The sequence below is a fragment of the Lepidochelys kempii genome, chromosome 7 (genome assembly GCF_965140265.1).
Source record: "Lepidochelys kempii isolate rLepKem1 chromosome 7, rLepKem1.hap2, whole genome shotgun sequence".
Classification (NCBI taxonomy): Eukaryota; Metazoa; Chordata; order Testudines; family Cheloniidae; genus Lepidochelys; species Lepidochelys kempii.
This window is the reverse complement of record NC_133262.1, coordinates 28,121,344-28,605,937: the sequence shown is the minus strand read 5'-3', so window position 1 is coordinate 28,605,937 and position 484,594 is coordinate 28,121,344. Positions and strand designations below refer to the sequence as shown.

Genomic DNA, 484,594 nt, shown 5'->3' with positions numbered 1-484,594 from the left:
TACTATTATAAAGGTGAAGAATTCACCTTTTTAAATGTTTATGCCTAAATAAATAATTTTATATAAACTTCAAGCAGTATTTGTTCCAACCTCTGTTTCAGATTAGCTGGACGGCTTGAATTAACTCACCTTTGGGCCTCACATGATGAGAAAGAGAGAGCAACCTAATGTGATTTGATGTGCTATCTGTTTTTTCCCATGCAGCTGGTAAAATCTTGTAGGAACTGATGGGAAGCAGGAAGCATTAGAAAAAAACTGCATTACTGAAACCATGTAATTTAATAAAGTAGAAGTATAATGACAAAAAAGAACATTTATTTCCCTGCAGTTTGGGATTTAAGTATTATCAAGAGTTGTGATTCTTCTAACAGATGCTAACTAATCATTATCTAAAGAAAAGGCAATAAATTACATTTATAATTAAATAAAACTAAGGGCCACTGAAAATAACCAATTTCACTTGTGCAATAAAGTTGTTCCCACAGCAGTGGTACAAGAGGTTGAAATAGGTCACACACAGCCCTCCTTACATTGCTCAAGAACATTAGAAGGATTAATAATTTACAGATTATCTCCTAGAAACAATGATCTGGTGCAGACAGGTAATCCAATCTCCTGTATCCTTCTAACCTGCAATGCCATTTCATTTGGGGATTGTGCAAGTGTGGCAACTTTTCTAGGAAGACACTGTCTGCCTGCCAGTTTGAAACACGTAAATCGCTGGAATTTGCATCAAAAATATGACAGCTCTTATCTGAGGAAGGTAAGTGGTGAAATCAGACAAGTAAAAGTGTAAAATTTTCAGCTGTGGCACCTAGGTTTGGTTCAGAAATTGTATCCTTTTCACTATTAGGTATGAACTATCAGTGAAAACAATACATGGTAAAAACAGCATTTTATCATAAATGCAAATCATAACTAGAGAGATATTATTTCTGTTTTTTTATTTTCTGTACATTTTGCATAAATATTTAGCGAAATACCAGTCTTTCTGACTGAATTTATCCAAAAATTCAGTACAATTTGTTTTCGGATATCATCCTTCCAATGATGGCAGGTTAAAAGTACAGTAGAAATAAGCATGGCACACTGTTTTTTATTGCTATTACATATTTAATTTAAGAAATATATGGATATTTCCTGTGTCTTTGTCTAGGTTTTCTCTTATTTTACACAATATCTAAATATAAGTGTGGATGATGCGGATACAGATGCTGTATATGTCAGAACCTCGCTAATTTGACTACTGACAGGGATACCTATTGCAAATCCCCAATTTTTTGCAAATTAGCAAGGGAATTAAATACAGTACAAAAGCAAGGAGGCAGTATAACAGATTGTCCATTGTTCATTTAGTCTGACAAGTTGGGTATATTTTGTGAATATAATGATTTTATAAAAACAGTGATCTCTCAGAAACATGAGAGCTTACTGCAGCCTGTGCTATTAGACCTGTTGTTGAGAGACCCGGAGAGCCTGCCAATTTTCTTTTGTGGATTATAAATTTTGCAAATTAGCAAATTGAGGATTAGCTAGATTCTACTGTGTACAGGACTGACAAAATATACCACAAATTATATAGTGGCAGCAGATTGTTTAAATTACACATGACAATTTTGAGATAATTACCTTGGTAGAAGATAATAGTGGAATAATTTCAGGTTTCTAATTTTATCAAAGATTTTATTATGCAGATATTAAGTAGAACTTTTAGAGCATTATTGTTTGCTTACATTATTACTTTCCTGCAAAGATCTTTTTGTATTATGTAATGGTCCCTTAGCTATTTTTAATTTTCGTTGATATGTCTGTAGCCCTTTGGAATTTGAGCTCATCCTTTAAGTTTCAGAATTTGTGTTTGCATGCTTCTTAATTAAACTGAGAAGCGGCAATTACTAAGTTGTAAAAAGAAAAGGAGTACTTGTGGCACTTTAGAGACTAACAAATTTATTTGAGCATAAGCTTTCGTGAGCTACAGCTCACTTCATCGGATGCCTTCAGTGGAAAATACAGAGATTTATAAACATAGAGAACATGAAACAATGGGTGTTACCATACACACTGTAAGGAGAGTGATCACTTAAGATGAGCTATTACCAGTAGGAGAGCGGGAGGATGAGGGGGAGAAGAGAACCTTTTGTAGTGATAATCAAGGTGGGCCATTTCCAGCAGTTGACAAGAATGTCTGAGGAGCGGTGGGGGTGGGGGATAAACATGGGGAAATAGTTTTACTTTCTGTAATGACCCATCCCCTTCCAGTCTCTATTCAAGCCTAAGTTAATTGTATCCAGTTTGCAAATTAATTCCAATTCAACAGTCTCTCGTTGGAGTCTGTTTTTGAAGTTTTTTTGTTGAAGTATTGCCACGTTTAGGTCTGTAATTGAGTGACCAGAGAGATTGAAGTGTTCTCCAACTGGTTTTTGAATGTTATAATTCTTGACGTCTGATTTGTGTCCATTTATTCTTTTACGTAGAGACTGACCAGTTTGACCAATGTACATGGCAGAGGGGCATTGCTGGCACGTGATGGCATATATCTCATTGGTAGATGTGCAGGTGAACGAGCCTCTGATAGTGTGGCTGATGTGATTAGGCTCTATCATGGTGTCCCCTGAATAGATATGTGGGCACAGTTGGCAACGGGCTTTGTTGCAAGGATAGGTTCCTGGGTTAGTGGTTCTGTTGTGTGGTATGTGGTTGCTGGTGAGTATTTGCTTCAGGTTGGGGGGCTGTCTGTAAGCAAGGACTGGCCTGTCTCCCAAGATCTGTGAGAGTGATGGGTCGTCCTTCAGGATAGGTTGTAGATCCTTGATGATGCATTGGAGAGGTTTTAGTTGGGGGCTGAAGGTGATGGCTAGTGGCATTCTGTTATTTTCTTTGTTGGGCCTGCCCTGTAGTAGGTGACTTCTGGGTACTCTTCTGGCTCTGTCAATCTGTTTCTTCACTTCAGCAGGTGGGTATTGTAGTTGTAAGAATGCTTGATAGAGATCTTGTAGGTGTTTGTCTCTGTCTGAGGGGTTGGAGCAAATGCGGTTGTATCGCAGAGCTTGGCTGTAGACGATGGATCGTGTGGTGTGGTCAGGGTGAAAGCTGGAGACATGTAGGTAGGAATAGCGGTCAGTAGGTTTCCGGTACAGGGTGGTGTTTATGTGACCATCGCTTATTAGCACCGTAGCGTCCAAGAAGTGGATCTCTTATGTGGACTGGTCCAGGCTGAGGTGGATGGTGGGATGGAAATTGTTGAAATCATGGTGGAATTCCTCAAGGGCTTCTTTTCCATGGGTCCAGATGATGAAGATGTCATGAATGTAGCACAAGTAGAGTAGGGGCATTAGGGGACGAGAGCTGAGGAAGCGTTGTTCTAAGTCAGCCATAAAAATGTTGGCATACTGTGGGGCCATGCGGGTACCCATAGCAGTGCTGCTGATTTGAAGGTATACATTGTCCCCAAATGTGAAATAGTTATGAGTGAGGACAAAGTCACAAAGTTCAGCCACGAGGTTTGCCGTGACGTTATCGGGGATAGTGTTCTTGACGGCTTGTAGTCCATCTTTGTGTGGAATGTTGGTGTAGAGGGCTTCTACATCCATAGTGGCCAGGATGGTGTTTTCAGGAAGATCACCGATGGATTGTAGTTTCCTCAGGAAGTCAGTGGTGTCTCGAAGATAGCTGGGAGTGCTGGTAGCGTAGGGCCTGAGGAGAGAGTCTACATAGCCAGAAAATCCCTGTCAGGGTGCCAATGCCTGAGGTGATGGGGCGTCCAGGATTTCCAAGTTTACGTATCTTGGGTAGCAGATAGAATGCCCCAGGTTGGGGTTCCAGGGGTGTGTCTGTGCAGATTTGTTTTTGTGCTTTTTCAGGGAGTTTCTTGAGCAAATGCTGTAGTTTCTTTTGGTAACCCTCAGTGAGATCAGAGGGTAATGGCTTGTAGAAAGTGGTGTTGGAGAGCTGCCTAGCAGCCTCTTGTTCGTATTCCGACCTATTCATGATGATGACAGCACCTCCTTTGTTAGCCTTTTTGATTATGGTGTCAGAGTTGTTTCTGAGGCTGTGGATGACATTGTGTTCTGCATGGCTGAGGTTATGGGGCAAGTGATGCTGCTTTTCCACAATTTCAGCCCGTGTATGTCGGCGGAAGCAGTCTAAGTCCAGTCTGTTGTTTCGAACTTCAGGAGGAGTCCACCCAGAATCCTTCTTTTTGTATAACATTCAAAAACCAGTTGGAGAACACTTCAGTCTCTCTGGTCACTCGATTACAGATCTAAAAGTGGCAATACTTCAACAAAAAACCTTCAAAAACAGACTCCAATGAGAGACTGCTGAATTGGAATTAATTTGCAAACTGGGTACAATTAACTTAGGCTTGAATAGAGACTGGGAGTGGATGGGTCATTTCCAGCAGTTGACAAGAACGTCTGAGGAGCAGTGGGGGGTTGGGGAGGGTTAACATGGGGAAATAGTTTTACTTTGTGTAATGACCCATCCACTCCCAATCTCTATTCTTCCCCCCTCACTCACCCACCCCCCCACTCTCCTGCTGGTAATAGCTCACCTTAAGTGATCACTCTGGTTACAGTGTGTATGGTAACACCCATTTTCATGTTCTCTATGTATAGAAATCTCCCCACTGTATTTTCCACTGAATGCATCCGATGAAGTGAGCTGTAGCTCACGAAAGCTTATGCTCAGATAAATTGGTTAGTCTCTAAGGTGCCACAAGTACTCCTTTTCTTTTTGCGAATACAGACTAACACGGCTGCTACTCTGAAACTAAGTTGTAAGTGGGACATACGACGTAATGAATTTATCTAAGGGCACTGCAGCATGTGGCATTTCTTGCATTCCAGAGGTGTCTGCCTTAAAAAATAAGCTAGTAAAGGATGACTCAAGAAGTAATGTGTATTTTTAGTAGTTTATCTTGGTATAGTATAGTACCTATATATAGGATGCACCCCATTATGAGACTAAATAACTTCTAGAACTTTTCAGACATTCATAGCATGGATAGGAAGGAATGTACTGTAGAGAGGCATGATGTCTCTTTGGTAGCTTTTTTATTACTCAGAAACATCAAGTGTAGAAGGCACAGGAGTGGGAGTCAGGAAACCTTGGTTCTGTTCTGGGCACTGCCATTTTGTGTGTTACTGACTAAGTCACTTCATCGCTCTGTGCTTCAGTTTCCCCACGTGTAAAATGAAGATAATGACACCCATCACTGTAGTCATTATGTGTAAAGCACTAAAGCTTTAAAGTTCAAGGTATTATTCTTAAGTCTGACCAGAGAATTGGCCTCTCATGATTTGGGATCTTTCCACTCGGCCAGGGATGGTATTGGTGGTAAACTGCATGAGGGGTTGGTGGATTGAACATTATGCTGATCTAACAACAAAATTCCTTGTAGGGTAGAGGCACCAGTTGCAGATGTGCCTATAGTCCTTAGGCTGCAAAAGTGACCAAGAAGCAGCTCTTCTGTAGCTCTAGAAAGGTAGATTCCACTACCACCCATTGACATAAAACATCTCCCATTCCTTTTCCAGTCTGTTTACTTGGGCTTGGCACAAAGACAAGGTTTGTGCTATTAACTAGAAGAGATATATATATATTCAGACATCAAAGACATAAAGCTAATTTAATCCTGGGTGTAACTCACTGTCAGCCTTCTCCAGTACTTACTTTGTCTCACAGAATCCAATGCCATAGCCACACAGGATACAGTGTCTTCTTATCGGGATAAATTCCACCCCTGATAGTTACACCCAAAAGCACAATAAGCTTCCCACCACAATTGCCTAGTTTGGGAAGGGCTTGCTGGGAAATATGCTGGAAGGAAGGACGGGCGACTTGAGGGTAGAGAAGGCATTACACTGGGAAAGGGGAAACTTCACACTTTGCCCTCAAATTAAGAACTATCACAACATAATAGAGCAGATATGTCAGGTGAGATCCTTATCCCTGCTGTGTCCCCTTTATGCCAAAATGGCGTAAAGTCACCCAAAAGCTCTGATTCCCCACAGGGGAGGATTCCTTTTGTGTAGGCACTGCAGAAGACAGCCGTGTAGGTATGTGTCTTGTGAGTATCCCCTTGCAAGTTCTGGTCTAGGGGTGTGCTTGGAGCAGGGCGGGAGAGGTGTTTTAGTTTGTGTGTGTGTGTGTAGGCTGCTATAACTTAGACAGGCCCACAGGGCTGTCTTTATGCTGGGGGCCTTTCCAGGCCCAGAGCAGTCCAGGATTGGAAGATGTGCAAAGGTGGCTTAAAGCCACCATAGCTCCCCTCCCCCAGGCTAAATTCTGTGCCATGCCTCTTAGATGCTTAGCACAGAATCTTACCTGTTGTTTTATGAGAGGTTTTTGCCTGCAGGTTGGACTATCTATATTCCTCTCAGAAATGAGTAGTCATTTTAATACCCACAGTCTTTTCAGCCAATGCTCTTCCTTCAGGCAAGGACAAGTGAGTTGGGGAATCCCTTCAGCCTGTCACAACCATTCCTCAATGGGAACCTAATCCAAAGTCTATTTCTGTAACAACCTTCTGTGCTATCACTCATCTTGTCTTTGAGAATTCACAGCCTAGTAAATAAGTTTTCAGAATGGGAGTGAATAGATTTTTCTGATTTTTTTTAAAATCACTTTGACCTATTTGAAATTATACCTGTGTAAAACAAAATGGCAGTCAGCCAGTAAAATATTTTAAATTGTTTTATAAGCCAGTAAGTGTGAAAATCAATTTTATTTTAAAAATGAAAACTTGGTAAATGATTACTCCACACTTTGGGTGGTCTAATTAGTTTGGTGTGTTTTGAAAAGAAAAGAAAACTAGCCAAGACACTGAGCTTTATAACCATCTACCACATGTACATAGTAACTTTTTCCAAGTAGTTTTTCATACTGAAATGACTTTACCATGTGCACTTAATGCACTGAAATGTTGCACCTGAAGAGCTTGTACAGAGGTAATGCATTGCGTCAGGTCAGTGGTTGGTGAGCTAATAAGAATTTGCTCAACTGACTGTAATAATCAGAAATGACTATTTAAAAACTGTCTGAGTATCAATTTCCATGAGAGGCTGTAATGTGTCTTTCCAAGCCCTCATGATCAATAGGATGAATAAAGCTGATTTTCAAAATTTGTACACATATTTAAACTTATATTTAATTGCATGATGATAAGCTCTGATATTTCTGAAGTGCTTATATTTAACATATATTTGAGAACTGCAGTGTAAATAATGTACATATGGAAAAATAGCCTAAAGACCAAATCTTGGCCGTATCTCCCTCTCTGGCATGGTGCCTTTCAGAGCTGGGTAGCTCAGCTGAGCGCCACAGCCATGGTGGTCTAAGCTTAGTGCTCACACAGCTACCCAATTCCTCGCCTGCCCAAGAGTGCAATATAAGGTTGACAACAGCTGGGCATGGAGGCTGGTGATGGGTAGGCCCTGATTGTAAACTTTGTTTTCCCTATTTCGTGTGTGTGTGCGCGCTTAGAGGTATGGGGAGATTTCTCTTTGACTGATGGTCAGACAGAAAAGGGGATCCTTCAAGGGCCCACATGCTGCTATTCCAGAACAGAGCTGTCAGCCAGAGAGAAAATCAGTTCCCATAATACTGAAGGACACCCACACTACCAGCAAGTCAGGAAAATTTTGCACTCCAAGGAGTTAGTCATCTTATTTTTGCAGCAGAGGTTTTTAGCCCTTTTCCCTCACACTGCAGGTGCACAATTCAGGAGAAACTAGAATCTTAATCTATGGAGGGCTGCTAAGAATGAGGCGGTGGGGAAATGAGGGAGGAGCTTATTTGCATGAACTCCTCACTTGTCTCAAGATGGGTCTTCACTGTATATGCAAAGAACAGCTACAGATCGCCTGTGTCCACATACCATGCTGGGCCCAGCCATCCTCATGGTTGGTTGTCTCTGTGCAGACTACTCTAGCACACGAGGTTACCACACTATTTATGACCGTGTACATGGAGCTCAGAATTTGCCTTAAATTGGGCTATTGCAACCTGTGTTGTAATGTCAGATACATGTTTACTTCTTTTCTTTTATCCACTGTTAAAATAAGAAGATAACATCTTCCTTTCATAACATACAATGTAATGGCTTTGACTTTGCAGTGTGTACTATCTGGATTGTATTATTGCACACTTATTTTATACCTTTTAGTACCTTGGTCAGAGTGGAGAGTTAAGGGTAAAATTTCAGCTTTACAATTTATTTTTTGTTATTTGTGGGTGTTACATTATCTAAAGATTTAAAATATTAAGAACCAGATCCTGATCCACACTGAGGCCTGTTCCACTTTGGTGCTGGAAAGGGGCCTTAAATCTACACTGAAGAGGCAGCTGAAGATTTCTTTGGATTCTGCTGAAATCCTCAGCAGAGTAGAGATAGCACAGCTGATTCTATGCCACCCCTTTCTAGCTCTGATAGCAAAGGCATTCTCAGAGCATGCTGTATTCTGGCAATCTCCAGCTGGCGTCACCAAGGGACCACTACAAACTGGTGCAATTTAAAGTAGTTCTAAATTGCCCTGTGGATTTGAGAACCAGAGGTGATCTAAGGCTATGTATTTCCCCCATCTTCTCAGCTACATTCAACAATACTCAAAATCACCTGAGGATCAGGGCCTAAATATTTAGGACTCAATTTTGCTGGTGCTCCCTGCTTTAAATTCCAATTTAAGTCACGGGGGCTTTCACATGTGGTGGTGTTGTAAACATTTTTTTGTCCATGGATTTTGCATAAAGTCCTGGCTCTCTCAAAGTCAATGGTCAATTGAGAGAGTATAATGTTGTAGTTCCTTGCACAGGCAAGGCTGTAGACATAGACAGATGCAATCAGGAAGAAGGGTGTCCCGTCCCCCCCATCCCTCCACCCCTCACATTTTTTGGTATATTGTTGATGTCCCTTGAAACATTGCTGCAAAACAAATGCATTCCCACTAGTCAAAAGATTTTTACTGAAACTTTTTTCTGGTGACAGTTGCTTTTTGGATTAACAAATATTTTTGTGGGGGAAAAAAAATCTGTTTTTGGCAGAAATTTTTGTTTTTTTTCACTAACGCTTCCTCCTAATTTCCTCCCTAATTTTTTTCAGTTTTCAACCAAAACATGGTTTAAAACTAAGTGGTTTAAGTTTTCATTGCCAAAATTTTTTTAAAAAAAGGTTTTTGATATTTTGATGAAAACCAGAAATATCTCAAAGAAAATTTTTGTTAAAAATGTTCATTGAAATTTTTCATCAGGGAAAAAAAAGTCATTTCCTGTCCAGCTCTAAATCTCACCCAGTGCCCTTACTCCCTAACTTTTTAATATGATTGTACCCATTGGTTAAACAAGATTGAAACAGGAGAGGGTCCTCTCAGTGCACCAGCTATGTATGAAGGGGAGCTGAGACACACCGTTACTGTCCCAAGCCAGGCTGAAGAGGGGCAGCTACACTCCTTTCCTTCCATTTACTTTAATTCTTGATAGCAACCCTGCCTCTACAAGAGAAACTGGGAGACTCAGTTTTAGGGAGGTGCTGAATGGATGAAGAGAGTTTTCTTTTCATAGTGCTGTGGAGGATACAAAGTGCCCTCTTTTGATATAGAAAGGGGCCCCATATGACTTTGTGTTCATACATTTTTTGTTGGATTCCCTGTTATAAATAGTCTGGTTTTTTTTATGGACTCACTTAATCAAAAATTCTAGCTGTAATGGGTGCTGGCCAAGTAGGCTGTGTAAACTTCTGAAACTTAACATTCCATCATCTGAAGTGTGATTCATGAGCCCTAATGTTCAAGACATCACAGCCAGCCAGTGCTGAAAGGTTGGGGAGTAAACACTGCAGGAGAATGTTTAAGTTAAATTAAAAGAGCCCAAATAACTATTTTCATTTCATTTTTAGAAAATCATGAAAATATTTTTGTTAATATCAGGTATTGTAAATTTATTTGTGTTAGAGTAACCCTTCAATTTGGGGGCCTAATCTACGTAACAGTGTCAGTTTAATGCACACACGAGTGCAGAGTGCTCTCCATGGCTCACTGGCAGCATGCCAGCTGCTGAGATGTTTGAAGGGCAATGTCATTTACATTTTATTTTGAGTGATCAAAGGCATATTGCCTAAAATCCAATACAAATGAAGACTAGTTATTAAAATATAGGTTTTACCATCTAAGGAAAAGTTGCAGATGGTTGGTAATCTGAGGGCATCAATTAATTATTTCAGCACATGTACAACTGTTTTTTAAAAAGACAATATTTTTCTTGCACTGCCACAGAAGGGCCTGTTGAAGCAAAGCAGACAGGATTAGAGACACTCGTTTAACTATCCTCCACTCCCTATGATCTCTTCACAACCCAAAACAAATGCACAGAGCGGGGAGATAAAAGTTTCTGTAGTCTGTCTCTTTCAGAGTTGTGTGAAATATTCGCAGCAAACAATTTATTTGAGCAATTTCTCTCTCTTTTTTTTTTTTTTGTTCAGAATTTTCTGCGTACAAGTGTGGATTTTTGCTAATTTGATTAATTCATTTGTAAACTATTCGTAATGAATATTACTTCAGGTTTTTGCTAGTGATAATTCACTTTTTATGCTGTGTGATTGGTTATCTGAATCACAAGGTATTGTTTCTTGAATGGCTCCTGAGAGAAGCAAGAGTTTTCAAGATGGATGCACGCATTTCTGGAGCAGAAGTCTTGCAAATATACATTTATAGAAGCATTAAGGCACTTTCTCTTTCTGAGAACCTGTTTATGAATAAAAATTCTCTCTTGTCATTGTTCTTGGAAAATGAATACAGGGGGCCATGAATACTGTTAAGATGAATGGATGTTTGTGAATATTTTATAGGAATGAATGTTTTTGAATTCTTTATTTCCTTCTCTCCCTATCCTCCTCTCCTAGCATTGGTTTTTAATGAAAAATGTGACCTGGTACAATTATTAAAAATACTATCTCATTTCCAATGGTATCGTGGACCAAAAAGGAGATTGAAACAGCAATATTTAGCTACAAAGTTATAAGAAGTAAAGTAATAAGACATTATAAACAATAGCCAATATTAAAATGTAGAAGTCAGCTAGATTCTTTGATTCTTTGGGCTTCTGCAGAATGATAAAAAATATTTAGTGCTTTTGTACCTGTATTTTCATTCTGTTCTTAATGGGATTTTCTTTGTATTTGCACCCACAACTTTAGTAGCACAAATAAATATGGACATAATTTATAACATTTAGATGTCTAATGAAAATATTTTCAAAGGCACAAAGGACAGTTAGGCACCTAACTGGCATTTAAAGGCAGTGGGAGTAGGGCGCCTAACTCCGATTTGTGGCTTTGGAAATCTCCCCCTAAAATAACTCATTGTACTGGCGCCTCTCTGTGCTTCCTCTGCATCACTTCATATAAATGGGCCAAAATTCTCCTTATGTCACTATGGAAGCTACTTTTTATTTATTGCTGAAAGTTAATCCAGCTCTGAGCTGGATTAATTATGGCACATCCCCTTACTCATAGGTCCCTAAGTTTAGGATGCACAGCTGTTTGGACATTCCTGGCTAGGAATCCTTGCCCTCCAGACTCACACAATGCATGTACAGTACATAGTCTTTTGGCTGCGTACACTCATGCCCATCTGTTAGGATGGCATTCTTCCTACATGGAGGTGGGAACTTTTCATTAAGGTCTAAGTTCCAAGCAGTGATTGGATGTCTATTTTAGGGTTGGACATTCTGCAAAATGTATGGATGCCTAGTCAATTTCCGGCATACCATATATGTGTCTGTCACTGAAAGAGACACCGACCTGTTAACTGGCTCATTTAATTTAATTTCCCAGAAAGAAAAATTTTGAATGGATTCAAAATGTAACCAGTTCATATACTCAAACATTTGGATATGATGTAACAACAAAATCATGTTTAGGAGAAGACAGTAATGAAAAAGTGATGCAAAACTAGGAGAATTCAGAAGGCCTGTTTGCAGACTTGTTATTCACATTGATGAGCACCTACTCACATGAGTAGACCCACTTCTTTGGAGCTCATTCATTCCCTTAACAGTGCACAGAGCCTTAATTTTGTTATGCTCTTCTGTAAAATAGGGGTAACAATATGTACCCATCTTCGGAATGTTCTGTAATACATCATTTTTCACCTAAAGATCTGACTTATTACATTTGTGCCCTTTAGGCTGGGTAGTAGCATGTTACTGTGTGGGAGGTTTACATTTCAGAGGCCTTAATTCTTTGGGTGGATGGAGATTAGACACATATTGGAAGGGATGTACTTGTTGCCGGGGATGAGATCAATAATAGTCATCTACTTTTGCAATGTTATAATACCTATCATCCAAGATGACAAAGCACTTTCCAAAGGTGGATACATTTTCTTTTAGTCCTCATTTTACAGGTGTGGAAACTGAGGCACACCGCTGATAAGAGGCTGGTCCACAGTGCAAAGAAATTGCTGTGTATCTTGGAGAAGACCCTCTATTTTGCTCTCCCAAAATTATTGCAATCTGAGACTACTCAGAAATGCAAAAAAACATTTCATGTTGGAGTTATTATTATACCCTAATGAGACTATTTATGATAGTACAACTCAGCTCCAATAAATGCTGGTGTCTGTGTAGAAACAAGGAGAGTGTATATCGTAGAAATGCACGATAACTCTTTCACTGCTGCTCCCCTGTCACATCTGCTGGGCTGCTGTTACCCATTAACATGCCATTGGTTTCAGTAAAATGATCATGGAACACTGAGCAGCAATCAAGTGGATAATACTAGCTTTCTGGAGAATATACTAAGATACTTAAAGAGGGTGAATTGATGTGTATGCTGCACTGACTACTCTGAGCAAGGGGGTCTTAATTCTGAGATATACTGAAGTCTGTAGGGCTGCCTGAGTGTAACTGAGCAGAATTTGCTATGGATTATCTTTTAAAACGGAATCAACACCTCATATTGTCAGTTTAACAATTGATCACATCAGGTGCTGATGCTATTCCCCTTCCTCCCCCCACACTGTTAATCTGGTTTAGTAAAGTATAGAACATTTTATAAACAGAAAACCTGGTGAATATGAAGAGGCATATGTTAGAGCAGAATTTTGAAACTTGCCTGCTGAGTGTCTTATTTGCTCAAACTACCTTAGAGACTAAAAAGCCCAGTACTCTTCTTTCCTTTCTCCCATGGTAGATGCAGCTGTTAATTTAAAAAGAGAAATTAAGTGGAATAGACTGATAATTGTTCTGCCTCTTGAGGTTACCAAAAACTGCCTGTGTCTGCACAAGCTCCCCTTGCTCTCGTTCCTTAAACAAATTATTTGTTACATTGTTACATTTCTGTTTAATGTGGTAAAAGGGGAAAGCTAGTGGTTTCCGTGTTTGGGCCTGATCCTGCATTCCCAGAGCACCCAAATCTCCCATTACATTGTAGACTTGGGAGTTTTCAGTGCACAAGGGATACATGATCAAGCCTTCATAAGCACTACAGGAGTTGCTTTGTGGTACCATTTCTCTCGTCGTGCATTTAAGTAAGTATTCCTGACTATAAGGCATAGGTTTAATAAGCCAGTGTGGTGTTAGCTTTATAATTCAATGTTAATAATCAGTTTGGATGTTGGAATTTACCAAATGTGGAAAAAAGTCTTAAGTTTTTCAGTCGCTTCTTTGCAGATAGTAAATGAAATAGGTTTTTGGCTTAATTCTGTGAGGTGCTGAATGCCTCCACTCCCACTGATTACCTTGGAACCATACAACCAGGGCTTCCTTTGCAAGGGGCCACTCCTGCAACCCCCCGTGAAGGGACATGCTACAACAGAGATGGGCAGCCTTTTTCACGGCTTCCCAGCAGAGCTTGAGAGTTGACAATGAGCATTCCCCAACCTAAACCCAACTCATGCCCTTCTGCCCCAGACCATTCCCTGACTAGCCGTGCACTCCTGATCCATGGAGAACTCATCATGGAGTCTTGGAACATGGGGGAAGAGTGCTGTGGAAGCAGTTGGCTTCTGCTTGTACAAGGGAGGCGAGAGATCTGTGTGTAGAGGGTTCCCTCTATGCACATGGACCCAAAGAACACTGTCTTGCCCCAAAGTGACCTTAGACCTTAGTCCATCCCGTGCTTTGCTGTACATTGGGCTACCTACATTTGCCATCCTTGCCTGTCAATTGCCCTTCTCTCCAAATCTTCCCATTTAATGTTGAAGTGCTTGATGTTGTTCAGAACTGTTCATTTCCATGTTATTCATGGTCTTCCTCTCTTCTTGCGTTTTCTGGCTTCCATTCAAGGGCAGTATTTGGTAAGTGTTCTTTTTCCATTCTTAGCACATGTCCCAGCCACTGATGTCTTCTTTTATAGATTATTTGAGAGTGTGCCCCAAAATAAAGGAACAATTAAATGTTATATAGCATGTTATCTTACATAGCCTTATTGTAGTCCTGCTCCTGCAGCCTTTGTACAGGGAAAATTATTGAGTCAACAGGAATTTTGTCTGAATAGGAACTGAAGCACTAGCTCTTGTATCTAGGTATTGGATAATTTCACTAATGCCTGGAAGACCCATTATAAATGATTGATCATTGCAAATTAGCATGTAAACCAATAAACATGATAAAATCAAAGTACTTGGTTCTATAATTGTAGTTTAATTTTGATTATTTATGCTAGTACTTCTCTGAATAGCACTAAATATGCTGTAGTATGCAAAATTAATGAAGTTTTAGTAAAATACAGCCTCACAATCAGCACAGCCGCAATTAGCAAAGTTCCGCTGTGTATTCTTAATCATTATTACTATGTGTTTAGCTCTTTGTATTTTGTGGTTGCGTATATAACATAGGCGTATTGTTGGGGGAAGTTTTTAAGGGAAGGCGGTGGTGTCTGGAGTTTTGCTGTAATGTTTGGCTGTAAGACTGGAGTTTTGTTTGGCTGTAACATTGTACAATAGCAAAGCTGTAAAGTGTTCAGGAAGGAATTTCTTTACAACGTAGGCAGGCTAGCTCATGCCAAACAAAAATAGATAAAGGAAACAAAAATAAATATTATATATTGCCTTTTTGCTGTAGAAGGGAGAACATTTTTGTCGTCAGTAGAAGGAGGGGGAGTTGCCTTGGGTTTTGTCTCAGTGACTGAAACTATGCCTGCTTATAGCACCAAACGTATAAATGGTAAAGTAGAAATATGATCTCCTTGTTGTTTGGAGGATTTTTGTTGCTGAAAGAATGTTAGGTCTTTCTGTGGTCCTTTCATCGGTCTTTCAGGGGTGGCTTAATGAAGGTATAGCAAAACTAAGGTGCAAAATGTTACCTAGTTCTTATTTCCTTTCTCTTTCTAAAATCTCTCCCCTCTGAAATAAGCTACTGTAGGGGGTTTTGTTTTGTTCTGTTATTTGTTTGTAATTAAAAACAGTCAAATACAATTAAACACAGAATTAAAATGAATTACATTATGAAATGGAAAGACATCCGTGTCTAAGGAGAATTCCCCACCCCCAGTTATTCAAGTCGTTTTGTCATGACCCCCAGTTAGCTAGCAGGGCAGCTACTATTACATTATATATATCTTCGGTACAGCTAATGCTGCCAGCTTTTGTTTCTGTGGAACTCTTTGGAATTCTGTTTCATCTAAGTTTGTTTATGTTAACTTGATATACACTTTGATGTGTTTCAACAGAATATACCAAGCTTATTATTTTTGCAAGAGAAGTTTCCATGGTTTCCTTATATTTGATGTCACATAAAACTTGTCTCTTGCTATGTGAGCTCTAACTCATTTTTATTTCTGATGTTTTAGAAAATGCACCTATAACTTGTATGATAAAGATTAATCAAAGCTGTCATTATTCATTGCATTCAGATTTGACTTTGACTTTCTGTTTTTCATTAGTCATTAATAATGGCATTCAGATGTACCTTTTCACTTTTTTATTTTATGATGCACACATGCTGTGTACGTATGATAAAGACTAGCCAAAGGCAAATTTTTTTTCTACATTGAACTGATTTTGGTACCTTTGAGTAGTTCAATGTTCAAAGTCTTCTTTTACCTACCTCTACTGTATCTAATTCTTTGGGCCAGACTCTCCATCTGGCCAAGCTGTGCTTGGTGCAAGACCAGAATGTGGAGGCATCAAAGGTGGTTTTAAGCCATTTTTATACTCCCCCAATCCTGGGACTGGCATAAAGGAGGCTTTATCTTTTGTCTTTTTTCCTAAGGGGCAGTTCTGACAACTGGAGATGCTTATGGGGCAGATCTGGCTTCATACTGCCAGAGCAGAGCCAAGGATCTGGCCCTGTATTTTAAGTTCAGTATGGTTTTTCCTTACATTAGAGTTTCTCTGTTATAGACTTCTGTCTCCTGCAGCATTGTTCTTTCTGGTACTTCCTACACATTACTTTTTATTTATATTTCATCTTAATTACCAGCTGTTATATCACTCTTACAGTTAAACACTGAACCCCGGGTGAGGAACTTTGTTGAGGCTGCTTAACATAAGGTGCTGTAACAGAAAAATTGCAGTGATATTCTGAAAAGTTTCTCATCCTAATCACCTGTTGGGAGCAGGAGCTTCTCTTTCACACTGAATCACATTCCTTAATTTCCTTCTCTTAGCACAGCTGTGGAAACCAGTAATTGGCAATTGGCTCAGTACTGCATTCTAGGTGAAATTCATCACTTCTCTTTCCTTGGTACACAGCCTGCCTAAATAGACTTTGTTAGGGAACTAACTAACAGAGGACTAAGGGGTCAGAATCCACCCTATCAGCCTGGGGACAGGCTGTCCAGCTGCTGCATATCCCCTCCCTGATCATTACTCTGGCCTAGTGGCTAGAGAAGCTGCTGTTGGCTTCCAAAAACCGTACGTGGGGTTTCTTGGCCACCAAATCCATGTAAGTGTAGATTTAGTGGCCTCTCTTCCAGTCTACCCCCAATACTCCGCACAGCACCCACGTCCTGGGCTTGGGTGGAAGTCTCCCATGCATATTTGCTCCAGCCTCACCCTGTGCAGGGGTACCACAGCGTGGAGGACCTTGCATAGGTCCAGTACTAATACATTAATTTCACCTTCTTTGTACACCCAGAACTCTCAGTGTAAAGGGTGTTTTGGCTACTCAAGGAACACAAATGAGGCCTGATAATATGCAATACCTTGAGAGGTGAGAAGTTATATGTTTGAGTTAAAAGCAGGTGTTAGTGTTCATCATGTTTAGTGAAGAAAATATTTGCAAGAAAAACAGTATTTGTTCATTGCATTTCAGGAGTGACATTGTGATTTCCTTTTCTGTACATTAAAACATCACTTTATAAATATGTTCTGTGCATCAACTTTAACACCTTTACTGTATACATTTCTGTTAAATTGTTCCAGGCATCAATCTGTTTCTAGTGTTTCCTCCCACCTCATTGAGTACCTGACACTAACAAAGGATGTATTACTCATAGAACATATAAGGATGGTCATATTTCTAGAAATCAAGACAGCTTTAGGTAGTAATTGTGGAATCTTGTCAGCTTTATAAGAAATATTAAATTTAGGGTTGGTCAAAAACTTTTGTACTCAACATTTTTGTTTGGAAAAATCTGTTTTGTTGAACTTAAAATGTTCTGCAAGAACCTGTCAATGTCAGTGATATTTTTGACAGACAAATTTTGAAACAATTCAAAATCAAAATGGAGTATTTAATTTCAACGCTCATTTTGTTTAAACTTTGTGTTTTGTTCCAACTTTATTTCATTTAGACTATTATCTTTTCTTATAAAGTTTTGTGTGATGGGGTGTCTACCCTACACAAGGCCTGACCAGGTGAAATAGGCCAATTAACCTTATAGGCTGCAGCTGGAGGACAACCAGTGACTGATGAGAGCTAATGGCTGATTGTTCCAGGCATTAATCTGGTAGCCAGTGTGGGGAGGAGCTGGGATAGGTTTATAAAGAGAGGAAGTTGGTGGTAGGAGAAAGTGCAGGGAAGAGCTCTGCAGTCACTCCCTAGAGAGGAGGGGAGTTGGTTAGGTACAAGGTAGAGTTCTAGGTGGAAAGGAAGCCCTAGAATCCTGCCTTGGACTACGGATTCTGGCAAGAAGCTGAGTGGGGTGAAGTAGCCACAGGGAATGGAGGAAGCTTCAGTGGTAAATCCAGAGACGGTAAAGGAGAGAGATAGAAAAGAGCCCAGGGAAACAGCAACAGGGTCGGAGCTTGAAAGACCATATTGCTGGGCACAGGGTACCTGGGCTAGAGTCTGGAGTAGTGGGTGGGCTTGGGTTCCCCTACCAGTCACTGAGAAAGTAGCACAGTCTTGGAAGTGAATCAGAAGACTGCTTGAGACTGTAGATTGACTGTTTGTCCAGTGGGACTTTGAAACCCCAGAAGGGGAGGACTATAGTGACCTGGCCAAAGGGCCAAGTCAAAAGAAAGAGCACCCTGAATCCAGAGAGAGAGACTATGGGGCAAGCAACTGAAGGAGGAGGTACCAGACTGGACAAGACTAATTGCCAGTGTGACAGGGTTCATCTTAGCATTGCGGCGCCTCCTGCTGGCTGTACTGGGAATTAGGTTAGTCCGCCCCTGCACCCTTGTCTAGTGATGTCTCGCTGCCGTCACTTATGCTCCAAGATGTGCGTCGTCCCAAAAGATACAGCGTCCTCTTCAGGACACAGCCCTCTGGCTGTGTCACACTCTGTTCTCCCCTCCCCTCCCGCCCCCCTTCCACGCGAATGGCAGTCCACTGTTCAGACACTTCCTCGATGGCGAGGGGTGGAGTGGTAGGGGGGGAACCTGGGCCCACCCACTACTCTGGGTCCCGGCCCAGGGACCCTGTAGATGGCAGCCGCGTGCTGTATCCCCTCCAACCCAGCAGTCTACTTCTCTGGCCACTTCCCCACAGCCCCAGCATCACCTTTACCCTTGTCTGAGGGCTCAGCAGTCAGCTGGGAGCTCACTCTTGCTCCCCTGATCCTGCCCAGCACTGTTCTGTTCAAGGTGCTAACTGCCGTCTGCTTGCAAGGCAGCCAGTCCTCCTCAAGCTCCAGGGAGTGATTGACCTTCTCTACCCTGCAGCTCTTCTTATACGGGCCTGCCTGACCCTGATTTGCTGCCTCTTATAGCACTCTCCAATTGGCTGACTCCTGCACAGCCTCCCTAGGATCCTCTTCCATTGGCTGTCTGTTGCACAGCCTCCTTAGGGTTCTATTAACCCTTTATGGGCTAGTGTGGGGCAGACGCCCCATCACACCCAGATATAGCTACAAGGAGGCACCCCAGTAATGAGTGAGTCCCCATTACCTTTTGACATTATCAAAACAAAACATTTCAATATGGCTGTTTTAATGCTTCCAAATTGAATTTTCAGTTTGCAAAGTATCTTTTCATCCGGACTTGCATCAAAAACAAATTTGGAATTTTCTACAGGATGGAAATTCCATTTTCTGATCTGCTCTAATTAAAATGTTTTTTCCCCCCTACAGTGCTCTAAAGCAGGACTAGTAATATTCTCCAGGCTGAGCAGCACATTCCCATTTGCTGTCTTGAACATCAAAACATTAGAGCTGCCAGATGACTACAAGCTGTATAATACACATACAAACTTCATGAGTGCATAATTGTTCAAAACCAGATGAAAAAAATTAACCTCCATCCCCAAACTAAAAAACCAAACCAACCTTCAGAAATAGTAATGATTTCTCCAGAAGATGGGTGACTTTCCCCCTGATTTTACAAAAGTGAAAAACAAGCACTATGTCTCTAGACACTTAAGCAGAGCTGCTTTAACAGTGTTTGACAAATTGCTTCAGGACAAAGTTTGAAGTTACAGCGAGAGTTATTCTCACTGAAGTCGATGGGAGTAGGATCAGGTCCTCAGATTTCCTTCTGAAAATACTTCAGTACTATTTCTGAAGGTTAGTTTGTTTTTTTAGTTTGGGGATGGAGGTTGATTTATAAGCTTTAGTGTTTTTGTCCATTACTGTGGAATACTGTAGAACTTTCGCATGTCTCACTGTGTTAGCAGCTACACTTCAGGATCTTATAATTCACCCCCAAGAAATGTGCACTTCCATTCCACCTTCCCTGCTCCCCCCCCCCCACTTTTAAAACTATCTTCTATGCTCTTCTCATGCTTGTAGAAATATGCAAAACAGCTGACTGGGGTCATGCACACTGTATGAATACACGTTTCCATTTCACCTAAGTGATGCATGTAGACTCTGGTAAGGGGATGAGACAATTCAGAAGATTCTTCAGCTTTCTTCTGTCCCATCTAGTCTATTCTTTTTGAGGAAAGTTTACCCTTGTGCAGATAGCCAGCATGAGTCCCATGTACATCTTAACTCCAATTTAAGACCCCTTTTGAGGTGTTAGTTGGGAATTAAGTGGAGGATGCGTCCTGTGCTGGCCCTCTGCGCAGGATTGAGTTTCACATGCTCTCAGAGTTGCTCTGGAGGTCGTAGACTTTAACAAACATTTGCCGTGTTGGAATCAGAACACCTTAAGTCCAAAGCTGAGCTAAGTACAGTAATTGGTATTCCCTGATCCATCAGACAGATGATAACCTCAGTTGTCAAGATACAGTAAATGTTGTACTTCGTCACACCATTCACCTAACTGTGTATAAATAAGTGGATATAAACCTTGCACCGATTTTCTTTTACGTATTTTCTAAATTCATATCTCATTACAAACTAGATAGCATTAAAAAAAGAGAGCAAATTTATCAGAAAGACCCAACACTAGCTCTTTTGAATCGGTATTACTGAAAGCTCATATATTGACAGAACCCAAAGTGAGTCTCTCATTGTTCATTTATTCATTCATTTTCCATACATGTGCCATCTGTTACATTAGCACAATGACACACTAAATCATTGCATCTCTAAAGTATCAGTATTTTGCACAAAGGAAGCAGACTGAGAGTGCCAGGAAAATGGACTGGTATGTTTGATTTGTGTCTTTAGCAAACAGCATGCCATTCTCCAATCACACAATCACAAGGAGAGAAGCAGAGTTCTGCTCATTAGCCATTGTGCTCAACCTTAAATCAACAGAAAGAAGAGCAATTTTCTCCTCTGTGGTGCTGAATGCCAAAAAATTATTCAGCAGTCTTAACACACACAATTATTCCCAACAAGTTTATTATATGTAACCCTTCTGCCCATCAGAGTTGGCAGCAACAAGGGCCGGGTTCAATATCTAGGGGATCCATTCCAATAACACAATGCAAACCGGCTCGAGCCCCCACCCAGTGACCTGGGACAAATATATACCACCCCCGCTGGGCGCCTCCAAGATGCAATACTTCCCCTCTCGCAAGCACATAGTCTGAGTGTAGCAAAAGCCTTTTAATAACAGAGAGAAACAATGTGGCATTATGTTGGGGAAACACCACCAACAGGATTCATAACACAACCCATGAGCAAAAAAACCCCACCCCAAGCAAATTGGGGCATGCCCTTTTTCCTTTGGTTCTTGAGTCCAGCAACCCCAAATCACCCAAAGTCCCAAAAGTCCAATGACCCAAAAGTCTCTGTCCCTGGTCAGGGCAGCCCCAGAGTTCGAAAGTTTATCTGCGGAGCTTTACCTCCCAACCTGGGTGGAGATGGGACAGGGGTAAGACGCATCTTACATGATCTGAAGCTGACCGCTCCATAGCGGCGCTCCGCCAGCCGCCCCACGAACTCCTTCGCTCAGCTCCGCTCCGCAGCCCGCAAGCAGCTCCTGCCATCCACAAACTGCTCCACATCAAACTGCTCCACCAGCCTGTCCACAAGGCTCTCTAGCCATCCCACAAACTTCTCCACAATATATCTTCAGGCTCCCCCACTACCTAACACAACACTCAGTGATTTCAGCTCTTAGGTGAATTCAGCTTGTAGTAGGGGAGCCCCAGTGCTGGTGCACTGTTAGCCCAAAGTGAGCTCAGCAGCCTATAACTAGACTTCTAATGAAATCAAAATTAGCTCTGATATTCCACAGTGGAGAGAGGAGGAAGTGCAATTAGCATGTAAGGCCCTCACCAAGGGACCCATGCTACCAAGTATTAATACTTGTCCCCAGCCTCTCTCCATTCACAGAGTTTTTTTACCCATGACCCTTGCCTAGCGAGTGCTACTTAGTTGATGGTGAGTCCCTCCATCATAACAAAAGGCCACGTACAGTTCCAAGCACAGTTCCCATAATCAGGGTAATAACAATTTATTCTTCCTGCCCCAATAACAGAGACACTGGGGATCCCACAGCAGCCAAAGTGACCATTTGGGCAGCTATGGTCTCATTCTAGGCGGGGTGGGTGTGCCTATGCAAATGAGATTGGCCCCTGAAGTTCTTTTCCACAACTTGCCACACCTCATCACCAGATGTCAGGGTGGAGCTCATCCTGACACAGCTTACATCTATAATAAAAATAGCAACATTAGCAACCATATTTTTAATAACTACAACAAAAATTACTCAGCTACCAACTCTAATCTGAGTGTAACTCATAATAACTCAGGGTGTGTGTGAATGTTTTTAATACTGCATTTATTTTGCATCCATCAGTGCAATCATGTGATGAGCAGAATACACATTTTTTCTTGACCAGCAAATCCACTGGTATCAGAATGATGCATGGCATCTCACTCAGACACCTTCAAAGATCTACCTGTGCTTCAAGAGCAAGGGGATAAGTATCACTGTCCCAAACCTGAAGTCTTTACTCAAATAATATTCCAACTGAAATCACTGGGAGTTTTACCCTAGTAAGGTTGACAGGATTGGGGTCTATATAATTATCAACTTAAGTTGTCCATCATAATTAATATTGAAAATGGGCCTCAAGTGTTATGCAATACTCATACTTTACATGTGTAGTACTTTTCATCCACGCATCTCAAAGTATGTATTATTCTCCTCCTTTTCATAGATGGGGAAACTGAGGCAGAGAGAAGTTAAATGATTTGTCCGAAATCACACAGCAATTAATGGTAGAGCTAGGAATAAATCTCAGGTGTCATAAAAATGGCCATAGTGGGTCAAATCAAAGGTCCATCTAGCCCAGTATCTTGTCTTCCAATAAGTGGAGTTTGATGCTTCAGAGGAAATGAACAGAAAAGGGCAATTATCAAGTCATCCATCCCCTGTCATCCAGTCCCAGCTTCTGGCAGTCAGAGGTTTAGGGACACCCCTATAATGGAGTTGCACCCCTGACCATCTTGGCTAATAGTCAATGATGCGCCTGTCCTCCATGGACTTAATTTAATTCTTTTTTTAACTCAGTTATACTTCTGACTTTCAGAACATCTCCTGGGAATGAGTTCCACAGGTTGACTGTGCGTTGTGTGAAGAAGTACTTCCTTATGTTTGTTTAAAACCTGCTGCCAATTAATTTCATTGGGAAATCCCTGGTTCTTGTGTTATGTGAAGGGGTAAATAACACTTCCTTATTCATTTTCTCCACACATTCATGATTTTATAGACCTCTATCATATTCCCTCCTTATTCTTTTCTTTTCTAAGCTGAACAGTTCCAGTCTTTTTAATCTCTCCTCAGCTGTTCCATACCCCTAATCATTTTTGTTGCCCTTCTCTGTACTTTTTCTGATTCTAACATATATTTATTGAGATGAGGCAACCACAACTGCATGCTGATTTCAAGGTGTGGGCAGACCATGGATTTATAGAGTGGTATTATGATATTTATTGTCTTATTATCTGTCCCTTTCCTAATGGTTCCTAACATTCTGTTAGCTTTTTTGGCTGCCGCTGCATGTTGAGTGGATGTTTTCAGAGAACTATCCACAATGACTCCAAGATCTCTTTCTTGAGTAGTAACAGCTAATTTAGAGCCCATCATTTTGTATGTACCATTGAGATTATGTTTTCCAATGTGCATTACTTTTCACTTATCAACATTGAATTTCATCTGCCATTGTGTTGCCCAGTCATCCAGTTTTGTGAGATCCCTTTGTAACTCTTTGCAGTCAGCTTTGGACTTAATTATCTGGTGTAATTTTGTATCGTCTGCAAACTTTGCCACCTCACTGTTTACCTTTTTTTCCAGATCATTTATGAATATGCTGAACAGCATTGGTCCCCATACAGATCCTTGGGGGACCCCACTGTTTACCTTTCTCCACTGTGAAAACTCACCATTTATTCCTACCCTTTACTTCTTACCTTTTAACCAGTTACTAAACTATGAGAGGACCTTCCCTTTTGTCCCATGACTGCTCACTTTGCTTAAGAGCCTTTGGTGTGGGACAGTGTCAAAGGCTTTCTGAAAATTTAAGTACACACTATTCACTGGGTCACCCTTGTCCACATGCTTGTTGACACCCTCAAAGAATTCTAAGACATTGATGAGGCATGATTTTTCTTTACAAAAGCCGTGTTGACTCTTCCCCAACATATCGTGTTTTATCTGTGTGTCTGATAATTCTGTTTTTTACTATAGTTTCAGCCAATTTGCCTGGTACTGAAGTTAGGCTTCCTGGCCTGTAATTGCCAGGATCACCTCTGGAACCTTTTTAAAAATTGGCATTACATTACCAATCCTCCAGTCATCTGGTACAGAGGCTGATTTAAGCGATAGAATTAGTAGTTCTGCTGCTTCATATCTGAGTTCCTTCAGAACTCTTGGATGAATACATCTGGTCCTGGTGACTTGTTACTGTTTAATTTATCAATTCATTCCAAAAGCTCCTTTATTTGCATGTCAATCTGGGACAGTGCCTCAGATTTGTCACTTAAAAAGAATGGCTCAGGTGTAGGAATCTCCCTCCTATCCTCTGTAGTGAAGCTCTTTTTTGCTTGAGTGCTCATTTAGCACCTTGATTGTGCAGTGACTATTGGGCAGGCTTCCTGCTTCTGATGTACTTAAACATTTTTTGCTATTAGTTTTTGTGTCTTTTTCTAGTTACTCTTCTCATTCTTTTTTGGCCTGCCTAATTATACTTTTATACTTCACTTGCCAGAGTTTATGCTCCTTTCTGTTTTCCTCACTAGGATTGGACTTCCAATTTTTAAAGTATGTCTTTTTGCCATCCTAGTCAGGTGATCAGTAATATATTCCTACTGCTATACTCTTATTATTCAAGCATGAAATTTCTAGCTGTTGAGATTCTATGGTACAGTTTGATTCATTTCAGATTTTTACTATATTTGATTCAATGCTCTAGTGTCACTCCCCCGCCAGCACGACTGGCTCTGTTATTTCTGTATAGTATGTACCCTGGTATTCCCATGTTCCATTGATTATCATCATTCCAACAAGTTTCTGTGATGCCTATTATATCAATATCCTCATTTAAAACCAGGCACTCAATTTTGCCCATCTTAGTGTTTAGACTTTTAGCATTTGTGTACAAGCACTTATAAAATTTGACAATATTTAGCTGTCTGCCTTCATGTGATATAATTGAATGGGACTCTTTTGTTTGACTGTTTCTCTTCAGTTCTAGCTGTACTCTGAGATTCTATCCTCTCCTCTTTATTAAGATATAAAGTATCCCCTTCAATAGCCCCCCCAAGAGATATTTCTGTCCGAACCGTATGCTCTTCCGCACCTGTCGGCTTCCCCCCAGCCCTTACTTTACTCTGTGACCTTTTTAATGTAACATGCCAGAAATCTGGTTCCATTTTGGTTTACGTGGAGCCCTCCGTTCCTGTATAGGATCCTTCTTTGTCAGAAGATTCCCCAATTCTGAATAAATCTAAATTCCTCCTCCAAACATCCTCATCTGATCCACGCTTTGAGACCCTGCAGTTCTGCCTGTCTAACTGGCCCTGTGTGGAACTGGCAGCATTGCTACCATGGAGGTCCTGGACTTTAATCTCTTACCTAGCAGCCTAAATTTGGCCTCCAGGTCCTTTCTCCTACATTTCCCTATGTCATTGGTACCTACAAGTATGCTACCACCGGCTCCTCCCCAGCACTGCACATAAGCCTATCTAGATGTCATAAGAGGTCTGCAGCCTTCACACCGAGCAGGCAACTCACCATGTAGTTCTCCTGGTCATGACAAAACAAGCTATCTATATTTCTAATAATTGAATCCCCCATTACTATTACCTGTCCCTTCCTAATATCTGGGTTCCCCTCCACCAGAAAGGTATCATCAGTGTGAAAAGAACCATGACATCATCTGGAAAGAGTGTCCCAATTATGAGATCATTTCCCTCGGCTTCAGCTTGATCTTCTCCTTCTCCAAGACTTTCATCCTCTTCCACAGCACAGAAGCTGTCCGACTGGGGGTGGGACCACTGTACTGTGTCCCTGAAAGTCTCATCTGTGTGCCTCTCTGTCTCCCTTAGCTCCTCCAGTTCAGCCACTCAGATTACAAGAGCCATACTTGGTCTTTGAGTACCATGAGTTGCTTGCACCGAATGTACATATACCTGCAGACGAGGCAGGTAATCTTATCTTCTGCATTCAGTGCAATAAACTGGATAGCCCCCACTTTGCTGCTGGACTTCTGTCTGCATTATTTTTAGTGTTGCAAGGGTTTTTGTTTGTTCTTTGGGTATTTTTTTTGTTTTTGTTGGAGGTGGGGGCTTTACTGGTTTAAGATTAGAGTACACTTGTTTGGTGTATCTGGCTCTCATGTCCCCTCTCTGAACTCCCTCGCAGAACTCCCTTGTGTGCTGCTTCCTGTTCACTAGCTCCTCTAGTTGCTTAGGAGCTGTCTTTTTAAGCCCGGTTCTCCCTGAGTTAGCCCAATCCCCTTGTCACCGGATTCTAAAGGGGTTAGGGCTCAAAGGATAGAGCCTTGTTAGGAAGTTCTCAGCCTTGCCTAGCAGTCCGCTACGCTTAGCACACAGCCCCCAAAACAGACCACTCTATTAACTTCAGTCAAGGCACAGAGCAAGCAAGCACACAACCTAACGGACAACAAACTCGCTCCCTGGGGTTACATTGTCGCTCCTCCTTCGCCTGGAGAACTCCCTTGCTCCTGTTCACTGTCTTTACGTCCCATCCTGTTTTCTATTTACGGGCCACACTTGTTTCATATTAGCTGTATCATTTAAGTTCTTAAAATTTGTTAAAGGTATTTCTATAAATTAAATTGATCTTAAAGGCAATCAGACTAGTTTAAAATGGTCCTTGTTGCAATATGGGAGGTGTTTTGATTCTCAGCTCTGCTTTTTCATTCTGTGGACTGGGAATTTATGGTGCACACCTCTCAACTCTGAAGGGAAGGCAGATACCTTACTTTGCTGAATAGCAATCTCATGAGCCACTGGGACTCACCCATCAGTCCTTAGTGAGAAGTCTGATTCCAGGGCATTGAGAGTGTATGTGTGCGTAGTCAACCTTCTCTGTCCCCTAACCTCCTGACTTCCACTATACTGTTACTTAAATTGCCATAGTAATATTTTGCACTCTTTTGGTCTGTTACTCCTCCCTGACTAGTTTCACAGCATTATATCTCTGTTGTGTTCAGTGCAGTTACTTCTGACTTTTACCAGAGCAGGAAAGAGGAGAATCAGGCCCTTTTAGCTTCAAATGTACACAAAGAAAACTTCATTTCTTATTTTGTAAAATCTATTTGCTCTTGACATGTGATGGTATCGCTGGGTGCCATCCTTGGAGCCGTTGCTCCTTTTTTTCACCCTCTTCTTATTGTGTCTCTGTGCTTGGAGTTTTATGCTCTGCCAAATTTTAGCCTGGAGTGACAGCAGAGAAATGAGCATTATAATAAAAGTGCTGAAAAACGCTTAGCTCTAATGACGTGAATGGTGCTGCTCTCATTTTAGTCTGCAGTGTTCTTTACTTTAAATCTTTAATGCTATTTTCTGCCTTTATCTCTTGTCGAGCAGGAAGATCACTCAGGTGGTTTATGGCTTAAAACTTACGCAATTAAGCAAGTTGTGCTGTGGTGTGGAAGGGCTGCTCACTAGGGGCTACATGCTCCTCTCCACTTGAGCAGTGTGGAGACTTCAAGGGCAGCACAGAGGAGAAAGGCTGCTCATGAGGTGTTCCACACCCCATTGCAGAGCTGCCATTTCACTTGCCCCCTAGTGACCATTGTGACGGCACCTTGTTCTATATGACTCAGAAAAGGAAGGCCAGTGTCCTCTGAGGTAGGAGAAAGAGGACATTTGTCAGCATAATGAAAAGAGGGAGGAATTGAGGCATTAACTGGGAGAAAGTTTAGCTCACCATAAAGAAACAGCAGTTGGTATAGGATTTAACATCGTAGACTGTAAGCTCTTTAGAGCAGGGTCTGTATCTTTGTGTGTGTGTACAATGCTGATTGCACTCTGGGTACTACCATAAAATAAATAATAATGGAGCTGGATCAAGACTGAAATATCCATTGCACTGTGCTTGCCTGACAGTTGCAGTGGGTTTGCCTGACAGCACAGTAACAAAAGGCCTTATCCTGCTCCCATGGAGTTTTTCATTGGCTCCAGAGGAGCAGGAGCAGGTCCTAAGGTAGGAATTTGGGGCCAGATCCTCAGCTTTTGTAAAACTACAAAGCTCCAGGGATTTCACTTGTCCCTTGCCAGTTTACACCAGTTGAGGATTTGGCCTCTGGCCTTCAGGAAAATATCTGATTAAAGGGGAGACTACAGCAGGTCACACTGAGAGGTGAACTGTCAGGCTGGAAGGAGATTACTAGTGGAGTTCCTCAAAGATTGGTTTTGGGACCAATCTTATTTAATCTTTTTATTACTGACCTTGGTACAAAAAGCGGGAGTGTGCTAATAAAGTTTGCAGATGACACAAAGCTGGAAGGTATTGCCAATACAGAGAAGGACCGGGATATCATACAGGAAGATCTGGACGACCTTGTAAACTGGAGTAATAGTAATAGGATGAAATTTAATTGTGAAAAGTGCAAGGTCCTGCAATTAGGGATTAATAACAAATCCCCCAAATCTGTTACAAACTAGGGACGCATCACTTGAAAGTAACAGAGGAGGAGAAGGACCTCGGAGTATTGATTGATCACAGGATGACTATGAGCCACCAATGTGATATGGCTGTGAAAAAAGCTAATGTGGTCTTGGGATGCATCAGGCGAGGTATTTCCAGTAGAGATAAGGAGGTGTTAGTACCGTTATATAAGGCATTGGTGAGACCTCATCTGGAATATTGTGTGCAGTTTTGGTCTCCCATGTTTAAGAAAGATGAATTCAAACTGGAACAGGTACAGAGAAGGGCTAGTAGGATAATCTGAGGAATGGAAAACCTGTCTTATGAAAGGAGACTCAGAGCTTGGTTTAGCCTAACCAAAGGAAGGCTGAAGGGAGATATGATTGCTCTCTATAAAATATCAGAGGGATAAATACCAGGGAGGGAGAGGAATTATTTAAGCTCAGTACCAATGTGGACACAAGAACAAATGGATATAAACTGGGCATCAGGAAGTTTAGACTTGAAATTAGATGACTGTTTCTAACCATTAGAGGAGTGAAGTTCTGGAACAGCCTTCCAAGGGGAGCAGTGGGGGCAAAAGACGTATCTGGCTTCAAGACTAAGCTTGATAAGTTTATGGAGGAGATTATATGATTGGATTGCCTAATTTTGGCAATTAATTGATCTTTGACTATTAGCGATAGATATGCCCAATGGCCTGTGATGGGATGTTAGATGGAGTGGGATCTGAGTTACTACAGAGAATTCTTTCCTGGGTGTCTATCTGGTGAGTCTTGCCCACATGCTCAGGGTTTAGCTGATAGCCATATTTGGGATCGGGGAGGAATTTTCCTTCAGGGCAGATTGGCAGAGGCCATGGGGGTTTTTCGCCTTCCTCTGCAGTGTGGGGCACGGGTCACTTGCTGGAGGATTCTCTGCAACTTGAAGTCTTCAAACCACGATTTGAGGACTTCAGTAGCTCAGACATAAGTTAGGGGTTTGTTACAGGAGTTGGTGGGTGAGATTCTGTGTCCTGCATTGGGCAGGAGGTCAGACTAGATGATCATAATGGTCCCGTCTGACCTTAAAATCATAAGGTTCTATGAAATGGTTTCTTGAACTGTCAGCTAATACTAGCACTGTGTTGTTCTTCAAGAGGTATTCTTCTGAGGGATAGGAATATACTGATACTGTTGAGAACAGCAGCAGCGGAGGTGGTAGCATGCTCCTGTAAGTCAGGTTTAATTAATGAAGTTAAAAGAATCTACAAAGCCTCTGAGAGAGGGAACCACAGAAGTGGCTGTAACCCGCTTTCTGTTTTTTTCATTATGTTTGACATTTTTGAGAAGCTTTGTTTCAGATTTCTGGGAACTGACTGAGGGGCTTAGTAGATAACATTTCACTGCGATATAAAAGGTACATGGACAAGAAAACTTGCGGAAAAAAAACAAAGTGGCTCATTTGTTAGATAGCTTTAAATTGATTTTGTGTTGCAGTACAATAGGTTACAGTAGATGAATGGAAGTCAGGACTCATGACTCAGCTCTGCCACTGTCCTGATGTGAGACCTTGGATAAATCATTTTGCCTGTCTGTGCCTCAGTGTCCATCGCTTTAAAGTGAGGATAATGCATCCCTATCTCACAGAGCGGTTGTGAAGCTTAATTCATTAATCTTTGTAAAGCACTTTGAAATCTTTAAAGGAAAGGCATGTATAATTCTGAGGTATTGTTCTCTGAGATAGTTTGGTGTGTTGTATAGCAATAGTAATTAAATCCATATACAATCCGAGTGTATGGTTTCTCCACTCTCCAGTGCTATTGGGATGGAACACATAACCCATAAAGGGACCATAACAGAAAAGCCATTATATAACATCTCCAAGACAGATAGGCCCAGACTTAGATGTCTCTCTGGTCATGCATGTTATCATAGTGGGGTTTATTTTTGCATATACAATTGTGGATAGCCAGTAATAGAAATTTGGACTCTAGGGTACATTTTAAAGGTCTTCATGATTTTGCCATTATTGCTATTTATGATGCGAATATGATTTGAGACACCTGGCTACCAATAGACAACAGTGATACTTTGTTGAGTGTCTGCTAAACTTGGAAAGAACTTTCAAAAACAAGATAAGTAATTGTTTATATGTGTGTGTATATACTGTGGCAAGTTGCCGGTATGATTATGATTGGTCCCGCGCTTCCTCTTCTTGGGGGCAGTTCAGGGCTCAGTTTTCTGCCTCTGAACTAGGGTATTTACTGTTCCACTAGTAACCCAGAGAAGGGTAGTGGAGAGAGAGGGACCTGGGCCTGCCGTCTACTCCGGGTCCCAGCCCAGGGGCCCTAGGGATAGTGGTAAACCACTTGAACTAGTGCTTCCTTCCCCTTGGCTACTTCCCTCTCCTGCTCTTCAGCTTGTGGGGCTTCCTGCCCTCTCTCTCTCTCTGCACAAACCAGGTGTCTCTTTACCTAGGGTCGTGGTCTTCTAGGCAGCCACGGCACTTCTCCACACTCTCCTCTACTTCAACTCCTCCAAACTGCACTCTGCTCCAACTCCTTCCCCCGACTGATTGAAGCATGGGGGTTTTATCAGGTGACTAGCTTCAGGTGCTTTTAATTAATCTATAGAAACCTTTCTTCTCTCTACAGGGAATAAGGCTTCTCCTCATCCTGGGGCTTACATAACTCTCCTATATCACTCTCCTGCTGCCTTCTGGCCACGCTGTATCACAATACATATGCATGTGTATATAAAATATGGCTTTCTCATAAAGCTTGTCACACTGCAGTGAAGAGGGAAGCTTAAAAAAACAATTGAATATATATATTTCTCTCTGCAGGAGGGATATATACTGATTTTTGTGTGATGACTGCAGCAAGCTGCAAATGATACATAACAAAAAAATTGCCATCCCGGCACACTGAGAGAATACCGACAGTTCTGTTGTGCTGGACCATATGTATCCGCACACATATACACGTAGTATTTGGGTCAGTCAGAGGCCTAGAAAAACCCGTAAGACGTATAGAAATGATAGTTTTTTACAAGAAAGCTTGTTGATATTTGTAGTGTTTTATAAATATCCCATGGCACTTTCTGTAAAAGTTGTTTTTCTCCCCAGAATCCTTGGCAAAAACTGTCCCATGCACACTTTTTCACATTAAACTGCATAGTTGGTTGCCTCCCTTCATCCCAGATGTAGCTGAGTTTCGGTGATGCTGTGTTTTTACAGTTGAAAATTGCTGTGGGATCCTTTGGGATGAAATGTACTAAATACATATAAATATTATTATTTATTCATCAAGATTGTGTCCTTGGTGCCCTCTGACAGACTGACAGTGCAGAGGGGCAGGTTTGCAGTTGGAGCCTCCAGGAGGAATTCTGGCTGTGTCAGCTAAAATTGCTTCTGGGAGCTTACAAGGCATGAATGCCAGAGTGGTAGCTCTGCCCACCTAGGAGAGGGACCTAGTATGTTCTCTCCTCTGTGCCACCTCCAAGGGCAGAGAAGGACGGTGATGTGCTCCTGTTCTCAGCTGACCCCATTCAAACCCTTTTTCTGACAGCTAGTGTCCACAGGGGTGCTAATAGGGAACAAGGACTCTGCTTCTCAAAGGGACTCTGGCAAGGCCCTGTGCGGGGGTGCAAGTTTTGAGGGAGCAGTTAGCTGAGCCACCCCCGTATCTTGGGCACTCACTCACTAGCTGGCCAGAATCTGGGTCCATTGTTTATTTATGTATTAATTAAGACTGACAAAACATTTCCAAAACAGTTTGGCTTATCTTCCTTCTTATCAGTTGAATGTCTATGGTATGTGATCAGCAAGTAACTACATTCTGTTACAAGGATTACTTCTGTCTTGTGGAAAACTCATGTCTTTCTCTATAGGAGAGAGCGTAGAGGTCTGTCAAATTAAATTATCTTCTAGATTTGCCCTTCATTCAAATATGGTAAGAGGCTAAAAGTTGTCAAGGATATTTGGTGCTAGTCACACATGCATGGCCTTATGCAAAGACATGCATGCTTTGAATTTTAAAATACTAAGAAAAAGTTTTATTTCACTGTTTATCCTCTAGGTCCTGTACTCTTACTTTCCTTTTGATGCTGAAGAGAAGGAAGCTTATAAATGCACTGGCTTATTCAACAAGTTAAAAATTTCTTCTTTACTAAAAAAGAAAAAAAATCAGATTCCATCATTGACTCAATTTACGTCACTGATTTAGTGTTTATTTTCCCAATGACTAAGCATCTCATTTTTATACCGATTATGAGTTCTTGTCAGGAAAAATTGGTCACAGTTCAGATGTTTTCTAACAAGACATCAGCTGCATCATTAAGTGGTTTTTTCTCTTCTAAACTGAACATCAGCTCATATGTAAAAGGAATAATACACTGAGCTCCGTATTCCTGCCTCCTCCATGCTCCACAGATCACACTCCATTACAGCTGTACTGTAATTCACTTGTAGCTCAGCCATTCATAAATTAGCATTCTCATGATCACTAGTGGAGCTACGGAATCATAAACAGTAGAGAGGGAAAGCTCTGTTAGGTCATTCTAGTTCATCCCCCTGTCCGTTCAGGATTGTTCCCTAATAACTATGGCAAACATGTTCCTTTCTATTTATATGAGAAGAAGCCTGCAGAACTGGTTGTGGGCACAGAAGGGGGCAAGAAAGATGGGTTTGCGGAGGTATGGGGTCCAGAGGAAGCCAGTAGCAGTTTGTTTCCTGAGGGATCTAGCTGCCTTGGGGGAAAGGGGACCGGTCATCACCATGGAGACATCAGATCTCATTATATGGCTGCAGTATCCTCTCCCCAAAGAGTTTGGAGCCTGTACTTCTGCCTTGTCTGTGAACCCATGAAATCCTTTCCTAGTGAGACAGTCATTCCAAGAATGGGCCTTCTGCCTTCCTCCCACAGATTTTAGTGCAGGGGGACAAAATATGGCCCTCTATTCTACAGTGAGACACATTTAATTTCTATAAATGTTAATAGATTTAATGTGTGTGCAGCTAGTTGTGCTGTGGATCTGTGCTCTGCATAATGAATTGAAATAGTAAACACTCTCTCATATTCCCAAAGGTTAAAAATAGTTCTGAAGCAAATCCTGTTTTCAGAATCCTTCTTCATTACCTGCAGAGTCTAATATCAACTCGTTCGCTTAGGTGTTAGACCCAAAGCCATTGTTGTCTTTATACAAAGAGCATGTGGCATCATGGCACTTGGCATATTTGCAGGACCAATCCTGGAAGATGCAGTCAGTGAAGTTTATGGGAGTTGATCAGCCCCTGCCAAGATATGGCTCAGAGCCAAACCCTTATTTATTTGTTATGTCTGCTGAACTGTAATCTCCTGTAATTTCTCCTTCCCTTTTCATGTTTAGAAGGTTGTTTCATAAAGGATTAGTTAACATTGATTGGTCTTACTATAGCTAGGTCCTCAGTTGGCACTATATTGTAGGTTTCTGGAATACTGTTGTATTGCAGTTCACACGAATAGCATGTAAAGGCCTCAGCCAAGGTCATTTCCCCAACACTTTCGTTTAATGCAGAATATTTAACACTCCATGTGTGCATGTGACAGGATACCCATCCCATCACAGTTCAGGTTCCAAAGCCAACTCTTTGCCCACATCTATGAAGATATGTTTTTGTAAGTATATTAGAGCTACAAATCCAGCCAAGCAATGTGTATCCAGTCACATGCAGGGATTTCACTTCTGTTGCTGATTCTCTATGGAGCCTGTTTTTACTAGTCTGCACTCATGGGGTGGCCATAAGAACATATTCTATAAGTAGCATGTGACAAAGAAGATTATCTTACTTATCTATTCCCTGTGTCAAGGGTACTTGTGAGTGTCTTTGTTTAGAGTGATGTGTTAGTTATGGTCATACCACTGCTAGAGTGAAAGTCAATTAGCTTCCTGTAATTGGAGGTTTGTTAAACAACCAGCTTCCTCTGGATCATGGTGAGCGGCTATGTAATGTTTATGATGTATTTAAGAAAACCAACTGAAATCCATTGCATGGAACAGTCTGGGACATTTTTATGAGGCATGCCCTTTATCCAAGAAAGACTCACTGTTGAGAATACTGGTGCAGCTCCACAGTGGGAACACTAGTCTAGTGTAGGCTGGGCCAGGCTCTTGGTGCCTGATGGGGTTGTTAACACTTTGTTGTTTAATTCTGCTTAGACTCCATATTAAATGTTAAATATTAAATGACTCCATATTAAAAATGCTGGTGGCTGCAAGCACTCACCTTTGCTACTTCCACTGAAGTTGAACCAGTGTCAGCAACAGTGGTAATTTTGTGTATGTATAGCTATATAAACTTATTATAGACAAAGACTTAAGATGCAGCCTTAAAAACTTTAGTGACCTGAAAAATTCATTGGCCTCTCTTCATTATGGGCATGATCCAGTGTCTACAGAAGTAAATGAAAATATTCACATTAACTTTTGCTGCTTGTTGGATCAGGCCTTATGTTGCCTATGTGCCACTACTGTTGGTCACTCCTGGTGCTGAGTGAGCATCGATGCTTTCAACATAGTTTCATGAAGGTAGTTATGTGCAAGCTGCTCCAGCTCTTCTGAGTGCGGTTTGGTGCGAAATTTCATTTTTCCACAATTTGGAATAGTAGGAGCCACAATGAGTAAAGAGAAACTAAGGGAGATAGGGAGGGAAGATGAGAGAAAGAAAGCAACATTGAGAGGTTCCCAGGCTCTTGCACTGGTGACAAAGAGTCTAAGAGTCCCTGGTGTCCCTTAAGGGCAGACATTTTTCGGCTCACTGCTAAAATTACACAGTAACTCAAATTTTTTCTCCTTTACTGATTTTTAGCATATGCCTACACTGTAGTCTGAGGTGTGATTGCAGCAGAGGTAGACATGCCCATGCTAGCTTCACCTCTGCAAGCATGGATAAAAACAGCAGTGGCACAGGCTTCAACATGGGCTAGCAAGGTGAATATACACAAGGGGCAGGCAAACATTTTGGTCTGAGAGCCACACTGGGTTTCCAAAACTGTATGGAGGGCCAGTTAAGGGAGGCTGTGTCTCCCCAAACAGCCAGGCGTGGCCTGGCCCCTGCCTCCTATCCGACTCCCCCTGCTTCTCACCCCCTGACGGCTCCCCTGGGACTCCTGCCCCATCCAACCCTCCTGTCCCCTGACAGCCTGCCGGGACTCCTGCCCCATCCACCACCCCCTGCTCCCTGTCCCCTGACCACCCCCAGACTCTTCACCCCGGACTGACCCCTGCCCCCCTGTTCAACTCCCCTGTTCCCCACCCTCTGACCACCTCCAACCCCTATCCACACCCCCGACCCCTGACCACAACCACCGAACTCCCCTGCCCTCTATCCAACGCCCCCTGCCCCCTTACCACACTGCCTGGAGCACCAGTGGCTGGCGGCGCTTACAGCTGCGCCACCCAGAGCACTGGGTCAGGTTGGGCTCTGCAGCCCCACTGCCCAGAACATTGTGCCGGTGGCGTGGTGCGCTGAGGCTGCGGGGGAGGGGGGACAGCAGGGGAGGGACCGGGGACTAGCCTCCCGAGCCAGGAGCTCAGGGGCTGGGCAGGACGGTCCCGCGGGATGCATGTGGCCCACGGGCTGTAGTTTGCCCACCTCTGGTATACACCCATGGCCCCAGCATGCTTGTACAGCCTGCACAGAAGCCTCTGCACATACACTACTGTTTTTAGCCATACTGTTTTTTCCTTGGGGGAAGATGACACAAGTATGGCTACCTGTGCTGCAGTCACACCTTGGATTACAGTTTAGGTATACCCTCAAAATCAATGGGATTAAATGCATGCAAGTGAAGGAGGAATCGGGCTCTGTCATAAATATAAAGGGAAGGGTAAACCCCTTTGAAATCCTTCCTGGCCAGGGGAAAGCTCCTCTCACCTGTAAAGGGTTAAGAAGCTAAAGGTAACCTCGCTGGCACCTGACCAAAATGACCAACGAGGAAACAAGATACTTTCAAAAGCTGGGAGGAGGGAGAGAAACAAAGGGTCTGTGTCTGTCTATATGCTGGTCTTTACCGGGGATAGACCAGGAATGGAGTCTTAGAACTTTTAGTAAGTAATCTAGGTAGGTGTGTGTTAGATTATGATTTCTTTAAATGGCTGAGAAAAGAATTGTGCTGAATAGAATAACTATTTCTGTCTGTGTATCTTTTTTGTAACTTAAGGTTTTGCCTAGAGGGGTTCTCTATGTTTTTGAATCTAATTACTCTGCAAGATATCTACCATCCTGATTTTACAGGGGGGATATTTCTATTTACTTCTATTTTTATTAAAAGTCTTCTTGTAAGAAAACTGAATGCTTTTTCATTGTTCTCAGATCCAAGGATTTGGGTCTCTGGTCACCTATGCAAATTGGTGAGGCTTTTTATCCACCATTTCCCAGGAAAGGGGGGGTGCAAGTGTTGGGAGGATTGTTCATTGTTCTTAAGATCCAAGGGTCTGGGTCTGTAGTCACCTAGGCAAATTGGTGAAATTGGCTTTTTACCAAACCTTGTCCAGGAAGTGGGGTGCAAGGTTTTGGGAAGTATTTTGGGGGGAAGGACGCGTCCAAACAGCTCTTCCCCAGTAACCAGTATTAGTTTGGTGGTGGTAGCGGCCAGTCCAAGGACAACGGGTGGAATATTTTGTACCTTGGGGAAGTTTTGACCTAAGCTGGTAAAGATAAGCTTAGGAGGTTTTTCATGCAGGTCCCCACATCTGTACCCTAGAGTTCAGAGTGGGGGAGGAACCTTGACAGGCTCAGTGGGAGAAGTGCCAAGAGAGGGAGGGAGCAAACCAACCAACAGGTAGCATCAACTTTAATAATACTGTTGGAAACCAAGTTTTACATAAAAATTCCTCAACATCCCCAGAAAACGAACTAATTATTGATGAAGATTCTCAGTTCTTTACAATTTTGTGTTAATCCGGATTAAAAGTACAGTAATTAATAAGAAGCAATTGACAGTATGCTCAGACTAACAAAATTGCATTATACAAGACTCGTATGACTTAATACAATGAAAAACACCTGGAATATTGGGGTTATATCAAAGGAAAAATTCAGTGATAATACTCTTCCCTGGTCCCCAATTCTGTAACCTTTTCCCACATGGATAGACTTCAGCTGGACTGTTCTCATGCCTGAGGACTACAAAATGTGAGTAAAGGGTACAGAATAAAGCTCTTAGGTAACCAAATGCATGGTGAATAAAAACGTATATATTGTATGTCTATCTGCCTGTCTGCCTAATATATTTCTGAGTCTCTCTGGCCTTATCATCAAAGCATTAAATAACATTTATGAAGAAATCATAGAAAGTCAAAACAGTTGTTTTCATCTCTTCTTTTTCCAAGTCCCATTGGTGTGTGTAAAGCTTTTTAAATGAATTTGTGCTGATGAAAGTCTTAATCTAAAAGTTGTCTGCAGAGAAATGTCTTCTACTTTCCCCACAAATGTAAAATCACCACTACCACTACATTACACTGCTCTGACATGCAGAACAAGTAATATTCAGGCTTGGACATGAGACAGGTTTAAGTTCTGATATCGTTTGAACCTTTGGGGCTAGAAATGAGAGAATTGTACCATTGCAACAGGACAATTCACAGCTTTCCAGCATACAACCTCTTCTTTTGCCCATGGTAGGTTCTAAGGTACTCAGTCTTACAATGGTTATGCATAGCAAAACAGGTAATATTTATACTTGAGTTAAATTTATCAGTTGTTTTCCTAAAATAGTTTTTGAGTAAAATATATGGCATATAAATAATACATATTGGGGTTGTGTAAAACTTTTAGTAGGATGAGTTTTCAGTGACCTGCATAGCTAATTTATATCTTCAGCATTTGTGAGTAATGTGGTTATCCAGAACATATGTTAATAGAGCCTTTATACCACACCATACATATCTTGGCCCTTTCTCTCTTGCAGTATTTCTGTAGTAACAATGCTGGTGTCTCAAGCCCCAGTTCAGCAGTCAATCCCTATTCAGCAAAGTGCTTAACCATGTGTTTAACTTTAGGGATATGCTAAAGTGCCATTCACTTCATTAAGACAAAAGAATGTGCTTCATTGCTTTGCTGAACAGAGATAAACTTAAGCATATGCTTAAATTTGAGGGCTGACTTTTTACTACTACTTCCTAGGAGGAGCTCCAGTCTGCTGACACTGGGCTAGATGTCACTCTCATTTGTTTTAAACACACTGAGCTCACCAGCTCAAGGCAATAGCGTTTTTGCATAAAAACATAGGGTAGAATATTATCCAAACATTGTGCTTTCTAGCGGAAGAATGCAACAAAAATGTTGCTTCTTTTTACCAGATCTGAAGTTGTTGTTGAAAGCTGGAAAGGTATTAATGTCAAGCAAATGGGAGGTTTGTGAATTTATGCAAAACTTTTACTCTAGTTACTTAGACTGGTTTATAACAAAATGCCCTGATCTTCCTGCTTGACTTCATGATATTTACTGGGGTTATTTCTCCTCTGGACTGCAAGAACACAAATGAGAGCAATTCATGCTCAGACTAATAACTTTACTTTATCTATTCTATAAAATCACAAAGCCCACTCCCACCCACTAATAAGTCTTAGCACATGAAATATCCTGGCAACTTTTTCCTGCTTTCAATAATAACCTTACAGATCTGGGGGGAAATGCAACAATCAGATTGTATCCTGCCCAGATCTTAAAGGATGATCCTCACTAAGGGCGATGTTTTGCCTTCCTTTCACGGGAGTTCTGCATGTAAAAACAGCAAGTACAGATTCATAGATTTTTAAGGCCAGCAGGGACCACTGTGATCAGACTGACCCCTGGAATAACACTTCTAATAACATAGCACTTCTATGAATTAATTCCTGCTTCATGTCCAATAACTATGGTTAAACTAGAGCATATCTTTTAGGAAAACCATTCAATCTTGATTTAAAGACTTCCAAAGATGGAGAATCTCCCACAACAAATTGTTTCAGTGGTTAACTACCCTCACTGTTAAAAATTTGCAAACTATTTCTATTAAGAATTTATCTATCTTAAACTTGTGGCCTATAACTTTGTATGCTACTTTGAAGAGCCCTTTATTTCTTTATTTATTCCTTTAGCCTCTCACAATAAAGAATGTTTTCTAATCCGCTGATCATTCTTGTGGTTCTTCTCTGAACGCTCTCCAACTTTTCAATATCCTTCTTGAAGTGTGGACCTCTGACCTGGACACAGTATTCCACTAGCAGTCACACAGGTACCAAATACAGATGTAATATAATTAGGGCTGTCAATTAATCACAGCTAACACATGCAATTAACTCAAAAAATGTATCATGATTAAAAAAATTAATCGCTATTAATCGCAGGTTTAATCACATTGTTAAACAATAGAATATCAACTGAAATTTATAAAATATTTTTGGATGTTTTTCTACATTTTCAAATATGTTGATTTCTATTACAACACTGCTTACTATTTACTGTATATATATTACTATTTTTGATTACAAATATTTGCACTGTAAAAACAATGAACAAAAGAAACAGTATTTGTCAATTCACAGCATACAAGTACTATAGTGCAATCTTTTTATCACGAAAGTGCAATTTACAAATGTAGATTTTTTTTGTTACATAACTGGACTCAAAAACAAAACAATGCAAAACTTTCGAGCCTGCAAGTCCACTCAGTCCTACTTCTGGTTCAGCCAATCGCTAAGACAAACAAGTTTGTTTACATTTACAGAAGATAATTCTGCCCACTTCTTATTTACAGTGTCACCAGAAAGTGAGAACAGGCATTTCCATGGGACTTTTGTAGCTGGCATTGCAAAGTATTTACCTGCCAGATAGGCTAAACATTTGTTTGCCCCATCATGGTTTGGCCATCATTCCAGAGGACATGCTTCCATGCTGATGATGCTAGTTAAAAAAACCTAAATGTTAATTAAACTGAACTTGGTGGAGAATTGTATGTCTCCAGTTCTATTTTACCAGCATTCTGCCATATATATCATGTTATAGCAGTCTTGGATGATGACCCAGCACATGTTGTTTGTTTTAAGAACACTTTTGCTGCAAATTTGACAAAACACAAAGGTACCAATGTGAGATTTCTAAAGATAGCTACAGTACTCGACCCAAGGTTTAAGAATCTGAAGTGCCTTCCAAAATCTGAGAGGGACGACATGTGGAGCATGCTTTCAGAAGTCCTAAAAGAGCAATACTCCGATGCAGAAACAACAGAACCTGAACCACCAAAAAAGAAAATCAGCCTTCTTCTGGTGGCATCTTACTCAGATGATGAAAATGAACATGCATCAATCTGCACTGCTTTGGATTGTTATCAAGCAGAACCCGTGATCAGCATGAATGCATGTCCTGTGTAATGATGGTTGAAGCATGAAGGGACATGTGAATCTTTAGCGCACTGGTATTTAAATATCTTGCGACCCCGGCTACAACAGTGCCCTGAGAATGCCTGTTCTCACTTTCAGGTGACATTGTAAACAAGAAGTGGGCAGCATTATCTCCTACACATGTAAATTAACTTGTTTGTCTGAGTGATTGGCTGAAGTAGGATTGAGTGGACTTGTAGGCTCTAAAGTTTTACATTGTTTTATTTTTTAATGCAGTTTTTTTTGTACATAATTTTACATTTGTAAGTTTAATGTTCATGATAAAGAGATTGCACTACAGTACTTGTATTAGATGAATTGAAAAATACTATTTCTTTTGTTTTTTTACAGTGCAGATATTTGTAATAGAAAATAAATATGAAGTGAGCACTGTACACTTTGTATTCTGTGTTGTAATTGAAATCAGTATATTTGAAAATGTAGAAAACTTCCAAAATATTTAAATTGTATTCTATTATGAACAGTGCAATTAATCACCTGATTAATTGCGATTAATTTTTTTAATTGCTTGACAGCCCTAAATATAACCTCTCCACTTCTATTTGATGTTCCTATTCATACATCCAAGGATCATATTAGCCTTTTTGACCACAGTGTCACACTAGGAGTGCATATTCAGCTACTTATCCGCCATGACCCCCAGATCTTTTTTGAAGTCACTGCTTCCCAGGATAGAGCTCCCTCCATTCTGTAAGTATGGCCTGCATTCTTTGTTCCTAGATGAATGTCATTACATTTGGCTGTATTCAAATATATATTGGTTGCTTATGCTCAGTTTACCAAGCGATTCAGATTGCTCTATATAAGTGACCCATCCTCTTATTTACCAATCTCCTAATCTTTGTGTGTCTTATCCATATTTTATCAGTAATGATTTTATGTTTTCTTCGGAGTCATTGTTACAAATATTAAATCAGGTAGGGACAAGAACTGATCCTTGTAGGATCCCACTAGAAACACACCTGCTCAGTGATGATTCTGAGAAGTTCGGGGCAAATTAGAGCAGGGAGATGACTTACTATTATTAATTATTATAATTTTTAGCATAGCTTAATTGGAATTGAATATTTCTTCTGTTGAAAACATAAAGGAGCTACTCTTATTGACATCATTGGGAGTTCTGCATATGGAATGGCTATAGGATCAAATTATTAGGAATATCACTACTTCAGCATTAATAATAATAATACATTTGGAGGTAAAGTAAAGATAAGGTAAAACAGATAAAGGCCAGTGGCAAAGCCAGTATATCTTAATACTCTTGCTAGTCATTAACTAATTAATGCACTATACCTGGTCAAAACTCAGTGTTCCTGGTTCATGGGAAATATGTGTGTGTGTGTGTGTATATGTATGTATGTATGTATATAGCGCTTCTGCTATTTACATGTCATAACGTGACATAATACAGTAGTTTATTTCATTTTTAAAATTATTAAGGGCAGCTGCTACTTAGTACTGATTGAAATGTATCTCCTGTTTGATCTGTGTTGTAATGAAACAACTTTGTATCAAAGTGTCAAACTGTTTCATTACAACACAGAGTCCTGATTCAAGAAAGGATGCTTATAGCTCATTGAAGTCAATAGACAACCATATGCTTAAAGTTAAGCACATGCCTAAGTGTTTTCCTGTATCATGGCCCATGTTGAGTTAGACCTCGACGTATATACACAAATACTAGGCAGAAGATAACAGTTTAGTTTAAAGAAAAGGAGTACTAGTGGCACCTTAGAGACTTATTTATTTGAGCATAAGCTTTCGTGAGCTACAGCTCACTTCATCGGATGCTGTAGCTCACAAAAGCTTATGTGAATACAGACTAACATGGCTGCTACTCTGAAACGTGTCAGTTTAGTTTGAGCAGCCTGTTTAACCATCTACTTTAGTATAGCCAGAGACTCAGGTCCATGGGTTACTACAGCCCCTTAAAGGAGTAGGGTAAAATCCTAAGTGTTTAAGATATCCTTACATTGAATCTGCTCATTTTGTTTTGTGTGTGGCAGTCTCCTAGATTTACCATTTTGATTGTGTTTTTATACTGTGCTCTTCTTTGTGGTATCTGAGTGCCATCCTGTAGTGCATTAAACAAAGTGATTGCACATCTGATTTCTGTGAGGTCTTCAGTAGACTTACTGGTATTAATGTTTTGTGCCTCAGGGATTTAGAGTTTATGATAGTTAAGGATGTATGTTTTTCCTGGCTGTGACTTCTTGGACAAAACCGTGATACTACGGGCTTTTTTCCATAAAAGGTCCTGGTCTTTCTTATGCCATCCAGTGCATTATTGAGCAAGACTCCTCTATGTATCTTTACAAATTTAGTTCTGCCTATGTCCAGAGTAGTGGAGTCTATTTAAACAATCTTATTATAAAATAAAAGTATTTATTTGAATTTTTCTCATAACATTCCACAGGAAACATATGTTGTATTAATTAAGATATTGTGTGCCATGAATTTTTTGTCATAACTAATGTCATTTTTTTGGTTATAACTTATGTCATTTGACAACCTGTTTTACAGTAGTTTGGGCTCCTGAGGGCTATAATGCTTTGGTCTAATTCCAGTTGTTGACCTGGTATGGGGGTGGCTGCATGATGTTTAGAGGTCTGTGATATAGAAGAGGTCAGACTATGATCTTGTGGTCCCTTCTGGCCTTGAACTCTGTGACTCTAATTACTGCAAACCATATAATCAACAGTCTAGTGTGATATGTATATTGGAATTGTGCTACATAGCATAAAATAATGAACAGAACTAGACTTTTACCAGTCCAGTATAGAGGAAATTTTAACCATCCAGAAAACAAGATTTTAACTTATTCGAGATCAAGTTTATAAATCCCATTATACATTTCTTTATGGATTCTTAGTTAGTTATTGTTAAAATACTTTAAAATAATATATATGATGTGAAATAGAACACTGATATTAGTAACTGTGCGTCAGTTATCCAGATTGTTTCTGTAACAGCATGTATGGAAGCAAAATCAGGCACTATAGGCATGATTTGAGGGAATTAAATATTTTTTATTATGTAGCTGTTAAATCCCCTATAATGTCCGGCCATAGTTCATTGAAAGTAATGTATAATTCTGACCTAATTTATTTTTAGCTGTTTGATGTATACAGTTCAAATAAAAAATAACTAATGCAGATATGATCATCCTTTAGCTCTGAATAATTGATTTCTTTGTTAGAGGTATGAACCCATAATAATAATTTTAAGTATATTAGTAACACAAATTAGCAGCAATATATATGTATAGGTGAGCCCACTGATAAAGATTTGCTTTCTGTGTTGTTGTCGTCCATAAAAGAATTAGAGATCTTCCTCTGGGCATATGGGATGGAAATGAATTTGACCTTCTCTGACTAGTTAATGAGGTTGCATACAATATCATAATTGTTTAAAAATATCTCTGAAATAAAAAGTAAGTACAACAGTACCTAGTAAAAAAAATGGACAGATCTAGCCCACACTTCATACTTGTGTGGGAAAATACAATATACCTCTCACTAGAAATTCCAAAGCATTTACCTTTCAATCTTGGAAATTAATAGATTGACAAAAAAGGAAGGGACATTAGTGATATATATTAATGGCACTGAGCCAAATTCTGCTGTCTCTTGTCCTGATGGAATTCCATTGACATTGAACTGATTTCTGACATCAGTGAGCTTATACTACTGTGACTGACTGCAGAATTTGTCCTCTTCTGTGAGAACATAACGTTTGATCTTCTATTACATTTCAGTCAGCTTTATAACAATCTAATGGTGTAATTGAAGTCAATGGCAAAATTCCCATTGGCTTTGATGGGTCCAGGATTTTCACCTTATGTGTTTAGTTTGTTCTGATGCTTGCTAAGAGGTTTGTAAAGCAGCAATGGCTACTATTTTTGAGTGCCCACAAAAGGTAACTGATCGTATTCAGCCCTGTGCAGTTGACCAGCACAAGGCCTATGCACCACATCAGCCTCATGTAAGCAGTGTTTTCAAGCATAGGCACTCTGCACAAGAGTGAATTGGGTGGAATGGAATAGATGCCTTCAGTGGCTTTTGCTTCCTCATGTTAGCAGTAAGTTTGGCTCAAAGCTTTGTGCTGCCTCTGATGGTTCTACAAAGCAATTATCTAACTGACATTGTTCTCCAAGCTGTGCCAACATCAGCAATGATGGCAGTGGCCAAAGATGTTTTGGCATAAGTTTCTATAAGCTTGTCAAGATTCCTCCCCCACTCTGAACTCTAGGGTACAGATGTGGGGACCTGCATGAAAAAACCTCCTAAGCTTATCTTTACCAGCTTAGGTCAAAACTTCCCCAAGGTACAAAATATTCCACCCGTTGTCCTTGGACTGGCCGCTACCACCACCAAACTAATACTGGTTACTGGGGAAGAGCTGTTTGGATGCATCCTTCCCCCCAAAATACTTCCCAAAACCTTGCACCCCACTTCCTGGACAAGGTTTGGTAAAAAGCCTCACCAATTTGCCTAGGTGACTACAGACCCAGACCCTTGGATCTTAAGAACAATGAACAATCCTCCCAACACTTGCACCCCCCCTTTCCTGGGAAATGGTGGATAAAAAGCCTCACCAATTTGCATAGGTGACCAGAGACCCAAATCCTTGGATCTGAGAACAATGAAAAAGCATTCAGTTTTCTTACAAGAAGACTTTTAATAAAAAAATAGAAGTAAATAGAAATAAAGAAATCCCCCCTGTAAAATCAGGATGGTAGATATCTTACAGGGTAATTAGATTCAAAAACATAGAGAACCCCTCTAGGCAAAACCTTAAGTTACAAAAAAGATACACAGACAGAAATAGTTATTCTATTCAGCACAATTCTTTTCTCAGCCATTTAAAGAAATCATAATCTAACACATACCTAGCTAGATTACTTACTAAAAGTTCTAAGACTCCGTTCCTGTTCTGTCCCTGGCAAGAGCAGCATACAGACAGACACAGACCCTTTGTTTCTCTCCCTCCTCCCAGCTTTTGAAAGTATCTTGTTTCCTCATTGGTCATTTTGGTCAGGTGCCAGCGAGGTTACCTTTAGCTTCTTAACCCTTTACAGGTGAGAGGAGCTTTCCCCTGGCCAGGAGGGATTTCAAAGGGGTTTACCCTTCCCTTTATATTTATGACAAAGCTGAAGTCATCAAATTAAACAGCCATAAGAATTTCAGCCCTACTTGAAACATAGGATAGAATTAGATTTCATGGAAGGAAAAGGTTGATGTAGGTCAGTAGGTAGGCAAGAAATTTTATTCCCAAGCATTAAAACTTAGCATTGTTCAAGTGAGAGGCCAGATGAGGAGATGGCACTACAGGGATGAGACACCCACAAGGTTGTTTTGATGTAAGTGGAGATGGATGGGTTAATTATGTACGGAGGATGAGTATGGGGGAACTGTTTGTGGTAGATCTTTATGTAATTTAGGAGGTTTGGGCAGAGGTATTTAGAATTTGGTGGGCTGGTTGTTTTAGATCTGTCAGCAGCTTTTAATATAATTAATTTTGAGATTTTGCTGAGTCTGTGAGGACACTGCAGGGTGGTGATGGATGAAGTTGCTCTTGAATGGCTCTGATGGGTGTGGCCCACTGTGTATAGGTCTAGTAATTGCCTGTGAGAAACTAAGGGTAGAAAGTCTGAGGGGGAGATTTTGGGCCATTGTTTCAGAGGTGATATCAACATTGAGGTTGAAGTTTCTCAGAACAAGAAGTTTTTGGAACTTTATCACCATGTCAGACAACATCTCTGGCAGCTTCTCTAGAAAGCCTTTCCTTTTTGGAGAGCTATAGATTAGCAGGATAGATGTGGACTTGTCTCTGGGTTTACAAAGTAGTTACATGCTCTTGAAGTATTTTGTCTAAAGATGGCCTCTCTTGTACATGTGGCTGGACTGGAATCTGATGGTTCCTCCCCTTCCATCATTTTTTTCTGTGGATCTAGGTCTGTAGCATAATGAGTAGGGGTCAATTGATGCTAACAGTGTACCTGCAATGTCATCCAGACTGGTTGCATGCTGTGGCCAGGTTGCAAGTCTCTTTTGTGATGAGGTCATAGATAAAAAAGGACATTGTGACCCCTGATCTTGCATTATCAGGGGGAGTTTGAAGTCAAGTTTTTTTTCTTCTGTTGTAAGCTTATATACAGTGGCTATTGCATGATTAGCTGCAGCTACTTATTGAGCTATGTTCTAGTTGCTGGTTTGTATTTCCTGTGGGTGTTTCTTCTAGCTAACACTGGGAGAGGGGAAGAGAAATTTTGAATTTTAAATGTAGTTACTGTCAGTCAGCAAAAAGTTCTGGGGATACACTAGATGCTGAGGTTAAGACAAGAGTGTTCAACACTATTGGGCACAGTGCTGTGGCAAGGGGCAAAGCTGGTGAAGCTTCTCTCCAGAGGGCTGGAAAGTGTGGTAAGTGCACAGTTGCTTGACTATTATTTAAATTTTAAGAGGCAGAAATATGTTTGGATGTTTTATTGCAGGGCCCTTCCTACTGGGGTGCAGGGCCTGTGACATAGGTGCTGAGTTTCTAAACTGCTGGGGGGTGCTCCCCCCTGACTCCACCCAGGCCTCACCACCACTCCACCCCTTCCCCCAAGGCCCCACCCCGCCCTGCTTCTTCCCACCCCTGCCCTCCCCTGCCTCTTCCCCACCCAGTTCCACCCTCTCCCCTAAGCACGCTGCACCCTCGCTCCTCTCCCGTCCCCTCAGCGCCTCTTAATGCTGCAAAACATCTGATCTACAGTAGGCACTGAGAGGGAGGGGGAGGCGCTGATTGGTGGGGCCCACCGGCAGGCAGGAGGCGCTGGCAGGGAGGAGAGGTTACTCATAGACTCATAGATATTAAGGTCAGAAGGGACCATTATGATCATCTAGTCTGACTCCTGCACAATGCAGGCCACAGAATCTCACCCACCCACTCCTGCAATAAACCTCTCACCTATGTCTGAGCTATTGAAGTCCTCAAATCATGGTTTAAAGACTTCAAGGTGCAGAGAATCCTCCAGCAAGTTACCTGTGCCCCATGCTACAGAGGAAGGTGAAAAACCCCCAGTGCCTCTTCCAATCTGACCTGGAGGAAAATTCCTTCCCGATCCCAAATATGGCAGTCAGCTGAACCCTGAGCATGTGGGCAAGATTCACCAGCCAGATACCCAGGAAAGAATTCTCTGTAGTAACTCTGTAGCAACTCAGATCCCATCCCATCTAACATCCCATCATAGGCCATTGGGACTATTTACCATGAATAGTTAAAGATCAATTAATTGCCAAAATCATGTTATCCCATCATACCATCTCCTCCATAAACTTACTGAGTTTAATCTTGAAGCCAGATAGGTCTTTTGGCCCCACTGCTTCCCTTGGAAGGCTATTCCAGAACTTCACTCCTCTGATGGTTAGAAACCTTCGTCTAATTTCAAGTCTAAATTTCCCGATGGCCAGTTTATCCATTTGTTCTTGTGTCCACATTGGTATTGAGCTTAAATAATTCCTCTCCCTCTTTGGTATTTGTCCCTCTGATATATTTATAGATAGCAATCATATCTCCCCTCCGCCTTCTTTCGGTTAGGCTAAACAAGCCAAGCTCCTTGAGTCTCCTTTCATAAGACAGGTTCTGGTAGGGGGTTCCTCCTCCTCCCTGCCGCCCGCCTACCTGCCTGCTGCTCACCTCCCTGTTTGCCTCCTCATCCCGCTTGCCCTCCCACCTCACCTTCCCACCTGCCTCTTGCAGGGCCCCCAAAGCGTGGATCTGGGGAAGTCCCCCAGATTCGCTGTAGGCTAGGGACAGCTCTGTTTATTGGTATTGTAAAATACAAATATTATAAATAAAAGTTAGTGATTTTGTATCTGAGAGGCAGAGTAAATAACCCATATTTTGAAAATGATACCAATACACTTTTATTACAGATTATTGTTCTTTTTGTCCTTTTTCCTGCCAAAGTATGGATTCACTTAACATGGTAAAGACTCTGTTGAGCTGTTGTAGTCGTCCCTGGCCTGATGTCATCAATATTCCAAATCATTATAAACAGATGGAAAGTATCAAGTCCAATTCTAAATCCAACATCTTCCACTTCCCTGATCCACTTTCTTTTACTGTACCCTTGGCTTCCATTTCTTTATCCATTTCGTATTAACTAACTTGTTAACTTCATCTATTCTTCAAAGTGAATTTTTGAAATTCAAGTCCCCTGCTTTCCCTCCGGCTGCTTCTCTGTACTTTCTTCTTCAGAAATTGTACCAAATTTTTAAAGATTTGCTCTTTATGAAACCATATGATTAATTTGTATTCCTTTATATTTCTCTGAGTGCTTTGTGGTCTCATACTTCAATGTTGCTAGGATCATTACTGCCACTCAGCTTAGAATTATTCATCTCTGATTTCCTGGCTCTTCCCAATTCTTTTGCTGAAAGCTGGAGTTATATTCAATACTTTTGTGTCCATCAAATTGTTCTTGTGCTGTCTGTGCAAAATCACTATTATTGGGCCAATATGTATTTGGGTTTCTTTCTAGGGTCTGTGGTGCAAACAAGTTAACCCTACAACCTTATCTGGCTTTGGTGACTTCACTGAACAGAGGTTGTTTTTTTGTTATTGATAATGAAGCCCTATTTTTGTATTACCCGCCCCTGGAAAATGTATTTACATTTCTGGCATTTTTCCTTTTTCTTTTCCCTGTGAATAGCTAACAGAAGATAGCATTTACATTTTCAGCAATATCCAGTTGATTTGTTATTAAGTCCTTCCTGTACTGATTAAGTTAGTGGCTCAGTGGTTAACTCCTTTTTGATCTTTTCCTCCTTAAATATTTTGAGATCCTTTTATTGACTTTCTTCACTTTATGGGCAATCCTTCTCTGTCTGTCAATTCTGGCTGCATTAATAAGGGTTGTTTTTTTTAACACCCTTTCGGCTTCAGTTCATAATCCTCTTTATCCTCTGTAGAGTTTGTGTTCTTATACATGTCATGTACCTTCTAGTTTTTCTTGAAAGCTTTTCTCACATTCTTAGTCATCAACATCAGTTTTATCCCTCTTCATTTATTATTACAGTATTGCTGATTATGTACACCATGTGATGTGGCATGCTTGGCAAACATCGTGTCGGCAAGCTGAACAGTAATGGCTTACATTTTCTGACAGCAGGTGTCGAGCACCAATTAATTATCAAAACACTATCTTTTGGCTCCCATGCAAATATAAAATGACCTGGATGCACCCTCACTCACATCACTGGCATCTGATTGGCTATGTGTTGGTCCGACAGCGGGACCTGTGAGATGTGTGCATAACTCAGGTATTATGCAGAGCTGGTTGCTGAACTGACCACTGTCTTGTTTGATCAAAGTTTTCTTTTTTTATTGGGCCAAAAATGCATAAAAACCAGCCAGTTAAGCATCTAAATGTTGCCCGGCTGAAAGATCCAACAACTGGTAAACAGTCCTCAACACTGCTAATTACCATTTCGGAAATTTTTCCAATGAGCCGTGATGATGTATCTGCTGAATGGGTATCCCTGTGTGATAGAATCTACACTACCGTTGTGGACTGTGTTGGATATACAGAATGCTGTCATGCAGACTGATTTGTTGATAATGATCCTGAAATATCAAATCATCTTGATGCCAAATGGCAAGTGCATGACACGCTCTTAACTGACCCATTCTCTGAGTAGAGAAAAACCAGATATAGAGTAGCTTGCAGCACTTTCCAACACAAACTCCACCAAATGCAAAATATTTGGTTTAACCACAAAGCAGATGAATTACAGGTCCTTGCTGTAAAACATGACTCCAAAGACTTCTCTGATGCAGTCAAAGCTATGTATGGCCCTATTCAATCTGCCTTGACATCAGTAACAAGAGCTGATGGTGAATTTCTCATTGCAGATTGCACTGCCATCCACCAACTGTGGTGTGAACACTTAGTGAATTACTTAATCGTCTATCAACGATCTCTGATGAGTCACTGGATAATGTCTGCAAACTGTCTACATCTAACGCACTGGCCGATCCACCCACATGAGCTGAGGTGCTGAAGGCTGTCCAAGCAATGAAAACTAAAAAATCTCCTGGTCCCAATGCCATTCCAGCTGAAGTTTTCAAACACAGAGGAAATCTTCTCACTGGCATGCTTTTGGAATTCTTCTCACATGTCTGGCTTCAAGAAATCATACTGTGACAACTGAAAGATGCCACCATTGTCACTATCTATAAGCACAAAGGTGTAAAAAGCAACTATGATAACTACAATGGCATCTCCTTGCTCTCAGTGGCTGGTAAGTTTCTTGCGTGGATCCTCTTGAACAGGCTCTTGGCCCAAATTATCAGCAAAGTTCTATATGAGTTGAAGTGCAGCTTTTGCGCTCAGTGGAGCACTGTTGACATAATTTTCATCATCCAGCAGTTACAAGAAAATGACACAAACAGCATCAACTTTTGTACATCTTGTTTCTTGATCTAACCAAAGCTTTGAACACAGTCAACTGCACTTCCCTCTGGAAATTGCTTGCTAAATTTGGATGTCCCGACAAATTTATTAATATTTTTTGGCAATTCCACAAAGGCATGATTGGAAGAGTTAGTGTTGATGGTGATTTAACAGACCAGTTTCCAGGCACAAATGTGGTGAAGCAAGGATGTGTCCTTGCTCCTGGCCTTTTTGGTTTGTTCTTCACTACAACGCTTGAGGAAGTCTTCTGTGGCTCTTCAAATGGCATCTTTATATGCTTTCACAATGGCAAGCTCTTTAATCTCTCTTGTCTATGTGCAAATATCAAGGTGATCAAAGCATTGATCCAGGAGCTGTTCTATGCCAATGATTGCACCTTGGTGGCACACTCTGAAGCACAAACTTCTTTGCTGTGGTGGCTCCTAACTTTAGCCTTGCCATTAGCAGAACAAAATCTGAGGGTATGTATCAACCAGCTCCTCAACAACTTTACCAAAATTCATTGATAAGTTTGGAAGGCACCGTGCTCCAACCCATCAAACAGTTGACTTATCTCAGCAGTGTGTTAAATAATGAAGTGACTGTTGATCGCGAAGTGGATGTGCAAATTAAGAAAGCCAGCACTGCAGATGGTTGCCTTTATCACCAAATCTGGAAGAAACATTGAATCTGTCTATAGATAAAAATCAAAGTGTATAATGCTGTTGTCCTCACAACATTGATTTACAGATGTGAAACATGGGCCTGTTGTCAATGCCACATTAAATAGCTTGACGGTTTCCATTTGTGATACCTACAATGACTGGTGGGCATCAAATGGCATGACCAGGTGTCCAAACTGGAAGTTTTGACAAAAGCTGATTTACTTTGTATCAAAGGTCATTTGATTTGCGCCCAACTGCGATGGACTGGTCATGTGGGGGAGGTTTAGATTGGATATTAGGAAAAACTTTTTCACTAAGAGGGTGGTGAAACACTGGAATGCGTTACCTAGGGAGGTGGTAGAATCTCCTTCCTTAGAGGTTTTTAAGGTCAAGCTTGACAAAGCCCTGGCTGAGATGATTTAACTGGGAATTGGTCCTGCTTTGAGCAGGGGGTTGGACTAGATGACCTTCTGGGGTCCCTTCCAACCCTGATATTCTATGATTCTATGTAATTCATATGCCTGGGATTTGTCTAGTAAAACAAATTCTATATTCTGAATTAAGTTCTGGCAGCCGTAAGTGTGGAAGGCAAATGAAAAGATGCTCTGAAACAAAATCCCCACAAGACAAATATTTCTGATTTGACTTTTGAGCAACTGGCAACCGATCACATCATTTGGCACTATACCATAAGGGTGGGTGTCCTCAACTTTGAGAACAACTGCGTTGTGCATCTGGAAGCATAGCACAGACATGGAAACAATGTGCAGCTCAGTTAACACAACCAGGCCAATGGCTCTGTGGTCAGTGCGGTAAATGCTGTTCTTCCCAAATTGGTCCGTGGAGCCATGCGAAGACCCAGTCGTACAAACTGTGACTATCCACATCATCCTCAAAATGTCGGTTTGAGTGGCAGTATTATTGCTGATCTCTCTATCTCCTCTCCTCCTCCTCCTCCCTGACTCCAACTCTTTTTTTGTTCATTTCTTTGATTCTGGATTGCAAGAAGTGCACAAGTCACTCGCTAAAGTCAATGATATTGAAGTGCCTGCCTATTTAGGGGAAGCATCAATGATTAGCTTCAGTGATTCTGAGTCAACCTTTGCCCCTAAGCCATTGCTGCATTGTAGACTATTTGAGCAGTGGAGGAGGTGGTGCCATTCATGCAGTAGGCAGATACAGGATAGATGTAAATTTTGACTGACAAGAGGCACAGCCGTATCTGAACAGTGTGCTTCAGGAGAGGAAGGAAGATACTTAAGAAAATATTAAATAACTGCATTTGCCTGATGGTGATTTGCTGCATTTTTGGAAACCCAAAAGAAAGACCTTTGGGAGCAGAACCCACTGTCCAGCACCTGGCTAATTAGTAGCATATTTTGTCAAATCAGCCTGCCATGCGTGTGCACACATATGGGAGCTGATCTTATGATAGGTTTCTGTGTATCAGGAGATGTGATAAAACCCTTCATCTCTACCACCCGCTCACCTGCTAGACAGCAAATGTCATAGCCCAGAGTCTTTGTTTTTGGACATAATTTTACAAGTGTTGCTTCTGAAGTTGCATAACACTGAAGTGGAATATCTGAAGATAGAGCTAGATGTAATCAAAAACTATAAAAAATGGGCAACATTTTACATGTGTTTGTGAGGTTGGTAAAACATGTAAAACTTCCTGATATTCCATAGGAGCACCAAAAAGCATACCTGTCTGTCTGTCTGTCTGCGTAATGCTCATTTAGCCCCAATTACCATGGTACCTAAGCGCTTCTCCCATGTATTTATGTTATCAAAAATGGGTTCATAAAGCTTCTTTTTCAAAATTCCTGTTATACTTGTTGTCTGCATAGTTCTAAAGCATCAGGAGGGACAACATCTGGTTAACATCCACCTTCCCTTTGATGTTCCAGGTAACAACCATAAAAGTTGGGATCCTGCGCTCTTTTGTCAGTAAAAACTCCCAATGAAATCAATCAATGTTTTCTTTGAGTAAGAACTGGAGGATCAGGCCCCAAAGTTGTGATTGTTAGTTAATACTACTGCTGCTGACATCCATGTCTCTTCATCTTTAATTTCACTCTGATCTCTCACATTGCCATTGTCTTCCTCCTTTCCACAACCAAAAACAAAAAAAAGAAAAAAAATTAACTGAATTTCATATTCATACTTGAATTAGTCAGCAGAGAGCCTGCATCTTCTGGTCTGGCTGACACCTGTTCCGTATAGGACCAGACATAGGTGGGTAAAGGTAGACTATTCCCTAGCATAAGTTAAAGCATGCATTAAGCTGTTCTAATTTATGCCTGGCCCTGGCTGCCCATGATCCTAAGCAATTGTTATGGGAGCCAAGAATCACTGTTGCCTAGGGATGACCTGACCACTCCCTCTTTTCCTTGGGATTGTCCGTTGCACTGAGGGCTAAACCAGCTTTGAGGCTGCGTTGTGTTACCAGAGCAGCACAAAACAGTCATAGTAGGGGCCAAGTTCTGGTCAAAGGTTTTTATTAATGGTACTAGCAGTGGAAGGAACTTCTCGGCTTTTTTGAGGCCTTGAATTTGTCCCATTTTGTCATCGGATCAGTGTATTTGAGTGGATGGGAGCTTCTAAAGTGCAGCATCTAAGGTACACCTGTAACACACTCTCTTTGGTCTGCTCTAGGATAGGACCAAATAGTTCTAACCAAAATAAGTGTTTTAGAAGTATATACTGGCTGGACATCAATGTTGCTCCTCAGTAAGATATATCCAGGTTGACTCATTTTTCATCGGTTGTTGTTGTTTGTACTACATAGTACATTAAATATGCTCTAACTTTGCAGAACTTCTGTATCCAAACCAAAATCAATTAACCTGAACTGAACTTTTAAATAAAACTCAACTATTAGTTTGTTTAGTAATCCTTATATTCAATATGAGACTAGAAGAGGCTAGTGGTTTCTCTTTAGAGTTAAAAAATCCAAATAAATAAGCTCCACTGTGGGTTTAGTATAGGATAAAGACAGAGAACATCAGAAAAAATGGACCAGAATTTGGACATAAATGTTGAGATCATGTACTATATCATAGTCTGATTTTTTTTAAAACTATATTTATATGGAACAGCAAACACAGATTATGGCTTTGTATTTTATATGGCTTCAGCATCTGGTCTCTTGCTGTAATTCACATATTTTCATAGCCATAATCTCTAGTTTCTTATTTGATGATGCAGACCTTTCTGATGCCGAAATGGAAGAATCTTGTCAAGTTTACCGAGAGTCATTTTGAAGAATAATCCCTTTAATTGCTGACAGTAAGAAAAGACCTCAGGCAAAAATGCAGCATGCATATTAAATGACTGAAGATATTAATGTCCAATGTTTTTCATGGCCAGGTCGCTACACAAAGAGGTGCTTTGAAAGAATCACTCCACAGTTGCAAACTGGAAAAGCCACAAGACATAATCCACCTAACTTTTACTTTGCATGCATAATGAAGAGCTTTATTGTAGTTGAAATTGAAGCATGTGTTGACAACCTGCCAGCTATATCAAGCAGATATCTATCTTGGTATGCACCCTTCTTTGGTAACTAGCACCTTATATTGGGATGTAAATTCCATGGTATACACATAGGTTCAAAGCTATAACTGATTTGCACTAAGTAGGCAGAGGTACGAGGCAGTTGATTTTAGAATATTGAGATTTGGCTTCACTCAGTGGTTTTCAGTTAGTTTCAAGGGCATGCTGTAGGAAGCAAAAGTGTAGCAGGACTTTGTTAGTTATTTCAGAAATATTAATATGATGCAGAATTGGAAATGTTTCAGTTATTTTATAGCATTTCATTTGTCACTGCTCAAGCACACCAAGATGAGGATGGATGCTCTGCATCTCTGATGGAGAAAGAAGGCATTAGATAGCTTCCAAGATAGCTTCATGGAAGGGCTGGAAATCATAAGGAGAAATGCAGCTGTCTACTGGGAGATGACTGTTAGCAGCCAATATATCACTGGTGTATTGCCTGGAATTTTCTTCTCATTACCTCAATCTAATGCCACTATCCCTGAGTGCTCTTTTTAAGAGAATTGCTTCCCTACACCATCATGTTGGGGTTTGTGGTGCTGCCAGCTGCATAAATCATGTTCCATGGAGGGACCCTTGTGCATCTGTTTAGTAGTGTAACAATTTTGACTTCCTGCAGAATTCAGAAGTCAACAGAAAGAATCTCTGAAGTATACCCACATTGGGACAAGTGTGCCTGTGTTCAATGGCCCACTCAGGCCATGGTTTAAGTGTGGATTTTGGAGATGGAGAATTTGTTTTAAACCAAATATGGGAACTATAAAAGTTTCTTACTGACTGACCATTTAATCTGAAAAGCAAAAGCAAAGACATTTTCTGAGAAGAACAGGTTGTAGTCTGCTCTTGCTGATATTCTTCATGTTGCCATTTCAGATATCTTAAAAGTTACTGTTTTCATATCTTTTACTCCTGATACTACATCACATTTTTAGCTTATATATTATACAGGGCCTGATCCGGCAATAATTCATATTCACATGAGTAATTCCATTGAAATCAATGGGACTAGTATGAGTAAGGAAAGTTAGTGTGAGTAAAGAGCCCATAGAGCATATCGTAGATATTCAGATGAAGGATATTCATTCTGATTTGGTAGCATTTTACACCTACTTTGCATTCACTAGTGCAAATACCTACACAAGGTGCAGGGCAAGAGAGAATCAGACCCAATGACTCCCAGTTGAGTCTTTTAGCCAACTTGTCTCCGTTGATAGATCTCCTGTTTATTGACTGTGTGGTTCAGTGATTGAGTCTTGGATGTCAACACCAAATATGTGACATGACTAATTGTTGTTTACATTCCAGTCACTGGACTCCAGTTAGCAGAGCCAACAAGCTCTCCTTTCCCAGAGATTGCTATACCCAGTTTAAGGAGATGTAAGATTTGTACCCATCCTTTTCTCTGTGTGCCAAATCCTGCAATCCCTAGTATGGCAGTGGAGGAGCACTGCCTCCTATACAGTGTACAATTTGGATGGTATTCAGTGACTGAGGCACAGATTGATTAATTAAACACAGAAGATAAATATTAATATTGAATACCCACTGCATTTGCTGAGCATGCGCCATCCTGCACAATGAATGAAGCATGGTCCTGTAAAAGAAAAAAGTGATAATGTAACCAAAGGCTGTACACACACAAGAAGGCAGAGTTAAGGTTGTGCGTGAAACTTTAACTGTGGCATTTCTTGACCTTTGAGTGCTTAACCATGCAACAGTAATCTTATTTTAGTGTAGATTTTGGGATGGAATCTTTAATCTATTTGGGAACAACTCTGCAGGTAAATTTGATAAATATGTTAGACCTGTATATTGCAAAAGGTGAAAATTCTATCTGAGCCTCCTAATGAGTCCAGCATTGTTTTGTGGTTAGAGCTGGGAATTGTGAAACCTTGATTTTGTTCTTTACTCTGCTGTGTGATTTTTTTTTTTTTAAAATCACTTAATCTCTCAGGATCAGTTTCTCCATATTTAAAATAGGACTGGTGATATTTACCTACATTTGTAAAATACTTTGAGGTACTGGAAAGAAAGATGGTTTAGATGTTCAAAGTATTGCTATTGTAATTAAGGACTTCAAATTATACCATTAATGTAGATTTAAAATGTCATAATATGTTTAAAACTTATAAGTTGATAATCATTTATATTTGATGAGACTTAAGAATAAATAGTTGGTAAGCATCAATAAATACATTTTTGATGATCTACTGGTATTTATTTAACATTCACAAGTAGCTTGTTAAATCTAAAAGATTATATAAATACAGTGGGTTTTGTTGAAAAATTAATTTCTGTTTTAGAGATATTATCGATTCCAAAGATAATTGAGGAATACAGCTGGAACTGGTAATACCTCTAAAACCATAATGAACTTTTAAAGTGTGCCTGTTGTATATGTTGCTATACTGATACAGAAGAGAAGAATCTGCTGGCTGGGTGTTCATTTTAAGGGCATTTCATCTCTGGAATGCATTTCTCCCTTGGGTCTGCCACATGCTGGATTTGTTAACCTTACAGATATGCTGCATAGCTTTTTTTTTTTTCCCAAAGATGTTGGGATGAAAGATGGATGTAGTTCTTCACAGATGTGGGATAATAAAACACGGAGGGCAGATCTGATTGTGATTATGGGGCAGCAGAACTGGATTTAAATGGTTTAATGTCTTATTTTTTTAAATAATGTTAATTTTAAGCTTTGTATAATATGGACCTAGAGTTTGGGATGGCATTCTTTTATCTGTTATTTATACATTTAAATAAATAAAGTATTATTTCTAAAGTAATTATTAATTGCTTTATTGCGGGTTATTATGTAACAGACAGATAAGTATTCTTTACTGTACAACATTGTTACCCTGCATAAATACGTTTAAAATAATCAGTTGGGACAGCATCATCTGCAAAACCATTGTTCGAGGGAATTCTGTCTGTCTTGGATATATAGTTATTTCATGAACTATTTAGTCAATATTGGTGATTGTCAGACATTTATTAGAAAAAGTATTAATATTTGGTAGATGCCCAATCAGAATGTCCTCCATTATCTGACATGCAGCTTGTTTCCATAAAAGTTATTAGTTTGCACGAGGTATATGTGCCAATACTGTGAGTCATCTGCCTATTTTACTGTGACATTTCAAAGCTCAATTATCTATAGTATAATTTTTTTTGGTAGCTGGCTATGTTGCCCATCTGTGAAATCATCACTTTGAGTCCTAAAAATAGGAATTAAACTGTTTTAAGCAAATTTTGAACCTACTTGAATGCCAGTTTGAAATGTAGTCATGTAGACAAATATTTTTATACATTTTGCATTCTCTCAGTATAGATTCTCTAAAATTAAGGTGATGTAGTCCTGCTGGCACCACTTGACAATCATCTAAGTAGCATGGTGAAAATATCTGGAAATGCTTTCTGGCTCGGGGCCTGGTCCAATGCCCATTGAAGCCAGTGGAAGGACTTGCAGTGACTTCAATTGATTTGGGCCCCAAGTGAGTAGAAGTAACACATGAATATAATATAACAAGCATTAAGAGGTTGTGGGGAAATAAGGAAAAAAGAATAAGATTAGAACTAGTTATTTACTAGTAATGAAGGGATCACTGGAGCAAAATGTGAAGAAAGCTAAAGACAGTGGGTAAGAGGGTAACAGGGTGCCTGAAGAAGAAAAAGGAGTCTAGTAGGATATGGGAATCTGGGAGATAGAGAGTAAAATCTTTGCCCCATTGAAAGTCAATAGTAGAACTCCCTTTGACTTCAATGGGACCATGGTTTCATCCAAAGATTTAAGAACATGTTAGCAGAAAGTGATATAGAGAGCCTTGAAAGCAGATAGAGGGAGCAACATATGTAGGTAGAGGAATCCCTTAAAGAAGATAGAGTGTATTGTTGAGTGATTGAATCCTGGGAGATCCATCAAGCCAATTTTATTATGTATTTTCATATCACAAGACGCCAAATAATCTAATTAGTCAGGAAACCACAGTTTGTTACATTTTTAGTAATTTGCTGTGAATAAAATCATATTTTACATTTTAGGTTAAACAACAGACTTTTTGATGTGTTCAAAAGTATGTTATGTTCTCCACACTTACCTACAGAGACGATTAAAAATTAATCTAGTTTCAAAAATACAGTTACGGTAAAAATGTAATATGTGTTTGCAATCATTCATACTGCGTTAGGGTCTGATTGTCTCTCAGTGAAGTAACTAGCAAAACACCCACTGAATCCCATGGGAGCAGAATTCAGTTAGTGGTGATGAAGCTTGATACAAAATTGATAGGTAGATTTACAGATCATTATATATAGTAAAAACCTAAATAAAAACAACCCAGCCCAAAATAACATGAGAAACAGTTAAAGCACTATTTGTGTTAACAATATTGGTTTACATTATGGATGATACTTATGCTGAGTTTCTCATATGTTGCCAGTAAATATGCTTATTAGATAGATCATTGGTTTCGATGGGCAAATGTTCCTGCCCTAACAGGCAAATAAAAATGTCAGCGTGTTTGGCTTTGGTACTGTTCTTGGTTGTTTATTGGAATAAGAGCTCAATCTTGCATATGTTTTCTATTCAGAACTCCAGAAACCTTAGTGGAAGTTTTGGGTGCACAATTAATGTAAAATCAGACCATCCGTGACAAAGGCATCCATGTTATCCAATAGTCTCTATATTCATTCTTTTTGAGGCTGGCAACCACTTCCATTGTTGAAGTGTTCCTATTTCCATATACCAAACCCTCAAAATGAGAGAATTATTCCAATATACTCATGACAGATCCTTAGCTGGTGCTGTTTAGCATGGTGCTCTTCACTTCAATTTAAAATTTTTAAAATATGTATTTTCTTGTAACCTTATTTCAAAATTACCAGGCTATAGAATCTAAGTTTTGTATGACACTGGAATTTTGCATGTTTTTGCCAAATGGTAAATAAGGAAAAGAAAAACAGAATTATGTTTGGTCCCATATTGAGTCACTGTGTTTAACCAAATTAGCAAAAGGCCATCTATGTCAGGCAAGAGAAGTCTATTTTTTTAATAATGTATTACATAGTTCTAGTGGAGAACAAATCAAAAATGTATTTATTTATGGAAGATTTCTTACATATTGCACATTGAGTCTATGATTTAAGTATGGTAAAAGCAATGCCAGAGCACAAAGCTGAAAGATCTATAAATTTTTATAGTGTGGCAAATTTATGCATTTTAAAACCCATTTAAATATATTCGTGATCTATTTTTAGAGCTTACTTACATAGATTTCAAAAATATGCAGTTTTCATAGCTGCCTTTATAAACTATATTGATAATGACAAGTGTTATTTTAGGTTCCTTAAAGAGTCATCATTAGTTGTACTGACATCAGAAAGTTATCTACTGATCTGACATAAGCACTACAGATTTTGGCTGTGCTTAAGCTTCAGTTGTTTCATTTTAGAAAAAAATTTGAAACAACTGCTCCCTATTGATAATAGTAGCATCACCTTCAGTCTAGGCAAATGGAAATAGGTCTTCAGAAAACAACAAGCAAAATATGTAGCTGACATTCTATATGTTAGAATGAAATATGTGACATATACTAGCAAAAGACCGAGTCCTGAAAGCCCTTACTCACACAGTCCTTACTCATGCAAATATTCCCTACACACACAAGTAGCTATAATGGAAAGAGTGCCATTAACTTCAGCTGGCCTATTGCATGGGGAAGAATTATTTGATTTTGGAGGATTAGCTGCATTTTTTAACTCCATATAGGATAAAAAATTATATTAGGCCTGCATAGCTCCCAGACACATTTCAATTGGATGTGTTATTAGTCTGTTCTTTCTGCAGTAAATTATTGTGTAGTGTTGCTGTGCACTGTTAAACAAGTGCTGGGTATTACTGCAGAGGTGGCCGAAGTTTTGGTGAAGTGATATAAATGATTAAATCATCCTCTGTTGTGCACAATTGTGAAGAAAGGGGAAAATAAGTAAATATTTCGGAGGCTGTACAAGACTAGATACCACCCCACTGGAACAGATTTGTGTCCCTTCCATCTAACCAAATCCTGAGAAGGAAGGCAATCTAGTCAACTCAGTAGATCCCAGCTTGTTGCATGAATGGCCTGTATCTCTATGCTATGTATGCCATGCTCCCTCCATGGCTGCATGATTCTCTTACTAATGTTGTGCAATAGGTCCAAGGAGGGGAAGGGGAAACCTGGATGTAGAGTTACTTTTGAAACTCAATTTTAATTTTGAAAGGCATTTTTGCAGCAAATTCCATGGTGTACCGGGGGATGATTCTGAGTATATTGGTTGCCTGCCCTTCACCCCTTCAAAATATAAAAGGAAGTGCATTGCCTCCGCAGTACAAAGAGCAATATTTAGTATTGCCAACATGAAGACACTGAAATTTAATTTGTTTTTCTCATTGTAGGCTGTTTTTATTCACAATCTGATCATTTACTACTTTAGCCAATAAACATTCTAAAACATCAATTTAATGCTGCACATTTCATTTATGAGTCAGTAAACAACGTTAAAATGATATAATAAAAATAAAGCAATGTTAGTGAAATAATTAAAGACACTACAGTCTACTAAAAAGGCAGGAAAATAACTCTTCAGCAGAATTCATGACTTCATCCAGTAACTATCGTATGTCAACCAATCCAGTATATGAACATATTTCATCTACAATACAAATAAGAGAAATAAAAATATTATTTCTTCTCAGAATAAACAGCATCAATGACATTAAACATCTCAAAACCGACTAAAACATTTCATTTCTGACTGTGTACACTACATTTCTTGAATAACATAAAGAGAATGGCAACAACACTTTCTTTGTTATTAAGAAGTATTTGGTAAAATTGACATTTTGATTTTCATACTTCATTGGACATTTTGGTCTAGTGCCTGGGGCCAAATCACCTTGATCAGTCCCACTGAAGTCAGGGAGACTATTTGCCTAAGGTTTGGGCAGTTTGTGAAAAGAACAGTTGTATATTAGAGGCAAGGGTGGATTATGTCAGGATCCATGGTGCCAGGACCTGAGATAGAGTGGCCCAAGGACCTGAAATATTTGATTTCAAGGATCCAAGTGGGGGTCCTCTGCTGGCGAGTGCAGGGGTCTATCATGAGGACCAAGCAAGTGGAGGTAGCATTGGCAGGACACAAAAGCTAGGAATTTAATGATCACTTGTGAAGTGGAAGGGTAAATGTGACATTGGTTTATTGTAGGCCCTTTGGGTTGGATCCAGGCCCCTTTTAGTTTTAGGGTACATTTTTCAAACATACTTAAGTGGTTGAGAAGCATAAGTCCCATTTTCAAAGGTAACATAGGCACATAGGGCTAGATTTGCAAAGATATTTAGGCACTGGTGGTATTTACAAAGGTACCCACACAAGTTAAGTACCTAACTCTTGGCCCCACCAGTGCCAAGTAAAGCTGGACAATTATCTCCTGTGTCTTATATCCAACACCCCTGTTAATACACTGCAGAATGATATCAGCCTTTTTCACAACTGCACCACACTGGTGACTCTCATTCAATTTGTGATCCACTATAACCCCCAGAACTTTTTCCGCAATACTACAACCTAGCCAGTTATTCCCCGTTGTAGTTGCACGTTGTAGTTGTATTGTAGTTGCACGCTGGATTTTTCCTTTCTAAGTGTAGTACTCTGCACTTGTCTTTAGTGAATTTCATCATGTTGATTTCAGACCAATTCTCCAATTTGTCATGGTCATTTTGAATTCTAAGCCTGTTCTCCAAAGTGCTTGCAACCCCTCCCAGCATGGTGTCATCCTCAAATCTTATAAGCATAATCTCCACTCATTTATCTAAATCATGAATTAAAATTTTGAATAGTTCTGTATCCAGTGCTGATTGCCTCCACTAGCTACATCCTCCCAGTCTGACAGCAAACCTTTGACGACTAGTCTTTGAGTATGGTCTTAGCCATTCATAACAGGTTGAGAGGTGAAAGACACGGGAGATACCAATGGTGAAGGGAAAGAGATTGGAAATGAATATAGCAATAAGGATGGAGGATGGATGTGGAGATGGCAAAAGGGCTAAAGTATTGTACAATAAGCATGGCAGATGGAAACGGGGGATAAATAATATAGGGATGGGAAATAAGAGAAGGAGCTGTAGATATAACTATGACTGTGAACAGGGAAAGAGAGAGTTCCAGTAATGGGTATGAGTGGCTGATGCTAAAACAGTAGAACCAGATTGGTTGCTAGGGAAAGGAAAGGGGATGAGTAGTGCCTGCTTCTCTGGCTGAGGCAGGTCATGGGTATGGTAAAGAGATGGGGAGAGGAGAGAGGATGATTAAGTGAAGCTAGGCAGGGATAGCGGGAGAAGTGGATGAGGGTGAAGGGTTGATTTGCATAGCCTGTAGCTGGGGCAAGTCGTGGGTATGGGTCATAGGAGGTGGGGATGAGTGTGGGAGGCAGGGCCTGGGTAGGGCCGAGGGGCTGAATGTGTGGGGCAGGACCTGGGTACGGCTAGAGGGTGGGGTGTGGCAGGGCCAGGGTAAGGCTGGGGTGTGTGTGAATGTGTGGGGCAGGGTGTGAGTTTAGCTGAAGGAGTGAGTGTGTGGGGCAGGGCCAGGGAATGGCTGGGGGTGTGAATGTGTGGGGCAGGGTGTGAGTTTAGCTGAGGGAGTGAGTGTGTGGGGCAGGGCCAGGGAATGGTTGGTGTGAATGTGTGGGGCAGGGCCCCAGGTTTAGCTGAGGGAGGGAGTGTGTGGGGCAGGCCTGGGGTATGGTTGGAGGGGTGGAGGGCAGGTCTCCGGTATGTGAGGGAAGTGAGAGGCTGTGGCTAGTAAATAGCAGGGACACGAGGGGCTGCAGTAAGCTCCCCCCCACACACACACCGGCGGTGCTGCACCGAGCCGGGCAGCGAAGGGTTAACGAGGCTGGCGGGGGGTTCCATTTGCGGAGGCTGCGGGGCGGCGGCAGCGAGGGAGTTAACCCTGTGGCGGCGGCGGGGGAGCGCAGCAGCGGGGCCGAGCCGCCGCCGGGTTGCTAGGGATGGAGAGATCCCGTGTCACCCGGATGTGAGTGTCATGTTGGCCCCAACTCCAAGGGATTTGGCAGCAGCGGCAGCGGCAGCAGCAGAGGAGCAGCCCCTCGCCTCTCATTAGTCGCTGCCATGGGGGTCGGATAGTGGGGGGCGCAGGGGGCAGCACACGCCTGGCGTGGGGGTGGGGTGGGAGCGTCTCTGCTTTTATTCCGTTTACACCGGGCAGAAAGTGATAATAATGCACCCCCACCCCCACCGCCAGCAGGAGCAGGAGCACCCAGAAGGTAAGAGCCCGGTGCAGCCGGCCAGGGCAGCAGCATGCCCCGGTGAGGGGGTGACTGCGGGCTGTGGGAGGGGGGATTGGGGGTGGGGCGGTGTAGGGCATGGGGAAGGTTAGGGCCCCAGGGGGCTTTGGGAGGGAGAAGGGATGCGAGTGGGGGATTAAGGCTGGGAATAGGGCTAAAGATAGATATAGACGGAAGGGGATAGCAGGGATTTAGGAAGGGCACGGGGACAAAAGACAAGGAAGAGGGGTAGGGATGCTGCCCTCGGTGTGTGACCAACATGGGAGCGGGTTTAATTAATGTGTACACGCTTCTCTTTTGCCCTGAGGCCATTACAATCAGCTGGTGGGGCTGCGAGCGAGAGGTGTGTGTGTGTGTGTCTGTCGCTCCCCGCGTGTGGACAGACCTGGCTGGAAATGCAGCTTCCCAGGGCTGGCTGGGGGGCGGGTGTATTTGGTGCGTGGGCAGGGGCAGGTGAGGGGTTGTTGCCGGGCGGGCTTTCGGTGCGATGCGTTCAGCCCCCCCCCCGCCCCCCCAGGCGCCGCTGCCGGCCGCGCACGGAGAGAGACGGCACATGGGGCTCGTGTGTGCTAATCTCCCTTGCCGACAGGCTCAGGCGCTGCGGCTGCCCCCCGGGCTGGGTCGAAATGATTCGCCCCTCCTGAAATTAACAGTAAGTTTGGGCTTGTGTGGCCGTGCTGGAGGGCAGGAGCTCCCCCGGGGAACCCTGACGCTCGGGCTTTGTTTCATTGTCAAAGCTTGATTTAAAGGCAGATGGAGGGTGGCTGATCTGTGCCGAGTCCCGTCGCACGGCATCCCAGAAAGGGAGGCGGGGGGGGGGGAGCACGTGGGGCCGTTGGAAAACGAAAGAATTATTTGGAAAATGAGTCAGGTGAAACGGCCAGTGTCAAACTGTGACCTGAGGCAGCAGGCGCTCGCTCTCTCTCTCTCTCTCTCTCTCTCTCTCGTGTAACCTAGCAATGGACCCAGCTGTTGATGTGCCGAGTGTCACATCTCTGTGGGAGATCCACGTGGGCAGCAGGAGATATTGTAGGCTACATCCAGGAGTGACCTCTTCCCAGCTGCCAGCCTAGGGAGCCATTTTAATATTACCCCTTCTCCTCCCCCTACACACACACACACACACACACACACAAAGTTGGGCAAGGAGAGAAGCAGTAGCAGCTGAGGCCCGGTTCTATCCGCATCTCCATCGTACCCACACGCTCACAGGGCAGGTTTTTTACTGCCTCGTTGAGGTTGCGTGGGTGGGTGGGTAGGGGGTGGTGTTGGTTTTGCAAATGGAACTTATATCTGTTTTACCTCAGGTGAACGATCAGGGGATAATATTTCCATCTCCTGCCCTGGCAGATCTGCCTGAGTGTCATTCTCTCCCCTAATTTCCAGCACATATCCTGTCCTAACCCTCCATCTTTTCCCCCCTCAGATATCTTCAAGTTTTGAGTTTACTGGGGCCTTCTTACAGGTGCCATTGGTACTAGACTCTGCTGCTTCAGCTGGGAAGCTTGCAAGACAAATATCCCTGCTCTGTAGGGCTGTTTTGCCTTCTTTGTTGACCACCTAGATGAGATTATTTCAATGGTTTATTATTTTGAATTTATAGTTTATTTTCCCCTTAAAAGGTTTTGGAGGTTTTTCAGTATGGCAGTTTACAATGTGGGGGATACTGATGTTTTTGGAAGTGTTTATCATCAAAGGCTATTGAATTTTAATTGGAGGGAAGTGTCCAGGGAAGTTTCCTTTTTTAAGAATGCAGAAAGGTGAAGGATTTAACTTATTGACAAGAATATTTCTAATTTGATAAATAATTCACAATATTCTGAACTATTAGACTTTGTTTTGCCCAAAATGGGGGAGGGGGGAATAGTGAATACTGTGCTGTTTTAACAAACTCACACACACACACACACACAAGATAGGATTTGTTAGATATAAATATGATGGTGTGCAAGCTGTCATCCAATTTGGAAAACTCCAATACAGTGCTTCAAGTGGAGGAGTCAAGATGAACAGTGTTTCGGTGTCAGCACATATCTTGACAGTCCTATTTAACTGACATTTATAATACCGATTCCTGTATCTTTCTTATGGTGGAAGGAGCCTACTATTTAATATATATCTGTGTGTGTAAAGGAAACATCAGGAGTTATTTAAATAGCTCCATCCTTTTTATTTAGAATACTATGTTTATATTTGAATGTAAAAAAACCAAAACGAAATTACTTTTTTTTTTCTTCTGCAGAGGCAAACTATGCAAGTAGTACCAGAATTCCTCTCCCTGGTGACGGACCAACTATTCAGTCAAACAGTTCAGCACCGTCCAAGCAAACTGTTCTGTCTTGGCAAGCTGCAATTGATGCTGCTAGACAAGCCAAGGCTGCCCAAACTATGAGCACTACCACAGCCCAACCCGTAGGATCTCTGTCCCAAAGAAAACGCCAGCAATATGCCAAGAGCAAAAAACAGGGTAATACATCTAACAGTCGGCCACCCCGTGCCCTTTTCTGTTTATCCCTCAATAACCCAATACGAAGAGCCTGCATTAGTCTAGTAGAATGGAAGTATCCTTTTGATGCAATTTTGTTTTTACCATCTGTTCTTTCAATATTCCAGATATGTCAGAGAGATTGTCTAGGACAGGACAAAAAAGCAATGAGGCCTTGGAACAGGAGCAGAACAGTATTTAAGTTCTTCTGTTGTAAAGTTACATGGTATTGGATTTGGAGTTACATTTAGTATTTTATTTGTAATAAATAGCAATCTCACAGTCTACATTTTTAAAAATATGAAATTAATTTTCATATACATATGTGTGTAGGTAAAAAAAGTCACTGGTTTAAACAATGTTTTGTAATGTTTTATGTTTCAGGTTTTGTTTTGCAGTTAATAAATTGTATATTAAAATAATAGCCTTCCTGGCAGTGGAAGCATTTTTAACTGTTGGGGAGATAACGCATGTTGATGCACTTATATGTACATGTGTAACCCATTGATGTTAATGGTGTTTACATACTTAAATCCCTGCTCATCAAAATGAGACTATATCCCTTAATCTGTCATCATTACACGCAATTTCATTTCCCTAATTAAAATAAATATATGAAACATAAATGTACAGAGAAAAGCAAGGTAGCAGGTGGTATGTTCCCCAGCTATTTTGCCCCAGGAAAAAACACTCTCAAATAATTTTCTCCCTAGAGAATATTCTGGACATGCTCTTGTAAAAGATAGTTATATGGTTACATATTTATATATTTTAAAATTAAATAAATTTCTTATTCACTTTGCCCCAGGCTGACTGATGCATCCAGTGATCCAGGTAGCCCCTTCCTTCCTCACCTGCCATGTGGAATTTTTACTTCTCTGTTGAAATCAAGATAACATCTCCTATTCCACCTCCTCCACTCCTCCACACACTTTCCTTTGCTTCACATCCCTTCATCAAATCCCCAGGTTGCAACCGTTATCATTCTGATGAAGGGAGACTTGATGGGACAAAACCTGTCAATGCTTCTTTCTAATTGGCAGATAAATAACTGCTTGAGTAATATGAAGTATTTCCTCCCCACAGGCTATTGCCCTATAGCTCTCCCAAACCTGTTTGCCCAAGGAACAAGAAGTCAAGTCTAGATCTTCCACATGGCAATTTCCTACATTACTGCTAGGCCCAGTGAGCCTGCTGCAGAAGTCCTTTCAAAATAATGCTTACCGAATGGAGAAGTAGGGAGACATTAGGAGCCAAGCTGCAGATTCACTCTGAGTACATACAAGTAGTCTGCAGTACATGATTCATCTGAACTTTTAAGACATATCGACAGCCAAAACACATATTTGGATATGTTCCCTATATAGTCATAGATGAGAGAGCAGAATTGCTAGCATATATTCCCAATGGCTTATATGTTTTGTTTTGTTTTTTCTTGGTTCAGTGGTGATGGGTTTGGGCTGGGATTTAAAAACTTCTTTTGAAGAGTTGATAGTATGTATTTTCATAAATCTCAAGTAACATTTTGAAACAGACAATATCATTTTGGTGGGAGTCCTGGGAAGGGGATGTAAAATTTTGGCCTGTCAACCTAGATAATTTCCCTTTAATAGCAAATGACTGTGCTAGCAAGTAGATTGTTAAATGCCAAAATAAATGTGTTACTTCAAAGAGACCCTCCAGCATGAGAGCTGTTAATGTAAAGCATTTGGCAATGGCCAGTGCTACTCTCTTTTATAAAGATGTTCTTTTGAGTTATTTTTTAAACATAATTTAATTACAAGTTAGATTTAGTGGGCCAAATTCTTCTCTCATTTACACTGGTATAAAGTGAGAGAAACTCCAAAGAGTTGGTCTCTCTCAGGCTGTTAAATACTTCTGGATTCAGAATAGAATAACTGAGAGCAGAATTTGGGCGCAGTAGCACTACATCATAAAACAAAGTTGTAATTTACTAAAATGCAAATTGATATAATCTACTCATTTCAGCTAGCAGGAAAATGCAGATTTAGATAGATGTATGTTCCTACTTTGTATGTTGAGATCTATTGTACATAAAAGAGCAACCATTGATCTTAATGGGAGTTGCAAACATAAAGTCTGTTATTGAGGATGGATTAATTTTCTCCTGTGAAGAGAGCCAGCAAAATAGGGCTTAAGTGGTTTTAAGGTATGCCTAGTCCTTGTGCTGGCTCTCTCCATAGCATTGAATATCATCCGCTGAGATTATGCCTCCAAGGCAATTAAGACCATTTTCAGTATAGTGCCTGTGATGCACATACAAAATACCCATAGATAGAAATCAATGAGAGTTGTGCATGGAATTGAGGGTAGTATATGTCTCTAAATAAATATAAGTGAAATATCCTGCTTCTCTTCCCAAATTCAGTGCCCAGGCAGGGTAAATGAGCTGAGTGTGGATGAACTTCAAAAGCTTTTTTATTTCTGGGGGAAGAGGAATCATGTTCCCAGTGGGAATGGAATTGGCTACCTGTTATTGCTATTTCAGCCCTTGGACAAGGATAGTGGCTGCAATTCCTGCATATCCTCTACATGGTAGTTTATAGCCACTTGGTCTATGTAAATTCTAGAGCAAGTGACCATGTCCCTATTCCTGGCTCTGCTTATCTAAACCCTTATCTCCAGGCCCTGACTCTGGCAGACCTGATACAGAAGGCAGCAGTTACAGACGTGAGACAGGTGCAGAACCTTCCTGCATACTCACGCTGCAGCTTTCCAGCCCTCACGCTGCAAAACTGCTGAAGTTCTGTTTCACTGGGACCTTCCTTGTCCCCTACTACAATCTTCACTCTGTGTGGTTTGTTCTTCCTTTGATACACACATGTAATTTCCATTAAGGTTAATTGGAGGTGTGTGTGCATAGATTTGTAAGTATACCATATAATCCAATGGCCAACTTATTCATTTAATATTGTGTGATGAGATTTACGTCTCAGAATTTAACATAAAATACTGTGTGGCAGAAGGAATGTAGCTATGCTCCTTGTCATAAAAGAAAAGAGGGCATTTCAATGTCATTGTGATCGAAAACAATAGGGTATGGTGATATAATTGATGCTGAGGAGGAATTGGTTGTCAGTCATCACTCAAAAGATTGTAGTGAAAAAATCAGACTTATTTTAAAAATAAAATGTGAGTGCAAGATATAGAAATCAAAAGCAGAATGAGACTGGAGTAGTGTATACATTCAAAATCCATATATTCCTTAACAAGATTTTTCAGACCATTTGACATATTTATACTACTGGCTATTTTTGCCAATTGTGTGGCCTTAGCTGTTTACATCCCATTCCCAGAAGATGATTCTAATTCAACTAATCATAACTTGGTAAGTATTCTTTGATTTTCTTTCTATATTTATGTTGGTTTATTATATACTTTGACAATTAACTGCTAATATTAGGGAGCAGTTGTCAGTATGGATAGTAGCTTTAGTTAGAAAAAATGGCATTTAGTGATACTCTGAAACAAAATGTCTTTGAAATATTTCACTGCTTTGGTTGTCAATTTCAGTGTGTGTTCTGTAGTATCTGCTGTAAAAAGAATTGACAAAAATTATAAATTTTTGGGACAATATATGTTGACGATAATGTTGGATATAAAAGAATGTAATTTAATTTGTCTGTTACTGTTGTTTAGATTAAAATTACTTTGCTGTTTTTTTGCTCTTTAGTTTTCTGAAATCAGTCCTGTTGAAGTCATACTGTGCTTTCTGGTATATTAATCTCATGTGTTTTCAGATTTTAATGCTAAATTCTTAATCATATTTTAGGGTCTATATTAGTTGAGGTTTTTCTTTATATTAAACTAGTCCAAGACAAGAATTTATACAATGAGTGTTGTTGTATAGTTGTTATATAATTAGATCACTGCCTTCATGTAAAAGATGAAATGTTGTAAGGGGGAGGTGTTGCTTTAATGAAGACAAATCTAAAGGAAGGTTTATGTACTTTAAAGCTGAGTTTTAAAAAGAGACTGCTGTTGCTATAACAGAGATTTCTAACCTGGGTTGCAATGTGCAGAGTGTATCATGTACAGCAGAGCATATCTAGGATCAATTTTTTTTTACTACAGTTGTGTTTTATTGTTCGTCATAAATATATATCAATAATTTTTAAATTGCAATGTAATTGCAAGAATATATTTTATAATAGTATTTGTAATACATATTGTATCCAGTATTAATATTGGATTGCTTCCATTGTTTATATTGAATAATAACTTTAACACTAATGATACATTTAAAAAGCTGGAAGAGTTCATAGGCCTTGACTGTGCAGTCTTTGCACACTCAAAATCCTCATGGGAGATTTGGGTGTGTAAAAAAACCCAAACAAATGAACAAAAAAACCCCCAACCAAACAATAGAAACAACACAGGATTGGACCCAAACTAGTAAACAGATAATGTGGGATTATTTTTGTATGGAATATTTGGGTTAATGCGTAACCTTACATGAATGAAGACATTTGTTCAGGTTACAATTTGTAACCTTGTTTATTTTACTATAGATGATAATTCGTATACATTGACTCATTTTGTGCATTCTTTGTTTACCAAGAGTACAAGATTAAACAAATATAGACAATAAAAACACTGGCAAAAGGCAGACTAATTCAGGTCAATGTAAAGAACAATTTATGCAGCTGAATATCTGAGCCAATCAACAATCTGTCTTTTCTCTGAGAAATTCAGGGCAGAAATCTCCATAGTTGTCAATCCATCAGAAAGTCTCTGTTAATAACTAATTTCATAAAGCATCACATGAAAGCGTAAAATATTTGTGTGTCAGAGGCTAATAGTTTTATAAAATTTGGTGGGTTTTTAAGCAATAGTTCTTACAAAAGCTGAACTCATATCTTTCTGACCTAATTTTATAATGTGTTAACATTTAGGATTAAAGTGTGTGCTTATTCCTTTCTTGCTTTGTAGCTTTTTGAACTCATATAGCCATATTGTTTTAAGTAGAAATAAATTATAGTCTTTTATCCAGAGATTCATATTCATTTTTTAGCATTTTAGAGAGGCTTTTTTTGGACTCCTTTCATATACATCAACAAATTCTACATCTTGATCACTCTCCTATTCACATTCTGCTCTGTTATATTGGTGTAAATTCTGAGCAACTCTAGAGCAGAATTTAATCTAGAGTTTTCATTTTGGCAGCATTTTTTTGATACCAGGTCAGAGTAAGTCAGGTGAAAGGGAAGGCACATATTTTATCTGTATTATATATATGATCAAATAAAATAAATAGATTGGAATCAAACTGGATTGGCTGTTTCTATGGTGGTAGCTGTACATCATGAAATGGACGGACATGTCTTTTTCTGTGGAATCCTGCATCTATTGACTCGTCTGCCCAGTATAGCCCGATTTCTCCTCTAAATGTGGGTGGAGGGAAAGTACAGGAGCTGCACATAGGTATCTTCCTGAAAATCCTCTAGGCTCACACGAGAACCTGTCATGAAGGGTGGCTATTGCCTGGCAGCCCCTTGGACCCTGGACTCATTGATGTGAGATAGAGGGAGTTCTGTGGTATTATGGAAGAAGTAGAGCTTATGTTATAGAACTGTTATTGCCCCCTTCTTCCACTATGTCTGAGTTCCACCAGCTTCTGTTCCTCTTTACTCGTGTTAGTCTGATACTCCAGTAGAAGCTGTGTTTGGTCAGTGGCTGTCCTAATATCTCATATGCTTTCAGATTATCTATAAACTTTAAATTTATAAATGCAGTTAAAAATAAAATAATTACATGCATCACTAAACAAAAAAAACATTCATTTAAAATGTAAGGAAATTGTAAAGGCGGAAATTTTATAGCTCTACATTAGTATAACATTTTAAAATAGAGAACTGGGTTGTCAGCTGGTGTAAGTCACTGTAGCTCTATTGAGTAAAATGCATTGACACCAGCTCAGAATTTGGGCCATAATTGTTACATTTGCAAAATTTATATACATAAAAATGTAAGCATATCAAACATATGCTTATGGTTATGAAGTTGAAAACCTAGATAGGGCCCTGGAAAGAGGGAGCACTGGTCGAGGATGGGGGAAACAGAGGTGGGGCAGTGGTCAATGGGGAACTGGAAAAGGAGTCTGTCCCAGATGAACAGTTGGGCCTTGAGAGGATCTCCCATCCTGCACATCTTAGGAGGTACTCAGGAGAGGTGTTTTTCTCCTGCAAATGTTGGGAAATCTGCAGCAGAGCCTTCTATCCAGTTTAGACGTACAGAATAGACATTCTGTAATAGAAGAGCTCCCTTCCTGTGGCTTCCCAAGACCAGGTTGGGTGGTCCAGGAGACAAATTCTGAGAGTAAATGCTTGCTTATAGCTCAATCAGTGAAGTATTAGATCACATAACTGGCTGAGCCACTGGTGAATCCCTTTGAGGAAGAATACTTTTTCAGTCCTCTACTGCTGACTTAACTTGCAAAAATATATTGTGCAACTCATTCTCCAATGAAAACAGTCAACACAATCAATTATACATCACAATATTCATTATAAAATACATTTTATGACAAATTAATTTGATTACAAATATATGAAACATCACAGGGCAAATAGAAATGGATATGACTAACAGTATTAATGGCTCAAATATATGCACATTAATAAACTTAAAAAATAGCTCATGTCTTAGATTTTGAGACTCAAGTGAGTCAATTTTCAACTCTCAAACTTAAGGAAGTTATTTTCTAGAGGGATTTGCACCATTTTTATTGTAACAATGCAGTAATTTAAGAAAAATGTAATATGGACAAGGCCTAGGGATGAGAGGCCTAAGGTTGTTCATTATCTGTGCACGTTCAGTTACTTGCGTCTGTGGAGGCAGCCATCAAAGGTGTCCGTGGTAGTGGTTATGGTTTTTGTGATTATAGCCATCTGTCTACTGTGAAATAAATGGTAAAGAACTAAACACATTTAGTAAATCAAAAGGAAGAAGGGAAAGTTGTGTAGTGTTAGTGGCTCTAAGCCCAGCACACTCCTCTCCTTGCTGTTGGGAAAGGATAGCTCAGGTTTCTTCCTCCTTACACTGTGGGGGAGTCCAATCTTATGTATCTGCTTGGTTGATAGATGTCTAGTAAACATAAATTCCATTCCATAAATGGCTACTGTGATGAGTTCAGTGTGCTCCTCTGTGTGTATTGCTCTCTTTATCCTCTCTTTTTCTTGTCTCCTGAGTGAGAAAAAGGAGGCTTTTGTGCTCTCTTCTCTTTCCCTAGCTATAGGGATGGGGAAGGCAGTGTGACCATCTTCTTCCACTAGGGTTCTCTTGATGGAACTTCCTCTCCCTTTAGATATTGGTACTCCACTGCCTAGTAGGCTGGGAGGACATAGAAGAAAGAAACCCATTGCTCCCTTCAGGCAAAACAGGCAGTGGAAAATTAAATTGTCAGGTAGGGCTGTGCTTGGCTGCTCACCAATTTGACAGTCTTGCATTGAGCAGGTGCATGCATATTTGAGCCTTTTCGAAATTTTTTTCCTTTGATGTATGCCAGTGGGAGAAGTCTCCTCTACCTGAATGGAGCAATGTGCTCATGCTTGTCTGAACTGCCTGAAATGTATTGCAGACCATTCTTACAATGACAAATGATGTTCTTGAAAACTAGTTATTGAACCAAGTCATGAAGTCTTTGTTCTGTTTTCAAGTAATCCTAACTCAATGAAAACTCCCACTGACTGAGCAGAAACTGAAAACCTAACATTCAGTTTGGGCTCAGTTCTTCTTCCAGTTGATACAAGAAATCCCTATTGACTTCTGTGGGAATCATTACTATCCCGTAGCAGGAGCACTGGGATGGAATATTTGAGCATAACCTCACTACTTCATTCAGACTTTAAAGTGATTTCTTTCTCCTTCCCTCTGGTATTTCAGGTGCTTTGAGTCTTCCAAGTGCGTGAATCAGTTCTTCTTTTAGCACTGTCTCCTGTCAGTGTCTGCTATGAGGCACTGTTTCTGGCCAGATGGATTTCCTCCCTGTATCTTTCTTTTGTTTTTTCCTTTTCTCTTCTCTTTTCAGTTTTGCTGCCCTTCTGTTATGTTATTTCCCTTCATGTCTCTTTCTTTGTGCTTACCAGCTCAGTTCTTCTCTTCTTGATATCTGTTGTCTCTGCCCTTTCACTCTCCTCTATTTTTCCTCTTTTTCCCCTTTGTTTGCCTTCTCCTCCTGTCTTCCTTGCTCTACCTCATCCCTTCCCACTCAGTTTCTCTCCTTTTCTTTCCTCCTTCACACCACCCCACTGCATCATTTCCTTTTCTCCCTTCCTGCTTACTCCTGCTTTGTCTTCTCTCCCCATGTTGCATTCCCCTTGTGGTATGGGAACTTTCCTTATCTTGCTTGGGTAGTGCTTCTCTCTGATTAGTGTGCTCTGCTTCTCACTCTGAAATGTGCAGGCAGGCTGGTGTAAATAAGTCTGCATTTTTGCCACTATGCAGGGATTCCTATGAGGCTCTTCTTGTTCTCTTTCCTAGGAATAAAATAGGAATAATAAACATGAACATGTACTGAACCAATCAATACTACGTACAAGGAATCTGGACTTTGCTTATGCTGGGCTGGATGGCCCTTCCTGTGTTTAAACCCCACACATAGTTTTATTGGTGGGATTGCTGTCTCCAGGGAATAGGCAGTGAGGCCCAGTCAAGAATCTCAAGGATTGTTAGGACTTCACATGGATTATAGCAGATAACCAGGTGGTAGAGCCATCTGCACAGAGGCCCCCGTACCAGTTCATTAACTCGGTGTCCCTGGCAGTTCTGGCTACAGTTGCCTTTGGGGATCCCCTTAAAAGGAAGGGGCTCTACAGGAAAGATCATGCCTCCCCAGTCTGTGTTGCTTTTTTGGGAGAATCCCCATTAGGATTGAAGAAAGGACAGCATACATGCCCTGTCTTGCAGTGCTCTTGGCACAGCCAGCCATACCCCCAGCCTGCTCATCCCTACCACCCTAACAGGGCTGGAGGAGCCAGAGTGGATGATGCTGCCCATGGAAATGGCTCAGTTGCCTTCCTATTGTTTGTGTGAGAGGAAGGAGATCCCCTCCTTGGGCAGATCTAGGAAGCACAGTCAGTCCCCCATAGGCAAGCCCATTCCACTAGTGTGATGTAGAAATGTCAACTACACAGTACATTCCAGGGCATTGTTTTGGAATGCAAAAGACTACACTCTGTAGACCTAATCAGACTTGTGACAAAGAGGTGTCAGGCTCCATAGCCATATCTCATTAGTAATCTCACGAGTCATTCAATCACCAGGCCACATGATAAATTAATACACCCATTGAAAAATACATTTATCTTGAACCAGTTTATTGAAATCCTATATACACAATGAACTTCTAATAAAAGCCTGAAACTAATCAGTATATACCATTATTAATTTTTAAAGCATTCTTGTAAAAAAGGCCTATGAAGATGCATTTGTTTAATGGCTACAGTTTTCTCTGTTGTTTTTAAGAATTGTACACCACATATTTATTCTCTTTGCTATATTTGTCCTTTTGGTTGAAAGGTCTCTGTGCTCAACCCCATCCTCATCCGCTTGTGCTCCAGATCATATACATTTTAAATCTTTTTGTTTCAGGATGTCCTACATTCAGATTCTCAGTTCATTCACACTCTTTAGAGTTAGTGCAATCTATAGCATAAAAGCCAGACAACTAACTAGTATGCAGGAAAGGCAAGGATTGGATTCTACTGGAAATAATATCAGCTACTTAGCAAACAGATAAACATGTCAGAGAAATTAAAACTTTATTTATTGCATCTAATCCTTCAGTAACTTTTTAGCCAAAGTGTAAAATACAGGTAGTGTAGTTGTTCACTGATGCTCTTTTTAATAAAGAAAAATCTCAATATGTTTCAGTTGAAAAAGCATTCAAAATATAAGATATAATTGTACCTGATATGCCACCTGAATTTCAGGAGGCATATCAATGACAATTAAAGGAAGTGAAAATATATTTATAGCTTACTGAATGAGTACACAGAAGGGTCTGAGAGAAAGTCAGTAGTTTAATTTTGAAATCAAATGATGGGAAATGTCTTTTTTTCCCTTTCAAAACAAGCTTAACATCAAGTAGGCTTTGAAATCTCTCCTCCTTACTTTTCGTGTGTGTGCTCAAGATAGTTTTGTTAAGTTTTTTGTTGCAGTTGTCTTTTCAGTACAACGATTACTTTGTCATCTTTTCTGACATAAGCAAAACATGCAATAGCTGTTTGACTGCCAGAACAACCTGACTTCCTTTTCTAAAAGCAATGGGGAAAATGCCATTTGATAGCTATAAACGGGGACAATATGCATCAGCAAGTAACCTTTTGAAAAGCTGTAAGAACTCTTCAGTAGGAAGCATTTCTGCAAGGGGACTATTTTAAAAAAATGTAATTGTACTTGGGCCTATCTTTGTCTTTAAATTTCAGATATTATAACAAGGGCAGAGAGGGTTATTCAACAACATTTATATGCTTATTATTCTGAATTGCCTTCTCTTTTGTCTGTTTAGATCAAGGTTTATAAAATCCCACAAAAGCTGGTTCTCCACATCCCTGTACCTCTTGTAGTAATTTACACTGCCACAAAAAGATGAAAATTCTGAATTGGTAACATTTTACAGCCACTCTTGCAACTTTGCACCACTGTGGTTGCATAAAGCAAATGGAAGTCTAGCTTAACGGGCTCCTTGCTCCTTCTGTGAAAAGAGAATCCCCAGGTGACACGGAGTCAGCATAATGTCTCTATGCTATCTCCATCCTCAGCCTCTGGAAAAGGGAATGTGTGACTGGGATGCCTTTATCACCTGTCAATTTCCATCTGCTGGAATAGTCTCTTGGTCTTGTGGGCAGCTGGGATTAATTTAGATCATCCTCAGGGTTACTCTGTCAGGGACTAGACTTGCTCTCAGATAGGAAAAAGAGAAAGGGAGAAGAGGTTTAAAATCACTTTTACCATGGCTCTACTTCATCTGTGTCAAACATGTATTGATGACAGTTGAGGAACTAGCTCTCTTAGAATAGGTGTAAATGACTATGCAAGGTACAGGTCAGTGGATTATTGGGCCCACAAGCTACATTACAGGATGCAATATAAACACAACATCATCCTGTTCTTTGGGGAAAGCTTCTCTGTTATCCAGTTCATAGAGTACTACTTACTCCTTCTGTTTGAAAAGAAATGTATTTTCTTTATTCAAACTTGCAGCTTATTCCTCTGAGAAATCTCTGCTAATAAAAATAAATTCAAGTGTGGCTGACCTATTGAAGAAACATGTTAGCTACTTTTTCAGTGGCATGATCAGTGGGAAAGTATTGTAATGAACAATGTTGACATTAAGTTGTGATTAAGGTTCAAAGTGAAAACCTAAGAATAGTGGGGGAAATTCACACCTTTCTTATGCATTACTGAAACAGCAGGGGTGCAAAGTTTGATGTGCACATAGTTTAATGTAAAATATATGTAACCCAAGATTATCAAATCATTTTACAGAGCATATGCAAACAATGCAATTTGTCAATTTACCAGCCAATGTTAATGCAGGTAAACCTCACATAAACACTAGTTCATATCTGCTTTACTCCCTGAGAAAACAGTGATTTCAATTGCTGCATAAACAAAATGTTCTTAAACTGTGGTTCTGAAGCAATTTCCCACCCCACAAGTTTTTGTAAACTAGAGAATTCTACCACATTCCCATTTGCCTATGATTGGATTGCAATTTATTCAGTATGGGGCTACTCTGTAAAACCTCTCCAAAACTTCAGTTGGTGCCCAACTTGGCTATCTATTTGTTGAAGAATGTTTCTTGCAAGGAGCATGTTACACTTAAGTTCAGTGATCAGCACTAGATTGAAATATTTTCCAGGTGCAACAGAGAGTGCCATCTCTATTAAAGGCTTGTATAGTTGGTATCCAGGGTGGGATTTTCATAAGCATTCAGTATTGGTCTAACTCTGCTCCCACTGAATTCAATGGAAGTTTTTCCAATGACTTCTAGGAGATCAGAGTTAAGTGAGTGATGAGTTTTTCTGAAAATCCTACCCCATGTTACCTCAGAGATTCATTATATGATAATGACGTAGTTGAGGTTGCTTAATTTATTTAATGTCACATAGTGCCCACATCAACCGTGCTTAGGTCCTGTGCATTTATTATTAAAAATATAAAAATTGTCAGCTCAAAACTCACAAACAGTTCTACCCTTCACCTAATCTAAGGCAAACTAACCAAAACAAATTTTTAAAAAAATCAGAATAGAAACAAAAACACAGTAATATTGAACTCAAAGATGACTGAGCCTAAAAGCTTTGCAGCATCAGCTGAAATTCAGGCTGCTTGGGCTCCGATGGACAGTCAAGGAAAGCAAGTGTAACACTGACAGACCCTGGTTGTCATCGAACCTGGGGCCTCTGGAGCTTAGTGCATGAGCCTCTACCACATGAGCCAAAAGCAGACTGCCTTTTAGCTAATGCTGTAGAGCAGACTCATTTAGCTATCTCTGAGTGATCTCAGTGCCACTAGATGTGCCAGAACACAATACCTAGGAGGTGTGTGGGTTACACAAGCTCCAAATGTGAGTACTTTCAGCTGAGAATGCCTTGCCACTGACTTCCTAAACTAAAGCAATGTAGCTAGCTTCAGATACCAACAGTGGAAACGACCTCAACTCTTGGGGCATGAAATAAAAAAGGAAGAGGTTTCACAACAATTGAGGTTCAGGCCAGATAGTGTTTTAAAGATTGCCACTAATGCCTTGAATTGCACCTGGAACTGAATAGGAAGTCAGCTAGTGCATTGTACAGATCACAGGTGTCTTGTTTTCAGGGTAACTTATCCCACCCAGAAGACAGGTTCCTGGATTCTGCACCAGATAAGGCTTGAGGAGGCTTCCCAAGAGTAGAACCAAATAGAGTGTGTTGTAGTAATCTAGCCTGGATGATCTAATTGATGTGTAACCCTTCTGCCCATCAGATTTAGCAGCAACAAGGGTTCAGTATCTAGGGGTTCCATTCCAATAACACAATGCAAAACTGGCTCGAGCCTCCTCCCAGTGACCTGGGACAAATATACAGCACCCCCGCTAGGCGCCTCTAAGAGGCAATACTTCCCCTCTCACAAGCACAGAGTCTGAGTGTAGCAAAAGCCTTTTAATAACAGAGAGAAACAATGTGACATTATGTTGGGGAAACACCACCAACAGGATTCATAACACAACCCATGAGCCAAAACCCACCCCAAGCAAATTGGGCCATGTCATTTCCCTTTGGTTCTTGAGTCCAGCAACACAAAAGTCACCCAAAGTCCCAAAAGTCCAACACCCAAAAGTCTCTGTCCCTAGTCACTGCAGCCCCAGAGTTTGAAAGTTTATCTGCAGAGTTTTACCTCCCAACCTGGGTGGAAATGCAGGGGGTTAAGGGGAACCTTACGTGGTCCGAAGCCAACTGCCCAACCTCTTCGTGCGGCTCCGCTCCACCCCACGAATTGCTAGCCACTCCACTTCTCCAGCTGTCCTGCAAACTGCTCCAGCCGTCCCATCAGCGCCCATTAGCCGCTTATTTAACTAGCTAAAGAAAGAGGGAAATATTTCCTCTATCCAATAGATAACTTTGAACAAGGGTAGTTAAAGAACACCATGGAGTAGTGCAATGGGAGAATGGCTGGTCCAGTGGGTATGGAGCTAGCTTGGGACTTGAGGGTTCAATTCCTTGCTTTTGCTATAGTCTTCCTATGTGACCTTGGGCAAGTCACTTAGCCTTTCCCCCATTTGTAATATGGGGATAATAGTATTTCCCTACCTCTGAGAGGTGGTGTGAGGATAAACACATTAAAGATCTTGATGTGCTCAGATACCACAGTAATGGGACCATGTAAGTATCTTAGATAGATGTACAGTATGAGCTCTTTAAACTTAACAGACTGCTTCTGATATTGCTCTTAGTAAGAAGGGTTTGGCTGGTTGGGTGCTGCACCCCACAAATTCAGCATTCAGTGCATTATCAGAGGCTTCATTTCAGCTTTTCAGGATGCAAAATGTTTTGGCAGCAAATTTTGGTGAAGTGAAAATGACTGGTAGTGGCAATATAAAAACAGAAGGAACAGCCACAGTTCCCATAGTGACCCAGCAACAACAGTGACATCTAGGTAAACAGCAGCAGGCAAGTAAATTTGAGGGGAATTAGTGTTAGAAGTCTCAGAAGACACAGTCAGCTTACATACGGTGTTTACTCTGTATTTGAAATGTTAATCCAGTACTTGCTACTCTGCAGGATGAAAGCCCCAGAATGTGTAGTGGGGAGTTTAACCACTTGCCTAGACAGGCGCTATGCCCAGGAAGCCAGAACAGACATCTTTGGACACTGGCAGTCAACATTCCATTCAGCAGAAACTGGCATTTCAGTTAACAAAAATAGCATGTTGTTTTGGGTGTTTGCAAATATGCTCAAGCGAACTATCCAGCTGGTTGGGAATGGTACCACAGAAGGCTGTTTCAGCAAGACCACATGACACACAGATGACAATGGGTATTTATAGAAGCCCTTGTGGCAATAATACTATTGATCTGACAAAATCATTTTACGTATGTATTAGGTTACTTTATTCTCATAACAAATACAATCTCAAACAGATGAGTGTGATTTCAAGTCATTGGTTCTTACTCATAGGAACATAAGAGTGGCCATACTGCGTCAGATCAATGGTCCATCTAGTCCAGAACCCTGTCTCTGAGAGTGGCCAGTGCCAGGTGCTTCAGAGGGAATGAACAGAACTGAGTAATATCGTGCAATCCATCCCTTGTCGTCTAGTCTCAGGTTCTGGGGGTCTCGGACAGCAGAACTCCCCACAAGCAGCAGTTTTGCTTGTTGAAGCTCTGTTAACAGTGTTTCTCTCCCCAGTGGGATTTTCAGAGGAGAGACTCCCCTTGAAAGCAACCAACTCTTCAGAACCTTGCCAGCCTTAGGAAATCATTTGAGAACTTGCTGAGTGGAGCTTTCTGACAGATCTTAGGTTGTGGCAGTAGTCCTGAAGATCACTGTACTGGATGGTCCATACAGTGGTGATGTAATTGTGTCTCCTTGCAGGAATTCATGGGATGGCTGAACAGGCCAAACCCTAGTTACCAGTGGAACTTCAGGGATTCCCAAAACAGGATTAGATCAGTCAGCCAAACATACACATGACTAACCAAAAGCACAGTCAGTTTTGCCTGAATAAGGCATTTGTCTTAGTAAAGACTGAATAATATCTTAGACCCTGATTTAGCATTTTGTGATGCATGGATCGTGGACTACTCCAGTCAGACTCAACATGGTTGTAGCAGTCTGTCTATGTACTACACAGTGCAGGTTCCAAACCTAAATAGCATTTGGACATGTGTGAATAGCTGGGGGAATGAAAGATTCATTATCATCTACTTTTTCCAAGATTAAGGGTAGGCCTGAGATTATGAGCAGATTCCATCCATGTCTGTTTTGAGCTGCCATTTGAGCCTGGTGAGGTGTCATCTGGGAAGTATTATATACTGTGTTATACCACTGTCTCCTTGGATGTCCACAGCTTCTCTCTTCAAGCACTCTTCCATAGAGAACAATTGTAGACAATCGGTGTAGGGTCATTGTATCAACATGGGCAAACCATTGCAGTTGACGCCTTTTGATGATTCTAGTCACATACTGCACTTTCAGTCTTCTATGGAAGTTGTCATTTCTTCGCCTTTTTAGCCTTGTCATACCTAGAATATGATGCAGGCACCTCAGTTCAAATGTTTGCAGCTTTTGCTCCAGATGCTTTGTCAGTCCCAAGTTTCAGAATCATAAAGTAATGTGAGTACAATGGGCATTATATATAATCTGATTTTAGCTCTCATGAACATTGATTTAAGGTTCCAAATACTGTATTTTTATTCAGACCTGCAAGCATTCTTTTGGCAGTACTTATTGATGTCATCGTAGATCACAGTGGAGCTCAATACTGACACATAAATGTCTAAGTCTAAGGGTTAGGTGCTGAAGTACCTTTGTGGATCTGGGCCATAGTCTCATATTTGTGTTCCTAATTGAAAAGGAGGTCAGCATACTACTATGAAGGCCATTCCTCTTCACATGCAAGTGTCCTGAGTCTCTGTTTCCCTGTATCTTCTCTCATCATATATACTTGTGCAAAATATGTGTAAAAACACTATTGCAGGCTGTGGGATGAGTGGAGAATTCACACTTAGGAATGTTTTACACCCACTTTGCACAGATGTTAATGACAGCACCCAATCTGCAAGACAATGGAGAATCAGTCCCCAGGTGTTCCAGTCATGGAATAAATAGGGTATTGTGTCTGCTGACTTCAGTTCATGTCCTTTATTAAGAATTTAATGCAAAAACTCTGCATACCCACTATATTTTAATCACTCAGATGACCTTGTTAGTCTAGTGTGGATCTGAATATTAAGGAGCATAGTACCTAGCATCTTTTTTGGCCAAATTTTTAAACATAAAATATATCTGATCCACACTGTTAATGAGGCAGTTTCAGAAGGCAACAGAAAGAGCACAACAGCTAGGAAGGCTAATAGAGACTGAGTTTGGAAGAGCAACTACAGAGAAACACTAGTTTTGATGTTCTTAAATGTATCTTGCTTTAAGAGATAATCACGGAAGGTCACTTGCAAATTAGCTGCCATGGGATGAACTTAATCCATTTTTGAAGCAAAGATATATCTGTCTTGGGTTGTTCTGCCTTGAATGTACTTTGTTGAGTTCCAAGACAATATATTGCATAAAGATTAACAGGTGATTCGAATGGCCTGTCACTAGCTGGTGTGTTGTGAATGAAGCAGATCTTTTGTAGGGTTAAATAATATGTGATGCAGGCACTTTAGATTTGCTTTTTCTAGACTTTATGCAAGAGATGAGGAAACAAAATATGAATGTTAGTAGATGGCCTCTGGGCAGATTAGTCTCTAGGAACAAGTTAAGAAAATGATAGGTGTTAGGTTGGTCTGAGGAGATATGGGAGGACATGAATGATAAAGAGATGGATTAAGGCATCTCTATCTTCCCTTAAAGACTCTTATACAATAGTTGTTTTAATGGTTAAATAAGTGGCAGTTTCTGAAGGTTGCTAAGGATGCAGCAACTGTCTTCATAAAGCATCTGCAAATGCGTACAAATGTGTTTAATGCTAAGGAATACTATTACAAATGCAATAAACATAGTCTATTTTGTGTATGTGTGTCTGTGCACTTTGAAAAACTCTCTCTATTTAGCCTATATAGATGGTTTCTTGGGGCAAGGTGGTGATGCTGAAGAATTGGTCAGTGGCCCATGCATCAGAAGCCATTTGCATGACCAATGCAGCATACTTTATGGATGGCAAGATTTTGCTTTTACAAATGCTAATCTAAATTCCCTCTCTTTATTTTTTAAAAATACAGTAACTTTGTCTCTGTTTGCATGTTGTACCTTGCAAAAGTAGTAACTGTGAAAAGTGCTCTTGATTGTGTCTCCAATTTTGCTTTTACAGCAGAATAGGGCAGATTTAGTACTCAGAGTCAAAAGGAATTTGAATTCCCTTCAATAAGGAACAATTATGTTTTATATTTTGACAATTCATTGCTTGGATTTGGGTTTTTTATATATTTTCCAAGATTAATATTTAAAAATTTAAGCTGTAGCTATAAATTGAGGAGGAGTGAGAAACAGACAGTCATGTGTGTCCAAGTGCATGCTAGAGGATAATATGGATAAAACTGAGTTATTAGACTAGATAATCAGGGGTTATAGAGATGTATGGAACATTTTTCAGTATAAACTCTTTCCTTACACACCCAGAAAAAAAAGAAAGAAAAAAGAAAGGAAAAAAAAAAAGAAATGGTCTAAATCCATAAAAATATTTTTTAACTAAAGAGGTGAAGATAGTAAAAAAAATAAGTTGTGTGTGGCCATTTTACAGAACGTATATGAAAATATAAATTTCTGTATTTTTGTCTTGATTTTCTATCATTATGAAATTTCAAACAATTGATAAGGGACAAGGTCTGGCCCTTGATTATCCAGGAGTAAGGGTTATGTTAGCCATTAACTACTACATCAAGCAGCTCTGACAGGGTGTGTAATCTTCAACAGGTTGGTCCAGGTCCTCATTGAAATGTACTCTCCCCATTCTAGGTGTCACTTTGCTTCTTTCATCTCTCTGTCCTGTGCTAAGGTCAGGAAGGCTACCAAGCCCTAAGTCTTCTGTGACCTCCCTCACCTTTGGAGGTATCATGGAGGGATGGGGAGAGAGAGCCAGGAGTGGAGTTTTTGAACTGGAGTCCCCCTCCCTCCAAAATACCCCTGTTATCTGTTGAGGAGTGGTGAGGTGTGGCTTGCCTTGTTGGAGTGTGTGTGTGTGTATTTTTCTCTGTATGGGTTCTGTCCCTCACCCAATTGACTATCCTAAAATTTCCTAAGGTGAGTATGGCCTCTTGGTTGGCCCAGTCTGTTATCACTCAGTTAAGGAGATCTGTCTGGTCTCTCCACTGCAAAGTCAGGGAGGCAGTGTGCCTATTTCACATCTTTGCTAAGTCATTTCCCAGGGCCAGTGGAGAAGCTGTGTACTCCCTTTGGGTAGGAGTTAGCATGTTTTGGGCTCACATTTGCCTTGAGTAGGAGTTTCCTCCTCATTGAACAAATAGTGCTCAGTTTGTCAGACAGCTCCAGCTGGGATTAGCACTGAGTAGGGAGCAGGACTCAGGGTTGGCCCTAAAACTGCAGCTATACTTATGTTGTAAATGATATGAAACCTTCTGAATATGTGGAGAAGGAGCAACCAAAAGGGACACTTCAGGGTGCAAGACTTGCTTTCTTATCCTGCTTCCTCCAAAATCTGTGGGATTATATTCCATGGGTTTACTGTATGCAAATCACAGAGGTGAGTCATTCAGGGCAGAATTTAGGTGGCTGTAGGCCATGTGTTTAGGATAGACACTCTGTGGACCAGTAACACTGCAAAGCCGCTCTCAGTCTAATTTGCTCCTGTGCCTGACACATGTTATGTATTTTGGGGTGCAGTGAGTGGAAGAAACCCAATATTGAACATTAATTTGATCATATGCATTTTTAGGTTTATGTGAAATATTTTTTACTAAAAATGAAAAAGTGAGAGTCTTATGCATGCGTATTGATTTTTGGAGTGATGTAAAATAATTCAAAGGGCTTAGTCTGTTTTGAAGCACATTCTCTTTTGAAGGGGTCAAGGTTCTGTATGTGTATTCACATTGCAGATGAAGATGCATTTGTCAAAAGAGGCTTTCAGAATCTTTAGCATTTTAACAATGTATCAGCTTATCAGTGATTTAAAATTTCTCAACGCTTCACAAGAAATGCGTTTTTACAGCCTTGTCAGCTCAGAAGTGAAGAGCAAATTCCATAAAATGTGTGAAGAAATATTAAAGAATGTCAAAGTGTGACGTACAAAAAATAGCTCTTGAACTGAAAATTGTGTCTGAAATTAAACAGATCGACCATCCTCACAGTAAAATGCTAATTAACCTTTACATATTTGTAGTGCCTTACATGTAAGCTCCTAACTCCCACACAGCTCCTGAAGAGTTTGACGAATCCTCATTAGTGTGGTCCAATGCTTTATAGATTGTAATGAAGTAAGTGTCACAACACCCTCCAAAATGGAGCAGGATATAGATGTCTGAAGAATTCTTACCCTTTTTAAGGCAGGCCAAAAATATGAATGTAGTATCTTGAACTTGGCTTTCTCAAAAATTAATTCTGTAATTCAACTGCTTTTCTTGTTTTCATATTCCTAAAATAAGCCTATTGGCATTTAATTTTTGACTTTGCCTTTTTGTAGAGTTGGTGACTAGCATACTTTGTTCCTTCCAGTTCTTTATTTCCATCTTCAGTATGAATCCATCTTAGCTTCTAGGACCTTATATTAACGGTATTAGTACATACATTAATTTAAAAACTTTTTTAAAAATATCAAGATTGACACAATGTCACCCAAAACTAAAGACTTACCCCCTTCCTCTTGAAAAACTTCATTCTTTCCTTTCTCACTCACTGCAAAAGGCTGGGAGAATAGATAAGCCTTGCAGCGTGCCCTAAATATCAACAAATTCAGCCTCTGGCAGATAAAAGGAGAAAAACTTTCTGTGTTGAGAGCTGCTTACCAAGAATGCCTGGCTGCAACTCCTAGAAAAACGGATTCAGGCACTGTCAAGCTGAACATTCTGGTTGATCTCAAGTGACTAGCTATAATACAAAGAGAGAGGGGTTTGGAATGGTACAGAGGAACTAATCCATAAATGGTTTAATAAATCAAAACCAACCCTTAATTTTCTCCTGGATCTGAATGGAAACCATTGCTCCCAGTGGAAAGCACTGCTAAGCAAGAATTAAATTCACCCTTGTGCAGAAGGCCACCACAAGGCCAACGCATTTCTTAAGTCCCAGATCAGCCTTTAAAATAGGGCTTAGGTGTTGCATTAGCTTTGTACTGGAGCTCTGCACAAAGATGAATTTAGTCCTGTGTAAGTAGCGATATGATCAAGAGTTCATCAGTTGTATATTACTTTTTTGTAATATGCTAGTTAAATGTTTCATGTCTCCCTCTAGTGGTGATCTACACAGATAATTGAAGGTTACTACTGCTACCCACTAATCAAATTACTGCTTTAGTGTAAGTCATAGTGGTCTGTACTTTGGAAATAAAGGTCCCAAGGACTATCCGCATTGATAACAATGCATTATACTGACTATACAAAAAAAGTTGGGTTAGAAAATCTGAATGATTTCAGTTTTCTGGAGTACTACTGAACTCTAGTTTATTAAACTGAATCTTTTTGCTGCCATACTTGCTCTGGGGATCCCAACCTATTTATTATGACTTGGTTTTGATGATAAAGTTGTGTTCATACTTCAACTTGTAAAGTAGAGCCAAATGCTTGCTAAATGTGTTCTTAAACTGTCTGCCAAAATGGTTGAACGTTGAAACATTTTGTTCTTTTTGGATAACACATATTTTTCTTCTGCTATTAATAGAATTAGATTTTTAAAAGTTTTCAATCGTGAAAACTATGGGCTTGATCTGAAACCCATTGAAGTCAATGGAAAGATTCCCACTGATTTCATCATTCAAAAAAGTTGGGTTACAAAATCTGTATGATTTCAGTCTTGGGGAGTACTATTGAACTCTAGTTTATTAAACTGAATCTTTTTGGTGCCATACTGGCTCTGGAGATCCCAACCTATTTATTATGACTTGGTTTTGATGATAAAGTTGTGTTCATACTTCAACTTGTAAAGTAGAGCCGAATGCTTGCTAAATGTGTTCTTAAACTGTCTGCCAAAATGGCTGAACTTTGAAACATTTTGTTCTTTTTGAATAACACATATTTTTCTTCTGATATTAATAGAATTAGATTTTTAAAAGTTTTCAGTCATGAAAACTTTGGGCTTGATCCAATACCCATTGAAGTCAATGGAAAGATTTCCATTGATTTCATTAGTAGTTGATTAAGATGTATAAGCCATCAGTAGGTGTGATAATGTAACACTGGGTTGAGAAATTGATACCTGCATCTTTTGAACCATGTACGTATCAAGTAGAGTATAAAGGATTAGTTCATTATTTTAGTTCAGAGCCATAACACATAATTTGATACATCTAGCAACCATAGTAAAGAAACCAAGACTACATATAGTTTGCAATGCATCACTTGCAATAATTGTAAGAAAATTAGAGGAGTGTTTTGGCATTCTCTGTTCAAAGGACTAAATCTGGTTTATGTTTTGCTGTCCTAATTGGACATAGTGACTTGAGACCTTTTCAGCTTGGACACACACACACTTTCAAAAGGGTAGAATCAAGTGCTAGATGTTAGTTATGTTATTTTAAACTGTTTACCTCAGCTTAAAAGAGAGCATTGTGTTTGTACTGAGCTGTTGCTTTGTAGTCTGCTTGCAACATTGTTTTTAGGGAAACTCTAAAAGTAGTCATGACTCTAAAAAGGGCAAAAAAGTTATTTTTAAAAATACTTTGAGAAATTTAAACTCTGTAATTAGTAGGTGAAGCTAAGTGTCAAGATTTTTCTTTTAATTCTGATGGTTTGCTAAAGTGAATTTGGTGTTGCTGGAAGCAATACAGGAATGATAAACTTCACTGTTAAATAAAAACCTTGCTTTATACAAATGTATTTTAACTATATATGAATAACCATACAAAATATTCGTCTACAGAAATTACATATAAAATGATGTTGTCAAGTACTTTAGGCCTAAAATGCAATGTCTAAAATCTTGTCAGTGGTTGTTGTTCTATTTTTATTATTTTGGAAATCATATAATTTAAAAGTGAACAGTTGACCAAACTATTTTTTCTAAGTTTTAGGGGTGGAGTGAAATCTAAATCCCAGATTGATTCACTGAGAAAAAACCTCATTAATGCAGAATTAAGGTTGCCTGACAGTATCTTGTGCCCTTCTATAATGTCAAGTTAAGTAAAACTCAAACCTCTGAAAACCAGGAGATAAAGACTTAAGGTGTTTCAAACTTAAACTTCAGAAAATCAGGAAACAGAGTTAAGGTACATAGCACTGCAGCCTTAATTTTGCTCCCCCCTGCTCCCATCCAGAGCCCCTTTATCTGCCCCTTCCCATGTGTATAATCAAAGGAAAGAGATGCATGTGTATTTTGAGATATCCAGCATGCCTCATTCCAGCTCTGTAGGAGTTCTGTAGGTTTTGTCACTGGTGTTGCACTGAGGTCTACATGCCATGTGGATTGTCTGCAGGGAGGTGAAATATGAGTGATCTATGGATTTAATGATGGGTAAGTGAAAGTACAGGGTTAGATGGCATCCTGTGTGCAAGTGTGAAGGCTTTGTAAAGGGGATGAAGAGGTTGTAAAATTAATCAGATATGGTGTTGTTTCTGTGGCTAGTGTTTGAGTGTAGGGCAGATATGGGTAATTGCTGTTCAGTACAGTTCCCATAAACATAAGTTTTGCATTAGCAAAGAGAAGGCATTAGCCTCTAAGCCTATAGTAGTCACCTGCCCTATTCCCTGAGTGTTCTGTACCATCTGCAAAGGCAGAGTGTATGTGTTTTATGGGTGTACTGGTATTGCTCAAGGAAGGCACAGTTAGGGTTGTGTTGGTATGTACCTTAACTTTGTATTCCCTAATTTTTCCCTAGTTTTCAGAGGTTTGAGTTTTGCTAAACTCAATATTCTGGAAGGACATGAAATACCACTAGGCAACTTTAATTCTGCATTGACAAAGTTTTTGTCAGTGAATTTTCTAGTGTTTTTAAAAGAAGAGAAATGTTTTTGTAGGTGTTAGTGTTCATTTAGGCAGTTGCAGTTATCTTGTAGAGATGCAGCTGATGGTCTACTGTGGCTACCTAAAGGCATAGGATATTATGTGATTCCTAAGTGATCCTTCCCCTTCCTGTACATTTTGTTATAGTGGAATGGTGATAATGGTCATTCTCTGAAATGTTTGGCACGTGGAGTTGCTGCAGGGTGAGAAATCAGACATGGTCTACAGCCCCAAATCTTGATAGTTTTATTCCATGTTGGTTACAGTAACTTTAAGATCGTGAGAGAAGACTGGTGTCTGTCTCTCTCCTTCTCCATCCCCATTCCCCGTTCCCCACAACAAATAGCCACCCTGCCAACATTTAAAGATAACTCTCCCCTTCCCATCCCATCCCATGAAGTCATTAGTTTGCAGCAAGTTTCCCTTTGCTGTCTGGTGCCTTCTGCTCTTCTGTATTTAAATCACAGGCAGCAGTTTACTGGAGGGTTGCATGCTTCCTTTGTTAGGTAGCCCAAGTTGTACACTGAGCTGGGCACTGCATCCCCACTATGCCTCCAGCCTCTGCTTCAGACAGGCCTCCTGAGCCATACCGCTGGCCTCCCCAATTCCCTCCCCATACAAACCAATCCCCCTCATCCCACTCCAGCCTGCCCCCAACCCCACGTGTTGGTGGCATGTAACTTAACTTTTTCCACTGGTTTTCAGAGGTTGAAATTTGCATTACTTTCATGGTTCCTGAAATGCTAGCTCAGTCTGTCCCTCTCCTCATAATCCCCCCTCTCCTCACTGCAGTCTCTAATCCATTCTCCTCTATTCCTCCCCACTCCTCCACCTGACCTGTCCCCTCACTGCTCTGCACTTTCCAAACCTCACACCCTCAAGCACTGTGCAGCAAGCTTACACATATGTAAATAATTTTCTTTTTGAAAATAGTTTGAGCCCCTTTGAATTGTATTCTGTACTCGTATTACATTTTCCAGGAACAAACAAACAAAAAATCTTGACAGAGGCAGATAGTAACAACATGGATACAAAAGATCTTTTTCAGATTTCTGCCAATGGTAGGGTTACGCTGCCTGGATGTAGCTCAGGTTCAATGGCCATATCATGTCCCCTTGAGCCACCCAGGTCTCGTGAAACTAGGCTGGCTGGAAATCTTCTTACTGGTAATTCTGCACATGCACTTTCAATATGATTGGCTCCTGAGTGTTTATTATGTACTATTCAGGAGAGCTAAAGTCTTTCAATATTAAATATATTTTTATATATATTTCAATGTAAACATTTTCAATATTTCTCCCCCAAAGGGTCAGTGGGTGCCATGTACTAGCTGAGATAAATATCGAACATCTGAGATCAGTTGGGATATGATGAGAGTCATGGTTTGAACCCCAAGATGTGCAAAAAAAAAATAGCTTAATCTGTTGACTTCATGAAATGCTGTTTTTTGGGGGGATCTGTATCTCAGGAATCCCTTGCTCAAATAACCCCAAATTTCAAACACTCACCTTCTCCAGGCCCTACAAGATGCACAGCAAATTTCAAGACATTTCAAGTAAGCATGCATATTTTAGAGTACTTAGGGTATGCTGGAGCTGAAAGGTGTAACTTCCAGCTCAATTAGACATACCTGCTAAAGATAGAAGTGTAGCCATGGTGGCCTGAGTGGTGGGAGAGCTTAACCACCTGAGTATGTACATAGGGTCTCAGATGGCATTGTACGTGGGACAGGTATCCTGTCCTGTTGCTTTTGCCGCTGTGGCTACACTTCTATTTTTAGTGTGCTAGCTTGATCAGAACTAGCACAGACATACTATTTGAGCTGGAAATTATACCTCCCAGCTCCTGTATAGACATACCCTTAGATATGTCAGCCTTTAAACAGGAAGGCCTCCACCTTATTACAGTAGTGCTGGCACTCTGCTTTGACATGTATTTTGGTCTGACTCTTTCTGAAGCAAAAGTCCAATTGAAATCAATGTGATTTTTCTTGAGATATGCAGGATCAAACCCTTTTGTAGTCAGATTCCAACCAGGAGCAAACTGCATGGCAGAAGTAAGTCTGTGAAAATAGTATTTGAAGCGATATTCACAGATCCTGAATTATTGTTTAACCAAAAGTATGGCTATAACGTAAGACCTTATGCAACTGCAAGGGCCTGAAGTCATGAGAGTCTTGCCTGAGTAGGGACTATAGGACAAGGTCTTTAATCTGTATCTGAAGCATACAGATATAAGCATAGCATGTTAATAATCATCCTGTGTGCTCATTTCCAATATAGGCAGAAATCATATCTGATTAGTAAAAAATAGGATATTCTTTGGAGTGTGATAGGCATCTTATTGGCTATGCACGAAATACCAAATTTCCGCTTTATTTATTATGTAACTATGTGTATAATAATGAATATTCTGCAGAAGTTAAAGGAACACACTTTCTTCAAAACAAATGTCTAAGATAATGCTAAGCTTGAGAGAAGCCTTTTCCCTCCCCTTGTTTAAGCTAAATGAAGAGCAAGTCATTGGAAGAGTTAGGTAAGGCTTCACATTTTTGTTGCCTGGAGCTTTATGCCAGTGCTGTCATACCAGAGCAATAATTTACTTTATTTTGACAGCTTGAAAAGGTCATAGTGTTCTTCTTTATTTATACATGAAAAAAGGAAACTTTGGATACAGTGAGAAAAAATAAAAGACTTGCAAAGATTGACCTTAAAAGGCTAAACCCTTCATTATCATGACTATAAATCCTTTTAGTGCAAAAAGCCAATCAGTGTAACCCTCCTACTGAGAACGTCTTTTGTATAATAGCAACTCATACACATAGGGCAGCTTAAAAAGAATCTGAACTTAATCACTTTTTACATTTTAAAAAAATCTAAATTTAAATGATCTCTTAGTTCCTAGCTCCTGTGTTCAGATATGTCTCTCTTCAGGCATCCATGAGTGGCCATCTCTACTTAACATCTTATTCCTGTTCACTCAGCAAAAACGAAAACAAAAACAGAAAGACTAAGACCCAAGGGAAGATTTCTACAACCCATACCCGGTAATCATAGAATCATAGAATATCAGGGTTGGAAGGGACCTCAGGAGGTCATCTAGTCCAACCCCCCGCTCAAAGCAGGACCAATCCCCAATTTTTGCCCCGATCCCTAAATGGCCCCCTCAAGGATTGAACTCACTTCTTTACTTGTGAGTTGAAAAATAATTCTTAAGTTGATAATGAACATGTATTTATTCATAACCATCTAAAAAAAGCTAAACTAAATGTTTTACTACTCGGAGAAAAACATTTTCTTTCATACTGAGGTGAGGAGGGATGGTTAAGGCACAAGCTTGGAATCAGGAGATCTGGAATCTTTTCCCAGCTCTGCTACATTCTTATTGTGTGATCTTGGACAACTTAATTTTGCTGTCTGAAACTTACTTTCCAGAGCTGTAAAATGGGACAATACTTACCTACCTCACAGGAGTATTGTGAGGCTTAGTATAGTTATATTAGTTAAGTGGTTTTGGACTCTTTGGATTGAAGGTGATAAAGATTCTTTTAGATCTATCAACTACCTTCATACCATTCAGCATGAGATGATGCTGGTGGTCCTTAAGGAATATTATTATTATGATTTCTACTGCCAGAATACTGAGGAGCCCCAGTCATGGATCAAGACTCCATTGTGTTAGGCGCTGGTCAAACACAGAACAAAAAGATGGTCCCTGTCCCAAAGGGCTTACATTAGATGGAGTCACTCGGAAGTGGCTCTGTTCCTCTGTTTTCTGAGGTCACAGTTTGGGGTTCCAAGTGTGTGACATGTATATGGGGCCATTCAGAGGTGTAAGTTACAGTGCATTCAGTATGCTGATGAAACCTAGTTTGCTATTTCCATCTCCTATTTCAGATCCTGCAGGTGTGGTGGGATGCTTTATTCAGTATCTAATGGAGACTGAGGTAGGGATTAGAGCTAGCTGGCTAAGACTCCGCCTAGGTAAGACTGAGCTGATGCTTGGAGAATGGGAGGAGTAACCAAAAGAAATCACAGATATTGTTTCAGCACCCCCAAAATGAGAATGTGTCCACTATTTGATCATGATCTGAGTGTCAGCTGCTTCTGAATTCTCCATTTGAAGTGGTTGCTGAGAGTTCTTCCTATCATTTGTATTTTTCTGGGAAGTTGCATCTTCTCCTTTTTGAGGTAGCCCTTGCCTTAGTTATTCATGCTTTTCTTTCCTCAAAATTGAACACTCTACTTGTGGGGTAACATCTTAAATTCATCTATAAATTGCACTAGTGCAGAATATGGCTATTTGCTTAATGAGCAATGTTTCACTCAGGAAGCTTATTACTATGTATTGGGATCTGCTTTGACTTCTGATTTATTTCCTGGCGAAGTTCTGACCTATTTGGGCTTTGACTGTTTTGAAATAACACCTCTTTCTTCATGTAATGTTGCAGCAGTTCAATTATATGAGGTGCTTGTGCTAGCAGCCCTCTGGATTAAAGGAGAGAGGGCTGGCAGTAGAACATTTTTGTTGGCTCTAGAACTTGCTACCCCACTTGGTTTTCCAGAACCCAGATATAGTTGACATTCAGGGTACACATAAAGAGCCTCCTGTTTACCGGAGAAAAGTGGTGGATGTGATAAGGTTCAGCTCTGATCAAAGGGTGGATTTTACAAAAGGTCTTTTTTTGGATTTAAAATCCCCGAGGGAGCTCCTTTAGAAACAAACGAACCAACCTTTCTAGCTTGCTTGTTTCACAGGTGTACAAAGAGTTGGGAATAGAGATAATGAAGGCAGTGGAGTGGATAGCGGAGAAGGGCTTATTTTTTGGGATGGGGAAGCCTCTTGAGGGAAATCTTTTAAAATGTTTTGATAGGTTTGTTAATTGTTTGTATCTAAAGAATCAGTTAATTGGTATACTTACAGATCTAGAGTAATAAATATCATGGCACTGTCATGCCTCTGTACTACTGTCTAGGTTTTAAGTTTCCTTTTTCCTTTTAATGACAGTGGTGGTGGTAGGGGGAGTCAAGTACAACAATACTGACAGAGGGAAACTAAAATAGAAACAGCTGTTTTCTGGTGATTTGAATGTTGGTCTTGTAGGTTAGAAAATTGAGTTCTTTTCTCAGCTTTCCTACTGACTTACTGTGTGATCTTAGATAAGTCACTTGAGCCCAAATCCTCAAAAGTATTTATGTGCCAAACTCCCAATGAGGTTTAGGCGCATAAACACCCTTGATGATGTGGACCTTAGGCACAATTCAGCAAAAGAAAATAGCACATGTGTAAGTCCATCCCTGTCCAGGAATCTGGGCATTAACCTTTGTGTTCCTCAATTTCTTTTTCTGTATAATATTTTTGTAGCCCCTTAATAGTGCTTAGAGGTCTATGGATGAAAAACACTCAATACGGGTAAAATGGTGGTATTATTTATTAAAACAGGAGAATTAATCCTCCTGTTTAAGGATGTAGCCAAATGATATTAGGTTGTTATAATAAGCATTATTTCTAGATTTAGAGGGTTTCTAATGTGTGCCAACTCTATATTTTAAGGGGCATTTCTTAATTAGTTATGTTTGTAGAGTGCCTTTAAAAATGTAAAGCATCACTGGGTTTGAATAATATTATTAACTCTGATTCTTCCAAGTGTCACATTTATCAGTGAAGCTTAAGAACCTAACCTTTTCAAGCTATTATACTATTTATTGTAGCTATTTATTAGTTAAGATTGAGGTTATTTTATTAATTGCACCACATTCCATAGCATTTTTCCATCTATTGCTATTTAATTTTGTAGTGTGTTGCAAATATATGTTAATTAAATAATACAGAATGTAATATTTAAAATAGACAGATATAAGAATTGCTCCTACATTCCTTGTGCATTTGAAATGTCTACAGGCCTAAATGAGATGTATAGTGTGCAAAAAAAAATTAGATTGGGACCTTGGTGCAAGGGAGAATGTAGAAGAAAATATGTATTTTTACAACTGGAAGAGAGCTGAACTTGCTAATCTTATTCATTGTTTAAATGCAGAAACATTTACTAGTCGAAGTAATTACTTCATTATTGAGATGTAGTCTCATAATATCAAATAATGTAAAACAAAATATGCATCTGATCAAATTGATTGAAAATGCTATTCAGAATAATTTCTTGTACTTTGCAATAAATTTCTTTATTAGCGTGAAAGAGCTTAACTAGACCAAATGAATTTCAAAAACATGCCTTGTTTAATATTTGCCGAGCAGGAGCTGTATTTCTTCAAATACTTTTGAGATGAATTTGGGTTAGATCTTATTATTAAAGGAATACTTTTAATAGAAAAAAGGACTCGATTGCTTATCTTCCTTTTAGCTACTAAGATTCAGTCCATTTAGAGAAAAGAAATGAGATATTTCATTCTGTCACTGATATTACTCATAACATGTTCATGTGTGCCTGCTGGCTTCAGATGGTTTGTATTGTAGGAGAGCAGCAAATGATGTCTTTGCATGCAAACTTAGGACCATGTGCTCCTATAACCTCCATATGGTGGAGTCAAAGTATGATGTAAGAGAAAACTAAATCTTCTTCAAAATAAACTTCAGAATGTTATGATTCCTGAGTAGTATAATGTCATCACAGTTCCATTCTGCTATGGGCAGTGGGGGACACAATCCATAGTTCTTTGAATGAAGAGAGATATATGGACATAGTTAATGGAAGACAGGAGGAATAAAGTGAGACAGAGTTTGTTCCATATGATCCCCTCAAACACATGGAAGTTATGTCATTAAAACCCTCTCAAGCTAATGCTGCTTGAGGCAGTATTGCTTTGTGATGTGCTGGCAACTGAGACTGCAGATTATCACTACTGACACCTTCTGGCAGCTGACAACAACGGATGTTGAATGATGCCAATTGCCATCTGTTGTTTGCCCAAGAAGATATTGGTGCTTAGTGTTCTGCACTGTACAGTTTCTCTGCGATAGCATTTTCTATTGTATGAGGAAGGGTGGTGAGGAGAGCTGGTTTCAGTGGGATAGCAGTTGGGTCCACATCATATTGCTGCCTTTCTCACTACAAAGCACCAGTCTGGTGGAGTTTGCTACAGAGCTTATGGCCATGCCATAAGCTTCCAACACATAGTTATTTGTACTTGAATGATGTCATATTATGTCAAAAGTTACTCTCCTTGTTTCCTCATTGAAATTTCAGTGTGAGCAATAACCTTGAGCTCCTTTTACTACAGGAGGAGTGTGACAGGATCACTCCTGGGCTCATGACAACTCACTGCTATATCCCCGGTCAGGTGCAAAAGGGTTTTATTTGGTTATCACCCACTTAAGCCAGGGCACCAACTCTAGCAGTCTTACTCAGCACTCATAATCCAGTCACAGGTAGCAAATCAAAAGAATAATCTCACATCAGGCCTACCCTCGCTCAGAGAGGCTCTGGCAGGCAGCAATCTAGGCAATTCCTGGTCCCAGCCACACTCCCCTCACAGGATATAAGACATGAGGTATGTCTGCACTTTGAGCTGGGGGTGTAATTCTCAGTTTGAGGAGGAATACCCACGCTACCTTTGATCAAGCTAGTGCACTAAAAATAGGTTATGTCTACACTGTACACCATAGGCGTTGTTGTGTAGTGTACATGTAGCTAGACACTGGACTGAAAAGCAGGCTGTGTCCACACTGTGGTGTGTAGCTAAGCATGTCAGTGAAAGACTCTGGCAGAGCGGAGGCAGCACGGAAAAACTTCAGTGACTATTTCCCTGCAGCAGCTCCCACAATGGGGAACTGGCAGAGCCTTTCCCCTCTGCCTCCTTCCTGCCACAGCCTTTTCCCTGTGGTGGGGATGGGCTACAGCAGAGGGGAGCTCCCAGTGCCTTTTCCTGCTGCGTTCCCACCCCCAGAGCCTTTCACTGTTGCCAGAGTCTTTCCCTGCAGCTCAGAAGGGCTCCAGCAGCCGGGAGGCAGCAGGACCCCACCCCACTAGAAGTAGTGGTACGGGCATGACTTGGGTGAGTAGAGAGTTGTGTAGGGTTTGTACTTGGGTACATGCTGACACCCTTCAGGTGTGTCATGACTCTCTTGACCTGTGCCTCACTGTCTACACTGCTATTTATATACCCATGCTAGATGGGCTACATGTGTATATATGCTACACACTGCTGAAAGATGCATGCATTGTAGACATATCCATAGAGTGTAGCTGCAGCAGTGTGAACAGCAGGAGTGGCTAGCTATCGCAAGTACATACCTGTCCAACATTAGGCCTGTACTTGGGGAGAGGGGTGAGCCCCTAGTGCTGCCATGGTTATGCTTGCATTTTAGTGCACTAGCTTGATCAGAGCTAGTGTGGGTGTGTCCCCTTGAGCCGGGAATCACACCCTCAGCTTGAAGTGCATGGTGAGAGTTGGAGGTCTACTCTTCCTCCCATCCAGCTCCCAACTGGGTTGGGCTCTCTCCTTTAAATCCCTTCCTCCAAGCCTGGCACCTATTGCAGGTGAAGCAGGCCAAGGCTCATTGAGCCCACAGCAGCTTGTAAACCCTTTCCCGGTCAGTGAGGGGTTTGTGTACCCCAATCACAAGGGGCTAGTCAATAAGCCCTGCTCAAATTCCAACTGAATTTGGCCAAACCAAATTCTTTTCAGATCTTATACTTGTATACTGCTTCTGCATCGCATTGCTAATAACATAAGCACCATGTACAATGCTGGTTCAAAACTCTTCAAATAATTATAGTATGAGATAGGTCCACAACATTTCTCACAAAAATGTGCATTAGGAAACAACGGAATGTCTTCATAACTCAGTCTTTACCAAATTAAAAACAGATTCAATATTGTACCAGCAGGATAAAGTGGTTAATATTTTCTTAAGGCTGATAATGACCAGATAGTTTATAAAGAGTTACGAGACATTATTGGAACACCAGGTAGAGTGGGGAATAGATTTAGTTTAACGACTCTTTCATTGCATCAATGTTTTAGTCTAATGTTATGCTGTATATCTGCATTGCTTGTTATTATACAGCTCTTCTCCCTTGAAGAAAAGAGATTTTCTGTTATCAGATTGCAATAAATAAATAATTTATGGAGTTTCTTACATACTATTTGCAAGTTTTAGAAAAAACTAAGAAAAGCTGGCAATGCCGACAAAAGAAAATTCTGTAAAGGAAAATTCAGTTGGATTGAAATTGATAAATAATTCCAGGCAGCAGATGCTGATAGGAAATAAACTTTTTGGTGTATTCACCCTACTAACATTATCTGTAGTACCTCGTGAATGGTTAAATTAGTTAATCAAGTAGTCAGTTTGCAAGCATCTAGAGGAAAATAAGACACTGTAATTAAACAGTAGGCAACACAACCTTGTCAAAATTAAATCATGCCAAATTATTTGTTTTGTTAAAAATTCCAGTCTTGCCCTTTGCCCTCTAAAAGTAAGATTCTCATGAAATCCTGAGTCCCTAAAGAGCTCTGCTCCAACATTGCCTCATTAAGCCATTCAGGCATTTTTTCCCGACAGTTCTTCAGCTGAGAAAGTGAGGACAATCTCTTTACTTCAGAGTTCTCAAATGAGACCTATCAAAACTTCCTTCTAGAGCTATCGTCACTGAACTTACTTGGTCTTCAAAAATCCATTTAGAAACCTTCAAGAACCATTATCTCAGAAATAACTTTCTATGGATTTTATGCTGCATGTATGTGTTTACAGTAATATTTCTCAGAAAGTTAGAATCATAGAATCATAGAATATCAGGGTTGGAAGGGACCCCAGAAGGTCATCTAGTCCAACCCCCTGCTCAAAGCAGGACCAATTCCCAGTTAAATCATCCCAGCCAGGGCTTTGTCAAGCCTGACCTTAAAAACCTCTAAGGAAGGTGATTCTACCACCTCCCTAGGTAACGCATTCCAGTGTTTCACCACCCTCTTAGTGAAAAAGTTTTTCCTCTTAGTGAAAAAGTTGGTAGGATTTATGATGAACAACCCTCATTTTCATGCTTTTAGCCTGTGCCATCTTGGAACTTTTCAGGAAAAACATGTTGGTTCCCCAGGAATGCCTTATAGAGATAGTGAATACATTTTGTTCCTCAAACTTTTACATTGTAAACATTGCTATAGTCCTTCAGCTGTTCTCGTCCCTAATTAAACTGTGTAGTAAGGAAAAATGTACTGTTCATTCATCACTTCAGAAACTCCTCCTTCATAGGAGATATTTTTATGACCACATTGGAGAAGGTGTTTACATCAAAGAAAAGGGGGCATGAAGACAATGACTGACACGATGATAACAATGTTCCCTTCTGGCCTTAAAACCTAAGAAATTGCCAACTTCAAGGTCACTTGAAGTACAAAACTAAAAATCTGAGATTCTGTTTATCTCTTCGGGCTATGAACTTATGTCTTCATACTGCCCTTATGACAAGAGTAGGTCTGCAATCCCCTTCTGCTGTTTTTCCTCTCATTGGTGGTTCATTCTTGACAAATCTAGAAGAACTTCTGTAAATTCCCCAGATAATGAAAACTTCCCTCAGACCGTGGTTGCTATAAAAATGGCTGGAAAGTCTTCACAACAAAAGTCAAGATTTTTCATGTGGATATCACACTTTGGCTTCAAGGCTTATCAGCCAGTACTTCATCAGACCTCTTGCCATGTCAAAATAGGAACTGAAGGTGAAAGGTTAAACAAACAATCCTAGAAATATCCCTATCCTGTTGCTGCTGTTTGTTTTATAGGATGGTTAAAGGCAAGCTTTTAGTATTTCTAAATTCTTATTTGCCAGATGGATCTCAGACTGTCTTTGGGAAGAATGAGTGGGTTCTGTGTACTGTTTAGGTTGTGGCTTATTCCACAAGGTCCTTGAGAGCATCATTAGATATGTGGGGAAGTCCTCAGTTGACAAGACCCGCAAGGCTGCTCTTTTGGAGGACTGCCACTTTCAGGCAGAGAGAGCTTATGGCTCTAATATATATGGATTAGTTTGCTTTTTATATCTAGTGTTGTGGTCCACATGAAGGGGAGGTAATGTTATACAGATGAGATCTCATCAATCCAGAATGGGTCTGCAGTCTGAGGCAACAGAAGGAGTAATATCTGAAAAACTGTTTCTTTGACACAAATAGACTAATCCAGACAGCCGCTCAGTGTCTTAATTTCTCTAAATGCTGGTAGGCTAGCTGAGATCTTTTTCTTATTTTCATCCGTCTTCTTACCCTTAACTATTAGAGTATCTCTCAGATTTTATTCAAGAGGAAGTTCTAACAAGCCTAAAAGAAAAAAAATCTCTTAATGGTGTCTACTGCCTAACTAAAGGATGTAATAATATAGTAATGATAATGCATAAGTCACAGAAATTTATTTTTCAGATAAGATATTCTAGTATAGTTAGCAGTGTCCTGCATGATTGCCTAGTCCATGCCAGGATTTAAGAAAATTCTGTATAATGACTCTAGTGCTTAAGTCATACAGACTGTTAATTAGTCAGCTGTGTTAGAGGCAAGGATAACTACAGAGTCTATCTAGGTTTCAGAGTAGCAGCCATGTTAGTCTGTATTCGCAAAAAGAAAAGCTGTACTTGTGGCACCTTAGAGACTAACAAATTTATTTGAGCATAAACTTTCATGAGCTACAGCTCACTTCATCGGATGCATTGAGTGGTGTCAGTAGCGAATTTCCTTTGTATGCATCCCAGCTAAGTCCTGTCTCTTTGTTTCCCAAGGAGACTATAGATGTTGCCATATTACGTACTGATCAACACAAAGCTGTGTTATTGTCACAGAGAAAAATAAATTGACAGATTTTGTAAAAATTTAAACTAGTATCATCAATGTGTGTGATAAAACTTCAATAGGATACAAGATGTACTGATTGCTACATTGTCTCAACCAGAAATTATAAAATTGCTTGATAATGGAAGTTTATATATAGGGTAAAGCACAAATATTGTTTGGTAGTTTTCTGTTTGTATATATTAGTTAAATGATATTCATTATTTACTAGTAGGTTTTCTAAAGGTCTACTTTTGCAAATTCTGTTTTCTCCAAAGAATATAGATCAATGTATCATTTGAAGATGTTACCATATTTTTTTATAGTACTGCAACTTACCATTTTTTTAAATTGAAAAGCAAATTATTCTGTCTTGAGGGCTGATCTCTCTCTAAAGCTTGTCTTCTCAAAATAACCTTTTCATTTATTTGAATCAGCCCTAACTTCTACCTTTATCTGAGATGTAGACAACAGCCGGGAAAGGAATGTAACAGGCTGTCCTCATTGCTGATAAATACTTCAGAATTATTGAAGAGATGGCTGTTTCATGCTGGAAGAAAAATAGTCCTACTCAGGTGGCTGGCTATTCTTTCATCAAAGCACAAGGGATTTTTGTTTTATTAATTGGCATTAACGTTACCTCCACCACACAGTGAAAGGATTATGAATCTTGTGTTATTTTCTGTTTCTTTTAGCTATCATAACGTTATTTTAGCCACCGCTAACAATTTAACAGCATATATTACTCTGCATTTGGCTTAAAATAATACAAACAAACATCTAACTGGATACTTTGCACTCTCACAGAAATTTGATTCAAATCAAAGGAATAGCTGTTAAAAAATGTAATATATCTAAGCAATAGCTTATTGGCTAACTAGCTAGATCGGATTTTTATTTCAGAACAAAATATTTTTAGAGTTAGTTTTTCTATCACAGGTTTGGCATATGTAGAGGTTTCCATATAGCTTCTAAATAAATGTCAGTTTTGTATAGCCAGATGTCTATTTTGCAGTGTCAGAACCTATTAAATGCTAAGTCAAGATGGTTATGTTTATTCTGTGATCCTGCTTTTGGGTCATTTCCTTTTAGAATCAGTTCTTTGATAGCATCACAGTTAACTGAGTATAGCATTACAGAGTATGCCTGCTTTCTTAATTTATTCTGCAGATTTGTAACCACCTCTTTCTTTTGTTCAGAGAATCTAAAATGCTGTGGCACTTCAGGTTCAGAGAGCATGGGTTATATAGTCTCTCACAGAGGCCCCCATTGGAATTAAAGAAGTCACATTAAATACCTTATTTATTTGAGCATAAGCTCACGAAAGCTTATGCTCAAATAAATTGGTTTGTCTCTAAGGTGCCACAAGAACTCCTTTTCTTTTTGCGAATACAGACTAACACGGCTGTTACTCTGAAACCTGTCATTAAATATCTTGTGAATCCTTTGGAAAACATAATTCATTATCTGCATCTCAATTAGTGTATTAATAAATCTTCAGTTACTATTTATAATTTTGTACCTACAGTATAAAATCTCTTGTTGGAGTCTTTTACAGTTTCATGATCATAGAGTTGATCATAACTTGATCATAAATTGTAAATTGTTCAGTCCTGTGGCCCTAATCTGTTTCTTCACTTCCGCAGGTGGGTATTGTAGTTGTAAGAATGCTTGATAGAGATCTTGTAGGTGTTTGTCTCTGTCTGAGGGATTGGAGCAAACACCTACAAGATCTCTATCAAGCATTCTTACAACTACAATACCCATCTGCGGAAGTGAAGAAATAGATTGATAGAGCCAGAAGAGTTCCCAGAAGTCACCTACTACAGGACAGGCCTAACAAAGAAAATAACAGAACGCCACTAGCCGTCACCTTCAGCCCCCGACTAAAACCCCTCCAACGCATTATTAAGGATCTACAACCTATCCTGAAGGATGACCCAACACTCTCACAAATCTTGGGAGACAGGCCAGTCCTTGCCTACAGACAGCCCCCCAACCTGAAGCAAATACTCACCAGCAACTACATACCACACAACAGAACCACTAACCGAGGAACCTATCCTTGCAACAAAGCCGGTTGCCAACTGTGCCCACATATCTATTCAGGGGACACCATCACAGGGTGTAATAACATCAGCCACACTATCAGAGGCTCGTTCACCCGCACATCCACCAATGTGATATATGTCATCATGTGCCAGCAATGCCCCTCTGCAATGTACATTGGTCAAACTGGACAGTCTCTACGTAAAAGAATAAATGGACACAAATCAGATGTCAAGAATTATAACATTCATAAACCAGTCGGAGAACACTTCAATCTCTCTGGTCACGCGATTACAGACATGAAAGTTGCGATATTACAACAAAAAAACTTTAAAACCAGACTCCAGTGAGAGACTGTTGAATTGGAATTCATTTGCAAATTGGATACAATTAACTTAGGCTTGAATAGAGACTGGGAGTGGCTAAGTCATTATGCAAGGTAACCTATTTCCCCTTGTTTTTTCCTACCCCCACCCTCAGACGTTCTTGTTAAACCCTGGATTTGTGCTGGAAATGGCCCACCTTGATTATCATACACATTGTAAGGAGAGTGGTCACTTTAGATAAGCTATTACCAGCAGGAGAGTGGGTTTGTGTGTGTGTGGGGGGGGAGAGAAAACCTGGATTTGTGCTGGATAAGCTATTACCAGCAGAAGAGTGGGGTGGGGGGAGGTATTTTTTCATGCTTTGTGTGTATAAAAAGATCTTCTACACTTTCCACAGTATGCATCCAATGAAGTGAGCTGTAGCTCACGAAAGCTTATGCTCAAATAAATTGGTTAGTCTCTAAGGTGCCACAAGTACTCCTTTTCTTTTTATTAATCTTAGAAGCTCAGTTGTGCCATGTAAGGATGTATATGTCCTCCATTGTGGACATCAATAGATATTATTATCAGAAACATCCCTTAATTTTCCTTTTAATGTCTAACTGAAAATTTCTTCCCCCAACCCTCAATGACTTTTAATCAATTTGTAACTCTATGAGATGCACTGAGTTGTATTACCAATACTATTGTGAAGTACCTTGAGATACCGCTACATAAGGTAGTATAAACATTTGCCTAACTCTGTCAGTAGATCTGGCTGTGTAACATATCATAAGTTTTAGAATAGTTTTGTTAGGAGAAACCTACCAAGGTACAGTTCAGGGTATGGTATGTAGCTGTGCATGGTAAACATTCTGCATTACAATATTTTTGAAATAATTATAATTTCCCAAAGAATGCAGCAAGCATATTAAGCACAGGGCATTGGCATTCAAATCAGTTCTAATATTAGATATCTGGGCACAATTCAGTGTGTTGACAATCTCATAGTTTGCAAGGATTCCTAAGATAGTAGCAGATTTTTCAAGATGTGCATAAGAGCACGCCACATATCTTAGTAAGAAATCAGCTGGGGGAAGGGCGGGGTAATGGGCCATGGAACCTAATAGCGTTGTGAGAAAATGGCTGTGTTTTGTGCAAGTTCTTGTTAACTTTCTGATCTCTTGTTGTTTCCTGTTTTACTTTAGATTGTTCTTTCTGATATTCAGAGTAAATCTGTTAATGGTGCTTAGAATCCTAAAACTGGGTAACTACAACAGTAACGAGCAAGAGTAATGAGGGTAATTGGGATTTTTAAAAATCCATGGGTGAGATACTTTTGCTCAGTATAGGCTACATCTTGTGGAACTCTTTATTTATTTCTCCTTTTAACTGTCTATTTCTACCACCTAACCAATTTCTTTCTATTTTCTGTTCCCCTTTTAGTCATTCTACTGCCTTAAATAAGCAGCATGGTTTAGCATCATGAACACTGTCAATCAATACTTCCTGTATTTTTATTCTGGATGTGACACTGATTCACTGTGTGACTTAGGGCAAGTCACTCCCTAGGCCAAATTCTCTGCTGGAAGAAATCACTGACATTAATGCAGTTATGCTGCCTGACAATCTGGTCCTGTATTTCCAGTCTATAAAATGCGGATGATAATTACCCACCTAACAAGGGGCCACTACTGGCACTGGTGACAGTTACTCTCAGTTACTGTCCGATTGATTTCATTGAAAATATTTGGTTGAGTCACTGCTCATCAGTATAATTTATGGGCTCCTAATGTGGCCCAAGGATATTGCGAACACCAATTAATGTTAGCCTAGCCATTTGAAAGATGTCAGTAATTATTTACACTGCAATAATGTCCAAAGGCCCCAGTCAGGATTGGGCCCCATTTTAATAGGCAGTGAACCAACTCATAGGTAGACATATCCCTCCCCTAATTATAAGTGTTTTATCTATATTTCTTTTGAGAGTCTTTATTTCTCCTTCAAGTCCTCATGTCACTGTCTCATTCCCCACTTTTTCTCTTCTCCTTTTGATCTTTTCATACCTTTTCCCTCTTTCTCCTTCATACCTCCTGTGGAGAGAGTGGTGCCATGTGGGCCTCACCTCCTCTCCGGCTGTCATCAATCATGGGAGTCACTCTTTTGCGGATCTGGAATACCACCTCTGTGGGATCTGTCATGGGATGTGTTTCTCCTCTGAGCAGTCTGACAGTTTGGATAACCTGCAGTATGTCTTTTAGGCACGAATGTGCCTTGGGCCACTGGGCGAGAAGGAAATATTCATTGTTCCCTTATTTTGCATCATGCTGAAGGCAACCTCTTGATATGGTGCACCATCATCCCGCAGCAATCTGATGATGTCCCTGATTGTTCCGGTGGGTAGATATTGTCTCCGGCGGATTCTGGAGTCTGGGAACCTGACAGGTTACACTGTTTCTTCTTTGGAGCTTTGATATGAGTTATAACCTTTGTAATGTGTGTGTCAGGTGGGTCTTTTGCCAAGAGGCAGAACAAAGATGAAAAGAATGGCACCTCCTGAGCTCTCATCTATCTTACTCTGGAGGGAGGCAGACATTTTTGGAGGAGAATTGGTGGTTAGGACCAGGCGGGCCTAGATGCAGAGCTCTAGATGCCTCCATCAATTCAGCAGGGGGAACCTATCCACAAATAGAGGCTCAGCACATGTTCCACTCAAGGATTGCTCATATGGTTAGTGTCTGCAGAATCTATCTTAAATTATAGATTCATAGATTCATAGATATGTAAACATGGTGTTTATAAGAAAGCCTCCAAAGAAATACTAATAATGATACCTAGCTCTTACAGAGCACCTTTAATCTGTAGGTCTCAAAGTGCTTTACAAAAGAGCTCAGTATCATTGTCCCCATTTTACAGATGAGGAGACTGAAACGCAGGAAGAAAAATTACTTACCCAAAGTCACCCAGCAAAGTGGTGGCAGAGCTGGGAATTGGAGCCAGATCTCCTGAGTCCCCTAATAAATAAAGTGGTATAGTAGAGGTAAAGCCACCAAGAAGGAATTATTTGGGGTGAACTCATAGCTAATGGAAGAAGTTTTAGAACTAAATTTCAAATACTATAAGTAATTAGGTAGCAGAATTAAATGTGCAGTGTGGGTGAGCAGTGAGTGGGCCTCAGACTATAGCTACTCTTCATTGTCCAAACTGTAAACTTAGAAAGTTTGCTTTGACATTACATAAACTATTATTCCCTTAAAAAGTAAAATGGCCTGCATTAGCTTCAGTTTATTGGTCACATAAAGTAGGTATTTGTTTATAAGAAGTAACGCATACAAAAGTACGTCCAACTTGTTGGGGATGATCTGGGTTGTTATTGGTCATATAAATCATTGCGATGCAAGTTAAAACGTCAGTGTATGTTAACTTGGAATTGGGTTATTGTATTAATATTACGTTCCATCTATAAAGCGTCTAAACTTCCTCAGACTCACATTTCTGATGACAGTGCAGTGGGTTTTCGGATCTGATTTGCTGGTAAAAGCATTCATCTATTTCATGACAAGGAGGGTGGCTGCCCCTGGGTGAATAAAGTGATGTTCTCCTGCACCATTTAAGTTTTCATACATTGCTGATTCAGGAACACAGATTGAGAAACTTCACAGTTCTAATGAGGGTGGATTTGATTTAAATCACTAGTCAGGAAGACTCGATTTAATCATGGATTTCTACATAAAAGTGAATTCTTGTTGGTTGTTATAACCTTAATACATATTCTTCACAACTCAGAGATACATGTAGGTTTCATTTTTAGAAGGTACACACTGTACATTTTTAAAGCGATTTATTTTGAAAACTTTTCAGTTTAGTTTTACAGCTGTATCAGAAAATGAATGATTGTTTGGTTATTTCATTTACCAAAAGTAATTGAAGCAGATATTTACGAAGTCATTGGGAGGTGACATTTAAATTGTTTTATTTAACTAAAACAACAACGTTATGTATTCTGGATTTTTTTCTTCAACAGCAAACATATAATATTTTAACAAAACAAGCATATGAATTTTTGAATTTCATTAAACATTTAAGTTTTTTAAAATCAGGTTTGTTTTTGATAAAATTGTTTTTAACTAAAATAGTTAAATGAAATATTTTAAAAAACAAAACAAAAATTAAATCAACTGTGTCAGTCAGGTCAACATGAGAAACTTAAAATATTGGCTTCTGCAGCTAACTCAGTCGTCTTCACCTTCATTTTCCTATTTGTTCATAATTTGGAAAAGAAAAACAAGCTTTCCTGCTTTTTCAGGTCCCAAACGATTTCTCAATTTGGAATGAATTAGTCCAAAAGAAGAAAATATTCTTTCTACACTGGCAGAAAAAGCCCCTGCTGTTAAAAGTGAGATTATCACTTCAACAGTCTCTGAATCCAAGTGCTTAAGTGACTTCCACCAGTTCACTGGTGTGACTTTCTTTAAAACATCATCACCAAACATATATTTCTTGAATGGCTCACCCTTAGCTCTGAAGTTTATTGTAGCTGGCATTAATGAGGGATGATTGCTGGATGTCCATGTCATAGCCAACTCCTCTTCTTCAGTAGTTAAGGTTTGACCCTGGTACAGAGTATTGAGAATATATGCAAGAAAATGAGCTGGAGATAGTGCTTGTCCCATTTGTTTTTTTAATGCTTGTAATTTAACTCTGTCATTGCATATTTCTCTTTTTAAGATTTCACTCAGTTCCTTCCAAATTTCAACATCGTCAGCAATAAAACAGCTATTTCCCAGCATTTTGGTCAAGGCTACAGAAATAGGCTTCAGGGTACTCAGCATGTGTTCAGCATTTATCTTAAGCCCAATGTTGAGAACTTTGGCTGTGACACTGCCATCTATTTTTTCACGGTTTTGTTCACAAACTGTCATCAGATTAGGCCAGTTCTTGATATAGTGCTCAAAACAGTCCACTACTGAGTTCCATTGCACGTCTTGTAGGAGAGTTAGCTTGGTTCCTCCCAGTTTTTTCAGAGCAGCTGCTCCAAAGTGGTTGTTACGGAAGTATTTTGCAATTTCAACAACATTAGCCTTTATTTTTGGAACACTGAAGTCTTTGGCTAGGAGGTGCATGAAATGAGCACTGCAAATGTATGTTATTAGCTTGGGACTCTCTTCACTCTCTTCTAAATAATTTCTTCTCATCTTGGATACATTTGCAGCATTGTCTGTGACCAAGCTGCATACTAGACATTTGAATTTTTTTCCCACAGTTTGTTATAGCTTTACTGCTACTTCTCATAAGTATTCTGCTGTGTGTGGATTTCCTGATGTATCAATTGTTTCTGTAAGGAATTCGTCCAAAACTCCCTTATTCTGTTGACACACAAGCACATACAACAGGATCATTGTGGACATTGCTCCACCCATCAAGACTCAGGTTAACAATTTCACCCTCTAGATCTTTTGCACACTGCTCAATTTCTCTTTCATACACTTTATCCAGCAATTTGCCTGTGACATCTGCTCTGTTGGGTGGACTGTATCCTGGTCTTAATAATTGAACCATGTTAATGAAGTGTGGGTTCTCAATCATACGGAAAGAAGAGTTTGTTGCATAAACAAATTGGGCAATTTTTTCATCAATTACCTCTTTTTGTAATCTGCTGGTTCTTATCACAAACTTATCTATGGTTGTTTCTGGATGATGGAGTTTTTTTTTCTTTTTGCTACAGGTGATATACTGTGGCTATGTGACATACATGATGTGACTGAAACACTATCATTGGCAGATAACTCTGAAACTATAGAAAATGATGGTGATCTTGAAGGTGGATAGTCTTCAGAATCCTGTATGTTGAGGATGGATTCTCCTAAACAAAATAAGTCAATGCAGTTATTTAATTATTATCATACTGATCATTTAGTATTACTCATTGTTTTCACTGACACTCAGTACTACTTTAAAGGTGAAATTGTAAAAGGAAGATCTGTCTATTTCAGCTATTTATTTTTTATCACAACTGCATCTAAAATGATAGTACCATAGATTAACAACTATATTTTTTGCTCAAACATGAGAATTCAAGAATAGTTCCGAAGGAAGACAGGCAGTCCTTAAGAAAAGTATGAAATAAAACAGTTTACCAACCTGAAGATCCTGCATGTTCAGAAACGTTCCTTTCATCATCTTCAATGCAGCTTCCTCCTGAGAAGGAACACTTCTCATGATGTTGTTTCATTTGGGCAACCAGGCCTTGCATTTCTTTGTTGCACTGTTTGCATTTTCCACGCATGTCTGTCTTACCCACAGGTATAGGAACTTCATTAAAATATTCCCAAACTGGGTCTCTTTTACAGCCTGCTGCCATTATAGGTTTTCCCTTCTAGTGAGAGAATGGTTAGGTAGATTTTAAATCAATGAAGGGTACACTGAGAAAGCCCTCAAGACATCTGGAACATGCTGCTCTAACAGTTTCATTTTTGTTTCTGCTGCCTGTCCCTCCCTTCTCACATTTATCTCCAGACTTCTTGTCCAGATCTATTCCACCCCCAACAATCTTCCATTCATTGAACTTTTTGGAACGTTGCACTTTTAGAGAGAGGTAAGGGATTGACTCTGTGTACATAAATTTGCAGAGGGACAATAGGATTGAGGTCTGTTATTTCTCACCTCTGTATATTATTTATTTAAAACCATTTTTGCTGTTAACAAGCATGTTATCTCTGGAGATACAAATGCACAGTTGGAGAACTGCAAAACTAAGGATCTCTGATGGTATTTTCTAGACTGAACACTGAGTCCCATTGCGTAGATAGAAAGATTAACCTAAATAATCTATCCAGAAGCCCCTGGAACCCCATAGATTGGGTCCCCTAATCCATGAACTATTGGAACTCATTTACAAAACTTTTCTTAAACATTACATGAATATATTGTCTCATACTATAGAATTTATAATCCCTATTCCATGATAAGATATCTTTGAGCTATAATGTATCTTAATTAAAACTATCTTTAGATAGGTTTTTTCCTCCAGAAGCATTTTTATCAAAGAAATCCGATTTAAATAAAAAAATCTGATTTCTTTGATTTTTTAAAAAAATAATAATTGATTTTTATCCACCCTGGTTCTAATGTTTTCCAGCATATGATGATGATGATGGGTGATCACTCATTACCGAGTATGATCATCTTCCATGGGAGTTATGGATCCTCAGATGGCTAATAAGGCCAATCCTTGAACCACAAGTTCTATTGCAATGAGGGCAGATGATTTCAGGCTCAGCAGGAGGCTATTAACCATGACTGGAAGTCAGTCCCTCCTTCCTTCTGCGCCTCTTGTCCTCTTCAGCTTGTTGGTGAACAAGTTCAAAATGCAGGGGACCATCACGTAGGACTTCACTCCATTTTAAGTGATCCTGGGCAAGTGTCTCCCAAGTGTCAATGTCAATATTACACTTTTTTAGGTTGTCCTTCAGTAAGTCCTTATATCACTTCGTTGTCCATCCACGTTACGGTACCCTTCTTTCAGCTGAGAGATCAGGACCTGTTTTGGGAGGTGATGGTCTGGCATCCGGACAATGTGACCAGTCCAGCGGAATTGCTGACGGATGATCATTGCCTTGATACTGGTGGTCTTTGCCTCTTACAGGACGCTAATATTGGTGTGCCTGTCTTCCCATTTGATCTTCAGAATATTATGAAGGCAGCATTGATGGTGCCTCTCAAGTTGTGTCTATAGGCTATCCAAGTTTTGGACCCATACAATAGTGTTGGGAGAATAACGGCTTGATAAACATGTCTGTTCGAATGTCGTGATCTTCTAAAACCCTGTGCTGTAAATGAGAAAAAGCTACACTGGCACAGCTCAGGCGATGTTGAATTTCTGCATCAATACCTGCCTTGGATGAAAGATGACTTCCAAGGTAGAGGAAATGATCGACATTCTCAGTGCCACTCCATTGATTTTGATAGATGGGGCATGTAATACCTCATTTGGAGAGGGCTGATAGAGTAGTTTAGTCTTCTTGATATTAAGAGTGAGACCAAGACATGCATAAGCATCAGCAAACACATTCAGGATAGTTTGAAGATCTTCCTCAGAGTGGGCAAAGATTGCGTTGTCATCAGCATACTGAAGTTCCACAATAGATGTTGTGGAGATCTTTCTCTTGGCTTTCAGCCTGCTAAGCCTGAACAACTTTCCGTCCATTCTGTAAGTGATTTCAACGCCAGCTGTAAACTTCCCAGTAACTAGGTGAAGAATGACGGTGATAAAAACCACAAACATGGTTGGAGTGATGATACAACCTTGTTTTACTCCTGTTTGTACTTTGAAAGGTTTGCTCTGGGAGCCAGTGCTACTCAGAACAGTCACTTTCATATGATCATGTAGCAATTTTAGGACATTGATGTATTTATCGGGACATCCAATTTTAGAGAGTACAGTCCAGAGGGCATGGCGATTCACTGAATCAAAGGCTTTAGTTAAATCAATAAAAGCCATGTACAGTGGTTGGTTTTGCTCCCAACACTTTTCTTGCAGCTGCCATGCTGTGAAGATCATATCCACAGTTCCACGACATGATTGGAAACCACTCTGTGACTCTGGTAAAATTTCTTCTGACAGGGGCAGAAGGTGAGTTGCAAGGATCCATGCAAGAACTTTGCCTGCAATGGCTAGGAGGGAGATACCACGATAATTTCCACAATCTGCTTTATCCCCTTTCTTGAAGAGGGTGACAATCAGGGTATCCCTCATTTCACTGGGTATCTCCTCCTTTATCCAGATTTTAAGGATAAGCAGGTAAAGCTGCCGAATTAGCTCTAGTCCACCGTCTTTAAAGATTTCAGCGGGGATCCCATCTAGACCTGCTGTCTTGTTGTTCTTCATCTGCTTGGTGGCATTGTGTACCTCAGACAAATTAGGACCGTCTCCAAGCTCACCCCTAAATGGTCATTGAGGGATTTGCTCAAGGACTTCATCTGCAACCATAGAATTACGGTTAAGGAGATCTTCAAAATGTTCTTTCCAGCAAGAATTGATGGCTTTGTTGTTCTTCAGAAGTGTGGTTCCATCCTTAGAGAGAAGAGGATTCATACCATGGCAAATTGGCCCATAAACAGACTTGGTGGCACTAAAGAAATCACATGTATTGTGGATGTCCGCAAGATGTTGGAGTTCTTGTGCTTTCTCAGTCCACCATTTATTCTTGAGTTCTCTGGTTTTACGTTGGACTTCCGCCCTCGCCTTGGCATGGGCTTCTCTCTTTATATTACAATTTATGTAATTCTGCCAAGCACAAAATGCCATTCTCTTCTCGTTAATGAGTTGCTCAATTTCAGCATCATCCTCATCAAACCAGTCCTGATGTTTTCTGATTTGGTAGCCTATGGTTTCCTCACAGGCATTGATGATTACTGCTTTCAACTGGCTCCAGTGTTCCTCAATTTCTTCCGGAAACTCTGATGGGAGTTTTCCTTCTAAGACTGCTTGGAAGTGGTCACGCTTAATAGGGTCCTTCAAATCTTGAATCATCAACTTGCGCCTGACCTGCTTTTTTTGCAGCCTCTATTTGGGAGCAGTCTTAATTTTCATTGTGGATCAAATAAGGTAATGATCAGTCCAACAGTCATCAGCACTTGTCATTGCTCTTGTGAGAAGTACGTCGCTATGATCTTGGGCATGAACTATAACGTAGTTGAGGAAATGCTAGTGCTTTGACCGTGGATGTCTCCAAGATGTTTTGAACTTTTCCTTTTGTCGGAAGAGAGTATTCGTAATAATAAGTTCATGTTCAGCACACTTGGTCAGGAGCAGAATTCCATTTGAATTGCTTTTGCCAACTCCTTCTTTCCTGATTGTTCCCTTCCACAGGTCTGAATCTTGTCCCACTTGTGCATTGAAATCCCCAGAAAGATGATCTTGTCTTCTGTAGGGGTCTCTGATAAGATGGTTTCCAACTGAGAATAAAAATCTTACTTTACATTCTCATCAGCATCCAGTGTTGATGCATAGGCGCTCACAATAGTTGCCTGTTGATTTTTGGTGAGCCTTAATTGGAATGTCATAAACCACTCATTGATGCCAACTGGTACCTCAGAGATGCATCTTACGAGCTTGTTCTTTATAGTAAAGCCCACTCCATGCAATCGGGGTTCATCTATAGATTTTTCCATCCAGAAATAGGTGTATCCTCCTTTCTCCTCCCTCACCTATCCTTCATCGGCTCTTCTAGTTTCAGACAAAGCAGCAATATCAATGTTAAACAGACTCAATTCACGAGCAATAATGGCTGTACGTTGCTCTGGTCGGTCGCTGTTTGAGTTGTCCATCAGGGTACGTACGTTTCAAGTTCCAAAGTTGAAGAGTTTCTTGCATTTTCGACCGCTGAGGTGGTGATCCTGCTGGATGCGGCTATCCAGCCAGGAAAAACAGAGGCAAGACTATTTTTAGGGTACCTTTTCTAACCCTCTCCCCATGTGGGGTGAGCAGAGTGAATCCTAAAAAGGACTGCTCAGTCGTGGGTGCAGCTGCCAAGATGCTCGACCCTCCTCAATCCTCGAGCAAGACGACTGTATAACACACCCACCGCTTGTGTGTCGGTCTGTAACTAGGAACTTCCGGATTTCACTGTCCTGTTCCCGTCGCCCCTTGCCGATCGCCACTGGACTTTTGACTTGTGCAATATTATTTTTTCCAAAAACTGGAAGATGCCTGTGCAGGACTTCTTTTAAAGTGGGGAGATTGGTGCACAACAGTCACCACGCTATCCTTGACAGATAGAGAACTTGAAACCAATTGCCTGGGCACCATGATGATTGGAGATCCTCTGTTTGCTGCAGCCTTCATCCATCTTCACAGTCGTTGTAACATTACACAACAGTTTCACTTCCATTGTGCAGTTATCCTCCGTCTGGTTCTACTATTAGGGACTTGTTGGATCACACTTTTTCTGGAACCTCACCCTTGACCATTTTGCCATGGGTAGCCCTAACGGAGTACATGACTCTAGGCAGCATCGCTCTTGGGGTTATTGAGACACGCAAGCCTCTCCACTAGTACAAGGTGGTGATCCATGGAGAGGTTTCCAGCATATATAACCACAGGCATTCACAGTTTTAAGGATAAGAAGAGGATATCTTTTTATAGTGGGATTTAATGAAGCTGAAAACCAGATTATAACTCAGTTATCAGTAATATTATATTTACGTGATGAGCAGCTGTTACCAACAAAAGACCCTATGAACTGTACTCACCTGAGGAGGGCCTATGAGACCAATGGGACTGCTTGTGTGAGTAGGAACTACTTATGTGAGTAACATTTTGTAGGACTGGCTCGTAGACCTTTTTGCCTTTGTCTGCTGGAAAACCTGCTGCTTTCATCCCAGCAGGGAAAGGCAGCACAAGGTATTGGACTCAAAGGGATAAAATTAAAGGTTATGTTTAAAATGGATTAAATTAGATTGTATTTTTATGCTAATGTTGAGCAACATTGTTCTTGAGCTCTGTGTAGGTGCACGAAAGGTGTAAGGAGGTATTTTCTCTCCAGTTCCCCGCTTATACTGTGCAAGGGTCAGGGACAGTTGTGGTCTCTGCACTACCAGGGGTGTGACAGGAGTGCTCCATCCATGTGCCTGTGAACTAGGTCATCCTAAATGGATCTTGGGGAAAGATTGTGCCTCTCTGATCCAGTCAGGGGCTGGAGATGGTGAAGGTTACTTTAAATTACATCTTCTAACACACTTCTTTCTTATCTTCTGGACTCCTTGGCATGCACATTACACCAGATTAGACTCCTGTAAATGCACTGGGATGTGTAAGAGGTTTGTGTAAATTGCATGTTAGAAAAAGGTCTTGAATAAGACTAAAGATATTTAAGTAAATGTAGCAGGAATCTAAGCTGCTGTAACATACACACTGAGCAGGCTGGAAGAAGTCATGTTATAACAGCTGAGACTCACTTCTGAATTTGTGCAGATTTCCTTTCTGCACCGTGGACGTCCCCACCCTCTCTGAGGGGAACAAATGGGGAAGCAGAGGTTGGGGGACTGCCTTGCTGTTAAGGAGCTGCAGGGAGTTGAGGGGAGCAGTTGGCAGTGCTTGGGCAAGGAACTTCCATGCAGTTGCTTCTGTGGATTTCCCAAGAGATGTATGGATCTAAGAATATCAACAGATTGGGCGGAGGAGGGGGAGGGTCTGTCACTGCCATGGAATGTGGGGAGGGGGCACAAATCCCAACCTTTATAAAAGAATTAGGTGGAAATTCTGGAAGTAGAAACTTGAAGGAATTTTTGCTCCTCTATGTGGGTTATTCCTGCAAAGCAGAGCATTGGAACCTACATTAATGCAATGGTAAGGATAAGATCTTAATCACACCAAGTCAGGGAACTCAGAGTTAAGGTTTCTTATCCCAATGCATATTCATGAATGAATCATGAATCATCAGACTACTGCAGATATGTTGTCGTGTAACGGTGCTTCTGTTGTCATGCATACACACAACAGGACAGCATTAAACCTGCTGTTGGAACTTTAATTCTGTATTTCCTGATTTCTGCATGATTAAAAACATTGCCACCTTCGCTGTGGAACAACCTGGCTATTTAAATAAATTTTTGAAGTTATAATTGACAAATGACCATGTTAAAATAATGAAACCCTATATATAGGTATAATGTGTGTGTATGATTTTATTCAGAATACTTTGACAGTCTTTCACTAGCATAAGTAAAAGTGTACTTTGCCAATTAAGTATCTGAACATCTGTTCTTTGTTGACTTTAAGTCAGAGGTATAGAAGGTCACTAAATGGTATTATGGTCCACTGTATATCTAACAGAGAGAGGGTGAAGCTTTTCAGTAAAACATGCTCAGTGAATTATGCTTGTATGCATCATCACATATGCATCTGATTGTAAAAACAGTAATGTTTATAACCACCTTTCATGCACTTGGGGGCTGATTTACTACCCCCTTGGAGTAAAAATGACCTGGGTAGCTGCCACTATTCTCATGTAATTATGAAATATAGCAAAGTGCTGGCAAAGATACACAGCTCTAGTGAACCTGCCTTTGTTTGTCACCTGGACAATACAATAATGGCCTGATTTTTAATTATGCTGAACACCTGCAGCTCCCATTGACTTCAGGGGGATTTGTAGGTGCTTAACGTTTACGGAAAAAAAATCAGGCTTTAAGAACTCAACTACTGCTCAGAGAGCCTGAGCTGTTAGATAGGATGAGGATTGCGTCATGCCCTGAAAGCTGGCTGTTGTAAGTATTATGTCTCTGGAGGTGATGGGGGAGAACTGTAAGCTAGTGCCTGCTCCTATGTAACCGGTGTAACCTGTCCTCTGCCAGTGCTGTTCTACTGGTTCACAGCAGGTGAAGCCATGGCTAGACATGTACCCAGACCTGTCTTGTCTAGAATACTTGTTTTGTACTCTGGGGATGGGTGCTCGCTTGCATACCCATTCTGGCTGTGTCCTGTGGCAGTGCATATGTAGGGGGAAGAGGGTTCCCTACATCTTGTCTTCCCCCTCTATAGCACCCTGGCAAAGGGAGCCATAATGTAGCCACAATCTACCACTAAGCTATTGTATTAATATTGCATTAATCTCTTAAGGAAAGTATGGGAATTTGATTTCCCCCTCCCGAATACAAAATTTCTATTGCAGTCTATTTTGTTCCCCAAATACATCTGCCTTTAAAGTGGCTTTTGGTTGAGTCAGAGCAGCTCAGTTCTGAAAGAAGCAACTTCAGTGCCCTCAAGCTGATAGTATTTCAGATCTATTTCCAATTAAATATATTTAGGGGGGGAAAGTAGGACAAAAATTATTTTTTTAATTCAAATATTAATTTATAATCACTGGAGGTTCTTTAGGCCTTTAATAATTGTGTAATAATTCCCTTCTTGTCATATCTTATTTCTAGATTACATAATAGCATTAGTACTCCTAGTGATTTCAGTAGTCAAAAGCAGCCCCCGCACATGACAGTGCTCACTGGTCAGTAATACTTTTTGTTTGCTGAGCCTAAATGCATACTATAAATGTAATATGAATATGCTGCACTTATGTAATAATACTTAGCATTAGTATAGCACTTAACTCTTCAAAGCACTGTATAAACTAAAGTCCCAGTTCTGCAAGCTGATCTGTGTGAGCAGATCTATGCCAAGCCCCATTGATTTAAGCAGGGATCCACACAAACCAATTGTCTGCTTCGTGAATCTACTTGCAGGATTGGTGCCTTACTAAATACTGCTCCCAATACCATTCTTGAAACAGGTAAGTATTGATTCCATTTTAAAGAGACAAATAGGCAGAGAGTTTAAGGCCAAAATAATCATTTGTGGGTGCCCAATGTTAAACACCTAAATAAGTGACCTGATTTGTCCAGAGTGCTCAGGACAGACTGCTTCCATGGACTTGAAGTGCAGGGAGCTCATCACCCGCTCTGCAGTGTGCCAGCTCATACATTTTTAGGTGTGTAATCCGTAATGTTAGCTATCCAGATTTGAAAATGTTGGCCTAAGTGACTTTCCCAAGGCCACAGAAGGAGACAAGTGAGCCCAATCTTTCATCACTTATGCACAGTCTTCCATTCTGTGTGAGTGCTGGAATTATATAAAGCCTTTTATCTGAGGCTCTGAAAAGCACTTTACTGACATTCTTTAATTACTGTAAGGCTCACAGCATCTCTCTGAGGGACAGTAGGCAAAGCATACAGTACATGCTTAATGTGGCACTGAAATTCAGCCACTGCTGGGATCTGAGATGACACTGCTTACTGTAATAGCGTGCAGCAGCATTACACAATAGTTTAGGGATAATTTTATGAATAAGAACCATAAGTGTAAACAAATATCACATAAGAATTGAAGTTGATTGTCTGTGTTGACACTTGAGCTGCTATTTTTTGTTTAATTTATATACTTTATTGGGATTCCTTATTGAACACACACTCTAGATGCTCGGATCATTTTCACCTGTAGTTTGGTTCTGGATTTCAACTGTGATTCACCTAATAGCTGGTTGACTTTTGAACTTTGACTTTTAATGGAAAAAGTTAAGGGGTGCCTTCCTTTCATTAAACATACCCACACTTTACTAGATTAGTTCTTTGGGCCTGTTGTGATCTTGAAAGAGAATTTTTTATTGACTTTGGCCCTACAGGCAAGGCCTGCAAAAAAAAATTGTTCAGCCTTTTGTAATTAAAATACAGTTAAAATTGGCCTTCAGCATTTGAATCCCTTTTAGCATATGCGCAGCGTGCCTCTGGTGGCACGTGACCAGGATTCATCACTGAATTTGGTCCGCTGGTTGGAAGCCCAAGAAAGTCACACACAGAATGATGGGTGAATAGAAGGAATTGGGAGCTGGGTGAATGACAAGAAACTACAAATAACAAACAAAAACACCCAAAAATAGTTATATGAGCTATTATCTAGGCTGGCTCGAAACAAGAATCATGTTTTGCAGGAAGTGTTGATGTTTTGAACTTTTGTGTTTTGTTCTGAGCTGTGGGAGCAGCAGGTTCAAGACCCTGCTCTGTCTGTTTTGGAGAGAGATTTGGATCTTGGCCTTCCACATCCAAAGTGAGTGACCCAACCACCAGGCTATTCTGGGCTTTCTCTTACCCACACATAATGGAAATTCCATCCTGCAGCTGAAAAACCTTTCTGACAAATTTTTTATCAAAACTGATATGTTTCTCCAAAACACTTTGGTTTGAATGTAATGGTGTTTTCAACAGAAAAAAAGTTGCGCTGAAAATTTTTTGACCAGCTCTACTGCTGTCAGATTCTCTTGTGGATCCACAACTTCCAGCCACTGGACATTGTTTTGTTTTTTTTGTGGTGGTAAGTGAGAGGAAATAAAGGGAGGAAATTCTTCTAAGGTAGACTAACCTTTAATCTGAACGCATTAGCTTGTTACTGTAGAATTTATGGCTTGAACAATCAGGGATTAAAACTAAAATGATTAGGGGTTTGGAATTGGTCCCATATGAGGAGAGATTAAAGAGACTAGGATTTTTCAGCTTGGAAAAGAGGATATGGGGGGATATAAAGGGGATATGATAGAGGTATATAAAATCATGAGTGGTGTGGAGAAAGTGAATAAGGAAAAGTTATTTACTTGTTCCTATAATATAGGAACTAGGGCCCACCAAATGAAATTAATGGGCAGCAGGTTTAAAACAAATAAAAGGAAGTTCTTCTTCACTCAGCACACAGTCAATCTGTGGAACTCCTTGCCTGAGGAGGTTGTGAAGGCTAGGACTACAACAGGGTTTAAAAGGGAACTGGATAAATTTATGGAGGTTAAGTCCATTAATGGCTATTAGCCAGAATGGGTAAGGAATGGTGTCCCTAGCCTCTGTTTGTCAGAGGGTGGAGATGGATGGCAGGAGAGAGATCACTTGATCACGACCTGTTAGGTTCACTCCCTCTGGGGCACCTGGTATTGGCCACTGTCGGTAGACAGGATACTGGGCTGGATGGACCTTTGGTCTCACCCAGTATGGCCATTCTTATGTTCAGTGATATTTTGCACTGGCTTGGTATAGACCAAACAATCACCTCGAAACGCAGCCAGACTTGAAGAGATTTGAAATCTGGCTCTGAATATTGAGGTTTGGGCCTCTAAATATTAAAAAATAAACCCTCACTTTATGGGGAGCTTCAGAGTCCCTGGAACCACAATTCTATTGAAAGAAGGGTATTCAGTGTTCCTCAGAGTCTGCTAAAAGCACAGAGCCACTGTGTAGGTGGCCTTGACCTTCAGTGGATTCTCCAAGATCTGCATATATCCTGGGAGATCCATAGGCCCTCAGTGTAGTCCTCTGCCTTCTTGCCCATGCTATGGTACAGGAATCTCCCTTACAATCCATCCTCCTGCAGAATGATCTTAGGGAAACTCCACTGAGGGAAACTCAAAGAGTTTTTTTTCTCTCTGACTCCCTCCCTTGAGTCTGTGTGCAGGAGAGGCAGATCTTGCCTACTACTTGGGCTTAAAACACATAAAATAAATGTCTCTTCCCTTAAATAATATGCTCCTCTTGGTAGTAAGATGCAGAAAAGCTAAGATCTGCAATAATTGACTCCAAAACAATCAAATCTTCTGGTGATGAGGAAAAATTTTTTGTACTAACAGGCTAGAAACATTGATGGAAAAGACAATAAACCATTGAAACTTAAAGTCAGTGAGGTATTGCTGGTATAAGAAAGCAGGATTCAGTCCCCTGTCTTAGGCTCTGTCTACACTTGAAGGTAGGTGTGTGATTCCCAGCTTGCATAGACTAGCTAGCTCTCATTGGGCTGGCGTGCTAAAAATAGTAATGTAACTGGGGTAGCATGGGCAGTGTGGGGTGGCAGCACAGACGAGCCATGCCAAGTACATCCTCGGGTACATACTCAGCTACCCTGTGCTACTGCTCCTCTTGCCCATGCTACCCAAGCTACGCTACTATTTTTTAGTGCACTAGCTTGGTTAGAGCTAGCGTGAATATGTCTACACCCCTAGCTCCACAGTGTAACCATTCTCTCGGGGAAGATGCAGACAACTTATGCTACTACACATATGACTACCTGAGTGTGAGGGTTAAGGCCATGGGCAAATCTGCAATGACGTTTCCTAAGACCCTTGCAATTGGAAATGAAGCCTACCCCTCTTTCCTTACCCCCCAACACCATTTCTAGTTGGGCCCTGTATGCCCAGACATTTACTTAAGAGTTTATTTATTGTTACATCATAGGGCAGATTTTTGCTGTATTATCTTGCATTCAGTTTTTAATAGTAATTTTCCTTCTTTCTCCAGGGCTAGGTAGTTTGCCTTTGCTGCAATCCCATCCCTGTTTCCTCAGACCACAACCCTAGTTTTGGAGTTCAAAGATCTTTTACGGATCTTCTTTGTGGGTCCATATTTGAGCATTGAGGAGGCAGTCTGGCTTTGTGTGTAGAACTCAGAGGCTGGCATGGTAGCGAGCTGTTACACTTTTCAGACTCTGGGCCAGGGGACCATACTGCCCTTTGCTTTTTTTATTCCTCAGATATTGTCTCTCAGGTAGATTGGATGTAATTAGGTCTGTGGTTATTTAAAATAATGAATCTGGGGGGGGGGAAAGTCAGGTTTTAAATCTGCTGTAAGTCTTCACTATGGGGTTTCAGTATTTTGAGAATCATGTTTATTGTTGTTTTGGAATTAAACTATTGTAGTAATAACTCTTAGGAGCAGCAGACTTCCAATAATGAGCTGCATGTTGCTGCAGGAAAGATCTTTATTTTTAACTGATCTTTGAATAGTATGAATCCTGTTTTGATGTATTTTTAAACACTCAAAATCAATTGGATGGTAACTAAATTTAGTGTTAAGGATAGGTCAGAGTCATGGAGTGGAAGGGTAAGTCTACAGTAAGAAATTATTTCGAAATTATTCTATTCAAATTTTCAGAAGCGATTTTATACATTCGGTCTTGTATGCCCCACTAAAGCATGAAAATTCAGTGGTGTGTGTCCACAGTACCGAGGCTAGTATCAAATGTCAGAGCAGTGCACTGTGGGTAGCTCTCCCACAGTCCCCGCCACCCACTGGAATTCTGGGTTAAGCTCCCAGTGCATGATGGGGCAAAAACATTCTCACAAGTGTTTCTGGGTGTGTGTCATCAGTTGCTCCTTCTGCCGTGAAAGCTACAGCAGAAAATCGTTTTGCACCTTTTTGGCATGCAGATGCCATACTGCTTTCATTAGAAGGTGCAGTATGGTGCACTGCTTCTCTCTTGGTACTATGAATCCACCTTGCATTTCCTCTCATCTTTCTATGTAATCTCTATAAGTATCTACTCTTTCTCTTTCTCATCGACCACTTCCGTTGTCAACTCTGCTCCGCCATCGTGAACCGAGCAGCACAGCTTCCACCGCCAACTCTGCTCTCCCGCTCTTGCCACGCTACTGAGCTTCTCCATGTTGTCTGTCCTGGGCTCCCGCCTCCATGAAAGCTACAGAAGACAACCATTTCCCACCTTTTTTCGACTGTCATGAATGGAACAGCACCTCTTCCGCTGCCACTCTGCTCTCCTACGTTTAGTGCCCTTTTTCCAGGATTACCCGTGCAGGCGCCATAGCGTGGCAAGCATGGAGCCCGCTCAGATCTCCGCTGCAGTTGTGACCATTGTAAATACCTCGCGCATTATCCAGCAGTATGTGCAGTACCTGCAAAACCGGGCGAGGAAGCGACAACAGCGTGATTATGATAGTGATGAGGACACGGACACAGACGTTCCTAGAAGCACGGCATGTGGCGATTGGGAGATCATGGTGGCATTGGGCCAGGTTTATGCTGTGGAATGCTGATTCTGGGCCTGGGAAACAAGCACAGACTGGTGGGACCGCATAGTGTTGCAGGTATGGGATGATTCCCAGTGGATGCGAAACTTTCGTATGCATAGGGCCACTTTCATGGAACTTTGTGACTTGCTATCCCCTTCCCTGAAGGGCAAAGACACCAAAATGAGAGCAGCCCTCACAGTTGAGAAGCGAGTAGCCATAGCCCTGTGGAAGCTTGCAACACCCGACAGCTACTGGTCAGTCAGGAATCAGTTTGGAGTGAGCAAATCTACTGTGGGGGCTGCTGTGCTGCAAGTAACCAACACAATTATTGACCAGCTGGCATCAAGGGTAGTGACTTTGGGAAATGTGCAGACCATTGTGGATGGCTTTAATGCGCTGGGGTTCCCTAACCGGGGCAGGGCAATAGACGGAACGCATATCCCTATCTTGGCCCTGAAACACCAGGGCGGCCAGTACGTAAACCGCAAGGGGTACTTTTCCATGGTGCTGCAAGCACTGGTGGATCACAAGGGATGTTTCACTGACATCAACGTGGGATGGCCGGGAAAGGTGCATGACACTCGCATCTTCAGGAACTCTGGTCTGTTTGAACAGCTATAGGAAGGGACTTACTTCCCAGACCAGAAGATTACTGTTGGGGATGTTGAAATGCCTATAGTTATCCTTGGGAACCCAGCCTACCCCTTAATGCCATGGCTCATGAAGCTGAACAAAGGCACCCTGGACATTAGTAAGGAGCAGTTCAACTATAGGCTGAGCAAGTGCAGAATGGTGGTAGAATGTGCTTTTGGACGTTTGAGGCGCGCTGGCGCAGTTTACTGACTCAGTTAGGTCTCAGCACAACTAATATTCCAATTGTAATTGCTGCTTGTTGTGTGCTCCACAATATCTGTGAGAGTAAGGGGGAGACGTTTATGGCGGGGTGGAAGGTTGAGGCAACTCACCTGGCGGCCAATTTCACACAGCCAGACAACAGGGAGATTAGAAGAGTGCAGCAGAACGTGCTGCACATCAGAGAAGCTTTGAAAGCCAGTTTCATGACTGGCCAGGGTACGGTGTGACAGTTGTTTGTTTCTCTTTAAGTTACCCGCCCCCTATATATATATGAAAGGAAATAAAGTCACAATTGTTTGAAAAACATTCTTTATTATTTGTTGCACAACACATTGAGAGAAATCAGAAGGTAGACCAGGGGAGGGCAGGGGTATTGAGGGAGGGGGGTGGAGGAGGAGGGAAGGACAAGTCCAGGAACCAAATCAAAATTTCAGATATGTCAGCTTTCTGATGCTTGTGCAATCCTCTGGGGTGGAGTGTGTGGGTCCCCGTAGCCTCCCTGCCCCGTGTTCTTGGGCGTATGTGTGAGGAGGCTATGGAACTTGGGGAGGAGGGAGGGTGGTTATACAGGGGCTGCAGCGGCAGTCTGTGGTCTTGCTGCCTTTTCCGCATTAGATCCACCATACAGCAAAGCATGTCAGTTTGCTCCCCCATGAGCTTGACCATAGCATCCTGCCTGCTCTCATCGCGTGTGTCCCTCCTCTCTTCGTGTTCATTTAACACTTTGTGGGACTCTGCAATTGTTTGCCTCCATGCATTCAGCGGTACCTATCAGTGCAGGAGCACTGCAGGAGCACTGCATGAGCTCGGCGAACATGTTGTCCCGAGTTCGTTTTTTCTGCCTTCTAATCTGGACCAACCTCTGGCACGGAGTAGATGGGGCCGCGTTGACACATTTGCACCTGTGGGAGGAGAAAAAGGGAGGGTAGTATTTTAAAAGATACATTTTAGAGAACAAAGGGGACACTTTCTCAGTGAAACAGGCAATTCATACAGCACATGTTCTTTCTGTACAAAGTCGCATTTTGCCTCTTATACTGAAGTGCCTGCCGCTTTGATGTGAGTAAGCCAACACATGCGGCCGGGCAACAGAATTCAGCTTGCAGGCAGCCATGGTAAGCCCTAGGGGCACGTGGGGTTCTGCTTCTTCCGCATTCATTTCAATGCTTTCAAACTGCCAGGCCCCCTTTCCCATAGCAAGCAATGCCAGGTGGGTTTGCCATATAAAAGGAGGGCCTGCAGGCTCTCTGGGATGATAGCTTCACACAACACCCTCCCCTCCCCCACACCCATCATGTGGCTCTGATGAGGGTCTGAGCAGGGATGAGCCCTTTAAACTAAATGTGAACAGCCCAGCATGGCTGGGTTCCCCCCACTGCGTGGCTCCGATCAGGCTCTCACTCACCAGAAGTGCCTTCTCCAAGGTCATTGTCTGGGAGCCTGCACTGGGAGTGGGTGGAAGCTATTGGGTCCAGCGTTAAGAATAGTTCCTGGCTAGGGGGGAAAACGGATTCCCCACTTGCCGCCTGTGCACTGTCCTCCTCTTCGTCCTCCAATAACTCATCCTCCTTGCTCCGTGCAACTCCCCCCTTGCAGGTGTCCACAGACAGTGGTGAGGTAGTGGTCACGTCACCCCCCATAATTGCATGCAGCTCACGGTAGAAGCGGCACGTATGGGGCTGTGACCTAGAGCGCCCGTTCGCCTCCCTGGCTTTTTGGTATGTTTTCCTGAGCTCCTTGATTTTTGTACGACACTGCTCTGTGTCCCTGGAGTAGCCTCTTTCCATCGTGGTCCTGGAGACTTTAGTGTACTTATTTGCATTTCTTTTTTTGGAACGTAGTTCTGCCATAATAGATTCGTCTCCCGAACATGCAATGAGATCCAGGTAACTCCCATTCGGACCATGCTGGAGCTCATCTGCGAATCTGGGACTGAGTGGTCTCTTGTGATGGTGGACTCTGCATGGTCGCCTGTGAGGGTGGACTGTGCTGATGGTGACCAAACAGGAAATGAAATTCAAAAGTTCCCGGGGCTTTTACCGCCTACCTGGCTAGTGCATCAGAGTTGAGGGTGTTGTCCAGAGCGGTCACAAGGGAGCACTCTGGGATAGCTCCTGGAGGCCAATAATGTCAAATTGCGTCCACAGTACCTGTAACCCGGAACTGCGATCTCGATTTTAGCGCTACTCCACTTGCAGAGGTAGAGTACAGAAATCAGATTCAAGAGCCCTTTAAATCGAAAAAACCGGTTTGGTCATGTGGACGGAATCAGTTTTATTTCGAATTAATTTGGCTAATTCCAAAATAACCGTGTACTGTAGACCAGGCCTTAGATTGTTAAATATTCCCCCCTTTTGGATTAGAAGTGTTTGTTTGCTTGTTTTTAGATGCACTAAGATGACTGGCCAGTAGTTCAAGGAGTACTGTGGGAAACGTGAATAAGAGGGCTGGCCAGTACCTCTGGGGGCAGTCAGCAGAGGAAAAAGAAACAAAACAAGACAAAACACTGGCTGAAGTGGGGCCACTGGACCAATCAGTCACCCTGGGTCTCAGCCAATTGAACCTCTAGGGTGGAGCCTCACACTGGTGCACCTTGGGTTCACTCTCATAGAGAACAATGGGGATGAAGACCATTTTGAAGGGGAAAAATTCTTTGTGGAATTATCTGTAGAAGAACATTTTCCAGCCCCTTTGAAGAAGACACTTTCATTTATGAAGAATAATGGCAAAAATGACCATTAATACTAAACAAAATATTTTTGAAAGAACTACCTGTTACACCCTATCTACTCAACAAGGAGGACAGGAGAAGGGAAATTCAGAGGGTGTGTGAGCAGAGGATTGGGTGGGGGACAAGCCGGAGGGTAAATGTGAGGGACAGGACGGAAGGGGAAACTGGTGTGCGTGTGTTCAGGGAAATGTGGAGGTCAAGACTTGGAGGAAGCTACTCAATACACTCTGGCTGCTTTGCACTGCTGCGGAATGTGGTTAAAACAGCCAGAATATATGGGTAAATCTGGCACTAAAAGTTAAAATAATATTAAAAAGTTAATGTCATATCTCTAAGTGATTAGCAATTTCACAGCAGTTTTGACAAAATGCAAAGAAGATACCAATGTGAGATTTCTAAAAATAGCTACAGCACTCAACCCAAGGTTTAAGAACCTGAAGTGCCTTCCAAAATCTGAGAGGGACAAGTTATGGAGCATGCTTCCAGAAGTCGTAAAAAGAGCAACAATCTCAACAAGCGGAAACTATAGAACCCGACCCAAAAAAGAAAATCAACCTTCTGCTGGTGGCATCTGAGTCAGATGATGAAAATGAACTTGCATCAGTCTGCTCTGCTTTGGATCATTATCAAGCAGAACCCGCCATCAGCATGGATACATGTCCTATGGAATGATGTTTGAAGATGAAGGGACATATGAATCTTTAGCGCATCTGGCAAGTAAATATCTTGCGACGCTGGCTACAGCAGTGCCATGTGAACACTTGTTCTCATTTTCAGGTGACTTAAACAAGAAGCAGGCAGCATTATCTCCTATAAATTGTAACCAAATTTGGTTGTCTGAGCGATTGGCTGAAGTAGGACTGAATGGACTTTTAGGCTCTAAAGTTTTACATTGTTTTATTTTTCAGTGCAGTTATTTTTTGTACATAATTCTACATTTGTAAGTTCAACTTCCATGATAAAGAGACTGCAGTACAGCCAGGGCCAGATTAACCTTTTGTGGACCCTGGCACCAAACATAATTTGTGGGCCCCTACGTAGTCACTGTGGGCTCCGAGTGTGGGTCTGGTGTGGCAGTGCCATTGGCGCCATAGTATTCCCGGTGCTGAATCTCAGAGACATTTTTCATTTTGATCACACACCTCTACATGAGTATATGCACTGCCATACCCAGCTCCCTCAGCCCCCAGTTTTTCTCATTGAGCTGTACACCCATGTGGGTATACCAGTGTCCACAGTGAGTAGAACTTTCATAGTATTCAGGGAAACTCCCCATAGATTTATCTCCTTCCTCATTCAGACCTTCTATAACCATGTCTCCAGTACCAACCTATGCACCAGTCACTGTATGTGGTCCTAGTCTCAGCTCAAAGTTCCAAAGCCGGTAGATACCTGATCGGTTCTGACAAATCCCTCCCTCAGCACCTGTCAAGGTTCCTTCCTCACTCTGAACTCTAGGGTACAGATGTGGGGACCTGCATGAAAACCTCCTAAGCTTACTTTTACTGGCTTAGGTTAAAACTTCCCCAAGGTACAAACTATTTTACCTTTTGCCCTTGGACTTTATCGCTGCCACCACCAAACATCTAACAGGTATATAATTGGGAAAGAGCCGTTTGGAAATGTCTTTCCCCCCAAAATCCTCCCAAACCTTACACCCCCTTTCCTGGGGAAGGTTTGATAAAAATCCTCACCAATTTGCATAGGTGAACACAGACCCAAACCCTTGGATCTTAAGAACAATGAAAAAGCATTCAGATTCTTAAAAGAAGAATTTTAGTAGAAGAAAAAGTAAAAAAAATCACCTCTGTAAAATCAGGGTGGTAAATACCTTACAGGGTAATCAGATTCAAAACATAGAGAATCCCTCTAGGCAAAACCTTAAGTTACAAAAAGACACAAAACAAGAATATACATTCCATTCTGCACAGCTTATTTTCTCAGCCATTTAAAGGAATCAAAATCTAACGCATGTCTAGCTAGATTACTTACTAAGTTCTAAGACTCCATTCCTTTTGTGTTCCCGGCAAAAGCATCACACAGACAGAGAGAGCCTTTGTTTCTCTCCCCCTCCAGCTTTTGAAAGTACCTTGTCTCCTCATTGGTCATTTTGGTCAGGTGCCAGTGAGGTTATCCTAGCTTCTTAACCCTTTACAGGTGAAAGGGTTTTTCCTCTGGCCAGGCGGGATTTTAAAGGTGTTTACCCTTCCCTTTATATTTATGACAGTACCCATCCTGCCATTTGAGCAAGCCACTTGCAAACACCATTTCCCCAAAGTGAGGACTTGGCCTTTGGGAATCTGAAGACACCAGCTTTTCTCCCTCGCTCCCTTCTACATGCTAGTCTAGTACCTGATCACCACTACCTCTCCCCATACTTGTTTCCTTTCTACTTTGGACATGCTCCCCAACCATCTGGGGCTATTCTCCCGCTGCAAGCCTGACCTGCTTCCTCTTTTGCTGCTCCCCTTGACATTCCTTTCCTACTGGTGACCTCTGTTCCTTGAGGTTAACTCCAGTTTATTTATCTGCTCTGGCTTAATGGCCCCCAGTAGTCACAAAGCCACCTGCAGCTTCTCTGGCTATAGCCATGGGGCCAATTGCCAGAGGCCAGCCCTAGATAGCTGCAGCTACTAGTCAAGGGAGGGGTGGCTGTTCCAAGGATGAGCATGCTTGAACCTTGCAACAGCAGCACTTGGGACTCTAAATCTTCAGCGCTGGCCCTAGGCAGCTGCAGACTCTGCAGTTATGAACTTCCTTCCTCTAGACCCTGGCTTTAAGTACCTGAGATGCCCATCACCTGCAGCAGAGGCCACCAGTTCCCACGCACCCCTCAGCTAGCACATAGTCATGCACAAAGTGCAGCCTGAATGATTTTGGAGGCTGGGGTGCCAGGAGGTTCCTGTCCCTGAGCAGCAGCTCTGCAACAAGCTCACATGCCCCCACTCTGCTGTGGGACCAGGATCCTGTGAAGACAGTAGAGTTACTCAGTGTATAACCAGTTCTGTCCAAAGCCTCTTGAAGTGAGTGGGAGTCTTTTCATGGTCTTTAATGGGCTGTGCATAGAAGCAAAGGACCCTATTCTAGACTCCAGGAGCAAAGTGCATTCTATGGTGCACTGGTTTACTATTGTACTATTGTGTTATTTACTAACAGGAAGGTCGCACTTGACCTAGTGAATAAGCAACACCTCTTACAGCACCTAACTTTTTCTGCGAGGCTTCCCACCCAGTTACTAAACGTAAACCTGCTTCACTTACCAGGGCTGAAAATATCAGGATGTATGGTTACAAAAGCAAGCCACTTCTGAATTCAGTAAGAATTTTGGATATGCACAAAACACAGACAGGACTTGTTCCTGCATGGTTATGGAACTGCAGTAAAGTGGAACAATTTTCAGTTTGTGTGATTGGAGGATATCTGGATCCATATTATAAGACTGTCCTACATAAATGAGGAAAAGTTGACATGTCTTTATTATTATTTTGTTCCACTCTTCGTTTCTATGGGGAATTTGCCAATGCAATATTACTGTCTTCCTTTTAAACAAACGAAACTAACAAAAAAATAAAAATGGGAATGGCTGTTGAAAATAGCAAATCCAGTCCTAGCTAGCACTGGGAAGACCACAGCATTTGTTGCTCAATTTTATCCTACTTCTTCTACAGCAAAGTACAGTGGATCAGTATATTTGATTCGGGAGGAATGAAGTAACAGCTGCCCAAATTGAGCTTGAGCACTCCTGAATTTTGAGGGTGTTCAAATCTGGAAGGCAGGTGCTAGATTCCCTTTCTGAATATTAGGTAAATCTGGAAAGGAAAAGTCAATTTCTACTTTCATGGCTCAGAAGTGGAGATCCTCCTGTACTGTATCTGAAACTGCCCAGGTCCTCCTCCCCTCCCTTACTTTCCATTTTAACTTCTGGTGGGATCCACATACCTCCCTTGCTAGGCTTCAGATAGAGAAGTGCACTGTCCATTTAGTCCACCCAGTTCCTTCTTTGGGGGCTGCCAGGCAAGGTCACACCCACATCCCTAATCCAGCCTGGGGAAGTCTTGTGAGGGTGATATCTGGGCCAAAGCCTTCTACTCCTTGGGCATACATGTTCCCCGTTCACAGTTCCACCCACTTCTAACAGCTAGCTCTCCATTCATAGCAAGTTGCAGCACATGGGGTCTCACAGCTTCCCCATTCCCTCCCCCTCCCTTTCATGTTGATAGTGGCCAAGGAAATGCTGGGAAATGTAGTTCCTTCCCTGCTCCAGGGCCAGCACTATAGGCAGGGAGCTGGCCACAAAACTACAGTTCCCAGGGCCCTGTGGATACTCAGCTCCCATGCTGGATTCCTGCTGCTCTGAGGCTCCATTTCTGCAGTGCTGCGAGAGGGGAGGAAGTGAGCGTTATGGGCCCCCTTCTGAGCTTGGGCCCGGCGCTATGGCGCCACCATAGTAAATCAGGTACTGACTACAGTACTTGTGTGAGGTGAATTGAAAAATACTATTTCTTTTGTTTTTTACAGTGAAAATATTTGAAATCAAAATAAATATAAAGTGAGCAAATATAAATATAAATGAGTGAGTAAATATAAATCCACATTGTATTCTGTGTTGTAATTGAAATCAATATATTTGAAGATGTAGAAAACATCCAAAATATTTAAATAAATGGTATTCTATTATTGTTTAGAACGCGATTAATCGTGATTAATTTTTTTAATTGCTTGACAGCCCTAGCACAAACATTACAATAACATTGTAACTATCCCAAAACAAAGATTACAGACTCAGCTAAATGTATGTATAATATGAAAGATTTCTATATATTAAAAAGTGCCTTTGGTTCAGTATCTGGGGTCATCTCTGCTTAGGCAAATCCCTGACTATAGCCCGCGGGTGGGAAATTCATCTAAGCCTTCTCTATTGCCTGTATTGTGGAAAAGGACAGTCATGTAAAGCTGGTCACGATTTATATTGTCTAACATAATGGATTTCCTAGTGTAGAGTTGGCCTTGGAGAACAGAGGCACCATCTACCCACAAAGCCCTCTTCCACCACAAGCCATCACAGCCCTAGAAGTAGAAGAGATGAGCCCAGGATGAGGTAGGGCTAGGCCAGCTGGAGGAGAAATGGATTCAGTGCCCCTTCTGGCAGCAAAGATCCTATACAACCCTGATAGGATTTAAAAGCTCATACTTCTCAGAGGTTGAATTGCAGCTACCCCCAAACTGCACTCCCAGTAATCTGTCCCTGTGTGTACATGCAACACTGTGTAGTTTTATTCGAGTTGTACTATTTTGCTTCTTTCTGTCTTGACATTTTTCTCTTTTACATGTAATTATTGTGGTTTTCTTAAACTGTACTATTAACCATAAAATGGATCTATTTCTGTTTTTCTTACACCAGCTAGTTCTGTCAACTCCCTTTCTAATGTAGGTCATTTCATTTTGGTTCACGTTTCAAAACATGAACAATTAGTTTCTTTTCTCCTTCATAGAATTAAAAATAAATTAAAAACAAAAGCATGAAGAAGGAAGTGCTGTGTTGCATTTCTGCAGGGTACATAGGCATCTCTGCAGGAAAACGGCAGTTTAAAAGATAGCAGTTGTTACCATGCTTCAGTACAGATTCAGCTCAGTAAAATGAGTTTACTATTTTTACTGGTATATTTTGTTGATGGTGTTGCAAGCCAATTAACAGAAGCACAATTATATAATCATGATTTAATCACAGACTAGTGTAAATTGAAATAACATGTTATAGAAAACATCAAACTGATCCGGCTCAGTGGCATGCAGAGGCCTGGATTTGCAAGCAACCCTTGGGCTTCACATTCCCATCAATAGAGATGTGTACACTAGCATAGGTGACCCACTGTGGTCTCCCTGGAAAATGTGCCAGCTACACAGCTCATAAAGATTTGTTGGAAACTGTCATCCATGCTGCAATCATTTTTAATTATGTAATACTTTTCATTGGATGCCTTTATGATACTGAAAGCAACTGCAGTGTCTTATTGAAGAAGCGTGGATCTAGCGGCTATCCTGTGCTGGGAGTCAAATGTTTGAAGTTCCATTTTGGTCACAGTCTTACTGTATGCCTTTGGTGAAGTCAAACCCCTTCATTTTATCATCTGTTAAATGGGGATAATAGTTCCAGACAGTGGTGTTGTGAGCCTTAATGAATGTTTAAAGTACCCTGAGATTCTCATGATGAGGAAGGTGCTATAGAAGTGCAAAGTATTACTAATAATTATTAATTTGAGAATGAAATTGCAGTAAAGATCTCATGTAAAAAACTGTCCTTCACAACATACATAAGGTGCTTCTTTAAAGATCTGAATGTTCTATTTTATGTTGCATGTTAAAGGGATAGTCTCATCTCAGGTAGGCACATGCAATACCATTGATATTACAGGGGTGTGGCCTGTATCTACAAGAGACTGAATTTCTAATTGCATTTGAACACTGGATCTTTGAACACTTTAGAAATAGTCTCTTCTGGTGTCGTAACACCAAAGGTTAAGAAATTGTAAAAATTTACTTAAAGCTTTGACACTAAAATGTTTTTAGAGAAATTTGATTTACAAATATTTTTTAAAAAGTTATGTCTTAACTAGGTGGTTTAGTTCATTTATGCTGTACATCAAAGATTCAGAATATTTAAATATATTTCCGTCTAAACCTCCCAGAATTTCTGCTGAACTAGTGTATTTGATTACTCTAAAATATGTGCTTATAGGAAAGAAAAAGACAGCGGATAGCTCTATGTTCAAATTGGAATATATAGTATTTTCTGCATGCAAAGAAGTATTTCTCCATCCTGCAATGGGCTTTTTTCATAGGTGCAATTTTCACCTTGGTGGATCCTATTGTTAGGATCAAGGCCTATGTTAGTTAAATAACGAGGACTGATGTACAAATGTTTTCAAATTTACATTTGTTGCATTACAAGAGCCTGTCTCTGTTCTAGTAGGGTCTCCATATTTCGTAATATGCTGAAAAACTGAATCTTCTTTGTCAACAGTGTGTGGCATAGATCAGTCTTTGTTTCTCAGCAGCAGCTAGTTGCATTTGTCCCAGTTAGATTCATAGTGCTAGAATTGTTTTTATCATATAAAGCCTGATCATAGATTTTTTTCTAGACCTGTTGGTTCAGACCAGATTTGAATCTTTGAGCTGACCTGCTTATTAACCCTAAATTTTACAAAGCTGTCTTTATGCTTCCTCCTACACAAAGTGCTTTGAAATGAATTAAGCACCTGATTGAATCAGTAAAGATACTGAAAACTAAAGAATATTGTATGATGGATAATATTGGGGACTGTTTTTAACAGACGTGGGTAAACATTTACATGAAATCGTGCCTAATTAAAAGTTAAAACCACAATATTTACATTTAAATACATGTGCAATTGCAAATTTACCTTTATTCCCACACAAAATACTTTGTTAACTTAGAATTAAGGTTGTTTAAATGCATTTCCTATCAATGCACTAATTAAAAATGAGAGAAAACACTAGTTAAATGAACATTAACACCCACCCCAACTTCATTTGTCGTGCTTCTACATCGAGTCATCATGCTGCCTAAACACACAAATTCTGCAGATGTACAATTGTTATTTTCAGTTCCAGCACAGAACCAACAGTGCACACATACAGTTCCTTAAAACACACAAAATGTGACTTAATTCTGACCTCATACTTTTTCATGGAGAAATAGCATATTCTTCTTCGAGTGCTTGCTCATATCCATTGCATGCTAGGTGTGTGCACACCACGTGCACAGTTGCTGGAGACTTTTCCCTCAGTGGTATCTGTAGGCCCTACTCTGGCACGCTCTGGAGCCGTGCACTTATGCCCCGATATAAGGGTTGCTGCCGGCTCTGCACCCTCTTGTTTCTTTCAACCCGTGATGGCTGCTGGAATGATCCTTCTTGCTGTGTCAAGTTTTCTTTCCCAGTGGTTGGACTTTTTTGGTCATATTCTATATAGTTATCATAGTTAGTATATATAGTTCTTAGTTAGAGTTAGTGTATATAGTAGTGTTAATACTTGTCCCTGTTGTCGAGGGACTCTTTGCCCACAGGTTCCCGGGCTTCAAGCTGTGTGCTTCTTGCAGCAGACCGATGCCAGTTAGTGACTCACACTCTAGCTGTCAAAAGTGTCTGGGGGAATCTCATGTCAAGGAAAAGTGGCAGATCTGCAGGGACTTCAAACCCCATACGAGGAAAGGACAGGGACATTCAGCTGAAAACCATTCTTATGGAGATGGCCCTCAGACCAGCCTCGGAACTGAGCCGCTCTGAATCGCTGCAGCATATTTTGGAATCTGTGCAGAGCGCTTCCCCAGAACTGCTTTTTCCAGTACCATTCTCCATCCCTGATGCTGAGGAACTAACATAGCACACTGAGAGAGGGTGTTCTCCAGTGCCAAAGAGAGAAAAGTGGGGAGGGACTGGTATAGTGAGACCTGCATCGGCCACTCATTCTTTCCCGAGCCACTGATGCCTCCACAGACCACCTAGAGCACTAGTCTTGTACAGGACCCGCCACTGACCCTTGGGAGTAGCTGTGGGGCCAGACGGGTGCTGTCCCCTTGACACCGGAGGCCTTTTAGGCGGTGAAGGATCTGCTGTCACTCCTGATCCCAATGACCCCTCAAAGATCCCCATCGGCTAGGGTGATCAGGGTCAGAAGGGCACAAGGACCGACAAGCTCCATCCCTATACCGACCACCATGGCACCGTCCAGAGGAGGTGGAAGCGGGTACTGATCCCTGATCTCTTGCACTGCCCAATGGCAAAAGCAGGTACTATACCACCTTGGTCTCCAAGGGAAGGATCCTTTTTGGAGTCTGAAGGGGACTCCTTCTCTCTGGCTGAGACCTACCAGCACCCAGTCTACGGGCCTCTGGATTTCGGTACCGGCCCTTCCAGTGGCACCTGGCCACTGGGCCCCTGACCGACGCAGTGGCAGTACCAGGGCTCCCTTCCCACCTCTCAAACTTCATTGTGTCAGACAGGCGGACCACCGCCTCTTCCTGCCCGGCACCGGACCCAAACTCCAGCACTGATACTGGTGCTGACATCCAGGTGGTTGGGATGGATGTAGTGGAAGCAGAGGAAGAGGAGGGAGTCCCTCCTCCAGCACAGGCCTCCTCCTCATAGTCCTCAGATGAGGCAGTTGCAGTCCCTAGTAAGACGACTTCAGGGCCCAACAGGACCTCCTGAAAAGGGTTGCAGCAAACTTGGGTCTGGAGGTGGAAGGGCTTAAGGAATCGGCACGCAGCCTAATCGACATGCTGGCTGCACCTAATGGCATGGCTGATGCATGACTGAACCCTGAAGAGCAGGCTTGCTCAGAATAGGCTCGACAAATCTTGCTAGGTAACTGAAAACCTTCCACCAGGCCTATCTACTTGGCCAAGTGGAAACGTTTCACTTGTTGGGCCTCCAAACAGAATCTCTCTGCATCCTGGTCTTCTCTGCAGTCTATCTTGGACTAGCTGCTCCGCCTAAAACATCAAGGTCTGGCTCTCTCATCTATTAAGGTTCACTTGGCAGCCATCTCAGCCTTCCAGCCTCCAGTGCATGGCAGATCAGTGTTCTCCCACGAGATGACAGTCAGGTTTCTCAAGGGGCTGGAACGACCCTGTCCTCAAGTTCATGATCCGATGCCTGAATGGGACTTAAACCTGTTCTGTCGAGATGCATGGGGCCTCCCTCACATGGTGTTCTTCAAGGACAAGATCCAGGTGCGCCCACATATGGTTTTCTGACCAAAGGTGGTGTTGCAGTTCCACAACAACCAGTACATTTTTCTTCTTGTCTTCTTTTCGAAACATCAGCTTCGTACATTAGATGTTAGGCAGGCCCTCACCTTCTATATTGAGAGAAGTAAGCCTTTCCGCAAGTCCAGGCAACTCTTTGCAGCAGTAGGAGAAAGGATGAGAGGGTTACCTGTATCATCCCAAAGAATCTTGTTTTATACAACTGCCTGTATCTGAGCTATGAGCAGGCGAAGGCTCCGCCTCCAGCCATCATGACTGCTCATTACATGAGAGCCCAGGCTTCGTCAGCAGCATTCCTCATGCAGGTACCAATCCAGGACGCAACTTGGTTGTCTGTTCATACCTTTGCGTCCCACCACGCCATCATTCAACAGGCCCATGGCAATTTCGGGAAAGCAGTGTTGTTGTCAGCATGTCCATGAACTCTGAGGCAACCTCTGGGGATACTGGTTGTGAGTTACCTAGCATGGAATGGATATGAGTGAGCCCTCAAAGAAGAAAAAATGGTTACTAACCTTTTGTAAATGTTCTTCGAGATATGTTTTGCCCATGTCCATTCTATAACCTACTCTCCTACCCCACTGTCAGAGTTACTGGCAAGAAGGAACTGAGAGGGCGCAGGGCCGGTGGCACTCCTTATACTGGCGCATACGTACGCGACTCTAGAAGGCAGTAGAGCCGGTCCTACAGATACCACTGAGGGAAAAATCTCTAGCAACTGTGCATGCAGCGCACCTACCATGGAATGGACATGAGCAACACATCTTGAAGAATAATAGTTATGAAAGGTTAGTAACTGGTTTTTTTATGTCTAGATTCCCAGCTGTAGCCAAGGACAAGGGATGCAAACATAGATCCTGAGGCTATGCCAGGCAGTGTCCCAGCATAAGTTAGAATAGCCTGAAGAAGCAACTACACAGAGTCTGCCAGCTGGAGCAAATGCTTCCAGATTACAGCTGCTAAATCCATGTTTTGGCCAATCTTGGCATCATGTCTCCACTCTCTCTGCCTCGTCCCACACTGTCCAAGCCCCAACCTCTTATCTGCCCTTACACCTTATTTCTAAGGAGTTTTCTTTAGAGCTTCCATTAAGTTTTCAGATTTAAAGGATTTCAAGAGATGTTTTCTGTTTAAATCAAAGGACTAAAATCACTCTCCACTTCAATCCCCACAAAATATTAAAACCTGTAACGATTTCTCTCATGAGCTATAAAGCTTTCATATGGGACTTTCATATTAAAGTTTAGGTAAGTATATTTTAAAGAGATTGATTCTTTTATACTGTACTTTCTCTCTGTATGCCTGATTCTGCTATCTTTACTCATGTTGGGCAATAACTTATACCCCGAATAGTTCCATTAAGTAAAGGTAGCTGAGTCTGAATTGTAACTTGGAGAAACCTCAGGGCTACTCTAAATTGCACAAGCTGCAATGAATCCCATGAGACTGTTCCAGCAGCTAGTGATCACGTGAATGCAATAGTGCCCTGACTATCCTCTCTTTCACCAGCCATGACCCCTATGTCAAGGGAGCTGGAAAGGGATGGCACACAAGGAAAAATCTCCAGGTAGCCAGGTATGACTTGAGATATGGTCCTAGAAGTGTATGTAACTATCACCTCCAGTTCTTGTTGGACTGATATAGGGCCACTATGTGAGGTCTTATCACTTAATCATTTCATGTACAGTAATAGGAGTTACATTCATGTATGGAGAGACTAGACATCTGTAATTTTGAACCAGTGAAGTGTATCTCACTATTTATGGGTTAATAAAACAGCTTTAATAAATGAATGTATTCAAATATCAGAATAAGCATTGAGCTATAAAACATCCACAATTTATGTCTTCACATACAAGCTCTTCTGCCAGAAGGCTTTAGTGTGTGTGTATGCATACTTGACATGAGAATGAAGCCCAACCAGTTTTGCCCTGAACAGTCATTAGTTATAATGAGCCAGTTCGTCAGCTGGTATAAATCAGCATAGCTCCATTGAACTTAATGGAATTGGTTTATACCAGCTGAGGGTTTGGCCCAATATGTTTACTGATGGACTACTTTATTGTCTTCTGTTTATAGTTCTAGTTATTCTGAATCTTTAGTTAAAACTTTGACATTTAAATCATTTTAGGTTGCTAAAAACTTTTCTGACATGAATAATGAGGTAACATAATGATCAAGAGAAAAAGCGCTGGCTTTTTATTATATTGAGTTCATGATAACATAAACAGATCCTGACAGTTTGTGTTTTCATTGGCATAAGATGATAAAAAAAATGCTTTGTAGTAGGGATAATGTGATAAACAAGTTTATGGCTGATTTTTTCACATTTTTTTTGTCAACTCTGTATCTCATTCCTCAAATTGTTCCACAGACATTTTCATTTTGTAGATTTTATAGTTCTGAAACTAGTGAAGTATTATGAATAACAGAAATTGTTAAGGAAAACACATAATATTAACATATAAAATTCACACACATTTATTATTATTTTTCTTCCTAATTAAAATGCTGGCTATCAATTGTGTACTTAGGTGAGCTCGCAATTTGATCCCTTCTTGGAATAGTTGTTAGAGAACAGATAAGCTAAGCTGATCTGTAAATAAACCCCCATGAGTGGTTCTTGAATCAAAATTTTCTGGAATGCAGCATGTTTCTTAAGAAAATGTGCCAGTGTTCTACGCAAGAAACTGGGTAAGAAGTAGACTTCTTGTGAAGATTAAAGTCAAATTTTTCAAAAGTGGTGGCAGAATTTGGGTGTGTGAAACTGAGGAATCCAAATTCAGCAGCTTCCTTTAAAAAATTGCCTGTAAATGGAAAGCCATGGAAAGCTTGCATTGTTCATGATAGAAGGTTAAACCTGTTCCAATCAAGTACAGAACATGAGACATTCCAGAAAGAGCAAGAAAGAGTCTCCAGAAAGAGCAAAACAGGCATTTTTTGAAACGTTAACTTTAGATCTCTGTGTCTATTGCCATCCTGAGAATGACTATTTGATTTCGTGAGTCAGGTTGTTCTGGCTGCTCCAAAAGAGTATGATCCTTTGAGGTACCAAGCAGTCTCAATGTCCTTTGCTTTCAGTGGAAATTGAAAGTGCTCAGCACCTCAAAGGACTGCTTGACTGTCTTCCTTATTTGTCTCAGACCAGATTAAAGACAATTTGGCTGTTGTTTTGGATCCTCACAAACACAGAAGAAAGAACAGTTTCTCTTTAGATTTTAGCAGTCAAGTGTATGAAGTGTTCATTGCACTCATTCCCATTCCTCAAAGAAGCACCCTTTGTTGAATATTAATATGTGTTCTTTACTCATCTTGTGAAACTCTCCCTTCAAGTATTGACTCTTATGAGCTGGAGGTTTCTATTACAGAAGTTTTTAATTCAGGCAGTTACTTTGGCTCTTAGTGTAAAATGAACATGTAGGCTCAGTAACTGATGGATCCTAAATAAAATTTCATTAGGACAAACTGATGTTCTATACTCATCCTAATTTACTTCCAAAGATAGGACCTGACCCTGCAAGCCTTACTAACAGAAGTAATCCTTATTCACACGCTTGGTTCCCTTGATATTAGAGAAATTATTCATGTGCAGAATTTGACCTTTTAAAATTTATAGTGTAATTCTGCCACCTTTACATTGGTTGAGTAGTACCTTACTCTGTGAATAGTACTACTGATTTTGATGGAATTGCTTGAAGAGTGAGGTAATACCCAACCAGTAGATGGGAAGAATCTATCTCTTAATTAGGCTCTGAGGGTGTGATTCTGACATCATTACTCAAATTGAGCTGTAATTATTAGAAATTATTTGTTATAGTAGTAACCATTTGGGGTCATGACCAACAAATTTGGGAATGGTTGATTGAGTAGATTGAGTAGCAATTTTTTTCATGAGTAGCCTCATTGAAATCAGCAGGACCATTCCTGGAGTTAGGTATTTCTCAATGTGAGTAAGGGTGGCAGAATTGGATTCTACATCATAGAATCATAGAAATGAAAGGCTGGAAGGGACCTCAGAAATTATCTAATCCATCTCCCCTATGCTGAGGCTGAACCAAGTATACCTAGACAATCCCTGACAGGTATGTGTCTAACCTGTTCTTAAAACCTCTAATGATGGGGATTCCACAACCTCCTTTGGTAACCTGTTCCAGTGCTTAGCTGTCCTTATAGTGAGAACGTTTTTCCTTATATCTAACCTAAATCTCCTTTGCTGCAGATTAAGCTGACAACTTCTTGTCTTACCTTCAGTGGATATGGAGAACATCACAGTCCTCTTTATAACAGACCTTAACATATTTGAAGACTGTTATCAGGTCTGTCCTCAGGCTTCTTTTCTCAAGACTAAACATTCCGAGGTTTTTTTTAAGTGTTCTTCATAAGCCAGATTTTCCAAGCCTTTTATAATTTTTATTGCTTTCCTCTGGACTCTCTCTAATTTACCCACATATTTCTTAAAGTGTGGCACCCAAACAAGACATAAACTCTAGCTGAGGCTTCACCAGTGCCAAGTAGAGTGGAATAACTGTCTCCCATGTCTTACATCCAACACTCCTGCAAATAAACCCAGAAAATTAATCTATTTGCAACTGCATCACATTGTTGGCTCATATTCAAATTGTGACCCACTATAACAAGCAAATCCTTTTCTGCAATGCTAGAATCTAGCCACTTATTCCCCATTTTGTAGTTGTACATTTGATTTTTCCTTTCTAAGTGTAGTAGTTTGCACTTATTTTATTGTATTTAATCTTGTTGATTTCAGAACAATTCTCCAGTTTATCCAGGTCATGAATGAATGTTTTATTACCAGAATTTCCAAATCATTGGTCTGCTTCTGCTCCCATTGACTTTTCTGGTACAGATTTCTTCCTTACATACTCGTGTTGGATTCACTATCAGTGCTAGTAGATTGTTTCAAATAGTTTTTCTATGATCTTCCATATATTGGTGTTTATGTGATAAAATTGTGAAAGTTACTAAACAGTTCCAGTATGAGTATACAACAAGCAATTCAGGGATATAAAATCTAGTATTTAGATAACAAAGATGAGCACACTGGCTAACTCTGTATATGTCAAGTTGTTTTTAGTGAGTAGTGGTTTGACAGGCTATTGCTATGATTACAATTTGGTGATAGGAATATCTTTCCAAACATAGCCACCCTTTGGGAGCTGCGAAGTGCCGGCTGTGTGCCCTCACTTTCTAATTACAAGAGAAATACACTTATTCCCTGAAAGGCTTTTCTGAAGCACAAAGCTGTACTTATGTTCTTCAAAACATTGTTTCCTACTCTTTACTAGTCTGTCATCATGCTGTGGATTAAAGATCGTATAATGGCAGGTGATGAAAAAAACATTCAAATTTTTTTCAGTGATTTTATGGGCTTTTTATATTTATTGATCTTAGTAGTATTCTAAAAACGTACTCTGAATTGAGAACCAGAGTAAGGTAATTCTGTGAAATATGGGTACTGTACTAGAAATACTGCTTGTGTCAAGGTTCCTCCCCCACTCTGAACTCTAGGGTACAGATGTGGGGACCTGCATGAAAAATCTCCTAAGCTTATCTTTACCAGCTTAGGTCAAAACTTCCCCAAGGCACAAAATATTCCACCCTTTGTCCTTGGATTGGCTGCTACTACCACCAAACTAATACTGGTTACTGGGGAAGAGCTGTCTGGACACGTCTTTCCTCCCAAAATACTTCCCAAAACCTTGCACCCCACTTCCTGGACAAGGTTTGGTAAAAAGCCTCACCAGTTTGCCTCGGTGACTACAGACCCAGACCCTTTGATCTTAAGAACACTGAACAATCCTCCCAACACTTGCACCCCCCTTTCCTTGGAAATGTTGGATAAAAAGCCTCAACAATTTGCATAGGTGACCACAGACCCAAACCCTTGGATCTGAGAACAATGAAAAAGCATTCAGTTTTCTTACAAGGAGACTTTTAATAAAAATAGAAGTAAATAGAAATAAAGAAATCCCTCCTGTAAAATCAGGATGGTAGATACCTTACAGGGTAATTAGATTCAAAACATAGAGAATCCCTCTAGGCAAAACCTTAAGTTACAAAAAAGATACACAGACAGAAATAGTTATTCTATTCAGCACAGTTCTTTTCTCAGCCATTTAAAGGAATCATAATCTAACACGTACCTAGCTAGATTACTTACTAAAAGTTCTAAGACTCCATTCCTGGTCTATCCCCGGCAGAAACCCAGCATATAGACAGACACACAGACCCTTTGTTTCTCTCCCTCCTCCCAGCTTTTGAAAGTATCTTGTCTCCTCAATGGTCATTTTGGTCAGGTGCCAGCGAGGTTACCTTTAGCTTCTTAACCCTTTACAGGTGAGAGGAGCTTTCCCCTGGCCAGGAGGGATTTCAAAGGGGTTTACCCTTCCCTTTATATTTATGACAGCTTGTAATACACAATGACTTCTAAAATGCCTTCACATGAAGCATCTTAACATTTCTGTCATGTTATAAACTTCTCCCTGAGAGAAGCCTATGGTCACAATTGCAAACTTGGTACTTTTCTCTTTTCAAAACGACAGCACTATTTAGCAATAATATTTTGCAATTAATGACCTTGTAATGCTCTGCCAGCATCCTGAATAGAAAATCAGTTGTGTGGCTGCTGATATGGAATTAAGAATCCGGATGCATCAGGATTAGAGGTCTGTGGGAGGGGGAGAGATCATTTACGTGTGCGCTCCATTTCTCAGACAGCTCTGCCACTTTCGCAACTTCGTTTATAAAACACAACAAACACGAAACAGGAATCTCTGGGCCAGCTAATTTCTTGGTTAATCACCTGGCCGGGTAAAGGGCTCGTTTCTGTCGGTTTGTGCAAGCTTCAGTGCTGGACAAGTTCACAGATTTTTGTATTTTTTGTTATACCTGGGTTCAGACAGGTGGTTTGCAATAAATTTGAGTAACTTTACATGTTAGCATACCTTTCCTGATTATCTGTGACCTGCATTCCTGATGATAAGACAAAACAAAATTCAGAACTTAATATTACAAGAACATTTTTGTGTGGAGGTGAAAGTGAAGAAGGTAAGTTTGGAATCTCACATTTGCAATATTTAGATGTTCTCTCTAAGTGTAAGATCAGTTATGATTTACTGAAGACCAATTATGTTAATTTTGATGGAATAGAGAGAGAGTCAAAGGGGTTAACACGACTGTCATTATACAACACTAAAGAGTTAAATGGTTCAGGTTTTTGAGTAAAGAGGCCATGGTCTGCTTAGTGCCATGGCAAACACACTAGAAAATTCATGCAGAATTTTGGAAATTTATTGATCATGATGCACAAGAGAAAAAGAATCAGAATGAGACAAAGTATTTTGGAATTAAGATTGAGTGATTACATGGAACAAACTTAATCAAAGCCTATCAAAATCTCCTTTTCAGAGGGAGGACGTGGGTTAGAGGCAGGCAGTCTTTCTTGGTAGTGAAGACAGGATTAGTTCTGTTGTTGAATTCTGAGTTGTGAATCATAGTCACTTTCCCTGCTGTTGACAAAAAAGAGACACAAGGAGGAAAAAGAGATTAGCTAGTAAAGGTGGGGAAATATAGCCTTTCCTTGGTGTTCTAAGGTGGCTGGTCAATCACAGACATGGTCTGGGCTGGCAGGTCGGCCACAACAGCTGTTGCCCTGGACTCTGGCTAACCTTTTCTGTCTGGTATGTCATTTGTCTGGGCTGGTCATGTCCTTCTCCTTTGCTGGTCTTTCTCAGGCTGGGCAGATCTGGATGGATTGTCTCATCTGGTCAGGCTGCTGCTGTGCAAAACAGTTAGTCTAGGGATCAGGGGAAAAGCAGAGAGAGAGAGAGAGAGAAAGGGAAGAAAGTAACACACGAGGGAAGGGAAGACAGAGCAGGATATCACATGTATCGAGCTGGGGTCCTTGCTGATGCAGCAGTGATGGTCAGGCATCTCCACTGGTCCTTGAGGCTCACAAATGAAGGACAGAATCCCTGGAGCAAAGTGGAGGCCTGCTGGTCTTTCCCTCTCCTCTGGGAATTCTTCGGTCAATCTGTTCATGCTCCCCCCCTCCCCGAGTTTCCTTTATTAGGGATGCTAAAAAGGAGCGATGTATGGAATAGCCCATCCTCTCATTATTCTGCTCACAAGTATGCCTAATTTCTGACATAACAATTTTGATTCGTTGATTTCTGGTTAACAGACATGATCTCAAGACAGTCCTTCAGTTATATCATTAGGTCTTCTTGTTTGAACTAACCCAGTTTCTTGTCTCCGTTTTTCACCTTTTCCCATCAATATTTGTTATAGGTATTTGGAACACTTTATCAACTTTTATCCAGTTCCACGCAGCTGAACTCACAATTAGGGTAGGCTAGTTAGGCCCCAATTATTATAAGAGACTACTGGATTAAGAAGTTGCAAAAGAGCTTTTGAACAAGTGTTATAAATAGAAGAACTTCCAGAAACTTGTAGGCTAAAAAAGTTTCCATTTAGAATGGGTTACAGTTTTGGTTGAACAGGAAATTTGATTACAAATGAATGGTAGAACCTCAGAGTTACAAACACCTCAGGAATGGAAGTTGTTCGTAACTCTGAAATGTTCGTAACTCTGAACAAAGAGTTATTATTGTTCTTTCAAAAGTTTGCAGCTGAACATTGATTTAATACAGCTTTGAAACTTTACTATGGAGAAGAAAAATGCTGCTTTTAACCCTCTTAATTTAAATGAAACAGGCACAGAAACAGTTTCCTTACCTTGTCAAATCTTTTTTTTAACTTTCCCTTTATTTTTTTAGTAGTTTACTTTTAACATAGTACAGTACTGTATTTGCTTTTTCTTTTCTTTTTTTTTTTTGTCTCTGCTGCTGCCTGATTGCGTACTACTGGTTCCAAATGAGATGTGTGGTTGACTGGTCAGTTCATAACTCTGGTGTTCGTAACTCTAAGGTTTTACTGTAATTGTTGTCTGCCATTGGAAATAGTTCAACAGTTATCATGTGCAATTTCCAGGTAAATCAAAATAATGTATCAACTACACATTTAACTGCATAATATAATTTAGGATGGTACCTGTAATTGTCTTGGTGCCATTGCTTGTGAAAGTGTTTAGGGAAAAGGATGCCTAAGCAATTTAATGGACTGGTATTGTATGATGTAAGTGGAATACAACAGCATCTACATTACACAAATTTAAGAGCATAATCTCATCATATACTAGAACGAACCTCCTGCAGTGCAGGAATGGGAGAGTCTTGAGTTATATATTTTCTAAATATTGACATGATGATTTTATGATTAATTTTGTAATGCTTTTTATATTGGTAAACTAAGATGAGAAAACCTGGATTTGTGCTGGAAATGGCCCACCTTGATTATCATGCACATTGTAAAGAGAGTGGTCACTTTGGATGGGCTATTACCAGCAGGAGAGTGAGTTTGTGTGTGAGGGGGGTGAGAAAACCTGGATTTGTGCTGGAAATGGCCCACCTTGATTTTCATACACATTGTAAGGAGAGTGGCACTTTGGATAAGCTATTACCAGCAGGAGAGTGAGTTTGTGTGTGTGGTTTTTGGGGAAAAAAAAAGGGTGGGGGGTGAGAAAACCTGGATTTGTGCTGGAAATGGTCCACCTTGATTATCTTACACATTGTAAAGAGAGTGGTCACTTTGGATGGGCTATTACCAGCAGGAGAGTGAGTTTGTGGGGGGGGGGGGGGGGGGGGCGGAGGGTGAGAAAACCTGGATTTGTGCTGGAAATGGCCCAACTTGATTATCATACACATTGTAAGGAGAGTGATCACTTTAGATAAGCTATTACCAGCAGGAGAGTGGGATGGGAGGAGGTATTGTTTCATGGTCTCTGAGTATATAATGTCTTCTGCAGTTTCCACAGTATGCATCCGATGAAGTGAGCTGTAGTTCACGGAAGCTTATGCTCAAATAAATTGGTTAGTCTCTAAGGTGCCACAAGTACTCCTTTTCTTTTTGCGAATACAGACTAACATGGCTGTTACTCTGAAACCTAAGATGAGTTAGTGCACAAACATTTCAGCATAGTTAAATATTTATATTGCATGTGTCGGTGTGTGATATGATAGGAATAAAAATTCCTTTGCAAGGTAACTTTGAATGCTAACCAACCCAAGAAACTTTCCTTCAGCAAACAAGAGACATCTTTTATAAACGGTCTGTGCCACAGATGCCTATCTTATCTATGTATCTATGTACCACATTCATCACAAGGGTATATAATTCACCTACCTTCTTTGTGGAAAGTTAATTCATTGCTTAAAGCAAATAGAAATCCTCAGTTCATAGAAAAATACTCTACGGCAATGAAAGCTCTCAGATTTTCCATCATGTGCCTCAAGTAGTTTAGTTTCAATACCCTCTGAATACATTGTGCTGAGAGTGCCACTGTCTATTGCACTGTGGACACATGTATGTTAGGAACTGCAGTAAGAATGCTCATACATGTAAACATACTTTAGGCCACTGAAGAACCTTCGAATGACTGCTTTCAATCATGACCAGCCTGGGCTAGATTTGAACAAGTGATCTACATGTGAAAGGCTTTATGGCCTGTTACCAATCCCTTGACCCATTAAGTCCTCTTCAGTTACATTTTTAGAAGATATTACTTCTCTAGGACATTTTCTTACATGGGTTTTCTATGCATGAATATATTCAGAAAAATCAAATTACTTTATTCAGAGAAGCAGATGTTTCAGACATTTTGCTGCTCTTCTAATTTAACTAACTAACTTTTAACTAACTTTTTCTGTCTGAGGGCAAATACTAACAGAGAGCCCTAAAATATAAAGTGCCATTGATGTAATTTTGATATTCACAATATTTAAAAGGTATTGCATCACAAAGGAAAAAACAAAGGCCTATCTTATATTTTGTCTCCTGCTTCTTTTCTGAAATGGACAGATAGGAGCAGTGGTAAGAGGCAAACAGTAAAGTAATTGTCTTTTTCTGTTTTTCTGGAATCGTGTATCTGCAATATACTGTGCATTTTAAAGTTATAATACCTGCTACAAGGGAGTATTTCTTTAAGATTTTTTTTTTGTTACCTCCTGCCAATGTGATATGGCAGAAAAGGCATTGCTTCTGTCAGAAAAGGGCAGCATTATTTGGATAGGGACAAGTAAAAACACCATTTTAAGTTTGCATTTTCTCATCTCTGATTTTTATATTGTAGAAAGTGAGATTAAAAATTATTTCTCAGAAATAAAGATTTACTGAAGAAACATATGTGGGCCATATCCTGAAAATTAGGTTGAGTATGACAATTATAATTTATTTAGAAAATACATGAAAAGACTTTTAGACAATTATTTACTTTTACCACCCCTTGATGGATATTTATTTATTATCCATTTATAGCTGCTGCAATAGTTGGTCTGTCCAAAAGTATGAGTAAGCCATGCTGACCTATTTTCTTTTCTGAGGAAAGAAAAAAAGCTTTTGCTCTCCTTGATCTGCCCTTTAGACACGTCACTGAAGAAACCCAAATGTTTGGGTTGGAACGTTTGGAAGGACAGAATTCTCCTCCCCTTTCCTCCATTGATCAGGACTTGCTTACAGAAAATCACTATTTATTGTTTATAAAATTTTAATTAATCTTCCATACCAAGCTTATCAGATATGTAAGGGTCCCCACAGGAAAAACATTTGCTACTTTCTGTTCTTTGAAATACTGATGGTCTTGTACAATTCAAATAATTTTATTTAAGATATCATTCAACAGCAAAGGAAATTAAATACAAATAATGTTATACTTAACACTCTTGTAAAAGTCACCAAATTCAGCACTATGGCCCTCTGAGTTAGATTCCTGACCCTTACAATTGCTGCTTTGCTCCACTGCCTCTGACTGTATTCCTGATGTGTGGTCAAGGCACTTCTATGCCCTAATAATTCCTAGCTGCCAGAATGGCCCCTTGGGGTCATAGGCAGCCAGGCTGCTGTAACTCATTCCAGGGGCCACACTGTTCCAAGTTTTAGGAAGCTACCTTTGCTCCCACACTAATCTGCAGTTAACACCACTCAGAAACACCTCAGTATCAGGTCATCTGACACCATCACTATCAGGAATGGTGTCCCTAGCCTCTGTTTGTCAGAGAATGGAGAAGGATGGCAGGAGAGAGATCACTTGATCATGACCTGTTAGGTTCACTCCCTCTGGGGCATCTGGCATTGGCCACTGTCGGTAGACAGGATACTGGGCTGGATGGACCTTTGGTCTCACCCAGTATGGCCATTCTTATGTTCTTATGCTTCTTATGTTCTTTTAGACCTCTCTGGAACATTCCAAATTGTAGATTGTTGGAATACTCACAGTGTCACAAGTGGAATGGAGAAGACCTCTAGGACTATAAATTCAGTGTCTTACATGTGTGCTAGTTTTCTCCCCTCAAAATTATAATTGAACAACCAAGTCAATCTTCAGTTTATTGCAAGGGCCTAGATTAGCCAAATCATTTAAAAATAAGATGAAAATATATGCAAAAATGCAGCACCATGTGATTAGCAGCTTACAAAGGTAGTAACTTATATGTGTATTGTACCTTCCAGCCTGAAGCAAGGCACTTTACAAACCATGGCCCTGATCATGCAAACACTCAAACTCAATGGAACAGCTCATGTGCATAAAGTTGCTCACATGCATATGTATGTGCAGGATTGTGCCCTGTAAATTGGGACCACTGCACATATCACGGAAACGCAGTTAAGAAATAAAGTAGGATTACGTGCAAACTTGAAGAGTTATCAAGCATATTAATAAGGAAAAGGGCCACAGAAACCACCAGTTCAATGTGCAGCTGCTAAGAAGAACCCTCCAAAACCTAACCGCGCTAGGCTGCATATCTGATATTTCTATGTGAACAATAGTATACAAAAATAAACAGTTGTAGTAACAAAAGGACAAAATACCAAATAGTTATGATGATACAGTTCATAAGGGCTTGTTTCTGCTCTCTCTGAAGTCCAATTGATATTTGTTAGGCTACACTGCATGCAGAATGTTGGGCCAGTTCCTCAACCATGTGTAAATGGACTTAGTTCCTTTGACTTCAATAGTTGTGCTTATCTTACCTCTGAAAGATGTTAGTACCTTGGAGATCATTTAGTACAGAGCAATAGAGGGCTAGATTCATAAAGAGACTTAAGCATTACAATGCTCAGTGTTTCAGTGCTTAACTTTTAGGTACTTAGCTTCCCAGTGGAATCCACAAACCCTGAGTTAGGCACAGAGGCTCCCTGTGCAATGCATGGGGAGAGACAGGTGTCTAAGAATGGAATCCACAAAAGCCACAAGATGAGTGGGAAGCTGCCTCAGCAGGAGAAGGATGTATTCTAAGCCCTGCCCCTTTCAGGAAGTTCAGTGACTAAGTCCAGGGTGGAGGGGAGGTGATTATGTTAATTTGGGATTCACAGTCGGGAACCTCTCCAGGAGTCAGGCGCCTAAGCTGCTTGTAGCAAGAAGGGTGGGGGTGCACACCTAATTCCACACAAAATATCCAGCGGAGGAGTATTTCCTTATCACCTTTAACCCCATGGTTAGGGTACCCATCCAGAATGTGGGAGACCCCCACTTTAATTCCTTCTATGACTGATACGCAGAAGTGATTTGAACATGGGTCTCCTACTTCTCTAGCACATTCCTTAGCCACTAGACTAGGGGATAATTTGTGCTGTTTGTTTCCTGTTGAAGCTGTTCCACTATGTATGAAATACTTAAATAACTTAATATGCATTGGGCTGGAGAGCAAATGAGAATGACTTTGTGGACCACTGGTTAGGGCATTTCCCAGAGGACTGGAAAATCTATGTTCAACTCCCTTCACCACATCAGCCAAGAGGGAAGAATTGAACTAGGCTCTTCCTCATCCTGGGTGAATGCCCTAAGCACTGAGCTAAACGTTATAAAGGAGGCTGCCTCCCTGACTACTGTGTGTGGTGTTAGGTGTGCTCCGAATATACCTAACAGATTGGGACCCATGTGCAAGAGAGACAGGTCAACACCTAGTTTGAGGATCCTGCTGGGGAGTAGGTGTCAGATAGGTGCCAAGCATCTGGGTGGGGTCAGGACTGAGACATGTCCAGGTGCCAAAACACATGCCTCTGCCTAGAGGCGTTTAACAACAGAAACCTAGGCAGACAGGGATTTTAGGTGCCTCCAGGGTTAGGTGGCAGCTGAGCAAGGTGTTTTTGTGAATGCTGTGGTGCCAGTTGGATGTAGTCACCTAAAGTGCAGTGAGGCACCTAAGTGCTTTTGCAAATCTCGCCCAGAGATGGCTCCAGTTTTCAGGACTTTAAGATGTGTAGAGGTGTATCTGAGCTGCAAAGCTGGGATCCAGATCCAGATGTTCTCAAAGTTTGGGAGCGTTTTGATCTGTCAGTTTCGTTTGGGCCCATCTTTTGATTTGCAGAAAGGATAAGGAATTTGAATTTTGCCTTATTTTAGTTTTTGTAAAGAGTAGGTGTCAAGGTTCCTTCCCCACTCTGAACTCTACGGTACAGATGTGGGGACCTGCATGAAAGACCCCCTAAGCTTATTCTTACCAGCTTAGGTTAAAAACTTCCTCAAGGTACAAACTTTTCCTTGTCCTTGAATGCTATGCTGCCACCACCAAGCGTCTTAAACAAAGAACAGGGAAAGAGCCCACTTGGAGACGTCTTCCCCCAAAATATCCCCCCAAGCCCTACATCCCTTTTCCTGGGGAAGGCTTGATAATAATCCTCACCAATTGGTACAGGTGAATACCGACCCAAATGGTTGGATCTTAAGAACAATGAAAAATCAATCAGGTTCTTAAAAGAAGAATTTTAATTAAAGAAAAAGTAAAAGAATCACCTCTGTAAAATCAGGATGGTAAATACCTTCCAGGGTAATCAGATTCAAAACACAGAGAATCCCTCTAGGCAAAACCTTAACTTACAAAAAGTCACAAAAACAGGAATATACATTTCCTCCAGCACAGCTTATTTTACCAGCCATTAAACAAAAGAAAATCTAACGCATTTTCTAGCTAGATTACTTACTAACTTAACAGGAGTTGGAAGGCTCGCTTTTCTATTTGTTCTTGGCAAAAGCATCACACAGACAGACCGAACCCTTTGTTTTTGCCCCCCTCCAGATTTGAAAGAATCTTGTTCCCACATTGGCCATTTTGGGTCAGGTGCCAGCGAAGTTATCTTAGCTTCTTAACCCTTTACAGGTGAAAGGGTTTTGCCTCTGGCCAGGAGGGATTTTATAGCACTGCATACAGAAAGGTGGTTACCCTTCCCTTTATATTTATGACAGGAGGTCTTTTAAGTGGCTTAGAAAGGGCATTGATAAAGTTGAAGAGAAATGCTTTTTACACTGCTAAGGGGTTCAAAAACTAAGGACAAATTAAAAGTGTGAAAGTGTAAATAAATGGGATACTTGGGCAGAACTGTTTCACCCAAAGAGAAGGAAATCTATGGAATCACATTATTGGTGAAGATGTAATGAAAACTGTAAACTGGGGCAGGAACCATGTTTTTATTCTATATTTATACAGCACCTCGCAAAATGGGGTGCTGGCCCACTGCAATACAAATAATACATAATAATAATAAATAATTAATAAAGTGTATAAATGAGGTAAGATGGATCTACATTTGTTTCTGTGAACGACTGAGTGATGTTAAAAAATGTAAAGTCAGATTAATAGTAACCATAAATAACAGGCATGAATATGACCTTTTCTTGTTTTAGGAAATCATCTTTTTTTTTCTTTTTTCTTTTTTATGATGATGTACTTTTACTAAAGGAAAGGGGGACTAGTCCCATTCCTGCTCTTTTTCTGCTGGAGTCTTAAGGATTTTTGTGGTTGCTTTACAAAGGGCTATAGCTGTAGGAAGTTAAAAATTGCACTTTCATCTGAGGAGTGTATAATCGCCACAGTGAAATTAGATGACGCTTCAATCCATTTTTTAAAGTGGTTGCAGTTTTCATTCCAGGGCAAGTGAAACAGTAATAAATACAGAGTAAAGAAAGTTAATCTGTAGCCAGAGCACTTTAATAAATGAAAAGTAATAATAATAAAAATATCCAATATTGCCAGCTCTTGCTTTTACCTATTATTGTTACTAATAATCCCTTGGATGCTTTACTTCAGTGGGATTTTTTTCCTAAGAGGAGCCAGCCAAAAGTATGTGGTATAAACCTATGGAAAATAGGTTTATAAACAAACTGCCAGGAGATCTATGACTTTTGTGTAGTGAATAGTGCTGCTGTTATTATGAAGTTGGAGTGTTTATAGAATTTTTTATCTTCTCACACCAATTTTACATCTGTCTAACTCATCTGACTTCAGTGGCATTACTCCTGATTTACACTAGCTTGAGAGGAGAATCAGGCCCCATAAGTTGTAAAAATAGTTATTATTCATTTAAATGGCCATTTTAAGTAAAACCCAATTAGAGATAATTTGACTATTTCCCCAAGGTTCGTTTAACCTACCTATGGTAGCTCTGAACTCGTCTCTGACTTTCTGTTCCCATATCCTTCCCTTGTTAGTACTTAGGCCCAGATCCATAAAGGGACTTCAGCATTGTGACACTCAGTGTCACAATGCCTAACTTTTAGGTGCCTAGAAAATCACGGGAAGAACATTACCGACCACCCAGTTCAAGTCCCCCTCTGCCTGATGATGATCTGTCACCTCTCAGATGAGCATCTTAACCATTGAACAATAGAGCCATTCTCATTCTTTCTATGACCCCATTATTATTTAATTAAAGTGGAACAACTTCTATAGGAGACACTGAGGAAGCCCCACATCAGAATATCCCGTAATCCAGGGGTTAGGGCACTCACCTGAAAGGTGGCAGATCCCTGTTGAAATCCCTTCTCCTCATCAGGCAGAGATGGGAATTGGTGGTGTCATAATCTAAGGCCATGTCATGATGACAATACAATCGATACAAGTGCTCCTGGTGAGAATGTGCACTGCCAACACAAGGAGCCAAGTGTGTGCACACAAAAACGATTTAATAACTGCCATGGCTGTATGCTGAAGTAAATTAGGTCGACATAATTTTCTAGAGTAGATAGGCCTTAGATTATGACATTCATAAATGAGCTTTTCCTTTGGATCTGGAATATGTTAAGTTTTTTGCTCCTCAGAAGAACTGAAAACTGATTTGCAGTCACTTAAAAGTCACTTAAAAGAAACATCTGCTAGAATCAAAAGCAGTTTGTTAAACTGATGAATTCAATAACAAGGATATCTGTGACTGAGCAATAACGCCATTACCAACTGTGTCTGATATAGTCAGTGGCATTTTCTACAGAGAAAAACCAGCCCTTTCCCCCAATCCGACAAAACTAAAATCATTAAAGAAAGCAATAAGAACTCTGTCGTCTTGTAGTAAACACTGAGAAGCGTATGCCTTCTCTAAAGCAGATCTTCATTTGACATTATTCTCTTTTGGGATCTTTCATACCTAAACTGTGTTTCCAGGGTACAGTAAGAATAAAAATTAAAAGCCTGTGAATTACTATCAAATGTGACACAATATGTATTAATTATATAAGGGGTACACATGTATTGAGTTATTTGGGGAATTTGATTTTGGCTTCATTAAGTGAATAGCCACATAACTGGATTCAAATTGTTAGGAAAGGAGATGTATTGTCCTATGCATTTTGTAATACCTACCCTTGTAGGGGTCACAGATTGAATTCTCAGGATGCTCAGTTCTTTGATATTTCTAAGTGTTACAACCAGGATATGGGCAGTCTGGTCTAGCAGGTAGGACCAGCAGTCAGGTCTAGTGGTCAGAGCCTAAGCCATGGATCAGAACCAGAGCCAGGAGTTAAGCGAAGTCTGGGAATCAGGAGTCAAGTGAAGTGTTGGAACCAGAGTCAGGAGTCAAGTCAGGAATCAGAGCCAGGGTCAAGAGTCAAACCAGGGGTCAGAGCTGGAGCCCAAGAAGCCAATATTCAAGTCTGTCACTACAGCTGATGGGGATAACTGCCTTATTGTACTGACACTTCCTGGAGTCTTCATGGGCTTAAATAGGGTGCCTGGCAATCTCCGTGGGGTCTATGTGGTAATGCATGAGGCCTTACCATGGCTGCTGGGTAGTGACACAGAATCATCATCCACCCCCACAGAATCTCCTGCTAAGTAGATAAATTGAGTTCCAGGGAGTTTGCTTTGAGGCCCTGGTGAATGAAACTTCAAAAATGATGGTATATTTCATAAGAGTAGGGGATTATCCCCTGGCTTTCCCTCCCCTTGAGAGGTGTAGTGTGCTGTGTGCTGTTCTTGACAATGATGTAGAGGGCCTGATTCCTCTCCCAAAAAGCACAGTTTGGCCCACAGTTTGTAAAGAGGTTTGGGGCTCTTTGAGATAAATATTATTATTATGGCATAACACTACATAGAGACTGCTTTACTACATGTACAGCACATATTGTTGCTTTGTTATATTTTTTCCGATTTTTATCATTTCCCTTTAAAAAAAACAGAAGGAATTGCAGTTGCTTAAAAAGAATGTGAACTAAGCCATGTAATATGGCTGAATTTCCCTGAAGGAGGAAGTAGGTGTCAGTTACGATTAATGTGAACAGCATTTATGGCCCTGGAGATGTGACCTCTCGTTACAGTAAATGTGACAGCATGAATTACTTTCAATTATGGTGAACTACATTCAGCTACATTAGTCCTGACACACCTCACTGGGAGATTGCTGCTTTGATAGTCTTAACCAAAGGGGAAAAAAGGCAAAACTTTTGAATGCAAAAGCCTACGTCACTTAAACAAAACCATTGGATTTCAAGTATGATGCATTATTGCCTCAGGTTTCACACAGTTTTATCACATCTTTTGTCTGATTTCCACTGGCATTTTTAGGCTTATGCCGTAAGCACTGGAAAATATCAGAACAACCTTTTCTATATGCCATGTATAACAAATGTGAATGCAGTGAAATTAAAAAGTAGATACTATAGATTAGAGGAATTATCCATTTTCATCTGATAATAACCTGCATCTTTATTGGAACTGTGATGAGAGTGATGTGTGTTCGAACATTTCACATTTAATGTAGCTTAGCTTCCTTAATTTCTTGTTTAACAATAGCATATCAACGTATTCTTATAAATTAAATGTATCACAACATAGGATACTTATTACTTGGAGGAAACAGTTGTTATAATGTCACTACTTTTCACTGCAGGTCCAATTATCATGCTTCAGTTTCTAGCTTGGAGCTCTCAATAGAAAATAAAAGATGCCCAAGGCAGAAGTCAACCTTTCACTTTTGCTACAAAGGAGATGCCATCTATTTCACGCTGTGCTAAGTATTCCATTGAAACATGAGTAAAACACTGCCTTTGGCATATCATAATTGAGAAATAGCAGTAAGCAAAAGTAGTAGCTTTAATTAAACATTTTGTTGCTCTTTAAGGACCTGATCCTGCAAAGTACTGAGCACCTTCTTTGCAAAGCTGATGCTCCTCAGTTCCCAGAGAAGCAAATGGGAGTTGAAACTGCTCAGCCCCACGCAACATCAGACATTAAGAAATTTGCAACATAAGATTTGTAGTTGGAAAAACAACAGAAAGCACTATCTCCTAGATGCAAAACATTATAATCTGTGGCCATTCTGGGTAAATCCCTTTAGGTTTTTAGCCCGTATTAAGAACTAAGGTTCAAATTTCAACCTTCCCAGTAATTACTTGGCCATTGGGTATTTGTATTGATGGATTATTTTATTTTTTTAATGTGTTAATAGCAGTTAACAAAGTTAATATACAATATAAACCTTATGTTTCCATAACATTTTAATGCACATGATGAAGATAAAAATCTTAGCGTTTGTATTATTTATTAATTAATTTATTGTGTGTTATACATATTTAAACCTGAAATTGTATCCAAAAATTTCAACAACTTTAGAAAATCATTGAAACTGCAGGGCTCTTTCATAAAAATAAAAGTAAAACTTGGAATTTTGGCACTCTGGCTGTGGATGATCCACTCAAGTCCTTGGAGACTAGTTTGGATTTAGGCAATCAGATTTTCTACTTGCATATGAAGATCTTGTCTTTGATTATATATTTAGCCACAGAGAAGTCATACAGAATAAGGACCAAATCCTAAACTCTTGTCCTACACAATCAATGGAGCAGCTTGTATGAATTTGGCCATTTGATTAAAAGGGTTGTAGGACTTGGCCCTAAACTTAGGCTGCATTAGGAGAAGAGGGATGGATAAACATGATGCATGTTGCAGGATAGCAGCATCAGTGTAGCCTTTTATGTCTGTAGAGAAGATACACTAGTATTAATAACTCTATACCTTTCCTCATTGTATTTTTAATGATTCTGTGCCAATTAAAAGACTATCTTAGATTGTACACCTCTCTTTTTTCCTGCCCCCCCTTTTTTTGCAGAGAGATGACCATATATGGCTCCAGAAGTCCTCCATAATTTTAGTAATTACCTTATTTGTTGTTTAATTTTGGACCTGGAATAAAATGTTACTCTTTCTACACACTTCTTATAGCATCTGTCTTTAAAAACTGGTAGAGAGCCCCAACAGTATTATCTACCTAACCTTTATTTCAGATGTTCCCATTCCACTTACTCAAAGTTAAGTATTCCTTTATAACTTTTATATTTATTTAATATTAACACCTATTCATTTAAACTAAATAAGAGGTCTTGATGCAGTTGCAGGAAAATCTTCCAGAAAAAATGCTGTAAAATGTTGGAAGCAACTTCATAGATTCATTCATAGATGCTTAGATTCCAAGACCAGAAGGGACCATTGTGATCATCTACTCTGACCTCCTGTATGATTCAGGCCATAGAACTTCCCTGAAATAATTCTTAGATCATATCTTTTAGGAAAACATCCAATCTAGATTTAAAGATTGACAGTGATGGAGAATCAATCTTGACCCTTGGTCAATCTGTGAAATTGTTCTGATGGTTAATTACCCTCACTGTTAAAAATTTACACCACGTTTCCAGTCTGAATTTGCCTGCCTTTAAATTCCAGCTATTGGATCCTGTTATTCCTTTGTCTGCTAGACTGAAGAACCCATTATTAAATATATGTTCTCCATGTAGGTACTTATAGACCGTAATCAAGTCACCCGTTAACCTTCCCTTTGTTAAGCTAAATAAATTGAAGTTCTTGAGTCTATCACTATAAAGCATGTTTTCTAATTTTTTGATCATTCTTGTGGCTCTTCTCTGACCCCTCTGCAATTGATCAGCCTCCTTCTTAAATTGTGGACAGCAGAAGTGGACACAGTATTCCAGCAGCAGTCACACCAGTGTCAAATACAGAGATAAAATAACCTCTCCACTGCTATTCTCAATTCCCCTGTTTGTGCATCCAAGGATTGCATTAGATCTTGTGGCCACAGCATTGCACTGGGAGCTTATGTTCAACTGATTATCCACCATAACCCCCAAATGTTTTTCAGAATCACTTCTTCCCAGGATAGAGTCCCCCATCCTGCAAGTATTGCCTACATTCCGTGTTTGTAGATGTATACATTTGCATTAAGCTGTACTAAAATGCATAGTGTTTGCTTGCATCTAGTTTACCAAGTGATCCAGATTGCTCTCTATCAGTGACCTGTCCTCTTCATTATTTACCACTCCCCCAGTTTTAGTCTTATCTGAAAACTTTATCAGTCATGATATTATATTTTCCTCCAGGTCATTGATAAAAATATTAAATAGCATAGGACCAAGAACTTATTCCTGTGGGACTCCATTAGAAACACATCCACTCAGTGATTCCCTTTGTAAAATTACATTTTGAGACCTATCAGTTAGCCAGTTTTTAATTCATTTAATGTATGTCATGTTAAATTTGTATCATTCTAGTTTTTAATCAAAATGTTATGCAGAACCAAATCAAATGCACATTATAGAAGTCTGTTACATCAACACTATTGCCTTTATCAATCAAATTTATAATCTCATAAAAAAGATATCAAGTTAGTTTCACAGGATCTATTTTCCATAAACCCATGTTGATTGGCATTAATTATATATATAAGAATGGCAGGACTATAACTACCCAGGTCATTGCATTTACTTTATTTAAATATTGGCATAACATGAGCTTTCTTCCAATCCTCTGGAACTTTTCCAGTATTTCAAGACTTATTGAAAATCAACATTAATGGTCCAACAAACTCCTCCACCAGTTCTCTTAAAACTCTTGGATGCAACTTGTAAATCACTAACTTTCGAAGCTTCATGTGCAGTCTTCACACACTTTTTCTTTCATTATTTAATTATCTTCAACAGATTACCCATCTGTTTTCCCTTTTCTCTGATCTTTTCTCTCCTTTTATTCTCTTCTCATATATATTACCCCTTTCTCTGTATTTGAGAAATTCTCTGTTTCTTCTTTTAGGCCCAACTCAGTAAAGCACATAAATACTTGAACAGTTCCTTTCATATTCAACAAAGCATTAAGCATGTGTGTCATTAAGCATGTGAGTAATCCCATTTAAGACTGCTTATGTGTTTAAGAACATGCTTTCATATTTTGGTGACTCAGGGCCTTAAAGACAAGAGCAGTGCCCTCTTTTTTCATGTCCTGTCAAACCTCCAACTCCTAATTCATTTGTTGTTCCTTTCCCCTACTTCCCTTCATATTCCAAACACACACACACACACACCTCCTACCTATAATCTTTCCCATGCTGCCTCATCTCTTTTGGTAGCTGTCTTGCACCACTCTTTCGTATATGTTGTTGCAGGTTGAAACTTTGCTTTCCTTTGAGGTTCATACAGAAGCACTTTTGTGGGGCAGTGACATTAGTACAAGTGTTGCATAATACAGACAACTGGATGTGAAGGGATTAGTCACTTACAGAAGAAGGGATGCAGAGACAGCAAACTGAGGGAGAAGCAGAAAAAAAGAGTAATCACAAATAGAGCTGGGGAGGAAATGGCTTTCTCATCCCATAAATATTTTTGAGATTTTGGAAATTTGTCCTGTTCTGCATTGGGATGAAACCAAAACCTTTAAAAGGTTTTTGGTGAAAACTCTCAGAGAGACATAGAGTGAACTCCAGAATATCAAGTAGTCTAATGGTTAGAACACTTAGGGTATGTCTACACTATGGAATAAGGTCGAATTTATAGAAGTCGGTTTTTTAGAAATCGGTTTTATATATTCGAGTGTGTGTGTCCCCACAGAAAATGCTCTAAGTGTATTAAGTGCATTAACTCGGCGGCGTGCTTCCACAGTACCGAGGCTAGAGTCGACTTCCAGAGCGTTGCACTGTGGATAGCTATCCCACAGTTCCCGCAGTCTCCGCTGCCCATTGGAATTCTGGGTTGAGATCCCAATGTCTGATGGGGCTAAAACATTGTTGCGGGTGGTTCTGGGTACATATCGTCAGGCCCCCGTTCCCTCTTTCCCTCCGTGAAAGCAAGGGCAGACAATCGTTTCGCGCCTTTTTTCCTGAGTTACCTGTGCAAACGCCATACCACGGCAAGCATGGAGCCCGCTCAGGTAACCATCACCGTATGTCTCCTGGGTGCTGGCAGACGCGGTACGGCTTTGCTACACAGTAGCAGCAACCCCATGCCTTCTGGCAGCAGACGGTGCAGTACGACTGGTAGTCGTCCTCATCGTGTCCGAGGTGCTCCTGGCCACGTCAGCTGGGAGCGCCTGGGCAGACATGGGCGCAGGGACTAAATTTGGAGCGACTTGACCAGGTCATTCTCTTTAGTCCTGCAGTCAGTCCTATTGAACCGTCTTATGGTGAGCAGGCAGGCGATACGGATTGCTAGCAGTCGTACTGTACCATCTTCTGCCGGGCAGGCAAGAGATGAGGATTGCTAGCAGTCGTATTGTACCATCTTCTGCCGGGCAGGCAAGAGATGAGGATGGCTAGCAGTCGTACTGTACCATCTTCTGCCGAGCAGCCATGAGATGTGGATGGCATGCAGTCCTTCTGCACTGTCTGCTGCCAGCCAAAGATGTAAAAGATAGATGGAGTGGATCAAAACAAGAAATAGACCAGATTTGTTTTGTACTCATTTGCCTCCTCCCCTGTCTAGGGGACTCATTCCTCTAGGTCACACTGCAGTCACTCACAGAGAAGGTGCAGCGAGGTAAATCTAGCCATGTATCAATCAGAGGCCAGGCTAACCTCCTTGTTCCAATAAGAACAATAACTTAGGTGCACCATTTCTTATTGGAACTCTCCGTGAAGTCCTGCCTGAAATACTCCTTGATGTAAAGACACCCCCTTTGTTGATTTTAGCTCTCTGAAGCCAACCCTGTAAGCCGTGTCATCAGTCGCCACTCCCTCCGTCAGAGCAACGGCAGACAATCGTTCCGCGCCTTTTTTCTGTGCGGACGCCATACCAAGGCAAGCATGGAGGCCACTCAGCTCACTTTGGCAATTAGGAGCACATTAAACACCACACGCATTATCCAGCAGTATATGCAGCACCAGAACCTGGCAAAGCGATACCGGGCGAGGAGGCGACGTCAGCGCGGTCACGTGAGTGATCAGGACATGGACACAGATTTCTCTGAAAGCATGGGCCCTGCCAATGCATGCATCATGGTGCTAATGGGGCAGGTTCATGCTGTGGAACGCCGATTCTGGGCTCGGGAAACAAGCACAGACTGGTGGGACCGCATAGTGTTGCAGGTCTGGGACGATTCCCAGTAGCTACGAAACTTTCGCATGTGTAAGGGCACTTTCATGGAACTTTGTGTCTTGCTTTCCCCTGCCCTGAAGCGCATGAATACCAAGATGAGAGCAGCCCTCACAGTTGAGAAGCGAGTGGCGATAGCCCTGTGGAAGCTTGCAACGCCAGACAGCTACCGGTCAGTTGGGAATCAATTTGGAGTGGGCAAATCTACTGTGGGGGCTGCTGTGATGCAAGTAGCCCACGCAATCAAAGATCTGCTGATATCAAGGGTAGTGACCCTGGGAAATGTGCAGGTCATAGTGGATGGCTTTGCTGCAATGGGATTCCCTAACTGTGGTGGGGCCATAGACGGAACCCATATCTCTATCTTGGCACCGGAGCACCAAGCTGCCGAGTATATAAACCGCAAGGGGTACTTTTCGATAGTGCTGCAAGCTCTGGTGGATCACAAGGGACGTTTCACCAACATCAACGTGGGATGGCCGGGAAAGGTACATGACGCTCGCATCTTCAGGAACTCTGGTCTGTTTCAAAAGCTGCAGGAAGGGACTTTATTTCCAGACCAGAAAATAACTGTTGGGGATGTTGAAATGCCTATATGTATCCTTGGGAACCCAGCCTACCCCTTAATGCCATGGCTCATGAAGCCGTACACAGGCAGCCTGGACAGTAGTCAGAAGCTGTTCAACTACAGGCTGAGCAAGTGCAGAATGGTGGTAGAATGTGCATTTGGACGTTTAAAGGCATGCTGGCGCAGTTTACTGACTCGCTTAGACCTCAGCGAAACCAATATTCCCACTGTTATTACTGCTTGCTGTGTGCTCCACAATATCTGTGAGAATAAGGGGGAGACGTTTATGGCGGGGTGGGAGGTTGAGGCAAATCGCCTGGCTGCTGGTTACGCGCAGCCAGACACCAGGGCAGTTAGAAGAGCACATGAGGGCGCGGTACGCATCAGAGAAGCTTTGAAAACCAGTTTCATGACTGGCCAGGCTACGGTGTGAAAGTTCTGTTTGTTTCTCCGTGATGAAACCCCCCACCCCTTGGTTCACTCTACTTCCCTGTAAGCTAACCACCCGCCCCTCCTCCCTTCAATCACCGCTTGCAGAGGCAATAAAGTCATTGTTGCTTCACATTCATGCATTCTTTATTCATTCATCACACAAATAGGGGGATGACTACCAAGGTAGCCCAGAAGGGGTGGTGGAGGAGGGAAGGAAAATGCCACACAGCACTTTAAGCACAGCACATTAAAAGTTTACAACTTTAAAATTTATTGAATGACAGCCTTCTTTTTTTTGGGCAATCCTCTGTGGTGGAGTGGCTGGTTGGCCAGAGGCCCCCCCACCGCGTTCTTGGGCGTCTGGGTGTGGAGGCTATAGAATTTGGGGAGGAGGGCGGTTGGTTACAGAGGGGCTGCAGTGGCAGTCTGTGCTCCAGCTGCCTTTGCTGCAGCTCAACCATACACTGGAGCATACTGGTTTGGTCCTGCAGCAGCCTCAGCATTGAATCCTGCCTCCTCTCATCACGCTGCCGCCACATTTGAGCTTCAGCCCTCTCTTCAGCCCGCCACTTACTCTCTTCAGCCCGCTACTTACTCTCTTCAGCCCGCCACCTCTCCTCCCGGTCATTTTGTGCTTTCCTGCACTCTGACATTATTTGCCTCCACGCATTCGTCTGTGCTCTGTCAGTGTGGGAGGACAGCATGAGCTCGGAGAACATTTCATCGCGAGTGCGTTTTTTTTTCTTTCTAAGCTTCACTAGCCTCTGGGAAGGAGAAGATCCTGTGATCATTGAAACACATGCAGCTGGTGGAGAAAAAAAAAGGGACAGCGGTATTTAAAAAGACACATTTTATAAAACAGTGGCTACACTCTTTCAGGGTAAACCTTGCTGTTAACATTACATACATAGCACATATGCTTTCGTTACAAGGTCGCATTTTGCCTCCCCCCACCACGTGGCTACCCCCTCAACCTTCCCCCCTCCCTGTGGCTAACAGTGGGGAACATTTCTGTTTAGCCACAGGCAAACAGCCCAGCAGGAATGGGCTCCTCTGAGTGTCCCCTGAAGAAAAGCACTCTATTTCAACCAGGTGACCATGAATTATATCTCACTCTCCTGAGGATAACACAGAGAGATAAAGAACGGATGTTGTTTGAATGCCAGCAAACATACACTGCAATGCTTTGTTCTACAATGATTCCTGAGTACGTGTTACTGGCCTGGAGTGGTAAAGTGTCCTACCATGAAGGACGCAATAAGGCTGCCCTCCCCAGAAACCTTTTGCAAAGGCTTTAGGAGTACATCTAGGAGAACCGCGAATGCCAGGGCAAAGTAATCCTTTCACATGCTTGCTTTTAAACCATGTATAGTATTTTAAAAGGTACACTCACCAGAGGTCCCTTCTCCGCCTGCTGGGTCCAGGAGGCAGCCTTGGGTGGGTTCGGGGGGTACTGGCTCCAGGTCCAGGGTGAGAAACAGTTCCTGGCTGTCGGGAAAACCAGTTTCTCCGCTTGCTTGCTGTGAGCTATCTACAACCTCCTCCTCATCATCATCATCTTCTTCGTCCCCAAAACCTGCTTCCGTATTGCCTCCATCTCCATTGAAGGAGTCAAACAACATGGCTGGGGTAGTGGTGGCTGAACCCCCTAAAATGGCATGCAGCTCGTCATAGAAGCGGCATGTTTGGGGCTTTGACCCGGAACGGCCGTTCGCCTCTCTGGTTTTCTGGTAGGCTTGCCTCAGCTCCTTTAGTTTCACGCGGCACTGCTTCGGGTCCCTGTTATGGCCTCTGTCCTTCATGCCCTGGGAGATTTTGACAAAGGTTTTGGCATTTCGAAAACTGGAACAGAGTTCTGATAGCACGGATTCCTCTCCCCAAACAGCGATCAGATCCCGTACCTCCCGTTCAGTCCATGCTGGAGCTCTTTTGCGATTCTGGGACTCCATCATGATCACCTGTGCTGATGAGCTCTGCATGGTCACCTGCAGCTTGCCACGCTGGCCAAACAGGAAATGAGATTTAAAAGTTCGTGGTTCTTTTCCTGTCTACCTGGCCAGTGCATCTGAGTTGAGAGTGCTGTCCAGAGCGGTCACAATGGAGCACTCTGGGATAGCTCCCGGAGGCCAATACCATCGAATTGTGTCCACAGTACCCCAAATTCGAGCCGGCAAGGTCGATTTAAGCGCTAATCCACTTGTCAGGGGTGGAGTAAGGAAATTGATTTTAAGAGCCCTTTAAGTCGAAATAAAGGGCTTCATTGTGTGGACGGGTGCAGGTTTACATCGATTTAACGCTGCTAAATTCGACCTAAAGTCCTAGTGTAGACCAGGGCTTAGCTGGGATGTGGGAGACCTGATTTTAAGTCCCTATTCCAAACCAGATAGAGCAGGGATTTCAACTTAGATCTCTGACACCCCAGATAAGTGCCCTAGCCATTAGGCTATTGGTGGATAGACCTCGTACCCCCTCAGTTACCCCTGTCCATGCCCCTCCACCCCTTGGAGACAGGCTGGGAGCGGGGCTCTGGTTCCAGGAGAGGGGACACAAACAGAGGTAAGGGGGCTGAGGCTGGGGCCACAGCTGCGGGCAGGCGCGGAGCCCCGGGGTGGGGCCAGCAGTTGGGTGCAGTGCCACAAGCAGAGCCCCAGGCATGGGGCTGCAGCCGGGACCAGGGCTAGGAGCAGGGCAGGATTGCGCTTCCTCCTCGCCCACTGTGGGGGCTGGTCTGGGCCTCAGCTGTGCCCCCCAAAACATTCCTTGGCACCCCCCTAGGGCAGTGCTCCCCATAGATTGGGGATGTGTGCTCTAAGGAGAAATTCCATTCTGATCCTAATAAACCTTTCTTGACCAAGCTTCCATTGAGCCTGGTATGGTCTCTCAAACAGGTTGGATTTTGACAAATCACCATTTTCAGATGAAAAACCATTTCATCAAAAAGAAAATGCCAACACTCAGATGCCCCATTAGGACTAAAATTATGTGTCCTGCTCAAACATTCTTGCCCTGAAGTAACTTGTTCACATTCTTTCATTTCCACTTCTGAAGTTCCACCTTCCTTATTCTGTGCCAGTGTCATTAAAGTAGATTCTTATGAAATATTTGTGTTAAAAGCTTTAATTCCTATCCATTTATATATGACAAACAGGAATTGTCAATATGAGTTTGCCATCCCATTGCCTAACAGTTTGTATAAATCACTCTTAGCCTTACAGACTGGTTCAGTATCATATAACTCATTGGTCAGAATTATGGCTTCTTCTTTACAACTACTGAAATGGCAAAGATAATGGGGGAGAATAGGACAGATTAGACAGAGTCTGTCTGAAATTCTGTTTAAGTAACTGAGTCAGGAAAAAAATAAATTTTTGCTTATAGCTTCAATGATTTGGAACTGACCAACCTAATAGGCCACTCCTGCCTAGTTGAAAGTTAGACCATACAACCCTGGCAAAAACTTAGGGCTATGACTTCTTCGACAGGGAACTATGAACTGAAGTTATATGGAAAAGCATCTGAGAAAGAAATCTGAAATTTCGCTGAGCAGAGGGGTCCATTTACCTGAATGTCTAGAAGGAGGTCAGTGAAGCTATGACAGTTTACACCAACTATGGATCTGCCCTGAATGGGGAATGTCAAAAAGTCAGGAGGCCCAAAGCACGGTGTATGGAAATTCCTTCAGTTGCCTAACTTAGATATGGATGTCTGTAGGACTAGAACCAATAAGAGAATAAAATAAGGTGACTATGATGAATGTGTTGCTTAAGACAATGAGCTCTCTGTTAGCTAAAACCTGTTCCCAGGATAGTGAATGTAGACAACTTTTGAAGAAAAAAGTCTTAGATGCTGTTCAGATGGTTCAAGAAATGTGTAGTAAAATTGAGTACAATAAGATAATTAATAGAAGAATCTTTCCAAGGGAATGTTGGGAGAGGTGGAAAAATGGAATAAAGAACCAAAAAAAAAAAAAAAAAAAGTGAGAGAGAATTCCAGGATTGCCATTTGGAACAGACAGTACTACATGAAAGGAGTACTTAATTTATAATTTATCCTCTAACTTGTGGTTATGAGTTTGTTCCCCTGGTGTGCACTTAGGAAATATTGCAGATTCTTGTGTGATGCTTGCTGGTGTCTAGTATTATGGCTATTCATGTCAACAAAAAGTACAAAGAACATGAAAGAAAATTAGAGGATGATCCTGTTGTTATTGACTAGATCCTGAATACCTATACAATACTTGCATGAGTAGTTCATACTTACGTGAGAATTCCCATTGTCCTCAGTAGGATTCCTGTTGTGAGAAAGAAAACTATTCACACGAGTAGTGGTTTGCAGGATCTGGACCTAAACTTGCAATTGCAGTCACTACTGGAGGGGCACTAACTAACGTCAGTAACATTATATGGGATAGAAAGAGTTCTGATTCATCCACAGAGGAGAAAGAAATTCAGTTTTAGGGCAAAGAGATTCACATTTTCCTTTCCGTTAGAAGTTGCAGATTTACATCTCTAAGGTTTGATCTTCAGCTCAAAGGAACTGAAGTAGTTATTTTATATCCAGTTAAACTTAGAGTCTTATGTGAGGTTTCTAAATATATTTTCTTTGATTTAAATAATGTCAGTCAAGAAGGTTTTTTCCCCCATTTACATAAACTGGTGGAAGAATGTCTGAGTAGGATACCAACTTAGGGACCGAAGATAACAGAGTTAAACATTTTTTTCTATATTTTTACTATCTTTGTTATTTCTGTAGTGCCTATTAGCCTACTATATGAGGTGCTGATCTCATTCTAATTTCATTTACTTATCACTTTGTTGATTTCTGAAATGAATATCTGTGAATTATGATGAAAACAAGAGTAAAGCAATACTGTATAATGAATTTATCAGATGCACTCTTGCATTTTTTGTTCTTCTAATTTACCTCTTGTATCTGTTCCATTTTTTTATTAAGATGTTCAACACTAAAGAAATTACTCACAGGATGACAGACTATTGAATTTTTATAATAGCGAATATCTGCTGATTTCTTATTGACATTACAATTAATTTCACTTACATAAACATACCTCTTCATCTTAGAGCTGTGGACTTGATAGAAGGGTCAAAAAAAGCCAGAGATGGGATTTGACTGTGCTCTGTGTTTTACTGAAATACATATTAATTTTGAGAGTGAAATGCAACGAGCGTGAACCATCTTTGGAGTGTTTTATCTGAATATAGGTGTCTTGTTTGTATAACTAAACTGTATGAATAAACCAAACATTTAAATCTACCAGCTACACTGAAATGAAATTGATGATAGTATTGGGTTAATATGGAAACGGATACAAATTTGTGGGTCAGTTATGCCATTTAGGTATGACCCCTTCTCAAATTCTTCCTGGAGCTCCCTGGCATGTAGAGGGAACCTGTCTGCAACTAGTCTCTCAGTTTAGGGCAAGAGCCTCACCATCTGTTTACCTCTCTCTGCCCCATTTGAGATGCAGACAGAGGAGGAACATAGAGGGAGCACTGTGCTTTGGGGAGCACAAGGCTTGTAGAGCTGTCCACTGCTGTACGGAAGTGGATTTCTTGTTGCGGCCTTGCTTCTATCTCTCTCTCTCTCACTCATTCTTGTCTTCTCACGAGGTAGCCAGGCACAATCTGATCTCTCATAATCTGATGTATGCAGTTGATGTAGTTTTCATGCTCAGATCAGTTCACCTACCAAAACTTGTTGAAAGAATCACAGTTGTCATCTCTTTGATCATTGTCTGAGTATAGTAAATGAAGCAGTGATGACATTTGGTGTCTTATCTTTGTGAAGTTGCAGAAATGTTAAAACATGAAGGAGGCATCATTTCAAGGATTTTCAACCTTGTTCTGAAATTGAACAGCTCCCTTTGCAAGCATATAAGAACAATGAACTTACCTTCTTAAATTGAAACAGAAAATATGTTTTCGTAGATATCTGTAAGGATCTCATCGTGCCTGGTTCAAAGTGATCACCTGGCTTTATTTTTCTTCTGATTAAAAGGATTTTTTCATTCAGAGCCATACAATTAAATCTTTTCTTTTACACACCTAATGCCAATCTTTGTCTTCTCACACAAAATTTTCATTGAAGGCCACAATTTTATGTTAATAAGCTAATATGATTTCACCCTTAGATGGCTCAGCTTCAGTCTTAACTTCTGGAGATCATTTTGTTCCTGACTGAACTCACAAAATAGAAGTCTTATTTACCCATGACAGAAGGCTGGAGTAATTCGTGCTGATGCTGGGAGGCGTAAACTAGTCTATAAAACCTAGACAAATGTGTACATACTTGGGGTCTCCTAAGAGACATCATCACATAATGGCACACCACTATGAGAGGTTCTTGTTTACCATAGATACAAGGTAAACTAAGAAATAAACTCTTTGAGTAGACAGATCAACAGTTTGTTCAAGAAGCAAATGTAGAAGATAAAAAGGGCTAGGGATCGTGTGTGGAGCAAACCCTGATGGAGGAAAACAAAGTTGATTGTGCTCTCTATAACATTTACACTGACACTTGCAGACTTTTCCCTTGTCAGATTTGATATGCTCATTTCTTTTTTCTTTTTTTTTCATTTCTGTGTTTAATACACTGACTGCAATCAGTGTTCTGTGCTGCCTGCTCTGATAGTCTAAAGTTAATTTCATTAGCGTCATTGCTGTTGACGACATTTTTCTAGTGTGTGATTTTTTTATGCTCTGCCAAACTCTCCAGTCATAAGTACTGAAGTCATCCCAAACTTATGTTAAAAGTTATTTTTTTTAATGTAGCAGTGTGTCATCATCTGTAAATAGAATACAGTAAGGAAAGAAGAAGTGACCCTCAAAAGAGAGCAGTGGTTTCTCTCACCCTCCTTGGTTTGATTCCTAATTTCTCTCACTTCCTGAGCCAGAAATGGGGTGGAAGCACTGCATAGGTGGTATGCTCATACTTGAAGAGGGAATGCTTTATGTTGCTTAACAGTGATGCGTCTAGTCAAAATGGGTCTCATTCAGTCTTCCTCAACTATTACCTTGAAGTGAGGACATGAATGTGTAAGAAAATTCTTAAGGCTACATTAAGGATACAAAATCAACCCATCAACTCAAGTTATTGTAAAATTAATTACTAAAAATAAATATTAGAGATGTAAGTTATATTAATGTCATGTCTTTGGATGATTGTGGCTTTGTTTAGGTTAGTTGTGGGGGCAAAGAAGTGTGGAAGCCAAGAGAGTAAGAGATTCTAACATGCTAACACTGTGATTTCCTATATGACCTAGGCCATATAAGTAACTTGCCCGTTTTGTTCCTCAATCACCCAGCTGTAAAATTGGGTAAGTCCAAGCAGAGATCCACAGTGTAAACACAAGTTGCATCTGAGCTGACAGGTGTTACATTTGAGGTTCTAATCTGACTTGAACAGCTGACTCATTAGGTCATCTTGGGCAAATAATTTGAACTCCTTGTGCCTCACTCAAAAATTGAGAGTGAAAGCAGAAATCACAGAGAAAGCTGATATGAAATTGTATATGGATCTACTTTGAGTTTGTGCAGATAAATTATAATACACAAATAATGATCCCTTTAGGTGTTGTTTATCCTAGTATCTCCTGTTCTCGAAATATATTCTTTTAATAAAACCCTTTTTCGAGGCGGGGAGATGGGAGGAAGGCAGAGGAGGAGAAGAGGAAGTAGTACAGTAACTTACAGTTCAGGAAACATAGCAATTAAACACAGTGTATTCCCACTCAACCCCTCCTGAGAACATTTAAAACCTACCAGAGTTCTTGTGAATAGTGGAAAGAACACTCAGCTTCCATTATAACTGGAAGCATAGCTTCTGAACAGTTTGAAAAAGTAATTACTGGAATTCAGTGTAGTTCAAAGAACCAAGATGTTGTAGATTTATATAAAGGTGAGGGTTAGATCACACAGTTTTATAGTGCATGCATTTCACGGTATGGGCCTGATCTTGTAATCCTGAAGGATCATGCCCCATGTCTTTTTTAAAAAGTTCTTGGAAGTCTCATATAATAAATAACATTGGATGTGGAAGTTATTAGAATGGCTATTTTAAAAAATTAAATATTGTTGCAATAACCTGTAACCTTTTGAATAACTTTAAAAGGTGCACTGTTAAGTGTTTCAAATATCAACCACACTTGTGTATTTGAAGGAAAAATTTAAATCACATTTGCTTTCATAAATAAAGCAGAGCAAAACTCTTTAAGTGTGGTTGTTCAGATATTTGTGTTCAAGCCTTTCCTCTGTTACAAGGGTGAGACAAGAGCAGGGCAAACTTTTTGGCCCGAGGGCCACAATTGGGGTTGCGAAGCTGTATGGAGGGCCGGGTAGGAAAGGCTGTGCCTCCCCAAACAGCCTGGCCCCCACCTCCTATCCACCCCTTCCCACTCCCTGACTGCCCCCCTCACAACCCCCAAACCATCCACCCCCCCGCTCCTTGTCCCCTGACCGCCCCCTCCCAGGACCCCCACCCTAACTGCCCCCTGGGACCCCACCCCCTATCCAACCCCCCCCGCTCCCTGTCCCCTGACTGCCCCGACCCCTATGCACACCCCTGTCCCCTGACAGGCCCCCCAGGACCCCACCCCCATCCAACCCCCCTGCTCCCTGTCCCCTGACTGCCCCCTGGATCCCCTGCCCCTTATCCAAGCCCCCTGCTCCCCACCCCCAGGAGCTCACAGCCCCACCACCTGCATGGAGCCAGCCGTGCTGCCCGCGCAGCGGCGTAACTGCGGGGAAAGGGGGACAGCAGGGGAAGGGCTGGGGGCTAGCCTCCCCAGCTGGGAGCTCAGGGGCTGGGCAGGATGGTCCCATGGGCCAGATGTGGCCTGTGGGCTGTAGTTTGCTCACCTTTGGACTAGAGCAATAAAACAGAGATGCTTCTTTCTGAGTCATCTGAAAGTAGCTAAGCTACATTTTCTGTAATAGAAATGTGATTAAAGTGAAATCAGAAATCGTATGTTTCAAGCGGCTCGGTAGGAAAGCAGCAGTGTATGACTATAGCTAGTCAAGGTTTTATAATTCAGGCATTTTGAAAAGGGAACTATGTGTTATAAAAACAATACTTTGCTAATAACAGATCTGATTAGGCAACCTTTACTCAGGTTGAAGAGCACTTACTCAGGGCATGTCTGTGTGAACACTTACTGCACGATAAGCTGAGGTTTAAATATACAGCACTGCAGCAAGCTGTATTCTAAGGACAGGTCTACACTGCAGGGTTAAGTTGACCTAAGTTACGCAACTCTAGCTACATGAATAATATAGCTGGAGTCGACGTAGCTTAGGTTGACTTACTGCGGTGTCTACGCCGCGCTGGGTCAATGGGAGAAACTCTCCTGTCGACTTACCTTATGCTTCTCGTTCCGGTGGAGTGCCGGAGTTGATGGGAGAGTGATCTGTGGTCAGTTTAGCACAGAGGTGGGCAAACTTTTTGGCTTGAGGGCCACATCAGGTTTCCAGAATTGTACGGAGGGCTAGTTAGGGGAGGCTATGTCTCCCCAAGAGCCAGGCGTGGCCTGGCCCCCGCCTCCTATGCAACCCCCCCTGATGCTTCTCGCCCCCTGATGGCTCCCCTGGAACTCCTGCCCCATCCAACCCCTCCGTCTCCTGTCCTCTGACGGCCCTCTGGGACTCCTGCTCCATCCGCCACCCCCTGCTCCCTGACCATCCCCGGACCCCCTACTCCTGACTGCCCCCTGCTGCCCCATCCACCCCCCCCATTCCTGACTGCCCCCCCGAGACCCATGCCCCATCCAACCCCCCTGTTCCCTGCCCTCTGACCGCCCTGACCCCGGACCACAGCCCCCAAACTCCCCTGCCCTCTATCCAACACCCCTACCCCTTACCACGCTGCCTGGAGCACCGGTGGCTGGCGGCACTACAGCCGCACCGCCCAGAGCACTGGGTCAGGCCGGGCTCTGCAGCCCTGCTGCCCAGAACGTTACGCCGGTGGCATGGCACGCTGAGGCTGTGGGGGAGGAGGGGCCAGCAGGGAAGGGGCCATGGACTCGCCTCCTGGGCCAGGAGCTCAGGGGCCAGGCAGGAGGGTCCCGCAGGCCAGATGTGGCCTGCAGGCTGTAGCTTGCCCACCTCTGATTTATCAGGTCTTCACTAGACCAGCTAAATCGACCCCCGGTGCATTGATCGCCACAGCATCAATCCCCGGTAAGAGTAGACATACCCTACCTGTCTGTGTAGATCCTGACCCTGATGTACAGCATCCGATGAAGTGATCTGTAGCTCACGAAAGCTTATGCTCAAATAAATTGGTTAGTTTCTAAGGTGCCACAAGTCCTCCTTTTCTTTTTGTAGTACTTCAGTGCATGCTCGAGAACTACAGCATCAGGGTCCACATGGGACGTGCCATGCTGGAGTGCTGTAGAGTTATACTGCACCTTGCTGTGTAGTAAATGTTCATGTAGATATGCCTTCACACAAGTAGTTCCATTACAGTCATGGGAGAAGTAAGCCTAGTGTTATTCCCTTTCATCGCAAGCAACAGTAGTAAGGAGAACAGGAGGTGCATTCATGGTAAAATAAGTGGCCCTGTCTCAGGACTTAGCCAGCTGGGAGACTTGGTTCTCTCATGAGTGTGACATTACACCAAAGGCTCCACCCCATCATTCACCACAAGACATTGATGACTGCCACTTAACTAAACTGCGTACCTTGAAAAATACTTTCAGTGCAGATTTGTGGGCGTGCAATTTGCCAGACTATGAATTAGTGAGGCTTTAATATAAAATCTTTATTTTCATGGTGTATGTTCTCCTAGACAGTTTGTACTTCTGCTGTTTCTATGATAAACAGAATATCCAAAGCAAAAGAAACCTATGTAAATTCCTCTTTATAGCACCTCCAATGGCTCATCCTTTCTCCTTACAACTGATTTTTTGTCAACCTTTTCATGTTAACTTTTTTCCTGCCTTGTGGTTAAAACAGTTAGCAAAACTGGGGTTACTGCTCTTATACAGCACAAATAATTATGACTAAACAATGGCTATGACAGTATAGAATATATTAAGAGGGACATTATTTTGTGGTATTGGGACTTTGACGGGATCATAGAGAACATCACAGGTACACAGTTGTAGCCCTCATTGAAATGGAATACATTGCACTTGATTCATGTAACAAAGGCACAAAATTAAAAACATATAGTTTAAGATAAACTAGAGAGAAATTATCTGAGTTAATACTTTGCATTTACAGACCATCTTTGCCCACCTTAACGAATTAAGTTTCAGAGCGCTTATGGTGTCCCCCGAGGATCTGTACTGAGATCATTGCTATTCAACATATTCATAAATGTTCTGGAAAAAGGGACAGTGAGATGGCAAAGTTTGCAGATGATAGAAAATTACTCAAGATAGTTAAGTTCAAAGCTGGTTGAGAAGAGTTACAAAGGGATCTCATGAAACTGGATAGTTGGGCAACAAAATGGCAGATGAAATTCAATGTTGATACATGAATAACATTGGAAAACATAATCCCAAGCAAACATACAAAATGATGGGGCCTAAATTAGCTGTTATCACTCAAGAAAGAGATCTTGGAGTCATCGTGGATATTTCTCTGAAAACATCTGCTCTTATCTACAAATCTACAGAAAACATATGTGAGTTGAGTACATTTATGAAATAAAAAAAAATTACTGGAAAAAAATGCACCATCCATTCTTTGCCCCCTAAGGATGGCCAGACTAAGGCAACTGGAACTCAGATACAATATTCCCTCTACCCTATGATTGACTATAATAAGGCATGATATAAACCTATTGTACTTTGGATCTAAATCCTATTAAAGGCTACTGTAAACTTCCTGGCTCTTAAAAATAACCTTGCAGAATGGAAACAGTGTACTGTATGTACTTGGCTTGCATGTGAGTGCCTATATACCAAATTACAGGACCACCTAACCTAATTCTTAAGGATAAATGCTGTAACACTTAGTGTAAGCAACAGAAATGATTATTTTAACTCATTTTTCACAGCAGTGATACTTTCTTTTAAGTCTAGTAGAAATTAAGGGTAAATACAATGTACCAAGTGGGTTATGGTTAACTGATCCTTTAAATTTTGCAAATGCTCCTTCAGTGGCAGTTACCTTTGTTTCTGCAATTCATTTTTTTGACATGTGCTGTGTAAGTGTAACAAAGCTTAGTTCATGTTTTTTAACCAAACAATCTGCATAATTTGTCTGCCTGTGAGTTCGCACATGAAGGATTGTCAGGCTCTTTTTAATGTGCTGTATTTGTGTAAAGGTTTCCAGTAGTTTTTATATATCATACATGATTTCTTTTGTCTATCAAGCAGAATGTTCCTGGAAGTTTACTATAGCTGCCTTCTCTAGCTGAAAAATGCAAAGATTTACAAGTAATGCCCTTTTCTTTATTATTGGATTTAACTGTCACACAAATTAGAAAATGAGCCTCACCCCACACCCTACTTCCAGTGTAGATTTATGGGAGCAAAGGGAGGGCATTAGGGTTGGCGTAAAGGTTAACTTTTGAATTGTTGCCTTTGAAGATCCTCAAAGGATGCCATTGATTCAAAAGCCCTCCTATGTATCTAGAGCTGAACAGTGTCTATGGCCTCCCCCATTATCAATGGGTGTTGATATTTGGTATAGAAATTGCTATCAGATTGCTTTATGAAAAGACATTATTTTTATCTTTAGGGATCAAATACTTCCTTCTTGTGAAAATAAGCCAGAGAAAGGGGTAAAGTGCTGTAAAAATTGTGGTTGGTGTCCTTTCATTAGGAAGTGATGGCATGGAAGGAGCAGTGAACTTTCATGAGATCACTTGTGAGATGCTCAGTGCCTTGAATTCTCATTGGGCCTTATTCTCATTTACACCAAAGCCAGTTTACATCACTGACAATGTGAAAGGACTGTTTTATGTCCTATAGGTCCCTTTATACTGCTAGAGCATTGTAAAGCAGCTTTAGTGTAAATGAGAAAGCAGGCCCATTGACTTAGCTGAAAGTCGATTGTGCTTAGCATCTCAGAGTAAGAGAATTATATGTTGCAATGGACAGCATTAATTTAAGTGGTATTCAGTGTTTAACATGAAGTGAGCTGTAGCTCACGAAAGCTCATGCTCAAATAAATTGGTTAGTCTCTAAGGTGCCACAAGTACTCCTTTTCTTTTAGTGTAAAACGGTTGCTTCCTAGTACTAGCCTCTTTTTCTGGCAAGCAATTTCCACTAACAGTATGCACAGAATCATGACTGGTTGTGAAAGGAGATGGATTGACAGGCCTGGAGAATGAAATCATCCATTTCATCCCTCTACTGTGATCTAAAGGGATCACTACTAGGAACAAAAGGGTTGCTAAGTCTCTTTGACTCATTCATTCATTGCTTCTTTGCTGGGACTGCCAAGAAGAGAACAACTGTGATGGCAGTTTTCCTGATGTGATCACCTGTCTATTCCTTAGCTGAGATAAGTCATTCATTTAACCTTGGATGCCAAACATCTGCTTGATGGTAGTGATTTTCAGGCACTGCTCTCCTGGGCTCCAATCCTGCAAACTGCACCATATATGCTCATCCCTCTTCCCAGGCAGAGTCCTATTGACTTCAGTGGGTATCTATGCAAGGTCAGTGTCACACATGGAGGAACCTGCAGGATAAGGTTTTGGGTTTTATTTGAATTAGTGATCTGGTTTAAAACTCTTATTTTGAGTATCCTGAGCCAAACAGCACACTGGCCATTAACTTTCCCTGTTCATTGTGTTCTGATTTGTCACTATTTTTTCATTTTTGTCTGCTGCTCAGAATTGGACTTAAACTTTGGAGAACATGAAACCTTTAAATGCTTTGTTAAAAACAAAACAAAAAAACCTTGCTAGATAAAGAGTGTTAAGCGTAATGATGGTAAACACTGTCTCACAAATATTAATAAAATGTTAGTGATAAATATTTTCAGTCACATTAGCCTTCCTACTGAAAACATGTCTGAATTTAATTTCTTTCACACAGAACTCTCTTAAGATTTATATTTGATAAGTTTCCACCGGAAAAAGAAAATAGAAACTCAAAAAAAACTATAAAAGTAATTTTAAATGGTCTCCTTACTTTTAGCTTGTGTTTGCTTCTATTAAGATAATGATTGCAGCTTTCTTTGATGATTTACAGGACTTGTAAATTGATTACTCTCCCAGTTTGGACAATTATAGCAATAACAGCAAGGGACATCTAGAGAAATCATTAGAACAAGATTTTGCTTCCCTTTGGGTAACTGCAGTACACATGCGTTCAAGGATATGCAAAATCTTCTTTGTTAAGATGTAACTCTTGGCCATCTTTATGTTCAGAAGAGGGAGAGCACATCTTCTCCATCTTCAAAGGAGGATAGTTTAGGCAGGAAGATTAAAACAAAAGGGGCCAAACCCTCTGGAGATGTAAGCTGATGAATCTCCCTTGACTGCAGTGGAACTGCACCACTTCACAGCACCAGAGAATTTGACTCATGTATTGTTTTCTTTGCTTGGCCTGCTTTGAGGGAGGAGCTATGGGATAGCACACAAATGATAAGTTGATAAATAGCTATTAATTTTATACCTGAGAACATTAGAAAGACTTTAACAACAGAAGTGTCCCTGTCCTTTCTTCAAATTGAAGGACAGGTCAGGTTGTAGACATGTACCTGATTTTTGTGGTTGAGATTTTGATAGCTCAAAGTTTGTCTTGAGAATTACCTTAAATTTCTTTAAGGTATTCAAAATCTTGAATTAGCCTTACATAATGAGTGTTTCTGCTCTACTAAAGGGATTTAGGAAAGCAAACAGTCCCATTGGGTGGGATTTTAACTAAGCATACCTTAGTGTTTAAATTGGTAAAGCCAAAAGAGGTACAGTAATTATATATCTGACAGCTTCTTGAATAAAGTGCTATTTTGAAACACCTCATCAGTTTCACACAATCCTTTTGTAATCAAAGCAAAAATTTGATTCACATGCAGATGGATAAATCTAGGAGAGAGGGAACACCTAGTCAATTAATATGCCCTTTGTTCTGCTACACAGCTGACATTACCCATAGAGAATATAGCTATAATATGTGCTCAGTATTAGCTTTCAGCCTTTTACATAAACAAACCATCAAAGGCCCCAGCTTTTGTGAGGCACAGCTCTGCACTGGGGGCAGTATGAAGTCACGTCACTGTCACAGAACTCACCAGTGCTATCTTTCAAGGGGTGCAGCATACTCCATTCCATGATCCTACCTCCTCTTCTTCTCTTCTTGCCTACTTTGGGGTTCTGTGTGCCTTCAGAGGGACATGGAGGGTGCAATCCTTATGGTTTGTGTTTATGATTGTGCTCCACCAAGCCTAGTCATGTAAGAGTTAAGTGTTAAATACTCTCTGACCCAGAGAATTATACATGAAAGCTACATTATTTCAATCATTTTAGGACTGTGATTTTTCCAAGATTGAAACAGGCTAACAATTTATGCACAAGTCAAGATACTGAGATGGGAGATGTTAATATGACAGACTGTGATGAGGATCATATTGGCATTGTTGCAGTGTTAATTAAACTAGGTTGACTAAAATTTTTATGAGGGTGCTCATCAAAATCAGTATGATTAGGGTGTGTCCATAGTTATAAGAAGAAATGCAAGGAAAACGCAAGTTTTTTCCCCACAGAAAATTTTGTGGGAAAAATCCACATCAGAAATTATTTATCCAAAATATGTTGGATTTTCTGTGTGAACTTTTATTTTGAAATGTCAAAATGAAATAATGTTTAATTTAGTTTTGATTTACTGTGTTATTTCATTTTGGTTTTAGGAAACAAAAATATTATATTTTTGGTTTTTCAGGATTTTTCCTCCTTGGTGTCCTTTTTTTCCAAACAGAAAACTGGAAAATTTAATTGACGTCCACATTTTCCAGTAATTGGCATAATTGTTACCAGCCTCGTAGTGAATGGTTTTACCAAATGCATTGTCATGTCTTCTGAGTCATCAGGAAATTATGTGCACTAGGCACAGGGTTATTCTCTTGTTTGGAGAGAAATGAATGGGTACAGACTCAGAATATCCTTTCTAGTTGACTTTTATTTACAGTATTCACATAGCTTGAGATTTTCAAAGCAGTCTAGGGCATTTGGAATGGTTTCCATTAATTGGTTTTAATGGAAAATAGGAGTGTAAACTCTACCATACTTCGTAATTCTCAGTTAAAGTTGCTATAGAAATTTTGTTCCTGTAAATTAGCATTGTTTGCATATCAGGCTCCATACAGGGGTAACTGGGTGGGTTTAGTGGGCTGTGATGTGCAGGTGGTCAGACAAGAGGATCTGGTGATCCCTTCTGGTGTTAAACTCTATGACTGCATATAATAACGTTCCAAATAAATGCTTCCCTTGAGGTGAACATAGTAAGAACTTCAATTATTTGAGCTGCTGCCATCTGGATTAGGGCTCCAATCTTCATTATTACATATGCAGATGCCCTTCTCCCTCCATTCCATGGTTGCTGATCACCTCTCACGCTTGAAAGCAGGCTGCAGTTACCAGAAGGCTTCAAGTTCTTCTTTGGAGTGTAAGGGGCAGCAGGACGTAGGGCAGGGGTGGCCAACCTGTGGCTCCGGAGCCACATGCGGCTCTTCAGAAGTTAATATGCGGCTTCTTGTATAGGCAGAGACACCAGCGCTGGAGCTACAGGTGCCAACTTTCCAATGGGCCAGCGGGTGCTCACTGCTCAACCCCGGCTTTGCCACAGGCCTTGCCTCCACTCCACCCCTTCCTGCACCCTCCCCTGAGCCTGCAGTGCCCTCGTTCCTTCCCCCCAGAACCTCCTTCATGCCACAAAACAGCTGATTGGGAGGTGCAGGGAGGGAGGGGGTGGTGCTGTGGCAGGGCTGCCGGTGGGTAGGAGGCCCTGGGAGCTGATGTGGGGCTTCTGACATATTACTGAGGCTCTTTGGCAATGTACATTGGTAAATTCTGGCTCCTTCTCAGGCTCGGGTTGGCCATCCCTTTCCTGATGATGTCTCTTCATCAGCTAGTAAACATTATTCCACAACTGGCTTAGTCACTTGTAAACAAACTTCCAAAATTATGCACCCTATACTGTGCCTTCAGAACAGTTCAAAACATAGAGAAACCAGTAATTTGTAGTGTATTTTTCAGCAGGGAGAGTGAGGATTTGGTACACAGAAATGTATACATAATTCTGCCATCCTCACTATGTTTCTACGTGGTCCTATTCATTAATTTAGATGGAATAAAGAGGCCAGAATCAAAGGTTCAGGGTTTGGTGTACAGAGACCTCATCCTGTTTAGTATCATGGTAAATACACCATTAAAAATCCTTTAAACTTTTTGTTACAGATACAGAAAAGAAGAAAAAACAGTTAAAGCATAGGCATGTGAAGTATTAAATAGGACTTTCATTTTAACAATATCACTTGTTCCCTTTCGCTTTGGCAGCAGAGAGTTTTTAGAAGGAACTCTCCCCTGGCCCCCCTTGTTTTACAGTCCTTTACATGGCATTCAAATGGTAATAACTGTCCTTTTTTGGGAAAAGAAAAGGTTAGTTGAAACAGGCTGGAACTGGTGTTATTAAAGTGTGATCCCATTTCCTGAGAATACAAAACAAATCAAACACACACAAAGGAGAGAGAAAAAAATAGCAAAGAAAGAAAATGCAGCTTCTCTCTCTGTTGTTGACTTTCACTTGTAACCTCACGCCTGGAAAAACACAGGCCCAGTATCCGGTCTTATCAGCCACTTTGGGACCTGGCAAATTTGACCTAGCATTGGGCTGTTTAGGGTTTTGGTTTTAATTGGCTCTCTGGTCACAGGTTCACAATAGTGTTGCAAAATATGCAGTTTTGGCTGGCTAAGTCAGGCTCTTATTAGAAGGCAAAAGGGGAAAAAAGACTAAGTAAGATGTGGAAGGAAAAGGACATGGCGGGGGACGGAGAGGAGAGAAACAAAGTCTCACATCCCAGATGGTGTTTGGAATTCAGCTGGAACCGGTGGAGGTGGTGGTGCCATCTGGGTCCCTCTCTCTAACCTGGTCTGGTCAGGGCATCTCTCAAGATTAGAACACAGGAAGTTTGGGATCCCAAGAGACATGGGAGTGGCAGCCATGATGATAACACTCTCTGCAAGAGTTTTTGGCAGACAGCTGCTTCTTCTACTAATTTTTCCTAAAAGTCTTTTCTTTTTAAGAACCCCAAAAGGGAGTGTTGGGTGGAATAGTCCATCCTCTCCTTATTTTGTCCACCAATAGGGCTAAATTTCTGACACATTAATTCTGGTTCATTGATTTCTGATCCTCTGGTCCTCTTGTTTATCTGTCATAATCTTAACACAGTCCTTGAGTGGTATCAGTAAAACTCTCACTGTTTAAATACATTGTCTCCTTACATCTTTTCTGAAGAAATTTTATGTAAACGTCATTGTGACTCACTTTTTACTTTTGAGCTTACAATTATGGTAAATGTATAGGCCCAGTTATCTATCACAACAGTCCTTGCTCAAAGCTCCCAATGACTTCAGGGAGAGTTTTGCTTAAGTAAGGAATGAGTGAACATTTATTTAGGACTTTGGGATTTTGCCTAATAATACTACAGATGGAAAACAGGGAGATGCATTTATAGCAAGTGATCCATTTGTGTGCACAAAACAGGCATAAACACATGCAAGTATCCATTTTGGTTATGTAAATGTAACAGATACAAAATGTACTTGTTTGCTTATTCAATGTTTATTTTACAGGTAGAATTTGGGTGCCTAATTATGTATTCATAAATGTGTTATTTTCAAAATATAATAATGTGCAAAACACATTAAAGTGAAATAATTTAAAAAACATATAGACCCTTAGCTCTGTTCTTCACAAAGGTCTACAGCTTACTTAGAGGTAGCTGCTACAGGGAATAATGAAGAAAAGCAATCACAGTGCTACAAGGTAATCTTATTCATCTTTCTCTGGCTATCATAGTTACATCCAGAGAGTGTGTCAGGATTTCTGTGAGATGAAAGCATAGAGACTTGTTACTGCATCTCAGTTAAATATCTAAAAACTGTCTTTGACAAATGAGATATTGTTTGAGTGACACAATAAGTTCTTCCAGATGCTAATTCAGACTGCTTTGGTCAGGAAGGGAATTTAGGGCCCAATCCAATTCCCACTGATTTTATTGGTGCAGGATCAGGCTTTAATTCCTGTTCAGTACTTAGCTTACACATCCATTGTTCATTTGCTATATCCAGTCTTTGTTTGACACATGTCCTACTGAGCAGCCTTTCCTTTGAAATGGACCTGATTGTTTGATTGTAAATTCATGGTTCATACCTGCTCAAATTAAACTTCTCATTTATGTTTAGTGTGCTACAGTGTGTTAATGACTTTTCTGTAATAATTTTTTCTGCACTACTGTAAGGAATGTGAATTCACTTCCTGTGAAATAATTTGGCATCATCCATGATACACATTTATTGAAAACTGTATTATGGAATGTTAGTGACATAAAATGTACAGCAAATTTAAAAGTAATTAGAGTCAAACTTGAGCTGCGATGTTTTGGACAAATCATGTGACAACACTAAAGAATTACAAGACTTACTTTCTGCTTCCACTAAACAAGGATCTTAGAATGAGGAAAAATTATTCTTCACATGATTGTTCATGTGGATTCCACTCTTGGTTTGCACGTGCCCCATGTGCACAAGATCAGATTCCTTTGGGCCAGCAGTGCATGTTAGGGTTATGCCTGCATTCGAAATGTCTTTGCACCGAACCATCTAATTTCTTTCTTGCCATCTGTGGCAGCAACACAGAACTCCTTCAGTGGCCACTGTCTTCTCTGAACACTATGTTACTGTTAGTTAGATAGCTATTGCCCATTCGCTAAAAAGAAATATACAAGTTTTTTCTTACTTAAGTTTCAGTATGAGGCAACATCAAGCCACTGTGAAGGGGCATTAGTAATGTGGCAGAAGCTAAATCTGCAGGGTTCAAAACCTGCCCCTCACGTGAAGCTTCAATGCTGATAAATGATGGGCACTGCTAGTGTCCAAAGAGATGGGCACTCCTCTGTTCTGCTGAGGAGAAGGACATATCCCAGAGCGATGTTCCTTGTCACTCCTTTTTCTAAGGAAAGTCATAAAGCTAAAGAAGGCTGCCTAAAGAAGTTCCTTCTTGACAGCTCAATGCAACCCTCCTTGGACACCAAAGGAAGGACTCTCTGGGTGAGGGTGAGCTGAGATCCTACCCTAAGCTCACAGGCCACCTCTGCTAAGAAGCCCTAGTCATCTGCCTATATTCCGGCATTGATGTCCTCTGACAGGAGCAGAAAGGAGCTCTGCTCCACAGATGAGTCAAGGTTCAGGTCACCTTCTCCAGTGTCCAGCAAGTGAACACAAAAGAGTCATCACATTTTTGACTCATCTCAGGCTCAGCCTCCAAAGGAGCAAAATCCCAAGAAGGCCCCTCAGGTGCCCCGGTACTGACTACTAAGAGAACACCAGCAGCACCCAGTAAGCCTTACAGACAGTGTTTGTGTTGATATTGAAACTTACATTACCTACCTCAGAACTGGGTGCCTTGGTACCTACCACCACCATGCCAGTCACTTCAGAGCTGTGTTCCTTAGTATACAGTACATTGGTACCAGCCGTTTTGGTACCCAGAGCGTACACTACTGAGTGATTTAACTGGAGCCTGGTACCAGAGTCACATCTTCTAGAGAGGTTGAGGGTGGTGATATCTAAGCCATCAACTATTGAAATGTTGGTGTGTCAAGTCAAGGAGCTATCTCCAGGGCCAATTTCATCTCCTGAGGGAATGCCCCTCTCTTGGAGGAAATGTATTGCTTCTCCTCATTCCCATCTAGGCACAGCAGGGAGTCATCTCCTACTCACCCTCCTTCCCCTCCTGGGGTAGCTCCTTGCGTGAATATGGCAGCACACCCCAGAGCATCCAGTAGGCCAAGGGTTATTTGGGATACAAGTCCTCAAGTAAGGAATACATAGGGGGTTCCAAGCTGGATGTTCCTTATAAGTTCCACAGTGGGAGCCTGAAAGAAGCTCTAAGTGGGATTCTAAAAGGGGTAGCAGGAAAAGACTTGGGACTTGTAAGGGATATCCCACCTGGAACCGCCAGGACTGTATCCCAAACAACCCTTGGCCTACTGGATGCTCTGGGGTGTGCTGCCATATTCATGCAAGCCTGCATCATCTGCTGCTTCCAGGACTAGGTCTCCGTCACCAAAGCAGCAGTATAGATCACCCTAGCCAGGTCAATTACTGCAGCCTCAGATCCTGAAAAGACAGGAGGAAAGAACAATCACAAGAGAAAGAACAGGTCACTGCTGCAATATCTTCATCCTGTCCTGGTGAGGCAGTAAGCCCCTCTACACTTGCCTCAGTGGATGATTTTAAGGCATTGCAGGGCCTGAGCAAATGCATGGTAGAAACTCTGGATATACCACTAGTGCAGTGGTGCAAGAGAAGTCCCACAAGCTCCTGGGTGTCTTGCATTCATCTTTGCCCAGTAGGTTTGCCATGCCATTAAATGAAGGACTGATGGAGTCTGCAAAGGAACTATGGGATACACCAATATTAATACTGGCCACATTCAACTGAGCAGACAGAAGGTACCAGCTCCCTTTCAAGGGATTTCAATATTTTTATTACCAGCCGGTACTGGGATCTCTTGTAGTGGTGCTGAGAGGTCAAATCAATGAACGATCTCCCAAAGCCACACCACTCCAAGAAAGAATGGTTACTTACCTTAGAGTAACTGTGGTTCTTCAAGATGTGTTGACCACATAGATCCTATGACCTATCCTTCTTTCCCAGTAGTGCAGAGTCCTACTGCTCTTGGATTCTGTATTGGTGAAGGAACTTAGTGGCAGTTGGGCCTGCTCAGCCCTTTCTGCCCTTGGGAGAGGGGTGATAAGGGAGACACTCATTGCAGGAGTGCGTCTTTGTGGCTAGGTGTGGTGTAGCAGCTCTCTCCAAGTCTGGGACCGCTTGCTGACAGTCTCTCCAGTGCCACAGTGGTCTGTCCCTTCAGTGACACAGCTCTCCAGCCAGGCCAATAATTGTGTCCACCCCCTCAGGTTATACAAAGAGTCCTACAAAAGATAGATTCACTGTCAAGCAAAGAGTTCCAGGCCCCGCCAGGCCAAGGTCCCAGAGTCCTGACCCTCTGGGTTATAAGGTCTTCCTGGTCCATATTCCCCTGTAACTGGGTAGGCTTTCAATTTCAGCCCCATCTGGGGGTTGACAGGGAAACCTGGGCCCACACTGTTCACCAGATTCCATTCAAGGACCATGTGGTGGGCTCCAAGTTTCTGCACCCACAACGGTGCTGTACCACTGCTTCCCTGGGTTGCTTCCTACCAGACTCCTTACACAAAAAGGCTATGCAAAGACATATAAACAAAATTAATAAAGGATAAATTCCAGACCTTGCAAGTCTCCAGAGTCTTTTTCCCCTTCTCAGGTCAGGTAGCTTCTCAACAGTCTGGGGCACCAGGCAGCTGGAACTCTCTTGGTGCTCCCTTTGAGACACTAACAGTATACATCTGTTCACCTCCACTAGCTGCCTGCTAACGAGCTGCTTTGCTCTCCTTTTAAGCTACTGCGCCAGCCCGCACATGCTTTATAGGTGTGGCTGTATGGGGCTGCCAGGGCCCAAAGTAGCTCTTTAACTCCTTCCTCTCCAGTGTGGGGTTTGTATACCCTGTCACACAGGTGCACAAGGACATTTAGTGTTCAGGTATGGCCCAACAGACACTGTGGGCTGAAAATAATTCAATCTCATGCACATGGGGTACATGCACATCAAGAATGGAATCCATGTCCATGGATTCATGTCCATATCAAAGAACCACTGTCACTGTAAAGTAAGTAACCATTCCATAAGTTTCTCTGCTTATCTCTGTTTCACTGAAGATCTTCTGTCATTTCCTACCTGGCTTCCTGCTACAGATCTAAAGAGACAGTACATACAGTATCTCACCAAAATTGTTGGGGAGGTACAGATATGGTGTTTTGGTTTAGAGCAATCTCTAAATAGAAATCAGGAAGTAAACAGTATTTAAACAGAATGAAAGGAACAAACAAAATAAAACTGTAATTCAGTTTTCTTTCTCACAAATGGAAAGCCCAGATTTTAGTGTTTTTAATTTAATTTTCTACATTGATCACCAACTGTTGAGAGAATTAGTTTTATCATCTTTTATCAATATAAAAAAATCATGTTCCAAGTGTGGAAATGGCTAGTTTCCCTTTCCTTTTCCCTTTCAGGTATTGCTCTGATGCAGCAATTAAATGGCTGGAGAGATCTGAAAGCACATATCAAAAAACTAATGACTTTATTACGTTTTGAACTTCAAAACATAATTGTCTCTTCTCTTAGAGTGAACAAAATAGAATTTGAAATGATGGACTGTATTCATCAAAAAGATGAGTGGCCTTATGCATTGTCAATGCAGTGGAAGGTCGCTGACTAGTTAAAAAGTATGTGATTGATTTATTAATCCAAAAATCAAGCATACCACAGCATCTGTTTTCCTTTGCAAATGTCTGCACTGCAGAAAGCTGAACCTGGTTACTTCACTTTAATGAGTCACTTCATCCCAAAATCAGTTCCCATTCTGCTTCATGGATATCAAAAAGTGTCACTGGATGAATTCAGAAGCAATTTTTTCCCCAATTCAGAACTAATTAAGCTCTAAGGTGCCCTGGGAGCAGAGAATCTGAGAAAACTCTTTGAGTGCAAACATGTTAAATCAAGATTTTCCAAACTAATTTTTTTTATTTTGAAACAATTTTCTTGTGAAACTTCTTAAGTTTAGTTTGAAACAATTTTCTTCTGAGTTTCAGTGTATTATTTTACTGCATATAGTAATAGCTTTGCATATTTTCTTCAGAGATTGTGAAAATTTAAAGATAATAAATGATGACTAATGTGCACCATCTGGCTGGGTTAAAAAAAAGATTTCTTCCTGCGCAACTGAGTTTCTACTAAGCTGATTTACTCAAAAGAAGAAAGCAAACACATTTCTCTACTAAGAAAATGAAGGTTTAATGTCTTCACTGAAATAATTAAATGCTAAAGATGTCTGAGGGTAACATTTGTTTTTGTAATACATGATCGATATAAATTAAGTTGATACTGAAATGGAGTTCATTAGTCTCTCCCATTCTCTGAAGGACCATGTTGTATCTAATCAATCCTGTTCAGCTGCTGCTTTTTTGTTGCTTGAAACTTCTGGGATACTGTTTGGTCACATGTATCCAACGAAGCGGGTATTCACCCACGAAAGCTATGCTCCAATACATCTGTTAGTCTATAAGGTGCCACAGGACTCTTTGCCGCTTTTACAGATCCAGACTAACAGGGCTACCCCTCTGATGTTTGGTTATGTTGTTTTTCCTCTTAAAACCTCCTAATTAATTCCATTGTGTTTCACAACATTTGTACATAGGATGCAGGGAAATTTTATATATATATTTGTCTTCAGTACAGCATCTGCAGTGTTTAATATGGAAAGAAATAAGATTCTTTTAAATCTCATTCTGTTGAGCAAATGGGTTCAAGGCACTGAGCAACACTGGCAAAGTGCTAGGCACCTTTGCAGGACTGGGCCATTGGTAAGGAGACTGGAACTAGTTTTGCTGTAACTATAGTCGGTAGCCTGACTCTCATTAACTTCAGTAGGAATAGATTGGGCCCCTAGATAACATGGGTTTATTTATGGCCCATATGTCCTTTAAATCTCTTTATGACCCAGTTGTTCTTTATATCTACAGTCATCAATTCTTTGTGATTCTAGATGTTAGGTAGAATGAGGACACTCATCTCAGTTCTTATTCAACATAGTTTCTCTTTCTCATGGCTTTTGGTGGCCCAGAGATTATGTATTCATTTATTTATCATATTTCTAAAATGTCACTTACATATCTCATGGCACAAGTGTTCATTTGAAGACCTTTGTAATACCAGCAAGATAAGAAGATGGAGTTTTATACAAGTCTTTAGTGATCAGAGAGGAAAGCAGATAAAACATTTATCTCATTGACACATTAATTCCTGTTGAGTGCCTTCTAAAGGGTAAGATCTACAGACTTCCTTTTTAATCTGTCATTGTGCTCTGGGATGTTTGGGCTATAAAGATGGATGGGTTACAAAGTGTGGTTTAGATCTATGTCCACACTGGTTGGCAAAAGGCGGAGAGGTGTTCTGATGACTACCAGTGCCTCCTAGAGGGAGGGAGGGCTGGGTGTCAAGTTTCTCTTGTTAAAGTAATAACAGTGATTATACTAATAATAGTTAATGAAGCAATTGTTAGGTCTTTTGCTCAAGACACTATCTCTTGACATGGACAAGCTTTCCAACTATCACCATGTCTTAAATCTTCCATTTTTGAGGGGTGTTACAAAGAAGGATGTTACAAAGAAGGATTATCAAGTTTCCCTAGATTCGATTTTGGCTTTAAACCTGTGTCTAGTATGGAAGCTGTACAGGTGGTATTGTCTAATTTCCTCTTGATTAATGGATAAAGATAAGAAGCTGGATCCTCATGTGCAGTGTGTGTGTGTGTGAAAGCATGAGAAGAACATTAAGATACCCTCCCTCTTAGTCTTAGAGCAGCTGCAGGCTGCTTCATCCCTCAGTGCAAGTCAGAGCAGCGACATTCAAAGACCCAGTGTTAATGATAAATATGTTTTGAAAATTATTTCCTATTATATTTACCTTACAGGAACCAATTTCAGAAATTCTGAGTTTGTGTTGCAACCATTGTTGGCCTCATAAGGCTGTATAAGTAAAGCAGCTCCCTCTACTGTAGGTGTGTGATGTGGGGGTCCCCATGTTGGTGGCGCTCTAGCTCACCATACCCACTTGTGGCTCAAGTCTGTAGTTTGGCAGTACCACTTAGTGACTTGAGTCTGCAATCATCAGAAGTGCCTAGTGGCTCAAATCTGCAGGGTAATGATAGCACCAAGTAGCTTAAGTCCAAAATCAGTGGTAACACCAAGTAGCTTGAGTTGGCAGTAGGGGAACCTGGGCCCTCTGGCTCCACTTAGTTCCAACCCAGAGCCCTAAGGCTGATAGTTCAGGTGTGTAGCCTGAGCAGTCCCTGCTCCCTGGGTACTTCCTATTGTACCCCTGCTCCTGCAGAGGCCCAAAGGGGACCGGGCTATTGACTTGTAACATATACTCAAATGAAAGGGGTTTGGAGGTTCTTCCTCCTCACTCACAGGTTCTCTGCTGTCTCTTCTGTGGTGGCCTGCAGCTCTGTATTAAGATATGCTCCAGGCAGCATAGGACACCTGTTGTATCCCTGCAGGAGCTACCAGTGCAAGCCTGCTCCATTGCACCGACTGCCCTGACTGAACTGTACAGCTCCCTTTTAAGCTGCACCTCAGTTGCAAGCAGATGCAGCTGTGTGGAGTCTTCTGGGCCCAGACCTGCTTCTTAACTCTCTGTTTGAACACCCCCTCACCAGGTGCTGCAATGTCACTGGGCCAGATCATCCTTTCTGCCTTTGTAAATAGAGGGAACTAACACTGGGTAAATACAGGGTGGTGGCATGGAGAAGGGTGGAGTCGTGCCTCAGCTGCATCATCCTGCCCTGGGTCCTTCAGGAGTCCCTGTGCAGGTTCACCCTTTCCAAGATTCTCAGGGGCAATAAGGCTCTACATCAAATGGTTCCTGGATATCCCAATGACTGTCCCATTAGAAGCTAATTCTTTCTCAGTAGTATTGACTTAGTTCTTCAATAGTAAAAAAGTGAAGAGAAGGCATAACTGACTGAGAACATAAATTTAAAGTGGGAAGAGTTAATAAAAACTGGGAATAGTTTAAGGATATCCTACTGGATTCCCCCAAAATACAATTCAACAAACATGAAAAAAGTTATGCTGGGCAAGATAAACATTAAAAAGAGAAGTGGAAGCAGCAATAAAACTAATATATAGATGGAAAAGAAGGGAAGTAAATGTCAAAGAATATAAATTACAAGTTAAAAGATGTAGGTGACTGGTCAGGCAAGGTAAAGGAATCAATGAAATATCAGTGGCCAGTAGGTTAAAGACAACAAGAAGGCATTTTTTAAACATTAAGAACAAAAATAAAACTAACCTAGGTCAGGTAAAACTCCATTGATAGTTGCAGATGGTAACATTTTAAAAAGTGATGGAGAAAAAGCAGAAATGATTAATAGATATTTCTGTTCTGAATTTGGAATGTATCCATCCCATATAATAATAATAATTAATTATTCTAGTTCTTATATAGTGCATTTCATCCGTAAGCCTTTTCATATGATGTTGTGGATGGAATAGAAAGTTTACCATCTGTGAGAAAGTAGGATGGGAGGCAACATCTGCTAAAATTAAACATGTACAAATCCACATGTCCAGGTAATGTACACCCAAAGATCTTTAAGGAACTAGCTGAGGCACTCGCTGAACCACTAATATTAATTTTTCACAAATCTTGTAAAACAGGGGAAATTCCAAAGTATTGGAGGACTGCCAACCTAGATCCAATATTTGAAAAGCATAAAAGGGGTGACCTGGGGAACAATATACCAATTTGCCTGATGTTGATTCTAGGTAAAATAATGGCACTGTTAATTTGGGACTCTATCAATAAAGAATTAGAGGCTAAAAATACAATTAATGCCAGTCATCATGCTTCTGTGGGAGGTAGTCTTATTAAACAAACCTATTATCTTTTTTTAACAGGAGTACAGGTCTGGTTGATAAAGGCAGCTGTGCTGATATAGCATACTTTGCTTTCTCCAAGGCATTTCATTTAGTGCCACATGACATTTTGATTATAAAAATGGATATGGAACTAACAGAGAACAGATTATATTGATTAGTAACTGGCTCACTGACAGGTCTCAAAATGCAGTTGTTAATGGGCAGATATCACGAAGCAGGTGGTTTCCAGCGGGTTCCCCCAGGGATTGGTCCAGTGATATTTAATATTTTTATCAACGATCCAGATGATGATATAAAAATCTTTGCTGATAAAGTTTGCAGAGAACACAAAGATTGGAAGGATTACTGTTACAGAGTGAGCTAAATCACCTGGTTAAACGGTCACAATGCAACACCGTGCGTTTTGATACAGACAAATGTAAGGTAATACATCTGAGAACAAACAATGAAGGCTATTTCTACAGGATGGGAAACTGATTTGGAAATCAATGACTCAGAGAAGGACTTAGGGGTCATCCTAGTTAATCCCCTTAACATGAGCTCTTAGTGTAGTGCTGGGCAAAAAGGGCAAATGCAGTTCTTGGATTTATAAAAAGGAGAATGTCAACCAGAAATAGGGAAGTGATCTGCCCTCTATACACAGCATTGGTAAGACCGCTACTAGAATTCTTGTGGCACCTTAGAGACTAACCAATTTATTAGAGCATAAGCTTTCGTGAGCTACAGCTCACTTCATCAGATGCATATCGTGGAAACTGCAGCAGACTTTATATGTATAAAGTCTATAAAGTGTATATATAAACTCTGCTGCAGTTTCCACGATATGCATCTGATGAAGTGAGCTGTAGCTCACGAAAGCTTATGCTCTAATAAATTGGTTAGTCTCTGTGTATATATAAAGTCTGCTGCAGTTTCCACGATATGCATCTGATGAAGTGAGCTGTAGCTCACGAAAGCTTATGCTCTAATAAATTGGTTAGTCTCTAAGGTGCCACAAGTACTCCTTTTCTTTTTACGAATACAGACTAACACGGCTGTTACTCTGAAACCTACTAGAATTCTGTGTCCAATTTTGGTGTCCATGCTTCAAGGGGGTGGAAATACTAGAGAGAGTTCAAAGGATGGACACAAAATTGATCCAAGGGCTGGAAAAAAAGCCTTACGGTGTGAGACTTAAGGAGATCAACTTATTTAGCTTATCGAAAAGAAGGTTAAGAGGTGACTTGATAACCGTGTATAGGTACTTACACATGGCAAAGACATCTTATAGTGGGGGCTTTTCAATCTTGCTGACAGAGGAATAACAAGAGCCAGTGGCTGGAAACTGAAGTTAGACAAATTCAACTTTGAAATAAGATGCAATATCTTAGCAAGGATTGCAGTTAAACATTGGAACAGTTTATCAGGGGAGGTGATTGCTCAGAGTTTTTAAAAATGAGATTAGATATACCAAGAGATATGCTTTAATCAAGCTTCCAAGAGAAATTCTCCAGCCGTTGTGTATGGGGGTTGGGCTAGAAGATGGTTGTGGTGGATCCTTGTGGCCTTGGAATCTGTAACAGGGTGACTTGCCCCTTCAGGGCTGGAGGGTCTGGGACTAGCCAACCCTGATTACTAAAGAGGCCCATCTGAGTTGGATCAGATAATTCTGTATAAAGGGCAGCAGGTGGCTGAAGAGAAGGGGGCAAGCTTAGGAAACTGCAGAAGTAAGAAAGTCTCCTCCAGGGATGATGTTGATATTGGGGGATTTGGAAGGCCTGGGAGAAGGGTGAATCAGAGGCTACTGGGAGTGAATGAGTGCCAGCAGAAAGACCTGGGATGTGGGGTTTCTCTACTGAGTCTACAGGTAGGAAAAGCCTGGGAGTGATGCAACAAGAGGATAAAACTGATGGACTGTGTTTGGGGTCTTTGAGTTTGAGTTTGAGTTTGAGCTTTGTTTATGTGAATAAAGTCAGTCCCCCACGAAGCGGTGGGGAATGCACAAGAGGAGATTCTGAGGAATGTAAGAAGCTCTTTGAGGGAGAAATTGTTAGCAGGGCATTGCAGAGCCACTCCTGGCCTTGGGGGAGTTCATGAAAGGTGGCTGACTCCACTACAACCCACATGTTCGTTTACTTCTCTCACAGGGTGCACCTCTCACTGCTGGATTGATGCCTCTTGCTGGTCACTCTGGGGATTACCTGGAGGCTGATGCCCCCATCTGTGGTTTAGACACCATCACTTTGACTGGTCTGCGGCCTCTCTCTCAGCCTCATGAACTGCCATGTCCTCTTCATGATGGTCTTCCGGCTAGGTTGCTCTGTATTTCCCGCTTCGGGGAAGTGGTGTGGGGGAAAGAGTATCACTGTCCAAAAGTCCAGCCACTTCATCAATGGCAAGAGGGGGGTACGCAGGCCTGCCTATGTCTCCAGATCCCGACCCAGGGACCCTATAGATAGCAGCCTCTTGCTGTGACTCTAACTTCTCCCAATGCTGCTACGTCTCCCTGGGCCACAGCCCCAGCACCTTCTTTGCCCCCTACCTCAGGGCATTCAACTACCCAGTCCCAGCAGCCAGCCAGGAGCTCCCTCTTGCCTCCTCCCACCCTGTCCCGTCCCTGCCAGCAGTTTCTCTGTCCAAGGTCCCGCAGGTCTCTCAGCCGACTAGAGACATAGTCCTCACTCCTTGAGCTTCCAGCAGTGACTGACTCTGTTCTGCACTGCAGCTCTTTTTATATGGGCCAGCTGGCCCCGGATTGGCTGCTTCCTACACTTATGATCTAGGGTTAAATAAGTACAGGGATATACATAATGTAAATCAAGGGCAATTGACAAGTTACAGATAAGTGAAGACAATATCTTTCACATTTCCTTTGAACTAAATTATTGCTTGAGTGAATTAGTACCCTTAACATTGCTTTGATATCCACACACAAATTAATTGGCCTCTTGCTCTGACCTGAGCTGGCCTGTCAGCATCACATTTCTTCATGGGCTATGGGGAGAGCAGGAAGTTCTGCATTGTCTAATCAATTCCTTGCCATTGCAAAGGTACTGGTGGCACCTCAGTCTCTCCAGTTCTTTGCATGTAACACACAACAGGTTTGTCTTCTGAGAATGGAAATGCTTTAGTCTAACTAAAACAAATGGGCTCAATATAGAGGTAACTGGGTGACATTTAATGGCCTGCGATATTCAGGATTATATCAGATTAGATGATAAAATGGTACCTTCTAACCTTAAATTCTGAAAATATAAAACTATGAAAAATGTCATGAATTTAGCATTTTTTGTCCACGTAAATGCTTTGAAAAACTAGTGAATAAACACACAGAAACTTAGAACTTGCATATCAACATTGCTTATGAAAATATAAAATGGATGAGCAGAAAAATATTTATGGTCTTTCTATAGTTTATGGTTTAAATAATATAACAATTCTGGTGTGAGAATAAATGTAGAATTAGGTACAACTGATTTTTATTTCAGTATGATTTATTTGTGAGTTTACAGTCAGATTATGAGTTCTGTTCATGTGGGTAAGGGTTCGTAGAATCCACTCCTTGATTTAATATAATTATTGATTCAAGTTTTCAAGTCCTTGTTTTCTTTTAAAACCTGTGAACCCAGCAGAGAAGAATCAATTTATTTTGTCTGATTGAAGACCTACTAGAAAAGCTTGCATTTAGATGTTCTACTCAAACATTACTAGATGACATTGTGGTAACAAATGGAGGTGGGGGCAGGGGTGTGGGGGGGGGGAGAATAAACAAAATAAATACAATGGCTGAAGTTCTCTGCTACACTCAGCTTGTGCTGGATGCAGCAGAGTAGGGGAGCTCTAAGAGAGCTTGCTATTGCCCTGGCATGTGTTTAGAGCAGCCTGAGGACTGTTGTAACTTGAGCCATCTGACATTGGTACACAAGGACCATCTGCCAGCTGTGAATAGCTGGAGTGTAGCACACTCGGGCTACCCTTCTTCCTTGCCCCAACATGCCACTTGAACTAGGAAATGTGTGAAGGGAGGTGTGGAAGCTGCTTAAATTGACTCTATGCCTCCTACAGAGTCCCTCCAACAAGGGAATCTCCAGGAGAGGACTTGTGGGTGGTTTCTGCTTCCACTTACACTAGCCTAGATTGTAAGGAGTTCTTCTAGCTCCAATATATCGAACAGATTTTAGGTAAGCTAGAAACACTTCTAAAAACATAACCCTGAGACTATCATGGTCACTTAAGGGGTGAGGGGAGGGAGGAATATTTGCAAATCTGTAAGAATTTGTGAGGTTCATAAAAGCCCAAACTCCACAAAGTAGATCCTTGCTCAGATTTTGTTTCCCTTTACCTTGTGTCAAGGTTCCTTCCCCACTCTGAGCTCTAGGGTACGGATTTGGGGACCTGCATGAAAGACCCCCTAAGCTTATTCTTATCAGCTTAGGTTAAACACCGCCACCACCAAAGTGTCTAACAATAATAACAGGGGAAGTGCCCACTTGGAAACGTCTTCCCCTCCAAAATCCCCCCAAGCACTACACCCCCTTTCCTGAGGAAGGCTTGATAAAAATCCTCACCAATTTGCATAGGTGAACACAGACCCAAACCCTTGGATCTTAAGAACAATGAAAAGCAATCAGGTTCTTAAAAGAAAAATTTTAATTAAAGAAAAAGTAAAAGAATCACCTCTGTAAAATCAGGATGGTAAATACCTTCCAGGGTAATCAGATTCAAAACATAGAGAATCCCTCTAGGCAAAACCTTAAGTTACAAAAAGACACAAAAACAGGAATATACATTCCATTCAGCACAACATATTTTATCAGCCATTTAAACAAAACAGAATCTAACGCATATCTAACTAGATTGCTTACTAACTCTTTACAGGTTTCAGAGTAACAGCCATGTTAGTCTGTATTCGCAAAAAAAAAAGGACATCCGATGAAGTGAGCTGTAGCTCACGAAAGCTTATGCTCAAATAAATTGGTTAGTCTCTAAGGTGCCACAAGTACTCCTTTTCTTTTAACTCTTTACAGGAGTTCTAACCTGCATTCCTGCTCTGGTCCCGGCAAAAGCATCACACAGACAGAGAGACCCGTAGAGACTGTCCAGTTTGACCAATGTACATGGCAGAGGGGCATTGCTGGCACATGATGGCATATATCACATTGGTAGATGTGCAGGTGAATGAGCCTCTGATATTGTGGCTGATGTGATTAGGCCCTATGATGGTGTCACATCAGCCATATCAGAGGCTTGTTCACCTGCACATCTACCAGTGTGATATATGCCATCATGTGCCAGCAATGCCCCTCCGCCATGTACGTTGGTCAAACTGGACAGTCTCTACGTAAAAGAATAAATGGACACAAATCAGATGTCAAGAATTATAACATTGAAAAACCAGTTGGAGAACACTTCAATCTCTCTGGTCACTTGATTACAGACCTAAAAGTGGCAGTATTTCAACAAAAAAACTTCAAAAACAGACTCCAGCGAGCGACTGCTGAATTGGAATTAATTTGCAAACTGGATACAATTAACTTAGGCTTGAATAGAGACTGGGAGTGGATGTGTCATTACACAAAGTAAAACTATTTCCCCATGTTTATCCCCCCCCACACACACCCCACTGTTCGTCAGACGTTCTTGTCAACTGCTGGAAGTGGCCCACCTTGATTATCACTACAAAAGGTTCCCCCCCCCACCCCCCGCTCTCCTGCTGGTAATAGCTCACCTCAAGTGATCACTCTGGTTACTGTGTGTATGGTAACACCCATTATTTCGTATTGTCTATGTATATAAATCTCCCCACTGTATTTTCCACTGAATGCATCTGATGAAGTGAGCTGTAGCTCACAAAAGCTTGTGCTCAAATAAATTTGTTAGTCTCTAAGGTGCCATAAGTACTCCTTTTCTTTAAACTAACGTAGACTCCTTTATATTATGTTTAGGCCAACTTACATCCATTCTGCTGATGTGCTATGCTAATATGATGTGTAACTTGCTTGCTGTTGTAAGAAGGTATAAAATTAAAGTATGATAAGGGCCACCTTAACATATGCCATCCTGCTCCTTAGGTACAGCAACTCAGACTCCTTTACACATCAATAGAGTGGGACCAGTTAGGATTTATGGATTCTAATTGAGTTTAGGTGAATGTAAGGGAAACTAAGTTATACCTCTTTAATTAGCACTCTAAGGACCCAGTCCTGCAAACACTTAGGCATGTGCTTAACTTTATGTCTGTGAGTATTCCCACTGGCATTAATGGGACAACTCACATATGTAAAGTTAAGGATGTGCACAAGAATTTGCAGAATTGGGACATAAATTTGGACCTTTGTTTCCAAAGCAATGTCAGAACAAGGAAATTCCCATCTAATTATAGCCAGTGGTATTGACTGTTCTAAATATTATGTCAAATGCCATAAAAGGGCTGTTTAGATTCAAAGAGAGAGACTATCTTGAGCCAGTGTGTCTTCCTAATACTGATTGGGTGATAATAATAATAATAATGATGCAATTATTCAATTATCCATATTAAGCTTTAATTAAAGAAAGAACCTTTTACATTACTTCATATTTTATTCTAATACTTGTTTCTTTTCCTCTTTTACAGGAAAAAGTAGAATATGCCTTCCTGATTATTTTTACAATTGAAACATTTTTGAAGATTATAGCATATGGATTATTATTACACCCCAATGCATACGTTAGAAACGGATGGAATTTACTGGATTTTGTCATAGTAGTAGTAGGGTAAGTCATTCACACTTCATTTTAAACAAGGCTTTAAAAACATTGTTCTGAAAATGTGGTATTGTCTTTATGACGACGTAGCTGTATGCCTTATTCTGATGGGACTAAGGGCCAAAGCCTACTAACTTTCACTCACACATAATTTATTGGTCAGCTCACATGAGTGAAGATGCAGAATCAAGCCCTAAAAGGTTCCCAGTTCAGAATGGAGGAACTTGGGTCATATTGTACAATCAGCCTTAAAGCAGAAGACCACAATGCATTCAATGAGTTCTGCCTAAAAATGGATGGCATAACAAGGTCCAATATTAGAGCCCTGTCCTGCAAATTCTTATATGTATGAGTTGTCCCACTGCACCCACTGGGACTGTTCATATGAGTAGAGGTTGGGTCCATAATCCTTCAGGGCTCAGCTGTGCCTTTTAAGCAGAGCCCAGTGTTGAGGGTGCTGTAGAGTTGCACTGCCCCATACACATCACCAGAAAAGCGCTGCGTGCTTCAAAGAGACAGAGCACCTGCTACAGCTCCCTGGCATGAGAGGGAGACTGGACACTTCTATCCCCTTTCATGGGATGCAGCACATTGGCCCCTTCCCCACCACACAGCTGGACAGCATGATGCAGAGGGTAGGATGGAACCATGACTCTGTTTACATTCTGCCCTCCCTGTCCCCTGTGGGGTGCCAGAACCCCCAGGGGAGTAGTGAAGGAGCATTTCCTGCACGCCCCATTGTGCAGGAACTGCCCTTTTGCCTAGCCCACAAGTGTGGGAAAATTCCTTACTCCCTCCTCATTGTCACTGTGTAACTGTGTAAGGGCTTTGCAGCATCTGTCCCTTGTTGTGTCAGCAGGTTTTATATTATCAGCATTGATTCTCTTTGGGTTACATGCTGCATTAAGAGATCCTATGTTCAGGCATCAAAGAGTTAATCTTATAGCATATATTCTGTTTTCCCTAAATGTGCAAATATTGTCTGATTAGACTGAAATAAGGAATTTTTTCAATAGTAAAGATCCTGTTAAGTGTAAAAAAAGCGGGGTGGAGGGGTGGGAATCCTAGTGAAATGCTCTGCCATTTAACGTCACTTGAAATATTGCTGCTGACTTGCAAAGAAACCCTTGGCATACAACGTCTCATAATGCATTTTTTAAAATAGTTTAAATGATACTCAGAGTTTGCTTTTAACTGAAATGAGCCAGGAAATTGATGGAGAGAGAGTTCCTAACTCACATCATTGAGATAATGAAGATAATGTGATTTAATGGGAAAGGCCAGCATTTGGGGGAAATAATTGTAATTACTAAATCTGCTATTGTTTTGTGTACATGTAAATACCCAATATTCAAATATTATTTTTAAATAATGAAAATTACTGAAATTATTGCCATAGTACCAATCTGCTGGCACATTCTGGCCCATGGTTAAAGTGGGAGTAAAGGGAGCAACAGTAAAAGATTCTTTAGCAATATAAAGAAAAAGAAAACAAGAAAAGAAGAGTGACTGCTGAACACTGAGGATGGGTGGAGATTAAAGATAATGTAGATATGGGTCAACATCTTATCAAATACTTTGTCTCAGTTTTTAATAAGGGTAATGAGGAGCTTGCGAACAGTAGGAGGGTGGCTAATGGGAACAAGGATATGGAAGTAGAAATTACCACATGTAAGCTGGAAGTCAAACTCAAACAGCTTAATGGGACCAAATCAGGGGGCCAGGATAATCACCATCCAAGAATATTAAAGGAACTTGCACATGAAATTGCAAGCCAAATAGCACGGATTTTTAATGAATCTGTAAACTTGGGGGTTGTATCCTATGACTGGAGAATTGCAAATTATAATACTTATATTTAATAAAAGGGAATAAAGTGATCCAAAAAACTACAAGCCCAGTAGTTTGACTTCAATTATATGCAAGATCTTAGAACAAATTCTGAAAGGGAGAGTAGTTAAAGCACACAGAGGTAAAGGATAACTGGGATAAAATACAACAATCAGTGGTTCTCAAACTTTTGTACTGGTGACCCCTTTCACACAGCAAGCCTCTGAGTGTGACTCCCCATTCTAAATTAAAAACACTTTTAAATATATTTAACACCATTATAAATGCTGGAGGCAAAATGGGGTTTGGGATGGATGCCGACAGCTCGCGACACCCCATGTAATAACCTCATGACCCCCTAAGGGGTCCCAATCCCCAGTTTGAGAACCCCTGTACAAAATGGTTTCAAAAAAGGTAGATCATGCCAAACCAACCTGATCTCTTTCTTTGAGAAGATAACCCATTTTCTATTTCTATTTCTAATAGACAAGGAAATACTGTAGATCTAATCTACCTAGATTTCAGTAAGGCATTTGATGCAATTCCACATAGGAAATTATTAGTTAAATTGGAGAAGATGGGGATTTTTATGAGGATTGAAAGGTGGGTAAATAACTAATTAAAAGGGAGACTACCACAGGTCATGCTGAAAAGTGAACTGTCAGGCTGGAAGAGAGGTTAATAGGTTACTAGGAGTTCCTCAAGCATTGATTTTGAAACTGATCTTATTTAACATGTTCATTAATGACCATGGCACAAAAAGTGGGAGTGGGCTAACAAAATTTGTGGATGAGGCAAAGTTGGGAGGTATTGCCCATACGGAGGAGGACTGGAATATCATACAAGAAGATTTGGAGGACGTTGAAAACTGAAGCAATAGAAATAGGATGAAATTTAATAGAGCAAAGTGCTAGGTCATGAATTTAGGGACTAATAAAAATATTTTTTTCTATAAGGTAGGTATGTATCAGTTAGATGTGACAGAGGATGAGAAAGATTAGGGTATTGGTTGATCAGAGGATAACTATGAGCCACCAATGTTATGCAGCCATGAAAAAGGTTAATGCAATTGTATGGTGCATCAGGTGAGGTATTTCCAGTAGAGATAGGCAAGTGTTATTACCATTAAACAAGGCACTGGTGAGATCTCATCTGGAATTCTGCGTGTGAGATTCTGGTCTCCCATGTTTAAGAAAGATGAATTCAAACTGGAACAGGTACAGGAAGGGCCACTAGGATGATCGGAGGAATGAAGAACCTACCTTACTAAAGGAGACTTACAGAGCTTAGCTTAACAAAACACCGGCTGAGGGGAGATATGTTTGCTGTCTATAAATACATCAGAGCAATAAACACCAGGGAGGGAGAGGAGTTATTTAAGTTAAGGGCCGGTGTTGGCACAAGTACATATGGATATAAACTGGCCATGAATAAGTTTAGGCTTGACATAAGTTGAAAGTTTCTAACCATTAAAGTAGTGAAGCTCTGGAACAGCTTTACAAGGGGAATAGTAGGCAGCAAAAAACCTAACTTGTTTTATGATTGAGCTTGATAAGTTTATGGAAGGAATGGCATGATGAGATTGCCAACAATGGCATATGGTCCATCTGGGTCTGCTTTTACTAACTATCTCCAATGGCCAGAGATGGGACACTAGATGGGGATGGCTCTAAGTTACTACAGAGAATTCTTTCCCGAGTGCCTGGCTCGTGGGTCTCACCCACATGTTCAGGGTCTAACAGAATACCATATTTGGGGTTTGGAAGGAATTTTCCTCCAGGTCAGATTGGCAGAGACCCTGTGGTTTTTTTCCTTCCTTTGCAGTGTGGAGCACAAGTCACTTGCTGTAAGTAAATGGTGGATTCTCTATAACTTGAAGTCTTTAAATGAAGATTTGAGGATGTCAGTAACTCAGCCAGAGGTTATGGGTGGGTGAGTTTCTGTGGCCTGCGATGTGCAGGAGGTCCATGACTAAGGCTCTTAGGTTCTACAGTAATACAAATAATAGATAATCATCATGTAATCAGGCTCTGCATCAGGTCAAGTGATCCTCAACAGATTGGACGCAGAGCAAATGGTGCTTGGTGAGGCCTTTCTGTAGTGGAGTGCTTTGTGGCCAGGCGCTGTGGACTTCACACAAGGGAGCTCCTCTCTCAGACGAAGCAATCTTTGAAATAGTCTACCTCTTTGTCTCCTTTATCTGGTGACCATGTGATTATTGTAGCCCTGGGCAGTTGAGCAAATCCCTAAACTAGCACACTTCATCTAACCATGTTGCTCGTGGACATGGGTGTGTCTTACACCAAATTCTCGTACATCTCTGAGTGATGTGTGTGTAAGTGAGTGTAAGGGAGGATAAATTAGTGTATGGTATGTCACCTCTATATTTGGCCCTCTGTCTCCAAAACATCATGTGATAACAAGAAAATTACCACCTAGTTATAAAACAGTCACTACAACTGGCTAAGTTTAATTACATCAAATGCTAACCCTGAATCCACGGTATATAAGAAGAATTGGATTGTCTCCCATCAGATACTCAAAGCCTCATTCTATGACCCAAGTCCCTGCCCTTTCACCAGTCCAGAATAGGAAAGCTTGGTGTACGAGGTGCAAACCATGTAGTCAAAGATCAACCCACCATGACAGAGTAAAAGAAACCCTCAGAAAACTGGTCTGTGGCTCACAGGAAATGCAGCCCTCTTACCCAAGCACCCTAGTTTTAAAATAATCAGTTACAGAACATGATAAGCCAGTACAGGGCCAGTTATTTGATTAACTTGCACCCTTAAGAGAGAAGCCTACTGAAAAATTGATTTTTGTATTTGACCCTATGTAGAGATGGAATCATCTCTGGATGTGATTCCTTTTGAATGGATTTGTTATGGAATTTCATTAGACATTTTAATAGCTTCAAAGGAGCTGCCACTGGTGTCCAGCACCAGATACATTAAATTAAATGCTCTGACTGTGCATTGTCAGCAGAAAATGTAATGGCTCCAAAGGTAAAATCATGACAATGTTCCAAAATGCACACCTATAAGACAAGAAAGTATGGTGCATATACAAAAGGCAGTTTTCTAACATAAATAATTTGGACATTTAATTAAAAGAATATTAAATGGCCTTAGTAAACCATATTGGATAGTAAATGTTATGTTTTAAAGAAAATCAAGGGCTTGATGGATTTGATAGGACTGATATATGCTGGCAGAGCTGAGGGCCAGCCCTGCACATTTTTCTCTGTCCCAACTCAGTCAAAACTCTCATTGAAATCAAGCAGTTTATGGATTGCTTAGAGAATAATCCACCCACTTGTTTAGTGCCTGGCCCTGCATTCTCTTTTCAGGCCAAATTTCCACGGTTTTCAGTTGGAGCTTCACCTGAGAAAAGAGTCCAGAATCGGGTCCCAAAGGAGATAGCTTGCACAGCAGTTTACTGTACCTGTGGATCTCTAATTTGAGGAATTACTTGTGCACTGAGTGCCTGACAGCACCCCTCTCCCCCAACTCAGGCCCTGATTTCAGCAACATGTACCTAACTTTAAGAACATGAATAGTTTCATTGAAGTCAATGCGATTACTCACATGCTTACAGTTAGGTCCGTATTTAATTACTCTGCTGAACTAAGCATAAATGGTTAAATGTCTGCATTCTGCCATCTCTTAAAATATGTGGATCTCTGATTTGTGTAAATTAAGTGGGTCAGATCATGACCCCAAGATCTAGGTGCTCCACAGATGGTGGAACAGACTGGGGAAGGGGAGTAGATGACCCAAGCTGGGTGTTTGTGGGTGTGATGGGTTGGGTCACAGAGACCCCCTTGGGACTGCCACCTGATGTGTTGAGACTACCTCTGAGCCCGTTTTCCCTGGCAGCTTGGGACTTCAGTACCCTGTCTTGTTGAGACAGACACACTAGCCTGCTGCAACACAGACCCAGGTCTGAACCACGTCCCCCACAAGCTGTATGCTTAACTGAACACAGCTTAAGAAGTGCTCCTGTCTCCAGCACCCAGACACCCAGCTCCCAATGGGGTCCAAATCCAAAATAAATCCGTTTTACTCTGTATAAAGCATATACAGGATGAACTCATAAATTGTCCACCCTCCATAACACTGATAGAGAGATATGCACAACTGTTTGCTCCCCCAGGAATTAATTACTTGCTCTGGGTCAATTAATAAGCAAAAAGTGATTTTATTAAGTAGAAAAAGTAGTATTTAAGTGGTTCCAAGTAATATCAGACAGAACAAAGTAAATTCCCAAGCAAAATAAAACAAAAACACGCAAGTCTAAGCCTAAAACAGTAGGAAACTGATTACGGATGAAACCTCACCCTCAGAGATGTTCCAATAAGCTTCTTTCACAGACTAGATTCCTTTCTATTCTGGGCCCAATCCTTTCCCCTGGTACAGTCCTTGTTCCAGCTCAGGTGGTAGCTAGGGGATTTCTCATGACTGCAGCCCCTTTGTTCTGTTCCACCTCCTTATATACCTTTGGCATAAGACAGGAATCTTTTATCTCTTTGGGTCCCCACCCCTCCTTCTAAATGGAAAAGCATCAGGTTTAAGGTGGATTCCAGTACCAGGTGACATAGTCACATGTCCTGTGAGACCCCAAGCCTTCATTCTTCCTGGCCTGACTCACAGGAAGGCTTGCAAGTAAACAGAGCCATCTACAGTCAATTGTCCTAGTTGATGGGAGCCATCAAGATTCTAAACCACACTTGGCCCACACTTTGCATAACTACAGTAGGACCTCAGAGTTATATTTTATATTCCTAGTTTCAGATACAAGAATGATACATTCATACAAATAGGATGAACACACTCACTAGATTATAAGCTTTGTAATGATACCTTACAAGAGACCTTTTGCATGAAACATATTCCAGTTACGTTATATTCACACTCATAAGCATATTTCCGTAAGCATTATGGGGTGCAATGTCACAGTGGGGTCCAGGGGAAGCCTCCAGTATTCCATCTCTGGCAAGCTACTAAACATAACATCTGTTTCTTAGGTTTCAGAGTGGTAGCCGTGTTAGTCTGTGATTCTTGATGATTTATAACCAGAGCTGTGAAAAACTTTCCTGACAAAACTCAGAACTGGAGAAAATTTTCCTGCTTTCAGGTGTATTTTACAAATCTAAAACACAGGCCAAGTTTATTGAAATTTTTGCTGAGGTTCACAGACCTTCCAGTGGAACTAGGCTGAGTTCTGATCAGGCATTGCACGATAGTTCTGTGTGGAAAACTGGATGATGCTCACTATGGCTTGCATGGCTCACACCTGAAATCTAGCAAAACATGGAAGTTTTTACAATGCAAATTGAAATATAGCATGTAAAATGAAGCAAAACTTGAGACCACTGCTGATCTTAACCACCTGCTTCAGTTTTAACTATTATGATTACTGAACTTCCATTCTGACACTATTTTAGTAAATGGCTTCTGCCAGTTAAGAAACACTTTATGAAATGTCTGACTGTAAGAATATTTTTGTGGGTTTTTTTCTTTTGCTTACTATATTTAGAATGTTGAACTGTAGTGTCATAGGGAGTTCATATCATCTACACAATTTAAAACTGTGAGTTTTTTGTCATTATCTATTTAATGTTCTAATGGAAAAACTGATTTTGCAAACCTTACAATCTGAAATGTCTGAGCAAAAAGCCGTGATAAAGTAGCTTCATCTGTGTAAAACTGGCAGAGACTGTGTACTAACAGCATGTTAATTTAGTGGATACTGTGTGATCATCCCTCTCTTGGGGGATTAGGAGCTCTTGCACTTCATAACCCTTCTGTCATGATTTAATACATAAGTATATGTCATTTTAACAGCTGAACAGCTTTTCAGAACTATCCTCAGTTCAAGCAATCCCTAACACTTTTGATTACTTGGTAAATGGATGGTGATGCTGACCTTTCTTTTTTTTTATTTGGTAGATTGTTTAGTGTAATTTTGGAACAATTAACCAAAGAAACAGAAGGAGGTAGCCACTCAGGTGGCAAACCAGGTGGCTTTGATGTCAAAGCCCTAAGAGCCTTTCGTGTGTTGCGACCTCTCCGGCTTGTATCAGGAGTGCCCAGTAAGCTATTTTCTATTTAATTCTGTCGGAGTGAATAAAATAACCATTCCATTGTTGGTTTCAGAGTAGCAGCCATGTTAGTCTGTATCTGCAAAAAGAAAAGGAGTACTTGTGGCACCTTGGAGACTAACAAATTTATTTGAGCATAAGCTTTTGTGAGCTACAGCTCACTTATCTTTTCAGATTATTTAACCTTCTTGCTCTAGAAAGTAGAATAAAAGTGACAGGGTAAAGTTGACTTCCGTTATCTGGTTATGTAGATAAAATGTGTTTGAAGATATACGATATCCTGTTTGAAGTAGAATAAGGGATTGTGAACTCATTCAGTGTATGATTGTCTTACACAGTTCACCAAGCAGACAGAAGAATACATTTAACTTTGAGAAGTTTTCTATGAAGTAATTTAAACATCAAAAGCAAAAACACCAGAAAATAAAGTTGAGATTTTTGATACCCAAATCCTGGGAAACATACTATGTAGCTACTCCTAAAATTGCCCATATGCAGGTAAATGTATGCCAAAGCAAACAACATGTTTTCTGCCCTGAGTGGATGCAAATAACTCGTGTTGATCTTAATGGGATTTACTGACGCTTAGACTACAGGGAATAAAAGAGCAATTTCCAAAAGTAGGAAACTTGAAAAATAGAGCAATTATTTTAAAAAGACAGTTGAGTTTTATAATTATCCTTTCTATTTCCTTTTCATTCATTATTAATTATTGATGCTTTGAGTTGAATGAGGCCTCTCTGTTTAACAACCCAGTTTCTCACATTTGCTCCAGCAGCAAAGTAATAATGCTGTGTTTATTACATCATAATCTGTTACCATGGATATGATTGTGATGACACAGATTTAGGAAAATAACTTCAGTGGAGAATCAAGCAGAATGGGGGGAGGGGAAGGGTATGCTGTGATGGAGAAAGCCTTTGTTTAAATACAAGCAAGCGATATTCTGCTTCATTGATACCGGCCCAGCCCCCAGTCACTTGAAGCTTGAAGTGCTATCAGTGCAGAATTTAACCAATATACATTTAGGGAAAAGAAAAACTATAAAAACAATAAAAAGAAAAGGAGTACTTGCGGCACCTTAGAGACAAACAAATTTATTTGAGCATAAGCTTTCATGAGCTACAGCTCCCTTCATCGGATGCATTCTGTAGCTCATGAAAGCTTATGCTCAAATAAATTTGTTAGTCTCTAAGGTGCCACAAGTACTTCTTTTCTTTTTGCGAATACAGACTAACACGGCTGCTACTCTGAAACCTATAAAAACAATGTGAAAGGTAAATGAATGTGTCCAAGTATGTTTATATTTTAAAGTTGTATTCGGTGTATCTGTTTTAAAGATCTTTACCATACAGGTGCAGTGCTCTCTACCAGCACTATAGACCTTCCAGACCAAAAGTCCAATCCTGTAATGAGCTCTGTGCAGATGGATCCCCCTGCACCTGGCTGCCCTGAGCTCATTGCAAGATGACGGCTTGAGCACAGGATTTGTCAAGATTCTTCAGGTGATGTAAAATCCCAGCGACCACCTGGAATTCATATAATCTAAGGAGTATGGATTCTTGTTGCTGTCTTTCAAGCATTGCTTTCTGTTACAGATGATGTTCGGTTAGAATTTTTTCACAGAATACAAAGCTTTAAATTTTTTTAAAGCAGCCCTGTGCTTGGACATTTGCTTTTGAAACTGAGCAGCCTGAAAATTCTGGCTGTGAGCTGGTGCAGGAAGATTTTGGTGTGTCTTGTTCAGCGGAAACCATAGATTCACTACACTTTTAAAATTGATGGCATTTCTATGTGTTTCTAATTATGTGTAATTGCAAAAGATTTCATAATCAGGAAAAGTTAATGCCATATAAAGTCTAACTCACTATCTTTGTGCGTGATTTTTTTTTTTAGGTTTACAAGTTGTCCTGAACTCCATTATAAAAGCCATGGTTCCCCTGCTCCATATTGCCCTTTTGGTATTGTTTGTAATCATAATCTATGCTATTATAGGATTGGAACTTTTTATTGGAAAAATGCACAAATCATGTTTTCTTGTTGATTCAGGTAAGTAATGAAGCCACTAATTTACATAAGGGACCAATCCCACTCCCTTTCAAGTCAGTGGGACTTCAGTGGGAGCATGATAGGGTCCTAGATGTTAAAACTATTGTAAATCTTCGTTTCCATAAGGTTGCGTGATTGTAGGAAAAGCATATTAAATTTTAAAATGCTAACTAAACAATAGAGCCCTGCTACTTGCTATGAACTGATCTTGTTTTTAAAAAATGTAGCCAAAGGGTCAGCCCAATAAGATAGCGACAGCCTACAGTGGGAAACACAGTCATCGGACTTTGAATCCCAGGCTAGTGAAGAGCTAGTCATATCACGGAGCAGACTTCCCCTCCTGAGGCAGATAGCTGGCTGTCTCTCTGCTTCAGCACTTTGGGCAGCATGATTATAAGAGCAAGCACTGAGATGAGTAATAGAGGAATCCAGTCCTCCTACATTCAGATGTGGGTTTAAATGATACAGTGAAAATATTTGGTATGGGAGGTCTTCGGAGGAGTGAAAGATCATCACTAGAGAAATGAAGTTTAGTAAGTAGGGTACATTTCCACCAGTGAAGTCTGGAATGGAATAGACTAAATGCAGGATCTAGTCCTGGACTGCTTACCCGTTGAGAGGAAGGAAATTGTTAATATGGGATGGAAAAGCGAAGAAAGAGTAATGAGAAGAAAGCATATGTTAGATAAACTTCAGTAATTGAAAAATTCACTGTGTTACCTACAGCTGGCAAAATGCTTCGTTTCATTTGCACTGTTGTAGCCATGCTGGCTCCAAGACATGAGAGAGATAAGGTGGGTGAGATAATACCTTTTAATGGGCCGTCTGCTGATGAAAGAGACAAGTTTTCGACCTGCACAGAACTCTTCTTCAGGTCTGGTAAAAGTAATCAGGCTGTCACAGCTAAATACGAGGTGGGACAGAATGTTAACTTCTTGTGTTTAACAATCTACCCTACCTTCTGTTTTGCTGTGACACTCTGATTACTTTTTCCAGATTGGAAGAAGAGCTCTGTATACATGTGTATGTATAAAAAGCTTGTCTCTTTCACCAACAGAAGTTGGTCCATTAAAAGATATTACCTCACCACCTTCTCTCTTTCATTTCATTGTTATTTTATTTGAACTGTTTTCTCTGTTAATTTTTGAGTATGGCAATTTTTACACATGTAGGACCTGATCCTGAGAGATGAATGCCCTGCCTTACCCTTAGACTCCCAGTATCTTTCAGGATCAAGCCTTGAATGAATAATCTTTCCATGTAATGCTGTCTGTAGTCCTTCAGTGTTGGAGTTTCTCCTCACAAGCAAGTTATTTCACAAAAATTTTGAGAATGCAGAATTCTGAAATGTTTTTTTCAATTTCAGATATATTAGTTGAGGATGATCCAGCACCTTGTGCATTCTCAGGGAATGGACGTCAGTGTGCCATGAATGGCACCGAATGTAGGGGAGGCTGGGTCGGACCAAATGGAGGCATAACCAACTTTGACAATTTTGCCTTTGCGATGTTAACTGTGTTCCAATGTATAACCATGGAAGGATGGACTGATGTGTTGTACTGGGTAAGTAGCTTGGTAGGAAATAGAAATCTCTGAACTTTTTGCTTACTCTTAAAACAAGCTTCAATATGCAGATGAGAAACTAACTATGTTTAACAACACTGTGAGCAAGAAATCTTGGCAAGATAGTTCTGCTGCAAAGGAGCACAGCTGCACTCTTCTTCCAGTCACAGCATCTTACTGGATTCCTCAGGCTAAAAAGCCCTTTCAGAAGCAGATTTCTGCACTGCTGGGTTTTTTTTAAGCCTATTCCATTTGGATAAATTTAATCTTATATTTGTGTCCCTTGGACTAGCATTCTTTTGCAAGCCTATAGTTTTTTAAGGAGATCTTTTCTGATTTTGTTTAAAAGCTCTATTTTTCTTAGTATTATGGTAAATTAGACCCAAGCAGACTCTCAACCGTCTTCATTTGCCTTGAGGCCTACAAACCATTTTTTCAGACGTACCAAGCCTTGACTATTATGCTTCAAGAAAGGTTCAGGCCCAAGTATGTCTCCATAGAAACAACAAAAATATATATCAAAGGCCATCACTACTGCATAGGAACCAATCCTGAAAACACTTTTGTGTTACTAAGCACAGTCCTTATTTTTTGGCATTACAGTATCTCTTAGAGACCACAGCTAAGGTTATGGTCCCATTGTATCCAGCACTGCACTGGGGCATAGTGAGAAGCAAACCCTACTGCAAAGATCTTATGGTATAAATGGACAATCAGGAGATATTTTCATTCCCATTTTACAGATGGGGAACTAAGGCACAGGGTGAGTAAGGCACAGATTTTTAAAGGTATTTAGGTATCTAAATATGCAAATATATACCTAATTGGATTTGCAGAAGAGCCTAACTCTCATTGCAGTCAAGGGGAATTAAGCACTTATCTGTGTATTTAGGCCCCTCAGTACCTCTAAAAATCTGACCCTAAGTGACTTGTGCAAGGTCATACAGGAAGTCTGTGGCAGAGTTCTAATCTAATGCATTAACCACAAGACTAAGCTTCCTGCTTAAAGTCAATGGGACTTTTCATAATAATCACTCTCCTCAGTAATAAGTGTTTACAAAATCAGGATCTTAATAAATGCAAGATAAAAAAAATTAGATTTTAAAGGACTGATGAAGCAAAAAATGATGAATTTTAAAAATTCTGAACAAAATGATGTTAAAATGCAGGGGGGAGGTAGCTAAACAAATTTGAACTTTTTTGTTGCTGGAACTGCAACCTATGAGTGAGTCTGTGGATCTGTTGCTCACAGTAACCCATAATTAGGTTGCTTTGTGGCTGAGTGTGGCCAAATGGGATTATTTGCTAATGTCAAAATTTTCTATGAAATAATTAGTGCAGTAAAGGATACGATATTATCCCAGTGAATGGGTACTTCTGTAGCCTGGGGTCATTTGCTGTGAATCAAGATGAAGCATATTGTAGCTAAAAATGAAATATAGTACCACATCAGCATGTATAGCCCTGGCATTTAATCCAATGTGATACACTGGGGTGCCTAGCTACACAGAGACATTTCTTCAGATGATATCACAATTACAAAATAATTAAAATGGCAAACCAACAATCTGTAAGATTGCAAGATACAAACTTGGCAAAATATTGAACTTTGCTTACCAGAAAATACTGTCAGAGCTCTGAAAGAGAGCCCAGTTCTGCACTTACTAGTACACTTAAAATGCAGGCTTGGGTCCAGATCAGACACTTATGACATAAGTGTTACTCATATAAGGTATATTTTTCCCCTTCTATAATTTGGTGCTGGTTTCTTGGAACAATCAGAACATGCACTTGTTCTGTCTTTCTCTTTCTCACTGTCTCGCTTGCTTGCTTGCTCTCCTTATCTTTTCCTAATTGTCTCAGGAGACTTTATGAATGTTCAGTTTGTGCATGTGATTATGTCATTTGTATTTGTGATGAAAAAAACCCAAATCTTCCATGCCCCATAAAAGTGAAGTCAGAGTAGAGGAGGGGTGCAGCAGAGAACACGTGCTGTTTTAATTTTTGGAAGCCAGAGCATACTCACATTTTGGTAGTTATGAGCCTATTATTTATTATTTCTTTCAATATATACAAAGATAACTTATCCTAAAAGCACTAGGAGATATAACACATTTTAAAATACATAATTCATACAAAATAAAATAAATAAATTAAGATGACTTTTTTCCTTTAATAATTAATCACCCAATTGGTTCATCAGATGCATAAAAAATTAAAATAACCCCCCCCATTATAAAAGCAAGACCACCATCATAAAACTCCACCCTCCCCAAACATTAAAAGAACAGATGGGCCTTGCAATATGCCCCTGAAGTCATCAAACACAGGCTATTTGAGACCAAGAGAGGCAATAACAAGCAAAGTTGAGAATTAACTCAGAAAAACCCATTATTTAAGTATACAGTTTTTCCACATGGAGGATATTTGCACTACATAGATGTCAATTTTCATTTCATTCCAGAAGACACTGAGGTTGTTGACCAGAAACACGAAGAAGCATACCCACCTTGAAAAATATACCAGATATTTTGCTCTGAATTTGCTTTGAAGACACCATTTAAATAAAATTGGTTCTTGGTCCTCTCTCTCTGTAGACACCCAACTGGAATCTTTTTACCAGGATGGAAGAATGTCACTTTTCTCAATTTGGTTTTATCTATTGATGAAGCGGTGGCAGGTTCATCTGCTATTAGCTAATAAGTGAAAATTTTTAGTAATAATGATGAATAAAAGTGTAAAAGTCTTGTGCAGTCAGGAAAGCTCACATATTAGTTTTGAATAGGGTTGTTTACAGAACCCAAAGAAACCCCATTATCTCTGTATTTTAACTTGTGTTTATGTTATTGTGGGCTTTTTATAGTTTTAGGGAGCTATTGATGGGGGCAATATAACATGAGATCAACTCTCCTAATGGTATTTCAATAATCCAGAAGCTGAAATACAATAAGAACAGATCCTTTCTAAATGTGGCCCCATTTATAGTTACCTGAGGTGCTAAAAATACTGCAGCAAATAGAAACATAAATACAAATAGAATCTGCACACATTCCTAGTTTTCATTTGTTCACTGTGTGACCAGTAACAGTACCTATGTAGGGTTACCTTGTGGGCAAGTGTAAGTTGGGTTGGAGGGAGTACGTGCATCCTGATGTACATTGTCAAATGAGGTGTAGAGGAGGTTTTGGAATAAATTGATAGATCAAACAATAATAAGTCACCAGGATCTGATAGTATTCATGCAAGAGTTCTGAAGGAACTCAAGTATGAAATTGCAGAATGACTAAATGTGGTATGACAGTCAGATAGCTAATGTAATGCCAATATTTTTAAACAGTCCCAGAGGTGATCCTGCCAGTTACAAACTGGTGAGCCTAACTTAAGTACCAGGCAAATGGGATGAAACTTCAGTACAGAATAGAATTATCAGATAGATAGATGAACACACTATGATGGGCGAAGAGTCAACACAGCTTTTGTAAAGGGAAATCATGCCTCACAATGTATTAGAATTCTTTGAGGGTGTCAACAAGCATGCGGACAAGGGTGATCCAGTGGATATAGTGTACTTGGATTTTCAGAAAGCCTTGGATGACGTCCCTCACCAATGGCTCTTAGCAAAGTAAGGAGTCCTGGGATAAGGGGGAAGGTCCTCTTGGATCAATAACTAATTAAAAGATAGGAGACAAAGATAAGAATATATCGTGAGTTTTCACAGTGGAGAGAGGTAAATAGCGGGTTCCCCCAAGGATCTATACTGGGACCAGTGCTATTCAACATATTCATAAATGATCTGGAAAAAGGGATAAACAGTGAGGTGGCAAAATTTTCAGCTAATACAAAATTAATCAAGATAGTTAAGTCCAAACTGACTTCAAAGAGTTATAAAGGGGTTTCATAGAACTTAGCAACAAAATGACAGATGAAATTTAATGTTGGTAAATGCGAAGTAATGCACATTGGAAAACATAATCCCAACTATACATACAAAATGATGGAGTCTAAAAAAGCTGTTACCCTGCAAGAAGGAGATTTTGGAGTCGTGGATAGTTCTCTGAAAACATCTGTTCAATGTGCAGAAGTAGTCAAAAAAGCGAACAGCGTGTTAGGAACCATTAGGAAGAAGATAGGTAATAAGACAGAAAATATCATAGTGCCACTATATAAATCCATAGTGTGCCCACACCTTGAATACTGTGTGCAGTTCTGATTGCCCCATCTTAGAAAAGATATATTACAATTGGAAAAAGTATAGAAAAGGGCAACAAAAATGAGGAGAGATTAAAAAGGCTGGGACTGTTCAGCTTAGAGAAGGGACGACTAAGGGGGGGATAGGATAGAGGGCTATAAAATCATGAATGGTTTCGAGAAAGTGAATAAGGAATTTATTTATTATTTGTTATTTATCCCTTCACGTAACACAAGAATCAGTGGCCACCCAAAAAAATTAATGGGCAGCATGTTTAAAACAAACATAAGGAAATACTTCACACAATGCCCAGTCAACCTGTGGAACTCATTGCCAAGGGATGCTGTGAAGGCCAAAAGCATAACTGGGTTCAAAAAAGAATTAGATAAGTTCCCTGCTCTGGGTGTCCCTAAACTTCTGACAGTAAGAAGCTTGGAGAGGACAACAAGATGGATCACTCTGTAATTGCCCTGTTCTGTTCATTCCCTCTGAACCATCTGGCATTGGCTACTGTTGACATTAGCATACAGGATACTGAGCTAGATGGACTATTGGTCTGACTCAGTGTGGCCATTCTTATATTTTCGTGTTCTTATGTTCTGTCAGCAGAAAATGACAGCTTCCAAAAACATTCACTAATACTGCTCACTATCACCTGGATAATGACAGTGAACTCCACTGCGAAATGATCCAAGTTTGAATAATAATATTCTCTTGTACACATCCAGAGTTGATTTCAGGCCTAATCCTGGTAGGTGCTGAGCACCATTCAATTACTATTGACTCGTATGGGTCCTGCTACTCACATACTTGCCTGTGATCGCTGCAAATAAGGTTATTGTATGTGTGTGCGCCCATGCTTGTATATTTCTCTAATTCTAAGTTGTGCATATACATGTAACCCACTGGTCAGTGTGTGTTATGTTATATGTTTGATAAACAGAGAATGTGAATCTGTGACAGCCCCAGCTGTAGAACCTTGCACTTTAGTTCAGTCTGGAGAAACTTATGCTTTCAGCTCTGGAGGTCTTTTTTGTCAGACAGGATGGCAGGTGTCACACACACTGGTTCTTAATGCTTTGAATCAGTCCTAAAGTTGAGTATGCCCACTTTCTTTGCCATGTTTCCTGTTTGCTTTAGCAAACACTCAAGAGTTCAGAACTCTGAACCTCGATTTTGCAAATGCAGACTTCTCACTGAAAATCTGGCCCTAGATGTGCTTTTATATCCTTGAAGATCAAATAAAACTTTCTAGGTTTATATGACATTTATGGCTAATGCTTAATTTATAAAGTAATGATGCATTATAATTTGCAATTTATTTTAATCAGTTTCATTTGATATACAGGGGTACATATAATAAATTATGGTGCCTGTCATTAAAAAGCCATCATTTGCCCTTAATACCGTTGATATCATAGCGATTTTTCTTCACTGCAACAGTTAACTTGAATTACTATATTTGAGTAACTATACTTGAGCTAGCATAGCTTGAGTGTCAGTGGCCATACCCAACTATACTCTCAGCCCAGCAGAAGCAGCTGTCTTATCTCGGGGCCTCTCCTTCTGCCCCTCCACCCCCACGAACATGATACAGTTCTGTGGTGACCTAGAATCCTATTTTCGACGTCTCCGACTCAATGAATATTTCCAAAATACCTCTGAACAACATACTAATCCACAGAGGCCTCCCTACCAACATTACAAAAAGAAGGATTCTAGGTGGACTCCTCCTGAAGGTCGAAACAGCAGACTGGACTTCTACATAGACTGCTTCCGCCGACATGCACGGGCTGAAATTGTGGAAAAGCAGCATCACTTGCCCCATAACCTCAGCCGTGCAGAACACAAGGCCATCCACAGCCTCAGAAACAACTCTGACATCATAATAAAAAAGGCTGACAAAGGAGGTGCTGTTGTCATCATGCATAGGTCAGAATATGAACAAGAGGCTGCTCGGCAGCTCTCCAGCACCACTTTCTATAAGCCATTACCCTATGATCCCACTGAGAGTTACCAAAAGCAACTACAGCATTTGCTCAAGAAACTTCCTGAAAAAGCACAAGATCAAATCCGCACAGACACACCCCTGGAACCCCGACCTGGGATATTCTATCTACTACCCAAGATCCATAAACCTGGAAATACTGGGCGCCCCATCATCTCAGGCATTGGCACCCTGACAGCAGGATTGTCTGGCTATGTAGACTCCCTCCTCAGGCCCTACGCTACCAGCACTCCCAGCTACCTTCGAGACACCACTGACTTCCTGAGGAAACTACAATCCATTGGTGATCTTCCTGATAACACCATCTTGGCCACTATGGATGTAGAAGCCCTCTACACCAACATTCCACACAAAGATGGACTACAAGCCGTCAAGAACACTATCCCCGATAATGTCACGGCTAACCTGGTGGCTGAACTTTGTGACTTTATCCTTACCCATAACTATTTTACATTTGGGGACAATGTATACCTTCAGATCAGCGGCACTGCTATGGGTACCCGCATGGCCCCACAGTATGCCAACAATTTTTTTGCTGACTTAGAACAACGCTTCCTCAGCTCTTGTCCCTTAACGCCCCTACTCTACTTGTGCTATATTGATGACATCTTCATCATCTGGACCCATGGAAAAGAAGCCCTTGAGGAATTCCACCATGATTTCAACAATTTCCATCCCACAATCAACCTCAGCCTGGTCCAGTCCACACAAGAGATCCACTTCCTGGACACTACAGGGCTAATAAACAATGGTCACATAAACACCACCCTATACCGGAAACCTACTGACCGCTATTCCTACCTACATGCCTCCAGCTTTCACCCTGACCACACCACACGATCCATCGTCTACAGCCAAGCTCTGCGATACAACCGCATTTGCTCCAACCCCTCAGACAGAGACAAACACCTACAAGATCTCTATCAAGCATTCTTACAACTACAATACCCACCTGCGGAAGTGAAGAAACAGATTGATAGAGCCAGAAGAGTTCCCAGAAGTCACCTACTACAGGACAGGCCTAACAAAGAAAATAACAGAACGCCACTAGCCGTCACCTTCAGCCCCCAACTAAAACCCCTCCAACGCATTATTAAGGATCTACAACCTATCCTGAAGGATGACCCAACACTCTCACAAATCTTGGGACAGCCCCCCAACCTGAAGCAAATACTCACCAACAACCACATACCACACAACAGAACCACTCACCCAGGAACCTATCCTTGCAACAAAGCCCGTTGCCAACTGTGCCCACATATCTAGTCAGGGGACACCATCAAAGGGCCTAATAACATCAGCCACACTATCAGAGGCTCGTTCACCTGCACATCCACCAATGTGATATATGCCATCATGTGCCAGCAATGCCCCTCTGCCATGTACATTGGTCAAACTGGACAATCTCTACATAAAAGAATAAATGGACACAAATCAGATGTCAAGAATTATAACATTCATAAACCAGTCGGAGAACACTTCAATCTCTCTGGTCACACAATCACAGACATGAAGGTCGCTATCTTACAACAAAAAAACTTCAAATCCAGACTCCAGCGAGAAACTGCTGAATTGGAATTCATTTGCAAATTGGATACTATTAATTTAGGCTTAAATAGAGACTGGGAGTGGCTAAGTCATTATGCAAGGTAGCCTATTTCCCCTTGTTTTTTTCTACCCCCCCCCCCGACGTTCTGGTTAAACTTGGATTTATGCTGGAAATGGCCCACCTTGATTATCATGCACATTGTAAGGAGAGTGGTCAGTTTGGATGAGCTATTGCCAGCAGGAGAGTGAGTTTGTGTGTGGGGGGGTGTGTGAGAAAACCTGGATTTGTGCTGGAAATGGCCCACCTTGATTTTCATACACATTGTGAGGAGAGCGGTCACTTTGGATAAGCTATTACCAGCAGGAGAGTGAGTTTGTGTGTGTGGTTTTTGGAGGGGGGTGGGGGGAGTGAGAAAACCTGGATTTGTGCTGGAAATGGGCCACCTTGATTATCATACACATTTTAAAGAGAGTGGTCACTTTGGATAAGCTATTACCAGCAGGAGAGTGAGTTTGTGTGTGTGGTTTTTGGAGGGGGGTGGGGGGAGTGAGAAAACCTGGATTTGTGCTGGAAATGGCCCAACTTGATGATCACTTTAGATAAGCTATTACCAGCAGGAGAGTGGGGTGGGAGGAGGTATTGTTTCATGGTCTCTGTGTATATAATGTCTTCTGCAGTTTCCACGGTATGCATCCGATGAAGTGAGCTGTAGCTCACGAAAGCTCATGCTCAAATAAATTGGTTAGTCTCTAAGGTGCCACAAGTACTCCTTTTCTAGTGGCCATACTGTGAAACAACCCTCAGCTACACAAAGTAATTTGATAGCAGAACTGAGGGACTGGATTAGCAGAATGATTAGCATTTGATGAGTTGTGCTAAATCAAATTTGTAGCCTGTACCTGGCTCCACATTGCATTGCTAGCTTGAGTGGCAACAGCGCTTAGACTTCACCACACACCTCCTGATGGGCCAGCTAGCTCAGGTTTAAACATCATTTAATTTGAGCTAGAGATTTTATGAGTGGACAGGTGTTGGATTAGGGGAAAGATTGAGTTATTCCTCAAGCTAACATAGCAGTGAAGACAAGCCATAAGTGTAAGGAAAAATGGTGGTATCTCAGATATGCCTGGCTGTCAACTGGAAAAATGCTGATTTTAATGGGTACCCCTGTATAACACACTGTATCAGGGATGCATGTTAGGAGTCTTAAATTCTCTCATTGAAATATTCCCATGTAATCTGAGGTATTTTTAAGCCTTTTGCACTGGGTAGGTAGAGATGTTGTCTGCATGTGTCCCAGTGATCCTTTACTTAACATATTAACTTTTTAAAATTATATCATTTAACACCAATACTGTGATAATAACATATTCCAACATTAGAAAGAAACATCACACAACCTGTTGTCTGTCTCAAATATTAAGTCTTACCTGCAACACAAACTCATTGTAACATCTTAGAGTTTTCTGACTGAAATGATCATTTCTATAACATTGTCTGAGTGCAGTGAAACTTTAGGGGTATGGTGAACTTTTTGAACATCCCTTGTAAACATGTCCCTCCTATTAATGTTACTGGGACTAACACACCTATACCTAAGGGTGAAAAACCCTAATATTGTTTACTAACAAAGTCTCCAAACAGCATCAACACCTCTCTAAATTTACTCTCATAACAGACAACAAAAGCCATCATATTCTTATTAGCATTTTACAAGCACAAGGAAATCTTTCTTTCTTGTGCATAGAAAAACGTAATGCAATCATTAATTCTTTTAATAATAGAATGAAGATTTTAGAGAATGGCTATAGCTCCTGTTTAAATACAGCTGGACACAAGACACAATTAATACTTCAAAGAGAATCACTACAATAATAAAACAGGTCAGGCTTTTGGTTGTTCAGCCTGTCAATCAAACATTCAGGAAACCAACCAGATAATCAAATAATCACTTCATTTTATATAGTGTTCTTTGTGCAAGCATTGCAGAGAGCAACTAACCAAAAACATAATAAAAACGTGTATAAATTAGTTGAAAGAACAGCCAAATAAGTAAGTCTAGACCTTAGTCTGACAAGTAGCCAAACATTCTGCAGATCTAATTTACAAAAAATCCCACAGGTGAAGTACAAAATACACCACTGGGCCACACACAAAATGATGCAGCCTACAACTGAAGTATTATCAAGACTGAGCAGGAAGCTCAGCTGGAGACACAGGAGATATCTTGGTGAAAAACATACAGTCTTGTAAACGATCAAATATTAAAACTTCGAAGTCGGTATATTGATAAGCCAGAAACCAGTAGAGAGCATCCAGAGCTGGAGAGATAAAGTAAGACATTAGTCATTATTAGGAATTTAGCTTCCTAGCTCTACAGAAATGGAAGACACATTACAGAACCCAAACAAATACTAGTCAACCGTGAATTGCAGCCTACGGTCTGAGGAAGACCAAAGCACATATGAGAGTCTTCAGATCTTTCTGAGTAAGTATGGGCCATAGACTAGAAATATTCCCCAGACAATGCCAGATTTTTTTTGATGGGATACCCTACAGAATCCCCTAATTGCTTCTTTCACTTGCTAAGGATGCTTGACAGTGCCCCCCTAGTGTCAATGAACACCACTCTTGAGGCATCCAACGGAAATGCTCAAGTGAAGCGAGGCCCTTCTTCCCCCAAAGGGGTTGATTGTTCAGTGTGCACAATTCTTCCAGCCTTTGATAACTTAGGCAGCAAGTAATCTAGCACAGGATCTCTGGCTACGTATAGACTGGTAGGAATTTTGGATGACAGTATTAACATGCTTCATAGATGACATTTAAGAGCCAGAGATAGCATGTTGGGTTTTTATTCTTGAGTATTAATCAGTGGAACCTAATTTAATTTGAGAGTACAATAAAAGATTTCAGATGTTGATTTGGGCTAATTAAAACCTTTTTTTATTTAGATCTAAAAAGCTAAAAAACATCCAAGCTAAGATTGCAAAGAGGCTAGAAATAGACTGCTATACCAGCTCATTAGAAACTTCAGGAACAGAGAGAAGGGTAGAGATCTGCATAAATATGATAATCAAACCCAGGCCTGCAAATAGTACTGTAAAATGGGAAAATATAAATATTAAAAAGTCTAGAATACAAAGCCCTGAAGGATGGTGATTTAATGTAATAGTTTCAAATGAACAGTGTAACACACAGAGTCCACATGGAAAGAGATGATATTAAACTACTTACAGGAAGATACCAATTCCAGTGAACTCACCCAGGAATTGAAGATGTTTATTCTGACCTCATTTCTAGTATCTCAGGTTTATCTGACTGCTGACAGATAGTATATCAGAAGTAGTTCTTTGACAGATATCACTGTAAATCTTCAAAAGAGCATATTGCCCCCCAAAAGTATAAACTAGATTAGAAACTAGATTAGAAATAAATCAGACTCTGGGTATCTGCTAAAAGGTCCTGCAGTTGAATTACTACACCTTGCTCCAAAACCTTTACTGGAAGAAACAAATGGGAGACTGATCAATAACTTGAACAGTCTTTCTTAAGCAACCAAAATCTCTTAAGGCGATAACACAACTTATTGAATAGAGTTCAGACCTGCATATGGTACTTTTGTTTGATTTACAGCTTCTGTGTAAATTAAGATACCAGTCACACACTGTTTTTCAATCCAAATAATGTAGACCATTATACCATATTTGAATCCATGTCTTTCAGAAAACACTAAAAAAACAAAACAAAATAAAACAAAAAAACCCCAAAAACCCCACAGCAGAATTAGCTGTCAAAACAGATTGTTTCAAAAGATATTATATACTTAGTATCATACTTGGTATTATTAGTCTCTGTATTATAGCCCTTTAATATTGCGCACAGTTAGATGGACCCATCTTTCACACTATTGTTCATTCACTTTACTAATTATAAATAGACAGTTTTGTTGAGCACATTGATTTAGATGACCAAACCTTTTCAATACTTTACAAGTTTCATGTGTGAAATAAACTGGGCAACACGCACTTCATCAGACCAATAGATGAAAAACACAGTGAATAGTATTAACCCCACCTTAACATGTGGAAACCAAATTAGTTGGTTCAAGGCAAAGATTCATCACCCTCAGGACACTTGGATGGTGCAGGATGCCCCCATTTGAAGTGCCCTCATTGGATTACCCAGCATGTGAGGCAGCACTCACTAGTTCATTTTCTTGGTGTTAAGAGAAAACCATGTCTGAGGACTTCCCAGTGCTCCCATCGTGGTGGTTTAGCTCTGGTCTGCCACCAAGGTAGGCCTCTGGCTGCAAGTTACAATGGGATCTTATGCTGGTTATTTAGAAATGGGAGAATCTTATTTTGTTTTCAAACAACTGCATTTGATATCCAGGCTTTCCTTGGAGAAATAACCTGAAAATGTTTTATTTGCCAGGCCAAAGACACTAACCTAATAATGAGTCATCGCCAACAACACATAGATACTGGGTACTAGAAAAGTATCTAAAATGCATTTAAGAACAGTAAGATTCCGCATACTAATTTACTTTGAGTCTTTATTCCAGGATTTTAAAATCATGATTATAAAAAGAAGAGGTTTAGCTTTAAGGAATAAATATGTAGATGGCTAATTTATGCACTTCTTTATTAGCATAAATAAAGAGAAACACACCAAACCCCTTTTGAAGTGAAAAGAGTTTGAAACATTATGGAAAAGAAGCCAGGATGGAAACAAATGTTAGAGATGTGATGACACTGCTTTATTAAAATCCCATAATTCAGATCCAGATTCATCAGTAGGTTCAAAGAAGCTTTCAACTCTTCAGCAAGCCAGTGCTACATTTTAAGAGAACTTAGGCCTGGATTTGCATGCAACTTTACCCAGATTTGGGATACCTCACCAGCAGTTACTACACAGTGGTATCTGAGATACAGTAACTATTTTTTAGTTTGTGTTGGGTTAAACTGGAGTATTTCAAATACCCCTGTATAACTCAGTAAATGTTGATTTGTTAATCGATGTGATTCCGCTGGGACTTATTGTAAAGTGTTACCATTTTGTTTGAAAATTATGCTACACTCTCAGTGCTACACCCGAGAGAATTGTATATTTGGAACAATTAGTCCAATATACAAACTGTACAGCAGGAGTCAAACTGTTGAGCAAAGACAATTCCCATTGACTTCAGTGGGAGCTGTTGATACCCAGCACTCCTGAAATCAGGTCCTAAATAGAAAAAGATTGTGGCAGGTACACAAGCTGGTGGTGGGGAGAGGGGAGAAAGGTGCCTGCACCACCTCTTGCAGCCTTATAAAGGACCTGTTCACAGTCTGATCCTGGTACTCCGTTCAGTGCAAGTGTAAGTTGATGAGTCACTCCTATGGTGGGCTCCAGTCAATGCACAAGCCAGGAACTGGTCTGGTGACTCCCAGAGCAAGTATGTAAGCCCCACAGGACGAATAGCAACTCAGTCTGCTCTGCTCAATGTTACCCCAGGGTTTGGAATGCTCTCCTGCCTGTCTGTAGTAACAGACTCCCCAAGCCTTAGCCTGCTTCAGCCTTGCTCTTGCTCCAACCCAGTTCATACTCCTGCTCTCACTCTAGCCCTATTCCTAATCCACTGCAGCCTTGCTCTCACTCCAGCCTTGCTCCAACCCCACTCTGGACTCCTGATTCTGGCTCCAAACACTAAGCCAGACTGCCATGGGTCTAACTGACCATCCCCATCATGGTTTCTGACAGCAAGACTGCAGTGGTGGGGCTATAGCATAAAAGGGAGCACATTCTGTTCCCTGGGGAAAGATTTAGCAATGTCTCTTCTTTGAGACTCCTGGGTCCTATACGAAGCATAGTGCTCCCTAGAACTCCTACTAGGAGGTATGCCTCATTGGTTGACAGAGCTGTGCCTTATGGAAGTATAGTGCTCTTAGGTTTTTACCGGCCATGGTAGGCTATAGCATTTCAACAGAGTTGAGACAATGAGACATTCTTCTTGTACCCACCTCTGTATTATCTATATTGGTAAGGATATGGATACACAGATAAACGTTCTCTGTCTTCAGTGGGCAGATGTACCCTTGGGCTCTGATGGTATATTCAGATTGATATGCAAAGGAAATTGTTTCTTCCCTGCCAATTTTATTTCTCCAAAATAGCATGTTCCCTGATCCTGGACTGTAAGTTGTGTCCCTTCACTAGGAGCTCACAGGCAGCCAGATCTGTCAGTCACTGTGTCCCTCATGGAAGGGAGGGCAATCATTCTTCACTAGAACGAGTGTTTCAAGGCTGTTAAAATGTACCATGTAAACTGATTTAATGCCAATGCAAATGGCATAAAAATGACACAGCATAGTCAAGAAGTGGCAACAATGTAAGAATAAATGCTGACAAATACTGATGTAAATGAAGATTACATGCCTCTGTACTGGAGGACCTGCTATTACAGAGATATCAAACTGACTGGTATGAAAAGTATTCCTTTTGTCCTTCATCTTTCCTGGTCTAGTACTGTCAGAATATGAATGAGAGTGAGATTCATCAGGTTAAGTAAGAGAAAAAGAGTAAGGTTAGAGTGAGAGAAAAAGAAAGAAGGTGGGGTGACTGGCACATATAAAAAGTAGTCCACATGGCAGCTTTACAAACCTGTTTTGGCAATGTACAGGACTTTTTGGTCCAGAAAAAGGACATGGCAGGGATTTGACATGCAGTGGCATTCATGGGGAGGATTTAGGCCTTTGGTCTTTTATGCTTCTTAAATACAACTCCTGATTCATCTCACAGTTGAATCCTTGGCTAGAGCCAGGATTTGCTCTGCACTTTGGATGAGAGACCACAAATAATGCTTTGGGCTTGCAAATATACTTGTTTCTGGAGAGGGAGATTTTCTCTGCCTTGCTGATAGCTAAGCCATGTCTCAGTTTTTGTTTTGGATTATGGACAAAATGACATTCGGGTTGCCTCTTTTGACCTGTGGAAATTTGTCCTAAATTTTGGAATAAAGTTTTGAGACAGGCACAGTGCCATTTGTCTTTCATTAAATGAGCTGTCTCTGAATGAAAAAGGCTTCTGGCTCAGATATTCACCTTGCCAATGTTATTGCAATTAAAAATATAGCTTAATGTACAGGAAGTATAAAAATGGTTTGAATGGAGATTGAATAAGTGCCTGAAGAAATAGGTAGTAAAAAATCACGAGAGGAGGCGGGTTCAGACCTATGTTTTTAGAAATCTGTGAGTCAGAAAATGAGACAGGAGACCAAGCCTGAGATCTGTAAGACTGTCTTGAAATTGGACATTTGGTCCTCCAATATGTTCTCTCTGAGTCCAAGGGTGATACCAGTTTGCAGAAAATACAGGGTATTTCAAATAGAAAGGCCATAAGCACATTAAAGTCCTGATCTGCACACCAATTCTGGAATCTGTTCCAGATGTTGGAATGTAGACTAGAGGGAGATAATTTTTCAGTAGATAACAAGGTATGGATGGTACCTGAATATCCTTAATTATTTTGTCCTGTATTTCACAGTAACTGTGTTCTTTGGGATGACCTGATTTTACTTGCTTATTTTGAAAGATTCAAAGTAGATTGAAGAAAAGGCTTAAAGTTGGGATTTGGGACAAAACTGGGATAGGGCATTTGTGGCCTCTTCTTTTTAATCTTCCACCCTGTAATAGTGCAGTAATAGAATCCAAATTCTTAACCTTGTAAAATGGTAGAGCGGGTCTAACATTCCAGACCTCTATCTGATAGTCGGGCAAGAATCCAGTCCCTGTCATCTGGAGCATCCCGAGTGACATCTTGGCTTGCCTTTGAACGTACAGGGAATGGGACCCAACTAACATTACTGGACCAGGGGACATGCCTTTGAAGGAGACTGTAAATTGCATGGCATTTTATGCTGGTCAGCGGTCCAGGATATGCTGAATTCAATCTTAGATCAGCACCAAAAGTGTACTAGTCCATCAAAGTACTGAGAACAGCTTTAATTTGAATAACTAACACCCACCAAGCCTAGCAAATTATTTATACCATCGAATAGCTGTGATTCCCAACTTCCTCATGCCAATGGTGTAAGCCCTGGATGGTAACATAATGTTGACCTTAAAATTGCATCACTGTAATGTAAAGTGATTTTTTCTTACATGAATTTTACGTTAGAAACTAGTGCTTACGGTAAAAAAAACATTAGGGCAAGGTTCAGGGAAGCAACCATAAGGATGTGCAAAGCACAAGTGCTAACATGGCCATTGTGACACAGAGAGGATGTTTCAAACTTAGTCCCCCCCCCCCGGTCTGGGTATCTGCAAGGAAGTGGGGAAAGCAGCTTTGGTTCATTCTGGGGGTACATAGTGCTAAACTAACACAAATTCTGGTGGCTCTGGGCATGCTCCCTTGCTGAGCAAATCAGCATCTTGTTGGCTTGCAATGATCATGGTGAGCTCCCCAGACTTGAACTTCACACAAGTGGGGCTGTAAATATCATCTGGGGTCTTCTCAGATGGTTTACACCAGCAAAAAGTTGTCATCAACACTGGGTGAGATTGACCTTTTCCTTCTGGTATCATGGGCCTTTCGACAAAGCAAATGAACGATATGATAGGGTGAGGATTGAATGTGAAGGGCCTTAATAGTGAATACAAGCAGGTTATGTTTGATGTGATAGAGGAGGGGGAGCCAGTGGAGGGACTCAGAGAGATGACATGGTGCAAGTGATGGGCTGGGAGAATGAATTTTACCCCAGCATTGTGAATGGATGTGAGTGGGACAAGTTTGCATTTGTCAAGACCAGAGAGAAGGATGTTGCTGTAATGGAGATGCAAGATGATGAGAGCCTGGGCAGGAGTTTTAGTTGTGTGGATGCATATAAAAGACTTTATTTTAGAGGTGTTATACAGAAAGAATCAGCAAGATTTAGATATAGCTTGGATATGAGGACTAGAGAGAGGTCTAAGTTGAAGAAGGCACGCCGGTTACGGGCCTGAATGACAGGCAGGATGGCGATGCTGTCTAGAAAAATCAAGAAGGCGGTAGTGGCGAAGAGAGAGATTAGGAGCTCCGTGTTAGCTATGTTTGCTTGAGCTGATGGCTAGACATCCACAAGTAAATGTCAGAGAGAGAGGCTGAGATTTTAATTTGGACAGAAAGAGACAGTCTGAAGCAGAGAGGTAGATCTGTGAGTCATCGGTATAGAGACGGTACTGTAGTTGAATCTGTGTTTGTGGATGAGATAACCTAGAGATGATGTGTAGAGGGGAAAGAGAATGGGACCAAGCCCTGTGGGACCCACACAGAAAGTTTGAGGTTGGAAGAGTCTGCTTTTTCCCTTCCTGTGAATTTTCAGAAGCAGGGGATGACTTGGTCCTTGCTATTTAGTTAGGGGTTTTTTTAGGGATAGATTTAATTTAACAAGAATATTGCTGTGTTGCGATACAGTGACAGTCTTCCCCCAATACCAAAATAAGACAAGACAAAACAAAACAAAAACCCTACCCAAAAAAAAACAAAAAACCCCACAAACCCTGTGCTGCTTAAAAGTTTTCCTGTATTTAATTTTTCTATGGAGTCCTGTAAAATTTGTCACTTATTTAAAACCTCTTCTGTTCTGTTACATAAAATATTTTAAATAGAAAAATGACCTGGGGTAGATTGTTTTAAAAAGACATTGAAGACCTTGGTGATAGATCTTCTCTTTTTAGTCATATTGGAAGTAAACGGAATTAGCCATTTTTTTTAAGTGAAACAAAAATTAATATACATTACCTCACTACAGCTAACTGAGTAACACTGAGAACTCTCCAAGGTCTTGATTCTGCAAAGATTTATGTATGTGTTTAACTGTGACCAAGTGTAGGGCATACCTTTACCTTGTGAAAATGGAGGCTTTGTAATAAGATTTTAAAATAAAATGAGAAATAAAACTTATCAAGGTTTTCTTTCTCTGTTTAAAAAAGACTCAGATCTCTTATAGTAGCAATGTTAATGACAGGATTCAAATCCTTTAGCAGGACTTTGAGTGGAAGTTACATGTCTTTAACCCCTATTTCATGCCTTCCCCCCCCCACACACTTTTAAAGAAGGAGGAAAAGCGTTCCCTAATGTTTGTTTCACAAAAATGTGCCCAACCCTATAGTCCTTAAAAAATTCTAATTTTAGTCAGTTGGATTTTTCCTGGAAAGGGACTGTAGGATCAAACCCAAAATGTCAACATGTGAACATGACAACCTAGAAAGAAAAGCCAGCACAATTTAACCTATTTTCCTTTCTTGGAATATTGTCAGAAATGACATGTGAAAAATATCTTGGTAATTGCACCCGTATATTTTCTTTTTCTTCTAAATATGACATTTTGGATTTCAGTGGATATGTTTCTTGATTCCATCTTTTGAGATGGATGTGGTGAGGTTCTCCAAAAATAGAGAATGAAAAATAAGTTTACATAAAGGTTGTATGCATATAAATAGAATATTCATGTTCAGTTAATTTAACCTTAATTTTATAACAACCACAACAAAACTTTTTACCATGTATGTATAAACTTCAGCTTTTATATAATTTTGGTTCAAAATCCCTTTCTGGAATGTTTCCATGTTTTCGGTTTGCAACTAAATTGGCTTAAATGTTATAGACAGTAAAAGCTTTGTTATCCGGCATGTTGGAGGGATGGGGGTGCCAGTTAATCAAAAATTCTGGTTAACTAAGAGTTATACTTACCAATGGAATACCAATTTTCAAAGAATTAAAATACAATAAAATTAATGAAGTATAAAATAGTATAGAGGTACTCATCAATCCAGTAGTAGTACTGCACTGCAAAGTGGTTGGTTTCTTGAAGCACTTTAGGTATGCACAGGTTAAGTTTCTATACAGTAGGTTATCTTATGACACTACATATCACTATGGGCAGTGTATGATGTACACCCAGATCACTAAAAATACACTGAACACTAAAACTATACTGAACATAATTTAATCTTTCTTTGATGATTCAGAAGGCACTCCAGGATCTTGCAGTGCCTCAGAGTCATCATTATCAATATCAGTTATCATTGTAGATGTAGAAGATTGGGCTGACTCTGTAATGATCCTATGATATATCCTAAAAGAAAAGGAGTACTTGTGCCACCTTAGAGACTAACAAATTTATTTGAGCATAAGCTTTTGTGAGCTACAGCTCACTTCATCGGATGAGCTGTAGCTCACGAAAGCTTATGCTCAAATAAATTTGTTAGTCTCTGAGGTGCCACAAGTTCTCCTTTTCTTTTTGCAGATACAAACTAACATGGCTGCTACTCTGAAACCTATGATATACCCTGGAATCTGCTTTTTTGAATAAATCCCTGGTATCAGTTTGCTTACTTCTGCCTCTTTTCCATAAAAGTAAAGTGCAGAATGTGCAATTGCATAACCTTCCGGGCAATATACTAGTCCTGGTTACTAGATAGAAGATTTGTATTGGGAGAAATCAGAAATGCCGGTTAATAGAGCTTTCTGGTTGATCAAATGCTGGATAACACAGGTTTTACTTTATAAATAAAACTTTTGAGTTACACAAATATATTCCCACTATATTTCTTAACAAACTGATTAAGAATATCTTACTGCACCCAATTATATATTTATGGTAAGGAGTTTATTGAAATTATTTGCTACAGAAAAATAATAGGATATTTATATTATTGCAATGAATCTGTTTTACCTTTTAGTGTATGCTTTTTAAAAGAAAATCCAAGTAGGTATAGGTAAGAAATATGCTGATATTAAAAATGAAAAAGATCCCAAATGTCTTAAATATCATTTTATAAGTATTGTTTTATTTTATATACTGAAGAGAAACATTTTCTCAAATTGGGATTGTGTGCAAAGTATTAAGCACAGAACAAAATTCCTGCTTTGCTACCTTTATATGTTTGGCAAAATAATTTTCATTTGCAAAGCTATGCAAGTCATTCTTTTCTTTCAGTGTGTGTGCTAGGAATGTGAAGTGAATGTGGCCAGTGCTTTACTTTTCCTCAGATGGGCCTCCAATGAATGTTAAGGAAAATGCATAGAATATTGTCTCACTGCATTATAAAGCTCTCTTTTCCTTTTCTCTAATTCTTCCTTATTACATACTATAGGAAACTACTTCTATAAGATCATCTTATTTCTTACAGATGAATGATGCTATGGGATTTGAATTGCCATGGGTGTATTTTGTCAGTCTCGTCATCTTTGGGTCATTTTTCGTACTAAATCTTGTTCTTGGTGTATTGAGCGGGTAAGCATACACCTTTTTCATCATGAAAGCAGAGTCCTGAATTCAGTTGCTATGAACACACAGGTTATATTATACAGGTGAGCTTATGTGCAGTATTGATGTGGTTTGAAAAGATCTTCCTCTCTTCCTGCAGTTGTGCTGTATACCTAAAGCAGAAACAGTTTACCATAACCAAGACATAGTCCCTGAAAATAAAGTACAGATACCAAAACCAGAGATTTGTCTTGAAAAATTTAAAATGTTACCAGCATATAGGCTTTGTGTTCATACTTAACTTGAGGCTAAATTATAAAACAAAACAAAACACTATAAATACCTTTCATTTAAATGTGATGTTTTAAAACATGCCTTCTGTTACAGGGCATAACATCTACAAATTTATTTGGGTAAGTAAAGAAGTTAAATATGAGTCCACTTGTCTTAAAAATTAACTAACAGATTTAATGGATATATTCAACATTCAAAAGAGGAACCAATTTTTCTTTTCCTAATAATATACAATGGAAACAAATTAGAGGCTGACGTGTAACTAAGTGCTGGAGATGACAGATACTAAAAAGTAGGGCTTATTTTGGAAGAAGGAACACCTACGTGATCTGGCAGCTGCTAAAAGGACTCTGCTATTTAATGAATGGCTGAATCATAACTTATTTCCTCACATTTTACAGGTAAATGATGCAATAGGATGTGACTGGCCATGGATCTATTTTGTTAGTCTTATCATCCTTGGCTCATTTTTCGTACTTAACCTGGTTCTTGGTGTACTTAGTGGGTAAGCAGTTGAGTTAACATTGTATATTTTGCTGCAACTTGTAAGGTAGCCTTTGCATTTATTCAAGCTTCTCAGTGATGGCTTTTTGCATGTGTCTTAAATCTTATGTCATCCTACCAACGTTTGCTCTTTTGACTGAATTGTGTAATCCTTGTGCCTGTATCTATCTGCGACATCATGTGTGTTTACAGTGCTTGCCAAAAACTATTCATTAAATGAGGCACTAATTACCTCATTGTAAAATTACTTCCAGTAGTCAGATACATTATTTTGCACACAATGAGAGATGGATGACACCTGTACAAACATTTTTCCGCTAGGTAAGAACTATTGTCCCCTTCTGAAAGCCTTACTTGTGTTTTTGTTCAAATGTATATAAAGTAAATAGAGCCCTCTTTATAATTACCACTCATGCATAGCAAATATTTTTAACAGGTGCACCAGGTTCTTTAATATACAGAGAGGGTATATTTGGATTATAAAGTTCCCTATTCTGCAGTGTCCTATTCTGTACTATAGTGCTGGGTATTATTAGTTCCCATTGACTTAAATGAGAGTTGCGGGCAACCAGCACTGTGCAGGATTGACCTTATACATTTATCTGAACTCAGCTGTCCATGTAGCATATTATTCAGTGATAAATTTATATGCAGTTTGTTGTTCCATGTACATAGAACCAAACAGATGTTAGCCAAATACTAATGAACTGACTGGGTGTTTTTATCTGTGGAGTATAGTTATAAAACGTGGTTTATGTTAAAGATCTTTTATGTTTGTTTAAGAATAAAGGAAAAGATACTACAGGTATTTGAACCTAAACTGAAACATTAGATACTGGTGTGAATTATATTATCTATAGTTAACTATGAATTAACAATTGAGGTTTGGAACAATGGCTTCTTGGGAACTTTGGGCCAGATTGTACTGTCATTGAAGTAAATGGAAAAATCTCTTTAATTTCAATGGGAGTAGGACCAAGCCTTATGAGAAAAAGCTAGAGTAGTTTGTGGTGTCACCAGACCTCGATTGTGTGCATAGCCTTCTTCACTATTTCTCCATGGTGTGCTTTTGATATTCAAAAAATATCACAATATTTTAAAGAGAAAATATGTTTTTTTTAGAGAATCAAGCACAAAATGTCCCATTACCCTGCTAAATATCTATTCTGTAAGATTCTGTTTGTCAAAGAGTTGGTTTTAAAAATATAATTTAAAAAATTATATGCTATTTATAGGGTAGGATTTCATTATGCGGAGAATTTGAGGAAAATAGGGAAAGTGATGAATTACCTGAATGTCACAAGCTTTCTGTAAGGAGGAAGGGGAAGAAAGGAAAAGAGAGAGTGAATAAAGGCAGGTGATGATTGTCTGATTTAGGCCTCAATCCTACAAAGTCTTACACACATTCTTAGTTTATATATTGTGAACAGTCCCACTGATTTCATTATATTCAGTGACAAATGTGTAAGTCTTTGCAAGATTCAGGGGTTATTTTTTATGTCTCAATCTCACTGAAAAAGAGGAGTGAGAAGGAAGAGGAAGAGAGAGGAGGATGTTTGCTGCATGATTTACCTCTGATACTTTGATGCCAACATCTAACATTCCTTGTGACTCCAGAGCTCTCACTGAAGTAAATGCAGGACCAGGCTTTCAATGATCCCATCTCCTGAGCCTTGGAAGGGTCATTTTTAGCAATTATTTTCCTCCTATCCTGTGAAGCTGTGCTCTGGGAGCAATTCATTAAATATACCTCCTTTCTGCTGCCAGACTCAGATGTGTTGTTATTGGTTTAGTTCTTTTTTTTTTTTTAATTTGTAAGGAATAGGAATATCAGATCTGATATCATAATCCACACAAAGCCTAGGAAATTCAGATAGACAAACTTATAGCCAATTTTAATGTTGAGATAGTAAAATTTAAATGTTTTATAAAGCTCGCTAATATTTTAAATGCAGTGGGGCCAGTTAAATGTTTTCTTTTGCATTTTTACTACTAGGTAAAATTTTACTGGGTGGGCCAGATATTCCCTATATACTTAGAATGGGGACTCTGGCTAGAACTGGTGAAAAGGTAAAATGAAACTTTTTATCTGCTCCTGTATTGTATTTGCCAACCCAAACATTTGGGATAGAGATTCTAGAAGGCTAAATACAATTCCCTGCTGCTAGCCCAATTAGCCAAGTTTCGTAAAGGCAATTGTTGCAGCAGCAGGCATGCAGTATCTCCTGTTATGTGTGCCCATTCTGAGGTGAGTCAGTGGCCAGTGGATCCATGAAGTGGTTGATCCATTAGTCCAGAGATCTCATTCTTTCCCCAAGTCCCTGTCACCCACCTTCAATTGCAGCTGCACTGGGATGTCCACAGCACATAAGGTAAAGTCCTCTCAAATTTAGTTCCCTCCCCTGGGCTGCATAAGTGGACTGGCTCAGCAGCACTTTGAGCCTTTTGTGACCCTGGAGGAATGAACAGGGTTTGCCCCAAAGTAAGCAATCTAACACTCTCATCTCCAGATTGTATGTGACTTCCATGTTTAAGAAAAATGACGTAAATACATTGTAATACAAATTCCACTATATTTAAAACATATAATCTCCAGAGGTTTTCTTTAGGCCTGTAGGGATTTATGTGTAAAAAATCAATGTTAGCAAAATCCTCAGAACATACTAGTATTTATCGGTAGAAAACTAGTGTTTTTCACGAGTCAGGTGTAAAATGTGTAGCATAAGTGTTCTTTATTCTTATCAGAAAAGTTCTCAGCGTGCCTTTCAGATTTGTTTTTTACCTTCTCCAAAATGTCAAATGAAACTTAATTCATGATAAACCTAACAAATTGTTCTAAACTGACCAAACTCTAGTAGTACAAATATAACACCAACTGATTTAAAAAACAGGGCTCTGCACACAGATATTTGGATTTTAAAAGCTGAAATCTGATTTGTGTCTTAATATGCCTTTTTTCCTTATGATGGCATTTCTGTAGTGTCAGGTTATTCTGTGTACATTTAAATCTGTCTGCTGTTTTTCTCTCTTTTCTGTTTTAAAATACTCATTCATTGTCTTTGCACTCCTGTCTTATTCTGTGGCCACCTACACCATCATATTCTGTACTGCCTCTCGTGCACTGCGTATTTGATATGTTGTTTAGATATTGTACATGTGGATGACACTGATGATTTGGGAGATCTTTTGTTTTACATCTAGCCCTTTCTGAAGGTGAGTATGTCCTGATCATCAATGTAAATTGTATCTCCTTAAGTCGTCATGCATTAAAATGAAATTAATAATTTTATTTTTAATGGCTGATATTTAAAATGAGAGAACTAACACAGAGAGGCCTCTATACCTAGTAAATATTTTAATTTTAAGACACAAGCTGACAAGAGAGGATTTGTTCTAAATATTCCCTCCAATAGTAAACTTCAGTGGGGATTCACAAATAAAAATTAGATCAGCATAAACCATTTTCCAGTAATTCACCTTATCAAAAGTCTTGCATTTGTTTTCTCTTTATTAACCACTGGTCCTGACTCTGTCTTTCTCACAGTGAAATTTCAATGGCAAAACTATTTTAGTTGCATGATATTACTACAAACAAAGGCTGGTTTGTCCTCATCCCTGTGCAGGTGCATAAGGGGTTGGTGGCAGAAGCATTTCCCATCTTACACCTCTGTGCGTGAATTAGGCATGACCTACTTGGGGAGAATGCAAAGGGTGGAAGAGCTGCCCCTCAAGTACAGTGCCTTGCAGCCCAGGAAAGAGTTATTGCTGAGTCAGTCAAAATTCTTCCCCTGGCTTTTACTGCAATGTGACCATTCTGCACTCTCTCCACCACTGGATGCAGATTAAGGCCACAATCTGCCCCTAAATATAAATACTGTCTGAGTAAGGTAATAGGATCAAACCTTCCAACCCCTGTTTTATCTTCCAGACAAGGTACTTTCTTGTCTTTCAGATACAGATAATACAAAGAAGAGTCATAAAAGTAAAGATCTGATGTTAAATGAAGTTTAAATAACTAACAGTACAGGTGAGACTAAGTCATACAAGGCCTGATCCTGCAGTCAGTTGGTGATTTGCTTGAGTAAAGACTGCTGGATAGGACTTAAAGCCAAGCAGCTTTTGTGTATTTTACCTAAGAAAAGTTTGTGGCTCACTTCTTCATGTTCAGTATGTACTGCATGTATTAAATGTTCTCATAACACATCTGTTCAGCATATGAAGGTGCAACAACCATTAAGAAGGCAGTCAGATGATAATGGGTCATGTACTATACAGCTCTAATACATTGTTTGGGATAAAACTAACTAGTAAAAGATACATAGGTATGCAATAATTATTTTGCTGTGACTTTTGTGGGCCAAGTTCAGATGTGATTTGTAAAGCAGTGTAAATTAGACTCTCTTAGTTTCAGCTAGATTTCTTGAGACACAGAAGTTAGGATAGCAGCAAATGCAATGTTCAGCTTACATCTTTTTCTGATTCTTTGGGTAGAGATAGATTTAGTAAGTAGGTGCATAACTGTAAGGGAATCTAACCACTTAAGAGAGTTTTACACTCAACTCAGCAGGGTTCAGCTGGAAGCCACACCTGAAAGTAATTAACAAGTGAATTCTAACTCCGCTGTTGGCTGCAGGCTGCTGTTTCCATTGGAATTACTGTTTGTTAGTGAGAAAAAGAAAAGTGAAGTGTATGCTGGTGCTTGTTTAATTGTCATCAAAGCTAACATTTTTATCCATGGCAATGGGTGTGAACAGCAGTGCCAGTGCACCAGATGACATCATTTTTTGCTCTTTTATTTTAACTGCTTCTTTCATGAGACTGATCCAAAACATTCACATTCACTTATCTCCTTCAGAATAGCCTTCAGTAATCTGACAGGCAGGCAGGCACACATTAGCTGAGCATTTGCACCATGGGCCACATTTTCAAATTCACGTTGTTCTTGCAGTATTTGTCCACACAGATGCTTACCTGAAACCGAGGAGGGCTTAGCTGCTACAAAGCTGGTCTTTAGCCACCTTTGCATTCCCCTTATCATAGCCGTGGAGCCAGGGGAGCTACTCAGGCCAGGGGCTGACCACTTTTTGGTTGGGCTAAACCTGAGAGGTGCTGAGACCTCATGTGCCTGGTCGCAGTGCCATTCACTCATATTTGGAGAGGGTGTGGCGGGGATCAGACTGTTGTAGGGGAGTGGAGGGATGCCTAAGCAGGGAAGAGGAGATCAGTTCAGGGAGAGGGGACAAATCTGTGCTCCACAAAAACTTTAAATGGTGCTCTGAAGCCCCTGTCCTTATCCTAGTATGATCTGTCTTGGATCCCCTTGCATACCCTCTAGGGCTGCCTGTGGTCCTGACGGTACCCAGAATTTGCTATTGTACAGGGATCTGTGGTTATGCTTTCTTTTGCTAGCTGTGTCCACAGGGCCAAACACAGGGAGGTGGGTGTAAGGTAGCAGGCACTACAGTTGCTCTGATCCATTCAAGGATCTCCCTAGGCAGGTGGACTAGGCAAGGCAATTTTAGGGTAGCTTTACACTGATGGAGCAGCACAGAGTAGTCCTATCACAGCTGAGGAGCTGGCCTTAAAGATCCAATTCTGAGAGATACTGAAGGTCTCCAGAGAGGTGCTCAGCACCTCACAAGGTGGGGCCCATGCACTCTGAGCTCATAAATCCCATAAAGTACAAGGCACAGAAATTGATAGTGGGTCTTGTTTGTATTGATCTGCATTACAGCTTAAAATAAAATAGAATATTAGGTACATTACCCAAAAACAGAGTGTGGAGGGGAAATGCATAAACATACATGTACCTTTCAGATACCTTTTCAAGTAAAAATAATATCTCACTAATTCAATACACACGACTGTTTTTCTATGAACAAAGAAATAATAAATGACAAAACTTCATTATTTATTTATCAAGAGGCACAGCTTTTAATGATTTATGATAATCTATTCCTCAAGACAGTCCTTATCATTGGAGGTTGTATTCTGTTGAAGACATTTTTTGCTGAAGGCATTAGTACTTCTTTGGGTAGCCATGGGAACAAATAAGAAGATCTTTCAAATACATTAATAAATCTCTGTAAGTTGCATTTTACTTCCTTCCTTAAGAACACCAAAGCATATGCTTTGACATGTCCTTATATATATCATCCTACATGAAAGTCTTGCAGGTTACTAAAATAGTTTAAATATTTTTTTGCATCTCATTACTATGACACTATTTGCAATGCAGCAATATATGTGTAAAATAATTCTAGGAACTAAGAGCAAAGCACTCATACATGCAAATCTCACCTGCAATGATAATCAGTTTATGTAATGTAAAACATGCTAGCCAAGATAAGCATGTACACCTAAGAACCCTTATCTACAGGACACATGGAAAAATCATAGAAAAGGACATTTAAATAATGATACACAAAATAGAAAATGGCAGTGAACTGTCATCCATAGTCTCCTGGCTAAAGGAAAATGAACAGATTTTGACAGTGTTCCTTTTCTTGGCAGAGCAAAGGCTTAATAGAAAAAAAAGCAAAAGGAAAAGATAAAAAGTATATAAATAAACAAAGCATGCATGAGAAAGGAGAGGAAATGGTATTCAGCTCTAGAACTCTGCAGGTTATGAACTGAACTATGTTATTTTATTGTTGTGCGAGTGACCACATGGCTGACTGAAATAAAAGTCTGACTCTGCCATAACATTAAAAAAATAAAGGGAGGGGGAAATAAATTCTTGGTAAAAGAAAGGGCAGGCAGATCAAATGTACCAACAATAAATACTCATCAAATGGTTTTAGCCATCTGCAACCTCAACCCAAACTACAATCCAATTCCCATCAAAATCAGTGAAAGTGTTTCCATTGTCTTCAGTGGAAGCTGGATCAGGGTGAAATACAACAGGCTTTATTTTGGACTCACTTATCTGCTCAGGTTTCTTAGAGCTTGATCCTGTGCAGTGCTGATCACTTACTGGAAGGTGGTTAGCACTATCAACTCCAAAAATGTTATGGGTCTTGAGGGTGCTCATTACATTGGCAGATTGAGCCCATTAAGAGATGTAGTAACACACATAAAAAGCACCCTTCCACAATGTAAATTCCGCTAATAAATCCATCATGCCTTTGTTTAGTGCTGACTCAAAAAGGTCCCTTCCTTGGAGAAATGCAGCATGCCTTCAGGTTGCTCACACACATAACAGGACTCCACTTTTCAGTTATAACAATGAGGAGTCCTTATGGCACCTTAGAAACTAACAAATTTATTTGGGCATAAACTTTCGTCGGCTAAAACCCACTTCATCAGATGCATGGAGTGGAAAATACAGTAGGTAGGTATAAATACACAGCACATGAAAAGAAGGGAGTTGCCTTACCAAGTGGGGGGTCAGTGCTAATGAGCCAATTCAGTTAAGGTGGAAGTGGGCTATTCTCAACAGTTGACAAGAAGGGGTGAATACCAAGGGAGGAAAAATCACTTTTGTAGTGCTAATGAGGCCAATGTAGTCAGGGTGGCCCATTTCAAACAGTTGACAAGAAGGTGTGAGTATCAGCAGGGGGAAATTAGTTTTTGTAGTGACTCATCCACTCCCAGTCTTTATTCAAGCCTAATTTGATGGTGTCTTTCAGTCATGTGTGCTAACAAGCCAGCATCTTGCATGGAGCTGACTCCATGCCATTCAATTAGTCCACTACCCCTGCATAAGTCTGTCACCTCTAGCTGCACTCCTTTGTGCAGCAGAACTGCACCAGGACTGCCATGGCCAGAATGCACTGTATATTTTGCTCAATTGCTAACTTTAACTGAATAAATTAACTAAATAAAGTAAGTGAATATTGTACATCATGTTTTCCTTATAAAGGACCAATCCTCCTTACTTGAGCTAAACTCCCATTGGGATCAATAGGAGTTCAGGATAAATAAAGACTGCAGGACCCAGCATACAGTTATTTTAGACTTGCAACAGAGCAAGTAACCATACTTTATATAAAAACCCAGTAATTAAGTATATAGTCTACATTATAGTTTGTTTATTTTATTTGTCTATCTGTTTCATGGTATGTGCGCAATCGGGTGTGAGTGCTTGCGTATATTTATTTGTACTGTTTAAAGTTTGAATTCTTTCCCTGAAACCCTCTCTGTGTACAATTCATCCACATTGTACATATGTGAATACAAAAAATTCCATTATTATGTGAGTCCTCTCTTCAGACAAATGGGAATTTGAGGAATCTGCATTGATGGCTGGGTAGATTATATCAGTGGTTCTCAGTGCTGTGTTCTGGCTCTTCTCATTTAGGAGACAGTCCTTTAAGGACTCTAAGGTTGGTCTAACCTGCCCTGAGTTAGGGCTGAACCAGGCAGAGAATCAGAGCTGTAACGAGCTCCCAGACTGCATGTCCCCCACCTCCACTCTGCTACGCTAAGCAATGCTCCCCCACAGCAGAAAATCTATCCCAATGTAAAGAGAGAACCTCTGTTTATGCATAGAAGCAGGAACCATTTGGCTTCTTTAGAAAGACCTGGCATGAAATAATTGCCCCAGAGTGTCAGAGCATGAATGTACACTGCTGCAATTTGTATGCTTCTGCCTCAGCATTGCTCGCTGCAGGTGGTACTGTACTTGCATAAAGAAAAGGAGTACTTGTGGCACCTTAGAGACTAACCAATCTATTTGAGCATGAGCTTTCGTGAGCTACAGCTCACTTCATCAGATGCATGCATCTGTACTTGCATAGATACACTGATCAGGGGCAGTCTCCAGATCCTCATTTGGCAAAGAGACAAGAGAGACATTTTCACTCAGCAAGGAGCAAAGCTGCCAGTCCAGTCACTAAATACACTGGATTCTTGAAGGGGAATCTGTAAGCAATTCTGTACTCAGTGATCTCACATCTGCACTGTGAACCCAACCAACTTTGACTCAGTTATAATAAGGCTGCCTTTTGTAGAGTAGACAGGACTTCAGAAAACTTTACTCTGGTTACAAAATATTATTTAAAAAAAAAGGAGTACTTGTGGCACCTTAGAGACTAACAAATTTATTTGAGCATAAGCTTTCGTGAGCTACAGCTCACTTAAGGACCTGTGTGTGCTACAAATTACGATCATGTTGAACTTGATCAATGGACAGTCACGTTACAGGCAGATTTTGTCTCCTGATTCAGTGGTGCTGTATTTGGGAAAAAGGGGAAATCGGAATTAAGTGGAGAATAGGTCACTAATCAAAAGGCAGGTTACTTTGAAGGAAGAAGATACTTTGAAGGAAAATAGAGAAGTTGATGAAAAGCATATTTGATTTTAAGATTTTGTAGAAGTGTTTCTCATTGGGCCAGACTTGCAAAAAGATATCCCTCGCAATGTTGGCATGCTGGCCTATAAAGTCTTAGCCTGGGAGCATGTTGTGTTTAAAAATATGAATCAGGAATCAGTTTGGCTGTTTTTAAACTGTAGGACTTAAAACAAAAATAGAAGTTTGTTGACTCATATGCTTGTTAAATGCTCATTAAAAGAGCTTTATTTTTAAACTGAGATTTTACAGGCAATAGGCCAGAGTTTGAGCTCATACATGCTAGTGTAACCCAAAGTAACTTTGCCAAAGTTTATAGTTTACACTGGTGTGAAAGCAGAGTCTGGCCCAATCAAATTTGGGGGAGGACACCTATGAAGACGATAGTGATAACAAGCTAATCCCATATGGCGAAATTCTACTCTCACACTTGCACACATGGTTTCTATTAACTTAAGAGAAGGCCAGGTGTGTATGTCTAAGGGATGATTTTTTCACCATTGTACTGTGACAGAAAACCTACCATACAGCCAAATTCTGCATTCAGTTAAACCTATTCAACTCCACTGAAGTTAACACATGGTTGTAAATGGAGACCCAGGAAGGGAATTACACTCCCTTACATGATCAGCTGTTTTTTTAAATAAAAGTGAAAAACATCATAATCTTGGAGATAGAATGCTGCTGCAACTCCCCCCACTGATAAATTGCAGTCATGCTTCACCATGACAATGCCTGACTTCTACGCTGTGTTTACAAAACCCCCCAAAACCTAACTGTGTATGTAGAGGACTGTGTTTAATTCCCCGCGTGCATTTATTTTAATAAAAAGTGAAAGTTAGTAGCTGGTTCAGCCCTGAGTGAAGTGCTGCTAGAAGTAGCAGCCGTGCCAATTGTTGCTTTTTTAAATGACTTATTTTACTTTGATCCTTTCAATAGCAGCAGCTTTCAATAGTGCTTCACCCAGAAACACCATATATCCATCACTCTTATGAAGCAAACCTGAACAACTTAATTGAGGAAATCAAGAAGTCGTAGTACCAGCCAACAAAAGTCCCTTGTCTTGATTCCATAGCACACCAGGGTATCTATTTTCTCAAGAGATACCACCCCTGGGATAGCAGACCCACAGCTAAGTTGGCAAATCACGGAAACAAGAACTGCCCCTTTTGTACCCTCTGTATCCAATATGAGCTTAAAACCAGCCTTCTGTGAAGAAAACAGGATTTTCTAAAGCAGTGGCTCTCAACCTTTCCAGACTACTGTACCCCAATCAGGATTCTGGTTTGTCTTGCGTAACCCACGTTTCACCTCACTTAAAAACTACTTGCTTACAAAATCAGACATAAAAATACAGAAGTGTCAGAGCACACTATTACTTAAAAATTGCTTACTTTCTTATTTATACCATATAATTATAAAATAAATCAATTGGAATATAAATATTGTACTTACATTTCAGTGTATAGGGCAGTATAAACAAGTCATTGTCTCTATGAAATTTTAGATTGTACTGACTTCGCTAATGCTTTTTATGTAGCCTGTTGTAAAACTAGGCAAATATTTAGGTGAGTTGATGTGCCCCTGGAAGACCTCTACATACCCCCAGGGGTACATGTATCCCTGGTTGAGAACCACTGTTCTAAAGGACTTATGACCCTGTCTGCCGAAACAATTAAACTTTTTAAAATTTCTAATAAAGCACTTAATTCTCAGACAGATCTGCTGAGTGGCTTTTTTTTCATAAACATTTTTGTAAAAGGAGATGCCCTTTTAAAGTATCTCCTCTCAGGATGCTTGGTAGAGAGTAGTAAATGGAAAGTGCTTGCTGGTGTTCTCCAGCTTCATTAAAATACCATCTAATAAATCAGGATTATGTTCTGTGTATGCCAAATCTAATTTTTTTGAATTAAGTCCTAACTGGGAAGAGCTGTAGTAAATGCCTCCATATTTAGTTTCTGCAATATCAAGTGAAAGACAAAAGTGGAGTGCTTGCATGTGAAGAGCTTTTTAATTCTTGAATAAATTAAACAATATATTTGCTTTGTGAAAAGACCCAAGGCAGTTCATGGAACACTTTTATGCCACTCTAGGAAGGTAATATACTGACACCAAACTTAGATGTAATATTTAAAAGTAAGAGGCTTTCTATTATTTCCATGTCATACAGTATTGGCAACACAATACCTTACCTATGGTTGCACATATCTTATTAAAAATATGTGGGCTAAATTCTGCAGTTCTTAGTTGATTAAAACTCACATCTATTTCCTAATATGTCGTTTCATGTGAAGAAAAGATACTAGCTTCAAAAGAAAAGGAGTACTTGTGGCACCTTAGAGACTAACCAATTTATTTGAGCTGTAGCTCACGAAAGCTTATGCTCAAATAAATTGGTTAGTCTCTAAGGTGCCACAAGTACTCCTTTTTGCGAATACAGACTAACACGGCTGTTACTCTGATAGCTTCAAAAGAATAAGTTCTTCAACAATTGTCCCTGTGATATCATATTAACTGGGAAGTATTTTCTGATGAGGGCTGACAAAATTCAGTTCCTACACTAAATAAAAGTAGTACTTGTGGCACCTTAGAGACTAACATATTTACCTTCAGTCCTTTTGGAATGATGTCCATCTGTTTGCATTTGGAAAGGAAGATGATGTCTGTCTGTATCTGTACAAGTTTTTTCATGAAGTTGAAAGATTTCCACTCCATACGGCTAAATTCAGTGCCTTGCATAATGACAGGTTTCAGAGTTGCAGCTGTGTTAGTCTGTATCCGCAAAAAGAAAAGGAGTACTTGTGGCCTTAGGTACTCCGTTGCTAACACAGCTGCTACTCTGAAACCTACACTAAATAAAGAGACATAAAATTTATACTAAAATTGATCATTACAGCCTGTGTTTGAATTTCAGCCCTTAATGAACAACTGTACCAAACTGAGAAAGGATGGAGAGAACAGGTTTAATTTTAAGGAGGGGCTCATGAAAGCTTCTTAAACTGTCTATGGTCACTGAGTTTTGTATAAAAATTTAATGGGGAAGAACTTTTCAGATCTTGACATATCCCTAGGTAGTAGTTCCTTTAAGAAAAAAGAAATACTGAAAGGGGAAAATTTCTAAGGAAGTTTACACCAGTGTAGACTTTGTCGGTTGGCAAACTAAAATGTAGGATTGGCAGTGGAGGGCCTGCATTGGTAAATCTAGTGGTATTAACAATCCATACCTTTTAGAAATATGTGATGTGGAATGAAAAAATTTTCAGGGTGTAACAGTTGAAATTCAGAGTGTGAGGATATCATATTCTCCTATTTAGTTGGGGGCTCCCACTGCTTTCTCTATCAATGCGGCTGTAGCTCCCACTCCCACAAAGGTCAGCATAAATCCAGACTATCTTCTGTAAGGTGTGCCAGTCTGTGGACACTGGGGTTTACCAGGGACTATGGACAGTGTAGGGATTTTGTGGAAATGTTGTTGTAAATTCAAAGGGATCTTTTTCCACATTGGGTCTGCCACTGATGGTTTGTGTTATGCTTGAATATACATTTCCAGATTTCATGACAATTACAAGTACAGCTGCTTTACTGAGCTCACCGTTCAACCAAATATTAATGCCATTGCTCTTGAAATAATGGGTCAAATATATATAGTTTGGAGTTGAATCATGTGTGAATCCCAAGAAAATATCTTTTATTTACATGGAAAGCGACAGTGAATAAGAGCAGTATAAACTGATCTCCTTCACGTGTAAATTATACAGAGTGAACAGCTAGGTGAGGTAATATCATTTATTGGACCAATTTCAGTTTGTGGAAGGGACAAGCTTTTGAGCTCCACAGAGCTCTTCCTCTTCCTGTGAAGTTCAAAAGCTTGTCCCTTCCATCAATAAAAGGTATTACCTCACCTACCTTGTCTCTCTCATGACCAACACGGCAACAACAACGCTGCAAACTATAAATTATACAATCATTCAAAATGGGAGAAAACTAAATAGATTCTACTCTGCTATTTATTTTTTTAGATTTATTTACATATTCTCACAATTCTTTAAACAGTATTAAAATAATTGCAGCTCATATTTTGACAGGTTCTTCTTATCAATAAATTAGTGAAGGTTATAAGTAGGTTATGTCCCTGCACCATAATCATGCCTCTCCCTGGAATAGCAGTGTCAGGGGCCACCCATCCACACAAGATCCGTCTGCTGGGCTGGTGGTGGCTTGCCACTGCTCCTCTTTGGAGTACAGTTCCCTCACTGGACTACAGCGCCTTGTCTTCAGGAGGGCTGGGTTCTGTATGGGTGAGGGATAACTCAGCCTCCAGTCAACCGAGAAGATTCTGCAGGGGGAGGACTCAGAGAATGGAGCTGAATACTCTATTAAGATGAACAGGGCAGTTCATACCTCTCAGAACTATTGTTTCAGTCTGCATTATTTACACTCAGGTAATGTTTACAAGGTTTTCTTGGCAACCATGAGGTCTAGAAACAATTTATTTTTGAATGAAAGTTGCAATTTCAATGGCATAGCCAGGGCGGAAGCCTTAGGTATGTGCCCATACTTATTCCTTAATACAGCCCTGTGCCCAAGAGTACTCTGCACTATCTGTATATCAGGGAGCACGGCTCCCAGTTGGCACTCTCTGTAATAAAGTGGATGGAGGAATGTGGGTCATCAGACACAGGGCTACACAAATTCACTGGCCAAAACTCTCCTAAGGAGACCACAGGGTGTGTCTCCCTGGCTGTCCCACTTTCTGTCACTGGGTTGGGAGGGATTCTATCCATCCTGCCAAACTGGACATAGGTCCACTGTGCAAGAACCTGTGTGCATTGCCCAAGAGTTGGTCCCATCTCATAAGTCTGCAGTTTTCTTTCCAGAAAGTCATTAATTTTCTTAACTTTCAAAAAATCTATCTCAACACAAATATCTAAATTAGTATTCTATTAAAAATACAGAAGGCCAAATTCTTCTCTTACTTGCACTGGTGTAAAATCTTAGTAACTTCATTGACTTCAATAGTGTTACTCTAGATTTACAGTGGTGTAACTGAGGGCAGAATCTAATTTGCAGAAGATACGTTGATGCCATTTGTATTTGCACTAGTTAAACGCAATGTTTCGATTCACTAATGGCTCTTCCACTTTTGAAGTGTGCTATCTTTTAAGGCCTGACCCTGGAAATGCTGGCTACTGGTATAGCATTTACTGCTGGTGTATGCCCAGATTGATTTTAGATATATACATGTGAATGTGTGTGTGTTTATAAATGCATACATCCGCCATGTTTTATCTTCTTCCTTATGACAATGTAAGGAACCTTCTCACGCTCCCCTAAAGCTGCTCCTGCTGCTACTTGTGTGTATTCCCAGTTATGTCTCCAGGCTTACCAAGAAAAATAAGTCATTGCTACTTGTTACTCCTCTTAGCACTGCAGAGCCAATACCACACTGGGACAGTGCGCTGCTCTCTTTTCTGGCGTGTACATTCATCATCAACAGCGATGTTAAGTATTTTCCACTCCCAAATCCTTATTTGTGATAATGCACAAGAGCAAAAAGAGCTCAATTTGACTTTCAGATTCCATGTTAAAATTTATAGGGCTGGTGGTTAGGGAAAACATCTTTTTGCTTGTAAACTGAGCAAATTTGACCTCGAAATCAAAGATTCAAGAAATTAGGAACCCCACAATGCCATTTCCCAGTCACTTTTCAGAGTATAACTGCACATGAAAAGCCAGATTTTAAGCAAAGCCTCAACCCAGCCTCCTTATTTTGTGAGCACAATTCTGGGCCTGCCTTTCATCTCCTGCAAGAACTGTGGATGGAAATATTAGTATTTAGCTAAGCGATAGGCAGGCAGAAATAGTTAATTAGCTAGCTAATATTATATATCTCTCTATTGCATTTTCCTTCTCTATGGATTATAAGTGGCAGCAAGATCAATTATGAAGTCCTTGCTCTGACTGAAATCCATGAAAGTTTTGTCTGAGCAATGGCTGAGTTGGGACCTGAGGACACGGCCTCCGTGTATTAATACATTGGCTTGGGTTCAAATCCCAGTTCTGAACAAAAAGGAAAACGGGCTTACTTGTCTACTTGTCATTGTCAATAGACATTTGTACATATAATAAAATTACTAAATAACGTAATCCTAAGGCTTATTTAGAGCTGTCAGAACTAGCATAATGGGAACGTTAAAATGCAGTAGTATAGCTGTGTGAGGAAGTTTGCATAGTGCCTGCCCTCACTCTCTGTAACTGTAGCCAGTCCAACTGTAGAGAAAGTCGAAATCACACAAAAATGTTAATAGAAGGACATTAAAAATTGGCCAGTGTGGGATTATTGTGGGTGGACATTTCTTTTGCAATGTTCATTTGCTTGTGGTGTCTATTCTGTCATTTCCTGTGCAATGTATTGATCACTATTAGATTTTATAAATTAGATTAGAAGTGGAGTTGAACTACAAATAGATGGTCTCCATACCTACATTTGATATAAACCTTTTTATTTAATTTCTAATACCTAGCAGTTGTAATATTTTTGTAAACGATTGAATTAAAAATTCAGTTAGTCGTTCCCCAAGCTGTAATGTCATTTCCTTAAAGTGAAACCTGAACACTGGGCATTTTCGTTTGTAATAATCACCCATGTAAATGTGGGCCAGCCAAACAGGCACAATCTAGCCCGTGTTATTTCGGAGCTTCCTATTTTAATACCTCTTTGTTAAGCTTCTTTTGTGCCCTTTCACAAACTGGCTGGAAATTTTCCAATAGAGTATGCTTCACTTTCCAAATAATGAAACCAATTCCTTCCCCTGGTAGAAGGGCAAAACTCCTATTGAATCCAATGGAAGAGTTGCCAGCCTACCTGTGGATAAAATTAGGTCCAATGATAGGTTTAAGATGAGGACCCTTCAGATCTTTTGCAAGAAGTCCTATAGTGACAGTTCTATCACTTTTGACCTATTTGCAACCGATGGTTCTTATACACAAGTACCATATCTGTTGGTACGTAAGCACCTTAGAAAATGTTTGAACACTCTAGCAAAGGAAGACCTGGAGCTCACAGCCATGATATTGCATGATGTGTCTCAAAAACCTGTGTGGACCATGTGTCAAAGTACATGTTGCAAGAAAGTACTTCACTTGGAAGTCATTGTGGTAACACCCTGGCAAAAGTAAGGGCAGAGTATGAGCCACACACCATTTGAAGAGAATCTCATGATAAGCAGTGGCACAAGGGATGAACGGAATCACGACAGGCTGTACTGGATAGATTATATTTCCTAACAAATGGTCAACCAGTCAAAAGGGCATAATCCTGATTTATGAGTAACAGGATTTGGGAGGCCTTCTCACAGAGAATAAAGGGGAAAAAGGTTCAAAATCTTGAGCAACCTCTCTACTTGACCTAATGGAAAGTAAGACCACCTAAGGGAGATCCTTTCTCTGTGAAGCATAGTCAGGACATGTACTGACATAAATAGTTTTGGCAAAGCACCTAACTCAGAGTTAACAAAGGTGAGGGCAACTCTAAACCAGCATCTACTTTTTGTGTTGGAAGCAGCACTCTCTCCAAGTACCCTCAGTTCAGTTGGGGAGTGCACTGCTAAAACTGGGAATATAAATTGTGGTGGAGCCAGACAGAATAATGCTTAATTTTTTTAATTAGACTTAAACTTCACAATAGTTGAGGCTTCAAAGAGTGTAGAGGCCAAAATCATAGAAACTGTACTCTTTGATACATAGAATTCTTGATTTTTATAAACTGTATTTACTACCAGTTATGAAAAATGTAGCTTGAAAAAAATTTGTCATGAACTTTTAGTACCACAGTCTTGCTTTGAACGAATCTTTCAAATCTTCTGTATAGTATCTTTAGTTCTTTTGCTGTGTCAATATCTATTCTTCAATGTAGATTCCTGGTCAAAAATGCCATGCAGCCTTATAATCAATATTTGTTCTGTTTTATCTGAAATCAATAGGGAATTTTCCAAGGAAAGAGAAAAAGCCAAAGCCCGAGGGGACTTTCAGAAGCTGCGTGAAAAGCAGCAGCTTGAAGAGGATCTGAAGGGATATTTAGATTGGATTACACAGGCAGAAGACATTGACCCTGAGAATGAGGAGGAGGGTGATGAAGAAGGCAAACGGAACAGTACGTATTCTTTACATGTTATACTCCCACTGAAAGACAATTGGACTGCTTGGAGAAGAGTTAATATAAGGGAGAGGATATAGCATATCAACTATTACTATACTAATTTTGTGTTGTGTAAAAATATGCATTAGTTGAGCATCCACATCTTTATTACTACAATATTCAGTTACCTACTGCCATAAAAAAATGGACTGGAAACATATCCCCAGATTTTGCCCTGCTTTACTCCTGTACAAACCATGATCCACACTCTATTTTGATACCCACTATCAAGGTTTGAAAAGCATTGTTTTATAAAGGTTATCTATTTTATTTTTGGTTTCTAAAATAATAGTGGCTATACAAATTGCATGCATCTCAATGACATTTCAAATCTAGACTCTTGCTGGCATAGCCAAAAGGGATATATGATTGTCAGTGGCTGTGTGTATTAGAGTTAGAAGAAAATGGCTCAGAAAAAAGTACATTCTTAACTCCACATTCAAAGCCCAAGAAATAGGAGACATTGAGAAAAACCTAAAGATTAAATGTTAAAGCCTTCTATTGTGTTAAAAAAGATGGTTTCCACTAATTCTGTGAGGAAAGAAATTTCACCTCAGACATCCCCTCCTGTCTAGCAGTTAAGGCTAGGTCTAGGCAGTGGGTTACTGTACAGCAAGCCAGGGTGTGACTCCACAGTGCACCAATTTGCTGTGTAGTAATGAACTATGTAGACAAGCCCTAAGCATGGTATATGAAAATATCTTTATGAGGAGTGTTTACTTGAGGTGTTTACTTGAAATCTTTAGGGACTTTTAGTCAACATTAAAAAAAGATCACTGTTGCTTACTTTATATAGTTCACCTGTTATAAAGTGATGCACTAATGTCAGTGGTAACGATGAATGTTTTAACACATTCAGATTTATATCATGACAGTCCTCAAATGCTTCTACACCAAAAAGTCTTAGCAGAAATGTCTACAATGAAGATGTTAATTTTATGATTTTGCAACAATTGTACATGGTTTGTAGTTGTCAGCTAGAGTCTGTGTAACTCAGAAATTTCAAATATACCTCTAATGGAAAGGTTTTTATACTTTCTACTTTATTTGCAAAGTAGTGGTTAAAGTCTTAATATGAAATGTATGATGCTTTGGATGAATGATCATATGGAATTAAAATATTTCTGTTGTGGGGTTTCATAATGAAATGCAGTTACCCTTGGAGGTTGAGGGCCAGATTTTGACACCCTTATTTATGTTGAGTAGTACTCCTCAGATAGTTCTACTGGAACCAGTGGGAGCTATTTACCCAGCAAGATACTATTCAGTATAAATAGGGGGATCAGAATCTGGCAAGGAGTGATTTGTCGTAGACAGAAACTGAACAGTATTCCTTATCACGTTAATACATATTCATTATTATTGATATTGCTATTATAGTATTGTTATTTAATTACGAAAAACTGCATTCTTTTAAACATATTTATCATATGTTTAAAATATTTCAATAATATCTTAGCTTTTGAACATCAGTGTAATACTTCATTGATTTGCAAATCAGCGTTGTAGCTAGAAATGATTTCCAGGCATAACATTTGTCACAACTGGTAAATATTGCATGGTTTGTTCCTGAAAATTATTGAAATAGTTTTTTTGTTTTTGGAACTTATTGCCACATAAAAATAATATTTAATAATAATAATAATAATAACTCCTGTCCCCAGAGTTCCAGATTCCAGAATTTTAGACTTTTTGGTTCACAGTGCCAATAAAGTCTGAACCCATGTTACTGTCTTAGAGGAAACAGAGTTTTATCCTTGATACTATGGGAGAGTGGGAGGCAAGCTTGGGCTGGTGCTGTTACCTAAAAGGGGTAATGTGTATGTATAAAAGACAGCCCATGCAGAGTTTTAATCCTTGAAAGGTAGAAGAGGCAGAGACAGTCTGGAGTTCACTAGGCATTGCTATTGCTATTGATCTTATGTGGAAAGCACTCGTATACTGGAGTAATGGGTGTCAGTATAAAAGACTAAGATATAAAAGAAGTTTGTATGTTTTAGAGAGTACAGTTGGGGTCCACATGATGGCTGTGAGGGGTTCAGTCACAGAGACCCCCTTGGGACTGTCACCTGATGTGCTGAGACTACCTCTGAGCCCGTTTTCTCTGCCAGTTTGGGCCTCCAGCCTCCATTTTCTCTGCCAGTTTGGGCCTTGTTGAGCCAGACATGCTAGCCTGCTGCAAACACAGACCCACAGACCCCCCCAAAGCTTCAGACTTAACTGAAAACAGCTTAAGAAGTGCTCCTGTCTCCAGCACCCAGGCACTCAGTTCCCAATGGGATCCAAACCCCAAATAAATCCGTCTTACTCTGTATAAAGCTTATACAGGATAAACTCATAAATTGTCCACCCTCTGTAACACTGACAGAGAGAGATGCACAGCTGTTTGCTCCCCCAGGTACTAATCACTTACTCTGGGTTCAATAATAAACAAAAGTGATTTTATTAAGAATAAAAAGTAGGATTTAAGTGGTTCCAAGTGCACCGGACCCTCGCTAGAACACGCGTCTATATAGCGCGAATTTGCATATAATGCGGTCGCGGCCATGGATCCCAAATTTAATTACTTTAATTGGAATCCATTTTAACACGGTCCCCACGTTAATGCGGTACCGCGCATGGATCCCAAATCCTGCGTTCTAGCGAGGGTCTGGTGTAATAACAAACAGAACAAAGTAAGTCACCAAGTAAAATAAAGCCAAAACATGCAAGTCAGGTAAATCTCACCCTCAGAGATGTTTCAATAAGCTTCTTTCACAGATTAGACTCCTTCTTAGTCTGGGCCCAATCCTTTCCCCAGTACAGTTCTTGTTAGTTCCAGCAGGCATCTTAGGTGAAAAGCAGAGGATTCCAGATGACTGGGACCCCTTTGTTCTGTTCCACCTCCTTTTATAGCTTTGGAAAAGGTGGGAATCCTTTGTGTCTCTCTGGGTTCCCCCCCTCCTTCTAAATGGGAAAGCACCAGGTTAAAGATGGATTCCAGTATCATGTGACATGTTCACATGTCCTGTGAGACTTCATTACCCACTCGCTGGCACACAGTATACAGGAAGGCTTACAAGAAGACAGAGCCATCTACAACCAGTTGTCCTAGTTAATGGGAGCCATCAAGATTCCAAACCACCATTAATGGCCCACACTTTGCATAATTACAATAGGACCTCAGAGTTATATGTCATATTCCTAGTTTCAGATACAAGAACGATACAGTCATACAAATAGGATGACCACACTCAGTAGATTATAAGCTTTGTAATGATACCTTACAAGAGATCTTTTGCATAAAGCATATTCCAGTTATATCATATCCACACTTATAAACATATTTTTATAAAAATGTGGAGTGCAACGTCACGGTGGTCACTGAACAAATCCTGAGAAAACAGACCATGTGCATGGGACCTATACAGGGTCACAGTCTTCTTGCCCAAATCAATGGCAGAGTGCTGTACATCCATGCAGCCACTAATGGGGTTATTGGCCAGGAAACCCATGCAGTATGCAGATGTAGTGGCCAGATCCCATCCCTTCTGCAGCCTGTCCTAATCTCAGACCTATCCTTTCACTGCCCTAGAGAGAGCTGCTCCAGAGCAGTGCTCCGTGGCTTGCAACAGGCTGTGGACATCTGGGAATGGGTTCCCTGTGGGTTAGGTTCCCCCATACAGCAGAACCATGTCTTTACTTAGCTGTGGAAAGAATGGGGCAGCCTTTGTCTGTACATTGTTAATGATTATGTTATTTTAGGTTATGTTAATTGTCAGAAGATACTTTCAGGGCAGGGAATTTGTGGGGGAAAGAAATTAAAACACATTTTTGAGGAAAACCTTGACATTGATGTTCAGACATGGGCAGCCTTTCAGGAGCAAGGATGGTTATTTATACTGTGTCAAAACGAAATTGATAACATGAGAAATATATGAGGAATGCCAGAGGAGAGTCACTTCAACCAATACAGTACAACTCTGCTGCTGAGCACTTAGCAGGTTACATTTTCAAAGCCCTGTACAAATGAACTAACTAATCACCACAGCACTCTCATTATTCCTATTGACTTCAGTGAGAGTTCTTTGAAAATCTGGACCCTAATGTATTTATCAGAACTCCATTGGTACTGCATTGTCTTTGATCTGATAATGTCTCCTTTGGATGCCTTCAGCTTTTAGACACTTAGGGACAGAGCTTCAGATCCTCCTCTGGCTGTTTTGTACTGTTCCAGCTGTGGAAAGCAGCCAGATAGCTGGCAGATCTGGCCAGCTGAAGATTTCCCAAGCTGTAGTGGGACTTTGCAGCCAGATGTAATTTAGAGGAACCCCAAAATTGCCCTTCAGCAACCCTAGAAATCAGGGCGTGCAAAGGTAGCTTAAAGCCACTTTTCCCCCTCATGTTTCTTCAGCTGTTCCTAGTGGAGCTCTAGCACCACCAAAGATCTTTCCCCTAGTGCCTGCAAAGTAAATAAAAAAGTCCATGTATTTTAGCTACTAGCTGAGCTTGTTTGGGAGTTAAGGATGTTAGATTCTAGACAGTAGGTACAATTTTCAAAAGCTCTTTAAGTTACTTAGGTGCCTACACAGTTTTCATATCATTTTAACTCCATCAGTTTAAAAATTTGCCAGTGTTTAGAAGCCAATTATAGCTAAATCAGTACAAAACTTGTGTTGACAAGCCTTATGTCCCAGTTTCAAAAGTGACATAGGCACATATGAGCCTAAATCTCATTGAAAGTCAAAAGGACCTAGGGTCCTTATTGCTAAAGCTATGTTTGTTAATAGCACTGAAACTCCTAAGTCACTAAGTCCTATAGCATGCATCCAATGAAGTGAGCTGTAGCTTATGCTCAAATAAATTTGTTAGTCTCTAAGGTGCCACAAGTACTCCTTTTCTTTTTGCGGATACAGACAAACATGGCTGCTACTCTGAAACTAAGTCACTTAGGCACTTTTGGAAATTGTACCCATACTTTCCTCCTACTTTCACCTGGGCCTGCAGGAATGCCACCTGCTTTGAAATAAAGCAGAAGAAAATGTAAACAAAAATTAGGACCATGAAAGCACCAGTGGGTTAGATCCTCACGTGCAGCTGAGATATGGGTCATCCTCCTGTGGGCAGAGGCACAGGCTTTAAGTCTATTTCACCCCACAAAACAAAGAAAGCACATGTAAGCATCTGAGGTCTCTGGGTTGTTGTGCCCTTTAGGATACTAAGTGAAAATGAGTTTTGATTTGACTTGAGTCATAAAAGTTTTATAATGTGCTGTGCAAAAGTGCACTGGTTTTTGTTATACAATAAACTAATAATATGCCAGTGTCATATTGGCACTAAGCAAGCCCACTTATGTATACTGAATGGAAATTTCCACTGAATAGGCAATCTCTTAGCCTATTTGTGCAAATGTGTTTAAAAAAGTAGAGCTGAATATAATTTTGTGCATGATCTGTGACAATGTGTGAAGAAGGTGTAAGGGCTGCAAAGTGGCCTCACTTCCTTCCATTTGACACTCAAAGATTATCTGAAGGTGCTCTGCTACATTTCAGATTACCTGTGAAGGTATGCCTAAAAGGAGGCAAGATTTCTATGTAGGTATTCAGCAGATCCCTTCGGTGAAGGAAGGAGCCCTCTTGTCTGCATTATGAAGTTGAATTTCTGGTTTGGGAGCTTAGTGAAGTTTAAATGACAAGCACCAGAATAATGAGCTTGAAGAAAAGGTCTGTAAAGACTTGTGAGATAAATTTGGTCACCTTCCGAATATACTCCTACAAATTACTAATTTCCGGAAAGGATTCTTTAGCATAAAGTGTAGACCTGCTAGCTCCATTCATGCCCCCTTTCCACATGGAATGTTCATGGTCACAGGTGTTTGTCAGATCTCTGCACATTCAGAAATAAGGGACTCAGTCCTGCAATCACTGCAAAATTAAACTGTGGATAAAATACTCAAAAGTGCCTGAGTCACTTAGGAGCCTAAATCAATGGGGGTTAGCCTAAGTGACCTACTTCTAAAGTGGGATTTAGGCTCCTAAGTCAGTTCATCATTTCTCAAAAAGAAAAGGAGTACTTGTGGCACCTTAGAGACTAACAAATTTATTTGAGCATAAGCTTTAGTGAGCTACAGCTCACTTCATCGGATGCATTCAGTGCATCATTTCTGAAATTTTAATCTATGCCTCTGTCTTCAGTAAATTAAACATTTTATATCGGTGGTTCTCAAACTTTTGTACTGGTGGTGACCCCTTTCAAATAGCAAGCCTCTGAGTGCGACCCCCCTTTATAAATTAAAAACATGTTTTTATATATTTAACATTATTATAAATGCTGGAGGCAAAGCAGGGTTTAGGGTGGATGCTGACAGTTCGCTACCCCACCCCCCATGTAATAACCTCATGACCCCCTGTGGGGTCTTGACCCCCCAGTTTGAAAACCCCTGTTTTATACGATACCCTTGTAATTCTGTAAAGATTTTTACTGTTAACCAATGAGTGTTAGGTACTTTTGAATAATGGCACACATTCTAATTATTAAGATGAGAAATACATTGCTAAAATACTTCATAAACTGTTATTATGCACCAAATCCCCGTTCCTTCAAATTCAGTGAAACAACTCCCATTGACTTCAGAGGGACATTTTGGTCCAAAATGCAGAAATTGGTGTAAACTGTGAAAGATTTTAGGCTGTAATTAGTTGTGCTGCTGGTGATTTCATTCTGTGTTCTGTCTGACATTGCTTGTATTGTATATGTGGACACATTTTTATTTTTTTGCATTGCAACTGCTGCCATCTACTGCGTAAATGATGGGATTACATATACTTAACACGAAGGGGTTACATTGGACGACTTAATGGAAAAGAAGAAAGGCAGATTTAGCTGCTTTAGCAGTTCTTCCAATAAACATGGTAAAATGTGTTCTGTTTTGCAGCTGAGCATTCTTTTGTGCAGATGATGCATTTTATATGTTGGTTCTTGAAAACATATATGCCTTTTCCAAAATATAGAGATAAACAGCTTTTGCATGCAGACATGCATCATGCATGTAAATGATCTGCTATTTCAAATGCATGCTTCAAACAGGTTGGTGTTTGCAGTGCTTTAACTTTCTAAAGGCTCATTTTTATCCATTTAGATTTCCACTGAAGTGTGCCTTTGTTTGAGAGTGTTCTAGTTTAAGCGTAGGCTTACCTTTTCAAAAGGCAGGTGAGCCAGATATTAAAGCATCTCTTAAATTCAGATATGAAAAAACCTACCAAAACATTTCAGAAGCTGTATAACTGATTATAGTGTAACTTTAGAACAGCATGTTTTAGAATTGTAGACTGTACAATCATATTGTTTCGGTTGTTGTTCCCACCCTCAATTAATGCAAAATTTAACAAACTAAATACAATGTTCTTATGCTACTTTTTTCCTTTCATCTTGTTAATTTTTTTTCCAATGGAGAAACTTTTAGAATGTAGATAATTTCTGGTCTACACCCTTTAAATAATGGCAAACATAGCAACTTGTCAAAATCACAATGATAGCAATTAGGAAGATCTAGTTTAAAATCCTGCGTACAACAGAATTATCAGCGCAATGGCTTACTTGTTGTGGTGAGGCAATCACTTTTGTTAAATAGCAGCTAAGATCTGGAGTGCAGTTGACAAATCTGACCCAGTTACTTTATGATATGAAAAATATCAATCCAAACAGAAATTTGTAAATTGAAAGGATACAGGAGTTGCATTTTAAGGAAAATACTAGAAAAAATAAACAAAATGTAAAATTCAAGTCAATTATTTTGATGTTAGATTATATCCTACAAGTAAGTGTATCTGCTAATTGAATAAAATATATGTAAAACATTTCAGGAAAATCCTTACTAGATATTTTAAACGGTCTTGTTGATTCAATTTGAAATTATTTATATGGCTTGAACTATTCAATCTACTTTTCTAGTGGCTTGGATAATTTTTACGAGCTGGAATACCTTTTAAAAACATGCTAAAAGACTGCAATAGTTTTTCATACATACTGGAAGTGAACCAGCTAAACCATTGAGACCATTCATGTGTAAAAGAGGGCTGTAGGATTGGGGCCTTTGACTTTGAGAGTTGGATTTTCAAAAACAGTCAGCATTGGACTAACTTTGCTCCTGTGTATGTCAAGGAGAATTTTACTATTGACTTCAATGGGATGAGAGTTAGGCTGCCACTGTGCACTTAAAAATCCCACCCTAACCCATTCTCTTCCAGCCATATGTATTTTTTCATGAACTTCCACCTCCATGGAAAAATTGCAGAAGGACTGCAAGATTAGGCCCTCTTTCCTCAGCTGATTCCAGATAAATCATGTTCTCCATCTGTTTTATTGAGTGTACCAGGTTCCCAAGATCCATGTAGTAATCCCTTAGATCTCTAGTAATCTGTGGAGGGTTAGTTCATTTGGTACATCTGCATGGAGAGCTGACGCATTTATACTATTACTGTCCAGAGCCAGGCTACCAAGCCTCCCCACCTGCACCAGACCTTCTATGGAGTTGCCAGCAGAGACTGAGAACCTGTGGGAACTAATACTGACAGGATCAACATTAAGGGCTTGTCTACATGGTGCATTAGTCTGCACTAAAGGAGTATAAATTCTAGTGCGCACTAGCACATTGCACACAAACTGGCCTGTGTGGACCCTGCTGGCATGCACTAAAAATTCCCTAATGTGTGTTAATGTAGTTCTGTTTGAAAAATGTGCAGCAGGAAACTTTTAGTGCATGCCAGTAGGGTCCATACAAGCCAGTTTGTGTGCAATACACTAGTGTGCACTAGAATTTATACCCCCTTTAGTGCAGACAAGTCCTATCTCTGTAGGGGAAAAATAAATCCCATATCTACGGTGCGGCACAGAGCAGCTCCCTCCCAGTTAGGCTCTCTTAAGCACAAACACTGAGTGGCTTCAATGTCAGAGTGTATAGTGCCCCTATTCATTCTCTTTATACCTTCCAATTTCTGCAACAAATGAGGCAGGGGTCTGGTGTATAAAAAAATTATGTAATTGTATAATTAAAGACTGTATCATAATGCATACTTGCTGGGAGGCCAAATTAAGGTTGCACAAACAATCTTAATTCTGGCATTTCCTAACTTTAGAGTGTTTGATTTTGCAACTATAATAATGTTCTTTTAATGTGCTTTATTGTTCGTAATATCCTAGGTTTAAAAAAAATGCAAACTGAAAAAAACCTCAGAAATTCCATCATGTGTGATTTGAGCACCAGTTCTACTCAGTTCTTTGGATTAGGAGATGTATGTGTTTATTGAAGATCTCCTGTAGAAATGAACCAAATTACAATTTAAGGATGCCTGGGAAATTTTCAATGATAAACTGTTTAACTTGCCCGTTCATCATCTGGTCAGTTTTTAAAATGCCAACCTTTAGAAAGTTCATGTACTTCTCAGATGTAGGCGGATAAACAAATAGATATGTGTCTGTTAAACAAATAAGCTTGGCTTAAAAAAATTATGCTGTGTATTTTTAGAAAATAACAGAAATAGCAACTTGTTCAAGTCACAATGATATTAATAAGGAATATATAGTTGCAAATCCCAGATATAACAAAATTATTGGAGCAGCCAGCTTTGTGGTAGAAAGGCACAATCATTTTAGTTGAATAATAGCTAAGAGTCTGGCAGTAGCTGATATATTTGACCTAAATACTGTATGCTTTGGAAAATATCACGTTACATGCGGTGTTTATATTGCTTAAAACAATCACATTACCTTTGAAATTGATTCATATAATTTGAATTCAGGTGATATTTTTAGTGCTCTTGAACTTCTTAGGGGAGCACCAAAAAAAGGGAGCAAATCTTAATAAAGCAGATAATCCCTGTATATTTCTGTGCATTCATATTTTCTAGGGAGGAAAAACATGTCTCTCGCTTAGCACACCTGAGCTCTAACAGAAGGCCAGTCTCATTAAGCTCATAAGGTTTCCCACTGATTCATCCTATCCACTGTTGTTTTCCCCCATAAACTCCTTCTCCTTAAAAGGCTGTGGTCATATAACTCAGCCTGTTTAGTGCAGACGGCAGTGCCAGTTTGGATTAGCTAGGGTGGGTGTGCTCGTGCAGTGTTGCTACTGAGCTCCACTTGGGATTGAAAGGCTTGTTACCACTCCTGAAGCTAGGTCTCTCTATACTGCTATTCATAGTACTACTACCAAGCCTCTCTCTTGGCCTATTATTAGAGTTTAATACATGTTGAGTTTCTAATTTCCCCTATATGGTCTATTATGCTGTGATTGCTCCCCACACTTTTCCCCAACACTACACTTACAATGTCACAAATTGAAATAGGATTGATTATGACCCTGTTAGAAACAGGGTGGAAACCTGGCCTCATTGAAATCAATGGCCAAACTCGTAATGACTTCAACAGGGCCTAGGATTTTACCTAGAACCTTTATTTTTCTTAAAACAGCTAAATTCAGGAAAAGTGGGGTGAAATTTCTGACTGTGTATTGACCAGTAATAGAATCTTGCTAGGATTGAACTCTAGCCTTGTCTTAAAATTATATTATTGTTATCCCTTATTTCCCTGTTTTATAAACAATCTGATATTTATTTATTGAGTGACACTTTATAAGAAACTGGATAGTAGCAGAAAGCCTCCATTTCGTGTTTTCTAACTGGAGGACAACCAATAGCCCTGTGCCACAGGACCTGAACTTCCCATTTTTGTTGGATGTATGTATACTACAGCCTAGAAACAGTGGGCCTAATTCCCCTTCCACTTGACATCTGTTTTATACCATTGCAGCTCCTCCGATCTCATTGGAGTCATTCATGATTTGCACTGGTGTATATGAGAGGGAAATAAGGGATTGTGCTAAAGTATGCATTTATTTCTATGAATTGCGTACCGATCTCACTGACTATTCAAGTGAATAAGAGTTGCAAGATCAGGCACTTGGTAAATCTTCCCCCCTCCCCCCTCATCTGCAAAGAAGCCATTCCCAGTTTTGGCAAGTAAAAAGACTGTAGAACTCCAACAGAAGACAGAGGGTCATATTCTGCTCTGTTACACCAGTGTAAATACAGAATAACTCCACTGGTGCATCTGAGAGGAAACTTTGTCCCAAGAAGCCTATCCTCCTCCCATTAAAATAAGAAGCATAATTCTCATTGATGACTGTTGCGTGGAATCAGGCTTAACATTATTCATAAAAGAGTTGGGGGAGGGAAGTGGAAGGGGTTCTGAACAAATGTGGAGAAAAATGTATCCATGCAAAAAATATGAGAAGAATTGTGAACAGGGAAATTGTCTAAGAAAAGGAGAATTAATGTATCCTCTGAATTAGGTAGTTTAAATATAACTGCTTTATTCTACTACACAGAAGAAAAAAATCCAGCAACCCACTAGTTACCATAGCAACTGCCACAACCCCGTAGTACAGTAGAGTGCTTCTGCTTTTCCAGTATCTTAAAGACACACAGCTACAATTATGTGTAAGCATCTGATTTAGTGCTGTCCTGAACAGGAATGGACTTAAATATATACTTAAATGCTTTCTTGAACTGTGGCCTGAGGGTACTTGATGTCTTAATTTTTTTTTTTTAAAAAGCACTGATAATAAACTAATATTTTCCCAATTTAAAATACTTTCTGTATCTTACACATTAATTCATCTTAATGTAATTTTAAACATAGTGGTTTTCTATTTCCCCTCCCCTATTTTAACATGTGAGAAGATTATTATAACGGACAGAAATAAAATAAAATATTGCTCTTGGGAGTAATATGAATAGTTAGTGCGAAACAAAGTTGTTTGGATGGTATACAGAGCTCACCTTCTGTGTGTTTATAGTTTGAAATTGATCTTCATAAATGACAAGCTTTTTCAACAAATGAGTATACGTATTTCTGTGCTCAGCTACAGAATAGTCTCACCAAACCCCTGTATTAATTCATCAGTGGAAATTCTGAGGTCTACTTTTTCATTCATACAATAATTCAGCTGTGTGTTAAAGATTCACAAACTTCTTTCCAAAATATTTTAATGTTTCATTACCCTTTGTATGGCAAGTGTGATGGTTTTCCAGTTGTTCAAAACAACCAAAACTTTGTTTCATGTTTAGTTCAATAATACTAATTTATGTTATAAAAGATAAACTGTATTTTTTCTTCTTTTGCCATGGCTAAAATGTTGATTTTTCTGCTTGCAAAATCATATGCCATAATATTTCAGAATTTACCAGACGAAGAAAACTTGGCAATTGTTTAAACTTCAGACATGAGACAGCATCCTAAGTAGGAAATCGTGACTGCCAGTGACGCTCTTGAACATTAAAAAAATAACTATAATTTTCATACAAGACTTATAATATTAATTGTTGATTTTTAAAAATGTTTTGTCTCATTTATAAAGAAAAACATGATATCATAAATGATGCACATGCACTAACTAGGCATATGTGATTTAAGTTCAGTATAAAGAAGCTGCTTATATTATGTTAAAAGAACTATCTGAGACAAAGGAACCTTGTGAAACAAAAATATATTTTGCAGTGTTTACTGACTGGACTGTCTTCTATTGTTTGAACAATTGCATGAGCATTTTAGATCTTGTTTCTTATCTCTGTAATGCAACACTGAGGAGGTGTGAAATTTCATGTAATGATGTATTTGTAGCACCAGATCCTCAGCTGTTGCAAATATTTGCTGAGAATCTGGCTAACATAGAGTTGGCAGTCTTACCATCAAGTCCAAGAATGACTGGGTATGCAAATTGAACTAACCCTTGCCACATAGAGATGGTCTGTCTAGGGTCAGGTTTGATGCAATTTTGCAGGTCAGTGTGGAGAAGCTTGTACTGCCTGTTCTGTACCTGACCTGTGGAGAATAAATACTAGAGGTCCTGATTCTTATTTACACTGAGGTGTGCATAATTTACACCCACTCTATAGCTTCTTTAAAATGCCAGAGTGGTGTAAAGGACCCTTAGTGTAAATGGAAATTTGGCCCTTCAGTCTTCAGGACTATCATTCCAGCAACGGTAACAAATACAAAAAATTCACAAAAACAAGGATAAAAAAACTTATTAGTTATCAGTTTGGTAAGAAAACCTTAGATAGGGAAACAGCCTACAATGGTCCCAACAACAGTTGCTAAGATACTAAAAGCAAAAGTCTAATTGGCCGTTGTTCTTGCTACTCCGCAGTGACTTCAATGCTACTTCTATACTCACTCTTGTTTTCTTACTTACAGTGACATCCCCACTTCATAAATGGGCAAGAGTAAGCCTTTGTAGTCGCGTGCTAAGGTTTTCCTTTCATGTTGACAAGCAAAGCCAAAGAAATAATGTTCATTTCTGGAACTGCTGATAGTTATACTCATTCCTGCTTCCTTAACTCCTCTTGCAGCATGTGCTTATCTCCTTAGGCCTCTGTTGAATTGAGGATCAGTGGGTGTTACCAATATCAGCTGTTTTTGTCTAACAAACGATTAACTACGGTTGCTAATTATTCAATAGTGATTTCACCATATGTATCGTAAATCACTGGTGTGTAACAAATTTTATAATCCCCTTTTATCATTGGCAATCCTCCTTATCCTTTGTATTACCCATTTTACCATTCACCGTGCTCCTTCCTGTCTACTGTTGTCATATTTTCAGATCTAATTACCTCCCTAGCACTTCGCCTTCATGTTTTCCTTTTTTAATTTGGAAAATAAAAATAGAGAGTGCTCAACTTTGACAGATTGCTCAGAGTGTGATGGCTTCTCTTCTCTTGTGTCTTAAAGGACCTTTAGTGCACTTACTGGAATTTCCAGGCATGTTAGCTGGAACCTAACTATGACCATTCTTCTGGTATAGCTCTGAAAGAAACTCAAACATGATACTGAAACACATCACACAAAAGAGGTCTCACAAACTAGGTCAGGCATATTCCTTTTTCCATACAGCATCTTCTAAGTGCAACGTCTCTTCACTGAGCTCTGTGATACATTTTCAGTAGAAGTTTAAATTGCTGAAACAAGAGAAACATTCTCTAATCCATCCTAGAGTCCTGTGCATTTACCTTTGCCAAAACAAGGAGGGCTGGTAAAGAGTCTACTACAACGTGGCTTCCTTCTGCTATTCTTCCGCCTTTTGAATAAAACGCTTGGTAACCCTAAACAAGTAGAGCGTAGGTGTTCTTTTAATAAGATATAAAAGCAAATCACTTGTAACTGGCTGGCTTTGGCTGTAAATCTAACACTTACTTTATCTCCTAACAGCAAGCATGCCGACAAGTGAAACTGAATCTGTGAACACTGAGAATGTCAGCGGAGAAGGAGAGAGCCCAGCATGCTGTGGCAGTCTGTGGTGAGTACATAGAGATCCAATTAAGATGTCAAAGTGTTTCCAACATCATAGGATTAAAAAGAGCAATTTTTTCTCTTTTGCCTATTCAAACGTATTTGCTTTGAAATATTCAAGCTTTGTGAGATGCTTATATTTTTGGCTTTTAGTCATTCATGGTAAAATCTAACCACAATTTTATCTAAAATTCTGAAGTCAGGACAAATATAGATTTATTTCATAAAGTATCAATTTGAGCCTTACATTTAGAAAGATTATAGAGCTTTTAATTTTGCTGCTTCAAAAGCACCAAGAAGAAAAGAAGAGATGTAACCTAAGAAATGCAACAGAAACTAATGTCTTTTAATAATCGAAACATGATCTGGTGTATGCATATTTTACAAGTAGCTAAAAATTGATAATTATTAGATTGATATATGAATATAGCACTAACATAATGATTGTGATAATGACTTTCATTCAAATAACATCATTCTTTCAGAAGGTTTCCAAAGCACATTGAAACAGCCATTTAAAATCCAGGATTTGTTTCTCTGCAAATACCTGTGCTTTATATATATATTTTGGTCCCCAGAGGATAAGATTTAATTTCCTTTCTTTCTCACGTAAAATCCATATGTTTGCAAAGAATAATATTAGAAAAATAGTGGTAAACAGATGACAATAGTATTTCAGCATTCATGCAGCGTTATGTTGAGAATACACTTTTATGCACAAACTTTGAGTAATTCCATTGTTTTGATTGCCAAGTACAGCATTCCGAGGAGAAGGGATTGTGTAAATTATTGTTTCTATATATACTTAAAATTGTGTTTTCCTTTTCTTTTAGTCAAACTATCTCAAAATCCAAGTTCAGGTCAGTATTTTCCTCTCTTTTCCATCACTTTTTTCTTTGCGATGGTTTACACATCATGACCATGTGATTCTGTATTTTCTGTATTAGAATTTGCTTGGATGAAAAATGTTACTGACAGAGATTAGGGAATACAGTTGAAGAGGATTCATGAACATTCTTGGGAATAAAGCACCCCAATTTGTTTTGCTGGTATTTGCAACTCTTTTTTCACTTATTCTCAAACATTTGGGCAAATGAGTTTTTATTCACAAGAATGCTCATGGAAAGCAAGTGCCGTGAGTACAAGCAAGGATATTTTAATCTTTTTATTTACTTAATTTTTTTCATTTTCATAGAATACGTATTGAGAAATTGCAAATAGCAAACAAATTTGCAAACAGAAAAGAGACTCCTTCTGTTTATAAAGGTCAGGTTGCTCAATCACGGAACAAAAACAATGCCATCTGACTTAGGTGACCAGTCATGTGGCACATATAGAAAATCACGGATAGCAAATACTCATAACGACCAGTTTGCAAACAATCCACAGGCTAACTATTGTTCACAGACATTCATTGAACAATAGAGATAATCAAGAAGATAATTGAGAAGATTCTAACAAAGCAATTCTGGAAGCTGGACTCCTCCAATTTCCTTGTCCCTGGCAAAACTCGTTTCAGGCTTGGATCTGTAGCAAAAATTGCACTGACAACACTGATGTATTGTGCTTTTAGCAGTTGACCTAGCTATTGTATGTATGCTTATTCTACTAGATCTAGCAGCTGCTTTGTTACCGCTAATCACAACATCTTTCTGATGTGCCTGGTATCTCCAATAGGAGTGGGTGGGTGTTGCTCTTGAGTAGTCCTCTTCCTTTTTAATGAGAGATCCCAAAAGGTAGTTGTAGATGGTGCTCTTCCACTTCAAAGGTCTTTTCATGTGAGATGTGTTATGGTTCCATCTTGTCACTCGTACAGTTCAACGTGTATGTGAGTTCACTGGTAGGTTAATTAAGAGAAGTTGATTTCAGTTTGCCAATGATCTCAAGTTCTGTGTTTCATTGCTTCTGACCCTGACAGTGCAATGGAACAAATGCATGAGATTGTGCCTTTTTTAAGAGTTAGGTGGTTGACTAATATACTGAAGGTGGTCAATATACTGAAGTAGCATAGATAGGTTGTGGAAAGCAACTGGAAGAGCTGGAGTGGATTACGTCTCACCCCCGATCAAGGTCAGGTGTCGCCATTTGTTAAGCAGCTTTACAATTTGGAGTTTTGTTTGAAATAGGATTACTTATGCATAATGAACAGGTGGGTGCTTTTTTATCTGCATTTGTGAAAAAATTGTGTCCATTTCTTTTGGACGCATACCTTGTTACACTTACCCATGCTCGTTTCATCTTGAGAATAGAAAACTGCAATGGACTGTACCTGGGACTATGCAATAAGACTGTTTGGAAGCTGAAGCTAATGCAAAATCAAAGAGAAGAAAGCCAAGAGATTACTCTCTTCCGCCACCTTAGCAGCTTCTAAATCATGCCTGGCTGAAGTATTTTTGTTAATTTGTCTCCAGTTAATTCCACAAACCAATATCTACTCCTGCGAAGCCTATTTTAATCTACTCCTCAGAGAGGAACATCTGCTTCTGAGATGCCACCAGAGACTTAGTAACCATACACTCAAAACAGATTGATAACACACCTCCTTTCTGAATTTGGCCCATTTTCATGACAGCAAATCTTAGAAGCACTATAGGAAAAGCAAGCCAACACTGTACTCTGATATACACCCATTCTAGTGAAAAAGAGCCATGAGCATCTAAGACCTCTACTAAATGACACTATAAACACTTCCTTTGAGGAGGGAAAGTTCCCACCAGACCTAAAGCTTGCCATAATCCAGCCAGTATGTAAGGAACCACTAATTGATGCAACCAACCTCTCCATCACTGCCCATTCCCAAGCAAGTTTACTGAGTAGATCACCAGCCAGTCTCCAGCTCTCCCTAGATTTGGCCAGTATCCCTGGATGTCTCCAAGACAGGCTTTAAGCTGAAACATGGAACAAGTCAGTGCTCATGGAGTAGAAGGATGAAATCCTCTTGGCCACAGACAAGGGCTGTACTTTCATACTTATATTGCGAGATACAGCATTTGATATTATCAACTATTGAATGTTGCTATCCCACTTCAGAAGTTCAGCAGGAGGTTTACTGGGATCACACTAAAAGGGGTTTAGATGTTCCAGAAAGTCATAATGGCCATCAGCTCCTCCACCTGTAGAGCTCTTACTTGTGGAGTCCTACAGGGATCTATCTGTTCTTCTGTCCTTTTCTCCTTCTACATGAATCTGCAGGGGAAGTTGTGAGACAGCATGAACTGAAGAGTCAATCATACCCAAAACTACATTACCATCATATCAGATGCAGCTTGCACCAAGGTCCTGGCTGCATTCAACAGCTGTTGAGAAGAGAAAGTGCTTTGAAGAACTGTCCACCTCTGCCCTTCTATCATTTGCAAACTAGCTGTTCTCCTAATCTTCTCACTGCTTCTGGATACCCAAATAACCATGACTGCAAAATTTCCTTTTTCACCTAAAAATGTCAAGAAAAAAGACTGCACCCCATTCTTTTGTATTTGGACCCAAACCCAGTAATCCACATATTTGTGGTCTTCAGGCTTGACTACTGTAATTCTCTGTATTTGGGAATGGAATCACTGATTCCTAAAAAACTAAATTTAGCTCAAAATACAGCAGCCTGTCTGCTCCGTAGCAGAGGCTACAAATTACACATTGCTCCCATGTTCAACTCTCATTGGTTTCCTGGTAAGTAATGAGTCAAATTCAAGTTTTCAGTCATCATCTAGCTCCTCCGTGAAACTAGTTTAAGTTTTCTGAAGGAACATCTTTCCCTACACAATCATGACATCCCACAACAGCTGTGTTCTTTTGGAACAGTGGTACAATTAGTCTCAAGAATTATAAACTCAAGAGTTTTCTTAGCAACTGGCTCCCTAATCTGGAAGTCACTTCCAGAAGACATCAGGTTGACCAGACTTCATTGCCTTCAGATCAAAATGCAAAACTCACTTGTCCAACCTAACCTACCCACAATAAGACAAGAAAGAAAGGAAGCCAAAGAGAGGCAGATCTTCATGTGTATCTTTCTGTAAATTCATAATGTGCTCAGATGCCATCATAATGGGTGTAGTATAAAAACCTAGCTACAGGTATAATGCAGCTGCCTACTTAGTAGGTGGATATTTATATCAAAACCATCTTACATTAATGTATCTATGACCTGCACTGTCCGCCTACCAGCTTCCAGGTGGCATTTAAGGCTTGGGAGTTCCACTATAAAAGCCCTAAATGGCTTGGACCCCAGTGTTTGGACAGACTCTCACACTGTACAAAACTGCCACAGTTGTAGTCAGTGGAAACACTTAAGCAGGAGTACTCATGTTTCAAATGGAAAGGAGCTTTTTGCAAGGTGTTCTATTGTGAAAGGCTGACAACTCTGGAATTTACTTCCCCAGCAGTTCAAAATACAGTAGCCTGAAATGTGTTGACCTTCAGGGCATGCTGAGAAGCTCCTCTTTTCTCTCTGACTTTCAGGGATGTGAGGTTTGAGGGGTGGAGAAATAGTTTGGAGGGGAGTCATTAGTGGGTGTACTTGACTGTACTCTCACTGGCTTATTTGGACTGTTCATTGGTTTACTTTACTATTTAGTACTATATTTTATGAATGGTAGGTTTTAAAGTTTTGTAACTGCCTACAGCCTTGGATACATGCACACAATCTAAAGCCCACATTTTCAGAAATGCTCTCTAATTTTGGGCATCCAACTTTACACCCTTGTGACCTGACAGAGATGCTGGTCACCCAGAGCTCTCATGAATGACTACGGTGCATATGGTTTTAATTTTGCAAAATTTCATATAATGCAGGATGTTGCTGATGCAAAATCATCTGGAAATTTTAAAAAAATTGTTAATTTTACACAACTTTATTAGCAAATCTGAGTAAATAGTCAAATGTAGAGAAGAGTTATTATTGGTATCTGTTAATCAAAATAAGACTCACATTTTACAATAGGATCTATGCAATGTAGACCCCTGCACTGACTTTAGAGCATCCACCTGTGTGGATTCAATTACAGGATTGGGGCCCAAGGACCATTTGAAAATAAATGAATAAAAATAAAATTACCAACAAATTTGTAAACATCAAGACTTGTTCATAAATGTGAACAGAAAAAAAGCAGGTCAATTATTTAGATGAGAACGAACATAAAGAATAAGTGGCCCAGCTGCGGTACATTACATTAACGATGAGTGTCCCTTCTGATTTAAATACTTCTGCAGAATTGGCACTACAGCTGTGACAAACATTTTGGGAAAAATGCCTTGATAATTTCAGAACAGTGACGTTCCACTTTATTACAAATTTGTGAAAAATGGGGTTCACGTCAAATAAAAAAGAAACTTAAATTTCATTCTTCACTACAAAAATTTCAATGCTTCCCCTGAAAATTAGGAAGATATTGAATGAAAATGGTCTCAATTATTTTCAAGTTCAAATTTCCACAATTTTTTCTGAAGATGCATCACAGTGGGACAATCTCAGACTTTGATGCCTTCCTCCTCCCTTTTGTGTGTGTGTGCACAATTATCAATATTTTAGGAAGGGAAGAAAATATGTGCTATACCCCTCAAATGAGACTTTGTTTTGTTTTATAACTGTAAGCTTAATTCACACTAAAGCCTGTCAACCCTTACATATGTGCCTAAAATTGCACACTCTTTGGGCTACATTTTCAGAAGGTTTCCTGGATTTAGCTATACTGTTTCTGTCAGTGGTCTCTGAGTCAGGCCATAAATCCATAAACACTGAATATTTTGAAAAGAACTGTTGTCATTTCTTTACAAAACTTTTACTGTTTAAGGATTTAGGGCCTGATCCAATGACCATTGAAGTCAAATAGGAATCTTACCATTGACTTCATAGATCAGGTGCTTGGAGATGACCATGAGTCCCCCCAACTCTTATGAGTGATCAAGCTCTTGGGGCCTTATCCTATTTTCATTGACTTCAGCAATGCAGAATTGTGCCCTAAGAGTAAAAAATACTGTTTTTTGCATATCCAGTCGGTGAATATACTGATGATGGCTAAGCACATAGTTGGCAGGACAAGAGTGTTCTTGAACACACTGTCAAGTTAGTTCAATGCAGAGATTTTTCTTCATATTATTATTATACTCTATAGGCGATGAAATTTTTCCATAACAGTAACCGAGCAATTACTATTTTCCATAATCACAAGCATGAGTTTTAGGTGGGTGAAAGAACCTCACACACTGCTTGAATGTTTATTTTGCTAAGTTCATTTATTTTTATGAAGACACCATTACATATTGGATCTACCATCTGAGGCAGATTAGAACGTTTCTAATTTTATGTATACTAGGTGTGGTACCTCTGATTCAGGGCAGCAGAGGTACTAAGACTTTTTATCTAATTATCTGTAGCAATTTATTTAAATATTATAGAGTGTAAACAAAACAAAATAGAAAAGTTTAGGGTCAGAAATAGGATCAGCTTATGAACTTCAGTTGTAAAGTTGTAAAGTGCATTGACGGGCTGAACCCACAACCTTAAATCCAAACTCTTTCCATTTTGAAACTAGCTCCAGATCCCATTACAATCATAGGAGTCTTTCCACTGACTCCAGTGGGGTTTGGATCAGAGTGTTGGCATGGGAGACTCAGCTTTATTATCCAAATCCACTCCTGTAGTTTTGGTTCTATCTATCTATCCAATATGGCCCCCATTACTGTAGTATCTGAGCGCCTCACAATCTTTCATGTATTTATCTATTCACACAACACCCCTGTGAGGTAAAGTACTTTTATCCCAGTTTCGTAAATAGAGAACTGAGGCACTAAAGATTAAGTGGCTTACCCAAGGTCACACTGGAAACTTTGGAGGAAACAGAGAACTCAGGTCTCCCAAGTCCTGTGGTAGCACCTTAACCATGGACAATCCTTCCTCTCTGAGTCAACTAAAACTAGATGTGGCCTAATTTCCAGCTCCAGTTTCTGTGCATCAAAAATCTCATGAATATGCCCACCACCATCATAGGATTTCAGCCCAAGTCAGTAGCCGTTCTTGGGAACAATTGATGTTGTGAGAGTTCCATCATTATGGGGTAGTTTCTCACGAGTTCATCTCATAAAATTTCTCCATTGTTTATTCCAAACCCAAATTGTATCCATGGTTCAACCTGAAACGCAAATTCTGAATCTTAAACTTAATCTGAATCTAGATCTGGTTTACTTAGATATATCTTGTTATGAAATGAAGTGCAATGCCATGTACTAGGTTATGCAATATTGAGTTGGCTTTGACAAATGCCCTAATATAGTGATGTCACAATCTGTTAAACAATATGAAGATTATATAGAAATGTTCAAGACTAATTTGTTAAAGTTTTCATTTTTTGTTTTTTATTTGGTTCTAAACTTGAACAAAATTATCATCTTTTTAGCTGCACTTGGTAGTAATGCACACAGCTGCCTCTCAGATTTCTTTCATAGTTTCATATATACACACACATGTACACCCACAAATCTCCAAGTTCAGATACTGTAATATTTTTCCATAGAATAATGCATTTGTTTTTGTTCTAAATTTCAGTCGACGCTGGCGTCGCTGGAACCGATTCAATCGAAGAAAATGTCGAGCTGCAGTAAAATCTGTCTCGTTTTATTGGCTGGTTATTGTCTTGGTCTTTCTGAACACATTAACTATCTCTTCTGAGCACTACAATCAACCTGACTGGCTGACACAGATCCAAGGTACAAGCAAAGACCATTTTTCCTGTTTTTAACCACAGAAAAATGAAAGCTCTCCTTGATTACTTCTGCATTGTGCCATTTTGAAGTTTATTTGTTATCCTTCAGTACATCCAGGTAAAAGAAATTGATATAGAGAATGATCAAATGTTTTCTATTTCCACATCTGCAACACAGCTTAATGACATAATGTACACGCAAAATCCTACGGTGCCAAATTGTAAGCATGTGCCATTATGCTTTAGACATATTACCATTGTCAACCCATGTGATTAAAGATAAGGAAGGACAAATGTTAACTTGCACATCAGAATAAGCTGTGAATCATTATGCCTTAATTCCAGTCTGGGTTTGAACTATGTTTTTAGCTGGGATAATTTACACAATAAATTGGAAGGATGTAGCATTTTTCGATCAAAGGGAGGGATTATATGCCTCATGCAAAAAATGGTGTCAAATGCAAAGAAAGCAGTTTGTATTTCCCTCCAAAGAGATAAGATAACTGGCATGGAAAATACAAAATAAAAATACAAAATAAAATACAAAATAAAAATACAAAATAAAATACAAAATATAAAATACAAAATAAATCAGAAATATCTAAAACATTATAATTTTCTGAATGTTTTGTTCCAGATATTGCAAACAAAGTACTTCTGGCGTTATTCACCTGTGAAATGTTAATAAAGATGTACAGCTTGGGCCTACAGGCTTATTTTGTATCCCTCTTTAACCGTTTTGATTGCTTCGTCGTTTGTGGTGGCATTGTTGAAACCATACTGGTGGAGTTGGAAATTATGTCACCCCTGGGAATCTCAGTATTTCGCTGTGTTCGTCTTCTACGTATTTTTAAAGTGACAAGGTAAGATTATGAAATGCATTTTCCTGCTGCTAATTTTAGGGGTACTTGTATGGTGATCCGCAACTCTTTTGTAATATTTCATCACGCACTGTTCTTTTACAGTTTTTTTTTGTGTTAACACACACATTTTAATTTATAGGCACTGGACATCCCTGAGCAACTTGGTAGCATCCTTGTTAAACTCAATGAAGTCCATTGCTTCACTGTTGCTTCTGCTTTTCCTCTTCATCATAATCTTCTCATTGCTTGGAATGCAGCTGTTTGGAGGCAAATTTAATTTTGATGAAACTCAAACAAAACGGAGCACCTTCGATAATTTTCCACAAGCTCTTTTAACTGTATTCCAGGTAACTTTCTTTCACCCCCTATGAAACGTTTTACCTTTGAACAACAAAAATGTTTAGGTAATCTTGTCTCCTGAAAAAAATCACAAATACTATTTATTCTGTTTACTTTAAGTAGCATTCTGCTTATCATATTCAATACTCTGGTAATTTTGCACCATTTGTACCATTTGTTCCATATCTTATTTGATCTATCTATGCAACATAGCTTTCATGTTACTTCATTAAATTAAGTCTTCTTTGTCCATCAAAGACATGACTAGAAATAAAAACTGGAAGTTATTTAATTTGAATTAATGTTTTTCCTGTAAGCTTGTTAACCGTCTATTTTGTGGTAGATGTGTGTATTTCTAATGTTCAACGACTTCTTAGTAGGATAAATTGAGAAACATTGTAAAAGTGTATATCTGTGTGAATCATATCACTTCATATCATAAAAAACTAAATATGGATTTCTTTAAAGGGACACTATCAGTTTATTATTATATATATTTTAAAACATTCATATCTGTGTTACTACTAACTGATTATTAAAACTAAAAGAATTCTTACAGTTTAACTTCCTTTTCACTGTTTATGGTGTTTGTTTACTTTTTGTATTTCTCTCAGTTTGGGCAATGAAATTAGGCTAGTCTCTTTCATTTTTTATTCTAGTTATTTTTGCATTTAAGGTTATAGGCATTAACACAATAGTGCAGTGTTTGGTTTGGGTGAATATTTGGTTGTGTGTCACAATTTCCATTCACTCAAATAGAGATTCCGTAGAATGATGCTTGAAACAAACAAAGAAAAAGCTGTTTGGAATGAATTTAAAAATAAAGACATCCTAATGAGAAATGTTTCTGTAAGTCTTAAATTTCCTAAAAAAATATTAAAAATAATGGGTCACACTTAGCCTGACAGTGTTCCTTTGAAAACTTCAGTGAGTGTTTCCAAACTCAGGAGCTTAATGTCAGGCTGCTACATCCATATCCAGGCACCTAAATAAATGGCCTGATTTTCAAAGGTGCCAAGCTCCCACAGCTCCCAAGGAAGCTGCTGGTTACTGAACAGCTTTGAAAAATCAGAATTCTTAGTTAGGTGCCCAAATATGGACTTAGGAGAATTAAATAGTGGCCTTTGTGCATGTATGACTTTCTTGCACTGTCACTTAATTGTCTGGGGAGAGAGTCATGTAGCTCACAAAAGCTTATGCTCAAATAAATTGGTTAGTCTCTAAGGTGCCACAAATACTCCTTTTCTTTTTGCGAATACAGACTAACACGGCTGCTACTCTGAAAACTGTGATGGGGTTTTTTTGGGATAAAACTAACAGCTTCTAAATTGCTGAAAAATATATACAGTATCCCTATAATCTGTGTTCTAATAATCAGGCCTCCCACACTAATGCAAAATAAAGTGCTAAATGCATAATAGATCAGCTGTAAACTATCCTCCTCTGATCTAATCAACAAGTTCCTTTAGATTTCATCCGTTGATACAGCAGCAAAGTTGCAAGAAACAGTAGAAAGTAGGCAAATTATTCATTCTCCAATAGCATTAGAGCTCCAATTCAGTATAAACCCCCCTCCATTTAAAGCAATATCGTAATGACCCCAGTCTCCAGTTAGGACTCAGATTGGGACAATTTAATTTGAAGGGGTAACACACTATGATGTATAGTTTTGGAAAGGGTTTGTGACCAACATTCTTTAAAAATGGGTGCCTAAAATTAGTCTCCTAAGCCATACTTAGGTTCCTAAATGAGAGTCCAGATTTTCAAAGGTGCTGAACATGGAGGCTTCAATAGGAGCTGCTGTATATGCAGCACCATTGAAAATCAGGACACTTAGGTGCCTACATAAGAATTTAGGAGTTTAATTTTAGGAACTCTTTTTTTTTCCTAGATCTTGGACCATAAGTGTAGACATACGGTTCATTGGCATAAATGCTTCATATAGATGGAAACTGGTAAAGCTAAACCAAGAGATTCTTATTTAAATGGAAATATTAAAATATTGCATAACAACAAACAGATTACTGCCATGTTTACTATATAAAGCATCCTATGCAGAGTGATCAGTTAACATTTTCATCTTATAGAAAATGGCTGTGTGTGTTGTGTACAGAGGAAACATAATCCTCTTTCAGTCTTTTGACTGTTGAGTCAGTAAAGATGAATTTGCTTGTTAGATTCTAACAGGTGAAGACTGGAATGCTGTGATGTATGATGGGATTATGGCATATGGTGGCCCATCGTCATCAGGAATGGTCGTCTGTATATACTTCATTATCCTCTTCATCTGTGGTAACTGTATCCTTTCATTTCTACAAGTGACACTGGCATTCACTGTAAGCATTTCTGAATAGAGCAGTGAAGTTGTGTGTAAAGAGGACTGAACCATTATGACACTTAGGACACATATCTGCCCTCTGTGTAACTGAGTGAATTGCTGTGAACAGTATGCACATTTTCTGTACTGCATTTCTTCTAAACAGGAGCTCCCTCCAGCTCCCGTTCCCTTTCTCTGCTTTCCCTAAACAAATCAGACCCCTGCCAGCTCCCTAGGCATCGCCATCTCACCACTCTGACAAGAACCAGCACATTTGCCCCTTCCTCCTCAGTGGACAGACAACCTCATTCTGTCTGCTTGTCTTATTTTGGCCGCCATCCCCATCCTGATCCACAGAAGTGCTCTGAACTCCATGTCAGTAATGTCTCATCCTTCCCTGATTCCACCTCGTTAGTTCTGACACTTTCTGAACAAATGACAATGGATGGAAGTGGGTCACAGGGAATACAGGTTACATTGCAGGGGGATCCTAGCAGTAGGAATATGGAGCTGTTTGGCACTAGTTCCACCAAAGTGTTTGCCTTCCATGCCCCCGATCTTCCAAAAGCTCTCCTTTGTCCCCAGTATGGCATCTTTCAGTGGCTACCCAAAACTCCAGTAAGCTCTCATACACTTCTCCTAGACACAACTTAGTACTGGAAAGGTTAGGAGTCAATAGATATGGCAAAAATATTAGACTTCTTTTTACTATATTTTTATGCTGCTTCTATTGATATTCACACCTAATTGATATGGGCTGAAGTACAGAACTTGACATGGAATGTAGCACATATGGAAAATACTGCAGTGTAAAAATCAACTTGAAGTATCTGAATTAGTATCTAAAAACATTGTGTAGTAGGTGGAACTTGTCTATGCCCATGTAAACTTCAATTTTATTTCCTTTCTAAAATTAACATTATAAATGACTAGTCTTTTGCTCAGCAGTCCACTGTATATTCTTGTTGTGATAGAATCAATGGGCTTAAAGCATCACTAGCGTAACTCTGTTGTCTTAAATGCAGTTACAGCAGGCATTAATTTGGCCCAGGAAGTAAAGGTATTATAAGCACTACATCCAGCTCTGTAAAGTTATATACTTAGTTTGGGAGCATGGGTTTCATGTCTCTGACACTGTCATTATTTCATACTGATAAGGAATAGACCAACACAGTGTGGTAATGCATAATGTCCTTAAGATTATTTGAATCAGATATCTTGCTAAATGTCTTTTTGGCCATTGCTGTGGATAACTTGGCAGATGCGGAAAGCCTGAATACAGCTCAGAAAGAAGAAGCAGAAGAAAAGCAGAGGAAAAAGAATGCCAGGTAAAATAGCACTGGGGTGCTAGATGGGAGTTCAGTATTCACCCACTTACAAGTGTGTTGAATCCTTTATTTGAATATCTTGGCAGGGTTAATAGATTATTAATTTAAGAGAAAAGGAAAGAAGATGCCATACTGGGTATCTTGGGATGATGGAATGAATGGTGATAATCCATCTGAGGTTTAAACATTGGAATATAGGATTCATTGTGCAATTAAAATATGATTGTATCCCTAGATCTATATGTGCAACTTCTGTTTAGACCAATTCTGCAACCTTACATAGACAACAAGCAAATCTCCAGTTGAAGTCAGTGTAGTCCCATGGAAACCATATGAGTTGTGTGTAAGAATCCAAGAGCACAGTATATCCATTAGTATTCCTATAAAGACAATGCATTGCATTTTTAAGGAATTAGTTTCTGGAGTTATATTTAAAAGGATAATCTGTTGAATGAATCTAGTGTCCTGGGATGAAACACACTTTATTACCTTTGTATGTGGTATGTCTTCTCTGTAAATGTCCCTTCAAATCAAGTACCTATATTTCCATAGGCATGACCTCTTCATTTTTAATAGAGTGGGTAGAATAAGTTAACAATCATTCTGTCATCAGTCTTTGCTCTTTACTTAATGGGGTTTGTTGTTTGGTTTTGTTTTTCTTTCTTTTTTTTTTTTTTTTAGAAAAGAGAGTCTGGAAAATAAAAAAGGTGACAAATCAGAAGGTGACCAAAAGAAGGCCAAGGATAATAAGGTGTTTATTTCTATAAAAATATTTTATACTGTTAAAAAGTGTTCATGCCAATAAGTTCTTTTCAACACAGATGTGCACTATGTGATTTCTTTTTTAGGGCCACATTTTCTCCTAAGTGTTTTTCCCCCACATAAGGGACAGGAAGTTGTCATGGAACAGGGTTTTCATTCTCACAGAATGGGCAAAGGGTAGGGACCACAGAATCTGCTGTTCACATGAGATCCATGTAATTTCAGACCACCTCAAAGGCCCGAACCATTCCTACAGATGCATAGCTCCTGGCAGAATGACTGTACCTGCTCCTCCCGATCCCCCACAATTTCTCTGGGGAGAGGAGTTTTAGAGCATAGAGTAAGTTAACATTGTCAGGTTTAGCATAACCTATAGCTTTAGGCTCCTTGTAGATTTCTGCTGGAAAAGTCCTTTAGAAGGCAATACTGAATTATAAACTTCCTATGGAATTTTCAAACCACTCCATGTAATTTCCATAGAACCCTACCGGTTTTATCCCTATTACATTCCGCAGATCTTTTTGCCTAAGTGTAGAATCACAAAAATGTATATAGGGTTTAAAAAACCAGACTTTTAACAAAGATTACAGCTTTCCTCTCTTGCTCACTTCCAAAGTGATCAAACCATCATGGCTCTGTTGATACACTGAGAGAGTAAGCATGTACCTGGCTTCTTTGGTATTGAATAATTTATTTGTTTTGTTTTTTGGATCATCTACATGCATCAATTAAATGTTGAAGTTTAATTTTCTTCTGAAGTGTCTTTTTGCCATTGCCATAGGTTACAATTGCTGAATATCGAGAAGGAGAAGATGAGGACAAAGACCCCTATCCACCTTGCGACGTACCAGGTATGCCAGCAAGATTATAAACATGTTTAAGTCAGTACATTGAACTGTAAATGTACAGTCACATTTACCATTACCTTGTCTTGACTCAATTCCTTTGAAGTCAGTGGAGTTAGACCCTCTGATGTCAGCAGTTATATTGGCCTGTGGAATGCGGTGCTATTGCTTTTTCTACAGCCCATTTAGAGAATACACATAAAGTCTGATGGCTCATCTAATAATAGTTATCTGGATTTGGGGCAGAATCTGGAACTTCCTTGAAATGGGTAGATATCATCTTATGAGCTTCTGATGGCTTCCTGCTAACACACATTTCAGTCAAAAATCAGGTTGCTTCTGTCTCACCAGCTGTAGAGCTGTTACAGACATCCTACTACCTCCCACCCGCTCTGTGAACCCTTGATCTAGACACATTGGCAAGTGAGGACAGACGCAGGGATGTTAAGTGACAGGCTGCAATTTTATTAAACTTAACACAGGAGAGGGGCACTACCCACCTTGTTACCCATACTCTCATCTACCAGGCATTTTAGGTGGTTCCAGTGCAGGGGTTGGAGGGCTCCTACCATATAACCCACAGGTTGGGATAGATTCTTCTCAGCCTAGCCCTAGGACTCAGCCTGCTCTTCTGAATCATTTCACACACCCCAGGAAGGGGACAGATGGTATTAAAATGGGGGGAACCTTGACCTACGAAGGCAACAAGGTGTCCTCCTATCCCATGGCTGCAAGGCCCATCAGCAAAATCCCAGGTCTTTTACTTCTGGGAACCATCCCTTTTAGCCTTTTCACCAAGGCTAATGGTCCACTAGTTGCAACTAACTAATATCCTACTAAGTACTACCACTAATGACTGAATTCTATTCCTATTAAATCTAACTGTGCTTCGAGGATGCTGTGAGGAAGGTGAAAAAACCTACCAGGACTCTGCCAGTTTGGCCCCAACGGGAGAAAATATTCTTTCCTGACCCCCAAAACAGGCCCTTGGTCAGACCTGCAGCATCTGCAAACACATTCCCAAAACTACATCTACAGGAAGTGAGGATTGGGCTGCTGAAATAGAGCTCCACATGCCGCAGGGTAGGGTTTAAATTAATGAAATGAGAGAATGACAGACCAATCAGCTCCTTACCTCCCCCTACTGACCAATGAGTGGATAGAGTCTCTGGTGGGGGGAGGTGTCACTTCCAGAATGTGCTGTCCTTTTCCTTTCTAATGGGGCTGTGGCAATCACTGCCCATCTGGTTTTGCACCCACTGAGGCAGGTGAGTGGCATTAACATCCACCATTGTGCAGAGTCCAATTACTTGGACTTTATATACAGGAAAGTGAGAGGTTATGTGATGTGTGGAGGGAAAGCCACCAATCATTGCAAAAATTAACCTAAAGCCACTACCCCTCTCCATCTAAGATGTGGTAAGGACTTTGACTCACTGCACTAAATTTCAATAGGAATTAGGCACTAAATGACTATGAAAAGCTCCCTAAAGAGTCCCTTTGGTGTGTAAATTGATTAATGAAAGATATGTCTCTGACACCTATGGGAATGTTTTTGTATTAAGTAACAGATTTTTAATGCCATTTGTTGAATATATATTTTAATACAAGCAATAATTGTATATTGTTATGAACAAAAATTTAATCTTTTTTATTTTTAGTAAAAAAGTGTTTAATTTAAAGTAGGTGAAGATGAGGAAGATGAGGAAAATGAACCAGAGGTACCAGTTGGCCCACGTCCCCGAAGAATATCTGAACTAAATATGAAGGAGAAGATAACACCAATTCCTGAAGGGAGTGCCTTCTTCATTTTCAGCAGCACCAACCCGTAAATATCACCTTTCTAAATGTCACTTCTGTGCCTGGGGGCTTCATCACTGAAGAGCTAATTCTGCCCTCACTGAAGTCCAGGGCAGAACTCCCATTGACTTCAATGGGAGCAAGATTGGACCTTACATATTTCATTAAATAAATGAATTTGGTTCCTTATATCCCATTGGTATGGTGGTATTTTCCAAAATTCAGCATTGAAGATAACAATAAAAGCAAAGATAAATGAAAAAAATAAAAATAAAAACAATAAAACCTGGATGCTTTAGGGAATTGGGATTGGGATTGGGATATAGAGCCTTTCATCTCTAGGTATGATTCCAGACTTGGGCAGTGGTGAAGAAAGCTGTTTTGTTAGTCGATGGAAACTGCGACCATCTAAAAAAAGGAGGACTTGTGGCACCTTAGAGATTAACCAATTTATTTGAGCATAAGCTTTCGTGAGCTACAGCTCCACTGAATGCATCCAATGAAGTGAGCTGTAGCTCATGAAAGCTTATGCTCAAATAAATTGGTTAGTCTCTAAGGTGCCACAAGTCCTCCTTTTCTTTTTGCGGATACAGACTAACACGGCTGCTACTCTGAAACCTGTGACCATCTAGTAGCTGTTCAGTTGTGCATGTGAAGTGAGTAGAGTCCACGTCATAAAACCATCAACACAATTAGCAATCTCACTGGCAGTCTCAGCATACAAGTTAAAGAATGACTTGGCTTGGAAACAGAGTTACCATCTCACCACTAGAGGTCCTTCCAGGTCAGGTATGAGGAACATTTGTGGAGCAGTGTATGTGTGGGGCAGTTTATTCGACTGCTGTCCTTGTTATATTGATTCAGTTAATAAATGACTTCAGTCTCCAGACCTGTCAAGCAGCACTTTTCACAGAAAGACAAACTTCACTAAAAAAGTAAAAAGAAAAGGAGTACTTGTGACACCTTAGAGACTAACCAATTTATTTGAACATAAGCTTTCATGAGCTACAGCTCACTTCATCGGATACATCCGATAAAGTGAGCTGTAGCTCATGAAAGCTTATGCTCAAATAAATTGGTTAGTCTCTAAGGTGCCACAGTACTCCTTTTCTTTTTGCGAATACAGACTAACACGGCTGCTACTCTGAAACCTAGGTAGCTTCTGTTATCATGGAAGGTAATTAACAGTACCAGAACATACAGAAATCCTCTATTTACTAAGAGGAGAATAGATTCCTTAAGAACCCACTGACTTCTCATGGGAAGCTTTCAAAACTATTTCATTCTGCTGATTCTGCTTTTCCACTGATGTAAACGTGAAGTAACTCTATTGAAGTGTTCAGCTGGAATGAGACCCGAACTGGGTTCTATGACTCTAATCCTGTGTAAAGCTGAAATCAGCATTACGTGGTGGCTTCCTAGTAGCAAGCACAATCTTGGAACAACTGGTAGCCTCATTAGGAAATTCTGGTTTGAATAGAGCCCTGAAGTATCTAAATGAGATACTGAGCCCAGTCCAACTCCCACAAAGTCAATTTAGGAATACTTTCATTGGCTTTAATGAGAGTTGGTCCAGACTCATTGAGCCTGAAATTAAGCCTTTCTCACTGAGCCTGAAATTAAGGCTTTACTCCTTCATAGGAATATCTGCTAGCATGGACCCCTTTGCATATGCACAGTGTGGCCCAATACTGGGGTTTTAAAAGAAACCTAGAGGAGTTAGGCATCAAAATCCCATTGAAAATCAGTGGGAACTGGGAACCTAACTCCCTTAGACTCCTTTGACAATCCTAGCCTCAAAGTCTATGGGCCAGATTTTGAAATCCTTTACCAAAGTTTAAATCAAAGCAGTTGCTCTGGATTTACCTGGGTATATCTGAAAGCCGAATCCAGCCCTGCTCTTAGAATTGTTGCCATAAGCTTGGCAGAGAAGCTTAGAACACTTGCTCTTTGTGAGCCCTGCCTGCTGTAAATTATTTACACATGCGTATTTTTCTGCCTCTTTTTCAGAATTCGAGTGGGATGCCACAGGCTCATCAACCACCACATCTTTACAAACCTCATCCTTGTCTTCATCATGCTCAGCAGTGTTTCCCTAGCGGCAGAAGACCCAATTCGCAGTCACTCTTTTCGAAATAACGTAAGCAAAAATACATCGATGAGTCTACATAACAAATTTTTAACTTATTATGCCTTCCTCCTGACTAATAAGTAATCATTATGCTTGGAATATGCTTATTTTTATAGTGTAGACCTACATGATAGCACATTTTAACTAGTCTACATATATTTGATTTTTTTTCTCGCTACACATAGTAAAACGTTAAGTATTTTACAATTTTACAAAGAATAAAATACTATTTATACTACCTTTACTAACTAGCGTGGATCCCTTTGAAAAGTAATGCATGGAACAGAGAGAGCATATTTTAATTCTAAATGAATTTTACTTTTTATCTGTGTTGATGTTATGGGTCTGATCTTTTCTCATGCAAATTAGTTATTTCAATTACATGAGTAATTGGTGGCAGGATGAGGCCACATGTAAATAAAAAAATCAAATGAACAATTTAATTTTAAAAAATTATGACATGAAAAGCAGAACATTTTAATTCATTTTTTAAAAGTGTTATTATTTGAATCTGATTTTGAATATATTTTCAGCTTATAAATGTACATTATACACCCTGACAACGAAAGAAAAAGGTACTAGGTAGAAATGTATCTGTTTCTGGAGAGCCATGTGTTACATACATTGGTATGCAATTCATCTATGAATAGAAATCTCTTTTCTCCTGTTCTCCCATTTGCTTCTTTCATATATTCAAGAGTTATCTTATGATGAATCCACAGACATATGGACAGCCCTATCACTTCTGTGTATGAAGATATTCATACATTAACAAAGTAATACTGTTCAGCAGTTGCAGTCTGATTTTTAATGGTCAGCTTGAGAAATTGTCTTTTTCTTTCTTTCTTTCTTTCTTTCTTTCTTTCTTTCTTTCTTTCTTTCTTTCTTTCTTTCAAATTCAGAAATATAAAACTTCTGCTGTATTCATCTTAAATGTCTGAAATGACCACTACGAAGCGGTTAGGTTGGATGTGATTTATACATATGTTTTTCTACTTAAATAATTTTAAAACAGTAACCACAGAGTAAAAAAAAATCACTATAATTCTAGGCACCCTTAAGGTTCCCATGAAAAATGGGTGGGTGAGTTACAATCCAACAAAAGAGGAGCTCATTTGTTAAGTAGATAACCATGTTACCTGAAAATGGCTCCCTATAGCTGAAACAAGCACTGTACCCATCTAGAGTACTCTGTGCTCTTGAGTTCAACAGGAGCTTTGCTTGGCACTCATATACCATGGTGATGGGTGACCTTATACAAACTGAGTTAGATACAAGGAGTGCATACTCCGGCCCAATATCATATCTCCTAACATTTCACCACTGCTGCATATCCAGCATTAGTGATGTAAAGAAGAAGCCCCTCAGCTTCCTATCAGCTTTATACACTTTATATAAGTATGAAATTGTTGTTACGAAGAAGAAATGTAAAGAAGCAACCCTATAGGGCAGGGATCGACAACCTTTGGCACGCGGCCCATCAAGGTAATCCCCTGGCGGGCTGGGATGGTTTGTTTATCTGCCACATCCGCAGGTTTGGCCGATTGCCGATTTCCATAGTTCACCGTCCCAGGCCAATGGGAGCTGTGGGAAGCGGCGCGGGCTGAGGAATGTGGTGGCCGCCGCTTCCCGCAGCCCTCATTGGCCTGGGACGACGAACCTCTGCCAGTGGGAGCTGCGATCGGCTGAACCTGCAGACACAGCAGGTAAACAAACCGTCCTGTCCCGTCAGGGGCCTACCCTGATGGTCCGTGTGCCAAAGGTTGCTGATCCCTGCTATAGGGAATACCATATAGGGAATGTTGGGTTGCTATGACTGAGCTTATATCACCAGGCCCCCTCTTTCTCTTGCCTGTAGTTTGATGTACGGAGGCTGCTCTGCGGCTCCAATAGCCTCTTCAGACCCTGCAGAAGGAAGATGGGGCAGGATCAGAGGGGGATTGAATAGAGGCCCTGACCTCTTCCAGGCCTCAGCAGGTGCATTTACACTGCAAATAAAGACTTGCAGCAATGAGCCTCAGAGCCCAGGTCAACTGACTTGGGCTTATGGGACCTGTGCTATGGGGCTAAAAATAGCAGTGTAGACATTCAGGCTCGGGTGAGAGCCTGGGCTCTGAAACCTGGAGCGGGGGAGGGGTTGCTGTGTGGTCCACAGAACTTGGCGCTTGACAATAGAAGAAAAAAAATGTTTTAAAAAATCTTAACTTTGTTTAGAGGTAAAAAGAGGTCAGAGCACAGACACTTGTATTCCTTCATAAAATATTCAGTGGAAATATGTGCTTTTCCTATCTATACAATCTGGTTAAGTATATTCATATAAATAAGTCACACTAACAGATAAGGAAGAGACAGCAAGTAGCAAATCCTTGAGTTCCACCCACAGTATGAGACTTACTCTGGAAACAGTTTGAAGGGCTGAATACTGTCTTTTGCAGCTAGAAGAATGCTGAGCAGGTGTAGCTCCTGAATAGACAGGCTGTAAAGGATTATCCCTTTGCAGGGGGCACACAGGCAGAACGCCTGAGGGAAGTGGAGGTGGGGCCAGGTGTGCTCCTTGCCCTTCAGAGATGTGCAGTGTGTTGCGCCTATACTCCGGCATCTGGATTCTACATTGACCTAATACATACAACCATGTTTCCCACAGTGGCTGGCCCCAGTGAGTAAAAGAACCTTCTAATTAGTGACAGCAACTGGTGCTGTTCTGTTAGCTCAGGTGGTAGGGATTTGTGTTTTGAAAGCTGAAGTCCAGAAAGTTCTGAAAAGTTTGATCCTTGCTGCTGGAAATGATATCTCTACAAATAGGGCCCCATTCTAAATGACTCTCAAGTTGGGTCTTGAATTCCAGTAGGCCTCAGATCTGTTCAGTGCAAGCTTTGCTAATGGGGCTTCATGCACAGGACCACATCTTCTTTTAGAGGCTGACCCATGTGACTATGGGAGCCTTCTGCTCAAAGCTGAAGGAGTTACTTCTTTAACTCAGTAGTGTCCAGTGCTTTTGGTGTGAATGTCCTGGGTTTGATCCCCAGTGACAACCGGGCTGTCTTTACCTAGCTCATTATATTAGTAAGAATGCAGAAAGAGGGGCTGCCTGCCTTGGCTATAGCTCTGATCCAGTAGGTCATATTTTCTCTGTGTGCTAGCTGACAAGTTCAAAATGTGCTACCCCCAGTGTTTTGCCTAGCTCCAACACAGGTATAGTGAGGGGAAAAAGTGGTTCTTGGTGACCTCTTCCTTCCATTGCTAAAATTCAGAAGGCAAAATAAAACACTGTTGTCATGCTGCAGTGTAATGGTTTGCAGTACTTCCTTTGATATTCTAGAATAGGTCTCTTGCCAGTCTTTGCTGAAAGGCTTTGCTATTTATATTTTTTCAGCTATTGCAGGAACCAGAAGCATCTGAGCTTTGGCTGAAATGAAAAGTAGATTTCCCTGTGTCTAATCTAATATGGGCCCCTTTTCCCTGTTGTCCATTATTGAATTTTCCCTGCCATTTCATTAGCTGCTGATCACCGGCATCATGTTTCTGACCGGAAGAACAAATGCGTAGTTGGGTAATTCCCTTGAAAGGAAAACTAATGTTGGATTGCTTGTTAGTTGCCCTGGGTAGGTGCTAAAGATAAATGCACTGTTTCCTTACACAGGTGAAATCCTTGCTTTCTTGAAGTCTATGGCAAAGCTCCCATTGACTTCAGCGGAGTGAGGATTTCACCCAAGGTCATTCTGAAAGCTCTGCACATCACCTTTGACTCTACTGTTATTTTTATTTAATTTTCCATAAATTACTCACAGCTATATATGCCAAAATACAAGAGAAAAAGTAAATGTGTTAGTAGATTTTAGGTACTTTACTTATTCATTAATTTTGCTATGTGATCCTGTAGCCTACCACAGCAACAAAATACACATAGCAATATTTAGACTGATTTAGTAAATCTGACAAAGTATATGACAGTCTAATTTTTCGATTCAATACTGTGATGGAAAAAGTACATTATTAATAAGCTTTTGTTTGTGTGAGAGTCTGTAAGTATATTGGAATCAGAAGAAAGAACATCTGAAAGCTGATAGGTAGGTCCCTACCAAATTCACAGTCCATTTTGGTCAATTTCACAGTCATAGGATTTTAAAAATCATAAATCTCATGATTTCATATATTTAAATCTGAAATTCAATGGTGTTGTAACTATAGAGGTCCTGACCCAAAAGGATGTTGTGGGGGAGGCTCGCAAGGTTATTGTAGCGGAGTCTCAATATTGCCAGACTTACTTCTGCGCCGCCGGTGGCGAGGTGCTGCCTCCAGAGCATGGCCAGCAGCCACTGCTCTCCGGCCATCTAACTCTGAAGGCAGCGCAAAAGTAAAGGTGGCAATACCATGGACCCCCTACAGTAACCTTGCAACCCACCGTAGCCCCATTTTGGGTCAGGACCTCCTGTTTGAGAAACGCTGGTTTCCCATGTGAAATCTGTATACTATATACACAAAAGACCAGATTTCTTGGGGGAGACCAGGTTTCACGCGGGACACCAGATTTCATGGTCCGTGACGCATTTTTCATGGCCGTGAATTTGGTAGGGCCCTACTGATAGGAGAAAGGTCTAAATTGAAAGAAAATATTGCATATTTGGTCCTATAATTTTATGATAGAAGAAATCTCACTTTGAACTTAGTAACTTCTAATGAACTTTAAAATAGACAAAAAATAGTTATGCAGCAGCTAAAAGTTCAAATTACTTTGCCTACATTTCCCAACTAAATTCTTAGATTAAAGTAGGTATTTTTGTGCACGTGATCTAAATTGTAAATATTTATTTATAGATGGATTTCTTACTGTGGCACATATTATACCTTGCAGATACTTGGTTACTTTGACTATGCTTTCACAGCCATCTTTACTGTTGAAATCCTGTTAAAGGTAATGAATTGTTAATTGATCCTTGTTAGCTCAATAGCAGCTTTAGCAATAATGTTTGTAACTTTTTGTTTACCTTCCAGATCCTAGGGTATGCAGATTATGTCTTCACTAGTATGTTTACATTTGAGATCATTTTGAAGGTAACAGGTTTATAAAGAAGTTTGTTTAAAAGGATTTTCCTTGTGTGTCACCTTCCAAGAAAAGGCACTTGAAGTGTTCTCCACCTTTTCCCTAAACGATCAAAGCTAAACTCTTTTTAAACCAAAGGATTTTTTAATTTGACAATATTTTATAGTTTTGATTGGTTATCTTTGACCTTTGGGTGCATGTAGAAGCTACTTTTTATCATCACATCAATTTAATAATTCATTTTTTACCCTTTTTTACACTTACAGTTTGTCAGAAAAGGGAAAAATAATTCACTGCGCATGAGCTTTCCTCCTCCTTGTTCTGGCATTTCCAAAAAGATCATAAATCTTTTAAAGAGGGAGCATGGATTTTCTCATTTCTCTTGCTGAACTATATTCATAGAGCTAAAATAGTAGACAACTATTTTCTTGCAACAGGACTTGCAAGATATATTGTGTTTATATATAGTCTAAGATACTTTGCATTTTATCTTATCTTGGGCATACATTTAAGTACTCAGAAAGGCATAAATATGCTTGCTTAAATGTATTACCCATGCATGAGTTCAGAACTGATATCTGAATGTACAGTTTGTGTACTGATTATTAAGACCATACACTGGGGCTACTCAACTTTTAGATATATGAAGATTACTCTGGCAAAGCAGCAGTAAAACTAGGGTTTATGTTTACCTGGTGCAGTCTAGGTGACAAATGGAGAATGAATCATGAAGAATAATTAGATATGTATAAAAGACTTCTTTAGAGCTATATACATTTTATAGCCATCACAAGATGCTTGAAAGCTTCACGCAATGAACAACAGCCATAAGTCACTTGTTGACTAGCTTTGACATATACCAGTGAATTTTTGGTACAGTAAGAATCCGTACATAAACTTTGCATTTCCAGCTGAGGATTAAGCATAACAAAAACTCTTCTACCAGCTTTGTTCATATTGGTTTGTTCTTTTCACAGTGCATTTTGATTAATACCAGATAATGCAATATTTGGGCTGTTTACAAGATAACCTGTATTTTATATAGTAAACTATTTTTATGTTTGTAAATGTTCACCTACTCCTGCTTATATCCCATGATTTCTTATATTCAGTAGTGAGGAGCCTGCTAAGAAAATAATAAATTAGTTAATAGTTGTAAAGAGCTCTGAAGATGTAAAATGCTAGCATAAGTACTAAGTATTCTTATTATTTATTGTTTCATAGTTCCATAGAGTTTAAGGCAAGAAGGGACCATTAGATTATCTAGTCTGACCTCCTGTATAACACAGGCCATTAAATTTCACCCAGATAATCCTATATTGAACCCAATAACTTGGCAAAAAGAAAAGGAGTACTTGTGGCACCTTAGAGACTAACCAATTTATTAGAGCATAAGCTTTCGTGAGCTACAGCTCACTTCACCAATAACTTGGGTTAGACTAAAGCATTTCAGTCCCTAGGGGATGAAACTGCTGTGAGCCCCAGACAGAGGACAGGAAAGACTGAGGGGTCACCAATGTACTGAATGGCAGGGAACTGATCAGGTGAGACATGCCCAGATGAGCCCAGCAGAAGATCCAAGCTCCATGCTGCCAAGGAAAGTGAAAACCTCCTATGGTCCTTGCCATTGTTAAATCAAAGCAATGCTGAGAGATGAGCAGAGAGAATTATACACTTGACAAAACAAGTAAAAACAGTAAAGTTGCTGTACTAACATGTCTCAAACTTCGGCTATGCTTACTTATGATTAGAGCTCTCCATACTGTCCATGCTGGGTTTTGCACTGTGCTTTCTGCAACGCCAAGTCCTGTTGCTAAACACTCACAACAAGAGTTAATTCAGGGTTAAACATGTAGTGAACATTATGTGCACATCTCATTTAAATTACAGACCAAAAAAAAAAGATGAAACTGGAGTTAATGTAACTTAAAGGTAAAATATATTACAAGAAAGTTATAATTATCCCCAAAACAAGCATCAAAACCAAAAAATTCAGAGTTAAGATTAAAACATAAAGAAATCCATAGTAAGATACAGAAATACGCAGTTAAGACACACATGAAACCTTAACTCTGCCCTGTAGTGACACCACAGGGGAGGGGCAGAATGAAAAACTCTTTAAAATGTAAGTATAATCTAATGTGGGATCATCAATGTTTAAAAAAGCCTCTATCATTATCATGTAGTGTCACTAGAAGTAAATTCTCAGAAAACTAATTCTGATCTCAAAGAGTAAGTGCAGTAAGTTGGGGGAGGATATGTAGTATTAATTTCATACATAGCAAAGACATTGAATGTCTGCTTAAATGCGAATACCCAATTCAACCTTAATTATGGGGGAACTGGGGCTAGGTTAGCTCCTGTTGCAAGTCAAAGTAGTTTCTGGGCTAGTCTAATTTTCATCAGCTGGAACAACACTTATGGTCCATTTCACTGGCGCCATGACCACTCCAACATGTCCCCATGTGGGGGTCAAGACTGAATACAGAAGCAACTATACAAACCTGTGCCAATCAACTGGTTTCTTTAAACCAGCTTTCCATCCTGTTTGCTCTCCTGGAGCAGTGCAGAGGGGACAGAGTGAGACTTCTGCCGCTGCCCCAGTTCTGCCCATGGCATACCTACGTAGGCCAGTCAGCACTCCTGTGGAATTTTGTACAGAAGAAAGAGACAGCAGCGCTAGCTGAGCACAGAGCAGTAGAAGCTCGCCCTGTTGAGTACATTCTGGGCAACTACTGAGCTTCCATTGCGTGAGAGCTGCAACAATGTTCAACTCTTCTCATCCACCTCCAAGCCTTGCCCTTGACCCTTTTAAAGAACAAGCTGTTTTTTTTGCATAATGGTTTTTGTCAAAGACTTCAAATGGGACTTATAATTATTAAAGGAGAGGGCAGCCATATAAATATGGTGAGACTTAGATCTGTCTTTTTATACAACTGTATCTTTCAGTGTGGGAGTGTCCCATGTTACACTAACTATGAAGGTGCCCACACACTATGGTGATGGGGATGGAATGAATAGACAGACAGATATATGGATAGGTAGAGGATGTGCTCTATATGATCATGTGAGAATACAGTTGTGAATATTATGTGGACTTTATTGTCTCCATACATCTCACTTCAGTAAGCTTCGGGCTTGTATTAAAAATAGGTTTTTGTTCTTCTACCTTTGGGGATATTTAGCAGGTGAGCAACATTTGGCTCACAAAGAGGGAAAGATTAACAGGAAGATGAGAACAGAAGGACATATAAAAGAAAGAACAGTCTCTGGATCCAGCAGCCCTTTTCAGACGTGTAATGCCCACTGAAGCTAACAAGAGCTCTTGTGTGAAAGGGCTGCAAGGATCAAGCCCATAAACAGTGATATATGTTGTAGGACACATATACTTATAACTTGTGGAATCTTTTTTTAAGGTGTTCACTGATGGAGCTGATCACCACTCTGGGACAAACAGCCACTCCTAGTTCAGTTTATAGCCTCTTTCCCCAGGGCTCTGTTTAGTCTCCAACACAAAACAAAAAGGAAATGTAGGACAATAACAAAATTAATAGTCTTGTTCTTGGCTGAGACCGTGGGGCATCTGGTCTCTGGTAACTGAAGGGTCTGGACCTTCCCAGCCTAGGACTTGGATCCATGGGGCCTTCCTGCAGCCTTCTGCTGCAACCACAGGAGAATGTGTGCCCCTCACCCGCTCTTGGAGCCGGGACCCTCATTTATAACCTCCAGCTGGGAATCAGACCCAATCATTGGGTGTTGTTCAGCAGGGTTTGCTGATTCCAAGGACCATGCCTGATGGGCTTTCCTCCAGAACAGAGCCAGCTGTTCCCACATACCCCTTGGTCCTTAAGGGTATGTCTACATAGCCAGTGATGGCCTGCGGAAGTGAGCCTCCAAGCCAGAGTCAAGACGCAGGACTCATGCTACAGTGCCAAAAATAGCTGTGCAGTCAGCGCTTGGACTGGAGCTCAGGGGCTATCCCCACCCCAAGGCTTCAGAGCCCGAGCTCCCATCAAAACTGCAATGTTTATACTGCTGTTTTTAACTTCAGCCCCGTGAACCCAAGTCTATCAACCTGGGCTTAGCGGCTTGTGGGCTGTGTAGAAATACCCTAAGGGGCCAGACCACCATGTTATAGGTTGGCAGCTTTTTCTTTCTAGCTAATGAATGGGATTATGGGCCCAGTACTATGAGATAATAACAAGCACTTCCTGAGAGATACTGAGTGCCTCTTAATTCTCCTTGAAATCAATGGTAGTTGAGGGTGCTCAGCAATTCCCAAGAGGTATTTAGAACCTTAGAAGATTAGATTCTGTATTCACATAGCAGATGAACTGGGTCTATCTGACAACCAGGTATTTTGACAGTACCGACAACTTTTGTTCAGATTTGGTGTGGTACAATCTATACCCATTAAAATCCATACATAAAAAGAAAATTCTATTTGAAATGCCTGTTTTATGTTTATAATTGGTTTAATAGGTTTCCATCTATCCATTTTTGAACCAATATATAACCTTAATTAAGTTAGAGATATCTGTAATAGACTTGAGTGTTTTGTACCACCCGAGAACATCTCTGTGCTTCCCAAATTCTGCCTGCACCCAAGGCCAGGGCAGTCTCTAGCATAATATAGAACAGAGGCTGCTCTAATTAACTGCAATCTCTCGATAGCTACCTGTGGGCTACTTCGCAGATGGGAAGGGCTGTCGCCCTCAACACTACAGCTACTCCCTCCCCTATCCCCTGATACACCCCTTTGTGAGCCAGCACATCCCCTACAGTGGGGGCAGTGAGGGGGGACAGCCTAAGGCCGCATATAACAGCCCTGCACTGCTTCTGCATGAGATTTTTCTCCCAGGCTTTTGCAGCCCCTTTACTGTGCTATGGTAAAGGCCTAATCAGTTCAGCTTTTGTACACACACAGAAGTGTAACATTTTGATATCCAGAACAACTACCACATCTCGTTCTGTTGCTTAAATGCAAATTGTTTAATTTGGAGGAATATATATTCAGACTGTTTTTTGTATATTAATTATTGTAACCAATAAAATATTTGATTATACATTTGCAGCCTCAACAGATGTCTTGTAAACAGCCTAAATTTCAGGTTAAATGAAGAAAAACAGAGAGTAAATGTGTAACCATTCTATTTTTAGATGACAGCTTTTGGAGCATTCCTTCACAAAGGGTCTTTCTGCAGGAATTACTTCAATTTGCTGGATTTGCTAGTTGTGGGTGTTTCTCTGGTGTCGTTTGGGATTCAGTAAGTATTACAGTTGCATTTTAAGTGGCCTATATTTTTTCCTCGGGGGTTTTAAAGTAAAAGTGGCCCTTTGTAAGGGATTAGATTCTGCCACCTTTATTCATATCTTGAGTCTGGGTGTGCAGAATTAGCATTTAGTTACTCCCCCTCCACCTCCAGAGCAATAAAATGTGGCATAGAAAATGTTATAATTCAAGTATGGGCCAGCAGTAAATTACTACTTCCCTACCTTCACACCAGAGCAGGATAAGCTGAGGGCATTGTGCCTGAGAGGGGTAACTCACAGAGCTACTCCTTGGTATGTTGCAGCTTATGCATAAGGTTACGATTTTTTTGGATAAAATGTTAATACATTTCATGGCAGAGGTGCAGGAAAAGAAATATGTGTCATACAGGGTGGGGTGCTGTTGGAGAGTGAGCTCACCCCACGCTCCGTCTGCAGCAGTACCTCCTGTCCTGTGCGGCTGGGACCAGCTCCCTGTTCCAGGCATTGCAACCATACCCAGGTGGTCACAGTACCATTCGGGTTTGGTGTATCTGCTCCTCTGTTTCCATCTATGGAAGGGCAGATACATCAAACCTGAGTGGTGCTGTGACCTTGTGGGTCAGGTTGCAACCTGGAGGGGAAAGGCACCGTCACTGGCCAGTGCAGGGATCGCAGACTTTATTCAAATTCACAATTAGTGAGAATACCATGATTTCCATGACAAAATAGTAGCCTTGTGCCATTTAGAACTATAATTGGTGGTGAAGCGGGATTTTTTTACCCTTGTGATCAGGCAAGCCACAGCCATCTAAGAATAGACTCCAGCTCCCACTACTTTGTCAAGGGCTCAATTCTGCTGCACTTGAAATCAACAGTAAAATTCCCATTGACTTAGAAATGAGCAAGAGTAGGGCATCATTAACTTGTTCCTCAATTTTTATTCCACTACTCTACCTATCACTGGTTGCTCTAGTATCTCATTAATTATGTTATTCAACGAGGCAGGTAGTACCACACCAGTCATAGACTTCATAGACTTCAAGGTCAGAAGGGACCACCATGATCATCCACTCTGACCCCCTGCACAACACAGGCCACAGAATCTCACCCACCCACTCCTGTAATAAACCCCTAACCTATGTCTGAGCTATTGAAGTCCTCCAATCGTGATTTAAAGACTTCAAAGTGCAGAGAATCCTCCAGCAAGTGACCTGTGCCCCACGCTGCAGAGGAAGGTGAAAAACCCCCAGGGCCTCTGCCAGTCTGCCCTGGAGGAAAATTCCTTCCCGACCCCAAATATTGTGATCAGCTAAACCCTGAGCATGTGGGCAAGACTCACCAGCCAGACACCCAGGAAAGAATTCTCTGTAGTAACTCAGATCCCACCCCATCTAACATCCCATCACAGTCCATTGGGCATATTTACTGCTAATAGTCAAAGATCAATTAATTGCCAAAATGAGGCTATCCCATCATACCATCCCCTCCATAAACTTATCAAGCTTAGTCCTGAAGCCAGATATGTCTTTTGCCTCCACTGATCCCCTTGGAAGGCTGTTCCAGAACTTCACTCCTCTGATGGTTAGAAACCTTCGTCCGTGCTACTCAGCACTGAGCAAAATGCTCTGTATTATCTCTCTCTGACAAATGAAGGGCCCAGTCATACGAGATACTGAGCATCTTTTGTGGGGTACTGAAAATTTCCAGCTCCGCTTGATTGGAGCTGATGGTGCTCATCATCTTGCAGCAGGCTCTCAGCATCTCACAGGGTAGAGCCCAGGATAGTTTGTCAGAAATACCAAAGAATGCTTTGGCCAGTATCTTTCCCCAATGACAAAACATACCTGATCTACAGTGTATGAGCAGCCCATGTACTTCTAATTCCTAAGTTGTTCCTGAAACCAAGATACTCACATGATATGTTTGAGAAATTAAATAGGTGTTTTTGATAACAGTAAAGAAGCTGAGATGTATTTCAAAATGCTAACTTACAAAATATTTATTTACTCCAAGGAGTAAATAAGAATTTTTCCTTCTAGAAGGGAACTGCATGAACATAGATAATTTTAGTGAAAGAATAAGACAATTGAAAAATAATAAACTTAGGAAATAACAGGCTAATGCTTGCTTTTTTCCCCCCCACTAGATCAAGTGCTATCTCTGTTGTGAAGATTCTGAGAGTTTTAAGAGTCTTGAGGCCTCTAAGGGCAATAAACAGAGCAAAAGGACTTAAGGTTTTTATCTGTATTTTTTTCCAAGTTATGTTTCTATTGCCCTGATATTCTGCAGTCCTACTGCAGGCAAAACCCCCACTGAAGCCAAAGGAAATTTCCCTGGATAAGGACACAGGTCTGGGCTGTAAATCAGTTTTTGATTCTTAAATATGCTAGTCCAAAACCCAGGGCCAGCTCTAGGATCTTTGCTGCCCCAAGCAAAACAATTTTTGGCCGCCCCGGCTTTTTTTTCGTGCCCCCACGCCGCCGGCTCCGCCTCAACTCCGCCCCTTCCCAACCTCTTCCCCAAATCCCGAGCCCCACCTCCTCCCCCGGGCGTGCCGCATTTCCCCCCCCATTGCTTCCTGCCGCTCCCCCCAACCTCCTGCCCTAACTCACCTCTGCTTTGCCTGCTCCCACTTCTCCCCTCTTCCTCTCAGGCGAGGGAGAGGCAGCGCATTTAGGGGAGCAGGTGGAGCAGAGGTGAGCCGGGGGGGGCAGTGCAGGAAGTAAAGGGGGGGTGGGTAGAGGAATCCTTCCCTGCCCCAGCTCACCTCCGCTCCACCACTGCCACCTCCCCCGAGTGCCCTGCCGCTCAGCTTTGCCTCCCTCCCTCCCAGGCTTGCTACGCGAAACAGCTGTTTCGCGCACAGCAAGCCTGGGAGGGAGGGGGGAGAAGCGGAGCGGCGGCGGCATGCTCAGGGGAGCAGGCGGAGGCGAGCTGGGGCACATTTCTAGGGGTGGCATGGCCGGCACCAAAATGCCGCCCCTAGAAATGTGCCGCCCCAAGCACCTCCTTGTTTTGCTGGTGCCTAGAGCCATCCCTGCCAAATCCTGCTCTAAGTCACAGCAGTTTAAATCTGTAGCATCACCAGCATCACTGAAGGCAGATTTTGACACATAATGAGTGCAGCAAGCCAAATATCATTGCAATTTATTCACTGTAATTCCACTGTGTATATGTACTGCCTGTCACTTTAAGATCTGAAGTAGCCTACTTTCAACAGACTGCTGATACATTCAGAAAATCATGCTAATTTCTGGTAGCAGCATTAAATTAATTCTGTGAACATCAAATGAATATTTTCTAACTGATTAATTTATAAAGTGAATATATAAATATATTTTATAAATATATATTTTTTCTTATAAATCTAAGAAAATGTGTGTGGCTAATGCAGTGTACATTTTTCTACAATAATGCCAAGTAACAAAATTAAATTATACTAAAATCCTTTTATTTTTCCTTTTTATTCACAGCATGTTGTTCAGTGTGTCTTTGTTGCTATTAGAACTATTGGTAATATCATGATTGTTACAACTCTGCTCCAGTTCATGTTCGCCTGTATTGGTGTACAGCTTTTTAAGGTAAATAAATGAATTCCTTCAAAACACATTCAGGCCTGATCCTGCACCAAGGCTTGCCAACTGACTTCAGTAGGGTTCTGTGTTGGAACTGGGTTGTACCCCTGCTGAGCCAATAACAGGATCAGATTCTAAGTTTAGTTGATTTTTATGCCCTACATTCCATCTACATCTTTTGTTTTATAAATAGGGAAAATTTTATCGGTGCACTGATGAAGCAAAACAGAATCCTGAGGATTGCCGGTGAGAACCCTTTCTTTTTATAAATCAGATATACACTATTTTTAATAATAATAATAATAATAATTAATATAATATGTTGATTTATAAGACAGTCATACCCTGAAGCCTCTGAGCACCTTAGCAGAATTATAAAGAAAACCAAACTCCAGCACATCAAACACAGGTAGGGAGGTTCCAAACCATTTAGTTTTTTATAGGTCAAAACCAACACCTTAAAATCCACCCAGAAACTAGCAGGCAGCCAATGCATGTCACAGAGCACATGAAGTCAGGAGCAGACAGTGCCAATAAACTGATTGAAATGAACATATATCTCAGGGAAGGGATGGCATCATTCTGTGACTAATTGAATACTTCCCAAGTGTTATACAATCAGTTTCTGTTTCTTTTTTTCTTCCACAGGGGAATATTCATTGTTTATAAAGATGGAGATGTTGATAATCCGATGGTCAGAGAAAGGGTTTGGCAAAACAGTGATTTCAACTTTGACAATGTTCTGTCTGCTATGATGGCCCTTTTTACTGTGTCTACCTTTGAAGGCTGGCCTGCGTAAGTGAACATTCAGTATTTCCATAATATCATTAACAGATGTTGCATTTCTCAAAACAGTTGAATAAAATTTCACTGACGCTTCCTGAGTGGCAAACAATCACCTGCGCTTTTTAGAGTCTTGAGATGATGGGCCTGATCCTGGGATGTGCTGTGGTCCCTTTACTTACACTAATGTCAAGGGGAATTGTGGCACTTGGCACCTTGAAAGATCAGATCTTCTCCAAGGATATAAAGCCTGATTGTCACTAATGAAGGGGGAATTTAGCCCTATAAACATTCTAAATAGTCTAAGGCTGTCAGGCAATAAAAAAAATTAATCACAATTAATTGCGCAATTAAAAAAATTAATTGTGATTAATCACATTGTGAAACAATAATAGAATGTAATTTATTTAAACATTTTTTGATGTTTTCTACATTTTCAAATATATTGATTTCAGTTACAACACAAAATTCTAAGTGTACAGTACTCACTTTATATTAATTTTTTATTAGAAATATTTGCTCTGTAAAAAACAAAATAAATAGTGTTTTTCATTTCCCCTAATACAAGTACTGTAGTGCAGTCTCTTTATCATGAAAGTTGAACTTACAAATGTAGAATTATGTAAAAAATAACTGCATTAAAAAATAAAACAACGTAAAACTTTAGAGCGTACAAGTCCACTCAGTCCTACTTCTTGTTCAGCCAATGGCTCAGACAAACAAGTTTGTTTACATTTTCAGGAGATAATGCTGTCCACTTCTTGTTTACAATGTCACCTGAAAGTAAGAACAGGTGTTCGCATAGCACTGTTGTAGCTGACATTGCAAGATATTTATGTGCCAGATGCACTAAAGATTCATATGTCCCTTCATGCTTCGGCCACCATTCCAGAGGGCATGCATCCATGCTGATGATGAGTTCTGCTCAATAATGATGCAAAGCAGTGTGGGACGCACATTCATTTTCATTAACTGAGTCAGATGCCACCAGCAGAACGTTGATTTTCTTTTTCAGTGGTTCGGGTTCTGTAGTTTCCGCATCAGAGTGTTACTCTTTTAAGACTTCTGAAAGCATGTTCCACACCTTGTCCCTCTCCAGAGGTTAAAGTAAGCCAGTCTGGTCCGGTCCAGCATACCGATAAGAGCTGGTACACAGCCAACCATACTGGCAGTGGCTGGGAACCCCGGGGCTCTGGTGGTAATTTAAAGGGCCTGGAGCTTCAGCCCTTGAAATCACTGCCGGATCCCCAGGGTAGTGGCCATAGCAGGGGGCTCTGGCAGCGATTTAAAGGCGATTTAAAGAGTTCAGTCACAAATTTAATTGACACATTATTTTTTTAACAAGCATCATCAGCATGGAAGCATGTCCTCTGGAATGGTGGCCGAAGCAAGAAGGGGCATAATGAATATTTAGCATATCTAGCACATAAATACCTTGCAATGCCGGCTACAAAAGTGCCATGCAAATCTCTGTTCTCACTTACAGGCGATATTGTAAATAAGAAGCGGGCAGCATTATCTCCTCTAAATGTAAACAAACTTGTTTCTCTTAGTGATTAGCTGAACAAGAAGTAGGACTCAGTGGACTTGTAGGCTCTAAAGTTTTACATTGTTTTGTTTTTGAGTGCTGCTATGTAACAAAAAAAATCTACATTTGTAAATTGCACTTTCACGATAAAGAGATTGCACTACAGTACTTCTGCGAGGTGAATTGAAAAATACTATTTCTTTTATCATTTTTACAGTGCAAATATTTGTAATAAAAATAATAATATAAAGTGAGTACTATACACTTTGTATTCTGTGTTGTAATTGAAATCAATATATTTGAAAATGTAGAAAAACATCCAAAAATATGTAATACATTTCAGTTGGTGTTTAACAGTGCAATTAAAACTGTGATTAATCATGATAAATTTTTTAAATTGCAGTAAATTTTTTTGAGTTAATTGAGTGAGTTAACTGTGATTAATGGGCAGCCCTAAAATAGTCTAGTCTTTATACTGCAGTTCTTATTGCACTTCTTTCCTCCCTGCCTCCATCTTTTGCATTTAGGCATGCAGTCAATGGCATGCGATCCTGTATTCTGTATTTCTTAATCTACCTGCTTCTGAAATAGACCAGGTTTGCCATTTATAAGTCAAGGAAGCAGAAATAATGAGGGAGGGTCTTAACTGTGCAAAGTGTTTAGTATATTCCTTAGATTGTGTATCCAGGTTATTCCAACAGGTGGTATTCACTATCTTTCTAGTCTATTGTGGACAATGGCTACATATTCAAGGACAGGCTTTCCATGATGGTCTTTGATTGTGTGACATCACTGTGGCAAGCACAGCTCAGTGTCTCAATCAGAGTGGCTGTGGACACATTTGTAATGCACATTAAGTCATTCGGGTCTACATTCAAGCTTCCCTTTGCAGGCTAACTCAATTCAATTTTAAAGCTGGGGGTGCACATTGGATATCAGTGTGAGGCTGCTCAAAAAATTGATCTTCAGAGCACCAAGTGACTCCTGACTACAGCATTTGTTTTCGGGGTTTTTTGGTTGTTGTTCTTGTTAAAATTAGAGGAATCTTATAATATTTAGGTCCTGATCTTGCAGCCAAATAGTCTCTTTAGTTACACTTCAACTAATCTTCTGAGATCTTTAGTCCTGCCCCTTTAAATAGTGAAACCATTGATAGCACATAAAGGTTTTGGCCTTTGGGTGAAACTTTTGCTAACAAACTTCAAATAATGTGGAATAGATTTCTAGTTACTATCCATTGACTCTAAGTGAAAATATAATCTACAGGTTTTGTCATTTTAACAACAGTTAAAACATATTTTTTTTCTTTTTTGTTTTTCAGGCTGCTATACAAAGCCATAGACTCAAATGCAGAGAATATAGGCCCTGTATACAACTACAGAGTGGAGATTTCCATCTTCTTCATCATCTATATCATCATCATTGCCTTCTTTATGATGAACATATTTGTCGGTTTTGTCATTGTTACATTCCAAGAACAGGGAGAACAAGAGTATAAGAACTGTGAGCTGGACAAAAATCAGGTTAAAATAAATAATGCCTTTTTTCATTTATAAATTATCTCTTTTGTATTCATACCATGCACAAAACCAGCATCCATTCTGCTGTGGTTTCAGAAGAGGGCACTAGACACCTACCTTACCTACACTGTACAAAAAAAGGCTTTTTAGTAAAAACTGGTTCTAAAAAGTCATCATATTTGGGGGGGGGGGAGAAAGAGCCCAACATTTTGGTCCTTTCATTGGGATATAGTACTTTTCTACTAGCACAGCAAGGAAAGGAGAACCATTTCAAATTTGCTTATGGACAGACAGAGGTAGATCTTGAAACAGGGAACAGGAATATGAAATGCAACATGTACATATAATATTCTGGAATAGCCATTCCACACCAAAGGGATTGTTCTACCTTCATTTCATGATCAGTAGGGAAATAATGATTTGCACCTTCAGAAAAAAATGGTCCTCTTTCTTGGGCTTAACTGTTTGACTAGAGAAAGCTGCAGTAATTTTTGTACAGTAGTAATGTTCTTTGAAGTACTAATATTCCATTGTAACATCTATTTTAGCAAGAACATACCTAGTACAGTGGGTAGCATCACTGATATATTATGCTCTATGAATTAGGTATATTAAGCACTCCTCAAACAGTTAAAAATCTGGTCAGTTTTAAGGCCTGGTCTGCAATAAGATTTCAGATCCCACTGTAGCTGCACTGATGCAGAACCCTTTGTGTGGACACAGTTTACACTTGTGCAGCATGAATTTGCTAGTGCAGCTTTACCCTGGTTTCAAAACTTCACTGTTGCTAATTACACTGTTGGTTTAATATTGGTGCAGCTGCATGGGTGGCTGAAAACCCAGTGTAGACAAGGGCTAGATTATAACCAGATAAATCATATTTATTAGTATTAATTAAGATTAAATAGGAAAATTTCATTAGTATTAATTAATGTTTGTTTAGCACTCTGAAGATGCAAATCACTAAATAAATGCTGAATATTTTAGGATTTTCCTTAGCATTATTTTATGTTTTTTTCTTATACAACTGAGCAAAGTGGTATATATTACTAACCCCAAATTTAAAGACGGAACAGGGCCTGCTAAACTACCAGATTAATGTGCTTAATAGTAAACATTCCATAATAAAAATATACACTGCCTATTTCTTAGGCTTCTATGTATTTTATAACTGTTGGCACTCACAGTAAATCATATTCAGTTGCTAAATACAATGCATGGATTTATAACAGAAGTAATCATACATGAAGTGCAAGATTTTCATAACTTCTCATTTTGAAGCCTAAACTGAAACTTTTGGTGTTTCTGCTTTTACAGCGTCAGTGTGTGGAATATGCCTTGAAGGCACGTCCCCTGCGTAGATACATCCCAAAAAATCCTTACCAGTACAAGTTCTGGTATATGGTGAACTCCACTGGGTTTGAGTACATCATGTTTGTCCTCATCATGCTGAACACGCTTTGCTTGGCCATGCAGGTAGGAACAAAACAAGCTGCCAATTTACTGTATAAAGCCTTTGATGATATGATGGTGCTTAATAGGACTTAAAAGGACACTGTCAACCTGTCATTTTTTGTAAAGTGACACATTTTTTAAAATTCCATGTCAAGATAAAGCAGCTTTCTGTAGTGTGTCCTGCTGCCTTGCTGATGTTCATAAAGGCCTTTCCAGCAGGGCCGGCTCCAGGCACCAGCTTTCCAAGCAGGTGCTTGGGGCGGCATTCAGAATGGGGCGGCAGTCCGTGTCCCGCGGCGGCAATTCGGCAGCAGCAAAATTGGTAGAGCCGCTCCTGCTTTCCAGTAAGGGAGAGTGATTGACCTGAGAGAAACAACATAAAACATATTTTAGCTTTTTTTCCCCCTTCCTTCTCCCTCATGCTCACTCCTGCCAGCCTCTTCAGAAGCACTGAGGTAACTGGCCTCACAAGTAATAAGAGTTCTGGAAAGTAGAGATCCCTACCCTGGTCCCCCTTCATACACAACAGCCCCAGGCAGGGATCTAGAGAGGGAAAAAAGAGTTTCCCTGCCCTTTCCCATGGCACCCTTTACTCCTACACAAAGATAAGTATAAATTAGGTGCACAATTACATTTGTATTTTTGTGCATGCACTTGCACATCTAAATGTTTGAAAATGAGGCCCTATTGCCATCATTTTTCAGGGGAGAACAGAGTGAAAATAAGCAGTGAAGCCTTACCAAAAAAAAAACCCCTCTTAAATAACTCTCCCTAACGCCGTACAATCTTGGACACAGTGACGTGTTATTCTGAGTCACATTTTAGCGAGGGTAAGGATAAGAATATAGCACTGTCCTTAAACGTGCAGGACATATGTTTTGTTTTGTGTTGTGTTACACTTGTTTGCCACCATTCCATTATTGATACAAATTGCTCCCTTCTACCTGAAGGAGAGAAAGGTCTCAAATAACTGGTTAGACAACAGTAGGTAAGAGAGAAGAAGCATGGTAAGCAGTTAGAGCACAAGATTGGGAGGGGAGTCTGGAGATCTAGTTTCTTTTTTGTAGATATCACTGTATCAAAGGTCATCTTGCTGTACCAAAATTCCTCCTTCTGTACAATGGTGGAGAATAATGCATGCTTACTTGCCTGGGGAAAAATTACCATGGACGTCAAAATTTTTACCACAGACACGTTGCTGAAATAGCAGTAATTCAGAAAATTGTTAGACTGCTGTGGATCACAAACTCATCAGTTAGCGTAGTTTAAGCAATCAGTGCAGCAGCTGAATCCAAAATAACTAAATGCCAGATCCTGTATCCTTTCCCAGGCAAAACAAGTATTTAACACAGGGACCGCAGTATTGGACCCCAGGGCCCACATGCTCAGAAGACGTGGTAGTAGTCATGGTGGTAATATATCTTCCTGTAGGTACTTTTAATGCCCGCAGTAATCTTGCCATTTAGATGGTGAATATCTGATCTGCACTTGAGAGTGCCCTGCTGAAACTCAAATCCTCTGTGTGGTAACGTGTGCTCCTTTAGGGCTCTCGGTGTGCTAATTTGCACCTCAGCATAATTTCACTTAGGGTACATTTGTTCATTCCCAAAATTGTCCATGCAGAAGATTATGTAGAAAGAACAAAGAAGCCTGTTTATATGGATACATGTTTCCCTCAGCCAGCTAAACACTTTATTATGTTTCTGTTCTTTTGCCTAACACATGCCGGTATTACTTCAGCTCCTGTTAGTTACTTGCGTTTGTTCTGTGCTGATTTCATGCATGTGCTATGCCATTCTTTCTGTTTCTTGTGTTGATTTTTTCTGACATTCTCTCTCCAAATGTTTACGAAAAAATGTGTTTTTTGTGGCACAAGCAACATCTTTGGAAATGCAGGCGCTCTTGACCCACTAATAGAAGTAATGAGAGCCCAGTGAAGTGTATATATGAAAGCCACTAACCCCCAGTGCTCTGTGGGGCATGGAGAAGAGCTGTAGACTGTGACCACCATTGATTCAGAATGACATAGAGGAAGAGAAGATATTATGGGTGAAATCTAAATTGGGGGTGTTTTAGAATCTGAAATGTCAGAAGGGAGGGTGTATCTGGGCATCTCATCCATGAACATAATTGAAAAATTGATGTAGTCAGGAAACATTTACTGCCCTTTCATGTTTACTTTATCTTTCACTTTTCTTCCTGTACCTGGATTCAGCCCATCGCTACTGCTCCTGTGCTTCTGATGCATCATTCAACCTTTCCTTAGGCTGTGCCTACATTATGTAACTATAAACATGAGCTCTTCCTGGTAGAATAGATAATATTCTCCCTCTTTTTCATTTTGTCTTGATCTCCTTTTTTGTTTTTTCCTGTCATTCTTACTATTTTCTCTATATACATTGTCTCTTTTTCACCTGTCGCCTCTCTTCTGTGCTTCCTCCCTGAGTTATTTCTCACTTCTTCCCCAAAGCAACAGATTTTCAAAAGAGAAAGAATTGTTAAAATCCAGTTTACATGCCACTGTTTATGTTCTTTGCTTCCTTTTTGTATTTCACTCAGTTAGTGATCTCCATTTATGCTGGCAGTGCCCCGTTAAGATTACAGTCACCGTACAATAATGCATTATAGTCTGAATAAAATATGTCAGGCCATTTTAAATAGGTGTCTAAAAGGTGTGACACAAAGTTGTGTAATAAATCCTTAAAATTCATCATATACAGCCTGGGAAATTACTGTTGTTTATATAGTTATATAGTATTTACTATATATTACTACAGTATTATATTGATCATTTTAAAGCACAGTTTTCTATCTGAATCAATATTTCTTGTCCTTTGGATCATGGCTTCAGGAGAAGGTTATTCAAATTTATTTTTGCCTTGATTTCTGTTAAATGATTAATACACATAATTCAAGAACTACTCTATCCCACCTGTGTGTGTACCTGTCAGTTCCTCTTTCTGTGTGGCTTTAGCTGGAACATAGGGTTAGTACTTTCTTATATGCTATTGCTTACTGTCAGGTCTTTTTTTATTATTTGGCATCTAAAATTAATTGTATTATTCCAGTTGTTGATATGCTTGGCCTAGGTTATGGCTTGAAAAGTCTTTTAAGGTTTGTAAAATATCTATATTTATAATGCCTGTCATATCATCAAGAATATTTCAACCTAAAAACTGCATGTCATAAACATGTGAACTTAACTATTTTGAACACCAGGGGCACAAGAACTCTCGTAATAACTAGCGAACTCTAGTAATAACTAATGACTAAAAAACTCAGAGTAGAAAGCAGTATGGAGCTGTATTGTCCCAAGAGGCGCACTTGGGAGATTATGCCTGAGTCAAACACCATCCCCCAGGACCTGCTCTGTATACACAGAGGGGTGCGCAATCGGTTCCATCCAGTACCTGAACCAGAACCAATACCAGTCTGAGATGAATCCATTTTTAAACAGGAGCCATCAATTTATTCTTGTATCTGAGGTCCATTTATGCACTGAACAATCTTTTGCTAGTAATGGGCCTACACTTTACTGGGCTTCATTACTGACAACAGTTGGTTTATGTCAGCCTACTTTCAATTAATATTCCTTAATTCTTTACTTTTAAAAAGTGTCATATTTTTAATTCACAGCACTACGGACAGTCTAAGCTGTTTAATGATGCAATGGACATTCTGAATATGGTTTTCACAGGCGTGTTCACTGTTGAAATGGTTTTGAAACTCATTGCATTCAAACCCAAGGTAAGTGATTTGGCAGGATTTTGGTAGGTTATCACTAGATCAGTTATATAATCATAACATGAATTTCCCACTAGTTATATATTATTCAAATAAGAGAAGAACCTACATATTTTTCATGGTAAAATATCTGTGAAATCTTCATAGAAATGTTAATCTGATAGTGTGTGTGTATATATATATGCATCTACAGGAAATGAGATGTAGATATCAGAGAAAAAATATTACTGAGTAATTGATGAGATCTGGAATATTTTTGAAGTCATGAAAAGGTCACTGTCTAACCCAGACAAATACTTTCCTGTTACAAGCACTACCAAACATAATGTACACAGGTACTAAATTATGATCACGATTGTTTAAAAAATACTGATAAGCTTAAAAAAATAAAATCTAACTGACGATAAAGAACTACATATGATTTTATTTTTTTGTATAAAATGCAGATATAGGGCCTGATTCTGCAAATATGCACACAAGTACTCCTTTAGTTTTCTGGGGTCACTCAGATGTAAAAGTGTTTGTAGACTGAGTCCGGAGTAGACATTTTGGTTTCCTTGCCTTAAAGGGACACTGTCAAACTAAACATTATGGCCAGATTTTTGAAAGGCGTCATTAAGGTCCTGAACCCATAGGTGCTGGAACTCATGTTGCTGGGAGTGCTGCCCCACCCTCTAACTTGAAGAGTTTCCATCATATACAGGGTTTATAATTTGGTTCAGTGGCTCTCAAGATCGCCACTATACAAATTGTTCCAGCACCCCTGCCTGAACCTCCAAGGAGATACATGCAGATGTACCCTGAGCCCACATGAAGCCTCCTTGGCTTTAGTGGGGCTCCATGTGGAAGCAGAGGTCTACCTTCAGGCATCTCTGTGCTAGTCTGGGACCTAATTTGGATGCTTCCATTTTTTGGATGCCCCACTTGAGAAATTTTGGGCCTGGTTTTCAAACATTCTGAAAAATATCCCTTGCCTTCATTTGATGTTAGGCTCTGAATATCAGGCCCACTGTGTCAAGCTGAGCACGCAAAATTTTAGGCATCCAAAATTCTAGTTATCGCTTTTGAAAATGTTGGCCCATACGTTCTTAAAAAGTTAATTCCCACTGATTCTAACAACACCTGGCAGGATTAAAACAGAAAGAAATGATAACAATCTAATTTGATTGTCATCATCTGTGTTGTTTCTTCACTTTTCACATTCCACCTGTGACAGTGAATGGGAAACAGAAAAAGAAATTAGACTAAATATTGCTGTCAGTTACAATGAAATCAGTATTTACTTTGATCCGTTTACACCAGCAGAAATAAGAGCAGAATTTGGCCCACTGACTATAAACAGAAAGTGAAACTGGCCAGTCTAGTTTTACTGACCTACCTCAACAGGATCTGGTATGTTTCATGTTCCATTTCCTGCTGGGGAATGTTTTTCATATTTTCAGTTCAAGCTAATGAAGCTAGAACCATCCCTAGTCTGATCATGGCTGATTAGGGTCCTGACTTTTTCTTGTGTAACCAAGACCTGGTATTCAGACCCAGAGTGTGAGGTTTTGGGTAACTGCTCATCTACACACCCACAGGGCTTTCTCTTGCAAGATTCTACAGGTTCTGCTTTAAATGTGTATGTATTTATTTATTTTAATTGTTATATCCCTAGTCTTATTCAAATACTAGCTGCTTCGCAACATTAAAATTAATATTATTGGAGGCCACAAGAGAGATAGTGAAGATATTTAGGCTGCAGTGCCATCATTATGCTGATTCTGTGTCCTGGCCCTCTTCTGTATGCTGATTGGCTACTGAGGTCTCTGCTAGTTTTAGTGGCCCAAAGTGCCTTTTACAATCTGTGCTTAGCGTGAAGATTGAGTCTTTCCCATGCTTTTGTGATATCAAGACTGAGATTACTATAAAAGGCTCTACATAGGACTATCCCTGAAGACAGGTCAGAAGTTTCAGCTAGTGCAAAATGCATTGGCCCTATGGTGGCAGTACATTACATCAGTGCTCTGTAGAGTGCATGAACTACCTGTTCACCTCTGGATACTATTCAAGATGTTGATACTGATCTGTAAGACCTGTGCTGTTTGGGTTCTAACTCTGTGAGACTCTGCCTCTCCCCAAATGAAGAGCTCTTGATGGTACATTATCACCATGGGTCTATATATTTGAATAGCCGGGGCTGGAAGCAGGGGCATCATTTGCTATAGGGTAAGAGGTGCAGTTGCTCCCCAACCCCGAACTTTTCTTTATAGGTTCTATATACTCCGTTATGTCTTCCACTTTTTGCCACCCCCCTACCTCTCCAGACTTTGGATATGATCATTAGGAAAGCAAACTTTGCCCTCCCCAGAATGTTTCTGAAATGATCCCCTGGATGGAGGGAAGGTATTTTCAGGAGAGGGTCCTTATTTCCAGAATTCAGTTCCCCCATTGGTCCAGCAGAGCCCAAATTTGTTTACCAGCAGGGCATGGTGAAAGGACCATGAGTTTAGTCAGAGGTTTGCTGAGATCAATTAGGAAGCAGGGAACCTAGGGGGCAAGGCATTAAATATCTTTAAGATGGCTCTTGTTATCAATTGGAGATTTTACCTTTGCTTTTTATTGTGAAGTGTCCTTTTTAAAGCTACTTATATAGCAGTATAGTATTGACTGTGTTTTAAATTGCTGTAAATGATTTGACAGGCTAGGAAATGGGTCAATGCCATTTATAAATCTAAGTATAAAAAAGACATTTTTAAACTGGTAAAATCATGTTTATTAATATTTGGGTCTATAAATGCAAATTTTAAACCAAACCTACATTTTGGCTTGGGGTTGTTGTGTGGAGGTTGATTTCTGTTATGTTTATGTTGTAACTGGGTAATTTGACTTGATGTGGGGGAATTGACAGAACTGATTATGTATTTAGTCCCAGATTCTCAAAGTTATTTAGGCAACTAACTCCCACTGAGTTCAGTGAGAGTCACAGGTCCTTAAATACCTTTGAGTATCCATGCCTTAGTGCTTCTTTAAAAGCTTTCAGGGGCATCGGCTAGACACTCCATTACTGTAGTGTATATAAATCCACATTAGTTAATTAATTAATTAATTAAATGTTGGGCCTAAGCTATTTGACAGTGTCCCTTCAGCATTTTGAGTCAAATACTGTAAAAGATATGGTCACCTATTCTAAGGCCCATTCAAACCTAATGGCGATTAAAATACACTGATATTCTGGGTACAATATTGTGGCATGTAAAATCAAGGTACTGCAGGCTGACTTTCAGTTCTGAAATATAGAAAATCTTCAATGAGTGTCAGATATTAAGGGCTTGATCTGGCAATGAGGAGCTGAGTGCCCTATACTTTCATTGACTGATTTGGGAATTGAGGGTATGTCTACACTGCAATTAGACATCTGCAGCTGATCTGTGCCAGCCGACTTGAGCTCATGGGGCTCAGGCTAAGGGTCTGTTTAACTGCAGTGTAGACGTTCAGGCTCAGGCTGTAGCCCAACCTCTGGTATCCTCCCACCTTGCAGGTTCCTAGAACCCAGGCTCCAGCCCGAGCCCGAATGTCTGCACCGCAATTAAACAGCCACTTAGCCCAAACCTGAGTCATCTGGCACGGGCCAGCTATGGGCTTTTAACTGGAGTGTAGATGTACCCGGAGGGTGCTCAGTAGCTGGCAGAATTGGGCCCTAAGTTTTCAGTTGTGCATTGTAACTACCAAAATATTTAGATAATAGATCAAAATGAAAATGTATTTTGTATTTAATTCTGTAACCTAGGTACTCCCCAGGAGTTGTTTTTACTTTGCAGCATTTGCTGAATAAAAGTTTGCAATGTCAGTTGAAAGGGGAGACTTGATTAAATCAAGTTATTCTTCATAAATGCCAAACTCAATTTGTCTAGTGTGCCTAGCACATTACAAAATAAAATATTTTTGTGAAATCTAAAGTAATACATCAGTAAATACTGTTTACACAGTTTTATGAAAGCCAACCATTATTTGAATTTGTAATGATTTTCCATGCTGTTTTACGTCAGATTTTTGTAAGAAAAAAGGAAAGATGGCTAGTAAGTGAATTGATCCTGAGTGATTGCAGTGGTGAAAACTACTAATTTGTGTGTTAATATTTATTTGCTGTGACTTGTCCATTTATACATTTCTCCCTTCTCCAAAATCATCTTTATCTTTTAGTTTTTTGTTTGCTTTTGCTTTACATATTATTTTGAACAATATTTGTCTATACTGATGGAAAAGATTTGATACAATAAGCATGTCTTAAGGTATTTTAGCAATATGGAATCAAAATGTGAATGTGTTATTTATGTGGCTTACATTGTAGCAATGTCTAGTAAAATAATATTTTCTATAGTGAAATTTACCCTTCTACAGAGACCGACACACACCACTATTATACACCACTTATGTTTATACACCACTTATGTCCTACACTTTTGGGAGGTGTAGTAGGGACAGATGGCATAGCGCATCAGGATTTTGGTTTTGTAGAGCATCTAACTGTTGCTTGTCTCGAGTTTGTTCTTTTTATATATACTTTTGCATCATTGTTTAAAAATCAGTGAAGATATTGATTTAAAAAAATAAGTAGGAGAAATTAGGAAAATAAAAGGATGAAAATAATGTTGTTAGAGCAGCTTCCCTAGCCATGTCTACGCTTACAAGATTACAGCAGTACCGACACACCACTCATGTAACCACATTATGCCGATGGGAGAGAGCTCTCCTAGCGAGGTAATAAAACGAGCTTAACAAGCAGCAGTAGCTATGTCAGTGGGACTCCCGCTGACATAGCGCTGTGCACAAAAGCACTTATGCCAGCAATATTAATGTCTCTAAGGGGGGTGTTTCTTCATATCCCTGGGTGGCAAAAGTTTTGCCAACATAAGTGCAAGTGTAGACATTACTCAGTATTGTCAAGGTAGTTTCCCACAATATCTAACAGAAACATTAGGAATGATTTGTTCATGGAAAGGGGTGGGGCAAGAGTGAACATAGGTTTGAGAACTGAATGTGATTGTTTGGGATGCTAAATACACCAATTTTCCTGTGTTGGAATTGATGGCCAACTACAGATAGCCAGTTAATGCAACACAAAGGGACAGGAGTGGTGACCAGAGTGACGCCCTTCCCCCACTTGCAATATGGAATAGCAATGATACTTATGTTCTTCCTTGGATGATTGATAGTTAAAAATAATATTTGTAAAGTGTTGTATAAGTGCAGATCATTGTTCAGCCAGACAATAGCAGAGATGGAAATAGAACTCCGCCTCTTGTGACTCCCAGCCCTGTGATCCTTGCCCTGCCTAGACCATTATACAGAGCTGTCTCCTTCCCGGGGAGCTCATTCAAAATTCTCAAGAGCAAACCTCCACATAAAAATAGATTTTTGTTTTCACATTTCAGAGTGAAAAATTTTCAACTGTAGAAGCTTGTCAAAAATATCTAAACTCCAGGAAGTGCCAAATTTTGAGAAACAAATTAGCAAAATTATATATAATTATATATCTCTCATTTTGCTTGGGTCTGCAATAAAGAAATATCTCTTATTATGTTATGATAGCAACTTAAATCTATTGATTTTTTTAAAAAAATCTTTACAGTAAATGGTGTGCTAATAAGAAAGGTGTATAGACATCAATTTTAGGTTAGCACTCTTGATTGCTTATCAATTTTGGTACATTTATTTTTTTAAAATTGCACTAAAACCAAAAAGCTAATGCTTTTTAAAAATGCACTGTTACTATGAAAGCAAAGTAGATGTTTTCCTAATATTTTAATTGACCCAGGATTCTATTTTATTGACATCAGTAGGAGATCCAGATTGTTTTAAGATTTCTCCAGAAGTGTATGTTGGTATCCACTCTAGATTCATTAGCAGAGATTAGCTAGTAAAACAGTCTTTGTATGAGAAAAATGAACACATATGGTCATCCCATAGGTTTAATTATATTGAAATCTGAGGAAATTGCAGTAGAGCATCTGGATTGCTTCAGTAACCAGATAAGACCCAAATATAATTATAAGAGAAAATTATAATACATCTGTATTTTCTGTAGAATCATATTCAACATCTGGATTTGTAATCAGTGTCTGGATTTAATCCCAGTTTAGCCAAGAGAAATACCTCAACAACATTTCTGTTAAACTCCTTCTTTGTGCCAGCCAACCTGGTGTGAAGGACCCATAGGGCAGTGATGAATTGGTCCCTAAGTCATTCCTATTTTATGACCATTTGGTGCATGAGTAACATATATAGGCTATATTAATGGGATATATTTAATGTCAGAAGGGGTCTGAGGAAGCAGAATTAAGTGATTTACATAAATCTACCTTTTTTGCTGTGTAGTATCTGCAGTTGCATCGTTAAGGATCTGCTCCTGTTCCTGTTGAAATCAAAAACAAACTCATTGATTTCAGTAGTGCAGGATCAGGCCCTAAATGCTAAGACATTTTGGGTAGGTCTACACAGCCGCTGGGAAGTTTGGTTCTGCTCGGGCATCTAGCCTATGCTGTCACCTGTGCCACCACAGCCATATTGCTATTTTTTAGCATGGTAGCTCAAAAAGAGCTAGCATGTGTATGTCTATCCAAGCTAGTAATCATACCTCCCAGCTGCAGTGTAGACATTTGAGTTACTAAGCCCTAACTCTTTGCACTAAATGATTACTTTACCTCTATAGGACCAAATTCTACCGGTGATCTTCATGCACAAACTCATTTATCTGAATGGGAATTGAGGATGTGTAGTTAAGGGAAGCGTCTGACCCTTGTCACAGACTTTCATGAAGTCACAACACAAAGGAGGTCCCAACATGGATGGACCTATATCTCCAACATCAAAGTTATTTTGTTAGCATTTGTCAGGATGTGTAAGTCAGAATTGTTACAACATTGCTGAGAGTCTAATAAACAGAGTTTTATATAATGCCTATTTGCCACGTCGGTGCTTATAAGATGTGTGTGTGTATGTATACACATGTGTATCTATATTTGCTATATATATACTTATATGTATGTGTGAGTGTGTATATATATACATAGAAATATACTTTTCCTTCAGGAGGCAATATTGTTTGTTTTGTTTTCTCATTAGACCCCAGGTTTTGTTTTAAGTAATTTCTGTTTATGCAAAACTAAACAGAAGTATGCAAATATTTGACATTTCATGTGTAATCACAAAACATTTGCACCCTGCCTGCTCTGTTCAGGGCTATTTTAGTGATGCCTGGAACGCGTTTGACTCCCTCATCGTTATTGGCAGCATAGTAGACGTCATTCTCAGTGAAGCCGATGTGAGTATACCTCAGCACAATTCCCACAGTCCCCACTTCTTTCTCTGTCTCCCCACTATTTCCATCATCTGGACAAGTCACAGATTTTGATCCAACATTTCTAAACTTTGAATTTAAAAACAGGCCAGTCACAGCTGAGTTATGTTGATATGGGAAATAAATAGCCTTTTTCACTTCCAGTTATCTCAAACAGAAAGATTGTATGTTGGTACATCACAGAAGTCTAGAATGTTTTTGTGTTATAACACTGTCCTTTTCTTCTCTTTTTCTGTTTGTGTTTTTCTCTTGCTCTCTTTCTGCTGAATGCTTGTCCTAACAGCACTATTTCACTGATGCATGGAACACTTTTGATGCCTTAATTGTTGTTGGTAGCGTCGTTGATATTGCTATAACAGAAGTTAATGTAAGTAACAACTGTTCATGCACTAAATAGTAATTGCTGTCATCAATACAGAAAATGTAAACTTTTCCCTATGAATCCATTTTTTACATTCTGGAGTAAGAGACTAAAGTATTGATACAGATACAGATATAGCTATAGCTATAACTATAGATAGATACATATATATATATATATGTACTCACAGAGATAAAATAGTAAAACAATGAATATTAATTTTTCTTTCTACATATATGCTGAATATATTTTAAATCATTTAATTTTTTTTTAATAAGGAAAAAAACAGGTCTTTGGTAACCCATTTCAGTTTGAAGCCCAGTAATTATTGTGAGTAGTTTGACCTAATCCATCAGGCTTCTAATAGTGATCTTCAAGGCTCAGTGGTTCAATAAGCCATATACTTTCAGGTGCGAATCCTAGGGTTTGTGAATGATCTAGGAATTCATGTCTCCCAGGCTGGTGGAATTAGGGTACTCTCAGCCGCTGAGAAAAAGCATAGCACTTACTGCTTTTTTTTGCTGTTAGTTTTTCCTCTTTCCTTCCTCCAGGAAATTGTTCTGGAGTTTCAGTGCAGTTTGAAAAGTTTGTGAATTCCATAGACTGGCCAAAATTTTGAGCCACAGGCTCTTGACAAACATTCTGGATGAGACTATTCGGGCAAGAGTGAGAGCTCTTCCCAAGGTCATGCAGGGCAGCAGATATAGAAAGTAAATGCTTTCTGTTTAGTTTGTATCACACTTACTGGCATTACACCAAGCAAGATAAACTATGAGAAGAAATAAATTGAAAACTAACAAACTATGGCCCAGCTTCTAGCCAGCTCCTGAGGGGATGTGCAAGGGAAGGACAGGACACAAGGAGCTTCCACTACATACATACATCTCTTGTGCCTGTGTATCTCCTCCTTCCTAGTATTTCAAGGGACATGAAGACGGGAGGGGAGAAGAGCGATGGAGGTTGCCCTAAATCAGAGTGGTTGTAGTTGAGAAACAATAATATGCAAAGCTTTAAGCTTCTTTGATTCTAGCCTATTTGGTAAACACAGTAATACACATTTAATAAAATGTATACATGTGTTGAAACCTGATATGGAAACAAATATGCTGCTTTATCAGGTTATAATATGATTTTTAAAATGTCCAAACCAGCACACAGTAAGTATCTGCTAATTTGCACTAAGAACTTGAAATTCCTATGTGGATTAGACATTTTTGAAAATTAACAAATAAGAGAATAAACATGATCAAAATAATTTCAAGTTACCGTAGAATAAAATTCCATTCTTATTTGGTTTTGACAAGTCTAGATTATTTTGAATTATATACAGTATAAAAGCTGCTCATTACCCTGCCTAGTGCTACACAGGGGGGTATGGGAACAATGGTGATGATGCAGAAGCCAGAAAGAACACAGTTTGACTTTCAGATTTCATGCAGAGTTTGCACAGCTGGCAGTTAAGGGAAAGAAATCTTTTTACTAGTGGACTGAGTAAATCTGAGTGGGATGGTCACATGGGACAGTGAACATGGAACCCCCATTATTCTGTTTTTACAGAGACACTTCTAAAAGGATAATTGCACTTCATTGGCTAGATTTTCAAAAGCAGCCTATACATTTGTGTGCCCAAAATTATCTGTCATGGTTTTTCGAGGCCCAAGTTTTTTGATGCCCCAAACTTGGACTTCCAAGTTCAGCTCAAGTAGTTATTCATTATCCAGCTTGCATGCACAAATGTTGTTTTGTATGGGGAAGTATGACTTTTGGGGCATACAGAAATGTGGCCACCTAAAATTGCTTTCCCCCAAAGCTACAAAATGTAGTCACATATGAAGGGGTAGTAAAAATAGTATACGGGATATAATTATGATAGTCTGCAGTTAACACTATGTTGACAGTGGTTTATCTGACAGCATTACTTGTTAGTATAACTGATTACTGCTAAGCTTTCATCTGTGATAAACTCTATGACTTTGTACTAATTCACATATTTGTCTGGAAAATTATCTAGAGATAAAGCTGGTGATCTCTAGTTCAGTGCATGTGCTGTATTTTGTGTTTAGATTTAAAGTGTGAGCACTTTCATTTCTGAGCATTTCATGCCTTCTCGCTATAGAAAAGGCTCATTGTTGGTGCCTTCTACTACTGCACAACAGACTCTTTTTTCATCTGTTTTTACTCTGTATCACCTTTAGTGTGCTTAATTTGTTTGTGAAAGTGTGGATATCTTGTAGTTGGTTTCTAGGTTTGATTTCCCATTTCCAACATGAAATATTAGTTACTGTAGACTCTCTCTAAAAATGCTCGGCTTTTATATGGCTACTGTTTGTGATTCTAGTGAGTATTCCTACTTTGTTAGTCTCTTATAACTGATGAAAACTTTTAAAATTAGAATCTTATATTTTCAAAATCCCTTTATTAACATTTTTCAATGGCATCTTCAAACGTGTTATGTACAACACTGTTTTTTCCCCCTAACAGTGATAGAAAATGGATTGATATTGGGATATCTGTAGCACCGCAAGGATGTTATTAAGGCCTTCTCTTTGAAATTTCAGGCACCATTGTAGCTGCACCCTCACAAATATCAAGTATAGACACTATTTACACCAGTGTAGTTTAAAATACTTGTAAATTGCACCAGTGCAAACTGTTTTGCAACAGTGTAAATCATATCTACGTAAAGGGTTTGCACTGGTGCAGCTACACTAGTGGGTTAAATCTCAGTGTCAAGAAGGTCTTCGAAGTCTCGCCAACACATAGGGATGTTCAGACCAACAGCTGAACATTTCTACATATTTCCACATAGAAATTGCCTCATTCTGTGAAAACAACAGGGCTATATTCTGATTTTACATGAGTGTAATCCAGAATAACTCCAAGGGTCAATGGGATTACTTCAGATTTACATTAGTGTGAGATCTGTACCTCACTCAACTTGTTCAAGTGAGTGGGTTGGACTTTTCATTAAAGTGTCATACTGATGGTAGTATGAGATCTAGTAAAATACATCTTATCTTTTTAATTTGTTATTTTATAAGATATGTTTATTTCAAAGTTTTATAATAATATATATGATGCCTGAAGATTGACTCTTGTGGTCCTGTAACCTCTCTTTCATAGTGGGTCCAGGAGAGGATTTTGCTATGTAGTCATATCAGATATTGAATGCCTTCGACTCCCATGCAAGTCAGGGTGAGTTCAGGGTGCTTAGAACCTCACAAGAGTGCTTAGCACTCTGCAGGATCAAGCCCATGACCAGGAACCACATGTGTTCCTTGACACATTTTATGATATAGATAACCTCAGAGCAAAATATATACACAGTTTGCGGTTGTTGTTTCTTTTAGTTAATCTGTTATTTAATCTCCCTAACCACTGCCAATATTTCTTTTCTGCCACCTAATTGGTTTTCATGTTCATTTTATTTTTAGAAATTTTTAGAGGCAAGTATATATTAATAAATATATATATACGGTATAGCAATTTAAATAATAAAAGCACTACTAAAACCATATAATATTTTTTATTTCTTTGTTCACATTTTGTTTTCCAGAGTTTCCAGTGACACACAAGATCTTGCTTGGTCATCTAAATTGTTCCTTCTAAATAAAAAAAAATTAAAAAATCAGAGTATGGTGACTGTGAGTCATGAAATGTGATTGCTGCAGTCTGGGATTTGAACATATGTAACTTAACCACAAGACAATCGAAGATAAATATGTCTGAAATGTAATTACAGAACACATTTGGAGCTTGTGGTTACAGAAAGGTTATTTTATATTTTGCATTTGTCACTTGAGAAACAGTTTGGATGACCATCAGTGGGTGACTCAGAACATGTTCACATTGTGTTGTACACTGGTAGATTGTCTACAAGAGCTTCACATTCACATGCTTTTTACTTTTTCATCATTAACATTTGATTGTTCATAAGCTGCTAAAATGTCAAAAAAATATGGACGGTTCGCTTTCCTGGTCTCAAGTGTCTCTCTTTTATTTAGTCCCAATGGTACTATTCCCATGCTTAAAGTTAAGCACATCTTTAGTGCTTTGCTGAAACAGGACCTAAGGTGACAGTACCAATAATCTTGGCTCTTGCTTCCCCAGTAAAACCATTCAAATTTGACTCACCTCGTCTAAAATATTGCAAGTCTTACTTATGTTTATTTATGGATTCATAGATTCTAAGGACAGCAGGGAGGGACCATTGTGATACTCTAGTCTGACCTCCTCTATAACACAGGCCATAGAACTTCCCCACAATAGTTCCAATTGGAATTATTTTGGGGAAGTCCTTTGGCTTATATTATACAGGAGGTCAGACTATATGATCACATTGGTCCCTGCTGGCCTTGGAATTTATGAGTCTGTAAATGAACATAGGTGAGACTTGTAAAATTTTCTAATCTACCATTGCATATCAGTGGGCCAGGGCGGTAGGACAGGACAGGAAGATCCCACATAGAAAAATAACTTGGCCAGTCTGTCCCATGGGCATAAAGAAATACCACTTTAGCATTCCAGGGCTATAAATAGTATAATATTGACTTACAAATAATTTTCAGTCTAAATTTATGGTTGCAAATCAAGCAAAACAAAGAAGGGATCTTTAGGTCCTCATTTGGGTTGTAGTTCACCTGCACTGATTTTTCACTGGTGGCAAAAGTTCCATTGACTTCAGTGAGGTCAGGATTTCACCTTTTGACTTCACCAGAGTTACTCTTCCTTTACACCAGTGTGAGATCAGAATCAGGCCTTTATTTTTTATTTACTCATTTTTACATATGCAGATGCAGGGGTAACTGTACTAAAAAAACATGTTAGCACATGCAGACTATGAGGCTAGATTGTGAACCGTTTGCTGACGCTGGGGAGCAGTTACTCATAGGAATAGTCTAACTGAACTAAATGAGACTGCCTGTGAAGTAAGCTACTACTTTGCATGACTAACAGTGGCAGAATCTGGCCCTAGAGAGTCACTGTCACAACCAGGTATTTGCATGTATTCATTTGCAGTTGGTTTTGTGAATGCATTTACTGTTTGTGCATATTTTGCCGGATCAGCTTAAGCCTTGTTTGCAAATTTATCTTTTTATGTCTAAGAATAGTTCAGAAAACTGTGCTTTTATATAGAGCTTTCCATCTAAGGACATCAAAGCACATTGCAATAATTAATCCACACACTACCCCTAAAATATTAGTTTTTTTCTGAGTTATCTTCATGGAGGTGTTAAGTTATAACAATTGAGTTACTTTAGCAGGATGACTCATGTCAAGGTTCCTCCCCCACTCTGAACTCTAGGGTACAGATGTGGGGACCTGCATGAAAAGCCTCCTAAGCTTATCTTTACCAGCTTAGGTCAAAACTTCCCCAAGGTACAAAATATTCCACCCGTTGTCCTTGGACTGGCCACTACCACCACCAAACTAATACTGGTTACTGGGGAAGAGCTGTTTGGACGCGTCCTTCCCCCCAAAATACTTCTCAAAACCTTGCACCCCACTTCCTGGACAAGGTTTGGTAAAAAGCCTCACCAATTTGCCTAGGTGACTACAGACCCAAACCCTTGGATCTGAGAACAATGAAAAAGCATTCAGTTTTTTTACAAGAAGACTTTTAATAAAAAATAGAAGTAAATAGAAATAAAGAAATCCCCCCTGTAAAATCAGGATGGTAGATATCTTACAGGGTAATTAGATTCAAAAACATAGAGAACCCCTCTAGGCAAAACCTTAAGTTACAAAAAAGATACACAGACAGAAATAGTTATTCTATTCAGCACAATTCTTTTCTCAGCCATTTAAAGAAATCATAAACTAACACATACCTAGCTAGATTACTTACTAAAAGTTCTAAGGCTCCATTCCTGGTCTATCCCTGGCAGAAAACCAGCATACAGACAGACACAGACCCTTTGTTTCTCTCCCTCCTCCCAGCTTTTGAAAGTATCTTGTCTCCTCAATGGTCATTTTGGTCAGGTGCCAGCGAGGTTACCTTTAGCTTCTTAACCCTTTACAGGTGAGAGGAGCTTTCCCCTGGCCAGGAGGGATTTCAAAGGGGTTTACCCTTCCCTTTATATTTATGACAACTCATAATATAAGGTAACTCTGACCATGTGAACATAAGGGTCCACGGGGATGGATCCCTTTCCAAAATCAGGGCCTTAGTTAGTATTACTAAATAAGGGACAGTCATTTTGTAACCTGGTCAATTCACACTTATTTCAATGGGTACGATATAAATGCAACATTTAAAATATAATCTTATAGTACTAAATGCATGTATTTTAGAGGGAAAATAATTATTTCCCATGCCCATATTAGATTTCCCTCTACATAAATATATCCTTCCAAATGTTTACTGAGCAATATATATGTAAGCACTTCATTGGTTTTTTAATTAGGATCTTATGAAAAAAATCAACAGCCACATTTGAATCACTGCCTTTATGCTCTTAAAAAACATTATTGTGTCCTTCATGTTTTTAAAGATATTTTGACAACTTGGATACTTTTTTAAACTATGTTCTTGTCATCATATATTTGTATCTCAGATGTGTCCTGCTGCATCATATCAGTAAATTACTGCATCACACCCTGGCATAATGTAGTGCCCTTTGGTACACTTCTATAACAGGAAGCATTTGATCTACACTGTCTATTCATATCTACTGTCTCATATCACATGTGTACATCTGTATATTTTAAATTTTTATCACAGAACTGCAGTTTGCTTCAAATGCATGATGCAATCAGTTTTGCATTGTTTACAGTTTGATATAGTGTATCTTAAAAGATATACATTTCTAAAGTCAGGAGGTTTATTTGTCACTTTACTTTCACTGCAGGGTGAGAGATGTCAGAGGAGTTATTATTGAGATAATAACTGAAGTAATTGAGAGATATATTTACCTCTTTGTATGCAACAACAAAAATATGGCTTTAGATTGTTAGCAGGTTGTGAATAGTTGGATCAGAAAGTGTAAGGGAAAGGTTTGTTCTCAGTTAATCTTAAAGAAAACTGCTAACTTGGCCTGTGAGTCACCAGAACATAAGAATGGCCAGGCAATTAAAACGCTATTAACCACATGTTATTAAAACACAATTAATAAGCATGGACTTTATCACGTGCTGAAAATTGAACATGTTGAAATGTTTTGATGAATTAGGCTTTTGGTGTAGTTGGAGCATGGCTGAGAGAAAAGATAGAAACGTTAGGCCAAACTCTGACCTTATGCATACCTGGCCACCCCGTTATGTGCAGTGAGGCAATCAAGGAAGGCAGAAGGCAGAATCTGGGTCAGTAATTGTGAGTGTGCCTTATCCCATAGCTTTATTCCCAAGACAAATATTGATAAATTGAGTGACAAACCAAATCTCAAATCACGTCATTGTAATCTGATACAAAAGGTGATTTCAAATACAAACCCCCACCAGATTGGGCAGACATACGCCAGTCAATGCTCAGTGTGGTTGGATGCCTGTAATATACCCTTTTCATCAGAGGAGTTGAGGCAGAAGGTTTCAACAGGCTGCCTACAGGAAGTAGTTCTTCAAACTCACACCTTTGTCAACATGCAAAGTCAAAAAGAGTCCTCTCTGCCCAACCCCAAAACCTTAATTATAACCTCATACTTGTACCACAAACACATAACATGCCACCTGCTTAGTCTGTTCACATATATAAACAGTGAGTATTAGTTAATGTTGCAGAGATTGTAATTAAGATTTTTTATTAGGGTGATTATCAGCAGGAGGTGGAAGGAAGTTCTTTTGGGAAGATGCACTGACTCATTGTCAGTAGAAACATGCTGTGTGGACATTTAGGCTACAGTTAAGAGATGTTCCACACCTTGACATTCCTTGCTTTTAAAGGTTTGCAATGGATGTATATTACCCTTAACCACATTCATCCCTTTTAAATGAAGTTTTTTCTTCTCAGTGTGTATGTGTGTACTCTATGAATTATCACACAGTTACATTCATTACAGTCATTCATTTTAGTAGACACCTAGATACTACCCTGACAGATGTGTTATAAATGCCACAGAGAGAGAGAGAGAGATTAGATAAAAAGAGTCTGATTTTAAAGCTTTGGTATTGAAAGTGCCTCTCCTGTAATGGACAAATGTTGAATGTTTTTGGCCTCTAGAGAAAAAAATAACACTACATCAGAAATATGTTTTCATTTTTGGTTTTTAATGCCAAGCCCTATACTAGTTATTATTTTACTGTATGTCATTTTAAGGAGGATGTTTTCTTTTCTTATTCCTGGCCTGCTCTCACCAGTATCTATAATTCATAATCCCTTGTCTATGACATCATAACCCTCTCCAGCAGTTGCAGATTAGCTGTCACAAATAAAGGATTAAGACTACTTAGACTAAGGAAGCTGGGGGAAGAGATGAATTATGAGAGGAGAATGTGCGTGTACACAAATGTCCTTTAGATAGGAAAACAAACAGAGGGATTTTACACTCGTCTTCTCTTGAGCACCCGCAGTGGTACTATTCACATACAAATTTGGTAATCTAGTCTTTGTCTTGCTGTTCGGGAATAGGAATTAAGTACTTATTAAATCATAACACATGGAAAAGATGGAGCTCAAGCCTGCTATCCAATACATTGGTCATCCTTGTCCTGGACAGTCTCTTTTATAATTACTATCTTAACTCCCACTCTTTAGATGTGTAAAGAGATCTTGTCACAGCTGGCAAACACAAAATATTACCCACTTTCTCTGATGTTGTTTTGAGCTTGCCTCCCACCAGCAGAAGTTTGTCCAGTAATAGATACTACCTGACCCACTTGGTGTCTCCAATATGCCAGGACCAACACAGCTACAACAACACTGTATACAAGGAAGATTTTCTAATTTTGGACCAGATCTTCAACTGGTGTAAATCTTCCTAGCTCCATGGCCCTTTATTTTTAAGAGGTTCAGAAAAAGAATTGTTATTTCTGTAGAAAATAACAAGTGCACCAATATTTTGACAAGCTGTGTGTCTGTATGTAGATCTGTGGCTGATCTAAGTAGGTCACTATGTAAATGATTTATCTTGAGGGTTCTTTTTTATATATATTCAGTGAGTTTCCTATGCAGCAATGATCTGATATCATTGTTCTTTCTTTTAACCTCTCTGTGTGTTTTGTACAAATGCTTACAGAGCACAGGCACTGTATCTGATTTACAAGGTGCTGTTCATGGTGTTGTCTGCTCATATTTCTGAGGACAGGACCTAGCCCTTAGTTAGCATTAGTGCAGTGCTTAGGAATTGGGTAGTATCCTTTTAAATAGCTTTTAATGCCTTTAGTATGCCTTACTGTTTTCTGTGTTTCAGAAACTACTAGAACCCAGCCACAGCAGCAATGTATATAGTTAGATAGGATTTGCAGGTTGTATATAGTTAGAAAACATGGTTATTTTGATTTCACGGTCCCCTTATGGTCCCTTCATAGTACCTATGTTGTCTAAAAAGCAAAAGACACAACATTTAGACTCTTAATATTACTAGTAATGATCTGGCTGTAATGGGCTCTCATATTTTGGTGTTTGTTTTGCACAGCTGCAGTGGAGTTGCACTGGCTAAGTGCTGGAGCGCGGGCAGTGTTTTCAGAATCAGCATGGAAGCCCAGAGCCTACACATGTATTATTCTGCCAGGGATCTGTAGGTTCCGAGTGTGAAACCCTATGTTCATTCCTAGGAAGTGCTAACTCTGCCTACTCTGTCCTCATCATCACTTCATTCTGATGGAACCATCTGGGGAAAACTCTTCAAGGAGAACCTTGGAGTGGTTTTCTACCTCCCTTTCCTCCTCCCATGAGTAGAGGAAGCCTAGAATTTGGGCCACAATTGTCAAATATGTATAAAATTCCAGGTGGGGTGTTGGGGGTGGGGGAAGCAATCTTCTCTATAGGATGGAGCATATGGTACACACAGACACACCTGTTGTGCAGAGATTCCCCAGAAGAGACTGTGTGCCTGAAGTACAGTCTCCCCAGTGTTCCTCCTGGGATGAAGCTGCTTGGGGCAGAGATGTAAATGCCACAGACTGGACCAACATACATTTATTATTTTAACCAAAATATTTTCATGAGTGAAGAGCTGCTTTTCTTTCCATGTTAAACTGATAAGGAGAGCCTTCTGTGGGCAGTGCAAATGGTCACCTTAGTAAGAATGACTCTATCAGGGAAAATGGTGTCAAACTGTTGTGCAATCATGTGGCAAAACAACAGGAGGAGCAGGTAGATATAAAGTCCTCTACATTTTGAGCTGGAGGTATAATGCCCAGCTCAGGAAGGCATATTTGTGCTAGCTCTGACCTAGCAGTGTGCTAGAAATAGTAGTGGAGCTGCAGTGGTGTGAGCGACAGGAGGGGCTAGCTTCCCCACATGTAAATTATTAGATCTATGATGGATAGTTTTTAGACTTTGAAATTCTAACAGACTTATTTAACAATCAAACTCAAAACATGCCTGGATAGGAATAAAAGAGAAATTGGCAATGACAAAGCTTGCAGCAAAGGCGTCTTCCTAACAATGTCAACTGCATTAAAAATGTTTGTTTCTCTCTCTAGCAAAGTAGTATCTGTTTCTGTTAAGCGCTGCAGAGAAGAATGTTGAGCAAAGAATAGTTAAGTTAAATAATTCAGTGAGTCACTTCACTTTAAGAAACTCCTGATGTGATATTATCAATACCCAGTGATTAGAACATGGTTGGACAACCAGTGAAGGATGAATTAAACCTAAAAAAATTGCTCATCAGCAAAGGCACTTTGAGATGATGTGTTAACACAGAAGTCTTTGTCTCCAGTTTCACTTATTGTTTATATCTACAATTTGAAACATCCTGTTCCCACTGAAGACAGTGGCAAAACTCACGCTGGCTTGCATGGAAGCAGAGTTAGGTCCTATTTTGTATTTAGTTTACAGTGACTCCATTTAGCTTTTTGATAGTAAGCTTGTAGTATTTGATTTTACTCAACCAGTAATGTCATAGGAAACGTTAAGAAGTATTTTGTAATAAGGATAACCATGTTTATCCAAGAAGTATGTACTTTACAAACAAAAATTGTTAATTTACATTTAGAAATTCAGAATGTCCTTCCTCCTATTTATGGTGAAGTTGAACTAATTTTTTTTATCTTTTGTTTGATTTTAATATATAATGTTCTTAATTTTTTAAAGCCAAAGCCAACTGAAACTGTCACCACTGATGAGTCTGGGGTAAGATTAGTAAACTGACCCCAGTGGTTGTACCTCTACTTGAGTTTATTCTTTTTACCATGCCTATTTTTCCCACCAATTTTTCTGTATTTTTCATAATTGTCCTACTAGCAAGGTGTATGCAGTGGTTTGCATTCGTTGTCAGTGTATTATTGAACTCTACTACAAATGAACCCAACATGGTCCTATTAACAAACTAGGAAACTTGGAAATGCATGTGATGTGTGAAGCATTTCTACAGATCCTGTGTTCTTCGCATGTATTTTTTCCTTTCATATCATGCTTATAAAGATGAAAAGACCCTAAAGTACATTTTCAAATCTTACCTCTTTCACCATTGCGTTTGTTGTTGTTTTTCTGAAAGTGTTGCATGTTCTGCTTTTTACTTGGTTTCACTTCTCCGTGATACCCTTCAGAACTCTGAAGACAGCGCTAGAATCTCCATCACTTTTTTCCGTCTCTTCCGGGTGATGCGATTGGTGAAGCTTCTCAGCAGGGGTGAAGGAATCAGAACATTGTTGTGGACATTTATTAAGTCATTTCAGGTGAGCATGATAATGTTAAATCTGCCTTTTAATTACAAATAAATCAAATTTAATTTTTATGGCTCAGGATGCAAGTAGCAAAATATTACTCTAGTAATTATATGTTACCTCTCATTACATGGAATTTAAAGTATATGGGATGAAATCCTGGCCCCACTGAAGTCAATAAAAGCTTTGCTATTGACTTCAGTGCAGCCAGGATTTTACCCTTAGTCTTGTAATCTTAGTTTTTACAATGAGATCTATAAGGATCAGAGTACTTATTCTAGAAGTGACTTTGTAATTCTAAAGATGGCTTTTCATACAATTGCACAATAGGTTATGTATGACATATTTATGTAGACTATGTTCACCTACAGCATACATAACTAAAGATAGATGCTTACCAGTGCTTGTTGGGATCAAAAATTCTCAGAGGGATATGAACATGTCTTCAAATGCTTTAATTTTGTGATTATGTAAATGAGGTATTTACCTCTTTAACAGATAGATGTCTAAGGTCCTGAAACTGCAAACACTTATGCACATGAAATCAGTCGAACTACTGGCATGTATAATATTAAGTGTTTATGTTTTTGGAGAATCTGGAGCTAACTGTAGTTAAAATAAAATAGAACTGATGTTTTGAAATAAAGAAATATCTTTCTGGCAGAAATCATCTGAAATATCTATTATTTGGTTGTAATATGCTGGTTCTGAAGAGTGGAATTGCCATCCATGCCACAGAAGTGCATATATTACATGTCAGTTCAGATTCTGCCCCCTCCTGTGGCTACTCTACATTGCTTAGACAGAGCAAAGTGGCCTAATCTGTCTCTAAGGAACTAGCTGAGAGTTCCCCTAGCATAGGGTAGCTCTCACCTGGACTAAACTCCCTCTTCCACCCCAGCATAGGGGTGTATCTTGGGGGAGGGCATGTTATGGTTGGGAGGGCTTTTGCCAGCAGGAGAGATTCTGGCAAAATCTCTATAAATGGGCTATAAACTCTAAAAATGTCCCCATTGTACATGGAAGAGTATTAAGTGATTTGAGCTCTTTTCCGACATTTTAATAATTTGTACAAAAACTAAAATCTTGGATAAATCTGTATAGAAGGGCTAAATTTTTTTTTTAAAAAAAAAGCTCCATAAATTAAAATTATTAAAAAATAATAAATTTATTTGGACATAAGCTTTCGTGGGCTAGAACCCACTATTGAAGTGGGTTCTAGCCCACGAAAGCTTATGCCCAATAAATTTGTTATTCTCTAAGGTGCCACAAGGACTCCTCATTGTTTTTGCTGATATAGACTAACACGGCTACCCCTCTGAAACCTAAAAATTAATAGAAGGCTTTTCCCATTGTTTTAGGCTCTGCCATATGTTGCTCTTCTGATAGCTATGCTGTTTTTCATCTATGCTGTTATTGGAATGCAGGTAATTATGAGTAATTTGCCCCTGAAAATGAGTATGTTGCCATATTCCTGCTGATGGACTGTTCTTTCCCATGACACTAGGGTTTTGCCCATGCTAATAAAGACATTAGGCTAGATCTGTGTGCTAGAATGATCCCCATGTAAATTCCTGTGTCCCCAAAGGGTATAAGAGTTTGGCACAGCCCAGGAAAGAGGGAAGTCTCCACAGTTAGGCTGGGGTGAGGAACATCCTATATGGAGTGGCTTTCCTTTCTAATTCTCCCCTTTTCCCCATCATTCACCAGAACGGGACAGATGCCCTTGTGATTTTTAATCTGACATTATGCATATATAGCATAATAATATTAATCTTCCTAAAATAGGTAGGATAATGGTCTCTAATATACTGTAATATCACATACATATATAATACAATATAATATAATATCTGAAATACTGTATTGGGAAAGGAAGGCTGGTCAAGTGGTCAAGCACTGGGCTTGAACTCAGGAGTTCTCGATTCAATTCCCTGTGCTGCCACTGACTGACTATATGACTTTGGGCAAATTTCTTAAACTCTCTGTGCCTCAGTTCCCTGCTCTGTGTCTGTCTTGTCTATTTAGATTGCACAGTCTTTAATAGAGGGATTATATTTTACTATGAGTATATGCAACACTAAGCACAAATGGGATCTTAATCTCAGTTGTGACCACTAGGTGCTAGTGTAATATAAATAATAAAGATAACATAATCTGACCCAGCACACAGGAGGATGCATAAAATGTGTAATAATAGATTCAATGATGTTGCACCAAATGTTTAAATATCTATTCATGCAATATTTACTGCATGTTGTCAGATTTGCATTATTACCATGGAAGTAGTGAAGAAATCAGACGAAGCAATTATCATATTTGTAAAACTAAAGGAGTACTTGTGGTACCTTAGAGACTAACCAATTTATTTGAGCATAAGCTTTCGTGAGCTACAGCTCACTTCATCGGATGCATACCGTGGAAACTGCAGCAGACTTTATATATACACAGAGAATATGAAACAATACCTCCTCCCACCCCACTGTCCTGCTGGTTCTCTGTGTATATATTCTCTGTGTATATATAAAGTCTGCTGCAGTTTCCACAGTATGCATCCGATGAAGTGAGCTGTAGCTCACAAAAGCTTATGCTCAAATAAATTGGTTAGTCTCTAAGGTGCCACAAGTACTCCTTTTCTTTTTGCGAATACAGACTAACACGGCTGCTACTCTGAAATTTGTAAAACTGTTTTTCACACATAGAGATGCTAATTTAAATTGCTGGATTATGGCCACTGTTCATTTAGACAAAATTATGTAGAATGGAATCAAAAATAATATTGGATCCCGACTTCTGCTTGCAGGTATTTGGTAAAGTTGCCATGAGGGACAATAACCAAATTAACAGAAACAACAATTTTCAGACTTTTCCCCAAGCAGTCCTGCTTTTGTTCAGGTAAATATATTTTAATCTTTGCTTTTATTAGCGCCTGCGGGTTCTTAAACTGACATTTGGAAGACTCTTCTAGCTTGTGTAATGTCAGTTTGCTTAAAATCTGTTTGAAAGTTACAAGTAATTTAGTGTGACGGTATGTAATCCTTTCTGCCATACTTTCTACTGTTCACTGGCACAGAATAGTCTTAAGAGTGTACAAGGTGTACAGAAGAATAACCTAAAGTCACTCAGTCTGTTAAGAGAGCTACCATGAATAATATCTAATGGGAAATGTATTGTAATTTTCTTGATGCATTAAGGGCTGGAATATACCTGTCCCAAGCCTGAATGTGCAAGGGATAGAGAGGGTGAAAGGAGACTTGGCCTCCATTGGGCCCCTCATACACAGGGGCCAAGCACAGTGGGGACATGATGACTTCACTTGCTGTGATCCACTGTTGTGACTAGCCTCTGCTAAGGGTAAGGGGACTGCGTGCTGAATCCTCTTTTACAGTGTCAATGCAGCTGTGTTTGACAGGAACACCAGGGGGATTGAGTATCCCTAAAACGGAATGCCTTCTGTGGGGATCCAGTTCTACACCACTCCAATGTAGGACTGTCGCTTCATGCCACAATTTCACCCTAAGGATTTTGATCACAAAAAAGTCAACAAAAGATTTTTCAATACGTTGGATGTACTCAAGTACTGATATTTCCATGGTGTTACCTAATTAACTTTGAACAATGAAGGTCCTTTGTTATCTTATCTTATCAAGAGATAAGGAACATCTAAATTATTAGATAAAAATGTCATGTGGCAGTAGTTCAGATACAATATCTAATGTGACATTTCCTGATCAAACGCTGTTTGCTAAAATGCTTCAGACAATAAGAGGAACCTTCTTTCTGTTTTAATTCAAATTGCTTAAAAAATTGAGGACCAAGTCAAGACCTCAAGTGAGGTGAAGGGTCCCAAGTTTATTTGTGCTAATCTACAATCTGCACTGGAAATCACCAGCCACAAGTCATGCCAATTAACTCAGTGAAGCCCAGAACCACACTTGCCAGGAGGGAAATGAAAAACACCACAAAGCAGTTTGGCAGTTCTGTATTGTGGGAAAAAATCCCTCAGAACCCATGTCAGGATTCCTTCCCCACTCTGAACTCTAGGGTACAGATGTGGGGACCCACATGAAAGACCCCCTAAGCTTATTTTTATCAGTTTAGGTTAAAAACTTCCCCAAGGTACAAACTTTGCCTTGGCCTTGAACAGTATGCTGCCACCACCAAGCATTTTAAACAAAGAACAGGGAAAGAGCCCACTTGGAGACATCTTTCCCCAAAATATCCCCCCAAGCCCTACACCCCCTTTCCTGGGGAAGGCTTGATAATAATCCTCACCAATTTGTACAGGTGAACACAGACCCAAACCCTTGGATCTTAAGAATAATGAAAAATCAATCAGGTTCTTAAAAGAAGAATTTTATTTAAAGAAAAGGTAAAAGAATCACCTCTGTAAAATCAGGATGGAAAATACTTCACAGGGTATTCAGATTCAAAACACAGAGGATTCCCCCTCTGGGCAAAACCTTAAAGTTACAGAAAACAGGAATAAACCTCCCTCTTAACACAGGCAAAATTCACATAAAACAAAAGATAAACTAATCTGCCTTGCCTGGTTTACCTATACTGGTTGCAATATTGGAGACTTGGATTAGGATGGGTTGGAGAAGATGGATTTCTGTCTGGCCTCTCTCAGTCCCAAGAGAGAACAAACATGTAAACAAAGAGCACAAACAAAAGCCTTTCCCCCCCAAGATTTGAAAGTATCTTGTTCCCTTATTGGTCCTTTGGGTCAGGTGCCAGTCAGGTTAGCTGAGCTTCTTAACCTTTTACAGGTAACAGGATGTTGCCTCTGGGCAGGAGGGATTTTATAGCACTGTATACAGAAAGGTGGTTACCCTTCGCTTTATATTTATGACAATCCACAAGGGTGATTGGCCACCCCCGTGACAAATCATCTAAAGCAGAGGTTTACAAACTCTGGGACATCCCCCATAGGGGGCACTGAGGAACGTTCAAGGGGGCAAGAGGTGATGTTAGGCAGCTCGGGTTTCAGCTCTGCATGGTGGGGCTCAGGAGGGAGCACCACCTCCACCCCCGATTCACCTCAGTGGGGCACCCAGCCTATGGGTCAGTGTCAACATCCACCGCAGCTGTGCCGATTTACACTGCCAGCAGCCTCCATGCCCAGCGCTGGCTCTGCCCTCGGAGACTGTTGCATGTGCCTTCCCCCACCCTGAAAACCCAAGTTGCGTGGGGCAGGAGGTATTGTGTCTATTTTTCTCTGGGTTGTGGCGGTGCTCAGCTCAAAATCTGTAATTGTAATTCAAAGCGGGGGCTCAGCTCAAAAAGTTTGAAAACTGCTGATCTAAAGGGAGGTGAAAGGGAAGCTGGAAAAGGGTGTCTCACACTGGCAGCCCAAGCCTGCGAAGCCACTTCTGAACCCCAGCTAGGAGTGAGTGGATCCAGATTGATGTACTGCTTGAGGACTCTAATGGCAATGGGATGGGTAGGCACAAAAGTGTACCCCCTTGTCAGCGTGCAACTCCCCCCTCAACAAAGTGTGGCTCTGTCCTCACCTGAATAAATTGGGTGAAGACAAGAAGGATGTTCCCCTCACCTGCAAGCCCTTTAACCCAAAGGGGGTATCTCAGTTGCTGTCTGGCCCCATCAAAGCCACACTCAGGTTAGCAAATTTGGGCAAATAACAATAACAATTGTTAACACATTTATGTTACTCGAAATTCAACAGATCCATGGGATGGTGGTTTTAGTCTCCTTTTGCACTATTAAATAATAGAAAATCTTTGCTAATCTAATACATTTATCCAAATATTCTATTTTTCACCTTTCCATTTATATTGTAACACTTTTGACCTCTATGGGTTATTATCCAAGCTTTGGTCTCTGTTCTGACTTAATTTTTTCATCTCTTTTATTTACCCCATGTACTTTTGAGGTTACAGATGTGCTACAGCACGCTAAAAGGGAGCAGGGTGGCCTCAGTTACAGCCATGCAACACCCCCCCCAAGTATTGATTGGGATTCCATTGGTATAAGTGAATGGAGAATATGATCCATCAAGAAAACAACATATTTTAAAGCAAATTACCAACAGATGGGCATTTTGGTAGGCCTGCCATAAATAAACCACGTTTACAGGCATAAATCAAAAAATGTACTCACAAACAAATTACTTGGCATGCAGGTACTTTAGGCACAGTCAGTTACCTTTATGCACTTTGCACACACAAATATGTGTTTGCCTCCTCCCCCTTTGGAAAATGTTAATCGGCTATAATAAGAGTATGTATAATGAACACTGTATATGGTGTCCTGCCAGAAAGAGCCAGCTTCTTCCAGCCTTATCCTCTGTCTCCTCATTCAGGGTGCTTCTCTTCTGCCAATCCTGAACACTAAAGTACAACAAACTCCTTCAGCACAGTAGTATGTATGGAGAGAAGCAAGTGACACATTAGAAACAAAAATAACCGAACGAGGGGTCCGCTCCTACAAACTCAGCTTGGCATAGTGCTTCCAACTATAAGTATGTCCCTTCAGACTTCAGTGAGACTACTCAAGGTAGTAAGCACTGTGTGAGGTGTATACAATTCATGGGTAACTGGTCAGCCTTTAGGTTGACCAGTTCCTATCCACCACACCAGTCCCTCAAAGGTTCTGGAACTCATGTTGCTTATAGAGAGAGATGATCAATTTTCCCTCAAAAACCAAGTGTTCTACTTCAGTCCTCCCATAACTGTCCCTGTAGGGGCAGTTCTATGGACCACTAGTAGGTGGGTCACACAGTTGCCTCTTGTTTACCCTAGGGACCTCTTGGGTTCAGAAACCTGACTTCTGGGGAGGAACAGCCAAACAGCACGGGCTTCCAAATTTGTATACAGTATTTCATTAACTAAACTAAATAACTAAGCAAAAGCATAAAATACATACGGAAAAAAAAGTGGGTTAGTATCAAATTAATCTAATTATCAGGTTGATTCAATTATAGCTAATAAACCAATAATTGCTCAGAAGCACTATGTAATGATTTGTAATGGCAGCAACGCTTAGCCTCAAAAGGAAGAGGATATTATAGAACTCAGTCCCAGCCTCATGAGCTATTTCAGTTCCAGCCAAAGAGGGTCGGATCCCTGCTGGATTGAAGCTAATGGGAAGACCACAGCTTTGATGTTGATTAAGACACCTGCCGACATTACCAGTGGTTAGGTGATAGCCAATCTCTTCTATCTCCTCCAACTCCAATACAGGGACACCATGAAACAGTCCAGTACAACTCAAGATGACACAGCTTATTTTTCAGGATTTAACGTGCAACTCCTAACCCACAACATATATTTCTGTGTGATCTTTTAGGGTATTTTCAACTCTTTTAGCTGCAGGTGTGATTCCCAGCTCAAGCTAGCATGCTAAAAATAGACTGTAGCTGTGGCAGCATGAACAGTAGGGTGGGCTAGTTGCCCAGACAATGTTTGCAGAGTCTCAGATGGGTACACACTTGGAGCAGCTAGCCCATTCTACCGCCCACACTGCTGCGGCTACGTTCTGTTTTTTGTTTGCTAACTCATTGAGAGCTAGTGCAAGCACGTCTTCTCAAGCTGGAAATCACGTCCCCAGGTGGAACGCAGACATACTTTTAGACAGCAAGGTTTTTTCTGGATATTGAAACACTATCCCACAGGCACCATTCTCAAATAAATTCTGTGGGTTCTAGCTGCACACACAAACACACACACACACATCCCACACTATACACTACACTACCAGCCCTCTTCTGGAGTTAAAAACTAGTGCTAGAATGCTAATGGAGAGCTCATTTTGAAACAATAATTTTTGATGGATCTTGTCTTGTTTGTGCCCTAATAAAGGTGTGCGACTGGAGAAGCATGGCAGGAAATCATGCTGGCTTGTTTGCCTGGAAAACGCTGTGATCCAGAATCTGATTATAATCCAGGAGAAGAATTCACATGTGGAAGCAACTTTGCAATTATTTATTTCATCAGTTTTTACATGCTTTGTGCATTTTTGGTGAGTCCAGTTAGTGTCCACAAACACAAGTGAGTTTTAGCATTTTGATTGGACAATAAGCTAACAACAAAAACCCAGATCCACAATCCAGTTTGTAAAATATTTTTTTCAGCGTTATATGTTTCAAAAGGACACCCAAGTCCTTTAGTTCAAACTAAAGGCCCAATCCTACCAGCAGTTATAGTTACTCCAGCGTGAAGTCCCATTGACGTCAATCTTGCCACATGTGCAGGAGTAGCAGTTTGCAGGATTGGGTCCCAAGATATATGAAATATGCTATGATAATTTATCATTATTGTTGATTTGTACTATATCATACCATCTAGGAGCCCTGTTCACTTACCAGGACTCCATTGTGCTAGGTGCAGTACAAACACAGAACAAAGAGTCCCTGGCTCCAAGAGTTTATAGTCTAAGTATCAGACAAGAGACAACAGATACAGATAGACTGACGGGAGTATGAGGAGACACTGAGAGAATCTCTGCCGGGCAGCTAGGAGTGAACCTTCCAGCCCAGGTAGACAGAGTTCAGCTAGTGGTGCTTGAGCTAATCCTCTAAAAATCGCAGTATGGGCACTGCAGCCTGGGCTGGAGCGCAGCTCTCAAGCCCACCTGGCCTCCTAGACTTGAGGGCCCAAGCTCTAGCCTGAGCTGCAACATCTATAAGGCTATTTTTAATGTGCTAGCTACGGTCCCACTAGTGTGAGTCTGTCTGCCTAGACTGGAATCCCAGCTGCAGTCTAGACTTAACCTGAGACAATATTGCCAGCATAATAGGCTGTGATATCAGCTCACAAGCAGGCTAACCATTGTCAAGATTTTTGTACCTCATGGCAAAGTAGATTTTTAAGGAGGGTTTTAAACAAGGATAATGAGATGGATTTCTAAGGGTTTATTAGAAGCTTCTCCCTGGCATGATGGTCAGCCTGGGATTAGGAACAAGGATGCTTGTTTGAAAATGTAACAGTTGGACGATAGAGGCTGACAAAATGGGCCAATCAGAGGCAGGAGTCGACCTTCAGTACTGAATGAGAGATGCTAAGCAGAGTGAGAATAGGTCATGAAGGGCCTTGAAAGTGATGCCAAATAGTTTTTGAGAAGATAGAGAAGAGAGAGCTGGTAGAAGGATTCAGAGAGAGAGGTGACATGGTCAAAGCAACTGGAAATGATAATTTAAAAATTATCTACGCAGCAGTATTCTGAATGGATAGCAGCAGGACAAGATTGCATATGTTATGTCAATATAAATAATAATAATATCATATTTGCTGGAGAAAGTTTAATATTTATCAAATCTTGTATCCACTGATACTATTTAACCAGCTTGAAGTCTAACTCTGCTGAAAGTTAAGTTATTTCATATAAACACATATGCCAGCAAAATGAAGGCAAATATAAATTTTGAATTGTTTTTAGATTATCAATCTGTTTGTGGCTGTCATCATGGACAACTTTGATTATTTGACACGTGACTGGTCTATTCTGGGTCCACATCATTTGGATGAATTCAAAAGAATATGGTCAGAATATGATCCTGAAGCAAAGTAAGTTTGATCATTTCTCTGCCCAAATATCCCTAATGAATATATAAAAGTAAAGTGTTAAAGACTTTCTTCAGAGGCACATATAAATGTGACAACTGGTACGTATTTTTTGTAGGGGAAGAATAAAGCATCTTGATGTAGTTACGTTGCTGCGACGCATTCAGCCTCCACTTGGTTTTGGCAAATTATGCCCCCACAGAGTGGCGTGCAAGGTAGGTCTTAAAATAAGTTCCCCTTGTTGTTTTTCTCCATAGTTCATAATTTTACTGCATTACCACGATAATGCTGTCCAGTTTCATGGGTGGGGGAAATGGTCCCTCTGATAAGCTCTCATTCACCACCGAATTACTCCAGTTTTGCACTGGGTTTATTCTGCCCACTCAAATCAGTTTGTTATTTCAGTGAATTGATTTCAGTGTAGTTATACCAACATAAAGCACTTTAGGATTAAAGAAGTGGCTGTATAAATGTATCATTATTCTATTTTCATTATCATAGTTTATGTGTATTTCCAAGAAACTGGCTAAAACATCATTTTACCAACGAAATACAAAACAATATGGTTTTTTTCTTCTTCAATAAACCTTCAGTCAAACGTCATTTGTGCTACTTAACTATGTACCTACAAGAGACCATAGCAGCTCTTATACTTGGCAGTGAATCTTGGGTTTTGCTATGGAGAAATAGTCTCTTTTAGAGGGCAAGCCAGCTTTTACTTAATGTTTACTTTTTTTTAACTTAGTGATTGCAAGTGGCCTTGCATGTATGACATAAGCTCATTTCCCCAGGATGCCTTTTTGCTACCTGCATTCAGAAGGAGAGAAGTCAGATTTACAAAACCCCTGCAGTTTTTCTGAACATGTTAAACATCTAATTGTGATAAAAATGGTTCTGTTTTCATTTTACATTCTTTAGGAATTATTTCACAGAGAAAAATTCTCAGAAATTCCATTTTCAGGCCTACACACAAGTGTAGGAGAGAGCACTCCATCCCTCAATTTGTTAATCAAGGGTTGGAGTTCTGCACGGGGGCCTGAAACTAGTGGGTATGTACTTGGCATGGCTAAGCTATGCTTCCACTGCCACTACTCATGCCACAGTGTCTCCGCTGCTATTTATACTCTGGCTAGCTTGAGGAGAGCTAGCGCAAGCATGTATGCGCGAGCAGAGGAATCGCATCCCCAGCTCGGAGTGTGGACATGGTACTACACTAGAACAGAGGAAATATCAATTGGATAGGAAAAAATTCTGATAGATCAAATAGTGTAATTTTATCAAGCTCACTGAGGCACTTCTGTGAGAGAGATTACTGCTTAAAATGCTGATGGTGATAGAGTAGATGACAATTCAAGTCTCATGCAGAGTCATTCCCTAGTTGAATCAGGAGGTCCTTTCCAGATTGATTCAACATAGTTATTACTGATTTTCCAATTACGCTGGCTTACTTAATTAAATGAGTCTGAGATGCGTGATACTGTGTAAAGCACTCCTGGAAAATGTAGTAGCGTTTGCAAGTCAGTTTTGATGATGTGGCTCTTGGGTGGGCATACACATGAATACGAACAACTGAGAAAAGCTAGCTGCTGACAACAGTGAGCCAAATTCTCTCATGCAGTGCAGCTGTTTTGTGCAGCACTACTGGCACAGTCTGGCCCTAAAGTTGTCAAAACTGTCCCTGAGAGGATCTCCTCAATACAGGGTTATCCCCGGTGGCAAAGAGCCAGCGCAGAGGCTCTTGCACCACTGCACCAACCCCCACCCCATTGCTGGCCTAGCAGGGACCAGGAGGCATGGCCAGAGGGAAAGCTGTGTAACTAGAACTCCCCTGCACTACTCTGATCCCCAGCTGCTTTTATTGGTCTCCTGGGGCTGTTAGTAGCTGGCGTAAGCTAGAGCAGCCCTCAAATTCCTTTAGCTCAATGCCAGAGGTCTGGTGCTGCAGAGGCAGCAGGATCAGGAACATAAGCTTTTGCATACACAAAGCTACATTTACACCACACTGCCCAACCTTTCTGCTGTGTGCAGTTCAGCCTTCACCAAGGTCCTGGCCCGATGTCTGCAAAGGGGCTTAGTGACTAAAATATGAAAACCACCGAACATTTTCAGCTCTTCTGGAAAAAATTGTGTTATTAATATCATCTATAAATTGTACACAGCTGAGATGGATCTTTGGAATGCCATGGTTCATTTCTGGTGTCAAGCAAAAATGCTCTCTTGCAGAGCTGTAGCCTGTTTATCAGCTAAGGGATATGATTTTTTTTTCTACATACCTTGTCAGGTGTTATTCTTTTCATATATGTCAGCTTTTTAGATAAATGAAGATAATTAAACATTGTTGTCCAAATATATTCCCTCAAGAATTCATTTTTTAAAAAGATTCATTTGTTTTCTTTTTTCCACGTACAGAGGTTAGTAGCCATGAACATGCCTCTGAACAGTGACGGAACAGTTATGTTCAATGCTACTTTATTTGCCTTGGTTAGAACTGCGCTGAAGATCAAAACAGAAGGTAAGATAATATCTGTGAAAATGACACTTTGTGTGTCAAAATATGTGGTGAAGAAAAGTTCAGGAGATGTGATATTCTGCATAATTCCTTCTTGCCGGACACCAGCAAGCCTGATACTGGTTTTGGATTGAGGGCTATATTCCCAAATGGCTGGAGTGTTCTTTTCTGGTTCTGCGGTTAGAAATTGCATGAGAGTGCTGAGGTACAGGGAGACCTTGGAAACCGTTACAGACCTATATTTGGTGAGATAAGGACACTGGCATATACTGTGGAGGCTGAATCTGAGTGGGTTTAGCAGACTTTTATTACTGTGCATTAAGAGAAAACATTACAAGTTTCAAGAAATGATTTGTGATAACTATACCCTTAAACAACTTCACTCTGTTCTGTCATTTACTGTCTCAGTCTCCTTTTTCCTTCTAATTTTTTATTTTTCTATGTATTTTATTACTTATTGCTCTCCATCCTCTGGTGGCTCCTCCATTCCCCAGAAGACTTCATGCTCCATTGCCCATAACAAGCTGCTTAGAATAAGCCTCTGTATGTAGCATTGTGTGGCAGATCCATATGCTGAGCTCAGAGAAGGGAATCCTACTACCCAAGCTAGTCAATGCTTCTGGCTGCAACCTGCATGCTAACCTGGAGAAGGTCCCTTTCACTGTGTATTTTAGTTAGAATTAGCATACATTTAAATGAATAACTCAATCTCCCTAATTTCTCCTGGATCTGAGTGTATTTTGCACCCTTGTGAGCCATTTTGTTTTTTTTTCTTTAAACTAAACAATTCAATGTAAAGACTAAAGAATCATTAATTCCAGCACTAACTGAAATGTAATTGTTTTCTAAGTTATGTGTAGCATAATCATTTTGTCTGTCTCTCTACAGGTAACCTAGAACAGGCAAATGAAGAACTTAGAGCAGTTATAAAGAAAATCTGGAAGAAAACCAGCATGAAGCTCCTTGATCAAGTTGTCCCTCCAGCTGGCGGTTAGTGGGATAAACTTTACAATAAACTATGAGCAAAATCAGAACTTTGTCATTAACCAACAGCAAACTATAATGCCAAAATAAATATATCAGATATTATATTTTGTTATGTTAGATAATATAATGGCAGGATGATCAAAAGAGGAAACAGAAAAGAGAGGTTTTCTGTTAATTTTCTTTCTTGCAAAAATATCTTTAATTAATTGAAATAAAATTGATTTCAGTGCATTCAGCAGAACATATATTTTGTACTAATTAAGCTTAACATTATATTTTTGTTTATATTCTTTTATATTTTGAATATTTCTGGGAGAAAACTGAAACCTTTCTATTTCCTGTTTAAAAAATAACATCTTGCTATATTTATTAAGCCAAAAGGCTCAAATCTTCACTCTGTTACACTCATTTAAATTCAGAGCAATTCCACTGTCTGCAGACAGTGGAGTTGGTCCACATTTACACAAGCATAACTGAGATTGGAATATGGGTCAAAATAAATAGATTTTTAAATTCCACTGATTTCAGTACGTTGGCAAGAACCACAAGGCATGTATGTTACTTGTTATTACGTACTGTAAAATGACACGTCAAATCTTTTGTTATATATTTATATATTATATATATATATATATATATAGCTTTTCTTTACAATATATACATGCATAGTAATATCCTGTAGGGTTAGGTGACTGTTTTTGACTTGCTTTTTCAAGTTTTAAAGGTGCAGGATCTGTTGCACAGTATCATCCATACCAGTAATACATCCAGATATCCAAGATACAGATCCATTGTAATCATCTGGTATGTTTTGTAGCTTACTGTACTTTCAAGACTGATCAGACTCAGGTTTGGAAGCAGACTCAAGATCCCAGACCCGATGGTGGTGGAGGCTGATCTCTCTCTGAAGGTGACATTCTCAGTCTCTAGGGGAGAGAGAGCATGCTGGCTGCACTGCTCTTCGGCATGACTCAAGAAGCAGCATTAGCTTTAGCGCTGGAGGGAGCCACTTGCTACTGGTGTGGTGGCTGCCAGCTAAAAGTGGGGATGATGCCAAAAATGTAGACAATTTGGCTACCAAAAGGGGAACTGATACTGCACATTTAAAACAACTTTTTGTGTGTGTTCTACTCTATTCTTTTTAGCCTTACACCTGAGTGCTTGCATGGCATATATGAATTGCTTTGTTACTGTTGTAACTATGTGCTTGAGCTTTTTCTGCAGCCTCTGTTCCTTTCAACTATCAGTCTTTCAGAATATTCTGAAGCAATTCTGTTTTAGGGTGGTGGCATGGAATTAGTGTTGCCTCTTGCCTCTTTATTCCCCTACATTTTTATTGAAATATGGATGCATGCTTCAGAATAGCTAGCTGTGCCTGCATAAATTAATCTCGTAGATAATCTTTAAAGATTATATTCTTAGAATTAATCTTCTACAGTTGCACTATAGTTCACCATTTAAACTTTGGTTTCATTTCATTGCTGATTACAAGCTGTATATTAACTTTCGGTTATACTAAAATCCATTGCTAGTACCATAATACTTACTTCAAAAATGTAGTTCTTCAGTGTAGGTAGGACAGAAGATAAAAAATTTGGACCATCATTAAAACTGTAGAAAACAGATTGTCTCCAAAGATTTACAACAGTATAGTACAAATATAAGACCATGTGGCCAAGTTCTTTTTCCAGTCACTTGACAAGATCAAATCTTTCTGTTTCAGTCCTGTTTTGTTTCCTTGCAGAGCCTAGTCAGTATGATTTAGATGAGTAAGTGAAATACAGAAATCAATGGTATCTTAGCCTACTGAAAGGAGAAAAGAGAAATACAGCTATTTTACATTCATATCTGTATGAATGTAAAATAGTTGGTATACAACATAAAATAGTTCTTACTGAAACAGTATTCAATAGAAAAATAAGAGATAGCAATACAAAAGTTGATGTTTAAGTAACAATCTGTAAGTGAATAAGTCTTTAATCAAATATGAGCAAAGTATCTCGGTTCAGTATCAAAATCTGTTACATCAATGGTATTTAAATTGGCCAATCTATTATTTTTTTCTGCAGTATTTTTTTGTTGTGTTGATGCAGGCTAGATCTTTTCAGATACTTACATATGCAGTATGCCTGCACAACAGGATCAGAACCAGTCAATTCCCTGATTGACAGAATGGAAAGAAATCAAATTACATTTTTTCTGAGCTATACATAGATGCAATATAAAAAAATTAAATAAATATTTACTAGCACAAATTAAATTACAAATTACTGTAAACAGATTTCATTAAATCATTAGTAATTAACAACTGATTTCAGCTCAAGAAAGTCCCTTGCAAAAGACAAAATATTAGATGTTTGCTGTGTTTAGCATGAATTAATGTTCTTAATGTAAGAGAATCTAGGGCGGAAGACATACCCAAGACCCACTAAGGTCCATCTCCTTTCTGGAAAAGGAATTTTCCTCTGATTTCCCCCATCCTTTGCCTCCAAGCCTATTCAATCTCATTTAACACTTTCTGCCTTCTTTAAAAATATGTTCCATGTAAATAATTTCTTTTGCTCTCCTTTTAGCTGTAATTAAAATCTCTCTGTGGTGTGATCACTTCTACTTAGCTGCTTCCCTGCCTATACATCTCTAGTCATGTGTGTTACTCAAAAACAAAGTCAAGAATTACTTCCTTTGGCCCAGTCTCAAATTTTCTGTACCCAGGTCTCCATATACAACTGACTGTGCCTGCAAAAGCATGTGTGCATCCCTTTTGCATGCACACACTAACATTTACATAAACAAATTAGGCAGCTGGGAACTCAGTCTGTCTAATTTGCACAGAAAAATGCAGAAAAATGATCTTACTGGGTGTATGCCAGTGCTGGTAGGCACACAAAGCTGCAGTGCAAAAGTGGCTGTGCAGCATCATGGACTGGCTTGAGGCATGCTGTCAGTGTGGCCCATAGTGTATGTGATACAATGTCTGATTTCTACTCATTTGTTCTTTTCACAAACCATTTCATATATTATTTCCTTAAGAGCTCTGTTCAAACACTGGAGAGGAAATAATATTAAAGATGGGGAAAGACTTATGTTGGGAGCCGGAGCAAGGACATATTTCAAGAAGTAATGGTCTTAATTAAACTAAAGAAGAAAGGTTGAGATTAGATGACTTTCAGGGAAATCTTCCTAACATTCAAAACAGAACAATGAGTCAGTTGAACAGCTGCCAAGAGTGATGACAGGTACAACAAAGGAAGTGTTCACACAGAGATTAACTAACTTCAGAGAGTCTAGGAAAAACATTCTGCCTTAGGACCTGATCCTGTGCAGTGATGAGCTCTTCCTGTGGGGCGCTGAGCCCCCTCCATTCCCGCTGTAGCCAGTGGGAGTTTGGGAGGCTCAGTACCTTTAAGGAGGCATCAGCACTTGGCAAGAGCAGGCCCAATGATGCTACATTGAATGCTACGGTTGAACAGACTGGGCTCCCAACCCAAGCCACTTTAAACAAATTAGCAATAGTTTTTTCCTTACTGTCCTTTGATACTTTTAAAGGCACATAAAATAAAAAGCAGCTCCAAATATATCCTTACTGTATTTCCACTGAACTCAATGGTGTTCTGTCTGGGGTGAATTTGGCCCACATCAGACTTTACTGTCACCGATATTTATTGGTCTGAAAGGAGCTTATTTTGAACAGTAGATAATTAAAGAATTCAGTTTGAGAACGATGCTGCTATAAATATAAAAATGTCATCATAATGGATTTAATTCTGTACTGCTTTTTAAAAAGGACATTGTAGTTACTGAAACTAACTACAGAAACAGACCATCAAAATGAAATATTATGTGCACTTACAGTAGCATTATTAAAAGGAGTAAATTAATTAAACTTAAATTCTTAAAAGATGCCATATTATAGGTAGCAGTGGATCCAGTTAACCTGTTGGATCTCTCAGGACATGAGATAACATATAATGCAAAGTCAAAGGGAGACTCAATTTGAATCAAAGTGATACTGTATGACATGATACAAAAAAAGACAGAAGAGCATTTGAAATGTGTGTAATATACAATCCACAATATGTTTCCCAGCAAACGTATGTTACAGTGTGTCTAGACATAGTATTTAGTGTTCATATAGTCTTTCTAAATTCAGCCAATAGAAGTCACAGTTGTGTCTACTAACCCAGATCCTGAGAGGTATTAAGTACTTGTCTTTCACAATGAGGTCAATAGAAGTTACAGATACTTAGCACCCGTCAGGATTTGGCCTACTAACAGCAAAGTAGATATTCTAAAACACATCAGTTCCCCTTGAGGTATAATACTGTGTTAATTAGCAGCCGCATTGCAAACAGCTTTATCAGTATGTTAAAAATATCAAGAGAGAAGGCAACAAACAAATAAGGCAGCAAACTTCACTCTAAAAGTAAGTCCAGGAAAGTAAAGAATACCCAACATGGGATATTTTTAAGCAATAAGATGTCCATAGCTCTCTAATATGTATTCCTTACTAGGACATCAAAAGTCCATATTTAGGTGCTCAAACTGGCCTTTGGTCTCATAAAATAAGCATATACATAGTTAAGTGTGAGCTGAGAACTTGAATGTGGGATCTGGCTATCTTATTAAGGCACCTGCATTTGAAGACTGGGCTTTCCATATAAAAGTGTGGTATGGTTCACAAAACCGACTCTGTAAAAATTGCTCATTTTTATTCTGCTCACCAAATGACAGTATCTTCTGAATTATAGCTAGATAATTAACTGGCAAAACATACCTTTACTTTTATTAGCATTTCAGAGTCAATATGCTGCTATAGGAAACATTATGTTCTGCCTCATACATACTACTATTGTCATATGCTAGCCAATGAGCAAATTCTTACTCAAACAATTCTTACTCAAACAATTAATTAATTTATTAATTTTGAATTTATGAGAGCTGTGGGATTTGTCCCTAAATTCTCATTTCAGAATTTTTGTTGCTGGTTGGCAATAATAAGCAGATATAACGCTGCCTGAAAGGTGCTCAGATACTATGCTGATGGAGCATTAGTACAGGAACTACAAAGACAGTTAAATAGATTTGAGACCACTTTGATGGTGCAGTTCAAAAATTGTATTTTGATATGTTAACTGTGCAAATTTGGTTTGGTAGGAAGTAACTGAGCAAGAATAAATTAAAAACAGGACATTTCATTTTTATATAGTCAATCTTCTGAGCATATTCAGTTTCTGTAGCTCTGATTTTAATAAATTTGTTCAAAGTAATCAAAGCCAGTAATTCAACTCCTGTGCAGATACTAACGTGTTTATGATTTAATTAAAAAGTTACCTGCTAGAACTTAGTAAAATATTCTGTTTTCTTCTACATTAAGGACTACTTCACTTAATTCTAATATTGAGCTAGACTGTCTGCTAAAATATTGCTTTATGCTAGGTTTAGGTTATCTTATGAAAAGGGGAAAGCATAGTGCTTGTTGCACCCATCACATTTGTTTTCCTGAATCAGATCTGAGTGTTTAGGCTATTGGTGAAATGTGCTGACTTGGGAGAGATCTGTCTGGTCTGTTCATTTAGATGATGAGGTAACCGTGGGGAAGTTCTATGCCACCTTCCTGATACAGGACTACTTTAGGAAATTCAAGAAACGCAAAGAACAAGGACTGGTGGGGAAACATCCAGCGAAGAACACCACAATCGCTCTACAGGTGAATTTGTTTTTACATTTTAACTAACCATTTTGTAAGCTTATTTGAAATAGCAGGTAGATGACTGTTGATGATTGGGTAGTACCTCAAGGATTTTATTTAATTGACACTTTGGGTCCTTCGTTCATCAAAACATAAGAAGTAGGTTTTCTATCTATAACAAGGTAAGTGCAAAATGTCTTTCTTGGTGTGCTACTAAAACAGTAGCAAGCAGTTATATAAAAACTGCTTAAGTTTAATAGGTTCATTACAGAAATATGAGACAAAGCTGATAATAAGTCAGCTGAAATGAAGTGTCACTTCTGAGCTGTCATTTTCCTTCTCTTCTTCATGCCACTTTCTTTTAAGCTACTGGTTTTTTTGCTTGTGTTTCTGTAATGTCCTAGGGCAGGAACTCTTAAATATTTTCATAGTATGCACCATCTCTTAATGGACAGATTATCTTAAGGAACAACCTTCTCTCCCATGACTTGTCCAGTTCCTTTCCCACAGATAATCACATATACCATCTCCTCTCCTGTTTACAATTATATAACGTCACTTTGGCAATTGTGTATATGGAAAATAAATATTTGCAAAGTACTTTTGTCTGTCTTTTAATACAATTTAGCAAGCGAAAACAAGGAGAGACAGTTCCATTTGATCAGCCAGCTCTCCACAAACCACCAGCAAGTGGTCTATGGACTACTGGTCCACAGATTATAGTTTGTAAACTTCTGCCCTAGGAAGATGCCTTCTAGATTAGTGAACTGGGCTTTGAAACAAAAGGCTACCCTTGTAAGACCCCCTGTTGTTACACTTTTCCCAGTTTATGTTGGATCAGGACTTTTCTGACATTCAATTAATGCTAGGTAAATCTCCATATAGTTTAAACAGGTTTAATAAGAGTAATAACTTCTTATTTTGATCTTGAATTTTAGTACACTAGCCTGAGAAGCAGTTGATAACAGTTTCCACCAGGGAGTATTTTAATATGGGTCACATATTGTTTTCTTGAGAACTAGATGCTGATTTCCAAGTTGACATACAGGTAGGAGGGGCAGCACAGACCGACATTCACTATAGCACCTGGGAAGTTGACATATGAAAATAGGACATGTCAGGGCAGCAAGATCTTGTATTTGCATATCAGAGGAGAGATGAAATACTGGGAGATTGAGAAGAGATAAAAACAAAAACAGTGGAGTTCGGGTTGGGAGAAAAATGAAAGGTATCAGAGAGGCCTGGGAGAGATCAAATAGGAAGGTGAGTGGAGGAGGAGAAACCTGGGAGATGGTGGGCCTAACTCTGAGCAATTTTATGCCATCTGCAGCCCCCCTAACTTCAGTGAGATTGTGTGGTTGTAAGTCTTATCAGAACGTCTCCCAGCACAAAGGAGAGGGGCTTAAACAAGATGAAAGACAGCAAGGGAGCAGGACCATCTCCCCAACCGTGGGCAGTCCTACCCACTGTCTAAATCTAACTATGTCAATATTAGCCAACCACAGTGTATTAGCTAACCACAGTGTATTATGATCAGTAAGAAAAGTAGAATGGAATAATAGATTCAAAATTATTCTTCTCTCATGGTTGCAACATACCCCTCTGTTTTTTCCTTTCTTTTATCTGGCAAACCACTGTGGAGAGAGACATACAGCATTCAGATTTCATGGAACTGCTCAGTACTGTACAGTTATCGAAATTCTGTAAATAACACATCTCCTGCCCTGCTTGTCAGCTTGGACATCCTGACACTAGCAAAATTCCTCTACTTCACTGTTGCAGTGACAAAATTATACATGTAAATTTTACATTTTCAGTTTACAAAATCTTTCTCTAAATCAAATGGACTTGAACATGTCAGTCTGTCCACGTTTGAGCTGTGGGTGCGACTTCCAGCTCCATAATCCCCTTACCTCTCATCAAGCTAGTACACTAAAAATAGGCTGTAACTGCAGAAACGTGAGCTGCAGGAGAGGTTAACCATCCTGAGTACATGCCTGTCTGACATCCTGTGCAGGTACTCAGGGCTTGCAGTACCACGGCTAAATTCTGGTTTTAGCATGGAAGGTTTATGAGAGTTAGTGTAAGTGTGTCTCCTTGAGCTGGGAATCACATCCACAGCTCCAAGTGTAGACATGCCCTCGGGTAGCATGGCTTATTTCTTATGGCCCTTACTTACTACTGGGGACCCTGTTACTGGTCTGACTACTGGAAATCTTTTAAAGTGGAAATCTTAATACCTACAGGCTCAGAAATTAGCTCACCTTACAAAAAAAATGTTTATTTCCTCCTGATCCTAAAATATCTATCAGCCCTCCAGAGTGAGAGCTACCGCACCATTAAAATGGCAAATACTTGCAGGGCTCTGGGTTTACTACCTGGATTGGGTGTGCACATGTTCCACCCACATGCATGCGTCAGCTCTAGGTAGTCCCTCTATTATGCCTGCTTACTTTGACTATGAGAGGGTATTTCAGGATGACAGGATGGTGTTCCCCCTGCTGTGTGTTTGGACATGTGATAGCTGATAGCATAAAGCACTGAGTGAGTTTTCAAGCCACAGTACCAAATTCACAGGTGGCGCGTATAATAGGCCAAGTCTCCCCTGGCACAGCTGCTGCCAACCTGCTTCCGAATACCTGGGTTGTGGTGGCCACGCCTGCCCTCTGCCTCTTCCTGTCCCTTCCAGTTCCTCCTCTTCTCCACTCCACTGCCCCGTCTCCGGAGGTCCCTGCTGCTCACTGCATCCCTCCTCTCCTTCACCCCCTGCCCGCTGCTTGCCTGGTCCCTGTGGGTGGTGAGGGCCTCGCAGAGGAGTGGGGGGGAGGAGTGAAGGGACACAGCAAGTGACAGGCGGTGGGGACCTTGCGGGGGAAGAGCGGGAGGAGAGGAGGAATGTGGCGAGCAGCAGCAGGGGGAGCTGAGTGAGAAGGGTGCAGGGTCTGGGGCTGAGTGGGGGTGGATGTGGGCGGAAGAGGCGGACAGGGAGCTAGCGTCACCAAGGGGAAGCTTCACCCACTGCCCATGATCAAAATTCTCCATTCTAATTTAATAAGAGATCAAATAATTAGTAGAAAAAACACTGTTTCCAAGTAGGAATGGACTTTTCTGTTTATTGTTACTTTACTTGCAGCAAATTGCTCAAATGTGGGGATTAAAAAATGAGGAAATAGATAGGACAGAATTACTCTTTCTGTTGCCTTCATACCAGTGGGTCTCAGCACACAATAGCTGATGCTTCTCCCCTCATATACCTGCAAATAATTGTGGGATTTGGGGCACGGCATGATTTTTTGGAACATTTTTGACCATTCTGTGATGAGGCAACTGGTGCTGCTGGATGGTAGGGGCCACTTCTATCTGTCTCTCCCTGCCCCATGTTTCCCCTCTGCCTGCCTCCAAATTCTATCTGCTTCCCCAGGCCCACCTCAGATCACCTCTCCCAAAATGGAAGCTTAAATATTATTAAGCATGCATATCAGTGTCTCTTAGACTGCATAATTTAGGGACACACCACTGCCATCAAACTTGTGTTTAAACTATCTAAAGAGATTTAGTTGAATGGTGTGTGTGTAGGGTTTATAATTCTAGGCCTGTGAGTTATACCTGAGAAACTATAATTATTACACAAAGAGGTGTTTTTATTTTTTCCCACAAGCCTCACATCTTATAAAAGAATTTTTGCAAGTTTCCCCAGTAAATAGATTAAAATAATGAAAGTAGCCAGCATACAATATCACTTTGACTCGACTCTAGTGCCCTTGGTGGCACTGTTTTTGCAACGTATACCACACTTCCATGATAAACTGTATATGTGCTTTATGTAATAATGATAATAGTCTTACATATGGAGAATCACTTGCAGCCGAATGGATTGCCAGATGATTTATGTATTTTTCTAAACCATACGAAAGGTACATATATTCCTTTACCTACTACTGCAATGCAATCACCCCTGTGCTGAAAGATGGCAAGTGGTTAGCAGTGCCATAAGGTAATACAGAATGGCTTGCAAGGGGGGGAGGGATAGCTCAGTGGTTTGAGCATTGGCCTGCTAAAGCCAGGGTTGTGAGTTCAATCGTTGAGGGGGCCATTTGGGATCTGGGGCAAAAATTGGGGATTGGTCCTGCTTTGAGCAGGGGGTTGGACTAGATGACCTCCTGAGGTCCCTTCCAACCCGGATATTCTATGATTCTATGACAGGAAGTGAAGAATACCACCGCCAGTCCAGTGCTGAATTTGTAGTGAAAGAGGTGCCGGGGCTCAAGCAATTAGATACTTTCATAACTAATGCAGCAAACCCAGAAGTGCCAGGGCTATGAACTATCAAGCCCATAGGTGCTGGGGCTATGAACTGCCAAATCTAGAGGGGCCGGGGCTATACACTGCCAAGCCCAGAGGAGCTGGGACAGCCCTGGCACAAATTAAGCACTGCTCTAGTCACTGAAGTAACTTTGAGAGATGAGGTTGCTCACTAAAGTTGCGATGGAACAGAGTGTAAGAAAGCCTTTGAAGTACTCCCTTATTTTGATCAAGGCTTTCCTACAACTGCATCCTATTGTTCATGTAATGTAACCCTTCATTTTAGAACTCTGGTTAATTTACATGTACAGATACTCAGGGGAGGTATGTTGGTCATCTCCTGCATTTTTTGAAAAGACATGACTTTGTGGGAGACTGTGCCTGGCCTCTGCATGGGTGCACCAGGGAGAGAGGATGCAAGGAGCTTCCCCCTCCTGTTGCACACCTACACAGGGGCCGTTCTTTATGGCAATCTGTGTGCTCAGTGCTGCCATTGGTGCTGGTCTTTCCATAGAGCAACTTCGTGGGCATGACTGAACTTCCACTATAGTCAGTGCTGGTCATTACATTGACCTCAGTGAGCTGTTGAGTGGGGAATACTCTCTTGGCATTCCTTGAACTTCCAGGAAGGACTGGCCTCTGTTCTTCGCTCAGTGCAGTATGTGCCTAAAAGGCAAAATATTAGCCAAATTCTGCACTTCATTACACCCAATCCAACTTATTGACGCCAGTAGGGTAGCAAGGTCTGCGGGTAGAATTTGGCTTACTAGTTGCTGGTAATCACCAGTAGGGCTGTTAGGGCATGTCTACACTTACTTCCGGAGTGATCGATCCAGCGGGACTCAATTTATCGCGTCTAGTGAAGACCCAATAAATCAACCACCAAGCGCTCACCCATTGACGCTGGAGAGAGAAGCGTAGGCGACGTCGACAGGGGCACCGCAGCAGTAGACCTACCACAGTGAAGACACCGTGGTAAGTAGTTCTAAGTACGTCGACTTCAGCTACGCTATTTTCGTAGCTGAAGTTGCGTAACTTAGACCGACTTAGCTCACCGCCCCACCCCCAAGTGTAGACCAGGCCTGAGTTGTACATATTTTCACAAAGAATGCCATAGCCTTTTTAGTACGACTAGCAAAAGGAAAGCAAAATGTTCACATTGCATTTTTGAAATCACACATGCTGAAGTACTGTAGTAACTCCTGCTAAAAACATGCAAAATGCAACTTTTTTATTTCAAATGTCAAGTGTTAACCCAAGAGCAAAACCATCTATCACCAGTAGGGCTGCAGGCAACCAACAAAATATTATGGTGAACCTGTTCAAAGGCAGCTGACAGAGAAAATAAACAAGGACAGAGTTGATGACGTCCAGTTATCTCTAGGAGAAAATCATCAATTAAGTCAGTGAAATTTGTGTGTCAGATCTGGTCTTAAAACTCTTCTCCCATTGGAAAGCATTAACTTACCTTACCCCCTTCTGTTGCTTTTCTGCTACAACCCTTTTTACACTCTTTCAAATGTAAATTAACCTCATTTTACACATCTATTTAATGCCAAATTGATGCAAACATCTCTATTTTGCTATGACATCCATTTTATGACTCATTACACCCATTGTGTACCTCACACCACCCTCTCCTGAATTTAGCCTAGAGAAATCCAGGGAGTTGCTCCACCTCCCACCCTCATGCAGACGCACACACATTAAAGCTCTCATAGTAGGAGTGACAGTAATGCTTGGAAAGCACTCTTCTCCTCCTCCAGCATAAAAGCACTAAACTAGTTGGCCTCTCCCACCTTTCTGAATGAGAAATATCCTCAAGTACCCACGAATTCCTGCCACCGAGACCAGGGTGGCCAGACCAAGACAACTCTGTGGCCACTACTTTTAAGGCTCTTGCAGCCTTTTCAATCACTCTTCAGAAAGGCCAAAAGTTTAAGACACTTTTTAGTCCCCTCCAACTGTATACTCACTTGGAGCCTGAAAGATGCACCTGATGTACATATCATTTGCACGCTGTTTTTTAAATAAATCCCACACAACCCTAATATATTGTTGTACTTGTGTCTGCCTTGAAAGATGAATAAAATCAGCTTTTTTAAAAATTTACTAGAAATATGACAACCTATGGCTTATTAGGTTTTTGACTGCCCTCCAATTACAGTTACATTACAAATAAATATGATAAGTCACAGTTCTGTTTAAACCCAGGAGCTTAGTCATAGGCCACATATTAGGGCTCTTTGGGCAATATTTAACAGCCTCCATACTACACATAATACTCTTTAAGCTAAATGAAAGTCAACTCAGGAAGCCATTTTGCAACTTGCTTGATAAATCCATGCTATCTTGAGCTGTTTTTTCCTTATTGGGAAACTCAAATGTTGGTGAGATAATAAGTAGCACTCTTCTCAGCATTGTAGAAGAGGCAGTTTTGCTGTTGGTCCCCCCATCTTTTGGATGAGAAGTAAAACCAAGGCCCTAACCCCCAAGAGCATATTGGCTTTTTTATAGGTGACCCAAACAAAAGGTATCCTGGCTGAATTCCAGTTTGAGTAATTATATTCTGCCGGCTTATCAAATTTCCCTGCAGTTCCCCAAAGTTCCTTTCCTTAACTATTGTGTGCTATTAAAGAATTGTCACATTCTATTCAAGAAATTAATGCATTTCTGTTGTGGATGAAGTGAGTGTTGAATATTTAAAGTTTTATAAGAATTTGGAGATCCTTTTTGTGAAAAAAAAACCCACCATGCAACATAATATACTATTTGTTTTTATCATTATATTACACATATCTTTTTGCATATTATTCTGTGATAGAGGAAACTTTTTACGTGTGTCATCAGTCTCTACCTAAAATTTAAATCATTTGATGAAATTTAAAATACTACCAATTGAGTAATGATATCTGGAAATAGTCACATGATTCCATTTTAAATCATACTAGAGCCTTAATTATGCTAATACAACTAGAAAAATCAGTTATATAGCTAATAAAAAAATTAAGATAAGGCATTCTGATTAGGAGCAAATGACAAATTAAAGAATTATCTCCCTAGATAAAATGTAAATCTCTCAAAATCTGATTAAATTTGCTGTTTCCATATGCTTTGGGATGCCTTTAATAAGTTATTTGTTACTGATCATCTCATCAATATGTAGTTGCATTTCATTTATACTTTATGAAATCTTTGGCATGTTTTTCATTATATAGTGATTATAGGAGGTGGCTGAATGGATAACATCACAGCATAAATACACGTTTATTTTAAGAAAACCAATAGTTCTCTACTTTTTCACATAATGCACCACTTCTTAAGCAGCAGATCCTCTCATGGGCTAACTCTTCTTCCCACACTGATTCCACATCTTCCCTGCAGCAAATATAGTATTAATTGAAAAGAATATTAGGTGAGTGCTAAGGAGCCAGCATGGAAATAAACTCATCTTAATACAGTGAGTGAAGTTTATTTGTTAATATTCCTCAGTGTTGTATCTGTGCTGCTCATATTCTCTTCCTGGGCATGGGGTTTACTTTTATTAGTATAAAGTCCCCTGTATATTGTCAGGGCCCACTATTCTAATGTCTCCAGCTCACCATGCAGTTGCGTTATATCTTGCAAGGTGGTAGCAACCGCTACAGTTTTGGTGTCATCCACAAATTTGATTAGTTTAATTTACACCAGAAGAAGAACTGATGAAGGAACATGAAACAGCTGGGCAACGTGCGTAGAAGTGGCCTTCCAGGATTTTTTTGTTTTCGTTTGGAGTTTTTAAATTCCATTTAGAACTGCCTCTAGATATTCTAACAGTGTCCTTGATGGGGCTACACCTGGTACGTAGCATCACCCACCCATGTGTGCTCTGCAAAACAGCAGTGGTCTGCAGACCAATGTTTGAGAAACGCTTACATAAACTAACCTTGAACAGAAAAAAACAAAACAAAACAAAAAAAAATGAGGAGTTCTTGTGGCACCTTAGAGACTAACAAATTTATTTGGGTATAAGCATAAGCCCAAATAAATCTGTTAGTCTCTAAGGTGCCACAAGTATGCCTCGTTTTTTTTTTATTTTGTTTTGTTTTGTTTTTTGCTGATACAGACTAACACGGCTACCACTCTGAAACCTGTAATCTTGAACAGGTTATAGGAGAGTGAAACCATAAACAAAGAAGACCTGCCTTATCACATATTGTATTGCTGCCCATGATGGCTTATTTTACCATCCATCTTTGATTTTCGCTTAGTCTGGTATAACAACTACTTGGAAGTAAATGTTTTTCTGAGGACTTTATTAATCAAAATTAAAAAGACATACCAAGTATCCTATATACTTGAATTCTCTGCACATCTGGATGAGAATGTAGTTTGCACAACTTGCCTCATTCCAAAAATACCTGGCTACAAATTAAAATTTGTGGGGGGATTAGCTGAACATATTTTTGTCTGCCCATACTGGAAGAAAGACAGGAGGCAATGGACGTGGTTTAATGAGGCCACTTAAAAATCTGGGAGTGCCCAGCAATAAATTGTACAGTGCAGAAAGGAGGAGAATCGGCTCTCTGCTGTTCCAGATGTAGGAGCCTGAAACCCCCTTGCTCAACTCCCTTAAAGGGATGCTTTCCTTGAAATCCTTTTCTAATGCATTTTATCCAATAACTGTATACCTTCCATACTGAGTACTGCACTGAACATCCTTTTACATATTAAGTTGCAACATTATAACCTAAACCCCCATTTCACCACGCAGGGTCCCCAACCAGCTCTGGGAAAGGCAAAAGAAAGAAAACAATCCACCCTGCCTCTGCCCTCCAATCTGGTGGTGAGGGAAAAATTCCTTCCCAGCTCCCCAAGTTCATGAATTGGTGCTGCCAAGCCAAACCTTGTAAAGAGGGCCTTTTGGGGGCTACAAGGGTATTACCACCACCCCCTACACTCTTCCGATCAGCAAGAAGAGCAGTGCAGTGACCTTGTCCTGACCTGGCCCCAACTGCTTCCAGCCCTTCCTGTCCATTTCTGTAAACTTTCCCCCTTCTACCCAACTGCTGTAAGGGAGCCCTTAAAGGCAGTGGCCCTTTTCTTCCAGCTAGCCAGACAGAGACCCCTAACATAAAAGTTGCAGTGGGCACCTTATCGTGTGTTTTCTCTATAGATGTGCAAAAGCATCTTATAATACTAATACTGCATTTTATAACATAGAAACGTTTGCCTTGTTCATCAACAAAGATATATTCTTCCAACATAGAAATACAGGAACCAGGAATGGTTTTACCTGATAGAGTTGCGAAATAAACATATGTACCTCAGAGAGCTTCCTTCTGTGTAAAATGTACACAGAGGCACACAGCACTGTAACCTTATAAATATGGGTAATAATAATAATTGCCCCTGCCTTTACATAGAGGAACCCTTCAACCCAGTTGATACAGTCATTGCATGGGCCGTTGTAGTTTGGAAGGCAAAATAAATAACAGTACCAGAACCACTCCATCTAAGAACAGTCAGAAAGGGTCAGGGATTAAGCCGACAACTCAGCCACTTCTCTGGAAGAACAGTGAGTGACTAAATTCCATCCTAAGAACTCTCATCTCTCCGGCCCGATTCCAAGCCGATTAAAATGGTGATGTTTGAGTTACAGCTGTTCTTGTTTGTGAATGGTGAGGGCTTCCTGGAACTAATAGAAGCTCAGCTATCAAGTGTCCAGTCAGATGTTTTTCTCCATAAAGTTTGCCTCAGACAAATTCCAACTAGTGCATTTTGCCTTGGGAGGTTCTGAGGGCAAGACAGTTCACTTCAACATAGAACAAATGTCAGACCAGTGAATATTGTACCTACACGAGAATCTAGTCAGGGGTCTGCTGTGTGGGAAGAAATTCTGCTAGGGCAGGATATCTCACTTTGAGATATCTGCACTTTGAATGTGCAGTTGTAAGCCATCATATGCAGCACAAGTTGAGAGAGAAGGGATAATTGAGTAACTGGTCAGTTCATCTCCCTCCCCAGAGTTCATGGCACTGAACACTGGAGTTAGTGCAGTCCATACTGCAAATGGTGGGTTTTGTCCATTGCCTTGCATGCTATCCTATCTGAATTTAGTTGTGTAGGAGTTCCTTTAAAAAAAACAAATACTGAATAGGAAGCTGACACTGGCTTCTATAGCCTCCAGCCCTTGTTGATTGTACGTGGCACTTCACACCCCGAAAGAACTACAGGTTCAGAATGGTCTTCCCTGCTAACAGCTGAAGAAGCATGATGTGGTGAATTGTTGGAATCCAAAGAGACATCCCCATAAATACAGCAGAGCTACTCAACCATTGGACATACAGGCCACAGTGACTTGCAGAATCATTGCTGATGAAAAGTATGTCACATCTTGAGGTTTTTTGAGGGAGCTGCCTACTTGATGCAGAATGATAATTCTAGCACTAGCCAAGTGCTCCTTTTCACCCTGATTTCTGCCTGCTGGAGAGAAGCTTTTCACTAGGCTAGATCGTTAAGTGAAGGATGAGTTGCCTTAGCCTGGATGTGAAGATTGCATAAGTGAAGCATGTCATGTTCAGTGCTGTATCCTGCCCACATTTTGCTATCCCCATTTCAAACGCACCGTATCTGCTTCCTAACCTCTAGATGATAACCTCTGAAAACAAAAGAAAGGTGATTTATTGCATCCAAATGAGGATGGGCCTTCCAATCCAGAGTTAAAATAAGGTGCAGATTCATCCAGCTATATCCCCATTGAATCATAGATTGTATTGTTATTGTTATTAATTTGTAGTGTCAGGATCCCATTGTGCGAGGTGCTGTTCAAGCACATAGATCCCTGCTCTCGAAGGTATACATTCTACTTTGAAGCCAGACACAGCAAGTGAGGATGACAAACAAAAGGAAGGAAGTGGGGTGGACAAGGGTAGGAAAGATAAGGTCACGGTGACATGGAAAGCTATTGCATAAATTGATGGTTCCAAGTCAACTAAAATATTAAAAATAAATTAATAAAATCATCTGTAACTGGCCACTTGTAGCCAGAACACCATCCATCCTCAATTCCCTCTCTAAATCCTGAAGGCTTTCCAAAAGAAAGGGGGTCAGAAGAGGCAACAGAGACTCATAAACAAATGAGGGGGCACAATAGCCAGAGTAGGGATCACAGTCAGGCTCTAGAGGGAGTGGAGGAAATAGCCTAGCTACAAGTCAGCAGATAATGGGTTGCCACAGATGTTAGTTACAGAGCTTTCTGGCAAGCTTAGGGTTCTCAGTTGGCTTTATAATTAGGCCTATTATTTGTCCCTTAATTATAATCTTTAACACTATGAGTAACTCATGAGTCTTAAGCAATAAGGCCTACATCTGAGCCATTTGATTTCACCCAAGTTACAGGTATAGGCTGACAGGATTTACTTGAACAATCTGCCATTGATTTTCTTCTTAAGTGAAGCAGAAATTCTGCCTAACTGAATATTTTTAGACTGTTTCTTTTTAACCTTTTCAATAGGTAATCGTTCTAGCTAAAGAGAGCTCTCGTACTCCAGATTTTCTTAACAGCCCACCAATCTTTAAATTCCACCTTAATATTGTCCTGCAATTCTTTATTGGAAAGCCTCTTTACATTTTGAATTTGATTTCTTGATAGAGAATAATATACTGTTGTTTCCATTAATATCTCCTTCTCTCTCTCTCTCTCTCTCTCTATATATATGTATATATATATATATATATATATATCCGGTGTTGCAATCAGACAAACGACTCACCTTTTTCCCTAGAAACATTATTAAATGGCATTATGAGGCATGGAACCATGACAGAAATGGCCACACTGTTCTGAACCAAAAAGAATGCCAAACACCCTGTAGATAAAAACAGGGGATCCTCAAGACTAGATGTTTAAACTCTTGCCAAGCCAGCCACGCCCCACCCCCAACATACCCTTAAAGACAAAAAGTTATTTGATTTCTGATATATCTTTGAACACCATTTCCATTAACTTCCCAATAATCAAACAATGATTGCATCAAGATGCATGCTGTTGATAAACCTAGAGGAGGAGCAGTACTATTTCCCCATGCAGACTGAGGGGAACCAGACAATGTCAGGATAAATAGAAAAGGGAAGTTAGGCCGCCTACAGTGACATGATCATGAAAGGGCAGTCCGGTCTTTAACTTGCAGGGAGCAGTACCTAATCCTTGTTTATTAGTGGGAGCCACATGTTCAACTGGAGAGCTCCAGTTTGGGGCCGGACAGGGCAAGTGTATGGCAATGATACTAGTAAATAAGAATGTCCATCAGATAAATCATCCTGCATAAGTCCTTGTCCCAAAAGTGGAGGAGTGGAAACTAGTGAACAGGGTCCTGTAAAAGTTCCAATAGAAGATATTGTCTGTATCTCTGCAGGGCCCCTTCACCAGGGGCAGGTTGGATTGTAAAGTCTGTGGTCTTGGTTCGGCCAGCAGTGGTAATGTAAGAACATACAGGTGACTCCCAAGCAGTATCCAGGGTGGGGACCATATGGCCAGACGTTTTGGCTTGATATTGGGTAATAAGCATCCCTACTGGGGTCGGTCTTACTGGATATTGATCTCTATGAGGAACAGATATACTCAGTCCAGACCAGATATGAATCCTCACAGGGTCAGCCCCACTAAATCTCACAGGAAATGTATCCTTGCTGGGGTCATCCCACCTTGGTCCATCTTCCTCCTCTTCCTCCCATCAAGTCCACACAGTTGCTCACTCATGATGAAATCCAGGCAGCTCATGAGTGGTTCATGCACATAGTTCCTCATGTGATAGAAGTAGAACTACGTGTGTATAAAACTCGCAAAGATCTCTTCCCTCACCATCACAGAACTGAATAAAGTACTTCTAAAATAAATACCATTAGAACACTGAAATAAACAAAATAACCTGCTGAATCATTAATATGAGATACCCCCAGTTCTTTGCAGGGTGTCTACACACTTTCACCAGTACACCTTTCCATGAACAGGTGAAGCTGCAATCAGTTGGGTCTGCTGTTCTTCAGGGTGTAGGATGACCACTTCAGGATAGGGGGGTACTGCTTCCCTCTGGCATCCACACCTTTTGGAGCCCTGCCTGCACCAGCTTCCCAGTATCTCCTCTTCCACCAGAATCACAGTGGCACCACTGCTGGCCATGGCCTTTGGCACAAGTGCCTCTGGTTGGAAAGGATGATACTTCTGGCCCTCTCTGGGTACAGGGACCCCAGTTCTTTCAGATGCCACTGAAGAGCCAATTCTGGGCCTCCAGTTTCTTCTTTTGTCATACCATGCCCATCTACTGCTGGATTATGTTTCTTGCTGGATGAGGGCTTCAGACAGTACCCCCATCTCCACCACCATCGAGGACCATTTTGCCTTTATACCTAGGGTTTTCTGCTAGCAACTGTATAAGACTGTCACCACTAAGTCACCACTGTGCCCACCTGTGCCACCAACAGTCCCAAGTATAGTAACTAGTTGAGTCTAAAGACCAAAGCACCTTTGCATTTTTGAAAAATGTTTAAAATCTGGGAAATGATTGATCTTTAAATATTCATGGTAAATAGGCCTAATGGCCTGTGATGGGATGGTAGATGGAGTGGGATCTGAGTTACCCAGGAAAGAATTTTCTGTAATATCTGGCTGGTGAATCTTGCCCATATGCTCAGGGTTTAACGGATCGCCATATTTGGGGTTGGGAAGGAATTTTCCTCCAGGGCAGATTAGAAGAGGCCCTGGAGGTTTTTCGCCTTCCTCTGTAGCATGGGGCACGGGTCACTTGCTGGAGGATTCTCTGCTCCTTGAAGTCTTTAAACCACGATTTGAAGACTTCAATAGCTCAGACATAGGTGAGAGGTTTTTTGCAGGAGTGGGTGGGTGAGATTCTGTGGCCTGTGTTGTGCAGGAGGTCGGACTAGATGATCATAATGGTCCCTTCTGACCTTAGTATCTATGAATCTATGTGCAGCTTGCTCACTAGGACAACTTATATTCTTCTTTAGACTCTGTCTCTTGTCTGAGATCTGTACTTTTCTTATCTCACATAAGCTTATGTAAACTACAGAATTGGAAGGACAGAATATAAATGTTTTGTGATTCTTGTAACAAGGCAAGCATGTTTAAAAGGGAGATTGTGCATTCCTCAGTGGGGAAGAGAAGATGTTTTTCTCTGGGATTTAATTTTCATTGGAAATTAATGGTAGTCCCTTTAAAGAGGGGGATTATGGGAGTGTTTCTGGATATAAAAGCACCTGGGTTTCACTAGCAGCTTCTCTTAGTCTTAGACTGAACAATGAGATTACTTTGCTGTTTTGTGAGAGAAAACTTGTTTTGCTTTAATTATCTGAGTTTGTTACTTGGGGATAGGATTTGCATTCATTCTTAAACATTTTAATTGAATTATTTTGAAGCTTTCAAAAACTTTTTTGGAGTTGGGAACTTTCTGCAACCTGGGAAGAGCTAGTACCCCCTGCCTATGTTCTTTTACTGTTCTTTGTTTAAGTTGGTAGAGACTTTCATTACTTAAATGAGAGCCCTACCCTACAATTTCAAACAACTTCTCTTAAATAAGTAAAATTATAAACAGCTGCAAACAGGTAGATGCACAGGGAACTTGGAACCAAGAGCAAAACAATTTTCTGCAGAATGTTACATTGCTAGGTGTCTGTCATCAAGAGTCTTAATGTAACAACTTCTATCAACAGATTAACTAGAACCTAGAACAAACAAAACCCAAACTGGCTTTTTGGGAAATAGATCTTTTGTTAACTTAGTGTGACCGTCAGTCTGCCTTTTCCAAGGTATTTGCTAACTTCAGTGAGCACTGATTGCTTCAATGAGGAACCTAATCTTAGTCTTATCTTTTCTATCTGTATGGGCTGCTCCAGAGTTGAGGAGGAAGTTAGCTCCCGCTCTGCTAGATCTAGAGTGGGGTCTCTGCATATAATTCTGTGAAACTGAAAACTTATTATGTGGGTGAGGGAGTGTCTTCCAAATGTTTAGCATACAACATGAGCATGCTTGATCCAGCAGTATTGTGGGGTGCACTGTGTATGTATGTGCCTGCTATCAGATCCTCTTTCACTCCCACATGATATTTGATTAAACACAATTGTTTTAAAATAATTTTATAGGCAGTGGAGAACAAGACATAGCCTCTATCAGGAATTCTTTACTAAGGGGTCCTGTTTGTGTCAACAAGCCCTACATCCCAGCTAGGAAAGATGATAGTGTCTGTTCTATCATGATTATACTGGATCCATCTATTTTCCTTTTTATATACTGGTTAAGGTATAAAACAAACAAAAAATGGTGGGGACCAAACCAAAAAGAAACATCTGAACGTAAGGAATGTTGCATAATGAGCCATGAGAGAGAAGTGTAGTTAAAATCACCTCTGTTGGGAACAACAATAATGCTATATGTGAAGGTCTTTCTTGTACTTCTGCAGGGAGAAATATTTAGGTAAAAATTTTTCTTCATGGCTATTGCCTCATTAGTTTTTATGTGTGTTTCTATGTCCCTAGATAAGGAAACAATTTCTGTAGCCCAAATCTGACTTCAGGAGTATAATTCAGAAGTAACTACATTTAAATCAGTGGAATTAAACAGACAATCTCAGTAATTTTTTTTCTCTTCCCCACTGTACCTCCTAATTTTTAGCCGGCAGTTAAAACATATATGGGAGGATCCACAATGGTTAGGAAAAGATATGGTATTTTATTAGTAGAGCCAAGTGAAAAATGAACACGCCATGGGGCAGAAAGGAAGTCCATTTCAAGGAAAGAGAACTCCTTTTTTAGTTCTGCAGAACCAACTGAAAAGTACTATATAGAGTCTAGGAGGAGGGATGAGTTCTGAGCCTATTTAAAGACAATTAAGGTTAAAAGAGCAATAAAGACCCTGATCCACAGTGGGTTAAAAAGTTCTCAGGGAAGTTTGTTCTGTGGGTTTAAGGAGGGAGGCTCTTATTGCTCAGTGTTAAATGTTTGAGTATGTGATTAAAGGAGAGTAGAAGCACCTGTGAGCGGCAGAAGGCTGGCCAGGCCGTCAGTATATAAAACAGAATAGAAAACACATGGTTCTTTGTTTCTCCAGTGAGTTACACTGTTACATACTAAAGGATTTTTGTTTTTAAAGAGGCAGATAATCAGGAGAATAGAAGTATCTCTAAGAATCAGCTCTGGCTATCACTCCAGCACATTGTTTACCTAGAGCTATTTGAGAATAGCGCTGGGACTGAAGAGTATGGCAGGGCATAAAGGCCCAGCAGTTTTGTTTCACCTAAGAGGCAAACAGTTACTAAATAAGAAGAAAGAAGAAAAGGAGTACTTGTGGCACCTTAGAGACTAACCAAGGTGCCACAAGTACTCCTTTTCTTTTTGCGAATACAGACTAACACGGCTGTTACTCTGAAACCTGTCAGTTACTAAATACTGAGCTCTTATTAGCTATTTTATTTAACTTTTATTTGTTTAATTTTGCTAACAGAGCACCTTTCAGCTGAGGATTTTCACAGTGCTTTACAATTAATGAAGTCTCTGTGAGGCAGGTAAATAGTGCAGCAGAGCTTAAGTGACTTGCCCAGAATCATTCAGTAGGTCAGTGTCAGAGCTTGGAAATAGAAATCGGGTCTCCTGATTCCTAGTCCTGACCCATGTAACCACTAGACAGTCCTCCCCCCACCTGACAATCATGACAAAGACAATCACTGAGAAGAACTTCCATACATTTTCAAATGTCACTCTATTGAGGACTAATAGTCTAGTTGCAAAATCCTTAGCTAACATCCAGGTGACAGCACCATCACCTCCAATCTGTGCAGAAGAAATATGTGCAATAAATACTCTTATCCTACCCCTGACATCTGTAATTGTCTATTGAGGCAATTGTGGGTGTTAATGGTTGAGGACCTGCTTTTTTAGGAGTCCCATAACTCCATACAAACACCACACCTTCCTGGCTGGCTATATCTGCCCTCTCTAGCACAAGGGGGAGGAAACAACACACCAGCAGACCCTAAAACTGATATCCAACAACTTGAGCGGAAGGGAAGGCAAATCATGCCCTGATTTTCCCTTTTTCTGCAGTCTAGCACTCTGACAAATCATAAGGCCAGTCATGTCTACTGCAGCTTCTTTATCATATATGGCAAGCTTCCATTTCTTAGTGGTTATCTGTTCTAAGTGACAAGCTATCTTCCAGCATTTAATAGTTCGGACAAAGTAGCAGCTAGGAACTGAAGAGTCTCATTATCCCACTTAATTTGCAGGAAAGTTAAAATATTTTTCCATGACTGCCCCTCTTCCTTGCCTCCCTCCTCTCTCTGGATCTCTGTTCCCCTTTTTAAAAGTAAGAGGCAGTTAAGCTTGGTATACTCCGGGGGTGGGGGGGGGGGGGGAAATATCCAACTAAGGCTCCTTTCTGCAGCATCAGCTGTTCCCTTCATATGCCCCCAGGTGACTGCTATTCAGTTCAAGGGAAATTAATGAAAAACAGGATGCAATTTCCTGAGCTCAGGGCCCTCCTGTTAGATTTTATATCAGTGCATGTGTTAGTCATTTAACCATGTGTCCTACTTGAACAAGTGCAGAGAAGTGTTCCTCAAGAAGTTAAACTGTTTGGTTAGATGAAGATCTATAAAGAATGTCATTTTTGAATGGCCATTAAGCACTGTAGGAAAGCTCAGATATTCTTTTCACGTCAGAGAATAAAGCAAAGACTTTTTTTTGTTCTTTCTCTGAGAAAGACATCAGACTGCTCTGGTGGTAGATGTGTTATCCAAAGACTAATGGAACTTTTATTTATTTTAGCATGTTCCCCAATGCCTCTGACTATATATTGCTCAGTAGATGAAAATGGAAGGGGTTGGTTCATGAGCATCAAACTTGTCTCTCAGACTTCGGTATTTTGAATGGGGAGGGCTGTCAGTGTGCCAGCTGATCAGATTTTTAAACAAGATTTACTGAAGCAGACCTAATAGCTCACTTAGTCCAGTCAAGTCTATACACTTGACAGTATAGTTACAGAGAGAAATATTCCATTAAACCAGATCATGGCATAAATCTTCTCATGTTTAATAACTGGAATAAGAGAAAACACATAAACCACAGAAAAGGCTTGGGATTGCTCCAGGAGAACCTACAACTGTAGGGCTGTGTGGTGTTAGCTCCTGAACTTCAAGTGACAACTTGAAGCAGTCGAATAAGATTATAGAGACCTCTGTCATCTAATCCCCATTTATAAAGAGCTGTGAATCTGATTTTAAAACTAGACAGATTAGGAAATCTCTAAACTGGAATCTGAATTTGGAATCTAAATCTCCATTTGAGTCCATATCTATGAAACTGCATTTGCTGTTGTCATAATTTTAAGCAAGGAAGATTACAAAGACCAGTACATTACTGGTAGAAAATTAACTGTATGCCTTTCACTAGGACAAAGAAGTATTAAGAATCTGACTGGCATTGAGCCCAGTCATTCATTGATCTCAAGAAACAGAAAGAGAGTATCTATCATCTATTCTAAGTTATTGGGGGTAGGAGGTGGAGAAGAACAACCACCTATGCTTTTTCTTATCCTTAAAGAATGTTTTTTGTGGGTTTTAATACAAAATAATCACAATATGTGAATACCAGCTTCACAGCTAAGGCTGATTCCATCGTTTGAAGAACCTTGAACCTAGTTTATATGATAGTTTTAATATCTTCTGAATTAAAGAACAAGTTAGGATTTATTAATCTTGCTTCCCTAAATACAACACAATTGTTACATCCTTGTGTCCTTTCTAGTTAGAGGAACAATACTAAATTCTCAAGGCTGAGAACAAGTACTAACCTGCTATCTGAAAAGTTTTTCTAACTGGTGGGGAATATCCTCTTTTCTCCAGGTCTATTCCTTTCCTTTTTTATTCCTCAATTATATTGTCAAGTGCTTAAAAACAAAAAACTCACCTTCAAATGCAAAGTGTGGGTGCCCCAGCTGCTATGCAACATGTAACTAACAAACACCAATCCTGGGGAGGTAGTGTTCACACTGCTGACATCAGTGATGCTAGTGCATAAACAGGGAGTGGACTACAAAAGATCCTCATTGGGTTCTGCTGCCCTAAATTTGCAGCAGAACTGTGTGTTTGCCATATACAGATAAAGGGAGAAGGCACACTTCTTATTTCAAAGTTATTGCAACCCACTATCACCTCATCACCAAAATGAAAAACACTGTTCTATAAGCAGTTGTATATCTATTAATTCTCCTATCACTTTGGTGAATATGTATTTAAGCAGTCGCGCTTCCTGTGCACTGGTCTTAGAAATCAGACCTCTGCTGAGGTTGGCAGTTTGGACTCGTCCAAAGATATCGTCAGTGTTACCGAGAATCAAATAGAGTGTTTTTTAAAAAAGAAAGGGAGGGGGCACGTATAATTCTGTGGCCCCTTGAAGCAAGTATTGCAGAAAGAAAATTGTTACACCTTGATTGTAATCATTTTTTTAACAGAACAATAAATATGATAAATGTTTGAACGAATTTTTCCATTGATTTAAACATTTAACTGAAAGTACTAACAGAACTTAGTGAAAGTTAAAAAAAAATAGAAACAGGTTTTTTTAAAGTGTGTCTGTCTCCCATTCCTGCTCTCTCCTTTAGCCAGCAAGGAATGCTTTTCTCTGTTGGCCTGCCATGCGCAGCCGTGTACCTTGACAGTGAGCGTGTCTCAGCAGTGCTTCCACTGGGTGCGTCCTATTTCTTTCACATTCATCCGCTTGCTTGCTGGTGTGGTGAGGAGTCAGTGCCACAGTCTGAACCAGTCTGTTGTTTTTAAAAGTTCTTAATCTTAGGAATGATTTAGGAAAGTGTCTTTGCATTCACTGCTATGGGAGGGAAGGCTATTGCTACACTCAGAGGGATAGGGCAGTGACCAGGGTATCAAAGATCACAACTGCCCCTGGCATAAACTAAAGCAGTGGATACATTTTTCATCATGAAGTCATGGGGAGATTTGCATACAAAGAGATGTGAGAATCTGACCCTTTGACTGAACTCCTCTTCTGGGTGTAATGAGGCTGGACCTTGTGCTGCTTTGTTAGTGAATGGAAAATGATGGATAGGTGCTTTTAGTTGCTTTGCACTCTCTGGGCTTCATCAGGTATGAATCTCATCACATCAGGAATTGAGGGAGAAAAGCTTTCTGCAGGGTTGGAATTAAGAAATGCTGAGGGAGGAAGAGACAAATTCTCAGGGAGCTCAGTTTGAGGCAGGGAATTAGGATTCTTTGCACCTTGGTTTGATAGTTCCTTAACTCCAAGAAATGGGTAGGCAGGAGCTCCTCCTTCCTTTTTCTCCACGTGAAAAACTTCTGGGAACACAGTCTCCAGGCAAAGGGCTATGTCTGGGTGCACTTTTGAATGCTAATTAGCCTGGCTGTTGGATGGAACGTTTAGTGGGGAGGGAGGTCAGCTTGCTCTCTGGTCAAATTCTGGAGCAGAGGTCTCCTCTCCAGCATGCCCTGCTGTGTCAGTGAAGACTTCTGGTTTTTACATTTTATCAGCAGATTACTATTGGAATATTTTTCTTTATCTGTCATTAAATGGCCTTTTCTGCAACATGCAATGTCCTAGACTTTGAATTTATTTACAATAGAAGCAGGACAATTTGACTAGCTCAAACCTGCCATCAGCTTGTCATGTCTGGTTCATAGTCCCTAAAAGTTGCTTCAAGATTGAGCCAGCCATCAGCATTCTAACAATCTGAATGAACTCTGCAGGCCCAAGGTTTTCAGCTTGCTGTCAAAAAAGCGTGTAACAAAGTGTAGTGTGGCTCAGCTCCTTTTCTAGTTCACACTGTGTGTATGCTTTTATTCTGACATTATAAAAACTCCTAAGAAATAAATGAGACCAAAAAAATCCCTTAATTGATTTGCTTACAATGAAATTTTGTACTGATTACATTACTCCCTTACCTTTTCTGACAGTATGCTTCATGCTCAAATTTCCACAGATAAACAACAAATCTTTATATTGAAGTTGCACAAAATATGTTTGTGACAGTAGTTTGGGAGCTGCCGGACAGTTAGTCTTAACTATCTTTCTGTAATGATGGAAATTTGTATTGAGCCTAACACGAGTAATGGTGCTTGTAAAATAATGTTTAGTAGAGTGTAAATCATTTTAATTTATATCTAATACTTGGAGTTGGATTCATTCATTCATTCATTCCACTTTTGTCAGAGAAGATAATTATTACAGATAATATATATACACATCATACATATTTCAGTGTGTGTATGCATGTATGTATATGTTTGTGGGTATGTAAGAAAATATAATCTGTGTGTATCATACAACATATAACATATTGATATAGTGATCTGACAAGGATTTAATCTCAGGGACATCTTTCAGATTTAACTAACTATGCTACTTTGTATAAAAATTGTAGAGGCGCTATCCAATACGATGGTAAATTAAGAAAAAGCCCTAGTGGGCAACCGCTGAAGGGTTAATACACTGCTCAGCTTCAGTTTAATTGGGCTGCCATGTTCATATTGTGTTCACGGTAAGACTTAGCTGGAGAGAGCCTGGATTTGACAGAGAGCACAGAGCCTTTGTGTAGTTACAGTGCAGTGCACTGAGCTGGAGGGTTTTAAATAAGATGGGTCCTGTGAAGACAAAGAGATCTGGGGAATCAAGACTTGACTACTATGTCTCTTATGTTAACTGCTATAGCGTAGGTCCATTCAGTTTTGTTGTTTTTGGTTTTTCGTGCATGATTTATATTCTTATTTGAATTGTTCTGGTATTGAATTTTGTTTAGTACTGACTTAGCTTAAGTAAAAGTGTAGGTTTCCGAGTATGTTTTTTTCCAAGTTTGTTTGGGGTTTTTTTCATTTGCTTTGCTGTAAAACATGCAGGTTTGTGAAAATTCATGTCTGAGCTAAAAATAGATTATTCATTGTTCTTACAGTGTTTTGAGGATCTTCAGGTCTAGTAATTTACAATTAATATTTGTAATATATTTCAGATATATTTTTACTTAGGTAGAGATATATCCAAACCTCTAGCATTCTATTAAAATCTGAGCTGCAAAACTTAAAGGCATTTTAATACTTTATAATGCCTCTATAAAATATATCTTCAAAGGGAGTGGGGAGTGTGTGTGTTTTATATTTTAAATTAATAAAAATTTTATGATAAGTGTTGAACTAGAGAGTTATGAATGCAATTTGAAAAATAGGCTTAAATTATGTCTTTTTTAAAAGATAACTAGATTGCATTATAGCTCACATATAAAGTTTACTAACTTTACAGAGTGAAGATTTTTATTTGTTTTTAGTTGAAAGAATATACGTTATTAGGGAATAAAAATAAAGATTGAACAATTTACACAAATTATTAAAAGCAGTGTATGTGTTATATAACAGTGAAAGTTGTTTAAATATGGGTAGAGTTTTCAAGAAATTTCATTGACTCTGGATTTTTATAGATATATTGTCATCTTTATATGCAATATATAGTTAGATAGAATATGTAAAGCAATCATTTAAAATGCATTAATAAGTACGTGATCTTGAACATTCATTTATTTGTCTCTGAACTTGGGTAAAAAGAACTATGAGTAGGATTTGTTAAAAGAATCCTTTTTAATTTCAGCGACTCATTGATTTCAGTTTTATGATGCATGGTGCTTAAGTTTTTTCAAGTATCTTTTTAAGCCTGCCTTTGTTTCTTATCAATGACCAGCCCAAATTAATATATTTGTTAGTTATATGACAATTTTTTCAATTGAGGGGTTTCCTGAGGTTAGATCATTTCACCATTTAAAAGAACACATGCTGTTTCAACTTAGTATCTTTTCAAAGAGAGGGGTATCGTTAGTTGTCTTTTGAGATGTTGTTTATCACACAGCATTGGGGTATTAATGACTTACGCTGTCTTGAAAAAATTGTAGGTGCTATTATGCCTCATAAAGCACAGCTGCACTGAATTATCATGTCAATTTGAAGTCATAATTTTGTGCACTACTGAAAAACCTATTGAAGAGACATCCTTGATTTTATTATGTGATTATGTCATTCATCACACAGTACATATGTCATTGATTTGCTAACAGACAAGCAGATCAATCCAGCAAGTTTTACTCATGCCCAGTGGGAAAAAGCTGCAGGATTCAATTTAGGGCAGAAATCATCTGAATAAAGTCCTTTATTTTTTGCAACTTTACAAGCATAACTGCTAAATAAAGGTGAGACAGTTGTTGCCATTTGAAATACAATAACATGGATCTCTACCTCCCCCAAAAATTCAGAACAACACATGCTGTCCTGTATCAGTGTATTCAGTGATGCAATTTGATTTATTAATTATAACATTTTATCCCTAGAGAGATGTGGTGGCAAGTGTCTAAAACCCTGTTGCACATGTTTTATTATCACATTTTAGCAGTTGGTTGTTGCATATATCACAGGACAAAACAAAATATTAAACATATGTGTTGGAAGTGTATAGCTTACTAAAAGGCATCAGGTGACTGTAGCATAAATATTAGAACATTCCATGGAATGTTTTTTTTTTCTTCAAGCTGCAGAGATCTCTGGTATAACAGTTTTGCATATAGCCAATGTTAATATTTACACTGTATTTTGAAGATAAATTGACCAGTATGTCCAAAGAACTTTGTATTCTTAAATATCCTTACATTTTTAACTTAGAAAAATCATGTAGCTGATGTCACTTAGAGTGGTTTAAGTCAGGAAGATTTACAGATCAAATGAGATTACTTGGATGTCAAACTGATATAAATGAGAGCAGAATGAGCCCCATTCTTTTGAAATCACTTGTATGGTACTATGGTTTAAAATGGGTATTTTGTAAAATACTACAGTACTTACATTAAAATTTACAGTCAATTGGAAAATCTGAGGACCAGATCCTGCCTTACATTAAGGCCAGTTTTGCTATTGGTGTGCCACAAAGTGATCTTAAAGCTTCCCTAAGGGGGATTTCCCCTGACATTGGAGAACCCGCAGGGGGTGTAACCTAGCATGGGGGGTGGAGACATATCAAGGGTTGGAAGGTGTGGGACCCCTCCAGCAATCTTTATTGGCAAGATGGTCTCTAGGGGAACATCACAGACTGCTACAAGTTAAAGAAGCCTTTAGCCTCCTCCAAGATTGAAAGTAGTGGAAAAGGGACTTTGAGCCACTTTTCCCTTTTCCCCTGAGACTCTGATGAACTATGCTCAAGGGCACTGGAGAACTGAGCCCTGAATACATTGATTGAACTTGCTGCTACAGGGCTAAATTTATTGGAATATGTGGTGCTTCAAGTCTGTGGCCCAGCCTTGTCAGTCATAACATTTAATTATAATAGCACTTACAGTAGTTCTTGTGCAGCTCTTATTTAAGAAGAAAATGGTTTCTGGCATGTGTGGCAAAAATTGTGTTACTCCTGGGGAATTCTGTGCATGTGAAAAATTCATGTCCCCCACAGATTTCTTTGCTTCCTCGCAGAAAAATGACTTTCTGACAGGGAAGCAATAGGAAGCTGCAAGAGCAGTCACACACCACTCCCTAGCAGCACAGACACTTCGTTCCACCCATGCTGTCTTCCACCCAGAGCAGCCAGTGGAGAGGTAAATCACCGTGGGGCTGGGGACACCCCAGCTAGTGGCACCTACTCTGAGCCATCATCAGCTGCTAGTCCCAGCTAGGCTGGAGGCAGGAGAGGTGTGTGGGGAGGGGTCACTGTACAGGGAGCTGCTCCCCCATCCATCCAATGCCTATGCATCCAGACCTCCCACACCCAGACACCCCTGCCAAGCCTCACCCAGTACATCCAGAACCCCCCTAGCACTGCATACCCAAACCCCACCCCACTGAACCTCAACCCCTGCATCTGAATCCCCCCTGCACCCAGACCTCTTGCCTCCAGACTCCCACCCCTGCACCCAGGCCACCCCACACTGAGCTCCCTGCACTCAAACCCTGATGCTTCCACCCCCTGCACCACCACACATCCAGACCCCCACACCGACCTCCAACTAGCTACACCCAGACCCCCACCCCACCAAGTCCCACTCTCCCAGCACCCAGACCCCTCTGCTGAGACCCCCACACCCAGACCCCTCTGCTGAGCCCCAACCACCTTCACCTGGAAGCCCCTGCAGAGTCCCATTGCTCCTGCACCTGGAACCCTCCCCCACAATAAGCCTCTGTGCACAATAAGCCTCCAGATCCCCCCACACCTAGACCCCCCCCCACTGAGCTGCCTGCACCCAGATTGTCACACACAGAATCCTCTCACCCCACACCTGGATCCCTCCACACTGAGCCCCTCCACACTTGGATCCTGCCTGGTTGAGCCTGCCTGTTCCACACCTGGTGTGCCTGGCACAGAGGCAGGGCCCCACAGTGTTTCTGGGGCAGGCTCAGACCTTGTGCTGTGTCAGGTTCAGGTGCAGCCTCACTGCTAAGTCCGTGTCCCAGGGGTGAGGGGACTGCAGGGTGATCTCCCACCTTTGTGCAGCCAGTGATCTGTGTTCCCCACTGCCATGCTGGACCCTCTGCATTTATTTATTGACAAATAAAATTTGCAGAATTTTAAAATATTGTGTGCAGAATTTTTAATTTTTTGGCACAGAATGCCCCCAGGCGTAATTGTGTGAGCATCCCCCAGACTGGGAACCCACATATTCCAAAGGCACTGTCAAGGTTCCTTCCCCACTCTGAACTCTAGGGTACAGATGTGGGGACCTGCATGAAAGACCCCCTAAGTTTATTCTTTCCAGCTTAGGTTAAAAACTTCCTCAAGGTACAAACTTTGCCTTGTCCTTGAACCCTATGCTGCCACCACCAAATGTGTTAAACAAAGAACAGGAAAAGAGCCCATTTGGAGACGTCTTCCCCCTCAAAATATCCCCCCAAGCCCTTTGCTGGGGAAGGTTTGATAAAAATCCTCACCAGTTTGCATAGGTGAACGCAGACCCAAACCCTTGGATCTTAAGGACAATGAAAAAGCAATCGGGATCTTAAAGGAAGAATTTTAATTAAAGAAAAGGTAAAAGAATCACCTCTGTAAAATCAGGATAGTAAATACCTTACAGGGTAATCAGATTCAAAACACAGAGAATCCCTCAAGGCAAAACCTTAACTTACAAAAAGACACAAAAACAGGAATATACATATAAAATAGCACAGCTATTTTTCCAGCCATTAAACAAAAGAAAATATAATGTGTTTCTAGCTAGATTGTTTGCTAACTTTTTACAGGAGTTCTGAAAAGCATTCCTGATCTGTGCCCGGCAAAAGCCTCACACAGACAGAGCCTTTGTCCCCTGCCACATGCAGGCTTCCAAAAGAGCAATTGAGAGGAACCTGAAATGGAATTTAGTAAAGTAATGGACTAAGCAGGAAAATCATCCATTTCTTCTGCAGTTTGACGGCATCTAGAAAGAAATTGAGATGAGGAAGCCATTGTTTCCTTTTCAACTTCAGATCCCAGCAATCACAACTCTTAAGTCAGGTTCTTGGGACTGCCCTCTAGACAATAAATAATCACATTTTACCTGCACAGACTGCATTTTGGTTGTTTTGGATGGCCAGACAATGATATTTTTCCTTGCATATACCAGCAAAGCCTTGATTAGCACAATTTTACTGTATGTTTATTAAATGGGGAAAAGCTCTCCTAAAAATCACGTTAAAAGGCCTGTCTGTACAAAGGCATTGCTTTCTTGGCATGGAGTGCGATGTCTGCTTATTGTGTGGCATGTAGGTCCACTTCTTCATTGGTTTTTAACATATTTTTTATGAAAGAAATTTGCCACTGCAAGACCTGGACACCATACTGGTTTAACTTCATCGGCATTTGCATCTGACCTTCCTCTCTCTTCCTCAGTCTCTTTCAGATCTTCTCTAATCCTGTTACTGTTATCTCCCTGTGCTTCCTGAAGGGAAGGCAAGGCTGCAAACAACTTTTGGGGCATGTCGTCCTTTGGAATGAAATGCTTTTCTTATTGAAATACCTTTTATTAAGAGCTTATTGATTTTTAATATGTATTGGCACTCTGCAGCAGGATGGATATTATGCCCATGAATAATGCACTGAGGGACTGATCGAATGCCCAGTATAGTCAATGGGAGTCTCTCCATTGACTTCAATGGCTTTGGGTTGGCCCTCATACCAGGATAAAAAGGAGATATATTGGACTCGGTGTTACGCTGGTGTAAGCATGCTGCTAATGACAGTGGACAAAGGCTATATAGGTTTAGTTCTGTAAAGTAGCACCTCGTAATTACATTTATAGCAAGATTTATAGACTTTACCTTGACAAATAGACTATCCTTTTAAAATAAGTTACCTGCTTGTGATTTAATTTCAAAAAGGAAACTATATTCCTAATGTATTATGATATTTTCATTGATTTAGGCAGGACTAAGAACTCTTCATGACATTGGCCCTGAAATTCGTCGAGCTATATCCTGTGACTTGCAAGATGATGAACCTGAGGAAAATAATCATGAGGAAGAGGAAGATATATATAAAGTAATTACTCAGAAAGTAGCCACATGGCAGAATGTTTTATTAGATGTTTTTATATTTCTAGAACTCATCAGACCACTTGGACTGCATCTACCAGAATATTTTAAAAGATATTTTAACCAAAAACAATTTTAACAAAGTACCTCAACTAGTCTCAGCTTTTACAATGGTAGATAGAGAAAGGTGGATTCTTAGGTTGCCAGATTCCAGACTAAGAGAGCATAGTTTAAAATCAGCACCTTGAATTGCACATAAAAGCCAATTGGAAGACTTGGGATAATAAGTGTAAAATACTGACTATGGTGGCAGACACTTGTAATTAAGGGGGAATCTACTTTCTACATTAGATGCTCCTTCTGAGTTGTCTTCAGGGCACCCATGGAGAGCATGCTTCAGCTGTCTACTCTAGGAGGTACTAAAAGCAATAAAAGGGTGAGTTCCACATCCAAGAAACAAGGTCAAAGGTAGAGCTCGTCAAATAGTTAAAAAGCAGGTTTGTGAATGTTTCTTCAAAAAGGAATGCCAGGTTCTGTTTGTTAGTATTTGTGGGGTCATGTTATTAATTTCTCATTAATATTTGGAAGGCTTTCATGTATTTGTTTAAATATATGCAAAATCAAAAATGTTCACAAATTTTAGCACAAATGTTTATTCATGCAAAAATGCATTCAAGAAGTGCATTTATTAATTATTAGCCCATTTAAAAATGTTCAGACATCCTTTTTTTTTTTTTTAAAACAGAGGAATGGTGCCCTGTTTGGAAACAATATAAATCATGTTTGCAGTGATAGGAGAGATTCGTTTCAACAAATCAATACCACACACCGTCCCCTGCATGTCCAACGGCCTTCAATTCCATCTGCAAGTAATACTGAGAAAAATATGTACCACCAGGCCTCAAATTCTGTTTTCCATAACCATCATAATCACAACTCAATAGGAAAGCACGTTCCAAATTCAACAAATGCCAATCTCAATAATGCCAATATGTCCAAAGTTGCTAATGGAAGGCACCCAAACATTGGAAATCATGAGCATAGGTCCGAAAATGGATACCATTCATACTCCAGAGCTGATCATGAGAGGCATAGAAGATCAAACAGTAAGAGGTAAACTTTACGATATGTTTGTGTTCAGTAAATAAACATCCTATAGCATGTGCAATAATTTAGAATGGTGTAGTGCTACTCCAAAACTCATACTGTGCTACTTATTACCTAATATATCAAAAGCTATTTATTTTAAGGATGGTGGTAGAGGTAGTGGTTGCTTTCATTTTGCTTTTTTATTGTATTGACAAATGAAACTATGATTTAACATATAACTAATTTCTTACCCAATTAGAAACATATATTTAACACAATAGCCCATGTAATCTAGGAGTGCATTGTTTCAAAGAGTTAAAATATTTTTTTTTTTTTAAACAAATCCATTGGACAGTCACAGTATAGAAAGAGTGTAGTCACCATTAATAGTGAAGTTCTGAAAATTATTTTAATAGTCTGATTAAAAAAATTTCTCTCCACATTTTTATGGCTTTCCTGGATAGAACACGCTATTATGAAACTTACATTAGGTAAGTGCATATTGTTTAAGACATATGTTTAAATCATGAGACAACATAAAAGCTCTCAATGTTCTTACAGTGGAAAAACAATAATAAAGTAGCCCGAGTTAACCGGAAACAAACTTAGAATAACTAGAGTATGGAATTAAAAGATATAAAATGACTACAAATTTGTGATAATTTTATGGGACTAATTTCACCCCATGTCTGTGAGTGACTGACATGGGCTGATAAAGTTCAAGACTTTGATCTTGATTCTGCATTATTAAAATCAATGGTATGTTTGGCAACGACTTTAGTGGACACAGGAGCATGCCCAAAGGGTAGTTCCTGTTTAAAAAATGTCAAGTTTAATCCTACTTCACTTAGACTGGAGGAGATAAAAAGTATGTAATGTTAAAGGTATTACTGTAAAAATTACTTAATATTGGCTAATGATATTTATGGGCAAGGAAAAGATAACCTATTTAGTGTTTGTCAGAGTTGCTTGCGTTATGAATGTTAGAGGTCAGATAGAGGGCACCTCCTGAAAAGTACTTCTTAATCTAGTAGTTTTTATGTTTAGAATTTGCACAGCTGTTTTCACACTTTGCTTTGGAAGACTTTACTGAGTGCTCTTACATTTTTGCCCACTGACAAATTTTAGGTATTTGAGAAACTTTTTTCATACATGTACTGTAGACTTCCAGCTTGAAAGACTGATTTAAATGTGCTTGACTTTTCTAACTATTCACAGTAACTACAGAAACATAGTAAATCTACCATACTTCTATTAACGCTTTAAAACAGAAAAGCAAAGACAGAATACCCATGTACCCATCTGTAGTTCAATGGAAGTTACTATAAAGCATCAGTCCAGCTACGAGAGAACTTGTATGCCTGTCTTTATTTTTTTTAAAAAACTAAGCTAAAAGTGCAGGTTTAAATATAACCATTATGGATAAAGTATAGTGAAATCCCAAACCACTGTACCAATTGTAGGTCAGACTCCGGTGATGGGCATCTACCAACTATTTGCCGTGAAGACCATGAAGTTCAGGATTACTGCAATGATGATCATTATATGGGAGAGCAGGAATATTTTAGCGGAGAAGAGTATTACGAAGAAGACTATATGTTGTCAGGAAGCAGGTGAGATTATTAGTCTTAACTACAAAAAATGTCAAATTATGTACGTACAGCTAGCGTTACATTAAACACACTTTATACCTTAAAAATTTCACTATTCCTTTCTTAGGGAAATAGAACAGTGAATGAGAATGCAAAATATACTCAAGCACATCTCATGTTGGGGTATGAAATGAGACCCCAGCAAATCCCTAATACATAATTCCAGAGTAGTGAGAAAGGAAGTTAGTTCATTTGGACTGTGAGAAACTCTACAGTCCAAAATCAGAGAAGTTCCCACATTTACTGGGGAAAAATTGAATACCGTTTGAGATAAATGAAGATTTAAGGCCTGCCCCTGCTCCCAATGAAGTATATGACATAACTCCCGTTAACATTAATGGCAGCCGGATCAGCCTCACTTGGGGAAGCTTTTAATGATGGTTCATTTGATTCCATAATCTCAGCAGAAGGAAGGATGATAATGAGACAGATAAACTATATGATGGACCCTGTATAGTAAAACATGACCAAATAAACTACAGACACAACCTCCCTTTATCAGTTCTAGTCGCATCACCTTTTTCCATGTACCTGGTACAACCAGTTGATACTGTGATACCTGGCCTTTGGGCACCACTGCATTATAAATATTTAGTATTACACATTTGTTTCACCCATGTCACGTCTTTCACAAGAATTTCATGGACTGAATTTGCAGAATTGCTGAATTTGTATTTATTACACATTCATAACCCTGAATGAAATTCTAATTTACATTAATCTGAGTCCACACCCTTTTCCCTTTCCTTCCTGCCCCCTACTCTAATTCCTGAGGTCCAGTTTTCCCACCCAATTTCTCCCCATTTTTGGACTTGTTTGGATTTTCCCCAGCCAAAATTTCCATTTGAAATTCATTTCTTACAGTTTTAATATTTCTGTCCTGCAGCATCCTTAGAAGGCCTGTTCTAACAACTTTCTTTTTGATCCAGTGTCGACAATTCCTGTGACTTTCACATTCAACAGTTTAACTTTTTTTATTGCTGTCACTTGCTCAGATTTATTCAAAAAGTGTGTATCTATTCCATGTAGATCCAAGCTTTCCCACTTCAGCTTGGATTCATACAGTTCCCTGAACTGGGCGAGGGGCAGTCATTAGGTCATTAGTATGCCCTCTCCTGACTTTCCTTGCATTTAGAACAATCTGTCTTTTCATGGTCTGTCATTTTACTGTGCTAACATTTCATGGAACAGGTCTCCTACTTTTTGGGCAACAGTCAACATTCTCTGTTTTACAAACTGCTTGTAACCTTTTTTCAAACATGTCAAATGTTTCATACATCCTGTTAGAAACCCCTGCCTCATCATGAATTATACACAGATTTGTACTTACAGGACTAAAGGTAGATTGTTTCCACCTTCCTTACAAAAGGCTACTATCATCTCTCCTAAATTGCTATCTAGAAAGATTCCAGCTGTTCAACCAATCCCACAGCCTCATAAGTCTCCTCAGCCTCCACGTGTTGGTTTTAATTTGCAAGGGCAGATTCCCTGCTTCCATTCCCTGCTTGTCCTAGATGTACCTGTGCATATCCACATGTGCCAAACATAACAATCTTCTCTACTCCTAGTTCAGGTGGAGTCTCCACCTTCTTTTTTCTCTGTGCCCTACCTGCACTCCAAAACAACTCAGATTGGCAGCTGGCCCCAAATTGAATTGGTCCATCCAAGTTAGCAACTCAGAACCCCGTCCACTTCCATTTCATTAGGTATCCACTCATTTTGGATATAATATTAATTAGAGTCAAATAGGCCTTTGTAATACTCAAGCAGCAACAGTCTGAACTTTTTGCACTGAGCCCTGCAAATTACCCAGAAATCATAAGGAAAGATGTGGTGGGGGTGAGGAAAGGGTTTTGTTGTTTTTAACCAGAGGATAATATTGAGGCCTTGAGTTATAATCTTCAGTGATAATAGTAACACTGATGTCAAGGATTACAACCACGTGGTTTTTTAACCAAGCATAATATTATTTAATTAAACCATGAAGGTTAATGTGCGACTTATTCTAAACAGACCAGCGTATGGCAATTTTCTCATAATCAGTGCACAATCAGAAACCAATATGTTAATGAGTCACGTTTTTCCGTATGTTTTGTTTAGTTCTCATGCTGCGGCAAGAATCAGTATAAGAACAATGCCTGGAGTCCTTTGGCCTGGTAAATGAAAAGATTATTGATCAGTTCATTGAAACTGCCCTTATTAACAGCATGTTTCTTTAATTCAGGCATACGTATGACTATCACAACAGATATCACTGCAATGACTTAGATTTTGAGCGGCCAAAAGGCTACCATCACCCACATGGATTTTTTGAGGACGACGATTCACAGATCTGTTACGATTCAAAAAGATCTCCTAGGAGACGGTTGCTACCTCCAACACCTACATGTGAGTACAGTAAAAATGTCCAAGTGCGTCAGATTTTTAACAGTGAATACATGGTCAGTTCTATATAGAAGCTTGGATGAAAAAAAGAGAACATTCCTGTGGACCTTGACATCGTTCTCACCATCACTCCTTGTGATTTTTTTAGAGTAAACCCCTCTGATTAGTATATTTACCAACTTTGCAGACAACAGGTGGAAATGTCTATCTTGAGGTACAGCCCACAGAATCTACAGGTCCCAGCATACAACTGCAATGTGTCTCTCATTCTCCCTTGCTTCCCTCATCCCTTCATCATTTCATTAACATGATGTGACTGTCCTGCATTTTCTCCAGCTAATATAGAAAACATTGCAAAGAAACAAAGTCCCTGGTCTCCGTTTCCTTTCTGAGGGCAGTGGAAAATGGTCAGGTAGGATGCGGCATACATAGAGATTTGCCCTACAAAGAGCTTGGATCAGGAAGTGTTTTGTGTGTGCGTGCATGCCCCTAAGGCAGACGAAGGGTTATTCATGTTCACAGGTTTCTGATGTTGATCTAAATCAAACCGAACAATTGTCACTCCAGTGACTCGCCCTCCGGCACTTTCCATGACTCTTTCAAACCAGACACACCACCTGCTAATACTATTATAGCTTTTATTTGATTTTTTTTTTCAGATGAAAGCAACACAAGCTTTCCCATTTATTTTTAATTTGGAAAAGGTGTTTTCTCAGTTAAGGGCATCTGCACCTGTATCTCCCCTCAGTGGGTAAGTGCACCCATGCTCAAGCCTCCACCTCCCCTGTCGTTGCCTTTCTTGGGTGGAGACACGTCTCCCTCCCTTCTCACTGGGGTATCTCCATGCTTATCAGTTCCCTGCCTTCACTATGTATTTCTCAGCAAAGGCAGTTTGCCTAAACAGACCTGCTTGCTTTCTCTTCAGAGATGGGTAACAGAGTGATTGCTGGAGATATAAGTTACCATGCAGCACTTCCTCTGCAAGTCTGCAGAGAAGGCATATTAAGAACAATAAAATAACTTGATTGTATGCTAACAATCTTACCAGGCATCATTCCAACCTAAGTGTTTCTTTGTGATTACAAGTTCATGGGTGCTTCAGCTCAGAACAAGCACACAGTCTTATAAGGCCTCAGTAGGCCATGTCCTTCTAATCCTTCCTTAAGGATTGGGGCCTTTCATGGACCAGGGGTCCTGCCCATCTGCTGGATCAGGAAGATGGCCCTGATTCAGGTTAGACGCCAGGCTTTTATCCAAAAGTATTTTCTTTGTCTGTTGGTCTCTGCAGAATCCAGTTTTAACTGGTATATGTGCATCTTTCCAGGGAGGTGGCTGCAAAGGCCGATAACAGAGAAAGTTCATTAGCATCCCCCCCACTCCCACTAGAGAAGGTCCATACAATGTAACAACAACATAAACACTATTGCATTTTTAATACAATGTATTACAAAGGTATTAGCTCTAATTCAGTGAGGTTTAACTTACCTCAGTAAAGTTTATCTTAATTTGATAAATTTTATTCAGAATATTCCACAATATTATCTGTCTGTTGCAGGTGTTTTGTCAGTAACAATACAAGTACTTCATAATGCTTCTCTTTTTGTGGCTATAACTGAGGCAGTCTCCATCCATATGGTTTTAGCAAACACCACAGATAAATGTAAACAAAACAGCAATAAGTCACCAGGACCAGATGGTATTTACCCAAGAGTTCTGAAGGAACTCAAATGTGAAATTGCAGAACTACTAACTGTAGTCTGTAACCTATCATTTAAATCAGCTTCTGTACCAGATGTCTGGAGGATAGCTAACATGACACCAATTTTTAAAAAGGGCTCCAGAGGTGACCCCGGCAATTACAAGCCTGTAAGCCTGACTTCAGTACAGGGCAAACTGGTTGAAACTATAGTAAATAACAAAATTGCCAGACTCATAGATGAACATAATTTGTTGGGAAAGAGTCAACATGGTTTTTGTAAAGGGAAATCATGCCTCACCAATCTACTAGAATTCTTTGCAGGGGTCAACAAGCATGTGGACAAGGGGGATCCAGTGGACATAGTGTATTTAGATTTTCAGATAGCCTTTGACAGGGTCCCTCACCAAAGGCTCTTAAGCAAAGTAAGCTGTCATGGGATAACAGGAAAGGTCTTCATATGGATTGGTAACTGTTTAAAAGATAGGAAACAAAAGGTAGGAATAAATGGTCAGTTCTCAGAATGGAGAGATGTAAATAGTGGTGTCCCCCAGGGGTCTGTAATGGGCCCAGTCCTATTCAGCATATTCATAAATGATCTGGGAAAAGGGGTAAACAGTGAGGTGACAAAATTTGCAGATGATACAAAACTACTCAAGATAGTTAAGTCCCAAGCAGACTGTGAAGAGCTACAAAAGAATCTCTAAAAACTGGGTGACTGGGCAACAAAATAGCAGATGAAATTCAGTGTTATGAACTGTGAAAGTAATGCACATTGGAAAACATAATCCCAACTATACATAGAAAATGGTGGGGTTTAATTAGCTGTTCCCACTCAAGAAAGAGATTTTGGAGTCATTGTGGATAGTTCTCTGAAAACATCCACTCAATGTGCAGAGGCAGTCAAAAAAGCTAACAGAATGTTGGGAATCATTAAGAAAGGGATAGATAATAGAACAGAAAATATCATATTGCCTCTATATAAATCCATGGTATGCCCACATCTTGAATACTGTGTGCAGATGTGGTCATCCCATCTCCAAAAAGATATACTGGAATTGGAAAAGGTTCAGAAAAGGGCAATAAAAATTATTAGGGGTATGGAATGGCTGCCATATGAGGAGAGATTAAGACTGGGACTTTTCAGCTCGCAAAAGAGACAATTAAGGTGGAGTATGATAGAGGTTTATAAAATCATGACGGGTGTGGAGAAAGTAAATAAGGAAGAGTTATTTACTCCTCATAATACAAGAATTAGGAGTCAGCAAATGAAATAAATAGGCAATAGATTTAAAACAAACAAAAGGAAGTATTTTTTACACAACGCACAGTCAACCTGTGGAACTCCTTGCTGGAGCATGTTGTAAAGGCCAAAACTATAACAGGGTTAAAAAAAGAACTAGATAAGTTCATGGAGGATAGGTTCATCAATGGCTATTAGCTAGGATAGGCAGTGATGCTGTCCCTAGCCTCTGTTTGCCAGAAGCTGGGAATGGGTGACAGGGGATGGATCACTTAATGATTACCTGTTCTGTTCATTCCCTCTGGGGAAGCTGGCATTGGCCACTGTTGGAAGACCAGATACTGGGCTAGATGGACCTTTGGTCTGGCTCACTATGGCCGTTCTTATATTGTTATATAATTTCAGATTGAATACAGCTAAAATGGATTGATGGTGTTTTCCCCCCAGTACTTTTGGGGGGTAGCATTGCCCTTTCAATGGGCTTTTTTCATATCCTATTAAAATATCTTGGTAATATTCATCATCAAGATCTCTTATTTGAAATTCACACCAGATCTTCCATTTATTATCTCAGAAACATTACTAGAAGTTAGTCTGTGTTTTTTCTCATGCGTGCAGAAATGGTCATTTCTACTTTAGTTTCTATGTTGAAGTAGTGTGGTGTATTGCTACATAGACCAGACAATAAAACACTCTGTAGACTTCAAGTTCCACAGAACGCTGCCAGCACGTTTCTGACATGTACTCCTATTTTTCAGTCACTTTGTCCACTGCTCAAATCTTTACTTTGGCTTCCAACTAATTTTTGTATTACATCCAACATTGCTCCTCTCATCCTCCAAATCCCAGTGTAGTCCTGATTTACATACCAGTCAAGCATAAATAGATTAGCAATGCCAGTCTTCTGGTGCATTTTCGAGCCAAACAAAGTACTTGGATCTTGATCTTTGAACTGTGATACTTCATGGGTATAAACCATTTTTTTCCTTGTTTGTTTTGAGAAGCAAATAGTAACTCTGTTTTTAATGCTAGACATAAAACATATTTGATTTCTATTGCTTTTTTTCTTCAGTGGGGAAGGGTCATTAGAGTCTAAAATGCCCTGGGACTCATTATGTAAGAAATGCCAAATAAGAGCAGTTTTGATTTGTAAAATGTGAAAATGCATGAAGACCCCAAATCTGATTAAGATTCAGAAGTGTGTCAAGAATTAGTTTTTGTGTGGGAGGGAAGTGTAATGGGGTCACTGCCACCCTCCCCAGGGTAGGGTCAGCGGCTCTTTTAAGAAAAAGTAGAAAACCATAATGAAAAGCAACAAATACCTAAGCAGTTTTTGCAATAAGTTTTCTAATAATGCTATCTATGCAGGACTCTCACTTCTGAGCTTCATTAGCTTTTGCCTTTTGGACCCTTGGTGGTGGTAGTGAGATAAAGCACAAAATCCCTATAGGTCATCACACTGGAGAGTATAAATGTTGCTCTCCAGATGTTCCCACAATTTCCTTCAAATGAGTGAGAAGTGAAGCCACCAGAAAGTTACAAGCCTCCTGCTAAAGGCATCAAGGAAACACCAACTTAGAAAGGGACCCCTCCTCTGTCCTTCAGGGAAGCAGGCTCCTATATAGCGTTTCACCAGTCCCTCTGATAACAAAGATACTGGAAAATCTCAGGCTCTTCCCTTCAGCCCAGTTAAGGGGTTTGCCTCTATATGGTTCAGATGAGAGTGGAATATATATACCCTGTACATATAAGTGAGCGAGAAACCTTGAGCTAAAAAGTTCTCTATGGTCTCTTCTCTTCAGGAGCAGTGGAGTGGGAGGTTTCTCTATGGAAACAGCCTGTCAGCCTCATTCAGCTTTTCCTCATAAAATTTTGGTGGGCTAAAGTCCTCCCAGTTACAAACAATATTAATCTGATAAGTCTTTAAAGAAGATTTACCAGTGAAAGACTGTTCCATCTTATGTTCTTGCCAGAAAAGACATTTAGGGCCTGGTTCTGATCTAAGTTGCATCAAAGTAATGCAGGGATAATGCCAGTGAAATCAATCGACTTAAACCAGTGCATTTTGGCACTTTAATACCCCAGCATGGTTTAAAAGAAAAAAGATCCAACTAAGTCATATCAGTTAATGTTTGAGATGTTTGTGAAGGATACATTTATGTGTACATTCCAAAACTGATACATTACACTGGAGAATTTCTATGAGCATCCAGATATGATCCAAGTTAATGTAACACACTGTGCCTTGGGTGAGTATTGCAGTTTGTTAGTAGATTCAGCTCTGGGAGCTCTGAGATTTGGGGCCGTACAGCAAAGATCAGGCCGTAAGGTATCCTCAAAGGTATTTAGCCACCTAACTGTCTTTGAAGTCAATATCTTTGAGGATCTGGATTTAAGTGCTTATTTCTTACTCACTATCTTCAAATTTCTGTACTTTTCAAAGAGATGCAAAGAATGGTTTCCATGGACAGATTGGTACCTCGCAGGTTTTTCATCATGAAATCCACATATGATGGAATTTACCTAGATTATGGAAGTTGAAGTTAGACAAATTCAGACTGGAAATAAGAGTGTATATCGTAAAGAAATTAGGGTAATTAACTATTGGAATAGTTTATCAAGGGTCACAGCTGAGTTTCCATCACTGGAAATTTTTAAATCAAGATTCAATGTTTCTAAAAGTTCTGCTCTAGGAATAATTTTTGGGAAGTTCTGTAGCCTGTTTTATACAGGAGGTCAGACTAGATGATTACAGTTGTCTTTTCTAGCCTTCAAATATGTTTTTCCTAATAACATGGAATGGCTTCTTACTAGGGCTGTCAAGAGATTAAAAAAAATAATCGTGATTAATTGCATGATTAAAACAATTAATCACAATTAATTGTGTGATTAATCGCACTGTTAAACAATAATAGAATACCATTTACTTAAATATTTTTGGATGTTTTCTACATTTTCAAATACATTGATTTCAATTACAACACAGAATACAAAGTGTACAGTGCTCACTTTGTTTATTTTTGATAAGTATTTACATTGTAAAATACCCCAAAGAAATAGTATTTTTCAATTCAGCTAATATAAGTACATGCTGATAATGGGTTCTGCTCAATAACGATCCAAAGCAGAGTGGATTGACGCATGTTCATTTTCAACATCTGAGTCAGATGCCACCAGCAGAAGGTTGATTTTCTTTTTTGGTGATTCGGGTTCTGTAGTTTCTGTATCTAAGTGTTGTTCTTTTAAGTCTTCTGAAAGCATGCGCCACACCTCGTCCCTCTCAGATTTTGGACGGCACTTCAGATTCTTACACCTTGGGTCAAGTGCTGTAGCTATTTTTAGAAATTCACATTGGTACTTCCTTTGCGTTTTGTCAAATCCGCAGTGAAAGTGTTCTTAAAACGAACATGTGCTGGGTCATCATCCGAGACTGCTGTGACATGAAGTATATGGCAGAATGCAGGCAAAACAGAGCAGGGGACATACAATTCTCCCCCAAGGAGTTCAGTCAGAAATGTATTTAATTCATTATTTTTTTAACCAGCATCATCAGCATGGAAGCATGTCCTCTGGAATGGTGGCAAAGAATGAAGGGGCATACGAATGTTTAGCATATCTGACACGTAAATAACTTGCAACACTGGCTACGAAAGTGCCATTCGAATGCCTGTTCTCACTTCCAGGTGACGTAAACGAGAAGCGGACAGCATTATCTCCTGCAAATTTTAACCAAACTTGTTTGTCTGAGCAATTGGCTGAAGTAGGGTTGAGTGGACTTGTAGGCACTACAGTTTTACATTGTTTTATTTTTGAATGCAGTTATTTTTTGTACATAATTCTACATTTATAAGTTCAACTTTCATGATAAAGAGATTGCACTATAGTACTTGTGTTAGGTGAATAGAAAAGTACTATTTCTTTTGTTTTTTACAGTGCAAATACTTGTAATAAAAAATATAAAGTGAGCACTGTATTCTGTGTTGTAATTGAAATCAATATATTTGAAAATGTAGAAAACATCCAAAATATTTAATAAATTTCAATTGGTATTATATAGTTTAACAGTGCGATTAATCGCAATTAAACTTTTTAATCGCAATTAATTTTTTGAGTTAATTACGTGAGTTAACTGCAATTAATTGACAGCCCTACTTCTTATCTATCTCAATATTAAAAACATGGTTAGTACAAAAAACTACTACTTTAATTTACTTTGATTTGTGTAATGTTTCCAAAATTACACATTACATTGACCTGCAAAGAACCAAGGATTTGGTAGTTTCTCTTTGGAAGTGTGGTTCTTCAGCATGATGTAGCCTGATCTATAGGTTTTATATATATATCTATATACAGAGAGAGATCCCCAGATGCCACTTGGAGGGTCGACAGGTTTTTGTCCCAAGATCAGGCCCAGTATTATTCAAATTATTATACAGTTGGGAACCCCAATGTGCACAGTTGCAATATTCACACTATAGAAACTCCTCTGTATTTACAAATAGTTTATTAATACATTTAGCACAGTCTCAAACACCCCAGCTCAGTCAGGTAGATAGAGATACTACAAAATATACATCTGCACACTCATATACTCACACCATCCCTTGTAGAACAACCTGAAGTGTTAGCCATCATCTTCCTCATCACCATCACCTTCCCCCTCATCACCAGTGGCCATCATTCTGGCACCTTCCAAGGACTACATCTCCTTCTTCGTACCACCCCTAGGCTGGGATATCACTTTTATAATATGTTGTGCTGATGCCACTATGTTTGATGCATATTCAGTAGGGGATTTCCCTCTTTTCCTTATTTGTATTTCCTCAACTTACTAATGTTGGAGTATCTTTTTTCTATGGGTTAGTATATCAATGATCTTAACTTATTATTATATATGTTAATTTGTTACCGTGGCCCTTCTGTGGTTAGGTATCTGTGGATGTAGCTCGTGTACCTGTTATATGTCTGTTCATTGCCATAACACTCATGTGGTTGGATCATGTACCTGTGGCCAGAACTTCTCTTTAAACACTCTATTTTCAGCTTCCCAATACTTAGGGTTTCCATTGGCTGTTTATCTGTTCAAAGGTCATAGGCCTTAAGTCTTACGTTAACTTGCTGAAGCTAATGTCAGGCCTGTAGGTTCCTTGCATTACTGCTGAATATAATGCAAACCACTGAATATAATAAAGGCAAGCTAGCCCACTGGGCTACAATGAGGAACTTAAAGCTTCAGTGAAGAAATAAATAGTTAATTGTTATTTTAACTATACACAAGAAGCTTACAATATACAGCCAGAGTCAAGCGCCTTTCCCAGTCTGTTCTAAAGTGCTCACTTTGAACCCTTCCTGAATTTTAGCTCTATTAACAAATGCAACTTCCACCTCCTGTATATCCAGTTTGGGTATTGAGCTGCCTCCTTCAGTAAGTCAACAAAGCCCATTTAAATCTGTCCCAATACCTGCAGGGTTGTATTAGGTTGACCCATACTGGAATTTGGAAATATTTGACATTGAGAATGATCATAATCATTTTACTAATGAAACATTGTTACATTTTAGCAAATCGCCGCTCTTCCTTCAACTTTGAATGCCTCCGCAGACAAAGCAGTCAAGATGAGATACCTCTCTCTCCTACTTTTCACCATCGCACTGCTTTACCACTGCATTTAATGCAACAACAGGTAATTAAAAAATCTTTATAAACTGATGTTTAGTTAGACCAATTTAGCTTAGATCTTGTACCTCCTGGCTTCATGATTGTTTGAAAACCCATCGGTAAGCTCTGTACTTTGCCTGTGTACTTTGACCTACTTCCAAACAGTTGTGTACCTCACCATCTTTGCTGTAGTTGCCAGAAACAAGGCCTCCTAAAGCTGAATCTTCAGAAATGACAACTTCAGATATTGTAGATGATCTGACACCAACCAACAGAAATATTATTGGGGAATGCCATAAAAATATGATGTTCCCAACCATTCTAAATGCCCACAGATTAAGAAATATTGTCAGGTACTGGGTCTTTTAGCCGCTCTGTTAATAGTACTGCTGTTCCTGAGGCTTTTTAACACATGAGTATATTGGAACAACTGCTTCAGGTATATGGTTACCCTACAGCTGATGCCCTTGCAAAGTCTTCCTCTGCAGCAACACTACCGTCTATTTTACAGGCACTGCACTTTGTCGTGCACGGGTTTATTTTTAATCTTTTCTTTCAGAGAAGTTCGACTGGTCTTTTTTTTCATGCAGTCTGAGATCTTGACAGCTGTTTCATTTTTTAAATATATAAGCTTAGTCCCTTCAGGCCTATCAAATAAGGGATCAAGAGTAGTTAAAAATGACAAAACTGTACTGATGCCTAGACCCTTGAATATAGAGTAATAGGTGGTCACTGTAATGTATGACGATGGTGGAATCTGTGTTTGGAATAATGAAAACATTTAAAAATACTGGCAATACATACTAATAATCCTTCACCACAGCTCCCTCCTTATACTGTATCCCATCTGAATAAATCAACTATCACTTACTGCTTTCATTGGTGTTTACTTTCTCATATGCCATTTGGTTTAACCTACATACTATATTCTGTGACATGTTGAACTTCATGATGTTCTAGGATTTCTAGATCAAAGTTCAAATAGAATGAAATAGTTTGCTGTTGTATCATGGGACAAATTCTGAGCAGTGTTAGTCCCTTTTACACTGCTCTGATTGTATGGTGGATGGTCCACAGGGTTTGCTGCAGCCAGAGCAGCTCTTAAACTGAATTATATCATGCCATCTGGGAAAGACCCAGGCAGCCACAAAATACAAGGAGCTTAAAGCCAATTTAAAGATTAAAACCAGCTTCTTCCTCACCTGTTCCTGCAGGAAGGAAGGAGCAAAGATCAGGGACTATAGTCTGTTTGCCTTACTTGCTGAATATTAGGGTTGTCGATTAATTGCAGTTAACTCACACGATTAACTCAAAGAAATTAATTGCAATTAAAAATTAATTGTGATTAATCGCAGTTTTAATCGCACTGTTAAACAACAGAATGTCAATTGAAATTTATAAAATATTTTGGATGTTTTTCTACATTTTCATATATATTGTATTATATGTTGTATATTTTTATTATAAATATTTGCACTGTAAAAATGATAAACAAAAGAAATAGTATTTTTCAATTCACCTCATACAAGTACTGTAGTGCAATCTCTGTCGTGAAAATGCAACTTACAAATGTAGATTTTTTTGTTTATATAACTGCACTCAAAAACTAAACAATGTAAAACTTTTAGAGCCTACAAGTCCATTTAGTCCTACTTCTTTTTCAGCCAATCACTAAGAGACAAACAAGGTTGTTTACATTTACAGGCGATAATGCTGCCGTCTTCTTGTTTACAATATCACCAGAAAGTGAGAACAGGCATTTGTCTGGCACTTTTGTAGCCACCATTATAAAGGTATTTATGTGCCAGATATACTAAACAGACGACTTAAAAGAGCAACACTCTAATGCTGAAATTACAGAATCTGAACCACCAAAAAAGAAAAACAACCTACTGCTGGTGGCATCTGACTCAGATGATGAAAATGAACATGTGTTGGTCCATTCTGCTTTGAATTGTTATCAAGCAGAACCTGTCATCAGCATGGATGCATGCCCTCTGGAATGGTGGTTGAAGCATGAAGGACATATGAATCTTTAGTGCATCTGGCACATAAATATCTTGCGACATCAGCTACAACAGTGCCATGTTCTCACTTTCAGGTGACATTGTAAACAAGAAGCAGGCAGCATTATCTCCTGCAAACGTAAACAAACTTGTTCATCTGAGCAATTGGCTGAACAAGAAGTAGGACTGAATGGACTTGCAGCCTCTAAAATTTTACATGGTTTTATTTTTGAATGCATTTTTTTTGTACATAGTTCTACATTTGCAAGTTCAACTTTCATGATAAAGTGATTGCACTACAGTACTTGTGTTAGGTGAATTGAAAAATACTATTTCTTTTGTTTTTTTACAGTGCAAATACTTGTAACCAAAAATAAATATAAAGTGAGCACTGTACACATTGTATTCTGTGTTGTAATTGAAATCAATATATTTGAAAATGTAGAAAACATCCAAAAATATTTAAACAAACAGTATTCTCTTAATGTTTAACAGTGCGATTAAGCGCGATTAATATTTTTAATTGCTTGACAGCCCTACTGAATATATTTTATTAAGCAAATATTCAGTCACAGTGTATCAAATAGGGTTTGGTCAATAAAAGATCCACTAGATAGATACTTGCCTATGTTGCCGATTAATTTATTTCCGTTCCTCCCCGTCTTTTATATTGTCAAGTATCAAACATATAATAATTAGATTGGATTTGAAATGAGGAATAAGCCTGACTACAGGATTGTTTGAGGTACGCTAACTCTTGTACTATTTTTACTTCCCTTTACAGGTCATGGCAGTTGCAGGTCTGGATTCCAGTAAAGCTCACAAACATTCACCAAGTCGTTCAACACGTTCCTGGGCCACCCCACCAGCTACCCCACCCAACCGGGACCGAACTCCATATTATACACCTCTAATCCAAGTTGACAGGGCTGAATCTACAGAGCAGATGAATGGCAGCCTACCGTCTTTGAACAGGAGCTCCTGGTATACAGATGACCCTGATATTTCCTACCGAACATTCACACCAGCCAATTTAACTGTACCTAATGACTTTAGGCATAAACATAGTGACAAACAGAGAAGTGCAGACAGTTTGGTAGAAGCGGTAAGTATTGAATAATCCCTGAAGTAGCCAAGTGTGTCTGTTCAGTTTTATGTTAATTTTACTATATATCTGGAACATACCACACTGGAGTGTACTTAATCCACATATTTCACTAGAAATACTGTATTTCAAATTCAAATTCCCAAAAAGTAAGGTGGGGAAAAGAAGGTATGGACCAGATCCTCAGCTACTGTAAATCAAAGTCCACTGACTCCCCACCTGAGGGCTTGGTCATAGCATGAGTGTCAGAGAGAGAACATGTTGACAACTTCATCCCAGGAACTAATGTATTAAAGTATAAAACAAAGAGAGGAATGAAAATTGGGAGCACTTCAAGAATATGACTTAAAACAAGGTTTCACTGTTGGCTAAATATTAAGAACTAGATACTGCGCTGCCCTTCCATAATGGCTTACTGAAAAGGAATGGCAGAAGGTGCCTGTCCTTCTGGTGCTTTTATGCAAGGTCCAAAGTCATCAAAGTCCTTGCTAACCTGAACACAAGGATTGTGCAAAGATATGGAAGGGGTGCGCTGATGGGGAATGCCCATTGCACTCCGAAGAAATGGCACAGTTGTTTCTTTGCATGTACTCTCAATAATATTATGAATTAGTAAGTGTTTTGTTTGTTTGTTTACAAAGCTTTAAAAACAAAGAATACTATGTAGGGTGCTGAGAATTATCATTATCATTACTCTCCCAATTGTAAAATGTTATTGAACATTCCTATCAGTCTAGCTAAGTAGCATGTGTCATGCTCAGGAATATAATTTTCAGTCTCCCCATCTCCAACATCAGTTCCTTCCCACAGCTGTGAACCAGATGTAACTTAATTGTCATCTACAGAAAACATTTTAGCTGAAGTTTTATTATACACTTGCTTGAAGTTTTATTGCCTAGTGTGGCTTCAAGCAGAATTCTTCCTTAAATTTTATTACAGTAAACCAGTTTTTAGTGTATGATGTTTATCAAGGGCTTGATTCATTTTAAACCTCCTATAAAAGAACTGAATGTCATGCATTGTCAGTGACATCCTTACTATGTTGATAAACCCTCTTTGGGGCCATTTGACTATTGTAAACGCAAGTTAATTACACGTAAGATTTTGTTCTGGTTGCTCTAGTGACTTCAGCTCATAGAATCTCTTGGGCTTTGCACCTAAGCTATCCAGGAGAAACATGACGCTTGCTGTGTATTTATTTATAACCTGCTCTTCATTCTAAACATTGAATCCACATTTATCCTATTTCTTTTTCAGGTACTTATATCTGAAGGCCTAGGGCGGTATGCAAAGGACCCTAAATTTGTTTCAGCTACTAAACATGAGATTGCTGATGCTTGTGACATGACTATTGACGAGATGGAAAGTGCAGCAAGTAACCTTCTCAATGGAAATATTAGCAATGGGACCACTGGGGATATGTTCCCCATTTTAAGCAGGCAAGATTATGAACTTCAAGACTTTGGTCCTGGTGATAGTGATGAAGAACAAGACACTGGTAGATATGAAGAAGACTTAGCTGATGAAATGATATGCATTACAACCTTATAGTATTTAGCAAGAAACAAATAAATAATTTTTAATAACAGAAAAAGTGCCTCATAGTTCAAAGATGCTAGGCACTAGCTGGAATTAATAACTAATCAAGCTTTGTACAAGTGATGTCACACCTCAAGGAAGCCATAATTTATTTATCAGTAAGTGTCTCCAGGTTGTTGAAATGTGATCAATGCTGTAGTACGTCAAGTCCTTTACCACAGAATCTTCATTTCCTCAGTAGGAATAGAGTTATGTAAAACCAAGCCAATTCTGAAGATCCCATTTCCAGAGGTCTAGAGAAGAGTTCTGAGGTGTAATATCTTGCCTGTCTTTCAAACTTGTGCTACTGTCATTCATAGTGAAGCAGGAGTTTCTGAATGAAAAATGTGTGTAGGTCCAGCACAAAAATATGTGGGGAAGACTACTATGTGAGACAGGTGATGGCAATCAAAAGTGTAATTTCCTCAGCATTCAATAGCATATCAAATGTTCACTGCATTCAGCATATCCATTCTAATATTGTTTTCAAACTTGCCTCCTGATTTATTTTTCTTAACACTCTTCTAAAATATGTCAAACTCTACCTACCAGAAATCTTTGGAAAAAAGAACCTAAAAACATTTCTGTCATATGTAACATTAGTTTACATAGGAAAATATCATTCAGATAGTCTGTTTTATGACTATCATGTTAAGGGCAAAATATACTGGAATAATTGCATTCTTACTAATGCACTTGCAACCAGGTTAAAGTAGAATTAGTTAAGATAGTTTGTTAAAAATTATATAGTAGAAATTACTGTAAATGAATTGTAATATATAATAATTTGTATTTGTAAAGAGATGTTCTATATTTTGTAATTATTGTACCGTAATTGAACTGCAGCAATATTTATGAAACCTAATTATTGTAATTCTCCGCAGAATTCTAGATATAAGTATTTTTACTTGGAATATATAGAGCTATAGGATAAATATTTAACTAGAGCCACCACTCAATGTAAATCTCTTTTTGGGGTAAAGTGTCAGGTTTAGAGAAACTTGACAATATTCAGATTTTATAAAATATTTTGAGTCAATAAGCATCTCTCTTTACATAAGGGATGCACAGATGTCTATTTTCAGCCCTATATTCAGAAAATTAAAAGAATGGAAATTATCTGCTAATTTTTTGACTGACAATAAGCTGTGATCTTTTTATTATAAATATCCTAAAATTATAGATAAATACTAAATTAATTGAAAAAATTGGCCAAGTCTTCATTGGTCTTGAGACATTTATAATTTTATCACAACTAAATTGACTAAATAGCCTAATTCTGTATTCAGAATATGGGGCAGAAATTTGTTTTGCAGGTGGATGAAAATGTCTTAATTCCAATCCTGTGTACTAATTATTCCGCTCATAATGAAAAACAAGATAAAAGGACTCTCCCCAGAACCAATCAGATTCCTGATGTAAAAATACTACTTTATTGCCTCTCCCCTTTTGCTGTTCTATGTGCAGATTATATACTTTAAAGGATTTATTTTTATGCAATTGAAAGAGGGATTAGGTTCTGTTCACGATGCAGTAAAACCCTGATCCAAATACAATTTTGGGGGGAAATGTCAAAATCTTCTATTTTATTAACACTGAATAAAATTGACTTGCTCTGCAAAGTTACCTTATCAGGGTTTACCTGTACTTAACAAGATAGGTAGCAATTCAGTTCACATTTTTAAAATGTGACATATAAAACATGTCAATAAACATTTTTGTACATAATGAAAGTTTGCTATGGATACCTTTCAGACCTCTTCTTGAATCATTCTTATGTCAAATGCCAGGATAATAACTTAAGGGTTTGTAAATTATTTCTTGACCTACATCATTTTGTATTAAAGCAAATGCAAAATGTTCTTCAGAATAAAACCGTGTAATAATTTTATTATACTTGGGGCTCCTTCATCTAACACTTTCAACCAGTGTAATCTCCAAAAGTTAAATGCTTATTGCAGCATTCGGCAAAATGGTGTCTTTCATTTGGAAAATGCACGCCTAAGGATTTACGCTATTCTAGCCTAAACTTTTTATGAATCGTTGATCTGAAGTATATAAAACATGCATTTAAAGCTGATAAGGCATTTTGTGTGTAAAAGGCCAGCAGTATCAGACTCCAAGCAAAGAATTTTGTAAAAAGTAACATGTAACAAATAGGAAAATTTTCCTAACAGCCCCTACAAACTGTGTCAGACTGACTCATGCACACGTCACCTCTTAACATGCTTGGTTAGGTTGTTTAGCATTAGTAACTTCACATTTTTAGTTATACTTCCCTGGCTTACAAAAACAGAACACTTTGGAAGTCAAGAGTATAAAGTTTCTGTATCAGATGAGATTACTGTGGGTCAGATTCTTGGGGAGGGGGGTGGGGTGGGCCGAAGGTAATAATAGTGAAGCTTCACAGATTTCAGTGCACCCACCCTCTGAAAAATCAGCCCCGTTAAGGTGTCTGAAGTTGGATGCTGAAAATCACTAGTCACCTTAGAAACTCAAACTAAATTTCTTCACTACAGTGATTCCTACTAACATATTCCAAATTCTGTAGATACTGTACATGGCATTTTTATAACTATATAAAAGTTATATAAGGTCGCAGCCTTCTGACATAATCTCCCCAGGTGGAACCTCATGACTGCACAAAGTTACGCTGTCTTCACTGGGATGCTACACACATAAATCTTTTATATGATTAGTGTCTACCCTGAATATTCTTCTTAAGGCAGAGTTACTATTTTGCATGAAAATAGAGGGTTTTGAAAATCTGGCTACAATAGACCACGTATTCAATCTTTTAAAAAAAAAATCATGAGAATATATTATAAGGATACATAAAACATCCTTTCTGCTCAGTTATGGCACTGTAAGAGTGAAATAGTCTCCCTCTATATGTCTCTATATATTAAAATCTTGCTAATTCGATTAGATAACTCACTAATTTCTCTCATAAATATAGGAAATACTACAAATACTCAGGTAACCTTAACTATTCATTTAAGCAACTTGGCAGATTTTGGGCAGAGATCACTGTATCTGTCTATATAGGGCTCTAGAGATTAATAAAACATATAGTTTCCAGTCATCAACACATAGCCCAAACACAGGCAAGTATGCACAATGTCATCCAGTATTTCAATAATATCTTCTGGGAGCCTGGAGGACAGAGGCCTATCATCCAAGAAAGTGGTTTGCATCATCATAATCTGAGAAAATTTTTCATTTTAAATTTATTTTTGAAATAAGATGAGTAAATGCATTGCTGTTTCTGAAATGAAGATAGGAACAATTAAATTAAGTCTTTTATAAATGTGTATTACAATCTGACCCATCAGGTTTGCTGTGTTTGACAGCTGCATGTTTCAATTATAGTTACATCACTTGTTAGCAGCTCAGCTGAAACCCAACCTTTGCAAACAGACTTTAGACTAAACAGCCTTTACATGAAAATTCAGGTTATAGAAACAACTAATTGATTTTTTTTTTCTCCCGAGACTAACAAAATACAGCTTTAGAAATATTGCTAATTTTCTTCTGTTTTTGAAAGCAATTTCCACACCGAAGGAAACATGAAATAAGAATATTGATACAAAATGATGTTTTTGACCAATTTTCATTTGTTTAGCCCTTTTTGTTATTCAGAGTATTTATGCGTGAATAATATGATCTGCCAGGGCCCTCGACCTGTGTCTGAGACACTTATTGCCATGGAAATGATGGTAATGTCTCTAGCAAGATTCAACAGACGGCTTAGGTGGGACAACAAAAAGAACGAAGAGCACCTACCACAGCACAGAGTAACAGTGAAAATGCTGGTATGTTTAATGACATCAAAGTTCCCAGCTCAACTAGTTTTTGGGTTGTAACTAACTGCCTTAGCACATGGAAGGCTCTTAAAGCAGGATTCATCTGCTTATTTGGGAGCATCCATAAATTATGTAACACATTTTTTTGGTGATTTTTCAAGATCCACCTACCTCTCCTTGTAACACTGAAACAAATACTGTCATACAAAATTAAGGCCCCACCCAGGCAACCCCTAATCTGCTAAATAATTTATGGAAAGGCCCTGTAACTAGATGGGGCTGACAACGTTACTCAAATGCACACCATAGCAAAGAGAGCATTTACCATATAAAAAGTCAGAGCCAGATTCTCTGGATCAGCCAAGTTGTGCTCTCAGATTAAACAAGACATGGAGGAGTAAAGTGGCCTTAATACATCCCAGTGCTGGCACTGCTAGGCACCAGCCCAGTCCCCAGAGCATGTTCAAGCATATTACACCAATAGCCCCAGAAGCCATTACAGCAGCCTGGGATCAGTTGGAGCTGAGGCCCACCTAACCAGGAATACAGCAGCAGCAGCCAGGGGGTAACACAGGAACCGCTTATTGTGACTCTGCACCAGCCTAAGGATTCCCATAGGTAGGCAAAATTCTCAATGGCTGATTCACTGCCTTTAAGGCTGCTTTGCATCAAAGGAGCGCTACAAAGCCGTCCTGCATTCTGGAGCACTGAGGCCTAAATCAATAAAGCAGCTAGAGAAGCATGACCATGAAAATACTGTAAGGATAAAGGAGTGAACAAATATTGCAATATGTGCGTGTATTTTTGGGTGCAGGGAAAATGTATTTGAGGACTTGTTTTTAACTGTGTGATTGAATATTATAGTAATGTGTATGTATAAAAAGTACAAATGCAGTAGTGCATGCAAAATTAACTTTGCCATTTCCTGACCCTTTAAATGCTCTATTATGATACCACAGCATTCACTTAATGCATTATGGGATGTGTGTATGATTATAAGTTATACCACACTGTAGCTAGGGAATGCGCTGCAATAGTATAAACAGGTTTCAGAGTAGCAGCTGTGTTAGTCTGTATTCGCAAAAAGAAAAGGAGTATTTGTGGCACCTTAGAGACTAACCAATTTATTTGAGCATAAGCTTTCGTGAGCTACAGCTCACTTCATCGGATGCATTCAGTGGAAAATACAGAAGATGTTTTTATACACACAGACCATGAAAAAAATGGGTGTTTATCACTACAAAAGGTTTTCTCTCCCCCCACCCCACTCTCCTGCTGGTAATAGCTTATCTAAAGTGATCACTTTCCTTACAATGTGTATGATAATAAAGGTGAGCCATTTCCAGCACAAATCCAGGTTTTCTCCCCACCTACTGACTGCTATTCCTACCTACATGCCTCCAGCTTTCACCCTGACCACACCACATGATCCATTGTCTACAGCCAAGCTCTGCGATACAACCGCATTTGCTCCAACCCTTAAACAGAGACAAACACCTACAAGATCTCTATCAAGCATTCTAACAACTACAATACCCAACTGCGGAAGTGAAGAAACAGATTGATAGAGCCAGAAGAGTTCCCAGAAGTCACCTACTACAGGACAGGCCTAACAAAGAAAATAACAGAACGCCACTAGCCGTTACCTTCAGCCCCCAACTAAAACCCCTCCAACGCATTATCAAGGATCAACAACCTATCCTGAAGGATGACCCAACACTCTCACAAATCTTGGGAGACAGGCCAGTCCTTGCCTACAGACAGCCCCCCAACCTGAAGCGAATACTCACCAGCAACCACATACCACACAACAGAACCACTAACCCAGGAACCTATCCTTGCAACAAAGCTCGTTGCCAACTGTGCCCACATATCTATTCAGGGGACACCATCACAGGGCCTAATAACATCAGCCACACTATCAGAGGCTCATTCACCTGCACATCTACCAATGTGATATATGCCATCATGTGCCAGCAATGCCCCCTGCCATGTACTTTGGGCAAACTGGACAGTCTCTACGTAAAAGAATAAATGGACACAAATCAGATGTCAAGAATTATAACATTCATAAACCAGTCGGTGAACACTTCAATCTCTCTGGTCACTCGATTTCTGATCTCAAAGTGACTATCCTTCAACAAAAAAACTTTGAAAACAGACTCCAACGAGAGACAGCTGAATTGGAATTAATTTGCAAATTGGATACAATTAACTTAGGCTTGAATAGAGACTGGGAATGGTTGATTCATTATAAAAAGTAACCTATTTCCCCTTGTTTATTCCTCTCCCCCCCCCCCCCCCCCGTTCCTCAGACGTTCTTGTTAAACCCTGAATTTGTGCTGGAAATGCCCCACCTTGATTATCATACACATTGTAAGGAGAGTGATCACTTTAGATAAGCTATTTCCAGCAGGAGCGTGGGGTGGGGGGAGAGAGAACCTTTTGTAGTGATAAACACCCATTTTTTCATGGTCTGTGTGTATAAAAACATCTTCTTTATTTTCCATAGCATGCATCCGATGAAGTGAGCTGTAGCTCACGAAAGCTTATGCTCAAATAAACTGGTTAGTCCCTAAGGTGCCACAAATACTCATTTTCTTTTTGCAAATAGTATAAACAACAATTCATATGCCAAAAATGTGACCCTGGTATACTATACTATTATTCATCATATACAAGGACTTCCACCACTACGTAGCCTTTCAAAACTGCTCCCCACGTCAGTTGCACACTGCTGTGGCAAGTGTGGCCGATACATATTATTTTTAATGGTGTGGTACCACTTACTCTAAATGCCAGAAAGAGCCTTAATACTGTGCATTTTTTATTTGAAAATCTTGAATGCAATAGTACCAAGTAAAATATTACACAATAAAAGGCACAACGTATATAAGTCTCATCCGACACACAGCTGCCCGCCCCACAGGGTTGTATCAGATAGGCTGACTTATAAACACAGTAGATAGTCTAATACCTAACACATTGTTATTGCTCACCTCCTACCAACGACATGCATCAGACAGAAATGGTTTACCTGTCTCATTATGGAAGCGTGTTCAGTGCTGTCATCTTCTCTCTTCAGTTTCTTTGTTTGTTTTACGCAATTATTCTAACACAGCATGTCTTTTCCTCAGTTAATTATAGGGCTCCACCAGTGCTTTGCAACAGCACCAGGTAGGAATATCTGCCTAGAACATCTGCAGTTGTTCCTTTAGTCAACTTTTGAGTCAGCAGGGTTTTTTTTATAACCTGCTTGAACTGTGTAAAATTCTATTTTTCTGGAGTAAATTATTCCGCTGTTCATTGGAAGGCTCAAGCAAGCTTTAAAGTTACATATTTACAGCTGCAAGACCTGTATTTACTGTACTTTCAGCAATTGCCAATGTATGCTAAGCTATTGTGAGCATTTTCTCTTCCTGCATTTAATAATAATTTTTGTCCTTTACATGTTGGTAACAGTCCCTGACTTAAGATAATACTATCTTTCATAACATCTCAGCCATAGGAGTACTAGCTTTATTATTTGACATCTACTTGCTCAATAATTGAGTTATATTTGTAGGATTTCTTTTAGTTCACAGACTATTTAATAAATCCACATTCTTCTTGTACTAATTTTTCAGGTCTTTTTAAAAACCGGCACAGGAATCCGAGATATGACCTCACCGTACATGAAGCAGTAGAGGCTGTTGTCTGGCCTGTAGCAAAAGATGTGTGGTCCCTTTAAGGGCTAGGTAGCTAGAGAGCTGCAGCAGCTTCAGAGCAGATCAGTTTGAGGACATGAACCCATGTCTCCCTCTCCCTTAGGTGACTGGAAGAAAGGGGAGACTATTTAGATCCATGCTGGTGCTATAAAAGCCCTCTTTTACTTGGGACAGGCGGAGCAACATTCCCACCCCCACCCTTGCATGATAGCAACTAAACACCAGGTTTTGTCATAATACACTGTGGGCATTAATTGCTCCTTTCTCGCAACTGGGGGCTGGGAAGGAATTTTTTCCTTCATCTCCAGATTGGTCAGGGTGAGGGGTTTTTTTTGTTTTTGTTTTGCCTTCCGCACAGTGTGTTGGGGGCTCAGTTGTACCAAGTGAAAATGGGGGTTAGCTTATGATGATGCAGCTCAGTATGGAGCAGATGTCCAGTGCAGGTACTCCACAGATAAAGTCCATGGTGCTCCTTGGTAAAGGATTTAAAAGAGGTATTGTAAAAAGGAGCGGAAATGGGTGGAATAGGGGGTTTCAGGATTCTTATGACAGGTATGGCAGGGAGCCCTCATTCAAGAGGAAGGGGGGTCATGAGGTCCCAGGTGCAGATTAGCTGTGGACCAGGAGGAGTAAAGGGGAAGAGCTGAGAGCAACTCTCCCTCACCCCCAGCATATGTAAATGATTATGGAATTACCCGATGAAGTGAGCTGTACCTCACAAAAGCTTATGCTCAAATAAATTTGTTAGTCTCTAAGGTGCCACAAGTACTCCTTTTCTTTTTGCAGATATAGACTAACACGACTGCTACTCTGAAACCTGTAGATCTACCTGCACTTTTACCTACCAGTACTCCCAGATGTTTGGGAATGAAGTTGCAGCCTAACTAAACCACCTCCAGTGTCTCCACTCCTCCTTCCGGCATATTCATATAACAGACAGTTTCTACATGGGAAACTTAATTATGGGAACTTAATTATGAATGCTAAACATTTTAGCCTTATTCTGAGGACTAATATTAATTGTGCTCTGCAGACATTCTAACATCTGATGTTTTTTTTTAGTTTTGACATGTTCCCATTTCTAAATAGCTTATTTTATGAAAACAGATAATGGAGAAATCTGCTACAGAAATTTGTCTGTTAAACCATGATGCTGATTAAGATGATTATGCAAGCTAAAACAGCACAATAGCAAAAACTTTCACAGGAGTTTAATTGTCATAATGACAGATTATGCAAGGATTATGCACATTTCCTCGTTTACATTAAACATCATGCAGATTTAAAAAGAATCAAAGTATAAAACAGGATTTAAATGCCCTTTTTTTTAAAAAAAATGTACAAGCTATAGGGCTGAGGCTGCACCCCTTACCCAAGCAAAAATTCCCATTCAAATTTGTAGGAGTAAGGAGTGCAGGTGCAGGCTGGAATAAAGATCTTTTCCCTCCCTCCTCTGCTATTAGTGGTGGGGAAAAGAAGGATTGTAATTTCCATCCTGTTTCTACTCCATTCACTATTCCATTCTATGGGGATTTCCATACTACCTTGCAAGAACACATCACAATGCAGGGGCCTGTACCTCCTGTGATCTTTAATGATATCTGGAAAGCTATTAGAACACACTCAAGAAAGGGCCATTGATTGATATCTGTAAAGGATTTTTCTCAGCAAACATCCAGAAAAAAGTCTGGGCATTAGGCAAGCATTATCAAAATAGTAGAGCCAAGATGTATTTATTCTTTCTAAAAGTAAATGAGCCAAGATGTTCAAGTTAACTGAACAGGGGCAGACAAGCATCTATCTGATGTGGTAAAAGATCTCTCTAGACAGCAGGTAATTTTTTTTAAAAAGTGTTTACACTTTAGTAACAATCCAGACCTTAGAGTCTGTTTCATCATTTGCAGCTGGGCAGTCACCTTTCATGGCCCCCTTAAACATACAGTAGTGAAACAAGGTAAGTTTCCATATTGCATTACGCAACCAAAACAAATTAAGTTATTAACTGAATTTTATTAAGTTAAATACAAAGAACATGGAGAATTTATCATTATAGAAATTTTAAATAATCAGCTGTTTGTTTTTATAGAAGCTATTAAGGCAATCTGTATATCAAATATGGATATCTTTTTAACTTGACTATATCTAATACTATACGTATGCCTTTAAGTTTAAAACAATTCAACCTTAACAATGGAGCTGTGATCAGTACCTCCATAATACATTATCCATTTTAGTATAAATTATTACACAAGCACCAATAAATGAAGTTGACATTTATTGGTCCCTCAGTGCTGCCGAAGACCCAGAGTGACTGAAGGAACCAGTTCTTCAGATTTTGGCAGCTCATCACTGGTTTTAAGTGTCTTACTGTTCTATGCAAAGCAGCAAACATCCACTTCTACCATCCCACGCTCAGCCATACAGGTCCTGAACTCCTTGATAGCTCACATGATTGCCTCTTCTTTTTGTAAGGCAGAACTGACCCTCTTCAGCATAAACTTCAAACTACATTACAAAAACTGGTCATCACCCAAATGCTTTACTAAAATGACCAGTTACTGCAAATAACTTGATTTTTTTTTAAATTACTGTTACAACCTTCTCAATATCAGAGAGGTAGTGAATTAATACCTACCTGTAATTTTTTGTAGCAATACATTTGTTCTCTTGGCAAAGTCCAATGTAAGATTTCCATGTGGGTAAAAACTCACCTGGAAAATAAGCGTGGGCATTTTGTTCATCGCTGAGTTTCCAAGGTTTGAGGTTTATATACAGGAACATTTTTCTCACTGAGTGATGGGAACCCCTTGATCATATCAGCAGCTTTTTCTGCTATCATAATGGTTGGGGCATTCAAATTCCCACTGACCACACTGGGCATTATTGAGGCATCTACAACTCTCAGGTTTTCAACCCCAATTACTTTGGTCTGAGGATCAACCACAGCAGTGGTGTCAGACGGCTGCCCCATTTTACAGGTACAAGAAGGATGATAAGCACTATCAGCCTTCTGTCTTATGAAAGCATCTATTTCTTTGTCAGACTGGATATGACTTCCTGGCTGAATTTCAGGACCACAGAATTTTTCAAAAGCTTTCTGAGCAAAAATTTCTCTGGATAACTTGACACACTGACGAAATTCCCACACATCTGTTTCTGTACAGAGAGGAAACAAAGAGACTATAAATACACACACTGGTTAGAAATACTTCCCTTTGCATAATTCAAACAAACAAACAGCAGCATCATAATGCTAGTACAGGACAGTGTGCTATACCAAGAAAAGGCGGCAAAATTAAAGTGGAAGGAGGCTTATATACAATTTAAAGGCTCTCAACTTGTTACTGAAAGAAAAAACAATGGGAACTTTTTTCCAAGATACATTCACCAGGGGCAAAATTGTCACTTGTCCTACACACTTGTACAGGAGAGTAGGATGAATAAAAATGATACACAGGAATAAAGAGGGTATGGGCTATGTGATCACCAGCTGAGTGGGGGGAGGCAACCAAGGTGTGTGGTGGCCTTTACTCCCCCTCTTGCACAGGTGGGTGTGGGGTGAACAGGAAGGGGCAGGGAACAGGCAGGAACTGTCTTTTTGCTCAGAGTTTGTACAGCACCTAGCAAAATAGCATTCTGGTCATTAACTGGGGCTCCTCTGAGCTATCACAACATAAATAGTAATAATAATACCAATGTGCCAACCAGCACAGTTGAGCCGGTGTCAAATGGGGAGTAATTTCCTACTGATATGGGCAGGTAGTTAGATCACTTCTCCTGGGAGCAAGGGGGAAGGAACTGAATGAGACCAACTCAATATAGATACCAGGCATTTACCCATTGACAAGTAGTTTGGTTCAATCACAGGATGGTCCCTTGGATCTGTACTTTTCAGCTTTAGCCAGCCCACACTTGTGCTCCTCATGGGTCCAACATGAACCTGCAATAGCCCCAACACACCGCATGACAAAATTCCATCTAGACAGACTTCAGAGTCCAATGCAATTTTTAAAAACATGGAGTCTTCTTACAGATTACCCAAACAAAATATAAAAAAGGGAGAATAAAAGGGGAGGCCACAATATGAACATTTTTTCTTATGTTTTTTGGTTATATGCACAGCACAGGAAATAAACTATTTCTAATACAACAACAAGCAAATGTTATTTCAGTTTAGTAGTAGCTGACAGTTCGGATGACCAAATTACTATCATCGTGAAGTAAAAACCAGCCAAAGAAAACAGATGTACTGTATATAGTGACAGTTTCACAGTATGAACTACAGACTTTTGAATCTACATTATATATTGAGACAACAAAAAGACACACTACAAAGGAGTTAAAGGGAAAACAAAATATTATAATATAGAACTTGATTATGTACTACTGATGACAATGACACAGAATCAGGTTCATAGCCCCTAATAAACTTATTGCGTATTTTTCCAAAGATAAAGAGTAAAATTATTCTGGCACCAGCAACAAATACAATTTGTAAATATTTTTGCAATGTAGGCAATTAAGTCACATATTTTACACAATACTGAACAATCTGTAACTTGATCACTGTACTAGTATTAATGTTTCCAATAAACTGTAAATCTCCTTGCTAATTCAGGACATTGCTAATTTGTGTCCTTAAACCACTGACCTGGTAAGCTTCCAGCTTGGAAGCAACACGTCCATGATCAATCACCTGAGAAGGAAGAAAATGGAACTGAATGTCTGGATGAGGAACACCTGGCTGACTTCTAATAAATCCACCAGATTCTAAGTGAGCAGTAGCTCCATCTCCTAGAGATTGAGAAAGAAAGAAAGAAAAATTCTAAAATATTCAAAAGGCAAGAAAAATGTGTATTTTTAAAATCCTTGTTTCAGCACCATTTCTCCATGCCCCATACACCTTTCCACTTGTGCAATGCACACAATTATGTCAATCAAAGACAGTGAAACTGCGAGGGGTGCAAATCCATATGCAATTAACTTATAACTTGTGCAGTGTACATTACTTTCATCATGTTTATCACTAAATAAATGTAAAATGTGTTTGACTTTAAAAAAATCCCAAGGTGTCTCCAGCTTCCTAAATCTTTCCATTTACTTTGGGCTAGAATGGGGTATTACAGTTTGCTTAATATGAAGGGCAGTGCACTGTTGCAATGCTTCTGAAGCAGCTTAGATGGAAGATTGTCACTGGGAGTGTCCGCTGGTTGAGGGAGGGAATAAGCTGTGGCAGCTAGATATCCAGTGCAGTTAATGCTCCCAGATGCAACAGGGAGCTCTGCCCACTCCCTGCCCCCTGACACCATCTGCAGACCCTACTTCCCCTCCACACTGCTGTACAGCACGCCTTTAAATCTCTGTGCCACCCAACTAGATGAGTCATAATCCATCCTTTTAAAAATAGTTACTTCCAGTAATAAAAAGTCATATGTATGCAATAGCACATGATATATTGGGCCAAATGCTTTGCTGTGACACCACGCTAAGACAGTGAAACTGCATGGGGGGTAGTTTAGCACTGAAATTGTCTTATTTGTTTTACTTGCTAAGAAAAATCTTTACAATTTATCCTTGAAAATGTAATTTAGGGACTGGGCTACTATAAGACAGGAGAATGCATTATTTCTGGACAATACAAGTACAAGTAAGTTTTAAGAGTTCTGGACAATGCAATGAGATAACTACCTTTTATGGAGTTACACCAAGGATGAATTTAGTTCAGTGTATTTGTTTTCTAGACAGTGTCTTAATACATCATTTTCTGACTTCACTTTTTACAGTAGCTTTTCTCAGTGGCCCATAGATTTAAGTATGGAACATATCCCAAAATGGGAGTTAGGCACAAATGCAAACATTTAGCAACATGCAAAGATTCCCTGCCTGAATTTAAGGGTAGGGAACGAAATGCTACAAAAAAAGTGCATCTCAACCTCATTTGTTACAATAAACATTACATTTGTTAAAATAAATTCTAATTTGGAAAAAACTAAGCAAATTAAAGCTAAAGAAACTGCACAGTCTCCCCCCATTTGAACTGATTTTTTAAAATCTCCAGTTTCTGCAGAATTGGTAATAATAAAGCTTCATTGGGAAAGACACTCTGGGATTCTGACATATATAGTTCAGCTAAAAGCCAAATTTGGTAATCCTATAGAACTGAACAGTGGGACAGTTTCACATTTTTTACATACCTGTAAATTTCCAAAGCCATTCTAAACCAATCTTTGCCATGTTAATAAGCTTTTGTGCTTTGTAGAGAGTAATAGGTTTGGTGCACTTCTGCTGTATGTACACTTCTAAATGATCTTGAAGATTCTGGCCTACCCCTGGTACAAACAAACAAAAACCGCAAGAAATTATATACAGGCAAAATGTAAATGTTTATATACAAGCAGGTACATTTTCCTCTATAAACTACCCTGAATGGAAACTGAAATAACCTCTTACAAAGGCAGTGGTGTCAAACACCATGGACCCTGGGCCTAGTCCAGCCCATTTAGGCAAGCAGCAGACACCACTGATTTCATCAAGTTAATGTACCCTATCTACACACACTCACATCATTTTATTATGTCTACTTTAAGATGAGATATAATGTGGAGCTGTCAAGTGGTGCCATTACCACAGAAAGGGGCATAAACAATTATAGCATCAACACGTTAAAATGACCACTTTGAAATATGTGCATTTGTTTCTGTTTGTTTAATGGCTATGTGTTATTTCAAGACATAAAATTTAATTTCTTTGTGACCTCCATGCATCACAAGAACCATCTAAAGGGTAAAACAAAGTCTAATAATTTGTAGAGGTATCGTTAAATGTAGAACGCTGGTGACATTTCTAGTCAACATCATCATCATCTTGTTCATCATTATGTTCTCTGTTGAGTATGAGGGGGTTACCATGATCTTCATTGCCTTGGCAGGTACACAGTTCTGTGCAGGGAAGATTGTTCTAACTACAGACACAGTTGATTCTTCTGTGATCGAAACTGATACAGGCTCAAATAAGGTCTCCATTGGCCCTTGAAGAATCCAGGAAGTAGTTCATCCTCCACATTTTTCCATCCATGTCGCAATGGTGATCCAGTATCTGGTTTACCTATCTGCAAAGACATGCAAATCTTTGTTTGTCAAGTTGCTCTTTTGACATGATCTTCAAAACTGCCCTGACATGATGGTAGTTTGGCCATTTGTCCTTTTTGATGGCTAGATTGAGGTACAAGAAATTCAAGTCCTTGAGGGTATCCTTTTCTTTCTTGCTCTGGTCATACAGCAGTGCTACCAATTTCCTTGCTGCAGAAATTACAACTTGTCCATTACTCTATCCTAATTTGGCAAGATCTCTGAACCTCTGTTTTGACATTAAACACAGATTTTTTTCCCTCAATATCAAACAGGAATGACACTAGGTCACATCCTGTTAATGCGTATACAGCAGGAAGTATGTTGCAGAAGTCAGGAGTGAGTGCATCATAAACTGCACACATAGGTATGAAGCAACACTTGTCAGTTGTGTTGGTAATGTTGCCTATTTCAATCCACATTATCTATATGTTTCACTTTTGGAAAGTAGTGAACAGCAAGTTCCAAAACATCTATATCAAGTGACGTATTCCTATAGTTCCTTTGACACCAAGAGACCCAAAAGCTATATTGGCACATACAGCTTCCTCTTGAATACTGTACAAGTTCTTGGACTTCTTCAGCACCTTCACTTCTGCTGGTGATGATGGACTTTCCTACTTAGGCCTCAGGAAGAAGGAGTATTTGTGTTGGTGTGCTCCTACACCCTCAGGTTCACTTTGAACCATATATTTACAGAGGAATTTTACAAATGAATGCTTGTTGGATGCCACGTTTAGAAACTTCTTCCATGGAGGCACAGACATCCACCAATCACCTGACATTTCTTGCATCCTTGTTAGATCCTGTCTGGCGCTATTTTTCTGCAGTTTTCACAGAGTTACTGTTGTCATTATCTGTCAAAGACTACCCACGGCATCTCTGATATACCCTGTGGTTTCTTTGTCACATGCTCTTAGCTCATGGATCCTTTCAGCTTGAGCTTCCAGATGATGTCCTAATTCAGCTTTGTCTGTTCTTCTCATTGTTCCACAGCATGGAAGAGGAACATAGGCACAGGTCCTACTTGGTGACTAAGAACAGTTGCCATTGAAACAGCATCGTTGCATCTTACTAAGGACAGGGCTCTTCAGAAAACAATTTCTGGTCTGATAAATGCTGTGATAATCCCTCCCTGGGCAGGCTTAAATTTAGTTTTCTTGATCATGTCAGCAAATGTTTGGTGCCAGATTTCTTGACTGGGCTGAAGATGTTACCTGTCCAATCAGAATCAAGTGCACCTCTCACAAATCTCTCCATTTGTTCTTCACCAACATCTGCTATTTTCAGTAGAGAGTCTTGTACATCTGATGTTACATGGTGTCCATTATATATGGTGATAAGCACCTCTAGATGTGACTCAGGATCAAATGGGTTTGTCATATTGCTGATGACATGGTTGGTAACTGCTGTAAAATGCTTTTCATTCCTCTTCAGTGCAAAGGCAAGGACTTGTTTGTGAACTTAGTCTTCACTACTTCTTGTTAGGCCACTTCTTTCTCTCAGAGTTTTTGCATATTCACTCAGGACATGTCATGTGAGTGTCTATCTGACAAGGGCTGGCTTCTTTCTTGTCAGTACTACAATCCCACTACTGCCCTATGAGTCTTTGAGGACAGTTTTCCCTGTTCCCATGTCACTCCAAATTCCACTGAAAAAAACAGAAGTATGACATACAGCAAATTCCCCCCAGATTCAAAGGCAGTGAATACTACTTCAGGGAAATTTTAACATATCAAAAATGTAGATTGATATCCATCTGGCATAGTTGGCTCTGTTTGCAGTAAAGATGCATTGAAGCATGACCTGCTATGTCATGTGAAGTTTCCAATCACACACTCACTCTGCATGGACATTTAGATGCAGTGTCTACATAACCTGGAGAAAATGCTCCCAGACCTTGAATGTAGGAGACTGGGCATACCCACATATCTGAAAGTCCTTCAGTAGTGACCGCACATACTGAATTACAGCACAAACAAGCTCTTTAATGACGTTGTAAGGACTGTTGAGTCTTCAGACTCAGACACCTTTTGAGTGTGAGCCAACATTTGCCAGACAAATGCTGGAACTACATGAGTACCTCCTTCCTGCTCACACAATTTAACAAAAGAATAAAGTTTTGGAGCACTCCGGGCCTCTAATGCTAGAGCCAAGCCATAGGGGTATGTCTATACCCTATGCAATTAAACACCCACTGCTGGCCCACGTCACCTGACTGGGCTCAGGCTAAGGGGCTGTTTAATTGTGGTGTAGACATTTCTGGCTCGGGCTGGAGCCCGAGCTCTGGGTCCTGACAAGGGGGAGGGTGTCTGAGCTCGGCTCCAGCCTGATCCTGAATATCTACACTACAATTAAACAGCCCTTTAGACTGAGTCCGCTGATGCAGGCCTGCAGCAGGTTTTTTATTGCAGTGTAGACATACCTATAGAGCACAGCTGAATTGCTTAGCAGCAAGCATTTGATCTGCATTACAAGCAGCATACACATCAGTATCAACAAGAAGGTCTAGCAATCCTGCGTCTCATCAAAATTTCGTAACACATGCAATAAAACAGCACAGGGTGTGAAAAACATCCAGGTGAATCACATTGGTACCAAGTTCATTTGGAGAGTCCATTTCACTTGTTGAGTGACAGCACACAGCTGCTGATCCATGATCTGAACAAAAGGCACCTGTCCTACAGTTGCTGACATTTCAGCACAGTAGTATAGACTGTGGCCATGTCAGCTGGTCTGGCATCCGTAATAGGTGAATATGCAACTGCTGGGTAGGTTCTCTTCTTTGTTGCAAGCTTGTGGTTGAAACCAGCCCAAAATGGAATCACCTGAATGAGAACAATATTATGAGTCAACAGTGTGCCCTTGTTGCCAAGAAGCTAATGACATTTTGAGCTGTATAAGTAGGAGCATTGCCAGCAGATCAAGGTATGTGATCATTCCCCTCTATTCAGCACTGGTGAGGCCTCATCTGGAGTACTGTGTTCAATTTTGGGCCCGACACGACAAGAAGGATGTAGACAAATTGGAAAGAGCCCAGAAGAGGGCAACAAAAATGATTAGGAGGCTAGAGCACATGACTTATGAGGAGAGACTGAGGGAACTGGGATTATTTAGTCTGCGGAAGAGAAGAATGAGGAGGGATTTGATAGCTGCTTTCAACTACCTGAAAGGGGGTTCCAAAGACGATGGATCTAGACTGTTCTCAGTGGTACCAGATGATAGAACGAGGAGTAATGGTCTCAAGTTGCAGTGGGGGAGGTGTAGGTTGGATATTTGGAAAAACTTTTTCACCAGGAGGGTGGTGAATCACTGGAATGGGTTACCTAGAGAGGTGGTAGAATCTCCTTCCTTAGAGGTTTTTAAGGTCAGGCTTGACAAAGCCCTGGCTGGGATGATATAGTTGGGATTAGGTCCTGCTTTGAGCAGCGGGTTGGACTAGATAACCTCCTGAGGTCCCTTCCAACCCTGATATTCTATGATTAGCGTTATTTAGTATTGGTAGGACATCACAAGATAAAGTTTTAAAAGACACCAGGAGAGAATTCAGACAGTGTTCATTGTAGGTGACAGGCGTTTATTTTCCCAGGTACTTTTTCATAGTAAATCAGTTCTGGACTGTGATGAAGCAGAGAAACTACCCACCAGCACGGCAGGGGTTAAAGAGAGCCGTTGGGCCCAGCTAGCCCCGCCCCATTATACCTGCAGCCAATGCCAGGCCTGGAGAAAGGAGAAAAGGTGAGAGCCTGGCTCAGTTCAGTGCTGACTAGCAAAGAGGTAGGAGCCTGGGATTATGGCAGGGCACCACCCAAGGTCCACAAAAGGGTGCTATCGGAGGCAAGCCATCCCAGTGAATTGGACTACAAGGGCCATGCTCCAAACTGAAGGGATAGTGGTAGGAAGTAGCCAAGAGCAGTGGATTTAGACCCCCCGATTGGGAGGGCCCCTATTCAGAGGTTGTCATTTGGTAGCTTTGATCAATAAACACTATTAAGGTACTGAAGTTAATTTATCCAAAATGTTGTCATAGTCATGTTACAGTGTTTCTGGAACTGTGCAAAAAATGACAATTTCTCATTGTTGGTAGCATTGTTTCACCTCACCTACAAACTTATGGCACCAGTTGGCAGCACCACATCATACTTCATCTAAACGTACATAAAATAAGCTTTCAAAGTACATATGACGTGGGTATGTGTAGCGTGGGCACATTACATTCCAAAAATATGGCCCTTTTTGGAGAATTGCCACATGCTTAATTTAAGGTATTTATTCAGGCCATATGCCGGTATTGCAGAATGCAAGGAAAAACTCTCCCATGTTATTCCTCATGGTGTGTTGACTCTTAGACCTAACAATGATCATTTGAGTAAGATTTTCAAATAATTTAGATATGCAATTGTTTGTTTAATTTTCTTGAGCACACATAGGAAAATGGAGCATGCAAGAAGCCATATAAACAAATAGCAGAAATAGTTCTGGTTCTAACAATGGTAGGCATAATTTCTAAATGCAACGATAACTTTTAGCTAGAAAAGTTCAGTTACTACATAAGGCCCATGTTCTACCCTCCATCCTTATATTAAACTCTGATTACTATCGGTAGGCAATCCGCTGTGGATCAAAGAGAATGTACAGCTCTAATTTAAAAATATCAGTGATACATACGGCTTCTTTGCTTTAAAATAAGTTATCTACTGCCATAGTTCAGAAAGAAATGAATATTGGACACCATTACATGGAGAGGTGCAATGTATAAAAGAGTTTTTTCTAACTTCCATTAAAGTCAACGGGAGTCTTTCCATTGACTGTAATGGTAGTTGGTTTGGGTCCACAGAGCCTGATCTAAAGGCCACTGAAATTAATGGCAGTCATTCCAATGACTTCAATGGGCTCTGGATCAGACCATTAGGGAGGTGAAAGATAAAACCAATAAAAAGATTACCAGGAAGGTGACAAACAACAGGGATCCCTAATTTTTTGAGGTCATCTGCATTTCCAACCCCAGACAACATAAGCAGCTGTGGGGAATTTATGGCACCTCCACTTAAAATCACTTCCTTACTGGCAAGAGCCTGAAAATTAAAAATAAATTTTAAAGAAGATTATTACAGGTTTGATTTTAGACCACAACCAATATTTCCAAGAGCTTTTTTTTAAAAAAAAGATACTCTATTTCTTTAGAATCATACCAGCATCCATCTTTATTATTCCAAATGCTTTGCTTACCTTGGTATAAGTTTCTATGGACAGAAATAACTCAGATGTCACATTGGAACACAATGTGAACTGAACAAAGTTTTGTAATTTATTAAGACTGTAGGGTACACAAGCATTTAATTGATCAAATAACATGATTGGCAGTACACTTGCACACTTCTTTCCAGAACAGAGATCTACAGTAACTTCAAGCAAGGAAACAGCCAGAGCCTGTTCCATTTTCACTAGTGATTAATAGATTAAAAATCCTGAAAAAGATTTTACACTCTGAGGTATTCTGTAATATGTTAGCTCAACAAAGTCTCTCTTCAAGCATTGTCACATCCTCAGTCCAACTGAGGCGAATTTTTGGTTTCACAGCCCTTGTGGTCTCATGGATTCCACACTTCCATTGCCCCACATAGCTATGTGCTATAGCAGGGAGCCCTTATAAGTATGTATACATACATTGTTTTGTATGACAGTTTTTTCATTAAACAGCCTAAAGAATGTGCATCTCTCAGCTGGTTACTACTTATGCTGCTAACCCTTAGCTGAGGACCTCAGAGGTTGACCTATTTATCTCATCGGTACCTAGTGAGTAGACATTCATTATCTAACATCTTCATCATCTCCTCTCTGACTCTTTCCACCCATAAGCTTCATGGTTCATATTCATTTGTTTTCTCTTGCTCTCAGTTGTCAGATCAGCACTGCAGATCTAGGGCAAAATCCTGCCCTGTCTCATGAGGGGTTGGAGAAAAGTGTGCAGGCTGCTCTTCCTCTCCTCATCCCCAACTCATCCAGTCAGCAGCTAGACAGAACTCTGATCTATCACTCTCTTCATTGTTAGACGGGGAGCAATGAATGTGTCCAACAGGAAACCATGTCTCCAAGGGGACTGATCTCCAGGCAAGGTTAGCAATTCTGTCTTTGGCAACAGGTGCTTTTGGGGAGCTCAGTCTGTTTAAAGGACCATTACAGTTTGCTACAGAGCACATTTCTCCCCTGCACCCCTGAAATCAACCTGCCTTATATTAACAAAATGGCTCAGGAACTCTCCACATGTCCAGCACTTTCCATTATAAGGTTCAGAATAGCAAGAGCAGAATTTTGCCCTTAGATATTTGAGATCTTAGGGTCAGAGAAAGTGCTATCAGCATTGGGGAAATAAATTCAAACTTTTGCATAGTGGGGAGGTTAGGAAAGAAATATTCAAGAAACTTAAAAGTGACTAGATTACATGAAATACATGTAAAGGGACAAATAGGAGTGTATTCACATAGGGAAGTAGAAACAAAGGCCATTTAAATCTGATACAAATCCTAAAGCTACTACTACTTTGAGCTATAGAATGTTGTAAAATTAACACTGCACTGGTGCTCAATGTCCTGTAATACATCTCATCTAGCATCACTGAGCATACATTGAGCAATCGGCATCTTTGAACATACTTTCATAACTTGCAAAGCAAATGCCATGGAGTGGGGGTACTGCCAGGGGGCAGCATCCATTCGTGAAAGGGGCACCGGGGTCCGGGAGGGACTTGGGGCCCACCAGCAAGCGGGACACCGGCCTGCAAAGGGCTCTCCAGAGGCTGGAAACGCTAATTCCTTGGATGACCAGCAGGAGGTGCTGCAGGGGTGAGTCCCGCCCCATCACACATACCCCTCACCCCATAATTTTCCACAACTGTGAAATTTAAATCAACAAAAATAAAAATGCTTAAAAGTAAACATAGATATTATCCATCTAATACATGTAAATAGACTTCTGCTAAATGTGTATATAGAGATTTGCCTCAATTTAATAAAATCACTAGAAATGACAAAAAAAAGAGCTCAAGAAGGCAGCTCTTGTATTGCTCATCTGCAGACACTAGAATTTAAGCCCAGTGTTTACTTTTGTAGAATTTAAGACTCTACACTGTGTCTCCACTTTAATTTTAGCTGTGGTATTTTAGGCATGGTTCTGTAGTCTTCTAAAAATGACCAACTTGATTTTTCCTTTATGTATACAGGCAATACCAGTATGCGAAGTACCATTTACTTTTACTATTCCTATTTTCTTTCTGACTGATAGAACAGAACAAAACTTACAAAAAGTTTGATTTTTATTAATTGTTTTCACACTACTCATCTGATGTTACTGCTAGCACACCCAGTGGTGACTTTTTGCTCCCCCTTGTATTTTTCTGCTCTGGACAATTGTCTAGTATGGTAGAACTAATACACAAAACATTCAGGTTTATTGAATTGGTTCATAAAACAACAGCTATGCAAAATCTCTACAGTACATTGCATAATGTATACAAAAATAGTTTCAGCGAATCATCAGAGAGTCACTGTGTAAATGAAGTATGTGTTCACATTTTTGTTTCCTAATGAAAATGTGGCTTGTTTCAAATCATACTATTTCCAAATGTGTACTCTTATCTCTGCTCTAGGTTATGGGTTTATACCCAGTGCAACCCTGCTGCATAGACATTCATAGCTTGTAATTCATGTTGTATATAGTCATGTAGTGCATTTAAAGGTGACCTCAGAGGAAAAACAATCAAATTGGTCCCTTATATATGTACACACACATATATAGTTTATGATACATAAAAAAAAGTCTGAAAGCATTCCCCAACCCCCATAAATATTCTTTTTTGCTTGATTTTTTTTACCTAAAACATACCAGGACTACCAAGGCCATTTTATTTGTTTTTTCTGAAGGACTTCTGAAATGACTGGGAGCTTTCTTAAGGCCGTATCCAATGTCCATTAAAATCTGTGGGGATCTTTCGGATTTTAATGTGCTTTGGATCAGGCCCTAAATCTTCACTTAAAAGGGAAGACTGAGAAAACTTCAACAATCAAATAGTTTTTCCTAACTGTTTGATTTCAATAGTTGTTAACTAAACAAATATAACACAGAATTTTAAATAAATAGTCTATAAAAATCATTTCTCTTCTCAATCAGGCTTCCTTGCATAGTTTCTCTGATGTCATAAAACTATTAGTTCTCCCGTCATCCTTAGAATCTTCCCAGAAAAAAAACAAGGGAGACGAGGCTTGAATTTCTAATATTAAAAAAGTGGGGGGAGGGGGAGAGAAGAAACTGTGGTATCTTTTTTATGTATCATAAAGCAAGAAAGGGTCACCTTTTTACTCTTGCAAGCTTTTACTTTTAATGAGATCAAGCTGAAAGTTAAATTTTGAAACTGTCATGCAGATCCCAATTTAGTTTTCCCAAATGCATGCATTTTTCTAAACCCCTTGCACTTGAATTAGAAATGGCAGAAAATAAAAACCAGACACTGTGGTAGAATGACAGAGGAATCAGAGCGCTCTTTTTCCAGGAACATATAAGAAAATATATTGAATAAGACTTGTGTAGCTGAAGTTTTAAAAAGCACATTTGGCCCTAATACATTAAAATATATAATAACTGGGCAGAGAGAGAGAAAAAACAATGTCCTGCACTTACTTAGATGGTGCACTGAGGCAGCGAGATTAAGTGATTTATCCAAGGTCACACAGGAAATCAGTGGCAGAGATGAGACTACCTTCTGGGTCTCCTGCTACCCATCATGTGGTCAACTAGCTCACCAAATCATATCAATATTTATACACAGTACACATGATGTTCCTGTATCTAGTACTTTATTTTTAGGGCCAAAACTAATAAAAGTACACTTGTCCTGTGCCATCGTTCTCAGCCAAACACCTTCTCTATAATAATGAAAGATTATTCATGTTCATGTAAGTAAATTGCTCAGTAAAGTGACAGGTGCTGTTTCTGGCCAACTTCTCCTCTCAGACATATGGGGCTCCCATTAAAGTCAATGAGAATTCTGCAACTTTTGCCCTGCATTATTAATGGAAAGCATCATTCTAATTGGCTTAGAAAAGAATAGACATGTTCTGTGCTTTAGCAGATCAAAGAATAGTTTATTTATATTATCTTTTAACATTTAGCAGGTGTTCAGTCACTCAACGCCCTCTACATATTGATTCCTGTGGGTATAATGTACTTCAGACAATCAGGATGCTGGGGGAGCACTCAGGGACAATAAGGCTGTTGTGGGGAAGCTGGATGAATTTGTTGCATTGGTCTTCACAGTTGAGAATGTGGGGGAGATTCCCGGGCCTGAGCCATTCTATTTGGGTGCGGGTCTGGGGAGCTGTCCCAGATTAAGGTGTCATTGGAGGGGGCTTTAGAACAGGTTGATAGACTGAAGAGTGGCGGGTTACTGGTGCCAGATGGTATTCACCTGGGAGTTCTGGGGGAACTCAGGTGTGACACTGCAGGACTACTCACTGTGGTCTGTCGCCTATCATTTGGATTGGCTTCTGTGCCAGGTGGCTGGAGGATAGCTAGTGTGATGCCAATTTTTGAAAGAGGTGACCCTGGCAGTTGCAGGCCGGTGGGCCTGACTTCAGTGCCGGGCAAGCTGGTTGAAGCTATGGTGGAGAGCGGGATTGTCGGACACATGGATGACAATGGCTTGTTGGGGAATAGTCAACATGGTTTTTGTGGGGGGAAATCATGCCTCACCAATCTACTAGAATTCTTTGAGGGGGGTCAACAGGAATGAAGACAAGGGGAATCCAGTGGATATAGTGTATTTGGATTTTCAGAGAACCTTTGACAAGGTCCCTTGGGCAAAGTGGGCAGTCATGGGATGGAAGGGAGAGTTCTCTCATGGATTGGTGACTGGTTGGAGGATGGGAAGCGAGGGGTAGGAATGGATGGTCATTTTCAGGATGGAGAGAGGTAAATAGTGGTGTCCTCCAGGGGTCTGTACTGGGCCCAGTCCTGTTTAACATGTTCATAAATGATCTGGGAGGAGTGGGCGGTGGGGTGGCGGAATTTGCAGATGATGCAGAACTACTCAAGATGGTTGAGTCTGGGGCTGATTGCGAAGGGCTACGGGGGATCTCTCAAAACTGGGTGACTGGGCAACAAAGTGGCAGATGAAGTTTGGTGTTGATAGGTGCAGGGTGATGTACATTGGAGAACGTGGTCCCAGCTGTCCATATAGAATGATGGGATCTGGGATGGCTGTTACCACTCAAGAAAGAGATCTTGGAGTCATTGTGGATACTTCTCTGAAAACACCCACTCAATGCACAGTGGCAGTCAAAAAAGCAAACAGAATGTTGGGAATCATTAAGAAAGGGATAGATAATAAGACAGAAAATATCATATTGCCTCTATATAAATCCATGGTATGCCCACATCTTGAATACTGCATGCAGATGTGGTCGCCCAGTCTCAAAGAAGATACATTGGAATTGGAAAAGGTTCAGAAAAGGACAACAAAAATGATTAAGCGTATGGAACGGCTTCCATATGACAAGAGATGAAGAAGACTGGGACTTTTCAGCTTGGAAGAGAGACAATTAAGGGGGGATATGATAGAGGTCTATAAAATCATGACTGGTGTGGAGAAAGTAAATAAGGAAGTGTTATTTACTCCTTCTTATAACACAAAAACTAGGGGCCACCAAATGAAATTAATAGGCAATAGATTTAAAACAAACAAAAGGAAGTATTTTTTCACACAATGCACGGCCAACCTGCGCAACTCCTTGCTACCATAAGACCATAACAGGGTTCAAAAAAGAACTAGATAAATTCATGGAGGATAGATCCATCAATGGCTTTTAGCCAGGATAGGCAGCGATGGTGTCCCTAGCCTCTGTTTGCCAGAAGCTGGGAATGGGCAACAGGGAATGGATCACTTGATGATTACCTGTTCTGTTCATTCCCTGTGGGGAACCTGGCATTGGCCACTGTCGGAAGACAGGACACTGGGCTAGATGGACCTTTGGTCTGATCCAGCATGGCCGTTCTTATGTTCAGTGAACTCAAACTGTCAAGATTTATGCTCTCCTCCCCTTTGGTGTATTATTATTCCAACATTTCACCCTTGTTATTAGAACTTTAAAATAATATCTGAATCCACCTTAGGCAGTTACCTAGTTACATATGTAATAATCAGGAGTAATATTCAAAAGGGAAGAGTAAGGGCTTGTCTACATGGTGGGGTAATGCGAGCTACAGGGGAGTGATTTCTAAAGTGCACTAATGTGTTGTGTATCAATTGGTCTGTGTAGACCTTGCTGGTGTGCTTTAACATAGTGCTATCTGAAACAGTACTACATTAAAGTGCACTAAGGAACCTTTAGTGTGCACCAGCAGGGTCTATCCAGACCAAATGATGCACAGTACATTAGTCCACTTTAGAAATCATACCTCCTAGAGCACATTACCTCACAATGTAGATAAGCCCTCACTGAATACTTCTTTTCTTATGAAAAGTACTGAATTGAAAGCCCCAGAAACTGAAGTCCTCCATTTATCCATAGAAAAGCTAAGAAGTAATGGCAGTTACTCATTGTTTTGCTAATATTCCTCGATCCTGACCGAATATCAAAGGCCATTTTAGTCCTGACTCCCATTCCATTCTTGGCTTATGTGCTGAGACTACCAGCGCATGTCCCCCTGGTTGTGACAATCTCTGTGATGTGGATGCCTGTTCAGTGGAAGTTGGAGTGAAATCACAAACCCATTTCATATAGGCTACCAAATAGCCATAAAATTGTTAGGGTATGTCTATTCTGCAGCTGGGAATGTGCCTTATAGTAGTTAGTCATTACTAGACTTAACTGGATTCAAAATGGCAACAAAGAATGACTCTATGTTCCATTATCTATCCCCTAAGCTATTCAGACTCCATAGGAGATACTCAGTTTTAACAGATTTTCCTAAATTGTTTTTCCAGCACATTAGTAATTCAGTACAATAGCCAACACACTGTAACTGTGCATGACTACAGAGTAGGTTCCAATTTCAAACCTCAAGCATAGCCTTTTCCTTTCTACACTCTCATCATTCCCTCTTTCAGCACAGAGAATATCCTGATGTCTGAAATGATAAAAAGGAAATATATTTTCTAACATAACTATCTAACAAAGAATCATATCCTTGAAACTGACTAGTGTTTTTGAGCTACAGTATTACATCTGAAAAGTGGAATTTTTGTACAGAAAGGATGTGTCAGTCTTAGTTTCTATTTGTTGTTAAATAAGGCTTATTTTTCTTTGACCCCATTCTTTCAGGAAGGGAAATAAAAATTCTTACCTTTTTCCTTTGCCCATTCTTGACATACTCAACCCCTATGGCTTTTGTTCCTTGAAACAAAATTTTCGTTACAAGCGTTCTATCTTCTGTGGACAAGTTTGGGCGTGTTATGGCAGGGTGAAGGTAAGCACTAGCTGTGCTCCATCTTTGACCTACAAAATACATGTTTTCATTTAACATCTGCAAGCATCAAAATAGTTCATGTGCCTTCATTTTCAAGGTATTTTCTTGTCTTTCTTCCTATACAGAAATTAGAGTGGGGTGCCACATTTATCATTCAGAAGAAAGAGCTTTAAATTTAAGGACTAAAGGAATGAATGCAAACAGCTGATAGCAGCATTATGAAATCCTCTCTCCTTTCTAAGGGAAGAAATGTTTTGAAGTCAATGAAAATACTCCCATTGAATTCAATGGAAAATAGATCGACCCTTAAATACCATTTATAGGTTAGATACATACACTCCCAAAGTAACTCTTTAAGGTTTACCTCTGTGTATAGTCATATCCATCCAGCCAAATCCTTCTTGTTGGTAACCATTCATATCATCTGTGAAAGAATAGCCAGCCTGCTGGGCTGCACCCAGGAATGCATGATGAAGAGGATGGTTCGTCTTTCCTCTTGACACATGCAACGGTCCATTCCCACCTCTGTACAGGTTAGGACCCAGCTCATGGGTCTGTGCCTTCTTAAAATAAGGCAAGCAAAATTCATAGTCCCATCCCACAGCACCTTCTCTATGCCATCGATTGTAGTCTTCTGCATGCCCCCGAATGTACACCATAGCATTGAGAGATGAGGAGCCACCCCACACTCTACCTCTGGGCCAGTACATAATTCGATTATCCATGTGCTTTTGTGGTGTTGTGTGGTAATACCAATTATATTTTTCATCACAAAGATTATAGGTTAATGCAGCAGGCATATGAATCTTCCACATTAATCTTTTACTACCTAGAAGGGTGTCTTTAGGGCCTGCTTCCAAAAGTAAAACAGTACTAAGGGGATCTTCAGTCAATCGGCTGCCTAATACACACCCTGCCGATCCAGCTCCAACTATGATGTAACTGTAAGAATCTGCATTTTCAGAACTAAGTTTAGAACATGTACGTGAAGTTTTTAATTTTTGCCCACTGTAGGCTAGTAAGCTTTTGAGTAGGGGTGGTTTAAATGGAAATCCTGTTACTTTGTGCATTTGACTGATAGAAGGACCATAACATTTTTTAACTCCTTTGATTAAATGAGACATCCTTTCTTATATGTGTCTTCTCTTTTTAAGAACTTCTTGTCCCATACAATGCAGCATCAAATATCTTGTCCTAGAACACAAAAAAGATCTTAAAAATGTATTATGATGCATCTAGTTCAATCATAAAGGACTGCAACATGTGGCCTAAAATTTTGATGCGTCATTTTAAAGCAAAGCTGGCATCCACATTAATTATACGGCTATCCAAATAGATAACTGCAGTGCCAGCATGACAATAAACATTTATTTTATTGCAACATGCTGCTTTGTTATTCTTTATATGCAAGCAGTTTAATGCCAGTTGATTAGCATTGTTTTTTGCATTATATGCAGTCCACCTAAATGTGTTAGTTTATTCAAAATGCTTATCTGTTTTTATTAACATTTTTAAGAGGTAGCTAAGCATAACTACTCCCAGTTTGCCTAAGGGGGAACTGAGGCACAGAGAAGTGATTTGCTAAAGGTCACACAGCTAGGCAATAGCTGACCCTAAGAATGGAATCCATGTGTCTTGATTCCCACCCTAATGCCCAGTCCATGTAGATATATATGGATATAATATAGCCCTTGTATTTAATAGGGGTCTGAAAACCATAGGAAGACAGGCCTGCTCTTGCAGATGTTACAAGACAGGGTGGAATAGCTACAGAGAACAGGTCGTTTGGCAAGAAACAGCAGGCCACAATCTCCTTCGTTCACACTAGTTTTAGATCAATGTAATTCCATTACTCCTGGTATTACTAATCCCAATTGTTCAAAAGTCATGAGAATAATAAAATTGTAGGTGTTCTTTCCTCCATCATCTGGGAATTTAAGAAAAACACGAAATATTGTGAGACTCATGATAAAGAGTGTGAGTCAGCAAACCTGTACATCAGATTTACACCAATGTAAAGGAGGAGAATCATGCCTATTATAGCTGCTGTTAGGTCAGCCATGGGTCTTGTGCTGTGTATAATTTACAGGTATAGAATCATAGAATCATAGAATATCAGGGTTGGAAGGGACCCCAGAAGGTCATCTAGTCCAACCCCCTGCTCAAAGCAGGACCAATTCCCAGTTAAATCATCCCAGCCAGGGCTTTGTCAAGCCTGACCTTAAAAACCTCTAAGGAAGGAGATTCTACCACCTCCCTAGGTAACGCATTCCAGTGTTTCACCACCCTCTTAGTGAAAAAGTTTTTCCTAATATCCAATCTAAACCTCCCCCACTGCAACTTGAGACCATTACTCCTCGTTCTGTCATCTGCTACCATTGAGAACAGTCTAGAGCCATCCTCTTTGGAACCCCCTTTCAGGTAGTTGAAAGCAGCTATCAAATCCCCCCTCATTCTTCTCTTCTGCAGGCTAAACAATCCCAGCTCCCTCAGCCTCTCCTCATAACTCATGTGTTCCAGTCCCCTAATCATTTTTGTTGCCCTTCGCTGGACTCTCTCCAATTTATCCACATCCTTCTTGAAGTGTGGGGCCCAAAACTGGACACAGTACTCCAGATGAGGCCTCACCAATGTCGAATAGAGGGGAACGATCACGTCCCTCGATCTGCTCGCTATGCCCCTACTTATACATCCCAAAATGCCATTGGCCTTCTTGGCAACAAGGGCACACTGCTGACTCATATCCAGCTTCTCGTCCACTGTCACCCCTAGGTCCTTTTCCGCAGAACTGCTGCCTAGCCATTCGGTCCCTAGTCTGTAGCTGTGCATTGGGTTCTTCCGTCCTAAGTGCAGGACCCTGCACTTATCCTTATTGAACCTCATCAGATTCCTTTTGGCCCAATCTTCCAATTGGTCTAGGTCCTTCTGTATCCTATCCCTCCCCTCCAGCGTATCTACCACTCCTCCCAGTTTAGTATCATCCGCAAATTTGCTGAGAGTGCAATCCACACCATCCTCCAGATCATTTATGAAGACATTGAACAAAACCGGCCCCAGGACCAACCCTTGGGGCACTCCACTTGATACCGGCTGCCAACTAGACATGGAGCCATTGATCACTACCCGTTGAGCCCGACAATCTAGCCAGCTTTCTACCCACCTTATAGGTATAACCGTGAATCTTTCAACTACCAAAGATACTGACAATCCATAGCTTTTCAAGATAGATTTTCTTATAGAGTTGGATTGGAACCGTGTGTAGCATATTTGAGGAGACTTTGTGTCAGTCTCTTATGGCAAGAGGTTTGTAACAGAATGCTTACATGTAATTACAGATATGGCCAGTACATGTTACAGGAGTAAATCCCTGGAGAATGGAAGATTCTGAGAGTTGTAGTCTCCAGGCAGGATACATGAGGGAGATAGGTCAGCTGATCAAGCATGTGACTGCCTGCTGGAGACTTTTAAAAGAATGCATGTGAGTCACTTTGAGAAAGAGGAGGATTGGGGGTAAGCTTGTTGAAGCAGGTGGCCTGGAGTAGCTGCAAGGGCTATGAAGGGGAAAAAGGGTATGTTTTGTCCCAGCCAAGCTTGTAGAAAGTGGAACAGGCCTTTGCTATCCAGTGTTTTCTATTACTCTGACCTCTTTTGCATCTTCTTTTTATTAATAAAACTGGCCTTGAGAAAAGAGGCATGAAACTGAAATTAAAAGGTTAGGCTTTATTTTGACTACCCTGGCTGGTGAATCTCCTCTCCAACCCCAGTTTATATATGTAATTAGGGTAGTCTCTAACACAGGTGTCATAAATATAAAGGGAAGGGTAAACCCCTTTGAAATCCCTCCTGGCCAGGGGAAAGCTCCTCTCACCTGTAAAGGGTTAAGAAGCTAAAGGTAACCTCGCTGGCACCTGACCAAAATGACCAATGAGGAGACAAGATACTTTCAAAAGCTGGGAGGAGGGAGAGAAACAAAGGGTCTGTGTCTGTCTGTATGCTGGTTTTCTGCCAGGGATAGACCAGGAATGGAGCCTTAGAACTTTTAGTAAGTAATCTAGCTAGGTATGTGTTAGATTATGATTTCTTTAAATGGCTGAGAAAAGAATTGTGCTGAATAGAATAACTATTTCTGTCTGTGTATCTTTTTTGTAACTTAAGGTTTTGCCTAGAGGGGTTCTCTATGTTTTTGAATCTAATTACCCTGTAAGATATCTACCATCCTGATTTTACAGGGGGGATTTCTTTATTTCTATTTACTTCTATTTTTTATTAAAAGTCTTCTTGTAAAACACTGAATGCTTTTTCATTGTTCTCAGATCCAAGGGTTTGGGTCTGTGCTCACCTATGCAAATTGGTGAGGCTTTTTATCCAACATTTCCCAGGAAAGTGGGGGGTGCAAGTGTTGGGAGGATTGTGCATTGTTCTTAAGATCCAAGGGTCTGGGTCTGTAGTCACCTAGGCAAATTGGTGAGGCTTTTTACCAAACCTTGTCCAGGAAGTGGGGTGCAAGGTTTTGGGAAGTATTTTGGGGGGAAGGACGTGTCCAAACAGCTCTTCCCCAGTAACCAGTATTAGTTTGGTGGTGGTAGCGGCCAGTCCAAGGATAACGGGTGTAATATTTTGTACCTTGGGGAAGTTTTGACCTAAGCTGGTAAAGATAAGCTTAGGAGGTTTTTCATGCAGGTCCCCACATCTGTACCCTAGAGTTCAGAGTGGGGGAGGAACCTTAACAGGTTTGTAAGGAGTCTCCAGTAATGGGTGACCAAAGAGAAGCCAGGGAATAATTAAACCTCTATTTCAAAACAGAGAATGCTACTTCCTGGGGAGGCTAGAACCAGATGCAATCTTCCAGAACCATTTAGTTGTAGATGATCACTCATGATTTCTCAACAGCAACAGTACAAAAAGTGGAGCTTGAAGTCTAACCCTAACCAGGGAGAATCCAGTTCAACACCTCAAAACCTGCGGAGAGTCTGGTTTCAGAGAATATAGTACCCACCTAAAAGGGCTAAACAAATACCTCCTAAGAAACTAACTGCAGCTGATAACATACTCATCCAAGAGCAGGTTATACAAGAATAGTAAGGGGTCAAATCATTTCCATACAATGAAGTTTCACTGTTATTCAAAACTCTAATATAAGCTATATGCCCTATTAGCTGTGGAGGTGTTTTGTAGTAGGATTAAACCTGTTTTAAATAATTGCTCAAGGAACCAATACATATTTGTTACTAAGAGGGGGAACAGAGGTGTACTACTTTTCTCAGGGGATGCGTCTGAGCAGAGACCTTTAGGGAAACCGTCTGAATACAGAGAGCGATCTCTGGTATAGGTTTCACCATTAGTTTAACAGAGTTTAAATTCTAATTTACATTTCATGGGTTTTTTGTTTGTTTGTTTTTGCTTTCTGTATTGAAACTAGACCTGTTTTATTTTAGATATTGCAACTTCAAGTTTCTTAAATAAGGTTAATCACTGTTGGAAATCCCTGACCAGAGAAAATGAACTATGACACCAGAAAGGTCAAGATGGAAGTGAGACAGCAGCTTACAGACGGAGACCAAGGCATTCAAATAAATCTGAATGCTAGTGTGGGCATGGAAAAGTCCCATGATTCTTAATCTAAATCCAATATACACAGTTCTCGTTGCTTTTATCTTGTTAATCCCTCAAATAGAATGCCATACAAATTCCTATTTCGGTTTGTGGGGAATGACCCAAATCTCCTTATACCTGTATTGGACTATATAGGAGAGGCATATTGAGATCTTTATTATTGTTGAAAATAAATTCCTTTCAGATTTTGTTAGAGTCAGAAGAAGGTTCTCAGTGGTAATTATGTAAAGTTCACCCACTTTCTCTGAGGATTTGTTAGAACATAGATACTGTTTTACTGTGACTCATCTCAAAAGTATCATGGTTTAGTTTTCCTGGATGTTTATCTTCACTCTTGCAATACTTCCATTAATAGTATTACCTAGTGGTTAACCCTCTGCAAGAAGTATGACTTGCCTTTCTTTTTCCATTCCAACCTAAGGGTGAGATATTAAACACAGCTAAATGAATGATATTAAACACAGCTAAATGAATGTCTATGGAAACATTTTAGATAATTTTCTCAGCAATTTTGCTAGTAGCTGAAGTTAATTTGTTTAAGGACATATGGCAGGATCGTTTCTGCAGTATTTAAAAGTCACCCAGACGAGGGCCCATAAGCAAGTGACTCATGCACTAGAGAAACCTTTTAATATAAAGTAAACATGGGGCCCAGACTCCCAACAAGCTGCCGAAAATCGGCCTAGTTCCATTTGCTTTTGGGGAGCCTTAACCTTCAGCCAGCACAAACGACAAGACGGTCCGGTAAACCGCGTCGCTATCACACGAACGCCTGTAAGTTTCAGGGAGCTGCAGGGGGGCAGGAGAGGCCCAACGCAGGGGGGAGGGGGAAGCCCCCCCCGTAGGCCAGGGAAGGAGCAGGCAGAGCATGGCCACGCCGCTGCCACGAGGCAGGTTGAACCCCAGGAAGCGCCTCTGCCGGCGCTGCTCGGCCAAAGGCTGGGGGGGGGGGCAGGGAATGAAGCTGAGGGAAGTTCCCCGCCCCCGCCCAGAGCCTTTCCAGCACCTGGCGCGAACCGAGCTCGCGGCTGAGGCTCGGCCCGGGTGGGGGGTGAGGCGAGCGCACTCCGGGGCTCCCAGCCACCGCCCGCCTTCCCTGCCCCAGTCTCGCCCCCACCCGGCCCACGACTCTCCCTCCTCAGGCCCCAGCCGCACTCACGGGGCAGCGAGCCCGGCTCCTCAGCACCATCGGCCGCGGCCCCGCTCGACTCCGGAGCCTTCTAGCTCCGCGCCGAACTTTGGACAGCGGGAGTCCGCTGACTGGCCCTTGGACCATCCAAAGGGCAGCCAGAGCCGAGGGGGGCGGGCTCCTGCCCCGAGCCGCCTCCCCTTCCCCCCGTCCCTGTCCCGGTTGCAGGCTGGCGTCGGGGCTGGAGGGGCTTCCACGAGCCGCGGCGCACTTCGGGCTCCAGTTAACGGCTGAGCCCGGGGGCTGTCTCCCCCTCTGAGCAGCGAGTCTGCTGGGCCGGCCTGCACCTGCACGGAGCGTGGGGAGCTGTTCAAACGTTGACTTGCCTGGAAAACCAGACTTGTCAGCACGTAGCTTTACTTCTTGGTGACCTTACAGCCGGTAAAAGCCACCGCTTTTCTGATTACTGTCCCTCCTCACATCTCCCTGTTTACACACGGAAGAGCGTCCCGCAGTTTAACCCCAGTTTTGTCTTTTGCCCTTGCCAGCTTGCTGCTGTTTCACTTTTCTGGCCGCAAAACGGCATAGAAATGCTGAATCGTAAAGTTTAAGGTAGGCAAAACTTTATACACGTCAGTCTGTGGTACTCACAAGGGTCATTGTGGTGTCTAAGTGCCTCAACTCTTTAATATGTTTAGCCTCAACATTCCTGTGAGGTAGGGAAATGCCATTATCTCCTTTTTATAGATAACCTCTCTGTGCCTCTGTTCCCTAGATCAGTGGTTTGGGGGTACACAGAGGCTTCCATCCAGTACATCAGCTCATCTAGATATTTGTCTGGTTTTACAACAGGCTCCAGAAAAAGCACTAGTGAAATCAGTACAAACTAAAATTTCATACAATGAGTTGTTTGATCTGTACACTGATCTGTACACTGAATATTCTATTCCAATTGATTTATTTCATAATTATATGGTAAAAATGAGAAAGCAATATTTCAGTAATAGTGTGCTGTGACACTTTTGTATTTTATGTCTGATTTTGTAAGCAAGTAGCAAGTTAAATGAGGTTAAACTTAAGATACGCAGGACAAATCAGACTCCTGAAAGGGGTACAGTAGTCTAGAAAGGTTGAGAATTACTGCCCTAAGTGACTTGCGCCTGGTCATCCAGCTAGTGTGTGGCAGAGAAGGGACTTGATGCTCACAAGTCCTAGGTTAGTGCTGTAATGATGCTCACAAGTCCTAGGTTAGTGCTCTAATCATTGAATCATCCATCTTCTCCACAACGAAGACATAGTACAATACAGCATATAGCACAATGAGGCCTTTAGATGCTACTGTAATACAGATAAATCATTTAAGTAAATCCCTCACCTCTATTATTTTTGGTGCATACTTCACCCTAGTACGAACTACTCTAAGGAAATGTTTAAAAAATGTCGTTCCATTACTAACACCGGTTTATCACCTTTCCTGTTAGCAACATTCGGAGCCCTAAGGCATCTGTACACTGGTGTTTTCTATTCAGTTTCGGTTTTCAGAGGAGTAGCCATCTTAATCTGTATCAGTAAAAACAACAAGGAGTCCTTGTGGCACTAACAAATTTATTTGGGCATAAGCTTTCATGGGATATAAGTGGAGTGGGTTATATCCCACGAAAGCTTATGCCCAGATAAATTTGTTAGTCTCTAAGGTGCCACAAGGACTCCTCGTTGTTTATTCAGTTTCAATTTTTCTATTGAGCTAAATAAAACGAGAAAGACCCATAGTGTAAATCTACTTTAAGGCATCCTAACTTGTTTTTACTCAAAAGTAGGGATGTTGGAAATTTGCAGAGAAATAATTATTAAAATGGTGGATGTATGCTGTTTTCTTTTAATGGAAAGTTTTCAGCAGTTTCCACCCTGTGAGTGATGGATGAAATTAATTAAAGAAATCTTCAGAAAAAATATTTGACAGTAATACCAACTAAGCTGGGATAGGGAATGTTAGAAGCTTCATTGCATGGAGCATTCAGAAATGGTCTGGAAAGGACAATAGGAAAATGTACTTGGAAATTTCCCATTGCGTTCACTGCTGGGCAGGGGAGAGAATAGGATCATTCTGTAATTATACCATTATTTTGCTGTTCGCTGTGGGGTACCTCACATACTATATGTTATTGTTTATTTAAATGTTTTACATGTTCTGCTTCAAGTTTATGGTTACTGGGCCAATACGTATTTGCAAATTCAGCTAGGATTTACATCTCAAATCTTTAGATATCACAAACTTCAAAGGACAGAACCTGTTTGTACAGACATAAGAATATATTACACTTGACAATAAAAATGTTATAACTATATCTAATTTATTTTTCCTTTAGCTTTAACATGTATTCTAAATTGACTTTGGTACTGTATATTAAAAAGGAAGAGTCATAAATCCATCACATTTTTGTATGAGTATTGAAAAAAGAATGTGATTAAGACTTAGTTGGTTTACGGCTTCTTCAGTAGCTTAATTTATTCTGTAATATAAAGTCATATTTGTGTATAATGGTTCATGCTTATTACCATAAATATAGAACATATCAGCCTTATTGCTGCAAAATAAATAACGCTCAAAAGACATGTAGGGAGATAATGTTTGTGTTTTTGTGTATTTATATATGTATGAGTAGGGTTGACAATGTAATCAACAGTCCCTGTCTATGCTGTATTCTGATAATTCAGAGGTCAAAAGAAGATCCTATCGTTTAAATGAATTGTAAACTGGGATATCTCGGAATTCATCTCTCTTTGAAATGTACTGTGAATGGTGGAGGAACAAGCAAATGGCCTTATGCTAATTCGTATAGCTAAGTACCAGTGATGGACCTCCTTCAAAGTCATCCTAATTACCTTTTGTTGCTGGAGGAAATCCCAACTTTTCAAACATGAAATTGTATAAAAGATCCTTGGGTCCTGGTTCTGTCATCTCAGATCTGCTTAGACTTCATCAGGGGAAGTTTGAGTCACAAGACTGAGGTCCCAGTTATGCTGGTATGCCCTGAATATGAGCTTTGGACGTTGGACTATGATCTATGAACTGAATACTAAAGGAACTCTTTGCAACTACAAAGCTCACCATCTCTTCAATCAATCTGAACCCCAATGAATTGAACTCATGTCTGGATGTATAATGATCTTTTAACCATACTCTCTTTTGTTTTTTAATAAATTTTAGTTTAGTTAGTAAGAATTGGCTGTAGCGTGTATTTGGGTAAGATCTGAAACATTCATTATTAGCTTGGGAGGTAATGTGTCATATCCTTTGGGATTGGTAGAACCTGTTCTTTTATGTGATGAAATAAAGATTTGCAGAAATTTTCATCACGTTTGATGTGGGTACCTGGATGGAAGCCTGAGGCTGGATCACTCTAAGGATCACTGTGTTGTTTGGACTTCTGAGTAACCAGTAAGGTAATAAAGACAGGTTTCAGAGTAACAGCCGTGTTAGTCTGTATTCGCAAAAAGAAAAGGAGTACTTGTGGCACCTTAGAGACTAACCAATTTATTTGAGCATGAGCTTTCGTGAGCTACAGCTCACTTCATCGGATGCATACTGTGGAAACTGCAGAAGACATTATATACACAGAGACCATGAAACAATACCTCCTCCCACCCCACTCTCCTGCTGGTAATAGCTTATCTAAAGTGATGATAAGCTTATCTAAACTTGATGATCACTTTAGATAAGCTAAAAGAAAAGGAGTACTTGTGGCACCTTAGAGACTAACCAATTTATTTGAGCATGAGCTTTCGTGAGCTACAGCTCACTTCATCGGATGCATCCGATGAAGTGAGCTGTAGCTCACGAAAGCTCATGCTCAAATAAATTGGTTAGTCTCTAAGGTGCCACAAGTACTCCTTTTCTTTTTGCGAATACAGACTAACACGGCTGTTACTCTGAAACCTTTAGATAAGCTATTACCAGCAGGAGAGTGGGGTGGGAGGAGGTATTGTTTCATCGTCTCTGTGTATATAATGTCTTCTGCAGTTTCCACAGTATGCATCCGATGAAGTGAGCTGTAGCTCACGAAAGCTCATGCTCAAATAAATTGGTTAGTCTCTAAGGTGCCACAAGTACTCCTTTTCTTTTTAAGGTAATAAAGAAGCTGTTTTATGCTGGCTTGGTGAATCTAAGTATTGGAATATTCACCAGCTTTATGGGGATTGTCTACCCCATTCTTTGCAGTTCACCCTAATTGAGTGACCTCAGCTGGCTCCCCACTGGGACCCCGGTCACACTGAGTCAGTACATTGGGGATAATAAATTCCCTATAGGGTTGTTATAGAATAAATCCATTACCTATAATCTTTGTGAGGTGCTCAGATACCACTGTAATGGGCATATAAATACCAAGATAAATAAAGTAAAAACACCTTGGCATTTTCCATAAAAATACTGGTTTGCCGCAGTGTCCTTGGTAAAAATGGACATCACTTACTGTTGTGTAGTGTACTGAATCTTGTTGTTTTGTCACATGCCAAACCTCAAAGGTGGCTGCACTTCTCTGCTGTTGTATGTCATGTACATAATTGATGAAGGATTTTAGGTTCCTTTATGATGAAAGGTGCACCTAAGTGTAAAATATTATAAGACTATAGACATTTAGAAACAGACTCTTAAATAAGATCTAAAGTTATATTTTAGTATATTAAATGTATAAGTTAAGGATAAATTCTGCTTTCCAACATCCATGTCCAACCTTATAGATTTCTGTGAATAACTGAGAGCAGATTTTGGGCATTAAAGTTTTTCTTAAATACTTGTGATCACATCTGCATGTAAAAACAGGTGTGCCTGCCAATCTTTGTTCATTTCAAAGTATATATTAAAGCAAACAGTGGAATGGTGACATTTGCAATAGTACAGCTTCTGCCCTGCTATCTGTAGACACAGCTCTGGGAGAGAGTGGAATGAGGGAGGAGGTAAGGCTTGAGTGCTGAGGAGGGGCCAGCATAATAGTTTGGGTGTTGATATTTCTTAGCAGCTGGGTTGGATGAGTGCTGCTATTACTTCCCTGGCAAAGTATTGGTTTTCAGCTCAGATGGTTATATGTCTGAAATTTTGGTTGTTCTTTATGATAATGATACACCAGAAGACAGAGTTCCTGGAGCTACCACAGTATTAGGTGGCAAAATCCACCTGAACATGGAGTTTGAGGAAGAGAAACTTTATAATTTGTCTTTAGAATAGAATATCAGGGTTGGAAGAGACCTCAGGAGGTCATCTAGTCCAACTCCCTGCTCAAAGCAGGACCAATCGCCAACTAACATCCCAGCCAGGGCTTTGTCAAGCCTGACCTTAAAAACTTCTAAGGAAGGAGATTCCACCACCTCCCTAGGTAACACATTCCAGTGTTTCACCACTCTCCTAGTGAAAAAGTTTTTCCTAATATCCAACCTAAATCTCCCCCACTGCAACTTGAGACCATGACTCCTTGTTCTGTCATCTGCTACCACTGAGAACAGCCTAGCTCCATCTTCTTTGGAACCCCCCTTCAGGTAGCTGAAGGCTGCTATCAAATCCCCCCTCACTCTTCTCTTCTGTAGACTAAATAATTCCAGTTCCCTCAGCCTCTCCTCATAAGTCATGTGTTCCAGTCCCCTAATAATTTTTGTTGCTCTCCGCTGGACTCTTTCCAATTTTTCCACATCCTTCTTGTAATGTGGGGCCCAAAACTGGACCCAGTACTCCAGATGAGGCCTCACCAATGTCGAATAGAGGGGAATGATCATGTCCCTCGATCTGCTGGCAATGCCCCTACTTATACATCCCAAAATGCCATTGGCCTTCTTGGCAACAAGGGCACACTGTTGACTCATATCCAGCTTCTCGTCCACTGTAACCCCTAGGTCCTTTTCTGCAGAACTGCTGCCGAGCCATTCGATCCCTAGTCTGTAGTGGTGCATGGGATTCTTCTGTCCTAAGTGCGGGACTCTGCTCTTGTCCTTGTTGAACCTCATCAGATTTCTTTTGGCCCAATCCTCTAATTTGTCTAGGTCCCTCTGTATCCTATCCCTACCCTCCAGCGAATCAACCTCTCCTCCCAGTTTTATGTCATCTGCAAACTTGCTGAGGGTGCAATCCACACCATCCTCCAGATCATTTATGAAGATATTGAACAAAACCGGCCTGAGGACCAACCTTTGGGGCACTCCACTTGATACCAGCTGCCAACTAGACATGGAGCCATTGATCACTACCCGTTGAGCCCGTCAATCTTTCCAACTTTCTATCCACCTTATAGTCCATTCATCCAGCCCATACTTCTTTAACTTGCTGGCAAGAATACTGTGGGAGACCGTGTCAAAAGCTTTGCTAAAGTCAAGGAACAACACGTCCACTGCTTTCCCCTCATCCACAGAGCTAGTTATCTCGACATAGAAAGCAATTAAATGAGAGTCAGGCATGACTTGCCCTTGGTGAATCCATGCTGACTGTTCCTGATCACTTTCCTCTCCTCTAAGTGCTTCAGAATTGATTCCTTGAGGACCTGCTCCATGATTTTTCCAGGGACTTGAGGTGAGGCTGACTGGCCTGTAGTTCCCAGGATCCTCCTCTTTCCCTTTTTAAAGTTGGGCACTACATTAGACTTTTTCTAGTCGTCCGGGACTTCCCCCGATCGCCATGAGTTTTCAAAGATAATGGCCAATGGCTCTGCAATCACATCCGACAACTCCTTTAGCACTCTCGGATGCAGCACATCCGGCCCCATGGACTTGTGCTCGTCCAGCTTTTCTAAATAGTCCCGAACCAGCCCTCTGTGGAGAAAGAAGTGGTCACTTCCTCCCCATGCTGTGCTGCCCAGTGCAGTAGTCTGGGAGCTGACCTTGTTCGTGAAAACAGAGGCAAAAAAAAGCATTGAGTACATTAGCTTTTTCCACATCCTCTGTCACTAGGTTGCCTCCCTCATTCAGTAAGGGGCCCACAGTTCCCTTGACTTTCTTCTTGTTGCTAACATACCTGAAGAAACCCTTCTTGTTACTCTTAACATCTCTTGCTAGCTGCAGGTGTGATTTGGCCTTCCTGATTTCACTCCTGCATGCCCGAGCAATATTTTTATACTCTTCCCTGGTCATTTGTCCAATCTTCTACTTCTTGTAAGCTTCTTTTTTGCGTTTAAGATCAGCAAGGATTTCACTGTGAAGCCAAGCTGGTTGCCTGCCATATTTACTATTTTTTCTACACATCAGGATGGTTTGTCCCTGTCACTTCAATAAGGATTCTTTAACATACAGCCAACTCTCCTGGACTCCTTTCCCCCTCATGTTATTCTCCCAGGGGATCCTGCCCATCAGTTCCCTGAGGGAGTCAGTCTGCTTTTCTGAAGTCCAGGGTCCAGGTATTCTGCTGCTTTCCTTTCTTCCCTGTGTCAGGATCCTGAACTGGACCATCTCATAGTCACTGCCTTCCAGGTTCCCATCCACTTTTGCTTCCCCTACTAATTCTTCCCGGTTTGTGAGCAGCAGGTCAAGAAGAGTTCTGCCTCTAGTTGGTTCCTCCAGCACTTGCACCAGGAAATTATCCCCTGCACTTTCCAAAAACTTCCTGGATTGTCTGTGCATTATTCTCTCAGCAGATATCAGGGTGATTGAAGTCTCCCATGAGAACCAGGGCCTGCGATCTAGTAACTTCCGTGAGTTGCCGGAAGAAAGCCTCATCCACCTCATCCCCCTGGTCCGGTGGTCTATAGCAGACTCCCACCACGACATCACCCTTGTTGTTCACACTTCTGAACTTAATCCAGAGACTCTCAGGTTTTTCTGCAGTTTCATACTTGAGCTCTGAGCAGTCATACTGCTCCCTTACATACAGTGCAACTCCCCAACCTTTTCTGCCCTGCCTGTCCTTCCTGAACAGTTTATATCCATCCATGACAGTACTCCAGTCATGTGAGTTATGCCACCAAGTCTGTGTTATTCCAATCACATCATAATTCCTTGACTGTGCCAGGACTTCCAGTTCTCCCTGCTTGTTTCTCAGGCTTCTTGCATTTGTGTATAGGCACTTAAGATAACTTGCTGATCATCCCTCTTTCTCAGTATGAGGCAGGAGCCCTCCCCTCTCGCATGCTCCTGCTCGTGCTTCCTCCCAGTATCCCACTTCCCCACTTAACTCCGGGCTTTGGTCTCCTTCCCCCGGTGAACCTAGTTTAAAGCCCTCCTCGCTAGGTTAGCCAGCCTGCTTGCAAAGATGCTCTTCCCTCTCTTCATTAGGTGGAGCCTGTCTCTGCCTAGCACTCCTCCTTCCTGGAACACCATCCTGTGGTCAAAGAATCCAAAGCCTTCTCTCCGACACCACCTGCATAGCCATTCGTTGACTTCCACAATTCAACAGTTTCTAACCAGGCCTTTTCCTTCCACGGGAAGGATGGACAAAAACACCACTTGCACATCAAACTCCTTTATCCTTCTTCCCAGAGGCACGTAGTCTGCAGTGATCCGCTCAAGGTCATTCTTGGCAGTATCATTGGTGCCCACGTGGAGAAGCAGGAAGGGGTAACAATCCGAGGGCTTGATGATTCTCGGCAGTCTCTCCGTCACATCGTGAATCCTAGCTCCTGGCAAGCAGCAGACTTCTTGGTTTTCCCTCTCCACTCCCCTGCAGCCCAGTCCGCATGACCTAGTAGTCATAAATGTTAGCAGATTTTGTATCATGGTGGTTGGGTGATCTCCTGTCACATAAAAGATATGAACACTGTTTATTTCTCAGCAGTGGTGATGGAGGGGCTGGTTTTTCTCATACATGGGTTTTATAATGGTATAACTGAGTTGACTTCAGTGGAGTTACCCCTGATTTTACTCCCATATGAAAAGAAAATCAGGACCTGAATGTATTATATAAACTAATTCCTCACTTTGGCCACTGATGAAGATGAGGGAAAAATCTAAGGGGAGGCTTAGTTTTAAGCAGTGCCGGAAAAATCATTTTTAAAATGTGCTCTAAAAATGTCAAGTGTATTGTAAAAGAAATACGTCCCTGATCACTGTGAGTTTGATGGTCTTCAGTTCTACAGTAACTGAAAATAACAGCTATGACTGGTGATCGTGAGAATGTAAAGCTGACCATTTATAGTAAGAGCAGGGAATAAGCCACTGATGATTCAGTCAGATGTTTCTGTTCTGTTGAAACTAATGGAGAAATGGATGGAACATTCCTTGTTTGACATAGACCAAGATGAATATGCTTTCTGTTCAGTGAAATTTTTATTTTTAATGGAATGTTATAGGTGATTAGTTTCTTTTTTTGATGAACTACTTTTATGGTTCTGAAAAAAAAAAAACCCTACCAAGTATTTCCTTTAGAAATACAGACTCCTGCTGTGTACGTGTATTAATGTTTTCCATTAACATTTGGTAAGAAAGTTCAGGGCCAGAACTTGTGACTCTATTGACTTCAATATAGCTATGTCAATTTATGCCACCTCTGTACCTCTTTCAGAGTACACTTGGTTCTAATTTTCCATTACAACAAATGAATAATAGCTATTGATGGTAGTGAGAGTTGTTTATGTATAGCCCCTGCAGAACAGACCCTATTATCCTGATTCTGCAGGACATCATGAGTTGGTGAGTTGAACAATAAGTAACTTATCTCGTAAGCACTGACATATTCTGGTTTCAGAGTAACAGCTGTGTTAGTCTGTATTCGCAAAAAGAAAAGGAGTACTTGTGGCACCTTAGAGACTAACCAATTTATTTGAGCATAAGCTTTTGTGAGCTACAGCTCACTTCATCGGATGCATACTGTGGAAAGTTTAGAAGATCTTATTATATACACACAAAGCATGAAAAAATACCTCCTCCCACCCCCCTCTCCTGCTGGTAATAGCTTATCTAAAGTGACCACTCTCCTTACAATGTGTATGATAATCAAGTTGGGCCATTTCCAGCACAAATCCAGGTTTTCTCACCGCCCCCCTGCCCCACACACACAAACTCACTCTCCTGCTGGTAATAGCTTATCTAAAGTGACCACTCTCCTTACAATGTGTATGATAATCAAGGTGGGCCACTTCCAACACAAATCCAGGTTCACCCCCCCCAAACACACACACAGACTCACTCTCCCGCTGGCAATAGCCTATCCAAAGTGACCACTCTCCCTACATTGTGTATGATAATCAAGGTGGGCCATTTCCAGCACAAATCCAGGGTTTAACAAGAATGTCGGGGGGGGAGAGGGCAGGAAAAAACAAGGGGAAACAGGCCACCCCGCACAACAACTAAGCCACTCCAAGTCTCCACCCAAGCCAACTGCATCCAATCTGCAAATGAATTCCAATCCAGCAGTCCCTCACTGGAGCCTGAACCCAAAGTTCCCTTGTTGTAAAACAGTGACCTCCATGTCTGCAACTGCGCGACCAGAGAGACTGAAGTGCCCTCCGACCAGTCCACGAATGCCATAATTCTTGACATCTGATTTGTGCCCATTTACTCTTTTACGTAGAGACTGTCCAGTTTGACCAATGTACAGAGAGTGAGTTTGTGTATGTGTGTGGGGTGGGGAACCTGGATTTGTGTTGGAAGTGGCCCACCTTGATTATCATACACATTGTAAGGAGAGTGGTCACTTTAGATAAGCTATTACCAGCAGGAGAGTGAGTTTGTGTGGGGGGGGGGTGTGAGAAAACCTGGATTTTTGCTGGAAATGGCCCAACTTGATTATCATGCACATTGTAAGGAGAGTGATCACTTTAGATAAGCTATTACCAGCAGGAGAGGGGGTGGGAGGAGGTATTTTTTCATGCTTTGTGTGTATATAATAAGATCTTCTAAACTTTCCACAGTATGCATCCGATGAAGTGAGCTGTAGTTCCCGAAAGCTTATGCTCAAATAAACTGGTTAGTCTCTAAGGTGCCACAAATACTCCTTTTCTTTTTGACATATTCTGGCAACACAAGGATAAGTAGACTGAATTATTAATAGTTGATTGCCATGATTATGGAGCAAAAGCATAATGGACTGTAATGTCACAATAGGCTGACTGATGTTAGACTGATATTGAGCAGTTATGAAATTCCACAGATACTATATGTATGGTACACAATCAGGTCTGAAAGGCATATTCTAAAAATTTACTACAAAGTGTGAGTTTGGTCCATTCTTTTTTTATTAAAAATATCAAGTACAACAAGAAAAGACATTACAGAGGTATTATACAGGTAAAATAAATAAAAATAAAATACAAATGCCAGGGCTTTTCCCAAAGGTGTTTTAAAGCTTTTTTTTGTTTGTCTTTTTACATTAGAATTTTTTCACTTTGTGTGCCCTATTTTTGCTGGAAGCATGGACAGATACCTGAAGATTAGCAAGAGGATGACATGCAAAAGACAAGATTAAAATTTGAACAATTGTTAGGGGAAGGAAATGTCAGGCTGACTGTTACACTATTTAACTTAAAGTCCTGAAAAAGACTTGAAAGAAAAGCTCTGATAAAGATTCTCACACCTTTGTCCCTTCAGTTGAGGTCAGCAAATAGGTTTTTTAGTTACCTAATGAGTCAACTAGGGGGAAGAAAGTTAGATAAGACTTGATCTTTCTGATATTGCTAACATAAAAAAACAAGCAGGAAAAGAAACTTTACAAAAACTTTTATTATAGGTCGTAAAGGAGCAAATAAAATTTCAAACTTTGCAGGTCACCTTTAACAATAATTTATTTAATCTGCATAGCACAGTCAAGTCTAGTAGACTCTCCACAAGTGGGGGTCCCTCATGGATTTATAGAAGTAGCATACATTCTTACAAAGGATTAATACTTACTTGCAATGTTATCATATAGTTTATCTCTCAAAAAAGCTTCTCTTGTTTTGCATTGAAAAGGCAGTCATATTTAGAACTACTTCTACAACTCTTAAAATGCTTGCAGAATGTAACAAACTCACTTAACCAGAACTGCCTCCTTTTAGTTTTTGTAGTGGAAAACTTCTCCTGAAACCAGGGGGAACAAACTCTCTTCTTGGCAGGGTTTCCATTTCATTCACACAGCCTTTTTCACTTACTAGTAGAAAACTTATTTTCCAGCATCTGTCTGTAGCATACTCTAAGTCACACTCTCCCTTCCCCCACGCTCCCACATTCACACAAAAGAGTCTTTTATAAACTTCCCATGCAAAAGAGGAAGAAAAGAATGCTAACTCTTATTGGACCACAGTGCCTTCCCAAGCTAATATGGGGTCACATTGCAGAGAGACTTCTTGCTAAACTTTCACAAATATAGGAGTAACTATAAATAAGCCAAAGATACAGATAAGGTGCCACAAGTACTCCTTTTCTTTTTGCGAATACAGACTAACACGGCTGTTCCTCTGAAACCAGATAAAACATTCTAACACTGAACATAATATCCAGTATTAAATAAGTGCCTGTTTCTTCTAGTCCAGTTTCTCTTGGATACTTACTTACTTCAACTGAAGGGAAGAAATATGAGCATAAAATCTGCTGAGTTATTATGTAATTCACACTGTACTCTTTTGCTGGAGCGTGTTGCTGGCTGCCAGCAAGTGTGTTTTTGATCGATGGGTAATCATAGGCCTCTTTGAAGTTGAGGGGCATGGTAGCCACGTTTCATTCACACTAAATGAGGGATCAGAGTAACAGCCGTGTTAGTCTGTATTCGCAAAAAGAAAAGGAGTACTTGTGGCACTCCGATGGAGTGAGCTGTAGCTCACGAAAGCTTATGCTCAAATAAATTGGTTAGTCTCTAAGGTGCCACAAGTACTCCTTTTCTTTTTACTAAATGATGGAGTTATTAAATGGCCCGAAGTGATACCTTAAACAATGGAAGCCACTACCCAGCAGTGGGGTAATGTATACCCCAAATTAAAAAAACATAGTAAGAGAACCAAAAAAATGCCTCCGTGGCTAAACAACAAAATAAAAGAAGCAGTGAAGACACAAAGGCATCCTTTAAAAAGTGGAAGTTAAATCCTGGTGAGGAAAATAGACAGGAGCATAAACTCTGGCAAATGAAGTGTTAAAAAGTAATAGCTTTTTTTTTTTAAGTACCTCAGAGGCAGGAAGCCTGCTAAACAACCAGTGGGGCCACTGGCCGATCGAGATGCTAAAGGAGCACTCAGTGACAATAAGGCCATTGTGGAGAAACTAAATGAATTCGTTGCATCAGTCTTCATGGCTGAGGATGAGAGAAATTCTCAAACCAGAGCCATTCCTTTTAGGTGACAAATCTGAGGAACTGTCGCCGATTGAGGTGTTTTTAGAGGAGATTTTAGAACAAATTGATAAACTAAACAGTAATAAGTCACCAGGACTAGATGGTATTCACCCAAGAGTTCTAAAGGAACTCAAATGTGAAATTGAAGAACTGCTAACTGTAGTTTGTAACCTATCATTTAAATCAGCTTCTGTACCAAATGACTGGAGAATAGCTAATGTGACACCAATTTTTAAAAAGAACTCCAGAGATGATACCGGCAATTACAGGTCGGTGCAACTGACTTCAGTATAAGGCAAACTGGTTGAAACTATAGTAAAGAATAAAATTGTCAGACACATAGATAAACATGATTTGTTGGGGAAAAGTCAACACGGTTTTTGTGAAGGGAAATCATGCCTCACCAATCTACTAGAATTCTTTGAAGGGGTCAAAAAGCACGTGGACAAGGGGGATCCAGTGGATATAGTGTACTTAGATTTTCAGAAAGCCTTTGACAGGGTCCCTCACCAAAGGCTCTTAAGCAAAGCAAGCTGTCATGGGATAAGAGGGAAGGTCCTCTCATGGATTGGTAACTGCTTAAAAGATAGGAAACAAAGGGTAGGAATAAATGGTCAGTTTTCAGAATGGAGAGCGGTAAATTGTGGTGTCCCTCGGGTTTGTACTGGGACCAGTCCTATTCAGCATATTCATAAATTATCTGAAAAAAAGGGTAAACAGTGAAGTGGCAAAATTTGCTGATGATACAAAACTATTCAAGATAGCTAAGTCCCAAGCAGACTGCGAAGAGTTACAAAAGGCTTTCACAAAACTGGGTGACTGGGAAACAAAATAGCAGATGAAATTCACTGTTGATAAATGCAAAGTAATGCACATTGGAAAACATAATCCCAACTATACATATAAAATGATGGGGTTTAATTAACTGTTCCCACTCAAGAAAGAGATCTTGGAGTCATTGTGGATAGTTCTCTGAAAACATCCACTCAATGTGCAGCGGCCATCAAAAAAGGACATGATGGTGGAATCTGCTTGGTGCAACAAATGGTCAGTGATGACAGTCATTAATCACTCTCTCATCACTGACCCATCATCTGTCTACCTGGTTTTGATCTGCCAAGCCACCTGTGTTCATCTCTGAATCAGTTTGAACAGGACAGGGCAACTGTGCAGCTAGTCTCTTTAAATGGGGGCTTTCTAATGACTCGCAATGCAGCTGTGGTCAACTTCAGACAGTGTCCAGGGCCCACTTATTTATTTTGACAGCTGGCTACTGGCTCTCCACCTGGCTGATGATGACGCCATTAAATGGCTGGGCACATTGTGCATACACAAATGACTGTTCAGAGAAACAGAACTTTGTGTAAATTCTTTGTAAAACAGTATTGCACCAAAGAAATACTTGATTGGTATAATCAATTTATCCTGCTATCAGAAACAGCCCAGCATGGCGCTGAATATTGGCTAACTGCTCTAACCCCAGGGGCAAAAATGCTATTGACTTGAGACCATTATGGCCTATTCAAAAGACGACTACTCAAAGTTATTAAAAAGCATGTTTTGTACTGATTTTTTTTCTTTTATGTATTTAAACATATTGTTAAGCAGTCTACCCTCAAATGTGTAACCTACCTTAACATTCCTGTAAGTGAGGAACATAGGACATAGGAATTGCCTTACCAAATCAGATCAGTAATCAACTAGGCCAGTATCCTGGCTCTGACAATGGTTGCTGTTTGATTCAAAAGAAGGTGAGGGAAGGTGTATTGGAATAACCTGTTCCGTTTCTTCAGAAGCTCTGTCAGCTAGTGTATGCACAGAAACAATAAATTTTCTACCCATTTCATTATTTTATTCTATCCAATGTAAATGTGGATATTTTCCATATAAAATATTTAATCCTTTTTTGAATCCTGCTAAGTTACTAGCCACAATGGTATCTTGTGTTAAAAGTAAATCTTTGATCAGTGTTCAATTTGTTGGCTTTCAAATTGTTGAAAAATGTTCTAAAGATATTTGTTTTTAAATTACTGTTGCTACGTAATTTAGAAAGAACAGACCAAAGAGCCAACTAGCTAATGTTTTCGTTCCACCTATACATAGATCATTGAGGCCACTTACAGCAATATAGCTATTCCTGAAGTGTGTGTAGAGTGGTACTCAGTCCTTGTGTGATTACCAAAATCTACAGACCTGAGATGATAAAGTTGCCACAGTATATTTGTCTATAAATCAGAATTGTATGTTTGTATACCACATGCCCAGACCTGTATGTTTCTGAAATTATGCTGAACAGTTTGTCCTTGTCTATACTTGCAATTAAACCAAGTTTGGCACTTTTTTCTTTTGGGATTATTTTTTTCTCAGCATGTTCTTTTACCTTAAGAATGTCAAGTCTGATCTTCCCTGATTTGATGGAGGACCTTCTAAATGTTTTAGAAAGTTTACTGTGGGCTCTAAAACCAAACTGAAGAGGTGGGCAGAGAGGAGGTTAAATCTTTAACAAAGGCATCCTTGCTCCAAAATGTTTGTTGGTTATTATAGTTAAATATGGGTTAACAAAAACAAACAAAAACTATAGCTTTCAAGCAGCCAGACTTAAAAATCCTTCTCCACTCAATTGGTCAGTTTCAGTCTCTTGGTTCCTGTGATGTCGCTATTGTGTTAGTTCTCCAGATGTTAGTGCCCATCACACAAACAGGACCTGACTTTCTAACATAAAGAACAAAGAGGGGAAAAAACATATTCTTTATGCCTCACAAAAAAGCAACACCGAGTACCAGCCCATTCTTTCCCTGTAACACCAGGGATGGATTCAGTCCAAGGACTTGATCACTGTTTGTTGCTAAGCACTCCACTTCACTGCTGTCCATGGTGAGCAGCTCTAAAATCCAGAAAACGAGGCATGCAAAGAGTTAAAGCTGAAAATATAGCAAGATATTCTGTTTTATTAATTACATGACCTCAGCTATTGTATAGGCTTCCCCAGAATGGGAGGGATCTTGCAGCTTAGCTAGGCACAGAGGAAAGATTCCAGGAAGGGGATGTCAGGTTTTACTCTGAGCCTTGTTTTTGCTACTCCTTCCTTGTGTGTTGTAAAAGTGACTTCTCTAAGTTACAGTGAGTGTATTTCTTCTTCTGTTTATGTATTGGCTTTGAGCCAAAGCTCTTTAGGGGTTGGTTTTTATTGCGGTGTTTTCAGACTCGCTGACAGGCCAAATCTGGGGGAGTGGGAGGGGAAAGGCTTTGAGTAATACATTGGCTGTGAGGGAGGTGGAGGGGCCTCAACACCCTTGATACCGAGCTTAGGCTTTCAGTGATTTGTAGTGAGTAGAGTCCCAGGAAGAGCAGAGGGGAATCTCAGCCAAGATGCAAGTGGAGATGACTCTAGCAGCCAGTGTCCTGCTGAGCTTGGTGCTGAGTAGCTGTGGTTCCTGGGGACAAGGCTGGCCGGTAAGATACAAGGAGGGAGGATAACCCACCCCTCTTCTGCTTCTACCCATTCCCATCAAATGGAGTTGAAGAGGTTTTCACTCCAATCTGTGCAAAAGGTGGCTGATTCTTTGTGCACTAGAAAGGGATGGATGTCACAGAGTGGGTGGTGACAGCTATGTAACCGTCCTCCCTGTTTGAGTGGAACACTGCTTTAAATCTGCAGAGTCTGCTTCCAGCCCCTATTAGTCAGTTTATTTGTTTCCCTAAATTAATGGGGGTTAGTGAGGGAGTTGTCATTTGCTTTCCCAAGAATGCCTGTTGATAGGTTTCAGAGTGGTAGCGGTGTTAGTCCGTTTCAGCAAAAAAAAACCCCGAGGAGTATTTGTGGCATCTTAGAGACTAACAAATTTATTTGGGCATAAGCCCATGAAAGCTTATGTCCAAATAAATTTGTTAGTCTCTAAGGTGACACAAGCACTCCTCGTTTTTGTTTTTGTTTTTTTGTTGATAGTCATAAGGAAGGTAGAGGAGGCAGAATTATCAAAGAGAGGGTATAATATGTGTATGACAGGCATGAGAGCAGGCTGTGCTCCTGCTCAGTAACTTCTGACTGTCAAGTCGTTCCTCCCCCAAAAAACCAGTATCCTATCTCCAAAAATGGCCAGCATCAGACGTTTCAGTCAGGTGAAAGAAACATAGCAGTAGGCAGATGTTGGATAATATACTTACTATGAAGGTCTCATCCTAACCCACAGCCTCATAAAGATTGGTTTAAACTCCAAAGCATGAGGATTTATATCCCTTCCAATATCTTTTTTTACAATAGCTGCTCCTATTGCACCAAAATCCCTAGACATCCAGGCACAACAGTACCTCAGAAACGTGGCTCCAGATAATTTTAGGCCTCACCATCCCCTAAATTCTGCTAGATAAATAGGTGGCAGGTTCTTTGGTTCTGGCTGGCTTTATGTGGGTTGGTTGTGTTTTCATTTGGACTCTGATGCTCTATTGCACAGTGCTTAGATGCCATTCAACCCCATGTTAAAAGGTGTCAATGTGAAGTGAAAACATTTTGCTAGCAGGCAACATTTCAGTCTTAGGTTCTTCTCTTCTGGGTCCATGCTGTTAAACTGGAAGATAGTCTGTCATGTCCAAGTGTCATTAGTCACAAAATGTCATTGTGCACTACAACTTTGCTATGAAAAGGACATGTAAAATGCAGAATGAAAAAGAAAAAAAGTAAGAAGGCTATGTTGCTTTTTACATCAGTCCATCCTCATTCTGCAAACTAGCAAACACAGAGCAGCATATTTATAGAGTTAGAATCTTGTAGAAATGATTGAAACAACGACCTAAAGGTGCACTTCTGTCATTTTCTGAGGGAAATACATACAGTATGTATGGTAACACCCATTGTTTCATGTTCTCTGTGTATATAAATCTCTCCACTGTATTTTCCACTGAATGCATCCGATGAAGTGAGCTGTAGCTCATGAAAGCTTATGCTCAAATAAATTTGTTAGTCTCTAAGGTGCCACAAGTACTCCTTTTCTTCTTGCGAATACAGACTAACACTGCTGCTACTCTGAAACCATACATTACATAGTATGTCATGAATTTTTAAAAATTAATCTTTAAATATCATATATGGATTTTTCTTCTCCTCTGTTGATGTTTGAGTCTTTGCAGCAAGGAGAAGTTGACCAGCCTTCAAGGGAAACTGTTCACCTGATTATCCTTCTGGCAGGATATTTTTATTTAAAGTACAGCAACCTGTGTTTTAAAAAGAGCAATCATTTTATTCTCTAATTTATTTCAGTGTTAGAAATTTTAGACAGTGCTTGTAACTATAGTATGTACATAATTTTCAGGGAGAAGTTTGATTTTGTTTCAAGTTAATGCTGTCTCTTTAAAGTTGGGATTTTAATATGTTAAAAGTATAGGGAATTTCTATCTTTAGAGTAGATCTGTCTGCTTTTAGTTTGTTTTATTTTAATGCTGTTTTCTTTCTTACAGTCTATTAACTGTGGCTTTGAAACTGGTATGTATAAATAAAATGGATCTCTTTACACTGTTAAAAGAGGTACCTAATTAAAAATAGTTAATCTGTGATTATTCAGGTTTAGGCAGCAAGTAATATGGGCGTGGTGCCCCTGCACCATCAATATTCATGAAGGTGGGCCCGGCTCCACCAATGTTTGGGCCCCAGGCCCCGTGCTTTGGGAGGCCCCGCACCCTGGCTTGGTAACGGGAAGCACTCTCACCCCGGGAACCACCACCCTCCCTCCCCCCACATCCCTGCGTGCTGCGGAGAGTCGCTGAGCCAGCTCCCAGCCCAGAAAGGGACAGGCACACACAGCTGTGGGGACAGACAGATGGGGGGGGGGAAGGAGCAGTGATGGGCACCCAGGGGCTGGCATTAAGTACTGAGGTGGCTTCCTGGGGGGGCTATAGCAACCCTCCCCCGGCCGCAGACCAGACCCGGGCTGCAGCTGGCTCCGTCCATCACTCCCTCCCACCCCACAGAGATCCACACAACCGTTTGCCTCCCCCGAAAGACTCCCCCACCTGCCCCTGTGCCCCCATCACCCCCTCTCCAGAGAGCCCCCCCTTTGTGCCTCCAGAGACAGCTCCCCTCCCCGCTGCCTCCCCTGCTCACTACAGTCTTCCCCTCCCAAGCTCATTGGCCTGGAGGCTCCCAACCCGTTGGCCATCATGGCTAATGGGAACTGCACCTGAGGCAGCCTGCCTGACCGTGTCTCCACAGCACGGGGAGGGGGAAGCCACAGATGAGCAAGCCCCAGTCATCATCACAGGCACAGCAATTCTCTGGGTATGTAATTTCACAGAAGCAAGTGGTCCCTTCTGACCTAAATATCTATGAATCTAAGTAATTCAATCTAATTGTCCTTTCCAGGCAGTTTGTGGCTTTTCGTGTAAGGAAACTTACAATTTCTTTACAAAGAAGTCCATTTATAGTTTTTCACTTGAGAAGTATATTTTCTGGTTGTTCATAAGCTCATTTATTTTGTTAACTCAGTTTCATAGGCAATTTTCAAAGTCATTTATTGTACCTGGTTTTTCCATTGGCCCAAAAACACATTGAAGAGGTGCAGATTTTTATTTCTGTGTGCCAAACTACCCTATATAGAAACGTAAATGTTGTTGGAGCTAGAAAACCCCTGGAAGGGTAAGGGTCCCTTCAGGAAATTGTCCTCAAGTCATTCATTCTTCTGGGTATTCTATTCTATTGTTCCCTCCTATAGTGATCGTGATCAGTGTTTTCACCCACAGGGGAGAGGCACAAGATTGGGTCAATCCTGCAGCGACTCTGCTTCTACCCTTGTTTTCTGTCTGCTCCCTCTACCAGCCTCTTTGGTCTCCCTAGGATTCACCCTATCATTGCTTTCTCTGGAGCTTCTCATGAAGTAAAGTCTATCATTACAGGTTCTTATCTCTGTAATGTATTTAATTTTGATGTATTTATTAAGTGTTAATTAATGCACAATGGGAGTCCCCCTTCAGCCCTCTGTATAAATTGATCCCCTTCTTTCCATATGTTTTGCCCATAGGGTTTTCTGCAACCCTAGGGCAGCCAGCAATAACCCCTGTGCCTTTGCAATGGGGTGAGGGAAGGGGACCATGGGTTCCTTATTTATGTGATTTGCAAGAAGTGTTATCATTACGCAGGGTACCAAATGTGTTTAAATGATATAAGTGCCTTGTAAAATCCCAAAGCAAGCTCATTTTCATTTCTCATGTAATAATCTCATATTCAATATACACACATTTTTAATTAATTATGTGAGTTTAATTTATTATTATTATTATTTATTATTAGCTAGGTTACTGGTTTTTTTTTCAGTGTGGAAAATTCTGTGCTTTTTTTAGGGGTTGAATGACTGAATGACATAATAACCCCCACCCCCCAAAAAAATCACTAAGTCCGGTAATTTTGTCAAGTGTCCGTCATGCAACACAGTGGTGTCTACCCCTGCCCCGTGCTTCATGGAGGTGCGGGGTCCAGGGCGGCCTGGGGGGCTAGCAGGGGGCCTGGTGTCCCCCTGAAGCATGGGGCCACCCAAAGCGTGGGGCCCAGGGCAGTTGCCCCCAGTCCGTCATATGGACAGGATGGTTCTGCTTGGGCACAACCAAAAATTATACAAATGTGACATCCCTACGGCACGCTGCCTGATAAGGTGAGCCTTGCTCCTGCCACTTTGCTATTAGCGTTGACTTTTCTTTTTTTTAAAGCTTTCTGTCTCTGATAAGAGACAGTTTCCAGTTGGATAGATTTTCTCCATCTCTTTTCTCAGTCTCTATCAAGTACTTGACTCCCTTCCAAACTGTCTCCCACTTGACTGTTGGCCAGGTACACTGACATAGTATGGGTGGTTTCAGTCACTACCACAGTAGAGAAGGTAGTTCTGTATCTTTATTCATTCATTGCAGAAATTCTGATCTCTTACAGGAGACCCTGAGTACAGCTACATTGTCCCAGCTCACAATACTGTCTCAGGAGCAGTACTAGTTTAGATTACATTAGATTTACATTCCCCCCTCCCACCTCCATATTTTAGATATTGCTCTATTTCTTGGTAAAAAAAACAACCCTGGTTTACATTAAATGCGGTTAAATGTGCTTATTAATACAGGAAAGACACTGCAAATGTCGTCAATGTACATGATTTCCAAACTTATGCTCAGACTGACTTTATAAGATATATCTGATTTGAAGTTTCTCAGCACATGAAAAGAATGTATCGTTTAGTTACATAAGAACAAACAATCAGAGTTTTTGAAATGAACTGTTAGTGTCAGAAACAGAATCTGCTGGGTGCATGGGAGAGGAGTGGTTTTCCTAATGGTAAATTCTTGTTTCTGAGACACAAAAAGTGATTATTTTCATAAGTAGGTGAAAATACCAGTAGAATTCACAGACTGATTGACAATATGGAATGTGTTTAAATACTAGGTAGCTGCTCTACTTTTAACTCATGTCTACTCATCTTTGCAAGGTCCTGCTCATGAGTTGAGAAAATGGCACAATCTAACACCGGCAGATCTTCATAATCTCACTGCCCAGTTAATTGAAACAGAAGTGGAGACACACTTCAGGTCATATCTTATAAATATCAGCTGGAGCCTCAGCATGGATGGTAGGTGTGACATCCAAGTACATAAGACTATACAATATAACATTTCCTTTTGAATTTAGTGCTTGTGAAGCATGTTGCATTAACAGCCCTGAACACCAATATCCTCCAAGCACACAACAGGAATAGTGGCAGTGAAAGCTTCTTTATGCTGCTCTGCAATCTTTTCTCTGTCTTGAATGGAAGGAAATACTTTTAAGAGCAAGTCTGTCTGCATGGCCCATTTGACACTTGGCTTCTCCATAGAAACTACTAACCATGGTGTCAGTTGTTGACGACTGTGCTGGTGAGTTTTCTCATGTGGGACACTTGTCAAATGGGAAGTGGATTGAGACCATCAACTATCAATTATAGGTTTCAGAATAGTAGCCATGTTAGTCTGTGTCCGCAAAAAGAAAAGGAGGACTTGTGGCACCTTAGACACTAAAAAATTTATTTGAGCATAAGCTTTTGTGAGCTACAGCTCACGTCATCGGATGCATGCAGTGGAAAATACAGTGGGGAGATTTATATACACAGAGAACATGAAACAATGGGTGTTACCATCCACACTGTAACGAGAGTGATCAGGTAAGGTGAACTAGTACCAGCAGGAGAACGGGGGGGGCGGAACCTTTTGTAGTGATAATCAAGGTGGGCCATTTCCAACAGTTGACAAGAAGGTGTGAATAACCGTGGGGGTGGGGGCCGGAATAAGCATAGGGAAATAGTTTTACTTTATGTAATGACCCATCCACTCCCAGTCTTTATTCAAGCCTAAGTTAATTGTGTCCAGTTTGCAAATTTAATTCCAATTCAGCACTATCTTGTTGGAGTCTGTTTCTGAAGTTTTTTTGTTGAAGAATTGCCACTTTTAGGTCTGTAATCAAGTGACCAAAGAGATTGAAGTATTCTCTGACTGGTTTTTGAATGTTATAATTCTTGACATCTGATTTGTGTCCATTTATTCTTTTACGTACAGACTGCCTGCTTTGACCAATGTACATGGCAGAGGGGCATTGCTGGCACATGATGGCATATATCACATTGGTAGATGTGCAGATGAACGAGCCTCTGATAGTGTGGCTGATGTGATTAGGCCCTATGAAGGTGTCCCCTGAATAGATATGTGGACACAGTTGGCAACGGGCTTTGTTGCAAGGATAGGTTCCTGGGTTAGTGGTTCTGTTGTGTGGTGTGTGGTTGCTGGTGAGTATTTGCTTCAGGTTGGGGGGCTGTCTGTAAGCAAGGACTGGCCTGTCTCCCAAGATCTGTGAGAGTGATGGGTCCTCCTTCAGGATAGGTTGTAGATCCTTGATGAAGCATTGGAGAGGTTTTAGTTGGGGGCTGACGGTGATGGCTAGTGGCGTTCTGTTATTTTCTTTGTTGGGCCTGTCCTGTAGTAGGTAACTTACGGGTACTCTTCTGGCTCTGTCAATCTGTTTCTTCACTTCAGCAGGTGGGTATTGTAGTTGTAAGAACGCTTGATAGAGATCTTGTAGGTGTTTGTCTCTGTCTGAGGGGTTGGAGCAAATGCGGTTGTATCGTAGAACTTGGCTATAGACAATGGATCGTGTGGTGTGGTCTGGATAAAAGCTGGAGGCATGTAGGTAGGCATAGCGGTCAGTAGGTTTCTGGTATAGGGTGGTGTTTATGTGACCATCGCTTATTAGCACCGTAGTGTCCAGGAAGTGGTCCAGGCTGAGGTTGATGGTGGGATGGAAATTGTTGAAATCATGGTGGAATTCCTCAAGGGCTTCTTTTCCATGGGTCCAGATGATGAAGATGTCATCAAAGTAGCACAAGTAGAGTAGGGGCATTAGGGGACGAGAGCTGAGGAAGCGTTGTTCTAAGTCAGCCATAAAAATGTTGGCATACTGTGGGGCCATGCGGGTACCCATAGCAGTGCCGCTGATTTGAAGGTATACATTGTCCCCAAATGTGAAATAGTTATGGGTGAGGACAAAGTCACAAAGTTCAGCCACCAGGTTTGCCGTGACATTATCGGGGATACTGTTCCTGACGGCTTGTAGTCCATCTTTGTGTGGAATGTTGGTGTAGAGGACTTCTACATCCATAGTGGCCAGGATGGTGTTTTCAAGAAGATCACCGATGGATTGTAGTTTCCTCAGGAAGTCAGTGGTGTCTCAAAGATAGCTGGGAGTGCTGGTAGCGTAGGGCCTGAATTACAGTTAATCTCTTGCAGGCATGCTTTCTAGCCAACAAACCACAACCTTAAAAGTCATTGTTTGTTCATTTTTCAGTTCCTCTCTACCTCTCACTCTCCCCATCCTCCACATATGATTTTTTCTTTTGTTAACAGTAGTAACTGAATCATTTAGTCAGGGGGTTCAGAGGATTGTGCAGTTTGCTCTAACAGAGCGGTTCTCAAACTGTGGGTCGGGACCCCAAAGTGGGTCGCAACCCCATTTTAATGGGGTTGCCAGAGCCAACATTAGACTTGCTGGGGTCCCAGGGCTGAAGCCAAATCCTAAGGGCTTCAGCCAGGGTGGCAGGGCTCTTGCTCCACCCCGACTCTGCCCCCGGTCTGGAGTCATGTAGTAATTTTTGTTGTCAGAAGAGGGCCTTGGTACAATGAAGTTTGAAAACCACTGCTCTAACATTTAATCATCGTTACTGTGATCTTTGTCATGGCAATTCCTAGCACATACATGTGCATGCAAATCAAAGGATAGTCATGTTAGTACAAATGTAATGGAAATACAGTTTTAGAAATCAGGCATTGCTTTGTACTCAAAAAAATCTCAATATTTTAAGCATTTTTCATTTTTAGTACAAACCACTAGAACACTACATATGTTGTGGTAAGTGTCAATGTAGGAGTTGATGTGCCACTATCAAAGATTGTTTTTTTAAACTCAACTGGCTCCAGGCTTCATTTTAAGCCCCCTCTCCCCCCACCTCTCTTTTTTGTAACCTTGTAGAGGGAAAATCTCATGAATGAGCTTCGGGGCTGGGGGTGAAGTATTCACTGATTTCACAGTGCTGTATGCATCACTGAGGTGAATGTAGCTGGTATATTCCAGCAGCAAACTTTTAACTGAGTTTGTAACTTGTTAGTGACATAGTTGGCTCTAATCATACACACACAACATAGTTAATAAACAGTTAGTAAGCACAGCAGCTAATCATATGCCAGCCTAGCCATAATGGCTTATGCTGGTTTATAGTTGTTTTTCTTTAAACATAACATTCATAACATTGTTTCTTTGCTGTATATGGAGAACCCACCTAATAATACATGTGTATGGCCACTTTTCCTTCTTCACAGCTTTTTGGTAGAAGGACATCCCAGAGCATATTACCTCACGTATTGCTACTGGTGCTCTAACCTTGCTACGGCACTCTGGGATAGCTGCCAAGATTTTCCCAGAGTGCACTGCTACACATAAAAGTTAGTGTTGTGGTTATAGATGTACTGTATACATATGATTGAGCTGTGAAAAGAGATGTGTTATGGACTTAACTTAGTCAAGTTTGTTTTAACTTGGTCAGATGAGTTTGGCATGAACTAGTTATTACAAAAACATGGTGATAGCTAAGACCATGGTTTATACTGTAAATAGAGCCAGAGGGTTAAGAGTATCATGACAACCTTAAAATATCATTGCTCTCATTAGTTTATGCAAGGATCTATTGTATCACTATAGTTTTCTCTGTTTAATACTGCACACGGTTTATTTTATTTCTTTATGTATGAGCAGCAAAGATCTATGCAAATATTTATATCTATGAATACCATTTTTTCTTCTTTACTTCCAGCCAGCATCAAAGAACTCACAGCTACAAAGATCTGTGTGATGAGTAAAGGAACTAGAGAACATTTTGAGTGTGTTCGGTGCAATTACACAGAGAAGTTTCAAAGTCAAACCATGCTTGGGAATAGAAGAGTAAGAACATTTTTTAAAAAGTGATTATTTTGTCATTTGTTGTTCTTAGGGAGGAGAGAGTAGGGAGGTGTCATTTAAAAATTAAGGCCAGATCATTCCTCTGTGCCACAGTTAATGCACAGAGGGCTGGTAAAGAATGAGCTGTGGATTGGACTCCTTCAGAAAATTTAGTAAAACGGGTTTAGCTGTACAAACCTGCATTTTTTCAGACACTGGCAGAGGGGAAAGCTGTGTGGAGGACCTAGCTGCGCCTTTTCCCGTGGCAGCATGTCACCCCAATAAGTTCTGCTCCCATGCTGTCTCTGTGTTTTAGAGCTCACAGTACAGAGGGGCAGCCAATATGAGATAATACAGATTGGTTCAGTATTATCTTTCATTTCACGATCAGAGGGTAGGGGATGGTATCCTGAATGGCAGCCCTCCTCCCAAACTGCCCTCTCCAATCTTGTGGAACCCCAAGCCCATGATACACCAGTGGTGAATTTCTAAAAGACTGAGGAACTAGGACAGCTTGATGTGAAGCCATTGCTCCTTCTTTCTGCACTTCTACCTCCCCAACTATGCCTGATCTGGCTCCCGTGAATGCATGAAAATGACAGGGATGATTAGCTTTGTGGTATCTTTCAAATGTTAGTTGTTGTTTTTTAATTATTACTAAGATGAAGAGAAACCCTGGGTTTTCAAAGCTGGATTTGGATGTGTTATTCTGAATACAGTTCTTTCCAAGTATATAGGATTGGAAATGAAATTTGATATTCTACCAGGCATAAACTGATATTGGAAAAGTTTCTGAATGATTTTTGGTATCAGGATCTTAAGAACCAAACAAGTTTCACAGCAGTGTGTATCTCAGACATTCTATGTACCTCAAAATTATATTTTTCACTGTTTCAATGTACATCTCTCTCAGTATTTAATGATTTGAGAGGGCAATTCTTTTCTCAGTTATACCAGCACAGCTCACAGAGTTCACTGAAGTTGCCAAGCATAACTGAAAGAAGAATTTGGCCCTCAAAACTGCTGTTTTAATTGTTTTGTTTTAGTGGCAGTTCCACTACGTTGGATTCCCTGTAGAACCAGAAATGTCTTATTCTGTCAGTGCTTACAACCTTCCCCCAGCAAATATATATGAGGATTCTCCATCAAAATCCATCATGTTAACTTCACCAGGTAATTTACCAGTCTCTATTTAACCTGGTTCATATGAAAATCTTATTTATGATACTAAATTATTTCCAGACTTTATTGTACAGGATGTTTTGAAAAGCTAGGAATCAACAAAAACAAATGTATTTTTATATTTAAACAGATTGCATAATAAACATGTAGATGCAGAGATAATTAATTTAGCTTTGATTACACATCCTTAGTTACTTTTTCCTTCCAAGCTCTCCTTTCTCTTCCCTACTTTTTTTCTCTCTAACTTCTAGTAACAGGTAAAATCAGTTTTTTAAAGCAGAAAACTGTCGGCTTTGTAGATTTTTTTTTTTATGATGTCACACCTGTGGCTAACTTTATTCTCACTTTTAGTTCTTAATAAACTAATCAAGAATATTAAGCTTTCTCTAAAATTATAAGGCAGCTTGGTAATAGGCTAAGTGTTCAAAAAGTGGGGCCAGATGGCTCAGGTGATTCTGAGTGACCAATCCTTGTTTGGTGACTCTGTGAAGTGAGTATTTGTTCCGAGTGAACAAGGTTTCCATACCACAACAAGCACCATCACAAGTGATACTACAACTGGCATCCATCTTGGCACTCAGGAAGCTATATGGGTATCCACACTACCTTCACATCTAGATTTGGACCTCCCCACACCAGGGTTAAGGTGCTGCCTGTGCTGTACTTGTTCTGTAGACAGATAGAGGATTGTCCTCTTCCAGGGCTGTCCATTTAGCATCTTTAAAAAACACTATGTTCACTTTGTTTTTAAATCACTGTAAGCAGGCATGGCCTTGTGTTGTCTTTTCTTGTTTAGATTTTTAACTGCTGGGAATTAGATAATTAAAAAGCAGAGGAAGCAGTTCAGGGGCCTTTTTTTTTTTTTTAACTGTGGTAATATCATAGAATATAAGGATTGGAAGAGACCTCAGGAGGTCATCTAGTCCAACCCCCTGCTCAAAGCAGGACCAATCCCCAACTAAATCATCCCAGCCAGGGCTTTGTCAAGCCAGGCCTTAAAAACCTCTAAGGATAGAGATTCCACCACCTCCCTAGGTAACCCATTCCAGTGCTTCCCACCCTCCCAGTGAAATGGTTTTTCCTAATATCCAACCTAGACCTCCCCCACTGCAACTTGAGACCATTGCTTCTTGTTCTGTCATCTGCCACCACTGAGAACAGCTTAGCCTCATCCTCTTTGGCACCCGTCTTCAGGTAGTTGAAGGCTGCTATCAAATTCCCCCTCACTCTTCTCTTCTGCAGACTAAACAATCCCAGTTCCCTCAGCCTCTCCTCATAAGTCATGTGTCCCAGCCCCCTAACCATTTTCATTGTCCTCTGCTGGACTCTCTCCAATTTGTCCACATCCCTTCTGTAGTGGGGGGACCAACCTTCTTAGTGGGGGTAGATGCATGTATTACGTGTGAAGAGGCTTCTAATGCTATCAGAAAGGCCAAGTTTTTTTTGTTTGGGTTCATAAATTGCCACAAGAAGATTTTATCTGAAGAGAATCATGTGTCTGTAGCGTGGTTACCTGCATACATGAGCAGAGCTGCCCACATTTTTGTGCCTGAGACAGGGGAGAAGGATGTGACACTTCCAAAATGGGAGAACTAAATGAGGAGATGAGAATGCTGCTTGTGGAGCTCATTTCATAGGAGCTGCCCAGGAATGCAAATAACTCTAATTGTGATATCTACAGTTTGTTGGTGAGAAATGACTTCATATGCGCATGTGATAGGCTTCAATGAAAATATATAGCTGCAAAGAGATAATATATTTGCTAAAATATATAAAATCCATTTAAATCCACAGGTTGTAAAGATAATGTAATGAAATACAGCAAAAGTTGCATAGAAGTGGGTAAGTGCAATAGATGTATCTTTGGATTTATTTTCACAAATGTAGCAATAGGGACAATCTTGATATTTATTTTCTACCTTATAAAGCCTTTAAAATACTGAAAAGGGGAGATGAACACGCTGGAGCCAATTTCAGTGCCAGGATATACATGCAGTCAATGATAAGAAAGAAAACTGCTCATAACTCTTCACAAGATTATATTTATCCAACTTTGAAAAGGCCCTTAAGGGACTATCTGCCCTTTGAGACTAATTAAATAAAAAAATCCCATGTAAATGTGTAAATATTGAAATCAAACTATCTTGTCCCCTGTAGTTTTGACAAACAGCCCTCCTTGTATCCTTTTGGACATTCTTTGTAATAAAGAATGTGATAGCATTATGCTGATATCTGGTGTCTTGTGTGTGATATCAGATCTACCCATGTGCCAACCGCAATCCCAGCTATGAAGGATGGAGTGAATGCTGCTGCTGTTAAATAGGAAGCAGAGACCTAAATCTGAATCTTGCTTCTGGTACCAAATTTGAATTCCCCTGAAATCAGAAGTTTGAGAATCCCGCACATTCCTAAAGTAGCAGTAGGCACAGTCTAAATTAGAGGATATTTCCATACTTCCTAATCTAATATATTGTGGGATCGAGAGATTAATTTGGCATGTGTTTATAAGATGGTAGAGTTAGTCCAGTTACCACTGGACAGATCCCAGATTGCAAAAGGCACCTGTGATGAGGCAAAGGAATTCCATACAGGATCTGGTAGGGAGGAGGCTAAAAAGCCTTTGTGAATTTGTTTGAGTCTTAAATATGCGGGACATGCTTGCCACTTTCATTTTAAAATATCAGTGCCTGAACTCAGCAGCAACATAGCTACTTTGACCAACCACTCTTCTGACTTGCCACTCTGAGACACACCCCCCTCTCTCCCCAGTAGGGCACTTCAGCAGAGAGGCCAACAAGTGTGGAATTTAGCCTGTTTTCTCACTTCTAAAGGTTGTCTCCGCTGGTCAGAATTAGGCCACTGTGGGGCAATTGTTTTCCCACTGCCCATGCTGTCCAAACAGGCAGCCACTCTCTTGGGCTGTCAGTCTGGCACCTTTTACGAGCACTACATTCAAATGGGAACAACTTTCAGCACGTAGGCAGTTATTAAGAATTTTAAACTGTATTCTTTACAACCCACAGGAAGTCTGTGGAATCCAAATATAACTGCATGTAAAACAGAGGCAGAAGTGGAAGTGAATTTTACAACAAGTAGCCTTGGGACCAAATATACCATACTTCTCTATGAGTGTGAGAAATGTGATGTACCTATTGAAAAGGATTTGATGACAAAGGTATTTTTCTTGTACATATAACAGCTAACATTAAAACATACACATGCTTTTTTAGATACCTAAAAATGGTAAATCCAATTTCTTTTATTTTTCCTCTCCTTTATCACAATCTACATTACAACACATTTTACCAAGTTAGCGGGGGGCATGCTTTTTTCAGACAAATTAGAGGAACTGGCCAGCAGTCCATGAGAAGTCTGTGTGCTGGGTTCTAGGAGAATGACAGCCAACTTTAGGAAGAGCTGTGCTCCAATAATTATGCTCCTTTTCTCCAAGAAGGCAGCAAGTTTTTCTTTGTGCTTCAGGTGGTAAGAGAACTGTGTAAAATCCCAGAGCTGAGTATTTGAGTTCTGCTAATTTGGAAGGTCTAGTCAATAATCTGCAGCACACACTGTCCACTGGCTCTGTGGATATGGGGAAAGCAGTGCATGTGATATATCTTGACTTTAGCAAAGCTTTTGATATGGTCTCCCACAGTATTCTTGTCAGTAAGTTAAAGAAGTATGGATTGGATGAATGGATGACAAGGTGGATAGAAAGCTTGCTAGATTGTCAGTCTCAACGGGTAGTGATCAATGGATCGATGTCTAGTTGGCAGCCGGTATCAAGTGGAGTGCCCCAGGGGTCAGTCCTGGGGCCGGTTTTGTTCAACATCTTTATTAATGATCTGGATGATGGGACGGATTGCACCCTCAGCAAATTTTCAGATGACACTAAGCTGTGGGGAGATGTAGATACGCTGGAGGGTAGGTATAGGGTCCAGAGTGACTTAGACAAATTGGAGGCTTGGGCCAAAAGAAATCTGATGAGGTTCAACAATTCTTGGAATGAAGAATCCCATGCACCGCTACAGGCTGGGGACCGACTGGCTAAGTGGCAGTTCTGCAGAAAAGGACCTGAGGATTACAGTGGATGAGAAGCTGGATAGGAGTCAGCAGTGTGCCCTTGTTGCCAAGAAGGCTAACGGCATATTAGACTGCATTAGTAGGAGCATTGCCAGCAGATCGAGGGAAGTGATTATTTCCCTCTATTTGACACTGGTGAAGCCACATCTGGAGCACTGCATCCAGTTTTGGACCCCCCACTACAGAAAGGATGTGGACAAATTGGAGAGAGTCCAGCAGAGGGCAACGAAAATGATTAGGGGGCTGGGGCACATGATTTATGAGGCGAGGCTGAGAGAATTGGAATTATTTAGTCTACAGAAGAGAAGAGTGAGGGGGGATTTGGTAGCAGCCTTCAACCACCTGAAGGGGGGTTCCAAAGAGGATGGAGCTAGGCTGTTCTCAGTGGTGGCAGATGACAGAAGAAGCAGCAGTGGTTTCAAATTGCAGTGCTGGAGGTCTAAGTTGGATATTAGGAAAAAACTATTTCACTAGGAGGGTGGTGAAGCACTGGAATGGGTTACCTAGGGAGGTGGTGGAATCTCCATCCTTAGAGGTTTTTAAGGCCTGGCTTGACAAAGCCCTGGCTGGGATGATTTAGTTGGGGTTGGTCCTGCTTTGAGCAGGGTGTTGGACTAGATGACATCCTGAGGTCTCTTCCAACCCTAATCTTCTTTGGTTCTACGATTCAAACATTTTACTCTCCATGGTGCTACCTTGTGGTTTACCCATTTATCTTTCAGATTTTAAAAATGCTTCGATTTGTAACATTTTCAAATTGGGAGTGTTCTACAGGGAAGGTGTAATAATAGACTGTAAAATGGTAATATGGTACTAGTTTAAATAAGCTTTACCTAAACTCAAACTTATTCTTAATGAAGGTTACGTGCTGAGATATTCTGAAATTTTTTCTTACCTAGCAAAGAGGTCAGATTTAAAAATGATATAATCATCACTTAAAACAACAAATGTATATTATATTTAATAGTGTCAACAAATCTGATCAATATTTTAAATATATTTCCCCTTATTATATATTATTTTTAAATTATTCCTTTGTGTAACACATTTGCTTCAACTTTTTTTTTCTTGTTGGTTTCTATCTGCATTAGATCAATGAAACTAGAACTTCTGTTAGAATACCAGTGAGTGATCAAAGCAACAATATTTCTGTACAGGTAAAGTTCAATTTTGATTGAATTTGCAATGGGAAAAGTAGCTTCTTTAAAATGAATGAATTGTATGCAAATACTACATTGTTTCTGGCTAATGTCTAGTAACCCTGTGTGCAATACCATGTAGCTCTTGATTTCGAGTTCACCTTTGTACTGCATTAAGTGAATGGACATGGATTACTGGACATAAGTTTTGTTTCTACTAATAGTGATTAAATAAATTGCACAGTATAAATCTCCTGTGCTACAACGCTTAAGACAAACGTGTTTAATATATTTACACTGAGGTCTTGGTATTACTGGGGTGTTTTTCAGATCCAGATTCTTGCCTTTTGGGGATATATGTGCGAACAACTAAGACAAACAGATGAATCTATAATCCTGTGGTTTCTATTTCCTTAAAATTGCTTCACTGCACAGAGCAGTTAAGCAGATAAGCTGGGAAATGTATTATCTGGAGTTTATATTTATTCTTAAAAACATCTACAAATGACTGTATTCTAAATTGGTCCATTTAAGGTTGGGATCACGTATTCTTGTTCTGTATACACAACGGTCTGGTTCATAATAAGTTGTAGGATAATAAGCTGTACCATAGAAATCAACAGGTGTTTTCCCATTAATTTCAGTGTGGGCCCAAAATGTGGTCACATATAAACTATTGGTACCCAAATTGAGGTTTATATAGGATGGTATAGCAGCCTATTTTCAATTATATACCTTACTCTGACCTCAACTCCAGTAAGTCTCAGATGCATTTCCCAGTTATAGAACCACCAGAGAATACAGAAAAGCCTTGACTCTTACTAAGTACAGCTTCATAAAGAGCATATACTAGTACTATATTTTGCCTTTTAGCCTGAGAAGACACACGTACTGGGCTCTTTATTCCTGTTATCAATGTGCATCATTTAAATGGACACAGGCAGTTTGAGCCACAAATCTAGGTTTTATTGAAATTATGAAAATGAAAAGAGGTGGTTCAATGGAACTCTTTCTAAAACTATTTAATTTTAACAAATATATTGCTTAAATATTCCCAATTAGTGTTTGCAAACTAGGCATTGCAGTAGTATGGTCATGCACAAGATAAACCAGCAGAATAAACAGTGAAAAGGAAATTACTCTTTCGTTTTAGTCATATAAGTTATTAGTAAGGAAAGTACTTTTTAAGTTTCTATATTGTCACGCGATAAAGTCTCTTTAAGAAACTCAGTAATCAGAATAGGACACCAAAGGGCCAAACAGGATAAAAGAAACAGGAAGGAATAAAGCTGTCACTAAGTATTTATTTGTCTGCATATTAGAATTTTTCTTCTACTTTTCTTTTTTCTTTAGATAATTCCTTATTTTGCTAAATGTGAATATGATTGTCGAAGGCACAAAGGAACCCTAACAATGTGTGTTCAAAACCACAGTAATGGTTAGTTGAGTATTTATCAGCATTCAAAACAGATGAAGTAGGAATTATAGCTTGTTCTGTCTCTTACTATGTCCACTGACCTACCATTGTGTGTCTCTTACGCTTTCAAGTCTAGAGCAGTTACTCTTTGGTAAAGAAAAATTTGAATTTCAGATACTTCTTTAACGATCCTTCCCTAGGGACTGCAGCTTGATGTGGTAGAAAGGCTTCTGTGTTCCAATGCCCCTCAGAGCTGTGGTGGCAGCAGTTTTAACTCCTGGTAGGGCCACCTAAACTGGACAGGTCAAAGGGTAGTAGATGAGATGGACAGCAATCCACTGGTCCACAAGGTTGGGGGGTTGAGCAATAGGCCAACAACCTATCCTTGATTTAAAAAAAAAAAGGAAAGTTAAGTTATTAAAACACAAGATCGCCATTTTGCCAAACAGCATGATAGCCCAGGATGGGAAAGTCTTGTTTGTACCCTAGGCAACATCTGACAGCATGGGAAGGATTAACGTTGAGGCTAAGTAGATGATGAGCACTCTAGGATCATATACTGTACCTCTGGCAGTCCCTTTGAAGTCCTTGGTCTACTTTGTCTTTCATTATCCTTCCTCTTACAGCACTCCTTCCAAAATGTTTGTTTTCATGCTAAATACATTGCATATTTAAACTATATAAATTAAAGCCAGTTAACAGCTATCAGTGCTGACAAAACAGCAGAGGGAGGTCAGAATGACACATGGGATGTCAGTCTGCTGGGAGAAGGAAGTATTTGCCAGTCTCTGCAGGGACATGGAAGGAAACTTAAGGGAGTAGGATGGGAAGAAGATAGCACCTGCTGCAGTGTAGAGAACAGGGTTTCTCAAGTTCCTCAGCACATGTTAACATTTCTGCATAACCTTTGTGGGGAAAGTCATATTTTAGTGCAGTTTCTCTTTCATGTATACAGCCTGGAAATGCTTAGTTCAATTGTTAAGTAACCAAAAGCCTTTTTTTCTTTAAAGTCAATTATTCAAAAGGCTCCTCATTGAAGACTTATGGTTCTCTCTCTTTTAGGGACCATCACAATTGATTCATCTGGAAGATATGTGTGTCTCATCCTTGCTGCTTTATTTGTAATTGTGTGTGTGATTGCTGCTGTAGTATTTTTCAGGAACTGTGGTAAGACCTTTACTCATTCTTTTGAAAAAGCTGTACTTTAAGGTTCTTTGATCTTTGCCTCAGTTTCCTTTTAGTGAGGCAGTTCATATTAAAGGTGTTGCAGTGCACTTATATATCATATCTTTTAAATATCACAACAAGCAAGCATTACTATACCCTAATTTATGAAACTCTTAGCCCGCCCTTCACTTATATGTGAATTTCAGGGTAAATGTTCAATCCTATAATTATTTATATTAAAACCAACAACAAGAGTAGTTTAAAAATTACCTAAAACACAAATTGTGTCCAATTCTAGGGCTCACTAGATTCATTACTTGTTTTGTATGCATGTCTCTAGAGGAGATAAAAGAATGGCAAGGTGGGAAGAGAAGACTTATGTTTTAGGTGCAAACCAGAAGTAGAAAAGTCTCAAATGACATCATTTATAAGAAGCACTGCCTCAAGCAAAGTCCATATAGAACTAAGATAAACTTAGAGAAGCCACCATACTGGATCACACCAGTGATTTCTCCAGTTCGGTATCTCATCTATGACAACGCCTAGTACCAGATGCTTGAGAGGAAAGTACAAGAGACTTCACTTATAGAATAACCTGCACATAAGGGAACTTTCTTCCTAAACCCCCAAGATTAGTGGCTGGCTTGGTTTATGCCCTGAAACACAAGGGTTTTATACCTCTGATTTTCTGTGGATGTTCTCATCATCAACATAAAAATATAATCTTTTTTTAATGCTACTAGGCTCTCTCTTGCCTCAGTGGTAATGTGTGTCAATGAATTAAACAGGTTAATAATTCAGTGGGTTAAAAAAGTATTTCCTTTTGCCAGTTTTACAGGTCATCTTTCAGTTTCATTGACTGTCATATATCACAACAGAAGCCTGAGGTTTTTGTTTCAGAGTAGCAGCCGTGTTAGTCTGTATCCGCAAAAAGAACAGGAGTACTTGTGGCACCTTAGAGACTAACTAGGTGCCATAAGTACTCCTGTTCTTTTTGAGGTTTTTGTGGAGTTGTCCCAAGGACGCCCAAGTCTTTTTCCTTCCATCTTTTGGTGGTAGTTAATTGTACCCCACAATGCCTATTAAATTTTTTTCATTTCAGTGGGCATGACCTTGTAATTGTCAGCATGGCCTTTCAGTAGCTATTGTGCTGCCCATTCTCCTAGCTTTTTTAGCTCACTTTGATACTCATGACAGCTTTTGCCAGTCTTGACTAACCTAAATAAATGTCATCTGCAAGTTTTGTCCCCTACCCTCCCGATCATTTTCCACTTGAATAATAAATATAGTAAACACCAGTCCTATTAGGGAACATTGATATTCCCCAATTTTTTGCCATGTTTAAAACTGATAATTCATTCCTGCTCTTTGCTTTGATTTTTAACTAGTTTCTTTACTTCTTACCTACTTTCCTTAATTGCCTCTGGTGAGGGACTTTATTAGAAGCTCTTAGGAAGTCCAAATAAATTATATCAACTGGATGCTTTCCTTAATCCACTGGTTTTTTTAATGAAGAATTCTACTAACGTGCCATAATTTTTTCTGTACAGAAGCCAGGACTGTCTTATCCCTATACTATCACATTAATCTAGGTATTTTATAACCCTAAATATTTCAACCAGTTTAACTCACATTTAAGTAAAGGTCACTAGTCTGGAATTCCAAGGATAAGTCTTGAAACCTTTTTTTTTTAAATAGGCACATTTTACTACCCTCCAGTCTTCTGATATAGTACCTATTTTTTGTTAGCTCCATAATTCCTCACTCAGAACTATTTGCTTATCAGGTCCTGGTAATTTTTTGCTGCTCATCTCAGTTTGCTGAGCACCTTCTAACCCCTTAGTTTTAGACAGCATCTCATCTTTATTATCTGAAAAGAGTAGGTATCTCCCCAACATCCTCTGTAGTGAAGAATGAAGCAAAGAAACCATTTAACGTCTCTGCAATGGCCTTGTTCTCCTCAAATGCTCCCTCTTAGCTCTCTGGTAGTTCAGCAAACCCACCCATTTTCATGTAATCTTCCTGCTTCAGCTATACTGAGAGTTTCTTTAGCTAATTTCCCTCTTAGATCTCCTAGTTTCCATCCCACACTTCACCTACTAGAATTATGCTTCTAAAATACAGAGAAACAAAATTGGGGGTATAGTCCTTACTAAACTGAACATCTTTGGTCTTAGCTGGAGATTATACCACTTCACAAATACCTAGACTAGCTCTTGGATACACTATGTTTTATTACACTTCCTCTCACCTTTGCTTTAAAAGTTCAGCACACTATGTTCAGCACACTATGTTTTATTACACTTCCTCTCACCTTTGCTTTAAAAGTCATGGCAATGAATTGGAAATAAAGACTCCACCCATTGTCAGGGAGAAGTTTAAACCACATCCTCAAAATGAGAAACTCCATTAGCCATAAAAATAGTTCTGTACCACTGAATTCTGAAACTAACATTGCAGTTTTCAGAGTGAGGACAGAGCTTTACATTAAATGGCACAAAACTGTTTACAGCACTGTTACAGAAAGGTGACTGAGACACAATGGAACGTGTACTGTCTTGTACTAGTAAAAACCAGACAAAACTAGTTTTGTCAATCTACTTTCAGCATTGGTTCATGGGGACACATTGACTTATTTGCCAACCAGTGTCAGCAGTTTCCTAGTAGACAGGGTTTGGAGTCAAAATGAGGGTTGATTTAGTGATTGACTTGCATAATCTAATCTTTTAAAAATGAACCTTCTGGAATAAATCTTTTTTTTACAAGTGCATAACTCCTCCATACCTAGTTTAGGAACTCATTCAAATGTTGATTTTATTTGCTGCTAAAAATGTTTAAATTCAATATAGTATATATATATTTTTTATTGACAGATACAAAGAAAATGTTCTTCCATCATGCAGAGCTACAACAACCTGTTAAAGTACTGGTTATATATCCAAAAGAAGTGTGTTTTCAGCATACTGTCCTGGCTTTTGCTGAATTTCTGCACAAGCACTGTCAAAGTGATGTTATTATCGATATGTGGCAGAGAAGGAGAATTGCTGAACAAGGCCCAGTACAATGGCTTGCTATTCAGAAAGAAACTGCAGATAAGATAATTTTCCTCAGTTCAAGCTATATCATTACTGAATGTGATAGTGTTTGCTACAAAAGCATAGACAGCCACAAAGATAACTCTGAGTGTATGTTCACTCTTGCATTTAACCTCTTCTGCAGCGATATGAAAAATATGTCTTCTCTGCACAAATACATGGTGGTTTCTTTCAGTGAAATAAATTCAGAAGACACTCTCCCAAGTGCTCTGAACACCTGTCCAAAATATTGTCTCATGAAGGACATTGACATCTTTCGTAGAGATCTTTCTAGTTCACATAAGCAGGCCCATGGCACAAATACAAAATTAGTTTGTGGCTGGAGACCTAGCACCAAATGTATACAAACTGAGGAATACAATAGACAAGATCTCAGCAGCAGAAGAATATGATTTTGTAAGGCACTTGATGGATTTAAAATGAGTTTGCTTGGGTGAAATTAATTCTGGATAAAACATGCTTAACTGATTTTTGCCCTGATCCTGCAATTAAGAGGCTGAAAGTAAAGAGAAACCGAAGCTATAAAAGTCTACATAGGAGAGGTAACTACCCATTCATCAGTGTATTGTAAACTCCTTTATGTAAATTAGGAAGAAATATTTAAAGCTAGTCATTTAATTGTAAAGCTAGTTTTTAAAATTAAGGAAAAGAGTATAGAATGAAAAGCTAGGTATGGTCAGTTTGACATGGAATTGTCATTGTTACTATATTGTATTTGGAAAACAAAACAAACTTTTTAAAAATTAATGGTCCTATAGACTTTGGGGCATGATTTGGTCTTATGTTTAAAACACCGTCTAAAAAAGGAGAAAAATAGGTAAATTAAAACATGAGGGGAAAATATCTCGAATTACTTTCTGATGAGAGGAGAAAAATTACAATTTTCTATGTTTCATAAGATTATTTAAATGTATCTTGTGCATATGATAGCGGGTTTTCCCTTTATCTACTTACTGGATTTAATTGGACTAAAATTTAATGTCCTCCTCTGGACTGTTAATGCTATGTTAATAATTCTATACGATAAATTTGTGTCTGAATAAGTTTTGTAGTGTAAATAAAGGACTTAATACATCTATATAATGGTTATAGCAGTTCTCTTCCTGGAGTTCCTGACGCTCAAATGCTAAGGAAATTAAGTATATTTAAGAAGCAACACTTGTTTCCCACCTGACCGCAAGAAGGAAACAACTGGATAGGCCATTAATACCCATGTTTGGTTCATGAAATCATCTGCCACATGTACAAGTCAAGCCCCATTGATGATACTGATAACCATGTGGAATTATGAAACGTTTATTGTACAGAACCCATTTGAAGTCTATCAAATCAAATATGATCTCTGTAAATATGTACATTTTCTGTAATACGGTTCAGCTACCACATTTTAAAAAATTAAATAATTGTTTTATACAGTTAGATTTGTGGACCCTTTTTGTTACAGCAAAACTAGCAACAATATTTAACTTGGACAGACAAAGATACCAGATTGGGTATTCGTTGGTTATGCTTCAAGTACCTTGGGATGAAAAAAAGTCAGAGACAGACTGTCTTCAGCTGCCTGCAACAAATATACAGGAATGGCACACTGATATAGCTCGCTGCTTTTAGTTTAAGATTGCACTAATGTTTTAACATAAATGCATTTTCCAAGAGAATTTTCAGTGACAGGAAAATTAGCTCTTAAAAAGAACAAATTTTCTTCTGTTTTTAAAAAAGTAGATGCCTCTTTGGTAGTCACTAAAATTCTGGAAGTATCCCTATGAGGTTTATATTTATAGTCTAGAGTAGATTGCTACAACAGACAGGGTGGGATAAGTCACAACAGACAAAGCGCTAGCAGTGCAGGAATGGTCTGGGCATACTCCCCCATAATGCTGAATGTTGCCATCAACTAGTTGTGGGGTGGGATTAACAGTAGCAGGGTGGTACCACTGTGGGTGAGCTGGAGATTTCAAAATTGTCACTTCAGATAACTTTTTACAGTTAGTGTATGGCTTTTTTGCCTATCTAATGCAGTGGACAGTAATGAGAAGGATTTCAGTTTCATGATTTTCTTCATCCTTGTGTGAATAAGGGCTACCTATCAAAGGTGAGCTCCTGCTGCCTGTACTGTGATAGCACTGAACATTGTTGTGCTGGCTCAGATGCAGTGTTTTGGGGATATTTTAAGGGGGTAGGAGCCAAAAACTGTGTCAGTGATTTTGGATGTTGACAAGTCTTCCTGACAGTGAAAACATGCAAGAAAATAGGTGAAACACAGTTCAATTGTTATAGAGAAATGGTCTCTCTCTTTGAAGTTAGCACTGATTCTGGAAGAAAACACACCACTAGGAAGAGTAGCTGTAAGCTGCTACTCATTTTAGTAGTTATTAAACATTTAACAGGGATGATGATATGTATATCTTGTATTTATTTTGTTCCGTTTTTTTCATTAAACTTGTCCAATTAAAGTATTTGTAACCACCAGAAGTTTGTATATTTATATGACAAAAACTCTACATGGATTCTTTTCTAAAGAATAAAAGAAGTGTGAGAAGTAACATTGCATTAAATAAAATTCATGAAGATCATACAGAAGGAAAAAGCTGTGTTAAGATACTTACTTTGTTCCTCAACGGTACTTAATTTCACTTTTTCACAGGGTTCTGATCTTAATGGTTTAAAATGTTTAAGAAGAGGAGTCATATCCATTACATTTTAAATCAATCCTATTAAGAGGCACTGCAATTTTCCTTTAAAAGCTTCCAGACTAGACTTACTGCTTCTAAAGTTAAGACCAAATCATTCAGTATAATGTTACTTATTTACAAATGCATGTCTGTCTGTATGCCACTTTAGTATTTTATACACTAAGTTTGACTTGTGCCCCAACTGTTTATAATTTATTTGGATAAAGCAGGAGCACCCATATGCACAGAAATCTGTATGTAAAAAGCCAAAAACTTGGGATTTTTAAAGGTGCCCATGCATTTTAGGCACTTACTTCCCTTTTGACTCAATAGGATTTTGGCACCTAATTCAGGCTCTTCTGAAAAACCTCAGCCAAAAACTAGCATATTTAAAAAAAAAAAAGTCTCAAACCACAAGCAGGGGAAATGAGCTTTCTTCGGACAACAGGACAATTTTGAAAAGTAATATTCAGTTAATTGAGGTTCCACTATAATCTCGTTAGATTACCACACAAATGCAGCTCTCTCACGTAACATCCGGACACCAAAGCGTTGCCATTCTCGCTGATAGATCCATAGCTCCTGTGTTGTATCCAGGCAGGCCAAAACTGCACCTCCTTTCCATGCAATCAAGCGTGGATCCATATCCTAAAATTAAGAACAAGGATTGCACAAAAATTACGGATCTGATTTTCAGAGGTACTAAATACGGCCAGCTCCCATTTAATGTAATGGAAGTTCACTCAGCACCTTTGAAAAATCAGGCCAACAATTTCCCCAAATGTTTTTATGTGATAAACCTAAATATTTTCACCATGTTTAATTTATTAAGGAACTTGGAAGTCACTGATTTTACAGGTGTCAACAAGGAAAATCAACCCTCGCTAGTAAAACTAATGAAAAAGGGAATACTTAGAGTTTGTTTTAGAAATTTAGCTGATTAATGCCAAATATTATTTACACACAATACTATGCATCCTCTTATATTTCTTACTCTTCCTTCTTTGCTAATGTTAACTTATGTTACTGACAAGCAGACAGGATTAGTTATCTTTTACCGTATTTCTCATGGCCACTCCAAGTCCCTTTTCCTAAAACTAACTGTACTAGCTGTTGGTTATGTTTCTTATTCTGAAAGAAGCAATTAGCACTAATCTATCAATTGTAAGGCTACTATAACTAACCATTCTACCTCCAGATACATATATCTGTAGTGGTAGCTCATAGTATAGTGATCTGAAAAACAATCTGATCTCAGGTCTCCCATAAGGAATGTAACTAAACTGTGATAGTTCTGAAATAATAGATTTTTAAACCTTTAGATTCCAAATAGTCTATGAATAGTTCATTAATTCAGCTTCATTAACATCATACCTTAGGTCTTGTAATGACTTCTACATTTTCAACAACTCTTCTGAAAGAAGGAGGCATTTTGTTGAGAATTCGGTGCTGAAGAAATTCCTGAGCTTTATGAAACATCAGACCTCCTCCCACTACTAGGATAGAACTATACATCTTCTTTTTGGTATCATCAGATGCTGGAATGATATGATATATAATTTTAAATAAAAATAAATGAATCGCTAATACTACCTAAACTTGGATTATGAAGAACTGCATAAAAGTCAAAGTAGTTAGGATGAGTGAAAGTTATTGCAGAAGCAGACATTTCTCAGTTATTAAAAGCATGAAGATATTTAACAAAAATGGGCTTTCATAAAGCACTGGAAATGAGAGACCGTACAGCACTTTATTTTCTAGAAGACATGACTAGACTAGATGGATGAATTCTTTATTTTCTAGACAACAGAGCTAAAGTAGAGAATTCTAGTTTCTGTAAGGTAATGAAAGATGTTGGAATTTGATATGAATCCTGACCAAGTGATTGGGCTCTAATGACAGTATTATGCAAATATAGTTCTTACCACAGCAGTCAATACTATGAAGAATGGCTTTGTCAAGGCCTAGTGCTTTGCCTTCAAACTGGGATATAGCGGTTTTCCTGGACATGTGTGCTGCTAGGAGTTCCTCAGATTCATTTCCAGCTATTATACAATCACTCTGAGAGGATCCCAGTTCCACTTCTTGTGGATACATCCTCTCTGAAATGTCTGAGGACTGGCCACGCAAGTCTCCCTCAAATCCACCAGGCTTGGACATGGACTTCCTATCAGCTGTAGCTTTTGCAGACTTAAAAACAAAATAATAAACTGGTAAGTTAATTTTATTAATTAAAAAAATTCATTTCAAATCCTCGCAGGTTGTTTTGGCATAGAACAGCGTTCTAATGACAAATAATATAGCACTAATTGTTCTTTTGATTCTCTTTAGCTTGCTGAAAAGAACTGTTGAATGTTGCATTTCCACCCCATACAAATATTATTCTAAACCACGACTTTTAAAAAAAATAATTTTCGAAGTCCATCAAACATTTCAAATGGGTATCATAGCATAAAGTCATAACGTAGTTTCCACAAATACAGAAGTTTTATCTATGGGCTTGTCTACACATAGTTAAAACAGTAATAACCCCTTAGTGTGGATACAGTTATACTTGTATAAGAGGTGCTTATATCAGTTTAATTTAGACCTGGTCTACACTAGAAAACTAGGTCGCTATGTGACATAGTTAAACAGACCTAAGGCCCCATGTAGACAGTGCCTGGTTGATGGATGAATTCTCCTGTTGACCTCGCTAACGCCTCTCAGGAAGGTGGATTACCTACACTGATGGGAGAACCCCTCCCGTTAGCGTAGATAGTGTCTATACTGCAGTGCTGCTGCTATGCCGCTGTAGCGTTTCAAGTGTAGACAAGCCATTATTCTCACTACATTTTCTAAACCCATATAGTTTTAACAGTACAAAAACTCTGTAGATTCGCCTTAAATTGAATCAAAATCCTATACATTTGCCTGTTACAAATCAGTTAATTTTTTTTAGCCCATAAGTTTTATAGTAGTTAAAGGATTTGTGTACATTTTTAATTATTCCCATTACTTAATATTTATGAAGTGCTCCAAGTGCTGTATAATTATTTAAAATTATTTATAATTCACTGTAAACAGGTTTTTTTAATAAGTCTTTGTGAAAAAAAAATGCTAATTATGAGAGATTTCATTTACTACAAAAACGTGCTGAATGTCTCCACTACTCAGGCCAAGAGTGACATTTAGCACATAATTACAAAATTAACCTTCTACAATTATTACAAAGCATGCTAAAGGTGCTGCCTTTCAGATGAGATGAGGCAGAGATCCTGACTAGGTGTAGTTGGTGAAAACTCCATGGCAATTTCTGCAAAACTGTGTTAGCTTCAGTGTTCTGGGTAAATTCTAAGATGGGCGATTACATTTTGGCCTATGTAAACTGCCTCTGTTGTTTCTAGTGGACAAGTTATTCTTCACTTCCCTGCCTAAAACCTGTTCTTTAATGCTTTGGACACAGAACAGCTGCCATCTCTCAGCTTAAGAGATGGCTGCTTTTCAATGGTGAGTGAAACACACACAGGTAGTAATTATGTTTATTCCCCTCTCTTCCTCCCCCCCCCCCCCCCCACGCACTGTTCCTCAGATGTTCTTGTCAACTGCTGGAAATGGCCCACCTTGATTATCACTACAAAAGGTTTTTTCTCCCCAGCTCTCCTGCTGGTTATTGCTCACCTTACCTGATCACTCTCGTTACAGTGTGTATGGTAACACCCATTGTTTCATGTTCTCTATGTATATAAATCTCCCCACTGTATTTTCCACTGAATGCATCCAATGAAGTGAGCTGTAGCTCACGAAAGCTTATGCTCAAATAAGTTTGTTAGTCTCTAAGGTGCCACAAGTACTCCTTTTCTTTTTTCTAGGTAAACGGTAGTTTTCTGTGAAAACTAAACATTAACACACCTGCTCTTGTTTACTTTGGGTAGCTAATAGATAATGTTCATCATGAGGATCCTCTGGGTCACCTTGTGACCTGTGTTGCAAAGATGTCATTTTCTGCCCAACAATTCCAAAAGTTGCTGGATAAAACAGAGCCATCGGAGCCTGGGTAGTAAAAGATAAAAAAGTTTAATACAATCTTCTGTTTAAACAAATATTTTTGAAGTTCAATGTTTGTCCATTAACAGATATTCTTTTTAAAATAAAGCCTAATAATTTTTTACTGAATTTACAATTGTAAAGTGTCTCATGCCTCAGAATCAGATTACTACTTTGTTTCAAATAGCCTTTTAACAGGGAGAAGTAACTGAGTTTTCTTTAAAAAATGAAGTTGTAAACCATTAAAGAAAACCCCACGCACATTATATATATGTTAAATGGTATCAGACTGTCAACTAGTGTTCATCAGCATTACAAGTGTATTACAAAAAGTCATAGTAGTGAGAGAGAAAAAAAACGTATATATCAGCATTCATCAAGTATAGGATGCAGGACCACAGATAGGAGGCATGTCAGATACTTAATTGGTATTAGCCACAAGACAGAGAGGTAATGAGGTGGTCACCATGATGTATTAGAGATGCTCCTATCTACAGCAAATTGATTTTAACAGCTTTTAACAAAGTGCCCTTAAGTACGGGTAAAGCATACAACCTCTGTAGGGTACATCCACTAAAATGTGAGGCAGCTTAGTAAGGCATTCCATGGAGTACTGGGCAATGGGGCATATGCTGTGGGAGGGTAGTGACAGATATGCATCCTCCGTACATTTTTGCCAGAAGCTGGGTATGGGCATCAGGGGATGGATCGCTTGGTGATTACCTGTTCTGTTCATTCCCTCTGGGGCACCTGGCATTGGCCACTGTCAGAAGACAGCATGCTAGGTTAGATGGACCATTGGTCTGACCCAGTATGGCCATTCTTAAAGTGGCCTCTTAAACACGGCCTCTTAAACACCTCTTTTCTCTTGCAAGACTTAGTGTTTCCCCCTCTCGTGATGGTGGGCCTGGGGTAATCAGCCCCACTCAGCCAGGGTTTGTCATCCCCCTTCTACGCTCCCTTGATCATATTTTCAGGATAGGTCTGAGAGTCGGCCTAAGGGGTGATCCTCCACCAAACAAAAGGAAACAGTCTCCTGAACAAAAACCCCAGAGGGGTACCTTTCGCTGCCCCCCTCGCTGGGGCAAGGGATCATCTGGTTGGTTACCCTGGGGTGTCAGTCCTTCCCCTACCAGGCATTCAGGTTTGGCTGTTTCCCCTATGGGAAGGAACACAGCCTCTCACCCTGGAATAGCCTATTCCCCTGCTGCCACTGGGTGTGTGTGTGTCCTCCTTTGCTCTCCCCAGAGGAGGGGTTTTTAAAGGCCTCAGACCGTGTTTAAGTGGATTCAGGTGTCCCTAATTTGACCTGAGGTAACCCCTTCTCGGTTTATAGGAAAAAGGGCCTTTAACATTCTAGGGCTAATATAGCGACCTTTAAGTACCCTCTTGCAGCCATCCAGACTTTGACTTCATCACAAGGTTCTACTGTTGTGCACACACATTTTGAATTTACCTGTAGTTTTTCATCCCCTAAACGGAACTGGTATAATAAGGCTGGAGAGTCTGGATGACGAATCTGAAACTCATGGTCTTGCAATCCAGAAATATCCTATTTTTAATAGAATATGGCAAGAAGGTAATCAATTCTGTACAGTCTAAGATTCCTGTCTCAAAGCTTTTTACTTGTATTCATCAAGACAAACAAATAATGAAACTCACTTATGAATCTGAATTTTGTTTGTATTTCCTGTTTTCCAAAGCCTTTGTCCTGCAACAGGGTCTGCTAATGCAGCCTTTTCTGCATGCAGATTCCCACTGAAGTCAACATGGCTGTGCTTGGGTAGTGGAATACATGTTAGCAGATCCTGTTGTAGGACCGAGGCCTAAAATGGGAACTACGTGACTCAACAACCCAGAGGATTAACTGAACCACACGGAAGGAACTCAGCAAGAAACTTGCTGTGGGGGGGAGACCTCAATACTGATGCAAAAATTGTATTAATAAAATTTTAACTTATTTTTAATTAGGACATTACAAACTTGTTTGCACCTTTACTGAAAATTAAGACATAGCTTCAAGTACGTCATAGCCAGGATGTTTGGAAACATAACAATGAATATGTTTAGTTAGTTATGTTACAAAATATTAAAGCTAATCAAAGACATTCCAAAAGGTTTCTGCTTCCATCTCTCAAGGACAAGCAAATATCAAAACGACAAACCATGTCAGACATGCATGTTTTAAGTACAGGCCAAAGTGTGAAAAAAGAATGTAGTGTGTGTTATCAGAGCCATAAATCTAAATTGTAAAGTGGCTATACCAACACCTTCTTTTCAAAGGAAAATCTCTGCTTGTGTTTTTGAACTCCAGGAAAAACATGTGGAGTTGGAAGTATTTTAAACTTTTGTTGATTTCTTAAATGTTGAAATGGCAAACACCTTTAGAGATGTATGTGCGCAAATATTTTGTATTTAAATGCAAGAGTTCATGTACTAACTGCCTGGTATCATGGTTATAGGAAAATGAAATGTTTTATGCACAAATATAGCAAGGTCATTTGATGCTACAACTGGATACTAACATTAGAAGCCTTTTAAGTATACTTTATACCAGAGGTCCCCAACTTGGTGCCCGTGGGTGCAATGGCACCCACCAGGGAAGTTGTGTGCGCCTGCAGGACACCATGCCACCGAAATGCCGCCGCTGAGCGCGGCCACCTGAGAACCGCCTGCCAAAATGCCGCCGAGAAGCGTTGCCATTTCTCGGTGGCATTTCAGCGGCAAGGCTTCTTTCTGTTGCCACTTCTTGGCGGCGGGGTGTTTGGTGCCCACCACAGTCTGTTGGGAATAGGAATGTGCTATTCCCACAGATAGGTTGGGGACCACTGCTTTATACTAACGGGGAATTAATTAATTAATTACTAATAATGCACAAGCAAATCCTCACCCAACTCAGGAAGACAAGATAATCATTGTTCCAAAAACTGTCATGTAGAATCAACAACTTAAGCTTAAGACTTTTTCCCCACCTGGTCTAAATGACAAAATGTCTCTTTTAAGTGCTGAAGGAGAAGGCAGTCCATTTTATTAGCTAACTGGCAATCCCTGTAAGGAAACCCAGCTCGCTGCATAAGCCAGTAAAAACACCTTGATACATCAGACCCACCATATGCAAGGCACAACCTAAAACAAAGAGAAAGTAACAGATGAACATTAGTTTATTCATCGAGCCCAGAGCTAACATTATGTATCAGCCTAAAAATGAACATGTACAATATTGTGCTCACGACTTCCACATAGTTTACATGGCACATAGGGCCAGCTCCTGCTCTCTTTACAGGAACAAAAACTCTCCAATATGGATCATATAGTAGAACGGGATGTTCCTGTTGTGAAAGTCATAAGTATTAAACCAAAAAACAATTAACTACATTAATACAGTGTTGCCCTTATGTATATCTACTAATAAATCCTTCTTAAAAACAAGTAATGTAAGATAAATCATCTGCACCCCACCCTCATTAGTGGTTTTGAAGTAATTTTGCTCATAAAGAAAAAGTTACCGGGTGTTACGGTGTGAAACGCCATCCTCTACACAGCAAACGCTTGTCTTCTGATCCCCTACATCTACTATACACGCACTACCTAAGCCACTTCCAAAAGTAGCACAGACAGACTCCTGATGGACCACTATACCTAAAAATATGAGAGGAAGATTAAGTCTGGTTTTAAACCAAGCTCCAGACATTTAAAGTAAACTTAATTTCAGTAAGCTACAATCTTTGCCTAAGCAGTTTTCTCACCTACACTCAGATTCCAGAGACTTCAGCCCTCTTACCTGAAAGACCAAAGTTCTGTGATTTCACGAACTCTGGCCCCTTCACTCCCTCAAGTGATGGATGCTAAAATGGCTTTCTGTCCTTGCTTATATTTTCCAAAATTCAATGACCTTGCTTCAGGAGGAAAGAAGCTGTGCTGGGGACTCAGCTTGCTGTGTCCACCAGGGAGCTGTTCATTTTTGCAGTCTTTTCCTCTCATTGTGAGAGTTAAAAGGCTACCTAACCCACTTGCTAATTTGATGGCTATGTTTATCTTGTATGTAAACGTACCTTCCTTGTCCCTTCCTGAGGATCAGGCTGGTCAGACATACCTTTGTTTAAGACATACCAAATACGCATTCCTTTGTTTAAGACTGACAAGATTTATGCATTGCTTGCCAAACACATTTTAAGAACATAATTCTAGAGTGTATTTAACAACTCTTACAACCAGCATGTTACCAGTTTGCATACACCTCACATGAGGGGGGCAGGATAGCTCAGCAGTTTGAGCACTGGCCAGCTAAACCCAGGGTTGTGAGTTCAATCCTTGAGGCGGCCATGTAGGGATCTGGGACAAAAATTAGGGATTGGTCCTGCTTTGAGCAGGGGCTTGGACTAGATGACCTCCTGAGGTCCCTTCCAACTCTGATATTCTATGATTCTATGACACCTTTTAGACACAGATTATGATAACAGTGAGTTGGTATATACAGAGTATGTCAGACCTGACAAGAGTTGCTGACACAAAGTAAAAAGAAAAGGAGTACTTGTGGCACTTTAGAGACTAACCAATTTATTTGAGCATAAGCTTTCGTGACGAATACAGACTAACACGGCTGCTACTCTGAAACCTGACAAAGTAGTGAGCCACTAATGGGCCTCTTTGTCACACAGGGAAGACATTTTTCTTGCATTTTTGATTTTAATCTGATCATTTCCTTTTTAACTTTTGAGTAAGTTCTTTAAATGGATAGACAAGGTTTGATACCATGCTTCTGTGCATCCCCTTCAATGCACTTTCAACCCTCACAAATGCATTCTTCATGTTTACATCCCAGCCATACACTTTCACTTGAAGAGTACTAAACAAAGACTCCATTCAAATCCCCTTCTTCTGAACTCTGAAGGAAGAGAATTGCTCATTTTAGGCAAGTAGTTTGTAGAACAATAGGTAAGGACAAATTTTAAGGTTTCAGAGTAACAGCCGTGTTAGTCTGTATTCGCAAAAAGAAAAGGAGTACTTGTGGCACACAAGTACTCCTTTTCTTTTGACTAATTTTAAATGTAGGTCTTTTAAATAGAAGACACGGAGTTTAGTAGTTACATTCAGTAATTAGTTCATCTTAACACTGAATTAATGTTTAGGAAATGGCGCCCTCAAGTGGAGCTGATAATATTTTAACTTCTATAAATTTCCAGTATTTCATACTCATGCACCCTCATGTACACTGTGTAATCCGTCAGACTTAGCCAAACAAAAACTAAAAAGGAGGCTTTATTTTTTTTAAACTTTGTCATCAAACAGACTTAGAGGAACAGGAGGAAAGTTTAGAAGAATTGAATAAATGTCTTTCCCAGCCTCTTGTATGTTGTTACTTTTTCCTGTATGCACAGCAATGTAGACATAAGCCTTTATTGTCAAAGAACAAACATTTTTTCTTTCCACATACCATTAAACATGTAGTATTCTCCTCATTAGGGTATGCACCCCTAAGAGTAAGACCTTCCAACCAAAAACTACAGGTATGAGCTATAAAACAGCTATAAATTGAGGAAGGGACCTAATTGGCTATTTCATCTTAAAAAAAAGCAACAAATCAATTTCATTCATATACATGTATTAAGACGCTCTGTCTTTTGCAGGTTGTTTCCCTTCCACCTATTTAAATCCCTTCCTTTTATCTTATGAATTTTCTTTATCGGCTACAGAAAAGGCTAAGCAAGTTCATACTACTGGTGTCTAGCAAGGAAGAGGAAACTATTTGTTGCTGTGAGAATGCTCAACAATAAAGGATATTAAACATAAAAGGCTCACAAGGGTAGATATGCTCTAATGGCTTGCAATTAACCTCATGTTATCATTTAGTATGTAAATTATTGTAAATCTTATTTGTTTCCACTTTCTAAGCCTCTCTTTTGAGCTTTCAAATCTGTTTAAGAGCTTTAAGTGCCTAACACAGAAGTGGACTTTCTGGCTCCTGCAAGTACTGTTTGATAAGTTTAAACTTAAGCACTCTGTTCATACATCAAGTTACACTGCCAGTGCTATGGTGACTCTCTAAACAAAACACAATATGACACAAAGTCAGTCTTGGACTTTCAAAAAAAAAAAATCATTACATTACATGGAAAGTTTGTTAGCTTTATGAACTGGAAGGGAATTACATTTCCTTATTTCCTATAAAAAGAAGGGACTTTCAAACTAGGGGGAAAAAACATTGAACAGAAAACAATTCAACAGTTCAAAAATTAATGTACTTCACTCTGTAAGTATTTAAAAAAAAAAATCTTCTCCTGCTTCGAGTGTAAATATTTAGGTCATCCAGATACTCCTTTTGTACGATCCATCAATGAAAAGGAGAATAACACCTTGCATTTATATAGACCCTTTTTTTCAAACCTTGAAGGATCTCAGCATTCTTTGCACGGACACTTAAACCCATCACTAAAATGCAACAGTAATAAGAAGGCAACGAGGCTTCAGACATCAGTCTGTTACCATGCAAGATACCGATGCTGCCTGGGTTACGCAAGACCCGATTTATGCAAATTCGCACTTACGGAAAATGTTCCATAAGTGAGAAATAGGATTTTTGAGTTGCGGAAATTTTTGCGTAACGTACAGGTATACATTTCCGACTTATGCAAAATTCAAGTTATGCAAGGCTTTCCGGAATGGAACGATTGTGTAAGTTGGGGGGCGTCTGTATCCCATTTCAAGAGCTGCTTTATGATTTACTTTGTGTAAGTTGGTCGGGAGCAAGCCTCACCTGAAGTGATAAGTTTGGTCTTTTAAGAAGTAAACGAAGAGCATGAGTAACTTGCCATAATGCTGGCTTACTAGTTAGCCCTGCCAAAAGAGACAAGAGTTGCAATAGTGACTGGCAAGAGGCAAGGGGTGCCAGTCTCAGAATAGAAAGTGGGTCTGGCTCAGAAATCAGATGCCTTTAAAAAAAAATCTTTAAGCTATACAAATGAATATTAAATGCTCACTTATTCACTTTTACCTGAAAAGCCCATCTTCATTAGGATCATATGTACCAGTTCTTTCACATGCTGTTTATTATAGATGTCTGGTATTAGTAAAATGCATCTGTAATACTGAAGACAAAAGCAAATTACGGGCAGCTTTCAAATCAATGTAGAGTTCAGAACAATTCCTTTATATATGCTAGAATGCTAGATGCCCCATGGTACGCTACTGAAAAAATACAGATGTAAAGGCACTGAGAAGAAGCAGAACGACTGGAGAGAGCGTGGTAATGTAAAAAAACATTTATTTTCATCATTTAAAAATTCAGTTCAATGTGGTATCAAATGTCTGTATTTACAGGAGCTTAAGAAATGTTTAAAAACATTTCATGCAATAGACATGGCAGACACAAGAAAAGCTACCTGCTCAATAAGAAAAATTAAGCAGGTTTAGCCTGGGTGTGCTGTTAGTGGCCTGTGATATGCAGGTCAGGGTAGATGATCTGGTGTTTCCTTCTGGCCTTAGACTCTGATTCTAGACCTCAGTCCCTTAAAAACTCTAATCAGCCTATGAAGACAGAACAATGAAGTGAAATATTTTATGAATTTGAATGTTCAAAGACTATCCAACTTACTTTTAAAGTTTCAGTACCAAATGCTGCTCTCAGATAAGTGCACACAACTCCAAGTAAAATCCATGGGAGCAATGCATGCTGGGGGACAAAATTTACTGAAAGATTGAGAGGCAACACGGTCAGCGACAAGAGTAAGATAGGTGGCTCTTCAGTTGACACCCCCTGGAACCCTCCAGACAATGCAAGAGATGGAGCTAAAATAAGAGGCTTCAGATGTGGGTGTAGTACAAACTTACTCAGCTGAACTGAAAGTCACCACGAGCTCACCTTTAAGTCTTTCAGTGGTATTTCCAAATATTTTTGTATTACGTGCGACCAGATAACTTCAAGATCTGCTAGTACTGCAGTAAGGGAGCCGCCAGGCCCTGGGTGAAGGTTTAACTGTCCTCTTCGGATAGGCCAGTGAATATTATAACAATCTAAAGGATTAACATATAGTGCCTGAAGAGAAAAGAGAAAGAAAGGTTAATAATTAACGCTAACAATTTGTTCTGTTCATTAGCAGATACAACAGATTGCACACACAGAGTGCACAATGTGGCCCTGATCCAGGATTGGGGCCCCTGTACACTACTGCAATATTTTTAAAAGTAACTTCTTCTCAAATGGAAAGGCCTTTCCAACTACAGCAATGGGAGCATGATTGGACAATCCAATATAGAATAGGAAAAAAATGGGTAAGTAGTTAAAGATCTGAAACTAGAAATCTGAATACGAGTAACAATAAAAATAACCCCATGGAGTGGTTGGTAACAAATTTCAAGTATTAAACCAGACCAGAGAGAAAAAAAGAGTGCTTAAAGAAAACAAACACTCTGAAGCACTGAAGTAATCAATAAACAAATTATGCGGCATATGGTGCCTTGTGCTGATCCAGTCACCGATTTCTTGCCTTTTCTGCATACTATACACAATGGGACAGTTTAATTTAGTCAATGAAGAAATGCTAATTTACACACTAGCTGAGGATTTGACCTATTGCTTTTATTAACATCTAACTAAAAAGTTTCTTGTGTTAATCATTGATGTTTTATTTGTATGAGGGAAAAACAATGGAGGAAAAGGATTCTTAAAAGAACTACAGTTTACTCTAATTAACAAATAAGCACTTTTTCCAGGTTAGGGAATTTTCATGTCATGCTAAATGACACTAAATGGTCATGTAGTCTCTTTGGGAGGATTTCCCCCCCCAGCTAGAGATTTCATCATTATCTACTGTTTGAATATTTAGGATAACTTGCCGTTTGATACATATTATATCAAATTGTGAATTTAAATATTTGCATTAAAGGACAATACCAGCACCTTGTTTCAAGGGGATAGTGAACTCCTACCTCTTCTCCTACCAGATACTCAGGATGATGGGATGTATTTGTCCATTTGTTCCCAGAGCTGTGATCTAGAATAGCCGGCCGCATCTGTCTATTGTATGATCGAGACTGTAATGTAAATTAAGTCATGCATTATTAGGAAATATTTTGCCAATCATCTTTTATGCATAAGTGGAAAAATATACTGAAGGCCCATTTTGAGAATGCACTTTCCTCTTCTGTATGGCCAAGGAACATCTGCTGCTTATTGTTGCATGAACTGCTCTTCTTTTACCCTTTAGAAGATATCAAATTGAACTACTGTATAACAGAACAATTTAACAAACTATTCTGAATGAGTTACCTGATCAGGTGACACTGGTATACGCCTTGCACCATTTGACATCTTTTTGGACCATATTGCTTGGTCCACCATTTTAAGGCCATTTTGTCTTTGCTCAGTACTTTCAGGTTTCTAAACAAAAAACAAACACATACAGCATAAAAAGCTCTCTTTCAAAATACAAGTAAAGTATACAACTCTGTATAATGAATACTAAAGCTGACAGTCAGTAAAATATGTGAGATCCCTACAGTGATTAAATGACAAGAGATGATGAGAATGCAAGTATGGTGACTGTACACTGACTTTTGGAAAACACACATTTGTTTCACGAGCCCTAACACACAACTTGAGTCAATTAGAGTCTTTCCATTAACTTTAATGGATACTGGACTGGGTCCAATTCCAGTGAGCTCGGTGACATTGTCTATTAAATGCCACAAATATAAAATGATAGGTGTAACATGTTTAAGTAATACTCTGTTCAGAAAATAAAATTTAAAAATATTTAAGATGCTAATTTGGTGAATTAATTTACATTAAAGACTCAAATTATAAACATTACTGTGTACATTTAAATTATTTAAACTAAATTTGCTTGTTCAATCATATTCTTAGAAAAGATTATACAGTGTAATGTATTAAATAAATTACAAACTTCATTTTGAATGAATATGCTGCAAATGAAGTCATCAGATTTTAACTTTATTCTACTCCAATCACCATTCCCAAAATATGAATGTAAAGTGTGATGGGAGCAAATAGGAAGATCTGTTAAAGAGCTTGTAATGTGTGCATATGATTCTTTCATTTAATGTGCTCAGAACAAGTAGAGGTGCTCAAACAGCATAAACTGTGCAATTCTGTTAACTTCAGTGGAATGGCACCTGCTTATACCAACAGTAACCTTGACCACCAGTAATAACAAGTTCACCTAAATGCCTATTAATATATTTTCTTTGTTGTTTAGTCACAATTTTTACTGAATTGTCTTTTCTTTCATTCTTTTGATATTAGTTTTAAACAACCATACTTTGGTGTTTCTTTGGAAAAGTATGTTTGAATTTAATGACATGGAAAATACGAAACCCACAATTCACAACCAAAAGTAAAATGAAAAAAATGGAAATAGTTTTAGCTGGCCTTGAATTGTTACAATTTCTAAAATTTAACATGGCACTTACATTGAGTCCATCTCTTAGGAGCCAACTATCTTTGTACACAGGCTGTCCTTGATGTTTCTGTCTTCTTGCAATGATATGGGGAGTACCAACAGGAAGTGTGTCAGTGGCTCTCCCAATTCTCAGAGTTGTTGATCCAGGATGTATCACAACAATGAAGTTGCTTTGTATTTGCTGGAAACATTGAAATACACAGTAGTATATTACATGCACGTCCATAAGTGTAGTCCACTTCTGCCTATAATTGCCTAATATCTTCTTGAGTTTACAGTCACTTCTCCCTGAGACACCACCCTCTACAAACAAAGTGCTACTAAACGTACATTATAAAGTAGTGCCTTTTATCCCAAAGGATTTCAAAGTGCTATATATACATACAAAACCACTGAAATGCAAGTCTGGGGTGGAAACAGACAGCCAGCAGGGATACTGACAAAATGCTTCACACTAGGAAAATTTTGTCTCCGGATGCCAAAGAGTGTGTAATGCAGGCAGATGCTAAACTTTTAATATCTCAAAACCACTCCACAACTGATGCTTATAACTGATGTTTGCTCCAGATTTAACCTGGATAAGTTCGGCAATGCCAACTGCACAGTTCTGAGGATGTCCCCAGCACATATTTTGAAGTACCCCATGTACCACAGAAAGAGAGAGGCCTGCCACGATCCCACAGGGGAGGGAAGTCTTTCTGAAGGGGAAAACAGTCAACTAGCGCAGCGTTCACCAGAGAGGGCAACAGGGAATCTCTTTGGATGCATAGGGCAGCCCTTTCCCTTCCCGTCTCAGGGGTCCTCCCTGCGGAGAAGGCGAGAGTGCAGCTGCCACGGGGAAGGAGGCACAAAGAGCCAGCACAAGGCGGAGCACCCGTGCGGCGGGGAAGGGGCAATGCGAGGAGGAAGGAGAGAGTTGCTCGTGCAGGAGGCGGGGGGCGCGCTGGGGGCAGCAAAGGCTCAGCAGCGAGAGCCGAGAGGAGAAAGGAACAGCCTGCCGGGGAGAGACGGAGGTGGCCAGACACCCGAGTGACGTGCAGTGTTGCAGTGACGTGCCTGAGAGAAGAAGGGGCTGGAGGGAACCCCGAGGGGAGATGGGGCGGGGGGAGGCGGCGACCTGCACCCCGAAAGAAGAGGGGGCTGGCAGACGAGGGGACCCGCGCCCCGAGGGGAGAGAGGGTTGGGGGGGAGGACCCGCGCCCCGAGGGCAGGGGGCTGGGGTGACCCGCGCTGGGGAAGTTGCCGCAGGGCGCTGGGCCGGGCGGTCTAAGCTGCCCGCCGGGGCTCACCTCCTGCAGGGACTCGGGCACGGCGGCGGGGACGATGGGCCGCTTGGCCCCGCGCTGCTCCCGCTCCTTGTCCCGCTCTTTGTCTTTCCCGTTCTCCGCTTCGCCTTTCTCGGCCTGGGTCATGGCCGCCCGCGCGGGTCCGGGTCCGGGTCCGGGTCCGGGTCCCCTCCCCGCCGGCCGCGCGACACCGAACGCGGAGACAGGCCGACCGGCAGCGCGCCCGGCGTGTCCCTGCGCCCGCTCCGGGGCCCGCGCGGCGCAGCGCTCCGCGTACGGCCCCTCCCCGCGTTCCCAGGGCAAAGTCAGGCCTGGCCCCTTGCTCCAGCCGCGGCTTAGGCCTCCCCTTCCCAGAGCACATACACCGCTGAGGGGCGGTACAGGCCCAAGGCAGCCACACCCTCCGACAAAGGCTCAGGTCCCTCCTGCAGCCCCAGGGGCCAGCGGTCACCGTCCCCCCTTTACTGAGTTGTCACAATAACAGCAATGATTATTCCCACCCTCATTCCCCCTTCCCCCAATTTACGATTTTGCAAGGGTCGAATATTTTGCAAGGGCGGATACTGTCACATTCCCACTGACCAGCCTGTCATCGCTTGGCATCTGTGTAAGCAGACTGTGCAATGCTTTACTGCAGCTTGAAGGCCAGAACAGCACTCTATGGGCAAAGGGGGGAGGTGGTGTTTATCTGGTAAAGCTGCATGTGTCACAGAAGTTAGAAAATGGTATCATTCCCTCCCCTTGGGAACATTTGAAACTGCACAGGCAAACCCTCAGCTCTTAACTGTTCAAGGTCTAATCCCTTCAGAAGTCAAGAGTACTCCACGCTATTTATTTAAGAAAACATGCAAGTCAGATTTGATGAGAAAACTCATCAAGCTAATGTAGAAAGCTACCTTTCTTAGAAACTGCATCCAGAATTCAGACAGTTTTTTTTTTTTTAATATTATGCTTATTTCCCCCTAAAGCATAGTTATTCTGTGCACATTATGTAATATTAAAACATTAACTACCTATATGCTGTGTATCTCTCTGACTGTTTTCCATGGTGGGAAGGAAGCTCTTTTTACGGACCAATAACAGGATTTTTTTTTTAAAGGATAATCTCCATCTAACCACCAGATATGCTGGGAAATAGGTTTTTCTTGTTACAAGAGATGGGGTTTAAAAAGAAATCTAGAAAGAAAGTCCACTACAGGCAGCAACTTTGCTTTAAATGCCTACAAGTCATAGTTCTGAACTACAGGAAGGGCTGGTTTTGCCATCTGGTGACTATGGCATAATCAAATAAACAAGGAATTTATACTACTCTAAGGTATAGCTTCAGTTGTTACAATAATTAACTGCCTCAGATGCTTAGAAAAAAGTTCAAATCAACAATCACACAATAATACATAAGGCATCTGATCCTGATTTGGCCAGGTACTTAAATGTGTTCCTAACTTTGAGCCCATGAGCAGTTCCTTTGAAGTCAACAGGAACACTCACATTTTGAATCAGGGACTAAACAACAAGATGATCAGTATCTTCAGTCTGAGAATATAGGTGAAAGTAAACAAAATGTACACATAACTTGGGAGAAGTTCTTTTTCCTTCTCCTCTATGATGAAAACGCATGGCAATAAATCTGTATTTATTCTTTAGCCTGTTTTCACTGTGAAGAAAAAACTTTTCACATATTTGAACAGCACCAAATACAACTGACAACTCTAAAGATGAGACAGGCAAGACTTTGAGTTTGTCTTGCCAAGACTTCCCCGGAGCATCGTGTCACAACCAACAGAACCCGGCTCCTCCCTACCGGTGATCAATCTAGCTGGCCAGTAGGTTGATCCGGACTGGTAACTATAACATCAACTGGCAGGACAGTGTGCATATGTGTGACTAAGAAGCATATGCTAATTGTTGTATCTTCAATAAATGCGGCGTGTTGCCTTCCCCACTATAAAAAAAAATCTCGTGTGCTTTGTATAAGCATAACATTTTTGGTGGAGAATTGCGAAAGGGGGAAGAATATGCACTGTAATTGTTAACAATACTGCTAAGAAGGCATACCATACATTTAAAGGTGATAGATCATTCAGGTGTGCACACCCCCGCTCATAAAGATACCAGGCAGTAAAGAGGGAACGATTTGTGGTTAATAGTGTATTCACTGTTGGTATTTTATGAATTAAAATATTTTATGATTAAAAAGGTATACACACCCTCGGTCGTAGCAGGGCTGAGAAACAGAAGAAAGGTTTAGCATTCCTCTCTCCACCCCGGACTACTGGGGGAAAATAATTAAAGGTGGGTATACCCCAAATCGTAGCAGGATTGGGCAACAGGGGGAGGATTAAAGTCCTCTCTCTGACCCATCTGTTGGGAAAAACTATACAGATAAGATAGATAGATGGATAGATATACACACACAAACTGTCTAGGTATATACACCCCCAGTTGTCTCCAACATGGTTAAGCCTGAACTGCTACTAGGAGAAATTATTGTCAGAATTGCACATCAGCAATCTGTGGAGGCAGAGCTATGAAAAGTCAGTCCACTACCAAAACTGCCAATGGGATCTTTCTGATTACCTCACATTATGGGTCAGTGGGCTGGGGGGGGGGGGGGGCGGGAAATAGTATTAAACACACAACAGTGTACAGAGTGGGACTCTCGCAAATGGGTATGCCTCTCCCTGTCTGCCACCACAAAACCATGCAGTACGGATATGTTGTTAGGCACATGAGTTTGGGATACATTTTTTAGTTTAACCCATATTTTATATATGGAACAATGTGTATGTATTGCATCCTGGAGAACAATATTTTCAAAAAATGCATTTTATACACCAATAACCACACTTATTGCCTCCCTAAACTAAAGAAAGCTCAAAGTACCGTGATCGCCCTCTTAGTTAATTTTTCCACATCTCCCTTGGTTTGGATTGGCAGGAATTAGCTGATCATTTGCTTCTAGAAGCAAAAGTAACTCCATTTTTGCAAGAAACCCAAAAGGATATGGAAAAACAAATTGTCAAAACAACACATGCAAATGAAGATATACCAGTAATTAAAATCACTAATTCTAAAAAAGAACTCACTGCATATCATTGGTATGATGTTTTTACAGGCTGGTCACCCACTTCCAAAGGCATATTGTCAATTATGCTTCATCCATTGTTAATTGTATTGGTACTATCCTGTTCTTACCTAATTGGAATGTTTTGTAGGTGTTGCTGGATTAAAAAAAAAAGTTCATTAAGTTGCAACCACAAGCTCAAATTGCCTCCCAATACATTGCTATGAAACAATTATATAAAATATGACCCACTCAAGAATTGTTCTTGAGGGGTCAAAAGTGGGATTATGTTGTACCATAAGTACTGTGCTATATAATTGGTTATGTTTTACCTATATACAGTATATGTTTTATAGTAAGAATTAAGGTAATAAAATAAATAGAATAGTGGCAACAAAAATGATTAGAGGACTGGAACACATTTATTTATGAGGAGAGGCTGAGGGAACTGGGATTGTTTAGTCTGCAGAAGAGAAGAATGAGAGGGGATTTGACAGCTGCTTTCAGCTACCTAAAAGGGGGTTCCAAAGAGACTAGACTGGATCTAGACTGTTCTCAGGGGTACCAGCTGATAGAACAAGGAGTAATGGTCTCAAGTTGCAGTGGGGGAGGATTAGGTTGGATATTAGGAAACATTATTTCACTAGGAGGGTGGTGAAGCTCTCGAATGCATTACCTAGGGAGAGCTTCCTTTGAAGTTTTTAAGGTCAGGCTTGAGACAGCCCTGGCTGGGATGATTTAGTTGGGGATTGGGTCCTGCTTTGAGCAGGGGGTTGGACTAGATGACCTCCTGAGGTCTCTTCCAATCCTGATATTCTATGATACTAGTATTAGTCATTTTCTTTTTATTCATGCCTTGCAAGTAACAGACAGAATCTTGTCTGTGTCTATGTTAATTAGATTAGAGAAATTTTGAAGGCCTAGGCCCCAATGTAGAAAAAGATAGTTGCAAGATTTAGTAAGGCCTAATTTACAGTGCCTTTTTTGTTCAACATAAAACACTATTTGTTATCTTTTGAAGGTAACAAATTCTCTAAAGAAGGGTTTTGTGTGTAAATAAAAATTGTATGTGTTAAAAAATAAGTGTAAAGGCCATAGCTAAACCAGCTGTACAAGGAAGAAACCAGAAACAGACGCAAGGGCGCCAGAAGGCTGCAACACACCCCTATTAAAATGTCAGAGGACGGCAAATTGTCTACTCTAAAGATGAGACAGGCACCTATCAATGGGGACAAAATAGCTGTAATAAAAAACAAAAACAATTAAAAAAAACAAAAGCAAGCACTCGTCAAACAACAGTTAATTACAGCATAATGGAGCAAAACTCATTGGTCCCAATGAGGAAGAGTCACTGTATAAACGGGTTGCCTTGCCATAAAACTTTGGGTTCGTCCTGCCAAGACTTCCTCGGAGCATCGTGTCATGACCGACGGAACCTGGCTCCTCCCTACTGGTGATCAACCTAGCTGGCAACTATAACATCAACTGGCGGGACAGTGTGCATAGTGTGCGTATGTGTAACGAAAAAGCATATGCTAATTGTTGTATCTTCAATAAATGCGGTATGTTGCCCTCTCCCCTATAAAAAAAAAAAAATCTTGTGTGCTTTGTATAAGCATAACAAATGGAGCTCCTGCCCAAGAAGTATTTTAAAATGGGAGTATGCCAAAATGCACTCGAGCACTTTTGGTGCAAGTAGCAGGGTCCACACAGCTAGTTAGCGCCCTGTATATTCACATCCTGGCCGCTAACTAGCCCTATAGACAAGCCCTCAGTTGAAGTCTAGAAGTTGTTTAGCCCATCACAGACACAGATCTTAAAAGATAAAAATATGCTGCATATCCAGTTACTGGGCATGAACAGGATCTTTTTGATGTGTGAAAAGGAAACAGTATAAAACGTTGCATGACAAAAGGTCTCAAAAATAGTATAAGGTTGAAAAGGTAACATTGTTAGACTACATAATATATAGTCTAACAGAAATATAAGAAATGGAAAGGAAAATGCTGTCAGTTTCTGTTAAGATACAATATTAGATATGAAATGTGCCAAGAAATACCCCTTCTTAAAGCTTGTCCCTTGTGTGATCTTCTATACCAAATGCTAAAAAGTGGCATGTGAATGAATTTTCTTTGGTCATGAACATACTTACTGTATTATCAATAGAATTATTTTAATGGTTCTTACTAACCAAGGATGAAGAGAGTCAATGTTTTGCAAAGCCAAATATATTTGCTTATTACTCTGCCACTACAATAAAATATTCACAAACTATACAAAAAGGCTTTGAGACAGACAGTAAATAACATGTGCATTTAATAACACTGCACTTCAGTTACACTGGATCCCGGAAGAAGGAATTCCCAGCACAACTTCATTATCTGCTTAATTGCAGAGCAGTTTCCATTAGGCATACACATTCACAACATTCCCACTCGTTTGGTCCATCATCTAATGCTTCTTCCCTTTAGTCTTGCAAATGTGTAAGTCCAGTTGCCTGTCCTAAGAAGCAGGCATTTACCTACAAATAAATGGTAAAATAAGTTTTGTTTGCCCTACTATTTTACATTTATATTACATAAAGCACCCATTTTAAACAAAGGAAATAGCAATTCATAGATCTAAAGGCTAAGTACAGCATGTGACATTCTGTGCCTTGCAGGAGTGCCCTGTAATCCTCATATTCCTCATTTCTATAGAACTGTGATCTTACATATAAAGTGGGCCATGTGAGGTATCAGGGGAAAGATTATGATCTGCTGAAAGTCATTTTTCTAATCATAATCATTAATGTATATGTAGTTATGAGAATTGCGTTGTACGGTTGTCACTAAAACATGATGTGAGTTGGGGAATCAGCCAGATATTAGCTCCCCAGAGACAACAGCAAGGAAAGTAATCAATGTCCGGGCGGGGTGTCAAACAACCCATCCACAGCCATTGTGCAGCAAGGGAGTTACAATTCAATGACTCCCCTGCATAAGGCCACACCAGGGGAATTGCTCAACCTTGCTTGGGGACTCAGGGCTTGTCTACACTGGCACTTTACAGCGCTGCGACTTTCTCGCTCAGGGGTGTGAAAAAACACCCCCGTGAGCACCGCTAGTTTCAGTGCTGTAAAGTGCCAGTGTAGACAGTGCACCAGCACTGGTAGCTATTCTCCTCGTGGAAGTGTTTTGTTTTGTTTTTTTAATAGCACTGGGAGAGCTCTCTCCGAGCGCTATGCCGCGACTACACAGCCACGTTAAAGCGCTGCCGCGGCCAGTGCTTTAACATTGCTAGTGAAGACATGCCCTTAGCAATGCCCACCAGAAATGCCTGGACTTGTGTTCTCCAAGCACATCGACTAAGGGTATAAAACAGAACACAGTGGCCACACGCTTGGCCTTTCTCCTGCCCCCACCTATGCTGCAAGCAATAAGGACATTGAGAAGACTTAAGAGTCCAAGAGAGGAGAGAGCAGCCCAGGTTTCAAGGGTGAATCCTGTGTACTATGAACTGCAATATCCAGTGGGGTGAGAAAAACTGCTTAACCTAGATGTTGTGCAGTCTAATAGGGTTGAGAGTTTAGACTGCATGCTTATATTTTCTTTTCTTTTGGTAACTAACTCTGACTTTTTGCCTATCACTTATAATCACTTAAAATCTATCTTTTATAGTCAATACATTTGTTTAACTGTTTATCTTTACCAGTGAATTTGTATAAAGTGTGTGGCAAAACTGCTCAGGTTTGCAAAGCCTGGTGTTTATCCACTTTCTGTTGATGAAGTGATGAACCAATAAATAAATGTACACAGTGCTGGGAGCTGGGGGGGATTTGGCTGGTGCCTTTCTCTGTGTGATCATGACTGGCTGTGGGAGTATTCATGCAATCTAGCTGGGTGTGGAGCTCCACATGCCGTTGTGCTGAGTGATGATAGCGCCTGTAGGG

The 484,594-nt window shown here is 40.0% G+C and overlaps 4 protein-coding genes across 23 annotated transcripts; 2 read left to right on the top strand and 2 right to left on the bottom strand.

Moving 5' to 3' along the window:
• Nucleotides 1-64,969: 64,969 nt before the first annotated feature.
• On the top strand, nucleotides 64,970-389,452 carry CACNA1D (calcium voltage-gated channel subunit alpha1 D). 11 transcript variants are annotated; one of them, XM_073351554.1, is made up of 48 exons: nucleotides 64,970-65,234; nucleotides 67,498-67,816; nucleotides 70,984-71,089; nucleotides 197,927-198,066; nucleotides 205,839-205,981; nucleotides 207,887-208,039; nucleotides 209,406-209,602; nucleotides 229,465-229,604; nucleotides 247,650-247,819; nucleotides 262,112-262,199; nucleotides 263,026-263,052; nucleotides 269,727-269,887; nucleotides 270,521-270,746; nucleotides 270,886-271,093; nucleotides 273,263-273,383; nucleotides 274,616-274,730; nucleotides 275,412-275,481; nucleotides 276,274-276,343; nucleotides 278,021-278,165; nucleotides 280,148-280,277; nucleotides 285,261-285,320; nucleotides 290,470-290,576; nucleotides 292,709-292,796; nucleotides 294,036-294,143; nucleotides 294,331-294,383; nucleotides 294,786-294,932; nucleotides 297,770-297,971; nucleotides 299,286-299,444; nucleotides 303,060-303,170; nucleotides 310,790-310,873; nucleotides 322,059-322,097; nucleotides 322,514-322,642; nucleotides 323,992-324,057; nucleotides 325,434-325,525; nucleotides 330,454-330,613; nucleotides 332,030-332,157; nucleotides 332,273-332,369; nucleotides 334,564-334,666; nucleotides 335,552-335,653; nucleotides 341,227-341,357; nucleotides 369,069-369,185; nucleotides 369,924-370,291; nucleotides 370,732-370,758; nucleotides 371,731-371,880; nucleotides 374,144-374,307; nucleotides 382,806-382,927; nucleotides 385,693-386,013; nucleotides 387,271-389,451. In XM_073351554.1, the coding sequence occupies exons 1-48, from the start codon at nucleotides 65,189-65,191 to the stop codon at nucleotides 387,562-387,564; spliced, it is 6,504 nt and encodes a 2,167-aa protein (XP_073207655.1). In that variant the 5' UTR covers nucleotides 64,970-65,188; the 3' UTR covers nucleotides 387,565-389,451. The 11 variants fall into 11 exon arrangements, with proteins under 11 accessions (XP_073207655.1, XP_073207656.1, XP_073207652.1 ...); XM_073351555.1 differs by having other exon boundaries at nucleotides 64,970-65,276; nucleotides 207,986-208,039; XM_073351551.1 differs by having other exon boundaries at nucleotides 64,970-65,276; nucleotides 229,501-229,604.
• Nucleotides 389,453-396,269: 6,817 nt separating this feature from the next.
• Nucleotides 396,270-421,626, bottom strand: CHDH (choline dehydrogenase). Of its 3 annotated transcripts, none has more exons than XM_073351536.1 (9): nucleotides 421,463-421,626; nucleotides 420,665-420,719; nucleotides 415,055-415,884; nucleotides 414,568-414,719; nucleotides 407,177-407,306; nucleotides 401,299-401,433; nucleotides 399,756-399,898; nucleotides 398,942-399,044; nucleotides 396,270-398,260 (listed from the first exon to the last, which is right to left on the bottom strand). In XM_073351536.1, exons 3-9 carry the CDS (start codon nucleotides 415,812-415,814, stop codon nucleotides 397,842-397,844), a joined length of 1,842 nt encoding a protein of 613 aa, XP_073207637.1. In that variant the 5' UTR covers nucleotides 415,815-415,884; nucleotides 420,665-420,719; nucleotides 421,463-421,626; the 3' UTR covers nucleotides 396,270-397,841. The 3 variants fall into 3 exon arrangements, with proteins under 3 accessions (XP_073207637.1, XP_073207639.1, XP_073207638.1); XM_073351538.1 differs by having other exon boundaries at nucleotides 420,700-420,719; XM_073351537.1 differs by lacking the exon at nucleotides 420,665-420,719.
• On the top strand, nucleotides 421,433-460,616 carry IL17RB (interleukin 17 receptor B). Of its 6 annotated transcripts, XM_073351542.1 has the most exons (12): nucleotides 421,433-421,873; nucleotides 421,981-422,044; nucleotides 440,091-440,907; nucleotides 443,093-443,233; nucleotides 446,993-447,120; nucleotides 448,164-448,290; nucleotides 450,094-450,141; nucleotides 451,323-451,474; nucleotides 453,471-453,536; nucleotides 454,872-454,956; nucleotides 455,998-456,102; nucleotides 458,976-460,616. In XM_073351542.1, the coding sequence occupies exons 4-12, from the start codon at nucleotides 443,227-443,229 to the stop codon at nucleotides 459,587-459,589; spliced, it is 1,332 nt and encodes a 443-aa protein (XP_073207643.1). In that variant the 5' UTR covers nucleotides 421,433-421,873; nucleotides 421,981-422,044; nucleotides 440,091-440,907; nucleotides 443,093-443,226; the 3' UTR covers nucleotides 459,590-460,616. The 6 variants fall into 6 exon arrangements, with proteins under 6 accessions (XP_073207643.1, XP_073207644.1, XP_073207640.1 ...); XM_073351539.1 differs by lacking the exons at nucleotides 421,433-421,873; nucleotides 421,981-422,044 and adding an exon at nucleotides 437,974-438,092 and having other exon boundaries at nucleotides 440,091-440,115; XM_073351541.1 differs by lacking the exons at nucleotides 421,433-421,873; nucleotides 421,981-422,044; nucleotides 443,093-443,233 and adding an exon at nucleotides 437,974-438,092 and having other exon boundaries at nucleotides 440,091-440,115.
• Nucleotides 449,621-478,010, bottom strand: ACTR8 (actin related protein 8). Of its 3 annotated transcripts, XM_073351533.1 has the most exons (14): nucleotides 477,603-478,008; nucleotides 476,324-476,494; nucleotides 475,161-475,271; nucleotides 474,821-474,925; nucleotides 473,754-473,927; nucleotides 472,887-472,980; nucleotides 469,402-469,534; nucleotides 468,868-469,021; nucleotides 467,352-467,447; nucleotides 465,761-465,901; nucleotides 463,795-464,059; nucleotides 463,244-463,407; nucleotides 462,378-462,517; nucleotides 450,124-455,319 (listed from the first exon to the last, which is right to left on the bottom strand). In XM_073351533.1, the coding sequence occupies exons 1-14, from the start codon at nucleotides 477,723-477,725 to the stop codon at nucleotides 455,226-455,228; spliced, it is 1,965 nt and encodes a 654-aa protein (XP_073207634.1). In that variant the 5' UTR covers nucleotides 477,726-478,008; the 3' UTR covers nucleotides 450,124-455,225. The 3 variants fall into 3 exon arrangements, with proteins under 3 accessions (XP_073207636.1, XP_073207634.1, XP_073207635.1); XM_073351535.1 differs by lacking the exon at nucleotides 467,352-467,447 and having other exon boundaries at nucleotides 449,621-455,319; nucleotides 477,603-478,010; XM_073351534.1 differs by lacking the exon at nucleotides 450,124-455,319 and having other exon boundaries at nucleotides 457,620-462,517; nucleotides 477,603-478,004.
• Nucleotides 478,011-484,594: the final 6,584 nt, after the last annotated feature.

Excerpts from the sequence above, each read along its gene's own strand:
- IL17RB (XM_073351539.1), top strand. The coding sequence starts at position 438,009 with ATGCAAGTGGAGATGACTCTAGCAGCCAGTGTCCTGCTGAGCTTGGTG. Across the intron at positions 450,142-451,322 it reads CAAAAGTTGCATAGAAGTGG|GAAGTCTGTGGAATCCAAAT; the intron begins GTAAGTGCAATA and ends TACAACCCACAG. Across the intron at positions 454,957-455,997 it reads TGTTCAAAACCACAGTAATG|GGACCATCACAATTGATTCA; the intron begins GTTAGTTGAGTA and ends TCTCTCTTTTAG.
- CHDH (XM_073351536.1), bottom strand. The coding sequence starts at position 415,814 with ATGTCTCATTTAATCAAAGGAGTTAAAAAATGTTATGGTCCTTCTATC. Across the intron at positions 414,720-415,054 it reads GGATATGACTATACACAGAG|GTCAAAGATGGAGCACAGCT; the intron begins GTAAACCTTAAA and ends TGTATTTTGTAG. Across the intron at positions 407,307-414,567 it reads AGAATGGGCAAAGGAAAAAG|GCTCTTGCCAGTAAGGAAGT; the intron begins GTAAGAATTTTT and ends TTTAATTTTCAG.
- CACNA1D (XM_073351548.1), top strand. The coding sequence starts at position 65,189 with ATGCACCCCCACCCCCACCGCCAGCAGGAGCAGGAGCACCCAGAAGGT. Across the intron at positions 67,817-70,983 it reads ATTAGTCTAGTAGAATGGAA|ACCATTTGACATATTTATAC; the intron begins GTATCCTTTTGA and ends AAGATTTTTCAG. Across the intron at positions 280,278-285,260 it reads GTCACTCTTTTCGAAATAAC|ATCCTAGGGTATGCAGATTA; the intron begins GTAAGCAAAAAT and ends TTTACCTTCCAG.
- ACTR8 (XM_073351533.1), bottom strand. The coding sequence starts at position 477,725 with ATGACCCAGGCCGAGAAAGGCGAAGCGGAGAACGGGAAAGACAAAGAG. Across the intron at positions 476,495-477,602 it reads TGCCCGAGTCCCTGCAGGAG|CAAATACAAAGCAACTTCAT; the intron begins GTGAGCCCCGGC and ends CAATGTTTCCAG. Across the intron at positions 455,320-462,377 it reads GAGAGAGCTGCATTTGTGTG|GATAGGTTGTTGGCCTATTG; the intron begins GTAATCTAACGA and ends TTTTAAATCAAG.